The following is a 576,716-nucleotide window of genomic DNA, read 5'->3' as shown; positions in this document are numbered from 1 at the left end:
ATATAACTTTTTTCAGGATACTAGCATTTCAGTGTTTCTATTTATATACACTATACCAGCGTATAATTTGATGCTCTGGAAAGAGTTATTTGAAAGAGTGGAGTCCTAACCACTGGACCAACCAGGGAGTTGCCAAGGAAAGAGTTAATTTAGAAAAAGATATATTTCTCTTTTTTCTAGTTAGTTTCTTTTGTTTTTGTTATAAGGAATAGAAACTCACTCATGTATATTATTGGGATCTGAGGCAGTCCTAAGGACAGATTTCTCTCTACAACACATTTTCCTTCCTCTTCTCTCTCTCTCTCTCTGTGTCTCTTGTGCTCTCTCTGTCCCTCTGTGTCTCTGTCTCTGTGTGTTTGTCTCTGTCTCTCTCTCTGTCACACACACACACCCCCACACACATACCACATACATGTAGGCTCAGAAGATGTATGTTCTTTCTCTCATAGGACCTCTGAGACCTCTCATTTTTTTAGTTATGCACTGAAAGATCATAATAAAATTCTCTATATTTGCATACCACAATCTATGTGAACCACATATGTTATGAACTGAATGTTTGTGTCCCCATAAAATTGATATATTGAAATCCTAACCTGCAATGGGATGGTATTAGGAGGTGGGGCCTTTGGGAGGTAATTAAGTCATGAGAGTGGAGCCCTCATAAATGGGATTAGTGCTCTTATAAGAAGAAACACAAGAAAGATGATCTTTTTTTAAAAAAAATTATTTAGTTAGTTAGTTGCCCCTGGTCTTAGTTGCGGCAGATGGGCTTCTTCATTGCAGCATGCATGTGGGATCTATTTCCCTGACCAGGGATTGAATCTGGGCCCCCTGCATTGGGACCACAAAGTCTTGACCACTGCGCCACCAGGGAAGTCCCAAGAAAGATGATCTTTCTCTCTCTCTCAGCTATGTGAGGATACCAGGAGAAAAATAACCATCTGCAAACCAGGAAGAATGTCCTCACCAGACGTCAGATCTGCCAGGGCCTTGATCTTGGACTTCTAGCCACCAGAACTGTGAGAATAGAAGTTTGTTGTAAGTCTATAGCCTTATAACATCTCACGCTGGCTAAGACAACACACTTGGTCTCGGAGGTTTGTTTTATGAGGAGACCAAGGTCCAGAGAGGAGAGACACAACCCAGTGGAATGAGCCCTTGATGGGTTTGATAAGCCTGAATTCTGCCCTTCTGTGACTGTTGGCAGGTGGCTTCATCTGGGTCTCAAATTCCTCTTCTGCAAAGGGAGGAGATTGGGTGGAGATAAGATCTTCAAGATGCATTTTTCAGCATTTACAGTCTGATTTTATGATTTTGAGATGGAGTGACTTGGCTGAGGTCATACAGCTTGGTGGCTCATGGCAGAATGGGAGCCACATCTTCTATCACCTGTTTTGTTTCATTACAGCAAACAGCATTTCCACTTTAAAAAGTGTGTAAACATCAACTCATTTTTCTCATCTATTTGGATAGCTGTGAAAACACTGCAAAAAGGCAGCATTGTACAGTGAAAAAAGTATAAATTTTGAAACCAATGAGACCTAGGTTTTGATCTAGGTCCACTTTCAGCTCCGTGACCTTGGAGCAGTAACTTAACCCCTCTCAGCCTCAGTTTTGTCATCTGTAAGACAAGTGTATATGACACCTGCCTCACAGGGTTGCTGATCAGATTGAAACTGTGGCTATAAAGCATCACAGCCATAGTAGATACAAACATCCTGCCTTAGTACATTCAGGCTGCTATTACAGAATACCATAGACTGGGTGGCTTAAACAACAGAAATTTATTTCTCACTGTTTTGGAGGTGGAGAAGTCCAAGATCAAGGCACCAGCAGATCCAGTGTCTGGTGAGAACCCACTTCCTGATTTGCAGATTGCAGAAGAAAGACTAGCAAATTCTTGTCCTCTTCTTTTTTTTTTTTTTTTTTTTTTTTTTTTTTTTTGCGGTACGCGGGCCTCTCACTGTTGTGGCCTCTCCCATTGCGGAGCACAGGCTCCAGACGCGCAGTCTCAGCGGCCATGGCTCAGGGGCCCAGCCGCTCCGCGGAATGTGGGATCTTCCCGGACCAGGGCACGAACCCGTGTTCCCTGCATCGGCAGGCGGACTCTCAAGCACTGCGCCACCAGGGAAGCACTTGGCCTCTCCTTACAAGTCCCATTATGAGGGCTCCACTCTCATGACCTAATCACCAACTAAAGGCCCTACTTCCTAATATCATCACATTGGGGGTTAGGATCTCAACATATGAATTTGGAGAAGACACAAACATTCAGTTCATAGCATATGCTATCTCATATTCCACATCTGCCTCCCTCTTAATTATTTGGGGAGATAAAGAATTATAGCACAGAGTTCATGAACTAGGATGAGGGGGAGGCATGTGGTGGCTTCATTTTATGTATAAGTAATATTTATTAAAGAAATCATTGTAGGGGCTTCCCTGGTGGTCCAGTGGTTAAGATTCCATGCTCTCAATGCAGGGCGCCTGGGTTCCATCCCTGTTCAGGGAACTAGATCTCACATGCCGCAATGAAGATCCTCCATGCCGCAACTAAGACCTGACGGAGCCAAATATATAAATAAATAAATATTTAAAAATAAAATTAAAATTAAAAAAAGGAAGTCATTCATTGTAGTTCTATCCCTCTTGTTGAGAATCTTTTCAAAATATTAGTTTGTGTTCCTCCTTTGGAAAGCATGCACTGAATATAATTGAATCTTTCTTGATGATTGAAAATCTTGCCATGTCTCGGGCTTTTTACTCAGAACTTGAATTCAAATTATTCAACTGCCTGGATAAATATGTAGAAGGTGCAAAACTTAGTTTGAATATGTTGAACTCAGGAAATCTTCTAGAATTTTGTTGTTTGTTTTGAACTGAAATCTTTGTTAACAATTTCTTTGTGGTTCAGACTTCTAAATAACGTAAACATTCCATTTATAGATGAGGATCTTGGATATTGTGTTCTGGTTAAACAAATGATCAACAGATTTTTTTTTTCTTTTCCATTATGGTTTGTCACAGGATATTGAATATAGTTCCCTATGCTATACAGTAGGACCTCTTTTATCCATTCTTTCTTTTTTTCTTCTTTCTTTCTCTGTAAACACACATGTACATACATACATATGATCTACATTTTTCCGCACCGCCTGGCTTGTGGGATCTTGGTTCCCCCTACCAGGGATTGAACCCAGGCCCTTGGCAGTGAGAGTGTGGAGTCCTAACCACTGGACTGCCAGGGAATTCCCTTTTTATCCATTCTTATATAATAGTTTGCATCTGCTAATCCCAAACTCCCACTCCATCCCTCCCCCACCCTCTCTCCCCATCTCAGCAACCACAGGGCTGTTCTCTATGTCTGTGAGTCTGTTTCTGTTTCATAGATAAGTTCATTTGTGTCATATTTTAGATTCCACATGTAAGTGATATCATATAGTATTTGCCTTTCTCTTTCTGAATTACTTCACTTAGTATGAAAATCTCTAGGTCCATCCATGTTGCTGCAAATGACATTATTTCATTCTTTTTATGGCTGAGTAGTATTCCACTGTGCATATATACCACATCTTCTTTATGCATTCATCTGTTGATGGACATTTAGATTGTTTCCATGTCTTGGCTATTGTGAATAGTGCTGCTATAGACATAAGGGTGCACGTATCTTTTTGAATTATAGTTTTGTCCAGATATATGCCCAGGAGTGGGATTGCTGGATCATATGGCAGGCAACTCTATTTTTAGTTTCTTGAGGAACCTCCATACTGTTTTCCACAGTGGCTGCACCAATTTACATTCCCACCAACACAGATTTTTTTTTTTTTTGGAATGCCTACTTTGTTGAAGGACCTGAACCAGGAATCATTTTGAATGTGAGGAAGTATAAAGATTAGTTTGAGGCCTTAAGGAATATATACTGTCATTGGAGAGGAAAAACATAAACTCATGAAAAAGTAACTATAACAAGATCCTGATAAATGAGTGAAGTCTTTACAAAGAAGTCAGTACTTGAAATGGGACTTGAACTGTGGTTGGATTTGGACCAGCAATGGTCTGTGATAGTGTTGCAGGAAGGGGGACCCCTTCCAGGGCCCAAGAGTGGGCTCTTGTCTAACACTAGGAAATGAATTGTCCGAGGAGACACACATGCTGACAAAGCAAAAGACTTTATTGGGAAGGGGCTCCTGGGCGGAGAGCAGCAGGGTAAGCGAACCCAGGAGAACTGCTTTGCCACGTGGCTTGCAGTCTCAGGTTTTATGGTGATGGGGTTAGTTTCTGGGTTGTCTCTGGCCAATCACTCTGACTCAGGGTCCTTCCTGGTGGCGCGTGCGTCGCTCAGCCAAGATGGATTCTGGGAGGTTGGTAGGACATATGGACGGGCGTCTCATCTCTCCTTTTGACCTTTCACAAATTCTTCTGGTTGTTGGTAGCTTGTTAGTTCCTTACCGGGACCTCCTGTTGTAAGATAACTCATGCAGGTGGTTACTATGGTGTCTGGCCAGGGCGGGCAGTTTCGGTCAGTTGTTCCCCTAACAATAGGAGGAATGTTTGCTAGGGAAGGGTTTTTAAAGTAGAGAGAATAATTTGAATATATGCCCAAGGGGGATGGGAAAGCTTGGGTATACCCAAAGGACAACAGTTCATTTCAGAGAAAATTCAGTTTAATGCAAGATATTTAGTTGGGGTTTTCTTAGTTTCTGATACCATGTACTGAAGATACGGATCTCTTGAAAAGTGTTTCTTAGGCCCCTGTAGTTGTGGGAAGCTGTGATCTACTGTACATTCTTTTGTAAATTAGTTTATCTCTGTGGGCTGATAATATGTAGGTCCAAGAGAATTCACAAGGCTTCAAATTTGCCCATTGTTAGAGGCCTAGACCCATCTCTTAGACACCAGACAGCCCTACCAAGACCCGTTCTCCTTTGTAGAAAATAACCCTTAGAGCCACAGGATAGGTCCTGGATTTGGATCCCCATTGTCCTTCCTTAAACATCTCAAGCCAGGAGTGTGGAGGAGGGAGAGAAACAGGTTTCTCTAATTTCACTTGCCTCACCTGCCTCTTGTTTGCCAGCCCAGCCCTGTGCCCACCCCCATCCCACACTGGCTCCATAAAAACAAAGTCAGTTTCTTCAGAGAGGGAGATAGCATTTCACCTACCTGGTCAATGGACTTACACACAACTTCTTTTTGAAAGTGGAAATAATAGAAAAGTGGGAAAAATCTGTGTAGGGCCCTGACATGACTTAGTCAGCTTTGTGGAAGCCATCACTTCCAGAAGAGGTTTTAAAAAAAAAAAAAGCATGACATAGCCATGTGTATTCCACATTGAAGTATCTAGGCAGTGAGCCTCTCGTTAAAAATTGCTGGATGGATAACCTCATCAACGTTTCCAAGCCTTGACTGATTCTGAGAAGGAGAGAAAAGAAAGGTTGAGATTCTCAAACTCAGCTTTCCACGTGTAAAGCAAATCTAGACTATGCCAAAGAACATGACCTTTTTGCTTTTTAAGGAAGCATTTTATCCAGAACACCAAATGAGGAAGGCCCTTGGTCTAAGGCCTCCCTGTCTAAGGCCAAGGTTCCCTTCTAGTCTTTTTTTTTTTTGTCATTTTTCCCATATCTGGCCTCTTTGTTCCTGCCATCTACCTTCAATCATAATGCAAAACTGCTTCCCGTATAGTGAAAAATTCCTTTCCTAACAAGACACAGGGTAGAAATGGAAGGGAACTAAGAACCACTGAATTCGCCCTCCTGGCTTTTGAGATAAGGAAAATGAGGCCCAGAAAGATAAAGTGGGCTTGCTGAGCGTAGGGATGGTAAGAATGGAAGGAAGTGGTGGAAGTTTATAAGATTATTCATATAGTGTTTGATGGTTTACAGAGTGTTATCATACATGTGACCTCATAAAACCTGTGATGTAGGTGATATTGTTATGTCCATTGTACAGGTGAGGAAGCTGAGACCCAGGGAATTCTCCTATAAGGGGAAAGAGCACATGCCTTTTCATCAGGTCAACTGGCCATGACAAAGCCTAGTGACTCTGCAATACCAAACTCTGCTCTGAAGGGCAAGGCATACGAAGATGAATGACACTGCCCATGTGCTCATATCTATTAGGAGAAGGTTGTCAGTCTCCCCTAAGGCCGCCCACAGGGCACCCTAATACTGTCAAAAAATTATCTAAACCCTAGAGGGTCTGAGTCCCATACAGCCATTTGACTCCCTTCTAAACATGGCTACGTGGAAACTTTAGAAAGGTAGGGCCAGTTTTTCTGCAGAGGAATCTACATTTTAAATTGCACAAAATTGAGAGTCTCTGAAATGTGAAAAGTAATAAATTAAAGTTGGCTCAAGATTATAGAGGGATTTGGAGTTTAACTGGAAATAGAGATGAGGTGGGGATGAACTAAGGGCTTTCTGCCCTCTTCTTAACCAATCTTGTACTATTCTTTGTGAAGTCACCCCCTCTGTGGTCCTGCCTTATCACAGTGACACTGACAGGCATTTTTTTCCCCCTTTTATTCCTGGTAAAAGAATCGGATCAACAACTAGGTCATACCCTTCATGGATGGTGAAAAAAATCATCTGGAACCTCTGTTCATCTAAGATTAGGGTCAGCAAACTGCTGCCTATAGGCTAAATCCAGCCTGCTGCCTGTTTTTGTAAGCTCATGAGTTAAGAATAGTTAACACGTTTTTTAATGGTTGAAAAGAATCAAAAGAAGAAGAATATTTTATGCCATGTGACTACAATATTAAATTTAAATTTCAATGGCAATGAAGTTTTATGGCAGCCACTTTTATCATTTGCATTTTGTTTATGTCTGCTTTTGTGCTACAGCAATGGAGCTTGGTAGTTGCAACAGAGACTCTATAGCCCTCAGAGCTTAAAATATTTACTATTCAGCCCTTAACAGAAAATCTTTGCCAATCCTTGTCTTAGAGCACTAATCATACTGTATGAGAATTGGTTCTGTTCATATCCATCTCCCAAGCTAGACTTTTGAGCTTATGAAAGCCTCCACCTTGCTTAGAATGAGGCTTTACTCCTGGTTGGCCCTCTATAAATATTTGTAGGATGAAAGAGAAAACGAATGAATGCTGTGGGTTTAGGAAATCCAGTTCCCTTTTCTGGGCCTCAATTTCCCCTTTTGTGAAATGAGAGTTGCCTAAGGTGAACTTGGTCCCTTCTAGTTCCAACATTCTATATTTTACATTAAAGTTACTGTAGCCAAAAATCAATATATCACATTTAGCTCATTGAATCTTATTTTCCCCAACTTTGCGATTTCCTTTACTGACCTTCTGAATATTGGTTGGTTTCCCAGGTCTGTCAGTATCATGAAAGGGATGCCCTCATTAGCTAACTTCAGTGGAGCATCTGATGTCTGTGTGTGTAGTATGTGCATTGCATGTAATCTGAAAATTCGTTATAAATCAATAACTTCCTTTCTTCAAGTCTGCTTGTCTTGTATGAGTCTAGTGACCTAAACAGTTTTCTCACTGCATGGTCACCATTAAGAATCTGAAAAAAAAAAAAGAATCCAAATGTGTGGAGTCCAGAGACCACACTCTGGATTTATGGCCACCCCTTCACCTCCATCAAGATACATCTGTGTGATAGGCCCAGAAACTAGCCATCTGCTCCTAAAAATTTACACTACTTAGAAAAACTTACTACTTGAAAAGGCCTCCTCTAAACCTCACAAGCTCACAGGGCCATGCCCTCATGTGGTGTTTGGTGGACACCTTCACGCAAAGTTAAGGCCTGATGTGTTATTAATGTGATTTGATATAAATCTTTATCCTGCACTGTTTCCTCCTAGAAGGGTCAATGCCTCTCTCTAACCCCACCATTGTCAAGGGAACAGAATCTTAGAATTGAGGCACCTGTGACAGGAGGACACATGCTTGCCTGTCACTGGGGCCTGATGAAACTTTCCTGTATGGAAGTCAAGACCAACCCTCATACGTTAGGTGAAATTGGTCTTCTACACTCTTCTGTTCCCTTTTCTACCCCTTCCCCCAGGTTTCTAACACTGTCCACTGTTTATCCTGGGCCTCTACTATGAGGCAACCAGCGTGGGAAACACTCAAGCTTTCAGTTCAGTATCTCCTTTCCCTTTCTCTTCTAAACAACCAGTGGAGAGGTAGAGTGGAAAAGCCTAAAGCCCTTAGAATCAATTTAGTCTGAGACCCACTTCCTCTACTCATTGGTGGAGCTTCAGTTCCTATTATCTGCTAAATGGAGATAGTACTTATCATCTCCCTTAGCTAATGACCCAGAATCCCTTACAGGCAAAGACCATGCATTATTATTTATTTTTATTTATTTATTTATTTATTTATTTTTGGCTGTGTTGGGTCTTCATTGCTGTGCGTGGGCTTTCTCTAGTTGCAGCGAGCGGGGCCTACTCTTTGTTGTGGTGCACGGGCTTCTCATTGTGGTGGCTTCTCGTTGTGGAGCACGGACTCTAGGCACATGGGCTTCAGTAGTTGTGGCACATGGGCTCAGTAGTTGTGGTTCACGGGCTCTAGAGCATAGGCTCAGTAGTTGTGGCGCACGGGCTTAGTTGCTTGGCAGCATGTAAGATCTTCCTGGACCAGGGATGGAACCCATGTCTCCTGCATTGGCAGGCAGATTCTTAACCACTGAGTCACCAGAGAAGCCCAACCACGCATTATTTATTCTTCTTTTTATCTCACACTCCTCAAGTACATAGCATGTGGCAAATAATTGACATATGCCTCATACAAGCAAAATGGAACTGACTTTACATATAATCATGCATGATCATGAAATGTGGAGTGTTGGAGCTAACAGGAACTCAAAGACCTATTCGGTTCAGCATCACCAAATGAGAGGCAGATGTGCCCCACCTCCCACTTCTGTGCTAAATGGACAGAAACTGTCAATGTATTCTTTCCAGTTGAGTGTCTTTCCTGACCTGAGCTTCATAATCTTCAACATAGCTCTTTGGGAGGTCACTCTCATTGACCACTGGACTCAATTATCACTGGAGGGAAAAAACCTATATACTCTTCTGAGTTCAACTTCTACCTTAGAAATGAAGAAACCTAGACCTAGAGAGATGATATAATTGGCCAAGGTCACAGAACTAATTGCAGGGTGAGTTGGAGCTAGAATATAGGTCTCCAGATTCTTCATCCAGTACTCTGTCCACTACATATCAGTTAGGTTCTAATGAAAGTCTCAGCACCTTTAAACCAAGGAGTGAGCACTGGCGGATATTTCTAGCAAGGACACATGTTTTTGTTTTGCTTCCTCTGTTCCTGTTTTGTTTTGGTTTTTTGGAGATGGGAGGGCAGTTTAGGAGGCAAGTAAATTATTCAACACACTTTCACTGACATCCTCTTCCAGGCAAAGGTGCAGAGAGGCAAAGGTCTCCAGAGAGCTAGTTAGATAAAATGAGGACTCTGCCCAGGTCTTGTAGACCCATAAACAAACAGTGAAAAACAAACCAAAAAAAACAGGCTTATAAGTGAGCTAACAGAGATATACTTATCTCTGTTAAGGGTCAGGGGGCATGACCACTCAATTGATAGAGAGGTCTAAGAGGGCTTAACAGAGGAAGTAATTTCCAAGCTGATTCTTCCCAAAAAGAGTCAAAGTCAAAGAATGGAAAGGGTGTTCTATCAGAGAGAACTGTGTACACAAAGGCATGAGCTGGAAAGAGCCTGTGCACATAGGGAGACTCACAAAAAGTTTGGCATGGAAGGGACGTTGGATGAGGTGAATTGGAAAGGAGAAGGGAGGGAAATAGGGCGGTGTCAGAAGAGGGATCTGGAGAGATAAGCAAAAGCAGCCTGCTTTGAAAAAGTCTACAAAGGCTGATAAGACAGAGATAGATATGTATATATATATAGAGAGAGAGAGAGAGAGAGTGCCTGATAGAATGATCCAAGGTTTTTCAGCAGCACAGGGGAGCTCAGGGATAATTTCCCACTGGGGGTTAGAGACTATATCCCTGATTAGTCAGGCAGGGTTAGAATTGGTCCTTTTTTTTTTTTTTTTTTTTTTTTTGCGGTACGAGGGCCTCTCACTGTTGTGGCCTCTCCCGTTGCGGAGCACAGGCTCCAGACGCACAGGCTCAGTGGCCATGGCTCACGGGCCCAGCCGCTCCACGGCATGTGGGATCTTCCCGGACCCGGGCATGAACCTGTGTCCCCTGCATTAGCAGGCGGACTCTCAACCACTGCGCCACCAGGGAAGCCCCAGAATTGGTCCTTTTGAACTTTGGGGATTCAAATAGAAGTTAAAGATCTGCAATGTAATTACCTACCCAACTGTGTTCTTTTTGGATCATATCTTTAACTTAATGGTCCAGATCCTAAACCTCAGCACGCTGCCCAGTGGGGTGCCCATTCCCATTATGTAACATGTTGTCTGTTTTGTTCACCCCTCTATCACCAGTGCCTGGCACCTAGTAGGTGCCAAATAAATATTTGTGGAATCAGTCTTTTAAATGATGTATTTTTACCAGGGCAAACACGTACTCTAGATTTTTTTCAGAGTATCTTTAAAATATCCTGTCCCTTGGTTGCCATTAGTACAACTGTATCTGTCATGCACCTGGAGTTCTGACTTAGAAAATATGGTAACAGAACCCATAGACACAATATAAGAAAGCTTCATTCTCATTTTCAGAAATTCTCCCTATACCAGCTGGTGTGTTTTGGAGGGAGGTGGGAAGAGAATGTGGTTTTGTGGAGACACTTTGTCTGGCCTGGAGGCTGCAGCCACTCCCTTCTGCATGGTTGGCTGCCCATGTGGGCTCAGACCAGGGCAGCCCCTCTGTCTTGTTCTTTGTCCACTGAACACACAGACTTTGGGAATCTTGGATGAAAGTGGAAAGTATTAACATCTTGGAAAGGATGTAGTTGGGTGCTTGTGGCCTTGTTTGGGTCTTTCCATACAGGTTTCTGGCTATTCTATTGGGAGAGGAAAACTTCCTCATCTGCAGAGATGAAAGACTATGCTATGTCACAGACTTAGCATCGGCTCCACCCTCCTTGGAATGTAACATTTAATGTGCTTGATTATCATTGTCAAGCGGATCATCAGTGAAAATCATTATCAACCCTATATGTCCCCCCCCCTTTTTTTTGTTTTGTTTTAGGTTCAGATGTCAAATTTACTAGGTTCACATAGATTTTTTAAAATATTTTATTTATTTACTTATTTATTTATTTTTGGTGGCGTTGGGTCTTAGTTGTGGCATCCAGGATCTTTCATTGCAGCGTGGGCTTCTCTCTAGTTGTGGCACACAGGCTCCATACGCACAGGCTCAGTGGTTGCGGCGTGCAGGCTCTGTAGCTGTGGTGCGTGGGCTCTGTAGTCGTGGTACGCGGGCTTAGTTGTCCCGTGGCTTGTGGGATCTTAGTTCCCCGACCAGGGATGAACCCGGGGCCCCTGCATTGGAAGGCGGATTCTTAACCACTGGACCACCAGGGAAGTCCCTAGGTTTTGTTTTGTTTTGTTTTTTTGAGTTAATGAAGAGGCTTGCATTATATTCTGACTTTTCACAGCCTATCTCTTACTCTCCTTGAAAATTTTGAATCCCTTCTGTATTTAGAAAACAATAGAGAAGGCTGCCTTTCTTTACCATTCTCCCATTCACCCAAAATAAAAAACTTTTAGAGTTATTTCCTCCACTTGTCTCACCACTTCATTCCCAAGCCTTCCTAATTCTATTCCCAAATTATTCTCTCATGTATCCCCTCTTGTCTGAGTCATTCTAACAGCCTCTTAACTGATCTCCCAAACTCCAAGATCCCCTAGTCAGGCCAGCCTCTGCATTGCTTCCTGAATCACAGATTAAACTGTGACATCCTCCTCCTCTGAAGCCTATGCCACTTTCCTCCTCCAAAGCCATGGGCAGCTCCTCATCACACAGGGAATAAAATACAAAATCCTGGGTATATTCAAGACCATGTTGAGTCTTGACAATGCTTTATCAGTCAACCTTTGGAAATGAAAAATGAATAGAAGAAAAATTAGTTTATACAATAAATTGGATATATTACATAAAAACTGTTGTCCAAAAATCCACTGCAAATGTGTGCCTATATGTGTGTATATATACATGTAGATAGATAGATAAGCAGATGTGTATATATACACACAGTGTTAGCGTGGTTATTTGGTTTTCTAGGCAAGCTGACAAAAGTCTATTCACTGTGTAACTGGAGATAAACTACTGTGTGTGCTATTAAAACAAATTATCCAACAATTCCAATAAATAAAACAGGAAAGCCACTAAAATTTAAAATTATTTTAAAGAAATATAGCTTGACTACTGGTCATAAAGGTGACAAGATGGACAGACAAGTCCATTTGTCTTAATAGCTAACGTTTACTGCATGCTTCCAGCATGCCAGGTCATGTTCTAAGACCTTTGCAAGCATTAGGGTTACAAATATTTGTTCTCACAACCACCTTATAAAATAGATATTAGTTTCTCCATTTGACAAACAAGGAAACTGAGGCACAGGTAAGTTAAATAACTTGCCCAAGGTCACACAGGGAGTGGTAAAGGTAGGATTGAGGCAGCTTGGTTCCAAAGTTCCTGCTCTAAATGACAACTCCAGATTAAGAGCCGCTGGAGAGTTATCAGGAAGAGTCAGGGCCAGTTAGCTCACAGGGGAGGATACACAGCAAGTGTCTAAAGCCATCAGTAAGAGACTTGCTGGGGACAAGGCTGGGTAGTCAGGATTGGGGACTGGGTATATGATGTTTGGTTGAGGTCATTTTGATGCTAGGGATATTCTGACATTCACACTTAAGTCATTTCTATAAAGAGTAAAGCATTCAGTTTTCAACTTTTAAAAGAGCATCATGTACTCTGTGCAGAAGAAACTCAGTCTAATGTCAGGATGAAGTGAGGGTCAGATGGGGAATTCAAGGAAGAGGCTGAATCAGAGATGTGATGGGAGATGGTAAAGCTTAGAAAAGGGGTAAGGTTGTTAAACATGTTTGCTCATTTAAAAAAAGTGATTGGTTGATACTTAGGGTCACAGGATGTCCATGGTGTCAAAATGGGCTAAACAAAATATTCTGCTTCAAAGAGTGGCTTGCGGGAGGAAGAGGTTATGCAGTGTATGCTAACTGCAGCCTGCCTTGGGCAGAAGCAGAAGGAAGCCTCAGGCCAAGTGATGGGAGGAAAGCTGCTTTCTGTTCTGGTCGTCAGAAGCGGGCAAAGAATTAAAACACCACCTTTGCAATGGATGAGTTTACAGAATTACACAAAGTGTGACATGACTTGAAAGATAAGACACATTTGGAAACATCTTCATGTGTTATCTTTTTGCTTTGGAGTATTTCCTATTGAAAAATTGGGATTATTTGATGAAGTGGCATCACCTCGGGTATACCCATGGATCAAGACAGAGTATTGTGAGAAAATTGGTATATAGAACCAGGTTCAAATCCAGGCTCCATCACTTGCCAGCTCTGTGTCTTCAGGCAAATCTCAACCTCTCTGATCTCAGCTCCCTCCTTCATTGATTAAAAGGGAATAACAACCCTACCTAAATCTCAGGGTTGTTGTGGGCCTTAAATTGTGCCTCAGCCAGTCAGCATTCAGTAAATAGTCATCAAACGGCAGGAGTAGTTAGTGGGATTAGAGCTGAGTCTTTGTTTTACTTTTCCACATTTCTTAAGTTTGCATGAGATATATTGTGTTTGTAATTAGAAACAAAAACAATAAAGCATTCTTTTTAAAGAGACAGCCATAATTTCTATTTTCACATTTGTTTCTCCACCTTTGTCCCTTTCATCTCTCTTTCTACTGTGTAAAGCTTGGGTCCCTTCTCCACAGCCATATTCAGAGGACTCCATGGGATGCTGGTTATTCTCTGGACTCCTGCAGGGCTTTGCTGGGGTCAGCTCACTGCACCCAGGCCTGCAGGACTTAAACGAGGCTGAGATCAGTTGCAGCTCAGTGCCCGTGGGGAGCTCTCTTCTCTCCATTATGCATCTATCCTTGTCCTGCCATTCCCTCTGCCACTCAGCTAGCTGCTCTCTGCCAACCCCAGTCCTCAGAGAGCTCCATTTTCTTCCTTCTTCTAGCTTCATTTATTCAGCACTGAGGCCTGGAGCTGTTGACATAGGCTACAGGAGTCCAGCCTGTAGTTGGTCTTTGGAAACCAGGGAGAGTGTGGGCAAGTGCATTAAACAAAGAAAAACACTGGCAGGAAACCAGCTTCTAGTCTTGAAGCTTCCCCTGGTTCTTTATTTTTTCTTTATAATTTTAGGTTTGTGGGTCCCAGCTCTCCAACCTGCCTTCCAGAGCTGCCTTAGCAATAAGAGAAAAGATGGATGTAAAGATTTGAGGCTGGGCTTCCCTGGTGGCGCAGTGGTTGAGAGTCTGCCTGCCGATGCAGGGGACACGGGTTCGTGCCCTGGTCCGGGAAGATCCCACATGCCGCGGAGCAGCTGGGCCCGTGAGCCATGGCCGCTGAGCCTGCGCATCCAGAGCCTGTGCTCCGCAATGGGAGAGATTTGAGGCTGAGTTACACTAGCCCCTGAAGCATTGCAGCACCAGGAAACATAACTGGGGGCCCTGTCACATTTGCAGCTACCCGGTCTGCGCACCCCCTCACACAAACGCCTCATCTCAGTCAGGAAGGCAGGGAAAGAGCCAAAGGGTCAGGATCTCTCTGAGTGTGTGGCTTCTGAGAGCACAGGCGTGGTTCGTCATCTTCCTCTCAAACCCACTCCTGCTGGCAAGCTCCTCTCTCTGCAAACATTGCTGCGGTCCACCCAGATGCCTACGTCAGAAATCTAGGTGTCATCCTTGACCACTTCCCCTCCTTCACATCCCACATCAAATTGCTTACTTACTACTTACTCCTTTAAAATGGCCCTCAAATCCATCCACTTGTCTCCATTTCCACTGCTATAGCCAAGACAAGCATGGTCTCCTGCCTCTACAGTTGGTAATCTCAAATAGGACAGTTGTTTGAATGCCAGGTAACCCCAAGATGACAGCTAGCGAGGATAAGGAACATGCAAGTGTCACACAGGTAGTCAGTGACAGACAGATCCAGAGGAGAATCCAGGCTTCCTGGTCCCAAGTCCAGCACTGCCCTGGACATCACAAGGCTCTATTTGTTCATTCATTCACTTTGCTGGATTGAGACCCTAATAGGTACCAGACACAGTGCTAGACACAATCATTGTCTCCCTCTGGGGGTGACTCCCCATGTTGGATTATGGTTTTCTGCCTGTTAATTTATGTCTTGCTCCTGCCTATTCTCAATGGCAGACAGAGTAGGGCATCTCACAGGCCCCTGTTGGTCTTCACATTCCAGCATTCCACAAGTGGGTTTCTGCGTGTTCTACTCAAAATAGCTTCTGAGCTAGTGAAGCCAACAGAAAATACACACGCTGAGGCACTTCATCCAAGAAAAGGACTCTACAGGTGTCCAACATTTAAAGAGAAAATGTTTCCCTCTAGACCAAACTTATAATCTACGTAGAAAAGGGGAACAGGAAAGTTGATCTGGTTCCATTTTCATTCCCTAACTTCCTGGGAAATCAGTGCTCAGAGCATGATAGTTTCCCCAGTGTACTCAGGATTCCAACTGATTCACTTAATGTGTGTTAATAAAGGTGTACTATGTGCCAGCACAGTAATGGGTGCTGGGAGCACAGTGCTATATCACAGAGACAGATATCCCACCCTAGGGGACCTTATAAGCTAATGGAATCTGACCTAACCTATTACTTAGTTTCCTTTTAAGTATATTCATTTCTAGATACCATGTTTACAAATTTCAAATACAGGATTATAGAATCATAGATTCTAGGAGACATAAAGGAGATATTCCAATGCCTTTCCACCCTGAACCAAGGTTCAAATGTCTCTTACAGAATCCCTGTCAAGTGATCATGTGGTCACTCCTTGGACACAATCCAAGCAGGGGATTTCTTGCCTCTGAGGTGATCTATTCTATTTCTAAACAGCAGGGGAAGTTACAGTGCTCTTTCCTGTGTTGAGCTGAAGTCGGTTTCCCTAAAAACTCACACTGCATTCTGCCCTCTGAGCCTACACAGGTCAAGACAGTTTCTTCTGCTCTGAATTGGCTCTGGGCTACATGAGCCTGGTTATAATGTCCCCAAGCATTCTCTTCTCCAGACAATATATCACCACTTGATCCCACCTTTACCCATACACGTGGTTTCAAGCTCCTTCTCTAGTCAAATGGCCAACAGACCTACTCTCTCCCACTCTCTGGAAATATGAAAAGAATCTTCACATAAACAATATTACTCTCCTTGATTCTCCCATATTAAGCTCAGAGATCCTGTGACCGTAGAGCAAACTTCTCCCACCCCTGCAACACCCCATCACATGCATAGCTCTGTAGACAGCTTTGAAACAAGCAGGTCAACTTTATTATTCACCAACTAGAGTTAATAATATTGAACTTTCAGGGTTGTTGTCAGTATATGAATGTTGAATTAAATACTTCAACAAGTATTGATTGAGCAGCCATCACGTATTGGCTCTGAGTAGGACACAGTCCTGAAGAAGACAGAAAAGACCTCCACCCTTATGGGGCTTACAGCCTCAAGTCTGAGGATAAGCAGCTCTCCAAGGGTCACAGAGTTCTAACTGAATCTCAGGGGTCCCCATGACCTAAGCTGGAAGCTCAAAAATGGTACCCACTGTTTATGATTATCATCATGATGAACATAGATACAACCAAATTAATGCCAATTAAACCCTTAGGTGGTACAATTTCCTTATGAGAATACTGCTTTTAGAAACAGAAGAAAGACCATAGTGGTACTTCTTATGAATAATAACTATTATATCTCAGATTGTCTCATTTTCTCCTCCTAGAAACCCCGTTTCCCATATATCAAGGTGTTTTATAATAAATGAGCTGAGTTAGTTTCTGTTTTCATCAAATCTGCATCTCTTTCCTAACTTGGTCAAACCAAATGAGACACCCTAGTGCAGGACAGCAGCTTCATGGGGCAAGGTGCAGCTGCACTTAGAGGTATGCTGCCAGGCCCCCCTCCTCCATCTGGCTGTGTGCTAGGGCAATTATACTGTCCATGAAGTTGTCTTCAGCCATCATCTTATTCAACATGCTATGGACAACAGAATGTGCTTCTAACATCAAGGAGACTTCCGGCTTTTACAAAGCTGTGTCTTGGCTTCCTTATCATTCCACATCACATAAGTGTTTGGTCAAGGAACTGATAGAAATGGAAGAGTTATTTACTGTAAAACACATAGTCTCTTTGTTCAACTGAAACCACTGATCTTCCTGTTTCTCTGTTACCATCAGATAATCCACCATCTTAGGTGGGGTGTGTGTGAAACCACCATCTAATAGTTCACTAGGGGAGGGGAGTGACCACAGGATGTCATTACCTGTGTCAGAAGAGTGGCAAATATTTAGCAGAAAGGACTTCACATTTGCATATCTGGGAAGATTTTCCACGTCCACCGTGCTTCTGGGATGGGAGTTAAGATCTCTTTCATTTAAGCCCCTTCCACTGGCCCTATATGCTGACAAGATTTTCAGATAGTATCTATGTATTGGTGTATTAATCATAATGATATTTATAATGGCTAATATTTATTATCTATAATTAGCCTAGCATCGCACTTGGCACGTGATGTACTTTATCTCAGTTAACCCTTACAACGATCTTCTGTGGTAAGCATTATTCTCCTTTTTCACATGAGAAAACTGGTTCAGAGAGGGCAAATGGCTCACTCAGGGTAATTTAATACAAATGCCAGGATTCAGACCCACTCCAGTGTCCATGCCCTTTTTATTCCCTTAACCTACTACCCCGTACACACAAATCCCAATTCAGAATAGAGGGTCTCAGGACATCCTTCCTCCTCTGCTTGTTTATTCCCTTCCATTGTTTGTGTCCTTTTCCATCTCCTACAGAGGATTTAGTTCCTATGAGGAAGAGATAACTTATTCATCTTTGTATTCCTCCCCCAGAGAAGAAAACACCCTAAGTTCTCAATAAGTGCATTTTAAGTGAGAAACACACACACAAACCAGAATACAATGCTATCGCTAGAATTTCTGACTCCTACTTCAAAATTACAGTGTCTCTCGTTTTTAAATTAATTATTAATCAAATCACCTTACAGAGCCTATGTGGTAGAAGCTGTGGAACGACCGAACAGTAAACCCCCTTTTCACTGTGGCTCCAAATTGTACATCTTTTTACTGGCCAAAGCCAGAGAGAATGAGAGTCTCCCATCTTACTGTACCACTCAAAAGGAGTTGAGAAGAGGCATGCAGCTGTTCAAATATGGTTACAGGAACTTGATGCTCTGCACGAATAAAGACTCTTCCCCAGGGCTTCCCTGGTGGCTCAGTGGTTGAGAATCTGCCTGCCAATGCAGGGGACACGGGTTTGAGCCCTGGTCTGGGAAGATCCCACATGCCGCGGAGCAACTAGGCCCGTGAGCCACAACTACTGAGCCTGTGCGTCTGGAGCCTGTGCTCCGCAACAAGAGAGGCCGCGACAGTGAGAGGCCCGTGCACCACGATGAAGAGTGGCCCCCGCTCGCCGCAACTAGAGAAAGCCCTCGCACAGAAATGAAGACCCAACACAGCCAAAAATAAATAAATAAATAAAATTAAAAAAAAAAAAAAGAATCTTCCCCAGAAATACAAGAAAGTGGTAGGACTTATTGTGCAGAGTGCACGGGAGGAAAGCTCTCGCTTTCATACAAGCTTGGCTTCACTTAGACCGGTTGCAGATTGAGAGGGTTCTTGGCATTAGTATTTAAGACTCTGACACCTGAAAGTCGTCATTCCAATTGTAATGGAAGAAGCATGGAACAAATAGGTGTATAGGGATCAGCAAGCCAGGAAAGAAAGCAGACTGGGATGGTAATAATGACTCTCCACATTGATAGAGTGTTTCCTAAGTTCCAGGCACTTACTTACATTGTTTATTTTAGTCCTTACCACAGTCTGAGGGGTAGGTACATTATAAAGATGAAGAAGTGAAGCTTAGAGAAGTTAAGTAACTTGCCCAATCCCTCCTATAATAACCCAGTTCGTTTGTTATAAAACACCTTGATATATGGTTAATGTAGAGCTGAGAGAATTGAATCCAAATTTCTCTGACTCCAAAGTCTAAGCTCTTAACCATTAATGCTAATCATTAACTACACTTACCTAATCATTTCATCTGGGTGATCAAGGACTAGAGGTTAAATACTAGAAACACTGCATATTATTTATTGTCTTTATATGTACGTAAAAGCTAAATGTATAATTCTTGTTTTGTAAGATGGATGGTATCAGTCTAAATTAATCTTTTTGTTGTCAGTATAAGTCGAATCTAACAACCTCCTCTAGACAGTATACAAGCACAGATGGATTCAGCATCTCCAGCCTGACAATTTTATCCAAGAAACTGACGCCCAGAGTGGGCAGACCGGACAAGCAGCAACCATTACAGACTCAAGCCTGATGAAAAATGCTACCTGTTTCACTCATGTTTGCAGAGGGGATTATGATCTACCAGGGATGTCATGTATATTATTTCATTTAATCCTCTAAGAAAATTAGGAGGTACATAAGGTAAAAAATATTATCTCTATTCTACAGATGAGAAGAATCTCCCAGAATGATAAGCCTATAAAGAGGTAGAACTGGGACTCCAGTTCAGGTCCTGAGAATTCAAATCCCAAATAGATGAACTTCTAAACCTTTCAGGCTTTCAATAATGCAGATGGAACTGTGGTCAAATCTTGGCTCTACCATACATCTCTGAGCCTTCTCCTCTCTCAAATAAGGGATGAGGATGTCTCTACCTGACAGGATTTGAAACTAAATGAAATGATGTAGGTAAAGCCCCTTTGATAAAGTAGTGAACAGAGCAGATGCAGAGCCCGTCCCCATGGACCTTATAGGCCGGAGTTAGGAGTGAAAAACAAACATTCAATAATTACACACTTAGGGCTTCCCTGGTGGCGCAGTGGTTGAGAGTCCGCCTGCCGATGCAGGGGATACGGGTTCGTGCCCCGTTCTGGGAAGATCCCACATGCCGCGGAGAGGCTGGGCCCGTGAGCCATGGCCGCTGGGCCTGTGCGTCCGGAGCCTGTGCTCCGCAATGGGGGAGGCCACAACAGTGAGAGGCCTGCGTACAGCAAAAAAAAAAAATAATAATAATAATAATAATAATAATAATTACACACTTAATGATCAAGTTACAATAATCATAAGTGTTATAAAGGAAAAACACAGAGTGCTTTGCAGGTGGAGAATAGGGTAAGCTAGCCTCCTGAGTGGGCAAGGGAAGGCCTTCCTTGGCAATGACAGCTACACTGAGACCTGAGAGATGAGTGGCAATTAACCAGATGATGTGGGCAAGGTGGGAGGCGGGTGGGTGGATTGCACCAAAGGGTGCTCTGGGTGTAAGGAGCATCATTGATGAGGAAGCTTGGAGCCCTTGAGGAACAAAGAAATGACTTGTGTGGCTGAAGTGTAAAGAGCTCCAGGAAGAATGACGTGTGAATGCTGGTGAGGTAGGCGGCCCGAGGCCATGTGGAGCCTTGCAAGTCAAGTTAAGAAACTTGAACTGTATCCTAAGAGCATAGGGAAGTGATCAAAGGGCTTTAGGCAATGGGGCAACATTAGATTTGAGCTTTAAAAACATGCAGTTCCTCATTAGGGAAAGCTGGGGTCTTTTTAAAAGCTTTCCATTATTTTTTTGAACAAATAATTTTTTAGCACACCTTATATTGTAAAGAGAAATATAGGGGGCCTCCCTGGTGGCGCAGTGGTTGAGAGTCCGCCTGCCGATGCAGGGGATACGGGTTCGTGCCCCGGTCTGGGAGGATCCCATGTGCCGCAGAGCGGCTGGGCCCGTGAGCCATGGCCGCTGGGCCTGCGCGTCCGGAGCCTGTGCTCCGCAACGGGAGAGGCCACAACAGTGAGAGGCCCACATACCGCAAAAAAAAAAAAAAAAAAAAAAAAGAGAAATATAGGCTGTGTGTTTGAAACACAGAATGAGAAGACCTAGACTGGGGCAAGTACCAGGTCCTCCCTTTCTTACTTTCAGGATCAAGGACATGTCACCTCAAAGACTAATTTTGCTCTTGCCACCTAATTTAGCTGCTTCTCTCTCTGAGCAAGATTTGACTTCCAGCTCCCCAAAGGACATTGAAAACCAGTGTACACATTTCTGAGAAGGTCATTTATTCATGCTTTGTGTGTAGCAAACATTGATTAAGCATCAGTCATATAACCAGCATCATATTGTGTGCTGGGGGTACAGAGATGGGTAAGAGAGAGGCCCTCTACTTAAAGAATTTACAGTCTGGGGGCTTCCCTGGTGGCACAGCAGTTGAGAGTCTGCCTGCTAGTGCGGGGGACACGGGTTCGAGCCCTGGTCTGGGAGGATCCCACATGCTGCGGACCGACTGGGCCCATGAGCCACAACTACTGAGCCTGCGTGTCTAGAGCCTGTGCTCCGCAACGAGGGAGGCCGCGATAGTGAGGGGCCCGTGCACCGCGATGAGGAGTGGCCCTTGCTTGCCACAACTGGAAAAAGCTCTGGCACAGAAACGAAGACCCAGCACAGCAAAAATAAATAAATTAATAAACTCCTACCCCCAACATCTTCTACATAAATAAATAAATAAATAAATAAATAAATAAATAAAAGAACTTACAGTCTGGGGTAGAGTTAGGCCAGAAAAATAACTAAGTAATCACAATAAAGTAGGGTCTATTACAAGAGAAGAAGCAGGGAGACAGTAACTCACAGAACACAGAGTCAAAGAAAGTTTTAGAAGAGGTGATTGGAACATAGTATGTGCTCAATACATGTTAAGTAATACATGTTGAGTAAATAAAGTTTGAGCTGAGTCTTTTTTTCCCCAACTCTTGAGATGTAATTGACATATAACATTGTTTAAGCTTAAGGTATACTGCATGTTAATTTGATACACTTATGTATTGCAAATGATTCCCACCATAAAGTTATTGAGCTGAATCTTGAAGAATGAAGGGAAGTTTAACAGGCAGAATAAGAGGAGTAGGGAATGAGCAAGATCCCAAATACTAAAAGAGTGGTTTCCTGAGATTATTTTATCAGCAGTCATCTGGATGGGCTGAAAAGGAGAGATTATGAGTGAGGAGACCAGGTGAAAACCTAGGGCAGTAATCCCAGTGAAAGGTCAAGAAGATTTAATATTCACTCAGCAGTAATCCTGGCTGTGCTCAGTTTGCCTGACACCAAGTTGCACTAGGTGGTACAATGTATGGCTTGAAAGTGTTTCTGCGTTTCCCCATGAATGGATGTGTGCTCTCCCTCATTAAGGCAGAGACCATGTCATCTACCATAATCCTTACAGCATCGAGTTTTGTGCTCTGTACCCTGTGTGTACCCACCAAAAGTTGGGTTGACAGTTGGATTCACTGGGCTTGAGTGGGAGCATTCTTCCCTCCCATAAGAGAGAAGGCAGATTTTGGAAGGGGCGGAGTCAAGATGGCGTACTAGGAGGACGTGGAATTCGTGCCTCTGTGCAACTAGAGCACCTACCAGGCACCAGTGGGGGACCACACACACCTAAGGGGACACCTACCCCCAGCGACCGGGTAGGATGTGGGGCCTGGGGGAGTGAAAGGGGAGGAGAAGTGGAAGAGGGATGGGACAGGTACCCCTGAGGGGCAGCTGGGGGAGGAGAAGGGAATCCCTGACCCAAAGGGGGAAATTGGGGGACCACTGGGAGGACAGAGGATCAAAAGGGAGCGTGGCCAGATTTCCCCTGCCCCTTTGGGCCCCCGGTAGCCTGCTGAGATCTCGGGCCTGATCCTCTGCCCACCGAGGCCCCCTACAGCCGGGCAGGTCCTGAGGGAGTGGGAGGGAGGGAAGGGAGAGCAAAAGTAAAGACCAGACCTCTGGGACTGGCACCCCTGAGGGGTGGCTGGGAAAGGAAAGGAGTTCTACACCTAGCGGGACCCACCCACGGTTAGGGGTCCAGTGGGGAGGGGGGACACCCTGGGGGAGATGGGGGGCATGGGGGAATGGAAGGGAAGTGTTTTCCCTGTCCACTTAGGCACCACGGAGCCTGTTGGGCTCCCGGGCCTAATCCTCTGCCCTCGGAGCCTCCCTCCTGCCGCACAGAGCCCAAGCCCTGCCCCTACACCCCCACCCAGGGCCCTACCTCTACACTCGGAGGCCCCCTCTGAGACCCCCTCCAATGCGCTGGGCCTAAACCCCACCCACACACCCTCACCCAGGGCCTTACCTCCAAACTCCAGAACTCCACACTCCGGATGCGCTCCTTTCCACGTGCTGCCTCTCCCCTTCCACATAGGTCCTAAGCAGAGGTCCCGCCCCACTCTTGAACGTCACCCCACCTAGGCCCTGCCTCCAAGCTCTTTTTCTGCTGTGTGGGTCCTGAGCCTAGGACCTGCCCCACCCCAAACCCCACCCATGCCTAAGTTCCATCCCCACCTAAACTCTGCCCCATAGCCAAGGAGGGGAAGAAGTATTTTTCTTCTTCTTCATCTTTTATTTTTTAAGATTGGGGTTGTGTTTTACCTTGTTGATTCATTTATATTTTTAGTTTTCCTAATAAATCTTTTATTTTTCTAATTTTATTTTATTCTTTATACTTTGTTATTGTTCTCTCCTTTTGGCTTGTCCCCCCCACCCCCTTTTTTTTATTTCTTTTTTCTGTTGTGGTTTTATTTTACCTTGTTGTGGTTGTTTCAATTATGTTTTTATTTTTATGACATTTTTTATCTTTCTAATTTTATTTTGTTTTTTATTCTTTGATATTGTACTGCTCCTTTTTTTTTTTTCTGCCATGCCACGCAACTTGGGGGATCTTGGTTCCCAGGCCAGAGGTGGGACCCAAGCTCCTGTGGTGGGAGCTCTGAGCCCAAACTGCTGGACTAACAGAGAACCTCAGACCCCAGGGAATATTAATTGGAGTGAGGCCTCCCAGAGATCCTCATCTCAGCACTAAGACCCGGCTCTATCCAACTGCCTGCAAACTCCAGTGGTGGTCACCTCAGGCCAAACAACAAGTAAGACAGGAATACAGCCCCACCCATCAAAAAACAAAACAAAAAACGAATCAACAAAAAAATATATTACAGACAAAAGAGCAAGGTAAAAACCTACAAGACCAAATAAATGAAGATGAAATAGGCAACCTACCTGAAAAAGAATTCAGAGTAATGATAGTAAAGATGATCCAAAATCTTGGAAACAGAATGGAGAAAATACAAGAAACATTTAACAAGTATCTAGAAGAACTAAAGAGCAAACAAACGGTGATGAACAACACAATAACTGGAAATAAAAATATTCTAGAAGTAATCAATTAACAGAATAACTGAGGCAGAAGAACGGGTAAGTGAGCTGGAAGATAAAATGGTGGAAAAAACTGCCAGGGAACAGAATAAAGAAAAAAGAATGAAAAGAATTGAGGACAGTCTCAGAGACCTCTGGGACAACATAAAACACACCAACATTCGAATTATAGGGGTCCCAGAAGAAGAAGAGAAAAAGAAAGGGCCTGAGAAAATATTTGAAGAGATTATAGTTGTAAACTTCCCTAACATGGGAAAGGAAATAGTCAATCAAGTCCAGAAAGCGCAGAGAGTCCCATACAGGATAAACCCAAAGAGAAACACGCCAAGACACATATTAATCAAACTATCAAAAATTAAATACAGGGCTTCCCAGGTGGCACAGTGGTTAAGAAGCCACCTGCCAATGCAGGAGACACGGGTTCGAGCCCTGGCCTGGGAAGATCCCACATGCTGCGGAGCAACTAAGCCCGTGTGCCACAACTACTGAGCCTGTGCTCTAGAGCCTGTGCACCACAACTACTGAGCCTGCACTGTACAGCCTCAGAGCCACAACTACCGAGCCTGCTTGTCACAACTACTGAAGCCTGCATGCCTAGAGCCCATGCTCCGCAACAAGAGAAGCCACCACAGTGAGAAGCCCGTGCACCACAATGAAGAGTAGACCCTGCTTGCCACAACTAGAGAAAGTCCACGCACAGCAACAAAGACCCAAAGTAGCCAAAAATAAAAATAAATTAATTAATTTAAAAAATTAAATACAAAGAAAAAATATTAAAAGCAGCAAGGGAAAAGCAGCAAATAACATACAAAGGAATCACCATAAGGTTAACAGCTGACCTTTCAGCAGAAACTCTGCAAGCCAGAAGGGAGTGGCAAGACATATTTAAAGTGATGAAAGGGAAAAACCTGCAACCAAGATTACTCTACCCAGCAAGGATCTAATTCAGATTAGATGGAAAAATTAAAACCTTTACAGATAAGCAAAAGCTAAGAGAATTCAGCACCACCAAACCAGCTTTACAACAAATGCTAAAGGAATTTCTCTAGGCAGGAAACACAACAGAAGGAAAAGACCTAAAATAACAAACCCAAAACAATTAAGAAAATGGTAATAGGAACATAAATATCGATAATGACCTTAAAAGTAAATGGATTAAGTGGTCCCACCAAAAGACATAGACTGGATGAAGGGATACAAAAACAAGACCCGTATATATGCTGTCTACAAGGGACCCACTTCAGACCTAGGGACACATACAGACTGAAACTGAGGGATGGAAAAAGATATTCCATGTAAATGGAAATCAAAAGAAAGATGGAGGGCTTCCCTGGTGGCGCAGTGGTTGATAGTCCACCTGCCGATGCAGGGGACACGGGTTCGTGCCCCGGTCCGGGAGGATCTCACATGCCGCAGAGCAGCTGGGCCCGTGAGCCATGGCCGCTGAGCCTGCGCGTCCAGAGCCTGTGCTCCGCAACGGGAGAGGCCACAGCAGTGAGAGGCCCGCGTACCGCAAAAAAAAAAAAAAAGAAAGCTGGAGTACCAATTCTCATATCAGACAAAATAGACTTTAAAATAAAGACTATTACAAGAGACAAAGAAGAACACTACATAATGATCCAGGGAATCAATCCAAGAAGAAGATATAACAATGGTAAATATTTATGCACTCAATATAAGAGCACCTCAATGCATAAGGCAAATGCTAACAGCCATAAAAGGGGAAATCGACAGTAACACAATAATAGTAGGGGACTTTAACACCCCACTTTCACCAATGGACAGATCATCCAAAATGAAAATAAATAAGGAAACACAAGCTTTATTTTAAATTTTTTTTTCAGTTAATTTTTTATTTTAAAATTATAGATATGTAGATGAATATACCCATATTATTAATACCAGTTCTGCAGTGACTCTATAAACACTTTCCTTTAATGTGCATATAAATGTAGTCTACATATTTGTGGAACTACTGCATAAGGAAACACAGGCTCTAAATGACACATTAAACAACAGGGACTTAATTGATATTTATAGGACATTCATCCAAAAAAAACAGAATACACTTTCTTCTCAAGTGCTCATGGAACATTCTCCTGGATAAACCATATCTTGGGTCACAAATCAAGCCTTGGTAAATTTAAGACAATTGAAATCGTATCAGTATCTTTTCCAACCACAACGCTATGAGACTAGATATCAATTACAGGAAAAAAATACAAACACATGGAGGCTAAACAACACACTACTGAATAACCAAGAGATCACTGAAGAAATCAAAGAGGAAATCAAAAAATACCAAGAAACAAATGACAATGAAAACATGATGACCCAAATCCTATGGGATGCAGCAAAAGCAGTTCTAAGAGAGAAGTTTATAGCAATACAATCCTACCTCAAGAAACAAGAAACATCTCAAATAAACAACCTAACCTTACACCTAAAGCAATTAGAAAAAGAAGCAATTACAAAAATACCCCCAAAGTTAGCAGAAGGAAAGAAATCATAAAGATCAGATCAGAAATAAATGAAAAAGAAATGAAGGAAACTATAACAAAGATCAATAAAACTAAAAGCTGGTTCTTTGAGAAGATAAACAAAATTGATAAGTCATTAGCCAGACTCATCAAGAAAAAAAGGAAGAAGACTCAAATCAACAGAATTAGAAATGAAAAAGGAGAAGTAACAACGGACACTGCAGAAATACAAAGGATCATTAGAGATTACTACAAACAACTATATGCCAATAAAATGGACAACCTGGAAGAAATGGACAAATTCTTAGAAAAACACAACCTTCTGAGACTGAACCATGAAGAGATAGAAAACACAAACAGGCAAATCACAAGCACTGAAATCGAAACTGTGATTAAAAGTCTTCCAACAAACAAAACCCCAGGACCAGATGGCTTCACAGGCAAATTCTATCAAACACTTAGAGAAGAGCTAACAACCATCCTTCTCAAACTCTTCCAAAATATAGCAGAGGGAGGAACACACCAAACTCATTCCACGAGGCCACCATCACCCTGATACCAAAACCAGACAAAGATGTCACAAAAAAAGAAAACTACAGGCCAATATCACTGATGAACATACATGCAAAAATCCTCAACAAAATACTAGCAAACAGAATCCAACAATACATTAAAAGGATCATAAACCATAATCTGGTGGTGTTTATCCCCAGAATGCAAGGATTCTTCAGTACATGCAAATCAATCAATGTGATACATGATATTAACAAATTGAAGTATACAAACCATATGATAATCTCAGTAGATGCAGAAAAAGCTTTTGACAAAATTCAACACTGATTTATGATAAAAACTCTCCAGAAAGTAGGCATAGAGGGAACCTACCTCAACATAAAAAGGCGATATATGACAAACCTGCAGCCAACATCATTCTTAATGGTGAAAAACTGAAACCATTTCCTCTAAAATCAGGAACAACACAAGGTTGCACACTCTCACCATTATTCAACATAATTTTGGAAGTTTTAGCCACAGCAATCAGAGAAGAAAAAGAAATAAAAGGAATCTAAATTGGAAAAGAAGAAATAAAACTGTCACTGTTTGCAGATTACATGATACTATATACATAGAGAATCCTAAAGATGCCACCAGAAAACTACTAGAGCTAATCAATGAATTTGGTAAAGTGGCAGGATACACAGTTAATGCACAGAAATCTCTTGCATTCCTTCCTATACACTAATGATGAAAAATCTGAAAGAGAAATTAAGGAAACTCTCCCATTTACCATTGCAACAAAACAAATAAAATACCTAGGAGTAAACCAATCTAAGGAGACAAAAGACCTGTATGGAGAAAACTATAAGACACTGATGAAAGAAATTAAAGATGATACAAACAGATGGAGAGCTATACCATGTTCTTGGATTGGAAGAATCAACATTATGAAAATGACCATCCTACCTAAAACAGTCTACAGATTCAATGCAATCCCTATCAAACTACCAATGGCATTTTTCACAGAACTAGAACAAAAAATTTCTACAATTTGTATGGAAACACAAAAAACCCCAAATAGCCAAAGCAATCTTGAGAAAGAAAAACAGAGCTGGAGGAATCAGGTTCCCTGACTTCAGACTATATATACTACAAAGCTACAGTAATCAAGACAGTATGGTACTGGCACAAAAACAGAAATATAGATCAATGGAACAGGATAGAAAGCCCAAATATAAACCCAGGCACATATGGTCACCTTATCTTTCATAAAGGAAGCAAGAGTATACAATGGAGAAAAGTTAGCCCTTCAATAAGTGGTGCTGGGAAAACTGGACAGCTACATGTAAAAAGTGAAATTAGGACACTCCCTAACACCATACACAAAAATAAACTCAAAATGGATTAAAGACCTAAATGTAAGGCCAGACACTGTCAAACTCTTAGAGGAAAACACAGGCAGCACACTCTATGACATAAATCACAGCAAGATCCTTTTTGACCCGCCTCCTAGAGAAATGGAAATAAAAACAAAAATAAACAAATGACACCTAATGAAACTTAAAAGCTTTTACACGGCAAAGGAAACCATAAAGAAGACCAAAAGACAACCCTCAGAATGGGTTAAAATATTTGCAAATGAAGCAACTGACCAAGGATTAAGCTCCAAAATATACAAGCAGCTCATGCACCTCAATGTCAAAAAAACAAACAACCCAATCCAAAAATGGGCAGAAGATCTAAATAGACATTTCTCCAAAGAAGATACACAGATTGCCAACAAACACATGAAAGGATGCTCAACATCACTAATCATTAGAGAAATGCAAATCAAAATTACAATGAGGTATCACCTCACACCGGTCAGAATGGTCATCATCAAAAATCTACAAACAATAAATGCTGGTGAGGGTGTGGAGAAAAGGGAACACTTTTGCACTGTTGGTGGGAATGTAAATTGATACAGCCACTATGGAGAACAGTATGGAGGTTCCTGAAAAAACTACAAATATAATTACCACATGACCCAGCAATCCCACTAATGGGCATATACCCTGAGAAAACCATAATTCAAAGAGTCATGTACCACAATGTTCATTGCAGCACTATTTACAATAGCCAGGACATGGAAGCAACCTAAGTGTCCATCGACAGATGAATGGATAAAGAAGATGTGGCACGTATATCCAATGGAATATTACTCGCCATAAAAAGAAACGAAGTTAAGTTATTTGTAGTGAGGTGGATGGACCTAGAGTCTGTCATACAGAGTGAAGTAAGTCCAAAAGAGAAAAACAAATACCGTATGCTAACACATATATATGGAATGTAAAAAAAAAAATGGTTCTGATGAACCTAGGGGCTGGACACGAATAAAGATACAGACATAGAGAATGGACTTGAGGACATGGGGAAGGGTAAGGGTAAGCTGGGATGAAGTGAGAGAGTGGCATTGACATATATACACTACCAAATGTAAAACAGATAGCTAGTGGGAAGCAGCTGCATAGCACAGGGAGATCAGCTCGGTGCTTTGTGACCACCTAGAGGGGTGGGATAGGGAGTGTGGGAGGGAGGCACAAGAGGGAGTGGATATGGGGATATACGTATGCATATAGCTGATTCACTTTGTTATACAGCAGAAACTAACACAACATTGTAAAGGAATTATACTCCAATAAAGATGTTAAAAAAAAAAAGAGAGAGAAAGAGAAGGCAGCATCTTGAACTCAACCAAACCTGCCTGTTATCTTTCCCCTCAATCCTGATATGTCCTTTTACTTGTTCAGTTTTACCCATGCCCCCTAGCTAGAAACCTCAAGATAATACTAGAACAAAGCTGGGGCAGGGTGGGGGGGAGATCATTTTTCGGACTTTGAAGAACTAAACTTTTTCTCCTCCAGGATCCTCAAAAGAGTTTTTCCTCTCATTCACACATAGAAAGAAGTAGGTGATCTTAAGATTAAGTGATGCCATTTCTCTGAATCTACACTAGACATACACTCACACAGGTACATAAAGAAGCATCTATAAGCATGTCCTTTGTAAGAGAGAAAAAGTGGAAACAGCCTAAAAGTCAATTAATAACAACACAGGCTAAATAAACCATGGTATATTCATAACAAAGAATACAATGCAGCAGCCAAAATGAATGAAGTAGTTCTATAAGTATCAATACAGAAAGCACTCCAAGACTGATTGTTTAGTGAGAAAGGCAATTCGAAGAATGATCGATATTGTATCATAGCAGTGGTGTAAAAAAAATAATCAACAACAAATCAACAACCTAAAACAGTAAATTGTTTCCTATGGCTACATATATATGCATTAAATGCATAGAACATGGTCTGGGAGAATACACACAAAACTGGTAACAGTTGTTACCTATCGGAAGGTGGGAAAGGAACCAGGGCTGAGAATGATAGTCAAAAAATTTAGTGTTATCTGTATTTAAGTTTTTTCACAAGTGTAATAATGCATTCATATGTACATAATTTAATCAAAGATTTTAAGGTAAGAAAATCATTAAGGATGTGTAGTACTGGTTTTCTTTAAATTTTATTTTATTTATTTTTTATACAGCAGGTTCTTATTAGTCATCCATTTTATACACATCAGTGTATACATGTCAATCCCGATCTCCTAGTTCATCACACCACCACCACCACCACCCCGCCGCTTTCCCCCCTTAGTGTCCATATGTTTGTTCTCTACATCTCAATATCTGTCCTGCACACTGGTTCATCTGTACTATTTTTCTAGGTTCCACATGTATGCGTTAATATACAATATTTGTTTTTCTCTTTCTGACTTACTTCACTCCATATGACAGTCTCTAGATCCATCCACGTCTCAACAAATAACCCAATTTTGTTCCTTTTCATGGCTGAGTAATATTCCATTCTATATATGTACCACATCTTCTTTATCCATTCGTCTGTCGATGGGCATTTAGGTTGCTTCCATGACCTGGCTATTGTAAATAATGCTGCAATGAACATTGGGGTGCATGTGTCTTTTTGAATTATGGTTTTCTCCAGGTATATGCCCAGTAGTGGGATTGCTGGGTCATATGGTAATTCTATTTGTAGTTTTTTAAGGAACCTCCATACTGTTCTCCATAGTGGCTGTATCAATTTACATTCCCACCAACAGTGCAAGAAGGTTCCCTTTTCTCCACACCCTCTCCAGCATTTGTCGTTTGTAGATTTTCTGATGATGCCCATTCTAACTGGTGTGAGGTGATACTTCATTGTAGTTTTGATTTGCATTTCTCTAATAACTAGTGATGTTGAGCAGCTTTTCACATGCTACTTGGCCATCTGTATGTCTTCTTTGGAGAAATGTCTATTTAGTTCTTCTGCTCATTTTTAGATTGGGTTGTTTGTTTCTTTAATATTGAGCTGCAAGAGCTGTTTATACATTTTGGAGATTAATCCTTTGTCTGTTGATTCTTTTGCAAATATTTTCTCCCATTTTGAGGGTTGTATTTTCGTATTGTTTATGGTTTCCTTTGCTGGGCAAAAGCTTTTAAGTTTCAGCAGGTCCCATTTGTTTATTTTTGGTTTTATTTCCATTACTCTAAGAGGTGGATTAAAAAAGATCTTGCTGTGATTTATGTCAAAGAGTGTTCTTCTTATGTTTTCCTCTAAGAGTTTTATAGTGTCCAGTCTTACATTTAGGTCTCAAATCCATTTTGAGTTTATTTTTGTGTATGGTGTTAGGGAGTGTTCTAATTTCATTCTTTTACATGTAGCTGTCCAGTTTTCCCAGCACCACTTATTGAAGAGACTGTCTTTTCTGTCTTTTCTCCATTGTATATCCTTGCCTCCTTTGTTGTAGATTAGTTGACCATAGGTGCGTGGGTTTATCTCTGGGCTTTCTATCTTGTTCCACTGATCTATGTTTCTGTTTTTGTGTCAGTACCATATTGTCTTGATTTCTGTAGCTTTGTAGTATAGTCTCAAGTCAGGGAACCTGATTCCTCCAGCTCCGTTTTTTTCCCTCAAGTCTGCTTTGGCTATTTGGGGTCTTTTGTGTTTCCATACAAATTTTTCATTTCAATTATTGTATTGTTCATCTCTGTTTGTTTGTTCTTTAATTCTTCTAGGTCTTTGTTAAACATTTCTTGCATCTTCTCTATCTTTGACTCCATTCTTTTTCCAAGGTCCTGGATCATCTTCAGTATCATTATTCTGAATTCTTTTTCTGGAAGGTTGCCTATCTCTACTTCATTTAGTTGTTTTTCTGGTGTTTTATGTTGTTCCTTCATCTGGTACATAGCCCTCTGCCTTTTCATCTTGTCTATCTTTCTATTAATGTGGTTTTTGTTCCACAGGCTGCAGGATTGTAGTTCTTCTTGCTTCTGCTGTGTGCCTTCTGGTCTGCATTACTGTTTTTAATAGTGAAAATTTTGAACTACCTAAATATCTAGCAACTGAAGTATGATTAAATCGATCATGGTATGATCATATGGCAGAATTTAATAAAAATGATGCCATTCATTTTTATATGCACAGGTGTAAAGAAATTAACTTATAGTTCCATTTAAAAGGAAGTATATACTAATTATTGTGTTCTGCATTATCCCTTTTTTGTGAACAAGTACATTCACAAAAAGGTTTGAGATAATTTTATATAAAATGTTTGTAGGTGTTTCTACATCAGTGGGATTCTTGTTGTGTTTTCTTTTGCTTCTTTATTTCCTAATTTTTCTATACGAAATAAGTAATAAGAAACTCCTATTTTAAAAAATGTAAATAAAATGAGGAAATTGAACTAGGAATGATGAGAGAGAGAAAAAGTTAAGAGGAGGAAACACATTATGGTAGATGGGGATAATAAAGCAGAGAAAAGATGTTATTGGGATTTTTTTTTAAAGAGATTTTCTTATTTTCGAGAGAGTTAAGGGGAAATTATTTTTGTTCTCAGAGTCTTTCAGTATACTTTCCAAGCCATCAAATTCCTAAATATAACCAAAGATGATGATTTTACAAGTGAGCCAACATAAACATAGTAGATGTTTATACTTCTACATTAACAACATGGCATTAGAGCTGCAAAAGTTCTTTCAAATTGGCTCTTTTATTTTTCTAAAAATTTCCATTTTAACCCCCCTTTAAAATATAGCATTCCCCTACCCCCCCACCCCCTACCCCCCGCCATCCCTGCTATGGCTTTAAAGTTCAAGATGAGGCAGAAGATTAACATAGCAACATTTAGGAGTGAGGATGGGGCAGGTGGAGGAGCAAGAGGGAGGTAGGAGAAGGTTAAGCATTTGGGTAGGAAAAGGAGGGTAGGACATTTTTTTAGTGTTACCCTCAAGTAGGACTACCCAAACTCTAGTATGTATTCAGGTCATCTAGGGATCTTCTGAAAAGGCAGGACTGGGGCAGGACTCCCAGATGATGCTCATACTACTGGTCCATAGACAACTTTCAGCAGCAAAGCCTTAGAATCTGGAAATTTGCTATTCCACCTTGGTCCATCTGCATTTCAAACTGGAAACCTCTATTGTGATAACTTCTTCCTAACCTAATTTTTTTTGTTTTGGGGTTTTTTTGTTTGTTTGTTTCATCAAAATACCAAATAATGGAAAGTCTTCAAAAAATCATTTTATCATATACAAGGTACAGTTTAAGGCCCTATGCATGGAAGTGAGTAAAATGGGAAATAGAACATGGAGTAGTCAGGAACCCCTAATATACAAATGTTACTTGTTATAAAGGGTGTGGTATTATGGAAAAAGCCCTGGACTGGATGGCAGAAGACCTGGTTTCAATCCTAGTGATCATTAACTAGCTGTGTGCCTTTGTGCCTATTACTTCTCTCCAGTTCTCTGTTTCTTTTTCTGTCAAATGAAAGAATTGATCTACATGGCTTCTAAAATCTTTTCAGCTCTGACACTTGAGGAATCTATAAAGGAGATCTTATATCAACAGGAAGGGAAGAAAAGAAAGATGTGCCATCACACACAGAGCTGCCAAGGATCCTGTACATGTGATATTATAATGGAGGAATTTTCCCCTTGTCTGCCCAGATGCAAAAATGTTATTGGAGTGAGAGACTGGGAAACTTGCCTGGCATGAAATTCTAGTACCCCGACTTCCCGGTTTGGGCAATTTAGCGGCTTGGGAATCTGTCCTCGCCCCTGTAAAGTAAGGCAGACCATGTAAACAGGCTCTCCAAGAACCTCAGTGTGGCTCTGGCAGCTTTGATTCTGAGGTTCTCCTTCTTTGGGGCCACCCTCGGCTTTCACCTCATTCCCGTACACTGATCAGCAGGCAAATTCTGAAGCCTCTTGACCTTAAGGTCCCAGCCAAATGGCCCTACAGCCTTCCTGCTCGAGAAAGCCTCCAATTCCCAGCCTGAGGCCAAATCCAATTTTCCTAGCAACTCAAACCTTCCCCCCATAGCACCCCACTGGATCCCAAGTCTCCCAGACACTGCAGACTCTACTCAGGCCTATAGCAGCCAAGCCTAAGGCAACTGGGCAGGCCTACAGGGATGTCCTCAAAGGCAGGCCTATCCTCAAAGTGAGGATCAGCCCGGAGTCTGATAAGCACAGGGTAGGAAAGGGACCTGCTGTAGTGAGATTACCCAGACTCTGAGGCAATCTCCTGCAGCTCTGCCTCCCGCCTCAACAGAGCTGCCCTTCTTTCGTTTTAAATTACCAAACAGGCCTGTGGCTATTCTAACAAAGAGTCACAAGTCACCCATAAACACGTCTGAAACACAAGCTTCAGGCAGCTTCCTGTGGTTTGCCTAAGCTGGCAGTGGGAAGGCAGCCTGACTCCCTGCCATGTTCCTGAGACCCTGTCCTCGGCAGACACTCAGGGCATGGCCTCCGGAGGTGGCCACTTGGGATGCAGTGACCCTGAGGGCTGCCGAAGGGTTTATTTTTTCCCTCTAGTCCCAGCCTAGGCTGGGCTGGATGATGGGGCTGCCGGTACAAAGGGTGCTTTTTATAAAGTTCTTCCTTGGTATTTTTGGTGTCTGGAAAGGGCTTCCTCTCCTCCCACGGTTAATTAGCAGCATGAGAGCATTACCCTTTCCTCAACAGAAAGTCTGTTCCTGGCCCCGAGGCCAGGCAGAGGGGGCGGCAGGTGTGGCCAAATACTCCCTGAGGTTAACCTCAAACTTAAACTTAGACGTGGTTAGAAGCAGTGTGAGAGGCAGGGTTAGCTTCCATTTGGGGCAGAGTGGGCAATCGGGCACAGGTCCCTGACAAGCTAGGGAATTGTTTTCTAGCAACTCAGTCAGGTGAGGGGACAGGAGAAGGGGATGGGGAAACAATGGGTGTTGGACACGTTTGTGAATTGTTCCTACAACAAAGGCTTTTTAAAAACAACAGAGTGGAGCTTTATATATTTGAATGAGAGCCCACAGAAGGACCTATTGTCAGGAGGAAAAATTGCATGAGTAATTGTGCATGACTTCAGTCTTCCCAGTTGAAATGTTAGGCGTGTTAAGGATGACTGTGGACATTCCATTGTTTTCAGTGTGGGGAAGAGGGAGGAAGGAACTCCTGGGAGGGGGGGAGGTAAGAAGCTTAGAAGCTCTCCCCCACAACTTTTCCTTGCTGGATCCCATGTTTCTTCTACTTAATTGAGCTACCACCTCCTACAGGAAGCCTTCCTTGATACATAACTCCTATCTTTTCATTATTTACTAGACTTTGATACTATTGGTAGGCCACAGCACAGTGGGCCTGGACTCCAGGACCAGACTCCACCACTTCCTAAATGTATAACCTTGGGCAAGTTACTGATCTTCCCTGTGCCTCAGTTTCCTCATCTATAAATGGGAGTAATATTTACCTTCTAGGGTTGTTGAGATCATTAAATGTGTTAATACATATAAGACACATAGAACAGTGCCTGATGTATAGTACATACTCAGTAAATATTAGCAATTATTATTTTTTATTTGTAACCACAGTGGCAGCAAAGTTTGTAATATATCATAGGTCAGAGGTTTTCCAACCCTCATATGCATCATAATTGCTTGAGGAGCTTTAAAAATACATGGGCCTGGGCTCCATTTGTCTAGCAGTGAAACATGGTCATGGTATTTTAGAAAAGTTCCCTGGGTGGTTTTATCATGCAACCAATGTTATAGCTGTTTAATGAATATTTGTTGAATGAATGTATGAATGAACCAAATGGGATTAGAACAAATAAGCTCAGGTTACCCCTTCCTTAGGAGCATCAAGACATGATTCTGTCTCCTTCAGAAAGTTGTCTCTTCCTGAGACAGGCTTCAAGCAAACAACATGACAGTGAATATAGTGGAATATATGAAAGATTCACAGTTCTATTCATCTCAACATATTGCAATATTGAAGAAATAGGGAGAAAATGATTGGCACTACTATTAGAGGTCAATAGGTATTTCCTCTTGTTCTCCCTTCTGTTGAGGCAGATGTATTGCTCAGACAGACGCTGTAACAACTCTAGCCAGAAGCTGAACTTTGACCTTTCCTCCAGCTTTAATTTTGATTTGCAATCCAATCGTTAATTTAGTGGACATAATAAAACATTTAAAGACCTCAAATAAAGCATTTGCCCCACTCTAATATGTAATTATGTGCAGGATAATAACACAATTGTAATAAACTGCTTTACCTAGTTGGCTTACAAAGTTTAAACTGACTGCTGCTTGTAGAACATTATGTCAGGTATCTCACAATAGAAATAAGAAACTATAGCCAGGGCCTAACTTATATATTAGTGGGAGAAGTAAAGATAAACATTCCAGGGCTTCCCTGGTGGCACAGTGGTTGAGAGTCCACCTGCCGATGCAGGGGACACGGGTTCGTGCCCTGGTCCAGGAAGATCCCACATGCCGCGGAGCGGCTAGGCCCATGAGCCATGGCCGCTGAGCCTGTGCGTCCGGAGCCTGTGCTCCGCAACCAGAGAGGCCACAACAGTGAGAGGCCCGTGTACCGCAAAAAAAAAAAAAAAAAAAAAAAAAAAAGATAAACATTCTGAAAGCTAGAGAAAAATAAATAGAACAGAAACAAATGTAACATTTAAACAGTGTATAGCAGCAGAAAGAAGGCTTTGGAGTCAGACTTTAGGCCTATTTCTTATTAATTGTGTGAACTCAATAATTCAATTAACCTTCCAGAGTTTCAGCTTGCTCATTGACCAAATGTGGATTTTTTTTTTTTTTGCCGCGTCACATGACTTGTGAGATCTTAGTTCCCCAACCAGGGATTGAACCTGGACCCTCGGCAGTGCAAGTGTAGAGTCCTAACCACTGCACCGTCAAGGAATTCCCCCAAATGTGGATTTTTATGCCTACATCACAGGATTGTTGTGAGGCTTCAAAACGACAATATATGCAAGTGTCTAGTGCTTTTCTAGTGCTTTTCATTAAATGAAATTATTTCAATTAACAAAGAAGCTGTATTCCAACAGCATGCTTTATTGTCAGAAATTTCATTATCAAGGGGAGAGGTAATATGTAACGGGGGAAGCAAACAAGATGGAGAACTAAGCATAAACATACACCAGCTCTCTCACCCTAAATCCCTTAAAAGACAGAATAATGAGTAAGTCCTGACCAGTAGTAGCAAACAAGAGAGGAGGCAAAAAAAATGCGAAAAATCTGGATAGACAGCTTGGGGGGTCAGACTGATAGAGAACCCATAGCAGAGTATTTTTAATTAATTAATTAATTATTAATTATTTTTGGCTGCGTTGTGTCTTCGTTGTGGTGAGCAGGGGCTACTCTTCATTGTGGTGCGCAGGCTTCTCATTGCGGTGGCTCCTGTTGTTGCAGAGCATGGGCTCTAGGTGCACGGGCTTCAGAAGTTGCAGCACGCGGGCTCAGTAGTTGTGGCGCATGGGCTTAGTTGCTCTGTGGCATGTGGGATCTTCCCGGACGAGGGCTTGAACCCGTGTCCCCTGCATTGGCAGGGGGATTCTTAACCACTTCGCCACCAGGGAAGTCCCAGAGCAGAGTATTAACACACTCCAAAACACTCTCGAGAGACAATTTGAAGCAGAGGATCTCCAAGCTCCGAGGAAGCAGATAGAAAGAATGAGAGGGGATTGTGAAGCAATCATCAGGGTTATTAATCTTTAAATGGCTCTCTGAGCAACAGACCTCTCTCCTCCTTTCTCCACTTCAGGAAGCTGCAGGTGGGGGTGGGGTGGGGTTGGTTAACCCCAGATAAAACACAGAGCTTCACTCTAAGCAAGGACCTGTCCCAGGAGGGCACCTGCTGGGGTGTAAAGGCCTGTGAGAAAAGCACGGCTGAAAGTAACCTCAACCACTTTTCACAGACACAGAAAGAAGAAAAAGAAAAATTGCTCCTGTCCAGTTTGTCAGCTGTGGCTTCATTGAAGTAAACGCCTCCTTATTTTGTCATTTGGGGATGGATGAAGTGGGAAGGGGATGATCCCCAGGCCTGCCTGCCTGCCTGCTCCAAACTAACCGTCTAGTGATCAGAGGAGCCTGTAGAGTAAACAGCTCAAAACCGAAGGAGAGGGACTTCCCTGGTGGTTCAGGGGTTAAGAATCTGCCTGCCAATGCAGGGGACACAGGTTCGAGCCCATGTCTGGGAAGATCCCACATGCTGCAGAGCAATTAAGCCCGTGCACCACAAATACTGAGCCTGTGCTCTAGAGCCCTCAAGCCACAACTACTGAGCCCGTGTGCCACAACTACTGAGCCCGTGTGCCACAACTACTGAAACCCACATGCCTAGAGTCTGTGCTCTGCAACAAGAGAAGCCACCACAATGAGAAGCACATGCACCGCAATGAAGAGTAACCCCTGCTCACCACAACTAGGGAAAGACCACGTGCAGCAACAAAGACCCAACACAGCCATAAATAAATAAATAAATAAATAAATTTATTTTAAAAAAAGAAGAACCAAAGGAGAAACTTAAACAAGATACCTACTAATTAACCTCCCCTTTAAACATAGATATGAATGGAAAGCCACGTATCACCAGTTCTTGAGGAAATTCAACAGCTCTGAAGGACTAACAATAAAAACAAAAAGATGAACAAACTGAAAACTGACCCCAGAGAAAAGACAGATAAAAGAACAGAAAAAAAATTGTAAAAATTCTAAATTATTTCATCCTTAGAAAGATGCATGGAGATATTGCAGGAGGCTGCTGTGAAAAGGAAACAAACTGCTAGGATAAAGGAAAAACAGCAAGCAAACAAAATGGAAATTTTAAAAGATGATAGTAAAACTAGGTAAAACAATGGATAGAATAAATAATAGGATGTATATGGCAAAAACTGGGGATACTTTCCAGAAGCTAAGTGGGGGCATATCTCCCTGAATATACAAAAAAGGTCAAGAATGGAAATTTTGAGAGAAAAATCAAGAAACTGCCATGGACTGAATTGTGTCCCCTTCCTCCCAAATTCACATGTTGAACTCCTAACCTCAAGGTATATGGGGATAGGGCCTGTGAGGAGATAATAAAAGTTAAATGAGGGCAGAAAGGTAGAACCCTAATTTGATTGAGCTGGTGCCCTTATAAGAAGAGGAAGAGACACTAGAGCTATCTCTCCGTCATGTGAGGACACAGTGAGAAGGCTGCTGTCTGCAAGCCAGGAAGAGAGCCCTCACCAGAAACTGAATTGGTCAGCACCTTCATCTTAGCCTTCAAAACTGTAAGATAATAAATTTCTGTTGTTTAAGCCACCCAGTCTATGGTATTTTGTTATGGCAGCCCAAGTTAAGTAATATAGAGACACAAAGGATAGATTCACAAATGCCTCGATTCATTCAAAAGAAGTATCTAGAGAGAACTGAGATTCGGTGGGGAAGAGATCTACAAAAAAATAAGAAAAGAAAATTTCCCCAACCCAAAAAAAGGCTCAAGACTTCTTAGGGCCTGCCAAGTGTCAGGCAAGGTAAAATTTCAGAGCCAAGAGAACAAAGAAGAAAACAAAGAGAAAAAGAATTCAGAGAAGAAAAACAGGTTTCCTAAAAGGAACAAAAATGAGAATGGCTTCCAGACTTCCAAAAGGTAACTGAATGCTGGGCAAAAATGAAGCAATAACTTCAAAATTTGGAATTAAATACTTTTGAGCCTAGAATTATGTACCATGCTAGCCAAACTAGCATTCAAGGGAGAGAGCCAAATAAAGACATTTTCTATTTCCCCTTCAGATTGTCAAAAATGAGGAAACCTGATTAAATCCAGAAATAGCAAGGTTTCAGGGGAAATGGTACTCTCAGACTCTGTAGGAATGTCAATTAGTACAACCATTTTTTAGAGGGCCACTTGGAAGTGTGTATCAAAAATTTCCATTTCCAGCTATCTAATCTGGAGAAAAACTTGTACAAATGCGTGAGAAGGCTCACACAGTCAGTGAGATCCAGAGTGCAGATCCTGGAGTCGGAGTCCTGGGGTTCGAATCCCAGCTCAGCTCAGCCACTCTTAGTCGGTGAGATTAGTTGCCTCAGGAGTGAAATAGGGGTGATAATACATAGTATCTATTTCACAGAGTTTTGTTGTTGTTTTGATTCATTTTGTTTTTTAAGAATTGAACAAATTACAATGTGCAAAGTGCTTAAAACAGACCCCGGTACAGTAGTCACCCTTTATTGTTGGGGGATACATTCCAAAACACCCAATGGCTACCTGAAAACTTTGATAGTACTGAACCCTATATATACTATGCTTTTTCCTATACATTCATACCTATGATAAAGTTTAATTTATAAAATAGGCACAGTAAGAGTTTAACAACAATAAGTAATAATAAAATAGAGCAATTGTTACAACAGAGTTGACTCTTGAAAAACGTGGGGATTCGAGATGCTGATCCCCACTGTAGTTGAAAATTCGCATATAACTTTACAGTCGGCCCTCCGAATCTATGGTTCTGCATCCCAGTTTCAACCATCCACGGATCATGGAATACTGTAGTGTGTATTTATTGGGAAAAAAAATCCACATATAAGTGGATCTGCACAGTTCAAACCGATGTCATTCAAGGGTCCATTGTTCTAAGATAAAAGTTATGTGAATGTGGTCTCTCTCTTTCAAGATACTTTTTTTGTACAAATGTAATGCCCTTTTCATCTTAACTGAGCACTTTCTCGCACTGTGGCTATAACTTTTGCAGTTTGAGGTTCAACAGCAAAACTCACGCATTTCTTTTTCCTTCTTCACAATTTCACGGCTAGTAGATTCATTCTTACTGTATATCTTAGCAACCTCAGCGTGCAATTGTTTTCTTTCCTTAATAAGTCAAGAACTTTTACCTTTTCACCTTAAGGAAGCATTTTATGGCTTCTCTTCGGCATATCCAGATTGCCGGCATCACCGTCCTTGAGCTTTGAAGCCATTGTTAAGCAAAATGAGGGTGACTTGAACACAAGCACTGTGATACTGCAGCAATCTGATAACCTAGAGAGCTACTAAGTGACTAAGGGGCAGGATACATCAGACAAAAGGATGAGTCACATACCGGGTGGGACAGTTCAAGATTTCATCACGCCACTCAGAACAGCGCACGATTTAAAACAAATGAATTGCTTATTTCTGGAATTTTCCATTTAATATTACAAACCATGGTTGACCATGGATAACTGAAACTGCAGATAAGGGGGGACGACTCTACACACTAAGAATTAAATAAATGAATATTATTATCATAAAGTGGATATTAGATGTCATGAAAGGACATTAGATATTAAATTGCTTCCAATTTTGAGCTATTGGGGCATTTACAGAGACACAAAATTGGATGACCTAATATCTATTAATAGGACAATGGTACAGCCATAGTGTGGAATACTATGTAGCTGTGAATAAAAAGGTTATAGAATTATACTGATTATATGTGCTAGCACAGAAAGATCTCAAAGACATTGTTAAATGGAGGTAAGGGAGAGAAAGCAGATTACAGTATGCAATATGTACAGATTGTCCCATTAAAAAATACAAACATGTTATACTGGTTGTGTGTTCAGCGGCATACCGCAGGGGAGCAAAGCAGGAGGAGATGTCTGCCCTGGGTATAGGCAGTAAGTGGATGCGTCAACGGAGGATAACATGAAACAATAATTTTAAACAATAACTTGAAAACAATGATAACTAATAGTAAAATCTGCTTTTTATTATCACCATGAACGGTGAAAATAAACAATGTCAGTGATAAAATACTCTCTGTCGGTGAGTTTCCTTTTCCCCCAACCTGTAACCCTGTATGCTCCTGCATCTTCCTAAGTGCCTGGAAAAACTTAGAACAGGAACTTATTTATAGTACTTACTAAGTAGGAGGATAATTTACAGAAGGAAGTGGGGTTGAGTGAGGGTGTGTAAGATTTTTTTTACCTTTTACTTGTTAGCTTGGTTATTTCTTTAATTTTTTTGCAAAAAATATATTCCTTCATTTATGATTACTTGCTTGTATAGTTAACACAATTTTAATTTGAAAAAAGGAAATAACATGGTAGGCAAAAGGATTTATTCTAGGAAGTCAGAAAAATAGAGTGCAATGGTAGCATATAACCATTCTTCCAAATGTTTTAGTTCATGGAATATGGATTAGGTATAATGATTGCATTTTCAGAACTAAAAATCAGAACCCAGTACCTGCCAAAGAATTTTTGGTGCAACTTCTGAGTAGGAGAGGCAGCCTGGGACATCCAATCTGGATGCCAAAATAATAGAATTTTCAGGACAGTCTGATGGTTTATTCTCTCAAATAAACTGTTTGAACTGGGCCTGTTCATAAATCCCGAATCCCACTTCATTTTTGGATCCTGTTGGAACTGAGCTCCTGATACGATACCAACTTAAAACCTAGCATTCAGCTTGCCTTACCCTAACTCCCCACAAGTCCTGGGCCTCACAGACTTTTCTCCCCCCTGAGAACTGCCAAGAGCCCTGACAGAGCGCTCCTAATTTCTCGATTGCCTCAGCAGCATCCACAGGCATACTGTCTGCCCTCACCTAGCAGGATAACTGTTTTCCTGACTCTCTTTCAGCCCCCCTGGTTCCCCACTGGCCTTCTATACCCCCAGCTTGGTCTCCTTCTGCATCCCCACCCTCCCAGCTATCCCCCCAGCCCCCTGCCTCCCTCTGCATGCAGCAGAGCCAGCCTGGCCTGAGCTACTGATACCAATCCTGCTGAGCCTAGCTCAAACAGTCCCAGGCACAGGGTAAGCTGAGGCCGTGGAAATGAAATTTCTGGGTACAGAAAGGAGGAGGGTGATAGACCCAGAGAAACAGGAAAGAGTTTGCCAGGAAACCAGACTGACGTGGGCTGAGTGGAAAAGAGAAGTTGGAGCAGGACTCACAGAACATCTTGGGGCCAGTGAAGGAAGTGGGAGAGAGGTAAGAACTGCACATACACAGCAGTTTTAGTTTTAAGTGTGAAAAAGTATGTCAAGGTAAATGCACAGATTCATCACTGAGAAGGAGAAAATGGAAATGTTCCAGTGGGCCCTAGAAGACTCTGCTAGGGAACAGGGTAAGAACATGTGTCAGGAAGACCTGCTCCCCATCCAGGCTGTGCGACATCAAGAAAGTTCTTTAACCTCCTGAGATTCACCTGTCAGTTGGGGGTCCTTCTAAACATGAAATAAATACAGGTAAGTAAAGCTCTCGGGCCAGCATTCAGTAAATCTGAATTTCCTTCTCCTTCCATCAAAATGTGGATGGTCATGATGCAAACTCACCTGCAGCCTCTCACTACCCACTCCAGCCTCAGTGTTGAGCAGTGGACACAGCAAATAATCGCTAATTATGATAGTTACCATAGAGACAGGGCATCTTATTGCAGGTTCTGTTCTAAACACTTTGCAGCATTAACTCCATCCTCACAGCAACCCTATGAAGTAGATACTATTACTCCTAGTTTACATATGAGAAAGTTAGGGCTCAAGAAATTTAAGTAACTTGCCCAAGACGCGTAGCTGATGAGAAGGAGAACCAGGATAAAAATCCAGCTGTAACTGCAAGACCCACGCTCTTTAACGCTGCACTAGATTCCTTCCAATAGTAAGGCAGACAATAGAGAAAAGGTTAAACAAGGAAAGGTCCTATCAGAGGCATCCATGGAGATGAGTAGGAGGGCTCCTGTTATCCTGTGTCCTTGTTTGGGGACAGCTGCTATAGGAGGATTCCTAGGGAGCTCCCATTTGACCATGGGATCCAGGGGAAAAGCTACTGCCAAGATGAAGTAATAACCCCCTCCACATCTGCCACAGATGGGTGATGGCATCTGAGAGGAAGCCAATCACATATGTAACCAGTGCAAACAAAGCTGTAGACAGGGGCATTGCCTCATGTTATGAAAGTATCTTGCAATAAGGGATGGGGTAATAAGTCCAAAGAGAAGGGTGATGAGTTGGCAGGCAGTCTAAAGCCGAGTCAAAGTTTGCCTACATGACTATAGCTCTGTTCACTCTAATTCCAAATGTTGCATCCTGGGTCCAGGCAAAAAGCCTTGAGATGAGGAGAAGGGCCTGAAGGAGACGCCACCTGGGGAAGGTCAAAGCACAAAACAAGTAATGTCCATTCAGTAATGCCAGTGATATGAGGTTTTCATTAAGGTTATACTCATCCCCACCACTTCATTTATTCACTCATTCATGTATATATCCAGGAAATATTTATAGAGAGCCTACCATGCTCCAGGCCCTGTGCTAGATGTAAGAGGTCCCTAGGAGCTTAAGGGTAGTCAGGAAATGGTAGAAAGCAGGCTCTTTCAGCACAGTCAGGTAAAAGCTCTGCTATCAGTGAGGGCCTACCACAGGCTACCACCTAGTCCTCCCTGCAAGGAGGCGACTGTGCCCTTGGGGAGTCAGGAAATGCCTCCAACAATGTGCAAGCCAGATAGGGCGTTTGAGAAGAAGTCCAGCTCCCTCACTGTATAGAGAAGGAAGCCATGGACCTGAGTTATAAAATGGATAAACTGCAAATCAAGACTACATATGGTAAGTATCAGCTGAAGGCACTATCACAAATGTCCCAGGAGTTTAAGGGAGGTAAGTATCACTGTGAGTTAAGAAGACTTCCTCGAAGAGGTGGGACATAAGCTGGGCTTTCCTGGAAAAATAAGGGGTGTGGTGTGTGTGTGTGTGTGTGTGTGTGCGTGGTGTGTGAAGGCAAGAACCTGATTTTAGATATTGATCAATTATTCCTTTAGTCTGTCTAATTTTCTTTTATCTGGTTTTTTAATCACCCAAAGTCCTTCAGAACTGCAATTTTAATTTTTGTTCTTTTGTTTGAGAAGATCTGCCACAAGATGTGATATGAATATTTGCACAGGCTTTGGAGTCCAACAGACTTGGAGTCACATTCAGGCTCTGCCGTTTCCTAATTGTGTGACCTTAGTTTACTCATCTGTTAAGTGGGAATAGTAATACCTACCATAAGATTGTTATGAATATTAAATGAAAAAATATATGTAAAGCATGTAGCATAGGGCCAGATACTAAGGAAACATCTAGCATAGCGCCTTAAATGTTGTGATTATTACTTACCTGCATGGACCATATGACATTTACAGTGCATTCATTCAGTTTCCATTAATTCTTTTGTCAAACAGTTAGGCATAGTGCCAGGCACCATGCTAGATGTTGAACACAGCCACATACCAGGTAGACATTTTCCCTGCCTGCTCAGGGCACTCTAGAGGGATGTCAGACATGTAAACACATGCTTCAAGTACAATGTGAGGTGCACTGTTAATAGTGCATGGGAGGTAGTAGTTACTGGTGGTCAGTTCTGGGTAGGCTATGGCCTTGAAAGGCCACACCAGGGCCTGTGGGGCCTAACTTCATCAGGGTGCAGCAGCCCTGGAGACCAAGATGAAAGATGCCTCCAATAGCAATGTCATTACCACTTCTTGATAGCTCTAAGCTTGCTTTATATTTTCTACAATGTCATTTCCATTTATTAGCAGAATAACCTGAATAGAAAAGAAAGTTCTCTCTTAATAGTCCAGCATCCTGCAGAAACTACAAGAAGCAGTAGAAATGCACCTAAGCTTAAGCTTCAGAAAATTTTCTTGGTTCCTCCTCTCTTCCAGTATGCTGAGTGCCTGTGGTATCAAGCATCCCAGACGGCTCCCAACAACCCCCACCTGTGCACATCCCACCCTTGTGTATTCCCCTCCTGCATCGTACCATGGTTAGTCTTTGTGACCAACAGAAAATGGCAGAAGTGATAGCATGGCACTTCCAAGGTTAGGTTATAATATTGAGTGCTCTCTCTCACACAGGCTCTCTCTCTTGTATGACTTGCTCTGGGGAAAGTCATGTCTTGAGCAGATCCATGGAGAGGCCCACAGGGTAGGGAACTGAAACTTCCTGACAACAGCCCAATGAGTGAGCTTACAAGTGGGTTCTCCAGCTCCAAATGAGTTTTCAGAGACAACAGCCCTGGCCAGCAGCTTGACCCCAAGAAAGACCTTGAGCCAGACCAGCCAGCTTAACCATTCCCAGGTTCCGGACTCTCAATATATAGATGAGATAATAAATGCTTGCTTTAAGCTACTAAGTTTTAGGGTGACTTGCTTTGTAGCGAAAGATAACTAATACAGTGCCCCGCCCCCTCCAGTGCTTCAAGCATTCTGCTCCTCCCCTGTCATGGCACTTACCACACTGTGTTGTAATTACCTGTTTACATATCTGTCTCTTACTCAGACCGTGAGCTTAATGGAGATGATGTCTTATTATCTTTGTACCCTCACCACCTGGCACGTGCCTGGCCCGTAGCAGATGGTCAAAAAATTTTGTTGGATGAATAGCTTGCATTTGTATGGCACATTAGAATTGACAAAGTATTGATATCTTGTAATAACTTATAACGGAAAATAATCTGAGAAAAAAATATATATATATATAACTGAATCGCTTCCCTATGTACCTGAAACTCACACAATATTGTAAATCAACTGTACTTCAATTTAAAAAAAAATAACTGACAAAGCATTGGTGCATTCATTCTCTCATAGTCTTTTTTTTTTTTTTGCGGTACGCGGGCCTCTCACTGTTGTGGCCTCTCCCGTTGCGAAGCACAGGCTCCGGACGCGCAGGCTCCGGACGCGCAGGCTCAGCGGCCATGGCTCACGGGCCCAGCTGCTCTGCGGCATGTGGGATCTTCCCAGACCGGGGCACGAACCCGCGTCCCCTGCATTGGCAGGCGGACTCTCAACCACTGCGCCACCAGGGAAGCCCTCATAGTCTTATTTTTTGTGTGTGTTTCATCTTCAGTTTTGATTGACACTTGATGCTTGCAAATTTTGAAACAAATTTTGAGATCATGATGACTATTCTGAAGAGATTTCAACACCAGCACTAAGATTTGTATATTCAGTTGGTTTGCAATTGACTTGTTAGCCATTTACATAGTGTGTAGTACAGATTTGTCACAGGTCAGATCACAGTGTTGAGGAAAGAAATACCTTCCTATAATTAGAAAGGATCCCCTAATCTGCACTCAGCTTAAGACATCCAATGTACAAGAGCACGAAAGCCATCATAATACTGTGGCTCCAAGGAAAATAGTTTTGATACGGAAAATAACCTAAGCTTCTTTCTCCCATTTTAATTACTGAGATCTCTAACAATCTCATAGAGTCTTCATGACAACTCTAGAAGGTAAGTACTAATATCATCCCCATTCAACAGGTAAGGAAATTGCAGCTTGGTGATTTGCTTGATCATCTCACAGCCAGTAATTAATAAAATCAGGACTCAAACCCAAGTCATCCAATTCTTTGTCTATGTTTCCTCCTCTACACCAAACTGCTCTTCATTTAGCTTGAGGGGTGGGTGGGGTAGGAGAAAAATTAATCTAGAGAATGGAGTGTTGTTCGGTCATGGATGGAGCTTCATAGAAGGGACAGCGGACAAGAACATGGCTCACTTATGTGTAGCCCAGCTCTCTGTGGGCCTTCCCCACACCCCACATTCAATATTTCATCTAGTCCTCACAAAAATCCTAAGATAGGAAATCTGTTCTTTTCATTCGCACTTTACAGATGAGAAAACCAAGGCAAGAGCTCACATATGTTAAGTAATAAAAGCTGAGACTCAAGAAAATGTATTCAAACTCCTAGTTCAAGCTTCTTTTTGTAAAACTCAAATTGTTTCCTCTTCTCAGTCCAGATAGAATTCCTGATTCCAGCCAGGGACACCTGGGGCAAGATATCACAGAGTCTCAAACAATGTGCAGACATGACTAACACAAGGATCCTACCTGTGCGGCCATGTCCCACCTCACCCCCATGCTGAGCTCCAATCATGGATTCTCAGGCCCAAGGTCAAAGGTCTCACAAAATCCCTTTTACCAATGAAAGGAAATATGCTGTTGTGCTTAGAGAGAGTTTCAGTTTGCACATCTTTAAAATGGGGAAAAGAATTACAGCGATGATTAAATAAGATGATGTATGTAAAATGGCTGGCATGTAATAGCTATTCACAAGCATGTAAATACTCTTCTCCCCTCTGGCTGTCTCCTATATCCTTTGGGATATTTTAAGGACTAGGGAACACATCCTCTTGTGAGCCTCTCTTCGCCCCCTAAGCTGAAGGCTTAGCAGGGGTAGTGGAAAGTGGAGGGAGCAGGGGAAACTTCTGCGGATTCTGCACAGAGTCTCCAGCCTGGAGGGAGCTCTGCAGTGGATTTCTGCTTCATGTCAGCTGCGCAGTGGGGCTGGAAGCCCTCCATCTTTGAGGGCAGGTATCATGCTGAGGAGAAGAAGCCGCAGCTGTTCTGTGGGCCCCTAATGGAATGTGGCTCAGGGGGCTGACGCCTTGCTGGGTTGGGTAAACTTGGCCTGTTTGCTTCCATCCAAGAGACCTTTCACATTGAGGGCTTAGTGACCAGAAAAACATTGCAGAAGCCAATAACTTCCATTCTCCAGGGAACCAGGGAGCAGACAGTTTCTGGGCTGGACATCAGGGACTAACCCATGAACTGTGTGTAAGAGGGCCTCTGTGCTCAGGGCTCCATCTGATCCCAGGACAGGGAGGGCTGGTTCCATGAGCTAGCAGACACAGCTTCCTGCCGGGGAGAGAATCTGGGCTTTGTCTCCACATGAGCCAGCATTTAGATGTGACCGTCTAGGGTTTCATGGATGAGCTGTGGCAGTAGCCAGGCTCCAGATGCAAGTTGGAGTGAGCCTGACTCTTGTAGTTCTATTCAATGCAGTTCAGAGCAGTTAAATAACCAAGTGACAACTTACCGGGTACAGGCCTTTGAGGAAGCAGGTGATGTTGTGGAAAGGCCATGGGCTGTGAAATCTGAGAGCCTTCAGTTTCAATCCTAGCTCTACCACCTATTAACCGTGACTTGGGAAAGATACCTCACCTTTTGGGGCCTCAGTTTCTTTATATGTAAAGTAATAGTAATGCCTCCTTTGCAGGGTGGAGATAAGGATTAAATGAAGTTATCCTGTGTAAAAGGTAAAGCATAGTGTCTACTGCCTGATCAATGCACAGCAGACTATTCTTTTTTTTTTTAATTTAAAACTTTTTAAAAATTTTATTTATATATTTATTTTTGGCTGCATTGGGTCTTCGTTGCTGTGCACGGGATTTCTCTAGTTGTGGTGAGCGGGGGCTACTCTTCATTGCAGTGCACAGGCTTCTCATTGTGGTGGCTTCTCTTGTTGCGGAGCACGGGCTCTAGGCATGCCGGCTTCAGTAGTTGTGGCACAAGGCTCAGTAGTTGTGGCACATAGGCTCAGTAGTTGTGGCACATGGGCTTAGCTGTTTGGCAGCATGTGGGATCTTCCTGGACCAGGGATCAAATCCTTGTCCCCTGCATTGGCAGGAGGATTCTTAACCACTGTGTCACCAGGGAAGTCCTACAGTAGACTATTCTTTAATTATTAGGTTTCTTGGGGAGATGGAGGAGAGGTGAATTACAGCCACAGTTAGGGAGACAGTACATGTAAAATGCAATATAACTCATTTGATTTTTTTCAGACAGCATATATCGGAGAACCTTCTAAGTGCTAGCAACTAAGGGAGAGATATAAGAGTCATGGCCCCTGACCTAGAGGAACTCAGTTTTGCAACTGAGATGGATGAGTAAGCAAATCATTTCTATCAGGATTATAAGTGGTTGGAGATAAACAAGTGAAAATGCTATGGGAGAAGCTGTTTATGTTATCTGGAGCTAGAAGAGGCCTTGCTAAGGAAGCAACTCTTAGGCTCCACTGGTTGAGTCTTAAAAGATGAACAATCAGGAACTCACCAGGTGAAGTGAGAGTGGAAGGTCATTGCTGATATCAGAGACAATGTATGGAAAAAACACAGAGGCACAAAAGAGCTTGTTTAGAGCAATGGGAACCATGGAATAACTGGATATAAGGACGTGAGAAAAGACCATCCGCCTTGAGAGATATCGTGAAAACTTGCTCGCCTGCTAAAGAGTTGAGACTTTGCTCTGGAGGCAACAAAGGGTTTTTACAAGATGATTCATTTGTTTTCAGGAAAGATAACTGGGTGTAGGAGGGAGAGCAAAGGGGAAAGACTGGAGGCTAGAGACTGGAAGCACTGCAGATAAGAAGCCCATCTGGGTTACATAATCAGGAAGTTGGTGGGGAATCAGGAAGAGAGGCTGGACCTCCAGGCTCCTGGTTCAAGCTTTTTTGATGAGATTGCTCCTCCTTGCACATCTTTGAAAGCTGCCTAATAAGCAGACCTTGACTTAAGATTACAGTGCTCATATGAACAGGAAAATAAAGCACACAAAATTGCAATTAGGTTTGAATTGGACTGAGGCACCTGTTTTTTACATATGGTTTGCCACAGCATTAAAATATGTTCAGCATTTTTCTGAGCATCCATACCTTGAGGTCTATATTCCCAAGAAGAATACAAATCCTTGATGATTTGGGACAATCATTCATCCACTTTTTCAATCCATCCATCCATCCATCCAACCATCCATCCATCCATCCATCCATCCATCCAGAGAACCACAGAACCATCCACCATCCACAGATATGTATTGGCAGCTACTATGTTCTAATCTGGCTACTTCCTGGGGCTATGGAGATGGAAGGCAATCTCTGCCTTCAGAGAGCTCACAGCCTAGCAGAGGGGAGAGACAGAAAAGTAAACAGACAGGGACAATCCAGTGTGATGAGCACTAATCCAATGGGAGAGATGTGTTAATTGCTCTGGGAGCTTGAAGCAGGCACACTCAACAGTCTGAGCTACCAGGGAAGGAAGGGACACTGGTGACAAGCCTTGAAAGGCAAAGAAGAGGCCACAGATGTGCTCTAAGTAGACAGAAGAACACGTGCTGTTTGGGGCTATGGTGCAGTGATTAGAATTCGAGAATTCAACAGTCTTCCCAGTCCTGAAGCCAAACACATGCTTTGCCTGTTTTAACTACATAAACCATATTAATTCTGATTTAACTTATGGCTTCCCTCTGACACTTCACTGTACAAAACTAAGCCAGTGCCTACTTTCACCCAAATTACCAAATAGGCCAAGTCGGCTTGGCCCTTTCTGACCTCCTCTTTCAGCACATGTCTCAGGGGACCTCAGCCTCTGGCCTCAGTACCCTAAGTTGTTCCTCCAACACCAAGAGCTCACTTCAGCCCCTCCTGGTGAGTAGCGCAGGTTCCCAGTCTCTGTTTTCACTCACTTCCTTATCAAGTCTTAACTTGTGAGTCAAGTTCTGCCCAGCTTTTTTTCTTTTTTTAATTTTATTTATTTATTTATTTATTTTTGGCCGTGTTGGGTCTTTGTTTCTGTGCGAGGGCTTTCTCTAGTTGCAGCGAGCAGGGGCCACTCTTCATCGCGGTGCACGGGCCTCTCACTGTTGAGGCCTCTTTTGTTGTGGAGCACAGGCTCCAGACACGCAGGCTCAGTAGTTGTGGCTCACGGGCCCAGTTGCACCGTGGCATGTGGGATCTTCCCAGACCAGGGCTCAAACCCGTGTCCCCTGCATTGGCAGGCAGATTCTCAATGACTGCGCCACCAGGGAAGCCCCTGCCCAGCTTTAAGATAGCTTTACATTGGGAAACTAGAAGTCTACTGTTCATTCCTCTTTGTTGGTAACTACTAGCCAGCTTAAAACATTCATCCTGACAGAGGTATCTGTGCTCAACATTTTCTTCCCTCCCCTAACTTGTCCTAAGGTGCATGACTTCATCATTCTTCCACTCGTGGTTTTCTGTGACATTCCATTTTCTGGGGTCACCTCCTACTTCTCTGGCAGCCCCACAGGTAAATTTCTCTCATGACACATGTCAAACACACAGAGCTTTAACCATCTCCCTATTTTGGTCTTCCCACTAGTCTAAAAGCTTTGCGTCCTGCTCATTTTTCTCTCCCCAGTTCCTGCACATAGTAGCACTAATTAACATTTGATGAATGAACGATTTAGTGAAGGGATGGACAGAAGTCTCTAGAGCAAACTTCTGCCAATGGAATGCCACTCCGGAGGTAAGGATGCCAAGCATTAGAGGCGGGTTGGAGGACCTCCTTTTGAGACCTTCAGCACCCCTCTGCGCTACAGGCCAGTGCCTACTTTGCCTGTGTCTAGGTTAATTGTGAGAAAAGAAATGCTGCTCCTGAGAGCAGGGAAAAGGCAGCATCTTATACCTTAATTTCCTTGAGCCCTGCTTGGCCTAATTTCTCCAGGCCCATTTCTGTGGGCCTGTGCTACTTTGTAAGGCTCCTATTCATGAACTAGGAACTATTAATGACACCCCAGGAGCTGATATTACACTTGACCTGAATTATGTTTTAGCATTAATGCTGTGAAGTTTCACAGAAGAGAACTAAATTGAAGTTAATGCTCCCTAAAAAGAAAATGAGTAGTTCCTGGTTTATTATTAGAAAAATCCTGACCTTGGGTCTGAATTTTTTTTTTGTATTAAGATCCAAAAATATTTAAAAATTGGACTGACTAGCCATGTAAAGCATATGCTGAGAGTCCTCAGCTAAATCCAAATATGAGAAAAGTCAAACAGTGTATAGAAAACAAAGAAATGAATCACAGCATTGGGTAAACTGCTGGTTGGCACAAATCCATAAACACAAACCAAGAAGTGTCTCTGCAAAGATGTGAGAAATATCTGTGGAAAGTATCTCAGAAATAGATCTGACTTTGACCTGAAATCTTGACTATGACTGCGCTTTGTCCCATAGCCATGGGAAGCAAAGGTAATAGAATCTGGTACTGGGAGTAGCGGAAGGGGGCCAGGACCAGGTGTTGGGAGCCCTGGGTCAAATAGCTGTACACCACACGTAATGTTCGTTAAAAAGCAGCATAGCACAGGGAGATCAGCTCGGTTCTTTGCGATGACCTAGAAGGGTGGGATAGGGAGGATGGGAGGGAGGCTTAAGAGAGAGGGGATATGGGGATATATGTACACATGTGGTTGATTCACTTTGTTGTGCAACAGAAACTAAAACGCTATTGTGAAGCAATTATACTCCAATAAAGATCTATTAAAAAAAAAAAAAGTCCTGTCCTTGCCACATGTACTACCATGCAACTGACTATAGACTGTTTAGTCTAATGTCCAATTTGACATTTAATTACAATAAACTTTTTTAATTCATGGAATTTCTTATTTCATGGTTAAAATCATCTTGTAAATATTAGGGATAAAAAGGGAGGAAGGACTTGGCTTAAGTTTTCTAAAACCTGTCAGATAACTACTTCTGTTTGTTAAGTTCTAGGCACAAAAATGAGCTACCAAAAAAATGAACAGGCACAAATCGGTGTGTTCTCAATGAGTGTAGAGTCTAGGCGGAATCATGAGACGGGAATATTTTATTTGTAAAATAAGGTAGAAGCAGAGAAGTAATGATAGCTAGCATTTATTAAACACTCAATAAGGCAAGGCGCTATTCTAAATGCGTTACATCGACAGGCTCATTTAAACCTAACAACAACCTTATGAGGTAGGTACTACTATCAGCTCCATTTTACAGATGAGAAACCTGAAGCAAGGAGAGGTTTATAGCTTGCCCAAGTTCACAGCTAAGGGGCCAATAGGAATTCGAACTCAAGTGGTGTGACTGCAGATCCCGTGTGCCTAACCACTAGACTATTCTGCCTGCCGAGGATCACCTGAGAGATACATACCAGAAGTGTTCTGGGAGCTCAGCTGAGGGAGATATTCACTGCACCCAAGGAGAAAGATTACCCACACTTTGTGGGAGAGGTGAACTTCGCACTAAGCTTCAAAGGATGGGGAGAATTTGGACATATAAATGTTGGCAGTCAGAGTGGAGGAAGAAATCAAAGAAAAGGAGAGAAGTGTTTCCAGGTTGAGAGCAGCATTAGTAAAACATTAAGTGGTAAACACACAAGATCTAAGGAAATAGCCAAGATCAGTCTGGTTGTATTAGAATGTGCCAAAACAAAGTAGTGGGGAAAGGACCTGGGGGTGAGTTGGAGCTAGACCTGAAAAGTTTGCTCATAAAGATGATTTTTACTAACCTACTCCCAGTACTTTGCCAAACTGATTAACTTATCACCAAAAGCCACTCTCAGAGAGAAACTTTGACAATACAAATGAACAGACAAGAATGTTAAAAAAAAAAAAAAAAAAAAGGTTTCTGCCAAGGAACAGCAAGTGCAAGGGGACTCAACCTCCAGTTCCAGTTTTCTGTTTCTCAGCTATGACCATTCTTCCAGATGTTCCAAGTCAGCTGTACACTGTCAAACCATTTGATAAATAAAGGCATACATCACATATTGGATGGTAACCAGATTCTTGGCACTGATCCTTAGTAATCACGAAGAATTCTAGAGTTTTTTTAGAAATAGTTGGGGTTTGACTTACTGTTATAGCCATGCAAGTAATAGGTAATTAGAGTGTAAAATGAATTCGTGTATTTATTTTACAGTTGGTAAAGCCTTTAGAAACCATGCCCACTTATCCTGCAGTGGAACAAACAAAGCTGAAAAGGTTAAATGGACTTCCTTGAAGTCATCCAGCAAATCAATAGCAAAATCACTTTTGATCACAACATTTTTGGAAAGTAGAACAAAAGCTCTTATTGCACATTGATAACACCTGCACACAGATATGTATCCAATGTTTTCCTGTTCCACCATTCATCCATGAGTCTTTAAAATTTGGTTAAAACACAATATTCAAATAAGAGGCTTTAAAAATGTTGAACACAGATGTTTTATGCTTAGGAAAGTGATCTTTTTTTTTAATACACCAAGCTACAAAATAATTCCGTAGGGATATTAAAATTAACAATAGCTGACCCTGCTTGAGCACTTGCTCTGAGCACTTAAAATGCTTTATCTTCTATCATTAGGACAACAACCCTCACAAAAGAACTACTACTGTCCCCATTTTATGGTTGAGGAAACAAAGAGATTTAATAACGTGCTCAAGATTACACAGGTAGTGAGTACCAGACTGTACTCAAACCCAGGACCACCTGACCCCAAATTCTCTGTTATTAACTATTATAATACATGACCTCCATAGCTAGCAGTGGATGGAACTTACCTTTTTATCAGGAAATGTTAATTATCCAGATAAGGTAAACTAGAAGGCTTAATCTTTAAAAGTGTTTACCTTTAACTGAAAACCTCTAGGTAGAAAACAGGACTTTATGTGTGACTCAACCAACCGTCTTTGCTGCACCTTACTGGGGAAATAGACGCCCTGGTTTATTACACAGTCAGAATTTCAGTGGCCACTGTGATTTTTAGCAGCCTGTGGCCTACCCACTGCCATGGCCATCGAATAGCTGCCCTGCCATGAGAGAAGCCTGGGACCCTGAGCAGGAGACTAGGATCTTGAGAAGTTGTGCTTTGGCTACGTAGGGCCCAGCCTTTTGCCCCTTCCAGACCCAGCTTTCTTCCCACTGACCACAGGCCCCATTGGCTGCACTGAAGACATGGTCTTTGGCTCTCCTGCTTCCTCTCTGTCATCCTGACACTGCCCTTCTTTATTTTATTATTTTATTTTATTTTATTATTTGCCACGCTGCACAGAATGTGGAATTTCCCTGACCAGGGATAGAAGCCGTGCCCCTTGCAGTGGAAGCGCGGAGCCACCGAAGTCCACCACTGCCCTTCCTTAAACCTCCATCAGTCATCTCTTGCCAGGACTACTCTAAAAGCCCCCTATACCATCGTGCAGCAAACCTGACACCTTCCAATCCATCCTCCCCTCTGCAACCAGAATGATCTCTCTCAAATCATTGGAATGAGCATGTCAGTCCTCTACTTTGAAATCTTTGATGGCTTCATGTTGCCTACAAAATAGAATTCATACTCTCAAGCATGGCATTCAGTACCCATCACAATCTGGCCCTTCCTTACCTTCCTGGATTCAAAAAAATATTAGTAAATGCTTAGAAATATCTCCTGCTTAGAAATTCTGTTAGCAAACATTCCCTATACTTGTTATTCAACAATCAAATCTATTGAGTGTCCACAATGTGTTGAATTCTAATAATCACTATTTTTTCACAGTTATGGACATAAAATCTAGAGACATGGGTTTAAGAGCAGTTCTGGCCCTTTCTCTCTACATGGATTTGGGCAAGTCTTTTCCTTCCTCCAGGCCTCAGTTTCTCTATCTGCATAAAAGAAGGTAGAATGATCTCTATGGCTCAAACAGCCCATGTCTATACTGGTCCCTGATACTAGATTCCCCGTGAAAGAAGAACCAAGAATGTTAGCCCTTAGCTAGCCAAAGATGTGTGACCCTCAGCTGATTCCTGTGCTTAGCAGCTTGGAGACATCCTTTCTTTACCCTCTCACCACTGCAGCACTGTCTCTTGGGCTCTCCCCACTGGCCCTGCCCTGAATCCCAACACTGGCATTTACATCTTCAACATAATAGACCCTGAAGCTGAGACAATGGAGCTCTTAGAGCCTTCAGCTATGATCTCATCTTCTGAGCTAGATTTTTCTTGGCCTATGATTGCTCAGCCCCAACCAGGAAAAAAAAAAAAAAGCGCCCCTACTCCAGGAAGTGCTAGTGCTGACTCAGCACGCTGTAGATCTGGATTGGAGCAGAAATTTGTGTGGACCAGGCTTGTAGGCTCCAGTAGTAGAGAGAGAGAGAGAAAAATCCAGGCAATCCTGAGAACAAAGAGACTTCAAGGGTTGGTGTGAGGGAGAACTCCTTTATTGAGAACCTTCTCTGTACCAGGCACTTTCAATCTGGGCTACAACTTTGCAAAGCAGGTTTTATTATCCTACTTCCAAAGCTCAGAGAAATTAAGTAACTTTTCCAGAATCCCATGACTAGTAAGTAGCTGTGGAATTCAAACCTAGGCCTCCAAAGACCTGCATTCTTTCTTTCACACATCCTGAGGAGCATCTGGGAAGAACTTAGGAAGTCTTGAGAGTAAAGCTAGATGCTCAGGGAATACTCACTGGATGGTTATTCTAAGGAAATGGGCGAAATACTGGTAGGATAATATTGAATCTGAAATCGCCAGCGCTAACCATAAGAAAAGGTAGAATGACAATCACCATGCTAAATTGCTTTAGGTCATAAATGAACACGGTCCTTTGCCAGGTTGGTGTGGTGCGGGGGGGCACACAAAATGATGCTGTTAATCCCTTGAACATGAACGTGACTAATAAGCTGGGTGTGGCATCAGTCATCTCGTCCACACAGCTGTCTGGGCAGGCTAATCTGTGGTTGGAACCTCCAGCTCTGTCTGCCCAGTGGCGTGCTGCACTCTAATCTCTTGGCTTCACAGCTAGCTTGACATTTCTGCTGAGTCTGACTCACTCGCTTCCAGCCTCAATTGTTCTGTGCCAATGCAGACTTCTTTTACAGTTGGCCTATTTAGAAAGACAGGATGTTAGTGTTGGAAGGGAACAAACCCAAGAAGTCACCTAGCATAACCCCTTCATGTTACAAATGAGAGAACGGGCCCCAGAGGAGGTTTGGTGATGTCTGAACTCTGGTGGGTTGAAGTGTGAGGCATGATGGGACCCCAACCACACAGGTCTGTCGGGCAGCAGGAAGAAGCTGTGATCAAGCAACACTGAAGCTGGCAATATGAACTCTGCTGCAGGATTACTGGGGCCTGGGTGGGGCACAGGGAGTGGACCCAGCCCTTTGGAAGAATGGGCTGGGATAGGGAAGCAGAGTGTCAGGATCCCAGCCAAGCAAGTCTGGAGTTCAGGGCAGGGCTTCTGTCTCAGCAGGAAAATATGGGGTTGAGGAGGAGAATTAGGCTGAAGGTTAGTTGTGAGGACTGGACCAACATGCCCAGGAAGGTGAAGGGGTATGAAGAGTCATAACCGAGAGGCTATCGCGGTATGCAGAGGTCACCAGGAGCACGATAAAGCCCAGATTAGTGTCAGCACACCCCAACCTCATGGTGGGCTGTGGCTGATGCACTTCCTACCCTTTTCAGGAAGGCTTCAACTTGCAGCTGGAGGGAGTCAGCAACTCCAGATACAGCTGGGGAGCCGGGAAAGAGAGCACTGAAGTATTCCATCCATTCTGCCTCCCAAATGTCTCTGGAATGTCCCTTTCCTCCATTTCTGTTGACAACGTCCTGAGCCCTGGTCATCGCCCACCTGAATTATTACAACAGAGTTTTGGTTCAATCTCTTAGCCTTTGCCTCTACTAAAACATTCTTCTCATTGTCACCAGAGTAATGTTTCTATGATACATGAGGATGTCACTTGCTTTCTATAAATGTTGGGTTGCTTATCATTGCCTCATAGCCTTTCTCAACTGGGAGAGTCAAGCCCTACAGAAAATTGCTGGAGTGACTCTTTTCTCTGTTCTCTCTAGGATGGTACAAAGCTAGTATCATTCTAGGCATACAGGGGATAAATTGATTTGTACAATGGATACCTTAAGTCTAGAGGGCTTAAAAAGTCCAAATGTCTAAGCCTGGCTTTCCAGGTCCCACACAACCTCAGCCCAACTTCCCCTAGCCTCATCTCCCGCCCTCCCTGCCTCACATTCTGTGCTCTGGTGGCACCAAGGTCTTCCTATTTCTTTATCACACTATTTTTGTTCATGTCTTAATGTTCCTCCTTCTACCTGGCCTCCCTATTGACCTTGTAAAATCTTAATCATCCTTCAGATGTTACCTCCTCTTTGGTGCCTCTGTAGCCTTCAAAGGTCGATTAAATTATTCTTCCTCTATGTACCCATATTATTTGGTATGTGTGTCACTGTACAGAACGTCCTTCATAGTTGAAGGTTTACTTATCTGTGTGACCTACAAACTCTTGTTTCTGCACAACAGGCAACATTCCCACCCCACCCCCTGCCCAGACCTGAATAGATGTTTATCAAACTGAATGGTCCAAAGCTCCTAGGTAATCAAAAACAGTGGTAATTCTGGAACACAGGATGCTTGATCCTTAGTCCACCATTATTTGGGTTTCTACACATGACAACAACTAAATCAAACATTAAATATGCAGGTGTGCATGGTGATAGTGTGGGCTGAGAGGAATCTTCCTGAATAATTCCTGACAGAGCGAGGGAGTAAGAGCTGGTAGACTCCACTGGGAAGGGAGGGTGGAGCCAGAACGAAGTTAGGAAAGGTTTAGGAGTAGACCCCATCAGGAATATGCAGAGGACTGACTTTGTAATTTCTTCAGGAAACAAAAAAAGAAAAAGAAGGAGAAATAGTTGGTGGTGGGGTTAAATGAAGGACACCTACCTACATCAAGAACTGATGCCTGAAATGACTCATCAAAGCTGAAATCTGATAACAGAGAACTTACATTTGCATGGTGCTGAGCACCATCGCATATCTGATCTCACTGAATTCTCAGAATAACCCTGTGGTGCAGATGAGGGGTGAAATTGTGTGTGTGTGTACGCTGTTGTTACATTCCTCCCTTTACAGAGGAGATGATTAGGGCTCAGAAAGGAGAAGTGGGGCTTCCCTGGTGGCGCAGTAGTTGAGAATCTGCCTGCCAATGAAAGGGACACGGGTTCGAGCCCTGGTCTGGGAAGATCCCACATGCCACGGGGCAACTGGGCCCGTGAGCCACAACTACTGAGTCTGCACGTCTGGAGCTTGTGCTCTGCAACAAGAGAGGCCGCGACAGTGAGAGGCCCGCGCACCGCGATGAAGAGTGGCCCCCGCTCGCCGCAACTAGAGAAAGCCCTCGCACAGAAACGAAGACCCAGCACAGCCAAAAATAAATAAATAAAAATAAATAAATTTATAAAAATAAAAAAAAAAAAGAAAGGAGAAGTGATGTGTCCGCTGTCCCTAAGTAACACAGCTGGAACTAGAAGGCAGTCCTGCCTGTCTCTGGGTCCAGAGCCCCATTCACTTTATTTAAGAGCAGGGAGGCAGCTCCTCTGGTCTAAAAGCTGAAGGTCTTTATAAAATCAGATAGGATGGGGCTTCCCTGGTGGCGCAGTGGTTGGGAGTCCTCCTGCCGATGCAGGGGACACGGGTTCGTGCCCCGGTCCGGGAGGATCCCACATGCCGCAGAGCGGCTGGGCCCGTGAGCCATGGCTGCTGAGCCTGCGTGTCCGGAGCCTGTGCTCCGCAATGGGAGAGGCCACAACAGTGAGAGGCCCGCGTGCCGCAGGGAAAAAAAAAAAATAATGAAAAAAAAATCAGATAGGATGACATATAGAGGTTTTTCTGAGCCATGACTCAGAGGGACACTCCATAAACTCAAGACTTTTCTAGGCTGTTTTAAAAGGAATATAGAAACCCATTCGTCAGCTGACTTTCAGGGAGCTGGCTGATACAGAGCGATTCTCGGCTTGAAATGGGCAAAAGTCTGACGACTACAGAATCTGGGGCAGGAGACAAGAGAAGGGGGTGGTTTGTTTTTTGATCTGCCTGCGGCTCCAGTGGGTATACAGGACAGCAGATGAGGGCCCAACTGCTGCTCTTTTTGGTCGGCTTCGGATGGAGAGAGAGAGAGTCAGGAAGATGGAGTGGAAGAGTTGGAACCACATGAGGTTGCTCAGGTGGTACTTGCCCTCTCAGATTTATCCATGAACCTTGGAACCCGTGAGACCTTAGAACAGAAGTACCACTAACCGGGATCTGCAGGCAATCCCTTCTGTTGTTGTTTAGTGTCTTTGTTATACATTTCCTGTTGTCCAGCAAAAGGGTGAGACCTTCAGGGGCACAGAGTTGGTTTAAATAACTTTGTACCCCACTACCTAGTGTTCTGAATATATGAAACAAATCTCAGGAGACGGCTTTTTGATTACAAGAAAGATTTCCAGTTTGTTAAAAACATCTTTTATATGACTCCATGGGATACAATTCCTTGATTTCTCTTCCCTCCCCTTCAAAAGTTACCTAGATAGCGGGCCTCTCACTGTTGTGGCCTCTCCCGCTGTGGAGCACAGGCTCCGGAAGTGCAGGCTCAGCGGCCATGGCTCATGGGCCCAGTCGCTCCATGGCATGTGGGATCTTCCCGGACCGGGGCACAAACCCGTGTCCCCTGCATCGTCAGGCGGACTCTCAACCACTGCGCCACCAGGGAACCCCTAGATAGTTTTTTAAATCCTCATTTATTCATTCAGTGTTAATATTTATAGGGTCCACTTTTGTGTGCTAGGGACCTATGCTATGTCGGCCCTATGTTAGGTTCTAGGTACCAGAGGTAAACAAGAGGCGGCCCACCTTCACACAACTAGAGTTTAAGGTGATGTAGACTGGCGTGACTGAAAGAGACCCCAGAGACAGTCTAATTCAACTGCCTCATTTTAACAATGAGAAAATGAAGGCTCAGAGAAGGGTAGTATCTCGCTGACAACTAGTCCATGGCAAAGCCAGATAAAGAAAATAGTTCTACTTTTCAATTAAGACCCTGATCTGAAGTTATCCAGGAGGCCAAGAAAAGCATTATCTCTTTCTTGGCTTCTTGATTATTGGAGAGAGTGAGTGTTTTTCTACCCTGTCTTTTCTGGAACCAAGCATGGTCTGTTAGCAATAAACCACAGTTTCCTCATTCTCTGGAACTCTATCTTCTATGTCCTTTGCAAACCCCCTCTCTCCACAGAGGGTCTCAATCTTATTACTGGAGCCCCAGGACCAGGGAAAACATACTGCTTGAGTTTTACTTCTTTTTTTTTTTTTTCACAAGAAGCAGAGTATGTTAACTCTCTGTCAGAAAACACCATGAAGTTCTGTTTCACTGTTGTCTAAAAGATTCGTTCCATAAGAAATACTGATAATATTTGTATTAGTTAGGGTTCTCCAGAGAAACAGAACCAATAGGGGAGAGAAAAACAGAGACAGAGAAGGAGAAAGACAGAGAAAGAGAGGTTTATTTTAAGGAACTGGCTCATGTAACTATGGAGCCTGGCAAGTCCAAACTCTGCAGGGTAGGCCAGCAGGATGGAGACCCAGGGAAGAACAAATGTTGCAGTTCAAATCCAAAAGCCATCTGCTGGCAGAATTCCCTCTTGCTTGGGAGAAGTCAGTTTTATGTTCTAGTTCTAGTCAGGCCTTCAACTGATTGAATGAGGAAAACCCCCATTGTGGGGGCAATCTGCTTTACTTTAAATGTTAATCTAGTTATCATGAGGTATCATGTTCATACCCTCACAGAAACATCCAGAATAACATTTGAGCAAATATCTGGGCACCATGGCCCAGCCAAGTTGACACATAAAATTAACCATCACGATGCTATTGATATAAGCTGAAATTTTTACCACCTCAAGAGTCATATCAGAATTCTGAAGGAGTTGTGGATGTCAGTTGCTGGGGGAATCACTGGATGCACAGTCCTCATGAAACTACAGATCAGCATCGGGGAGAAGGAAGGAAGCCTGACGAAGGTAGGAAAATCATCAGTGGACAGCGATGTTATGATTATAAAAGAACAATCAGAAGAGGGTTTTATTTTGGCAAACCTAGAGACTCCCTAGCTCTAATCCTTTTTCTTCTGTTCTGTTTCATAGATGAAGAGGAGGAAAGTTCAGAAACCAAAGACCAGATAGGAAGACATCACCTTGCTCTTCCTTCAGATAGCCTTGTAGACCAGAGTTCCAACAACCAGACCTTTGGGGCTGAGATATTTCCCCTCCTGACTCTTCCCTGTATAGGGAACTGAGACACTTGGCTTTGTGCTTAGGGAGTTAAGCCTGTGGCTATAGAAGAAGCTCTGTTGAGGCTGTGACCCTTAGTGAAGCAGCAGCAGCCTTATAGCTCTGAACATGTCCCAAGAAGGGCTTTGTTTTTTTTGTTTTATTTTGCTTTGCTTTAAAGAAATAGAGTTATTTTTTTTAATACAGTTAGCAACTTTAAAAATTTTTTTAAATTTATTTTTGGCTGTGTTGGGTCTTCATTGTTGCGTGTGGGCTTTCTCTAGTTGCAGCAAGCGGGGGCTACTCTTGGTTGCGGTGCGCCGGCTTCTCATTGCAGTGGCTTCTCTTGTTCTGGCACACGGGCTCTAGGTGCGCAGGCTTCAATAGTTGTGGCTTGTGGGCTCTAGAGCTCAGGCTCAGTAGTTGTGGCGCACGGGTTTAGTTGCTCCATGGCATGTGGGATGTTCCTAAACCAGGGCTCGAACCCGTGTCCCCTGCATTGGTAGGCAGATTCTTAACCACTGCGCCACCAGCGAAGTCTCCAAGAAGAGCTTTGAACAAGGAGAATCCTATACATTCAACAAGTATTACTGTGCTGGCCACTGTTCCAGATGTTGGCTATCTAGCAGTGGACAAAATCCATCAAAATCCCTGCTTTCCTGGAGTTTACATTCTACCATGTGAGACAGACAATACACAATATAAATAAGTGCAGTACAACATATAATATGCTAATGACAAGTTGCTAAAGAGAAAAATAAATCAGGGAAGGGGACTAGGAAACACTGGGGAACGGACCTTGCCATTTCATATAAGATGACTAAGGAAAGCCTCACTGAGAAAATGACATTTGAGTAAAGACCAGAAGGAAGTGAGAAAGTGAGGAATGCAGACATCTAGGGAACGAGCATTCCAGACAGAAGACCATTGTGTGGGTTGAATTGTTATGTAAAACATTTTGAAGTTGTAATTCCTGGTACCTGTAAAATTTGCCCTTATTTGGAAATAGGGACTTTGCAGATGTAGTCAGGCTAAGATGAGACCATTAAGGTGGATCCCAATCCAATGCGTGTGACTGGGGTCCTTGTAAGAGGACCCAGAGACACAGATATAGAGGGAGAAGGCCATGTGGTGAGTGAATCAGAGATTGAAGGGATGCAGCTGCAAGCCAAGGAATGCCAAGGGTTGCTGACCACCATGGGAAGCTAGGAGGAAGCAAGGGAGTGTTCTCCCCTACAGGATTCAGAGAGAGCACAGCCCTGCCAACACCTTGATTTTGAACTTCTAGCCACCAGAACTGTGAGACAATAAATTTCTGTTGTTTTAAGCCACCCGGTTGGTGGTACTTTGTTACAGCAACCCTGGGAAATAAATACGGCCATAAAGAGAAAGGTGCCTGGCATGTTGAAGGAATATGGAAGCCATTGTAGCAAGAGTGGGAGTAATAGGAGATCAGAGAGGTTGCATAATAGATGGTGAGATCACATAGTGCCTTATGGGTCAGAGAAGTGATGTGATCTTACTCTTCCACAGGTTCACATACGGTTATAACTGTGCACTGTATTTATGGCTGAAAGGAAATGTATAGAAGAACCTGGATTATATTAGGTAGATGAGATAATCATAGGAGTCATGAAAAAGTTACCAAATTGTGTAAATACTAATGCCTATAATTAAATCTTTCATTTGCTCTTTAGGTCTATTTTAATCTGTTAGTGTTGATGCACAGTTAATTTTAAAAGAATGAAATTTTTATTTTCAAAACAGATTATTAGGTGGCAAAGCATGAACTCTCTTATCTCTTATCACTAGTTGACCACACTAGTGGCCAACTGGGTTGTTCAGTCCATAATCACATGACCCAAAACAAAAGTCCCATAGTGTCCGCCTCAGTTGCCCTCTCTGCCAACTTACAGGTTTAGTGCCTGCAGCAAACTCATCTGGTCTCTCTGGATTCCCAGGAGACATCTCTGACTGGCTTTCTCCTGGGTCAGATGTCCACGCCTGAGCCAGGACTGGGTCAGGGCTGAGGACTGGGACATTTTGGATGGAAAACTGCCCTCCTTCCAAGACTGCGGATGTTTATTTTCTAAGAAGAAGATGTGACAGTGGGAAGGATAGGAAGGACACCTCTAGCACAAAAATCCTCAGCTGTGATGTTATAGAAGAAATCTTCAGTTTGAAGCCAGTGATTAGTTATGAGTTCATCCTCTGCCATGTATTAATTGTATGACCTTGAATGGAGTCTGCTTCCTTAACTGAAAAATAGAGGTAATACCCCTACTTCAAATGTTTGTTTTCATTCACTTATTTTAAAAATAATTTTACATTTTTTGAGATGGGCACTAAGCTAGGCATGAGACATACAGAAATAAAAGTTATAGCCTCTGCTGAAGAGATGTCCACAATCTAGTGAAGGAGACAGGTAAGAAAGCAAGCTCCTTTTCTGATTAAAATAGCCAGAGTCGGACTTGGTGGTCCAGTGGGTAAGACTTCTCGCTTGCGATGCAGGGGGCCCAGGTTCAATCCCTGATCGGGGAACTAGATCCTGCTTGCATGCTGCAACTAAGACCTGGCGCAGCCTAAATAAATAAATAAATAAATAAATAAATCGTTTAAAAATAAATTAGCCAGGGCTTCCCTGGTGGCGCAGTGGTTGAGAGTCCGCCTGCCGATGCAGGGGACAGGGGTTCGTGCCCCGGTCCGGGAGGATCCCGCATGCCGCGGAGCGGCTGGGCCTGTGGCCCATGGCCGCTGGGCCTGCGCGTCCGGAGCCTGTGCTCCGCAACGGGAGAGGCCGCAGCGGTGAGAGGCCCACAAAAAAAAAAAAAAGAAAATTAGCCAGAGTTGGCTTCTGGTATTTGCAACTGAGAACCCTGAGTGATAACAGCCGGTGAGCCCACGGTAGGGAAGCCAAAGGCCAACAGTAACTCCCTGAGGCAAACCCAAGGCAGAGATACAGCAAACTCTCAGTCTGCTGTGCTTTTAGCTTTCCACATCCTTTATCACATCTCATCCTCACAACAGCTGTACCTGTAGGCAGGTGGAGTAGGTAGTAAAATAAGATTTTAAGATAAGAAAGGTGAAGCTCAGTGAGGCTAAATGGCTTCCCTGATGTCCCCAAACTAGTGACAGAACCCAGACTACCATCCAAATTTCTTGATTTCCAGACCGAGGCTCTTTCCCCCTGATAACACTGAATGAGTAACTTGTATTGAATTTTTAAACATTCATTCACAAATACTCAATAAAGATCTATTAGTCATTGATTAGGACAAGGGGCTCCCTCTATTCTAGGCTCAATATTACGTTCTCTGATACGTACTATAATTATCAGTAGGAGGGAATTCCCTGGCGGTCCAGTGGTTAGGACTTGGTGCTTTCACTGCCAGCGACCAGGTTTAATCCCTGGTCAGGGAACTAAGATCCCACAAGATGCACAGTAGAGCCAAAAAAAAAAACGTATCATTAGAATATATTTATTAATAATACTTTATGTTTGGGAAGCAGCATGATGTTGTTAAAACCTGAGCCAGACTACCTGGGACCCCCCGCATCTCCCCCACTTACTACTTGTGCATAGCACACAGAGCCTTCACATCTACACCCCGAAGCCTCCTTACGGAGAATACCTGTGACTCACTGCGTGAAGAGCATGCTTGGCCCTCGTGCAGGGGAAGCTAGGAAAGCTGGCTATCTTAATCCGAAAAGGAGTTTGAGAGATATCAGGAAGATCACAGAATTGGTAGGAAGACTACGCATTCAAGCTTCAAAAACAGACATGAACCAAAGGAGACCATCTCAGGAGACAGAAAGACCACATCACAGAAACATGTCAGTCAAGATGCTGCTGTCGCTCTCACTGAGCAGTGGACACCAGTGCTGCCACCAGCACAAATTCTAAACTGTCCCCGTTTACTGGGTCATTTACTTCAAATTCAAGTTCTCCGCCTGAGTATCAGCAGGGCCAAACTTAGGTGAGATGCTTGCACCCCAGCTGCCAGGGATCCGGGAGGGCAAATGTCTGGCCTCTTTTCCAACTTCCATAAGGAGAAGACACACTCTGCCTCCCATGAGACCCATGTTTCATGCAGTGGCAATTCCCCCAGACACAGGAAGGGGGCTCAGACACTGGGCAGCCAATAAAAAATACAATCCCTGACAAATGTCCTAAACTAGAAACCTCCAAAGTCCCATCCAACTCAGCATGTAGGGTAAGTGAGGACACTGGTTCAAAATTGGAAAACTAAGACTAGGAGGTCATGATTTACTGAGTAGCAGCAGTGACTTGAGACTTTTTATTTACCAGGAACTGCTCAAGGCGCTGGGTACAAAGATGACTAAGACACAGGTGCTGGCCTCAAGGTGCTCCTACCGGTTAGGGAAGAAAGATAAACAAAATACTAAAATAAAATGTGATAAGAAAAGGCTATAACTGATATACAACAAAGTAGAAAGGGAACATGGAGTAAAGGATTAATGCTGGGGGCCACGGGGGTGGTCAGGAAAGCTTGCACAGAGAAGGTGGGTCTAGAAGGTTGGAAGGGGAGAGGAGGAAAGAGCATTAGAGGCAAGGCAACATCTGGTATGAGTTAATCTTCCTGATTAGCCAGAATCTGGTCCTGGTATTTCCTGCTCAGTTCTTTCCCATTGCCACCAACCACAGCACATATGCTACTATGATTAAGGTCTAAAAGTAGTATTCGTAAGGTCTAAGTGTTATTAGGGTATTGTTAGATCCTGGTTCTTCTTCCCCGGCTCTCCCCCAAATCTCTAGTGCATAATGGTATTGACACAGGCTTACTGCTGCTTCTGTTGTTTTTAGCTGTTTTAGTATGCAACATACTCAGTCAGAGCCAGGTTTAAATAATGGGCCAGCCGCTGACTAATTATAAGACCTCTCCAAGCCTCGACTTCCTGGAAAGTAAAATGGGAATCAAAATTACTTGTCTTCCAAACAAACAAACAATCAAACTCATAGAAAAAAGAAATCAGATTCTTGGTTACCAGAGGAGAGAGGAGGAGGGAGGGGGAATTGGAGGAAGGTGGTCCAAAGGTACAAACTTTCAGTTATAAATAAGTACTGGGGATGTAATGGACAACATGATTAATATAACTAACACTGCTCTATGTTATATCTGAAAGTTATTAAGAGAGTGAATCCTAAGTGTTCTCATCACAAAGGAAAAACTTTTTCCTTTTCCTTAGTTTTGTATCTATATGAGATGAGGGATGTTCACTAAACTTGTGGTCATCATTTCATGATGTATGTAAGTCAAATCATTGTGTTGTACACCTTAAACTTATACAGGGCTGGATGTCAAGTGTATCTCAATAAAACTGGAAGAAAAAAATGACTTGCTCTTCAGGACTGTTATGGGGATCAACTGAGATAATGTTGGCAAAGTGCCACGACTCAGCTGTTAGTAGGTGCTGTGATTGCTGGGTTGAGGCAATTCTCTGCAGGTCTGGTGAAGATGACAATACCTCTCTGCTCTTTCCCTTTGACCAAAAAGGGTTTTGTAGAGTGGCTGAGGAGATCACAAGGAGGAAGCATCTTCCAGGAGAAAAGGGGCCCACGTTTTGTGCCAAAAATGTAAGAAAACTGAGGTGAGGAGGGAGTGGATATGAAGTTTACTGTGAGCTCTGAGCCCCTTTCAAAGCTTGACTTCATGGTGGGACTGTGAGCCTGGTTCCTGGAGTTGAAGAAGGTTTTCCAGTCCCACAAGAATGATTTCAAAAACAGCCCTACTGACACTGAGGATGTTTGCCTCTGCCCATTATGAGGAGGAAACGATTTACCCAGATGCAGGCCTGGTCAGGCTCCCTGCTCTGTCAAAAACAGGAGGCAGAGCTTGGAAGGGTGGAGGACAGCACATCCATTACCCAGCCATTTTCACATACTGTTCCCACACAGCATTTGAAAATGTGTGCACTGTAACAGGTTGAATAACACTGGAGGTGTGACACTGTGTCCCTTCAGAATAATAAGCATGATATTTGAGGGGAATTTGCTACAGGCTGAAGCAGCTTAATAAGTGGGGGCATATCCAGATGTGAAAATGCTGTGTGGCTTGGAACAGACACCCAATTCTATGGAGTATGAATTGAGATCTCCTTTCTGAAATTCCTGGTGGTCAATTTATTAGTCTCTTCTTACCAATAAACTATGCTATTCTATTCCATCCTTGGACTTCTAGGTAAATTCTGATCATTCATTCACTACACAACTATATATTGTGTACTTACCACATGCCAGGCATTGTGAGGAATTTACTGGATTTTGATTCTGATTCTGAAGAAAGGAGAGAAGACTGTTTTGTAAAAATTCAGAGGCCTTCTCCCTTCAAACATTATTTGTGCGGGAAGTGTGAAAGTCCTCCCCAACCGCATATGGAGAAAATAATTTCATGCAGAATGGCTTCATTCCGGTGTTCACTGGGCTCTTCATCTCATCTGGGGGCAGGCTCAGGAATGGGACTATTGCTATGGTAACTTGGCATTAACACACCTGAGCTCCATTGTGTCGCCCCCAAATTACCTTTACAGCCAGTGTACATTTTCAGAACATGGGAAGCTTATTTTAATTTCCACACAGCCAGTTTATAAAGTATTATCCAGGGCACATAGACAAAAGGAGGGTCCTTTGTTTCTGAGGCTGAGGCTATGCTGATGCTGTTTCCTAAGCTACAAGTATAGAATCAGGATCCAGACTATTGTTTCCTTTTATGGAAGATTTCACTTTCAAATCCCTTTTACATATGTTGTCTCACTTCTTATTGCCATGTTTGTTAACCTCATGCTTAAGCAAATCAAAAAAGCAAAATAAATGACCCTACTTAACATTTATGCCTCAGAATAACCATGTGAGGTAGGAATTAATATCCCTATTGCACAAATGGAAGAAGTAAGACTCAGAGAATTTCCATTGTGTGTCCAGGGTCACATGGTTAGAAATGGTAGGATGAGGAATAAAACTAGGCCTTTAGTTTCCAAATCTGGTGTCTTTCTGTTATATCTCTACCGACTTCCAGTCTCTTGCAGCCTTTGTTATTTTACAAAAATACAGATGTATACCAAAAAACACAACCAGTTTGTGCTTTGCTTTTTTTAAAAAAATGGCTTTATTGAAGTATCTTATATATATATATATTTCATAAAACTCACCCATTATAAACATACAGTTCAATGATTTTTAAAAAATTTTCTGCAAGAGCTGTATTGAGATATAATTCATATACCATACAATTCACCCACTTAGAATGTACAATTGAATGGTTTTTAGTATATTCCCAGAGTTGTGCAGCCATCACCACAATCAATTTGAGAACACTTTTATCACCTAGAAAAAAACCCTGTACCCTTTAGCTATCACCTCCCAGTCCTCCCATTCTCCACCACACCCCCTAAGCAACCACTAATCTACTTTCTCTCTCTACAGATTTGCCTATTCTGGAGCTTTCATGTAAATCATATCATATAATATATGGTCTTTTGTGACTAGCTACTTTCACTTAGTATATGTTGTCAAGGTTCATCCATGCTGAAGAATGTAACACTACTTCGTTCCTTTTTATGGCCAAGTAATATTCCATTGTGTAGATATATACTGCCTTTTGTTTACCCATTCATCGGGCTATGGACATTTGGGTTGTTTCCACCTCTTGACTATTATGAATAATATTGCTATGAATATTCATGTACATGTTTTTGTGTGCATGTGAGTTTCATTTTTCTAAGAATGAAATTGCTGGGTCAAATTTCATTCCTATCTAGGAATAATTTTAAATTTCCATCAACAATATGCAAGGGTTCCAGTTTCACCACACCCTCACCATCATTTGGTGTGCTTTGCTTTTTTCACTTAACATTATTTCTTAGATACATTTCTATATCCATGTGGTTGTCAGTTTTAACGGTTATATAGTGTTCCAAAGCAGTTAGTTTGACACTGTTTAAGCATTATGTTAAAGCCGAGGGTTTGTATTGTTTCCAGCTTTATTCCAAGTAGTGGGAGGAGGCTCTGTATCACTTACTACTTTTTTTCCTTTAGTTTATTTCCTTGCGGTATGCTCTGAAGTGGAACAAAGGGCACACACAGCTCTTTGTTACTGCTTCCCAGGTTGAATGTATGTAAAATGCCACCTGGAGATCTCAAGCCTGCCTACTTCCCCACAACCTCTGTCAACATAACTCTTTATTGCTTTATTCACGTGCGCTAATAATATAATATATAATAGAACTTTAAAGTTGTTTCTATTTGCATTTCTTTTGCTGTTGGTAAACTCATAATTTTTTTAACAGCCCTCAGTCAGTCTGAGTCCTTGATCCAAAGAGGCCAGGCAGTGCAGGAGAATCTACGGGTCAAAGCAAAAGGTCACAGATGGAGCTGGGTTTGGAAACATGGGTTCAGTTATGTTCAATAGGGTGTTGTAGCCTCAGCCATAAATGAAAAGAATGCTGCTAGAATGCTGTGCTGATTTAGGCAGCTTCTTTTTCAAACTCTCCCTTCATTTGTCACCTCTCTTAATTTTGCCCCTCCCTCTCTGACCTTCCCTACTCAGTCCCCTTTGACAGTTTCTTTGCCTTTACTTGCCTCTTAGAGATTGGTATTCCCCAGGATTTCATTCTTGGGATTCTTCTTTTTCCACTTAGTACTCTGGGCCATCTCATCAACTCCCATGGCAGTAATGACTATGTAAATGCTGACCACTCCCCAGCATTTATCTCTAGCCTAGACTTCTCTCCTATGGTATTCAGATACAGATATCTAACTTCCTACTGTACATCTCCATTTGAATGTCCCCTAGGCATCTCAGGTTCAGTATTTCCCCTTCCAACCCACTCCTTCTTTTCTCACATCTTTCTGATGGTGGCAATACCTACCCGATAACCCAAGTCAGAAACCTGAAAGACACTCCAAACTCCTTCCCCACCCTACATATGCCTAAATGTCTCTCAAGTGCACCTTCTTTTCTCCAAACCTATTACACTAATTTAATTCATGTTTTCATTAGTTCCTATTAGTTAGGGTTTTATTGGTCATAATTATGTCATTTTAGGAAGGAAAAAAAGATATACTGAATGGATACATGCATGGAATGAAAGGAGGAACTGAGCAATCACTGGAAAGGCAGCTTCAGGGCTGTTCCAGGGACCTTGGCAGCAAGCAGGTAGCCCATGGGCTATCTCTCGAGTAACTGCTATGAATGTGACTTGCTTCTGAAAATGCTTAGCCTCTGCCTCTCTCAGTTCAAAACACTAAATTTCTGGGAGTCTGAAGACCAGTGAAGATCAAGAGGGTGGAGGGACTGAGTCCCTCACCCCTCACATGAGGGAAACACAGCTGCTGGAGGATACATGAAGATGTATCGGAGGCAATTATCAGAGAAAAAGAGAGGGCATGAGATGGACAGTCTTTCCAGAAGTTGTCTACTACATTGTCACAATTTCAGGATTGTTCTTCCTGCTCTAGTCTTACCCTTCACCAACCCCCTTCTGCCAGAATGATCCTCCAAAATACAAGTCCGGGAGAAAAGAGGAGTCATGGGGAAAGTATGGACATGAAATCCTCATTCAGCACTTACTACAAGTGGGACTTTTTTTTTTTTAATTAATTTATTTAATTGATTTATTTTTGGCTGCCTTGGGTCTTCATTGCTGTATACAGGCTTTTCTCTAGTTGTGTTGAGCGGGGGCTACTCTTCGTTGTGGTGTGCAGGCTTCTCATGGCAGTGGCTTCTCTTGTTGTGGAGCACAGGCTCTAGGCGCGCGGGTTTCAGTAGTTGTGGCTCATGGGCTTAGTTGCTCCACGGCATGTGGGATCTTCCCGGCCCAGGGCTTGAACCCCTTTTCCCTGCATTGGCAGGTGGATTCTTAACCACTGCTCCAGCAGGGAAGCCCATGACTGGGACTTTGAGCAATAATAACTGTCATCTGTTTCAGTCCCTACTGTTTGCCAAAGCTGTGTAGGCACTTCACATATATTATTTCTTCTCCTTGTGACAACTCTACAAGGTGAATATTATAACTGCTGTGCAGGGGAGAGCGGCCAAGACAGCAGAGTAGAAAGGCCCTGAGCTCACCTCCTCTCGCGAGCATACCAAAATCACAACTATCTGCAGAACAACCATCAATGAAAAAGACTGGAACCTACTAGAAAAGATCTTCTACAAGTAAAGTTCATAAAGAAGGAAGCACAACGAGATGGGTAGGAGGGGCAAACTCGTGATATAGTTAAATCTTATACTCCCGAGGTGGGCGACTGACAAACTGGAAAATAAATATATTGCAGAGGCCTCCCACGGTTGTGAGAGTTCTGAGCCCCATGTCAGGCTCCCCAGCCCAAGTGTCTGACACCAGGAAGGTGAGCTCCCAGAGCATTTGGCTTTGAAGACCAGCGGGACTTAATTGCAGGAGCCCCACAGGACTGGGGGAAATAGAGACTTCACTCTCAAAGGGCGCACACAAAATCTCCCACACGCCAGGAACAAGGGCAAAAGCAGTCATCTGATAGGAACTTGGGTCAGACCTGCCTGCTGGTCTTGGAGAGTCTCCTGGAGACGCTAGGTGCAGGGGGGAGCAGCTGCAGCTCAGGGACATAGACACAGGTGGCAGACATATTGGGGGACATTCAGCAGTGTGAACACTGCTGCTGCTGGTGACTGCTATCTTGGCTGGTTAGCACCAAGATGTAGCACCAGCCAACAGCCTGCAAGCGCCAGCGTTGGGACGGCTCAGGCCAGACAACTAACTCAGGGACACAGTCCTACCCATCAGCAGACAGGCTGCCTTAAAGACTAAAGGGTCCACAGCCACCTCTGGAAATGGCCCTAGACACAGCCCAGCCCACCAGAGGGTCAAGACCCAGCTCCAACCACCAGTGGACAGGCACTGGCCCCTCCACCAGGAAGCCTGCACAAGCCTCTAGACCCACCAGGGGGCAGACACCAGAAGCAAGAAAACTATGCTCTCCCAAAGCAGGCCAGACCCTACCCTGGGACCAGCTGGGCCCCGGCCCTGCCCACTAGCAGGCCTACACAACCTTCAGGGTACCCTGGGCCCCATACCCAACTGTATCAGGAACCACCTCCCACCCCCAACCCAACCAATGAGCTGAAATGAGCTCTGGCATCCCTGGGCCCTGCAGCCAGACTCCAAGAACCAGCTCTGCCTGCCAGTACTCTGGCACTAACCCCAAGATCTGGCTTCACCCACCAGTGGGGGGACAACAGCCCCAGAGTCTTCAGGACACTGACTCCACCACCAGTGAACCAGCACTAGCCTGGAGCCCGTGAGGGTTCCAGAACCAGCTACCTCATGACCAGGTCCCACAAAACAATGGCCAGCACCATCTGTACAAGGCAGGGTCTGGCAGCCAACCAGACTAGGGGCTAACCAAGCCTACCAGACCACCCACATAGTCAGCCCACCACAACAGAAGGACCCACACAGCCCTCTTAGGGGGAACCCTTAGAGCATGTATCTTGGGTGATGAGAGGGGAGTACGTGGTTGGGATGCATAAGACACCTCCTACAGAGGGCCACTTCTCCAAGGTTGAGAAATGTAACCAGCTTACCACATACATAAAAATACAAATAGCAACTTAGACAAAATGAGGTGGCAGAGGAATACGTTCCAGATGAAGGAACAAGAAAAAAACCACAGAAGAAGAACTAAGTAAAGTGGAGATAGGCAACCTGTCTGAGAAAGAGTCCAGAGTAATGATCATAAAGGTGACCCAAAAAGGAAAATGCAGGATGGCCCCTTGATAAACAATTATTAGAAGTTTCAAGACAGCACCAACAGAGCATTAAACCAAGGGCAGGTCCCTTCTAAGTGGGGGGGCTTGTGTGACTGCACGGGTTGAACACCCATGAAGTTGGCCCTGGGGTTAGGATTAATGTGCATAAGATACCTTGTACAGAATAGATGCCCTTTAAATTGTAGCTATAATAATTGTATTAGCTTCCTATTGCTGCTCTAAAAAAATTACTACAGATTTAGTGGCTTAAACAATACAAATTTATTATCTCACAGTTCTGGAGTTCAGAAGTCCAAAGAGATTTTTATGGGGCTAAAATCAAAATGTCAGTAGGACCACATTCCTTCTGGAAGCTGTAAAGGAGAATCCAGTTTCCTGCCTTTTCCGGTTTTAGAGGCCACTTACATTCCTTAGTTCATGGCCCCTTCTTCCATCTGCAAAGTCACCTGCATAGTGTGTTCCAATCTCTCTCCCCTTCTGACCTCTGCTTCCTTTGGCACATTCCTTTCTCTGACTCTGACCCACTTGCCTTCCTCTTAGAAGGACCCTTGTGAACACATTGGACCCACCCAGATAATCCAGGAAATCTCCCCACCTCAAGATCCTTACTTCGTCACATCTGTAAAGTCCCTTTTTTTCTTTCTTTTTAAAGGGAGGTTTTTATTTTTTTATTGATAAATTTATTTATTTATTTTTGGCTCCGTTGGGTGTTCGTTGCTGCGCGGGCTTTCTCTAGTTGCGGTGAGCGGGGGCTACTCTTCGTTGCGGTGTGTGGGTTTCTCGTTGCAGTGACTTCTCTTGTTGCAGAGCGTGGGCTCTAGGCGCACTGGCTTCAGTTGTTGAGGCTCGTGGGTTCTAGAGCGCAGGCTCAGTAGTTGTGGCGCATGGACTTAGTTGTTCCGTGGCATGTGGGATCTTCCCGGACCAGGGCTCAAACCCATGTCTCCTGCACTGGCAGGTGGATTCTTAACCACTGCACCCACATCTGGGAAGCCCACATCTGTAAAGTCCCTTTTGACATGTAAGGTAGCATATTCACAGGTTCCAGGAATTAGGATGTTCACATCCCTTTTGGGGACCACTATTCAGCCTAAGACAATATGATTATTATTGTTATTATTATTTTGTCATTGTTGTGTTGCTCTCCTTTTTTAAAAAATAAGTATTGAAGTATAGTAGATTTACAATGTTATGTTAATTTCTGCTGTACCAGCAAAGTGATTCAGTGTGTGTGTGTGTGTGTGTGTGTGTATATATATATATATTCTTTTTCATTATGGTTTATCACAGGATATTGAATATAGTTCCCTGTGCTATAGAGTAGGACCTAGTTGTTTATCCATCCTATACATAATAGTTTGCATCTGCTAATCCCAACTTCCCAATCCTTCACTCTGCACCTCCCTGCCCTTGACAACCACAAGTCTGTTCTCTATGTCTATGAGTCTGTTTTTGTTTTGTAGACATGTTCATTTGTGTTGTATTTTAGATTCCACATATAAGTGATATCATATCATATTCGTCTTTCTCTTTCTGACTTACTTGGCTTAGTATGATAATCTCCAGGTCCATCCATGTTGCTCCAAATGGCATTATTTCATTCTTTTTAATGGCTGAGTAATGTTCCATTGTATGTATGTGTGTGTGTGTATATATATATATATATATATATATATATATATATATATATATATCTCACATCTTTTTTATCCATTCCTCTGTTGATGGACATTTAGGCTGTTTCCTTGTCTTGGCTATTGTAAATAGTGCTGCTGTGAACATAGGGATGTATGTATATTTTCAAATTATAGTTTTGTTCAGACATATGCCCAGGAGTGGGATTGTCGGATCATATGGTAATTCTATTTTTAGTTTTTTAAGGAACCTCCATACTGTTCTCCATAGTGGCTGCACCAACTTACATTCCCACCAACAGTGCAAGAGGGTTCCCTTCTCTCCACAACCTCTCCAGCATTTGTTATTTATAGACTTTTTATTGTTGTCCATTCTGGCCAGTGTGAGGTGGTACCTGATTGTAGTTTTGATTTGAATTTCTCTAATAATTTGTTGCTCTCCTTCTTAAATCCTTCAGCAATTTCAGGATAAAGTCCAAACATTTGCAGCACATGGCAGCTCACTGTGATCTGACGCATGCATATCTTTCTAGCTTCAACTCTTCTCTCCCACGTGCACGGAACACTCCAGGAACATTGAACCACTTCTAATTCTTCAACTGCAACCTGCTCTCACTTACTGACCAGCCCCTTTCTTACTGTTATTTATGCACAGAATATGCGTGCCCATTTCCCCTCTTCAACATCCTTCTTCCCTTTCAATTCTTTTTATTAGTATTTTTCAACACTTAGCCCAGATTTTCTCCTTGGGAAACGTTCAATCTACCACTTACCTTGAGTAAGTTACTTCACTTCTCTGTCTCAGTTTTTGTACCTAAACAATGAGAATAATAAAATAGTACTTACATTATTGTAAGGATCAAATGACATAATCCACAGAAAGCACTTAGCAGACTATCCAACAGATGGTAAGTACTCACAAATAAGTTATCTATAATTGTCATTATAAATATTTCTCCCACTGGGATTTAAGAGCTTCCTCCTCTGTCTTCTATTAGCAACCAGTACATAGAAGGCAGCAGTCTTTCCTATAATTGCCTGTTGATTTGTAAGTCTCTTCTGCTGTACTGACCATTCTTTGAGATCCAGGATCAATCATTTATTTCCGTATCCCTAGTATCTAGCACAGGGTTTGTACCTATAGGTTAGCATTTACTGAGGCAAAATAGGGAAATAACTCTTAGGAGGACACATGCTAATTCTATTCTCAGAATATTTCTGTAAAGCATTCGTTCCATTCTTATCTTCCTGAGGTACCAATCTGAAAATATTTCATTTGCCTAGCTTCAATTTAAATAAAAGTTCAGCCTTAACAAAACTGACCCTGTTACACCAAATTTCTTTTTGCCTTCCTTTGCTTTAGCCACTCCATCCTTTTTTCTTTCTACTTCCTCCTGGTCAAAGTCATCTCTTTCTGTGTCATGATCCCATCTTTTTATTTATTTTTTTTAATTAGTGACAGTCTTTTTCCTAAGTTTGCTTTATTGCAAGTTCCCCAGAAGGATGTGGAGTGTTACCCATAACAAGGGAAGCCCATCTTCCTTTCACCTTGTGTACTGCCCCTTCGCCTTTTGTACTTCAGCCCTTTGAGTCACCTGGGTATCTGGAACCTTAGCACAGAGTCAGTACACGCTCCCTGTCCCTGAAGTTTAGGGTCATGCTAGAGTTAGACATGGGGCTAGAGTATTCCAGTCACAGACTCAGGAATTATTGTAAAGAACAAAGTGCTCTGTGAGCTCAGATTTGAGGAGGGTGTTGGGACTATCTCATATATTCATGAAATCATGCTCACAGAACTCTGAATCCCATCCTTTCACCTGGAGGAAAGAAGCTGCATAGTTCAGTGGAAAGAGTGTGACTTCAGATTCGGGACTTGACTTTGAGCCCAGTTCTACCACTTACCTGGCTGGCTGCTCTTCTGGCAAATCACCAATATCTGCAAGCTTCTGGATCCTCAACTTGAGGGTAACACAAGACCTATCCCACCTACTGTGTCAGGTAGGTGTACATTTTAATTTTTTTTATTTTATTAATTAATTTATTTATTTTTGGCTGCTTTGGGTCTTTGTTGCTGTGCGCAGGCTTTCTCTAGTTGTGGCGAGCGGGGGCTACTGTTCGTTCTGGTGCACGGGCTTCTCACTGTGGTGGCTCCTCTTGTTGAGGAGCACGGGCTCTAGGCGTGCGGGCTTCAGTAGTTGCGGCACGTGGGCTCTAGGGACCGTGGACTTAGTTGCTCCGTGGCACGTGGGGTCTTCCCGGACCAGGGATTCTTAACCACTGCACCACCAGGGAAGTCCCTCTAGTCTTTAGTCTTTGTGAGCAACTGGGGGGCAGAGCCCGATGACTGGCTCACCCAACATCTACTCCTAATCTGCTTATCTTTTTGTCTGCCTTCCCTTTAAATGCTAGGAAAACTAAATTCTCTTTTTCCAACTTCCTTTGCAACTATTAGGGACTGTGCGGAAAACCAGTTCTGGCCAGTGAGATATAAGCAAAGTCTTTTGCTTTTCTCATAAAAGGGCCAGAGGGACTGGTGCAAACTATCTTGCCTTCATCCTGCCTTGAATACCAACGTGATGCTGGAGGTGGAGTGGCACCATATTGTAACCATAAGGGAAACCCCCAAAGGATCAATGAGCCTCTCTCTAGATTTTTGTTATGTGAGAGAAATGAACCCCCACTAATTCAATTGCTGTTGTTGGGTTGTCTCTTACTTGCAGCTGGAAACATCCCTAAATAACTGATGAAGTAATAATATTTATTGACCAGAAGAGGAAATTTCTTATTGAAATGATTTTAAATGCTTAGTTTAGTGTCAGAAACCTCTCCTTAAGAGGACTTTTATATATTATGTGCTCAATAATTAATATTAATCAAAGCAGATGTGCTCTGATTGAAGAGGGTAAGAGACTAGTGTGGACTCCCACTTTCTTTCCCCCAGATGACCCCTAAAACAACTGTTAGGAAGCTTGAAGCCTTTTCTGGACAATGATCCACTCTCTAACACTGTTGATGGGAGTATAAATTGAAACAGCCTTTTTAGACACAATATGGCAGTTTGAGGGCAATTTCTATCATATTATTAAATTATGTAATTTTTGACTCAGCAGCTCCATTTCTAAGAATCTATCCTATAGAAATACTGAGTTTTTGTACAAAGATATATACACCTATATAATGTATAATGACATATATGCACCATTATAGTTTCACTGCCCTAAAAATGTATATATGGGGCTTCCCTGGTGGCGCAGTGGTTGAGAGTCTGCCTGCCAATGCAGGGGACACGGGTTCGAGCCCCGGGCTGGGAAGATCCCACATGCCGCAGAGCAACTAGGCCCTTGAGCCACAATTACTGAGCCTGTGCGTCTGGAGCCTGTGCTCCGCAACAAGAGAGACCACGACAGTGAGAGGCCCACGCACCGCGATGAGGAGTGGCCCCCGCTCGCCGCAACTAGAGAAAGCCCTTGTACAGAAACGAAGACCCAACACAGCCAAAAATAAATAAAAATAAATAAATTTATTTTTAAAAAATGTATATATGATTCATGACAGAATTTCATTAAGGTAAAAAAAGAAAAAAAAAAGACAAGTTAAATGTCCATTAAGGAACTGATCAATTGCTTTATAGCACATTCATCCTCTGGTATATTCTGCAGCATTTGCTGATATTGAAAGATCTCCAAGATATACTAAAGGAATATATCTTTAACATATATGTATTTTTTAATGGATTAATTCTTTTTAAAATTTATTTATTTATTTATTTTTGGCTGTGTTGGGTCTTCATTATTGCACGTTGGCTTTGTCTAGCTGCGGCGAGCGGGGGCTACTCTTCGTTGCGGTGTGTGGGCTTCTCATTGCAGTGGCTTCTCTTTTTGCAGAGCACAGGCTGTAGGCATGCGGGCTTCAGTAGTTGTGGCATGCAGGCTCAGTAGTTGTGGCTTGTGGGCTCTAGAGCACAGGCTCAGTAGTTGTAGCGCACGGGATTAGTTGCTCCATGGCATGTGGGATCTTCCCTGACCAGGGATCGAACTGTCCCCTGCATTGGCAGGCAGATTCTCAACCACTGTGCCACCAGGGAAGTCCCTCTAACATAGTCCTTTTTCTCAAAGAACTTAAACATAATATGGTGAAGCTATAGAACTACACCATATTATAAAGTAGAATTTCTAAAGTGCTATAATAAAGACATTAAAACTGATTATGAGAGTCCAGAGAAAGGAATGATTGGCTCTATTCTAATTAGGGGGGACCTTAGAATATTTGACTGAAGTGAGAGCATATGTGTTGGGTCTTGAAACATAAATAAGACTGTGTCAGTCAGATATAGAGAGGAAAGAGGAACAGGAAGAGCACCTAGGCAGAGGGAAATAGCACAAGCAAAGACATGGGGTCATGAAAATGTATCTTTTATATGAGAAATGGTGGCTGCCAGTGTCCATGTAATGTAAGATAAGTAAAGAGATCCAGCAGGAAATAAAATTGGGAAAGAAAGTTTGGGTAAAAGCATACAATATCTTGTACATTTCATGCTAAGTTGTTTATGTTTATAGGATATAGGATATCAGCAAGGATTGGCTAGTAGATTGGGTCCACTGCCCTGCAGCTAGGATGGGGTAAAGAGGTATAGACCTCAGTCCAAGGGTCTGAGCCAGTATTCAGGAAGGATGGGCTCTAGCAAGGCAGCACTCAGGAGCCTGCCATTGGGGCTCCCAGGAGAGAAGCATGGCTGGGGTGTACCAACAGCCAGTTAAGAACATCTACTGCCTTTTGGCTCAGAGCAGCTCTGTGCTTCCTTCTCAGCCTCTCTCTGGATGGCCAGAATGACTGTAATTAAAAATCAGGCTTGGGGGTAGGAGGTGGGTGAAATGGGTGAAGAAAGTTAAAAGGTACAAACTTCCATTTATAAAATAAATGTCATGGGGATATAATATACAGCATGCAACTACAGTTAATAATACTGTATCACATATTTGAAAGTTGCTAAGTTAAAAGTTCTCATCAAAAGAAAAAGAAGTTATGTAACTATGTATGGTGACCGGATGTTAACTAGAATAATTGCGGTGATCATTTTGCAATACACACAAATATCAAATCATGATATTGTATACCTGAAATTAATTTATTGCTGTATGTCAATTATATCTTAATTTTTTTTAAATCAGGCTTTCTCATGCTTGGTGTCCTCTTTTAGGGTCACCTTCTCTAGGTAGACAGGAGAGATTTGTGGGGATCTCTGGTGAGAGTCTTTTTTCTTTCCTTCTCTTTATTCCCCCTATTCTAGGAGCTGAGTAAGGAACTTGTAACTCTGTGATTACCTGTAATTCAATCAAGGAGTTGGTACTTTAGAATCACCCTAAAATCTCCTGACTTTGGTCTTCTAAGCTCCTGACCTTAAATTACTATCGTACTTTTTCTCCAATGTTCTATTTGTGTTCCTGGCTGATTCCCAATTGTTCTAAAACTTATTGGTTTAATGGCTTAGCTCTGCAGTTCAACCTTATTCTGAACCTCGGTCTCAGAAACCTAAAAATAAGGGCTTGTCACCTAATATGGACTGAACTCAATATTCTTAAGCTACTAGTAATCTAATCAGGGATGCATGATTTATAAACATTAAATAAAGTGAAAGACTGGATAGAATTAAACTCTAAAATACATTAGTTAGTAAAGAAAATGCACTAAGGTGTAGTGGAAAGAAAACTAAAGCCAGGACACCTGGGTATCTAGTTCTAGCTGTCACTAACTGGTTGCAGGATTGGCCAAGTCTCTGAACCTCAACCATGAAATTGGATTCTATACTATTTAGAACTTAGAACTTTGTGACTAAGCGCTATGTGGGTGGAAAAAAAGAGAGAGAACTGTTTGGGTGGAATTTGTTGGGTAAGCCTCCCGAGGGAAAAAATGGAATTTAAGATGAGTCTTAAGGATGGGTGGGGTTTTTGAGTGGGAAGATACAAGTGAGCACATTTACCAAGCTAGAAGTAAAATCATTAATCAAGTAGGGAGGTAGGAATGAGTGGAGCAGTTTATAGCACAGCTAACATGCAGACCTGAACACAAGAGCTGGGAGGGATGGATGGGCACATTATGGAGGGTGCTGGACATGAGACTGAGGATTAGGAGAGGATTCTTGAGAAGGGAAGAGTGGTCAGGGACCAGTGCGCAGGATGGTTTGGTAAGAGAATATATTGGAGGGGAGATTAGATGGTGACAGTGGTTCAGGTGTTAGTTAAGTAAGTTTGGACTAGAATAGCTGAGGTGTGAGCTGAGTGTGTTTTGAAATCTGAGAGGCATTTTGAAGAAGAGATCAAATAAACAAGAAAAGAAGAGGAAGCACTCTTAGGTCACCACCAAGGGTGGAAGGGTACTTCTTAGGGGGAGGGTTGGCGTGCTGGGGAGTTTCATAGTTTCATTTTTAGACATGAACATGTCTGCATAGTTTTACTGGAAATCCTCTAAGATGAGCACATCTTTGTAGGCAGTTAGAAATGAGAATATGACTGTCAGGACCAGATACATAGAGTTTTAAAAATCATTCACACAGAGGCAGTAGTTGAAACCATAGAAGTGGATGCTGTGTATGAAGAAGAATATTACAAAGAGAGAGACATACAGATAAAGTATTAGAAGACAAAAAAGGAACCATACATCTTTTCTTTAACATCTTTATTGGAGTATAATTGCTTTACAATGGTGTGTTAGTTTCTGCTCTATAACAAAGTGAATCAGCTATATGTATACATATATCACCATATCCCCTCCCTCTTGTGTCTCCCTCCCACCCTCCCTATCCCACCCCTCTAGGTGGTCACAAAGCACCAAGCTGATCTCACTGTGCTATGCAACTGCTTCCCACTAGCTATCTACTTTACATTCGGTAGTGTATATATATCAATGCTACTCTCTCACTTCCCTTTCCCCTCCCCATGTCCTCAAGTCCATTCTCTATGTCTGCATCTTTATTCCTGTCCTGTCCCTAGGGAACCATACATCTTTTACAATTCCCAGATATTCTATTTTATCTTTCATTGTATTATTTACATCACTTATGGTACTCCTTTGACTTGTCTCACAAATCTCTTTTTCATTTTTTGGCATAAATGTTAGGAATCTTTTCATCTCTGGGTACTTGTGTTAGTAAAATAAGTTAACTTATACTTACACTCAAAGTCTCAGTTGCTGAAAAAGTCTTTCTGATTCACTGTACATGTTTGTCACTTCTTTTTTTAAAAAATTAATTAATTTATTTATCTTGGTTGCGTTGGGTCTTCGTTGCTGTGCAGGGGCTTTCTCTAGTTGCAGCAAGCAAGGGCTACTCTTCATTGCAGTGCACGGGCTTCTCATTGCGGTGGCTTCTCTTGTTGCAGAGCACAGGCTCTAGGCATACAGGCTTCAGTAATTGTGGCACTTGGGCTCACTAGTTGTGGCTCGCGAGCTCTAGAGTGCAGGCTCAGTAGTTGTGGCGTACAGGCTCAGCTGCTCCACAGCATGTGGGATCTTCCCGGACCAGGGATTGAACGCGTGTCCCCTGTATTGGCAGGCGGATTCCCAACCACTGTGCCACAAGGGAAGCCCCTGTTTGTCACTTCTATTCACATTTTATTGTCCAAAGAAAGTCATGTAGCCACATCAATCTTCCAAAGAGGTGGGAAGTGCAAAATTCCCATGTACATTAATGGAGAGAGAGAGTAAATGAACAGTTCTAACAATGACCATGATAACAAACTTTTTTTCTTAGACTTATATCTACAACGTCTCCTCTACCCTTTTATGTATACCATCACTAAAATGTTCCTGGTATCAACATTTTATAACCAGTGGTACTATAGCATAATTCCCATGTGAACAAGTTATTTCTGCTTCTGTTCTCTTTGTTTTCTCCTTATTTTGATGCTAAGCCATCCTTTGGTTCTATGGTTGGCTCTTTTTCCCTTCCTTTCCCTATTCTTGGAACAAAAGAGATTCAAGAAAATGTTACACCCAGGTTCCTCAAAAAGATACAAGCAAGACTTCCCTGGTGGTGCAGTGGTTAAGAATCCACCTGCCAATGCAGATGACACAGGTTCGATCCCTTGTCTGGGAAGATCCCACATGCCGTGGAGCAGCTAGGCCTATGTGCCACAACTACTGAGCCTGTGCTCTAGAGCCCATGTGCCACAACTACTGAGCCCATGTGCCACAACTACTGAAGCCTGCTTGCCTAGAGCCTGTGCTCTGCAACCAGAGAAGCCACCACAATGAGAGGCCTGTGCACCACAACAAAGAATAGCCCCCACTCACCACAACTAGAGAAAGCCCACGTGCAGCAACAAAGACCCAGTGCAGCCAAAAATAAATAAAATTTTTTTAAAAAGATACATGCACCCCTATGTTCATTGCAGCACTATTTACAATAGCCAGGGCATGGAAACAACCTAAATGTCCATCAACAGATGAATGGATAAAGAAGATGTGGTATATATATACAATGGAACATTACTCAGCCGTTAAAAAGAATGAAATAATGCCATTTGCAGCAACGTGGATGGATTTAGAGATTATCATACTAAGCGAAGTAAGTCAGAAAAGACAAATATCATATGATATCACATATGTGGATCTAAAATATGACACAGAAGAACATATCTACGAAACAAAAACAGACTCACAGATATAGAGACCAGACTTTCTGTTGCCAAGGGGGAGGAGAGGTGGGGGAGGGAAGAACTGGCGTTTGGGATTAGCAGATGTAAACTATTATGTATAGGATGGATAAACAACAAGGTCCTATTGTATAGCACAGGGAACTATATTCAGTATCCTGTGATAAACCATAATGGAAAAGAATATGAAAAAGAATATATATATGTATAACTGAGTCACTTTGCTGTACAGAAGAAATTAAACACAACACTGTAAATCAACCATCCTTCAATAAAATTTTTAAAAATATATATAAAAAAATAAAAGTCTTTTAAAAAAAAGAAAAAGAAAGAAAATGCTACACCCATAATCAAAACAATCTTTACCCCTTTCTCTCCTGCCTGTGGTTCTTCTTCCTTATTTCACAAGAATAACTCCTTCTCTCTGGGTCCTGCCACACTTCCTTCTTCTACTCACTCACTTCCTTATCACTCAGAGTTTAAGGTCATCAAAGAGCAAAATAACCAGCTGATGAGTAATAGATATTACTCAGTCCACTATTTAGTCTGTCTGACATTAATTAGTGGGTTGCCCTGATTTTCAGTCTGTGCACGTCCCATAAATTGCTGACTTGATTAATTCTGATCAGAATTAATCTTGTTTTCCATGAGAATCCCATAGAATGCTGTTTGAAACTGTAATATGATTATCAGTCTGCCTTGTCTCAGGGTTATTTTTGTACATGTATGCCCCCTCACTAAATTGTGACCTTCTTATAGATTAAGCTGTGATTTGCATGTAATAGATACTCAATAATTATTAGCTTGTTGATGAATCCTGTAATTGACTGAATTGATCATTTGTTTTGGTAACATTTGGATATATCTTGATTCAGCAATGGACACTTATTAGACTCTTGCTCATGTCTAGGAAAAAAGGAATAGGCATGATTTTTCAATTGATGACCTCTCTACCTCTCACCTCTCATATTGAAGTGTAGTATTATTGTTTGTTTACAATTCATATCTACATGTACCTCCTAGAAGGCTTTGAAAAATAGGTGTATTCGGCAGTAAATTCATTTATTCACTTATTCATTCGTTGATTTATTCAATAGTCACTTAACGAGTGCCTATTATGAGCTAATAAGACATAGTGACCTCTTTCAAAATCTGGGAGAAAGTGGGAGACAGATAAGTAAAACAATTGCTGCAGTGTGATAAATGCTATGGCTTAGAGCAGTGGTCCCCCACCTTTTTGGCACCAGGGACCCGTTTCATGGAAGACAATTTTTCCATGGAGGGGCAGGGGGATTGTTCAAGCAGTAATGCGAGCAATCGTTCAGGCAGTAACGGGAGCGATGGGGAGCGGCAGATGAAGCTTTGATCGCTTGCCAGCCGCTCACCTCCTGATGTGCGGCCTGGCTCCTAACAGGCTGTGGACCGGTACCGGTCTGCAGCCCAGGGGTTGGGGACCCCTGGCTTAGAGGAAAAGCATCTAAATCAGACTGGGACTTCTTCAGAGATGGGACCCTTGAAACTAGCTTTGAGGTTAAGAGAAAGAAATAGATAGAGAATTGGGGTAAAACATGAGCTATTTATGAGAAGTAAACATGCCATGTGCAAACACTGAGATGGGAAATTAAATTACTTGCTCCAGAAACTGCTCAAGAAATTCAATATGACTGAAACGTAACATACAGGTTGAAGGATGGCCAGAGACAAAGCTAGAAAGATGAGCAGGTGACAGATCTAAAAAGGGCTTGTGTGCTAAACTAAGGAATTTTAATTTCAAAGATATGGAACATGTCTGAACTCTCCCAGGCAAGTGGGATCTAGGATGTCATTCTGGGACTATAGTTCCAGAAGCTGGGTCTGGTTATGGGTGGGGTGGGGCTTCCCTATAACGCACAGGAAATAGAACTGAGAGGATTTGAAAGTGAAGGCCTGGGGGGAATCCCAGATTAATTCAAAGTTGAGAGGAAAAACCAGTAATAATTAATATGGGATATGAACCAGAGGTACTCAGACAGAGCAAAGAGGTCAAAAGAAAGGACCAGAGGCATAGCCTCGTGTGATTTCTTAAAGCCTCCTCTCTCCTTTCCAGGCTCCTTCAGCCTTGGACCTGAGGTCCTTCAAGGATTTTAAACAGAAGAGTAATAGGAACTGTTGCTCTCTTCTTAACTCTAGGCACGCAGCGTCTTGCGTGTCCTGTGAGCCTCGACCCACAGTAAGACCTCAGTAAGAATTTAGCAAAGGATATGGACTTGCTAATTGTTGAGTACAGGAATGCTCTTGTTTAGATATTCATATGTTACGTGAGTATAATGCCACGAGAAAACTGATTTCATACAAACCCACAAGAACTCGCTCTTCTCTTTGATTAATTTTAATAAATGTCAACTAAAATCATATTATTTAGAAGCCATTCAAATGTAAAATGAATTTTTTCAACAGTGTCTCAGACAAACAAATTTAAATCATATGCACTAAGAAATAAAACAATAGAAAAGAAACCCCCAAAAGAAGAACCAAATAAAACATAAGAACAATATAACACAAGTATGATATATACACACTACTATATATAAAATAGATAACTAATGAGGACCTACTGTACATCACAGGGAACTCTACTCAATGCTCTGTAATGAGCTATATGGGAAAAGAATCTAAATAAAGGTGGATGTATGTATTTGTATAACTGATTCACTTTGCTGTACACCTGAAACTAACACAACATTGTAAAACAACTATAGTCCAATAAAAATTTTTTAAAAAACACAAGTAGTTTAGGAGTAATGTGGTATGTCTCCATAACAATAGAAACAGTGGCTGAGATGTTTGTCAAACATAAGTTTAAACCTTACAAAGCTGCTCACGAATCTGTATATATGTATGTGTGAGTTACAAATTTTAACTGAAGATGAGTGGCTAAAATTAATAACAGAAATAACAGAAGCTGGAATCTCCTGGGGAGAAGCTTCACTATCCACCTGCCATTCTAAAGTCAGGGGGAATCAGGTAAGCTTTGGGCTGGTCCACAAGGACCAGCTTGAAATACACATAACAGTTGAATAGGGTGTGACCAGCCTGTACACATGTCACAATGGTGCCATCATGAGACAAGTCCATGTAATATAAAAAGCAAGGGAGGAAATACAAACTCCACGTGAAGACTAAACTGCTAAAAGTTGCAGAGCCTCTTGGATTACCCTTTTTCCACAGCACAGGCAGCAAGTATATCTTGTGATGTGATGTGTACCATAAATTGTGTCAACAGACACTTAAACCTGTACTATGATTTCAGTGATTTATATGAACTTTCTGTCTCAGGTTTCAGGATGATTCCCTCATTTTTAACTCACCAGAGAACAGAAAGCAGCACTCTTTCTCTGCAGTGGTATCCCTTGTGGTATAATAAAAAAGATAATAATAACAACAACAATTAAAAAGAAATATTTGGTCTTTGTCCCCAGTTCCTGGCACACAGCTCCTTGGAGAGATGAGTGTCTTTTATATGCTAGTGAAATGACTGGTGTTTGGGAGCCTGCAGAAATCTGCAGGATAGGGGTGGTGGCCAGAAAGACCAAGCCTTGATTAGAAGCTTGGAATTTTCAGCCTCAATCCCCAACCTCCAGGCAGGCGAGAGGGCTTAAGACTGAGTTCAATCACCAATGGCTGGTGATTTCATCAATCATGCCTACATAATGAAACCTTCCTAAAAACTCCTAAACAATGGGGTTTAGATAGCTCCCAAGTTGGTGAGCACGTCGAGGTGCTGAGAGGGACCTCAAACTCCATGGGGACAGAAGCTCCTGCCCTCAGGACCCTTTTGGACCTTGCACTATGTACCCCTTCATCCGGCTGTTCATTTGTATCCTTTATAATAAATCAGTAAACATAAGTAAAGTGATTTCCCGAGTTCTGTGAGCCATTCTAGCAAATTATTGAACCTGAGGAAAGGGTAGTGGGAAGCCCTAATTTATAGCCAGTTGGTCAGAGACAGGTGATCTGATACTTGTGACTGGTGTCTGAAGTGAGGGCAGTCTGTGGGTCTGACACTAACTCCAGATAAGTTAGTGTCAGAATAGAACAAATCATAGGACACCCAGCTGGCGTCCAGAGAGTTGGTTGGTGTGTGGAAAAAACCCATACATTTCATGTCAGAAGTGTTATGAGTAAAAACAGCTCACCCTGATTAAATATACCTTTCTAATCTTACTATTCTATCTACTTGTTGAAAAGTTAATATCTAGCAACATCTCACAGGTTCTCTGTGTGTGTGTGTAATCATGAGAAGTTTGGAGTAAACTTTGGTAGATACAGAAGTGAATCTGAGGGGTTTTTTTTCCCTCAAACAATCCAGGTCTTGATTTAATGTTGCTCTGTTCTTTCTCCTCCACAGTCTTTATGTTCTTGAAGTAAATTTCAAGTTAACTTGCTGCTTTTGGAAATCAGTACCACCCCCACCTCACTCAATTACCTCTTTACTTTGTTCTGCCAGATACTCCATTTCCTAACACATCCTCAAGACATTGGAGAGCCAAGGAATTGTTTTAAGCTTTGAAGACATGGTAAAATTTGCCATGATTCTAGGGAATCACTTAGACCAGAGGCTATGTAGAAGATGGATTTGAGGAAAGGGGCTATGTGGTGTGATGCACAAAAGCACAAGTTCTGGAGGCAGCCAAACTGGGGTCCAAATCTAGTTTCCAACAATTATTGGCTGTATAACCTTGAACAAGTTACTTATTCTCTCCTAGATGGCATTCCTTTATCAAGGGTGACAGTAATGGTTTTCAATTAAGTCATTTTTACCAAGTGCTTAGTGTAAAGGTTGGCGCCTAGTAAGCACTCACAAAAGGCAACCATTCAGTTTAATTGCCGTGTTGTTCCATGAACTTTTTTCAGTTGGGTGAGGCAAACTTATATCAAAGGAATGTAGATCAAGCTGAGTTGATCTTTGACACATGCCTTTCTTTCAGTGCCCTTGAGACCCTATTCACTCTAGACTTCCTCTTCTGGACTCATACCTCACTTGATGCCACGCACCCACACCACTCTTGTCCTGCCCTTCTAGAAAGAGTCCTTCATTAAAACTCATTCTGCCACATCAGATATTTTCCAGCTCTATCTACTAACTAATTCATTCAATATATTCAACAAACGTTTACTGAGTGCTTACAACATGCTACGAGCTGGGGAAACAAAATGAAAGCAGTACAGCCTTTATACTCCAGTAATTCATATTCCAGTTATGTTACGATGCAGTAAATGCTATGATCAGATAGTCTCACCTCCAGAATTAGAACCACGGGTGAATTTTTTAAAACTACAAATTCTTTTTTTTTTAAGATTTTTAGAAATTTCATTTAATGTCTGAAACATTTATATTAACATATTTCCATACAAATAACCCAAAGAAAGTTTAGCCTTAGTTGTTTTTTTTCTTTGTTTGTCTGTTTTTTTATACTGCAGGTTCTTATTAGTCATAAATTTTATACACATCAGTGTATACATGTCAATCCCAATTGCCCAAAACTATAAATTCTTATGTCTTACCTAATTTAGTAAATCTGAGTGGGACTCAGATATACAAAATTTCTATAACTTCCTCAAGGATTTTACTGAATAGCCAGAGTAAGAAGAACAAAAGGAGTGTTGCTGAGTGTGAAAAGATGACAACAATCTGGAAGTGTTGGGTGGACTTCATGTTGGAGGTTTAAATTGTATGCGTATGGATAAGTAGTTTTCCAGGGGAAAAAGAGAATTCCAGGAAAAGGAAAAGCATAAAGCCTAAACCTAAAGCCTTTGAATTTGAGCCCTATAATTTTTATTAATATTCTAGTAGAAGAGGGTTGTAAGACTCATTTATGAAAAAAAAATCATGCACATTAGCTACAAATTTCTGGGGGGAAATGTCCTTACTTTTGTTCATCAATGCTGTTAACACATAGCATAGTAACCCTTTTGTATTCATGGTTAGTTTCTTCTATAAATTATGAACCCTCTCGGCAGAGGAACACATGACTTAGTCTTTGTAACCCCACAAGTGGTGCAAGGTAGGGTTCTCAATCCATGCTTGTGAATGAATGAATGAATGATGATCTCTATGTCATGATCTCTTTATTTGGCCACGCTGCATGGCATGTTGGATCCTAGTTCCCCAACCAGGGATTGAACCCACACCCCCTGCATTTGAAGTGTGGAGTCTTAACCACCGGATGGCCAGGGAAGTCCCTGTCATGATCTTAATAATAGGAATTTCAAGTCAAGTGAGAGAGGAGATGTTTGGGTGTAAGCCAACCTCTCAATTCCACCTTGCAAAGCATGAAATTGATCACCTGTTCTTTGTCTATGGGTTGTGGCCCTGTTTTGAAATATCCAAAATGTATACATTTATTTGACAAGAATTCATTGAGTTTCTATTATATATTAGGCACTCTACATACTTAGTTTCAAAGAGATATGAATTAATTTCTTGTTTTTTTGAGAAAGTATAAGTTAATATTAGGGAAGGGAAGTTTGCATTTAATGAATACCAATCATATGTACTTTATCTACATACCTGATCTATACACTATTGTGTAATTTTTAGTCCTCCCATCAATCTTGAAAATAATCTTCCCCCTACCACCACCATTTTTACAGGTAAGGAGACTGATGCTTGAAGGTGCAAGGTCCAAGATCATGTGGTTAATGGGTAGAAGCACCAGTATTTGGACGTGTTAGAAGGAGTGGAAGTTCCAGGGGGGAGAGACTTTCCCTTATCTCTAAGTAATGACCCAGATGAAAGGACTCTCCTCAAGTCAGAAAAGGCATCAGATGTTCTAGCTCAGTCCTAGCACAGTAGTTGACAATCAATAGGGAGGAATTCCCTTTAGTCAAACACTGAGTAGAGCAACTCAAATATTCCCTAACTCAGGTTGAAGGGAAGGCCCCCCAGTCCTTGACCAAGCTCTTTGAGAAACTGAGGAAATACAACTAATAAAAATCTGACTATAGGGAGGCTATGAAAGCCCAAATGCAAGATTAGCCTGTTTGCAAGGACAGTAGTTATACCTCTGCCTGCCCAGTACTCCCCACTACTTCAGGGCAAGCAGCCTCAGCAAGCAGGACTGTGTGGCTGGGGACAGGAGGCCTGAACTCAGTTGGTCAGTGTTAAAGCCCATGCATGACCAGAGAGTGTCACTGGGAGCCACTGCTGGAGAAGAGAGCAGAGCCTTCGAGGCAGTGAAATTGAGAGATGGGCACCGTAGCTTCTGGGCATTTCATGAAGACCTGGGATGAGTGAGTCCACCCTAAGACTCTGCCTGGGAAGAAGAGACTTGGGAGCCAAGGGTCCCGATTTTGGACTGGGTACCATTTTGCCTCCTTAAAGTGACTTTGCTTTGATTTGTTCTCATCCATTACATACTAGGTTGTTCTTATTGTTGTTGTTTTTAATCAAATCTGATTTCTGCTGGTGTCTGTGTTCTATCCGCATTTACTCTTATTTAGTGAAGTTGAAAATAAATACTTTAACAGATATTTATTTGGCTAGGCAGTATAGCAAAATGGTTAAAGTTTGCGCTCTGGAGCTAGAAGGGTTCAAATCCCCACTCCACCATTTACTATCTATATGTCCTTGGGCAAATTCCTTAACCTTGATTTCACTAAGCTTCAAGGGAGGAAAAAAAAAAAAAGACAACAACCCAGAGGGAACTAAAGTACAGATTTTGGCCTTCTTATCAGTTTACAGTTTGGTTCTGCCTGTAGGCTGTAAGGTTACAAAATTTTTAAGTTGCTAAACATTCAATGAGAGTGTGCTTTAGATGGCATAACTAGAAGTGGAGCCCACAGCTGTGGTCCAAGGCAAGAGCCAGGGGCACAATAAGTTGTTATTAGGATTAAATGAGATGAATGTAAAGTGCTTAGGTCAATAATTCTCAGTAAATGCTATTGATTATTACTATTATGGCTTTAAGCTCAGAAAGCATTATCACATGTATTTTCTCATTAGAATTACTTAGTGTTGACATAGAATGCAAGTTAGGGATGCAAAAGTAGATAATAGTGAAACCGAGCAGGACCCTGTGGGGCTCCTGGACACAGAAGCTTTTCTGTGTCCCCCATTTCTTGTTTGTAGGGAATAGATTCCAGCCTCCATACCTTCCCTGAGTTCCAAAGGCCAGATTAAAGGAACCAGAGAAGCTCATCAGGAGGCCAGATTAAAGGAGTGCAGACCCTGCACACACCCTGATCATTATCAGCAACCCTGCCCTTGAACCACTGCTATAAAACTCCTCACCAAATCCCCCACCAAGTTGGGACACACAGTTTTTGAGGCATGAGCCTGCTATGCCCCACTTTGCCTGGCAAAGCAATAAAGCTATTCTTTCTAGTACTTCACCCACAACTCTGTCTCTGAGATTCAATTCAGCACCGGTGCACAGGGGCCGAGTTTTTGGCATCAATAGGGGAAGAGAGAGATTGGTAAAGGAGAGATCCCTTCCTCTTCCTATCTCTGGCATCTAATGTTAGATGAAGTTCATAAACTGTCCCAAAGCTCTGTGTCTCCTTTGTCCTCTTCCTCTTCCCTCCCAGTGGCTGTCAGCTCCCCTCTTCTTAACTTTATGGTTGGAATGTCCCAACGTGGGGCCCATCACCATCACTGCCCCCTTTCTGCTTCACTTAGTCATCAAATCTTTCTCCATCTTACTCAGAAAATACCTGAGCCCCTTTGAGGGCAGCAAGAGCACAGCCCACAGTGCTCACTCTTGAAGCAGGGCCTCTGTCTGGAGGAAATGCCCAGTGCAGGGGTGAGACCTGGGTGAAAACCTCAGTGCCACCTACAGAGTTTCGCCCTTACCCCTCACTTGAGGTGTCTCCTGTTTGTGGCTGGGGAACTCCAGCTCAGTCATCTCTGAAGACCTTTGAATTAAGAACTTGAGCTTCCACTATGGTTCCTTTTGGTGGGGAGAGGTGGCTGAGGTAAGTGTCTCCACCCACACCCAACCTTTCAGGCTCATCTACTTGAACCTTCCCAAATTCTCTATCCTCTCAGAGAAAAATATACCATCCCTATAAATCACCCAAATTAGTCAGATGACAGACTTAACCTTCAGAAGGGTGTACACATGCAACAGTTATATTTGGCATACTCTTTCCATAAAGTCCTCTAGTCACCAGTCACCTATTAAAGATTATCACCCCTATCAGCTTACTTCCCCTCCTACACTCCTGAGAATAGCACATGAAGAGACAGGCAGGTCTGGTTCAACCCCTTGCGAGGCCATTTAAAGCAAGGTTATCAAAAAGCTTAATTGGTAGAATATAATCAGTAACTAGCATTAAATCAGTAGATAGACTGTTAAAGCTGAAGATTCTGTGCCACCGAAGTCCCTATCTTTTGAATGCCCTCCACTTCACTCATGACTATTGGCAAGATTAGGAATCTTTCTGCTGGAGCTTCTATCTATGGCCTCTGCCAGTGGCCTCTGATCCACTTGTGCCTCTAGCTCATGTCTTGGACCACAGCTGTGGGCTCCACTTCTAAATTCTGCCATCTCAGGCACATTCGCAGTTGAGTATTCAGCAGCTTAAAAAATTTGTAACCCACAGTCTACATGCAGAACACTCAAGCTCTAAACTGACAAGAAGTCCGAAATCTGTACTTCAGTTTCCTCAGGGTCATTGTCTTTTTCTTCTCCCTGATCCAATATATTGACTCCACCTATCGTGGTTTTTTCCAGGAAATGGAACTGACTTGAGGGTTGGTGCCCTTGGAAGATTCTCCTCATCTCTTCTTCCTATCGATTCAGGGAAACTCCATCCTGCCCAGTGATGCTGCTCTAACAGGCTGGATAATGGCTGCCCAAAGATATCCCTGGAACCTGAAAATGTTGCCCTATTCGGAAAAAGTTTCTTTGCCGGTGCGATTAAGTTAAGGATCTTGAGATGAGGAGATTATCCTGGGTTATGAGAGTGAGTCCTAAATTCAATCACAAGTATCCTCATAAAGAGAAGCAGGGAGATATTTGACACGCAGAGAAGAAGGTAATGTGAAGCTAGAACAGAGAGATGTGAAGATTCTGGCCTTGAAAATTAGAGTGACACAGCACATGCTCAGGAATGTTTGAAGCCATCTGAAGCTGGAAGATGCACAGAACTGATTCTCCCATGCAGTCCACTCCCACAGGGAAAGTGGCTCTGCTGACACTGATTTCAGCACAGTGATACTGATTTCAGACTTCTGGCCACCAGAACAGTGAGAGAATAATCTACTCTCTAGGAGATTCTTTGAAGCCACCCAGCTAGTGGCAGTTTGTTATAGTAGCTACAGGAAACTAATACAGCAGCCATGTGCAAAAAATCTTTCTACTGCTTCTCACTCACTGCTGCATGTTCAGTTTAACTCAAGTAACTCTGATGACCACCCCTTCTTACTCTCTTTTCCAGGAAAGTAAACCATTTTTGCCAACAACATATGACATTTTCCAAGAATCTTTTAGAAAGTTTAGGCTTCTGGAATGTTACTTTCTCTTCTTTGTTTTGTTTTACTCTAAATAATTAATGGAAAAGAAAGTATTGTAAAAACTAGTGTGCTTGGTATTCTCTCAACCAAAACTCTCCATTAATTAACCAATATTTCTAAGGTTTTCAGTATGATGATGGCCTTCAAAATGATGTCCTTAAGACTTTGCAAAATCCTGAAAAGTTTTCCTAGACACCGAAAGAAAGGTTAAGTTGACCAGTTTCTCTATATTTTTAGAAAAAGCATAGCCATTTAACCTGTCTGGATCGTTGGACTCTCTTTGGTCTACATAGAAAGGGTCTTGAAGCCAGAAGACTGACAGATTGAAAAGAAATGGAAGAATCAATAAATTGTAGATATTAATGAGCTAATAGTAAAAGCCAAGGAATGAAGCTGGAGTGGAAAGAGGTGGTCAGAGGAGTTTAAGACTTGACATAATGTAAGGGTTGGAGCGATTGTGGGTGACATCAAGGTCCCGAAGGAGGACTCAAGTAGCTTAAGTAAGGTGATGGCAAAGAGCATTGGTGTCAGGAGTTCGTGGAACTGGGAACTCAGGATGTTGGGTTGATCTTCTATATGGGAGCCGTTTGCTTAGGATGCATGAATTTAGGGCAGAGAGGGGAGGGAGGAGAAAGAAGCACTGTGACCAGGATGAAAAAAGTCTCAGTAAATGAGGATGTTGAAGGATGCTAGATCGAGGGAGGGGGGTGGGGGATTCAGCAAGGGTTTTTAAATAATGTGAAATGAATTAGAGAAGTGAAACTAAGGAGAATTTAAAAAGAGACTGCTGAAATTGTGATAAAGAGGTTATTAGTGAACTTCAAAAAAGCAGTTACCCCGCAGTAAGAAAAACCAGTATTCTAGAGAATATCCTCTAAATCTTTCCCCCTTCCTTTGCATTTCTGAAGTGGTTCAGGCCTTTGCTGCCTTGTATGAAGATAGGTTTCCCTGACTCTAACTTCACTCCATTCCACTCCAGATTACCACCACCAGACAAGTCTTCCTTAAATGTATTATGAGTATGTCGCTCCTTTGGTCAAAACCCCACAGGCAGAGAGGCAAGTCAACTACCCAAAAGAAAGTGATCCAAGACCCTTCATATTTACCTAAGACTGAGGAGTTTCCAGTAATACAGGACTTTCAGTGCTAAAACTGGGAAATTTCCCAGCAAATCAGGATGAGTCAGTAACCCAGAGAACTAACTCCAAGAGAAAAAGAATTCTCTATTATTATCCAAAGATCCAGTGAGTTGATAAAGCCCATTAGTATACTTCCTCATACAAGGCCCACATTACCAGTAAATTTAAGATCAAAACATAAACACAATGAAATCACAGAACCACATCACAGACAACTGCCAGCATCTTAAAACTGCCTAGCTGCCATAATAGAATTTCCAAAGCAAAAGCTGAATCCAATTTACATTGTATATTACAATCTAGAACCATATTGCTGTTATCAGTCACAAGGTGTTTAGATCACTAAAAGTCCCATGTCCCAGGCAAATAGGGTTAATTAGTTACCCATGACGTTATTGGCTTTTTTAGAAAGCAAGAACAGAAGAGGAAAGGGAAATGTCTTTATTAATTTTTTTTCTCTGGATTTCCCATCAATCTGTGGTAGTTGTTCAGATTTCATCTTCTGTGAACCCAAAGACTATTTCTATAAAGAGATTAATTGTAATGGTGCTGGACCATTTAATGAAATAGAAAAAAAATAACCATAAACACTACAATCAAAATAAGGTAAATCAGGGCTTTCTTGGTGGTGCAGTGGTTGAGAGTCCACCTGCTGATGCAGGGGACACGGGTTCGTGCCCCGGTCCAGGAAGATCCCACATACCACAGAGGGGCTAGGCCCGTGAGCCATGGCCACTGAGCCTGCACGTCCAGAGCCTGTGCTCCGCAACGGGAGAGGCCACAACAGTGAGAGGCCCGCGCACTGCAAATAAATAAATAAATAAAATAAGGTAAATCTTACAAAACTAAACATACCCTTACCAGCACTCACACTCCCTGATATTTACTCAAATGAGTTGAAAACTGGTCTAGACAAAAACCTGCACAGAAATTTTTATAGCCATTTTATTTATAACTGCTGAAACTTGGAAGCAACCAAGATGCCCATTAATAGGTGAATGTATAAATAAACTGTGGTACATCCATACAATGAAATATTATTCAGCAATAAAAAGAAATGAGCTATCAGTCTGCAGAAAGACTTGGAGGAAACTTGAAAGCATATTGCTAAATGAAAGAAGTCAATCTCAAATGGCTGCAGGTGCATGATTCTGACTTTATGACATTCTGGAAAAGGCAAAACTACAGAGACAGTAAAAAATCAGTGGTTGCCAGGAATTAGGGGGAAGGGAGGGATGAACAGGTGGAGCACAGGGGATTTTTAGGTCAGTGAAACTATTGCATGATTCTGTAACTCTGGATACATGTCATTATGTATTTGTCAAAACTCAGAGAATGTACAGCACAAAGAGTGAACCCTAATGTAAATTATGGACTTTAGTTAATAATAATGTATCAACATTGACTTACCTTTTTTAATAAACTTATTTTATTTATTTATTTTTGGCTGTGTTGGGTCTTCCTTGCTGTGGGTGGGCTTTCTCTAGTTGTGGCAAGCAGGGGCTACTCTTCATTGTGGCATGCAGGCATTTTATTGCAGTGGCTTCTCTTGTTGCGGAGCATGGGCTCTAGGCACGTGGGCTTCAGTAGTTGTGGCACACGGGCTCAGTAGTTGTGGTGCACGGGCTCTAGAGCGCAGGCTCAGTAGTTGTGGTGCACGGGCTTAGTTGCTCCGCGGCATGCGGGATCTTTCTGGACCAGAGCCCAAACCCGTGTCCCCTGCATTGGCAGGTGGATTCTTAACAACTGCTCCACCAGGGAAGCCCAACATTGCCTTATTAATTGTAACAAATGTGCCACAATTATGCAAGATGTTAATAATAGGGGGGCCTGGGGCCAGGATGGAAGTGAGGCAGTATGTGGGAACTCTCTGTACATTCCGTTAAATTCTTCTGCAAACTTAAAGGGCTCAAAAAACAGTATATTAATTTAAAACAAACAGCAATAATTGACTCCACCCCTCAAATGTAGAGTCAATTGGCTTATAATCAAATTGAATGCATTTTTTCCAGAATATTTTTTCAGAATATTAAGGTGAGATCTGAGAATTTTACAATGGAATTATCCATAAAGTGGAAAAATCAAATTATGAAAGCATTATTGCAGTGTATTAAAAGTGAAACAATTGCAGACATAGAAAACAAACTTATGGCTACCAAAGGGGGGGCAGGGAGGGATAAATTAGGAGCTTGGGATTAACAACAACACACTACTATATATAAAATACAGTAGATAAACAACAAGTTCCTACTGTATAGCACAGGGAACTAGTCAATATCTTGTAATAATGTATAATAAAAAAGAATCTGAAAAAGAATATATATGTGTATAACTGAATCACTTTGTTGTACACCTGAAACTAACACAACATTATAAATCAACTATACAGTACTTCAATTTAAAAAAAAATTTTAAAAAACAAAGTGAAACAATGTCATCATATTTAATGTCTTTTAAATGTCTTTTAAAGGACAAAATTATAAAATAAATGGTAAGAAATTTGGAAAAATAAATTTCCAACAAAATGTCACCTGAAGGGTTGGAATCTTCATTGTAAAAGGATATTTTATATTCTAATGAAGAAATAAGCAAACATTCTAATAGAAAAATAAGCAACGATTATGAACAGGGGATTCACAAAAAAAGAAATGCAAATAGGCAATTAACATTCAAAGCATTCAAACTGAATAAGAATCAAAGAAATGAAAAAGAAATGCCAATATTCACTTATCTAGAGGGTGTGAGCACTGAGCACTCTCCTACGCTGGTCGTTCCGGTATAAATGACTACGACTTTTCAAATTTTCAGCATACATCAAAAACCTTAAAATATGTATACTTTTTGACTAGTAGTTCTACTTCCAGGAATTTATTATTAGGAAATAATTCAGAGGAACTAGCAATGTACTACAATTCATACTGCAGTCTTACCTATAATAGGAAAAACTAGTAGGAAATAATCTAAATCTAGGAGATCAGTTAAATAAATGTTAGGATACCATACAAGGTAATATTGTAGTTATCAAAAATGGTAATGAAATATTTTATAATTCATTGACATGAAAAGATCTCTACATCATACTGTCAAATTATAAAAAGTTTCAAAACAACTTGTATCAAATGAGCTCAGGTACACAAATTTGAGAGGCAGTGTTATGTAATGGGTCAAATCCAAGGCTTCAGCATCAGACAGACATGCACTCACAGCTCTGAGATCTGCTGCTTATTGGCTGTGGAAGATTGGGCACATAATGTGACCCACCTAAGCCCTAGTTTCTCATCTATAAATTCAGGATAATAACAGTATCTACCCCTTAGGTATGTTGTGAAAATTTAAAGAAACAACTTACACAAAGTTATCAGTAATGGCAAAGAAAATTGTCTGAAAACTTACTAAAATTTTAATAATAGTTGCCTTAAAAAATATTTATTTATTTATTTGGTTGCCCTAGGTGTTAGTTGCAGCAGGTGGGCTCCGTAGTTGTGGCATGCGAACTCTTAGTTACGGCATGCATGTGGGATCTAGTTCCCTGACCAGGGATTGCACTTGGGCCCCCTGCATTGGGAGCGTGGAGTCTTACTCACTGTGCCGCCAGGGAAGTCCCAATAATAGTTGCCTTTGGATGGTGGGTTTTGGTGTGATTTGTACCTTCTTTTATACTTTCCTGTATTTAATTAAAATATATATACATTACTCAAAAAACCCAACAAAACCATTTTTTTATTACATGTAAAGAAAAATGACTAAAATATATCTATTATTTAAAATATTACAGCGAGAATGCATTTACTTATTACTTATGGAACTTTAAAAAACAAACTGCCAGGATATAGACTAAAATATCAAAAGCAATTAATCTCTGGATGATAGAATTCTAGATGACTTATTTCCTTTGGTATAATTTTTCTCTATTTTCTAAGCTCACACAATGCACAGATAGTACTTGTATAATAAAAATATATATATAGAGAAAAAATAATTATGTAGATTATTTATCGATGTTGAAATAGTTTGACAAATAGATTACTAAGTGAAAAAAACCAAAAACTGCCAAACAAAATGTAAATGTTATGATGATTTTTGTTTTAAAATATGTACATACATAGTAAGAAACTAAAAGTGCATACACCAAAATGTTTATAGTGCTTATCTTCTTTTTTAAATTTTTATTGGAATATAGTTGATTTACTATGTTGTATTAGTTTCTGCTGTACAACAAAGCAAATCAGTTATACATATACATATATTCACTCTTTTTTTAGATTCCTTTCCCATATGGGTCATTACAGAGAATAGTGCTTATCTTTAAGTGTTTGAATTATGGCTAAGTTTTGTTCCACATTGTATTTTGTGTTTTCAAATATCCTGCATTAGTCATTTATAAATTCTATAATGAGATAGAAATATTACTAAATAAATAAGAAAAGTTAGAAGCACATAAATGATAGAATAAGAGATTATTTGGGTTAGAACCCATAGGCTTTCATGTTAAAATATAAGATCGTGTGCTAGAATAATAATGCTGCTCCTATAACTGGAACATAGAAGACAGTAAAAACCAAAACCAAAACCAAAAGATGTTCTCTGAATGTATGCAGAAAAAATAAGGTTAAAATTGTGATATTCTGATACTCCCAGGCTAGGGTAAGTCCAACGCCTGTGCAGGCTGCCTGCCCTCCCAGAGATTTGCACCTAATATCACCGTGAACTAGCAAAACTAAAAATTTTCAACACTGGCATCTCTCTCCCCTAGGTTATTCACAGGTCTCCTTCATTCCTGGAGATTAAACATCTTTCCAGGGTCCTAGATTCATGCCATTTCTCCTGGTATTTCCAGCTCCTCACTTCTAAATTAAGAGAGGGCAAACTTTGCACAAGAAGACAGACTATTTTAGAGAAGGTATGTGCCTCACATGTGGCTTTGCATTTCTTCAAATTCCAGGCTCCTGCTGATGAGACTGTTCTAGTTCCAGAAGTGAATGCGGACCAAGGCCAGATCCTGCTGCCACCATGAGGAATGGAGTTGCACCAATGTGCAGCTAGGTGCCTTTGTAGTCTCAGCCTTTTCTGCTGCCAGAAATAGTTCTCCATCTCTGCCTATTGGTAATCACCAGCTGAAGCTTCGAGCAAGATCCCTTCTCAACAAGAATCCCACCCATGAAATCCTACTTCTGAAATCTTGGTCCCCTGTATGACCACACCAGATGCTAATCACATACAGTTAGGTGAAAGCAGCCTGACCAGGATCCTGCATCATGCATGTGGCTGCACAAAGCTTCTCACCTGACACATACACAAAGGACCCTTGGGGTAAATGCCCACTCTTTATTACCAGCTCATGCTGGCCCCAAATCCTATCAGGTCTCTTGCTCAGCAGCTGCGTGGGACAGTGTGGACTCCCCCACGGATACTTTTGACTTTCTGACTTAAGAATGTCCCAGACACTAATCACAGGCATAGAAGAGGTGAAGAGATAAGAGCATTACAAGAGCAAAAGGCTAAGAGTCGCCAGAGATGACTGATGGGGAAAATATTCTCTCAGCCACTTTCATTTATAACAATTTCAATCCCGCGACAGAATCTCCCACAGAATCCCTGTTTCTGTAAATTCTCCATTTCTGTTCTAGTCACTTGAGTTCTCTTTACTTTGGAAGGAAGGATGGAAACCTTGAGCTCCCCCTGGAGGTAGGAGTGTGCTAGTAAGAGTCTCCTTGGACTGAGGCACCTGACTCACCCCACCCAGTTCCTCTTAGCAGCGACCTTAGTTAACTTGGTTGCTGACTTTTGCCCGTTTCCAGTCACCTTCTAGGTGACCTGTCTACAACTGACCGGGGCTTCCATGCTCTTTGCTTTAGCTACTCTAATCTTGATGATAGAAAGGGCCCCTTACCCAGCTGCACAAAGAGCACAGCTTGTTTCCCGGTCTTGTCTTCCATCTTCTCTTCTAATACAAACACTTTGTTAGGCGTATGATTCTACTTGACATCTCCCCAACGTGTTCCTTTCCTCTGTATCCTTATTACCCTTCGTATTACCTAGAATTCTTTTCCTTACCCTCAACCCTTATCTCCATTCTGAAAATCTTTTTCATCCCTTAAAAGCCCAAGTCCCAGGGCAGTTTCCCCATACCCACCTCTGAAATCCTGTAGAACTTGTTTATAATGCACTTATGTATGCTGCTTTGTATTTTACTTATCTATGTATAGCTTATCTTACTGTATCCAACCAAATGCCCAGCATGATGACTAGTGTACAGAAAATAATCCTTAGATAAATGTTGAATTTAGTTGTTGAAGGATGATTTTGAAACCGTGCACTTCAGACTGGGACCTGAACGCATGGGGCCGGGACTCAAATCCAGCCTAAACCCAGACTGGGACTTGAATCCACGTGGGTGGGACTCAAACCCAGCCAAAATCCACGGTCTTGCAACTGAGATCACACACCTGGTTTTAGGACTTAATGAAGCTCAGGTTCTTAATGTTTCATCACAGAAAGAATTCAGTTAGAGACAAAGTGATAGGTAAGGTAAGAAGTGGATTTATTTAGAGAGAAACACTCCACAGACAGAGTGTGGGCCATCTCAGAAGGTGAGAAAGGCACCAGGGTTATCATTTTTATAGGGGTGGGTAATTTCATAGGCTAATGACTGGGAGGAGTATTCCAGCTATTTCAGGAAGGGGGCAGGGATTTCTAGGAATTGGGCCACAGCCCACTTTTTGATCCTTACGGTCCACCTTAGAACTGTCATGGCGCCTGTGGGTGTGTCATTTAGCTTGCTGAGGTGTTACAGTGAGCATATACGGAGGCTCAATGTCTAATGGAAGTCGACTCATCTGCCATCTTGGACCTATTGAGTTCTAATCAATTTATGTCATGTCCTCGGGCTAGGTCATTCTTTCAAAGGTTGTGCCCTGCCCCCTTCCCTCCTGTTACAATTTCAAACATCCCATTTGCAAAGAACAGACATAATTGCACTTTTAAAAATGAAAGAGGGGGAAAGAGAGAAAGAAGAGAAAAGGGATGAGAAGATAAATGTCCTGAGAATCTCAGTCTCTTGTTGAAAGAGCATTGGATTGAACATCAGGGACCCTGGCTCTAGTCCCACGTTAATAAACTAAATGACCACTAAACTATCCTCTAAAGAACCAAGGCAGTGGGTTATACGAACTCTGTAGTTTATCACCATGCTGAAATTGTATGACCATCTCCCTATTTAGGCACACTGATAGCTAATTAAACAAGATATCATTCATTCAGATTCACCTACCACAGAGCCTAGCATAACATGTATGCTAATAAATGGTATAATAGTTACTCCTTTTTCACACATAATGGGAACATTCTGCAACATTCTCAATTTTAAGAAAGGGAAAAGTTTGCCTTTATCCACTGAAGATGGATGCATACAGGACTATGTGTCTGATAATATGGTAATAAAGAAGCATACAACTTGTTTAATCAAAAATATTGCTGAAATATTTGTCTTCCCTCTGGATATGTACTTTATGGAAGAACTCTCAGTGGTTGGGTCTCTCATTAGGCTAAAATTGTTTTTCTTACCATTTTTTTCCTCTAGGTCTTGCCACATGTCATTTTAGGTAGAAGCTTCCATTCCAGCAAATAAAGGGAAACTGAAAAAGAGCTATGCCAAAACAAATTCTTCGTCAACCATGTCATAGTCTGGGAAGATGTGGAAAATCATTTGACAAGACTCTAAATAGTAAGCAAGAAAAGAGAAGGGTAACACTTGGAAGCCAATAAAAAATGGGAAAGAATTTTAATAAGGTATGCCAGGAAAAGAAACAGATTCTAAGGGATTAAATAAACTAAGTTTCTGGAACCTAGGACGATTGCAGAAATTCAGATTAATACATGTAGCAAAAACTCTTTTATCAAGGATTTTATAGAAATGAGGAGATCTACCTATGGGACTTTTAGAGTTTGCTAAAGTTTAGTTCTTTTGATTTCTAAAAAGCTGATTAAATTTCAATATTTTATTATGATCTTTTCCTGACTTATTTAAGAGAATTCCAAACTACCCACTGTCCTGCAAATATGTAATGTTCTTTCAGTCCTCTGTGACATTGTGGATGCTATCTCCTCCTCCTGGAGTCCTCCTTTCTCCCTCATCCTTCAAACCATATTTCAAATCTCTGTGAAGACATCCAGACTCGAGTCAGCAAAGTACATTGCTCCCACTGTCGTCCTACAGTCTTGTCTCAGAGCTCTATTATTTTCATAATCACTGGGGCTCTGGCTGGGTGAAGGCAGGTGCACTCAGTTGGCATCATCATGGAAAGTGAGGAGGAAACTGATCAGGACAGCAGTACTCAATTACAAGAAGTTAGGGGCCTTACTTTATTGAGCATCTAATATTACATACTATGATCTGTTTATTTTTTTAACTTTATGAAATGTTTTCTCCTGATGCTATTCTGAGTATATTCTGAGTGGCTCTTCATAGAAGCCAAATTGTGGGGGAAAAAATCTTGAGGAGGAGGGTGCTGACCTAGGAGGGTGGAGATAAAGAATGCTCAGTCTCAGAAGACTATAAGAAGTGAGGTCTAAGTTTACCCACTCCCACATCTTCACTTAGTAATCCTCCTACAGTTCTTCAGATTTCAGCTTCCTTAGGAAAATGTCTCATGCTCTTTCTGATGAGAACAATCATAGCATCTGTACCTCTCATTTACAGCATTTACCATAATTATAAATCTATCTGTATATGAGATTCTTTGATGGGTATCAGTTCCTACCACTAGGCTCATGAGAGTAAGGCCTCATATCTGGTTTTGTTCACCACTGTGTTGCAGGAAAGAGAGTGGGGCACAAGAGGATGGTCAAGTCCCAGGTCTCAGGTGAGTCCCTGGGACAGCTGCTGAGTGTGGGTTCTTTGCTTCGTGCAGGAAAGAATTCAAGAGCGAGCCATAGTAAAGAGAAAGAAGGTTTATTCAGGGAGAAACACACTCCATAGACAAAGTGTGGGCCATCTCAGAAGGTGAGAGAGGCACTAGGGTATGGGGTTGTCAGTTTTTACAGGGCTGGGTAATTTCATAGGCTAATCAGTGGGAGGGGTATTCCAGCTATTTGGGGGAAAGGGTGGGGATTTCCAGGAACTGGGCCAGTGCCCACTTTTTGACCTTTATGGCCTGCCTTGGAACTGTCATGGCACCTGTGGGTGTGTCATTTAGCTTGCTGATGTGTTACAGAGAGCATATACTGAGGCTCAAGGTCTAGTGGAAATTGACTCATCCACCATCTTGGACCTACTTGGTTCTAATCAGTTTATGTCATGTGTCGGGCTATGTCATTCTTTTAGAGGTTGTACCCTGCCGCCTTCCTGTCTCAGTTGTACCCTAGGTCCTAGCACAGAGCCCAGCACATAATAGGATTTCAATATTTGTAGAGTAAATGAATATTTTTGCATGAAAAGCAATAGGGTAAAGGGAGTTGAAACATAGATTTAAAGGGGCTGCTTAAAGTAACTTAGCATACTGCTAATAATCAATGACAGAATCTTACAGGTATGAGGACTTGGTGAGAGGGTATGAGAGGCTTATTTCTTCCTGACTGTATATATGTTGATGTCTTTTCCAACTCTCTGACACCAACTGGGAGTCCAACAATTCAATTCAACTCTGATACTATCTACTTGGAGTTAGCATCAGATCCCACAAGTTAAAGGGCTCACTCCCACAAGATTCGCCCCACTTTCAGATGCCGATTCCACGTCCCAGGCCACTCATGCTTCTGACCCATTAGATATAAATCAAGGATTACCATGACCTCCTCCTCAGGTTCGATATTTTGCTAGAATGGTTCACAGAACTTGGGGAGCCATTTTACTTACATTTACTGGTTTATAATAAAGGATATGAATGAACAGCCAGATGAAGTGGTACATAGTGTGAGATACAGAAGGGTCCCAGTGAAACAGGAGGGAAGGGGGCAAGACACAACTTTTAAAAGAATGACATAGCCATAAGACATGATAAAAACTGGTTAGAGGGCTTCCCTGGTGGCGCAGTGGTTGAGAGTCCGCTTGCCGAAGCAGGGGACACAGGTTCGTGCCCCAGTCTGGGAAGATCCCACATGCTGCGGAGCAGTTGGGCCCGTGAGCCATGGCCGCTGAGCCTGTGCGTCTGAAGTCTGTGCTCCGCAACGGGAGAGGCCACAACAGTGAGAGGCCCGCGTACAGCAAAAAATAAAAAATAAATAAAAATAAAAACTGGTTAGAACCAACCAGGTCCAAGATGGTGGACAGTTCGACTTCCAGTAGACCTTGAACATATTCATATAATGAATACGTCCATTGTAATACATTAGCTAAATGACACACTCACCAGTGCCATGACAGTCCTGAGGCCAACCATAAAATGTCAAAAGGTGGGTGGTGGCCCAATTCCTAGAAATCCCCAACCCCTCCCCAAAATAGTTGGAATAATCCTCCCACTCATTAGCCTATGAAATTACCCAGTCCCTAAAAACTAACCATCCCATATTTTGGGGCCTCTCACCTTCTGAGATGGCCCACACTCGGACTGTGGAGTGTGTTTTTCTCTAAATAAATCCACTTTTTACCTATCACATTGTCTCTCACTGAATTTTTTTACCATGAGACACGGAGAACCTGAGCTTCATTAAGTCCTGAGACCAGGTGTGTGATCTCAATTAAAAGACCATGAATTCAGGCTTCCCTGGTGGCGCAGTGGTTGGGAGTCCGCCTGCCGATGCAGGGGACGCAGGTTCGTTCCCCGGTCCGTGAAAATTCCACATGCCGCGGAGCGGCTGAGCCTGTGAGCCATGGACGCTGAGCCTGCGCGTCCGGAGCCTGTGCTCCGCAACGGGAGAGGCCACAGCGGTGAGAGGCCTGTGTACCGCAAAAAAAAAAAAAAAAAAAAAAAAAAAAAAGACCATGGGTTCAAGCTCCAAATCTGAGTTGCACGGTTTCACCAGTGCAGGAGCTTCTGTCCCTGTGCAGTGGGTTTTGCCACCCTCCCAGCACCTTGATGTGTTCACCACCTCAGAAGCTCTCTGGACCCCATCATTTAGGGGTTCTTATGAAGGTTTCATTACATCGGCATGATGGATTACATCATTGCCCATTGGTGATTAAACTCTGTCTCCAGCCCCCTTTCCCCTTCCAGGAGGTGGGGCTGAAAATTCCATACTTCCAGTCAATGTTTGGTCTTATTGGACACCAGCCCCCATCCTGAAGCTATCTAGAGGCTTCCCAAGAGTGGCGTCATTAAAAGACACTCCTATCACCCTTATCACTCAGGAAATTCCAAGGGTCTTAGGAGCTATGCCAGGAACTGGGGATAAAAATATATATATATCCTTCTATGATACCACAGGGTGGGAATTAATTTAAGGGCATAAATGTAAGGGTATATACAGCTAATAAGTAGTTTGTAATTATAATGCTGGCAAAGTTGTTAACCAAGGTTTCAAAGGTAATAGTAAGTCATTAGGTTACACTTGTATTTCAACGCAATTAATTTCCCATTAACTTCTTCACTGGGGAAATTCATGACATCAGCATGTCTTCACTCAGTAATTACAGCACTCCCCTCCCCACTTCATCTAGCCCCAATACCATCTTACTCTGAGTCATTTATCTGATAATTAGATATCTTAGGCACTCTTGAGAATGTGTGGCTGAATTAAATATTCTGGCACTATTCTGGCACATGATAGCTTTTCTAGGAAGAGAGGGGTGGATGCCTTTTAATAACCTTAGGCCCCATACAAGATTCATGAATTTAGATCTAAACTTTCTTTACTTTTCCTATGCTCCAACATTTAACATATCAAAAGATAATTTCCAGTACAAACTATAACTAAGCTGATAATTTAAGGAAAAAAAAACAGACCTTGTCAATTTATACACTGCTGCTCAAAATTGTTGCTGACAGGGTAAGAGAAAGCAAATCATATACAACATACAGATTAAGACATTAAGTCATTCATTCCCTCAAGTTTATGTTGAATGCCTGACTCTAGGCATGTAGGAGACCTCTATGATAAAATGAAAATAGGAGGCCTAGAGAATGTGATGCCCACGTCCCACAAAAAAAAAAAAAAAATAATAATAATAATAATGAGCAAAAAGAATGAAAAGTGACTGTCAGAATGAAAGGCTTTAACAAGTGTGCACCTAGAAAAGGGAGATCAATGCCAAATGCCTAAATAAAGTTAATTCTGGGCAAAGACCGACGTGTGTTTAGGAACTTAAACACTGAACATGATAAAAATGCTGCTGTGAGAACTTCTGACACAGCCACAGTTAAGTTCCATAGTTTATGGATATTTTAGCTTCCAAGGAGTTTCCCACACTTGTAGCCATCACCAAGGAGGGGAATCACCTCTCCTGGCATATGTTCAACATAGTGGAAACTGGTCTATAGGAAAAGATAACTTACAGATTATTAGAAGGCAAGAGAAAAGAGCATGTCTGGTTTGTGATTTTAAAGACTAACTGGTTTTTTTAAAGCAAACATTGTAAATGTTTAAAAATCCAGATAGTTTAAAAAGATATACAGTAGCAAACAAGTCTTTCTTTTGCCCTAAACCCCCAGTTCTCCTCCTAGAGGTGACTACTATTAAGAGTTTCTTATATTTCCTTTCATATTAGTCAGCACATATTATACATTTATTTCTGCAACTTTTTTCCCATTTAATGTATTTTGGAGATTGTTTTATATTAATTCATATAGATACACCTTATTCATTTTAAAAGCTAAATATAAAAATATGCCATAACTTAAATAATCAACACTCCATGGATGAATTTATATTGTAGTCTTTTGCTATTATAAACAGTAAGTCTGTCGGTTTTGAAATCTTCAGAGAATCTTTTTGGTGGAACTGTATCCTAGGCCTGCAAGCTTACACGTCTCTTAGTCCGTTTGGTCTTGGGAACAAGTGGACCTAAGAAGAGCCATTTGGAAATGAATTTGTTCATAAGAAGAGAAAAATCTGTGTCTGGAAAGAGGGTAATGTGGCAGAATGATTAGCTAGGAAACTAAATTCAAAATTAGCAATATCCTAAAGGGCCTCATGTGATAACCTAAGAAATTTGACTTTATCCTGAAAGTTATTCAGAGCCACTGACTGGTTTTAAGCAGAATGGCTATGACATGGTTATATTTATGTTTTAGAAACTTACTGTAACAAGAATGAGGAGAATAGAGTGGAACCAGAAAAGAAGTAGGGAGGCCAGGAGAACTATATAAGTAACTCAGGAAATAATTTATGAGGATTTTAACTAAGTGATGGCAGTGGACTGAAGAGGAGGAGTATGATATTAGAGAACTATTAAGGGAGTAAAACTACAGTACTTTGGACTGACTGCACAAGGGTGTGATTGAATGGGCAGAATCTAAGATGAATACCAGGTTTCTGGATTGGCCCACTCAGTGGATGGTATTAGTCACCAAGGCAAGAGGAGCAAGTAAACGGAGAAGGATGTTCAGTGAGTTTTGAACATTTGACCTTGTCCTTCTGGGGCATGTAGGTGGTTATGTCAAATAAGTAGTAGAACATATAGGTCTGAAGCTCAACAAGAGAGCTACATGCCAATAGCCGTTATCAGCATATATTCCATAGCTGAAACTATGAGAATGGAATAGGTCAGGTAGGGGTTACATATTTGTTGATAGAACAAAAGGAAGAGATGATGGAATCTTAAGGAAAGGAGACATTTAGGTGGTAGGTGGAAGAAAAGGAGCCAAGGAAAGCAGTTTTTTTTAAAAAAGGGCCTTCAATGAACATTCAAAAATTAAATAAAAGTGACATAACATGGGACTTCCCTGGTGGCGCAGTGGTTGGGAGTCTGCCTGCCAATGCAGGGGACACAGGTTCGAGTCCTGGTCCGGGAGGATCCCACATGCTATGGAGCAACTAAGCCCCTGTGCCGCAACTACTGAGCCTGCGCTCTAGAGCCTGAGAGCCAGAACTACTGAGCCCACGTGCCAAAAAAAAACCAAACAAACAAAAAAACTGACATAACAAAGAACTCGAATATTAGCATAATAAAGGATTCAAATAATTTTATCTCGCTTGAAATTCACAACCCCAAGGTATTTAAAGTAGATGTTTCTATCAGAGTCCCATTTTAGAGGTGACTTAAGCTGATTTAGATGACTAGCCCACGATTTCACAGTTGGTTTTTTTTTTTCAATTAATAGGACTCATTACTTTTATTTTTTTATTTTTTTATTTTTTTTTTTGCGGTATGCGGGCCTCTCACTGTTGTGGCCTCTCCCGTTGCAGAGCACAGGCTCCGGACGCACAGGTTCAGCGGCCATGGCTCACGGGCCCAGCCGCTCCACAGCATGTGGGATCTTCCCGGACCAGGGCACGAACCCGTGTCCCCTGCATCGGCAGGCGGACTCTCAATCACTGTGCCACCAGGGAAGCCCTATTTTTTAATTTTTATTTATTTTTGGCTGTGTCGCTGTGTGTGGGTCTTCATTGCTGTGCACGCAGGCTTTCTCTAGTTGCGACGAGCATGAGCTACTCTTTCTTGCGGTGCACGGGCTTCTCATTGCAGTGGTTTCTCTTGTTGTGGAGCACGGGCTCTAGGCACGCAGGCTTCAGTAGTTGTGGCACATGGGCTCAGTAGTTGTGGCACACGGGCTTAGCTGCTCCGTGGCATGTGGGATCTTCCCGGACCAGGAATCGAACCTGTTTCCCCTGCATTGGCAGGCGGATTCTTAACCACTGTGCCACTAGGAAGTCCCAATTTCACAGTTTTTAAATAGTAGAGCTGGAACTATAACAGGTCTTCTATAGATCTTCATTCCACCATGCTGACTCTAAGTTGCTTATGATTCATAGATATACAGACTAGCAAAACCAGGAAAGCAGATGTGGGAAAGAGATGATGCTAGTACATTATAAACCTCCCTCAATAGCCCCGATTCCCAGGTTTTTTATACAGTAGGAATTTAAGGCTTGGAGAAGTTTACAAAGACACTGTGGGCCTTCCCTGGTGGCGCAGTGGTTAAGAATCCGCCTGCCAATGCAGGGGACACGGTTCGAGCCCTCGTCCAGGAAGATCCCACATGCCGTGGAGCAACTAAGTCTGTGTGCCACAACTACTGAGCCTGTGCTTTAGAGCCCGTGAGCCACAACTACTGAAGCCACTGCAATGAGAAGCCTGCGCACCGCAACGAAGAGTAGTTCCCTCTTGCCGCAACTAAAGAAAGCCTGCGTGCAGCAACGAAGACCCTACGCAGCCAAAAATAAATAAATTAAATAAATAAATTTATTAAAAAAATATATATTTTTTTAAAAAAGACGCTGTGGACTAAGGATGCCATATCAGTAAACAAAGGATATTGTGTCCATCAGGCCATCATGTTACAGCGCCCCCTCCCCACGCTGAAGGTGAGCCCTGACGGAACTTTGGATGGGAAACAGCCGAATACTGGCCCTAGACAGCTAAGGTGAATATCAAAGGAACGATTTCAATGAGCCCAGACTCTTGCACCTTCCCACACATAGAAAAGTTCTAAATTCTAACTTGAGATGTCTGGTTTTCTTTAATTAACAGTAAACTTTTGATGTTCCGATTACCTGGTTTTTGTTGCAAAACTCCTATATATCCTGGCTCTTCCCTTACCTCTTCAGAGCAGTCCCTCAGAGCTATCTGAGAGGCCAACTCGGAGGCTTGAAGTCCTCAGAATGTCCGCCGAATAAAACATAATCTTCAACTTTTAGATTGTACATATTTTTTTTAAGTTGACAACACTGATACTGCGCAGGGCCCTGTGGTGCTCCTGGACCCAAAGCCTTTCTCTGTCCTCCATTTCTTTGATTATAGGAAACAGCCTTCATTCAGCCTCCATGACTTTCCTTGAGTTCCAATGGCAGATTCAGGCAGTTGTTAATTAGGGAAGGGAGGGGATGCGAGACCAGGGAGAAACAGTCAAGAGCAGCCTTGGAGCAAGGTCCTGTTTCACCATCAGTAGAACACACAAAAATATCTTTGAGCTATTTTGCAGATGTTGAAACCCCCTCCAGGTGGGAGAAGTTAAGGATTAATGATGGTATGCTGCCCACAAAAATGTAGACCCCAGACCAGTTGGACTTGAAGGTTGATGATGCTGACTCCTACTTACCTCACCACCAACCCATGAGAAGAATGCAAGACTATTATTGCCTTGGTCCTTATCACATACGCCTGACCACAGCCCTGACTGTAAGACCTCTCCCTGTTCCCCAGGGAGGGGACCGCAGTTCTTGAGGCACTAGCCTACTGTGCTCCCCCTCTGCCTGGCAAAGCAATAAAGCCGTCCTTTTCTACTTCACCCAAAACTCTGTCTCCGAGATTTGATTCGGCACTGGTGTACAGAGAAGCTGAGCTTTTGGCATTAACACCTTACCTTAAAACTCCAATTCTTATCAAAAATGACCTAAAACTCCAATCCTTTAGCATTCACAAGCAAAAAGGCATTAACGGTTTGCATACAAATATATGTGCTCAGAACAAACTAAGTAGCGTCTTTTCTATGTTATAATCAGTACAGCACAAACTATGGGACTCCTTAAGGCCTTGTTCTACCCCACACAATGTTCTTCCACTCTTTTTTTTTTTTTTTTTTGCGGTACGTGGGCCTCTCACTGCTGTGGCCTCTCCCGTTGCGGAGCACAGGCTCCAGACACGCAGGCTCAGCGGCCATGGCTCACGGGCCCAGCCGCTCCACGGCATGTGGGATCTTCCCGGACCGGGGCAGGAACCTGCGTCCCCTGCATCGGCAGGCGGACTCTCAACCACTGCGCCACTAGGGAAGCCCACAATGTTCTTTATTTCATGCAAATGTACTGGCCATGGAAGATACCCTATGTTGTTTTCACTAGCATGACATGAATGAGTGTTAGAGATAAGTAAACCATCTCCTTATGTAACAGGGAAGAGCCAATTCTGACTCCATGTTGGATCAGTTTCTTTTACTCTAACCTTTGCTTTTCGTTGCTTTTGTTATTATAATCACTGTCTATAGCTGTAAGCATACATAATGGCCTGTCACAGGGAACCCTACCCCTCTCCCTGACTGTTAAACTAAAGTGTCTTTGTTCACCTCACAGAGAGATATTCTGACCCTGCCCAGCTGTGAATGGCTGCAGAAAAGAAGAAATCAACACATCCCCTCCTTTTTTTTTTTTTTTTTTTGCGGTATGTGGGCCTCGCGCCGTTGCGGCCTCTCCCGTTGCGGAGCACAGGATCCAGACGCGCAGGCCCAACGGCCACGGCCCACGGGCCCAGCCGCTCCGCGGCATGCGGGATCCTCCCGGACCGGGGCACGAACCCGTGTCCCCCGCACCGGCAGACGGGCTCCCAACCACTGCGCCACCAGGGAAGCCCCACATCCCCTCCTTGATGCAGGCCATGCGAGATGTTTTTTAAGATAAATGACCTTTTTACTTTACTTCCTCACCTCCTCCCCCTCTCTGTTCTATAAAAGAAACTGGCATCCAGACCCCTATAAGATGGTTTTGGGGGGACCCTAGTCTGCCATCTTCTCAGTCTGCAGGCTTTCTGAATAAAGTCACTATTTTTTGCCTCAACACCTCATCTACTGATTTATTGGCTGGTTGTGCAGAGAGCAGAGGGAGCTTGGACTCGGTAACACTTATAAAGATATTAACACAGAATTAGTATTATGGGCCTGCAAAAGCTTAGAAATACTTTCACTATAGTCCACCCTGTGATAGTGAAAATTGTTTCCCTGGAATTTGACCTGAAAGAACAGAACTTGGTCCTCAAGTTTCAGCACAGATCTTGTGGAAATGAAACGAGGGAAGGGGGCAGGGCACGACCTTTAAAAGAATGACATAGCCATTGAGGATATGACATAAACTGGTTAGAATCGGTTAGGTCCAAGATGTCAGAAGATTTGGCTTCCAGTAGAAGTCAAATTGAGCCTCATTATACACTCATTGTAATACATTAGAATGTTAAATGACACACACACGGGTGCCATAATAGTTCCCAGGCTGACAATAAAAGGCCAGAAAAGTGGGCGGTGGCCCAAATTCTGGAAATCCCCGCCCCTTCTCCAAAATACTTAGAATAATCCTCTCACTCCTTAGCCTATGAAATTACGTAGCCCATAAAAACTAACCACCCATATTTCTGGGCCTCTTGCCCTTCTGAGATGGCCCACACTCTGTCTGTGGTGTGTGCTTCTCCCAGGGCCGCTCTCGCCTTTTGAGTAGGACTGCATTCTGTCTATGGAATGTGTATCTCTCTAAATAAATCCACTTCTTATCTATCACTTTACCTCTAGCTGAATTCCTTCTGCACTGAGTCATAAAGAACCTGAGCTTCATTAAGTCCTGAGACCAGGCGTGCGATTTCAATTAAAAGACAGTGGGTGTAAGTCCCAGCCCATGGGTTCAAGTCCCAATCTGGAATTTGGCTGGGTTCGAGTCCCATCTGAGTTGTGCAGTTTCAGAAAAAGTACCTTTCTCCTGCTGATGTAAGCAGGGATTCTTAAAAATTCATATATATTATAAAACCCAGTTACACAAGCGTGTCACAATTGGATAGATTCCAAATGCAGGTTTGAATACAATTAGTTCAAAGTCTTTTTATTTATGTGGATTAATGAGACTGTGGAAGAGGTCTCTGCCCAGAAGGTCCAACCCATAAAAGTGGTTTCAGCTGGTCTAATTCTGTTCTCACCTGGTAAAGTCTTTCAATCCTTGTGATAACAACTCTAGGAGCTTGCCTCCCTTAAATCCTCTAAAGAAGTCAATATAAATTAGAGTAAGTAAGATAATATTGATATCACTCATTCAGAAAACGTTTATTGAGTGTGAAGGCATTGTGAATATCAAGATGAATCAGAAATGGATTCTGCCCACAAATAATTTAGCCTGGGGTGGGGTTGTGGCATAGCTGATTAGCTACATTAAGGCTGACACTTCTGTTAAGAACTTGAAGTACACGATTTTGTATTGTTGATCCATGTTATCCTTTGCGGTATAGACCAATAAACAGGTGTTGCTGGGCTGCATCCCACAGGCCTACAAGACCTGTACTTTTCGCAGTTTCAAGACTGAAGAAAGAGCCCAGAGTCAGCAGCAGAGACATCAATGGTTTAATGGATGGCGGGGATCTTACGTGTCTGAAGCAAAGTCCTGGAGTGACAGCCCACTGTATGTGGCAGACGGCAGGTAGGACACGGCGGCCGTCCTCGCTCCTGGGAGCAGGGGGAGGTTACCAGTTATATGGAGAATTGACATCAGGTTGGCTCATTAGTTATCAGGAAACCAGCAGAGGGGCATGCTCCCCACTGCCCCCTTAATAAGCTATCACGTGGCTAAAGTTAGAACAATCATTAGCTGGGGCCTGGGGCAAGCATGTAGGAAGGTCATTCAGGTGAGGGTGTAGGTGAAGCAGGCACTGGTCGAGCAGGGAATGTACAGAGAGCAAGAGAACAGTCATCTTGAGTGGCCTGATCATACAGTGGCATGTGGTATGAAAGTTGAAAAGCTTGCTTAGTATTTTCTCGTTGTTGTCACTGTTCTTCCTGCTCCCAGGGGAGGAATCTTTCCTTACAATTCTGGCAACCCTTTCAGGATCTGGCCCCTAAGGCATTAGAGATCTTTTAGTCACCAGATGGTAACCCAACTCCACCGAGAGTATTAACTGGTACAACTTTGCCAGAGTGAAACAGTAACTTTGAATGAGTGATTTAGCTTCCTTCCCCCTTCCCTCTCCTTAAGGAAACAATCAAATGTAGATATAAACATGTATGTATATATATATGAAAAAAATCAGAATCAATTTAAATGCCAAACAATTGGGGTGTGGTTAAATAAATTATGGATATCCTTATGATGTAACACTATGCAGCCATTAAAAGGATGCTTCAGGAAAACAAAGGAAAATATTCTATATGCTGGTGTAAAAATTGCTTACAAAACTGTAACATGGTATCAATTATATTTTCCAAATATATGTATATTCATGCTTGTGCACAGAGAAAGATTAGAAGACTCAGATATTAATAGTGGTTATCTCTGGGTGCTCAGATATAAGAGAGTTTTCTTCTTTGTGGTTTCCTTGTATTTTCTAAATTATCCAAAATGTACATGTGTTACTTTCAATATTTGAAACAAATATATTTTCAAAAAGAAGAACCAAAAAGTGGTTTAGCTCTTCCTATTATGTAGCTTGGTTTTTTTTTTTTTTTGCAGTACACGGGCCTCTCACTGTTGTGGCCTCTCCCGTTGCGGAGCACAGGCTCCGGACACGCAGGCTCAGCGGCCATGGCTCACGGGCCCAGCTGCTCCGCGGCATATGGGATCCTCCCAGACCGGGGCACGAACCCGCGTCCCCTGCATCGGCAGGCGGACTCTCAACCACTGCGCCACCAGGGAGGCCCTATGTAGCTTGTTTTGACAAAGAAGTTTCACCAAATTCCCCAAGGCCTGGACCGAAAGGCTATTTTAGTGATGCCAACTGTGCCATCTCAAAGCATTACTCACAGAACTTTTATCTAGAGGCAAAGAAAAGGGTCACTTCCTATCCTGTCTGGGACACAGACGCTGTGGGGAGCATCTTTCCTACATCTTGTTTTGTTCAGGGGTTTTTAATTATGGTACCTCTGGGGCCTCATGAGTAATGCCAAAGTCTTTGCCATCTCTTCCAGTATACTAGGTGGCCATGTGCAAATAGGATTACTGATGGCCTTCAGTAGTATCCCAGAATTTCTGAGAGAGGCCTGCAAAATAGGGCCTGTTTGGAGACAGGACATGATATCAGTCAGGAATTCAGACTCCATAGTCAAACGGACCTTAGTTAGCACACTAACTCTAAAATTGTGTTACCTTGGGGGTACATTATTTAATCTCTTTGTGTCTCAATTTCCTTATCTGTCAATTAGATAATAATAGTATCTACCTATAATGTAATATCTACCTAAATAATGTTTCTATGATGATTAAAAATGATAATGCATGTTAAGTACTTAATACAATATCTGGCACATAATAAGTAGTCAATAAATACAAGCTGTTATATTACTATGATAAATGCAATAAAGAGATAAATATGTGTCATGGGGGAGCTAGAAAAGGCACAATTACTCCTGGTTGAGAAGATTACAAAAAGTTTTGTAGAAGGAGGAAATTTAGATATTCTAAGATGAGGGGTAAAGTCATTTCAAGTGATGGCAATGTTAGAGCACAGACATGAGGAAGCTATAGAACGTAAGTGTTGAACAGTTTTCCTGGCATATGACATACATGAAAAAGTCTTTAGGAAACAAAAAAGCCAGGTAAAAATATTTAGTCTTAGCTTATGGATAACAAGGACAGACTTCATCTATTTGTCATAATTTTCATCCCCAAATAATTTTTGTAAAATTACACAGAAATCTCTTTTTGCAATTCCCCTGAGCACGTGTAGAAGTACCCCTGTTTACCCATCTCATGACCCTCTATATTGTATAGTTAAAACCAAGTTTTATCCATTGGTAAGCCAAAGAATCTCCTGGCCAGAGAACAAAGTAGTCTCCTGGGACAGGGAATAAACTAGAAATGGCAGAGTAAGGAAAGCATGATCCTTTCATTTTATGGCTTTAGAGACACTTAAAGTCATCAAGGGCTATGAAAAGAAACAAAGTTATGCTTGGTCCTGGTGAATAGGATCATCTCTCGGATAAACACTTAAATGACATAAAAAATATACACAGAAAAGAACAAAAGTTCAGGGCTTCCCTGGTGGCGCAGTGGTTAAGAATCCACCTGCCAATGCAGGGGACACGGGTTCAAGCCCTGGTCCGGGAAGATCTCACATGCTGCAGAGCAACTAAACCCGTGTGCAACAACTACTGAGCCCACACACCACAACTACCGAGACTGCACACCACAACTACTGAAGCCTGTGCACCTAGAGCCCGTGCTCTGCAACAAGAGAAGACACTGCAATAAGAAGCCTGCGCACCGCAAGGAAGAGTAGCCCCAGCTCACTGCAACTAGAGAAAGCCCACGCACAGCAATGAAGACCCAATGCAGCCAAAAATTAATTAATTAATTAATTAAATTTTTTAAAAAAGAGAACAGAAGTTCAGGACAGATAATACCTGATTTCAAGATTCACTATAAAGCTACAGTAATCAAGACGATGTTGTATTGGTGAAAGGACAGACATACAGATCAATGAAATAGAATAGAAAGCCCAGAAGTAGAACTACACATTTATGATCAGTTGATTTTTTGAAAATGGTGCCAAGTTTTTCAATGGGGAAAGGAAAGTCTTTCCAACAAATGGTGTTGGAACCACTGTATATACAAATGGAAAAAAATTAAACCTCAATCTTTATCTCACATCACACATGAATATTAGCTCAAAATGTCATATAGATCTAAATGCAAAAGCTAAAACTATAGGGCTTCCCTGGTGGCGCAGTGGTTGAGAGTACGCCTGCCGATTCAGGGGACATGGGTTTGTGCCCCGGTCCGGGAAGATCCCACATGCTGCAGAGCAGCTGGGCTCCTGAGCCATGGCCGCTGAGCCTGCGCGTCCGGAGCCTGTGCTCCGCAATGGGTGAGGCCACAACAGTGAGAGGCCCGCGTACCGCAAAAATAATAATAATAATAAAAACATAATAAGATACCATTACATACCCACCAAAATGGCTAAAATTAAAAAGACTGACAGGGGCTTCCCTGGTGGCACAGTGGTTGAGCGTCTGCCTGCCGATGCAGAGAACACGGGTTCATGCCCCGATGCGGGAGGATCCCACATGCCACGGAGCGGCTAAGCCCGTGAGCCATGGCCGTTGAGCCTGCGCGTCCGGAGCCTGTGCTCCACAACAGGAGAGGCCACAACAGTGAGAGGCCCACGTAACGCAAAAAAAAAAAAAAAAAAAAAAGACTGACAATACCAAGTGCTGAGAAGGATGTAGAGTAAATGGAACTCTCATACATTGCTGGTAGCAATAAAAATATGGTACAACCACTTTGAAAATGGTTTGATATTTTCTTATAAAGACAAACATACATTTGCCATACAATCAAGAATTCCACTCCTAGGCATTTATCCAAGGAAAATCAAAACAAAACTTGTTTTGTCCATAAAACTTGTTACGGACAACAAAAACTTGTCCGTAAGTATTCATAGAAGCCTTACTCATAATAGCCCCAAAGTATAAACAACCCAATTGTCTATCAACAGGTATATGGATAAAAAAATTATTATGTATCCATACAATGAAATACATACTCAGCAATAAAAAGGAACAAACTACATATGCATGCAACGACACTGCTGAATCTCAAGAAGTATGTATGTGTAAAAGACGACATACTGTGTGGTTTCATTTATATAAAATTCTAGCAAATGCAAACAAATCTATAGCAACAGGAAGCAAATCAGTGTTTGCATAGGATGGAGGTAGAGGAGGAAAATGAGTGCAGAGGGGTGCTAGGGAACTTTTGGGATAATGGAAAATTCTATATCTTGGTGGCAAGGGTTACACTGGTGTCAAAACTCATTGAACTGTATACTTTAAATGAATGCAGTTTATTATATATAAATTATACCTCAATAAAGTATAAGAGATACTATGCATGCCCGGTGCAATGTTAGGGCCTTGTGGAACACACAGATGATTAGATATCACAGTTCCCTAGGCTTCCCAGTAGAAAATGAAATGTGCATAGGGTTCAGTAAAGATAGAAGTTTGTTTTCTTTATACTGTCCCTCCTAATTCACCTATCCAACAAATGTTTTTTGAAGTCCAATAACATGCCAGGCATTTGGATCAAAGTTAGAGTTTACAAAGTCATGTAAACAATCTTCACAACGTCCCTGACCTCCCGGAGCCTTCAGTTTCATGGAGGAAATAGCAATGTGAATTACAATCTACAATGATGATTTCTGTGATTGGGAGAATATAGGATGTCAGTGAAGTGCATTTGTGTGGTTAGCGATGACTGCCTGGAACAGTTAACATCTAAGCTCATGTTGAAAGAGTGAGTTTTAGTTAACCAAAACAAAGCTGTCACCCCAGAAATGTCATCCCTTTCAGTATCAACAGTGACATCCAATTTTTTTGTGTATACTGTTTTGGATTAATGCTTCCCCAACTAACCAGTTTTTCAAAATTGGGGGTAATTTATCCATGCTTTTAGTTTAATACCAAAAATGTACATGTGTGTTAACAAAAACCCTAGTGGTTTCATGACTGAAGTCCTCACCCAACTTTGCATAACTATGTATATAGTTGATTTACAATACTTCGGGTGTATAACAAAGCGATTCAGTTATACATATATACATCTATTCTTTTTCAGATTTTTTTCTTTATAGATTATTATAAGGTATTGAATATAGCTCCCTGTGCTATACAGTAGGTCCTTGTTGTTTATCTATTTTATATATAGTAGTCTGTATCATTAATCCCAAATTCCAAATTTATCCCTCCCCCGCAGTTTATATGCTAAACCTCATTTTATATAGTTTAATTATAGATTTACACATTATTTACTGTGAAATAATCTAATACAATTAATTACACCATCAAATCAGAAAAAAAATGAAAGTAACAGTCTGCATAAATCTATTTCTTCCTCTATAAGAGAGTAGGGAGTGGTTCCTAATGAAGAAACCTACCCTAAGGTGTTTGGAAATCTGAGGGATGGTTTTGTCACAATGACTGGGAGAGCTATTTGCATTCAGAGGTTAAGGCCAGGGGTGCTAAATGCCCTGCAATGCTCAGGACAATCTCCCACATACCAAAATTACTCTGCCCTCTATGCTAATAGCATCTGCATTAAGAAATACCATTAGAAGGTCTCCAATGGCCTTTCCAGATCTAAAAGTTTTTTAGTGAATTCTAGTCATTCATTTCAACTGGTATTGCTTTATTATTCTAAATATCAAATAAAATAAGCAGACAACATCAGCCAACTAGGCATTTGTGATGATTAATTTTACATGTCAGCTTGGCTTGGCAATAGTACTCAGATATATGGTCAAACATTATTCTGGATTAAACATGTGAAGGTGTTTTGGATGAGATTAACATTTAAATCAGTGGACTTTGAGTAAAGCAGATTGTCCTCCATAATGCAGGTAAGCTTCATCCAATCAGATGAAGGCCTGAATAGAACAAAAAATGACCACCCACAAGAGAGAGAAAATTCTGCCAGCAGATGGCCTTTGAACTTGAGCTGTAGATTTTGAACTTTCCAGCCTTCATAATTAAGTGAACCAATTCCTTTAAACACCACCCGCCATACACACACACACACACACACACAAACACACACACACCCTACTGCTTTTGTTTCTCTGGAGGACACTCACGAATATAGCATCCTCGTTCTTTGGCATAAGATTTAGGAAATGTGGAATGGATAAATGAAGTTAAGGGAAATTATCACGTTTACCCTGGATATGGATGGCCATTGTCTCATTAAGTGCACACCTCAAATCTGAAATATTTCAAGTATTTGAGCTCTAGAATGCCCTTGAGCATTTTACTGAGAATGTTTTCCTCTACACTTTTAAACTCATGGGCACTTTGAGGAGTGTAATCCATATGTTTCTGATTCACTTACATTTAACTCATCAAAATCTCTTTTCACAGTTGTCAATCTAAGCTTTCTGAATGCTTTAGCTCTATCAAGTCTTTGTTCTAAGAACCAGAAGTCACCTTTTGCTCAAAGAAATGAAATAAAGTCAGAACCCAAGTTGGAGTAAAATTCAAAATGTACAATTTGTTTTAATTTTTTTAAATTTTTGGCTGCGTTGGGTCTTTGTTGCTGTGCAAGGGCTTTCTATAGTTGCAGTTGGCGGGGGCTACTCTTTGTTATGGTGCACGGGCTTCTCACTGCGGTGGCTTCTCTTGTTGCGGAGCATGGACTCTAGGTGCACGGGCTTCAGTAGCTGTGGCTCTCAGGCTCTAGAGCACAGGCTCAGTAGTTGTGGCGCATGCACTTAGTTGCTCCGCAGCATGTGGGATATTCCTGGACCAGGGCTCGAACCCGTGTCCCCTGCATTGGCAGGCGGATTCTTAACCACTGCACCACCAGGGAAGCCCAAAAGGTACAATTTTAAAATTAGTTCTTACTCCCTTTTTAAAAGCACATTTATTTTTACTTATCACAGCTTCACTAGGCAAAAATTGCCTTGTACTTAAAGCCTATTGAAGGTTCTCAGGCATATTTTTAAATATACACAGATCTTCAAAAGCAGCAAGTAATTTTTGTATCAAGCATATTTACATTAAGTATATTTCTTTTCTTGCCTTGGTTATATATACTGATGGTGGACTGTTCAGTGAATCCAAGTATACGCTGTTCTAGAGGTTGTTGTTTTTTGTTCTTTGTTCCCAAGTGCTCATGTTTTTTGCAAAGTCCATGTAATTTAATCTATGTAATTACCTTTTCAACACAAAAACTTCCGAGATGTTGCCTTATTCCAACAAAAATAGCACTATCTGATCCAACAGATTAACACTCCTGAGGCATCATACAATAACAATCCAATGTGGGCATGGGAAAAAGGAAAACCAAATATTGGCAAAGAAATTAGAAATGCAATTTTGCACCTCTAAGGTGCTAACTCACATTTTTAACTTAAACATCAGATCTCAGGACTGTTTGGGCACTGACTTTAACTTATAGATAGTAGTGAATTTCTTAAGGCTGATTAACAGTCTTTCAGATAATTTAAAGATTATAAATGTTAAAAAAAAAAACAACTCCTGTTTCTCTGGCTTTGATACCTAAACTTTTATTTCAGAATTGTGCATTTATCTCTAATATTCCAGACTCTAAGATAATGACAGTTAATTAACCTGGCAATAATTGTAGTTTATTTTTCAGAGAATTAAGCACACAATATGAACCATGTGCCAGACAAAACTTGGTCTTCAAACAGCAAGGTACTTAATGCTTAAAATCAAAATTAGATACAGAGGTGTTTTTTTTTCAGGGAATGAATGAGAATTGAGCTATTTAAAATAAATTCATTTAGCTGATTGCTTTTTAAATTAAAATAACCTTTTTTTCTCAATCCCAAAGTAATACATGCTTATTACCAAAAACACAGAGAAGTAGAAAGAAAGAAATAAAGGATATACTCAGGTCCACCCACCAAGAGATAAACATGTTGACATTTCAGTGGGAAGCCATATGGTGCAGAGATGAACTCAGGTTCCAGCCTTAGGCTGTGTGCATTCAAACCTAGCTCCACCACTTACCACCTCTGTGAGCTAGTAATTTAATTTCTCTGTCTCATCTTCCTCATCTGCAAAATAGAGGTTCAAGGATGTGGTGAAGATTATGAGATAAATCATGCAATGTCCCTGGCATATAGCAAACTTTCAATGAATATTAACTCTTTGTTCAACTTTCTAGATACTTTTTGTCTTAGCATTTTCATCCAGGGACATTGCTGCGTTTGATTTACATTTGAAAAGAGCACTGAGTGTCCCAGAAGATAGTTATAATCAAAATATATTTTTCTTCATACTTCTTTTTTATTTTATAAGGGGAAAATTGTAGATAAAATCTTGCTATTCCTAAAATCAAAACTGGTGATTTTAAAGCACAAGCAAGCTTTTCTTTCATAAAACAAAATAAACTTATCATTCAACAATTTTTCATGCAATAACAAATATTTCAAGCTCTTCCACACAGATCGCCTCATTTAATGCTCATACAAAACTCTTTTGAAAGCACAAGACAACAGAATTATCTCCATTTTTTGAGCTAACTCTTCCCTTAGATTAATGATAGGTCATTGTCATTTCCACTTGCCCTTGAAGACTATACTTAGATATGGGGAGAAGTAAAATTATATGTCTCTCTGCTCAACACTAAAATTTAAAAAGTCCACCTGCTTGTCCTCCCTTTTTTCTTATCTTATTTAGAGATACCACCACCCAGGAAGTCAGCCAAACTATAAACCTGTCACTCTATGGCCCTCTCTCTTCATCCCTCACAGTCCATGAATTACAGAGTCCAGTTGATTATATTTCTTAAATACCTCTGAAAACAACCCTTTACTTTGCACCTTCATTGGCACTGTCTGAGTTCAGGTCTGCAGTGTTGCAGTGGCCTTGGAGTTCCCCTCCCTGCCTCCAGTGTTACCTGCTGATATCTGCCAAAGGGAAAACTCTTCTTTGACCACCCATTACCCACAGACTAACGGCAGAAGGCTTTTCATAATCTGGCCCCTTCCCAACTAACAAGATACCTGTTTATAAACCATATACCCAAGTATTAACATTATGCTGTGAAATATACCTCTCCAAGACTAAAATACAAATATCCACTCTTTAGGGCACTCCCTTCCTGTTATCAAGGAAACCAGAAGGTTGAACTAGCGATCATAAGGTAGTACTTGGTAAGCAAAGTCACTGCATAATCACGAGGGAGATTTTATTCTGGCTATAATTGATCCCAATAAACTTTCCTTTATCCACAATAGAGTGTGCTTTTCTAGTGTTTGGAATACAGTATATACATCCACTGCGTTGTCTCTGTCTCTCAGACTCTATTAGGAAAGACAGATAAAAATGTATTTTCCTAGCTAATTCCCACCTCTTTATGAAGCCTTCTCATATTTCCACCCAGTTAAAATTATATATTACCCTGCCCATCCTATCCTAGTTCCGTATTCAGTGTTGGGTATTTCTACTATAGGACTCATTAGTATTTTTATCACTATAGTTATTTATGAAGGTTGCTTTCTCCTAGAAAGCTGCAAGTGTTAGTGATAAAAAGGACTAGCACTTGGGTCAACCAGATGTGGGTTTGAATTCTGATTCTCCCACTTACTTGTTGAGTGGCCTTTGTCTAATCCCTTAACCTCTCTGAGCTACTGTTCCCTCATGCATAAAGTGTAGATAATATGGTACTAGCTTCACAGAGTTATTGAGAGAATTAAAAGACAAGCTGCATGGAAAACAATTTTCACATTACTGGATGCATGGAAAACACTCAATAAAGTCAATCTTACTGATCATCTTTGCATTAGCATGGCAGTGAGGAATCCTGTGACTAGGATGGGATCGATTATACAGCCTTGCTTTTACTTTTAGTTGTTTATCGATTTGGGAAAGCAAGAGCACTTTCTCTTTTAAAATATTTTATCCATTATTGAGTGAAGAGGCTTTCTCAGACAGTTAGAAATATTCATTTAGTTTACCTCTGTCTTCTTACCAGACTGTAAGTTACTAGAGGAGAGGCAAGATGTTTTAGTTTTTTTTTTTTTTTTGAATCCCCAGAAACTAGAAAGTGCCTGGCACATAGCAGGTCCTTAAAAATATGTTTACTGAATGAATACATACATTTCTAGAAGCTGTTCATAAGACAGTTCTGAGTTTATCATCTAGACCAGTGGTTCTCAAAGGTGGTCCTTGAATCAGCTGCTCGGGCATCACCTTGAGTTTGTTAGAAGTGCACATGAAGGGACCCCACCTCAACATAGCGTATCAGAGGTTCTGGGGTGGAGCACAGCCAACTGTGATTTAACAAGCTATCCAGCTGCTTCTTATGCCTGTTACAGTTTGAGAACCACTGACCAGACAGTTAACACCATTCTATAAATCTCAAAAACATTATGCCAAACAAAAGACATCAGAGACAAAAGAATTATTCCTTTCACATGAAGTTCTAGAATAGGCAAAACCAATATAAGGTGAAAGAAACCAGAATAGTAGTTGCCCTGGAGGGTGGGGTAAGGGGTCGGGGTAGGGATTCAAACAGAAAAAGGCATGAGGAAAGCAGATGGCATGGGTTTATGCCTATGTCAAAACTCATCAAACTGTTTACTGAAGACCTGTGCATTTTGCTGTATTTAAATGCAATGCCAACTAAAAATTAAAGTAATACTCTTTGAATTCTTTCTGTATAAGTCTTATTAGCAGGAGATCTATTTTTACTTTGCAATCTTATGATCTGCAAGGTCCTGCATGATCTGACCCCCTACTTACTTTTTCTAGCCTTATCTGTCACCGCTGCTTCTGTCACTTTTTCAGTCTTTCATCAACATTGACCTTTCACTCTCCCAATGGCATGTATTCCTATCCTGCTCCAGGGCCTTTGCACATGTTGTTACTACTCCCTTGAATGTTTCTTGTTCTTCCTTTTTACCTGGTTAACTCCCATTCTTCTTTGGTTCTCATTCTTTTATCTGTTCCTCAGGGAAACCCTACCAAATCTCACTTTGTTGTATGTCCATGGAAACTTTTGTAGGGCTGCTGTGTACACTTGTGCAGGTTGTTCATCTTAACAATGGTTCCCAGCTGAGGTAATAGTGGCTAAAATCCAATTTGTACTCTACTTACAAAGACTTGCACATGGAACAGGGCTGTGTTGCCTGGAAAAGGGCTGCCTTTTTCTAATTCATCAAAGGCATAGTCTGCTTGCCAAGCTGTGCCTACTCTAGGTTGTTTCTGTCTATGGAAGTGCCTCTTAAAAAATAGCACAAGGTACTACACAGGCTAGCAGCAGCCCTGACCTTGTACTTCCTCTTCATAGTATTTCACAGTTGTAATTTTACATTTATTTGTGTGATTATTTGGTTAATATTTGTTTCCCCCACTAGACAGTAAGCTCTAGTTTTGCTTGTTATCAAGTATTTCCAGCACCTAGAACAGTGCTTGGCACAGAGTGAGTACTCAGTAAATATTTATGAAACGCATGAGACATTTTTTACTGTTGGAAGAATATTATGCTTTTTGAAGGTAGAGTCTGTATCTTATTTTCCCTTTTTCCCTCCTCCCTCACTCCACCCCTTACAATTACCTTACTGCTTTGCACATAAATGGCATTCAGTAAATTCCTCCTGATTGATTTTAAAATGTTCAAAGAAGCCATAGATGTTCTATTTACAGAAAAGTGGATCTGCAAGCGTATGATTACACACTGCCTGGGTGATGATGAACAGCTGCTATTTATGAAGCAGAAGAGACAAAAATTATTGAATAAATGAGAAATAGACTTCAATTGAAATGGTAAGGATTTAATTTAGCTTTTGAAACTCATTTCCTGATATGAAGTTTACAAGATACTAGAAGACAATACAAAGGGAGGCTGTGAATTTTCTTTTTCTTTAAAAATACATGATCTTTGAGAGTTTTCCAAGATAGATCAACTACTTGTTTAAGGACTAAGGGGTATTTCTTTTTTTTTTTAATAAATTTATTTTTATTTTTGGCTGCACTGGATCTTTGTTGCTGCGTGTGGGCTTTCTCTATTTGTGGCGAGCGGGGGCTACTCTTTGTTGTGGTGTGTGGCCTTCACATTGAGGTAGCTTCTCTTGCTGCAGAGCACGGGCTCTAGGCAGGCTTCAGTAGTTGTGGCTCACGGGCTCTAGAGCGCAGGCTTAATAGTTGCGGCACATGGGCTTAGTTGCTCTGCAGCATGTGGGATCTTCCCGGACCAGGGCTTGAACTTGTGTCCCCTGTATTGACAGGCAGATTCTTAACCATGAGGGAAGCCTTAAGGGATATTTCTGACTTAAGTTCTCAACAATCTAAGATAGATTTTTTTTTTAAATAAGGTTTTTCGTAGGGGATAATTTTACAGAATAGTTGCAAAATTTCTCTCATTAACATCTTACATCACCATGGTACATTTGCCCAAATTAAGAAATTGAAACACATAACTATTAACTAAACTCCAGACTTTATTTGGATTTTCCATTTCTCCAGTTATGTCCTCTTTCTGTCCCAAGTGAGACAGCTTTTTGATGTTCTTCAGTGGTGTATAAAAGATTGTGTACTCTAAATATCAAGCTCTGAATAGAAATACATAAATCTAGAGTGGCCTGTGTCCTTCATCTTGAGGCAAAAGTACTTTCCTATCAACCAGACTTGAATATGATCCCTAGCTCTGCCACTTTGAAAAGCTGTGTGTCTTTGGGCAAATTGTTTAATTACACTAAGCAATGGTTTCCACATTTGTAAAATGGAGGTGGTAAGACCTCTCCAACTGCGATGGTTTCTGAAATCTTTCACAGTAAGGGAATTCAGTGTTGAAAAACTTATGACTTTTTATAGGTAACTAATCTTTTGCATTTATTAAACTAATACCATAAAAATATCACTCTAAATAGCAGACCTGTGATGTTTTATATATGTTAAATTAGAAGAGGGCTGGGGGAGGGATAAATTGGGAGATTGGGATTGACATATAACACTACTATATATAAAATAGATAACTAATAAAGACCAACCGTATAGCACAGGGAACTCTACTCAATACTCTGTAATGACCTATATGGGAAAACTATCTAAAAAAGAGTGGATATATGTACATGTATAACTGATTCACTTTGCTGTATACATGAAACTAATGCAACATTGTAAATCAACTATACTCCAATAAAAATTTTTTAAAAAAAAGAGGGCTCAGAGGATCCTGACTAAATACTCCTTAACCAAACTTTAGTCAGGCTCCTCTGAGTCCTGTTCTCAACTAGACCTTATCCTTCGACCTGCCTAGTTCAGTTGCAGCAAGAATTCTTCTAAGTCAGTTTAGAAAGAATCCTCCACCTTTGATATCTGATAACCCTGGCAAGTCAGTTTAGGAAGAATCCCCCTATGCTTGAGGTCTCTTCTAATAAATTTCCATCCACCAACCCCCCGGAAGGGGTAGAAAGACTTTCCCTCTACTGTCCTAGGTTTGAAAGCTGTATCTATGAAATAAACCAAAAACAGGCAAGTTAACAGGAGAAAAGGTTTACAAATTTATTAATTTTTAATATTGTATGCACAGGAGCATTGCCAGGGGAAAAGAGTGAATATCAAAAAAAGCAGTGATATTTGAGAGTTTATATCATCTCAGCAGGGAAAGTGGAAAGAGGATGTACACCACTTAGGGGAGAGTAATGTTTTGGAAAGATGAATGGGCCCATAGAATAGAAGGGGGACAATGGTCATTTGTGACAAATTTTCTCTGGATGTGGTGTTGAGCTCTGACTTCTAGTCTCCTCTTCCATGATAAGAGTCAATCTTCCCTGGTTGATGAAACTGCTGGAGAGGGGATATATGAGAGTCGAGTTCCTTCTGGAGGATCTATCTTTAGGCAGATAAGTGGAGCTCAGAGAAGTCTGTGTCTCAGGTGCCTTCAGCTCAAAATAATTAGTATGCCAGACTACAATCCTGCACCCTGTGGAACAAAAACCACATTGACAGAAAGACAGACAAGATGAAAAGGCAGAGGGCTATGTACCAGATGAAGGAACAACATAAAACACCAGAAAAACAACCTAATGAAGTGGAGATAGGCAGCCTTCGAGGAAAAGAATTCTGAATAATGATAGTGAAGATGATCCAGTACCTCGGAAAAAGAATGGAGGCAAACATCGAGAAGATGCAAGAAATGTTCAACAAAGATCTAGAAGAATTAAAGAACAAACACCTAGAAGAATTAAAGAACAAACAGAGAAGAACAATACAATAACTGAAATGAAAAATACATTAGAAGGAATCAATAGCAGAATAACTGAGGCAGAAGAACAAATAAGTGACCTGGAAGACAGAATGGTGGAATTCACTGCCACAGAACAAAATAAAGAAAAAAGAATGAAAAAAAATGGACAGCCTAAGAGACTTCTGGGACAACATTAAATGCAAAAACATTCGCATTATAGGGGTCCCAAAGGGAGAAGAGAGAGAGGAAGGACCCAAGAAAATATTTGAAGAGATTATAGTTGAAAACTTCCCTAACATGGGAAAGGAAATAGCCACCCAAGTCCAAGAAGCACAGAGAGTCCCAGGCAGGATAAACTCAAGGAGAAATACGCCAAGACACATAGTAATCAAATTGACAAAAATTAAAGACAAAGAAAAATTATTGAAAGCAACAAGGGAAAAATGACAAATAACATACAAGGGAACTCCCATAAGGTTAACAGCTGATTTCTCAACAGAAATTGTACAAGCCAGAAGGGAGTGGCATGATATACTTAAAGTGATGAGAGGGAAGAACCTACAACCAAGATTACTCTACCAGCAAGGATCTCATTCAGATTAGACAGAGAAATTAAAAACTTTACAGACAAGAAAAAGCTAAGAGAATTCAGCACCACCAAACCAGCTCTACAACAAATGATAAAGGAACTTCTCTAAGTGTGAAACACAAGAAAAGAAAAGGACCTACAAAACAAACCCATAACAATTAAGAAAATGGTAATAGGAACATACATACTGATAGTTACCTTAAACATAAATGGATTAAATGCTCCAACCAAAAGACACAGGCTTGCTGAATGGATACAAAAATAAGAGCCATATATATGCTGTCTACAAGAGACCCACTTCAGACCTAGGGACACATACAGACTGAAGGTGAGGAGATAGAAAAAGATATTCCATGCAAATGGAAGTCAAAAGAAAGCTGGAGTAGCAATACTCATATCAGATAAAATACACTTTAAAATAAAGACTGTTACAAGAGACAAGGAAGGACACTACATAATGATCAAGGGGTCAATCCAAGAAGAAGATATAACAATTATAAATATATATGCCTCCAACATAGCAGCACCTCAATACATAAGGCAACTGCTAACAGCTATAAAAGTGGAAATATATAGTAACACAATAATAGTAGGGGACTTTAACACCTCGCTTATACCAATGGACAGATCATCCAACAGAAAATTAATAAGGAAACACAAGCTTTAAATGACACAATAGACCAGGTAGATTTAATTGATATTTACAGGACATTCCATCCAAAACAGCAGATTACGCTTTCTTCTCAAGTGTGCACGGAACATTCTCCAGGATAGATCACACCTTGGGTCACAAATCAAGCCTCAGTAAATTTAAGAAAATTGAAATCATATCAAGCATCTTTTCTGACCACAACGCTAAGAGATTAGAAATCAATTACCGGGAAAAAATGTAAAAAACACAAACACATGGAGGCTAAACAATACGTTACTAAATAACCAAGAGATCACAAAAGAAATCAAAGAGAAAATCAAAAAATACCTATAGACAAATTACAAAGAAAACACGATGATCCAAAACCTATGGGATGCAGCAAAAGCAGTTCTAAGAGGGAAGTTTATAGCAATACAATCCTACCTCAAGAAACAAGAAAAATCTCAAATAAACAATCTAACCTAACACCTAAAGGAACTAGAAAAAGGAGAACAAACAAAACCCAAAGTTAGTAGAAGGAAAGAAACCATAAAGATCAGAGCAGAAATAAAGGAAATAGAAACAAAGAAAACAATAGCAAAGATCAATAAAACTAAAAGCTGGTTCTTTGAGAAGATAAACAAAATTGATAACCCATTAGCCAGACTCATCAAGAAAAAGAGGGAGAGGACTCAACTCAATAAAATTAGAAATGAAAAAGGAGGAGTTACAACAGACACTACACAAATACAAAGCATCCTAAGAGACTACTACAAGCAACTCTATGCCAATAAAATGGACAACCTGGAAGAAATGGACAAATTCATAGAAAGGTATAACCTTCCAAGACTGAACCAGGAAGAAATAGAAAATATGAACAGACCAATCACAAGTAATGAAATTGAAACTGTGATTAAAAATCTTCCAACAAACAAAAGCCCAGGACCAGATGGCTTCACAGGCAAATTCTATCAAACATTTAGAGAGGAGCTAACACCCATCCTTCTCAAACTCTTCCAAAAAATTGCAGAGGAAGGAACACTCCCAAACTCATTCTATGAGGCCACCATCACCCTGATACCAAAAACAGACAAAGATACTACAAAAAAAGAAAATTACAGACCAATATCACTGATGAATATAGACGCAAAAATCCTCAACAAAATACTAGCAAACAGAATCCAACAGCACATTAAAAGGATCATACACCATGATCAAGTGGGATTTATCCCAGGGATGCAAGGATTCTTCAATATACACAAATCAATCAATGTGATACACCATATTAACGAACTGAATAAAAACCATATGATCATCTCAATAGATGCAGAAAAAGCTTTTGACACAATTCAACACCCATTTGTGATAAAAACTCTCCACAAAGTGGGCATAGAGGGAACCTACCTCAACATAATAAAGGCATGTATGATAAACCCACAGCAAACATCATTCTCAATGGTGAAAAACTGAAACCATTTCCTCTAAGATCAGGAACAAGACAAGGATGTCCATTCTCACCACTATTATTCAACATAGTTTTGGAAGTCCTAGCCATGGCAATCAGAGAAGAAAAAGAAATAAAAGGAATCCCAATTGGAAAAGAAGAAGTAAAACTGCACTGTTTGCAGATGACATGATACTATACATAGAGAATCCTAAAGTTGCCACCAGAAAACTACTAGAGCTAATCAATGAATTTGGTAAAGCTGCAGGATACAAAATTAATGCACAGAAATCTCTTACATTCGTATACACTAATGATGAAAAATCTGAAAGAGAAATTAAAGAAACATTCCCATTTACCACTGCAACAAAAAGAATAAAATACCTAGGAATAAACCTACCTAGGAAGACAAAAGACCTGTATGCAGAAAATTATAAGACATTGATGAAAGAAATTAAAGGTGATACAAACAGATGGAGAGACACACCATGTTCTTGGATTGGAAGAATCAATATTGTGAAAATGACTATACTACCCAAAGCAATCTACAGATTCAGTGCAATCCCTATCAAATTACCAATGGCATTTTTTTACAGAACTATAACAAAAAATCTTAAAATTTATATGGAGACACAAAAGACCCTGAATAGCCAAAGCAGTCTTGAGGGAAAATATGGAGCTGGAGTAATCAGACTCCCTGACTTCAGACTATACTACAAAGCTACAGTAATCAAGAAAATATGGTACTGGCACAAAAACAGAAATATAGATCAATGGAACAGGATAGAAAGCCCTGAGATAAACCCATGCACCTATGGTCAACTAATCTATGACAAAGGAGGCAAGGATATACAGTGGAGAAAAGACAGCCTCTTCAATAAGTGGTGTGGGGAAAAATGTACAGCCACATGTAAAAGAATGGAATTAGAACACTCCCTAATACCATACACAAAAATAAACTCAAAATGGATTAGAGACCTAAATGTAAGACTGAACACTATAAATCTCTTAGAGGAAAACATACGAAGAACACTCTTTGACATAAATCACAGCAAGATTTTTTTTGATCCATCTCCTAGAATAATGGAAATAAAAACAAAAATAAACAAATGGGACCTAATGAAACTTAAAGGCTTTTGCAACGCTTTTGCAAAAGCATAGAAAACTACAAACAATACAAAAAGACAACCCTCAAAATGGGAGAAAATATTTGCAAACAATCAACTGACAAAGGATTAATCTCCAAAATATATAAACAGCTCATGCAGCTCAATATTAAAAAAAAACAAACAACCCAATCAAAAAATGGGCAGAAGACCTGAATAGACATATCTCCAAAGAAGACATACAGATGGCCAAGAAGTACATGAAAAGCTGCTCAACATCACTAATTATTAGAGAAATGCAAATCAAAACTACAATGAGGTATCACCTCACACCAGTTAGAATGGGCATCATCAGAAAATCTACAAATAATAAATGCTGGAGAGGGTGTGGAGAAAAGGGAACCCTCTTGCACTGTTGGTGGGAATGTAAATTGATACAGCCACTATGGAGAACAGTATGGAGGTTCCTTTAAAAATTAAAACTAGAACTACCATATGACACAGCAATCCCACTACTGGGCATATACCCTGAGAAAACCATAATTCAAAAAGACACATGCACCCCAATGTTCATTGCAGCACTATTTACAATAGCCAGGACATGGAAGCAACCTAAATGCCTATCGACAGATGAATGGATAAAGAAGATGTGGTACATACATACAATGGAATATTACTCAGCCATAAAAAGGAACAAAATTGGGTCATTTGTAGAGACATGGATGGATCTAGAGACATACAGAGAGAAGTAAGGCAGAAAGAGAAAAACAGATATTGTATATTAACGCATATATGTGGAATGTAGAAAAATTGTTCAGATGAACTGGTTTGCAGGGCAGAAATAGGCACAGATGTAGAGAACAAACGTATGGACTCCAAGGGGGGAAAGTGGAGGGGTGGAGGTGTAATGAATTGGGAGATTGGGATTGACATATATACAGTAATATGTATAAAATGGATAACTAATAAGAACCTGCTGTATAAAAAAATAAATAAAATTAAAAATTAAAAAAAAACAATATTCCAAAGCAGCATACTGCAGGTGGCATGTCCTGAACTTTCACCCCCCCACCACTCTTCTCTTTGATTATAAATCCACACCTATCCTTGCTGTATTCAGAGTTGAGCCCCATCTCCCTCTCCTACTGTGATAGGCTTGACACCTATTACAATAGTCCTAAAGTTCCTTACTGTTTTAACAAGTGTCAGAATAATTTTTTAACATTAGCAATAATGAACATTAATTTCCATTTATTATCCCTGACTCATCAAATTTTTAAAATATCTCTCCTAGTTTTAATAAAACTAAAATATATATATATATATATATATATATATTTTTTTTTTTTTTTTTTTTTTTTTTTTTTTTTTTTGCGGTACGCGGGCCTGTCACTGTTGTGGCCTCTTCTGTTGCGAAGCACAGGCTCCGGACGCGCAGGCTCAGCGGCCATGGCTCACGGGTCTAGCCGCTCCGCGGCATGTGGGATCTTCCCGGACCGGGGCACGAACCCGTGTCCCCCGCATCGGCAGGCAGACTCTCAATCACTGCGCCACCAGGGAAGCCCAACTAAAATATTTTTTTAAATATTTTTGCTTTGTTATGAATAACATGCATGCTGAAAGGCACTTTCCTTCCATATGTCCTTTATCCAAACGTTCAGCACTTTTCTGATTTTATTAGTAGAAGGTGACTCCCACTGATCCCAGATACACAGAGTAATTTGGATTGGAAACGCTTTAGTTAATTATCTTTTATTTGTAGAACTACATTCACAAACATCCTTATCAACAGATAAGTGGGGTATGTTTGTCTTTGTCTGTGGAAATGTCATACCAAAGCACATCTTACTTTCTCAGTGGTGATTCCATACCAATCTCATCTCTCTCTCACCAACTGAGAGCGCTTAGCAGCGCCTGGCACATTAGGAGTTCAACAAACAAGGGCAATTACTATTATTAAGATATGAACTTTAATTTTTTCAGCTTCGTTATTTTTCCTGAGTCTTCACTGCAAAAACTTCTTATTCTGCCCTGCATTTGCTTTACCTTCCCTTACTCATTCTCAACTGACTTCTCTCCTTATCCCCAAGAGTGACTTGCAATCTGCAGTTAATGAAACAGAGATAATGATATTCTCTATATTAAGGCATCATGCAGAAGTAGTTCTAATACACTAGAATTTTATCGTGGGGCACTTCTCTATACTGTTTATCCAATGGGTGATGTAATGAGGTCTAAAAGACAAAAAATATATAATATCAAGTGATCAAGAAATATTAGGTCCCTTCCTATACCTTCATTTTTACAGATGAGGACAATGAGGTCCAGAAATATAAGTTGTCACAGCTAAGTTCCAAAAAAGGGGGAGGGAGGGGGAACTGGCTTTTATTTCTTGTCATAGTTCTCCTTTTCTGGGCTATTCATTTGGTTATGTGTCTTAATCACCCATCTAACAAATCCACGAGGCTCACCAATGTAATTAGCACCTGTCAACCGCCCAGATACGGTAACGCAGCAAACATTTTGGTGAAGCATAACAGTTTTGTTGCCTTCCCCTAGAATTTTATTGTATCTGGTGTGCCAAAAAATATTGTCCGTCATTTGTCTCACAGTCGCATACATGCTTGGAGATGACCATTGACTTTTAGGCCTTGTTGTTTTTCACGGCCTTGATAATCCTTTAACAGGTAAAAGAAGCACTCCGGAATGTAACTCATTGGAGTCTAGAATAATTTTAGTATATTCCTACCTAAACCCTACCCAATATTGGTACCAATTGGACGAGGATAAACATTCATCGCAATAAACATTCACTAGAATAAATATTCATCAAGAAACTAGGAGGCATTCAGGGATTATTATTTTGTGGCGTTTAGAAATCCATCCTGGACTACGGAAACCCGGTGGAAGACTACCTGGTTCACAAACAAGATTTCAAAGAGGAGGGGCTTGGAGGAGGCGGGTCCGGACAACCAAGCGCGAGAATACGCCCCAGCGCATGCGCACCCATTAGCGGGTAACTCCCATTTGCTAGGTAGGGGAGGAAAGTGAGAAGCAGTCTACAATTTTAAAATTTCTCTCCGCAACCGAAAATTAGATTGTGATCAGTTCCATGAATAATGTGAGAGCGTTATTCTCCGAGTTCAAGATAAAGGACACTTGGCATATACCGCTAAACCAAGAGGTGACTTCTCGTCTCGTACCCCGTCTCCTGGGACATTGATAGGCTAGTCCATTCCACAGACTTTCGAGTCCTTGCAGCGGGTCGGGGATCGAAGGATTGGGCCAATAGCGGCTGAAACGTCTTTGGAAGGAGGAAGGGGGTGAGGGGGCATCCCTCTGAGTTCCGCCTCTCCTTTTTCGAGGCGGTCGTGGGGAAGGGGGACGTACGAAATATTGCCCTCGAAAGCCAAGGATCACACCTCTCCGTGCAAACTGCCGGGAGGGCGGCGGGAAAAGGGCAAGACGGGTGTGGGGAAAGGGAAGGATCCAGGAAGCCGCGCGGGAGGGCGCGCGCGCGCGCCCCTTTTTCAGCAGTGTGGCGGGGTCGCACGCACGCCCGCCTCGGCGGCTGGGCGCGGTTTGCGACAGTGGGGGGAGTGGTGGAGGTGGCGGCGGCAGTGGCAACTTTGCGGCAAGCTCCGGACGGGCTTGCTTGACGGCGGTGTGGCGGAGGCCCCGCCCTAGGCGGCAGGAACCTGGAGGGAGGCGGAGGAATATGTCCGAGAGGGAAGTGTCTACAGCGCCGGCGGGAACAGACATGCCTGCGGCCAAGAAGCAGAAGCTGAGCAGCGACGAGAACAGCAACCCGGACCTCTCTGGAGACGAGAATGTGAGTGCAGCACTGAGCAGTCCGGACGGGACTTTGGAGTGAAAGTTTCAAATTCTTTTTAAACTGTAGGCGCGGGGGCGGGCAGGCGGCTGTGGGGGGAGGGAGAGGTGTCACCCTCTACTCAGGAAAACGCGGGCGTGGAGGAGAACATCGAACTTGTCTCTACGGGGATTTTGAGCTGCGGCCGAGAGCGAGCGGAAACTTGACGAAGGAGAGTGGTTTAAGAGAGAGCGTGGTGGTGGAGGTCAGAGGGTTCTGAGATCCTTTTGCGTGCATGCGGAGTGTCTGGGCCTTTAGGCAGATTTGGGGAGAGTGCGGATCTGAGATTCCAGTAGTTTAAAAGGCAAGTTAGAGGTTTTTCTAGACAGTTGGAAGGAGGGGCCAGCGTGTGTTAATAGACTTTTAAAAAGGAATTTAGGGGCCGTGTCACTCGTAGACCCTTACCGACTGTCCAGGATGGGAAGAGTAGCTCTTAGACGTAAGAGATTTCGGTGACTTTTTTAAAGGGGCTTTTGTGTCCGCTTCTGTCTTGTCCGTGGAGAAGGGGCGTGCCTGACAGTCGGCTTCTCTTCAGGAGGAGGAAAATTGAGAGGGTCGTCTGCTGACTTGGAGGGGGAAACGACCCTTGAGGAAGGAATGAGAAGGGACAGTTACTCTTTTGTAAGTTTTTACTAAGATAAAGGGGATGACCTGGAAGATTTTAGGCCGCTGTGGTCAGGGTAGATGTCTTTAGGTGTGGGCTCGTGGCTTCGCATGTGTAAGGTGTTTTGGAATCAGATTTTTTTTTTTTTACTCTTAAATGGATCTTGGTAATACTCTAGTTCGTCCCAACAGTTGATCCCAGTGTTTTTAGGTGAGACGCCAGTAATGACCGAACTGACATTAATTTTCAGTCTCATGTTTTAAGTTTATATCCAATAAGGTCAGCAAAATGTCTTCACAGTTCATTCAACGAATTACTACTCTGAAATGTGAACCCTCCGAGGTAACAACATCCGATTATCTTTTTTAAACCTTTAAAGTGTTATAGGAAGGTGGTGTAAGTTCTTCTTTTTCTCAGTTTAGCTAGTTTTAAGAATAAATGTTGTACCTTACACACCCAGTTCCTAAGTTCTACATCACTGCATCACCGACTGAAGCATATATATGGCATGGTGTCAAGACCAGAATTTTCACTGAACAGATGGGAAAGAATTCTTTTTGCAGATAGAAGAAAGATATTTGGGAGATTGTCAGTTTGTGGGATTTGGACTTGAAATTTCTGGAAGGCTTAGGTGTTGAATGTTACTTTAAATCTGTTTTTTTCCTGTTTGTGCTTCCCAATCTTATTATATATCGGGATCTAACATTTTTGACCCTCTTCATTCCAGCCCTTGGTGTCTGTTTTATTTCCACCTCTTCTTAAATTTCTCTAGGCAGATTAGGTTAGTGACTAGGAGCACAAACTGCATCTCTTAGGTTAAAATCCCCACTCTACTGCTTACCGGTTGCTTGATCTTGAGCAAGGTGCTTGACCTAGTTGCACTAGATTCTTATCTTTAAAATGGGGATAATAACGGTATTTACCTCATGGGATGTTTGTGAGGATTAAATGAGATAATATAGGTAAAGTGCTGAAAAGAGTGCCTGCCCCTTAATGAGTACCATACAAGTGTTAATTACTATTACTTCTTTTGTAATCACATTGTCTAGACTTATGTTTCTGGCCCTTCCACATATTAATAAGGCAGAAATGTAATGAAAATGTCAATAACCTATTAGACTGAGGAAAATTTCAGGGAACCAAATAAATTGAAAGGTTATTTTCTTTTTACAGACCCTTAAGAGGAATGTACTCCTTGATGCATACTAAAGCTATTCAGAACTAGATGATTGGACTAAGCCGTTGTTTTGGTTCCTCCATTTGGCTGGGACTTTTAACCTTTTTTGTGCCTTGGACACCTTAATAAATCCTGTGAAACCTTCTCAGAATAATAGTTTCAAATGTATAAAATACAATATATAAGATTACAAACAAAATCAGTGATAAAATTATTAAAAAGTTACAGAATTTTTTAAAACAAATTTAAGATTTGTTTTAATAAAGTGCTTTAATATCAAGTGCTTCTTTATTAGCACATTAAGTAACTAGGTCTAGCAGTGACTCTTAAAGTTATGATGGGCATAGACAATTTTTGAGATCTGCAACTACTATAATGTGATATAAAAATACCTGATTTCATTGGTGAGAAAGTCACAGCTACAGTAACATTAGCATGTATGCTGCCTGCATTATAATAGAAGGAAGTAATAGATTTCACTTAAAGATAGTGAAAATTAAAATGCAACTTTAAATTTATTTATGTATTTGTTTATTTTGCCGCTTAAGTTCACAGGTCCTCTGAATTTCATCCAGGGACCCAGATCTAGGACATAGGTTAAGGGAAGCGAGTAGAGAACTCTGTATAAAAATGAGTTCAGAAAAAGCTAACAAGGGCAGTGGTTTTACTCTTGAGGGAGCCAAATAATGACAGGAAGGCCAAAAGCAAGTGGAGGAAAGAATATGGTGTTTTTGAGTTGGAGTGAAGGTAGTCTGAGCGCTTGCTACGGTTAAAGTGAATCAAAGAATTGAAAGGACATTAAAATTTTTTTCAATTGAGGTATAATTGACTAATAACATTATATTATTTCAGATGCACAACATAATGATTCGATATTTGTATACATTGCAAAATGATCAGCACAGTAAATCTCGTTAACATCCGACCTATTTTAAGTTTGTTTTATATGTATCTGCCATTCTATTAACTTTTTCATATGACTGCAGAGTAGTTAGCTTATAGAAGAATACTAATTGTTGTCTGGTACTGAGATCAGAAGGCTGAATCTGGAGACGTGTCTTTTGCTTAAGCAGCCTGTGGCAAGATTAAGGGCCAAATTACTATCCCTGTTTCCTTGTTGAGCAAATGCAGATGGTAGTGCCATATCTGTTGCATAGTACCATTCTGTATTTTGATGAGGGGCCAAGGTGGAAGTCAGCTTGTACACATATTAGATACTTAGGAAAGGTTTGAATTTAAAGAAAAAATGAAAGCATTGTGACTGTATTTCATTTCCATTTGTTTGATTTCCATTTGATCTTGATTTGCCTATTTGAGGAGATGGGTAAATTAAGTGGTTAAAAGTTTATACACATACACACACACACATACACATACATGTAATGTGCCCCGATTATTAACAGTGTTTTGTGTGGCTTCTTGATTAGCAGTTGGATTCTTAGAATGGAAAGAAGAATTTTCCAGACTGGGAAGAAGCTAGTGAATAAATGTCTAACCGTTTTATTATTTCATTTCTCTAGTGTTGAAAGATAATTTTCAGAAAAAGAATAAATTTTCAGAAACATTTTATTTTACTCATATGAGGGAACTGGGCAAGTGTAAGTCAAACAGTACAAATGTATATGGATTAAAGGAATGTAGAGATGAAATTGCAAATGGAGACAAAAACTTTTCTTCAGCGTGAAAGGAAAGACATTTGAACCTCTACCTTTGGATTATGCACAGTGTGAGAAATGTAAGATTGTTCAAAGGCAGTGAAGGGGGTTAGAATAATCTGATAACATGGAAGAGCGTGCAGTGGTTACATAGTTTTCCAGTGAAACACAAAATTGTTTTCTACACTAGGTTTTATCTGTGTAAATACAGCTGAAAGGTAGGGAGAAATAGAGATTAACAGTGATTTCAGGACTTCCCCGGTGGTCCGGTGAGTAAGAATCTGCACTTCCAATGCGGGGGTCCGGGTTTAGTTTCTGGTCAAGGAACTAGATCCCACATGCATGCCGCAACTAAGACCCCGGGCAGCCTAAATAAATAAAAATTAAAACAACAACAACAACAAAAAACCCAGTGATTTCAACCTAGGAACTGAACTCTAAAGTTTTACATTTCTATATCTATAAAAGCTGATTGTATTTACATGAAATTACAGTCTAGATATTGAGCATTACTATGTGCCATCTATCCACTTCATTCTCTTTTTTCACCCTAGATAACCAGTATATTTTAGAATGATTTGTGTATTTTTTTTTTAAAGCGTTCCATTTTGGTAGGAACCATTCGTTTTGAAAAACCACCCCTAAGAACTACTGTATAATACCATATAGTTTTAAAGGAATTAATATGAATTTTTAATATACTTTTTGATACTCCAGTTAATTTTTAATGATCTGTAATATCATAAAACCAACTTTAAGAAGCAATAATTTAAAAATAACCTCTAAGACAATGGTTCCTAATATGTGTTCTCATAGGTGTTAATAGGCACTCCATGAAAAAAAAGCTTCCTCTGGAATGAATTTAGTAACTGCTGCCCTAAGGTGATATAGGTTTAAATAAATCTCTTTATTCCAAGGAACACTTTGGAATGTGTAATCAAAGGAGGTAGTGAAATCCTGTTCTCAGAGTAGAGAACCATTAATATAGCTTGCGGACTGGAGACAGGGTATAAATTAGGTGAATTTTCAAGGTTTCCTGCAGTCATTTCTACATTTGGAAGAATTTTACTTTACAGTGAGTTTCTGGAGATCTGTCATATGAGTATTCTAGAGCTATGAGTCAGATTTCACTTGTATATAGCACATAACATGTAGAACCTAAAAATATTCTAAATGGTTTAAGTGTTATAAATAAGCAGAGTTTGAATGATAATCAGGATTTTCCTCTAAAGTAGGAAGCACTAACACTGTAGCCTCAAACGGCTACCCACTCCCATGCTCCAAACTGAGCAGCAGTCAAATAAATTATGAAGACATGTAGGTCAGTCAGATTTAAGAGTCATAGCTTTTGGTTTTGAATACCAGCAGCACTAACCAGCAAGACACCATTTAGGCTCTCTAAGCAACACTTCCTTACCTAACAATACCTTGTATGAAGGGCAGTAAAGATGAAGTGAGGCAATGTAATAAAGTGGCTGGCACAGACCAGTGCCTTGTTATTTAAAGGCAGTATTATTCTTACCATTAGCATCATCATGGTTAGCTTTTTTGTTTATATTTTTGCTGAAATATCAAATATCCACAAATCCTAATGTGTTTGCGTTTTATTTTTATTTGGAGACAAGAATAAATTTCTTCATTTCTTGCAGGATTTCTTAATTAATTCTTTTAGGCCAGTCAGTAGCTACCCAGTATGAACTCATTTCCTAAGTATAGTATTGCTGTTTCATATAATTTTTTCTGATTTGCTGCTCATAGGATGATGCTGTCAGTATAGAAAGTGGTACAAACACTGAACGCCCTGATACACCTACAAATACGCCAAACGCGCCTGGAAGGAAAAGTTGGGGGAAGGGAAAATGGAAGTCAAAGAAATGCAAATATTCTTTCAAATGTGTAAATAGTCTCAAGGTATGTACAGAAAGACACAGTCTATGTGCTGAATGATGGGCTCCAGAGTTATTTCTCAGTGGTAAACATTTTATGCTCAGGATACTCTGTCAAGTTAAAAATATGATAAAATTATAATCATCCGAAGTTTTGTTTGTAGGGCAGACTGCATAGTTATTATAATCCATTCCACATTTGTTTAGCTTTTTTTGGTTTGTTTTACATTAAATGGGTAGTACCTAGTATTGCATCTGGTTTTTCTTTACTGTTTTTATTGATTTTGAGAAATGTTACTCTTCATATTTTGGTAAAACTTAAAAGCATAAGCCACTTCCTGGTACCTGTTACTGAAAAAAACTGAATGTGACTCATTAACTTTGAGTTAGCATAAATTGAAACAGATGTCTTTGTGCAGTCTTTAAAAATTTAACTCTTTTATTTGTAATTGTTTTCAAAGAAAAAGGTAGAAATTAAAAAATTTTTTTGAATATTCAATATTTGGAAAAAATAATAGGTTGGAGTTATTTAGATTACTGCCTTCCTCAATAGTCTTTTTATTTTTAAAAAGGATTACTGATATTTACTTTAAATGTTTTACATATATTCATTTCCTGTTTTTTAAATTTGGGGGTGTTTTTCCTGTGCTGAGCAAAAATATACATTATATTATCTTATACATATGTTAGATAGATTCTTTTTAAAATATCTAAATATACTTTAAAGTCTTCGGAAAGCGTAAGAAGCTATGGCTTTATAGAAATTATTTTCCTGTCTATGTAGCAAAATTCATTGCTCAGTGTTTAAAATTATATTGTCTTAAAAGGAGGGAAATTAATCTCAGTGGTTGTTGGGTTTTTTTTTCCTTCTAAAGCTAAGTGTCCATTGTAGTTTCATGTTAATATTTAGGTATATTAACCTATTTTTACGTAGTATATCTGGAAGGTGGTTTTAACTGCCATTTGGATATTTTGATTAAATATTTCCAAAGCCTAAAGCTATGGCTTTTTAAAGGATAAGAAATAAATGTTGTTATACTTTAAAAGTGAAAACAGTGCCTTAAAGTGAATATGAAAGTTACTATTAAACACCAGGAGATTGCCAGTATAATTAAGGCTGAAAAATAACTTCGTGAACAAAACTGAATACTTGTAGCACAGGGAACTCTGCTCAGTATTCTGTGGTGGCCTAAATGGGAAAAGAATTTGAAAAAGCTGTATATGTATGGCTGAATCACTTTGCTGTGCACCTGAAACTAATACAACATTGTTAATCAACTCTACTCCAATGTAAAATAAAAAATTTTAAAAACCTGAATACTTGTTTTTTTACATCTCCTTATAGCCTCCTGGTAACTGTGAAGTTACAGCCCACTGCCTCCCCTGGCCCCCACTGTTCAAGTATTCTTGTTCATTATAAAACTTCTTGGGTGGTTTTTCTTTTAGGACCCAAATTCAAGGTTATTTAAAGTTGTTTCTATAGAACTGTAGAAAGCAGTGATTTGAATGGAGTCTGATATGCTTCACTGTACGAGGGAAATTAAACCTAATAAAGTTTAATGAGTACTGGAGAAACTATATTAACTGTTAGGTTATTTGTTATTTCAGAAAAATAAATTGTGTCCTTATGTTCTAAGGGGTTAAATGCCTTTACCACAAGTATCCATTTTATTTTGATTCAGAAGCGTGCAGTTGGGTTTAAGAATATAGAAGGCAACTATCAAAGTATTTTCATTGATGAGTACTTGTTACCTAACCTTTGATCTAAATCTTTAATTGTTATAAAGCTTTATCATGCACCAGTATTCTAAAATGTGAAAACTGGACTAACAGATACCTTTTAAGTGTCAAAAGTCAGTTTATGTATGATATATAAAACTGCAGCTTGCATTTTGGAAAAAAGTTGTAATGGGAATGGTCAGTTTAGTACCATTTTTTGGTTTCTAAAATATATTAATTTTTCTTGTTTCTTGGTTATTTTATAGGAAGATCATAATCAGCCATTGTTTGGAGTTCAGTTTAACTGGCACAGTAAAGAAGGAGATCCATTAGTGTTTGCAACTGTAGGAAGCAACAGAGTGAGTGTTAAGGGGACTGTTTGGCATTTGGCTTATCAGAGTCTGGTGTTAATATAACATTGAAGTGTAATGATTTTGAAGTAAACTTTGTATAGCTGGTTTGACAATATTGTTCCTTTATGTAAAAGTGAAGCATTCTAGAAACTGACAAAATTAAAAGTAATATTCATGAATGAAAATATATCTTTATTTCATATATACTCCCAATTGTTCATGAAACAGGTTTATTTACATTTTGTACTCATAAATATTTTGTTTTGAGTGGCTGAAAAAATTGACCTTGCTTGTTAGAAGTGACTGTAATAGTTGTTTGTCAGTTTAGGGTAAAAAGTCTGTGATTTCTTAAAAATAATAAACATAATTAGTTGCTCTCTGTAAATGGAAGGCGTAAATCCAGTGGATTTATGTAATAGTTACTGAAAATATTTTAAGTATATGCAATAAACATTTGTTTTGAATTGTTTTTAGGAAGCCAGAGTATCTTGAACTAAGAGAATGCATGGAAAAAAACATGCTGGGCATGTTTTGATGTCAATGATTAAACTTTTTAGTTAAACCTGGGGCTGAAAAAGTGGATTGCAAAGACTTGTTTACTTCCATTCACTTCTAAATGAATGGGAAAAAGAAAGATTTCCCTAGTGCTTACCAGGGAGAATCAGGAGTTTTCTGTTAAGCTGAAATCACTTCGGAAAAGTTGTTCTCCTGATAAGTCTTTACTGTATTAGCTGACATTCTGCTTATTCATTAGTACTGTACTAAGAGTTATGAGAAGTAACAGAGAAATAGATTGGCGTATTTGGAAAAAGAAAGATGGAGGAAATTGACTAATTGATATGGATTGACAATAAACAAAGTCACTTTCTTTACCTTTAGCACAAGAGGGGAGGGGAAGGAGGTGAATCTGAGAGGTGTTCCATAAATTATTATTTTAATCGAGTGAAATTAAATTTTATGCTTCTTTAGTAATTGTGCTAAGCTTTTTAGAGAAATAAAAGACCATGATTTTTAATGCACGCCATTTCCTATATTTGTTTGCTGTTTTAGTGTTAGTATTCTGTTCTCAATCAAAACTAACTTGGGGAGTTGTCAGCTGAGTATTTTTCAAATGTCAGCATATTTCCAAGCTTTTTTCCTTTTTTATTCTGAAAGTTTGAGAATCATACAAACACACATGCATCTATTCTGGGCTAGAACTTTGCCATTCCTGTTTTCTAAAAAGTAAAATTTGGCTTTAAGTAATTTCCTGGAAGTCTTTAAGGAAGTTTTAATTACATTTAAGGCTCTGTTGCTTTTACTGGTCATTGAAGTTATGAAAATTTGAAACTCTATACTCAAGTTGATAACCTGGGATAACAGCTTTTTTTGGTGTTTAGCCAAATGTAGGTTGTGATATGTAGCTTGAAAACAACAATTCAGAGGGAAATTGATGTAGTTTGAAGAAGAGATTAAGGTTATTTTTCCGAAAATTGGGAACATAATCCATTAATTCATTTGAATCCACTTTTCAGACATCACTATAAGCCTGATTATACTTCACTAACTTCACCATCATATTAGTATAATTAGAATTAGTATAATTTGTGCTCCAGTATGCTCATTGTAATGTTCCAGGCTTTCTAACAAAAAGAATCCCTGTTCTCATTTAAAATGACATTGAATTATACGTTACTGAATTATAAAAAGGTCTGCTGTTTGGACTTCTTTTTTAAAAAAAGAAACAAAAACAAAACAAAATAATCTCTTAAGACAACCTAGTTAGCATCCATATAAGGAATTTTTTTTAGAATATTTATGTAGCAATTATCTTGTTAATAGGTGATGATAGATGATTTAAAGGATCTTTATAGAGTTCTTATAGACTTATATTAAGATTAATAACAGGTTGTTGCTAACATGACTAAGCTGTAAGAAGAATGGAAAGAAATTTATAAAAAAAATAGTATTATAGAGTAAGCCCTCTGTATCTGTGGGTTCCACATCCACAGATTCAACCAAGTGTGGATCAAAAATATTCAGAAAAGAAAATTCCAGAAAGTTCCAAAAAGCAGAACTTGAATTTGCTTTGTGCTGGCAACTATTTATATAGCATTTACATTGTATTAGATGTCATAGTGGTCTAGAGATGACTTAAAGTATATGGGAGGATGTGTGAGGTTATATGCATACACTATGCCATTTTATATAAGGAACTTGAGCATCCTCAGATTTTGGTATCTGTGGGGAGTTCTGGAAGCAATCCCTGGCAGATACCAAGGGACAACTGTACATAATTGAATAAAGTGTATATATTATTAATTTTAGAATGTGTGACGAAAAGGCCACTGTACATCAGAAAGTTAATATTTGATGAGCAATGTCCATGAGAAAATTATTAGGCAAATTTTAGGTTTTCTTTTTTTTTTAATTTAATTAATTTATTTATTTTTGGCTGTGTTGGGTCTTTGTTGCTGCACGTGAGCTTTCTCTAGTTGTGGCGAGCAGGGGCTATTCTTTGTTGCAGTGCACGGGCTTCTTATTGCAGTGGCTTCTCTTGTTGCAGAGCACCAGCTCTAGGCACACGGGCTTCAGTACTTGTGGCTCGCGGGCTCTAGAGTGCAGGCTCAGTAGTTGTAGCGCACGGGCTTTGTTGCTCCGTGGTATGTGGGATCTTCCTGGACCAGGGCTCGAACCTGTGTCCCCTGCATTGGCAGGTGGATTCTTAACCACTGTGCCACCAGGGAAGTCCTAGATTTTCTTATATGTAATTAATAATGCTCTAAAACTATCCAAAGACTTTAAAGCTTTAAAAGAGGATAAACCACGGGAATTCCCTGATGGTCCGGTGGTTGGGACTCCCTGCCATAGGCCTGGGTTCATTCCCTGGTCAGGGAACTTGGATCCTGCAAGCCTTGTGGTGCAGCCAAAAAAAAAAAAAAGATAAACTACAGTTTTAGGGAGTAGTTATACTTTACTGTGAGGTATTCAACTTTATTTACTTGGAAAAGTTGGTGCAATTAGATGGATGAGATAAAAGTTGAAAACATTGGAAACAGAAACCATTATTATTACTGTAGTATTTAATATATTCTGAAAATTATGTAATGCATTAGGCTTTATAATAGCTTCCTTAAGTTTAAAGGAGCCATTTTAAAGCAGTAGTTTCTGTAGCATCTTTGAGATACATTTGTGACTAAAATATGTTCAAAAGCTGAAGAGTGTGTTTCTACATTTGAGATAAAATTTACTGTATTTTTGTTTTCATTAGGTTACCTTATATGAATGTCACTCACAAGGAGAAATCCGGTTGTTGCAATCTTATGTGGATGCTGATGTATCCTTTCCTGGGTTTTCCATATTGTTGGCTAAAGAAATTGACTTTCAATAAGTACCCCAAAACTTTTGTAAATTAGTTAGTTCTCTAAAGTTATATTGTCCTTTCTTAACTTTAACCAATGCTATCCTTCACTGTCACCCAGAAGATTCCTAGTATCTAGTTTTCCTGATTCCTAGAAAGCCATTGTAGGGTGGATATGAAAGAGGACAGTGTGGGTATCTGGAGATGAGCATTGGAAATCCTGTAATAGAAAATGATAGCAGAAACTTCCTGTTTCTTTGACCTTGCTTGGAATTTTATCATTTCAAGGCAGTTATATTGGTGAACTTGGATTAGTCAGAAGCTGTGCCTGGCAGTCATACCAAGTATTTGGTCATCAAAGCCTACAGGGAAAAAATAAACATGTGCAGTTTGCTTAGGAAATACTGTAAAACATGGGTTTATAAAGAAAACGCTTTAAAAAGCCAAAGGGTACAACAGTCAAAGCTTGGTGATAAGATTTCTTCCAGATCCATTTGAAAAAGCTAGCAAATAAGAAAATGCAGGAACATTTAGTTTTCCCTTAGGTGATAAGAAAAGAAGTGACCTGTAGCCATACTGGGAAGGTCTCACACAGGAAAAGGTGGAAAACTGAATATTGATCTTTATCTAGAGGCACATAGAGTTACTGAGATAGAGCCAGGATCAGCAAATTACAGCCTATAGAGCTGGCCACCTGTTTTTTGTTTTGTTTTGTTTTGTTTTTTTTGTGGTACGCTGGCCTCTCACTGTTGTGGCCTCTCCCATTGTGGAGCACAGGCTCTGGATGCACAGGCTCAGCGGCCACGGCTCACGGGCCCAGCTGCTCCACGGCATGTGGGATCTTCCCGGACCAGGGCACGAACCCCTGTCCCCTGCATTGGCAGGCGGACTCTCAACCACTGCGCCACCAGGGAAGCCCCTGGCCACCCGTTTTTGTAAATAAATTTTTATTTGGGACACAGCCATGCCCATTCATTTACACATTGGCTATGGCTGCTTTCAAAAGACAGAGGTAAATAGTTATGCAAACAGCAAAATAGTAATCAAAACTGAGTGGAAGGGGCTTCCCTGGTGGCGCAGTGGTTGAAAGCCCGCCTGCCGATGCAAGGGACACGGGTTCGTGCCCTGGTCTGGGAAGATCCCACATGCCGCGGAGCACCTGGGCCCGTGAACCATGAGTGCTGAGCCTGCGCGTCCGGATCCTGTGCTCCGCAACGTGAGAGGCCACAACAGTGAGAGGCCTGCATACCACCAAAAAAAAAAAAAAACTGAGTGGAAGGACTGGATTTGTTTGATCATTTGGTATAGATTTTAGACCTAAAATCTCCATTGGTTAAACCTGGTAGTGTAAAGAAAAATGGGAACTTCTTTGTCAAAAACTTCAGCAGTTCTTTGGAGGTTTTTGTGTATAGTATTGTGATCATTGATGTGTTTACCTTTCAAAAGCAAATTATATTTCTTAACTGGCATTTCTTAGGCTGATGAGAACTTTTACACTTGTGCATGGACATATGATAGCAATACAAGCCATCCTCTGCTGGCTGTAGCTGGATCTAGAGGCATAATTAGGATAATTAATCCCATAACAATGCAGTGCATAAAGGTGGGTTTTCTTGTTAAATTATAGATCTTTTTTTCTTTGAATGCACACCTGCAAAAGCTTGTCACGTTGAATTTAAAACAGTCAGTGTCTGTGCAATTTCTAATTTGGTTTGTACTTTGCCTATTGCTTCATTTAGACAAGTCTTTTGAGACCTTTGTCACATTTGGGTAATGCAAATTAAGGAATAAGTGGGAAAATTTTTTCATTTGAACTATTTTCTTTTAAAATAATTTCTGTCCTTTTGTCTTGCTTTAGTCTGAGAGGCTTTAAATGAACAATAAGAAAAGAGTTGGCTCATTTTCCAAAATCCCCTAAATAGGGCATATAGAGTCAAGAGCACCTTGTAAAGAACTGAAAACTGAAGCCATGGAAGTTGATACTAAAAGAAATTTCACAAATCACGTTAACCTTGGGGGTACATTAGAATCACCTGAAAATCTTTTAAATCCTTGCTGTGGCTCAGAATATCTGCAAATGGGACTTGAACATCTTTTATTTTTCCTGCAAGTTGGGTGCTTTTAATATGCAGCCAAGGTTGAGAACCACTATTTCAAGTGAAACTATTTTTCCACTCTTCTAAGATTAATGAAAAAGAATTTATTGATTTTTATATGAAAGTTGAAGAAATGTTTTAAATTTATTATAGCACTATGTTGGCCATGGAAATGCTATCAATGAGCTGAAATTCCATCCAAGAGATCCAAATCTTCTCCTGTCAGTAAGTAAAGGTAAGAGAAGCAAATGTTTCTTTAGTTCTATTATTTGGGAGTGAGTTTTTTATTTTAGGGACAAACTGTTCTAAGGCAAAAAGCCAAATTTAAAAAGAAGTAAGTTTTAGAAAAATCTTAGCCTACATTAGCATCTCCAAACCAAGAATTGGAGGATGGGACCTTGAAATACACTGTTAACATATGATGTAAATAAAATAATTGGTACTGAGGATTAAGTGTGTATTACCCTTATTTACCATATTGCATTATGATAGTTTTAGAACTTTATCTGCAATTGAATTATCATATTAAGCTTCATTAATTTTAAGTGACCAAAGTTATGACATTTTTAATAGTTTGAAGGTAGTTTTGCAAATCATCTTACCATTCTTTCCAATCATGTAGTAAGAAATAATGCATCTGAAGATCGTTATTGCTTTTTTTTGACTCTCTCTATATAAAACGTTTGTTTTATAAAGGATTCCCTGTAGAATTCCTTAAAATGCTAAGTTATCCAGCGTAAGCTCTTTGTAATTTTTCCCTTATTTATAAAGAGAAAGCATTGCTTTGCTCTGTATGGCTGTGTCGGCATTATAAGTTTATTCTGGGTTCAGACAGTCTTCTTAATCATTCTTAATCATTTCTGAGCTCTCTAAAATGATTTGGGTTGTTCTTATCTCTACATTCTGTTTTCGATTGCCCTTTCTCGTTTCATTTCTACATTATTATTCTAGTCAAGTTTATTCTTTTAACAGTTTGTCACACTGATAACCTAACCCCCACAATCTGCTCGTATTAAAAGATGTCCTCAAATTAAAACTCTTACATGCAACATGTTTCAGTGTGATTTTTCTTTAACTATCAAGGCTTGTTTGGAAATAGACACCTAAGAAGAGAGCTAGTAACTTTTTCTCTTCTCTTAATAACATTAGCTTGGCTCAGGTATTCCTTTACAAGTAACATAGGCCATAACGCGTTACTTGTTCTTTTTTTTTTTTTTTTTTTTTTTTTTTTTTTTGGCGGTATGCGGGCCTCTCACTCTTGTGGCCTCCCCCGTTGCGGAGCACAGGCTCCGGACGCGCAGGCTCCGGACGCGCAGGCTCAGCGGCCATGGCTCACGGGCCCAGCCGCTCCGCGGCATATGGGATCCTCCCAGACCGGGGCACGAACCCGTATCCCCTGCATCGGCAGGCGGACTCTCAACCACTTGCGCCACCAGGGAGGCCCCGCGTTACTTGTTCTTAATGTTACAACTTTTAACCCTGTCCTTCCCCCACTGTGTCAATAAGAGCATTTTTCAAACAGTTTCTCAAAATGAATAGGAATTTTTCTGTAAGTAATGATCAAGGAAGGAAAAGACAACCTATAGAAAAGGAAAAAATATTTGCAAATTATGTATCTAATAAGGGACTTGTATCAAGAGGTCATACAGCTCAGTAATAAAAAGACAAGCAAATTAAAAACAGCCAAAGGTTTTGAATAGACATCTTTCCAAAGAACTTGCACAAGTGTCCAATAAGCACATAGAAAGGCACTCAGCATTATTAATCATTAGGGAAATGCAAATCAAAAACACAGTGATACAGGCGAATTCTATCAAACATTTAGAGAAGAGCTAACACCTATCCTTCTCAAACTCTTGCAAAATATAGCAGAGGGAGGAACACTCCCAAACTCATTCTACAAGGCCACCATCATGCAGATACCAAAACCAAAGATGTCACAACAAAAGAAAACTACAGGCCAATATCTCTGATGAACAAAGATGCAAAAATCCTCAACAAAATACAAGCAAACAGACTCCAACAGCACATTAAAAGGATCATACATCATGATCAAGTGGGGTTTATCCCAGGAATGCAAGAATTCTTCAATATACACAAATCAATCAATGTGATACACCATATTAACAAATTGAAGGAGAGAAACCATATGATAATCTCAACAGATGCAGAAAAAGCTTTTGGGTTTGACAAAATTCAACATCCATTTATGATAAAAACTCCAGAAAGTAGACAGAGAGGGAACCTACCTCAACATAATAAAAGCTATATATGACAAACCCACATCCAACATCATTCTCAATGGTGAAAAATTGAAACCATTTCCTCTAAGATCAGGAACAAGATAAGGTTGCTCACTCTCACCACTATTATTCAACATAGTTTTTGGAAGTTTTAGCCACAGCAATCAGAGAAGAAAAAGAAATAAAAGGAATACAAATCAGAAAAGAAGAAGTAAAACTGTCACTGTTTGCAGATGACATGATACTATACATAGAGAATCCTAAAGATGCTACCAGAAAACTACTAGAGCTAATCAATGAATTTGGTAGAATAGCAGGATACAGAATTAATGCACAGAAATCTCTTGCATTCCTCTACACTAATGATGAAAAATATGAAAGACAAATTAAGGAAACACTCCCATTTACCATTGCAACAAAAAGAATAAAATACCTAGGAATAAACCTACCTAAGGAGACAAAAGAACCGTATGCATAAAACTGTAAGACACTGATGAAAGAAATTAAAGATGATACAAACAGGTGGCGAGATATCCTATGTTCTTGGATTGGAAGAATCAACATTGTGAAAATGACTATACTACCCAAAGCAATATACAGATTCAGTGCAATCTCTATCAAACTACCAATGGCATTTTTCACAGAACTAGAACAAAAAATTTCTCAACTTGTATGGAAACAAAAAAGACCCCGAATAGCCAAAGCAATCTTGAGAAAGCAAAATGGAGCTGGAGGAATCAGGCTCCCTGACTTCAGATTATACTACAAAGCTACAGTAATCAAGACAGTATTGTACTGGCACAAAAACAGAAATATAGATCAATGGAACAGGATAGAAAGTGCAGAGATAAACCCACGCACATATGGTTACTTTATCTTTGATAAAGGAGGCAAGAATATACAATGGGGAAAAGACAGCCTCTTCAATAAGTGGTGCTGGGAAAACTGGGCAGCTACTGGGCTGTAAAAGAATGAAATTAGAACACTGCATAACACCATACACAAAAGTAAACCCAAAATGGATTAAAGACCTAAATGTAAGGCCAGACACTATAAAACTCTTAGAGGAAAACATAGGCAGAACACTATGACGTAAATCACAGCAAGATCCTTTTTGACCCACCTCCTAACGAAATGGAAATAAAAACAAAAATAAACAAATGGGACCTAATGAAACAGAAGCTTTTGCACAGCAAAGGAAGCCATAAACAAGACGAAAAGACAACCCTTAGAATGGGAGAAAATATTTGCAAACGAAGTAACTGACAAAGGATTAATCTCCAAAATATCCAAGCAGCTCATGCAGCTCAATGTCAAAAAAAAAAAAAACCCAATCCAAAAGTGGGCAGAAGACCTAAATAGACATTTCTCCAGAGAAGATATACAGATTGCCAACAAACACATGAAAGGATGCTCAACATTGCTAATCATTAGAGAAATGCAAATCAAAACTACAATGAGGTATCACCTGAAACTGGTCAGTATGGCCATCATCAAAAAATCTACAAACAATAAATGCTGGAGAGGGTGTGGAGAAAAGGGAACTCTCTTGCACTGTTGGTGGGGATGTAAATTGGTACAGTCACTGGAGAACAGTATGGAGATTCCCTAGAAAACTAAAAATAGAACTACCATATGACCCAGCAATTCCACTACTGCACATATACCCTGAGAAAACCATAATTCAGAGTCATGTACCACAGTGTTCATTGCAACACTATTTACAACAGCCAGGACATGGAAGCAAACTAAGTGTCCATTGACAGATGAATGGATAAAGAAGATGTGCCACATATATACAATGGAATATTACTCAGCCATAAAAAGAAACGAAATTGAGTTATTTATAGTGAGGTGGATGGACCTAGAGTCTGTCATACAAAGTGAGGTAAGTCAGAAAGAGAAAAACATACCATAGCTAACACATATATATGGAATCTAAAAAAAAAAAATGGTTCTGATGAACCTAGAGCAGGACAGGAATAAAGAAACAGACGTAGAGAATGGACTTGAGGACACGGGGAGGGGGAAGGATAAGCTGGGATGAAGTGGGAGAGTAGCATTGACATATGTACACTACCAAATGTGAAATAGATAGATAGCGGGAAGCAGCTGCAAAGCACAGGGAGATCAGCTCGGTGCTTTGCGACCACCTAGAGGCATGGGATAAGGAGGGTGGGAGGGAGACGCAAGAGGGAGGGGATATGGGGATATATGTATGCATATAGCTGATTCACTTTGTTTTATAGCAGAAACTAATAACACTGAAAAGCAATTATACTCCAATAAAGATGTTAATAAAAAAATGATACCACTTCACACCTACTAGGATGGCTGTAATCAAAAAGACAGGGCTTCCCTGGTGGCGCAGTGGTTGAGAGTCTGCCTGCCGATGCAGGGGACACGGGTTCGTGCCCCGGTCCGGGAAGATCCCACATGCCGTGGAGCCGCTGGGCCTGTGAGCCATGGCCACTGAGCCTGCGCATCCGGAGCCTGTGCTCCACAACGGGAGAGGCCACAACAGTGAGAGGCCCACGTACCGCAAAAAAAAACAGACAATAAAATATGTTGACTAGGATATGGAGAAATTGGAACCCCCCTCATCCATTGCTGGTGGGAATGTAAAATGTAAGGACATTGAAAAACAGTGTGGCAGTCCTAAAAAGTTGAACATAGAATTACCACTCCTAGGTGTGTATGTCTTCAAGAGAAATGAAAATATGTCTGCACAAAAACTTGGACACAAATTGGAATCAAGAAATCATTTTTGTAGCAATGTTAATTTCCACTACTAACACAATATATTACTGCCTCTTAATTTTACCTATGTAATATGTCAATATTCATGTACAGTATGGACATTGCTATATTTCAAGCTTTGCATAGTGTTATATTTATGACTATTGCTGTCTGTTTATTTTGTTGCTGATGTTTAGTGGAAAATTAGATTGCTGAAATTACAGTTACAGCCTGTTTGTAAGGTCTATAATACTCTAAAATTATGTCACTATGAATGTTTCAGTCCTATTTTGGGATTTACTATAGAAATCTTATAAATCTACTTTGTCCTCTTCAATTTGTAAATGGATATGGTAGAGGGAAAAGCTAGAACCTTGTTCTGTGGCATATGCAGTAATCAAATTTAGGACCAGAGAAATATTTCTTTCTTATCTTGAAAGTATGAGCTCGTACCTAGTTAAATCTACAGGTGATATAAATATTTTAAGTTCCTATATGGTATGGATTCCTTCTTAATCTTTACTGTGAGTAAGTTTAGTCCAAACTTTGGTAGCTTTTTCTTCTTTAAAGAGCTTTTGAAAGTCCACAGTAAATGAATGATAAAAGTTCATATTAATTTTTTTATGTCTGTACTAGATCATGCTTTACGATTATGGAATATCCAAACGGACACTCTGGTGGCAATATTTGGAGGTGTAGAAGGGCACAGAGATGAAGTTCTAAGTGCTGTAAGTTGAAAGCTACAGGGCAGTGACCTTCAGGTGTACAAAGCTGTGAACAATACCCATAGAACTCTTTCCTTATAAGAAAGCATGTGGTTTGTTTCATCTAGTCTGGCAGACAGTTATTTCATTTACTTGTGACAGAGAAGGTTTTAACTTACAGATGAAGAAGTAAAGCAAATAGGCTCTTTGTGTTTTATCTGTACTCAGTGCCTGGATTCTCATGAACGAATACTATGAACTTGTTCTTTTCCTTTTTTAATCTAAAATCACCAAGTTAACTTTTGTTGTTTCTCAGTTATTAAAGGAAAAGTTTAACCTACTTGGCAATTAAGAAACATTTTCATCTTTTATTTGAAGTTGAAATATAAGTTATTCATTTCTAGGAAGTGTTGTTCACACTGAGTTTTAGATAACTCTTCCCTTTGATGGCATGGTGTTATCTTTATACTTACGTATTATAATCTATTGATCTATTGTAATGATGTAAATGTTTTTAGTCAAGTTTCAGATTTTTATGTTATTTCAGATTTACTTGTGTTCCGTGTAGAGCTTACTTATTTAGTAGTCTTATAGCTCATTTCTTTTCTTCTTTTTTTTTAAACTATTTAAAGGGGCACCATATTTTGAAGCATGTGACATTTTCATTGGAAGTACTAACTATTCCTATAGTTAGGGTTTGTTAGGGTTTTTTATGAGAATTATACCTACCTTAAAGGATTTTCTAGAACTTGCAACTTGGATTTTCTAGAAGTTGCAATAGCAATCTCCACCTGGCTCTATGTGTGAAAAGACTACTGTCCTTCCTTAAAAACTAGTGAGAGCTCCTGGCTCTAAGGGTTGTCTTGTTGCTGTTGACAGTGAGGTTATTAGGAAAAGAGCAGCTACCAGACTTTGGATTCAATAAACACCAAACCTAAAGCTCTCAGGCTATGTAAAACAGTGTTCATGATTAATTCAAAGGTTGGATTAACAGAATATCTAGTTTAGTGAGGAAAATACTCTCCTTAAATAGAACTCTCTACTGTTATTTCTTAAAATGAGAGCAGGAGTCTGTATCTCTTCTCTGTAACAATAGGAGTTCACTGCTAGAAGGATTGATGTGTGAGATTTTCCTTAACACATGTATGTACCATGTGCTAAATTAAATATCATCTCTGTGCCTCAGTGTCTCATCTATGAAATGAGGTAGAATTAGGTTATAATGGATGATCTGTTAGGAGCTTAGTAAAAATTAGTAAACAGCAAATGAAAAAGTTTAAATATGTTATTTCCTTTTTTAGACATTTTTTCCTTTATTCACTTAAAAAGTGAACTCTAAAACCAAGGTACCTGAAGTGTTGTGACTTAGGTGTACAAATAAAGTAAAATTTCAATTGTTTAAGGACTCATAATTTCACATACAGATGTCAGTTTCATTGCTTGATCAGGGTTAGACAAAGAAAAGTAACATAACCATTTAGGTTTTTGTGTCATATAATTGTTTTACCCCATCATTCGATTCACCTTCAAAATCAAGCATAGGAAATACTTGAATAAAGATAATTGAATAGATAAAATTAAATTCAGTTTACTTTTTTGCCTTCCATATTGTATAAGCTCATATATTGTGGTGGTGACACATCAGTGAAAATAAATCTCAAAAGCAGTGAAAACTTTGTGACTTACGGCCTACATATATGAAACCCAAAATGTTAGTATGGTGGTTTGAAATACAATTTTCACGATACTGGACATCAGATGAAAATTAGATAGCATAATTTGGGGAAATAATTTATATATTTAATTTAAGCTTTTCTGTTTTACATACAGGATTATGATCTTTTGGGTGAAAAAATAATGTCCTGTGGTATGGATCACTCTCTTAAACTTTGGAGGATCAATTCAAAGAGAATGATGAATGCAATTAAGGAATCTTATGATTATAACCCAAATAAAACTAACAGGTAACAGTTGTAGTACTTAAAACAATTTGCTATCTCATGCTGTTGAATAGCGTTTTACTTTTTCCAAAATTATTGTATAGGTCTCCAACACTGATTTTAGAATCCCCTTTTAATAACTTTAAGGTATAACTTATATGCCATAAAATTCACTGATTTTAAATGGAAGGCTTTTATTTTTGTCTATATGTTTGTGGCTCATTTTTCAAAATCCCTTTCAGTTGTATTTTTATCTTAATTTAGTAGCACATTTCACTTACTTTTATTTAGGTATGCATGTGCTAATGTTATTAGCACTGCTTGTCAGTACTGTAAGTTCTAATTCAAGACAGTAAATAATAATTTTATTTTTATTTTTCACTCATAATGAAAGAGCTTTATTTTCAGTCCTTAAATATCATATGCCTTGAAACTATTATATTGATTATGTTTCTAAGAAAATAAATTATTTGAAAATTCACACATCTGTGGAAGATGATTATATAAACAGAAGTAAATCATAATTTTAAATGGGGTTCTTAGCTTTAATTCATGATAACACAGTGCTTTCCTTTAAGTGATACTCACTTCATTAAATGGAGAAAATTCAAAAGCAGGAGCTTTGAACCAAGGGGAGGGACTAGCTGTGGGAACTTGGCATTTTTCTTAGTATATTTTTGAAAAACCTCAACTCTTAATTCATTTACTATCTTTTTCAGAATCTTATCAAGCTATTATTAACACTTTCGCTGTAACTATCATATGTTTGTAAATGTTAACTTTGTTTGCACTTTTCATTTTAGCAGAGTTAATTTTCTGGTTATCAAGCCAGATATTAATAGATTGGTAGTTGAATTTGTAATTATCAGTAAATATTTTAATACACAGACATGCATCAGATCTCAAGCCTCTAAGAATTAGTATGACTTTTGATTTTTATTTTAAAACACCAGGGCTTAGTATAATATTCAGTTTATGTTTTTATATTTTCTAGAGCTCTGAAATAAATAGAAGTTATATTTTACAGCTTACAGAAAATAACAGTGAATTATGCTGGTCTTTTTGAGAGAGGTTTAACCATAGATTATAATACATATTTGGCTAAAAAGTAATTAATAAAATTATAGCAGTTAAGAATTTATATCAGATCATTAATAGCATTTTAATGTTTTAATAAAGAAAAAATCCAGGAGTTCCCTGGTGGCCTGATGGTTAGGATTCCAGGCTTTCACTGTCGTGGCCTGGGTTCAATCCCTGGTTGAGGAACTGAGATCCTGCAAACCGCAAAAAAAAAAAAAGAAGAAAAGAAAAGATCCCAGAATTTGAATTGGAAAGAGTATTTGAAATGATTCAGCCCAACATCCTTTTTACATATGAGGGAAAAGCAAAGAGAGGACATGTGAGTTGCCCAAGACACAACTAATTCATGGTATATGATACTTCTGCAGTTACTTCAGTTTAAAAACTGAATCAGGGGCTTCCTTGCTGCCGCAGCGGTTGAGAATCTGCCTGCCAGTGCAGGGGACACGGGTTTGAGAACTGGTCCAGGAGGATCCCACATGCCGTGGAGCAAGTAAGCCCATGAGCTACAACAGCTGAGTCTGCTCTCTAGAGCCCACGAGCCACAACTAGTGATTCCCACACACCTAGAGCCCGTGCTCCGCAACAAAAGGAGCCACCACAATGAGAAGCCTGTGCACTGCAATGAAGAGTAGCCTCTGTTCATCGCAACCAGAGAAAAGCCTGCGTACAGCAGCGAAGACCCAATGCAGCCAAAAATAAAATAAAAATAAATAAATAAATAAATAAAAATCACTTACTAGGTTAGAAATATTAGGTATACATTTAATTAACTTCAGAATTGGTAGCAACTTCTCTAGTTTATAGTCTTCTCACAAACATCTTTAAGGAAAAGTTGCGCCATATTTTACTTTTCTAAATACAGGAGAAGTTCTAACTAATAAATGTCAAATTCCTGTCAGATATCATCTTCAGAAATTGTTGTTCTAGGAAGGATTCTCACCTAACTTTACCTTTAGCAGACTTTGAAATGATGTGTCATTGTTCCTAAAAGATAATTATCTATTGAAATAATCTAGATGTGTTTACTTTCATAGACCATTAATGCTTAATTTTAAAGGACTGAGTAGGTAGCTTACTATTTTCTATGAGAAATTTTCATCTCTGTAATCAGGTGTCTTTGGTTATTGGTTAGATAGCCAGAATTGAAGTGATTAATTTTGGCCTATATGTAGTAAGGCAGGAAGGTGCAATTTTTATAAATGAAATTTCATAGGATGAATACAAAATTCAGTTGAGAGCTAATAATGGAGTAAAATGTAGAAACAAAAATGGAATGAGATTTTAGCTCCGAGTAAACAGATAAGAAGGTATTTAGTTTTGTAGAAACACAGAAGAATTAGTATTCATATATTTTATTTTTCAAAGTTTTATAAATCCAAAAAGGAAAATTAGTGAGCTTTTGCTACACGTTTTTCTCTTAACTTTTGATATTTCCATTTCAGGCCATTTATTTCTCAGAAAATTCATTTTCCTGACTTTTCTACCAGAGACATACATAGAAATTATGTCGATTGTGTGCGATGGTTAGGTGATTTGATACTTTCCAAGGTATGGTAACTGCTGTTAAGCTGTATTTCCATTGTTTGTGTGAGTTGGAACTTTGCAGGGAGCACAGTTTTTTATGCAGTTGGTAAATTGGATAACAGATGGGAAATTGCTTTTTTTATTTTTAAGTCATATAACTTTGAAAGATTTGGAAATTTGTTTTAGGCATAAAACATCCTGATGAATTATAATTTGTGTTCCAATAAGATGAAAAATGTTAACTTGCAAGTTGATACTGTTCTCTGATATCCAGTGTTACTGTAAAATAACCAACATCTAAAGCCAGTAGTGTGGTTGGTTTTTGTTGTTGTTGTTTTTAATGTTTGTGTTCATTTCAGTAAACTTACATGTACAAAAACAGACGGGTGGAGTTGGTTCATGGGATGTAGTTTGCCAACCCCTGCTCTAGTATGTTGATACATATGTTTATATATATATTTTTTTACTGATAATTTAGAGAAGTTGGTGGTGATGTCATCTGAACATTTAGGATTGTCAAATTTGGAGAAACTGCTATCTAGTTTCTTTTCTTGATACAGGTTTCAGGGCATTTCACATTTTCTTGGGCAGAGCCTGATTTATTTTTTCCTTGGCCATGAGGGTATAGTTTTACCTTTCTATTTTTTAACTTTTGATCTTGAAATTAGATTCACAGGAAGTTTCAAAGACAGTTCAGAGAGTTTCCATATTGCCCTTCACCCAATTTCCCCCATTGGTTATTACATCTTACATAGCTATAATACAATATCAAATCCAGGAAATTGACATTGTACAATGTGCGTGTGTAGTTCTATGTCATTTTATCACATGTGATTTTGTCATTTCAAGAATGTTACAGTATGGGACCTTTTAAGATTTTTTTTTTCACTCAGTATAATGCCATCCAAGTTGCTGTGTGTATCAATAGGTCTCCCTTTTTACTGCTGAGTAGTATCCCATGGAATGGATGTACCACAGTTTATTTAACTTTATGCATCTATTGTAGGACATTTTGATCCTTTCTAGTTTGGGCCTATTACAAATAAAGCTGCTATTGAACAATCGTGTATAGGTTTTTGTGTGGACTTACTTAAGTTTTCACTTCTCTGGGATAAATGCCTAGAAGAGCAATTGCTAGGTCATGGTTAAGTTCGTTTAGTTTTTTAAGAACCTGCCAAACTATTTTCCAGAGTGGCCGTGCCATTTTACATTCCCACCAGCAATGTATGAAAGATCCAGTGTCTTCGAATCTTCGCCGGCATTTGGTATTGTCACTATTTTTTATTTTAGCTGTTCTGATAGGTGTGTAGTGATACATCATCGTGGTCTTAATTTGCATTTCCCTGATGGTTAGTGGTGTTGAACATCTTTTTCATGTGCTTATTTACCATCCATATATCCTTTCAATGATGTCTCTTCATATCTTCTCATTTTCTGATTGGATTGGTTTTTGTTTTGTTTTGTTTTTTACTGTGTTGAGTTTTGAGAGTTCTTCATATATTCTAAATATAAATCCTATGTCAGGTAAATAGTTTGCAAATATTTTCTTCCAGTCTGTAGCTTGTCTTTTCATCCTCTTAACAGGGTCTTTTACAGAGCAAATGTTTTTAATTTTGATAAAGTTCAATTAATTTATTGATTTTTTAAAAAAATTATTATTTTATGGATCATGCTTATGATATTGTGTTTATTAAATGCTCTTTACTGAGCCCTAGGTCCTAAAGATTTTCTCCTGTGTTTCCTTCAAAAAGTATTGTAATGGTTTATGTTAAATTTAATGGTCCATTTTAAGTTAATTTTTGTATGAGGTTTAGGTAGAAGGTTCATTTTTTGCCTATAGTTATCCAGTTGTTCCAGCTCCGTTTGCTGAAAGCCTGTCTTTCCTCCTTTGAATTGCTTTTGTACTTTCTTCAAAATTGTTTGGCCATACTTGTATGAGGCTGATTCTGATTTTTCTATTCTTTTCCCTCTACCAGTACTACATACACAGGCTCGGTTACTCTAGCTCTATAATTAGTCTTGGAGTTGGTAGAGTGATTTCATCCACTTTATTCTTTTTCAATATTATTTTAGCTATTCTAGTTGCTTCATCTTTCCATATAAATTTTAGAATAATCTTGTCTACATTTACTAAAAATCCCGCTGGGGTTTTTTTGGGGGGGGTGGGGAAATTTTCATTGGAATTGTGTTAAACCTGTATATCAGTTTGGTGGGGAATTAATATCTTTACTCTGCTTAGTCTTCTGGTCCTTGACTATGGTATGTCTCTCCATTTAGAGTGACTGTAATAAATGGTATTTCTGATTTCCATTTCTTTGTGTTCATTGCTAGTAGATAGAAATAAATTGATTTTTGTATATTAATCTTGAATCCTTCAATCTGAACTATTTATAGTTCAGGAAGGTTTTTGTTTGTTTTTGGTTAATTACATGGGATTTTCTACATAGATCATAATTTCATCTGCAAATAAGGACAGTTTTTATATCTTCCTTTCTGAACTATATTTTTCTTAATTTCCTTTTTTTGTCTTATTTTACTGGTAAGCTTCTAGTCCTGTGTTGAATAGCTGTGTTAAGAGCAGACATCCTAGGCTTGTTTCTGTTGTTAAAGGGGAAAAGAATTCAGTCTTTCACAAGTATGTATATCAACTATACGATTTTTGTAGATGTTCTTTATCAAGTTGAGAGCTGTCCTTCTGCCTGATTTTTTCAGAGTTTTATCATGAATGGGTGTTAAATTTTGTCAAATGCTTTTTCTGCATCAACTGATATGATCACTGGTTTTTCTTTTTTAGCCTGTTAATGCAGTGGATTGCACTGATTGTTTCTGAATACTGTATCACTGGAATAAGCTTACTTGGTCTTGCTGTATAATTCTTTTTATATGTTACTGAATTCTATTTGCTAATATTTTGTTAAACATTTTATATGTATTAATGAGATATGATATTGGTCTGAAGTTTTCTTATTTATATTGCCTTTGTCTGGTTTTAGTATCAATAATACTGGCCTCTAGGCCTAGAAATTTTTGAGGAGGAGTTTAAAAATTAAACACTCAGTCTCCTTAAAAGTGAAAAGGTTATTCGAATGAACTGTTTCATATTGGGTGAATTGTGGTAGTTTGTGCCATTTGAGGAGTTGATCCATTCCATCTAATATAAAATTTATGTGTGGAGAGTTGTTTGTAGTATTCCCTTATTATCCTTTTGATATCTGCAAGGTCTCTAGTGATAGCCCCTGTTTCATTCCTGAAATTAGTAATTTATATCTTCTCTTCTGTCAGTCTTTTTAAGGGTTTGTCAATTTTTTTTCTGTTATCTCCTGTCTTCCTTCTTTCCTTTAGTTTGCTGTGAGTTGTTTTTGTTCTTCTATTTTTACGACGGGAGCTTAGATTATTTAGTTGAGACTTTTCTAATGTAAGCATTTAGTGCTATAAATTTCCCTGTCAGCACTGCTTTAGCTACATTTCACAAAAATTTTGATATGAAGTGTGTTGTATAGTTTCTAAGTGCTAGGAAATTTTCTTGTTACCATTCTCTTATTGATTCTAGTTTGATTCCATTTTGGTCAGAATATACTCTTTATGATTTTGATTCTTTTAAATTTTTTGAGATTTGTTTTATGACCCTGTTTTGGGTATGTTCCATGGGAGCTTGAAAAGAATGTATATTCTGCTGTTGGGTGGAGTGTTCTATAAATGTCAGTTAGATCCTGTCAGTTGACAGTGTGGTTGAATTCTTCTATGTCTTTGTTGATTTTCTGTCCACTGTTCTGTCTAATAATTAATAAATTATTGAGAAATAAGTGTTGAAGCCTTCAACTATAATTTTGGCCTTTTCCCTTCCTCCTTTCAGTTCTGTTACATTTTGCAGCTCTGTTGGTTGGTGTATACACATTTGGTATTGCTTTGTCTTGGTAGCTTGACCCTCTTATCATTATGTAAGGTCCATCTCTGTCTCTGGTAAATTTTTTGCTTTGATGGGTCCTTTGTCTTACAGTAGTATAGCCATTCCTGCTTTCCTTTAATTAATGGTATATCTTTTTCAAATCTTTTTTTTTTTTTAGTTTATTTATTTTTGACTGCATCGGATTTTGGTTGCTGTGCGCGGGGTTTTTCTAGTTGCAGCGAGTGGGGGCTACTCTTCATTGCAGTGCGCGGGCTTCTCATTGTGGTGGCTTCTCTTGTTGCGGAGCATGGGCTCTAGAGTGCATGGGCTTCAGTAGTTGTGGCACACGGGCTCAGTAGTTTTGGCTCACAGACTCTAGAGCGCAGGCTCAGTAGTTGTGGCGCATGGGCTTAGTTGCTCTGCAGCATGCGGGATCTTCCTGGACCAGGGTTCGAACCTGTGTTCTCTGCATTGGCAGGTGGATTCTTAACCGCTGCGCCACCAGGCAAGTCCCATCTTTTTCAAACCTTTTACCTTTAATCTCCCTGTATTGTTATACCTGAAGGGAGTTTCTTAAAGATAGCATATAGTTGGGTCATATTTTTTTAATTCACTTTGCCAAACTGTCTTTTAGCTAGTATACTGAGACCATTTATATTTGAGCCTTAACTTACCAATTATTACATTAAGTTTACTATTTAATTTTTTTTCATTCTTTTCATTTCTCTGGGGGTTTTTTGCCTATGTGCACATATTTTAGAATTCCAATTTGATTTATCTATACTACTTTTGAGTATATTTCTTTGTGTAGCTTTTTTGGTATTTGCTCTGGGTGTTACTGTATATATATATATATATATATATATATATATATATGATCAGTCAGTATATCAAAATTTTACCACTTCAAGTGAAGTATAGGAAGCTTACCTCTCTCTCTCTTCCACTTATAATTGTCTCAAATATTCGCTTTATAATTGAGAACTTCATCAAAGAGTATTACAATTTTTGTTTCAACTGCCAAACAGAATTTTAAAACTCAAGAAGAAGGAGAATGTTGTGTTTACTCATTATGCTTTTTCTGTTGTTCATTCCTCCTTTCTGATATTCCAAGATTCCTTCTTATATCATTTCCTTTCTGTTCATCAAACTTCCTGTAGCCATTCTTTTAGAATGGTGACAAATTCTTTTAGTTTTTCTTAGTCTGAGAATGTTCTCATTTCCCCTTCATTCCTGAAGCATATATTCACTGAATGTAGGATTTTGTGTTGATGGTTCTTTTCTTTAAACATTTGAAAAATGTTGTTCCCCCTCTTTCTGGTCTCTGTCATTTGTAATGAGACATCTGCCATCATTGAATTGTTTTTTTCCATAGGTAAGGTGTTCTTTCTGTCTTACCTGCTTTCAGGATTTTTTTTTCTTCGTCTTTAGTTTTCAGAAGTTTGAATGTGATATGCCTGATATTGATTTCTTTGAGTTTATCTTTTTTGGGGTTCACTCACCCATCTCGAATCTGTAGTAGGTTTGTCTTTGGGGGACATAATTTGTCCCAAAATTGGGAACTTTTCAGCCATTATTCAAATTCTTATTTAGCCCCACTTTCTTCCCCCTCTCCTTTAGGAACTCTAATGATGTGAATATTATATTTTTTGTTTGGTCCCTGAGACTCTGTTATTTAATAAGTCTGTTTTCTTTTGCTCAAATTGGGTAATTTCTATGTTCTAACTTTAAATTTACTGACCCTTTCATCTCTCTTTTTTTGCTGGTGAGCCCTTCAGTTGTTTTTTATTTTAGCTATAGTTTTTTTAGTTCTAAAATTTACATGTGATTCTTATCTTTTATTTCTTTGCTGAGACTTTTTTATTGTTTTAAATGTGTTTGTAATTTCTCATTGAAGCATTTTTATGATAGCTGCTTTAAAATCCTTGTCAGATAGTTCTAACATCTATGTCATCTCACTGTTGGTATCTCTTGGTAATCTTTTCTCATTAAAGTTGAGATTTTTACATTTCTTGGTATGACAAGTGAATTTTGATTAAGATATCGATATTTTGGTTACTGTTACAAAACTGGATCTTACTGATATTTAAGCAGGCTTTCTTTGATAAATTTTCAGCTAGGGAAGGGGAGTGCTGCTTCATTATTGGCAGGTGGCAAGGGAAGTTCAGGTTCCCCACTTGGTTGACTTGGTGATGATGTCTCTTTAGTACTGGGGTGGGAGTTCAGGCTTCTCACTGGGCCTCAGGTGACACCACCCTAGCAAGAGGGGTTGGGAGGCCTCAGTACTGCTCCCCGAGTGGTCTCCACTGACACTGAGAGTGGTGGGTAGTTGTGAACATTCTGACTCTCTGCTAGGCTTCCTCTAATACCACCCCAGGCAGAGGAGGAGGAGGAGAGTCACCTCATTACCATGAGGGGTACGGAGGAGTCAGGGTGTTACATACTTGAAGTGTTTAGTTATCACCTGAGAAGGGACTCCACTGGGACTTTGCTGGTCCACATGTGTGGATGGGTCCACTGTTTTTCCTGTGGTATTAAGTGTTTACCTGAAAATTTTCTCTCATGCTAGGTTGCCGCTTTCCTGGTCCTTTGCAGAGAGTAGGCTTTTGTTGGGGCTTTTTTTTTGTTTTGTCTTCACTTGTTAGCTTTGTTGAGTTGATACCTTCTCTAGCATCCAGTCTGGGGTACATAAAGAAGCAAAAGAAAACCAAGCAACTCAATGTCCTTCATGTCCCAGGGCCCCTAATCAGTCTGCCTCCTCCCTAGCCTTCAGACTTTTAAGCTGTACTTAATGAGATAAATAGGAAAAAGTGCCTCTACTTCATCTGTTTTGGAAGCAGAATTAAAAAAGGAGTAGCTCCAAAATTTCTGCTCTTAGAACTTAATCAGATGATAGGAAAGGATTTCTGCATTTTAGGTGGGAAGCTGAACTGAATATTGGTGGTCTCAAATCTGGCTCCACATCAGAACTATTGGGAGGACATTGTAAAAATAGATTCCTAGGCTTCATCCCCAGATATTCTAAATCTGGCATAAGGACCTGGGAATTTGTAATGTTTAAAAACTCTCTAGGGCTTCCCTGGTGGCGTAGTGGTTGAGAGTCTGCCTGCCGATGCAGGGGACACGGGTTCGTGCCCCGGTCCGGGAAGATCTCACATGCTGCGCAGCGGCTGGGCCCGTGACCTATGGCCGCTGAGCCTGCGTGTCCGGAGCCTGTGCTCCACAACGGGAGAGGCCACAACAGTGAGATGCCTGCGTACTGCAAAAAAACAAAAACAAACAAACAAAAAAAACCTCTCTAGATGATTTTCTAGTACAGCCATCCATTAGTGCGATTATTTAGTTCTCCATGAGGGAACTCTATTGATTAAGGATCCTTTACCAGTACAGTCAGTAAGAAGCACTTAAAGAAGTATTTTACAATTCTGCTGCTTTGGCCTCCCCTCTCAGAGTTTGTGATTCAGTAGGGTTGGGGTCAGTATGAGTTTTTAAAGAAAGCTGTACAGTCTATATCAATCCAATTGTGTACTTAGTTAAGAGCCATCAGCCTAGGTGATCTCTAAGATACTTTACAATAAAGAACTTGTATAGGGCTTCCCTGGTGGCGCAGTGGTTGCGAGTCCACCTGCCGATGCAGGGGACACGGGTTCGTGCCCCGGTCTGGGAAGATCCCACATGCCGCGGAGCGGCTGGGCCCGTGAGCCATGGCCGCTGAGCCTGCGCGTCCGGAGCCTGTGCTCCGCAACGGGAGAGACCACAACAATGAGAGGCCACCGTACCGCAAAAAAAAAAAAAAAGAACTTGTATAACAGATCCATATCCCTGGGATTTTATATAATCCAAAAAGGGCAGAGAAGAAAAAAAGCATATTGTCCACTCCCTAATCTCCCTGTGACACCACAGAGCTACCACATGTGGTTGTTAGGCTGTGTCCTGTAAAGTTCCAGGAGGCATTCTTCACCTACACCAGAATTTCTCAATCCTGGCCCTGTGGAGGTTGGGTAAGACAATTCTTTTTTGTGGGAGGAGCTGTTCTGTGCATTGCAAAGTGTTCAGCATCTCTGGCTTCTGTTAACTAGAAGCCAGAGACATTGCCAAATATCCCTTAGCCAGCAAATCACTGACCTACACAGGAATATAAATAGTGTCCTCTGTTTGCATTTTTTCCTCCCATTCTGTTCTTTACCACTTGCTGCTTAAATAGAATGTATGTAAAGGTTCAGTGTTGCAGGATAGGGAAGGTGTAACTCAGCCTATTTTAATTCCATCCCCTTATCAGTGTCTTAATATTGAACCACTGCTTTTATTGCCTTCTGTATAATCTGATCTCTAAGGCCCCTTCTCTGAATTCATTAGCTTTCCTATGACATCTCTTGAGCACCTATCATGTAGTGCAGACAGAAGGATTAATAGTTAACCAGATATAAAGGGAACCATGGGGGTTTAGAAGTGGAATGGGGAAAGATGAAACTAGCAAAGTAAGCAGGGGCCATATTGAAGAGCTGTGTATTCTAATACAGTGTAATTTTACCTTTGCTATAAAATACTTCAAGTCTCTGGATGCTGAAGTATCTAAAGCTGAATTTGTTTTGGTTTGAAAGAGAATTTGTGACTTCAAAAATGAATATTCTAGACAGTGTAATGCTTTTGTATTGTTAAAATCTGTTGATAATCAGACTTCTTGTCCTTAAGTGTGGATACTGACTCTGTAAATATAAATGAATGTATATCGCTGGACTCAGTAGATGGATAACCAGGTTCTAAGAGCTGTGAGTTCTGAAATGATAGTAGAGAAGAAGCTTTGTTTTTAATGTTTAAAATTCAGTTCTTTGATTAACATTTCTTTTTTTCTCATTTCTGTCTTTTTTAAAGTCTTGTGAAAATGCCATTGTATGCTGGAAACCTGGCAAAATGGAAGATGATATAGATAAAATTAAACCCAGTGAGTCTAATGTGACTATTCTTGGGCGATTTGATTACAGCCAGTGTGACATTTGGTACATGAGGTTTTCTATGGATTTCTGGCAAAAGGTAGCAACATATTTTTACATTTTGAAATTATTTGACTTAAAACCATGGCAATTTTAGTTTTCTCTGTAGTGTATCTGTATTCTATTACCTCTAAGTTTAATCTACCTTGATTTTTTTTGTATTAATTGCTTTGGGCTTTGATGTTATTTATTCTACCCTTGTGGCTCTGCACACCATCTGCAGTGCTTATTATAAATGAAATTGACAGGTGTCAATGGTGGCAGTTAGGTGTTTACTTTCTGTAATATCTGTTACTAAGATTTAATGTTTTGGATTAGAGTGTTAATCTTTTTATATAGAAAACCAACATGGAAGATAGAGACAAAATATTAGTTACCTAAAATTTTTTTAAAATTTGGTGTTAGAATTTTGTGATAACAAATTACTTGGGTATTTATTTCTATATGAAAGCTTTGGAAATTTCCTATGGCTTTTACTACAGTTCTTTAAGGCAGAATAAAGAGTACATGCTAACTATGTAAATAAATTGTAAAGTTCTTCGTAAATTTGCAAAATAACCTCCTTATTTTACTCAAGACATCTTTGTGAAGCATTAGTTGCTCTTATCCTCATTTACACAATATAAGAAATATAAGATGGGGCTTCCCTGGTGGCGCAGTGGTTGAGAGTCCGCCTGCCGATGCAGGGGACACGGGTTCGTGCCCTGGTCTGGGAAGATCCCACATGCCGCAGAGCGGCTGGGCCCGTGAGCCATGGCCACTGAGCCTGCGCATCCAGAGCCTGTGCTCTGCAATGGGAGAGGCCCACGCACCACAAAAAGAAAAAAAAAAAAGAAAAAAAAAAAGAAATATAAGATGCAAAGAAATAACCAAGAGTGTTGCCATAGGCTAGAGCTGAGGTTTTTCTGAAATAAGAAAGATGTCTTAAGATTGTTTGAAATCTTTATAGCTTATTTTAATAATTTGATTTTTAAAAAAAATATGTTTATACAGATGCTTGCATTGGGCAATCAGGTTGGCAAACTTTATGTTTGGGATTTAGAAGTAGAAGATCCTCATAAAGCCAAGTAAGTATTTAGAAATTCCTCTTCATAATTTCTCACTTTTTCTCCAAAGTGTTATGTCAGCATAGAGGAAGTAATTGATACTTGCAATGCCATCCTTAAATCATTTGTAACACTTACATTCTCAGAGTACTGTAAAGTATTTCTTTTTTATTCTAATAATGATTGTTTTTCCCAAGTACTTTGGTAATAAGTTATTTCTCTTTTTTTAATATAAGTTATATGGTGCCTCTTGGATTTAAAATATACCCAAATTTTATGACATTTGAGATTGGGCTCTTTGTGAAGTGTATTCTGGTTTCAAGTGCTTTCTATATGACTTGGAACATCTATTCATTTTCTGATTCATTGTTTTAAGTTAGATACTGACAGCATTATATATGCATGGTATTTAACCTGTTGTCATGTTTTCTCCCTAGATGCACAACACTGACTCATCATAAATGTGGTGCTGCTATTCGACAAACCAGTTTTAGCAGGGATAGCAGCATTCTTATAGCTGTTTGTGATGATGCCAGTATTTGGCGCTGGGACCGACTTCGATAAAATACTTTTTCTCAATCAAAATTAGAGTGTGTTTTCTGTGTACAGTAGAACTAACGTATCTTGCTAGTAAGGGCACATAGAGCATTTAGAGTTGTCTTTCAGCATTCAATCAAGCTGAGCTGAATGTAGTGATGTTTACATTGTTTACATTCTTTGTACTGTCTCCTGCTCAGACTCTACTGCTTTTAATAAAAATTTATTTTTGTAAAGCTGTGTTGTATTTTAGTTTATTTTGTTTTGTTCATTGTGATGAAAAGAAATGTTGAAAGTAATAAAATTACACCTTATCTTTTTGCAGTGATTATTATTGTTTTATTTGTGTAACTGGAGAAAGCTATATAATATAGTGATTAAGTATAAGCTCTAGAACAAACTGAATTTTAATCTTGGCTCTGCCACTAACTGACCTTGGGTAAGTAAAAGGATCAAGTGATCTAATACATGTGAAGCAATTAGAACAGTACCTGACTACACTAAACCCTTATCTTTATTTAACCCTATCTTTATCTTTAACCCTTATCTTATCTATGGTTTTATATTTCTTAATGATTTCTTCTATAATTTTGTAATAAGTAAATTCTATAAGAGTTGTGACATGTAATGTTTTAATAACCTATCTTTATAGTTAAATATTATTGCCATTCGATTTACAACTTAGTCATTAGTCATCTTAGTGGAAATACTATCAGTAGAGCAAGGGAGGAGAGGACATAGAAGCTTAAATGCAGTGGGTTGAAAAATGAAAGAAATGGGGAGTACGTTTGTATAGTGGGTTATTGTCCCCTTTTCTAGAAGGGTATTGGTTAAGAGAAATAAGTAAGTTGAGGATATCATAGGGATGAAAGTAGTTGGTGGGTTTTCCTGGTGGCACAGTGGTTAAGAATCCGCCTGCTGGTGCAGGGGACACGGGTTTGAGCCCCGACTGGGAAGATCCCACGTGCCGTGGATCAATTAAGCCCGTGCGCCACAACTACTGAGCCTGCACTCTAGAGCCTCTGAGCCACAGCTACCAAGCCTGCGTGTCATAACTACTGAAGCCCGTGCGCCTGGAGCCCGTGCTCCGCAAGAAGAGAAGCCACCACAATGAGAAGCCCACGCACAACAACGAAGAGTAGCCCCCGCTCACCACAACTAGAGGAAGCCCACGTGCAGCAACAAAGACCCAATGCAGCCATCAATCAATCAATCAATAAAAATTTATTTTAAAAAAAGTAGTTGGTGATTTTTGTCCCAAACATAGGGTGCTTTGTGCACAGTGGCAAGAACAGAATTAAAGGGACTTCCCTGGTGGCACAGTGGTTAACCTGTTGTGATTTGTAGAAAACGACTATCATTTTGGAATTGAACTGGTGGATTTCTAAAGAGATTCTTGGTGTTTTGTGGTTATTTTCTGATGCAGAGCAAGACTTCAGATGAATAAAAGCAGACTCATTTCACCTTCCTTGCTTCAGTTACCCCAGGCTGATGTGAAATGTAAAACGTTGGGTGATTTCTGTTATGTTTTGTGTAATGAGTGTGTAGTTGTGTTTAATTCTAAAACCATTTAATCATGGGTTGTCAGAAAATCATTGTGAGTAATGTATAGCACTCTATTGGCCATTATTTGATTTTTTGATGCAAAATTACTTTTTAAACCACTAAAATTTTGTATAAAAAATGTTTGATTTATCATTCTGAAAGACTGATTGCAAATCAAGGTTTTAATAATCCCAGTCCTGAGTAGCTACCTATGTTGCTGTATTTGTTTCCCTCAAATCCCTGAAAATAGCTGGCTGCAACAGGGTTTGTAACTCTTGGAAGTCAAAGAGTTAGGGGCCTTCTAAAATAATTTATTACCTTTGCCTTAAAAAGTGAGCTCCTAGTAGACAGGAGAGAATCACTTATTTATAAACTTAATTGGCCAGGTGTGCAAAGCACTGCATTAATTAGGTCCCTGTATAAACCTGTGCCATGCAATGGTTCCCAGATGCTGGTCGGTGGAAAGAGTGAGTGCACCAGAATCATTAGCATATGACTGATCTCTGGGCCCCAACCAGAGATTTGAATTCAGTTATTTTTTTAAAAACTCACCCAGATGATTCTGCTGCACAGATTATGTTTATCTTAACCCAGCCCCATACAACTTTCCACAGTCATTTGAAACTTCCTCTCTGTGGCTAACTAGTACCTCTCAAACTCACGTTCAACGCTACTAGTGGGAGTGGTGGAAAATTGTTAATAGTTCTTCTGTCTTTTGGGTCACCTCTGTGTCTGGGATTTAGCATTGTTTCTGTCCCAGTTCTCAGATTGGGGCCTGATTCAGCTTCCTGCCAGGCCTCCCCTCTTTCTACGGCCTTTTTCTGTAGTCTTCTGGGCCACAACCAAGATCAGGACATCCAAGAGAGACAGCTGTGAACAGACTGGGGCTTGACGGGGACTGTTCAAGACCCCACATAGACTGGAGTCTCTTCTTCCTGGCCAGGGCCCCTCACTTAGCCAATGCCCTTTCTCTTTCCTTCTGGTGGCCTTGCCAGGCTTTGGCAGAGGCTTTCCAGGTAGCTGAGCTGTTTTCTGTATTCACATTGTAGGGGCTCAGTTAAATGTCCTCTGGAAAGAGTTTCTACCTTTCCCAGTTACTGCCTTTCTTCCACTTCCCTTCATAATATCTCTGGTAGAAACTCTTATTTTAGCATCCCACTGAAATGCGTGCACTGTTGTGTTTTCCTATGTTATGAAATCAGTGCCAGAGTAAGAGCTATTGAAACAGAAGTGTTTCCTTATGTTTTTAATCTGAATCTCAACACACTGGCTCACAGTAGGCACTCAATGGGATGTTGAATGAATGAAAAATGAGCTAAGAAATATTTGCTTAAATGAATTTCTGATGGGTTTCGGGCATATGGACTACAAACACACACACACATACACACACTGTATGAATAGAGATGAACACCACTAAGCCTTATGTAAAGCTGTCCTGGGAAAAGAGAAGAATTGTGCCTTATTGGCCTTGATATTCTTAACCTCTAGCACATACAGTTCCTGGCTTCTTATAATATTTTCTTTAGTAGTGTTTTCCAAATTCTAACATGCATCAGAATCATCTGGAAGGTTTGTTAAATCACGCATTGCTGTGCCCCATCCCAGAGTATCTGATTCAGTAGGTTTGGGGTGGGGCACAGAGAATCTGCATTTTTAACAAGTTCATGGGTCTGTTGATGCCACTGGCCCAAGGACCATACTGTGAAAACCACTGAATTTTCAATAGTAGTAGCTATACTGTAAGTTGAGTACTGACCATTTTATTCCCTACCAAGGAACTATGCTAAGTTCCTTATACGAGTTATTTTATTTACCATTCGACAACCTCATGAAGTATAAATTATTGTCCCAATTTTACAGAGGAGGAATCTGAGGACTAAAGCTGTTAAATACCTTGCCCAGTGTTGTAAGTGGCAGGGCTGAGATTTGAACTAATTTCTAACTGCAGGGTCCCTGTTTATAGCCATGGTGATAGACGAAATAGTTTGTGTCTTAAGTAAATACCTGACAATGTGCAGGCCAGTAACTTCTCAGATGGGTGACCAGTCATATCTACCCCCAGACAGCCACTAAACATCAGCTCTGAGAGCAAGGGGCCTGATCCTTATTTCTTGTTTTATCTCTAGAGCCTAGAAACAAGCTCTCACATAGTAAGTGAATAATAAATGGATAATTGTTAAAAAAAATTAGTGCATATTTAAAGTATCTAGTTTTGGCAAAAAACCCTTTTGTGAATGAAGGAGGAACATGTTCACATGTACAGACTGAGTGTTCAGATTCTTGAGTTGGGCTGGTGGGTATTCTTTCCAGCTTAAGAGCTCTGAACTAGCAGAGCTCCAGTATACAGGTCAGTGTTCCTCAAAGTGTGGTTCCTGGACCAGCAGCATCAGCATCTCTTGGGAACTTGCCTAAGGGCTGTCAGACTTAGAATAAAGTACAGGATACCAAATTAAATTTGAATTTCAGATAATAATGCAATACTTGGGACATACTAATAAAAAATTATTCACCATTTAACTGAAATTCACATTTAAGATATACGGGGCATCGTGTATTTTATTTGGCAACCCTAACTTCCTTAGAAATTAAAATTCTCAGCCCTACTCCAGACCTACTGAAAAACTCAGGTGAGGCCCAGCCATAAGTGTTTTAACGTACCCTACAGGTGATTCTGACAAACCTTAAAGTTTGAAAACCACTGCCTTAGGCAGTGCCTGTTTACCTAAAGCAGGGCTCAGCCAAATCTGGCCAGCTGTCTGTTCCTGTGGGTTTTTTTTTTTTTTTTTGGCTGCGTTGGGTCTTAGTTGTGGCACGTGGGATCTTCATTACAGGATCTTTCGTTGCAGCACACGGGCTCTTTGTTGCAGTGCGCGGGCTTCTCTCTAGTTGTGGCACATGGGCTCCAGAGCACGTGGGCTCAGTAGTTGCAGTGCATGGGCTCAGTAGTTGTGGTGCGTGGGCTCTCTAGCTGCGGCACACAGGCTCAGTAGTTGTGACACACAGGCTCTCTAGTTGTGGCGCATGGGCTCTAGAGTGCGTGGGCTCAGTAGTGGGCTTAGTTGCCCAGCAGCATGTGGGATCTTAGTTTCCTGACCAGGGATTGAACCCATGTCCCCTGTATTGGAAGGTGGATTCTTAACCACTGGACTACCAGGGAAGTCCCCGTCTGTTCTTGTTAATAAAGTTTTTAGGACAGAGCCACAGCCATTCCTTTTACTTATTTTACTTATTCTTTTATGTATGTACTTATTAAGTTTCCTGCCCTCTTGGAATTTTTATTCTAGTTGTGGGTGGTTAATTATATCTTCAGCTATAATTAACAATGAAGCCAGCTAAAACTGGCTTAAACAATAAAGGAATATATTATCTTGCATAACCAGAAGTACAGAGGTAGGGCAGTCTCCCAGGCTGGTTGGTTCCACAATTCTTGGTGTTATAAAGGCATGTCAGCACAGAGACCTTATGGCTTAGGAAGCCCAAAACAGGTATTATCTGGCCTTTTACAGAAAACATTTGCTTGACCCTGACCTAAAGTGAACTTTCTCTGTTTATAGAACATGTTCTCAGCTTTCTCTGACAGGTGCTGGAAGCTGGGACAGGACAGACACGGAGGTTCTGAATATGGAAAAGTCCCTTCTCCTGGGCTTCCCGGTAGGCATTGCTGTGGTCTTTAGCTCCTTGTGGGGAAGGTGGAGGGCAAGGCGGTAGAGGAGAGGCTGATGAGCGGATAAAGGAGAGTGCCTAGCGCCCAGAACACCTAGTTGTGTGCACCCCCTGCTGGAAAGTTGGCAGAATTCAGTATCAGAGAACATTTATTCAACAAACGTGTAGAGAGGATCTACTGTATGCCAGGTACTGGGGAGCAAACATAGAGTCCCGTTCTTGAAGGGCTCACAATCAAGAAGAGTCAGGCTCCCTAATTAGATGTTTATACTCTCTAGTCAAGTGTCAACCGCAGATGTATTTAATGATCATTGATATACTTTCATTCATTCAGTAAATAACTATGAAATGCTTACTATGGGGTAGATGCTCGGCTTGGCACTGGAGATACAGTGGCAAACAAAACAGACATGGTCCCTGCCCTCTCAGAGCTTATATTCTAGTAAGAGTTGTGTTCATTATAACATCAGCCATAAGTAACAACCAAGTCAATTAAAATTGGCTTAAGCAATAGAAAAAAATATATTATTTTGCATCACCGTAAGTACAGAGGTAGGACATTGGTTCCAGGGCTGGTTGGTTTAACAGCATAAGACATTAATAAAGACTCAAGTTATTTTCATCTCTTTGCTCTTCCTGAGTGTGCTTTTTTTCTTAGGTTGTTCTCATGTTGTTTCAAGATGATTGCTACAACTCTAGGTGTCACTTTTAGATATATCAATGTAGAGGGAGAAAGTGACCGTATTTTCGTGTGACTTTCTTTTTTTTTTTTTTTTTTTTTGCATTACGCCGGCCTCTCACTGTTGTGGCCTCTCCCGCTGTGGAGCACAGGCTCCAGACGCACAGGCTCAGCGGCCATGGCTCACGGGCCCAGCCGCTCTGCGGCATGTGGGATCCTCCCGGACCGGGGCACAAACCCGTGTCCCCTGCATCGGCAGGCGGACTCTCAACCACTGCGCCACCAGGGAAGCCCCGTGTGACTTTCTTAAGACCAAGAAACCTTTCTCAGAAGCCCCCAGCAGACTTCCTCCCAAGTGCCACTAACCAGAATTGGGTTATGGGACTGATCCTAAACCAATCACTGCCAAGGGAATGGAAATTTGTTGATTAGATTAAGCAGGGTCTTCTTCTGGGGCTCCTGAGTCTCATGGAGGAGGGGTGCCTTCCTGAACAAAATTGGGGTTAACAAGGAAGAAGGGGGGAAATGGATATTAAATAGATAACTACTGGTATTAGTTACAGGGAAGGAAAATTAATAAATAAAAAGTAATCACAGACAGTGAAAGAAGAACACCGAAGTTAGCTTTTGCTGCATAACAAAACATCTCAAATCTATTTATCTCATGATTCTATTTGGGCTGAGCTCAGCTGAGTGGTTCTTCTGGTCTTGACTGGGTTCATTCATGTGTCTGGTCAGCTTGCAGTCAGGTAGCTCCACTCCTGGGGTTTGACTGGTTGTTGGCTGAGGCAATGGGGTCAGGTGTCTCTCATTATCCAGCAAGCTATCCTTGGCTTGTTCCTGTGGTAGACTGGCAAAGTTCCAAGGACTAGAGCAGCCACTTGCAAATATTTTTGAGGCCTGGGCATGGAAATGGCACAACATCACTTCTGTTGCATTCTTTTGGTCATATCAAGTAAGAAGGCCACAAGGGTAAAGAAACAGAGTCCGTCTGGAAAGTCACACTGCAAGGTCATGGACACAGGGAGAGGAAGAATTTGTGCTATTTCTGCAATCTACCACAGATGATAAGATGAGTAACAGGAGAAAGACATTCAGATCTTCCTTCAGGACAGAACTATCATTTGGAAAGTTTCAAATCACGAATATGTCTTTTTCTGAGCTGAAATTCTTGTACCGTATGATTGTTATTGATGATTTTCTGAGAGCATTCGTTAGAAGAGGATTTTAGCTATCCACACTTCCTCTTCCTTTTTTCCCATCTTCCTCTTTTTAAATTTATTTTATTGAAGTATAGTGATTTACAATGTTGTGTTAATTTCTGCTGTACAGCAAAGTGATTAAGTTATACATACATGCATACATATATATGTATATTCTTTTTCATATTCATTTCCATTGTTCTTCCATCTTCTTAATGTAGTTAAATAATTTCTAGTTAACCCACATTTGGAGTTTTTATTAAGATAGTGTTGGGAGGCCAAATAATGCCCTCCCCAAATAGTCAGGGCCTGTGAATGTTACTTCATATGGCAAAAGAGATTTTGCCAATATGATTAAGCTAAGGATCTTGAGATATGGAGATTATTTTTAATTGTTTTGTTGGACTTTAAATGCAATCACAAATATCCTTATAAGAGGGAAGGAGAGTAATATCTGACAGAGAAGAAGGCAATGTGAGGACTGAAGCAAGATGCTACACTGCTGACTTTGAAGATGGAATAAGCCAAGAACTCAGCTCTAGAATCTGGAAGAGGCAAGAAAACAGATTCTCCCCTAGAGCATCTGGAAGAAGTGCAGCCCTCATGGCAACTTGTTTGCAGACAGGTGAAACTGATTTCAGACTTCTGAATGTGTGCTGTTTTAAGCCACCAAATTTGTGGCATTTTGTTACAGCAGCCATACGGAACAAATATATTCATGTAAATATTGTTCTGTGCTAAGTCATTTTATTGGCACTGGCCTAAATAATGGCCTCTTTTTCAGCTTTAGTTTGAATATCTGACTTAGGCTAAGTCTTCATCCATCCACCACCTCCATGAAACACCTCTCTGTATAACTTTGCATGTTGTCAGACATGTCAATCTATTCATTTTTTTGAGGATTCCTGAAATGGGTGCACTTTGCATTATTTCCTGGGACTTCTTTTTGCCATTACCTTTGAAATTCTATCACTCTCCTTAGTGGAATCTCTTGTGTTCTGAATCTTGTCTCATGTCTTCCTCTTTATTGGTTTATTCCCTTGTTTGGGAGGAGCACATCCAGTAACTTACTGAGAAAGGACATATGGAAGGTAATTTTTTTTTTTAGACTTTGCAGGTCCAAAAATATCTTTAGTTTGCCCTTTACTTGATTATAATTTTGGCTGGATATTGAATTTGATATAGGAAATAATTTACACTCAGAATTTTGAAGGCACCTTTCCTTTGTCTTTCAGTGTTCAGTGTTGCTACACAGAGGTCAATTCACTTTGGCCTGCAATCATTGTACATAATTTTTTCTTTTAGCTTCATGGAATCTCTATTTAGTTCCATATTATGAAATTGCATGAGGATGAGCCTTGGTATGGGTTTTTTATTCATATTGCTGGGTAGTCCATGAGCCTCTTCTTTCTGGAGACTCATGTTCTACAGTTCTAGGATTTTTTCTTTTAAAGAAAATAGTATTTATTTGATAATTTATTGTCCAGTGTTTTGTTTTGTTTTGTTTTGTTTTGTTTTTTGCGGTATGTGGGCCTCTCATTGTTGTGGCCTCTCCCGTTGCAAAGCACAGGCTCTGGACGTGCAGGCTCAGCAGCCATGGCTCACGGGCCCAGCCGCTCCGCGGCATGTGGGATCTTCCCAGACTGGGGCACGAACCCGTGTCCCCTGCATCGGCAGGCGGACTCTCAACCACTGCGCCACCAGGGAAGCCCTGTCCAGTGTTTTCTTTATTCTCTCAGGAATTCCCACTAGGTCAAATATTGAACCTCTTGTATTGATCTTCTAATTTTATCATTTTTCTCTTTGTTTCCCTTTCTTTCTTTCCTTCACTTCTCTGGGAGAGTTCCTTGGCCTTATCTTACAACACTTCTAAACTCTAAAAACTGTCTTTTCAGCCCTCATATTTTCAAGTTCCATGGGTTCTTCCTTGTTCTCTGATTTTCCTTTTATAGCATTCAATTTTTGTTTCAATGATACACTCTATTTCTCTCTCTGGATAATACCTACAGCGTTTTATTTTTTTTGCTCCTTGTATTGTTTTGTTTCTACTGAATTCATTCCCCTGCCCCTGCTGCCCCAATTATTTACTTACCTTGGTCTTTCTCTTTCATGATAGCGATTTTCCTCAAATGTGTGTTGATCCTTAGTGGCATGTTCCATTTACAAGCAACAAATGTGGGGAATTCCATGATGGTCCAGTGGTTAGGACTCTGCACCCCCATTGCAGGGGGCACGGGTTCAATCCCTGGGTGGGGAACTAAGATCCCATAAGCTGCACAGCACGGCCAAAAAAAAAGCAAAAAACTGTGAGGAGGCTGTTATTTGTGAATAGCATGTTTCACTATTATTAGGCAGCCTGTCAGTTTTGTGACTGGAGATTTCAAGATATCTGTAGCTCTGGGGTGTTCACTTTTTCCTGAGAAGGATGCTTTAGTCTCCTACCTGGCAAATATGAGCCTTGATGTCAATGTTGTGGAGGAGGGAGAAGACTTTCATGTAATCACCCTGTCCCCACTCCAGCACTACCCACCTGCTCATAGGTACTTTTGCATGAGGTTTTTTTTTTTTTTTTGATACTATTGTAAATGGTACTGATTTTAATTAATTAATTAATTTCTTTTAAAGTGAAAGAAGGTTTATTCAGGGAGATACATACTCCACAGACAGAGTGTGGGCCATCTCAGAAGGTGAGAGGCCAAATGGCACTGATTTAAAAAATAGTTTTCTTGAAATATAATTCACATACCATACAATTCATTCAAGACGTATAATTCAATGGTTTTTAGTATATTCACAGATATGTGCAAACATCACTAGTGTCAATTTCAGATCATTTTCATCACCTCAAAAAGTCTAGGGGAGGGGGAATAGGGCAATTTTTCAATAGGCATAGAGTTTCAATTTTACAAGATGAGAAAATCCTGGAGATCTGCTGCACAACAAGGTTATATAGTTAATACTACTGTACTGTACACTTAAAAAGTAATTAAGATGGTTAAAAAAAACAACAACCCATGCTCTTTAGCTATCTATCACCCCCATCTCCACATCCTCACCTACCCCAGCCCTAAGCAATCACTAATCTACTTTCCGTCTCTATAGATTTCTCTATTCTAAATATTTTGTATGGGTGGAATCATATATAATAGCATATGAATAATTTTCCATTGTACGATATACCACATTTTGTTTATCCATTCATCCATTGATGGACATTTGTCTCCACCTTTTGGTTTTATGAATAATGTTGCTATAATCATTCATATACAAGTTTTTGTGTGAACATCTGTTTTCATTTCTCTTCAGTATATACCTAGGAGTAGAATCACAGGGTCATATGGTGGCTCTATGTTTATTTATTTATTTATAATCTTTATTGGAGTATAATTGCTTCACAATGCTGTGTTAGTTTCTGTTGTACAACAAAGTGAATCAGCCATATGCATACGTATATCCCCATATCCTCTCCCTCTTGCATCTCCCTCCCACCCTCCCTATCCCACTCGTCTAGGTCTTCGCAAAGCACCGAGCTGATCTCCATGTGCTATGCTACTGCTTCCCACTAGCTATCTGTTTTACATCTGGTATATATCTATGTTTAATCATTTGAGGAACTGTCAGTCTGTTTTCCAAAGCAGCTGCACCATTTTACATTCCCACAAGCAGTGTATGAGGGTTCCAGTATTCTTGCTTCTGACTTTATGATTCTAGCCATTGGAGTGAGTGTGAAGTGTACTCATTGTGGTTTTGATTTGCATTTCCCTGAGGCCTAGTGATGTCCAGCATCTTTTCATAAGCTTATTGGCCATTTATATATCTTCCTTGGAGAATTGTCTATTCAGATGTTTACAGTGGGTTGAATAGTGTACCCCCCGCAAATTCATGTCAGTCTGGTACCAGTGAATGTGATCTTTTTAGAAATAGGGTCTTTGCAGATGTAATCAATTTAAGTTGAGGCATACTGGATTAGGGTGAATCCTAAATATAATGACTGAGGTCTGTAAAAGAAGAGACACATATACACAGAGGGAGGAACACAATATGAAATAGAGGCGGAGTTTGAAATGATGAGTCTTAAATCAAGGAATGCCAAGGACTAATGGCAACCCCTAGAAGTTAGAAGAGAGGCATGGAATAGATTCTTCCTCAGTTTCCACAGGGCACATGGCCCTCCCAACACCTATCTTGACTTTTAGCCTCCAGAATTGTAAGAGAATAAATTTCTGTTGTTTTAAGTTACCCAGTTTTTGGTAGTTTGTTATGACAGCTTTAGGAAATTAATACAAGATCCTTTGTCCATTTAAAAATTGGGTTGTGTTTTTTGTTTGTTTGTTTGTTTGTTTTGTGGTACACGGGCCTCTCACTGTTGTGGCCTCTCCCATTGTGGAGTACAGGCTCCGGACGCGCAGGCTCAGCGGCCATGGCTCACGGGCCTAGCCGCTCCGTGGCATGTGGGATCTTCCCAGACCAGGGCATAAACCCGTGTCCCCTGCATCAGCAGGCAGACTCTCAACCACTGCGCCACCAGGGAAGCCCTGGGTTGTGTTTTTAAGCTGTAAAAGTTCTTTATCTATCCTGGATACAAGTCCCTTATCAGATCTATGATTTGCAAATATTTTCTCCCATTCTGTGGTTGTCTTTTCGCTTTTTTAATGGTTTCCTTGGAAGCACTAGAGTTTTTAATTTTTATGAAGTTCAGATGATCTATTTTTTTCTCTTTTTTGCTTATGTTTTTGGTGTCATATCTAAAACTCCTTTGCCAAATCCAAAGTCATGAAGATTTACCCCTATGTTTTCTTCAAAGAGTTTTATAGTTTTAGTTTTTACATTTAGACCTTTGATCAATTTTGAGTTAATTTTTATAAATGGCATGAGGCTTTTCTTTTGCATGTGGCTATCCAGTTGTCTCGGAATCTTTGTTGAAAAGACTTTTCTTTCCCCCATTGAATGTTCTTGGCACCCTTGTTGAAAAATCAGTGGACCGTAGACCATATAATTTATTTCTGGACTCTCAATTCTATTCCATTGATTTACATATTTATTTCTGTCTCAGTACTACACTGTCTTCATTATCATTGCTTTGCAATAACTTTTGAAATTGAGAAGTGTTAATCATCCTAGTTTGTTCTTTTCTTTTTTTTTTTTTCCCCCAAGATTGTTTTGGCTATTCTGGGTCTCCCTTCTTATACATTTTAGAATCAAGTTGTCAATTTCTACAAAAAAGTCAGCTGAGATTCTGATAGTGCACTGAATTGATAGACCAATTTAGGGAATACTGCCATCTTAACAATGTTAAGTCTGCAGACCCATGAACATGGGATGTTTTTCCATTTACTCAGATCTTTAATTTCTTATTTTTTATGCTTTCCTTCTTAAATTTATTCCTAAGTATTTTATTTTTTTGGTGCTATTATTAATGGAATTGTCTTCATATTTTTATTTTTGGATTGTTCATTCTAAGTGTTTAGAAATACAACTGAATTTTGTATGTTGATCTGGTATCTTACAACCTTGCTGAACTTGTTTATTACTTCTAATAGTTTTTAGTGGATTCCTTAGGATTTTCTATATGCAAGCTCATGTCACAAATAGAGATAGTTTTATTTCTTAATTTCCAGTCTGGATGCCTTTTCTTTTTCTTGCCTCATTGCTTTGGCTGGAATCTCCAGTACAATGTTGAATAGAGGTGCCTGGAGAAGACATCTTTGTTTTGTTACTGATCTTAGGAGGAAAGCATACAACTTTCACCATTAAGTATGATGTTAGCTGTGGGATTTTTATAGATGCTCTTTATCAGGTTGAGGAAGTTCCCTTCTATTCTTGGTTAATTGAATTTTTTTTAATCATGAAAGGGTTTTGTATTATTACATGAGTTTTTAAAAAGTGACCCTCATCCCTTATGGATGACTTAATAAGAGATATCCCTCTCTGCATGGATGATATAGAAAAAGGCACCTCCATCCTCCAAGTGGATGTTTTAGAAAAGCCACCCCGACTTTGGGTGGCACACTACTACGTTATTGTGTTTGAGTTGGTGAGCCAAGTGCTCCTCTCTCACCCGGGCACTCTTATTCAGGACCTAATCTGTACAAGGTGACCTTGCCCCAAAACCTTTTTTTTTTTTTTCAGTATCTGGTTTCCTAGTGCCTGGGGCCTCTCTGATTCACTTTTTTTCCAGAGATTTCATACCAATGGCTGAGGAGTAGATGAGAGTCAGACACAAAATCTTACATCAGTTTTAAGCAATCTACATGTTTCAGTCTACTGCCTTACCCCTGCCTTCTGTGGCCCCTGGTATCTCCAATTCCTGAACTTCTCTGGTACTTATTATCTTTCTCTATAGGTACTTGAGTTTGACCTTCCTCTGCTCTGCTAAGTCACTTGTCTTTCTTCTGTCCACTTTCCACTGATATCATTGTGATTTTGAGTTATAGATATTGCTTAGGTCAAAGAAGATAGAGTTTGTGCTCTTATTTCTTTCTTCTTTTTTTAATTGTATTTTTTAAATTTAATCTTATACAGCAGGTTCTTATTAGTTATCAATTTTATACACATCAGTGTATACATGTCAACCCCAATTGCCCAATTCATCACACCACCCCCCCCCCACAACAGCTTTCCCCCTTGGTGTCCATATGTTTGTTCTCTACATCTGTGTTTCAATTTCTGCCCTGCAAACCAGTTCAGCTGTACCATTTTTCTAGGTTCCACATACATGTGTTAATATACGATAATTGTTTTTCTCTTTCTGACTTACTTCACTCTGTATGACAGTCTCTAGATCCATCCACGTCTCAACAAATGACCCAATTTCGTTCCTTTTATGGCTGAGTAGTATTCCATTGTATATATGTACCATATCTTCTTTATCCATTTATCTGTCAATGGGCATTTAGGTTGCTTCCATGACCTGGCTATTGTAAATAGTGCTGCAATGAACATTGGGGTGCATGTGTCTTTTTGAATTATGGTTTTCTCTGGGTATATGCCCAGTAGTGGGATTGCTGGGTCATATGGTAATTCTATTTTTAGTTTTTTAAGGAACCTCCATACTGTTCTCCATAGCGACTGTATCCATTTAAATTCCCACCAACAGTGCAAGAGGGTTCCCTTTTCTTCGCACCCTCTCCAGCATTTGTTGTTTGTAGATTTTCTGATGATGCCCATTCTAACTGGTGTGAGGTGATACCTCATTGTAGTTTTGATTTGCATTTCTCTAATAATTAGTGATGTTGAGCAGTTTTTCATGTACTTCTTGGCCATCTGTATGTCTTCTTTGGAGAAATGTCTATTTAGGTCTTCTGCCCATTTTTGGATTGGGTTGTTCGTTTTATTAATATTGAGCTACATGAGCTGTTTTTATATTTTGGAGATTAATCCTTTGTCTGTTGATTTGCTTGCAAATATCCTCTCCCATTCTGAGGGCTGTCTTTTCGTCTTGTTTATGGTTTCCTTTGCTGTGCAAAAGCTTTTAAGTTTCATTAGGTCCCATTTGTTTATTTTGTTTTTATTTCCATTACTCTAGGAGGTGGATCGAAAAAGATCTTGCTATGATTTATGTCAAAGAATGTTCTTCCTATGTTTTCCTCTAAAAGTTTTATAGTGTCTGGTCTTACATTTAGGTCTCTAATCCATTTTGAGTTTATTTTTGTGTATGATGTTAGGGAGTGTTCTAATTTCATTCTTTTACATGTAGCTGTCCATTTTTCCCAGCACCACTTACTGAAGAGACTGTCTTTTCTCCATTGTATATCCTTGCCTACTTTGTCATAGATTAGTTGATCATAGGTGCGTGGGTTTATCTCTGGGCTTTCTATCTTGTTCCATTGATCTATGTTTCTGTTTTTGTGCCAATACCTTATTGTCTTGATTACTGTGGCTTTGTGGTATAGTCTGAAGTCAGGGAGTCTGATTCCTACTGCTCCGTTTTTTTCCCTCAAGACTGCTTTTGCTATTCGGGGTCTTTTGTGTCTCCATACAAATTGTAAGATTTTTTGTTCTAATTCTGTACAAAATGCCATTGGTAATTTGACAGGATTGCATTGAATCTGTAGATTGCTTTGGGTAGTATAGTCATTTTCACAATATTGATTCTTTCAATCCGAGAACATGGCATATCTCTCCATCTGTTGGTATCATCTTTTTTTTTTTTTTTTTTTTTTTTTTTTTTTTTTGTGATACATGGGCCTCTCACTGTTGTGGCCTCTCCCGTTGTGGAGCACAGGCTCCGGACACGCAGGCTCAGCAGCCATGGCTCATGGGCTGAGCTGCTCCGCGGCATGTGGGATCTTCCTGGACTGGGGCACGAACCCATGTCCCCTGCATCGGCAGGTGGACTCTCAACCACTGAGCCACCAGGGAAGCCCTGTTGGTATCATCTTTAACTTCTTTCATCAGTGTCTTATAGTTTTCTGTATACAGGTCTTTTGTCTCCTTAGGTAGATTTATTCCTAGGTATTTTATTCTTTTTGTTGCAATGGTAAATGGGAGTGTTTCCTTAATTTCTCTTTCAGATTTTTCATCATTAGTGTATAGGAATGCAAGAGATTTCTGTGCATTAATTTTGTATCCTGCAACTTTACCAAATTCATTGATTAGCTCTAGTAGTTTTCTGGTGGCATCTTTAGGATTCTCTACGTATAGCATCATGTCATCTGCAAACAGTGACAGTTTTTCTTCTTCTTTTCCAATTTGTATTCCTTTTATTTCTTTTTCTTCTCTGATTGCCGTGACTAGGACTTCCAAAACTATGTTGAATAATAGTGGTGAGAGTGGACATCCTTGTCTTGTTCCTGATCTTAGAGAAAATGGTTTCAGTTTTTCACCATTGAGAATGATGTTCGCTGTGGGTTTGTTGTACATGGCCTTTATTATGTTGAGGTAGGTTCCCTCTATACCCACTTTCTGGAGAGTTTTTATCATAAATGGTGTTGAATTTTGTCAAAAGCTTTTTCTGCATCTATTGAGGTGATCATATGGTTTTTCTCCTTCAATTTGTTAATATGGTGTATTACATTGATTGATTTGCATATATTGAAGAATCCTTGCATCCCTGGGATAAATCCCACTTGATCATAATGTATGATCCTTTTAATGTGTTGTTGGATTCTGTTTGCTAGTATTTTGTTGAGGATTTTTGCATGTGTATTCATGAGTGATATTGGTCTGTAATTTTTTTTTGTAGTATCTGTCTGGTTTTGGTATCTTTTTAATTGTATTTGTCTCATCTTTTTTAAAAAGTATTTATTTATTTATTTATTATTATTGTTTTGGCTGTGTTGGGTCTTCGTTGCTGTACGTGGGCTTTTCGCTAGTTGCCGACAGTGGGGGCTACTCTTTGTCATGGTGCGTGGGCTCCTCATTGCAGTGGTTTCTCTTGTTGCCGAGCATGGGCTCTGGGCATGCAGGCTTCAGTAGTTGTGGTGCATGGGCTCTAGAGCGCAGGCTCAGTTGTTGTGGCTCACAGGCTTAGTTGCTGTGAGGCATGTGGGATCTTCCTGGACCAGGGATAGAACCTGTGTCCCCTGCACTGGCAGGTGGATTCTTAACCACTGCACCACCAGGGAAGTCCCTGTGCTTTTATTTCTTGTTCTCCTTGTTTTGGAGAGGAAACTTTCCTTAGATGAAGAGAAATAATATTTTTGCTTTTGAAATCAGAATTCAATGCCCTCATTCTAGAAGTGTGAAAACCTAATGCCTAAAAGGATAAAATAAATTACTTCATCCCTAGGCTAGTTAATGGAAGAGCTAAAACCAGAATTCAGCTCGTGATTCCCTGGCCAAAACTGAACTATGATTTGTTCTTTCTCCACAGAAGCAAATGTAGTCTGAGAGCTGGTAGGTACCAGTGAGGTCCGAGGTAAATTTTCCCAAGTTTTCCATGAATCTCCTTAACAATATAAGTGGATTTCAGCTTTGGTTAAAATATCAATGTGAATGGGAGAATTCATTATTCTATATCTACCTATTCTTATTTCAGAGAGCTCTGATTATTGGAGACATATTTTCCTCTGAAACGCTTTTCTTCATTTCCATACATTGTATCTATTTCTGCTCTCTTTAGTTACAAAGAACTTTTGTATTTAATAATAATATAGTTTGGTGAATAGAAGGCTGGCTTTCATAGTCTGGAGAAAGGATACTAAACTCACTGCCTCTAATTCTTTGTCCAACCTAAAGAAAATATTTGAGCCAGTTGGGAGGATGTAAGAAATTTCCAAGTGAATATTACAGGCAGATAAAACAAGTTGCATAAGCACAGAAAGGTTGAAAAATACACGTTGCTCAGAGAATACAAATACATAGTTACAGTATGTAAAGGAAAAAACCCTGTCTTCTTCCCATGTTTCTCCTTTACTCTCACACTACTACCATACTCACAATACTTCTAAAACCAGATATGTGTGGGTTTTCCCTACACTGAGCAATTGTGTGACACCAGCTTGGTGTCCTACAATTTAACTCAATCCTGACACTGTCAACCTGGAGACAGCACCTGGAGATAGCATCAGATCCCACAGGTTAAGGGCTCAATCCCACAAGACTGCCCCTACTTCAGATGCCAATTGCAAGTAGTTAAGTGCCCAGGTTACCTACAACTTCTGTCCAACACGGCTATAATTGGAGGTTCCCATGACCTCCCCCCCTTGGATTTGATTATTGGCTAGAACAACTCACAGAACTCAGGGAAACATGTTTACCAATTTATTAAAGGATATGATAAAGGATACAGATGAACAACCAGATGAACAGATACATAGGCAAGGTCTGGGAGTGCAGGAGCTTCTCTCCTGGTGGAGTTGGGATGCATCATCCTTCTGGCAGGTGGATGTATTCATCAACCTGGAAGCTCTCCAGACCTCATACTCTTGGGATTTTATGGATGCTTCCTCATGTAGTCATGATCAATTAACTCCATCTCCAGCCCCTCTCCCCTCTCTATAGAATGTGGGGAGGGGCTGAAAATTCCAAGCTTCTAATCAGGCTTCATCTTTCTGGTGACCAGCTCCCATCTAGGAGCCACCCAGAAGCCCACCAGAGTCCCCTCATTAGAACAAAAGATGCTCTTAGTGCTCTTATCACTTGGGAATTTACAGGGGTTTCAGGAGCCTGTGTCAGGTACATGAGGCAGAGACCAATATATTTATTTACTATTTCCTAGTAAGGTGGGTATGAAGACATGAAAGTTAGTCAGGAAAAGTAATAATGCTAAATGCTAACAGTTTATTAAGCTATATTCTGGCTACTACTTAGTACTTTACATGTAATAACCTTCATTACAACCTTATTATTATCCTGTTTTACAGAGGGGGAAAGGGAGACATGGTAGTGTTAGGGTAACTGGCCTAATATTATACAGCTAATAAATGACGGAGATGGGCTCTGAATCCAGGCAGTTTGTCTGCCCCTCATGTCTGTCTCATAATGAGTGGCCTTTTTATTTTGAAGATTCTGGGACTTCTTAGGTAGAAAGTTGGAGACATTGGTAGGAAGATCCTCTTCTATCTATTCATCTTTGGCTTTCTCAAAGGAGTATCTGAGACAAGATAGGTGGTCCAAGTTTATGGAGCCAGAGTGGAGACCAGAGGACTGTTCCAACATTCTGATCTTCCACACATAACCTGCGGTTAGGAGGACAGACTTGCTGGTGGCTGGTGGACTAAGCTCAGATATTTCAAGCTGGGCAGAGACCTTCAGGGAGGAGATATCTTACCTTCCTATCCAAGAGGAAAGGGAACTGAAGCTGTGAAAGGGAGAATGAGTACTGTTGGCAGTCAGTACTTGATGCCAGTTCTTCTTTTCTGCAAATGCGTAGAGGAAAAAAAAGACATTTTACAATTAAACAGCCATTAGTTAAGTATTGCCAGGTTCTAAGTGGTTGTTTATAAATTCATCTGACCCTCACAGCAACCCTAGGGGACAGGCACAATTATTATTCTTATTTTACAAATGGCGTCATTAAAGCACAAAGATATTATAACTTGCTTATTAGTGTTGTTTGTTTTCGGCAAATAAATGGAGGAGTGAGGCTGGAAAGAACTACAATAAAGTTGTCATTAAGTACAAAACAGCTGATTAAAAATCAGTACTTTTCAGCTACTGTGTAGCAGAAAGAACCCTAAATTTGAATCAGGATTTGGATTCAAGCCCCATCCCTGAGTGCTGTGTAAAGATTTGGGGCTGGTCACTCTGGGCAATTTTCTCGATTACAAAATGCAGACAATAATACCTACCTCCTAGGGTTTTTGTAAGGATCTAGCGAAATGACTGTAAAAGAGCACTGTAATCTCTAAAATGTTAGACAAACGTTAGAAACTTTCCCTCCCGGTTCTGGATTCGCAAATTTGGGATACGGACTACCAATCCCAAAAGGCAAATCCTCCGCGCTCCCTTCCCGGAAACCGGCGCAGGCCCTTCTGGGACTTGTAGTTTTATACGGGATCTGGCCCACCTTTCCCGTTTAGTAAGGGCGGTGCGGTGTGAGCCCCGGAAGTACTCGTCGCCTGAGAGGCGTTCTGGTTAGGAAGGAGAGGTCACAGGTCGCGGGGGCAGCAGGCGTTCTTGCCGCTGGCCTAGTCGCTATGTAGCGGAGGGGTAGGCACCCCCCGCATCGTTCCGGAAGGTTCTTGGGTTCGACTAGGGCAGTAGCCCCAGGTCTTCTAGTACCCGGCTTCGGGTCCTTGCCGGCTGAGCGGAGCCGCCGCCGTCATGTTTGGCTGCTTGGTGGCGGGGAGGCTGGTGAGGATGGGGCCGGGTGGTCTCAGGGAGGGGGCAGGACGCCGAGGGCGAGGCCCCGGGAAGGGGAGGGTGCGTCGGTGCGCGGGATGCGGGGAAACCCCCTCACGTCTAGTTGACTGCTGAGAGTGTGGGGGTGGGCAGTGGGACGCTGGGATGTTCGCTCTCCTTCCCCCCAGCGCTTTTCAGAGTAGCAGTCACACCATTAGCTGCCATTTATCGAGTGTGCATTATCTTAGGCAATGCACGCCTTTTGTCTATTCTTAGTCATCTCAGCCATCTATGTAGCGTTTATTTGGCACTGCAAACTTAACCGTAACTCGTGAGATGGTGGTTCTCATTCTCATTTTGCAGTTGAGGAACTTAAGCGCAGTTGGCAGTATAAATACTCGCCTGAGCACATAAAGTGAGTTCGAGGTAAATGTGGTGTTTGAATCTAGTCTGTAGCGTCCTGTTTGTCGAAGATGAAGGTACTCGGGCAAAGTATAACTGCTGGGTCCTTTTGGAAGGGCCTTAATAAAAATATGCTTAACGTAATTGGAAATGGGCTGATAGAAACGCCTGAAACTTAAAGCGTGAGCGATATCTGTGATGACCCCAGAAGGAGATGAGCAGCGAATTTCCTTATTGGTAAAAAGAGATTACCTTCCTTGATGAATTGTTAGGTAGAGTTAAGTACCTGGGATTGTTCCGGAAGAATCTGGAGGGTGAATCTTGCTTGCCTCCGTAGAAGCCACTCAGAAATCCATTTCAGACCTGATTCCTTTCACCTAGAATTCTTTCTCTTTATTTTTTCTCCCTGCTTTATTAAATGTTGCAGCCCCTTTGTTGAATTTTTTCATCAATTTTTGATAATGTAGTGTGTACACAGTTCTAAGGAACCACAGAGATAAATTGGAGATGGCTATCCTCAGAAGATTTATTGTCTGTCCCTTGAATGACTGGGAGGCCCCTTTTGGTTATGGTGGTAATTGATAATACTGGTGGGATAACTTTGTATTGCTTCTGCTCCGGATAGGAAGAATGAAAGGACCAGCCTGTGATTGAGTGTGGGACGAATTTCGTTAACGAATAACATTTAAAATGTGTGTGTTTTTCTAAAGAATAGAAAGACCCTGTGGAATCCATGTTGTCAGCTAATTTGGAAGGAATTTAGTTATAGCGGTGCCTGTGTCTATTTACCTAACACCTAACCTACGTAATGGGTATCCAGTAGGGGTTCCTTCATGACAAGATTTTCTTTGACGGTGTTTGACTTTTTAGTTCTGGAGTATTTGAACATGTTAATCAAAATGAAGGGCAAATAGACCTAGAGATGCCTCAACGTTTAACTACATTATTTTTTTACCAGAAAAATTCACCTAATCTAAAGTTATGGACTCAGTAAAAGATGTACCCTTTTTCCTAAGGTTGAGGATTAGAATGTCATAATACAGATTAACAGAATGTCTGGTGCCTTTGACAGAGTTGACATTTAAGAAATATTTATTTTACCTAATGATTATTTCAAGACTTGTAGATACCATGATTCTATGTGCCTTTTAAGATTATGCATGCCAAAAGCTGGTAAAATTGAATTTAATACTAATATAGGCATTTTGGTTTATATTTATGTTCTTTCTTCCTTTGTTTTATTCTTTGTATTTAAACCGGAGGGTTTAATAATTTGGAGGTTACAAATATATTTCAGTGAGTAGGCAAAATGACAAATAATGAATCTGCAAATAATGAGGATTGACTGTAATAACTTCTGAATTGCTTACCCATTTTAATTGCCCGAGATTCTTTACCTTCAAACTAGAAGATAAAGCTTTGGTGGCATGGTGTTTTAAACAACCTTTCATTTTTATAACATTCTGAAGCTGTAGTGATTTATTTATGTAAGTAAAATCCTTTCAGGGCACTTCTGAAATAATTTAGTAATGTTTTTGAAAGATTACATTCATTAAGTCATTTTAAGGCTAAATGTGTATTTTTAGATTTTTCTATTAAAATAAGCACTCTTTTTGGTGTATTTGGTAATTCCATAATTAGAGTATCAGATTGACCCAATGTTATACTTGATATAATGACTATTATTGACTATATTTGGTAACAGAGCTTACAGCAATACTAAAAGGGCTATAGAAACTTATCAAACTATTGAACTAAGGCGAGTTTCTTATATTCTAGGTGCAAACAGCTGCACAGCAAGTGGCAGAGGATAAGTTTGTTTTTGACTTGCCTGATTATGAAAATATCAACCATGTTGTGGTTTTTATGCTGGGAACAGTCCCATTTCCTGAGGGAATGGGAGGATCTGTCTACTTTTCCTATCCTGATTCAAATGGAATGCCAGTATGGCAACTCCTAGGATTTGTCACAAATGGGAAACCAAGTGCCATCTTCAAAATTTCAGGTCTTAAATCTGGTAAGAATAATATATTAAAATAGTTTCATAATTAAACGTTTTTCTTAAATAGCATAACATAGAATGTGGCTTTTTTTACTTTTCATTATATTTTTCTGATTGCTGAAGTAATATGTAACATTATTAAAAAAAAAAAAAAAATCAGGGACTTCCCTGGCAGTCCAGTAGTTAAGACTCCATGCTTCCACTGCAGAGGGCACAGGTTCCATCCCTGGTCAGGGAACTAAGATCCTGCATGCTGTGAGCATGGCACGGCCGGGAAAAAAAAAATCAGATGGTACTGACACATTTGAAAAATGGTAAGTGAAGAGACCTTACACTCATACTCCCCATCCATCCTCTGCCTCTGGAGAGAACCACTCACTGTGGTTTTCTTTGTATGCTATATACCTTTGTAAAGGGATTTTTTCTGAATAGTGGGTGTTTTAATAAAATGAGAGGAATCTTCTCATAATTTGTAATATGCACATCAGTGTTTAAATAAACAGATAAACCAAGTAGACTTGTATAGGAAATACAATGAGAGTCCTTTTTTTCTACGAAGATTTTTTGAGCTCTTAGATTTGATTACCCCTTCAGTGTTCTTCTGTTGGTTGTATTGACATTGCAGGTGTTAGATATTACAGGGACAGTCCTTGCTTTGATGCTTGAGGTATTTTGTTTAGAAATTGAGAATGATACTAGGTAGCATTTACTCCCATTGAATATCTGGTTCCTTTGAAAGTCTAGATAAAAACAGACATGAAAAGTCTTAGATTATAAATATTTGTTCTCCTGGAAATAGTCTGTAAAGTCCAAGGCAAAGTTATATTTAGGTAACATGTTTATATATTTAACAAACATTTTGCTATCTACTATAATGATTAAGTTCTTGCCTGAGATCACTCATATTACAAAGGAAGATAGTTCTATGGACCAATATTTAGAAGGGTGAAAAGTAATTGCGGATGTTTGTACAAAGTGCTGAGAGAGAATAGGTAAGGGACAATTAACTCTTAAGTAGGTTGGGGAAAATTTCTGGGAGGAGATGATATTGGACCTTTTGAGAAGATAAGTAGGAGTTTGTCAGGCCTGTGAGAGGCCTATTGGGCATTCTTTTCTAAGTAGAGGTAATATGGATATAATGATGAAAGTTTGAAATCGTGGTATGCTCAGAACGGCACAAGGTATGGTGTATAGGATAGGCAGGCACGGATCATGAAAAGCTGAAAAGCTTATGTATCACACTGACTCATTTGAATTTAATAGGCTAGCAATTATTAACATGCTTAGATCACAGACGTATTTGATAGTGTCATAAAAAGTATGTGTAATATAATATAACATAGTGTAAATACTAAAAAATTTGCATGTACTCTGAAGCCCATCCATGTGTCCCTCCCAATAAAGAACTGTCCCTGTAGGTATAGAGGAGCCAGTGAACAATTTCAAGTAAGGGAATGATATGATCAAATTTAATTTTTATCCTGAGGACTGTGAAGAATGAACTGGAGCAGTTCTGGCCAGATGATGAACTGTTAGCTGCTGTTATTTATGTAGTTGGAATTCTACAAGAAGAAATGGGAAAGAGTAATATTTAAAGCTAAAAATTGTTGAGATTGATGATAAATACTAATCTCTAGATTTAAGAACTAGGACAGATTCTTACAGTCCTTCTCAGTGGGGGTTCCCTGAGATAATTATCCCTAATCCCTAAGGCAGTGGTTCTTAAAGCGTGAGTCCCTGACCAGCAGCATCAGCATTACCTGGAAACTTGTTAGAAATGCAAATTTGTGGTAGGACCCCAGACCTACTGAATCAGAAAACTTGGATGGAGTCCAAGTATTTAAATAGGTTCCCTAGGTGTTTTTGTTGCCTTCTGAAGTTTGAGAATCATTGTCCTAGGGCATCCACCGTATGTAATGAATTAATACTTCTTGTACATATAGCATGGTATTAGTTCTGAATAGTCTTCGGGAGAATTAAGAAAATAGTCATTATCAAATCACTTTTTCTCTCTTCTGTAGCTGCACCTAAAAATAAATAGAAAAAATAAGTAGAAAAAAATGTGGACAACTCAATACACTTTAGTGAAGTTAAATAGAAAGTAATAAAGACACCAGAGAGAAGACAAGTCATTAATAACTGAACAGCAATGAGTCAGTTTAGCAGATTTATCAACAGCATGAATAGAGGTCAAAAGTCAATAGATGAGTATCTTCAAAGTGCCAAGGAAAAATAAAATAACCCTCAAAGCTATCATTGTAAAGTGAAGGAGAAATAAATGTGTTTTCATGTGGAGATGTAGCATTTACTACTAATAGACCATTACTGAAAGAACTACTGAAGGTAGTTGTACTTTAATAGGAAGGAACTGAATCCCTGAATGTAGAAGGGTATGCAAGACTCAAAGTTAGCAAAGAAATTGGTAAACACACAGACAAATCAGGACAACCTGATTACGTAAAACAATTCAATAAATAAATGCACAAGAATTAAATACTGTACTGGAAAACAGTGCATATGACAGGAGGGGTAGTGATCTGAGTAAGCTTTCTGAGGTCCTGGGGTTTAGAAAGAGTAATAAAATTGATTCTACTTTCAAGTAATCCTGTTAAAATTTTAAGGAAAACTTAAAAAGAAAGAGGGAAAAATACATGGTATGTGAAAAACAAAATGAGATGGTAGAAATAATTTCACATATATCAGTTATCAAAATAAATCTAAACAGACTAAACTTACCAGAGAAAGCATGGAGACTCCAGGATGGGATTTTTTTTTTTTAAAGGCAGCAAACTAATAATTATAGTGATGTTTATCAGTAACATGTCTAACACAAGGACCCCCCCAAAAAGCTATCATAGGTGTGTTTTAGAAAAATGGGACTAAGGCAAAAGCATTATCAAGGATTAAGAGGTTCATTCACTAGGAATGAAATAATTCACTAGGAAGATTTAAATATTTCTAGGAAAAAGTAAATGTCATGAATTTGTGTGTATATAAAACATAACTTCAAATATTAAAAAAAATTGACTTTACAATGATAAGTGGACAACCTTACAATCAATATTTTAATATACCTCTTGATAATTAATACATCAAGTAAATAAAATACTAGTAAAGAAGGAAAATTTGAATAAAGAATTAACAAGCTTGAGCTAATGGACACTATAGAACCCTGAAACTAATAATTAGATCATACACACTTTTTAAGTACACAGAACATTTATGAAATTTGACCACATGCCAAGTCATGAAGCAAGCTGTAGCAAATGGCAGACTATCAGTATGCAACCCACAATGCAGTGTAATTACAAATCAAAAGATAAAACGTTGCCATGTTTAGAAATTCAAAAATATTTTAACTAATGGGTCATAGAAGAAATGACTGTGGAAATTAAACTTCCACAGAAACCAAAGCAAAATAAAACATCACATATCAAACCTTTTGAATGCAGGTAAGGTAGTACTAAAGAGATTAACTCTTAGGCTTAAATGTGTGTATATGAAAAGAGATTGAAATGAGTGGGCTGAGTATTGAACATAGCAACGCAAAGAGAGTAGATGAAAAAATGGTAATGCTAAGAATAGAAATTAGTGACAGAAAGCAAAGAAATAATAGAGGGCCTTAATGAAATAAAAATCTGATTCTTTGAAAAGACTGATAAAATGATGAGCTACTGAAAAGATATATTTAGGAAAAAGAGAAGACACAATGTTATTGAAAATGTGAAAATGGAGATATAACTATAACTGTAGTAGAGACTAAGTAAAATTTATAAGAAATTTTATGCCAATACATTTGAGAACAACAAAGGAACTGATGAAATTGGCTATTTTCTAGAAAAATATACTAAAGAAAACTGACTCAAATAAATTTAAATCATGAATAGATACAATATCAATAAAGAAATTAAAATGAGTAATTAAAAATATACCTCTCCTGATGTGAATGGACCTAGGGTCTGTCATATAGAGTGAGGTAAGCTGGAAAGAGAAAAACAAATATATATTAATGCATATATGTGGAATCTAGAAAAACAGTACAGATGAAACTATTTGTAGGGCAGGAATAGAGAAGTAGACGTAGAGAACGGACATGTGGACACAGTGGGGGAAGGGGAGAGTGGGACGAATTGGGAGATTAGGTTTGACATAAATATACTACCATGTGTAAAATAGCTAGTGGGAACCTGCTATATAGCACAGGGAGCTCAGCGTGGTGCTCTGTGACGACCTAGATGGGTGGGGTTGGGGGGGTTGGGAGGGAGGTCCAAGAGGGAAGGGATATACATATACATATAGCTGATTCACTTCATTGTACAGCAGAAACAAACACAACATTGTAAAGCAGTTTTACTCCAATTAAAAAAAAAAAAAACCTCTCCCTTTCACATACAACTATTAGACCCAGATGGTTTACAAAGTTCCACTATACCTTTATGAAACAGATTGTTCATATCTCATATAAAGTGTCAGAGAATAGGAAAATAGGCAAAGTTACCCTAAATTTAGATTTTGAAGCTAATATATCCTCCTTATCAAAAAGGACAAGGACAATATGAAAGAGGAAATTTGGCCTAAGCCAGTTTTATTTATTTTGGATTTTTATATCTTTGTACATGTACAAGTTACAAAGTGAATTTAATAAGATATCTTTATTTTTAAAAACTTCATTATAGAAAATTCAGGATGTACAAAAGCAGACCAAATGGAATATTGAACCCTTCTCTAGTCATCACGCAGCTTCAAAAATGACCAACTCATAACTGAATCACTTTGTTGTACACCTGAACACTTAAAAACAAATAATTTCTTTATATCGGATTGAACATTTAATCAGTGTTCAGATTTCCAATGGTCTCAGAAGTCTTATGTTTATATATTTTAAAGTTTTAAAATATTTTCAGTCAGCATCTGAATAGTAAAGTCCCTACATTGCAATTAATTGGTTGATAGGTCTCTCAAGTATCTTTTATAAAAATCAAAGATTTAATGTATTCTGTCTCTATTTCCAGTAAATTATCTGGATTTAGAGGTTTGATCAGATTTCATTCAAATGCATTTAAAAAAATTTTTGGCAAGTTTATTATAGGCAATGGTGTGTTCTTTGATCAGGAAGTGTATTTTATATATATGTAAACACACACATACACACATATATAGTTATCTCTTTGGGAAATTAGCAGCCACTTATATGCAATGCTTAGATTCACTAATTCAAAATGATAATATTCTAATTGTCATTTATTAGCTGTAAAGAGACACTTGCTATGGGTAGCGTCATTATAAGGCAGGATAAATGCTTGATTATTAATATATCATTGTTCAAAAAATGAGTTGATACCCTAACGTACTCTGGAAGTAATAAGCTTTTTTTTAAAGAATTATATCATTGATGTGTGTGTGTGTATTTATTTATATTTGATGTGTTCTAACCATTTGTGTATCATCAGGATCCATTGGACCTAATTTTAATTTTTCAGTTTCTCTTTTAGGCAGATACTGATATTTCATGACTTTTATTCTTTCTAAAGAAATCCCCCAAAGAACAGAGAAAATTAAGTTTTTTTGTGACTAACAATTTTAATAGCTTTATTGAGTTATAATTTACATACAGTAATCTGCATATATTTAAAGTATACAATTTGGTAATTTTTGGTATATGTATACATCTGTAAAACCATTACCGCAATCAAGATAATGAACATATCCATCATCCCTAAAAGTTTCCTACTGCTCCTTTGTAATCCCCTCTCCTATCTCCTCCTCCACCCCAGGAAACTACTGATCTGCTTTCTGTCACTATAAAATAGTTGGCATTTTCTAGGGTTTTCTTTCACTCAGCATGTTTACTTTTACAGTCATCCATGTTGTAGTATGGCTCACTACAATAGTAATTCATTCCTATTTATTGCTGGGTAGTTGTGTGGTATACCACCATTTGTGTATCCATTCACCTGTTGATGGACATTTGGACTGTTTCAGTTTTTGACTCATAAAAATAAAGCCGCTATGAACATTTGTGTATAAGTCTGTATGGACATATGGTTTCATTTCTCTTAGATAAATATTTGAGAGTGGAATGGCTGGATCATAATGGTACTTCTGTGTTAAACTTTTTAAGAAACTGCTAAACTGTTTTGCAACATGGTGGCTCCATTTTACATTTCAGTCTGCAGCATTTCAGTCTGCAGTATATGAAAGTTCCACTTCCTCCCTGTCCTTGTCAACGCATGGTCAGTTTTTCGTGTTCTAATAGATGTATAGTGGTATCCCATTAGGTTTTAAATTTGCATTTCCCTAATGACTAACGATACTGAGCATTTTATTTTTTGAAATGCTTATTTGTTCTCTCTGTATCTTCCTTGGTGAAGTGTTTATTCAAATCTTCTGCCGTTTTTTAAAATTGCGTTTTCTTATTGAGTTTATTTTATTTTATTTTATATTTTTGGCTGCGCTGGATCTTTGTTGCTGCTCGCGGGCTTTGTCTAGTTGCTGCAAGCCGGGGCTACTCTTTGTTGTGGTGCACAAGCTTCTCATTGCGGTGGCTTCTCATTGTGGAGCATGGGCTCTAGGCCTGCGGGCTCAGTAGTTGTGGCATGTGGGCCCTAGAGCATGCGGGCTTCAGTAGTTGCAGTGTGTGGGCCCAGTAGTTATGGCACACAGGCCCTAGAGCACGTGGGCTTCAGTAGTTGCAGCACATGGGCTCCAGGGCACACGGGCTTTAGTAGTTGTGGCTCGCGGGTTCTAGAGCACAGGCTCGGTAGTTGTGGCGCATGGGCTCAGTTGCTCCACGGCATGTGGGATCTTCCTGGACCAGGGATCGAACCTGTGTTTCCTGCATTGGCAGGCAGATTCTTAACCACTGTGCCACCAGGAAAGTCCGCTCCTACTGAGTTTTGAGAGTTCTCTATGTATTCTTGATACAAGTTATTTATAAGATATGTGATTTGACATGTTTTTCTAGTTTTTGGATTGTCTTTTCTCTTTATGGTGTGTTTTATAGAGCATATGTTTTTGTGTGGTTTTTTTTGTTTTGTTTTTTTGCAGACATCTTGCTTATTGATTTGTTCCCTTGCATCTTTTTAAAAATTATTTTATTGAAATATAGTTGATTTACTTAGAGCATGTTTTTAATTTCAGTGAAGTTCAGTTTTTCAGTTTGTTCTTCTCTGGATTGTGCTTTTAGTGTTGCATCTAAGAAATCTTTGCCTAACCCAAGGTTACAAAAGTGTTCTCCTAGATGTTTTTAGTTTTAGATTTTACATTTGTATCTGGGATCCAATTTGAATGAATTTTCGTATTTAGTGCAAGGTATGGATTGAAGCTTGATTTTTTTTTTTTGCAAGTGGATATCAAACTGTTCCAACACCATTTGTTGAAAAGAGAAAGTAATGACATATTTTTCTGCCTTCATCATCAAATATATTCACTTGATACTCACTTGGGAGCTCTCAAAGTACTCCATTTTAAAGTAAAACATAAAGTACATAAATATTTATATAGATGTTTATATAAATATATATTAATTTAAAAAGGAAAGAGAAATGGAAATAGATACTGTTATACAGTTTTTTAATCAATTACTAGTTGGAAAGCATGCTAGAAAATTAAATGGATACTGATAGATATTAATAGTAATAAACGATACAGGAGGAGGAGCAACTAACTTGGGACAAGAGAGAGAGATTTTTGGTTTGGGTGTGAGGAACCTTTGGAACATGATAGCAATGCCTTAAACATAAAGTGGTGGGTTTTGTTTGTATAGCAATAGGCTAGTAGCCAGCCAACTATTAACCTTTGCATAGTTGGAAAGTGCAGGACATAGTTGGAAATTGTCAACATTTTGAGTTGGGAAAGGGGTGCAACATCTCTTTTTCATTTATGATCATCTATATTCCGTGAAGGAGACCCCTTAGAAATAGTGAAAAGTGCTTTCTTCTGTCATTTTTGGACTGCCTTTGGCTGTCTTTTCCCTTTTCTCTTGTGACACCCAAAAGGTTGGGAGTAGTGGGCATAACATTCTGAGATCATAAAAACCCAGACATTTCCTTATTGTGTTATCTCATCCAATCTGGAGAAAATTCAGCAATCAAAAATGAGTTAATACAGTTGCTCTAACCAAAACTTTAACATATTTTCTGTGGAGTTAGCTGAAACAGTCCAAAATCCAGTCCCAGAGTAATAATCCATTATGGGAAAATGGATTTATTTCCATTATGATAAAAGTAATTCTTTTATTCTCCTGCCTTTTAAAAAATAAATGATTTCTCATCATTTCCATTGTAACATGGCTTTTGATAGCTTTATCTACGAAAACAAAATGAAATTTCAAGGCAGTATTTTTAATGAGTAAAGCACAATGCTTTATTAAAGGAAAAACAGCTTAAAATATTTAGAGACTTATTGATTATCAACATTAAACAAATGATAAAATGCTGTTAAAATGTTTTGGGTGGTTCTTAGTGTGTTTGGAAAATGTGCTTTTCGGATGTTTAAAGTATTAGAATTCTTAATTTATACAGAAAAGATTAGACTTTTTATTCATATTAGGGAATTCTGTATTATTGAAATATAAGAATAGGTGGACTTGTAATGGATTTATATTTTTGAACCTTTGAGATGCCCTTTATAAATTTTATTACATTGAGCAAACCTAGCTAACTACCACATCAGGTTGGAAGAGAGACTTGCTGAAGTAACTTTAGGCAGTTGTGATTGAACTGAGAATTTATTAAGTAAGAAATCTAGAAGAATTTTATGGGAGTAGGGAGGGTAGAAGGTTAGTTGAAGTGAAGCAGATTTCATGTTAAACTTTGGCAGTGTTTGGTTCTCTGCTGGTTGATGAACAGATTTCTTAATTTTGCACAGAAAGGTTTTGGTAAGAGAAGGTCAGGACTGCTCTGTTGAGAGAATTGCAGTTGGTAGGACATCTTAAAACAAGTTACTGTGAGTTTTATCTTGTTTGAGAGAAGATTCTTTGTAGCTCTTGGGTTCTGAAAAAGAGTTATACGATGAATATACTTTTCGGCTGATGATGGAACAATCCGGGGTGATGGTTGAGAATTAGGATAGGACTAAACTTGAAAATATAGAAGGGAGGGTTTGATGTTAAGAAATGAAGAAACTTCCCTTCTTCCTTCCTCCCTCCATGGGATCTAGAAATCCTAAAAAAAAAAGTAGATAAATAAAAGGCACAAGCTTAGATACAGTTTGGTGGTTAGAGACTTAGGGAAGTTTAAGTGAGTCTCTTGCTAGTTTTATCTTTAGATGCTGTGCTTGGTGTTTAGTGCGGAAGAGACATTTAATCAAAAACTTAGTAAAAATCATGAAATACTGGGAGTATTATATAAAGAGATTCTTTGCTTTACAGAAATTGTATGCAAACTCAAATTAGCACATAAAAGGGAATATTAACAAAATTAAAATTTGTATGGAACTTATATTTTAAAAAGTGGGTATCTATATGTCTTTTGCTATATCGTGATTTTTAAGTTGTCTGTTTACATTGTGAATGCTTGGGAAATATACTAGAAATTACTGTAGACATTTCCATTAAACAAGTTACAGAAGAAAAGAGTACTTGCTGATATAAAGACTTTGTTGTATATCAACTTCATTCTTAGCACATACATATCAAATTGATGACTGCTTCAATTTAGGGTCCCCATATCTGTGTGTGAATATTAAGATCACTCCAAGACAGTATTCAAAGGAAGCAGGTTACTGAGCTGAGGTAATTGAAAGTGGCTCTATAGAGGATTAGACTGGAGCATGAACCTGAAGTATGAATAGGTTTGGATGGGATGGAAGTGGGAGGATGGGAATTGCATTTGGAAATCATCAGTCATGAAAGTAGTAGTATACACTGCACCTTCAAGTGACTGTGAGAAGGAGACTTTTAAAGGTAGCTTGATAGACTTCTATTTGGGACGGGTGGGGCGAGGGGTAAGGTTTAAAGGTAAAGTGGAGCTGTTGTGTGCTGGTTATGCTATGGGGGGTTTACATTTTTTTCTGGTAGACAAGTGTTTGAGTAAAAGAATATTTTAAAAATGATGTTTTAGTAAAATCATTGTCTAGGATGGGTTGGAGAATCTTGTCGAGATTAGAGCCAGAGCAGCCAATTAGAAAGATTTTATAATGTTTGAAGGATGAAGGAAAGGGTAACATTGAATATCTGCTCATACAATGCATTGTACTAGGCTTTCATGTGTATTATCTATTTAATCTTTATTATTAGCTTCTGGTTTTCAAGACACTGGATGTCAGAGAAATTAAATATTTTGCTCGCATTTGGTGTTGTCATACAATTGATTTTTGTATATTGACTTTGTATCCTGGAGGATGAAGGAAAGGGTAACACATTGAATATCTTGCTAAACTCCCTTATTAATAGTTCTAGTTGCATCCTAGAATTTTCTATATAGATGATTATAACATCTATGAAAAAGACTTTCATAGATTGGAAAGACTTTCTTTCCAATTTTTTGCCAAATTTTATGCCTTTTATTTCTTCTTATTGCCTTATTGCATTGCCCAGACCTTTGAGCATCATGTTGAATAGAAGTAGTAAGGGTGCAGTGAGGCAAGGAAAAGAAAAGAAACATAACAGTTGTTCTCTCTTCCTCTGTTTTATGAGTGTCTAAGATTGAAAATGAATTGCCCCTTTCATCAATATGAAATACGCTTTATTATGGTAATGCTTCTGTCTTAAAGTCTACTTTGTCTAAAATTTATATAGCTTCTCCAGCGTTCTTTCTCTCCAGTGTTCACATGCTATGTTTTTCCCGTATTTTTCCTTTGAGATAAATCTATGTATCTCTTGTAAACAGTGTATAGTTAGGTGCTGCCTTTTTTTTTTTGACCTCTGTCTCTGCCTTTTAAATGAGGTGGTTAGACCATTAATATTTAATGTTACTGATATGGTTAGGTTTAAGTTTTTATCTTGGGTTTTTTTTTCTGCCTTCTTTTGGATCGACTATTTTTTAAATCCATATTTCTTCTATTGGGTTTTTACTTTTACCTTTGCATTTTTTTTAGTGGTTCCTCTATGGATTATTATATGAATCATTAACTTTTTACACTGTACCATGAATTAATATGAACAAAATAAACATCTGTATTTGACAACTATGAACCTGGATTTGGTCATTTTTATAGCATGTCATCTCCACTTTTCCTTGCTATGTCAGCCCACTTAGTGAAATTCTGAATATGACAAGGAAAACTTTAGGGCAAAAATCACATTTTGGTAATTTATTTTGAATTAAAAATATTTATCTCCATTCTCATCATCTTCATACTGAAGTTAAACATTGCATCTCTTAGTAGCGTGTGAGAGAATCAGATATGTATAATAGGAAGCCAAAAGATCTGTTATAAATACTCTACATTTTTTCCCCAAAGTTCAGAATTTTCACATCCTTCAGAGTTGAATAGCAGAGGCAAAAGGATTATTTGCTCACCTTTGCTTTGACTTAATCTCATCCAGAGAAACATTTCATGGTTTGTACTGGGAATTTTCTCAGTGGACTGCATGTTTAATTTTCTTAATGAAGTCTTTTGGGAGATAGGCTGCTTTTTTGATGTATGTCCATTTTTGATGTATGTCCATCTCATTAACACAAAAGATATCTGTAATTAGAATTAGAAACTCATTTTCCACATAATTTTAGTATTTCTTTCTAGTTCTATGATATTAAGTATTATCAGGTCTCACAGTACTTTTTGAATTTTTTTCACTGTAATTTTGGAAAGTTTTTCTTAAAATGTCTTACCTGAGTTCTGAAGTTGATATCTGAAGATATCTGAAGCTGATAGTTCTGAAGTTGATATCTAGCCTTAGTAGCATTATTAAATTGTAAGATGCACAAAAAAAACTCAGCATTCATATAGTAGGTCAGCTGAGTGCTGGTGTTCACTTATAACAACTTAAACATGTGTTAAAACCTGTTATATATGAATAATGAGATTCCAGGTAATGTTAACATGAGCACAGTATCTTTTAAATTAAGGTTTAAATTTTTAATTCTGAACTTGGAACGTGGAAGCAGTTTCTTTTACCAAAAACATGTAACTGGAAGAATTTATATTATTCATATTTATACATGTTTATGTGCATATGTCTGTCAAAGGTAATTATTTGTAGAGTTCATATCCTATTTGAAGAGTTTGTTTAAGCCACATCCACATATTCTTTCATACACATACTTAAGTTCAACTTAAAACCTTCCTTTTCTCTATAGGTTAACTATTTTAAAGTGTTTCAAGATACAATGAGGAACTGGCTCAATGCCTCAGTCAGGGAGAATTCCAGTATGTCACTACAGTAGAGAATTATGTGGAGAATGGGAAACGGAAGAGGCCAAGATTGGAAGAGCAGGTGGGGGAGTAGGACATTAGGTCAGATATAATAAAAACACTTATGTGGAACTTAAATACTTTTTATTGTGTCTTTAGCACTTTAATATGTGATTGTACTTAATAGAAGAATAAGAAATAGTTGATTAAATTACCTGTGGTATAAAGAGGGATTATATATTTATATGAATAAAATAGAGTAATGAATGCGGTAGAGCTTTGTAGAATACTCTTGTTACAAGAAAAGGATGATCTTTTGTGTTTTATCATACCCCCTTACTCCTGAACTATGCACCTTATGGTGGGGTTTTACCTTTTTTATGTTTTTTGTTTTTTGTTTTTTTGGCCAGGGCCCTACTGTGAGGTAGTGTTAGTTTGGAATGATACCCCCTTACTCCTAAATACATCGGCATACATTTCCTAGAACAAGGATATTCTTTTATAATCACAGTATAATGATCAAATTCAACAAATTTAACATTAATACAATACCTTGTCTGATATACATTCTGCATTAAAGTTTTGCCAGTTTTCCCAATAATGCCTTTTATAGCAGTTTCCTGCTCCCTCCATCTAGGGTTCAGTCAGTACTGTACATTGCATTTAATTGTCACACTTCTTTAGTCTTTAATCAGACACATTGCTCAGCCTTTCTTTGTCTTTCATGGCAGTGACATTAAAAATATCTATGAAAAGAAGGCTTAGCACCAAAAAGGAATTTTTAAGAAATGTTAAAATTAGAGTTTGTTATAAATCATCACTTAACTTTCTTCTTTATAGTTCTGCTCTTTTCTTTTTGGGTTTGCTGCCATATTTTAATGTCATTGCTTTGGCTTCTACACATGACATATACAGTCTCTCATTTCATCTAGCTCAGTTGCCAAGAAGAAACTTTTAAACTTATTCTAGTTTTCATTTTAAGATTGGGTTGAGCTTGTCAAGGGGATTAGAAAGGACAAAACAACACCTCAAGATACTATTATTAGTCTGTTTGCATGCGGTGGAACTAGAGCCAGAATGGGAACCTTTTGCTTCCTGACGTTTCTTGATTTCCTTTCTTGAATGGCTTATTGTGAAGTAAGTAATGAGCAGTTAAGAGTTCATACTACAGAATTTGGCGTAAACAGGTAGGATAATGGACGGGAATGAGCATCAACCTTGGAGTTTGCTAGACTCGTTTGAATCCCAGTGATACTCATGACTAGCTAGGTAGTCTTGACCAAGTTCTTTAAGCCTTAGAGGGGAATCCAGGTAAAACGGGGATAATAATACCTACAGTGCATGTGTTTTGCGGAGCATTAGAGATAATGCAAAATGCATGATAGTGCCTGGCACGTAGTTGGTGCTCAAGGAATGGTTATTACGTTTTTATAAAATCATAGAAAGACAGCTCTAGGAGGGATCTTAAAAATCACCCAGATAATGAAACCTATTCAGAAAGGTTAAGTAATTGTTACTGACTTATTAGAGTGTAAGCTCCTTGAGAGTAGGGACTGTTTGTATCTTTTACCTTGTGTTCTTTAGAGTGTATAGAGCACAGTGATGGACTTTAGATACTTGGTAAATATTGGTAGTTTAAATACATTTCAGACATCCAAATTCTAGACATATTACAATGTCAGGTAAGTTATTTTTGTCTGGTTTAAAATACTTATTATTGATAGACCTTTGGAAGTCACATAGCTCTTAGAATATGCATGAGTAAAAAACGTAATTTCAGGCTTGCAGGCTATCAATAGAAATAAAGCAGAGGTTTAAAGGATATATATATACACACATACATATGATTTCTAAGTATTTATATTCAATACTAAGAGGATTTTCAGCAGGCATAATTAAGTTGTTTTTCTGTAGCTTTTTAGCATATGTCATGTTCAAATGCCACTTCATAGTGAATTGCTTATTTTTGGCATAACAGTTTTTTTTAGTCTTCATCCCTGCTGCTGTGCACACCAAAAGTATCTTAACCAGTGGACTCACTTTTAGTTTTTTGGTTTCCTTTTGGGGGCACTTATAACTCTTAGAAAGATTGATATTTCATGAGTTTTATTCTTCTGTAGAGGTCTTCCAGAGAAAACATTTACTTATATATTTTTTAAACTCATTCTATCTTGCAGTTACCATATGGGTCCAGTGGACCATTTTATAAATTTAATGTGCATTTGAGGATATTAGTGATCTTATTTTGTCTATATCTTGAAACATTTTGCTGTTTCATCCGAGGAATTATTTCATCATTTCTCATTAATTCTCAACTATGGAAGAAAAGAAAGGCTGAAACAATAAGAAAAAGGAAAAATGATGGAATTACTTGAAGCAGAGGTTGGCAAACATTTTTGTAAAGCTTATGATAGTAAATATTCTAGGCTTTGTGTACTACATATGGTCTCTGTGACATATTCTTCTTTAAACAACCTTAAAAATGTAAAAACTATTTTATGACCTATCCTAGGTCATACAAAAATAGGTTATATGGGCTTCCCTGGTGGCGCAGTGGTTGGGAGTCCGCCTGCCGATGCAGGGGACACGGGTTCGTGCCCCAGTCCGGGAAGATCCCACATGCCGCAGAGCGGCTGGGCCTGTGGGCCATGGCCGCTGAGCCTGCGCGTCCGGAGCCTGTGCTCCGCAACGGGAGAGACCACAACAGTGAGAGGCCTGCGTACCGGAAAAAAAAAAAAAAAAAGGTTATGGGCCAGATTTAAAGCATGTGCAGCTTAGTTTGCTATTGCCTTATCCTACGGTTTTCATATTGCATTGTCCAAAGGATTATGTCATGTTTCAGGAAGTATAAAAGGAGACTGGAGACACCATTTTCATTGTCTGCTTTTTGCTTTTATTGGACAGAATTAGGAATTAATAATTTTTCAGATTTTGTTCATGATGGCAAAGAGAAGAAAATTGACAGGGGAACAAGTTTCACAATTTTGTGTGAATCAGAAAATGAATACAGGGACTTCCCTGGTGGCGCAGTGGTTAAGAATCTGCCTGCCAATTCAGGGGACATGGGTTGGAGCCCTGGTCTGGGAAGATCCCACATGCTGCAGAGCAACTAAGCCCGTGACCCACAACTACTGAGCCTGTGTTCTAGAGCCTGCGAGCCACAACTACTGAGCCCGTGTGCCACAAGTACTGAAGCCTGCATGCCTAGAGCCAATGCTCTGCAAGAAGAGAAGCCACTGCAGTGAGAAACCTGCACACCACAACAAAGAGTAGTACCCACTCACCCTAACTAGAGAAAGCCCGTGCGCAGCAATGAAGACCCAACGCAGCCAAAAATAAATAAATTTATTAAAAAAAAAAAAGAAAATGAATACAATGAGGCAAATAGCAGCATTCTAGATTCATGATGGTGGTGAAGTTGATCATATAAGCAAAATCTCAAGATTGAATCTTCAGATGATGGTCTCTTAGGTGAATTTTCTCAAATAAAAAAATGGATGATTGAACAGTATATTTCTAAGGACCAAAAGAAAATATGGTATTCTTATCCATTTAGTCATTCAGCAAGGAGGAATTAATCATGTAGTATTTCATGACAAAATCTTGGACATGTGGTAAAAGGATGTGTGCTGGTAATCTTTCATCTCTTATGTTTGGTCTCCAAATTTGACTGGATACAGTTTGTAAGTGGACATTGCTGAAAGTGGGTGTGTATACAAAGGTGATGAGAAGATAATATAGAAATGAATGAAACTAATTGGATTGATTATTCTAAATAATGTTTATAAGTCTAAAAATGACTGTTTTGCAAATTACAGATCACACAAGATGGCCATTCTTTCTTCAATAAATTATGAGCCATTAAAAGTTTCAAAATTTCAAGGTTTCAAGTATTGCACTTTTTGACAATGCAATTGCCAGAAGAAAGACCAGAAGTGATGATAAGCTCGAATCTATTAGAGATGTGTTTAAAATCAGGAGTCAGAGTTATAAAATGGATATGTTCCACATTTATTAGTGACACTTGAGGAACAGTTGTATTCAGAGAACGTGGCCCATTTTGGCTATTTATAACTTAAAAACCAGGCAAATGTGGGAAGTCTGGAATGGATGTTTGAGTTTGCTGTACTTTAGTACTTATTAAAATTTTAATAAAGTTTTTTAACACCTCTTCATTCTTTTGAACATTTTTTGTGAAATGAAGTGTATATAGTTTTAAAAAGAGTCACACCCAGATAGTAAATGATGATGACTGCTTTTCTTTGTATACTGACAGTGAAGCACTAGTTTCCTATAGGATTTTCTCCTCTGAGTTGTGCCTTGTGTTAGGCTAGTGAAGAGGGATACTTTGAGAAACAACCTTAAAACATCTGCTGCTTCTTTTACTATTGGAATGTTACTGAGAACTTTTTGTAATGTATGTTTTTTTTTAAAGACCAGGTCAGATGTTTTACTTTCCCTGCTGTTTTTGTTTTTTTAATTTTTTGGTTATAAGACACTCAGTGTAACTGATCATGTTTTTCTTTTTACTTTGGCTGTCAAGAATTCATATCCAAAATTAAACACTCACTGTAAGTTTGTGCATTATGTTCCAGTGTTTCTTTCTAATATTTTATGGTTTGCAAACAAGAACCTTTGTACTCGGAGGGTATCAATTACTGTGTTAAGCCCGTTTTGAGAGAATAAGATTGACTAAAGGAATGGTTTAACTGCACAGTGGATTTCTTTGAAAATACAGATTAAAGATTACTGAAGACTGAGGGTTTTTTTTGTTTTTCCCATCTTAAGTTGTCTTAGTCCCAGAGAGCTTTAAAATGAAAGAATCAGAATATTTCCTTAGCCCCAATTTTTACAACAGATCTTAGAGAGTTTTCCTTAGGGCTTCACTTATTTGCCAAGAGCCTGTGTGTGATAAAGGATGGAGGTTAGAGATGACAGGGCTTTCTGCTTGGGCCGATCACTCTCTGGGTAGTTATAACTAAGGCAGTAGTAGGTTGTATTGAACTACTTTCCTTGATTGAGATCGTTGGAGCCTGTTATACAGGCAAATAGCAGTACATTTTCTGGACTTAGCATGATTCTAGGCTTAAAACAATTAAAATGATGGAGTAAGGAACTCCAAAAGTTCATCCCTCCATAAAAGCAGCAACAACAAAAACTGGCAAAAGCTCTCAGAATCAACATTTTCAGGACTCTGGAAACTAACCAAAGGCTTGTCACAACCAGAGGGACATTTAATCAAGAAAAAACACTGAATCTCTGTAAGAACAGTGAGCTTTGTGGCAGTTAATCTACCCTGATCCCAACCCTTGTTCCTCAGCTCAGTGGTAGCCTTTGAAAATAACAGACCCTGTTCTTGGTACTGGTACTGATACCAGAGGGAGCAGAATGGACCTTATTCACAATTAATTGTAATTAACTTGTTTTGTTCTGTGGTTCCCTGGAAGACTGATTTAAAAGGCTCACCTTTATCTCTCTTAACTTGGAACTCTTCCACTGCTAAAATGACTTTCTGCATATGTTTGTCAAAAATGTTTACAGGTAAATGTGTTAATCACTGCTGCCTGAGGCAGTGACAACAGTTGGGGCAAATAACAGACTAACCAAAAAGCTTGGAAGGAAAGGCTGGGAATAAGATACTTTGGGGAACAAGGGTTTTAAAATTCTCCTGGGGATTCCTGGGAATCTAAAAGACCACATGGGTGTCCAGGGCTGTGCACATGCTTGGGAAAGACCTAAGAAGGTCCTAAGCTCTTCCTGCTGGCTGACCTTGAAGGCATGAGTATTTTTTAAAATAAATAAATAAATAAATAAATTTATTTATTTATTTATTTATTTATTTATGGCTGCATTGGGTCTTTGTTGCTGCACAGGGGCTTTCTCTAGTTGTGGCGAGCAGGGGCTACTCCTTGTAGTGGTGCGCGGGCTTCTCATTGCAGTGGCTTCTCTTGTTGCAGAGCACAGGCTCTAGGCACACAGCCTTCAGTAGTTGTGGCATGCGGGCTTCAGTAGTTGTGGCACACGGGCTTAGTTGCTCCGCGGCATGCGGGATCTTCCCGGACCAGGGCTCGAACCCGTGTCCCCTGCACTGGCAGGCGGATTCTTAACCACTGCACCACAAGGGAAGCCCGAAGGCATGAGCATTGAAGGCATGTCTCAACACACAAAGCCCACCTGCAAACACTGGGAGAATTTTTTGGTTCCAGGCTTCTAAGGAAATCTCTTTCCATTCACTAGCTAACCACTAACCTAACAGAAACTTCAGTGGTCACAAATGACAAAAAATACAGACTTTATAGTATTAGTTCAGAAAAATAATTAAGGAAACAGCCACAACAAACAGTAGCAGTAAACCCTAAGGAGAGGTGAAACATCTGATTGCTGTAGTTGCCACATTATTCAATATCCCGTTTTCAACAAAATGCTATGAAGCATGCAAGGAACAAGGCCCTTTCACAGAAGAAATGAATAGAAACTGTTCCTAGGAAGTATAGACATTGGACTTAAAAGTCAAAGACTTTAAGGAAGCTGTCTCAAATATTCTTGAAGAGCTAAAGGAAATCAGGAGAATGATGTATCATCAAATAGAAGATACCAATAGAAAAAATTTTTTAAGGAAATAAGTTATGGAGTGGAAAAGTACAGTAACTGCAATGAAAATTTGACTAGAGGGTTTCAGAAGCAGATTTGAGTAGGTGCAAAAAAGAATCAGTGAATGTGAAGATAGGTAAAATATCTAATTTGAAGAGCAGAAAGAAAAAAGAATGAACAGAGCCTTAGAGACCTGTGAGACACCATCAGGCATGCCAACATATGCATAATGGGAGTCCCAGAAGAAGAGGAGAGAAGGGGTAGAAAGAATATTTGAAGAAATAATTGCCCTAAAACTCTAAATTTGATGAAAAACATTAATCTACACACTTAAGTAGCTCAACAAACTCAAGTAGGATAAACTTCACTCCAAGACATGATAAACTGCCAATGACAGAGCATCTTGAAAGTGGCAGGAGAAGCAGCTCATCACATACAAGGGTCCTTACTAGATTATGGCTGATTTCTTATCAGAAACATTTAGACCAGAGGCGGTGGGATGACATACTTAAAGTACTGAAAGAAAAAAGGTCAATCAAGAATTATCTAGCCATCAGAAATGGAGAAATGAAGACGTTCCCAGATAAACAGAAATTGGAATAGTGGCTAGAGGACTTACCCTATAGGAAATGCTAAAGGGAGTCCTTCAGGCTGAAATGAGAGGACCTGGGATAGTAATTCGAATTCATGTTAAGTAAAAAAGAACACAGGTAAAGGTAACTATACAGGTAATTATAAAAGCCTTAATACATACTTTGTAACTTTGCTTTTTTTCCTATCTGATATAAAAGACAATGGCATAAAACAAAAACTTTTAAAAGTCTGCTTATGGGCATACTAGGTATAAAGATGTGACAATAACAATATAAGGGAGAGAAGCAGTTACATAGGAGCAAAGTTTTTGTATACTATTGAAATTAAATTAGTATTAATCCAAACTAGAGTTGTTCTATGTTAAGATATTAGTTGTAATCCCCAGTGCAACCATTTAAAGACTATAATAAAAAAATATATATAGTAAAGGAAATGATAAGGGAATTAAAATGGTACACTGGCAAGTATCTATTTAACATGAAATTCAGCCCTTCAGTTAAAAGGTAGAGATTTTCAGAATGGATTAAAAAAACATGATACAGCTATTGATTCAAAGATATAAATTGGTTGAAAGTAAAGGATGAAAAAAATTATGCAAACCGAAACCAAAGGGTCACTCTATCAAAAAGATGCAATTACAAACTTTTGTGTACCTATTAGAGCCTCGTGAAGCAGAAATAGACAGAGTTGAAAGGAGAAATAATCAGTTCAACAATAATAGTTGGAAACATCAATACCTTACTTTCAATATGGATAGAACAACTAGACAGAGGATCATCAAGGAAACAGAAGACTTGAAAAACACTATAAACCAACTAGACCTAGTAGACTTATATAGAACATTCTATGCAACAAAGCAGAATATACATTTTTCTCAAGTGCCTATGGAACATTTCCTTGAATATGTATGTTAGGCCACAAAACAAGTCTTAGTATATATTAAAAGATTGAAATCATGCAAAGTATGTTCTCTGACCACATTGATAGAAATTAGAAGTAACAGAAGTAAACATGGAAAATTCACAAATATGTGGAAATTAAGTAAAACAAATAATTTCAAAATACCAAAAATAAACCAGTTATGTTTAGTGAAGTGTGTGTATTTTTAAAGCACAGAAAAATATAGTTATGTTTGTATTCATATGCTTGAAATTTTAATGAGTTTTGATACTTGCAGTAAGTGTTCTAGTTATTAGGAATGTGTGTTGTCCTAGAGTTTTGTTCTGTAGTATTTGTTTAGACATAGTCATATAAAAAGAGCAGATAAACCAAAAATCTATTCATTGTATGATTTTTTTTCTTAGACTAACTTTTCTGATTATGTCTTATGTGGATTAATAAAACTGGTCTATTTTTTCATGTATAAGTTAGCTGACACTTAGAGGCTCAGATATATCAAATATACATTTGATATATTTTATATATTTATGATGTATTATATATTACTTGTAAATAAATATGCTGTAAAGGCTAAAATTACTATTTCCTGAATAAGCTGCAAATTTCTTTATTGCCTATTTGATAACAGATCATCAGGTGTTGAGTGGGGTGATTTATGACATTTAGTGAAATATGCCATGTCGTTATCAGTATTAATGGCAATGAAATCTCTTTCTTTAGTGGAATAATCAGAAAATATTAAAACTAGTTCTAAAAATCTTTAAAAATATCCTTCCCTCAGAGTTAGCATTGAGAATCTTTTATCTAATTAATGCTCATTTATTTATTTTTCTCTTATTCTCTTAATTTCCATTTCTAGCTGCAATAGTTTTGTAAGTTTTAGAAAAGTAACAGCTATTTTTCTGGTGAGGAAAATTTCAGTTTTCTTAATTATTTGTTAATATGGTAAAAGCTAGGCATCCTTTTACATTTATCTGAGAAGAGACAAACTTGCATGTAACAGAACTTTTTAGTGCATATAGATCAGAGGTTCTTCACATGTTTATAAAGGAATTTGTGTGTATACAAGTTAAATTTAAAACATGTGGCACATGTTAATTTTTTTCAGGAGAAGGAAGCCAGCACCCTTTCGGAGCCATGAATATTGTCCGAACTCCATCTGTTGCTCAGATTGGAATTTCAGTGGAATTATTGGACAGTCTGGCTCAGCAGACTCCTGTAGGTAATGCTGCTGTGTCTTCAGTTGACTCATTTACTCAGGTAATGGAATGTACATTTCATTATTTTCTAAAATAATTTAAAAATCACATTCTGTACTCTAGAAATTAGCCTGGTGGTAGAATTCATGTAAAAATGAAGGTAAACACATATGACATAAGTTATTGGCTTCCATGAATATTTCAGTTTGTCTCCCCTTCTGTAGTTATTTTAAAGTTTATAAATGCTTTGATGAGACTTAAGTTTTTAAAGTGATAAAATAGCTCAAAGTGATTTTTTAAAATGGGTTTAAATATTAACTTTTCCTCTTTTCCTCCCACAATTAGTATGCTAGGCTGTGAGTATACAGTTGTAAACCTGATAAGCAAGATCCTTGTCCTCGTGGAGCTTAAAGTGACACAATTCCATAAGGGTTGACTTTTAACCTGTCTGGCAGAGGCCTGAAGGGGAGAATGATCTAGGCAGAGTTATAGCTATTACAAAGGCCCTGTTACATTTGAAGAATAAAGTGAAACTTTGTGTCTGGAGTAGAGTGAACAAGGGTGAGAGATGGGAGATGAGGTTGGAGATTATGGGGGAGGTGGCTGCAGGATAAATCATATGCGACCTCATTGGCTTTTGTAAAAACTTTGGCTTATATTCTGCTTGGAAGAGAAAACATAAGAGAGTTTTGAGCAGGAGAGTAAGATGATCTAACTTACATTTTTAAAGGATCACTTCTGCATCTTTGGAGAGAAACTGTAGTGAGACAAAGAGGGAAGGAGGAAGATCAGTTAGGAGGCTCTTGTGAAAATCTAGGGGAGAGATTTTTAATGACTTGAACCAGGAAGTATGGGGAAGTAGAAATGGAGGTGATGAAAAGTAGTTGATTTCTGGAGATAATTTGAAGATGGGGCCAATAGTGTTTCATGGTGTGGATCACATGTGAGGTCTGAGATAGAGACATCAACTGTGACTCCAAGGGTGTTGGATCCAGGAACAAGAACACAGGAATATCGTAAAAAGAACAAGTATGGGCTGAGAGTGGAATCAGGAGTTGAATTTTGATTGTACTATGTTTGGGATGCCTGTTAGATACCCAGCTGGAGAAGACAAGTTTAGAGTTCAAGAGAAGTAAAAATTTGGGAGTCATCAGTGTAGAGGTGGTATTTAAAGTTGGGAAGGGGGTGTGATCACTGAGAAGCAACTGTAAATAGAAAAATTGGCCAGTGACAGAGCTTGGGGCCATTTCAAAGTTGAGAGGCTTAAGAGATAAGGAGAAATAAAAGGAAAGGAGCAGCCTGAAGTAGGAGGAGACCCCAAAAGTGCTGTTTTGGAAGCCAAGCCAAGACTGGATTTTAAGAAGGAAGAAGTGATCAATAGTATTCACTGCTGATCGGTCAAGTAAGATGAAGGCTAAGAATTAACCATTGGATTCGGCAAGGTTGAAGTCATTAAAGATTTTGACAAGAGTTCATAGAGGTGGAAAGGGAGTTTGCAGCAAGGTTGAGTGAATTGGAGAGGAGGAAATGGAAACAGTGAATATAGATGACTCTTGATGAGTATTGTCATAAAGGACAGCAGATGAATTGTCTGGTTGCTTGAGGGGGCTATGGGGACAAGGAATTTTCTTCTTCTTTCTGTTTTTAATCGGAGATATTATATCATGTTTGACAGGAATGAAGCATTAGTGAGAGAAAAATTGATGATGCCGGAGAGTGGGGAGGCTTGTGAAAGTGGTGTCCTTGAGTAGGAAATAAGACCGTATTGGGAGGTTTTCGATAGGATAATGGACAGTGTTTATAGTAATGGATATATGGACACAGACAGACACAGGAGGTTGGTAAATGTGCTGATGAGAAGTTGTGCAAGTTCTCTCTCAATTCCTTCTCTTTGCTCAGTGAAATAGGAAGCAAGGTCATCAGCTAAGATTGAGGAGAAAAGAAGTATTGGAAATCTAAACCAAAAGGATTATTAAACAAGTCCTCTAGGAGAGGAGGAGGGTGAATGGACTAGGGAAACCTTCTGGGCTTGCTGGGCAGCACATTTTTGAGGATTGTGGCCATGAATTTAAGTGCCAACTTGTCATATGATCTCTTGAGAATGGGCCAAATTAAAGAATGGCAGAGTCTGAGTCTTAAAAATTTTGTCAGTAATTTAAAAAATAAACTATGCTGAAAAAAGCAAGTTGTAAAACAATACTTATAGTGTCCCATATAGATTGTATTTGAAAAATGTCTGGAAAATACATGACAAAGTGATGTTATCCCTGGGGAGGGGCAAGAAGACTTTTTATTCTATAATTATAAGTTATTTGAGCTTTTTAATGAAGCATATGTATTTTTTTTTTAATTTTATTGATTGATTGATTGCTGTGTTGGCTCTTCGTTTCTGTGCGAGGGCTTTCTCTAGTTGCGGCAAGTGGGGGCCACTCCTCATCGTGGTGCGCGGGCCTCTCACTATCGCGGCCTCTCTTGTTGCGGAGCACAGGCTCCAGACGCGCAGGCTCAGTAATTGTGGCTCACGGGGCTAGTTGCTCCGCGGCATGTGGGATCTTCCCAGACCAGGGCTCGAACTTGTGTCCCCTGCATTGGCAGGCAGATTTTCAACCACTGCGCCACCAGGGAAGCCCAAGCATATGTATTTTTTATTAAATGTTTTATTATGAAATATTTTAATATGTAGAAAAGTGCATTCCACAAATATTTGTTGTATACCTATTGTGTGCGAGGCATTTTTTAAGAACAAACAGATAAAAATACGTAGACAAAGTAAAATAATACCCATCCTTACAGAGCTCTCTTTATAGTGGGGTATATTTGAAAACTTCCACGTGTCTTCCACCTAGATTTAACTGTTACATTTTGCTATATTTGCTACTAATTAAATAAAGTGTTACAGATACAGCCCACTGCTCTCTGCTTCTCTTCTTCCCTTTCCTCTCCAGGTAGCTACTCTTCTAACTTTATATATCTTTCCTATCTGTATTTCAGTACTTAAAAAACAATTTTTATATTTGTTCACAAAACGTGTATAGTACTATTTGTATGTGTGTTTAAACATGTTTCTAATTTATGCTATTAGTTATTCTTACTTCACTTTAGTTTTTATCAGTAGTACATGGTTTAGAAAGTCAAGTAGTTTTACGTGTAAAACAGCTGTCCTCTATTATACCTTTTATATTCTGCTTTATTCTGCCTCTCAGCAGCAGTCACTTTCAACCTCCCCCTCATATTTTTCCCTCTTTCTTCTTGTATTTATTTCCATGTGTCAGAAGAAACTTGATTAATCTTTCTTTATTAATTTATTTGTTATAGCTATTTTCCATTGACTTACCAATACATAACATGATTTAGCTCTCTTAATCCTCTGTTCTCCAAAATACACAGATATCTTTTCTCCCCACCTTTCCAATACAGATTTTCATTAAGTTAGTATTCAAAGTTTTTGGTATTATGACCTGGTAAATGTTTTTCAAAACTGAGCCATGTGTAGTGCTATGATTATATTTCTTGTTCTGTATAACTTTTCATTTATCCTGGTTAATAAATTTCTCATTTTTTTCCTTTGCATGGATTTCTGTATTTCCATTTCTAATAATTTATGCCCAAACTCTGCCAATTGTAAATTCCCATTCAATATATTTAAATATAGCAATTTAAAATTTGTCTTGGGCTTCCCTGGTGGCGCAGTGGTTGAGAGTCCGCCTGCCGATGCAGGGAACACGGGTTCGTGCCCCGGTCTGGGAAGATCCCACATGCTGCGGAGCAGCTGGGCCCGTGAGCCATGACTGCTGAGCCTGCGTGTGTGGAGTCTGTGCTCTGCAACGGGAGAGGCCACAACAGTGAGAGGCCCGCATACCACAAAAAAAATTAAAAAAATAAAAAATAAAATTTGTCTTGGAAACATTCCTCTTGGAACTCTCTTTTTTGTTCCACTGTGGACTGATTATTCTCTGGGTCTGTTGCATAGCTGTTGTTAAGGTATTGTTTTCTTTCACCATTACTCCAGAAATTCCTTTTGTTTCTCTTCTGTGTTGAATCCCTTTTTTTCTGGTTCTTCTGTTTTTCCTTCTTGTTATTTACCCTTTCGTATGTTTTTAAAATGGATATAAATGTTTGTATCATACTGCACAAACTTCTACAACTTACTGTTGTTCACTCAGCATTATTTTTAAATTTATTTATTTATTTTTGGCTGTGTTGGGTCTTCATTTCTGTGCGAGGGCTTTCTCTAGTTGCAGCGAGCGGGGGCCACTCTTCATCGCGGTGCGCGGGCCTCTCACTGTCGCGGCCTCTCTTGTTATGGAGCATAGGCTCCAGACGTGCAGGCTCAGTAGTTGTGGCTCACGGGCCTAGTTGCTCCGCGGCATGTGGGATCTTCCCAGACCAAGGCTCGAACCCGTGTCCCCTGCACTGGCAGGCAGATTCTCAACCACTGCACCACCAGGGAAGCCCCACTCAGCATTATTTTTAAAGATTTATCTGTGTTGATACATGGAATCGATTTAGTTTGTCATATGTCATATGTACGAATGAGCTGCAGTTTGTTTTTCCATTTCCATATTGGTAGATGTTTTTATACATTCTTAGTATTATTTATCAGACCTTAAATTTTTGCCAAACTTGATAGGTGAAATTAGAATATTACTATTGTTTTGTTTTTTGGACTGTTGGTGAAGTTGAGCATCTTTTCAGATTTTTGGCCTGCATTTGTATTTTCTTTTATAGGAACTGACTGTTTATATAATTTTACCCAATTTTCTATTGTGTTATTTTTGGCACTTTTTAATTTTAGCTTTTTGGGAAAAGGCCTTTATGTGTTCTGGATAATAATCCTTTGTTGTATGTGTTGTAAATTTTTTCTCCTACCTTGTCTTTTAGTATTGTTTATGGTGTCTTTTGCATACAGACATAATATATTTTTCTGTAGACAAGTTTTATCAGTTGTTTCCTTTATGATTTGTGGGCTTTTTGTATTTGAGAAATTCTTCCCTATGCTGATATGTAAAGATGTTATGTTCTCTTATAGTTCTTAAGGCTTTTAACGTTGTACTTTTTGAATTGTGTTTGTGTGTGGTATGGGAAGGGATCTAAACTCATTTCCCCCCCCCACTACGAAAAGCTAGTTGTTCTAGTCCCATTAAATGAATAGTTAGTCCACATTTTTTTAAATTCTGAATAATAGCATCTTTGTTATGTATCATGTGTCACATATGCTTAGGTTTGTTTCTGGGCTCTCTCTTTTATTCCAGTTAGTTTATTTGCCCGTCCCTTTGCCAGGAAAAATCTTAGTATCTGGAAGGCCAAGTCCCTCCTCCTAGTCATCAAAATAGGCTTAGGTATTTTTCATAATAATTTTAGTATCAGCTTGTCAAGTGCCATGAAAAATCTTGTTGGAATTTAGTTGAAAATAACATTGGATTTATAGGTTTAATATGCCTTTATCACATTAAGTATTCCCATCCATGAATATATTATATCTTTCCTCTAGACATGGTATAAGTCCTTTCACTTGTTATCTTTCTTATCTCTCAAGACAGTCTTAAAATATTTTCCACAAAAGTCTTACTATTAGCTTGTCTTAGCATTTCCCCTAGGTATCTTACAGACTTTGTTTCTGTCATGAATTGGGTCTTCTTAAAGTTACATTTAAAATTTTTTCTTGCTTGTATGGAGGGTTGCTGTTGGAATTTTTTTTCTCCTGATACTGATCTTTTAGTTAGTGATCTTATTGGTTCAACTCTGATATTGGTTCAAGTACCTTAACAGTAGAGTCTCTTGGACTAAACTACCTCGATATTATTAAACAAACAAAAACCCCAATAAGATGTTTCTTCCATGTAGAAAAGAGACAGCAAGAACCTTCATGGCTAGTTTTGTGTTTCGGAGAAAGTGATGTTGGGAAGATTATTTTTGAGTGAATAAAAGGTAGTATTATCGTTAGTAGTTCATTAATTTTGGGGTTTAGTGCATAAACCCATTTGATTCTCAAGAAATGTCAATCAGTTTACTTCTTGCTTCTATGAAGGAGTCTTGGAGGATGTTAGTGGATTTGCCCATTTGAGGGTCAGTGAGAACAAACAGACCAGGAAATAGAAATGGAATAGTGTTACCTTTCTCTTCTTTGTAATTGATGGCAAGTAACAAGTTGTTCGTTTTTTATACTTAAGTTTTTATCTTTCTGGTAAGAAAAAGACTTCTTGGATATGGTTACTATTTTATATGAGAAAATAGGTTGATTTGATGAGGGTCGTATTTGAGGAGAGGGTCATCTCCAAAGGTGGAGATAAAAGAAGATATTTTGAATGAAAAAACATTTTTTCTTTTTTTTCCAAAAATGAATATGTTATAAACTTAAAAATATTTGATAATCATAGAAATTCTTTGAGATATAAAGAAAGTACTAAAGGCAAATTGTTATGATTTTGTGGCATAATGTCATTTTATGACTTGCCTTAATGTTCAGCATTAGACTGTCTCAGAACTCACAGTCCTTAAACCAAGTTAATATGACAACATTTTTAATTAAAAATATTAAGGTCTAAATGGAGTATTTAGTATAATCCATTAATCTATTTATTATTAACTTTTAGTTCACACAAAAGATGTTAGACAACTTCTACAATTTTGCTTCATCGTTTGCTGTCTCTCAGGCCCAGATGACACCAAGTCCATCTGAAATGTTCATTCCGGCAAATGTGGTTCTGAAATGGTATGGGGCATTTTGTAGCTCTCATATTAAGGCTTCTAGTAACCTACAAAAAATGGGTATTTTTTGCTTGTGAATGTATTTCTTCTTTGACATTTAAACATAGTCTTTTATTGTGGACATCAGAATACATTAATATTTGCATGCAATTAAAAAGTATGTACTTTAGAGTTCACATTAGGAATAATTTTTACCCCAAATAATATTTTGTTATATAGTAGCCATTTTGGCTTTATAAAGACAGGAAAATAAAATTGCTTATGTTTTAGGGACCACAGTTAAGGGCTGTACATTTTTTTATATTTTGAACTGTAAGTACTGTATATGAGGCTTGAAATATTAATGAACTTTTTTTTTCATAAGTAGAAAGTCTTGAATAAAATAAACATGTATAAAACATCAGAGTGGTTTATACTGCACCCTGTACATGAATCTATTTCTTCAGCTTTTCTGTGTTTCTGTTTTGTAGATATTTCTTTTCACTTTGAATATCCCAGTGTTGGGGAGATACATAAGGAGAGTTTGTTGAGAAGTGGTAGCATGGTATATAGCATGGACTGTACTAGAATGTATTAGGTTTGAGCTTTGTAATAATGTAGCTGTGTGACCTTGAGCAAATTATTCTCATCTATGAAATGAGGGAGAAGGAGTTAGATTTCATTTTTTCTTAGGTCCCTTCTAGCTCTCAGATTTGCAAAAGATAAAAAAATTAATAAAATTTATTATGATTTGTGCTTTCTGATACAGCCAGTTAAATCACTATGCTTGCTGTCTTTTATAAATTAATAATTAAACTCCCAGATTAACTTTTAACTTTCTAAGTTTTTAATCTTAGCATTTTAGAAATAACATGTAAAGTTATTTGCTTTTTGATGAGTCATTTGTCAGATTATGAAAGATTCTAATTAAATTTCTTATAAATATGTTTTTCTTTTGTAGGTATGAAAACTTTCAAAGACGACTAGCACAGAACCCTCTCTTTTGGAAAACATAATTTGAATAAAATAATTTTTAATGGATTTTGAAATTTGTCATGTTTTGAAGATAATCATTCTATTTGAAAGCATGAAGTCAAAAGGATCATGAAGCCTAAGTTTAAAAACTGCTTAGTGACTATGAAGCTTATTTAAAATCTTTATAAAAAATTAAAAACATTGAAAAATGAAAATATGTTCATCATTAATGACTTTTTTCCCTTAAGCTGAAAATATTCAGAGGCAAAACATTTTGTTTTGGCTATGATTCATTTTTTACTTAAAAATAAAGCATAGTCACAATATTGTGCCAAATGCATTGCATTTATAATCTTTCATTTATATTCACAGTGGTTTGCTAGAATAGTTAACTTAAAATCAACTATATCAAAATTTGGGGACTTTTGGAAAAACATATCAAATATACATTTTTACATATGGAGAAATTATTTTCAGTTAGTATTTCTTTAGATTAAAAGATTTTTCAGAGGAATTCCCTGGCAGGCCAGTGGTAGGACTAGGCGCTTTCACTGCCGTAGCCTGGGCTCTATCCCTGGTTGGGGAACTAAGATCCCACAGGCTGCATGGTGCGGTCAAAAAAAAAAAAAAAAAAAAGTTTTTTCAATTAACAGATTGGTTGTCACTTTTTATATCTGCAAATTCATACGTTTTTGATTAACAAAATTGCCATAATACTGATCAGGTTTTGTTTAATATAGGTAATGTTACACATTTGTGTATAGACTATAGGATTCATTACTTCTTTGTATGAAGGTAAAGCCTTTGTGTCTCATTCAAAGGGAACCCTTTGACTTTTACTGGTGATGCCCATTGACCAGAAACCACCAGGATCTCACCTGTCCAATGATCTTTATAGAGATACAACAGGAAGTATTAACTAAAAACAAAGTGTCCCTTGGCTTGCCAAGAGGCTATAAAGAGAGTGTGATTGTCCGTGACAGTCCTGGGTAGTGTTTTTTGAATTATTAATTAATTAATTATGGCTGCATTAGGTCTTTGTTGCCGCACACGGACTTTCTCTAGTTGTGGTGCACGGGCTTCTCATTGTAGTGCCTTCTCTTGTTGCAGAGCACGGGCTCTAGGCATGCAGGCTTCAGTAGTTGTGGCTCGTGGGCTCTAGAGCGCAGGCTCAGTAGTCGTGGCGCACGGGCTTAGTTGCTCTGCGGCATGTGAGATCTTCCCAGACCAGGGCTCGAACCCATGTCCCCTGCATTGGCAGGTGGATTTTTAACCACTGTGCCACCAGGGAAGCCCCCTGGGTAGTGTATTTAAACTGGTTTGTTGGGCTTTCACAGCAGAGGATGAGGCAAAATTTGGACCACTTTTCTAATTGTATTATTTTTGCTGCTGGAGTAGTAGTCTTGCACAGTATGCATAAAGAGGTTCAGTTATCACTTCTGAGAGTTCTCCCGAGCAGCCAATACCTGCTTCATTTTGGAAGTTTCTTGTTACCCTTCTAAAGGATATATGCTACACTGGAGAGAAAAGGGCTTTAAATATCAGAAAGCCTCTTAATTATTCCATACACCCAAGATAGGTTTGGGTGTAGGAGGTGGGCAAAAGCCTGGTATTGATGTTGTAATTCCTGGTGAGTTACAGATAATATCAGAAATATAGATTTTTATCTATATTTTATCACAACAGGAGTAAACCAATAATTGTTTCCTTGTGGTGGGCACACTCTCACTGGAGCTTAGTTCCTTCCTTAGTTCCTGTCTGGAAAATCTTGGAGAAAATGACCAGTGCAGTGAGAATAACTCCAGCATTTGTTCCTCCCTTGGTGATGTTGGTTCTGCTGACAGTGCTATAATGATTATAGCAGAAGTATTTTGTTACCTGGAGTAAAGTTCCAGTTTTTACAATAATGAAGACTGGGGCTAATGGTATGAGGAAAGCTCAAATATCAGAAGGAGCCTTTGGGAGGAAATTGGTCTCAGGAGTTTAAAGGAACAACTATTAAATCTTCGGCAGTGGAATTTAGCAGTTTCAGAGTCAAATTTCACCGTAAAAGATTTGATAGCTATTCTTTTAAACTCCTGAGGAGACCAATTTCCTCCTAAAGGTCTGTCCCTTCTGCCATGTGAGGATATATGGAGACCTCTGTGACCTGGAAGAGGGCCCTCAGCTGACCATGCTGACACCTTGATCTTGGACTTCCAGCCTCCAGAACTGTAAGAAACAACTTTTGGTTGATTATGTGAGTCTGTGGTATTTCGTTATAGCAGCTTGAAGGGACAAAGACACATTGAAGCATTTTATTAACAAATTTTACTTGCGCATAGTTTAACCTAGGAAGGCTGAACTCTGGATTTGTCAATTTCTTTTTCTTTTAAGTTTGATTTTTAAAAAGGGCCTTTAGAATAGTTTTGAATTTATTAAAATTTGGAGAATGCCAAACGAACTTAATTTTTCCTATTATCATTTTTTCCATAAAGTGAAGGAAACTCAAGAGAGTTTAGGCAAAAAAGACATCTTAACAGTTTTATTATGCCTCAATATGGGAAAGGCAAAATCACAGTGGTCAGAGGAGACAAGATTTGAACATGAGTCAAAAATATCCAAAGGCAAGAAATAGTCTCAGCCGATATCTATATTTAGTATACTGGGAAAAATAGTAACACCATTTACCATCTGTGCCCAATGGGTCCACTTTTAAAAATGCTTCTAAGTCACTTTTTGAATAATTTACTGAACAAAATAAAAGGATTGTAAGGGACTTTATTAGAATTTTAAATAATGAGAAAATAGCAACATGTGTTTCATATTTTCATAGTTTCATGATATTTGTACCTGATAAGGGCATTGTCTTCTGAATTTAACTAACTACACTTGAGTTGTCATGTATGAACCGGGAACATATCCATCTTGTAAATGCTGATTATAGATTTCAAATACATGTCTAATAGGTTCTACCTTATCGTTACGTTTTGGTTCTTGTATTGTCAAAATGCAATACATGAAGAATAGATTGAAAACTGACAGCCAATAATTTTGTTGAAGAGAGGATAGCTGTCTTCTTAGGTCAATAGTTGTAAGCCATTTTCATTTTTAGATTTTAGATTTATGGATTTATGGGAATGATCAAATAATTTTTTATTTCCACATCATCTATTTCCATAACTTTTCTATATATACCTGCTTTCAGCATTTGCCTGCTTAAAAATCTTATTAAGATATAATTCACATAACATCAAATTCACTCAAAGTGTACAATTCAGTGTTTTTTAGTATAGTCACAGGATGGTGCAACCATCATGATCTAATTTTAGAACATTTTTATCCCCTCAAAAGAAACTCCATACCCATTAGTATTTAATCCCCAGCCTCCAGAACCCCCATCTGCTCTAAGCAACTATGAATCTACTCTGTCTCCATGGATTTGTCTTTTCTGAGTATTTTGTATAAATGGAATCATATAGTATAGTGGTATAGTGGTCTACTATAAGACCACTATAGTATAGTGGTCTTTAGTGACTCACTTCCTTTACTTAGCATAATTTTTCAGGATTCATCCATGTTATAGCATGTGTCAGAACTTCATTCCTTCTTATTGCTGATAATATTACATTGTATGATTATACCACATTTTATCCATATATCGATTGGTGGGCATTTGGGTTATTTCTAGTTTTTGGCTATTATGAGTCATGCCCATATGAATATTCATGTATCAGTTCTTATGTGGGTATATGCTTTCATCTCTCTTGGGTATATACCTAAAAGTGGAATTACTGGGTTACATGGTAACTATGTTTAACTTTTTGAAGAATTGCTAAACTATTTTTCAAAGCTTTTACTTTCCCGTGAGTGGTGTATGAGAGTTTCAATAGCTCCACGTCCTTGTCAACACTAGTTTTTTTCTTTTGATTGTAGCCATTCCAGTGAGTGTGAAGTGGTAATCTGCTGGTTTTGATTTGCAGTTGTCTAATAACTAATGATATTGAGTATCTTTTTGTGTGCTTATTGGCCATCTGTTTATGTTCTTTGGGAAAATGTCTATTCAAATCCTTTGCCCATTGTTTGGTTATTTGTCTTTTTATTGTTGAGTTCTAACAGTTCATTATATATTCTGGATACAAGTCCCTTATCAGATATATGATTTTGCAAATATTTTTCCCATTCTGTGAATTGTCTTCATTTTCTTGATGAGAGTAATAGTTGCATAAAAGTTTTTAATTTTGGTGTAGTCTAATTTATCTTTTTTCTTTTGTCACTGATGCTTTTGGTGTCATATCTAAGAAAAGATTTTTTTCTATCAATCTGTAAAGGTTTATTCCTATGTTTTCTTTTAAGAGTTGTATAGTTTTAGCTCTTACACTTAGGTCTTTGATTTATTTTGAGTTAATTTTTGTGAATGCTGTGAGGTAGGGCTCCACTTCATTCTTTTGCATGTGGATATCCAGCTGTCCCAATGCCATTTGTTGAAACATAGTCTACTTTTGTTAATTTTGATGCATAAGCATAAAAGATGAAAGAGTATGTGACTGAGATTATTAGGAACTTTAATATTTTCAAAAGTGGGGAACATTTTTCAAAAATGATTTGAGTATATCAAAATACTCTAATAACTCTTTAATAATGAGAGAAGACAACTCTCAGCTGAGCACAGAGATAGCTTTGCTGTTTTACCAGAAAAAAAAAATCTAAATTATAGTTTTACTCTTTCTGTTTATCTTCTATGTAACAACATCTAGTAATGGTTTCATGAGCCTGTCATTGTGAATACATTCATCATACGTAACCAACTTTGTCAACAGTTTTAACATATTTATTAATCATTTCCAACCTATTATTTGTAGGTCATTATGAACCCAGACAAAGTTCACCCCTCAAGCCTTCTACATTTTCTGTATACTCTTAAATTTGTCTTTATAAAAAGTACTCTTGTATTCTAGCACAACCAGACACTTTCTGTTTTAAGACAAAAAAAATTTTTTTTAATCTATGTAGAAAAAGTGTTTATTACTCTGCATGGACATCCCCTTACCTACACAACTTCTTTTATATTCTTTCAAAATGTAAATGCATACCAACATAATATAAGGGCATCTGAATATCCTTTTGAACCTGGTAGCTAAGAGCTACTCCAGTTATTAAATAAGAGCACATGTATAGTAAAATTATATTGTCTATTTATCCAAGATTATGTTTCAATTAAATTGATGTTCATTAATATTCTTAAAGATAACTAAGGCTCTGGAAATTACAAATTAAGCTGACACAGGAAGTCCTTATGGCAGTCTTATGGAAGCATAAGAATTCCACAAATTTAAAACCTCTCAAAAGACTTATAACCATTCCATTTTGTTAAGCACAATTTTAGTTTTTTTGTAGTAATAAATGATTTGTGGAAACAGTGTTAACCCATAAAACGTATACAAGAAATTTAGAGACTTTAAATTGTGGGAAAAAAACAAACAAACCTAGTCTTGTATAAACTAGAATATTTTTACATTGTGATAAGGGAGTAAAGTGATATTATTAACTCTAATTTGTGTAGAATCATCTGTATTTCAGGAGTATTTAATGAACTTTTTCTTGAATACAATTTATTAACCTGTGTACATAAATCAAATTTAAAAGACTTTACATTTAAAAGCTCTGAATGCCTTGCTTTTCTTCTTGTACCTATTTTCTTAACTAATAGCAGTTAAAATTTTTTCAAGCTACAGTTGAAGCAGAAGTGTTTTCCTTAGAAGAGCCAAAGTGTAAAGCATTAGGAGGTTTTCCCCCCTTCTGGAGTTTCTTGAATTATTTCTTGAAATTTATATGAACATTTCATGTAGGCCAATTAGAACAGGAGCTCCTGTAGAGTTTAAGAGCCCTTATCTTCTGATTCATTCCTCTTTTGATTTTAATATACCACTCAAATGAGCAAAAGTTTCCCTAAGTGACCACTTGTAATTCTAAATTGCCTTTGGTGAAGTTGTCATGGAGAAAGGTATATGCAAAATAGAGAAAATAGAAGTCAGAGTTCTGTTTGGAGATACCCCAAATCTTTTGAGATGAACCGTAGGACAAACAGTCTGTTTAGGTTAAAAGGGAAATTATTGCTTGTGTGAGTCTCTGGTCATTAATCAGCAGTCTCCTGGCAGAGAGAATATACAGAGAATATCTTGCCCGAAGCCAATTTTTCACACACGGACAAGACTGAAGAACATTGCTGTATTGTCTTAAAAAGTTCAAACTTTTAAAAGTTTGCCCAAATGATGCCGGGTTATTAAGACCTTGTGAACTTATCAGTCCTTGGAAGGCAAGCCTGGAGGACAGGTTTAATGGGTCTATAACTGTCTTCTGTGAACTTCTTTAGACATGTATGTAGCAGTACTGTAGACAATAGGCAGGATGACTAATGGTAAATCAAAGATTTGGCAGACCTTCACCAAGGAAAATGAGTACATATTTAATCAGATAGGCAAAGAGTCCCAGGGGAATTTATTCCCAGGACAAAACCCAAAAACACATCTCTGAAGAACTCATTGAAATTGAATAATGGATTCAATTTCAGCACAAACAAGGGTGACTCTAAGGGGGAAACCAAAGGGATTTCAGATGTTCACATTACCATCCAGTTGAGGGTCCAGGCTAGAGTAGCAAGGAGCTCAGTGGGATCTAAACTTGTTAAGCTCTGCAATACAAAGACCACCAGGAACAAACCCTTATTAAAACAAAGTTATGCTGCAGCAAGGGAGACCGTAAACTAAGGGAACGAGTTAGTCTTGGAGCATCTTGGCAGGGACGTGTTGTTGGAAGTCAGTGATCTCTAGAACACATGAGCCTGAGTACAGTTAATGTTATATCAGTTTGTTTGGGGTCTTATCTTAGAATATATGGGTCTGCATGTATTTAAGATGGTTTGTCTTGCATGTTAAGGTTTGATACAGTTTACCTCTGCAAGTCACATGCAAGTTGGAGTTTCTGTTTCAATTCTTATTACTTTAAGAACATATCTATAGTTTAAAAAGAAAATCTTTATAAACTAATACATTTATTGCCTAAGAGTGGTGGTCTTTAGTTTCTATATTTTGTTTTTTTGTTGACTATTAGTTTAATCTTAGTTTTTTAGTTGGCTCTTAATAATACATCAGGTCATGGAATTAGGAGCAGCTGTTTGTGACATTTGAGGATATCTCCTTTCACTTTATTTATTGTTAAAAAAATTTTTTTTTTTTTTTTTAGCTGCATTGGGTCTTTGTTGCTGTGCACGGGCTTTCTCTAGTTGCGGTGAGCCGGGGCTACTCTTCATTGCAGGGCACGGGCTTCTCATTGCGGTGGCTTCTCTTGTGGAGCTCAGGCTCTAGGCATGGGCTGCAGTAGTTGTGGCCTACGGGCCCTAGAGCATGCAGGCTTCAGTAGTTGCGCACTGGCTCAGTAGTTGTGGCTCACAGGCTTAGTTTCTCCATGGCCTGTGGGATCTTCCCAGACCAGGGATTGAACCCATGTCCCCTGCATTGGCAGGTGGATTCTTAACCACTGGACCCCCCGGGAAGTCCCTATTAAAATTTTTCATAAGCCATATATAATTTACTGGAGATTGCATAGAGCTGACAGAGGGTTTGTTTGTTTTTTTAATTGAGGTTCATTTGGTTTTTATTAAGCACACTTTTCCCTTAACAGGTTCTATTTTTCTTAACTGAGTTTTTGTTTGTTTGTTTGTTTTTTGGCCTCACCACATGGCACATGGGTTTAGTTCCATGACCAGGGATTGAACCCATGGCCCCTGCAGTGGAAGGGTGGGTTCTTAACCACTGGATCTCCAGGGAAGTCCCCTTAACTGAGTTTCTGTTACTGAAGCTAGCTCATACCAATTTCAATATTAGTTTTTCCTTTGATCATTACAATAGTGGTCACATGTTAAATCTAGACTGAAAGCATGTGAAATTGTTTGGGCTCATGCACTTTATTCATCTTGATTTCTGGCCCACATTAATGGAAATTGAGAGAAGGACTACTATTCAACAGTGACTGTGTTTAAAATAGGCTTATAAAAGTAAGCTGGCAGAATTGTAGTGTCTGCTTCTTGCCAATTTTTATTTGATTTAAAAGATTTTTAAAATACTTATATATTGAAACCAGTCTAATCTCTTTAATTAGTTTTTGGGAAAACCTCAAAAAGTTATCCTCCACCATTGTACAGTGTATTGCCTCCTTTCTTGCTCAGCATTAGAAGGAATCAGTGTAAAAATAAAAAATACACTAAAAACATTGTTTCTTGAAAGTATATTGTGATATCATTTTGCATTATATTGTAGCCTGTAGAGTTAGATGTTCTCAGGCATTTTTTACTTCCATTGATTATTTAGCATATATTCCAGACTGATATTCAGTCCCCTTGTCCCATTCCTTTTCTATCACCTTGACCAGAAAAACCTGAGTTCTGAATAAGTTCAACCACGTGTACTTTTTTTTTTTTTTTTTTTGGTAAAAGGCCACTGAGTATTGCATTAAAAAAATCCTGTAACCACAGTCTCTAACTTCACCTTGGTTGTCAGTGCTGCTCAGCAATCTTATGTTTTTTGATAAACTCTTGCATCTCATTCACCACAACTGTTGTTTTTACCCTCTGGGAGCCTTTAAGATTTTCCCTTTGTCTTTTATTTTCAGCAGTTTGAAAATGATTTGCCTTAAGTGGTTTTTGTTTTTTAATCTTGCTTGGTGTTTTCTGAGCTGCTTGGATCTGTGATTTGATGTCTATCATTAATTTTGGAAAATTCTTGGTGGTTATTTTCTTCCAGTTTTTTTCTGTTTCATTCTTTCTGTCTTATCTTTCTTTAATTCTAATTACATGTATGCTTGACCAGTGATATTGTGCCACAGCTGTTTTATTTATTTTTTTCTTCTTCACATTTTTCCCTCTTTGTGTTTCAGTTTGATTATTTTCAACAGACCTATATTCAAGTTCACTAAATTTTTCTTTGGTTGCGTCAAGTCTACTGATAAGTTGGTGAAAGCATTCTTCATCTCTCCTACTGAGTTTTAAAATTTCTAGTATTTTCATTTGATTTTTTTTCTTATAGTTTCCATCTCTCTGCTGAAATTACCTATCTGAGCTTACATGTTGTCCATCTTTTCCATTAGTGCCTTTAACATATTAATCATAGTTATTTAAAATCCTCTATCATGGGCTTCCCTGGTGGCTCAGTGGTTAAGAATCCGCCTGCCAATGCAGGAGACGTGGGTTCGAGCCCTGGTCTGGGAAGATCCCACGTGCCGTGGAGCAACTAAGCCCGTGTGCCACAACTACTGAGCCTGCACTCTAGAGCCCGTGAGCCACAACCGCTGAGCCTGTGTGTCACAACTACTGAAGCCTGCACGCCTAGAGTCTCTGCTCCGCAACAAGAGAAGCCACCGCAATGAGAAGCCCACACACCGCAATGAAGAGTAGCCCCCACTCGCCGCAACTAGAGAAAAGCCTGCGCGCAGCAACGAAGACCCAACACAGTCAAAAAAAAAAAAGTCCTCTATCAGTTCCAACATATATATGTCATATCTGAGTCTAGTTCTGATGATTCCTTTGTCTCTTAGGAATATGTTGCTTTTTTTCTTGCCTTTTCCCATTCTTTGTCATTTTATTATTGAAAGCCAGACATCTTTAGGTCTAGAGTCTGAGGTAAATAGTTTTTGTGACTGGCAGTAGGCATACCTTCTCTTCTACTAGGCCTTTATTCCAGGGTTAGTAGTTGGCCTGGGTTTGAGGCTTTGAGATTACTGTCACTGCACCACAGGCTTAAAATTTCCCTAGCTATACCTTATATTTTAGGTGGGGATAGTTTGCAGAGGTTTTCTTTTTAATGTTTCTCCACCCTCACCTTTAGATTTTCCTTTTGTGTTGCACCTTAGAGAGAGTCTCTCTTGCAAGTTGCTTATTGCTTGATGCTAGTTAACTGGCAGTAGGGATTGGGGGTTGAGGGGTGGAGATGTTCTCTGTTTTAATGAAGCCTCAATCTTAAGCAGTCATCACGTTCCTGGGTCTTGGGGATGTGGTCTTAGTGCTATTACCTCTGCCAACATAGTTCTGAGCCCAACACATATTTCTACCTCTGCCCTTGGGAACAGATTTTTATTCTCTCAGCCACAGTGAGTTTCCACCAGTGCCCTAACAGTGACAGCTTTTGTCTGCCACAGATTAAGCCTTTTTTTCCCTAGGCAGGTAGGAGTGAAGAGTCCCAGCAAAGTATTTTCTACCTCCAGCAAAGACTCTTGTTTCTGTCCCCAAGTTTTGCACAATGAGGACTTTTCCAGTACTCTCAAAATCTTTTATGTGAGCACTCAGTGGGATTCATGAGGAAAAAGCCTGCACCAGGGTGGAGACTCTCCTTTTTTCAGTAGCGGAGACTTCACCCTTTTTGCCAGTCACCCTAGCTGAACTCTTTGTACACCTATGCCTTGTCTATGTAAGCCACTGTCACACCTGTTTTCTTGGTTGGTTGCCCTACAACCTCAACACTTGGATGGATTCAAGAAAGTTGTGAACTTGCTCTTTGTGCATTGTAAGTTTGACAGCATCTGTTTATCCAGCTTTCTTCATCCCTAAAAAGAGACCAAAAGTCCCACAACAGTTTAAAAAATCCCCTTGTTCTCTTTTTATAAAATTCCTTCACACTACATCCCTCTCATCAGCTGGCAGTTGGTCACTTTCTGAGAAAGTAGACACTATCAGATGGGAATGCTTTCCACTTCCTGCAGCCCAACATCTATACCTATCCTCTTCTCCATTCTTCTGTCTCTCACTGTGGATGAGGTATTAGTTCCATGTATCCAAGGCTCATCTCTGTTCTAAAGGCCATACTGAGTTAATTTCTCAGGGATCTCCCTTTATCAGTATTCCCTTTCTCTTGTATATCTTATCTCTCTCTTGGCACCTTTCCAACCACATTTAAACAGATTCAAGTCTCTCCTCTCAAACAAAAAGCCCTCTATGACACATCTGTACCCTTTCTTGGTCCACTCTTCTTCATAGACAGATTTTTCAGTGTAGTTGCTATCTCTACTTCTTCACAGCTCAGTGACTCCTTAACCTCTTGCAATCTGACTTTAGTCTGCACACTTAAATTAATCCACAAAGTCATTATTGGCCTCTTTGGACACTTCTATCTTAATTTTACTTAGCATTACATGTTTAATCATGTCCTTCTTAAAATGGTTGAGCTTTGGTTTGGCTGTCTACTTATGGCATCCCTTGGAAACCCATGGAATTCTATCCTAGTCCCTCTGTGTTTCACACTGTATACTTCTAAAGCAGTGCTTTCCAATATAAATATAATGTGAGCCATGCATATAACTTAAAACTTTCTAGCAGCCACATTAAAAAATAAGTGAAGTTAATTTTAATAATATATTTTTAATCCAATATATGCAAAAAATTACCATTTCAACATGTAATCAATTAAAAAATTAATGAAATATTTCACTCTTTTTGTACTAACTTTTCAAAATCTGGTGTGTATTTTATATTTACAGCTCATCTCAGTTTCGATTCCAAATTTTCAAAGGCTAAAGTGAAATGTAGTATTACCAAAACAATGAAGTTGTATTTATGGGAAAACATTTTACTCTGCTTTAACTTTTAAATTTAAATTCATTAAAACCAAAATTTAAAAATTCAGTTCCTCAGTCACACTAATCCCATTTCATGTGCTCAATGTGCTAGAGGCTACCATATTGGAAAGTACAGTTCTATAGTGATTTAATCTATTCCAACACATTTTGATGATTCCAGATCTCTTTTCTGAACTCCTGAAGAGCCTCATGTCCTATAAGAACTTCAAAATCAATATATACAAAACATAACTCATCTCTTCTGCCTCTTCCCATGTCCCTTATCTCAGGAAATGACATTAAGGAATTCCCTGGTGGTCCAGTGGTTAGGACTCCGTGATTTCACCGTGGAGGGCCTGGGTTCAATCCCTGGTCAGGGAACTAAGATCCCATAAGCCGGGTGGTGCAGCCAAAAAAAAAAAAAAAAAAAAACGGAAATGGCATTAATTTCTATCAAGCTAGTTGCCCACAGCTTAAATAGCACTATTGATTTCTCCTTCCTTCCCACCTTATCCATTCAATGATTATGCTAAGTACAATCACATCTCCCTCCAAATAGTTCTTAAATTCGTTCACCAGTCTACTTCTGCATCTACTAGGCAGTTTAGGCCAGTGTTTCTCAAACTCTACTGTACCAACTAATCATTTGGGGAGCTTGTAAATGTAGATTCTGGTTCAGTAGGTCTGGGGTGGGTCTGTACTTCCAGCAAGGTTCCAGGTGGTACTGCCATTGCTCCTGCTTCTCCATTAACCATATTTTGAATGGGAAATGTTTAGGCTGTCCTTGAAAGACTCTCTTCAAGAATCTCTTTGCTACTTTTTTTTTTTTTTTTGCGGTACACGGGCCTCTCACTGTTGTTGCCTCTCCTGTTGCGGAGCACAGGCTCCGGACGCGCAGGCTCAGCGGCCATGGCTCACGGGCCCAGCCGCTCCGCGGCATGTGGGATCTTCCCGGACCGGGGCATGAACCCGTGTCCCCTGCATCGGCAGGCGGACTCTCAACCACTGCGCCACCAGGGAAGCCCCTCTTTGCTACTTTTAATCCTTCCTTCCTCTAATCTATTTGCGGCACTGCTGCCATAGTGATCTTTATAATGTATAAATCTCATCATCTCAGTCCCTAGCTTCATATCCTTCGATAATTTCTCATTGATTTCAGAAAGAAGTAGGAAGTAGGGAATTATTACTGATCCTCCTTAACCTATTCAGCTTTATCCCTTAATACTCATCCCCTCTCGCCCCCCCACTTCAACTTGCACATGTTCCACCATGTGTATATAGCTAGAGGCCTTTGTACATGTTTTTCTGCTCTGCTTGGTATGTTCTTCTTCCATTCCCTTTGCTTTGGTAATCCTTCCTTAAGTCTTAACTTAGATTTCACTTCCCCTGAGAAGCTTTCTCTGACTCCCCAAAACTAGATAGTCTTTTTTTTTCCCCTTCCTATAGGATTTTGTGACACCTAATCACACTGCATTATTACTACCTATTTACTTGTCATTTTTATCTTCTTCAGGTCAGGAACTATCCTGTCTTTTTAATTGTTGACAAATAGTCGATGCTCAATAGATTTTTTTGAAAGGCTGAACAAGATACGAGGGCAGTATGCTTTGTGGAGAAGTAAGTGCTCCCCTCATTAAAATGGCCTTATATCCCTAGTGGCTTCCAACTTGAGGATTTCAGAAGGATCTGCAAAGGAAGAAATTGAGGAGTGAGAGGTATTTTGGATTTTGTTTTTCAGTATGGAATGATATTTCTCAAGATATTTCTCAAGAATGATATTTCTCAAGTTAATTTATCCCATTTCTTGAATATGCTATGTGAATATCATGTAATATGAACATTAATTTCTTGAATATGGCATAATATATTATTTAAAATGCATTTCATAAAGTACTAATCTGCTAGATACTGTGAAAAAAAGTTTCTGTGGTCAAATAGTTTAAGAAACAGCATAACCTCCCCCTTCTTAAAATTCATAGCACTACATACTTGCATAATAAAGGCTTTTCAAAATCCTCAGTAAAGAAACCTGTTGAAGTTTGTTTAACTTAGTGTTCTTCTAGCTTATTGGACTATAGAATTCCATTTCAATTTCTCTTTGGCAAGTGCAGTGATGTAAGGGAAATTTAATGGTTACTGTCAGACACTTAATAAGTCTAAATATGGTGAAATCATTTAAACATGTTCTGGCTTAAACATTTACTGAAACAGTTGCATGGCCTGCTGTTCCCTTTTTTTTTTTTCCATTTAGAACCTGTTGTGGACCAAATATGTATCAGAGATCTGAGCCATCAACAAATTCAACTTTTCTGTATTTAATTGATCAAAAACTAATACTTTCTAACAGTTATCTTAGATCTCAATAGCACTAGCAAATAGCTTTTTCCCCCAAAAAAACAAAGGTTTGTTTTTCTTTTTGCAAAGGTGCTTAGAGAACAATAAAGCTGCATTATATAATTTTATTATATAAAGATCAAGGTACGGCTTCCCTGGTGGCGCAGTGGTTGAGAGTCCGCCTGCCAATGCAGGGGACGCGGGTTCGTGCCCCGGTCTGGGAAGATCCCACATGCCGCGGAGCGGCTGGGCCCGTGAACCATGGCCACTGAGCCTGCGCGTCCGGAGCCTGTGCTCCGCAATGGGAGAGGCCACAACATTGAGAGGCCCGCGTACGGCAAAAAAAAAAAAAAAAAAAGATCAAGGTAATGGCCTCTAGAGCCAGATAGCTGGGGTTCAAAACCTGGCTTTACCATTAACTTACTGGTGTGAACTTATCAAGTTACTTAGCCTCTCTATCTTAGTTTCCTTAATCTGTAAAACAGAGTGAGAGTAGTATCTGCCTTAGAGGCTTATTATAAGGTACAAATGAGTTGATTTACACAAAACTCATAGACTAGTACCTGGTATATCCTATGTGTTCACTAAGTATTACAAATCACATTATTAAAATCTATCAGGTGGGATATCAGCCAGGGTCACACGTTGATGAAGTGACCTACCATTACATACCAGCTTCAAAGAACAATCAAATTGTTATATACCTTTGGGACTTCTTATGAATGATGAAATGACCAATAACTATTTGAACAAAAGAGAAAATCTTGATGACTTTGGGTGTGGCAATGATTTTTTATGTATACCAAAGGCATGATCCATGAAAGAAAGACTTGATAAACTGTCAGCAGCCATGGAGCAGGGTTCTATTTCTCTGTTCCAAATAGGTTTTTTGTGTACACACTAGATGTTTATAGAATGTTAAGCTGTTCTTTACTAACTAGTCAAATGAGTCTTCCAAAATTATATGGAGTCCATAGGCAGGGAGCAGGCATCCAGCTTTCAGTCTAGTTAACTCTCCCCTGCCCTGCATGAGACCAGAGAAGGACCTCATTGCGTAAGTCATCAGGTGATAAAATAACTCAGGAGAGATTCACCATATTTCTTCCTCTTTTGGGCAAGCCACTCTTCAGCCCACAGAATAAAGATGTTTTAGCCCCTAGTTTCTTTTGTGTCTCATAAATTCTCTTGCATGATATACTCAATGAATGTATACATGTGTTCTTTCTGCTTTTCCCTCCATTTATCTTTTCAGGGAGAGAGGTTCTGTTAAGTGGTGGATTACAGGGTGTGTCCATTGAGTGCTACCCAGCTGCAACTCGTTTTCTCCTAAAATAACTTGCATTAGTGTGCTATTATGAGGATTAATTTTTATTCCAGGACACTGATCTAATCTGCAATAGAAGTGTCTAATCTTCCTATTGATATTTGCCCCTTTCATTTTCTGGTTTTCATTTCAAAGGACCCTCACATTGCCTGCACATGGCTCTGTTTAAGCCCCCTGACTAATTAAAGCTAGGATTTAAGTGTTTCTCTTCAATCCTCAAATTTATTCCCTGATAAAGGGATGAGAGGATGGGTGGTACCATTTTACACCACCACCCTAGTTATATTTAGTTGTTTTACAAACTTGTAAGCAGACAAGACTACAGATATTAACTTGAGCTAACTTAAAGAGAAAGGAGTTATTGGAAGACTATTAAGAAGCTCACAGAGTAATGGGAGCTGGGAGAATCACACTTGGAAATGGGCAGGAATCATACTGTGGAGGGCTGGGCACTAGGAACCCTGGCCATCTTTGTAAAGTAAGATAGTGAGGAGAGCATGCCATCCCTGTAGTGCATATCTTCCAGACTTTTCTATTGTCTCTATGTCATTGGCTCAACAGTCTGAGTCTAAGGAAGAGCATCTGATAACTGAGCTTGGGTCACATGCCTGGGCCCTGGTCCTGCTGAGTGAAGGAGGGCAAGGATCTGTTTCTGTCAGCTCCGGTAACGGAATGTGCTCCCCAGGAATTACTGCCCCATCAAGATTGCCCACAGTCTGGATGTATGAATTCCAAAAGGAAATCTGGGTGTTCTTGAGGCAGCCAAAACAAAACAAATGCCAACCGAAACTGTGTTTCAATGAACCAGTTGTAATGTAGTAGAAAGGGATTGAGAACTAAGGATGGGAGGAAATAGGGAGGAGGTGAAAGAGCAGGAAACATTCACTCAAGAAAAATTAATTTTTGACAATAGGTACCTCTACATACAAGTAATCATGGCTTTTTGTCTAACATGATATTTAAAGCTCTCTGAAAGCTCAGAGTATGTAAAACACATCTTGGTGACTTAGAAGTATGGTCACCTTCTTTCACCACCAGATGGTGCTTTACATATAAATAGTGTAACATGGGTCCTGGGAAGTTTCCAAGCACCTGCTGTTTACAAAGTGCTTTCGTGTAACAGTCATTCAAGAAATATTGAGCTCCTATTGAAGATGAGAAATTTAAGTCCAGATGAGGGACACCAAACCTACCTGAACAGATTGGGATGGCAAGGTTTCCCAATAACAGCTGAGGCTTGGGCACAAGGACATGATAGAAGTTTGGAGGGAAATTCTAACTTAAGAGAGAACCACCAAAGAGGTAGGGAGGCTTGAGAAAGCATAAAGCTGTGAAATATGTACACATAAGTTTAGATTCAACTATGGCTATTTGTTTAGTTTGTTATCTGGCTCATCTCAATTCTGTGTCCTATGACCTGAACTTGGAAAAATTAGCTGTCTGTTTAAAATAAGTATTCTGATTCTATCCCCCCGGAATTTCCACTGCTTTCCTTAGCCAGTTATTTTTCTCCAGCTTCCCCATTTTCTCATCCTCTCTTTTTCTGTGCTAGAGCTGGATTGGAGCAGACTCATTGCAAAACAGGTGTTACATTAAGATACACCAGACCCCAAATGTTTATGGAACATCTACACTGTATATATAGAAGACTAAGAAAAAGCCCATGCTGTGTTAGTGATGCATTCATTCCGTTTGTAATTTATCCCATGATTTAAGCAATTATTATTTATTGTGTTATCATACATCAGATACTGTGTTAACATTTTACCTGTTATCTCATTAAATCTAATACAGTTTAGAATGATTATGATCCCCATTTTACTGATGATGAAACTAAGACTCACAGAAATAAAGTAGCTTGCCCAAGTTTTCCAGAATAGAAAATTAAGGGCCCCAGGCTTAGTTTTCCACTAAATATTCCCATGGCTGACTTCTTTATATAATTCAGGTCTCTGTTCAAATGTAGCACATAATAAGAAGCTCAACAAATTTTTGTTTAAAGACTGACACTCATTCCCAAACTTTTTTTTTCTTTTAATTTATTTTATTTAGTTTTTGGCTGCTTTGGGTCTTTGTTGCTGTGTGCGGGCTTTCTCCAGTTGCATCGAGCAGAGATTACTCTTTGTTGTGATGCACGGGCTTCTTATTGTAGTGGCTTCACTTGTTGCAGAGCACAGTCTCTAGGTGCGTGGGCTTCAGTAGTTGCAGTACATGGGCTCAGTAGTTGTAGCACGCAGGCCCTAGATCATGTGGGCTTCAGTAGTTGCAGTGTGTGGGCTCAGTAGTTGTGTCTCATGGGCTCAGTAGTTGTGGCTCGCGGGCTCTAGATTGCAGGCTCAGTAGTTGTGGCACATGGGCTTAGTTGCTCTGTGGCATGTGGGATCTTCCAGACCAGGGATCGAACCTGTGTCCCCTGCATTGGCAGACGGATTCTTTTTTTAAATTTTAGTATTTTTTATGTTTTAACATCTTTACTGGAGTATAATTGCTTTACAATGGTGTGTTAGTTTCTGCTGTATCACAAAGTGAATCAGCTATATGTATACATACATCCCCACATCCCCTCCCTCTTGCATCTCCCTCCCACCCTCCCTATTCCACCCCTCTAGGTGGTCACAAAGCACCAAGCTGATCTCCCTGTGCTATGCGGCTGCTTTCCAAACTATCTATTTTACATTTGGTAGTGTATATATATGTCCGTGCCACTCTCTCGCTTCGTCCCAGCTCACCCTGACCCTCCCTGTGTCCTCAAGTCCATTCTCTGCATCTTTATTCCTGTCCTGCACCTAGGTTCTTCCAAACCTTTTTTTTTTTGATTCCATATATATGTGTTAGCATATGGTATTTGTTTTTCTCTTTCTGACTTACTTCACTCTGTATGACAGACTCTAGGTCCACCCACTCACTACAAATAACTGTTTCATTTCTTTTTATGGCTAAGTAATATTCCATTTTATATATGTGCCACATCTTTATCCATTCATCTGGCAGGCAGATTCTTAACCACTGCACCACTAGGTCAATCCCAAACTCTTAACCACTATGCTATATTGTGTCCCTAGATGGGATTAAGATTATTTAACTTTTAAATTCCCTGATACCAAAGAACATGCTGTGCAAAAGCTGTGCGTGCAAGGTGCCAAATAATATGTGCATTGCTGGTCCATAGTTTTTTTAAAATTAGATTTTAATTTGCCTATAGTAAAATAAATATTAAGCATGTATATGTTTTTACAGGTGTATATACCTGTGTAATCACCACCCAGATCAAGATACAGAACATTTTCAGCCCCCAAGGAAACTCTCTGTGCTACCTTCTGGTTGATATCCCATCTCCCAGAGGTAGGTTTTCTGAATTCAATCACATAAATTAGTTTGCTGGTTCTTCAGCTTCATATAAATGTAATCTATAGTTGGTATTCTTGCAATCTTCTTGTTTTGCTCACCATAATATTTTGAAGATTTACCTATGTTGTTCATGTCAGTGGTTTCTTCTTTATTTATTGTTATCATATTCCTTTGTATGAAGATACCACAATTTGTTTATCCATCCATTAACCCATTAACGGATGTTTAGGTTGCTGCTAGTTTTTGGCTATTAGGAGTAAAGCTGCTATAAACGTTCTTATACAAGTTTTTACAGACATTTGCACTCAATATGTTATTTGGGAAAGGATATACTTAAGAGTGAAACTGCTGCATCATAAGGTAGATGTATGTTTAGCTTCCTTTTTTAAGAAGTGCATTTTCAAGTGTTTTGCCAAATTTAAAAGCTTTCTTATTGATCTGTAGAGTTCTTTATATAAATATTATGGATATAATCCTTTATCAGATATATCAGATATATGTATTACAAATATATTCTCTCAGTTTGTGATTTGCCTATTCAACTTTCTGCTGATGTGTTCTGATGATAGAAGTTCTCAATTTTAATGAAGTCAGATTTATCAATTTTGTCTTTAAAGGTTTGTACTTTTTCTGTCATGTTTAAGAAATCTTTACCTACCCCAAAATTGTCAAGTTACTCTCCTGCATTTTCTTCTAGAGCTTTATTTTTTTAGCTTTCATGTGTAAATCTATGATCTACCTTGAATTAATTTTGGGGTTTGATGTGAGGTAGGGTTTATTGCTTTTCCTATATGAATATGAAATTGTTGAAACGCCTTTTAATGAAGAAGACTATCATTTCCCTGCTGAATTGCAGTGATACTTTTGTCATAAACCAAGTGACTCTATAGGTATAGGTGTATTTCTGAACTCTGTTTTGTTATATTGGTCTATTTCTCTATCCTTGCACTAATACCCCACTGTCTTAATTACTGCAGCTTTATAATAAGTTTTGAAACTCTGATAGTATAAGTTCTCCAATTTTATTCATCTTTAAGATTATCTTGGCTATTTTAGGTTCTTTGTATTTCCATATAAATTTAAGATTCAGCTTGTCAATATGCACCAACTATTCATGCTGGGCTTTTGATTGCATTTACATTGAATCCACACATCAAATTGGGGGAAACTGAAATCAATATTCAGCCTTTTGATTCATAAACATGATGTAGCTCTCCATTTATTTAGGTCATCTTTAATTTCTTTCTATAGTACAAAGTTGCAATATTTTGTAGTTTTCAATATTAGCTTTAGGGAACTTTTCTTAAACTTGTTTCTAGATATTTGATGTTTTTCATTCTACTATAAGTGGTATTTTTAAAATTTTCATTTTCTGGTAGTTTCTTGATAGTATATAGAAATATATATATTTTTATATGTTAACCTTATTCCTAGAGAGCTTGTTGCTAAATTCACTATTGATTTTAACAGTTGATATATTTTCAGTTTTTCTTTTTTTACAATCATGTAATATGTAAATGAAAATTCTACTTTTTGTTTCCAATAGTGTACCTTTTACTTCTTTCTAGTCTTATAGCACTGTCTAGGGCCTCTAGCACAATGGTGAATAAAAGCTGTGGTAGTGGACATCCTCATCTTGTTGGGGAGAAAGCTTTGACTATTGCACCACTGAAAATGATTTAGCTGTAGTGTTTTATTACTAGATAACCTTTAAAAAATAAAAGATTTTTCCTTTCATTTCTACTTTTTGAGGATTTCTCCCCCTGAAATCATGAATGCATGTTTAGTTTTATCAAATGTGCTTTCTTTATCTATTGAAATGATTGTGCTTTCCCCCTATTTTTAAAATTGTTACTGTTGTGAATTACACTGATGGAATTTTAAAATGTTAAACTGTCCTTTTATTCCTGGAATAAACCCCTCTTGGTTATGATGCATTATGTACTTTTTTTATATCCCTGGAATCCTATTTATTAATATTTTATTAAGATTTTTACATCTACATTCAAAGGAGACACTGGCCTGTAATTTTTCTTTTTTGTAATGTCCTTTTTAGGTTTGATATTAATGTTTTACTGGTCTTAAAAAAGTGAGATCAAAAGTATTCCCTCTTTTTCTCTTCTTTGGAAGAGTTTTTGTAAACTTGGTATTATTTTGCCCTTAAATATTTGGAAGAATTCACCATTAAAGCCATATGGGTCTGCAATTTTTTGTGTGTGGAAAAGTTTTTTTTTTAATCTGGAAGTAATTTGTTTTGGGTCAACGCATCAGATTTTAATCATGGGTAATTTCCTTTTTCAAGATAAATGTTATTATACCTTAAGTGATGAATTAAAAGTTTATATAAAAATAATAAGCTCTAGATATCTCTTTTTTTTTTTTTTTTTTTTTTTTTTTTTTGCGGTACGCGGGCCTCTCACTGTTGTGGCCTCTCCCGTTGCCGAGCACAGGCTCCGGACGCACAGGCTCAGTGGCCATGGCTCACGGGCCCAGCCGCTCCGTGGCATGTGGGATCATCCCGGACCAGGGCACGAACCCATGTCCCCTGCATCGGCAGGCGGACTCTCAACCACTGCGCCACCAGGGAAGCCCTAAAGAGTACATTTTGATGAGTTTTGACAGTTGTATACTACTGTGAAAGTATTACCATACTCAAGATACTGAATATCTTCATTACCCCCAAAAGATCTCTCATGCCCATTTGCAATTCATCTCTGCTTCTGATCCTGGCCCCAGCCAGTTACTGAATTGCTTGATTCCTCTAAATTAGTTTGCATTTTCTAGAATTTTATACAAATGGAGTCACACAGTATGTACTCTTTGTATCTGGTTTCTATCAATCAATATAATGATTTTGAGGTTCATCAATGTTGTTGCCTATACCAGTAGTTCATTCCTTTCTATTACTGAATAGTGTTACATTGTATGGATATACTACCTGTTGTTTATTTATTTACCATTTAATGGACATATGGGTCATTTCACAGTTTGGGCTATTGTGAATAAAGCTGCTGTGAATATTTATGTATAACAGTTTGTGTGAACATATGTTTTTATTTTTTCCTGTTGAATGCTTAGAACCAGAGTGGATAAGTCATATGGTAGATGTATATTTAACTTTGTAAGAAAGGGCCAGTTTTTCAAAGTACATTGAACCACATGACATTCTTACCTGCAGATTATAAATTCTAATTACTCCATATCTTCATCAACACTTGTGTTATCAGCCTTTTTAATTGTACCCATTCTAATGTTGCAGTGATATCTCATTGTGGTTTTAATATGTGTTTCCCTAATAACCAGTTATGTTTTTTTTTCTTTTTTTTTCTTTTTTGCTTTATAACAAATTTAATCATTTGAGAATCTTTTCATGTGCTTATTGGCCATTTGTATATCTACTTTTGTAAAATATATGTTCAAACATTTTGCCTATTTAAAAAATTGAGCTGTCTTCTTATTGTTGAGTTTTAGGAATATTTAAAAATATATATATTCTGTATACCAGTTGTCAGATATTTGCATTGTGAATATTTTTTTCCTGTTATGTCTTTCCTTTTCATTTCATAATGGTGTCTTTTGAAGAGCAAAAGTTTTTAATTTTAATAAGTGCTATTTATGAAATTTTAAACTTTTATTATTAATGCTTTTTGTGTTCTAAGAAATATTTGCTAAACCCCAAGATTGCAAGATTTTCTCTTACATTTTATTCTAGAAGTTTTATAGTTTTTACTTTTAGATTTTGGTCTATGATCCATTTTCAGTTAATCTTTGTGTATTGTGTGAAGTGAGTTGGCTGACCAATTTATCACACAATGCCAAAATCAACTACATTTCAGTTCTTTTCAGAGTATGTTCATTTATCAGTAGTCTCCATTTAAAAAACAGTCATGAAGTATTCTTTTGTCTATAGAAATTACATTTTGTTTTGGTATGCAGAAGTGTACAATATAGTAAAAGCGGGTGAGTAACTGTGAGTTTAGTATTTTTGGAAGCCAAAATTTTTTTCTTATTTAACTTTTCCCATTGTTTCTTTAAGCATACTGGAATTTCCTCTATTAGCATTTATCATCATTATTCCTATTTTATGAATGAAAAACTGAAGCTCTGAAGTATTAACATTTTTTTCAGTCATACAGTTATTTATGCTAACATCAGGTGTAAACTCAGGTCTTCAATTTCAAAATTTTTTATTTTAGCTTATGTGAAATGGAAAAAAAGGTGCAAAATGTTTATAAGAATGACAGGTCAGATGAGTATAGCATAAATATTAACTTAGTATTTATAAATAGATAATATTATATACATGGGTATCATTATCATATTTATTATTCATTGAGGTCACATCTATTAAACATGGGAAAGTCCTATTGTATGACTTTTTTTTTTTTTTTTTTTGCTGTACGCGGGCCTCTCACTGCTGTGGCCTCTCCCGTTGCGGAGCACAGGCTCCGGACACACAGGCTCCGCGGCCATGGCTCGCGGGCCCAGCCGCTCCGCGGCATGTGGGATCTTCCGGGATCGGGGCACGAACCCGTGTCCCCTGCATCGGCAGGCGGACTCTCAACCACTGCGCCACCAGGGAAGCCCCTATTATATGACTTTTATCCTGCAGATAGGCCAGGTAGAATGGTTACAGTGTGCTATCTATTACTTGAAATATTTTCTTTTTAAATAGTCTGACTTGATGAATTTTCCTATGGGATATCATTCTATAGCTTAGTCTTAAAGTATTCTCATTTGTCATATTATCTAATTTATCTTTGGTGAGTTGTGTTACATCTTTGCCATTTTGTCTGTCAAAAGTTTATAAATAGCAGTCACTCCCAATGACATTAATCATTCTGGGGCCAGTCTTCCCAAGACTAGCACTTATCCTTTTAGTTGTTTGGTGGCTTCCCCTCATCTCTCTCAGAAATATCTCTGATTGCATTTGACCCTTAAACAATGGGGAGAGGGTGAGGTTTGGAGTGCCAACGCTCCCTGCAGTGGAAAATCCCCCTATAACTTTACAGTTGGCTCTCAGCCCCCACCCCACCCCCACCCCCATATCTGCTGTTCTGCATCTGTGGATTCAACTATCCCAGGATCTGTAGTACTATAAGATATGTTTAGTGAAAAAAATCTGCATGCAAGTGGACCCGGGCAGTTCAAACTCATGCTGTTTGAGGATCAACTGTTTAGTTGCCTTCTGACATATGGATTCTTTATGCCATGTAATGAAATACCAACTCCATTTTAATACAGTACTGAAGAATATAATAGTCTGTGTGAGTGATCAGGTCATCCTCTTATTCCAGAGACTTCAGGAACCAACTACACCTTCCAAGTAAATCCCAAACCTCTTTACTAAGCATTCAGACCGATCATCTCAGAAGTAACCTCCCTCCCCTTGTACTCCTATTACATTGTCTTTATACCTCTAACATGAGAGTTAAACATAGCTTTACAATAGAGTTGCAGTGCATAAGCGCTTAATTTATGTGAATTCAAGTCTATGTAAAGCTGAAAGAGAATAATTCTATTTAAATATTTCAGTTTTAACCACCAGTCCTTTATCAGTTAGGGTTAAATCAAAGAAACAGAACCTCTATAAATGATAGAAAATATGGGATTTATCATGGGCATTAGCTCTTACAATTATGTAAGAGCTGGTTAAGCAGACTGTGTCTGGTGTTGGGCCTAAAGTCAGCAGGGCAGCAGTCAGGAAGGAAAGTGGTCATAAAATGGGATAGAGTAAGGAAAGATTGGAACTGGTGAGGACAAGCTGGAACCGCAAGGACAAAGTGGAACCTGCATGTGTCTCTCATTGCATCCAACTTCAGTGATATGAATTACCTGTAGGATAACGTGGTACCTTTGGCCACACTGTTGAACATGCGCCTAGTTGAGGATTCAGAAAAGCTGAAGGAGAGACCTGGTGGGAGCTGGAGAGCTGCAGGACAGGCTGCTTGCCCATGCCAACATGGTGAGCCGCCATGATTAGTGCCTGGCCCTAAAGTGATTTTCAGAGCAAAGAAAGTCTTCTGCTTTACTTCTGCCTTCCAAATCTCACATAAATTTCTCTTTTAACTAAGCCTAACCTAGAGTCATACAGGGAAGGGGATTTTGAGAAATGCAGTTCCATCTTAGCTAACTTGACATACTACAAAGTCACCATAAACCCTTGAGTTAGCAAGGGGTTGAAGATATACATCTGGTAATTTTCTTTCTTTCTTTTTTTTTTTTTTAATGTATAAGGACATTCATTCTATTTTTTTAAATATAAACTTATTTATTAATTTTTATTTTTGGCTGTGTTGGGTCTTCATTGCTGAATGCGGGCTTTCTCTAGTTGTGGTGAGTGGGGGCTACTCTTCATTGTGGTGCGCAGGCTTCTCATTGCAGTGGCTTCTTTTGTTGCAGAGCATGGTCTCTAGGCATGCGGGCTTCAGTAGCTGTGGCATGTGGAGTCAGTAGTTGTGGCTTGCGGGCTCTAGAGTGCAGACTCAGTAGTTACGGTGCACGGGCTTCATTGCTCCACGGCATGTGGGATCTTCCCAGACCAGGGCTAGAACCTGTGTCCCCTGCATTGGCAGGCAGATTCTTAACCACTGTGCCACCAGTGAAGTCCCACATCTGGTAACTTCCAATCTGTCTCAGTTCCCAAGTACCTCTCATAGTATAAGCATCTCACCATGCTGAGTTCAATTCTACTACTTGGTTGAATTTTTCAAAGAAGACTGCTTTCCTAATCACCAGCCAACTGCTTCATTACATGCTCACCTGAAGAAAGTGATCTGATCCAATGCTGGAGAGAAAGACTGGCTGTATTGGGTTTATGAACCAAGAGGTGGTATATGGGTCTCCAACATGGTACTTTCCTAAAAAGGTATTTCTAGAGTAATTTTGCCCATATTCAATTTTCAGTTTATGCTTTGTCTTTGGAACCAAATCCTGGTTTTAGAACCATCTTCAATAAATATTTATTAAATGTGAATGAATTGTATATAAATTGTGAATGAATTGCAGTAGGGATTTTCTACTGCTGTATTTCTCTTAGAAAATAGCAAAATGCTTGATACAAATTAGATATTCAATAGATGTGGATTAAATTATTTATTGCAGATTTTTATTCTGGTGCTGTGTAATATCAAAACAAGAGTATGGTGTTTTTTTTTTTTCAGTGAAAATAGTGTATTTACATTTTAAAAAATTGGGGTAAGACTTGCACTCAGTAAAATGCACATGTTTTAAGTGTACAATTCTGTAAGTTTTGGCAAAAATATACACCTGGAACCGACACCGCAGTCAAGATATGGAACATTTCCATCACTCCAGAAAGTTTCCTGTGTCACATTGCAGTGAATCCTTACTATTCATAACCAACTACTGCTCTGATTTCTATTACTGTAGAGTAGTTTGATCTGTCTTGAACTTCAAAAAAATGAAATGATATAGAATGTACTTTTCTGTATCTGGCATCTTTTGTTCAACATGTTTTTGAGATTCATCCATGTTACTGTATGTGTCAGTGGATTAGTATTCCATTGTATTACATTGCATAAACGGTTTATCCATTCTTCTGTTGATGAACATATGGGGTTGTACTTAGCTTTTGGCTATTATGAATAAAGATGCTATGTACATTTGTGGACAAGTTTTGTGTGGACATAAATTTCTTTTCTCTTGGGTAAATGTCTAAAAGTGGAGTTGCTGGGTCATGGGGTAAATGTATGTTTAAATTCCTAAGAAACTGCTAATTTTCAGAGGTGGTTGTACCATTTTAACCTCCACAAGCAATGTATGTTGTTTTACATCCTTGCCAGCATTTGGTGGTGTCAATTTTTTAAATTGTATTGTAAATGTTTTCTTTTTCAATAGGTTTCTAAGTTGCCCTGAATATGAGCCACTGAATATTGTGTATGCTTTGGGACCTGGGTAAAAGCAACTGCTAATTCAATGTGGGTTTTGCAAGGCAAGTTGGATCTTGCAGAAAAGTATATGTACATTGAAGTACTTTGGAAAACTTTGGCTCAGTTTGTTTGTTTCAGTGTTTACATGAATCTCTGCACTCTGCCTGTACCTCTCTCTGTCTCTCTTTCTTTGGTAAATTATCTCTAAAATATTATTAAAGTAATCCATGTTCTTGGTAAACAGTAAATAAAGGAGAAAAGTGGAAGGTTCTCTGAACTCTTGTACTTCTACACACAATTTCACGGTATCCAAAAACAACCATTGTTAATATTTTTTGTGTATCTTTTCTCAAATATTCTATGTGTTTACTAACATATATATCAATATGCATGTATAATTACATATATATGTGTTTTTGGAACAAATAGGATCATATTATAAATACTATTCTGCAACAGGCTTTTACTTAATAATCTTGAAACTTAAAATATCAGCACATAAATGTAATCTTTCTTTTAAGCAAACTCTTAAAAGTGTATTTCAAAGTACAGATTTATAATTTTACTAGTTCCCTATGCTGGTTATCTTAGGTTAATTCTAAGATTTAGCATTACAAACAATGTTGCATACACATTTTTTTTAATGTATCATGCAGGTATATCCAAAGAGTGAATTATTAGCAGTGGAATTGCACAGTTTGCTCAGGCTTTATTTTCAGCTGAAGTGTATGTAGTTTCAGGATATGAACAGCTCATTGGAAGTTGCTAGTAAACACAGGGTCGTGTGTGTTTCCACAGCCTCTTTTGTCAAGAGACCTTTGACAAAAGGAAAAGATGATCTTGAAAGAAAGGTCTTTGTCTTTATCTTTTGTAGATCCTCCTTTGGCCATCTACAATTCACTAATAATTAGCAGTCATTCATAACCATCTTCCGAAACTGAAGACAGCTTTTCTAGAGACTAAAATTGTCATCACCATAATTCACTCAAAATCTAATCTATTATTCTAGGAAACTAATATATTTTTACAATTCCATTATTATCTTAAGATAGAACAATAATGCTGATATTGCCACTAAAAATAGCTGGCTGGGCAACTGTTCAGACAAATGTCACAAAAGAGTTTGCCCTTTGCTTGCTGCTGATCCATTTAGCAATCTTCTCTGCTTATTTCCCCAAAAGATTTGAGACATCTATGCTGCGAGGACAAGTGCTTCAAGACACAACACCATCAGTAAACTAAAGGACAATAGGCAGACGGTAAAAGGGAGGGTGAGGGGAACTTATTTTTCCAAGAAATTAGCTTAAGAAAGGCCCAGAACTTAGTTCTGAGCTTCTTAGTAAACTAGGTAGAGAGAGAAAGAGGCTGAGTTATAGAGCTTGCCATTTTCTAGCACAGATGTTCTCAGTTGTATTAGATAGAACAATTCTTCTTTTTATTAATTAAAAAAATTTTTTAAATGTATTTATTTAATTTATTTATTTTTGGCTGCATTGGGTTTTCGTTGCTATGTGCAGGCTTTCTCTAGTTGGGGCTACTCTTCGCTGTGTTGCGCTGGCTTCTCATTGTTGTGGCTTCTCTTGTTGTGGACCACGGGCTCTAGGCGCGTGGGCTCAGTACTTGTGGCTCGTGGGCTCTAGAGCGCAGGCTCAGTAGTTCTGGTGCACGGGCTTAGTTGCTCCAAGGCATGTGGGATCTTCCCGGACCAGGGCTCGAACCCGTGTCCCTTGCATTGGCAGGCAGATTCTTAACCACTGTGCCACCAGAGAAGCCCTCTTTTTTTATAACAAATATTTTACAATGCCTTCTTATTATCCTGAAATGAGGTTTATGGATAATACACCATATAATACAGCATACCATTTTAAATGAATATAAAGTCATAACTCTAGTATATCAGAGAAATTAAAGGTAAGTACTGTATAGTAAAATAATACATATTTTAACACGTATATGTCCAGGCATGACTATGCTGGAAGGCAAATAAAGTTACCACATGCTTTATCTATAGGAAGAATCACTTTGAATGCAACAGCTACAAATGCAGCTTAGTTCAGGTGTGTTGGCTACTCAGCTACCACCAGCCTAATTGATGGTGATGATATAACTTTCCTAACTGGTGAAGATTTCTTCTTAAATCCTGAAAAAGAGCACAGTCTCCCCCCAATTTACTTGGGTTTTAAATTCTTAGGAAATTAAGTGATATTGAAATTGAACAAAAATTTCTTTGTATTTACATGTAAAGTGAATTTTTTTCTAGGCTCATAAGCAGCCTTTTTTTTTTTTTCCTTCTTACATGGAAGTCTGATGAGATATGAAAAATGGTGCATAATGTGGAACAGTTTTCACTGTGCAGGACTGCCCTGTGCATTGCAGGCTGCAGAGCATCTCTGGTCTCTGCCCACACTACGTGCCAGAACTTCTTCCCTCCCACCATTGGGACAACCACTTTAGAAATCCGCTTGGCATTATTTGTTAAAATCTGCATTTCTCATGACCCAGTCATCTACTCCTAGTTATATACATATCAGAAATGAGTACATATGTGCATCAAAAATTGTGTTCAAGAATGTTTGCAGCAACATTATTCCTAATGGCTCCAAATGGAAACAACTCACATCCCCTCACCAGAGGAATGGATAAATAGTGCCATAGTCACACAAAGGAGTAACATGCAACATTGAAAATGAACAAATTGCTACTGCAGAAATCACGGAGAAATCTCACAACGTTTAGTGACAGAGCCACACACAGAATACATACTGTATGATTCCAAAAGTTCAAAAACAGGTAAAACTAATTTATAGTATTTGTTGGAATAATGCCTGGTGGGGGAATGAAGTGCGTTTCTGTGGTACTGAAGGAGTTCTATTTCTTGATCTGGATGGGGTTTACATGGGTGTATTTGCTTTGTGATAATTCATTATCAGCAGAGGAGAGAGTATGAAAACAATTCTACAGGATGAGATTGGTTAAGTGTAAAAGGAAGGGGGAAAAATGACTATAATGAAAAAAAAAAAAAAAAAGTCAACTACCTCCCCAAACCTCCTGCCCTCCATTTCCTATGACGGGAGCCTAGAAAAAAATCAAACCCGAGAAACAAATTCCGGCTCACACTCAAACCCTCAAACAGACCCAGAGACTCAAAAGTCCATCACTCGGGGCAAAAGGTTATTCCCAGATTTTGTCCAAGGTGATTACAAAAGCGACCAAGTATCTTCGCTGCTCAGGGTAAGAGGGTAAGGAAAAAACAAAGTTAAAAAAACATTAAGTTACTTACCAATCTCTTCCCGGCATCACCCAGGCCACCTGGGACCCGACCCGATCCACCTAAGGGGGCGGGGCCGAGGCCCTACTCTGACTCCCTGGCAACGGAGCAAGCCTTTGTTGTGTCCTAGCAACAGGCTCCTCCCTCCCCTTGGCTGGAATTCCCTCCCTCTGTCCCCTACCTTGCTCACCGCTCCGGAATACACTCTCACTGGGCCACTTGGTGGTCCTGAGGGCTTGGATTTGCACTTTCTGATTCAAGCGCCAGACAGATCTCTGAGTTTCTGTACTGGGAGCCTTTCCGGGAGAGCCAGAATGGGTTAGGACGGCGAGAAAAAAACGTTTAAGAAAGAAAAAAAAAATTAAGATTTGGTAATTTTTATTTTTAAGACACATCCAAATTTCCCAGGAGAGTGGGAAAATCACGTTTGTGCAAACTCCATATAAAGAAGGATGAAAAGACACCCTTTGAAGACCCAGCCTACTGAGGACTGGAGATGTTGGACACCATCGTCCCTTCCCCGCAGGACCTAGGCCGGCACAAGCGGCACACGCCGCCCTCGCTGAGCAAGGAGGGTAAGCGACATGGGGCAGGGGGCCCTGGGAATGAAACTTTACCTGCTTGGGGGTCGAGGCGGAGACCTTCTTCCCTATCCCTTGTCTCTGGCGGGCCTTGAGTGGCCGTGTTGCCTTGGCAGACTCACGCTGGACGTCCAAATACACTTTCTTTATTGACTTCTTTAATGAGAGAAAGGGGCCAGCTGAGGGGTTTTATACATTTATTTATTTCACTTTCGGCTGCCTTGGGTCTTCGTTGCTGACAGCGGGCTTTCTTTAGTTGTGGTGAGTGGGGCTACTCTTCCTTGCCGTGCGTGGGCTTCTCATTGCGGTGGCTTCTCTTCTTGCGGAGCACAGGCTCTAGAGCGCAGGCTCAGTAGTTGTGGCGCACGGGCTTAGTTGCTCCGTGGCATGTGGGATCTTCCTGGACCAGGGCTCTAACCGTGCCCCTTGCATTGGCAGGCGGATTCTTAACCACTGCGCCACCAGGGAAGCCCTATGGTTAAACTCTTATTATTTTGTCTTGCTTGACTGTTTTCCTTCGTTTTTGCATTTTCTCACTTCTCTGATTAAATTTGCTCTTTGGAACTCAGGGAAGGCCTAGGAGGATAAAGCTTTCCTACAAGCAATAGGCAGGGGACACAGAGGGTGGGGGGGGGTTGTCCCTGCAGAGGCCCCACAGCATCCTGCTAGGTTTCAGAATTTAGTAGGTGAAATGGATCAGTTGAATAGGGAGTGGAGGGGAGGTGAGAGTGTTCTTGGCAGAGAGAATAGCAAGATCAAAAGCTCTGGAGGGAGGGAGCCTGGTGTGATTGAGGAGCTGAAAGAAGGTCAACATGCTCTGTAGCGCTATAGCTGCACTAAGGAATGTGTTCATAAAGAGTCTGGAGGGAAATGGAGGGGTCAGGTTAGGTGTGACCTCATAAGTCACATTAAGGATGTTGGCTTTTATGTTCAGCCTGAGGGAAAGCTGCTACGTGTTTTGAGTGGAGCTAAAGGAGGAGCTGAATAACATGGTCAAATTTGCATTTTGAGAAGACTGGTCTGGTGGCAATGTGGAGAATGAATTGGAGGGTCAAGAATGCCTATAACAGTAACCTAAGTGGGAATGAGTCATCTGAATTCACTCTTGGTTTGAGTTGGTAACAGTAAAAATGGAGAGAAGTGGACAGACTGAAAGGCTATTTGGAGAAAAACTCTACAAATTATAGCAATGGACTGGATATAGAGGTGACAGAGAAGGGGAGTTTCAAGGATGCCTTCTGAGTCCCCAGCTTATATAACTGAGTAAATGATGGGACCATTTGTTGAGATTGAAACCCTGGGAAAAGGACAACATTTAAGGGAAGGAAAATCCAAGTTAAAGTGCCTTCGTGAGATATCCAAGAAGGCAGTTGGGTACACAGGTCTGCAACCTCAAAAGACCAGAGGGTGTCTGGGCTTCTAAGTAAACATTTGGGGTCATCTGCATATTGGTGGTCATTAAAGCCCTGGGCACAGATGTGACTGCTTAGGCAGAAAGTATAGAGTGAAAAGGGAAGGCAGCTTGGGGTTGTGTCTTGAGAAACTCCAACATTTAATGGCTGGGTTGAGGAAGGTAAGCTTGCAAAGGAGACTGAGAAGAAATACGTAGAGAGGCAAAAAGAAAACCCAGGAGAGGGTAGTGTCACAAAAGCTTAAAGGAGGAGGGAGTGGTCAGAGAGGTGAACAATTAAACAAGTCCATTGAATTTATTGACAAGGAGACCACTGGTGATTTCAGCAAGAGCTTTATTGATTGAATGACAGAAGCAGAAGTCAAATGACTATTTACTTAACTTTCACAAATGACCCACTGTAAAGGAGATGAAGATAAACTCCCAGTATCAGCAAAACACACAAATTAATTTTTCATCATTGTGTGTGTTGAGGCCTGCTGCTTTCATATGTTTCACCAAAGTTTAATATTATGTAGTTATAGTACTTAGAGGGTACCATCATCATTTTACAGATGTGAACTGGTTGAAACTATTGAAGATTACACAGCCAGCAATCCATGAAGGCAGGAAGGCTGTAGGTCTTCAGACACACAGCACACTGGTGTTTCCACTGTACTGTGCTCTGGGAATATGTTTCCTTGTCCAAATCACTCTGTAATAATTTGCTGTGCTTGTATATCAGTATTTTAATTTTAGAAGATGTTTTATAAAGTCAGGGGGCTTGTCTTTTGATATTAATATCTATTTCAAGTATACATTATTCTATAATTTACATAATGGGCACTTGGCCCTTTTTTTAATAATGATTATATATAGAGTATTCCTGCTTGGAATACACTTGGCACTGTGTTTAAAAATATGGTTTTGAATGCACAAAATGTTTAGAATTTGAAGTCAGATGAAGGTTGAATTGAATATAGAAGGTATGTTCAGGGATCATTTCTTGTGATTCTTGGTATTTCAATATTTGATTAAAATAAATAATAACCTTAGATTTCCTAAAAATATAAAAGTAGCATATTCTTTAATTTGCTTTTTAGACTGGATTAAAATTATTTTTCTTTTGAGATTTAGTGATACCTTTTCTGACACTTTGGGATATAGAAAACATCAAAGTTAGAAATCACAGTCTGTAAGATTTCCAAATCTATTCCATTTGAATTGCAGGAGTCTAAAACTTTCTAAAGGAAATCTTGTACATGTTTTCCTTTTCCTTCAGTGAAAAATATCAAATTTCAGTTTAGAATAATAACCCTGCTCTTATATGACTTTGCCTATTAGATTTTATAGAGTAAAAGGACACAGGGGACTTGAATGTATCATTCAAATGAGGAAAGACAATCTTCAAATTTCTAATTAAGCTCAGTCAAGTCTTTCCACTAGGGTTTGGTTGCAAGCTATCTAGTTTCTCCTGGCCCTAATTAAATCATTTCCTTTGGTTAGATTGTTTTCCTGAAATTTGAGCTTCATATCATGAGTCTAGGTGAAAGGCTTCACAGTTTTGCTTTGAAAAGTCTCCATGTAAGTCTGGATATTGAGATTCTGTATCATTAGTGAATTAATAATATTTTTAGTCATGATGAAAATTTGAACTCAGAAAACAGTTGGGACTGTTTGAAAGCCCTTCTTAGTTCTTAGCAGCCAGCAGTAGAATCCTTTTGTCTGCGGGGGGAGGAGCAGTGGGAAATGCAGTAGGATGGGATAGAATAGAAGAAATACCTGCTTATCGTAAACTGTATATCCGTGGTTTGGAGTGCAGGGCAGAATCTTGGCATTTGGCTCACTGTAGCATGGTGACTGAGTACGTTTCCATCACCCGACTTGTTCCTAGATGCTCATAAGAGTCACTGCTACTTCTTGTTGCCTAACCTGCTCTTTCCCTGGTATATTAAAAATATTTATAACCCTGATATACTGGATTAAAAGATTGCAATTTTCTGCTGTAGGTAGTGGTTTAAACCATTAGGAAAATCAGTTATACCAATAAATCAAGCAGTTTCTAAAATGGGGAAAGAATCCGTTTTTGTCCCCAACTGCATCTATGATCTGAGGTGGCAACCTGGTAAATGCCACTGTTCTTGATCCTTTATTTTGAGAATTAAAACATAACACTCTTTTCATTTGTCAAGAGTTCATTAGTGAAACGTATCTGTAATAAACTCCTGACTAGGTTTGGAATGGAAATGTCAACACAGACATAGTTTTCTATATTTATGAATATTAGTTATAACTAGAGTATACCTTCATATCATACATTAACACTTGAGTTATTGGCAACTACTTATTTTTCTACCACAGTTTTTTGGGAACACAGCTCAGAACAAGAAAATAAGCCTAGAAGGCCTCCCTTTGACCATTCAAAAGCAGAAAGTGCAAAGTACTAGTGGCAGAGAGAAGCAACAGCTGGAGGCCACCAGTGACAAATGAGAGTGAAAAGCAGAGTCAAGAATTTAGCCAAAATAGAAGTACAGAAACAGTTAGTGTACAGACAGCAGCCTTTCACGCCTTAGTGGCCCCTGGCCATCTTCCTGTGTTATAGAATGGTGCAAGAATGAATGTTCATGTTAATCAGATACTAGAGTAGACCCTTAGAGGTTTGTTGAATGGGTCATTAATAAAAGGCTATATTATACTTGGTTAACTCTATTTATAGAATAAAGGGAAAGGAGTGACAGATTTCCCTTTATTCTAGGAAGATTTTCTTCAGAAATTTCTTCTTCTTCCCCTCCCCCTCCTCCCTTCCTCCCTTTCCCCCATCCTCTTCCTCCTCCTCCTTCACATTTTGGGAACTTAAAGGGGTAGCTTTACTTACCAGGAAAATTAACTTTGGAGAATTACCTTATTTTCTGTTAATTCTAAATTAATTAGAAATTACTGTTATTGTATTCTGCATTTACATTTAATTTTTTTATTTTTAATTTTTTTTTTTTCTTCTGCGGTACGCGGGCCTCTCACTGTTGTGGCCTCTCCCGTTGCGGAGCACAGGCTCCGGACGCGCAGGCTCAGTGGCCATGGCTCACGGGCCCAGCCGCTCCGTGGCATGTGGGATCTTCCCAGACCGGGGCACGAACCCGTGTCCCCTGCATCGGCAGGCGGACTCTTAACCACTGCGCCACCAGGGAAGCCCTGTACATTTTAATTTATTAACACTAAGATACTATCACAGGGGTGCTCTCATAAATTATTTTTTGTTTCCTTTGAATTTCAGAAGTCTCTACTATTTGGGGAAATGTGTCAGAATTCGTGGAACAGCAGCTATCCCTACACAAGGTAGGATTTATACTTTAGTTTTAATGTAGGAGGTCAAAGAATCTTTCCGCCTTTGTCTCATGTAGTTTTGCTGGGAGCAGGATAGCAGACTTTAGAGCCACTCAGTTTAACTTGCGGTTTTGGGATTTTATGATGCTCACACTTAGGACTTGTGGGTAGTAGATTTAACAAACACGGATTTCACCCTTAGGTAATGACTTTGAAAGTTCTGCTCCCCTGGTGATAGGAAATGTATTGCTGGTCAGCCCGGGTGCATGTAGACAAAGTAGGTGAATTCTGTTCATCTGTGATCTGATAGTTCCTGGCGTGGCTATAGAAGGATATGACGCTTTTTGTTTTGCCTCTTTGCAGGGGATGGATTTTAATTGAAATATAAGAAGGCAGTCAGGAACTGAACTCAACTTGCCAAAAGTGAGAAACTTTGCCCAGGGCTGGGCTATTTCCTCCCATCAGGTCTTAAGTTTGGATGCCAAAGAACTGATCGGAGATTTGGGGAGTTTGGAGGGAACTGGGATGTTGTGAAAGTTTTATACCCTGCTCAGAGGTCCCAATATGACAGCTCTTGAGCTGAATTCATCCTTGAAACCTGTTTTATTTGGTCTGATAATTTGAATTAGTCATGGGCACTTAAAATTGGAAGAGTTTATACAAAGTTTTGTATTTATTTTCTCAAAAAAATCAGCAGATTAACAATACCAGTTTTCCTTCCTTACATGTGACACTTGGCTGGAGCTGACAAGGGGCTTTCCCCTTAGATGGGACATGCACTCCTTAGCCATCACATTCTCTGGCTTGATACCTTCACTCTGTTGCATTCTTTCTTTGCTCCTGTAGGCATTTAAGTTTGTAACCCTTGATGTATGATATTTCCAGGAAGTCAGAGACCCAGTGTGAGAGCCAGGAGTGTTTGCTTCTACCCTCAGCCAAGATCACCACACTGCAGCATGTGTCTTGGATGTTTTGTGTTGTCTGATTTTAAGTGAGGGACAAAAAACCTAAAAGAATGAGAAAGCAGAGATTCCCATGACCCCTTAAATCCCCCTCTGATGGCAAGGGATTAAAATTTAAAATGTCACACAATTTAGGACAATTGTAATCTTAGATATAGATTAAAAGCAGCTATGGCATCCATACAAGTTTTCTTAGTCCTCATAGCCTTTGAATGATATGGAGATGAAGGATCAGAAAAGCATTGTGGACTGATATATTTTATACTTATTTGAAAACTTAGAGTCATAAAATACTAAAGCTGTAAGGAATCATAAAGATCATTGAATTTTAAGGCCCAGCCTTAAAATTTTCTTCATGTTTTTTTGGATAACAGTACTAAGGATTATTTTTCTTTACATTTACAGTGAATTCTCTTTGTTGTTTTTTTTTCCCCTTCTTTGTCCGCTCAGGGAGTTCAGATTCCAGGACTTGGAACTTTCACTTTCACGAGACAAAAACTGGAGGTGGGAAACAACAAATTTATTCTAATTCAGAGGCCCATATTTATCATGGCAGAGAAGTTAGTAAAGACCCATGGACTCATACAAAACAAAGTACATACTCCCGGTAAATATATTTCATTTTTAAGACTTTCCCAGAAGGTGACCAGCCTGGGGATAAAAATGAAAGGGCAAAGCTTGCCCAGTTGCTGCTTTATTGGTTTCTGATTTGAGGAGCTCTCTTTTCACGTGATACATTTGGTAGAGGGAGCGGCCAAGGTAGGAAATTATATACAGTCTTCCTGCGGGCCATTTTAAACCTCAGTAGCTTAAAACCTGATATCAAGGCAGATTTATATAAAAGCCACATCACCAAGTCATACAGATTTTTATTCATATTTCAGATGCTAAGAAATTAAAAGTGGTTATAAAGAAGAGAAAGTTAGTTAGGGTCACAGGTTGGAAGAATCGCAGTTAATATCAGCTAGGAAAAGATTACTGTGTTTCTATTGTATATAATCTAAATTATTAAAATTTAAAAGTTATTAGAAGCTTAATAATTCCGTAAAGACTTAATACTGTATACACCTTTCACACCCTAAAATCTTCCTTCTTTCTTCCCTTCCTTGTTCCCTCCCTCCCTTCCTCCCTCTTTTCCTTCCTTCCTTCCACAAATATTTACTGAGGGCCAACTATGTGCCAGGCCTTGTTCCAGGTGCTAGGGACATAGTGGGAGACGTGATGCCTGCCACAGGACGCTTGAATTCCAGCTTTAATGTGTGTCTTTGTGACACCTGCCCTGGTTACTTAGAGGCCTTTGGGGGCTTCCTTCTTAATTTCTGGTTGTGTTCCTTTTGATCTTCCTTATCATGCCCTCGTGCATCAGACTCATATATGGATGAAGAGAGATCGTCTACCCCCAATACCAACAGGTGAAAAGGCTGAAACTTTCCTTTATGTTAACAACCCTGAAGGTTAATTTTCAGAGTAACTTTCCACCAAAAAATGATATATTGGAAAAACAAACAAACACCAATAAACTCTACTTAGAATTCATTATGCATATATTCTGTATGGTGAGTTTGATGGATTTTCCAGCCTATTTTTTAACCTAGAATTTTATGACAGGAGAAATATAATATCCGAATTCATCAAAAACCTACCAAATGAAGTGAAAATAAAGCCATTTTTTTTTGCAAAGACATTTGTGCCTTAGAACAGGGCTTATTTTGCATCTTGGATTTTGTAGTGTGGTCCAAAAAAGTACTTTAGATTTATAATTAATTTTTTAGGAGGTGGAGGAAATTTCAGAATTAAACATGTATGATTGAACTCATTCATAAGAACAAAGACAGTTTAGCTTTTTTTCTGGCCGTGCTGCACGGCTTGTGGGATCTTAGTTCCCTGACCAGGGATCGAACCCGGGCCCTTGGCAGTGAAAGTACGTAGTCCTAACCACTGGACCGCCAGGGAATTCCCGACAGTTTAGCTTTGGGGTGACAATTCTTTTTTTTTTGCGGTACGTGGGCCTCTCACTGTTGTGGCCTCTCCCATTGCGGAGCACAGACTCCGGACGCGTAGGCTCAGCGGCCATGGCTCACGGGCCCAGCCCCTCCGCGGCATGTGGGATCTTCCCGGACTGGGGCACGAACCCATGTCCCCTGCATCGGCAGGCGGACTCTCAACCACTAGGCCACCAGGGAAGCCCGGGGTGACAATTCTTCATCATTAATTAGGTAACTAATCAAACATTGTACAGTGATTCTTAAAGATTATTAAGACATGGTCCTTGCTTTGAAGAGCTCAGAATGTAGCATGGTAGATAAATATATAAGAAAATGATGCAACATGATTAAGTCCTGTAAAAGCAACATTGATCAGGACTGGATCATTGAGCAGAACTGGATCAATGCCATGGGAGCCCAGAGGGGAGGATGCCTAACTCTGCTTGGGGAGATTTAGGAGGATGACATGCCAGGAGGTCTTAAAGGATGATAAGATTTTGCTGGCAGTGGAAGGCATTTCAGGAACAGTATAAACAATTCAAGCATCAGGGAAAGAGTGAAGCCTGTTAAGGGAATAACAGGTGCTTCTGTGTGGCCAGGGCATTTGACTGTGGAGGCAAGTAAAGGGAAGTAAGAGGTTTGTAAGTGTGAAATTGTGAGGAGCCTTATATGGTTTGATAAGGACTATGGAATTCATCCTCTAGGCACTTAGGAGCCACTGACATTTTTTGAGCAGGGGATTATCTGTATTGGTCCAGTTTTTAGTTCAGGAAGGTAGCTCTTTTAAGTAAAGTAGTTTGGTAAAATATGTGAAAGCCTGAATGAAGGCAGTGGCAATCAGGAGGAAGATGAGGGAATCTACTCATGAGATATTTCAGATGTAGAACTGGTGGGATTTGGTTACCAGTGGAGAACGGTGGGTACAAGAGGAAGGAAGGTATTTAGGATGACTCAGATTTCTCAGAGAATAGATGGATACTCATGCCATTAACTGCCATAGAGAATGAAGGGGAAAGGCAGGCTGTGGTGGCAGATAAAATAATGAGTCTGCGGGCTTCCCTGGTGGCGCAGTGGTTGAGAGTCCGCCTGCCGATGCAGGGGACATGGGTTCGTGCCCCGGTCCGGGAAGATCCCACATGCCGCGGAGCGGCTGGGCCCGTGAGCCATGGCCGCCGAGCCTGCGCGTCCGGAGCCTGTGCTCCGCAACGGGAGAGGCCACAACAGTGAGAGGCCCGCATACCGCAAAAAAAAAAAAAAAAAAAAAAAAAAAGAGTCTGCTTTTGGACATGTTGAATTTGAGATTCCTGTCAGGATGTTTAGGTATAGATAATTTCAGAGGTCAGGAGAGGGTTGGAGACTAGAGGTCAGGATTAAGATAAATTTACCCAGGAGACAATATAAAGTAAGAAGAGGAGACCAACAAAGACAAAATCCTAAGATGGTGTTAAAACAAACACCATCTTATAAGAAGCAGAAGGGGAAGGAAGCCAGCAAAAGAGACCAAGGAGGAAGAAATTGGAAAGCCAAGAGTGGTGCCATGGATACAAGAGAAAAGCGAGGGTATAGCCCACAGAAGTTACAGAGAAGTCATGACAATGAGATTTGCAACGTCTCTGCTGGCTTGTCCATCATGACAGCATCCTTATATAAATGGGCTGGAAGACAGATTGCAGATAGGCGTTGGGCAAATGGGAGGGGAGAATCTAGGGGGAGATGGTATAGAATCACCATTAAATTGTGCAGGAGGCTGTGGGCTGATATAGGGAAGCTTGTGTATTGTAGAGCTGGTAATTCTCATCATCGAGCAGTAGTAGACATTGGAAAGGCTCTAAATTAATGTTTTGCCGAGTGAATGTTTAGAATGCCCCTATCTTCTCTCTGTCCTGGTCCTCTATCAGTGGACCTTGTCTACTATCTCTCTTTCAATTTATCATCTTGATCATCTTTCCTATTTTCCCTCTTTTCTGACTTGTGGACCGTGCATAGCTCCTATATCTGTTCTAGTTGAATAGACCCTGTGCTTACTTTCATGCTAGATATAACCATATTCCCCTGCACTGCCATTTATGGACTCATTAGAGAGGAAAAGCTGTCTGCAAGTCACTCAGACTGATACCCTCTGATAAGACCCACTTTTGTTTGAAAGGTGACTTCTAGTGGAGATAACTATCTTTTCAAAACACTTAATGTTTGTAGATATTTATAATCATTTTAAAATGTTATGATAACTGGAGGAGAGAGGCAAATATTGCTGCAGCGTGTCCTGAAAGGGGACTGAAAACTTCAGAAAACCCCCTGATGAAGAGGAACAGTTAGTTATAAATATGTCTCCAAGAGAAAATAAAAATGTTGTCTGGAGTATTGCTTAGGAAGATATTTGTTCTTATTTTGAGCAAAAAACATTCTACTTTTAGAGAAAATTATATTGATTAATATCTATTAATAGGGTACAACTAAAGGCTTCACATGGATAGTTCTATTTTTGAGTATTAAGTGAGAATCAGATAATTATTTGTGAGTGTGTATATGTCCTTGTTGTAATTTCCACTTCTTTCCCCTCACCCCAACTGTCTTTTTCTCCTCTAGGTGATATCCCAGTTGTTCCACTTAATTTTGTCATGATATCCCTAAAGAGTCCATTTAACAGAGATATGGTGGAAAGATGTGTGAAGGAGACGTTGCTTTTTTTATCACGATCCATTTCTACCAAACAAAACGTGGAGTTTACATTCAAAGGAATTGGGGTCCTCATGATCAGAGGTGGCAAAGTGAAGATGAGATTTCATAAGAACTTCCTTTTTACAATGGATGGAAGTGGGGCTTTGGCGAGAGCCCTAGCAAATGTAAATTAATATTTTCCTTCTCCTAACCCCTTTCCTGATTGTAGCTCTGGATCATCTGTAAATGGGTCATCTTTAAGAAAAACTAAGGTCGACATATATTAAATCGCAGTTACCCCAAGTCAAAGAAGTACTTGTTTATAGATGATTAACTCTCTGACAAAAAAGTTAGAGGGGCTAAGGAACTTTAAGTTTTAAGTCAATGCCACCTGAAAAATATAGTGATAGAAACTCTTATAATTCTGAACATTTGATAATACCTTATGGTTTAAAAAATTCTTCCTCATATATTATTTCATTTGAGACTCAAAACATTATAAAACCAGAATTATTATCCTGATTTTACCAATGAGAAAAATGGGGACTCAGAGAGGTTATGTGGCAACCTGAAGTCAGGGTGCCCTGCCGTAGAACTGAAATTCAAGCCCAGACTTCCTAATTACTCTTTTTGTGCTGATTACACTATTTTATTTCAATGAAAAATCGCATTCAAGTCATGTAAATGTATCTTTAGCTTTTTTTTTTTAAGGTGAAAATTACTTGCTTTTATTTATTGTTAAAACAACTTTATGAAATGATTTGCAATGCAAAATGTGGAAAACTGCTTTGAATAACTGGGAAAATAGCTACAGCATGGGAAAACGTATGTAAACAAACTTCACTGCCACCAAACTAGAATCTACTAATTTATCTCAGATGGCATCACAGAGTAGCAATGGCAGCTTCTGGTAAACGGAGAAACAGCAGCAAAGTCCTGCAGTGAAGCTGTGATTAATTACCAAACTGAACTGTTCACTCCACTAATCCTACAACTTCCCTACGTTTATCTGTCTATACATTCCTACTTACTACAGGACAAACACCCACCAAAGTGGTTCCAAAAAACAAATGAGATAGAAATTCACAATTATAAAACAAATCCAATAGAAGGCAGTGGAGGAAATTGGGAACTACTGCAAAGTTTTACTATCTAGTCCAGGTGATGAAAACAAAGTTTTTCTTTCAAGGCTGACCACTGTCAGGAATGAAATTAAGTATCAAAACTCTCCTCACTTCGCTAGGAGTGATTCTAGCTCTTCTTGCAAAGAGCTGAGCTGCTCCTTTTCTCGGTCTTCCTTTTGTTTCAGTTCATCCAGCACAGCCTGAAATCTGTTCTTGAGAGCCAGATTTTCCACTTTCATGATGAGATCCTCCTGTCGCTTTGCCCTGTCCTGGGTCTCTTGGAGCTTGCCTTTCATGCTATCAATCTGTTTCTGAATTCCCATAACCAGCTGATTAGTTCCCTCGTTTTCTTGGTGGTGTTCATCTGACTCATTTAGCTTGTCCTGTAGCTGCCTTTCCAGATCTTCCTCAGTGTCAATGATGTTTATATCTTCTTCATCTTGATGCTGTGTCTCATCTTCATCTTCACTGCTGCTGCTGAGATCGTTGAATATCTCCCGAAGCTCATCATGTTCTAATGAGTCATGGCCCTGCCTGTGGCCAGACATTCCTGGGGAAGAGATATCAAGGCCTTGATTTTCTGCTTCTTTTGTTTCATCTTCGGCAATTATTTCCCAACGGGTACTGACAGCTTCAGCATCTGTGCTCAGCAACCGCTTTACTTCTTTTTCCACATCTGGAGACTCAATATATTTCTTCTTTGCTGTCTTACGGAACCTTCTCTTTCTGACATTTTTTAGAGGCGGAGTAATTCCATGGTTCCATATAAACTTTTTCTCTTTGTCCTTATCCTTTTTCTTGCTTGCTTTGGGATCAGCAGTGGCAACTGGTTCCTCAACAGGAGGATAGAGATCACCATCAACTGTACAGACAAGCATCTGAGAGATATCAGCTGTCTTGTAAAAGGTTTTTTTATCGATGGTTTTCAAACTTTCCATAACACATGGCAGATCTACCAATTTTGATGCCAATGGGACCTGGTCCACTCTGACAATTCCATGACGCCCATCAGGGTGTGACTCAATTGTCAGTCTGTCCTTCAGGTTGACATGACCAGACTGTACCGCCCGCCTCACAGTAGAGGCATACTCCGGAGGTAGGCGTAAGATAAACTGGCTCTCTAGTTCATGAGGAGCATCATCTTTGCTCTTACTCATCTTTATTTCTTCGTGACTCACTTTTTCTCTAATAACCACTTCTTGCACTAAACAATTTCAGCTATTTCAACAGAAAGACCAGTTCTTTATAAATTGAAGTCTTTAATTACAAAGAGTTCTAGGTAGAACAGCAACTAAGCGTCTATTCCGAATTAAGCCCCAAGTCTTTCTAAATATGCTGTGACAATACCAGTCGTTAATGACGCATTGCCTTACTCAGGTCCATTTAAATCTGTTAGCTGCAATGCCAAGTTCCAACCTCTAGATGCCGCTGCAGGACAACGCAGGGAAAGCAAATGGCGGCTCCTACGGAATGATTTTCGGCACAGAAAGTTAAGGCTCAGCAGATACTCCCAATCCACAAACTCTCCCGGAACAAAGATACGCAAAAAGTGGGGGCGTAGTGAGCTCTCTTCGCCTCGGGTACTTACAATCCAGTAACGGTTGTAAGTCCAGTTTCTCCGGACAGGCGCGAGCGGGAAACGAAGCCACTCAGAGAAAGGCCTTTGGCTGGGAGCCGAGAGTCTCCTTCCGAATTCCTTTGCTCTTCCCGGCACTTGGCAAAGCGATCCGCTGATTATCGGTGAAATGGCTGAGGACGGGCAACGCGAAATCTCGCCAGGAACCGCAGCTCCGAACGCCAGATTCTGCAACTCCGCAGCTCAGGCGGCCTCCGTCCGTTACAGCAGACCTGAAATTCCCAGCCGGGGAGTAAGCAGGGAGCCTGCGATCCGGCGCTTTGAAGTTTTCCCCGGAGCAGAGTCGAGGCAGCGAGGAGGAGCGACGGGAGGTGGGGTGGGTGGGGAGAGGTGTGCGGGGTTGGAGGAAAGTGGGGTGGCGACGTTGGCGATGGGGGAAGGGGCCGGGCCGGGGAAGCGCGGCGAACAGCAAAGTTTGCCGTCCCCCGCTGCCCGCAACCCGCTCGCGGCGCCGCGCTCGCTCACCTCCCTCGCCGTCTGCTGCCAGCCGGCTGCCCTCGGGGTCGGCCCCGCCGAGGGGTGGGCTCTGGGCCGGGTGGGGGCGGGGGCGGGCTCAAAGCCACCGGACAGGTGGCGACAGCCCCGCGCGATCCTCCGGGCTCCGGCGGCTGGGCCGGGCTCGGCCGGGCTCAGCAGCTCTCGCGTCGCCGCTGCTGCCGCCCGCGCTCGGGCAGGAGCCCCAGCACCATGTTGACGATTAGCCGCGAGCGCCCGCTCGGGCTGGGTGTGTGAATGTGTGTGTGTGAGTGTGTTGGCCAAGTCTTCCCTGCGCGGCGACAGCGCGGCTTGGGCTCCCCGCCCGGCAGCTCGCGGGCTCCCCCTCCGCCGCCGCTGCCGCTTCGCTCCCGCTCTCGGTCACGGTCTGGGCTCCGGCGCGTCTTCCCCGCTGCCGCCGAGCTCGGTCCGCGTTCAGCAAGGAGCATAGCTCCGCCTCACCTCGCCGCTGGGAGCCCAGGTTCCGTCTGCCGCCGCACGCCGCGATCCCAACGCGTCCCCTATCTTTAGCTTTTAGTTTACATTGTTGTAGAAGAAATTTCATAATTGACCCATCACCGTTAACCGTTATGTAGCTGGTGTGACCTTCATGCTAAGTTGGACATAGCAGACTTTAAGAAGGCAGTTAAACAGTCAATCAACAGGACTAACTGAATCTTAATGTACTAAGTTTGTATGAGCGAATTGGATTATCATGAATGTTATATAATCCCTGTGTCCCACAGAGCAAAAGCCAGACTTTTAAATGAAAAAGCTATGAAAGGAAAGGTTATAAATATGGTTTAATTCTACCCTCTAATTTCTCCTTTCGTGGTGCTCTGGGATGGGTATTTAGGAGACGGAGTTGTGCACAATGAAGCTCTTGGTGTTTTCTCCACACCCTGGCTTCATACAGGATTGCTAAGAGGGATGCCAAACCTGTGTGTGAAAAGTGGAAACACACACACAAGTATCACCCTCTCTTTTTCATAAAAACATAGGCAAGATTTGCAAAACCAGAAGCAAGGCCAAAGTGCTGCTTCATCTCTCACCCTCAGGGATTCTACAGAAATTTGTAAGCTTCAATATGTGTTTAAAAGAAAGGATAATGTTTTAATTGGACTGCTGCACTCTAAGACGTACCTTTTAAGGAGCATTTTCCAAAAGAACTAGTCTTGGGAGATATTCTATGAAAAAACGGTCTGGAGGCCAAAGCACATGGGCATGTTAAAGGATCTAAGAGGTCTGGCTGGAAAGAAGCTGCTTTAACTGCCCGAATGTATTTAATCATGGAACTTTAGGTTGAGTCAATATTCATTAACGTCTATAAAACACATTTTGGGAAACTGCTATAAAGTTGTGAGAGTGACTGTTTTTCTCCCAAATGTTCCATAACGTAAACCTGAGTGCTGTCCTGCAGAAGAGCTCTCTTGGGAAGCTGTGTGCTAACTTCACTGATGCTGCTTTTCCTCGAAATATTTTTAAAACTTCTACTTTTGGAATCCCCTTCAAAGCCTTTTATAAACCATATCATTAATCCAAAAAGAATAATTTTATATATCATTCTATACTAGTATAATTTAATAATGTGATTATTATCCGTTATTATATATTTTATAACTTATATATTATAATTATATAATTATAATTTAAATCATATATAATATTATATATTAAAATATTATTATATATAATAATTATAATAGCCACTATTTGTGGAATGCTTATATGTGCTAGCCACTTATATACAGTACCTCATAAAAATCCTGTGAATCTGATCCTATTATGATCCCCATGTACCTAGGGCCTAAGGCTATGGGGCTGTTAGCAGTGTGAGGACTTAAACATGAAGATGCCTGACTCCAAAGCCCTTCTCTTAACTACCAGTTTTAGAGTTATTTGGGTCAAGAGTGGAATTAGCCAACTTGCTCATTTCCCTAAGAGTTTTAGTAAGTCGGCTGTCCTCTTAAAGATGTCTGAAAGGAGCTGTCAACTCTGAGGGCAGTTTCCAAGGAGGAAATGTTTTGAGAAAAGGCAGCATCAATGGAATTGGTATGCGACCATGCAGGGTGACTACTTTGACAAATGAGATCACTCCTCATTGCATTTTAAGCTCTAGGCTTTGAGCACTAAACAAAAATAACAGTAGAGAGTATCATGGTAGTCTGAGGCTTCTGAGCACCCTGTGGCTCTGATTTTTCTGTGTCCTAGACCACAGCCCAAGTATAACCTGTCTCTGTCCCTGTCTTCAGGGGCCTGACACTGTGGACTCAGTGTTGTCTAGCAGAGAATCCTTGGGGAAGCGGCCCAACAGCATGCTTTCATTTCCAAGGTCAGTGCTTTCCTCCACAGGTTCCTCCAGGCACAGCAATCCTTGGGGACCTATTGATGGAACTGGACAATGTGTCACACTTGAGTTTTCTAGCTCATGCTCTCTCTCTCTCCCTCTTTATCTCTCTCTGTTGCTCTCTCAGTGCTCCAACAAATAAGAGTTTATTGCATACACTTTCTGTAGTTAAGTTAAAAAACAACGGCACTTAGGATACTCTTTTTTTAAACTACTCTTGGTTCCCTGGAAATTTTCATACTACCTCCCACCAACCTTAGTCCTTGCAGTATTAGTAAAATTCTTCTCACCTGCTAGGCTTTGCTCTACCTTTCACCCCTTCTCTGACCTAGCTTCTTCCTTGTCCTGCAGTCTAGACTACCTCCTCTCTGAGCTCTGTTTTTTACCACTGAAGCAGCTAGAAAGACAAGGTACAGCTTCACTCCAAGAGCATAGGCATTACCAGCGGCTGCTGCTGACAATGATTACAATAATGATAATGATAACAATAATGGTAATAATAACAGTAATAGTTATCATCTATGGAGCACTTACTAGATGCTAGGCATTGTTAAGAACTTTCTCAGTAGTCTTGTATTTAATCTTTACTACAAACATTTGAGATACATATTATAATTTTATTCATTTTATAGAGGAGCAAAATTAATTGTAATTCTTTTTTTAATTTTTAATTAAAAAATTTTATTGGAGTATAGTTGATTTACAGTGTTGTGTTAGTTTTAGGTGTACAGCATGTAATTTTAATTCTTTTTTTTTTTTTTTTTTAACAAGTGAAGTGACAGGATGCAGTATTAAAAGCACTGGAAAAGGAGTCAGGAGACTTGGGTTTTATTTCCCATTTGTTCATTACTTACCCATTATTAGCTCTTAATCATGTTTTTAATCTTAATTGCTGTGCCATTAACTACTACGCATTTTGGGTAAAGGAAGTTTAGGAAATAGTAACCAGCTTCCCAAAGTATTATTTTCTCTCTCTCTCTCTCTTTTTCTTTCTCATGTTTTTGAGTCTGTGACATCCTCTTGTTTGTTGGTTTGGAACAAGTCCCTCCTGGAAAAACTGTATGCCACAGACCTCAGCAAAATCAGTGTAAGGGGGAGAATAAGGCTTAAAGATTAATGAGTCCAATCCCCTCATCTTACAGATGAAATGGTTACAAAACTGAGGGGCCAATCCAGAAATAAAACCATGGCTCCTGACTGTTTCAGTGTTGTTTCCATTGTAGCATGTTGCCTTACTCATTAAATATAAATCAGTGGTTTCCAAATAGTTTTATTTTGATTATATTTTGGAAGGCAAATTTGGCTGTCCTCTTGGACATAGTTTGGCTTAAGCAATCCAGGAGGGAAATAATTGCAGTTAGTTAAGGAACAGAGATGGAAGTTCCTGTCAAATAGAGAGCCTAGAAATGGACATGAGGACTCAAATATTCAAAACAACTGTAGGTGTTTCATTTATTTGAAGTTTGGCCCTTGAATTTATTGCAAGTACAACCTCTGCCCCACCCTTCCTTCCCAACTCTAACCCAGCACTCCGTTCCTGAGACCAAAGAAAATCTACAACTACACACACCAACTAAACAAACCCCTTCCTCCCTTGCCTTTGCAAGTCCCTCACTTTTGCCTGGGGAGAGGATGGAGAAGTGGGGAGGAGAAAGAGGGAGGAGAGGAGTGGTTATTTCTGGGCGTACCCTGCCTACCAGGCTATGAATCCTTGCCTTCAAGCTATCCAATGACTACCTTTCACTGGTTCAGGCCTATGGCATCTGGTTACAGAACTGGAAAAGACAAATTCAAGCTGATATAAAAAACAAAACTTAAATCCAGGCCTTCAAAGCAATTTATCTATATAAGAAGGGGGAGGGTCATGGTTGGCTCCCAAAGATAATGAGTCCATGATTTGTACTTATTAAATAAAAGCACTTGCCTCCTTGAGAGAAGTAGGCTTATTTCATTCAGAATCAGTGAGCAAGCTTGGCTGCTTCTCAGAACTGACAGTTTACACAGTCACCTATGGACAAATAGCTTGGTTCATTCCTAGGATTGAGCCCAAGGAGATGGAGAAAAAACTGCCTATGGTGACCACTGTAGAAGGTGGACAGAATGGACAAAGGAAGAAGTTAAAAGACCAGTCAGACAAAGAAGGTGTCCGAGGTAGGTTGGTGATTTCTGGGTATAATCTGTCACTCTTTACTACTTATGAGCCAAGCCGAACTGCTTAGCAACTCCTATGGCCAAAGTGAATAAAGTTAGTTTCATGAATAATCACTGTATTCTTCTCTCTAACAAACATCTTCTATTCCTGGAATCTTGTATCTCACCTTAACCACTTTATGACTCTCAGACTCTTAAACTGTGATCTCTTTGCTGGCTCTGCACGGCTCAAAACTCAGCTGCCTATGAGGTCCAGGCAGCTAACATAAATGCATGAACTGGGCTGGATGTCACATGATAGGGAGACATGTTAGCATAAATAATAATTTTTATGAAAAATGAAGAGAGGTAGTTTTATATCTTTGATATCTGGCTTTATAGAAGATAGTGGATTCTTATATCTGCGTCTTCATATAATCTGGTGTGATATGTTGTTTTGGTTGAAGCATGTGAAGAAAATCTTAGGATTTCAAAGACTTTTTGAAAGGGTCCTAGGGGTCCCCAGGGGTTGCCAAACTACCCTTTGATAAAGTAGTCTAGCAGATTATTGATTTGTGGAATTGTGGGCCAAGTGGTAGCAAATTTTCTGATTCTTCAAGAGAAGCAGATATCCTGACATATGAAATCTATTGACTGTTAAATTTTGGCAACCAATTTACATTGAAACAAAAATATTAACTGGGCCAAACAAAATATATATCAATGGGTAAACATTGGCTTGTGAATGTTGGTTTTGTGACATGTGGCCTACAGGATTACATACAAACTTTTTTTTTTTTTTTTTTTTTTCTGGTACGTGGGCCTCTCACTGTCGTGGCCTCTCCCGTTGCGGAGCACAGGCTCCGGACGCGCAGGGTCAGCGGCCATGGCTCATGGGCCCGGCCGCTCTGCGGCATGTGGGATCGTCCCAGACCGGGGCACGAACCCATGTCCCCTGCATCGGCAGGCAAACTCTCAACCACTGCGCCACCAGGAAAGCCTTACATACAGACTTTTAGCCTAATACTCACATGCTTTCATTCTTTAGTTTCATTTGTCACTGTTCCTTACAGACTCTTTCTTTGAGCAAAATTGTCTGTTTATGCTCTTCTAACATGCCTTGCCCTTCCTCAACTTCATGCTTCTGTTCACTGTTTTTCTCCTGCCTGGAATTCCCTTACTTTTTTTACAGTCTATCCCAATCCTACTCTCCCTTTTCACATCTCACTTCCTCCATGAAAACTCCTCTCATCAGTGGATTCTGAAGTGGCTTCTCTCTTCTCTGAACATTAGAGATTGCACCATTTATTTGAGATTTAGACATTCTGCATCATTGTCCTGAGTTGCTATTTATATAATGTGTGTAAATCACTTAGTACTGTTGGCAGGTGGTAAGACCTCCACAAATGACAGCTCTCATGTTTTCTGTTTATATCTTATTTTTCCTCTTCAACTGTATTTATTGAAAGATCTTTAAGGGCACAGACTTGCCTCTTTGTATTTTCTAAAGTGCCCAGCCAGAGCTTTGCATGTAATAAGTATACAGCAAAATATATATATATATTTTAACCACACTAGGGCAAGGGACAATATTCTATTTATTTATTTATTTATTTATTTATTTATTTTTTGCGTTACGTGGGCCTCTCACTGTTGTGGCCTCTCCCGTTGCGGCCTCTCCCGTTGCGGAGCACAGGCTCTGGACGCGCAGGCTCAGCGGCCATGGCTCACGGGCCCAGCCGCTCCGCGGCATGTGGGATCTTCCCGGACTGGGACACGAACCTGTGTCCCCTGCATCGGCAGGTGGACTCTCAACCACTGCGCCACCAGGGAAGCCCGGGACAATATTTTAAAGATAAGCAAGTGTATCTTATGTGAACAATTTCCCTAGTAAAATTATGAGTTTTAAAAAATCTGTGTTAAGTACAAATCGCCTATGTAGAGTTGAAAGGAAACTCACTTTCATTCATTCTACAGAGATCTTATCACCCAAGGTAATTCAATATAGACAAGCTATCTCCCCCGCCAAAGCAAGAAATGTCAGTTTCCCGCACAAATTGGAGCAGAATGGGAGTGGTGGGAAGAATATGAACGTTGAAAGGTAATGCATTGGGTATTTTCTTTTTCTTTCTTCCTCCCTCCCTCCTTCTATCCCTCTCTCCCTCTCTCTCTCTCCTTCTTCTTCCTTCCTTCCTTTCTTTCTTTCTTCCCTTCTCTCTCTCTTTCTCTTTCCTGCACTGGGTCTTCATTGTGGCACGTGGGTTCTTCTTTCTTGCAGTGTGTGGGCTTCTCTAGTGCTAACTGTGGCACGTGGGCTCCGGAGTGCTCGGGCTCAGTATTTGTGGCGCATGGCCTTAGTTGCCCCATGGCATGTGGGATTTTAGTTCCCCGACCAGGGATCGAACCCATATCCCCTGCATTGGAATGTGGATTCTTAACCACTGGACCACCAGGGAAGTCCCTGGGTATTTTTTGTGTTGCACTTTACTAAGTGTATTTTCAAGTCCTATCTTGATACAGGGAATTTTAAATAAGTGTTCATTGATTCATTCCTTCATCCACTATTCTTGATGCTACATTCTAGGTGCTGGGGATAATCAAGACGACCAGGGCTCACAATCTGTGGGAAAGCCAGAGTGATAAATTATGATTCAGTAGGATAAATGCTATGACAGAGGTGGAAACAAAATAGCACAGAGGAGGAAACATCTAACTTTCCTTGTGGTTTTGGGAAAACCTGTGTTGTTTTCTGAGTGTGTGGATATTAAGATGTGACACAGGTTCATATTTAGATCAAACTGGAAAGCATTTTTGCCAAACGTGGCTGGCACTCAATAAATGTTCTTTGAGCAAATGAATGTATTACAATTTATGATGGTCCTGTTTTCTTCTTATATCAGAAGAGTTCTATTTTCTCTCCCTTTGTGTAGGATACTTTTTAAGACCTCTGATCAGAACTTAAGGTTCTGATAAGTATCTATTGAGCATCTACTATATATCTTTCACTGTGCTGTCAACTTTCAAGTTATTAATGTCACAATATATCAGCTATCATATGTGTAATTTAGGTGCTTTGTGGATTCCTAAAGTCATGTTCAAAACCCTGGGCATGCTTCTTTTGAGTAATCCCGTTATGAAAGATAATTGAGAATTAAATGTCTAGTACTTTGGAATTTAGCTCAGTCCAACAAACATTGAGCACCACTGTGTGCCAGGCACTATTTGGACACTGAAGCTATAAAGCTATGTGACATAAAAGACATATAAACCAACTTTCATAAACTTAGACTTGTAGAGAGATTGAGGCTAAAGAAATAATGCACGTGATGAAGATAACAAAAGAAAGTACAGAGGCTGCAAAGAGGAGGGAGTAATTATTAGGGATTCCTAGTAAAGGCTTCCTATAGAAGTTGACCAAACAATGTTTTTTTTTGGTTTTTGTTTTTTTCTGATTACTAAAGTAATACATCTTTATCACAGAAATTTTGGAAGAAATGAGAAAAGCAAGAGATACAAAACAATCACCCATAACCCCACTAAATACAGGAAACCTTCTGTAACGTTATGGGTGTACATCCTTCATTTCAATGCATTTATAATATGTACATATATTTATACTTGAAACATATAGATACATTTTAAACAAAACTGAGATCATATCATATGAACTTTTGCTACACAACAAAAAGTGGTGAAAATTTCCCTATGGCTTTAAATATTCTAAAACATGAACAAATGGTTGCTCATCATCTCATTGATTAAACCTTTTGTTTAGCACATCTCCTGTGGGATACTTAGATGGTTTTTAGTTTTTTATATTATGAATAATGTTGTAACAAATATAATCACAGATAATTCTCTGCACACACCTGCGTATTCTGTAGGGTAAAAACTTTGAAGTGAAATTTCAGAGATAAGGGATGAGCCTATTTTTCACGCTTTTGATACACATTACCAGTTATCCTCAGGAAGACTGTACCAAATTATCTCCCCAGTAGCAGTAATGTGAGGGACTGCTGTGTTCTCTACAGCTTTGCTTATACTGGACACTGTACCCTCCACGCACCCAGGGTAAAAGCTGAAGTCATTACTGTGGCGTCAAGGTCCTGCCTGATCTCTGACCTCTCTCCTACTTTTCGCCCACTAACTCGTTTTCCTCAAGCCATACTGAACACAGGCATGCTCCCACTTCAAGGCCTTAGTGCTCATTTGCTCTGCTAGGTCCTTTTCCATCAGATATCTGATTATTATTATTGCTTTACTGCCTTCAGGTATCTGCTCAAATTTCACCTTTTTGGTGACAACTTCCCTAGACATTCTATTCATGATTTAATACCCCATTCCTCCAGCATTGCATGGCATTTATCATCACTGAACAGACTATAGAATTCACTCATTTACCTTGTTTATTGGCTGTCTACCCCCATCAGCATGTCACTTCCATGAGGACAGAGCTTTTTTTATGTGTATTTTGTTCTTTACTACCTCTCCCATGCTTAGAGCAGTACATATAGTAAACACTCAATAAATTTTTGGAGAATGAATAAATTTTACCCCAATTTCACTGAATTGGTAACTGAGACTTTGTAAGATTACCCAGCTTGTCTAATGCCAGTCAGCTTCTAATAAAGAAAGCTGGGCTTTGAACCCACTCAGGTTTATCTGGTATAAAGCCTGGGTTCTTACCCTCTATACATGTAGATGCTCTAAAGAAAACCACTGAGATATTTTTCATTTTCTTATATTTATACTTGTTTCTAAAATTATCATTAATAATTGATGATAATTGATGTCAGACTACATTAACATTAATTAATGTTACATTGTTTTTTATAGGTTACGATCTCTGGGTGGTCTGAAAAATGACAATGAAATGAAGCCTAAAATTTCTCCAGCCACTTCTTGCCAGGATCATAATAGGGCAGGACAGGTACAGTGTCTTCAAAGAAACAAAAATCAGTCAGAATCTTCCTCTGACTTCTGTTTCTCAGAGAGAATTCTGGGAATTGCTCTTTAATATATAGGTATGGCTCAGGTACTCAGGACCCATAACTGGACTGTGATAAATCTATCTACTAGTCAAAATCTACCAGTTCACAGAAATAGGGTTGGGAAATCTCCACTTTCCAGTTGCTATAAACACATCTGTTCAGGCAAGAGTTTATTAAATCCTCTGGAATATTTGTGGGGTCTTCTCTGAAAATCTCACTTGGCTAATATCTTTAATACTTCCTTTTATGAAGTGTACTTCTTGATACACCTAGCCTTTGGAGAGCTTGGGAAGGGAATGCATAGGCAAAAAGGTAAAAGGTAAAAATCAATTTGCCCTAAAACTTGGTGTTACAGGAAATGTGTTATGTATGCTTGCAACGAGCACAGCGGAATTTCCCGTTGTACTACGGTGAGGAGAGGAAGAGGAGAGAGGTGGAAGATGAGCGACTCCTACAGCAGTATCAGATGATGAAAGATCAAGAGGCTGTCTTCAAAGAGCAGGTAGATCAACACCTCGGTTAAGGAGTGTTTAACATGGGACAGGAGAACGTGATTATAAAACACCATTTAAAAAGTTCCATCGTGTGTCTGTACTGTAACATAGTGAACCATTTACTTACTTATTGCTGAACTAAAGCTTAGGTTGTGTCCAAGTTTTCACTAATAGTAAACAGTCCTGGGATGAATATCCATGCAGCTGATGTTTGTACATGTCACTGATTCCACCCCCCCACCCCATGAAGACTGAGTTTTATTATTTATTTATTGGCCAGACCGTGCAGCTTGTGGGATCTTCGTTCCCCAACTAGGGATTGAACCCAGGCCCCTAGCAGTGAGAAGGCCAAGTCCTAACCGCTGGACCACCAGGGAATTCCCAAGACTGAGTTTTAAAGGTGGAATTCCTGGATTATATAGCTTTATTTTTTATTTCTCATAAAATATAATCCCAGTCAGGGCTTTTCCCTTCAAATTCATGGCCTATCTCAAGTAAAGACAGAATGGCACCTTTGCATTTGCTTTATCCCGATTTCTGATCTCCAATAACTGGCCTTACTGTCCTCTCCTGCATTTGTGATATCAGAGGTAACCACTCATGAAATATTCCATTCCTTCTTACGATACCTGTAGAGGTGGTGCCTGGAGCCCAAGAATGGGAAACAAAAGCCCACTTAAAAAAAAAAAATCTATGAACACATCAGAAAGTATTTACCATTGCCTCCAAAAGGCAGGTTTCTACCTTGGTTGGGTTACTTTAATACAGTAGAATTAAATTTTTAAAAGCTCTATTTCAATATGTGATTTTTTTTTTCTCACAGATGCAAAGTCTGGCTAGTAGAGAACAGAATAAAAAAAATGCTGCCTATAACCTTGGAGTTGCTGAAGCCATAAGAATCCACAAGAATGAGAAACCTGAATTTCATGTAAGAGTCTTTTTGAAATTTCTAGGGCTGATACCTGCCCTCCTTGTGAGCATTTGGATCCACTCTCCGTATTGCGCCGATTTTTTAAAGTGGTAGAGGTAAAAAGAGGCTTGTGCAAGGCTGAAGCTTCCTTCCAGGGCAGGAGTGGTCCAGGATCTGCCTCCACACCATTCACATTCATAATACAGTTCCTACTAGTCATGACAGCACTTGTTAATGATAGTAATTTTCAACCAGGACCTGGGAGAGGTGGGGATAGGGATAGTATATTAAATTCCTGCCCCAGGATCAGATGATCTAAGGAGAAAACCAGCATCCCCTGGGAGCTTGCTGGAAATTCAGAATCTAGGGTGCCACCTCAGACCTCCAGAATGAGAATCTACGTTTGAACAAGATACTTAGATGATTTGTAGTTTCCTTAAAGTTTGAGAACCCCAGCTTCAGAGGGACGTGAGCCACCTGTTTTGCCATTTAATGTTTCCAATCATGATGTGCCTACCTTTATTTCTGCCTGAATCTTCCTTCTTTCACCTCACTATCTAGGCAGTGTGACACTCTGGACATACACCTAATAAAATAGATTTTCTTTATTCATCATCAAGCATTCATTGAATTCCTTTGTGCTGGCCACTCTGCTAGTGGCTAGGAATACAAAGATGAATAACACAAGGTCCCTCTCTAAAGTCTCAGGATAGTGGGGGAAAGAGATTTAAAGAGACAAGACTGTGATATACTAAATGCTATGATAAATCTTTGAACAGAGCAAAGAGGAAAGTCACTTAACCCAGACCAGAGATCTGAGAAGATTTCCTGGCATACAGGAGTTAGGTAAAGAAGTGAATGGAGGCAAAACCTTCCAGGCAGGGGCAATAGGGAAGGAAGAAGAGGGAGCACCATGCTTTTGAGCTTTAGGTACTCTCTCTCTCTCCTCTTAATTAGATATAAGGTCCACATTATATATTTATCACTGCCTACTTTGTATCTCCTCTTTGTTATAACCGTAGATACCTTAAAGTGAAAAAGACCAAAACAGAAGTTTTGATTCCCCTTCTCAAACTGTTCTTCTCCAAGCCTTCCCGTTTTAGCAAGTGGTATCACCAGCCAGACAGTTGCATGAACCCCATACCTAAAAATGCTAGACTAGTCCTCCTTAGCACCCACATCCAACCATCTGTGAGCCCACTTGCCTTCACCTCCAAAAGGTATACAATATCTCTCTATGTCTCTTCATCTTCAATGTCACCACCCTAATCCAAGCCACATTAGAAGGCCCAACTTTTTTTAAAAAAATATTATTTATTTATTTATTTATTTAGTTGCGTTGGGTCTTAGTTGCGACAGGTGGGTTCCTTAGTTGTGGCACGTGAACTCTTAGTTGCGGCATGCATGTGGGATCTAGTTCCCCAACCAGGGGTCGAACCCAGGGCCCCTGCAATGGGAACGTGGAGTCTTAACCACTTTGCCACCAGGGAAGTCCCAGAAGGCCCACTTTTGCACTACTTCCCTAGTCAGGCTTGCTGCTTGCCCTCCTACAATCTGTTCTCCACACAGCAGTCAAGGTGATCTTTTAAAACTGTTCACCAGAACAGATCATTCTCTGGTTTAAAGCCTCTAATGGCCTTCCACTGAATTAAAATAAAATCCAGACGCCTTACCTTGACTTATCAAGTCCTCCTGGTTTGGCCTGTCTCCCTCTTTGAGCTCACCTGCTCTACTCTCCCCTTGCTCACTATGCCTCAGCCACATAGACCTTCTTTCTGCTTGTTTCCATCTAGTGTCTTTGCACTTGCTGATCCTTCTGTATAGGACACCGGTCCCCTGATATTTGCAGTGGAGGTGATTCAGTCACCTCCCTAATAAAAGTCTTCCCTAATAACCAGTTTAGCCCCATTCCCACCTGGACACTTGCTATGAGAAGGGCTTCATAGTACCTATCACCACCTTAAATTATCTGTGTGTGGTTTGCTTGTTGGCTGTCTGTCTCTTGCATCAGCACGCAGGCTCAAGGAGCTTGAGGCTCTCTGTGGATCTCTGTTCTTGATCACTGGGTTCCCAGTGTCTAGCGTGGCTAGGCCCAGAGTAGGAGCTCAATTTTCCCTCTTCCACTTCCTCACAGTCCCTGCTCATGCTTCTGCACTCACTCAGAATTCCTCCTCCTTTCAGTATGCAAGTTGTAAGTACTAGCGGAGGGCCTACTCCGTGAAGTCCTTTTTCATCTCCCTCTCAGTTATGGGGCTTTGGTCAGTTCTGCTCAGATTCATCCCTGAGCATACTCATATGATTCTGTGGGTCACTAGCTGGTCAATGTGTTGAGGTCTGGGCACACATTATAAATTAATCAAGGCTTTCTGATTGATTTTAGTCTTCTGAATGATTACCCTTATTCTTTGTTGCTTTTTAGTATTCTAGAATAAATGAGTTGCTTCTCTTTCATTCTAGAAATCCTTCTTTTTTGATAAACGGCCACTCAGTCCTGAGATTAATGCTTTTAAGCAAGAGAAACATTACCAAAGTCTCCTGAAACAAATAGGTCACAGACGGGAAAAGGACATAAAGCAAAGACAAAACAGCGAGTTGATGGACCGCCTGGAACAAATGCAGCTGACAGAGGAGTGAGTCTAGCCAGACATGCTCTGAAAAATGGATTTGGAATGTTCACATGATGCTTCTTTCCATGTGGGATTGGATCAGCGTTGGTAGTTTCATTAGCACAACTGTAACCAACTGAGCAAACTAACCCAGCTAGCAGCCAGTACCATAGCCTAATACTTCGTTAGAAACATGGAAAAGCCAGCATTATTATAACTATCATTAGAGTAATGATTGCTGTCTATAATCATTTTAATTACAGAGTATCATTTTGTATTGTTTTGTGATCATTAATCTTGGTAGATGGAGGAAGGGACTTGTCTTGAGCAGGCTTCATTCCCAGCTATTCCCAGGTAACCTCAAGGCAAAGCTGAGTTGTATTATAAGTATGAAGGGTGTCCTATGGAACCTGAGGGCAGGAATGTATGGGGGACCCAGGAAGACTGGAACCAGGCACTAAAACCCATGTAAAAAAAGCTTTCCGTCTGCTCACACCCCAGCTCCTTAGCTGACATTGTCTGTATTCCAGCTCACAGTTGGATGAATTTCAGTCTCAATTCAAAATTTTCAGGAAAGAGAATCTGATTGGTCCTGCTTGGGTTATCTGAGGCCTGGGATAGGGTCAGGGCCACAGAGTTCAAACATGCCTAAGTGGGCCATACTTCTACTACTGAGGTCAGGAGAGCAATTAAGGAGGCTACTGTGGTGTGAGAGGAACTCCTAAAACAAATAAGAATCTAGCTTCTGTGACCAAAAAACTATTTCCATAAAATGCATATGTTCCATTATATTCACTTTACAGATCATGTGGAGTTTGCATATAATAGATTCATTTTATAATAGGAAAGACCACTCTTCTTAAAAAGGAATCTTATGATGAGTCATTGTATTGCATGCATAGACACTTCCTGCTTTCCTATCTAGATTTTTTTAAGCATGGGGGGAGGAGGGGTGCCTGTCTTAATGGTAGTGCATTTGGACTATATGGTTGGTCACTTGCTTATACCTGCCCATCCATCCCTGTCCAACACATTGTCCACTAGCCTATGGATTTGAATTACTCTTTTCTTTCTTAAAATGAAAGTTCCTAGAAGGAAATATCACTTTTCATCAGGCTCTTATTCCTATTAATATTTATTAAACATGTTTTGTTGATGTTAATCTGTATTACTAAAGACTCTATAACAAACTGTGGTCCCACCTTCTCTTATTCATAACTGCCAGACTTGCTGCGCAAAGGGCCAAATATATAAAAGATAAGATGGAAGAAACACAGCGTTACAAGAGAGCTTTGGATGCACAGGTAAGGGGCCAATTATTCCTTTAAACTTTTGCAGGGTTTCAATAGCATTCTAAAAATATGTATAAATCCTGTACTGTTACGAATACTCTTATGTGTTATCCATTTGGTTGTTCTGAGGCCCTTGTTCTTTCCTCTGGGGTGCTGGTTTTTTTTTTTTTTTTTTTTTTTTTTTTTTTTTTTTTTTTTTTTTTTTTTTTTTTTTTTTTCTTTTTGCGGTATGCGGGCCTCTCACTGTTGTGGCCTCTCCCGTTGCGGAGCACAGGCTCCGGACGCGCAGGCCCAGCGGCCATGGCTCACGGGCCCAGCCGCTCCGCGGCATATGGGATCCTCCCAGACCGGGGCACGAACCCGTATCCCCTGCATCGGCAGGCGGACTCTCAACCACTGCGCCACCAGGGAGGCCCTGGGGTGCTGGTTTTTACTATGCTACGGCCTTGTGCATTAAGTCTATTCCCTGGTATAATTATCATCTGCATTATGTGTGTCCCTGCTTCAGATAAAGAACAAACACCCCCAGCTGCCCATGTTTGAGCCAGACTCTTCTGGGGCTATCTTTGCTAAGGAGGAGGGTGAGCTGATGGTGGAAAATCGAAAGAGAGAACAGAATTACAGGAAGGACCAGATGGAGGCAGCTGCTAACCACAAGAGGACAGCCATGTTGCACCAGCTGGAGGACCAAAAGTGGGATTTGATGATGCTTCAGAGGACACACAAAGAGTAAGACACCCTGGATCTTTCCTCCTCCTCCTCCTCTCCTCCAGAGAAGCAATCGTGATAGTGAACACATTGAGGGCTTACTATGTGAAAAATATTATTCTAAGCTTATTATGTGCTTTATCTAGTTTCATCCCCACAATTCACCCTATGAAGAAAAGTTATTAAATTAGGGCTTCCCTGGTGGTGCAGTGGTTGAGAGTCCACCTGCCGATGCAGGGGACGCGGGTTCGTGCCCCGGTCCGGGAAGATCCCACATGCCGCGGAGCGGCTGGGCCCGTAAGCCATGGCCGCTGAGCCTGCGCATCCGGAGCCTGTGCTCCACAGCGGAAGAGGCCGCAACAGTGAGAGGCCCGCGTACCACAAAAAAAAAGAAAAACAAAAAAACGCCCAAAAAACAATATGGTACTGGCATAAAAACAGACACATAGATCAATGAAACAGAATAGAGAGACCAGAAATAAACCCATGCATATATGATCAATTAACTTATGACAAACAAGTCAAGAATATACAATGAGGGGCTTGCCTGGTGGCGCTGTGGTTAAGAATCTACCTGCCAATGCAGGGGACACACGTTCGTGCCCCGGTCTGGCAGGATCCCACATGCCGTGGAGCGGCTGGGCCCGTAAGCCATGGCTGCTGAGCCTGTGCGTCCGGAGCCTGTGCTCCGCAACGGGAGAGGCCACACAGTGAGAGGCCCCCCACAAAAAAGTTATTAAATTAAAAACAAACTCATTTTTAAAAGAATATTATGTATTCATGTGTATATAAACATATTTATACACATATATAATGTAAGATAAACAATAATTAATTCCAAATGCCTTATCTTTTTTCATATTCTTTTCCATTATGGTTTATTATAAGATGTTGAATATAGCTCTCTTGTTGTTTATCTATTTTCTTTATAGCAGTTTGTATCTGCTAATCCCCAACTCCTAATTTATCCCTCCCCCACCCCCTTTCCCCTTTGCTAACCATAAGTTACAAACAAACTCTCTCGATCCTACTTCTCCCTCCACTTACCTTTCCATAGTTTTCTTTCCCTTTACAGGACAATATCTGAAAAGAGTTGTCCACCCCAGCACTGTCACCTGGAAATACGATGTGAGCCACAAATGTGCTGTCCCGCTCAAGTGGACACAAACATGAAACTGAGGCCCTTTCTCAACCTCCACTAAACCCCTTCTTCAGAGAACCGCACATGTAGTAAGCTGTGCTGATGTTTGCTTGTGCAGGGGTGCTGAAGGTGTCAGGGTAGGCAGAGGAGGACTTTATGCCATAGCAATGCACAATACCGTTAAGCTCAAACATCAGACACCCACTGTTTTAAAGTACCCATTGGTTACCCCACAAATGGAGAATTTTTTAAGATCCTGACCAGCCCTCAGCCTTGTAACATCTCCTTGGCTCCTCTTGTCTTCCCATTTCCCATGTTTCCTACTCTCCCGCTTCCACCCTCTGATTGCCACAGAGAACTACAGTTTCTTCTTTGTAGATGTTCAGCAATTTTCAGATACTTGATCAAAGTTCTCAGGAGTTCCAAGAGGGCTTCTCTTCAAAGGAATCTCCTATTTTTTAATTTATTTTATTTTTTTGCGGTACGCGGGTCTCTCACTGTTGTGGCCTCTCCCGTTGCGGAGCACAGGTTCCGGACGCGCAGGCTCAACGGCCATGGCTCACGGGCCCAGCCGCTCCGTGGCATGTGGGATCTTCCCGGACCGGGGCACGAACCCGTGTCCCCTGCATCGGCAGGTGGACCCTCAACCACTGCGCCACCAGGGAAGCCCAGGAATCTCCTCTTTTAAAAAGGCAGTTGTACTTACGAAAAGAAAAAAAAGTTATTATATTAAAATTTTATAAATGGTCAGTGGGATGGTGCAAAGATCTGTTATGTTCTATAGCAAGTAGGTTCAGACAGGAATATATGAGTAGAATAATTGGGTGAAGGTGGGAGGGTATTGTGATAAGGGTGGGGTTGGATTGGGGTAGAGAGGTGAGAGTAGTTAAAAGCATGGCTTTTGGAGTCAAATCAGATGGCGGACTGAGTCTTGCATCAGCCCAGGGCAATGTATACTTGTATGTCTGTACTCTTTGCTAAAATACTGAAATATTTCCATACTTCTTGATTAACAGCTGTTGCCCCAAGCCCCACAAGTGCACCCCTGCTGCCCAGGCTGCTCCTGCCTCTCCCTGGGATCCCCCATCCCACCTCTGCATGATCTTTCACCGAATGGATGAATACCTGGGGTCTCCAAGACCACTTCCGGTCTCCATTCTGATTGATTGATATGCGGTTCTGCCATTTTACTAGTTGTGTGGGATTGGGTAGGTTACAGCCCCCTGAGGGCATTGGTTTCCTTATCAGTTATTAGGGAGAATACTAATATCTACCTCCAAGGTGGTTAAGGGTCAAATGAAGAAGTTCTTTTAAGGAGCTTGTTTCATAGCAAGCAGCTGCCCCTTGCCCCGCAGTGGCTCTGCCTTTCCGTGCATGCTGCCATAGCCAGATCTGGGACCCTTTGCGTGTGCTGCGGAGATTATTGCAGTTTCCTCTTCTGCTCCTTAGCTTCGCTGGCTGTTCTCCTGAACATGGAGTTAGGAGGGTTTAAACTCTGTCGCTTCCAGACTGTGTGACCTGGACCATATCACACATGGGGTCTTTGAGCTCTCTTTTCCTCATATGAAAAATAAGGATATCACACCCGCCCTGCCTATCCTCACTATGATGATTAAATGAGATTATGTATGTGAGAGCATTTCTGGAAACTTCAGAGCTCTGATCAAATACAAACTATGGTCGTTATCTGGTTATCTCTTTTGTTGGAGCTCTGGTCGTAAACCCCCGTTTTAATATGGATTAGATCCTTGTCTTTTGTTTCTATATCCTTTACTGATTATTCCATATTCTCTTCTCTTTTCTTTTCCAACTTCCCCATCCTCGGTCCATCTCAAGATGTGATCTTAGGTCTTCCTGTGGCAACTAGAAGGTCACTTTCTTTCAGAGGGAATGACTTAGTCTGTGTGATCCAAACAGGCCTGTGGAAGTATTTTTACTTGTTTTACTTTTTTTGCTTTAAACTTTTCTGCTTTTGTTTAAAAAAAATAACAATTCATGCTCATTAAGTGAGTTAGTGGAGAGATTAAAAAAAAAAGGCTAATAATCTCCCCTACCAAGTAGTCAGTGTTAAGTTTAGCCTTCTACATTTTTTCCTGTTCTTTATAAATATATTCAAACAATATACACACATATATTTTTCCTTCCATTTTTGTAAATGAAAATGAGGCCTGTAAGATCTTACATATTACTCTGCAACCCAACCTTTCTTTAACCTAATAATGTGTCATTAATTTGTATTTAGGTCAGTACCTATATATGAAATTCATTTTTCTTTAATAACAGCATACTATCTATAATATGGATTATATAGTTTAACTTTTGCACCATTGATGAACAATCACTTTCTTTCCAGGTATTTTGCTATTACAACAATTCTGCATTAAGCATTTTTCTTATTTTTCCTTATACTGGTTGTTTTGTTTCTACTGGATAAATTCCTAAAAGTGGGGTTGCTGGATCAAGTGTATGACACATTTTAAATACTACCAGATACTGACACTTTGCTTTCTAAAAAGGTACAGCAATTTGCTTCCACCAGCAGTCTTGGGAGAATCCTAGTTACTTCCCCTCTAATCTTACTTCATGTTCTTACTTTCTAGGCATTTAAAGTTAAACTGACTTTTAAACCTATCCTTTAAAGAATTGTATAACAATGGCCAAAAAGCATATGAAAGGATGCTCAACATCAGTAATCACTGGGGAAATACAAATCAAAACCACTAGGAGGTAGCTGCTCATTAACAAATGGTTTCCATGCTCTGTGAGAGTGTGGGGGTGACCCTTATTCAACTGTCAGCTGTCATCGATTGCACTGTTGGAACTAGAGGTCATTTAACATTTAACTCTATGTGTGCCTCTCCAAGATAAGAGGTATTCCATGTTTTATTGAACATTTACTTATGTGAACCTGTGACACAGGGATTCCCTACTCCAGTGAATAAAGGTGGCAAGGTAGGAATGTGAGATTTAAAATACGGCTGTGCTTTATATTACACAATTTAATAATTTAATTCCAATAATATAGAATGCTGGAATGCCAACTCTATGGAAGTCCGAATGGAGTAAGCAGTCAGCAAATTGTTCATGTTTTCCCCTGCAAAACACCTATGTAGATGTAAGAAAATGTCTTTCACTATTTAGGATATATATATATCAGTGTGACATACATGGATAAGATGGCTATCTTTTTCTTCTGTGTTTTTTTCCGAAAAGAAAACATTTATACATTTGCAGAATAGTGTAATAAGATTTCGTAAATGCAAAGATAAAATGTGTTATCATTTATCTTGGATTATACTATCTGTGGTTTAATTGCCTTGTGAAATGTCCAAAACAAGAACAATTATATATTTTTCTTACACCACATACACCATGAAACATTTAACAAGTACTTCTTTTAGACCATTCAAAAGATTAGGAAGGAAGAAAATTGTCTATTCAGTATTAGATAAAACCATTAAGATGTGAATATATATGATGTAAAGAGGAAAGATAAAGGAAACTAGAACTGGCAAGGAAAGAGAGAGAGAGAGAGAAAGAAAGGGAGAGAGAGAGAGAGGGAGACTACCTCACAGGTGTTAGGATGGCTATTATAAAAAAAAAAAAAAAAACAGAAAATAGTAAGCATTGGAAAGGATGCGGAGAAATAGGAGCCCTGTATGCTGTTGGTGGGAATGTAAATTGGTATAACCACTATGGAAAACAGTGGTGGTTCCTCAAAACATTAAAAGTGGAATTACCATGTGATTCAATAATTCCACTTCTGGGTATATATCCAAAAGATTTGAAAGCATGATCTTTCAGAGGTATTTGCACACTTATGTTCATAGCAGCGTAATTCATGATAGTTAAGAAATAGCAGCAACTCAAATGTCCAACCACAGATGAAAGGATAACCAAAATGCAGTATACACACACAATGGAATATTACTCAGCCTTAAAAAGAAAGTTCTGACACATGCTACAATGTGGATGAACCTTGAGGACATTATGTTAAGTGAAATAAGCCTGCCACAAAAAGAAGACAAACACTGTATGACTCTGTTTATAGAAGGTAATTAGAGTAGTCTAATTCATGGAAACAAAGTAGAATGGTAGTTGACAGGGGTTGGGGGAGGGAGAAATAGGGAGTTGTTGTTTAATGGGTTTAGAGTTTCAGTTTTGCAAGGTGAAAAGAGTTCTAGATATTGATTGCACAACAGTGGGAATATAGTTAACACTATATATCTGCATGTTTAGAAATGGTTAAGATAGTCAATATTATGTTATGCATTTTTTTTCTTTTAATTTAATTTATTTATTTTTGGCTGCATTGGGTCTTTTGCTGCGCATGGGCTTTCTCTAGTTGCTGTGAGCGGGAGCTGCTCTTTATGGCGGCGTGTGGGCTTCTCATTGCGGTGGCTTCTCTTGTTGCGGAGCACGGGCTCTAGGTGCCTGGGCTTCAGTAGTTGTGGCATGCGGGCTCAGTAGTTTTGGCTCACAGGCTCTAGAAAGTAGGCTCAGTAGTTGTGGCGCACGGGCTTAGTTGCTCCACGGCATGTGGGATCTTCCTGGACCAGGGCTCGACCCCGTGTCCCCTGCATTGGCGGACAATTCTTAACCACTGCACCACCAGGGAAGCCCCTATGCATTTTTTTTAACTACAATTAAACAAAACCGTGAAAAGATAAAAAAGGTTATGAAAAAATATATATAATAGGTACCGTTCCGTCATTGAACTCCCATTGTGTGACAGGCGTTGGCGCTTTCTGTATATTATCCTACTTAATCCTTATAATGACCGCACAATAGCTATTGAATCAACACTTGTTAGAGGATAATGGGGCCATGCTATTTTAGAATAAGTGAACCAGCACAGAGCACATTACAGTATTTTATCGGCGGGTCCTGACACCTAGTGGCGGTTGGTAACACAAGACCCTTCAGCGTAGGCAGGCTAAATCAAGGGTCACATTTAGTGAAGTCCCTTCCAGAATTTAATGAGAACTGACTGTAACAGAGTTTCAGTTTGGCAAGAAACAGACACATTTATATTGAACCAGGTCTAAGGTGATTCACACAGCAGTGACTACATGTTTAGAGACCAGTAATAGAAACACTTAACATTGGGAATGCTAGAACACTGTGCTTGAAGAGAGATATTATACTGCAGTCATTTCTTTGATGATGTGACCTTCACCAAACACTTTTTTTTTTTACCCTTCTTCACAATGTTAGATATTTTCTCGATTTCATTTTCTTTTGCTTAGTCATTTCTGTTTCTTTCCCTCTTTCTAACCATTCATTCATACACCTGTCTACTTTGTCTTGTAAAACATCTGGCAGAACTGGTGGGCGGACTACTGACAGCTGAGAGGCTCAACTAAAAGGAAGGAAACAAAGTATAGGAAATCCATTTGAGATGAATCTTCAGATCAGTTAAATTAGCCTCAAAGGAAATTGATGGCTTTAAAGGCTGAATGTGTTAATTGGAAAAAGGTTTTAATCCTGCTAATTTAAACCAGGATTGAAGATGAAAGGTCCTAGACCCACAAATTATTTGTTAGGAGTTTCGCTATGTTTTTACAGTGTTCATGCCCCTTAGTCTATTTCAAAGAGTGGCGAACAAAACCAGAAGGTTTTCTGTTTAACTTAGCATGAAAGGAATGGGGCTCCTAAGGTTGGTGCACGCCCTTCCCAGTATTATGAATGGAATCTCAGACTCTTCTGTTCTCTCTAGGCACTTGGCAGAAAGAAAGGCTGAGCAAGAGCGAGTGAGCAGAATCTACCAAAACTTACAGGATGACTGGGAAAGGAGTGCTGCCATGAAGAAGCAGCGGGACCTGGAGGAGAAGGCTTTCGAGCGGTAGTAGCTGATTGCACCTGAAGTTTCATTCGCAGAGAAAATCCCCTCTGCATCTTGTTAATTTCCTCTAATCCTGGGATGGCAGATAGGTTTTAAGTGTCAGCTTCAGTTTATTAGGAGTGGCTGCCTAGAGACCTTTGTGAGAAAAGAGTTCTGGGTTCAGTGGGAAATACTGCTATGGTATGTTAGAAATGTCTGTTGTGGACATGGGATGGAGAATGCTGTGTTGCATGTTATATATTTGCCATCTCTGCCCTAATCTTTGCCTCTGTGTAGTAGCTTTATTTTCGCTTTGTGGAGGCTAGAGAGGCCTGTGTTGGGGGAGGAGGGTGGGAATTCTCTTTGGAGATAATTAGTTGGAAATAGGAAGAAAGTGTTTCTGTCTGAACACATCTAAGGCTTATGGGATGCTCTCGTAAGAGCAGAGTCAAGGGGTTGTAGGTAAGATTGGCAATTGGAAAAGTGAGATGCCCAACCAAGAACGTCTTCCTGAAATGTATTATATCCATGTTCACTTTCCCCAGCTATCTATTTACAATCTAGAGTTGGGGAATCCAGATGTTTTGGAGAATTAACACTAACTTTGGAGAGGCAGCTAATCTTTTTGCCTTACTTTTCTTATTTCTAAGATGGGGAAAGTAAACATTTGCCTGGCTTGGCTAACACAGGAGTTTGGGGGATCAAATAGAGTTGGAAAATTATTACACTTTAAAAAATTAAAATACTTTACAAATGGAAGGTATGATTTCATAGAAGGTTGAAAACTTGAAGAAACAAAGTCTAGGCAATCAAATGTTATTAAAACCTGAATATACCAAAATAATATTTAATATGCCAATTATCAATGAATTTTTATCATAGAAAAAATTGTTATAGTGGATCTTGATCTGAAACTCTCCTTTTCCTTTTAGATTTTAAGGCATTTCTCGCCTGTCTTTCTAATGGGTAGAACCCATATTTTGTGACAATGAAAGTATGACAGATGATGTGGAAAATAAGTTCCAAAGGAGAAGTGAGGTTGTTTGGCCTAGGGAAGAGGAAGGGAAAGGGGATTTGGGTATTTCAAGCCATTTTCTCAATGTTGTGGGAAAGAAGGTAGAAGGCAATGAGATTAGTGTCAGGGAGGGAGATTTTAGTTGGATTTTGGAAGAAGGCTTGGCTAACATGGTGATAGAGGGTAGAGGAGACATGACATAACCTTGAGTGGCAGGATAGCCCAGCTGTTCCACGGACACGGCAGGCCAGACCTCTCACCTGAAGACCTAGGCCAAGTTGTAGGCAGAGACTCAAGTGGACAGCACGTAGGAAGGAGGAATTGGTTGGCATTAAAAAGAAAACATAGCAGAAGCAAAAACAAGGTTCACATGTATGCAGTTAGCTCATGATACTCGGTCCCATCGCCAAGGCAAGCCAGGTAGGTCTTTCCCTGCCTACTGCCAAGGTTGTCCTTTTTCTTTCTTTCTTTTGATTTTTTGAATTTTATTTTATTTTTATTTTCTTTATACAGCAGGTTCTTATTAGTTATCTATTTTATACATATTAGTGTATATATGTCAATCCCAATCTCCCAAGATCGTCCTTTTCCCTTTGAAGGCTGTCATTGATGCTTCTTTTTACAGAATCCCACTGTGTAGAAATTTTGGTAACACAGGGGAACACATCAGGGATTGTGCACATCCTGCACAATCAAGAAAAACTGTTGAAGTGGAAAACCAGTCACTGTCATCCCTTCATCTCTGCTTCTAGCTGCTTTCATCCTCTTTTTCTACGTCTTCACTTCCTCTCCTGCCCTTAACTCTCCAGAGGCCTCTGGCCCCCTGGGACTTTCCATTGAAGTCTACGCTTCATTGTCTGCTGGGGTGTTAACTTAACCAGCAGCTTAATGGCTTGATCTCGCTCTCAAATGCTGTCTCCCGGGGAAGCCTGACAGGTAAAGGCGCATCCATGGGACAAAGCTGCAAATACTGAGGCTTTGGAGTCACCATCCCATTCACGCTGGCTGAGTGACCTTGGGCAAGTCCTGTGTTCTCTGAGGGTTTATGTGGGTGTTGAGGGGAGGGCTAGGGTCAGACTGTTGTGAAGGCACCACGCAGAGCCTTTTATTCACTAGGGAAGGAGGAGAAGCAGGAGATGCCCGGCCTGGGGCGAGCAGCAGGTAGCAGCGTAGAGGGGAGAGACTGCAGGTGGGAAATCACAGGTGGGCCGTAAGCTCCTGGAGGGCAGGGACCAGGTGTGACTTTTCTTTTGTATCCCTTCCATTGCACCGGCTTCCAGGCGAGGCGCCCAGTAAGGACTCGGGGACGCCGGCGAATGACCCCTTTTTGTGCCTCTCCACAGGGCCTCCAACAAGCTCTTCCTCCTGGACCAGTGTGAGAAGTATCAGCGGTGCAAGCAGTGCCAGAGGCGACCCTCCAACGTGGGCAAGAGCAACCTGTTTCCCCTGAACAAGCACATGCATGGCTCCCTGCTGTTTGTATAAAACCCAACATCTGGGCCTGCTTTTTTAAACGTGCAGGGGTGATGGTGAAACTACATATTTGTACTTTAGAGAAGAAAAAATTACTGTGCCATTTTGGTGCTTTCAGGGGTAGAGGGAATTCCTATAGACAGGTTCTCCCCACCTGTCCTCCTCCCGTCCTGCCCCAGACAACTCTGCCTCAGTCAGGCCTGGGAGGCGCACCCAGCTTCATTCTGGCTGAGGGGGTGTTGCTGACCCAGCCCTGCCACTCCCTCTGTGACTTTGTCTAAGAAACTTCATCTTTTCCTCACCTATAATGAAGTGTCGTAATAAATACTTTCTATGTGTTTGGGCATAAGGATTCATAGTGGTGAATTTTTTTTTTTTTTTTTTTTTTGCAGTACGCGGGCCTCTCACTGTTGTGGCCTCTCCCATTGCGGAGCACAGGCTCTGGACGCGCAGGCTCAGCAGCCATGGCTCACGGGCCCAGCCGCTCCGCGGCATGTGGGATCTTCCCAGACCGGGGCATGAACCCGTGTCCCCTGCATCTGCAGGCAGACTCTCAACCACTGCGCCACCAGGGAAGCCCCATAGTGGTGAATTTTACCACCCCTCCCCCAGCCCTCGGGGATGTGTGACCCTCCCAAAGGTAGGTTAGGCCATTTGCCTTCAGTGGCCAGTGCAATGCTTCTTGAATTTTCTAGCTGATAACACACCCGGGGCTTGTTGGGACCTCAGTGGGTATTTTTCCCTTGGTGATCTTCCGGCCAACCATTCCACCATCCGGGCATTTCTGCACCACGATCGATTGTAGGTTTGTTGTGTCCTGTGAGGGGAGCCTGGCTGCCTTGCCAGGGTCCATCTTCTTCTCTCATTGCTTCCCTTGCATCCATTCTTAAGCTGTATGTGCGGTGGAAGAGAAATAGCTTCCTGTTGAGGGACAGGTTTTCAGTTCAGGTATATGTGTTCTCAACCACAACTTGCTCCATTTGCCTTCACCCTTTGTCTTTCCTCTCCCTGCCCTGTCCTACCATGGAACATTTCTCCATGTGTTTAAATCTTTAGTTTCTATCATCAATGATTTGCAGTTTTCATTGTACAAGACTTGCACCTCTTGAATTGCTTGAGTATTTTTTCTTTTTGATGCTATTGTGAATGGAATGTTTTCTTAATTTTATTTCTAGATTGTTTGCTGCTAGTCTATAGAAATACAATTGATTTTTGTATATTGACCTTGCTTTCTATGACCTTTCTAAACTCATTTGTTAGGAGAGAGAGAAAGAGAGATAGGGAGGGAGGGTGAGAGTGAGAGCAATGCAAGTGCTATTCTATTCTTTGGCATTTTCTGCTTACAGGATTATGTCATCTGTGAATAAAGGCAGTTTTACTTTTTTTGCCCCCCCAGTCTGGATGCCTTTACTTTTCTTTCTTTATTGAACTGGCTAGACCCTCCATGTTGACCAGGAGTGGTGAAAACAACTTCCAGATCTTAGGGAGAAAGTATTCATTCTTTCACCATTAAGTATGTTAGCTGTTGGTTCTTCATCAGGTTAAGGACATTCTCTTCTATTCTTAGTTTGTTGAAAGTTTTATTTCAAATGGGTGTTGGGTATTTTAAAATGCTTTTCCCACATCCATTGACATGTTTCTGTGGTTTGTGTCCTTCATTCTAGTAATATCATGTACTATGTTGGTCAATTTTTAAATGTTGAAACAACCTTGCATTCCTGGGATAAATTCCACTTGTTCATTGTGTTTAATTCTTTTATATTGATGGATTTGGCTCGCTAATATTTTGTTTTGAATTTTGCATCTATATTCATGAAGGATATTGGTCTATAGTTTTCTTGTGTTGTTTTTTTAATCTGGTTTTGATATCAGGGTAATACCAGTATCATGGAATGATTTTTGGAAGTGTTCCCTCCTCTATTTTCTGAAAGAGTTTGTGAAGGATTGGTATTATTTATACTTTAACTATTTGATAAAATTCACCCATGAAGAATTCTGGGCCTGGGCTTTTCTTGGTGGGAAGATTTTTAATTACTAATTCAATTTCTTTATTTGTTATAGGTCTATTGAATTCTACTCTAATCTTTGCTTACTTTGAATTTTGTTTGCTTTTCCTTTTCTAGTTTCTTTTTTTTGAATTTTATTATTTTTTTATACAGCAGGCTCTTATTAGTTATCTATTTTATACATATTAGTGTATATATGTCAATCCCAAGCTCCCAATTCATCCCACCACCCTCCACCCCCTGCTTTCCCCCCTTGGTGTCCATACGTTCGTTCTCTACATCTGTGTCTCTATTTCTGCCTTGCAAACCAGTTTATCTGTACCATTTTTCTAGATTCCACATATATGCATCAATATACAATATTTGTTTTGCTCTTTCTGACTTACTTCACTCTGTATGACAGTCTCTGCATCCATCCACATCTCTACAAATGACCCAGTTTCGTTCCTTTTTTATGGCTGAGTAATATTCCATTGTATATATGTACCACATGTTCTTTATCCATTCATCAGTCAATGGGCATTTAGGTTGCTTCCATGACCTGGCTGTTGTAAATAGTGCTGCAGTGAACATTGGAGTGCATGTGTCTTTTTGAATTATGGTTTTTCTCTGGGTGTATGCCCAGTAGTGGGATTGCTGGGTCATATGGTAATTCTATTTTTAGTTTTCTTTACTAGTTTCTTAAAGAGAAAGTTTATGTTATTGCTTTGAGAACTTTTATTCTTTTCTCCCCCCAGATATTGGCATTTAAAGCTATAAAATTTCCCTCTAAGCACTACTTTAGCTACAACTCATTAATTTTGATTTTCCTTTATTCAGCTCAACATATGTAATTTATCTTGTGATTTCTTCTTTGAACCGTGACTTACTTAGAAATATATTGTTTAATTTCCAAAGAATTGGAAATTTCCCATTTTCTTTTTTACTGTTGTTGATTTCTAATTTAATTATTAACTCCGTCCAAGAAGACTTCCTGGAGCCAAGTGCATCCGAACTCCAATGATGAATGATGTCTCCAGGCAGAAAGCTGGGGTGAACTGAAATTTAATTGGGAAAGAGCAGAGAAGCAGAGGGAAGGGCTTTCCAGGTAGAGACCAAGCACGTGTAAGGGCCTGTGTAAGTGCCAGCAAGATGTTCATTGAGCTTCAAACAAAGGAAATGTAATTTTTATCTTCTTTCTTTTTGTCTTTGTCAGTATAGCTAAAGCTTGTTAATTCAGTTGATCTCATCAACCTGTTATGGTTTCATTAATTTTCTCTACTATTTTTCTTTTCTGTTACATTGAGTATACAGGAGGTATCGTTGGGGTACAGAGGAAGTTGTGGGACAGGACGTAGAAAAGATCATGTAAAAGGCACCCTGGTGTTCAGATTCCAGCTTCACTCTTCAAGCCCTCTTCTGAAGAGTTTCTCATTATCCGTGAGTCCACGGATTTACAGAACAGGGATGCTTCCTCAGGATATTCTTGGCTGAGCACCAGCACCAAGGAAGCAGATGTTGGAAGAATAAGACCTAGGCAAGGGGTGACTGATGTCTCTGCTAATTACTCTTCTAGGATCCCATTCATCCACCTAGCCTGTCACGGAGGTGGTCGTATAGGACCTATTCACTGTGGGCAGTGCGGAACCTGAGGCGGAGCTGGCAGCAGGGGTGGGCAGTGGTAGGTCTCTGGGCATGCATTGTTGCTTCCTGTGTTATACAATGAAATTAGAGGCTGGATGCTGCCATGCCAACAGATGTTAGCAATTTAACAGGGTCTTTGGTTGTGAGGGCTGCAGGCTCGTCTCCCCGCTCCCCAGCCCCATGGTGTGGGCTCGCTGGACATGAGGGAGGTGAAGGCTACGACTGAACTTGGTCTAAGAAACACTCAGGACAGACTGACATCATTCGGTAAGAAAACTGCTCCAGTTTGCTAAATTACTTCAGAGTGAAGGGTGTAAGAGAGAGAATGTTCTAGAGCCAGGAACATGAAATCAAGTCTTCCCTAGAACTCCCCAGGGTGCTCTTCCCCTCACAGCCTCTCTTTCTCTTTCCTCTGGGTTTGCTGACACTCTCCACCCACACTTCTCTGGTTTTCCTTTTAGTAATGACCACAAAGGAATGCCTAACACTCAACAGCCCACAGGGCAGCGACCCTTTCTGGCTTGTGAGTTGCCTCCAGCCACTCAGCCCCCATGCCCATCTGAGTCTTAAAGGGTGTGTATTCCTCCAACAGGGACTGAACTCCTTGATGGGTGGGCCATGCTTTCTGGCCAGTGGCTGCCCTTACATTCCTCATTTCTCCATTAACCTTACCCATCCTTCACTCTTGGACTCACTGCAAACACTGCCCCCCAAGAAGCCTTCTTTTATGTCCTTATAGGAAGTATCCTCTCCCTTCTCTGAGTACCCTTGGCCTTTTTCTGCAGTTCTTCCATGGACTTACTACTTTCTCCCTTGTGGCAAAATGAATTGCGTGCATATCTCATCTCCTCTACTAGACCCCGGACCCTGTAAAGGCAGAGTTCCAGGCAGGACCCTAGATTTCCACAAAGTCTAGCCAATAGTTGGCAATTCACAGATGAAGAAATTCTTGGGAAGGAAGCCTGAGGAGGGTTACAGAAAAGTGAACTCAAGGCCTTCAGGGACAAGGCTCTCATTCACCATATGCCTGGGCATCTCCCCTCACACCAGAAAGTTCAAAGGAAAAACACAATGACAAGGATGGCCATTTTGGAACCCGTTTATATTGTCAGTGTTACTCTCGGCTTCGTTCAGCCCCACACCAGCCTCTGAGATTGCGTCAGACATTCTGAACATTCATGGCTTCCTTGGGCCAAGTGTAGCTGTCCAGCGTAAAGGAGTCATAGTCTGGAGTATAGACCAGGGATCTTACAAAAGCCTCCTTGTCCTTGGGCTCTGGGTAGTAGGAGGCCAGGTTGTGTTTGTAGGCGAAGTCGAGGACCTAGGGAAAAACACGTTTGACTGAGGAACTGGATCTAAGGAGGAACCTGTCTAAAGGCCCTTGCTTGGGAGCTTGTGGAAGGGGAATATACCCTGAAGCAGCAGATGTGTTCCTCTCATGAGTTGAGGCCCAGGAAGCCACTGGAGAGGAAGGATCTTGAGCTTTCTGCCTAGTAAGGAAGCCGTGACACCATGGGATAGACCCTGGGCCACAGGGTCAAGAGGCCTCAAAGTCTGCCTCTGCTTCCAACTGCCTGTGGGTCCTCAGCAGTGACATCATCCTTGCTGAGCCTCAGTTTCCTTATCTGTAAAGTGGGGGTCATGAGAGCTTTCTCTGGCATGGTGTGAGGATAAAATTAGGTAGCTGGTATAAGTGTTCAGTATCTGATATTTTTTTCTGTCTTAAACCTGGCTTGAATTGGACATTGTTCTCTGGGTATTAGATTCGGCTTCAGAAGAGGATGAATCTAAATATCCCCAAAAGGAAGGAACTGGACAGGGTGGACGTGGACTATAAGCTGCACTATTGGTCTTGAGGGCTGATTCTGGATCCTGCACTGGACAGCTCATGGGGAGTGCATGCTGTTGTGCAATGTGTTTTCTGAAATTATTCTTCAAACTTATAGAAAATGTAAAATGTATATTAATAGAAATAACAGTATAATAAACCCTCATGAATTCATCATCCAGATTAACAATTATCAGTGTCAGGCCAGTCTTTACTGCCCCATGTTCTGGTTGTTTGAAAACCCATCATCTCTGCATCGTCTATTGGGTGACATTTTTATGTAGAATATCCCCTGAACTTGATTCACCCGTGGCCCAGCCATTCTGAGCGAAAGGGGAGGCATGAGCATCTCCTCTGGCCAGAAAGGTGCCGAGAGTAGAGCTTTTCCACTGTTCTCTTTTAATGTCCTCCAAAACTCTGGGAGAGAGGAATTACTGGCTTCTTTGTAGAAGAAGGAAACTGCTGAGGCCCAGGGAAGTGAAGTGATTGGGCTCAGGAGACTCTGCCGCTGATTGGTAGAGCTAAGACCCTGCAGCCTGAGCTCTTTCCATGATGCTATACGAGTTGACCTTTCTGTGTAAATGGGCACTTATGATTCATTTTTAAATTCCACCCGCATTCTGGTCCACAAAACTAGGGCCTTTGGTGACCTTTCTGCCTGGTGTTTGAGGGGAAATCCAGGAGCTTTCCCAGAACTGCCCTGAGTGGGGTTGAGGTGGGGCTGGAGCTACAGGCAAGAGTGTGTCACCCAGCCTCTGGGGTGCATGCAGTGCAGCCCAGGGAGCTCAGCCTGTCTCCGTAGCTGCCACCCCCTTCGTCCTCCTAAAGTCACACAGAGAGGAAGCTGATGAGCCGCACTCCTCATAAGAAGCGGGTAAGACGTCCCTTACTTTGATGGCGATTCTCAGAGACACATCTCGGATGGTGCTGAGTGGGGGGTACAGTCTCCCCTGTGACAGATGCTGCTCAGAGACCTCTTGGGCGATTTGCTGGGGAGAGAGAACAGAGAGGAACAAGCTGAGTTTCCACCTTCCCAGAACAAACCCAACCCAGTACACCAGAAACTCACCTCGCCCCTCATACGTGGCCTATAAGTGCAGTTTCTACTCCTGTCTCTGCCACCTTGTGGCCCCAGGGGCGCTTAATGCTTGGGCTTAAGCAAGGACACATCCTTTCTGTCCCGTGAGACTGGCCGAGGCTTAAAACAACATGAAGCTGTCTGAATTCTCAAGGAAAATCACTAAGGCCAAGATGAATAAACCTGCGACTTGCAAAGCAGACTCTGGGGTCTCCCCCGCCCCGGCTGACCTAGCCTGTTGTACAGGGATCCCTGAGTCCCTCGCTTCCCGGGTTCCAGCCTCTCCCACGCATCCGGGCTGTCCCCCTAGGCCATCTTGTGTCTGTATTCAGGCCTCCTTGGGCTCTCCTCTCCTTTCTGGCCCTGGCCCCAGTGAGGAAAGAAAGGCTGCTTCTCCAGTGACACCACGAATGGGCCTAATGCGGTACCTGAATAAATGCCCTAAAAGCACTTTCAGCCCGGGAACAGCCTCTCCTACAGCTTCCCTTCCTGCTTCAGAGCTCGTCTCTAAGGGCCAGCTCTCCGCAGCCAGCCTTGTCCTCCAGCCTCAGGCACTGGTGCTCAGCCAGCCTTGCAGAACCGCCTCTTTAACGGGGCTTGGAATGCACTCCCACCCAATCTTCTCGTGTCAAATTGAAATCTGGGAAAAGCCACAGGGCTCTCTCAGAACTCTGTGTCCCGGGACGGACAGGGAAAGGAGCTGGTCTTGCCTCAGAGTTTGGCAGACATTAGGAACCTGGGCTCCCCCCTCTGCTACCTCGTTCTTAAATTACTCTCTGTCCTTTCTGTTCATTCAGTCAAACATCCACTGAGCTCTACGATATGCCGGGCTCTGTGCTAGGTGCTGAAGAGCCATGGTGGAGAAGCCACAGTCTTTTGCTTCCTGGAGACTGGTATCAGTGGACAATGAACAAACAATAGTAACGATTATAGTGATTTCGAGGAGAGGGGACATATGGGCACAGAGGAAGGCAGGGCCCAGTCTGCCATGTACAGGAAAGCCTTCCCAGAAGAAAAGACAGAAGCTAAGACCTGAAGGACAAAGTGTGAGTTACTTGAAGAGAGGAGAAGGAATAGCACATGCAAATTCTTAGAGGGAAGAGAGAGAACGACTGTAAAAGAAGCATGAGGGAAGGGATGTGGGAACAGATGTATATGTATGACTGATTCACTTTGTTATAAAGCAGAAACTAATAAAATAAATAAATAATAAATAAATAAATAAAAAAGAAGGCGGGGTAGGTTGACGGCAGGGGGAGGCTAAAAGGCTGGAGAGGAAGGAGGGCCCTGGATGAAGTGCCTTATATGGAAACCATGTGAAGGAGTTTGGCCTTTCCTGGAGCACCAATGAGCCATAAAAGGTCTGAAATTAGGAGAGAGATGGCCTGTTCTGGGCTTTAAGGGATTCTCTTTGTGGAGGTATAGAAGGTGAATTGACTAGAGGGAAGCAGAATTTCCACGGCTAGATCTGCAGCTAGAAAGGCTCTCCTGCAGAGTGACAAGTTATATTACGGTATGTGTGGCCACTTCTGAGATGCTGGGCACTGCTAATGCTCTGCCGTGTCTCTGAGTGAAAATGCCTGGGGCCATCCTGGCGCACCCCTCACAAGCCGGGTGACCTTGGGCAAGTAACTTAAACTCTCTGTGCCTCAGTTTCCTTGTCCGTAACATAGGGGTGATCGCTATAATTTACAGGGTTGTCAAGGTGAAATGAGATACTGCATGTACATCTCCTAAAACGTGTATTACTTTTTCCATAGGAAAATCAGTTTCAACTTAAATTATCTTAATTTAAAAACACCCTTTTCAGGGACTTCCCTGGTGGTCCAGTGGTAAAGAATCCGCCTCCAATGTAGGGGATGCAGGTTCAATTCCTGGTCAGGGACCTAAGATCCCACATGCCCCGGGGCAACTAAGCCCGCGTGCCACAACTATTGAGCTCGCGTGCCTCGACTAGAGCCCTTGTGCCACAACTAGAGAGAGAAAACCTGCACGCCACAACTAGAGAGAAGCCCGTGCACCACGATGCAGAGCCCGCGCGCCGCAGCTAAGACCCGACGCAGCCAAAAGTAAATAAAAAAACAAAAAACAGCCAAAGCAAACCAAACCAAACACCTGTTCAGAAATATAACCTGCCAGGCCTTTGAAGACCAGACTATCAGCTCCCGGAGGGGAGGGGCCTTATGCTACTCAGAGCAAGTGACTGAGAAGTAGATTGAGGAGAGGCTCCTGTCTGTTGAATTCATGGACACGGTTCATGAAAAGATGGAGCTGAAATGTCCCATAGCAGAGGCTGTGGGTTGTGCAGATGTTTCTGGGGGTTGCATAGGAAGGCTTTAGCAACCTTGTTTCTGCACAACAGGGGAATTTGCTTTCGGGTCAACTCCAAGCAGGAAGTGACTCTTCCCATCCAATGGGGGTTTCAGACAGCTCCGTCCATGGCCACAGGACACCACCACCACCAATCAAACGCAAAATACTCAAGCAAGAGGGACAGAGAACTACAGCATGAAGCCAGAGCTGGTGTGCACAAGGCTTGGGAGAGGCTGATGAAAATTCAGCAGACATAGGAGGAAGGAACTTGGTGCATGAGGCAGTTAGTTTCTTGTGGGACTCACAGAAGCAGGGCTGGGTAGGGCTGCGTGGAAGCCCTTCTTGTGGCTTGCTGGTTTGGGGCTCTCACCAGTGCCGTGGTGAGGGGGAAATGCAGACCCATGTCAGAAATCACAGTAGAGCCTTTGGAGCCCACTGGGGATAAATATGTTTAATATTTGTTGATAGTTTTGATTAGCTTAACTTCTCAACAGAAACATTTCTACGCCTTGGTTCCTCAGTGAAGATAAATGTGAAGTGCCTGGCACTTGGTAAGCGCTTGTTAAATGGCAGCCACTGTAACTGTTATGATTAACAACCATTATTACGAAGGTGGGCTGTCAGCCTTAACACATCCTTTCCTTGTTTTCAATTCACCATGCCCAGTAAAGAACGCGTGTGGGAGCTTTTCTGATAAGAGGCCTGGAGCAGGTGCACACCCACAGCCCCCATCTGTGCTCAAGACATGGGTACTCAGAGCAGGCAAACCTGACGTGCAGCCCATCCCCTTCCTTACAGAAATCTGCCCTAGTGGGGCTTATTTTGCTACCAGTTACCCAGTAACATGGCCAAGACCCATGGCTGGAAAAATCTGTTGCCTGTCACAGTGGGTGAGCCCACGGTTTCAGGTGGTTTTGACGGCGTCTCCGTTCTTGACATGCATACGGGCTCTGCTGGGAGGCAGGGCGCGGTACGAGGTATGCGCCCTCCCTGCCAGCACCCCTCCCACTGGCTACTCCTTGCCCCACCGCCCCTGCCTTAAAAAGCCTGTGTGTGTTTTCAGAGAAGCTCAAGCCTCCAGGCGACTTTGAGTGAAGCTTGACATTCAAGCACTCTGGGGAACCACTGAAGGACTGGGGCAGGTAGGTAGACGAAACAAGAGAAGGAACCTTTGGGGACCCGGTGTAGGAGCTCGTGGAGCTCACAGGCCCTCTGGGGTGCATTCAGGGCAGTGGGGACTGCAATACCTCTGCTGTCAGGAGGAAGAGCCTGTCCGGGATGTGCCGGACCCCGCCTGCGATGACTCCCAGAGCCACTCCAGGGAACACGTAGGCGTTGTTTCCCTGCCCGGGAATGAAGGTTCTGCCATCTTCCAGAGTCACGCCTTTAAAGGGACTTCCACTGGCAAAGATCCCTCGGCCCTGGGGGCAGGAAGAAAACCAGAGACGGAGCTTGGAGCTAGGTTTCAGGGGTCATGGTGGCCTAGTTTTATCTCCCAAAAGGTGACCCCATCCTCATCATCGGCTAAATGCTCAGCATTGTGCTGAGGACATTGCAGGTGCTGAAAGCACACCTGTTCATCTGACCAGAAAGCTGAGCTCCCACTGAGTTACCTGGCAGCCACAAAACCACAGAATGGGGAAGGTGTAGCTTTGAACCTGTCACCTCCCCGGAGGGGCAAGCCAGGTATGCAAATGGCCTAGAGTCCACAAGCGCCTTGAGTTCTGGTCAGAGCTCTATGTTAGGGGAACCCTGAGCAGTAAAGCCTACTGGTAAGAGCCTGGGCTTTGGAGCCGGACCTGGGTTTGAGGGCCAGCTCCACTCCCTTTTAGCTCTGTGACCTTGGGCAAGTTACTTCATCTTTCTGAAACTCAGTTTGCTTATCAGCGATGTGGGGATTTTTTTTCACCCTCGTAGGGTTGCTCGTGGTTACTGTTACTATGTCCTCTCAGCCCGGGGAAGGAAGGACTCCCCGCTGACCTCGGTGACCTGGTAGCACTTCTCAGCCGTGCACTCGGCCTTGCTGGTGGGGTTGCTCAGGGCAAAGATGATGGGGCGCTCGTGGAAGGAGGCCATGTCCCTCAGAATCTGCTCCGTGAAGGCTCCTGCGATGGCGGCAACGCCTACGGGGAAAAGGGGGAGGTAGTGGGGTGCCTACTCTTTATATACACCCCATTCCTCTCCTGGTGGTGGTGGTGGAACTAGGTACAACACAGAAGACTCAGGAGTCTTGAGGATGGCATCTGCCATAGGGATGAGGGAGGACAGGAGAAAAGGGTCTCCCTGCTTGAGTTGGCTGAGACCCCCTGTTAATTCCACTGGTCCACTTCAGGCCCCAGCCCAGTTAAGATGCACCTGTGAAGCATGCCTGGCCACTGTCCTTTAGAGTGGACTGCTCCCGCAGGACAGAGAGTGATGCCAGGGTCCCCTCCTTGGGGGAGGAGTGCTCATGTCATCCTGGTTAGAGAGACCAGCCTGTGCTTTTCCACTTTACTGTATAATTCTGCATCACGCGGCCCAGCTTGGTGCCTTAGTTCTACGGTTCTTATACAGTAATACCTCAATAAAAGTTTGTAGCATTGAATTGGAAATGAGGGGAAAGAGCTGTGTTTCCAAGGGTTGCTTATGCCTCCTCGCTGAGCCTCAGTCTTCACCTGCAAGTCAAGAGGATTAGCTGGGCTGGGCAGTGGGTCGCTCCTCCTCCTACCTATGATGGCCGTGGGCTTCACCAGCCTCACCACCTCCTCCAGGGAGTTCACTTCAGGGTGGTCCTGGGCAAACATCTCTTTCTCATGGTTCAGGTGGCTCCTCCCCTGCAGGGAAAGGAAGAACATGATACAGCTGTGGTGGTGAGAACCGCTGGGCAGTGCCTGGATGCATCTGTGTACTCTAAGAGCATTCCCTGCAGAGCCCTGTGCTTTGGTCTGAGCTGTCAGAACCTTGGGCCCTGTCCTTTTGATCAAAATCTACGATGCAACCTAAGAATTTTAAATGTGTGTGTGTGTATGTGTGTATTTCTTTCTTTAATCCAAATCACATATGGAGAACCCGTAAGGCCTTTCTTTGAGCTGCTGGGGTCATGGCTTCCTGGGCCAGGACAGAAAGGCTCTGAGGAAATGCCTGAGTCTGGACCAAGACTCTTGGCCCCAAGACATATGGCACAGAGGCCCAGCTGAGAGATGGGGGCCTGAGTCACCCAGGGTCAGGGCGCTAATTTGAATGTTTTTGACAAGAGCCATTAACCTCCCGATAAATAATAATAAGCTGAGATCCAGGACAGGCTTGTAATGGCTGGCTGCTCCCAATGGGGTCCAGATTCCTTCCATTTCTTCAAATAGGAGTCAGTGGGTGACAGGCTGGTCAACGTTTCTGATGACTCCTTTGGGTCAGCTGGCCTCATGAGAACCAGAGTGAAAACACCAGCTCTGAGAGATCTTTGAGGAGGGGTGAGCTCAATGGGGTGAGCAAAGGTGATGTTGAAATGTGGGAAAGAGGCAAGTGGGGCAGCCTCCACCTGTGCCTGGACCATGTTCTGGAATGATCCCAGTTCTTTCTGGTGGGAACCTGCCCTTATAGGGAACAATAGGAAGGTCTGTTGCTTCTGAGGGGGGTCTCCACTATTCTTGGTTGAGAGCCTCGCGTTCCTATCTCTGTTTTTTTTTAGGCTCTCACTGTCACAGTCTATGTTAGTGAAATCTCAGGATTAAAACATGGAGCTCTGAGGGAAGTCCTGAGGGAGGAGGTCATCCAACTGTGCCCCTCACCACACTGCAGTCAGAAGCTGGACTGTCTCTCTCATTCATTCCTTCCTTCATACCTCAAACATCAATTATGTACTTATCACATGCAGGACCTTGACATCAAGACTATACAGCCTCACGGGGAGGGAGGCAAGGAAAGGGGCAACAGCCCTATCATGGGATAAGTGTAATATATGAAGGGCGGAAGGCTACATGAGCATAAACACAGGGAACTAATTGAGACCCAGATACTCAGAGAAGCTGCTTGAAGGAGGTACAGAAGACAGGGAGGAAACAGATGGAGTTGAGGGCTGTGAGTGGGTGTGTGGAAAAAGAGAAGGGCATTCCAGGCAGAGGAACAAAATATGCAAAGATGTAGACGAGAGAGAGCATGTTACTTTTGGACAACTATGATTCAACATGGCTAGAGGTGAGTACAAGGCAGGACGTGGGGGGACATGAGACTGGAAAGAGCACACGTATACACATTTGCATGCACATTCAAAGCTTTTGGACAAGAGCAATTAAGGCTACTTTGGGATGAATCTTTTGCTTTGGGGATTAGGACACTGCCCTCCTTCTGCTCTCTCTTCTGTCTGAGCAGTTTACCCCTTGAGATCTCTTCCAGTCCAGTTCCAATAGCTGTAGCTATCAGGTAACCTCCAGGTCTCCAGACTGACAGTACCTTGACAATGAGCCCCTTGGAGTCCACCATCCAGATCTTCCTTGTGGCCTCTGCCTTGGGTACGCCTTCTTTCTCTAGGGCCATGACAAGGAGGTGGGCGATGCCCATGGCTGCCTGCGAGGTGGGTGTTTAGACAAAAGGCAAAAGCTGCTCAGGATTTTATCAGATGCTTCACCAAGATCCTCGCTTCTTCCCTCACTACTCCCAGGAGGCCCAGTTAAGTCTCTGCCTTGAGACACCCAAATGTTGGGGCCCAGGCAGCTGCAATGATCACAACTCATCTGTGCTGTTTCCTCTCCTCAGAAGCCCAGAACACCGCTCCTCGCGGCTACTCCACCCATTCTTTTTTTTTTTTTTTTTTTTTTTTTGCGGTACGTGGGCCTCCCACTGTTGTGGCCTCTCCTGTTGCGGAGCACAGGCTCCAGACGCGCAGGCTCAGCGGCCATGGCTCGTGGGCCCAGCCGCTCCGCGGCATGTGGGATCTTCCCAGACCGGGGCACGAACCCGTGTCCCCTGCATTGGCAGGCGGACTCTCAACTACTGCGCCACCAGGGAAGCCCCTCCACCCATTCTTATTCACCTACTGGAACAACAGCAGAGAGCCCCCGATGGCACTTACTTCACCAGCACCTTGGAAAACAAACACGTGATTGGAGAGCTTGTTCTTGGTGATTCGCAGAGCAGCCAGGATCCCTGCCACGGCGACGGAGGCTGTGCCTGCAACAGAGTGGACGGAGATCACCCTCTGGCCACCGGGTCCCACCCCCAAGACCCTTGGCAGAGTTCCCCACACCTAGAACCTGTGATGGAACAAGCGACTTTCCCTCGCCCTTACAGAGGTCAGCCCTGTAGGCACGCAGGTTGTCAAGCAACTCTCTTTTGCATGATACTCTCCATGCACTCTTTTGCAGATAACTGTTAGTTTGAGAAATAGCTCCTGGATTGTTACCCTGGGAGAGAGGATCAGAGGGTCAGGTGCTGCTACCACCATCATTCATAAATGAAACGACAAGGACAAATACAAGGGAAGACAAATACAAGAGTAGCTAGTCCTGCCCAGAGATGGGTGGTGTGACTATATTCCAGAGATAAATATGTCAAAAAAATGCACAGTGTGACAGTTGTGAGTTAAGTTTTATTGGGGGCACAATGAGAACTATAGCCCAGGAGACAGCCCCTCAGATAGCTCCGAAGAGGGGTGTGGGTGTCAGTGTATGTGATTTTGGTGAAGGGCGTACGTGCAATCAAGCACACATTTTGGCAGAAGGTTGCTGCTGGTTACAAGAAGCTTGTTGAGCCTCGTCACGAGGAGTGGATGTCTCCGTTAATGATTTTAGTGTTTTCCTAGATATGAGAAGATGCAAGAAACTGGGCTCATAAAATCTTCTGAAAATATCTAAGTATCTGAAGGCCTGTTCTGCCAGTTTTTCCCAGAGCACAGAGTGCCTCATGCCTGATTTCTGCCTTGAACTCCTTTCAGGGTGTGTTGAAGGTCGGTGACTGCAGTGGCTAGTGACTTCATTCTTGTAGAACCAGATGATGAGCGACATTCTTTAGCTGGCAAATAACTGTAGACACTTTGCCTCTCCCCATTTCAGGGAGAAGGTGAGAATGTCTTCAGTTGTTGGAAAGATAGTTGCATCTTATTAGGCATTTTGTTAGAGTTTGTTGTTGTTGTCTGGAAGTACCAATGTGCAGGACGGTATGTATGGATGCTGAACAGCCAGAAGGGTGGACTGTGCCGATTACTGGGTAATCGTTTCTCCTTTGTCTGCAAACCACTTTTCAGCTTTACCAATTGGCTCTATGGTGGGCTCTGCCAATAGGGGGTGCCAGAGGGCGACTGAAAGACTAGATGGGCAGGGAAAGAACAGCTTTTCCAGCATCACTCCTACTTTGTAAGATTGCTGGGTAAAATGTAGGACATTCAGTTAAATTTGAATTTTAGATAAACACAAAATAATTTTCTAGTGTGTGTTCCATGCAATATTAGCATAAATATTCTAAAAACTGTTATTTGTCTGAAATTCAAATTTAGCTGATCATCTGCATTTTGTTTTTGCTAAATCTGGCAACTCCATAGCCTTGGTTTTTTAATCTTACAGCAGCTGTTTGTTCCACAAGCAGCAGTTGAATCCAGTTTGCTGTTTGTCCGTCACTTACAGAACTAGCCTCGTAGCTCGTGCCCCTCAGAGGCACGAACGCTAGCCAGCTGTCACCTCGTCTTCCCTGTGTTCCCCCAGCCTCAGGGGTGGTAGCAGATCCTTAGTGTTTCTTTCTGGCTTTTCAGTTCTTTAATGCAGAATTCACAATTCTTTATGTCGAGTTTTCTCTGTTAAGACGACTGGTGTGGACCCTGACAGAGTCACAATAAAGTAATCGCAACTGGCAATGCTAAGCCTCTATGATGGTTAAAGAAAAGGAAATTAAAGTGTGACTGTTTATGGTCATTAAAATTGTGCAAATCAAAGAAACTGATGTTATCTATGGCTGGCGAGGGAGCAATGAAAAGGGCAAAGTTCAGCACACATTCCATTTTAAAGAGCTACAACCCTTTTTGGAAAACTATTTCCCAATATAGACCAAAGGCATAAAATGTTTTTGCCCTTTGACCTCATGCTTCTATTTCTGGGAATCTATGTATGAAAAAATCCAAAAGGTATGTGGTAGGATATTTATGACAGTGTTATTTATAATGTAGAATGACTGGAAATAACAAACACCTAACAAAAGAGCAATGGTTAAGTAAATTAGCTAGTGTAGGCACTAGTAGGATGTTGAAGCTATTAAAAATATTCATTATGAAGATGGTGTAGCAACACAGAAAATGCTATGAAGTTAGTAACTAACATCACATATTGTTCTAAGTGCTTTATATGTCTTAATGTAAAGACATTTATTTAATCCTATCATCATCCCCATTTTACAGATTGGGAAAAGACATTTATTTAATCCTATCATCATCCCCATTTTACAGATTGGGAAAATGAGGTACGGAGCAGTTTGCTGAGTCGTCCAAGATCACACAAAAGAGTGAGGCTTTGAACTCAGGGAATCGGGCTCTAGGGCATGTGCTCTTAACCCCTAAATCATGCTTCACTGAGTTAATTGGAAGGAAGAGAACATTCAACAGTCTACATACTATGATTCTAATTGTAACAAAATATACACACAAAATCCAAAAGGAGCTACAAAATACTAATGGTTGCAGGGTGGGAGCAGGAGTGAACTTTCCGTTTTCTGTTTCCAGTTTTCCATTGGACAGAGAGCACCTTTTCCCCTCATCTGATTCTATTATATTTCACCACAGCCTTCTGCCTCCTGAAAGGAGCTGTACAAAGCATACGACACAAGGTGGCGCCAAAGATATTTCATCAGAGAACCTCCCAAAGACACTGCATTCTTGATGGGTCTGTTCCTTCTTGGAGGTCAAGTATCTTTTGTGGTTAGAACCCACAGGCTGAATAACAGCTTACCTGCAGAAATTCAGTGCTGGATGGAGAGCGTGACATCCAACAACTGTACAGATGAGGAAACTGAGGCCAGAGAGAGGCAGTGGCTTCCGCCTGTCAGTCACCAAGTTAGAAGTAAAGCAGGTAAACCTGGGTTGCTGCTTCCACCCCTTCCTGGTCTATGCAGCTCACACAGCCTTTCCTGACTCTGGAGTTGAAGGCAGCAGGAGTGGCCTTATGGGGTTTCCCTGGGGGAGACCTGAGGAGCAGGTGGTAGTGGAAGTGGAGGGAAGTGAACTTAGGTGGTGGATGTAATTGTTCAGTTGTGACTCTGGACGGGGTGGAAAACACAAAGCATTGGGAAATCTGGTAGAAAAGAGTTGAAAATTTCAAAAGGATACAATAACTGCCACTTATTGATTGCTCTCCCCGTGACCTTGGCTCTGTGCTATGTATGCGCTTGCCTGCATTTATTTGCTCATTTAATCTTTACAGCAACTCTAGGAAATAGGTACTACTGAGCTCCCATTTTTTCCCCTTTCAGAAGTGGAAAGTGAAGTTCAAAGAAAGTAGAAACAACCAGGAGAGAAGTGAATCCTCTCACCACCAACTCTGTAAAACCTCTGCCTCCTGTCCATATACTTTGCCGTTTCTCCTGTTACGTGGATGAATGGTCCCTGCTCTTAGCTAAAGCCACCTCTGGCTGTGTGCTGGATCCCACCATGTTTACCTACTCAAGGAAGTTGTTTTGTAATTCTCTCCCTTTTTTTCCCCTGCATCCTCAACTGCTCCCTCTCTAGTGAATCACTGCCATCAGCATACAAATATGTCATCGAGTTCCCATCCTTAAAAAGCCTCCTCTTGACCCTATGTCATTCCCACCCCCCCTTTTTTTTTTTTTTCTCTGTACGCGGGCCTCTCACTGTTGTGGCCTCTCCCGTTGCGGAGCACAGGCTCCGGACGCGCAGGCTCAGTGGCCATGGCTCACGGGCCCAGCCACTCCGCGGCATGTGGGATCTTCCTGGACCGGGGCACGAACCCGTGTCCCCTGCATCGGCAGGCGGACTCTCAACCACTGCACCACCAGAGAAGCCCCCCTCCCTATTTCTTACTTCCCTTTATAGCCAAATTCTTCTAAAGAGCTGAATATACTCATTACCTCTGTTTCCTTTCTTCTTGGTCTCCCTGAAACCCAGTCCCATCAGGCGACTGCCCCACCTCTTGTCAACCTCACCAGCACCTCCATCTTGCCAAGTTTGGTTGTCAGTCCTCAGCCCTCCTCTTCCTTGACCTTTCATCAGCATTTGATACTGGTGTTCATTCCTTCCTTTGGGAAACTCTGCATGTGGCTTCTGGAACCCCATGCTCACTGGCTACCTTGCTGGCTACTTCTCATTCTTCTTTCGGGGATCTTTCTCTGAGGCCATCCTCTGAAGTGGCAAGTTGCCCTATTCACAGTCCAGAACTCAAGAGGGAAAACAGCAGTTCTTAAATCCCATATTATAAAGTTTGGCAAAGAAAGTTATCTCCATCATTAACTTTCATTTTGAGGAGGAGGGTCTTGGGTAATGTATTAGGGATTTGTGTGTGTGTGTGTGTGTGTGTGTGTGTGTGTGGTACGCGGGCCTCTCGCTGTTGTGGCCTCTCCTGTTGCGGAGCACAGGCTCCGGACGCGCAGGTTCTGTGGCCATGGCTCACGGGCCCAGCCGCTCCGTGGCATGTGGGATCCTCCCAGACTGGGGCACGAACCCGCGTCCCCTGCATCGGCAGGCAGACTCTCAACCACTGCGCCACCAGGGAAGACTTGTTAGCATAGTGCCCATCCAGCCAGGATCAACGCTGGCCTTAGAAAGGCGTCCTGATCTTTCTGGCAGTACTGGCTGAGGATCCCTCATGGCTGCGAATACTACCATGTCCATTTTACAGAGCAGGAAAAGAAGACTGGGAGGATTTAAGCCACTTGGCCAAAGCCCCAAAGCATAAAAGTGGGGATTCAGACCTAGACTTGTCTCAGTCCAACATCTGACTGTTAAGCACTCTGGCTCACAGATGAAAACTTGAAAGTATGAGGGGTGACCATGGCCTGACATACCACACAGGCAACCTGACTGGCCGTCTGCTCTCAGGAATGTGGCGGGACTTGAGGGCAGTGCAGGTCCAGGGAGGCCTGGTGGGGTGGGAAGATGCTCTGGAGCTGACAGGCCAGCTGGGCTTTGCTGTCCCCAGCCACACTGTGGGCAGCTAGCCATGGAGGCCGGGGGCCTGTGCTCACCAGGACAGCAGTATCCTGGACCTGGCTTCTTGGGAAGGACACAGCTGGCCAGTCCTCCAGCGTGACCATTCCTGGCGCTGTTCCCCTTCCAGGTCTCTCTCTCTTCCGCTAAGAGCTGGGATGCTTCTGTGATCCCAGTTGAAACAACAAAAGTCACCTGAGCCTCTGCCTTTTCCAAAACTCCTGAAGAGGCTTCCAGCGATGAGTCAGCGCACGGGCAGCCCTGCTCACCCAGAACCAGCCTGGGGAGGCTGAGGCTTTCCACCCATCTGAGCTGGGAGTAGGGCCAGGGCCGGGGCAGGGGGCGTGCGGAGGAGACCATGGCAGCCCTGGGGAGCTCTTTACCCTGCCAGTGCTGGGGCTTCAGAGGCCCAACCCTGTGGTCGGCCACGTGGGGTTGGTGATTCCCAGGAGTGTGAAACAGCAGGACTGGCTGGGAAAGAGTTCAAATCTTGTGCCCCAGCTTCTGCTCAGCACCAGGCACGGCCCTGCCCTCATGGAGCTTAGTCTGGTGGGGACCCTGAGGCCTTTAGTTGTATCTTTCCTTATTCCACTGAGGACGTGAGGCTGCGCTGGTGTTCATTTCATGTGGGCAGCCTGGTCCCGTCCCCCGCCATTCTGGGGTGTTCCAGAAGATTCTGACCATGAGTCCTGCTGGGGGGGATCGGGCCTGTGCCCAGCAACCACGTGCGGTTTGGTTTTGGTGTCTGTTTGCCACTGTGATTCCTCCCACCCTCCCCCTTCTCCCAGCTCTCTCCAATTCTGTGCACGCAGGCGTTCCTTTCTATTTTTGAGCATGGCTATGTAGTTTCATGTTTCTTTTCCCTTTGCTCTTTACCTTGTATTTGGAGGTCAGGGGGTCAATTCTAGCATGAGCTTAATCTTCCACGTTGCCCCATTAATCCCGTAATTCCTCACCAGTCTGCTAATTGCCCACCCAGCACAGAGAGTACACATCATAGGCTTCTGGTTCTGGACCCATCACTAACCAGCTGGTGACTGTGGGCCAGCCCCTCCCCGTCCCCAGGCCTCATCGCGGGGTCTGTGAACTGTGGGAGTTAGAGGAGAGGACGGGAGGGGTGAGGAGAGCGGTGACACCCACACTTCCGTGGGGTCCGGAATTTAATCCTCACCAAGGAGACTCACGGCATTGCCTCACCTACGAGGGAGCACAGGCAGCCCGACGTCATGGACAGACAGTGAATTCCGAGTTAGAAATGACTAGGTTCTAGCCCCAGCTTTATGCCTGTTAGGCTGTGCGACGTGGAGCAAAACTTAAGCCTTGAACTTCAGTTGCCTCATCAGTGACACGAACAGCAACGTCCGTCCTCCCCACAGGCGGAGGGGGTGAGGCAAGGAAGCTGTGAAATAGTGTGGATGGAAAACACTTTTCTAGCCTAAAGCTCTGTGTTCATGCCAACTGGATTCCTTGGCACAGTTTGGGTTCCCTGGGAAGCAGATTCAGAGAGATGTGAAGTGTTCAGGATGTTATCAAGAAGTGCCCTTGGGACCAGCACACCTGTGCTAGGGAGGGAGTGGAAGCAGGATGGGGTCGAGGATGGGGAAGCAGGAGAAGCTGAGCTGCGACGCGGTCCCCAGGGCCTCAGCCAACCCCGTGGGGAGCTCTGGAGTTAAATGTCCCCTCAGAGTTGTCCTGCACTGGGCCAAAATGGTTGAGCTTCTATATTCCCTGATCACCTGGTGATGCCGTCCTGGCAGGGCAGGACCGTGGTCTGCTTGATGCTCCAGCCAGCCCTGCCGCCAGCTGGGGCAACAAGTCCTTTCTTGAAGGAAGATCTGGGCGGTGCTGTTAATCACATGGCCACGCCTAATGGTCAGGTTGTCCCGATCAAAGACTCGATATTATAGGGCTCCTGCCATTCTAGTACGATTTGCCAGCTCTCCTCATGCATTTTAGTTTAATGACTTTAGTCTCTCATTTCTGAGAAAAGAATGGGAAATTCCTCCTCTGTTTGCCGTGGGACCCAGAAAACCATTCCATCTGGCTTTGCCTGGGAGTGAAATAGGCTCTACTGGAACTGGGTATCAACAGGAACTAAAAAGTAACGAACTGATTTAAATTTAAGAACTTTTGTGTGTGTATACATGAGGGTGTATACATGTGAAGATGTATATATGTCTGCGTGTGAGCACATGTGGGGTGCATTTCTGGGTGAGTATATGTATGACGACCTGGACAAGAGAGAGGCTTCGGGGGCAGGTGTCCAGTGTAGACACACCCACATGAACAGGTGGGTGCTTATGAGAATCTCAATTTGTGCAAGTGGACCTCGTTCATTCATTCTTCCAACATTAATGAAGCATCTACAGTGTGCCAGGCACTTGTGCTGGGGCTGGGAAGTGAGAAGAGAAAAGATGTGGTTCCTGCCTCTGGGAGCCTATTGTCTCCTGGGGAGACAGACAACTCAGTGCAGGCATGTGGGGTAGCGCGTGGTAAGAAAGTTGACAGAGCGGGGCACAGGAGGCTGTGGAGGCACCCGGTGTGCATCCAAATCAGGCTGTCCCTGCCCTGGGACAGGAGACCCTGGAGCTGAGCCTTGAAGGGTGAGTAGGAGTTACCGAGCCAAAGATGATGGGGAAGATTGTCCCAAGCTGAGAAGCAGAGCTTTCACGTGCAGAGGGAACTGACCCAGAGGGAGGTCACAGGAGTACAAATAAGACGGGGTTGGAAATATCTGGTAGGATTAAGCTGTGAAGTGCTTAGAACCGTGCCTGATGAATAACAAGTATTCAGCTCTAAACCTTAGCTATTTTTAACCTGGGCTTGAATCCTCCTAGGTCTATCTTACTCACTTGATGAAAACTGTGACCTCTTTGGGCCGCATCTGCAAAATGTTGGCCCATCTTTAACTCCCAGGGACCCATACCTGTCCCCTACCAACCTGTTCTTTTTTACATGACATGGTTCCTTGATTTGAAAAGATCTTGCTTGCCAAACTTCATTTGTTAAATAATAACCTACATGTCATCAAGGTTTCCCTTGGGCTTTATAAAATACTAGGAATAACTGGCAATGCTCCTTCCTGAGGACTCCTGGATCAGGTGAGATAATCGCTGAGAAGCCACCCTTCCTACTCCAGTGTCACATGCTGGCATCTCCGCAGCAAGAAGCAAGTGCCTTTAGATATTTCTGGTCCACAGAACAGGGAGCCAAGCTGACCCTGAACTAGAATATGCTTCCCATTGACTTTTGGAATGTTCTGGGGCCTCGGTTATCATTGTGAGAAGCACTCATTCCAGCCAAGTTAAGAGAAGGCCTTATCCTGATTCCCTGACAGTGACATGCCTCGTGTTTGGAAAATCCAAGAGCGAGCTATTGTGGCTGGTGAAGGCCACTTTTATGGTGATTGATGCTTTGGTCTGATGAGTCCTATGCGCTGGTACTTTCCATATATTAGCTCTTTAAATTTTCACAATAATCTTCCAAGGTAGTTACTATCATTCCCAATGAATAGATGATGAAAGTGTGGCTTAGAGAGGTGATCTGCCCACGTTCAACCAGCTAGTAAATCACAGCATTGTTTAAAATTTCTTGCATGTGTCTAATCACCAAATTCTTACTTTTCTCTGAAGCAGTAATCATCTCCATCTTATAGGTGAAGAAACTGAGACTTAGCAAAGTTATGGGACATGTCCAAGGTCACAGAGCTGAGAATTAGCAAAGTGAATCTGGATTTACTGCTCTTTCTTCAACAGCTGCTGGCAGCAAACCGGCTATGAGGTGGTCCCTCCCCACCTGGGCACCCAGGTGAGCCTTTGTGAGAAGGCATTAGTCCTCAGGGGCTCTGTCAGGAGGGGTGGAAACTTACCTTGGATGTCATCGTTGAACATGCAGTACTTGTTGCGGTATTTGTTGAGAAGGCGGAAGGCATTGGCATTGGCAAAGTCTTCAAACTGGATGAGGCAATTTATTCCAAACCTGTGGAGAGGGAGAGGAAAGAGCATGTGATTGCCTCCCCAAGCTGATGCCTGGCAGGTCCCAGCCTGCACTGGGGAGCAGGGAGGTGCAGGCCAGGGGTGGGTGTGGGTGTGGCATGGCTCATTCACTGGGGTTTATGCCACCTGGCTGGCTCCTGGACTCCTGGCTCTGCCTGCTCCATTATGATTTAGTTATTTATTTTTAATTGAAGTAGAGTTGATTTACAATGTTGTGTCTATTTCTGCTGTACAGCAGAGTGATTCAGTGACACATACATACATTCTTTTTTTTGAAGATTTATTACTCATTTGACAATACTTCCTATGTAATTAAAAAAATATATATACATATATATATTTTTTGGCTGCGTTGGGTCTTCGTTGCTGCACGGGGGCTTTCTCTAGTGGCGGCGAGCAGGGGCTACTCTTCGTTTTGGTGCACGGGCTTCTCATTGCGCTGGCTTCTCTTGTTGCAGAGCACGGGCTCTAGGCATGCCGGCTTCAGTAGTTGTGGCACGCAGGCTCAGTAGTTGTGGTTCACGGGCTCTAGAGCACAGGCTCAGTTGCTCTGTGGCGTGTGGGATCTTCCAGGACCAGGGCTCGAACCCGTGTCCCCTGCATTGGCAGGTGGATTCTTAACCTCTGCACCACCAGGGAAGTCCCATACATTCTTTTTTATATTCTTTTCCATTAAGGTTTATCCTAGGAGATTGGATATAGCTCCCTGTGCTATACAGTAAGACCCTGCTGTTTACCCATTCTAACTGTAATAGTTTGCATCTACTAACCCCAAACTCCCAGTCCATCCCTCTCCCAACCCTCTCCCCCTTGGCAAGTCTGTTCTCTATGTCTGTGAGTCTGTTTCTGTTTCATACATAGGTTCATTTGTGCCATATTTTAGATTCCACATAAAAGTGGAATAGTATGGTATTTGTCTTTCTCTTCCTGACTTATCTCACTTAGTATGATAATCTCTAGTTGCATCCACATTGCTGCAAATTGCCTGCCCCATTATGAATCTCTAGTTGCATCCACATTGCTGCAAATTGCCTGCCCCATTATGGACGAGGATGGGGCAGAGAGTAGGAGTACGGAGCCTGGTGGTCAGCCAAGCCCATATCATTGTCTCTAATGTGGGCTGGTGACTCCCATGGGCTCTGGATGGCAGACCCCAGGGGTGCTGGAAGGACTGAGATGGGGCCCTGCCTCTCTGTGGCCTGTGGCCATCTGAAATCCCAGCAGAAAGCTCACTCCAAACCCAAGTGCGTGCAGAGAGCCCGGCTCCTCTGCCACTCAGGCTTGGGGAGCCTCTGCAGCCTCCAAACATCTCCCTTGGTGGATCCTGAAGTCTCGAGTCCCTCCACCAGAGACTCTTCTGGGTTCAGGCATTATTCCCTGATAAGATACAGGGAAGGTTGGGAAAGGCCACTGCATGAAGCCACTGTCATCCACTAACACCTTGGTGAGGGTGTTCTCCGTGTACAGGTAGAGCAGGATCAGGTGGTAAGCTGGTTCAAAATGCAGAGCACCAGGCCCATCTCCCAAAGACTCACTCAGTGAGTTTAGGGCTGGGGCTCAGGAATCTGTATTTTTTCCTCCATCTTTACTGAGGTATAATTAACAAATAAAAATTGTATGTTTTTTTTTCCAGTTATTCCTCTTTTTTTTATTGTGGTAAAATATACATAAATCATATTTATTTTAACCATTTGTAAATATGCAGTTCAGTGGCATTAAATACAGCCACAGTGTTGTGTAACCATCACCACTGTCTATAACCAAAACTTTTGCATCATCCTCAACAAAAACTCTGTAACCGTCAAACAGTAACAACCCCATTTTCCCTCCCACCAGCCCTTAGTAACCTCTATTCTTTTTCTGTCTCTATGAATTTGTCTATTCTAGGTACCTCGTGTAAGTGGAAGGTACAATATTTGTCCTTCTATGTCTGGCTTATAAAAATTGTATGTATTTAAGGAGCACAACAGGATGCTTTGATACACGTATACATTTGAAATGATTACCACAAATATCAAGCTAATTAACACATATGTCACCTCACATTGTTATCATTTTTTTTTGAGTGGTGAGGACATTTAAGATCTACTGTCTTAGCAAACTTCAAGTACATGATACAGTAGTAATTATGAACTTTGGTCACCATGCTGTACAATGCATTTTCAGTGAGCACCTCAGATCGTTCTGATCCTGTCTGGAGAACTCAGAAACACTGCCTTGGTGGGTAAAGACAAGACCCATTAAGCAGCTTGAGTTGTCTTATTTAATATCTACACTAGAATTGCCTTCTAGATTTCAAAGTCAGGAAAAAGTTTGTGTTTCCTAAAAAATGACTGGATTGGTAACCTGTGTTTCCTGTTAACACTGGGCGTCAGGAAGCCAAGAGCTGTCTTCTGCCCTTTAACGGTAGGTTCCCTCAGCCGAGGCTCTCTGCACACACCCTCCCCTGACTCGATTCTGGCTCTTTGATCCTGCTTTTTTCGGTTGTACTGTGTCTCTTTTTTTTTGCGGTACGCGGGCCTCTCACTGTTGTGGCCTCTCCCGTTGCGGAGCACAAGCTCCGGAAGCACAGGCTCAGCGGCCATGGCTCACGGGCCCAGCCGCTCCGCGGCATGTGGGATCTTCCCGGACCAGGGCACAAACCCATATCCCCTGCGTCGGCAGGTGGACTCTCAACCACTGCGTCACCAGGGAAGCCCTGTACTGTGTCTCTTATTGGAGTCTTTCTGGAAGCAAGTGTGATGTGAATTATTAAAAATTACTTAATCCATGGGCAGAAAAAGGATTTCATCTCATGGACCAATTTGTGACCCACAGTATCTGCGGTCACGTTCATTGAGAAAAAAATGCCCTGATTGATCGGCACAGAGCGTCTGGGCATGTGGTAGGGAGAAGTGCCTGCCATTCCCAACTGTGTGAACTGGAGGCCTGGGACCAGCTTGGGACCAGCTGTGGAAAGAAAGATGTACGACCTTGTTGGAAAAAGTCGCTGGGGCCCACATGTGTTGGGCTTCCTGTGCTGTCGGGGCATCTGTCTGATGAGATTGGTGGCTGTGAGGGGTTGAGTAGCACTGAAGTGGCCCAGAACACATTTTTTCCAACCTCTGAATTTTGTGCATGGCATATCCTTTTTTTCTTTTCAGAAAATTTACCCATTTTTTGGATGCATTGCAACTGCTCTGCATTTGACTATATTATGTGGAAAATACTGAAAGTACAAACTACTTTGTGAAACCAAAGACAAACATTGAATCCAAAGATAAACTATGTTTTACACAATGGACACTTTTCCCGTTGTTAGTATTAAATTTTAAATATCTATTCCTTTTGTTAAAATGATTACTTTACATACTCCCTGAGTACATCTGCATTACAAACATAGCTCAGTAATTCTCAGAAACTGTTTATAGAGGTTTGTTGTAAAAGGAAGCGCACCACCAGAAAAGGGAGGAAGCCAAAAAAGTACAGTAGAAATGCCAGTGGGCAGGCAAATATTTGCTCCTACCATGATCCTTCCAGTTGGAGCTGTTGGTGGGGGGATTTGGAGACAGGTTCATGTCACAGGGGCCAAAATGGAGAGGCAGCAACTTGCCTCAGTCCAGTGTTGAGCTCTGGGCTTGGGTCAGGAGGCTCGTGGGCCTGACCTGGCTCTGCCACTGCAACCGAGTGTCACTTCACTTCTCTATTCTGCCTCAGTTTTCCATCTGTCAATGGGTATAATATTTGCCTGGCCAACTTGGCGGCTGTGGTGAGGATTAAAAGCTGGGGGTGATTTTTAAATTGTAAAGTGCTAAACATGTGTCATCCTGGCCACAATTCTTATTCCCAGTCACAGAGCAAGTGCTGGTGGGGGTAGCGGTAGGGAGCTTGCAGTGTCTCCTGACCCACCATCCAGCTCTCTTCTCCTTGTACAATGAATAGAAATGGTTAAAAAAAAAAAAAAAACCTTCAGTGCACAATTATAATGCTATGTTCACCAAACCAACATTTACTGTGAATTTTTGTTCAGGGTGTGAATTTCAAGTATTTGGATGGGGAGGCAGGAACAGAATGTCTTTGGTTGTTGGTGACCTTTTGATACACAGAATCCTCACAAGACTCCCAGTGTTGCTCCCGCACTGGCCTGGAGCTAAAATGCTGGAAAGGTCAGACGACAAAACAATGTGATGCACATTGTTTCTCCTTTCTCTCACTCTCTATCTCTTACACACACACACACACACACACACACACACACACACACACACACACACACACACTTGACCTTTAAGTAACACCACTCTTAGGTTAAAAAATAAGGCAGGGATTATAAATAAATACCTTTGTTCAGTGCACTATTATTCTTCCATGGCAAATTCAGTTTCACTTAAGAGAACCTTCCCAGGGAGGAATTTGATGAGATACAGAGTAAAATCTCATTCATTCAAGTCATTTTAATCCTAACTTGGAATTGGATAAAAGGCTATGTGAATCTCCCATCCAATAACCTAGACTCAGAGTTTCTTGACCTTCTTGTATTTAATGACCTGCAGGACCCCTACCCACCTTGGATGCCCTCCCCATGGCTGCTCCCTGGACCTTTCGTCACCAGGAGCCGCTCCTAATAAAATTCCACACTGTGCATTTCAGTCTCTGACCACAGCCTCTCCTTCCACCTCCCTTACTTCCACTATATCTCTTCTTCACCTCCAGTGAGACCTTTGGGCCCTTTACCATTTTTTCCTGGTCCCTTGGCTCCTGACTTATGGCTTTTCACGAAACCACACCACTAACTATCCAGTCTGAACCAAGGGTGGTTACTTCAATTGCTCTATTTGCATCATCCATCCATTCCCTCTGCCCATCCATCTGCCTGTCCATCCATCCATCCAAAAGCATCTACTGAGCACCTATGATAAACCAATACTGTCTGTAGTTGTTGTTCAGTAAATGTTTTAGGAAGAGCTGGGTACATGAAAGAGTTGGTGGAAATTTAGTGTGAGTTTTCCTGCCAACTTGTTAAACTAATTAAAAGCCAATTAAGAACAAAAAAAATTTCAGAATGAAAATTTTAAAAGCTTAGGTTACAAAAAACCTTTTCTCAATTCATCCATGTATATCCAAATACAGGATGTTGGACTTTCATCATAACACCAATTTAAATGTTAATTTTAACTGCCTTACATATTCATGAAAATACTTCTACTAATGATAACAGTAACAAAAACAGCTAATGGTTATCCATGGTGCTGGGCATCAGGCTGAGTTCTTTGCATGAATTATCTCAACTAATCTTCCCATGACCTTATGAAGTAGGTAGGTGCCATTTCAGAGAAGGAATCCTGAGCTACAGGACGTTCAGTTATTTGCCCCCAGGGTTATTTATTCTCCTGCAGTTGGAAAGTGGTGGAGCTGGAATCTGAATCCAGCTCTATCTGACACCAGAACTTAGTTTAGTTTTTAACAGCAATATGATTTTGTAAAACATAAAGTGAAGTAGATGTTAAAGTTAGGTTTCTTTCTCCAACGAGAAAAACAGTGCCATGTGGTGAAGAAAACGCTGAACTGGGGGACAGGAAAATCATATTCTCCTTCTGTCTCTGATATAAGCTCTGAGCCTTGGGTGAGTCCCCTTTCTCTCTGGGTCTTAGTTCCTGATCTGAGAGCCTTGCGGGGGAAGCAGGAGCTCCTTAACGTAGGGTTGGAATAGATACACTAGGAGCTTCACTGAGATGTAAGTCCAAAGTAGGGAGGTCTGACCATTCCTGGTAAGAGCAACATAGGACAGGAACATCAGTATTTTCGAGTCCTCTTTGAGCTGACCCAGAGCAGACCGGCTGAGCGAGCAGGGCGGAGGCGGCCCCTGTCCAGGTCGTACAGCTGGAGCAGCAGCCCCTCCAGAGGGGCCCCGCTCAGGCCCCCTACTCAGGGCTCTGGGCAGTTTCCTGATTTCAGTGCCGCCAGTTCATCGCTGACCTTCCATCCTGCCAGAAGCTGCCCCTCACCGGGGCGGGTCCTGTTTGCTTGTCCCCTTCTGCACTTTTGAACTCTTCATCCTGAACTCCTGGCAGGGGCTGAGGAATATCTGCTGCTTCTCAGGGGAGAATTCCTGCAATGGAGAAAGAGGCGCCTTCCCAGGCCGTACACGGAGCTGCCCAGACTCCTCCACCCTGGGGACTCCGCTGGGAAATGGCCTTGGCGCTGCCATAGAAGGCATTCTAAGGCAGGGCTCACTTAAAGACACAAGGCCGATGGGTGGATGTTAAAAGGTTTTTTTCCTCCAGCCCTCAGGCAAGAGGAAGCCTGAAAATGGCGACTTGTGCCTGGGAGCCCTAGGGAGCTGTGTGTGACAATGTGAGACTAAGCCAGGACCCAGGTACCTGTCACCTGGGATGCAGCCTACCCAGGGTAAAGAGATTCTGAGATGGTTGCTCTGCCCTTCCCCCCAGCAAGCTGACCAAAGGCTGCGTGAGAGATGTGGTGAGACCAGAACATTCCATGGGCTGCAGACCTGGTTTCTTTGTTCTGAAGGTCAGGACCTGCCATTTTTTCAAACACTTGGGTCTGACCTCTTTCAGGCCTGAACAAACACAGGGCACCTGGGAAGAGCAGGTGAATTTGCTCAGCCTGCCTCCAAACAGAATGACTAAAACCTACCACTCACATTTCCATGGCAGCCCACTCCATGCCCCCAACAAAACACACACACACACAAGACTCCCCAGCAGAGTGCATTGTGAGGACATCAGTTACATCCAGTGGAAAGCTATTTCTTTTGTTTATTTTGTCCTTCCAGAAATTAGAGCTGACAGAATCCCGAAAGCTCTAGGTCTCTGTTTTTATTTTACACATTCCATTAAACTCTAGTCCCTTGAGATGCTCTCAGAAAGAGGTTCCATGGCTCAAACCATTTGGGAAACTCTGAATGTTCATATAACATACGCAATGTATATGAAAGATTCTGAAAAGTCCTGCATTAAGAAGCCTGTTTAACTCAGCATTTTCTAAACTTATTTGACTAGAGACCTCATCCTTCTGTGTCCCACCCTCTGTTTACATGATAGAGCACAGTTTGACAGACACAGCTCTCTGCAGAAAGAACTTTGCAGGGGCTGGGTGGACTCAGGGCAAGGCCATCTCTCCCTGGGATTCCTGCAATTGTTACTTCTGGCCAGGATCCTATAATAACAGATCTCACCACCTCCAGCTTTATTTCCCTTCCCCCAATCCATCCACTGTATCTTTCTAAACACAAATCTGTGCGATGTCTTTTCTTAAAATCCTTACAGCACTCCTACTGCCTTTGGGGTTGTGTTCAGACTCCTTAGATGGCGTTCACTTTGGCCCCAACCTTAATGCTCACCCCCTTCTCATGTCTTCCGTCGCCCTGGGCATCTCTTGCTGCTTCCCAACCACTGTGGGCCCTTGCACTGCTCCATGTCTTTGCTCAGGTGCCCAGAGGGCCTCATTTTACCCTGGCCAACTCCTACTTAAACGGTAAGGCCCTGCTGAAATGTCATGTCTTCTAGGAAGGCTTCCCTGACCCATCGATTTCCTTACCCAGGGTAACAGTAGTTCTTCTCTTTCCTGGGCTGCCTTGCTACTCTGGGCGTATCTCTGTTAGGATACATCACATTGCATCACAATTATTTATTGACATTTCTGTTTTAATTATTAAAGAAATGTATCGGGCAGGGTATCCCCTTTGTGCCAGGAACTCTCCTAGGTATGATATAAATGTTCAATTCAGCAAACATTTCTAAGTGTCCACTGTGAACAAGGGACTGTCTTCCCTGCTAGATTAAAAAGGCAAGTTCAAGAATTTCAAGTCTGATGGGGACACAGGAAAATAAAAAAAGCAGTTGCAACATACTGTGACAAGGGTAATAATGAAGGTATGTCCTAGGCATGTGGGAGGCCTCCACGGGGGCAATCAGCTCTTCTGGGAGAGGCACTGAAGCCTCCACCGAGCAGGAGACCGGGGCTCGGCCTGAGGGAGAGCAGAGGTTCAGGGGCAGACTGTGCAGGCGGGGGTGGGGTGGCAGGGGAGGGAGAAGGGTGCCTCAGGCAGAGGGAACAGCACATGCGTCTGGAATGAGAATGGGGGGGGCCTTCCTGGAGCTGCAGGAAAATAACCAGAGCTGGGAGAGGCGTGAAGAAGGGGAGATGTGGGGAGAGCTGAGGCTAGGCGGATTCCAGGGGCCCCCCCTTTACATGCCTGTGTAAAAGAGCCTACACAGTCGGGGGATGATGGGGACCCACCGAGGGGCTTCGGGCAGGAAAGTGGCCTGTGTTTTAGGACGTCCATTCTGCAGCAGGGTGGGTGATGGGATGGACTAGCTGGGAGGACATCCTGGAGGCACGGAGCCCCGGTGAGAGACCGTGAAGTGCTGGGGCGAGGCAACAGGGACCTCGAGTGAGAGGAGGGCGGGGTGACAGACGTGAAGGCAGAGGGTGGGCAGCGGAGGGAGCTTTGGGGCTGCGCAGGTCTGGAGCCATCACCTACTAAACGTGTGACCCCAGGCGAGTTATTTAATCCAAATTTCAGTCTTTGCCGATAAGAGAGCGGGATGGCAATACCTCTCTTGCAGTCCTGCTCTGAGAATTAAATGAGATAATGTAAATAAAAAGCCTGGCACGTCGTAGGCACTGAGTCCATGGAGGCGATTGTTCTTAAGGGCAGGATTTAATCAAGGGCAGGATGTGGAAGCTGAAAGAGGAGGAGCCCGGGATGCGGGTGGAGGCATCTGTTGGTCGCCAAGGCTGGGGACAGGGAGGGACAGATACACTCACTCCGCAAGACAGGCTTGGCCCGTGCTGAGTCTGAGGTGCTGGCATGTCCAAGTGGACGTGTTCACGAAAAGCAGACGCTACATGAGGCTCAGCAGAGAGGAACAGGGAGTTCAGGGTGTTGTGAGGGTCTCAGGCAGAGCGCGCGCACCGAGCAGGGAGCAAGGCCGAGGACAGACCTCGCGCACACCTGTGTCCGGGGAGCAGCAAGGGGCGGAGCAAGAGAGTCTAGAGAAGGAGAGTCAGCAGGGGGACCGGCGAGGTGGACGGTGGCAGCTGCCACGGGAGTCGCATGACAGGCTGCGGGCAGTGTCAGATGCTGCGGAGAGGTCAATGGAAACAGGGATCTGGAAGTGTTGGCGGGGGGCGGGGAAGTGACGGTCAGAAGATCATTTGTGAACTTTGCCAGAGCACTTTCGGTGGAGTCGTGGGGAGGGAACCGTTCTGAGGGGGGTTAAAGAAGAGGCTTGGCTATGAAACAAGGGTAGGGAGACAGGTGGTGGTGGATGTGGGACTGAAGGATGGATGCGTTTTGGATGGGAGGTGTGTGTATGAGATAGAGAAGCCAGTGAGGAGGGGAGATGTGAGGAGTGATGATGGGGGATCGAGGTCCTAGGGAGATGGGAGCAGACAGGAGCCAAAGTCCAGCTGGAACGTGAAGGAGACATGGTTCCTCCTTCTGGGACGTCACAGCCTAGTGGAGGGACAGATGTGCAGCCTTCACACCACACATATGTAGAGGGAGTGACTCACTCTGCAGGGGGCGGGAGGGGTGCTTGGGAAGGGACTCACAAGGATGACAGGGAAACTCTTCTGTAGGTGAGCAAACTGGACACCATGGATTGGGGAAAGCGGGAATGTTGTGTCTGAAAAAGAAATCTCAGTGGAACGAGGCATAATGATTATCTTCAGAGACACGAAGGACCGTTCTGCTGACAGGGAATTAGGGTAGACTGATCTTATGTGGCCTTAAGAGAAAAGCAGAGCCAACAGGTGGAAGTCAGAAGGACAGGGATTTCTGTGCCACATAAAGCAGAGATCTCGAACGCTAGATGGAAGAGGCTGTCACTGGAAGTGATGCCAGGGCCCCCAGAACTTCACTTGGCATTGAAGTTGTGGAAAGGATTCCAGCCACGGTGGACGTGGTGTATGGACCTCTGAGGCCCTTCCCTTCCCAGGTCCCACACTGGGAGATTCCCCTGGTGTGCCGGGGCGGGCAGCCAGACTGGCGGGCTCCTGTGGCTGCCATTCCGGCCTAAAGGGGGAAAACTCCCATCGTGTAAAAAGACAGTCAAAGGAAGCAGGAACTTCTAAGCAAAAGTACCAGAATAATGTGGCCACTCCTCAGTCACTGCTCTGACGGCAATCCCAGGCCAGACAGAAAACACTCCGGGAACAGTTTGTATTTCCTCCTCAATTTCCCCGTTTGTCTGACTTCCTGGGCAAACACTCAAATGGCGCCAGAAATCCCAGTGCTGGGAAGAGGATGGTGGCTGATCTGCTGACCTCTCGACGTCTCAAAGGTCAGAGGCCAGTACTGAGTTTTTCCTCTAGGTCACAGCAGCTCACACCCCAACCTTCTGCTCTTAAAGCCTCGGCACTTTTCCTAGCCTCCAACCCACTGGCTGACTTGGGGCACTGGCATTTACACCAGCTCTGATTTGCCCACAGATTGCACGTTTTAGTTGTCATGAGGTGACTGATGTTCTCTGATTAGTTGGGCTTATTCTGATCTCTCTATTCAGGTGTACTACTGTAGTATTTGTACCATACAGTCTGTCATACAATTGTACCTTGGACTTCCTAAACATCTAAACTGTCCCTCTCTCGTGCAACTGGCTAAATTCCACCTTGAATGTTGACATTCAGGTGAAAGTCAATAAGGCTGGAAACCGCAGTCTGTGTTTGTGGCCTTTCAGGACCAAAGTGAGTCAAAGTCAGGGAGGGGAAGAATGGAAAGACTAAGCCAGGTTAGGGGACAGACTAGGTCAAAGCAGGCACTAGGCAGGGTCCTTGAGGACAGGGCAGGTGTCTCACTCACCATGTGGGGCACGACAGCTGAAGAAGGAGTTTTAACTGACCCCCTCTCCTGCCCCCTGCTCTGGACAAATCCGCTTCAGACACCCAAGTTAGAAGACCAAACAAACCTGCTGCCGTATGCCCAAGGCCCTGTGCTTGCCCAGCTCAACCAGCATTGGTGAACAAATGGAAGCATGAATGAATGCCTGCCAGAGCACAGTCCTTCTACAGGGGTGACCAGTCACACACAGCCCACGTGACTCCCAGTCCCCTGGAAGCCCCACTGTCCTCTTCTAGAGGCCACTGCTGCAAAGTATCTTTGTATCACAATAGCTCAGTCCCTTTCCTCTACCCCGAGGAATCAACACAAATGAGGCCGCAAGCAGGGACGGGTTTCCAGCTAGGCTGGGACAGCAGGCAGCAGAGGCTGTAGGAAAGCACCTCTGATTTTGAAGTCAGATGGATTTGGGGTGAGCCCAGACTCTTCCATTTCTAACTGGGTGATCTTGGACAAGTTACTTAACCTTCCTGAACCTCAGTTTATTTATCCCTAAGGGTTGCTGTGATAATTAAAAGTAAAGCACCCAGCACAGAGTAGGTTCTTTGTAAAAGTGAACTGCTAGCTCTTTCCTGGGAAGAAGGCCATGACTTTGAACTCCAACTAAATGCCCCAGGGCTGTGACCATTGTATTCCCCCATCAGCCTTGACTGACACTGCAGGCAGGGCCATTAACTAAGTAGACATTAAATCTACACAAACTCAGCAGTAATTATTTAAGCATATTTTAATTTTTCCCAGTCAGTTATAAGCTTCTTGAGAGCAAAGTCTATTTCTGACTTATTGCTATGTTCAATAAATATCTGTCCATTGAATGAATTGAAGTATGGGTGAATACAAGAATAAATAGATAAAAGAATAATTGAATGCTGCCTTGAACTATTTTCTGATTATTTCATGTGTCCATATTACAAGCTCAAGGGAAAACTGAACTCTAGGACAGGTGAACTCTAGGTCAGAACTCAACTGAACTCTAGGTCTTTTTGTATTGGCCACACTCTGGGGCCCAGAGAAAGCATATGATAAATACAGGCTAAATGGAAACTTGGAAGAGATTTCATGAATTATGTGAATGGGAGCAAACAACTAGATAAGTTCCCCTTAATTTCCCACTGCTTTTTATCATTATCTGACTCTGGGGAAATAACTTTCTTTCTGGGTCTCAGTTTCCCCACCTATAAAGTGATGGAGTTGGATCAATGAGCAGGTTGTTTCTTGTTCAGGTATTCTAAGATTGTGTGGTTACAGTCCTAAGGAGGGCCAGGTGGGAAAATAAAGTAAGACACAGGTTGAACTGCAAAAGGCATTCCTAAAATTCAGTGTATATGAAAATACTGAGCAGTGACTGTCTCTGCTGAGAGGGACTCAGCGTGTGAATGCTCCTGTGAAACATCACAATCAAGATTTAGAGCTAATGGTTACACTCTTTACAATCTTTCAAAATTAATATAAAATCTTGAAACTTGCCTTGTAGTCTGGATGCCATAAGCTTAGGGCTTTTCCTTTGTTTGTATTGTTTAAAACCACCAGGAGAAGCTTGGAGCCAATGAGCCTCAGCTTTTCCCCTGGGGCTCGGTGACACTGGCTGGGTTTGCAGTTTGTGGAGAGGCCTGCAGGGGGCGCCCAGCTCTGGTGAATGATGGGGCGCCTGGACCACTGTTAGGTAGTTAAGAAGGAAGAACCAAGTGCCAACTGACTCAGGGGCTGGGGAATTTTCCCACCACAAAAAAAGGAAATGATAACTATGTGATGTGATAGAAGGCTTAGCTAACGCGGTGGTGGTAATCATATTGCACTATATTAATGTGTACCATATGCTAACGCATGTATATGGAATCTAAAAAAAAATGGTACTGATGAACCTATTTGCAGGGCAGGAATAAAGAGGTAGACATAGAGAAGGGACTTGATGACATGGGGTGGGAGGGCGAAGCTGGGGCGAAGTGGGAGTAGCATCAACATATATACACTACCAAATGTAAAATAGCTGGCTGGTGGGAAGCAGCAGCATAGCACAGGGGGATCGGCTCGGTGCTTTGCGATGACCTAGAGGGGTGGGATAGGGAGGGTGGGAGGGAGGCTCAAGAAAGAGGGCATATGGGGACATGTGTATGAATATGGCTGATTCGCTTTGTTGTGCAACAGAAACTAACACGGTATTGTGAAGCAATTATACACCAATAAAGATCTATTAAAAAAATTAATGTGTCAAATCGACATGTTGTACACCTTAAACTTACACAATGATACATGTCAATTACACTTCAATAAAAATTAAAAAATAAAAAAGAGGATGCATCCCTCGCTGAGAAAGGCTAGAGAGTTTTGAAAATGGGAGTTGATGTCTGGTCCCTCCATAGCCGCCCTAATGATGAGGACTGGTGGGTCACTAACCCTGCCCTAGAACAAGCTAGAGAGAGGAGACATGAGTATGTGAAGTAGAATAGTCTCCATAAGAACTTCCTCCCATTTGTTCTCCTTGCCTGCTGCATCAGAAAGGTGTCTGGAGTATGTTGGACTGTCTTTTCTTTCATGTAGAAGAAAAGAAATAGAGAGTATTCAAGTTAGAAGGTGGGTTCTGGAGTTAGACCACCTGAGTTCAAAGCCTGGCTCCACCATTGCTAATGGTGTGACCTGGGACAAGATCCCTAAGCTCTCTGTGCCTCAGTTTCATCTGTAAAGTGTGCATACATTCAATAAATGTTTATTGAGAATCCATGCTGTCATTAGGCATTGTTCTGAGCACTTGAGATACAGCAGTGAACAGAAGAGACAAAGATCTCTCCCTGGAACTTATATTTTAGTGGGATGGGACAATAACTGTATCTCCTTAATAGGATTATTGTGAGTATTACATGAGTTGATGGATGTGAATTACTTTATTGTCTGTAGGAGCCTAGGTTAGACCAGTACTCAATTCACCAGAGGGTGAAGCCTGGGATGCTTGCTTGCTTCTTTGTATCTTTAGTGCGTTTAAAAAAAAATGCAAGGAACTGTCTCTGGGAAAGAACCCGCTGCCTAACTCATTATTTTAAAAAATCCATTGTTTTTTTCTAATTACAAAAGAAATGCCTGCACACAAACAATATAGGAATGACTGGCTTGGAAAGCAAAAACCCCAGCAATCTCATGCCTTAACTCTAATCACTGTTAACAGCGTGGTATGTATACATCCAGACATTTTTTCTTTACATAACTTATCTTGACAGAATCATTTGCTTTTAGGATTCCATTTTATTAGGCTCAAGCACATTAAAAAACAATGTGCTTGAGCCTAATAAAATGAATGCAGTAGAATAAGAAGAGACTGCCTAATATGTGTGTATGAACGAGTGAGACAGAGAAAGAGAGGCAAAGAGAAAATGAGAGTAAATGTACCATGGGGTTGCCTGGAATCGCTACATCCTCTCTGGCATGGAATGATGAGGCTTGGATTTGGGGGCTGCGGTCTTATCCATCCTTTCTTCCCCTTGAGAGAAATGCTCTTTTTCACAAGCAGCTCAGAGAAATCTTTCCTGATTAAAACACCTGGTGTCTCAGTTCTTTCTGGATCATCAGCAGTAGGACTGGAGGGTCTCTGAAATGCCTGCAGGCAGTGATTTTTAAGGATTTGGGTTTTCTGACGGTGTCTGGAGCTAACATTAGTATACTCTGCTGAATGTCCATGACTCTGTTTTTCATTTTCAGAAGTTTTATCTGTTTCTTTTTCAAATCTGCCTGCTACTTTTTTTTTAAGTGTTAGGTACTTTCCTTATTACTTCATTCTTATAAAAAATAGCTCTTTAATACCTCTAAGTATAACTGCTTTATAGTCTCTCTCAGAATATTCCTTTTCCTTGGGGTTCTAATTCTTCTATTAGTTTCTGATTTTCCCACATTGTGGACTGTTTCTGTGTGGGTTACTGTGAATCATGAATTTATTTTCACTGGGGAATTGCTTTTCCCTTCAAGGAATTCCACACGGCATGGGTTGTGGGAGTGACCCTATAGAGGAGTTTTAGTTTTCCCTCTGCCAGGTTCTCCAGCCATGTCACTGGTAGGGGACACTTTTATATTCATTTCTTCACTTGGGAAATTAGCTTCTTAGCTCTCAGAACGGCGGGTCTGTAAGGCCCAAATAACGCTCATCTGAAACAACTACAGAAAATATGAGTTCTCACCCCCACATGTATACATGGATAGACACAATGCCTCTCCACTTGGGGGAGGGAGGTGGTGGGCAGAATTTAACTGAATAGGTGTAGAGGGCAAGGACCAAACATTTACTAATTGTACAAACCCAGGATCTGAACATGGAGATGGATCACACCCAGTGCTTCCAGAACTGTTCTTTTTATTTCTTCAGATTAGCACCAGGGAAGAAGAATTGCATAAGAGAAGGAAGCTATTATTGGAATGGCAGGGATGGATGAGTGGGGGACTATGGAAGGAAAAGATGAATATATTAATGACTAATTTAACTGATCGCATGAATGGAGGCAGTACTAAAGCACTGCTTAAAGGACAGTGGCTTTGGAAACTGCCTAAGTTATTATTATTTTTAATAATAGCAAACATTCATGTTTACTATTACCCAGGTATAATGGTAAGCATTGTATATGGATTGTCTCATTTATTCAGCAGAAGCGTTCTACAAGTTAAATATTAAAAACGCATCTTGGAAATGAGGACACCGAGGCACAGAAAATTAAATAGCTTGTTAATAAGTGGCAGGTGAGAGGTTCAAACTCAGGCAGTGTAGCTCTAGAGTTTGTGCTTTTAACAACTGTTGTTAGTGGGTGGGGTCTTAACAGGGTTCTTGTTCTTAGGGAGGTTACTTACACCTTATAAGCTTCAGTTTCCTCATCCCTTAAAATGAAGCTAATAATAGTACCCACCCCCGGGCTTCCCTGGTGGCGCAGTGGTTGAGAATCTGCCTGCCGATGCAGGGGACGCGGGTTGGAGCCCTGGTCTGGGAAGATCCCACATGCCACGGAGCAACTAGGCCCGTGAGCCACAGCTACTGAGCCTGCGCATCTGGAGCCTGTGCTCCGCAACAAGAGAGGCCGCGACAGTGAGAGGCCCGCGCACCGCGATGAAGAGTGGCCGCCACTCGCCGCAACTAGAGAAAGCCCTCGCACAGAAACGAAGACCCAACACAGCCAAGGATAAATAAATAAATTAATTAAAAGAATAAATAAACAGGAGATGCTAAGTAAATTGTTAAAAAAAAAAAAATAGTACCCACCCCAGAGGGCTGCTGTGAGAACTCAGTGAATTAATACTGTATGAAGCGCTTATATTAGAGTCTGTGCATAGCAGGCAATTAAGTAAAAAAGAGTTCTTGTTATTATTATTATTATTAATCCATTGAGAAAAATCAGGGCGAAAAAACCCTTTTATTCCTCCCTCTCCTCTGCTATAATATGCAACTTTCAGGTCTGGGCATGATTTTGTTCCTACTCGGATACCAGGTGATACAATCTGCCTCTTGGGGAAAAATGAAATGGAAATAGCCAGCTGGCATCACTGAATCCATCTTCCCAGTTAGTGAACTTCCTCCATCACATTTTGGCCTCTCAATTATTCAGTCTGCTTGGTCACGATGGAAACAAATAGATCCTAGAGAGTTGGGTGCTGGTTTGTGTTTTTCTACAGCCTTCCAGCCCTTTCTGTGACCCAAGATAGAGTCTTCACAGGCATGAGAGACTGTCATTTTGCAGCATCTGGCTCCTATTCTGATGGGAACATGTCGGAGCTGGACTGTCAACAATTAGCCACGTCAGGCTGAGACTGGGAAACTGATCTGTTTTTTCAGAGGCCAGACAAGCTAGAATGGGTCCCAACATTCCTTCCTCTGAGCTTCCTCAGATACCATCAAATTCATAACCTTCAGTCCATTCTAACTGATAGCTAGCCCGGTGAAGGCTTTCAATCCCTCAGCCAACCAACCCAACCAACCAACCAACCGTCCAACTCCCACCCTTACTATTTACAGTGGGTCCACCATGAGTAAAATCATGCTCCCTGCCCCCCAGGAACTACCAGTCTGGTAGAGATGTTACAGAGTTACAGGACCTGAGGAAGGAATGTTCTTCAAAGTCCATCTAGTCTGGGCCAGGCTGATACTTGAACCTCTCTACAATAGTCCAGACACATCTTTGCCCAGTCTCTGCTCTGATGATGAAAAGTTAAAGGACCAAAAAAGCTTTAAAGAAAAGCTCTAGACTATTATAGAAAAGACCATGATGCAGTGCATGATTAATTAGCAAATGAATTATACAGCCAGTAAGTTATGCTACGACTACAAACAGCAAAAGAGTTTCAGGCCAGGCTTGTCAGGGCAGACCTCTGTGGGGAGGGCAGAATTTGAGTTGGGGCATTGCTATGGTTGCTGTTCTAATCTTCTCCCACGTCCTGTCAATTTCAATACTTTGTTGTTCAAGAACCTACCATGGCTCCCTATTGTTCTCTGAATCAAGTCCCAAGTAAGGTTTTGTGTGGATTGATAGTTTTCAAACATTTTTAGTAGAAGAATTTTTTAATTAATGAAATCTTGAGCAGAACCCTGACACAGAAAGCGATGAAAAACAATGATGTTTTTCTTCAAGTGGTTTCAATCTTGTATGGTTGGTGGAAAATGTTCATTTCTAGCACTCCTGATGCACCTCTGTAAATGCCTGGGGTTTGGGGAAACTTGGTTTAAAACCACTGGATTAGATAACTGAAGCCCTTTCCACTTTTGAGCTCTAATAATTGCAACCTTCTGCCTGGGTTTTGAGGCCTATCACATAGCCTGCTCTACTGCTACTTAACCTTTTTTGGAACCAATAAACATTCACCTCTAGTGGGGCCAGTCTTCCAGAGTCTTCTGAGTACTCCTTGCCTTGTCCTTGCCTTTGCTGTGTCCTTGCTTTTCTCATGATGTATCATCCATATGGAATGTGCTCTTTCTCCTGTTGCTTAATCACATTTGGCCCTGAATCTGTTTACTTTCCATCTCTTCCCAGTGATCCCTGATTGCTTCTTTCTCTGAATTTCCACTGAACTGAAAGTCAACACCAAACAGTTGAGTACTTAACACTTCTCTAATTAGTTCCTGTTCAAAATGTTGTCTTTTTGGAAGGTCTGTAAGATTCATGAGGACACAGTGCATGTCTTTTATTTCTTTTGAATCTCATTACAGGGCTTAGTAGAGTGCTGGGCATGTAGTCCTTACTCAAAAGCCCTGGAAAAGCATGACTAGATACATTGTTTGTTTGTGCTGCTCTTAGCTTTCTTGGAGCTTCTAGAATGAGTTTTCTCACCTCAGTGGTGAAAGAAAGCTCAGTTCCCAGGAGCACTCCATGCAGTACCTGCTGCTCCTATCTCTTTGCCAGAAAAACATATTCCCTCATGGAACGAGTTTGAAAAGTCAAATTCCAAAAAAAAAAAAAAAAATAGACATAATTGTTGGGAGGGTGATGTGACTTTCTGTATTTCCACGGGAAGCATTTTGTAAGAAATCCCCCGAATGAGGCAGTCATGACTGCCTTTACCTTACCAACGCATTTGCCATCTCCCTCTTCCACGCTCATCAGCCCTCACAGAGTCAAGGCTTGAGGCCGGGGGATCAGGCTTGAGCTTGCACCTAGCTGGTGGGGAAAGGCGGGCCTGATTCCTCCCCATGACGAGTCTTCTGGGAAGGGGTGCCCAGATGTGTGTGTGTGTGCTTTCCCCATATGTGGAAATGCAATCATGTCAGGCCTGAAAGCAGCTCAAGTTCCTCCAGGGCAAAGGGGATACCAGCAGAGGCAGCAGGCACAGCCCGGCTTGGGGGGTTTTCAGAGCAGAAGGAAACTGTTAGAGCTGCAGGTGTGTTGTCAAGATAGACTGCCTGGGAGGGTGAGCCCAGAGAAGGTGCTGGGCCTTTCTTCATGCAGGTCCCTGGTGGGAAGATGTGTGGAAAGCCTCTCAATACTGACTATCAATTGTATATGATGTGTATTGGTCCTTAACCCTTGCCTCAGGCTCCAGTCTGACTCTGAAAGTAGGGGGAGCTGGGGCTGCTTAAAACATGCCTCTACAGGGAATGTAGTCCATCTGAGCTTTTTAGATCTCAACCTTTGTGTGGCTCTAAGAGAAGCATCAAGAAAGCTTCAAAAACAGAGATGCCCAGGCCTTAGCCCGGGCCTACTATGGCATAGGAGGCTGGAGTCTATATTCTTGATAACTCCCCGGATGAGTCCAATACCAAGCCATGTTTGGGAACCACAGGTCAGTATTCATATGCTTATGTTTATTTGATCCACTGCTTTGTTCCAGAGTGGACTGGGATGGGCGTGAGGGTGGAGTGTACCCATGGGAGCATATTCCTGCATGTTTCTGTAACTCAGAAGAAGGAGATGCAGTTTCATGTGGACCCAACAGACAGGCTTGGTGTAGCTCTTGAAATATCCTGAACACCTAGCTATGAGAAATCTTCAGCCTTCGGGTTCCTTTGGCCTCTGAGTTTCTGCTGACTGTAGGAGTTGCAGAAGGACCGGTGAGTGTGAGGGCTCATGAAGTTGCAGATGCTTAGGCCATAGGCTCTTCATAGATCCAGGATGGCTAAAGCATGGCACATATGCTGCCACAATTCACTCCCCTGCAGGGCAGACATTGCTAATCAATCATCATTTCCTGTTGCACCTAGAGAGGCCTTAGGATCCTAGCAATCAGAGCTGGTACGAGAACGAAACCTTTTACCCTCCTTGTCATTTCTACCAACAATATCCTAGTCTAATCTAAAATTTTGTTGAGCACTTTAAGTTGCAGTTATTCACAGGGCATGGTTCCAAAAACAGTGGGAAGCCATTCTCTCTTCTTTCTCTACTCTCTTTCCCTAGGTGGACCCCACCATGCCCTTGACCTTACCTACCATCTATGAACTGGTAACTCCCAACTTTATGTTTTCTCCCTAGAATTCTTCTTAAAGAGACTCCGAGGCCAAGAAAGCTTAGAGGTCGGGTCTGAACTCCAGTAGGTAGATAAAAAATGTCTCTGAATGAACAGCTCCTTGAGAGCTGTACTGTTAATTTCTCTGTGGATTGCCACCTACGTTTGACACAGCGTCATATATACCAGCAGATACTCAATAACTGACTATCAGTTGTATTTGATGCATCTCCCTGTTTCCATGTGTAATGGTGCTATTGTTTTCTCCGCCCTTCTTGCATTTTCAGAGCACATCCTCCTCCTGTAATGCTGGCTGCCCCATTCCTTACCCCTCCCAGGCTGGATGGTGTGTGGTAGTCTGTTACCTTGGTGGCTCCCCAATGAACCATGCCACCTGGTGTTTCGACCCTTGTGTTATCTTCTCTCTTGGAATCTGGTATGCACCTCTGATTTGCCTTAACCACCAGAATGTGATGAAATTGTACTATGCCAGTTCCACTATGGCATAAACCTCAGGTATCTGGTGTAGGATGGTGCGTGTGTGTGCGTGCGTGTGTGCGTGTGTGTGTGTGTGTGAGAGAGAGAGAGAGAGAGAGAGAGAGAGAGAGAGAGAAAGATGGAGAGACTCAAAAAGAAATTTTCCTGGAGCTAAAATGCAGATGCTTTTTTTAAAAGTCAGGTTTTAAAAAAAACCTATTATCTCCCTTCTTGTTTATCACTCTTATCTCAGGAGCTTAGCAATCTCTAGATTTAGGGTTTGGTGAACTAGAGAAAGGGGGTGGCTTCCTCTCATGGCCTGCCTAAAGTTTGCTGACGTCAAACTCCTGTCCAGCCCAGGCCAAGCATCAGACAGAGCTGGGGCTCCAGGTGCAAACTTAAAATGAACCATTCCCTAGGGCTTCCCTGGTGGCACAGCGGTCGAGAGTCCGCCTGCCGATGTAGGGGACATGGGATCGTGCTCTGGTCCGGGAAGATCCCACATGCCGTGGAGCGGCTGGGCCCGTGAGCCATGGCCGCTGAGCCTGCGCGTCCGGAGCCTGTGCTCCGCAACAGGAGAGGCCACAGCAGTGAGAGGCCCGCGTACCGCAAAAAAAAAAAAAAAAAAAAAATGAACCATTCCCATCCATTCTGCTGTAAGTAATAGAAATGAAAAATATAAGTGGAAACCATCAGGGAAAACTTGTCCCTCAGGTGCAACGCTCCAGGTCCCACTGCATGGCAGGGAAAGAGCAGGAAGCACAGAATGACTGGTCTTTGCCACGGGAACATCAGGCTGTGTCTTAGCTTTGAGCTGGACACACACACTTACTGCTGTGGTTCACAGGTGCACGTGGAGATTCCTTTTGCCTCGGTGGGTTCTCCCCAGTGGCCAAACTCCAGGGTAGTAACTGAGCTAGAGTGACTCTTTTTTTCAGGCCCCAAAAATCTTAAGATAACACCCGATTAGCAGGCAGGGGCAAGACGGCAGAGCTTTTATTTGCAGGACATTTGGAAAGAGACAGGATGTTGAAGGCAGGAGTCAACGTTTCCCAAGGTTCTTTCTTAAAGCATATCGTGTTTGGCCTCAGGGTTGCTGACTCACCCAGCGCTGCCCAGGCTGGGCATTCCATCATGGGGCTCCTATATTCCCAAGAGAGCCTGGGAGACTGGCTCACTCCCTAACTACAGTATCCACAGAAACATCTGCTTTAGCTTATTAGAAAGTTAAAACAACCAAGTGTCAATCCCTGTCTTTTCCACCTAAGGACACATTCCTCTTGGCTGACGCACACTTCTGACCAAGGGTTCACCCCTGGACTCTATGAGCATGTCTGTGAGACTGTGAACTGATTTTAATGATGATTTGAAGAGCCTCTTACATCCTAGTTTATTTAACCTTCTCACACGAATAGCAAGACTTCTCTGTGGGGAATCACGGAATGACTACTGACTCACTAGATACGCAACGAGCCCTGGAAACAGGAAGGAAAAACCGGCTCTCAAAGCCAAATTCATTCCCCTCTCTTGTCATCCACAGGTAATTGTAGAAAGCAGTCTGGCCTTGGAGTCAGCAGACTCAGGGTCAATTTGCAGTCCTGTCGGAAGCTGCGGGACCTGGGACAGGTTCCTTGGCTTCTCAGAGCCTCAGATTCCTCTTCTACAAAATGAGAATAATAAAACCTATCCTGCCAGCCACGCAGGGATCTTAAGAGGTCTGAAGAGAGCACTGGGGCAGGGAGGCATCTTAAAGGACAACTGATGCATACGTTTTCTCCTGTGACAGTGCCCCCCAGAAGCCACTCAACCTGAACTTGAACTTGTTCTCACAGAGTCCCCTGCACTGTGGGATAGCTCGGATTTACTTTGAGCGGAAAGCCTCCTCCTTTAGCATTCTATCAATGGGTTCTTCTCCGGCTGGGTATACAGAAACAAGTCCAGTCCCTCCTCTGGAAGAACAGCTTTCAGACTTCTGGAGGGAGGACCGCATCCCCGGTACCCACAGAGCAGCCCCTATGTCTTCTCCTCACTAGGCTGAGCCTTTGGCTCCCGTCACTGCCGTGGCTATTGTTCTCCAAAGGCACTTTAGGTAATTTACCAGTCTCAAAGTATCTTGTCTGGAACTGAATGTCATATTCAGGATGATCTAAAAGGGGGAGAATTAAGCAGGACAGTCATCTCTCGTGTTCTAGATGGTACACCTCTGTGTACGTAGCCGACCCTCGAATTGGCTGTTTTGGTGGTCATGTCTCAATAGCAGCCCTTCCTTCGCAGTCTCAGCTTCCAACCCCTGGCTTTCTGATTACCTCTTTTCTTTCCAGCTTATTCCCTCTGGTACCCAACTCAATAATTCTCAGGCCTCATCAGGACCTACTGTCCATTGCTCATACCACTGTTCCTCACCCCTCCTCTCCTGCAGGGCCTTAGCTGTCCCTTCTTACCCGGCCTAGGCCTCGTGATGCATCATTATAATCATCCCTTTGAATACACTCTCAGTTCCTTTCTCTCTCTTTTTCTCTCTTGCCTGGCAAAATCCCAGCCCTGATTAAATCCCACTCTCTGTCTCTTCCTGTCCTGCATCCAGACAGTGGAAACTGGCTAGAGAAAATCACAGAAAAGGTTTAATTGACCTAAGTTAAATTCATGATCAGTAACCTCCAGGAGGCCAGCAACCAGCCTCTAGTTCCCTAGTTTGGACGTGCCAGTTCTTACCTCCTGCACCTGAAACCTCCACAACCTCTGTCCCCATCCTCGCCCTCAGCAGATGACCTTGTCCTCCAAGGGGGTTCTCACGCACACCCCCTCAACATCTACCCACCTGCTGGCATCTGTGCCCAGGGCGCGGCCTTCCCTCTGTGTGGATGGGCTCTGTGCTCCCACCTAAGACGAAGCTCCCAGGTGTGCACTGGACTCTTGGCCACTTGCTTATCAGCATGCCTACCTCCACACCCCACACTCCATTACCGATTTCATCCTTCCTCTAGGATCATCCCCATCCCATATAACTTCAGTATTGCTTTCCCTCATCCTGACAAATGAAAACAAAAAACACGACAACAATCGGATGCTTTCTTCTTATCCCCAGATAAGGAATCCAGGTAAGGAGACTTTAAAGTTTAGTAACCTGCCCAAGGTCAATGACCTGGAAGTGTGGGCTTGGTTTGCCCACCCCCAAAGCCCACCCAGATGAGGCTTCCTGGGCTGCAGAGGCCACAGCAGCTCTCTCTCCGGCCCACCGCTCTGGTTCAAGGGGCTGAACTCAGACAAGGAAGTACTTTGCCAAGGACGTCCAGACCAGCTCTGCCTACCTGGGCACTCTTGGGACAGCAAGAAAGGCTGGAGGTTTTCAAGTGAGAAGGGGACCTGTTGGTTCTGCAGGGGGCCTGCCGAGCTGCTGAGACAGTCTTGACTGACTTGCCTGTCAGACTCAGCGTGGGAGAGCGGGGGGCTGTTTTGAGAACAGCCAGCATGTCACCCCAGCCTCAGCGGGGGACGCGGGGGGCAATGATGGCAAACAGATGGGGCAGGCCAGGGGGGCAGGAGCTGCCAGTGTGGCGCACCCCCGTGCAGAGACGACACCTCATAAATCTCGCAGGCCCAGCCCGTGTGGCCTGCGGTGGTGGCCCATTGATACTGCCTGGTCCTTGGAGCTGGAAAATGACAACTAAGGTGGCCAGCTGCCTTCCAAGCCCTTCCGTCAGAAGGGCACACTTCTCTCCCCCACTGCTAACAGCATCCCTATTCCTGCCAGGAACCCAGAAGAGCTCGGCCCAGGGGGTTTTCCTCCCGGGACAGCAGATACTTAACTAGCCGTCATCCCCTCCCCTCCCTTCTCTGCTCCCAGAGACTCTCCCAGAGAATGAGCCCATCTGGCTTTGAGATTTGCGAGTACACGGCGTCAAGTTGGAATTTTCGGACCATCCGGAAAAGCATGCATCTCTGCCAAAACCCGTGTTGACTTAGTCATGCTATCTCTTAACAGTCCTCTTTCACAAGGGACAGGCTGACCCACTTACTTGTCCGTCACGGCCTGCATGAACTCGTCCAGAAGGTCGTCGTACTCCTGCCCACGCACGCGCCGGTGCTTCAGGCCAATGTACAGAGGGTCCCTGAGCAGCTCCTGCAACAGACAGCATCCGTCCCGTCACGTGTCCTGGGTTAGCGGGAAGGAGGGGGGGAGGAGGGGAAGGAGGAGGCTGCTCCCCACTCCCCAGGTGCTGTCTCTGGAAGGTTCTGGAAGCCAAGCCACTGATGGAGGGTAGACCCCCAGGGGTCCACACTTTAGGAATGAATCAAGGATGCTTTGAACAAGCAAAACTCTCTGATACAGTCTTCCAACCTCTGGCTGCAGCTCTGGGTTCGTTTCAGGGTTTCTCAACAGTGATACTATGGACATTTTGGCCTGGACAGTTCTTTGATGTGAAGGCTGACCCGCATATTGTATTGACAGAATACTTAGCAGTGTCTCTGGTTCTTCCCACTTGAAGTCAGTAGCACCCCCAGTTGTGACAGTCAAAAAGATCTGTAGACTCTGCCAAATGTCTCCCTGGGGGATAAAATGGCCCATGCTGAGAATCGCCCCAGGCAACATCTGGATTAAGGTATTGGGTCTTGTCCAAAGTCACTGACCTGGACTCAAATTAGAAAACGTTCCCTCCCTCCCTCCCTTCCTTCCGTGAAAGCTTACTGAATACCTACCATGTGCCTGGCACTGTGTTGGTCCCTGGGGATACAAGGATAGCCTGATACAACCAGAACTTTCCATTCAAGAGAGAGGCCCACCTTAACGCCAGCCTGTGTTAGGTGCCCCCTCCACTCCACCTCCTGCAGCTCTTCTGTCACAGCTTTCACACGCTGTTTGGTCATCCTCTCTGTCTGCCCTGGTCTGATGACCACTCCCACCTCTTCTGTACCCCTCACACACACCCCTATGCAGAAATCAGCGGGCTCATTCGTGCACGACACATTTACTGACCCTCTCCGCCTGCTGCCATCAGGCCTGTCGGGGAATTTGTAGGTAAGGGACGGTCACTGCCTCTAAGATGCTCACGGCCTAATGCAGGTGGCTGATGAGTAAGCAAACTCTATTACAGAGTAGAGACATTTCTTCGGCACAAAGCATAGCACCTGGCAGCACAGAGAAGGAGTGGAGTAATTCCCTCCGGGGAACGGGTGGGGATGGTGACACGGAAGAAATGGTCAGGCTTTAAAAGATGGGCAGATGTTGCCAGGTGGGCTGGGCTCTCCAGGCTTAGAAATCAGCAGAAAGAAAGGTTGGGGGCTGGAGGTAGAAAGGAGGAAGAGGTACCTGGTGACCTGGTGTGTTTAAGAAATAGGAAGTAATTTTATGTTTTCGGGTATTTGGAAATGATCTATTTTTGTGTCCCCGCCGCCACAAATATGAGCTCCTTGGGGTCAAGGTTTTGTGTTATCGTCATCTCCATCTGGACTGCTCCTGCAGGATTCAGAGGCAAGGATGTCATGGGTCCTGCCCTCAAGGGGCTCAGAGTCAAGTCTCACCTCCACCACTGACAAGCTGTGTGACCTCAGGCAAATTACGTGACCTCTCAGAGCCTTCTTCTCATCTGTCAAATGGAGATAAAATACCACCTGCACAGGGTGATCGTGATGAGGAAATGAAATACTACACATGAAAGAGGTTGTGAATCATAACATATGCTGTAAAGTAATGGCAGCAGCTTTGACTTTCACAGTGTTTGCTAATGTGTCAGATACTGCTGAGGGAGGGGAAGCCACAGCGAGGTTAAACAGCCGCCTCTTTCTTGGGCTAGTAAGTGGAAGAATCCAGATTCAAACTCACAGCTGCCAGCTCCAGAGCCCATGGTCTTAACCACCGAGCCAGGCTGCTTAGGTGGCTTATTCTTGCTTAGGACACCATTCTAGCTCCATATTGTCTTGTAGGAGGTGACAGGGCAAAGGTACAGTGGACAGAAAAGACCAGGAAATACCTGCCTTCTCAACCCCTCACCCCCAGTTATGGGTCCACAGCATCTGAGGTGGGTTTAGCGCTTTCTCCAAGGAACCACACGGCTACATCAGAAAGACAGTAAGGTCTAAACTTCTTTTCTCAATCTCTTTGCCTCCTGGGTTATGCATCCTTGATATTGTTTAGGACCCTGCCCTGGCAGTTGTGTGTGTGTGTGTGTGTGAGCGTGTGTGTGTGACCAAAGGATGAGAGTGGGACATATATGGTGCCGACCCTTCCACAGGCCACTTTCAAAGTGATCATCTAGAAGTCACTTAGAGGCAGCAAACATCCAGCCAAGGGGGATCAAGGAAGTAAATGATGATGTAACAACTAGATGGACAACTAGGCAGTCATTGAAATTGGTGGCTTTTAAGGCTATGCAGCCACCTGGACAAATGTGCATGAGATTATTCAAAATGAAAAAAGCAGGATACAAAATTGCACAGATATCACAATTTCAACTGTCTGAAACATACGAACAGCCTGCAAAGGGCATACACACCAATGATAAAAATAGTCTAACTCTTGGCATTTGCAGAAAATATTCACTTTTTAGTTCTTATAGAGGTGAAAGGGTCCACGGTAAATTATAATCTGTAATGTTTCCAAGTTACAGATTGGTTCAGTAGTGCATTAGGCTGCCAAGAGTGGATTTCTCAGTACTGCATACACGGTTTCTGGGGCAGGTCCAATTCTCCAGTGGTACTGAAGAATTTTAGGATTTTCCAAAAATTTCTCAGTATATCTGCACTTAAGATGAAAGGTCAACACTAATGAGGTACTACTGAGATATAAAGGTGACCGTAAGAGGCTTTTAAAAAAGTCCTGATATTTTATAATATTTATTTTATTTATAATAAAATGTTTTATATCTGAAATACTTCAAAACTAAGCACTCCAAAAAATTGGGAAGAAAGTTTCTATATGGAGATGACACGAAAATATAGCTTCTTATACTTGTACAGAACTTTCAGGTAATTCACTCCTTCTGAATCAAAAGTAGTTTGATCCTTCTGTCTTACATACTTTCATGCCCATTTTACAGGTGAGGAAGGTAGAGTTCAAGGGTTTAAATAAATTGCCCAAACTCACAGAGCCAGAAAATATCTAAGCTGAAACTGAGTCTTGCTTTGACTGGGTCTCATGACAGCGCCCTTTCTACCCCATCATTTGACATTGTGGGGACCAGGGAATGTGGGTTTGGCTCTTGACCCCCTCCCTGGTCCTCCTGGAAGAGTCCAATCGTGGCTGGAAGGTCCAGCTGGTCCTGTAGACCAGGCTGGGGAGCAGTGACAGCCTGAATGGGGTCTGGGGAAAGACCGTGTCCACATCTCCAGCCAGCTGGCTTTCCTTTGTCAGGAGGGAAAATGACTTCTCAAAAACAGCAGAGGGTGGAGCTTCCACACTGTCTTGGTACCACATGGAACAAGAAATCCACATTCTGCCCTGTGTCCCACCGAGTGATTGGTTATAAGAATGACTGCCACCAAGGCGTGGGACTATGAACTGGCCTGGACCCTCCCCTGGCATTCTCCTCTATCCTGGACTTCCTCACATAAATGTTAAAAAGAAAAGTTTTCAGAAGGCAGTATTGCCAGATAAAATACAGGACACCCAGTTAAATGTGAATTTCAGATAGGATATATATATATATATATATATATATATATATTTAGTATAAATATGTCCCAAGTTTTGCATGGAACATACTTACGTTAAAAAATGATTAGCTATTTATCCGAAATTTAAATTTAACTTGCATCCTGTATTATTCTTTGCTAAATCTGGTAACCCCATCAAGAGAGGCAGAAGGAATCTTGAGGCTGGGAGGCAGTGTGCCACAGAGGAAAGGGCACTGCCAGACCCAGTGGCCCTGGTCAGATGCTCTCCCGGAGCACCCTCAGGACAGTGTGGTTTTAGAATCAGAAGGGGCTCTGGGCTTTGGAATCGGACACACCTGGGTTTGAATTCAGGTTCTGCCACTTAACTAGCTCTGTGACTGGGTACGTGTCCCTGCTTCATTTCACTTCTCTGTCCGATAGGGATAGTAATGATCTCTATTTGCATAACGCAAGCTCTTTGAGGAAAGGGTCCTTATTCATGTGCATCTCCCTAGAGAGGTTTACAGTGCTGGCGCATCGCAGGCCATCAAAAAGTGTTTACTGATGTGAGTTGCATTTATTCTAGGACTGGGCTAAGGAGATGCTGAATTAAGAACCAGGAAAGTCTTAGAAATCACTCGGTTCGGCTTCCTCCAAATGAGTTTTCGAGACCCAGAAAGGTTAAGTGAACTGCCTAAGGTCCCAAAACGAATTTGGTGGAAGCCACAGGGTGGAAATGACAGCTTCTAGAGCAGGGGTCTTCCCAGGTGGGATCAGCTTCCTCACCTCTGAGCCTGCTGCTTCCCCTCTGCTAGGTAGTTGCCAAGTTCCCGTTGGCACTAAGTAAGCCTTCAGGTTACGGCTCTGTCCAAAGCAGATGAACCAGAGCTTCCTTCTCTGCTGTGGGAGTTGAACAGACCCTCCATGGCTGTGTGCCTGGCTCTTTCTAAGGTGAAAAATCTTGCAGACTAAACGTCATGGAAAGCAAAATGGCTGGCTCGTCTTCACTGGCCGTATCATTGAGCACTGGGTTTAAGCTGGAAGAGAGACGAACCTCTTGGTCTGGAAAAATATTTATCTTGCAGAGCAACGGGCACATGAAGATGTTACTCAGAGAGCATCTGGGGGTCTGGGGAGGTCATGGGATTGGGTTCACGGTGTGGACACGGTGCACTTTCCCCCTCTGGGTGACAGTTATGCCCACCATGTATTTGTCTGGAAGCTCAGTTAAGCCCAAGGGTAAGCTACCAAGATCCTAGGAAGGGTCCCTTCACTGGTCACATGTGCACAGAGAGCCTGTGCCCGATGGTAACACGGGTGAATGCTGACTATTTATGAGCTGCAATAAAGACAATCTGGCCAGGTGTAAGGAACCCTTCCATACCCAGCTCTGTGGGCGATCCCACGCTGCCTCAGCAACCAGTAACACCCAAGGTACGGTCTACCAGGCTCTGCTGATAATCTGTCCCCTCCATCCCCCTCTTTAGTCATGTCCACAGAGACTTTCACAGCATCTCCTTGAGAGGAAAATCCACTGAGGCTCAAGACTTCCGCAGGAGAAGCCAAGCCCTGGGTTGTCCCACAGAACCTTTAGCACAGAATGGGACAAACACTGGGTTTGGACTCAAACCTGGCGGAAGCCATTTCTGCCCTGGGGCCCCTTTTCCCATGTGAATCAAGGGGGTTGAGTGAGAAGTATTTGTATGTAATATCTAGTAAGTATGATATCTAATGTGAACAGTCTGTGACTCTGCTGTGTGTATATGAAACAAGATGTACAAACCAATCCACACACAGACACAAGGGAGGGAGGGCCGGAGCAGGTGCCCTGTCTAACTGGGCGGGGCTCCCTCCCCTGGCCCTTTGGAACTTCATCACGGGATGTCCCTCCTTCCTGGGATCACGTCTCACATATTTATTTTTCCAAACCTCTTTGGTGTCGGCAGGTAAAAGTGACTCAGAGTTTCAGGGCTGTAGATAGCAGATGTTTTCCTTCAACAGGAAACCTGGAGGGGTGTTTTCTTTGACTCTGATTAAAGCTCCTTTTGCCTCAGGAGTTTTTTATAGAGACATACACACAGATGGCCTAGTTGTTCTGAAACTAAAGCCTTCACAGCAGCACCCTCCCTGCACTGCCATGTAAGACGGAAGCTGCAAGGCAGAGCCTCCCTCTCCTGTTGCTGTGGCTTGCTCTGGGTGAGAGATGTGCCCCCAGACTTCTAGGGGAAAAATCTTGCAAACTGATTATTTTTTAAAAAGAACTCTAGTGTGGAGGATCACATAGTCAATGCATTTGAAAAGAGAGAAATCATTGTCTTCCGTCTTCCCAACGTTGGCCTCTTTGTAACTTTCTTGAAGAAGGTCTGGCGGGAGTTCACCTTTCTTTGTGGAGGAGGGCTGTGAAAATGGCATCGGTGTGCCCTAGTTTGATCCTAAGTGTCCATGGAACACAGACTGTGTGAAACACCTACTTTCTCAGTCTTCATTACCCAGTCTGTGACACAAATACTTGACATCTTGGAGCAGTGTGCCACAGTAGACAAGGCCACTCTGGTGCCAGAGAGACCTGGGTTCAAATCCCAGCTCCAACACTTAGAGCCGTGTGACCTGAAGTAAGTAGTTAACGTGTGTCAACCTCGAGCTGTGTGACCTGAAGTAAGTAGTTAATGTGTGTCAATCTCAGTTCCCTCATCTGTAAAAAGGGGAGAACAATATCTCATACAGCTGGTGTGAGAACGAAATGAGATTGAGGGACTTCCCCGGTGGTCCAGTGGTAAAGAATCCATCTTCCAATGCAGGGGAGGCAGGTACGATCCCTGGTCGGGGAACTAAGATCCCACATGCCACGGGGCAACTAAGCCCACGTGCCACAACTAGAGAAAGAAAACACACATGCCACAACTGGAGAGAAGCCTGAGCACCGCAACGAAGAGCCCATGCACCTCAACAATAAAGATCCCGCATGCCTTAACGAAGATCCTGCGTGCCCCAACTAAGATCTGACGCAGCCAAAACAATAAATTAAATAAATAAATAAAATAAATAAATATTTTTTTTAAAAAAGAGAGAATGAAATGAGATTGAAATGTACAAGGGCCCAGAACTATGCCTGGCCACTGCAGGTGCTGGCATAGGTCTTACTGGGCGTGCGGAACACTGCTTTCTCTCGCGCCTGTGGTGTTGCATGGCGGGTCAGGCTGTGCCCTGTCCCCTCAGCTGGGGAATCCTCTGGTCCTTCCAAAACTCTCTCCCTTCCACACCCAGGAGGGAGAACTGAGGCAGAGGCGGAAAGCCTCAGGGGGGAGAGGCAGACACTCTGAGGAGACGTAACACATGAGCCATTAAAATGATCAATTAGGTGACAGTGTTGAAACACTGACAACTGAAAGATTCCACCCACGCCTGGCTCTCATTTATCTCCCTCAGCCTAGCAGAATGCCTGCCACCTACTAAACACTTCATAAACTTAAAAAAAAATAAGTAAAGAGAAAGTGCCCACAAAATACTCTTCACTGAAGAAATCAGAACAAAGTTAGGGGCACAGTAGGATTAATTAGGTAATACTGTAACTACATCTATGTATACGCACAGAGAAACATCGGACGGGAGCACAAACGTAGCATAGTGGGAGAAATGCCATTTCCTTCTCCTTTTAAAATTTTGAATAATGTTTTAAAGTTACTTTAGTAATAAGAATTCTAAAAGTCAAGACATAATCTTTACTCATAAAGCAACAAAAACCCGGGCAGGCAGTGTGGTATGGTGTGGGGAGAGGAGTACTCATGTGGATTAGGACCCACTCCTGCCACTTCAGCAGATCTTCTTGGGCCAATTAATCTCTCTGGGCCTCAGTTTCCTCAGCTGTAAAAAGAGGGTAATAACTGAGCTCCACTCACAGGGTTATTGTCAGGCTGAAACAGGGTGGTCTGTGAAAAGGGCCCGGCCCTGATTACTCATAGTTTCTCACCATCTTTTCTGGTGGGTTTGCTACAAGTTGGCACTAACTCTAAACTTTAGCACATCATTGCTGAGTGCTGGACCTTCAGTGATAAAGGATCTAAGGTATCTGCTAGAGGCAACCAACACCCTTCCAAGGGATGCAATGACCTAAGAATCAGTCTGAAGCCGTTCCACTTCTTGCCTAGAGCCAGCTTTCTGGAGAGAGAGAGAGAGAGAGAGAGAGAGAGAGAGAGAGAGAGGGACGGTCTCAAACAAATCCAGTTGGAACATGGCAGGAGGTGATGGATGGGAATAATAACTAACACAAAGTTTGCTATACTCATCCACGTTTGTGCAGTTCCACACATGTCCTTTGTGGCTGAGGGACAATTTCAGCAAAACCCAGGCGTGTGGCTGAGGAGGGGAACCACAGTGCAGAGCAGACCTTGAAGATGGGTCTTAATGAGCAGCTATAAGGCTGTGCCACCATGCAGCCTCCCTTCTCCTAGGCTGGTGGGGAGGCATATGGAGAAGAGATTTAGCGCTGGGAGAATACCTAGTAACTTTCTGGTCCAGGCCCTAATTGTACCAGAGGGGATGGTATCTAGACAGGTACAGGGACTCACCCGGCTGTCAGGGGTACCGGGACCAGGGTCCCTGCTTCCCGGGCCAACACTTCTTGTGCTCTTCTTGTCCTCCCTCATCCCCCTCCCACCCCTGTGAGTCCTCAGCTCTGAAGCCAGGTCTGTCTGCTGCTCCTTCATTTTACCGTATCTGTGGATGAAGCCTGAATAAGCATCACTTCTCATTAGAGGCTACAGTGCTTGTTCTTATTTAGAAATGAGGATGTTGTGTGGCATCCAGGGAGGAAGGAGGCCATGCAGAGTCACAACAAGTTTTCTAGAGAAGGATCAACTCAGAATGCAAATAAGTGTAAGCTTCTTGACAATATGAATCGAGAATCTAAAAAATGACCATTCCCTTTGCTTCATTTCCTTTTCTAGGAATTTATCCTTGGGAAATCATCAGAGATGGAAAGACTGATCTGCAAAAACGGGTATCAGAGCACAATTATATTTGCAAGAAGACTAGAAACAACGTAAATGTCCAAGAGTGGAGGGTTTCTTACGTGAATTGTGATACGCCAGGCAGCTATGAAAATGACATTGTGGAATAATGCCTAGTGACCTGGGAGAAAACTCATGACATACATTACACTTAAAAAAGCAGGATAGGGCCTCCCTGGTGGCGCAAGTGGTTGAGAGTCCGCCTGCCGATGCAGGGGATACGGGTTCGTGCCCCGGTCTGGGAGGATCCCATATGCCGCGGAGCGGCTGGGCCCGTGAGCCATGGCCGCTGAGCCTGCGCGTCCAGAGCCTGCGCGTCCGGAGCCTGTGCTCCGCAACGGGGGAGGCCACAACAGTGAGAGGCCCGCATACCACAAAAAAAAAAAAAAAAAAAAAAAAAAGCAGGATATAAGGGCTTCCCTGGTGGCGCAGTGGTTGAGAGTCCGCCTGCCGATGCAGGGGACACGGGTTCGTGCCCCGGTCCGGGAAGATCCCACATGCTGCGGAGCGGCTGGGCCCGTGAGCCATGGCCGCTGAGCCTACGCGTCCGGAGCCTGTGCTCCACAACGGGAGAGGCCACAACAGTGAGAGGCCCGCGTACCGCAAAAAAAAAAAAAAAAAAAAAAAAAAGCAGGATATAAAACTGTATATGCAATATAAACTCAATTTTGTTTTTATAAACGTTTCAGAGGGATAAGGCTGGAAAGAAATATCCCAAATTGTAAACAATGATTATTCCTGGCTGTGTGACTAATATTTTATCTTTGAAACTTCTCTGGAGTTTTCTCAATGAACATGAGAAAACGTTTTTCTCAGATGGACATGCACTGATTTTAAACCCAGGGATAAATATCACCAAGAAGAAATTCTTTTATGTTCATGATACAGAGACACAGAGCTGAGAACTGCAGACATGCACAAACACCGTGACCCAGCGTGGTGGTACCCAGAGCAGACAAACTCTTGGCTGGGGTTTGAGCTACTTAAATCCTAAACCTCCTGGAAGCCTGCAGGTGGCTCTCAGCCACAGCTCGGGTCAGTTTCTCTCCCTGGGTTTGCAGGATGCTCATCTGCCTGATCCAGACATTTCAGCCCTTGGTCCTGGTGCTTTGAGTTTTAATCCTTTTACAGGGGTAGCTGGCCTCTAAAATGCTGAAAAAACAGCCCAGCAGCCACTCTCGCCTCAGCGGCTTCCTTCACTCATGGATCAGAGAGAGGCCATGAGGGCAATGGAAGCTGCCTAGGGACACGGGATAAGGAAGCACAGAAAGCCCACGCAGGGGGGTACCTTGGCAGGAGGTAGGGGAGCAAGAAGACCCAGCAGTGGCTGGGGGGAGAGGATGGGACTGGGAGAGTGCGATGGGCAACCAGGGAGGAGAGAGGTCCTGGCATCACAGCCATGTAGGGGAGGTGTCCTGGCAGCGGGGACCCCAGAATGAAATGGCCTGATGCTTTGTAAACAGAACCACCACACAGAGGTGCTCCCCACGCCATCCCAGCTGCCACCCTCTGGCTCCCGGCCCAGGCAGCGCGTTACCTCATTGTTGGTGCCCACGTCCAGCAGGACAGGAAGGCACTGCTGCGGGTTGACGCCTCCGCACGCCGTGTACAGGGCCAGCTTGCCCACGGGGATGCCCATGCCGTAGCAGCCCAGGTCTCCCAGGCCCAGAATGCGCTCCCCATCAGTCACCACCACAGCCTGAAAGACAAAGCAGGACGCCATCAATCAGGGACAGCACCTCCTGTGACAAAGTGCTCATTTGTACAGCATGTCAGGCCTGCCGACTGGACGCCCACCGCCTCTGCTGCGGGATGAAACAGCTTGTCTGGGATAAGGCCAAAGGATTCTTTCAACTGCAGGCGGTGAGCCCTTCCCCCATCCCCTCCCCTTTCTGGCAGGGCTGGAGAGAAACCCCGCCGAGGTGAGAGGATGGAAAGACACCGGCCTGCATTCCGAGGTTCTGCTCCTGCAGGAACAGCCGGAGGGAACCCACACCGAGTCATTCTCCCTCAAAGAAATTAAGCAGACTCTCTCAGCTTGAGATCTGGGGCTGGGGACAGGGTGGGAAGGCAGAATGAAAGGAGATAATAAAACAAGTGTTTATGCTGCTACTACAGCCCCAGGGTTTAGAGACCCATATATGTGCTCTCCGCCCTGTTCCGGAGGAGCAGGAACAGGGTAATAAATCCAATCTATGTGTAATAAATCCAATCTGCAAAAAACAGAGCTCCTTGTGACATCTGCTAGGGTCACTATTCCACGTGAAACCAGGAGGGTTCTCAAGCTGTCCTGGGATTATCTTTGTGTTTTGGCAAAAACTCACCGAAGGCATAGTAGGTACTAGACATAGTACTAGTTCCAGGCTTACCTACTGTGAATTAACAGATGCTGATGGAGCTGATAGTGACGACAGAAATAATCATATGATAATGACAGCTATTCATTCCCTCATTCATTCATTTAATACATCTTTATGAAACACCTACTTTGCAAAAGACAGTGTGCCAAATCCTGGGGGAAGGAGGATCAGTTTGCTCATCTATAAAAACAAGAATGCGTGGACCCAGCCCTCTAAAGGACTAGTGGGCAAAAGAGAGATGGAACACGTATAGTTATACTGACTCTGGGGGGAAAGTGTGAGGGCAGCGGAACAGCTCAAGGGCAGCAGAGATTGAGAGAAGGGAGAGGTACCTCCTGTAGGACAACCTTTCTTAGATGAGGGGACACACGTGCCACATCTTGGACAGGTGGAGATTATCCATTAGGGGTACAGCTGGGGAGAAAGGTACTTGATGCAAAAGGAAAAAGGTTCAGGGTAGAAGTGGGGGGAATGTAGGCTGTGTGTGTGGGTTCAGGCCCCACGAAAGGAGAGAATGGAAAGTCAGATTGCAAGGGGCCCTGAATGTCAGTCTAAGAAGAACCCACCAGGGTGATGGTGAAGTTGTTTATAGGTCACCTCAACTGGCTCTCCAGCACTGGTTCCCTCCATCTCTAAATGAGTGGAGTTTATGGGGTCACCCAGCCCTCCACTGGAACCAGCTTTGGGTCAGGACTTAGGATCAGCTCTGAGCTGTGGCTGTCCTGGTTGGCCCCAAGCGTGGTGCCATGGGCACCGCAGAGGTCAGTTTACTCCACGCAGGTACAGTGGTGGGCACCGGCGATAAAGAGACGGAGACCCACTCCTACTGGGGAGGGTTTATGATCCAGCACCCACAGGCTCCATGGAATCTTCTCTCTCCCAGGGTGAGAGCACACGGGGCTGTGCTGCCTTTTGGGAGAAACAGGTGTAGAGGCTCGTAAAACCACACCTCCACTGCTGGAAAGGGGGCTCTGGAGAGTGCAGCGGACCCAGGAAGGTCGTGCTGTCCCCCTTAGATTGGTCTCCTGCCTCTAGGGCGAGTGTCCCCGTCCTGCATCTCACTTGCTCTTTCCCCGCCCTGGCAGGGAGGCCCGTCTGGGATAGTTATCTGTGTTTCACAGGTGAGCAAACTGAAGCTCCTGGACCTTCACGCTCTGTACATATTTGTTAAGTATCAGCCCACCGCCAGGCACTGCGCTGGATGTTTCCACATCAGTTATCTTAGAAATATTAGATGACTTACCAAGGGCACCTTGCTTGTGTATGTGGCAAGTCGAGATTCTAATCAAGCTTCGGGTACCTGGTTCAGGGCTCTCTCTACAGCCCCGCTGGGCTGGGAAAAGCACCTGTGCTCTTGGCAAGGTCCTGTCCCGCCTTGGTACCACCCTCTCCGCAGCCTCTGACCCCCTGCTGGCAGCTCTCCCCAGTGAATCCTGTCCCTTCATGCTACCCCTCAGTGCCCAAACTCTGGGCATTTCTCTACCATCCCTCCTAATCAAAGCCTCCTTATTCTGGTTCCCATTCTCTTAGATTTCTCTCTGCTGAGGGGCAGTGAGTGACATGGAGTTCAACAGGGGAAATCAGCTACGACTCCAGGGTGGTCTCCTTATAACTCTGGGGCCTTTCAAGATGGTAGCGGGGGGACTTCCCTGGCAGTTTGATGGTTAAGACTCCACGCTCCCAACGCAGGGGGCATGGGTTCGACCCCTGGCTGGGGAACTAAGATGCCCCATGCCGTGCAGTGTGGCCCCAAAAAAAAAAAAAAAAAAAAAAAGATGGTAGCGGGGCTCTGCAGGGCCACCCTCCCAGCCTGGGGATGTCCAAAGGTGCCTGACTACATGCCTGACCCCTCCGAGGGAATGTCTCACCTCCATCTGTCATCCACTCTCCATCCTGTAGTGCTAATGGCTGGATTATTGCAACAGCTTCACAACCAGGCTCAAAGGCCTTTAGTTACTTCTAACTGTCCATAAAATAGAGTCCAAAAGGCTTATCTCTTTAATGACAGGAACCCAACATACCTTCTGGAACTCTACACACAATTGCCCCCTCTAGCAGAACTGGCCTCACTCCCATCAGACACACTCTGAATTCATCAATAATCTCTAGCCTCTCAGCCTCTATATTCCTGTCCCCTTCTGCTCTTTCTCCAGCAGTGCAAATCCTGCCTGTTACAACCCAGTGTGACTGCTCCTGCCACTTGCTGTATCTACCATGCTCCTGGCCTGCTCAACCTTCCTGTCTGCCTGCCTGCCTTCTGCAAACATTTCTTAAGTACCTACTGCTTGCCAAGCCCTGCATAGGTGCGATTTAAAAATCTGATGGTGATAGCATTTGGGTTCTTATTTAACATTTTTTAAAATGTCCATTTAATCTCACCAAATAGCCTAAAGGTTAATGGCAGGGGTTTTGGCATCTGATAACCAGTATTTGGATCTAGGTTCCTTGATAACCCACCAATATGTAATCTTGGGTCATCAGATAACTTTTCTGAGTTTTAATTTTCCATAAAATGGGAACAATAATAATGTCCAACTCGTCAGCTTGTTGTAAAGATGAAATGAAATAATAAGTGTCTCGTTTTAACCAGGTGCCTTGTGCCTTGTCAGTGATTGGCAAATGGTCACTGCTTGTATGATTACATTGATGGTTATTATTTGGGGCAAAGATTACATAGTAGAATTTTTCATTGTTTCATCTCTCTTTAGTTCAGCCTCACCATAGAAAGGCCGTGCAACAATTATATCTGTTAAATGAGTGAATGAAAAGGAAACCAAGGGGAGACCTTGGCAGCTTTTAAGAAAGTCTGGCCATGAGAAACTCAACAGCATTCTAACCTTGACATTGTCATTCATTCCAATGGCAAATACTGTCATCTCTAAGCAAACACTTACAGCTCACCAGCTGCCAGAGATCGCCACTTGGATGTCCAATAGTCCTCTCCAGTCCTCCAAGTCCTTTACCAAATGAATCTGCTTTTCCCTTTTTCTCCTTTTCAACTTTCCACTTCTGCTGTCCTCCCTCGCTCTGTTACCTCCTATCTCCCAGGCTCAAAACTGTCCAATCTACTTTGACTTCTTCTGTCATCAGTCAACCACAGTCAATTGGTCACCAAGTTCTGCTGATTTGACCTGCTTCAATTTTTCTCACCTGTTTCATGATCTTCATCTCTATTGCTAACCTTAGACCAGCCCATCTGCATCTCACTTGACCACTTTAGTGGTCCCCTGCTTGGTCTTTCTATTCTTGGAGTCTCCCTACTCCATTTCATTTTTCCAAAGCACACCCAGATTTGTCACGTTCTTGCTTCCAAACCTCCAATGGCTCCTGATGCCTATAAAATAAAGCTCAAACATCCCCGACTGACATTTGAGGCCTTCCGTGGTCTACGCCCAACCTGCTCTTTGAATTTCCCCTTTATCCACTCCACGCTGCATCCAAACTGAAATGCTGTGAATCTTTATAAAGTGTGTGTTTTCTTGACTACACGCCATTTTACACCTCAGTCCCTATACCTCCTTGATCCAAACCCTACCATCCTTGCATGTTTCAAGGAACAATTCAAAAGGCACTTCCGTCCATGAAGCTTCCCTTCTGGAAGTTATCACTCCCAACTCTGCATTCCTAGAGCATTTTCCTCTCCCACAGCACCTATCCCTTTCTTCCTTGTATTATAGTTGTATATATTTCCTTGTCTTTCATAGCAACTCTTTAAGGGCAAGTAAAGGGTCTCGTCCTCTTTGATTCTTTAGCACTTAGCCTGGGGCCTGCAATGTGATATGAACTCAGGAACCGATGGACAATGTCGTAGATCCAACACAGAGAGCAAAGGCTCTTCTCCATGGGACTGAATTCAGAACTGGAGCAGATGGGCAAGTTCAGAGAGAAGACGCTACCTCCTGTTTTTCATGACGTCAGTGGAGCTAGAGCCATGGGTCACTGGAGAAGCCGGGGTCAAGAGGCTGAGGGCAAACTTGAGCAGCATCCTGGGGTTTTAGAGCCCAGCAGTAGCTACCAGTGGACTGGATCACAGTTGCCTTGTTAGGATGGCTTTGACAACTCATAACCCCTCTGTAGTACTTCAGATGGCGAGGAGGAGATTCAGACGACTGAGGGATGGTGCGGCCCATTCTTCTCTGTCTGCCTAGCTTCTGACTTACTGCCACCTCCCTCAGCCTAGGTGGACCCAATGGGGCTGACCCAGGACTGATCGGAGGATCACGCTTCCTTGATTGCTCTGGCTCTGGTTTCCTTGGATTGAGGCCCTCTCCTTCCTCCTGCTGTTCCTTCCTTCCCGCTTATCCATCCCTTGCCTCCTCCTTTTGTCTCTCTCTCCACAACATAAATAATGCACAGTCCGTGGTCTCACATCTTGGTTCCATCCCTCATGAGCAAAGCTGAGCTAACCTCTCAGCTTCCTTGTCTATAAAATGGGGATGATAACAACCCCTGCCTCTTGGAGGGTCACTGGGAGAAGTCAGTGAGTTAGTCTGTGTTGAACACTCAGCAGAATGCTGGTGAGGTGGACAGGGTGCTGTGCCGCCCAGATTCCCCTTTTAGGAACGAAGGGGTTATTCCCCCAGTGGTACCCTCAGCTATGAGCCTATCTTGGGACTTTCCTCAACTGAAGAGAGCCACCTTGACCGAAGTCACACCCCGTTCCCAGGGCAGCAGCCCACAACCAATGAATGATGGACGCAGGGGTACCAAGGCCCAGATCCCTTGGCCCAACTCAGGATGGCTCTGAAGGACCATCCCTGCTCAGGAGCCTCCTAGTGCACTCAGCTGGTTCTTCCGATGGCTCCCACTTAGCCCACCCTCTCTCCCTTTTCCCTGTCCTGCTTCCTTTCCTTCTAGAGGTGTTGATCCCAAGAGCACTGCCTAATATGCAAACCTCCATCTCAGAGAATGTTTCCCAGGAAATCCAACTGCTAACACCGAGTGGGGTTTAACCCATGGTGGGTGTGTGCATGACAGGCAGGCAATTAGCACTAACATCTGGTCCAAGTTTAAAGGCCTAAGTGGCTGGTGCCCAGAGGCAGGGGATGCTCCTTTGGCTCCAGTACTCGGCCACCTCCCAGCACCTCCTCCCCAAAGCTGCTGGGACTGGGATGAAGAAGAGATTTAGGACCTTGGGAAAGCTTGGGAGGGCTTTTCTGAGCTGATCATTCCTCCTGGCTCTGGGAAATGGTCTCTGTGGGAAAGAGTCAGAAAAGCAGTTCTCACTCCCCTTTGTGATTTATGCTGGAAAGCTCTGGGTGGGTCAGGCTGGCCCATCCTCCCGGAGCAAGAGGGGCCCACAAAACTTCATGGTCCCCAAGACCTGAGCTTTGGCCTCACTTCCCTCACAGCCTACTCCTATTACATCTCAGTTTGCAGTTCCGCTTTCTGGCTGGGAAGCCACAGAAACTCAGCTTTTATCTTCTGAGTTGTTTCAGAAGCTTCTCTGAACTACCCCTCCCCCCCAGCCAACAACATCAGCGTCCAGAGATACCTGTGCCTTGAAAAACTCTGCCTGCCTGCCCTATTCAGAAGCTGGGGAAGCGATGGCTCAGCAGCAGGGCTCTGGGTGGCATCATCAGTTACTTGTGGATGACTGTGGGTACCACTTAACACCAGCTTGCTCATCTGAGAAGAGTCACGCCCCTACCCTACCGCTTCTCCAAGACCCACCTGGGGGGTTTCAGAAGCACTCTTTTTTTTTTTTTTTTTTACATCTTTATTGGAGTATAATTGCTTTACAATGGTGTGTTAGTTTCTGCTTTATAACAAAGTGAATCAGTTATACATATACATATGTTCCCATCTCTCTTCCCTCTTGCGTCTCCCTCCCTCCCACCCTCCCTATCCCACCCCTCTAGGTGGTCACAAAGCACCGAGCTGATCTCCCTGTGCTATGCGGCTGCTTCCCACTAGCTAGCTATTTTACGTTTGGTAGTGTATCTTTACTCCACTCTGATCACAGTGTGAAAATCAAATGAAATACTGAAAGGGAGACTCCATTAGCACCAAAGTACCATGAAAGGGATAATGAGCAGAGATTCCCTACTTAGGGAAGGAGTTCTTCATCTCCTCTTTTAAAGGTAACTGGAGAAAACACACCAATAAACAAGAAAAACTGTGGCTTAGAACATTCTGAACCTTTGAAAGGGCAGTCCTGGAGTGAGAGAGAAGGACCGTCCAGAAAAAGGCCGGTGATGGGGCAGGGTAGGGACTAGGGGCAACCTGATCAGTCCTCTTTGACTTGTACACATGCCAAACTATGCGCCCAATATTCAGAGCTCCTGGTTTTTCTAGAGAAGTCAGAAATCCAGGGTTTAAAAAAAAGTTTTTTTTTCAAATGAAGTCTCTGAATTTTAAAATGTTGTCCACGAATTCAAAAATTTCAAAAGTCACTTTAAATCAAACATCTCTAGGGACCAAATCGGCTGGCTGCCCTTTTGTGGTCTGTGGTTCCCTGGTAAGGGGACCCCCTCCTCGGCCACCCTTAGGCATCTGCAGTCTCTTCCCTGCACTGCTGTGTGTGCTACAGCCGCCTTGTCCACCTCCAGCAATGACAGTGGCCATTCAAGTGACCTTCAGTGTTGTACAGACTTTATCATAGTTAATCCTCACAATCTCCTGTTGTGAGATCAGAGAGGTTATCCGCACACACAGCAGGTAAATGGAAGATTCAAGACTAGAACTCAGGCCTGCCTGGTTGCAAAGCCAGAGCTGACTCTTCTACGTAGTTTCTGAGACTGACCTCTGGCCTCCTCCAAAGTGAAACCCGAGTATAGGGTGGAGGGGGAGAGGTGGCCTCAGGCATTCACCTGTCTACTCCGGGATACTGCAGGGTGAGTGGCCAGCAAGTCACCCTGTTTGCTCCTCATCCTCGGGCTCCTGTCTTCGGCAGCACAGACAGTCTACTGTAATTGTTTCCAGGTCAGTCTCTCTAACTAGCCTGCAAGCTCCTTGAGGTGGGGCCTGTGCACCTTCTTTATCCCTGAACCCCCAGGGAACTCTTACAGAACAGATGTTACTAAATGGCTGTTGAATGCAACTGAATTAGATGCACTGGCCCAGATATCTACTCATGTAACTTATGCTTTTCCTAGAGGCTCTGGATGCTTCTCCTTGTTTGAGGCCTGCCGAGTTCCACCTCTCCCAGGCTGACCCCAAAGCCCTCATTTCTCTTTCTCTAAAATCACAACAGGTGCATCTCCATCTCTCTGGAGACACTTAGAACTTAGAAGGTTCTCAGAATATGTTGGTTGAAGTCCATGGATACTTAGCAGCCGAGGTTCTATTTTGAATTCATATCTTGATTTCAGTCAGAGTGAAGCAATGTGGGGTCTGGGTCTGTGTTCTCATTCTACACTAATCAAAGCAGAGCCCCGGGTGCAGTTTTGTAAAGTTACGCCCTGACAAGAGGAGTGATGGGGACCTGAAATCCAGCCCATGAGCCCCTCACCAAGGCCCTGTGCCAGCCTAGAGGAAGCAGTGCTTTTCTCTTACTGGTGAAAATGGGGTGTCTTTTCATCTTATTTTTTAACTCCTCATAGCTTGCACAGAGGCACCATAGATGTTAGTGCAGACCCCATCTCCCTGCTCCTGGCACAGGGCCTGGCACCTGGAAGATGTTCATCGTCTCCATCTACTGAGTTCATTCAACTCAGCAAGCATCTACTGAGTGCCTACTGTGGACAAGTTTCACCACGGCTGAACCGTCCAGGAAGGAGGAAAGATTAGTCTGTAGGACCTCAGAGCATGTCCCCGCAGGGAAGGCTGGAGTTAACTTCCCATCGAGTGAGCTGGTTTCCCTTAATGTGCTCAAGATTTTATTATAGATTCATCCTAGACATACCTTGGAAACTTGCTTCTTCTGGGACTGGGACCAAAACGTGCAGGGCCAAGGCCTGCATGTAACCAGAGTCTAAGCAGATAGGCAGGAAAGAAGAGCACAGGGCACATCACACCCAGACAGAGATGTAAGAATTGAGTTCTTCACCGAGGCCAGGACTGGAGTCCAAGGGCCTCAGCTGTGGCTCAGGCCTGGCTGCTGAGAGCCAAGGTCTTGCCCTACTGGCTCTGGTTCTGAATGTCGCCACACCCCCGAGAGGGCCAGAAGTGGGTGGGACACAAGGAGAGGTAGGTAGAGAGAAGCTGTACTCAGTGCCTGGTGGATAGAGGTGGCCCAGGGAACTGGCAGGGATGGAGGGAGGGAGGGCCTGAGAGCAAACAACTCTCAGCCTTCCAGCATTGCCCCGAGAGGTACATATATTGGGCTTGGTCAGGTCCAACCCCTCCCCTGCTCGAGTGCCAGAAATGCCCTCACCAAGCAGCCAGCAGATGTTCTGTAATTTTGCTTCACCCGTTTGTTTGCAGAAGTGATAATGATCTTAGAATCCAGAGTCCCTGAAACTCTTCCACAGAAGTCCCCATGACAGGAGGAGATCTGGGGACACAGCCAGAGGCTAACATGTTTCTACAAAGCTTCACCAATTTTGCATTCTATATTATATCCTGTTTGTTACATATAAAAAAGTTTCCTTAAATGTTTCAAGTAAAATTGATGCTCCAGGAAACAGTGCCAGGTTCATTTTGTCACTCTGCATATGCGTCCCTTCCCCCCCGCCCAACACATACACTGCAGTGTACAGCTAGGTGTGAAGACATCTCTCATCATAAACCTTTTCTCTTGGTGCAGAATGTCCCTGCCCTCCATCTTAGTCCTTCCAACGCCTGACCATCCAAACTCTACCCCTCAACTCAAGGCCTTGCTCCAATGTCACCCCTTCCAGGAAGTCTTCCCAGATCCCCTTCAGGCTAAAAGTAATCTTGGCCTCCTTGAACACCCCCAGCTCTTCAGGTGCCTTGTTTATCTCTGATCAGCTTCCACCTGTTAATCTTTTGTGTCTCTGTCTTATTTTCCTCATGAAAAGTCAGCCACTTGAGAAGAGGGTCTATGTTGGATTTTTCCCTGAATCCACCATGGAAACTGGCAGTGTATATTCAGCAGGTACTCAATACATGCACTACTACTACTACTACTACTAATAGACATTTTCACACGGATGCCTGGTTAATGCAAGCCTTTACTCCGTGGTGCATTTGTGCTTGGCTGTAACTGGTCTATGGTCTGGGCCTGGGGAAGGGATGCAGTGTCTTGCCTTCAGTGTTGTAATGGCCCATTTCATAGCTGAGAATGACTCTAGTCCAGGCTGAAAGGATTCATCCAACAATAGAGCAGTATCAAAGAAAACAGGGCCATACCTTAATATTATCTTCTGGCCAAGAGTTCAGCATTGTTGCAAGATGGCCCTTGTCATGAATGGTGATAAACAGCCCACTGGGAAAAGAAAAACACATACACACAGAGAAACCAGTCAGACTAGAAACAGAGCAAAGACTACAAGTACTGTGTATCATTGCATCAGTTAATTTTTCACCATAGACCTGGGCAAAAGGGGTCCCTGCCCAAAGCCCCAGCAATGTAGAGAGCCCTGCTCTGGTTTTCCTCCAACTCGTCCCCTCCAGAGGGCAAAGAGGTCCATGGGGCCGAGGGATGTACCCACCTGGAGCCTGTGTTCACAGAGCCTGTACCTTCCTTCCTCTCTCTAGATCAGGCACACAGGACCCCAGAATTCTCTGATTGAGTGGTCTCAAGGCTGCTTTTAGGGACTCTGTGAGTCTTTTCTCTGGGTCCCTCCTTCCAAGTACAGACTACACTGCAGTGGGTGGATCCCTAAGCCTGGGGCTATGACTGGTACTTGGGAGTGTGGGTTGTGATGTCCAGACACTCATACACATGGCCTCTTGCAGTGGGGGATGGAGCTGGGGATAGGAAGAGGGGTGGGCTGCCAGCCTTGAGCCAGTTTTAGAGTCTGAGAATTCTAATTCAAACTTGGCCTTCCAGACAATCATGAAGGCATATTTGTAAGGGTAGGAAGATGAGACATATTTTACTCAACAGTTTATTAGCAGTTAACAGTTATTAACAGTTACTGAATTTTGTGACCCATTATTTAAGTCATGCCCTTGTCAATACTGTAAACACCCATGGCCCTGCTCTTTGGTCTCACCAGTCTTATAAAACTCTCACCCCTTGAGGAAACCCACTTTCTGCTCCCTGGGCATCTCCACCCAGGCAGCCGAAGGCAGATGGAAACAATCCTACTACAGGGCAGACTGATCAGTGCCACCATCCACTCACTCATCCTTGTCAACCTGCATAGACTCTCAGTACTGACCAACCTCTGTGCCTACAGAGTTTCTCTGGTCAAAATTCACTCTTTCCACTCTTTGCAAAGACTGTTTCAAAATCCTCTGTCCTCAAACCTCCAACTGCCTCATCTTCGCCCCCCGCCACTGCCCTAGTGACCTTGTCTCTGATGTCACAGGAAGCATCTCTGTCAGTTTCCTACCAGTGAATCTACAAACTTCTGCATCCACAGCCAACCTCTTCATTCCTCTTGTTCCAGTGAAAATGACAGAGCCTGACACTGTTGATTATCCCTCCTCCCTCTCTCTGTCTCTCTCAATCTCTCACTCTACTAGATTTTCCATTAACTCTAAAATATGCCCAAGTCCATCATCTTAAAAACTTCTGGCTCCTGGTAGTGACAGAGTCACTTGGACAGAATAACATTTCTGCAGATAACAATGATGAGATGGTTAATTGTTAAACAATTTATGTTACTGTTATGTTACAAAATTATTTTAAATTAAGGCAATGGAAGTTGGCCAAAAGCAGGCAGACACTGGACGGGAATCTACCTTCGAAAGCAGGAATTATATCCTTTGAGATCTGCAAATTTGCAGCTTTGGCCTGAGAGGGGTCTAATCTGCAAGCAACTTGGGGCAGCAGAAAGCCAGAGTCTTACTAGCATGAGGTGTCAGAGAAGTGAGTTGGAGCTGGAAGAGCAGTCAGGAAGTGAAGGGGAAAGTTCTGCAAGGGAAGGAGATGCAGAGAGGATGAACTTCCAAGTCTGTGTGTAAAACCTGCCCAAATCACTGGCTGACCACTCAAGTATGCATACCCAAGGGCCTGGCAAAAAAAAAAAAAAAAAAAAAAACAGAAAAAAAGAGTTGCAGCTGAATGCTGAAAGAACCCAGCAGAGATTTCCATGTCTGCAGACCAGTAGGGACAGAGTTTGGAATTTGAGTCTGGCTAAGTTAAGTCCTTCCTAGAACAAAACTTACTCTCCTGAGGAACAGAATAATCCAGAGTTCACAGAATGTAGGGTACAGAGAGGTCCATTATAACAGTCTGCTTACTTTATACATGTTAGACATTTTCCATAATAAAAAGTTTAAACAAAACAAGAAAAATACCACCAAAGCCCAAACTACTCTTGACTTTCACGCTCCTTGTTGAGACTGTTCTTTCTCTCTCCTTCCTTCCATAGCCAAACTTCTTGAAAGTATTGTCTACACTAGCCGCCTCCATTTTTTCATCTTCCCCTGAAACATGTCTTTTGTTAATATTGTGCTGCCAGCACTGCTCTTGCCAAGGCCACCGATGACGTCCACATCCCTAAATGGCAGCAGCTTTCTAGTCCCCGTGTCCTTTGGCTTCTCAGCAGCATCTGACACTTTGTAAACCACTCCCCACCCAACCTCTGGCTTCTGCGACTCCCCTCTCTGTGAGTTTTCTTCTGCCTCTCAGGCCGTTTCTTCTTAGTCCCTTATGCTGGGTCATCCTCCTATCAGGTGTTACAGTTCCTCAAAAACTTGCACTATCCCATTCTCCTCCTCACTCTTATTCTTTCTCTATATAATCTCATCGGTGCCCAAGGCTTTTGGCCAGTGACTCTCAAATATCTGTAGACCAGAGATTCTCACCTTGGGCACTGTTGATATTTTGGGTTGGATAACCCTTTGCTGCAAGGGGTGGGGATGTCCTGTGTGCTGCAGAATGTTTGGCAGCATCCTGGTCTCTACCCACTCGATGCCAGTTGCACCCCACACCCTGTTGTGACAACCAAAAATGTCTCCAGACATTGGTAAATGTCTCCTGGGGAGCAAATGTGACCCTGGCTTTAGAGCCATTGTTCTAGATCCTTATCTTTAACTGCTTGCTTGACATCTCCATTTGTATGTCTCAAAGGTACCTCAAACTTAACCTGTCCAAAACCAAATTTATGATCTAAACTTGCATCACTATGACTCAAAGACAAGACAAAATGAAAATCCAAGACAAACCTGATTCTTTTCTCTTGCTCCCTTTCTCAGTGACTATTACCCCCATACATCTAGTTTAACAACCCCAGACCCCTGGAAGCAGCCTTGACACTGTCCTCTCCCCTTTTATACAACCCCTTGCCAAGTCCTTCCTTTCTACTCTGTAATTAGCTCCTGGTTCATACACTTTATTTCATCCATGACACCACCTACCTGGCCCAGGCTCCCAATAGCTCTTCCTTAAAGCACCAAAATAACTTTGTAACATCCTCTCTTGTCTCTATCTAACCTATTTTCTACACAGTAGAAAGAGTGATGTTCTTGAAATCAAAGCCTTACCGTGTGATTTTTTTGGCCGTGGCTTGTGGGATCTTAGTTCCCTGACCAGGGATTGAACCCGCGCTACAGCAGTGAAAGCGCTGAGTCGCAACCACTGGACCACCAGGGAACTCCAAAACCTTACTGTGTTATCCCTTGTGATAAATATCCTTCATGTCTTTCCATGGTTCTTGGAATGAAGACCCAAGTCCTTAGCATGGTCTACCGGCAAAGCCCAGTGTGGCCTGGCATTTGTCAACCTCTTCATCCTTATTTCATTCTCCAGTCATCGGCTGCACTGGCCTTCTTTCCATTCCTCCACGTGCCACGATTTTCTTACTCTAGGGCAAGTTCACATACTGTTCCCTCTGCCTGGTACCCCCTGCTTCTCTTCACTCTATGTTTAGTTAATTTCTACTTATTCTTCTGATGACTTCCAAGTCAAAGCTGGGGCTCCTCATTATATATTCTCAAAGTACCCCATACCTACATCCACAAACCTATTACAGTTATTTGTGTGGCTATTTGGTTAATATCTTTCCCCCGTTAGTCTGTAAGCTTCATCAGGGTAAGATGAACATTTATTCTGTTGTTGTTGACCACCGTATGCCCAGACTTAGTCCATAATGGATGCTCATACATAGTTTCTGAATAAGTGGAGGAGTAAGTGAACTATGAGGATGGTTGAAGGTTGAGGGTTGAAGATGAAAGGTGCTGAATAAAGTTGGAGTGAAGGAAACTTTAATGTGTGTTATGTTGTATCATGCTCAAGGGATCAGTGTGCTGGGCTGGGTGGTGCTGGGCTGTGCCTGTGGCTTAGAGTGGGGAAATGCAAGTAGGAAGGCAGTGGACAGGCCAGTGGGGAGGAAAACCCCAGAGCCTAAGACTTGGGAGTTGCAGGGCTCTTTCCAGCATGTTGACTGGGGGCGATGTGTGTCTTTGAATTAACTTATTCATTAGGTTTGAGAAAAAGTTCCAGGAGTTTGTTGTGCCATTCTGAAATGATCATGGGGCACTCAGTTGTATCAATCAAGACAAAACCAAGTATCGGATTGGCTTTTTGGAACTTGTCGCTAAGGATCATCTCCAGGCAGTTTGAGTTTGGAAAAATCACACTGTGTTGATAATAATGAACTCCAAGGACTGAAGTTCAGGATGCTTCAAGCCATCCTGAAGTTTAAATAGTGGTACCTGTCTTGGTGTCGGTAGAAGGGTAAGTGGGCCAAGGTGAGCCTATACATCTGGACGCTTTCAAAGAACCACCCCCTGTACCTCCAAACCAGCTGCTGCTCTAAGGTGTGGCCTGCGGAGGTCTTGTTAGGGCTGTTACTCTTCACCAGCTTCTGTTTTTCCACAGCTGCTGCTCTCATATTCATAAGCAGCTTCTCCTCAGGTCATCCAGAGCTAGTCACATGGAACAACAATGCTAACAAAGAGGCCAATTCTTTCCCGCTGGAAAAACCAGGTCTCAGCCCAAGGCTCAATGATGACTCATCGAGTGACCTTGGGGAAGTCATTTACCCACATTAATTAATCCCAATGACGCATTCCTGGCCTTTAGCAGCTCTTGACCCTGATCTGTTTTGGAAAAGTAACTCAGCCGAACAACTCCTGTTCTCAACTTTGCCTTTACCAGATAGAGGCTTAGTAATTACATTCAGCAAAAAGCTCACATGTTAAGGGGTAAAACACAGGCACCATTTTAGACCTTAGCAAAGCTCTGATGCAGTTAATTCTAAACACAGGAAAAGTGTGATTGTGGAAATAATCTGGTACATTAAAATAGGCTCTCTTTGTTGAAGATAAGAAGAGGGCAGAGGGACACTTCAAATGAATACTTTTACAGTTAAATTTGAGCTATTAAAATTTCAAAAGACTCCTTTCTTTTTGCATATATAATTTTGTTCTCAGAAGAGATCATACTGCAAAAATAAAACCTTTTGAAATGTATTAACAGATTTTAATCACTTCTCAAAGTGCACTTCCGTCTATCACGTAACTTGCAGCTACAAATCATCCCAAAAGGATCACCCTGGATGAGGATTCTGAGATATCTAGTCCAAAGACCTCACTTTATAAACGAGGACATTGAAGTCCAGAGAGGTGAAGTGACTTGTTTGAGGTCACACAGCTCATAAGCAGCAGAACCTGCTTGAACCAAGGTCCTGAGTCCAGGGCTCTCTCTACTGACCCAGATTGCCTGTTCTCTCCATGGATCTAGTTCCCAACAGACAGCTAGGGATATGGACTGAAATGTACCAGAGATGCACACTGGGGCCACTAATGAAATATTTTTCTCTGATGCATGTTGGTGAGGAAGTAAAATGTGCAGAGTGAGGGATTATGATGATAAACAAATGGACTGCAGGTTCCAGTAGGACCCTAGGGGGTTGCTTGCCAAATTTCCTGGTGGAACTGTATCTAGACCAGCTCAAGAAGAAGATACTTCCGGGGAAGAAAACTTCTTAGATGTCCTCAGCAATCTACTTTCAGGTTTAACCACTTCCACTCGAAGAGTGGGGCACTATTTTCTCCAGCAACACATGGTGATGGGGTTGGTTCTGCTGCTATGGTTGGTTCTTATCTCACTTTCTCATTTCTCAAGTGAGAAATGCAGACACTCACTCCTCGGCATTCCTTCTTAGCGGCTTCAGGAAGCATATCTAGGTGCCATGGGAGGCGCAGCTACCCACACCTGCTTAGTCTCACCAGAGACCTCAGGCCCACAGGAGTCCCTGAGGCTGGCGTGGGGATTTTCAGGGACTACTTCCAATAAAACAGATCACTGAAAGTGATAAAGCTGCAAGTGACTCAAGTGAAGTTTTAGAGAAGTGGCAGAGGGAAGGTAGCATAGACGGGGGGTTAAATGTACGTGCTTTGCAGCCACAGCACTGGGTTCAAATCCTGCCTTAGCTCCTTGCTGGCTGTGTGGCTGTGGATAGGTTACCCCTTCTTCAAGCTTCAGTTCCTCATCTGTAAAATGGAGAACTTGACACCAGTTGCTTCATGCCTTCGCTCTAAGGATCAACTAAGACAATGCATATTTAAAGAGTTCACTGTGGTGCCTGCTGGCATGTAGTTAGTTCCCAAAAAATGGCAGCTCATAGCGTTGCTGAGTTAGTGTAGTTCATGGTTAGGAGTGCAGGCCCGGCAGTCAGACCGCCTGGGTCCAAATGCTAGCAAAATGTCCAGGGAGGAACCTGGCTTATAGTAAGTGCTCAGTAAACACTAGTAGCTAATTATTAATTTGTATTTTATATCAAGACTTATACCAAGTTAATATGCATGTTTGCCAGGAACTAGGATTTACAGTTACGTGTGTTTTTGGTGAAACGGGAAGGCAGTCAAAGTTTGGTAGAAAATCTTGCAGTATGAGGGTCACTGAGTGAGGGCAAAATAGAGTTCTTTGGTGATGCACAGTTGGAACTAGCAGTTTTCCACGTTCCCTGCAAGAGCTAGTATTCAATAGGGTGAGATCAAGGGCAGCCTGAAAGGGAATACAAGTCGCAAAAGGGCAATATTCACTCGCTCACTCACTTACCCATCCATCCATCCATCCATCGGGCTTTTGAATATCTCAGGAACCCTGTCTGTCCCTTTATGCACATTATCTTAATTCTCATGCAACACTCTCAGACAGGCATCATCCCCATTCTATAGATGAGATTAAGATGGAAGAGGTGTGAAGGTAGAGGTGAGATTTAAACACACATCTCTTTTTTTTTTTTTTTTCTTTTTGCGGTATGTGGGCCTCTCACTGTTGTGGCCTCTCCCGTTGCGGAGCACAGGCTCCGGATGCGCAGGCCCAGCGGCCATGGCTCACGGGCCCAGCCGCTCCGCGGCATATGGGATCCTCCCAGACTGGGGCACGAACCCGTATCCCCTGCATCGGCAGGCGGACTCTTAACCACTGCGCCACCAGGGAGGCCCATAAACACACATCTCTTGGAGCATGGAAATGTGGCTCCTTTAGGTGTGGGATTTGGGACAAGTCTCTTCAATTCTCGGTGTCTTAGTCTTCTCTTCAGTAAAATGGGCACAATGGCTTCTCCATTACGGAGTGGCTGTGAGGATGAAGCAAGGCAAGTTCACACACACTCTGCACACTGTAAAGCCCTGTAGACATGTGACTCTTCATATCTATCTGACCTTGACCAATATGGTAAGTCTGAGAGGGGCTGTTAAGTGTGCCAATCTCTCTGGTTTCCTGACGGCCCTTTCTGGGTGAATGGGGTAGTAATTTGGGTGCCGAGGAGCTCTCTGTATTCCACAGTTGGATCTGTTTTAATCTTTTCTCCATGAGAAGGAGTTAGACCCTTCCCCCCACCCCCAAAATGAAGGCTGCTCTGTGAGACATTGGCTCTGACAGCTGGTGTCATGTTCTACCACCCCGTCCTGAGGCACAAAAGAAGGCAGGAAGGTGGGAAGCTCCAGGAAGTGCTGGGTCTGGCTTTGCACTGACGTGGAAGCATTTCCAGCTTCCGACTGAATTACAGGCTGCCCCGGGGATCCCGAGGCACTGAGCATCCTGCGGTGAGCTAACATAACCTGAGCACTCATCCAGGCTAATGGATCCTCTGAGTAATTAGAACGGAACGTCCTTGGCGCTCCTGCTGCTGTGAAGATGGGCCTCTGGGTGAGAGGCTGTCGTGGGAATCTCTCATTGTTAATAGCCGTTAACTGGAACAGGAAAAAACAAAAAACAAAAAACCAGAAATAACTGTAGCGACTGATACCTTCCCCCAAGTTTTTCCAGTTTACTTCAGGGAAGCAATTTTGGAACTTGAGGGAAGAAAAAATATATATAGTAAATATGACAAGCTGCCAACCTATGGAATCAGGGCTTAAATGAATGCATTCCCTGCTTTACAGAACATTCGTGAAAAGTTGTGAGTTAATAAAATATACCTAAAATAATACCGTATGTGTACTCGGGAGGTTGCTGTTTAAAGGGAAGCTTCAGAAAATTGTTCAGGAGCATAAATTACTGTCCCCTGATTTATGGCTTTCACAAATTTGGACTTTCCTATTTTGGTTTCTAGAAACAGAACCCAGGTTCCTTCTCAGCTGATGCTTGGACATCAGGGCCTGAGAAGGAGGGACCAGAGAAGGGGGCAGCCCCCTCTCACATGGAGTTTTGGGGTAAATGTGTGACCAGGGAAGGGAATGGATTCATGCTTAACAAAAAGTAAACACCTACTTATTCTTTCACATACGTAACTCATTTGGCCTAAAAGACATATTTGTTACAGGCTGTTCATCCTGCAACAGGGCTGACCTGACACATTGGGCTGGAAGCATTTAAAGGCCAGTATATGATTCACCATCTTCTCTTTTTCCTTTGTTGCCACCATCTGTACTGTTCCAGACGAGGCTACCTCAGGACCTGGCTCTGATGTGAGGAAGACGCTGAGCACAGCCCCCAGCTGACCCACGGGACATGATGCAGAAGCACAGAATAAGCTTTAAGGGATGTTTGTTCCATAGCATCATGTAGCCATGGTAAACTCTGTTCCACAAAACCTTTCAGAGATGCCCATTTTGTTAAACGAGATATTGGCATTCTGGTTAAAGCAGAGGTGAGAGCCTTCCTTCTTGGAAGGTCTTCTCACTACTCTTCATCTCAGTAGTCACTGTTCCTACAACGGACCTCAGGCAATGACAGCAGAGGAAAAGAATTCCTGATTGGAGACGGTGCTATAGCACTGCAGGTTAGTGACTGTTACTTAGAAAAGTGTATCTTTAATGCATAGGTCCTCCTACTAGACTATATGTCCTATGAGGGCAGGACGACATCTGTCTTGTTCACTGCTGTAACCTTGGGGCCCAGCATAGCACCAAGCACACAACAGGTGCTCTAGAAGCAACATACATGTTGGGTATGCTGAGTGGTGCAGAAGTGGGTGCTGAAATGAGACACAGCTGAGCCTTTATGTTTTCAGTTATAAACTGGGCATATAATAACACCTACCTCAACGTGCTTCTGTGAGGAGTCAATGAAATAATAGATCAGGTACCTGGCATAGTGCTTGGCGTGTGGTAAATGCTCCATAAGTGGTAGCTGATATTGGTTACTTATGCTAGAGAGCAATAACATATCCAAATATTTTCTGGGTGACAGAAAATTCCAAGCCAAGAAAATGAAACAACTGTGAATTGAATTGTGTCCCCCTCAAAAGATACACCGAAATCTTAACCCCTGCTACCTGTGACCTTCTTTGGAAATGGGCCTTTGCAGATGTCATTAAGGTGAGGTCATCAGGGAGGCCTTTCATCCAAAATGACTGGTGTCTTTATGAGAAGAGGTGAAGACAGAGGGAGACACAGGGAGAAGATGGCCACAAGGTGATGGAGGCAGAGACTGGAGTGAGGCATGTATACGGCAAGGAATGTCAAGGACCACTGCCAAACAACAGGAGCTACAAGAGGCGAGGAAGCGTTCTCCCCTACCGATCTCGGAGAGACCTCAACTCTGTCGACACCTGGATTTCAGACTTGCAGCCTCCAGAACTGTAAGACGATAAACTTCTGCTGTTCTAAGCCACCCTGTTTGCGGTATTTTGTTACAGCAACACTAGGAAGCTAGTACACCAACATCCAATTTGTGTGCAGTGGCCATGAGCAGTGGTGATCACGATTCCTTCCCTGAACCTGTCTTAAAACTCAGTCTGTTGGAATTTCAGAAGGGCAAGCCCTGGTGAAGTGTCCTCCCTCCCACAGAGGCCTGTAAATTACATACTATCTCCAGTTTCCATCAGGAGCCAGAAAACCCCCTTGAATTTTAGAATTCAGTTACACGAGAGAGAAAGAAAAACAAAGATAACGTTCACTTAGGAGAATGTTATTTCTTGAGAAAAAGACTCTTAACCCTTATCTCCGCCTGCTGAGGAGGGACCCTTAGAAGTTTCCAGAATAGAAGTGAGAAAAAACCCCCAACAAAACCCACTCAACAACACAAGATTCATTCAAGCTTCTTGGCACCAAGTCGAACAAAAAAAGAGGACTTAATTAAAACAGGGTCAGCGACATCAGGCAAACCACCGAGGCCGGGCTCAGGAGGAGGGACGTGAACTTTCAACTTTGGAACAAAGGCTTGCTGTTGCCACGGAACCACCATTCTGCACATTTTTGGCAGCCAGGGAACCTGTCCTCTGAAAACAGGCAAGAGGCTATTTTTAAAACCCAGCAACAGCCTCCTGGACTCAACAGCACAGCAGGAGAAAGTAGGTCTGAGAAGTCCCAGTGCCTGGCTGCCCAGCACCTGGTAAGGCAGAGCCTGAGGATACAGCGAGGTAGCCATCGTGCCTGGGAGAAATTAGGAATCACGTTCTCCCCTGGTTCTGTGAAATGTCCCTGGGGGCATGTGAATAAAGCGGGGCGGGCACCTGTTAGTGGTAGGTCACTCACCATCCTTCTTTGGTTTTAGTTTCTATCTTGAGGGATATTTTGATTATTTTTAACCCACTAAACCATAGCTAATTTCCTGGACCTCGGACGGCCCCTCCTGTTTCCCATTCTGTCTCCTCTTAGGTGGGCACGTGGCCCCCCCCACCCCGAGGAGGCCCCCTTTCCTTCCGACCCTCCCAGATGACACTGAGGTGGAGCGTGCCTGTCTTTGGAGTGAGATGTAAAGGTGAGGACGGTGGTTCCGCCCACGTGACTCCCGCAGCGGGGCCTCGGAGTGGGCGGGACTTCCTTGAGAGTACTGACTGCCTTGTCCCCTGCTCAGGCTTCTTGCATCCTGCTTTAGGCATCCAGCACTGTGCCGGGCACATGGGAAACAAGGAAGCGTAGGGCTTTACCTCTGATCCAGTGGAGTTTTATGTTCTAGGCAGACTAGAAAAAAAAAAAAAACGGTGTAATGGAGACATGATTGGAGGATGGGGAGAACCATGGAACAAGGAGTTAACAAGGATAGCTAAATCACAGTGAAAGAGCAGCAGAGCTGGGCCTGGAGCCTCCACGCTAGGGCACTTTGGCCCTTCCCTCTCACCCTCCCTCCTCTTGCTGCTGTTGGACAGTTTTCCCCAAGAAGACCTGAAGCATCTTAAGAGCAGCTCCACCTCCAATGAGTTCCATGGGTCCCTAGTACAGCCCTATAAACATTGTGTCCACTTCAGAAGGGAATCTTTGAATAGATTCCTTTCTCTCCTTCCCTGTGTGGGAATGGAGTGGTTGGGAAAAGGGCACTAGAAAATTTCTGCTACTATAGCCAGCTATGTGAGTTTGAAAAAGCTATCAGACCTCTCTGAGCTTGTTTCCCCATCTGAAAAATGTAGAAGGTAGATCGGATAACCTCTAAAAATCTATGATCCTATGACATAACCTAGCAAGACCTGCAGACTAGACCTAGAACAGTTGCAAGAGCATGAATTTACAGTTAGACAGACCTGGGCTCAAATCCCAAATCTTACCCTTATTTGCTGTGCAACCTTAACAAATTACTAACCTCACTGAGTGTCAGTTGCTCATTACTAAAATGGGGCACTAATTAATAGTTGATTTAATAATTAAATCCATCTCACTAAGCTGGTGCGAGCGTTAAGTAAAACAACACGATGTTGGTCACAAGTAGCCTTTTGAAAAATCTTAAGTTGGAACATACGATGTATTTCTCAAAGGAATGAATGGCGGTTTCCCTCCAAGAGACACAGAAATTCATGCTGTGGTTCCCAGGTAGGGCGACTACATATTCTGGTTTGCCTGTGTCTTGAGACAACTATTATTTGTTTTTCTTTTTCACTCTCAAAAACTTACTGATCTGCAGGTCCAGCCTATTAAATTTAATACTGCAAACGCTTATTGGGAGCCTAGTATGGAAAGTCAGGGTCATTTTTTTGGTGGAGTCATTTTGAACCCTTCCCCTGTGCAGTCATTAATTTTAATCCTACTCGCCACATAAAGTATCTGTGAAGTGACTTGTAGCACCCACAGTCTTTTGCTCTCTATGACTTTATGGAACAGTCTACAACGTACCCTGTGCCAAATTCTGTAGAGCTGGTGTTGAACCCAGACAGAGGATGGAGACTTGAAGTTTCTAGACCTGTAAATTTCAGGCTTGTCTTGGCTCCTTGAGGGCCTGCCTGATCTTTGGCCTCAAGTAAGTCATGTCATTTTTACCTCAGTTGCGACAAGTAAAATGTAGGAAAGAGAGAAAGAGAAGACAGCGTTTGTTTAGCTCCTGCTATGGTCTGAATGTGCCCCTCCAAAATTCTTATGTTGAAATCCTAATGTCCAATGTGATGGTATTAGGAGGTGGGGTCTCTGGGAAGGGCATTTGGGTGGAGCCCTCATGAATGGGATTACTGCCCTTATAAAAGAGGCCCTGGAGAGTTCCCTAACCCCTTCTGCCATGTGAGGGTATGAGGACAAGTCTGCCACCAAAACTGAGCCCTCATCCCACCATGCCACTGCCCTGATCTCGGACTTCCAGCTTCCAGAACTGGAGAAATAAATTTCTGTTGTTTATAAGCCACCCAGTCTGTGGTATTTTGTTATAGCAGCCAGAATGGACTAAGACAGCTCCCTCTGGGAGCATGTTACAAATGCTACACCATTTACTCATCACCACGAGTCTAGGAAGCTAGGAAATTCTCATTTACACCCGGGAGAACTGAGGCTCCATGAGGTCGCAGCGCTGAGACAGGAAGTAGTGTAAGTAGTAAGTACAGGCAAGCAGGTAAGAAGCCACCGAACCTTCATGTCTCTCTTGTTGAAGTTTCGGGAGATACTTGTAAAACACTAAAGTCCTTCAGAAGACAGGCTCCTACTAACATAGAGAAAACCTGGAAGAGGTTTCTAAAGGTTTCAACTATTTTTTTTCTTCCTGGAATTTGCAACTATCACTTGTTGCTCTAGTGTTTTTGATTATGAGATGCCTTTTGGCAGGAGAAAATTGTTCGAGTCGAATTCCAAGGGTTGGGGGAATTTTTCCCTCTGTTCTCCTCGAATAAGAAGGAGCCTGAGAAGGTGTACAAACAGCTGTAGAAGAAAGTGTGGTTTTCATTTCTAAGAAAGCGTCCATACATGGAAAGCTGATGAAGAGTGCCCTGGTTACCATCACATCATTAGCTGACTGAACAATTTATAATTGGGAGGGAAAAAAAAAGGCTGCATAGATGAAAATTTCCACTGAAACTGACACCCCTGTCCAAATAGCAAATCACTTAAGAATCTGAAAATTCTAATTTTGCAACTCACAGATGCTTCCAATTAGAACAAGGAAGGTTAGTGTGGTTTCAGCTGCTACTTGAAAATATTAAAACAGGCCAAGAAAACTCAGGCAGAGATGGTACAAAGGAGTTTCTTTTTCTACTGAAATATTTACTCTTCCAACAATAATAATCACAGAGGTTTCAGGCCCCGTTTTCTCTGAGAAGCCACACTTAACAGTCTTCACTTTCTTTTATGGCTGTGAACATGGCACAGACCCACACATGCCTCCACTTTATAAAACAAACACACACCTTCCTGCCGTCCAGAAGGTCTCTAGTTAATCTGGGTCTCTGGGCAATAAGTTTTTGGAAAGTGGCTCTGTTCTAACATGAACTTCTGATTTATCCAAGCAAATAATCGTTAAACCTGAGAGACTGAAAATTCTCTACCTCTGACTCAGAGGCCCTGCCAATGAGTCATTTGTTTACAGGTATGTGCAAGATCGGGAGAGAGAAACATCCTGTTTTTCTGAAGCAGGTTTGAGAAGTAGTCCCACATACTTTTTCCAACTGAGTCATAAATCTCTGTAGCCTCAGCTTGAGAAACAGGCTAGGAGCACAGGACCCTGTCGAGACCCACTGAAACAATAGGCCCCTAAGCCAAGGGCAAGCTGAAGTTGTAAAAGCTCGGATCAATTTTATGCTAGCATTTATAAGACAATTCTATTGGTAGACATCTGAGCCCTATCTTGAAGCAACTTGTAAGTGGAAGATTCTGCCCACTTTAATTTATCATATAAACATTTCTGGAGCTATCACCGTATATTAGTCATGAAAGCTGGAATTTAATAAAAGAGAACAGAATGCAGTTTTCAGAGAGGACAAAAGTTCACTGGGAAAACATATGTGCAAACCTCAGGGACCCTGATCACTGGAAGCGAATGCAAGAGACAGCTAAGTGCCTGGAACCAAATGTATGAAAGGGCTACTCATCAGGTATAATTAAGCTGGGGTGAGGTGGGTGCGGGGCATTTGATGTAATTTGTCATTTTGACTGAGTTTAGCCTCCAAACTATAAATCTTTTTAAAGGAAGAAGTCTCAGAAAACTCAAGATCCGGAAGGTGAAGGCCAAGAAAGTATTTACTCTGAAATGACTGGGAAACGACGTGTGTTCCAATTGGACCCACTGAATTCAAAACACTAGAGTTATTGTGAAGCTCAAGAGCAGAAGCTCAGACTTAGGCTCAAATCTCATGTATTCTGGTTAGTAGCTGAGTGACCTTGGCAAATGATTACATCTGAGCCTCAGTTTCTTCATCTGTTAAATAAGGATAATAAAACATTTCTAATCAAGTTGCCTGAAAACGATGAAAAGAGATAATATATGGAAAGCAGTTAGTACAATGCCTGGTACATTTAGTAAGTGCTCAATAAATAGAAGCTATTTTTACTATTACTCCATGTAGACTCTCCTAGAGAATCATTGGTATCCGAGGCTTACCATTAGTAGCAGAATGTGATGAGGAAGGCTGAAAAAAGTTGACTTGATCCGATTAGGTAGGTATGAACTATATGCTTGCAATATTACTTCTATTTCTCTATTAGAATACCTTGGGTCTATATAGCTAAACCCCAAACTATTAGATGCCAGAAATATAAAATGGGAAGCTCAATCATGACCTGTTCATGAGACTGTGCCACTATGAAAAATTTTTACTGTTATGCTGAGAAACACAGCAGGTCCAGTCTTTCTTTTCTATTGGCTGTGTAAGCTAAGCACTCATTCATGAATTATTTCAACAATTACTTATTAGACCCCTCTTTGTGACCTGTTCTAGGCATTTGGAATATTCACGTCAGTTAACAAAACAGACAAAGGTCTCTGCCCTTATGGAACATATATTCATTCATTCATTCATTCTAGTATATGGGAACTGCCATACTAGGAGTTAAAGAAAGGGAAGGGCAAAGTTACAAAGATGAATGAGACACACTGTCTGTTAAGCTCCGTCAGGTAGAGGAGAGAGTGATGGAGCAGGTCTGTAAATAACTACTGGATAACAATGTAGTAAGTTCACTAGTAGAGTATTAGCAGAGGCCACTGTGGACAGACATAGAAGAAGGATCAAAATATTCTGCAAGCAAGAGTGTGGGTACAGAGACTAAGGAGGTGGCAAGAGATGAAGACATTTGGGATGATTTTAAAGGGTACGTGGGAATTTGTCATTGGGTAAGATGGGGAAAGGCCATCAGGCAAAGTGAACATCTGCTGGTTTCTGTCAGTGAGGGAAGCATTTGGTAGAATGTAAGTTTAAAAGAAAGTATAATGTATAAACTAAAGTAGCTTATTTCAGAAACTCAACTGTTATCAATCATGGAATAATTAAACTCTGGTTTTTGTTTTGTTTTAAAACTAGGACTAAGTAGAAAACAGCTTTTATTTTCCCCTAAGTTTTCCCATCAGGTGAGAACAGCTGTCAGCTCCAGCTTGAGTTTGATTTCTGATGCTCTGCTTACCCAGAGGAGAGTTTATGAAATTATGGTCCACGTGCTACCAATATAGTCCATAAATTTCCTGTAGGATAATGAGTTTGGGTAGTTTATTTTATTTTATTTTTTGTGGTACGCGGGCCTCTCACTGTTGTGGCCTCTCCTGTTGCGGAGCACAGGCTCCGGACGCGCAGGCTCAGCGGCCATGGCTCACGGGCCCAGCTGCTCCGCGGCATGTGGGATCTTCCCAGACCGGGGCACGACCCGTGTCCCCTGCATCGGCAGGCGGATTCTCAACCACTGCGCCACGAGGGAAGCCCCAAGTTTGTAGTAGTAGTTTTAAAATGGAGATTCTTGTGCCCCACTCCTGACACAATGAAACAGAATCTTGGGAAAGGGAGCTAGAGTCTGTAATTTTTTAAAGTGGACTCTTACAAAAGTTTAAAACCACTGGCCTGGGTAGAGGTTTACTCTCAAACACCACCCCCCCATTTCTGGTTTGATCATCAAAATCATTTAATTACCTATCTACCCTAATTCTAGCCAGCACTTTACCTGATTTTGCTCTATTACTTGAATTCAAATTTCCTGCACCGTCTTTGTCTAGAGAGAGAGAGAGAAAAGTTTCTCTGCCCCTTACTACTCGTTACCCTACTCCCACCCCCATATGAGCCAAGGAGGTTCACTCCAGCTTCATCTATTCTTCCAATCAGTGAAAAAGTTACCATGACAACCTCACATCCACGTCCCTCCACTTGGTTGCACACAAGAAGCACAGCTGGCTCACGCAGGGTCCATCCTGCACCTGCAGGCAAGGGCAATCTACTGCACCTATTTGTGGTGAGGATTGGACATCGTTATTAATCTTTTGGAACCAAAGATTCTGGAAATGCAGGTCATGATCTCATTCCATTCTCGCTGTTGATTTCTTCCCAATTGATAGGCCTGGATTTGGAGATAAAGTTATTTTGCAAGTAATAGATAGTCTGTTCTTTAATTATACCAGTAACATAGAGACTTTTTGCAATTACTTTTACCTCTCCAGCCTCGCTTTTAAATTCAGTTAAATTCCAGAAACAGTTATCGAATGGCTACTATGTCCCAAGTCCTGGGCAAGTCTTCCTGCTGAAGATTCTTAAAGGAACCAAATGTAATTTACATTAACATTTTAAAAAATTAGGACATAATGAATTTTAAACCAAATTACAGAGGTAAAGCTCTTTGTTTTTAAGGAGCCATTAATAATAGAAGCTCACTCCCCAAAGATCTATTAGAAGTCATCAGGAAAATAAGACTCTAAGTTTCTTCTATCCATTGATCCTATGCTTCTATCCATTGGTCCTTCCATCCATCCTTCCTTCCATCTAACAAGGAGTGTACCCAGGCTCTGTGCTGGGTGCTGGGTGCTGGGTATTCAACGATGAGCTAAACAAATATGGTTCCTGCCAGTCAGAAGCTTATAGTCAGTCCAGTCGTGGAAGGAGTCCTGAATGACAAATAGAAAGCTGCCAACTCCAGGTGCAGTTCTCTCTCTTACTATTTGTAGAGAGCCTGGGGGAGTCAACCTCTGGATCCCCCATTTCGTCACGTGAAAGGGGCTGCCCTGTGTTTCACAGAGCAGTTGGCAGGATTGTATTTAAATTCACCTTCAAACTTCAAAGTGTTATATAAATGTAAATAATAATTACGAATTAAGTTTGATTCAAATGGCGGGGGAACACCTACCTATCTCTCTGCACGGCAGTAAGGGAATAAAGAGTCAGGAGACCTGAGTTCTAGTCCTACTGTTTCCACTGATTTGTACCCCCGGTGGGGAGGGTGTCATGTCCCCTCTTGGCCTCGGTTTGGGCTCCGTGATCCTGTCACTGTAGGATGCAAAGAGAGGCAAACTGACAGAAATGCTGAGTTCAAGGGTCTCTTAAGAGGGAATCTATTCCATCTCTTTACAGACAAGGCCTCACCTAAGACTTGCTGGAGAGATGTGACTCTTCTCAAAGTCCTCTTAGGAGGCAAACGTCTCAGCCTGTCTTGGAACATGGAGCGGGGAGTTGTCTGGGAGCTGTGGGGAGGGAGCTGTCGGGGGCACACAGGTAGCATCTGTGTTGGCTGTGCAGGGGGTGCGCTTAAATGTGGAGCCATTGAATAACCTGATACCAACTCAAGGACGTATCATGGGAGCAGGATCCATGAAGTGCTTGTTGTGTCCTTGCTATGTGCCTGAAGGGCTCTGCCTGTGCGGGTGTGAAGATCCTGCCAAGGTGCAAACCCTGGCTCTCTTCCCGTGGCTCTCTAACCGGGCACCCTGACACGGCCCCCGTCTCCCCGCAGGGGACTCCAGCCGAGACTGATGCACGCGGGCTCCTGCAGATCCCTGTGGCTAATTTCATTCAGTCTAAGGAATGTGTTTGCTTAGCTGTCATTCTTTTTCTTTTATAAATTTACTTATTTATTTTTGGCTGCGTTGGGTCTTCGTTGCTGAGCGCGGGCTTTCTCTAGTTGCGGCGAGCCGGGGCTACTCTTCATTGTGGTGTGTGGGCTTCTCACTGCAGTGGCTTCTCTTGTTGCGGAGAGTGGGCTCTAGGCCCATGGGCTTCAGTAGCTGTGGCACGTGGGCTCAGTAGTTGTGGCTCACAGGCTCAGTAGTTGTGGCTCACGGGCTCAGTAGTTGTGGCGCATGGGCTTAGCTGCTCCGCTGCATGTGGGATCTTCCTGGACCAGGGCTTGAACCCGTGTCCCCTGCATTGGCAGGTAGATTCTTAACCACTGCGCCACCAGGGAAGCCCTGTAGCTGTCAGTTTGAGGAGGACATATGTGTGGGACACATGACTAAGAAATGCTGAGCAATGCAGGACTAGAGGGAGTTCCAGTGTGGAAGGAGGGAAAGGCCCTGGAACAGAACAGACTCGGGTTTGAATCCTGCCACTTACTAGCCCTTTGGCTCCAGGCAAGTGTCCCATCACCTCTGAACCTCTCCTCTGTGACATGGGGACAGTAACATATTCTGATTTCTCAGGGCTGTTGTGAGACTCCAAGAATAAAGGTCACACGACTATCGTGGTCCTGACCCCTCAACAGAAGGCAGTGGCAGCTGTTGTTCTGATCCAGCTCACTGTTCCAGTTCTGGAGCCCAAGCTCAACTTTCCATGCCTGTCACTGCACTGCGATGCAGTTCACATCTGACGTTTCTTCTTCTCTCTTTCACCTTCACATCCAACTAGTCTTCACGTCCTGCAGGCTTCTCTTTCTCAATGTCCTGCATTTTCACCCTTCATTTCTGCATCTCAGGCTCTGTCAGGCTCTTGTCTCATTGTCCTTCAGCTGACACAGCAGTGCTCTGTGGACGCTCCTCTTTAGTCCTCCGAGAACTATCCTCCTTGGAAAATGCTTTCGGTGTAGCCCCCCTCTCAGAAGTGTACTGTGATCCCTGATGAGCGAATCCAAAGTCCTCACTTGGCCTCACATTGGCCTTACCTTCCCCACCCACTTGATGGAGTGATCTCCTCACACATGCTGCGCACACGGTGGTGGTGAGTCCTCTGTCCTGGAGAAGCTCCATCCCCAGGGAGAAGAGGCTCAGAAGGACATGATGGGCAGTAGCCAAGGGTGTGTGCTTTGGAGCCTGGGTTCGAATCGCAGCTTGACTGTGTACTAGATATGGAACTGTTTTCAGGTTATTTAAATCTCAGGGCCTCAGTTTCCTCTTCATGAAAATGGGCCTAACATCACAAAACTGAAAGAGATGTTGTGGGCCTGAGTCAAGCACCTAGGAGAGCGCCTCGTGCATTGCAAGCTCTGAATAAATAAATATGAGCCACTGTTATATGACAGAAGTGATTCAAACATCCCATCAGGAAGGAGCACTGCTGGCAGCTGTAGGTAATAGAAAAGTCTGACTCAACTGGCTGGAAAGAGGAAATTTATTTCACATAACAAGAAATCCAGGGGAAGGCAACGTGGGATTTGTTTATTTACTGGCTCAAAACGTCACCAAGGATGCAGGCTCCCTCCATGACCATCCTTGGTGTTACAGCTGTGTCCCTGCACTGTTTTCCTCACGACTGTAGGATGATCGTCACAGTTCCCAGGCAGACATGAGAACATCCGGGAAACAAGGAGCTCTCCTGTGATGAGAAAACCTTTCCTGGAATCCTTGGGCAGAGCCCTCACAGCTCTTCAACCAGAATTGTCACTGGTAAGGGAACTTCTCTGTGACTGGCTGGGATTAATTAGGACCCACTGCTTGGTGTTGGGAAGGGCCAAGGCTTGTCAAAGCACATGGCCCTCTGGGGGAAGAAAGAACTGGAAAGAAACCTGGGGTTTTTGTTAAGAAGCAAGAAGTGTCTCCTACATTCCCAGTCCTGAGAGTCTGTGATTCTTGCTTGTTCTAGCCACACCTCTTGCTTATGCAATTCCTCCTGCTTGGAACTCACGCAATAAATCTTTGTATGTCAGCGACTGTGCTGGGCCACCTTCCCACCATGAATCAAAATCCTGTTCTCAAGCTTTAGATCAAGAGCCAACAACTCAGCGGAGCGATTTCTTACCATAATGAATTACCTCCATACTTTCAAAATAAACTAGACAATCCAGACCACACTTTAGTAACTGGCTTGTATCACCTTAGGGCTGCACCTCACCTCACGTGGGCTGTAAACTCCTCAAGGTTAGGGACCATGAGTAAACTGTCTTATTCCATTTGGATCTCCCAGGTGCTTATGGTGGCCAAACATAAAGATGGCACTTAATCAATGCTTGTTGAATGGAACCAAATCAAAGGATGGTCTTTAAGTCCTCTCTCTGGTAGGTGCCCAAAGGTACCATGCTTGGCACCCTGGGAGACACAGGGCAGAACAAAGCACAGTTAATCACCCCCCTGAAGCTTGTGGTACAGGAGAGGAACTCATATGAGAAATTGTGTGAAGTTGGAGAGGTCCATCTTCTACCATTCACTTTACTTTTTGTCCTTTTAGCTTTTTCACTTGCGCCCCTCCAGTAACCTTCTGGACACTGCTGATGCCACACCAGGGCACCCTGCCTGAGCCTTGTTCCCATCTCCAGCACCCCAGACACACTCTTCCTGATCTGTTCCTTCTCGTCCCATTCACACAAAACCTCTCCTTCCTAAGTCCCAGTCCCTATGATCTAGGGGAATGTTGGTTTGATATTAGTCTCTAAGAAACTAGTTTATAGATCAAGTTTTCAAATTCTCAATGTTACCCATCCAGGGCACGTGAGGAATTTGGGGGATTCCTGTGGGTGCAGGGGCATATAATACTGGATTTTGGGGGTTGGCCAGCTGGTGGTGGGTTCTTTTCCGGCAAGACAGCCTTCACTTTTCTTCAAGAAATTCTACAGCAATGATCTTTTACTCTTCCTCTAGTCTAGAACCTTTCAAAATATTTGCACTATTTGCAGCATCTCTTAAGAAACTGCTCTTTGGGGACTAAACATAGCTTGAGCAGGCACAAGCTTTTATTTTTATTGAAGTATAGTTGATTTACAATATTACATTAGTTTCAGGTGTACAGCATAGTGATACAATATTTTTATAGATTATATTCCATTTAAAGTTATTAAAAATAATGGCTACATTTACCTGTGCTGTACAAGATATCCCTGCTGCTTATCTATTTTATACATAGTAGTTCATATCTCTTAATCCTACACCCCTATCTCATCCCTTCCCCCTTCCTTCTCCCTACTGGTAACCACTAGTTTGTTCTCTGTATCTGTGAGTCTGTTTCTGTGAGCAAACACAAGCTTTAGTGCATTTTACAGGTTAATGAGAGATCAAGGTTATTTACGGAAAGGTCTACTCAACTCCTGACTGTATGTACGGATTTCCTTCTCAGTAAGGAAATTCTCCCACACCTATTCTTTTGATCACCATGGTTGGGATTGCCAGAGACAAAGGAGGAAAAGTACAGAGTCAGATAAAAAAGAAACAAAAATCAGTTTGTTTAAATTGCCAGGGAAATCTGCCTTCGGCTAAAGGAAGTCAAACTCAGAACATCCTGTTCTAGTTAATAAAGCTCATCTGCTTCCAGCTTGAACAGAAAAATAAAATCTTTGCATCTGTGTGAGGCCACTCAACCTTTTCTACCTTCACTCTGAGCCCCCTACACCCAGACTCATGAGTGCCGGTTGCGGGTGAGGGTTCTGTATCCTCCGCACACAGCAAGCTGCTCCTGAATGAAGGCAGGACACATGCAATGAAGTACAAACTCAGTTTTTCGTCTGTAAATCTTTAAACTTCCTCTAAAAAAGAAGCCACTTCCCTCAGTGATTGAAACCCATGTAATTCAGACACAAAAATAAACGACCCTCAGTGGTTTCCAGGAGTGGAGTAGGGGAGGGAGAGATGAACAGGCAGAGCACAGGGTTTTTAGGGCAGTGAATATACTCTGTATGATACTATATTATACATTTGTCCAAACCCATAGAATGTACAGCACCAAGAATGAAGCCTCATGTAAACTATGGACTCTGGGTGATAATGATGTGTCACTGTAGGTTCATCAGTTGCGACAGATGTAGCACTCTGGTGAGGGATGTTGTTTATGGGGAGGCTGTGCATGTGTGGGAGCAGGGGGTCTATGAGAAGTCTCTGTACCTTCCCTTCAATTTTGCTGTGAACCTAAAACTGCTCCTAAAAAAACAAAGTTGGGCTTCCTTGGTGGCGCAGTGGTTGAGAGTCCACCTGCCGATGCAGGGGACACGGGTTAGTGCCCCGGTCCGGGAAGATCCCACATGCCGCGGAGCGGCTGGGCCCGTGAGCCATGGCCGCTGAGCCTGAGCATCCGGAGCCCGTGCTCTGCAACAGGAGAGGCCACAACAGTGAGAGGCCCGCGTACCACAAAAAAAAAAAAAAAAACAAAAAAAACCCAAAAAACCCACAAAGTCTTTACTAAAAAAAAAAATTTAAAAAAAAGGTCCTTCTCTCCTCCATCTCTCTGTCTCAAAGTGTTTCTGCAATGTGGGATCCAGATACAATTTAACTTACACCACATGACATTCATGTCAAATGACAGCTGAACAACCTCACGCTCTGGAAGGACTCCCGTGCCACCTTCCTCAGATCCATTCCAGCATCAATTCCCAATCACTGGCGCCAAACGATCCATGACAGACCCTGGACTGCCCAGCTGGTCTGTCTGGGAAGATGCCCACATGTGAGTCAGAACTCTCAGCAAAATGACACTTCTGCAGATAAGCCTGCAAGCTTTTTCTTGTCAGAAAATGAAAGCCATGTGTTTTCATCTCCTTTTGCATTTATCTGCCTTAAATGCCAGGAATTTTAGAGGCAAATTTACAGCCACAGTGCGTGAGTGACTTTTCACCAGCCTTTAATTCAGTGGTTTTCAAAGTGTGGTCCCTGCACCAGCAGCACTAGTAGCGCCTGGAACTTGGTGGCTGTCAAGTCTCTGAGTCTGTTTTCACAAGCCCTCCAGGTTATTTTAGTGCACCCTAAAGTTTGAGACACCCTACTTTAATCTGTTAGCTCCATCCACCCAATTAACAAGGGGATTGGGGCACTAATCAGAACCATCTAATTTCACAGCTCTTCTTCTGACTGGCTCTTCCAGGGACCTAAAGCAGAGGCTCACTTAAGTTCCCTCTGGAGAAACAGAGTTCACTGTAAATTTGTGAACAGGAACTGGAGTGGAAAGTGATCATGAACTGAGGCAGTTCTGGGGACCGTCACTCGCTCTGCCTGTTTTTCCCTCTTTCTTTCCCATCTGCCCTGTTCTCTCTCCACAGATCCGATCCTTTACTCCCTATTCTTTTTTTTTCTGCCCCATCATAGCTGGCATTTGCCTTTGGCCTACCATGACCCAACTCTAAAATCTAAACCATAGCAACCCTTTTGCCCTAATTTCCCTTCCTAACTGGAAAATTCTCTCCATATAATTTTTCCCTTTTGTCAGTTCAAATTCCTGGAAAGGACTCCAATTGGCCCATTTCCTCTTTTGAGCCAGGGTACCCTGAATCACGCCCTCTTCCAAATGATCAGTCACCTTTGGTCTGATGCTTTTTCCCGTCTAATGAACTATTGACATAGGATGAATTGCAGCTTGGGAGACAGGTGACTTCTGTGCAGTGACAGAGGCTTCAGGAGGAAATTGGGGGGCGGGGGAAACACATATGAGACTACCCGCCCCTCCACTAACCGCGTGAATGAGACATGAGGGAACTTGGCAGTGAGGTTCAACAGTTGGGTTGCTGACGGTTGAGCTGGAGATAAAGTTTCTGTTACATTATCATGACCCTAACCGTCAGTACACTGCCAGCCTGGGGTGGCCTGGAAGATATGGGCTGCAGGTTACCGACTCCTGACAAGTCAGAGAAGATCCAAGCTGGAGGTTACCCTACTCAGCAACGGCCCAGGAGAATCCCTGGGGTGCTCCTGAAAACTAAAGCTGCCGGGGCCCCACCTCTGGGATTCAGATTTAAAGCACCGCAGATGCTTTTTCTCACAGCTGCCACTGAGAACTCCTGCTCTAACTTGACCTTTTTTTTTTTTTTTTTTGCAGTACGCGGGCCTCTCACTGTTGTGGCCTCTCCCGTTGCGGAGCACAGGCTCTGGATGCACAGACTCAGCGGCCATGGCTCACAGGCCCAGCCGCTCCGTGGCATGTGGGATCCTCCCGGACCGGGGCACGAACCCCTGTCCCCTGCCTCGGCAGGTGGACTCTCAACCACTGCGCCACCAGGGAAGCCCTAACTTGACCTTTTAATTTTACAGGTGGAGAAACTTCAGCTCAGCTCCATAAGGCGACCATGGCTCACTTGAAGATCCTACTTGTAACTTGGTTATAGAGCTTGAGTTACTAGATCCTACATGGTTAGAGTCGGAAGAGATCACAGAAGCCATACCACCCAACGCCACCACCTTTGCTTGAGCCTAAGGAGCTACGTGGCTTGCCTAAGGAGTCATGGCCAGAAAGAGAGTAGCAAGGGCTAGAACCCAGGTGTCCTGACTCCTAACTCCGTGCTCTGCTCAGAACACCAAGGCTGGGGGACTAAAAGGGCCAGACGTGGAAGTGAAGACAGGAAGTGAAGCAGACCCAGCTGCAGCCCTGTGCTCGCTCTGCTCCAGGGAGCCTTTCCAGCATCACAGCTGGAAGAGTCTGGCAGAGGAACCTGGGCATAACTGGACGTGGAGCGGGCACTGGCAAAGGAATCAGCACTGGGGGCCCTAAGGACGGGGAGGAGACAGCTGGTCTGATGAGGCTAATCCTTGCTTTCTGCCTGCCTCCCAATTATGCTGGGACTGTGTGTGTGTGTGTGTGTGTTCCTGATGAACTGACAGATGGGCTGCAGTCCAGATTGCAGTGTGATCAAAGACGGTGTCCTGGGTGTCAGCGGTCTTCTGACTTTTGCTGAGATAAAGTTGTCTTTGTTTTCCAGAGTAGCTTTGGTCAAGGTGTTGGCAACATCAGTCTTGTATGTGGCTAGAAGATGGCTTTAGTAGGCATTTAAGAAGCAGAGAGGGGGGTGTGTGTGTGTGTGGAGATGGTAGAGGTGGTTGAAGATAAAAGGGTCCCAGTGTAAAAAATGAGGCAAGGGCTCGCCAGACATTGACAGTGGCAGGCAGGAAACCCCAAGGGGGTGAGTGTGAGCTTTAATCACATCCTTTTATGGGGATTGGGGAGGGAGAGGAAGAGATGAAAAAGTAAACCCCCTTCAAGCTTTTGAGGACCTTTACAATTGATAAAGCACATTCACACACATTTAGCTCATCGGACCTGCACAACATCCCCACGAGGTGCACAGTGCCTGTGATCCAGGCTCAAGGGCCGGGAGCAGCCAGGCTTCAAGGCCACATGGTTGTTACTGGGGGAGCTGACCCCCTCTTTCTAGACTCCAGCTCCGGTGCTCTGACCACCATGGTATACTGCCCTCTGGGTGTGTGTGTGTGTACCTCACGTGTCCCTCAAGGATGCAAGTGTTGGGCTTCCCTGGTGGCGCAGTGGTTGAGAATCTGCCTGCTAATGAAGGGGACACAGGTTCGAGCCCTGGTCTGGGAAGATCCCACATGCCGCGGAGCAACTAGGCCCGTGAGCCACAACTACTGAGCCTGCGCGTCTGGAGCCTGTGCTCCACAACAAGAGAGGCCGCGATAGTGAGAGGCCCGTGCACCGCGATGAACAGTGGCCCCCACTTGCCACAACTAGAGAAAGCCCTCGCACAGAAACGAAGACCCAACACAGCCATAAACAAACAAACAAACAAACAAACAAATAAATAAAAAGCCAAGCATTTGAAGCCCTTTAAAAAAAAAAGAAAAGAATGCAAGTGTTTGTCTGTGAGGCATCATGTTTACCAGGGCCACAAGAAGCTGGACTATGAACACAGGATAAATACAGGGAATTGGCTCTGGGTCCACTGTGATGTCTTAGACAACTTAGTTTTCATCTGGGTAAAGTAACAAGCACCTTGCAGGGTTGTGGTAGGGCTCAGAGATCAAGTACACAAAGAACCTAACTTGGGCTCTCGAGGAGCCTGGTAAAATTCAATCAACAGTAGCTGTTAATATCCTGTGTACCTGGTACTGGCCTGTGTACAGAAGCCCATCTACCTGCAGATAAGAGAGACAAGAGCCTGGCGTAGGGCCAGGGGCTGCTGGCTTTGTCCAAATGCAAAGTTGTCCTCAGGTATCTGCCACAGAACCTCGACTGGGGAAACCAAGTCCCACTTCCTACCCTCACCTTTCTAACTCATCATGGCCCCGTAATTCTGCACAAGTACTTGCTGGTGGATGTGCCAGTTAAGCACAAGTACAGATCACGCAGCTCTGAATCAAACAACAGAGTGGTTGGCATTTCGAGGCCTGCAGTTGAGACTCTTGGGTGGGGTGACTGTGTCAGATGACAGATCCTAGCAGAGATGGGTCGGGAGGATCACAGCTGCCGAGCACTGACAAGCGCCCTTTACGTGTGGCAGTTCAAAAAGAAATCATCTTTTTGAACTGGGATTCAAGGTCAAGTCTGCCTGGCTTCAAAGGCCGTGCTCCTTCCACTACCTGCAATCCATCCCTCATCACCCACACAGCTGGGACCCCACATGGGGGCCGGGAAGTGTTAGGCGTACAGGTATGTGTGTGCAGAGCGCTTGGAGCTCGAGAGGACGCGGAGGGTGAGGACCGGGCTGGTCCACGGGAGGTGGCCTCCTGAAGGGAGGACATTCGCTCACACTGGACAGCAAACCACACCATACTGGCTTCCTCTCCACACCTGCTCCGTGGTTGAACTGTATTCCTCTCGCCTGGCCTCTCCTCTGGCTTCCACCTCTTCTGAGTCATACACTAATGACCTTGGGTGCATTCCTTTAAGTTAGGCTAGCCAGGACCCATGGCCCATGAAGGCACATGCAGGGGGTGTGTCAGGGGAGACGCAGGAAGGGGCAGAGGAGGGCTCCACAGAGCCCAGAACCTTCTGCTGTGTCTCATCTGCCCAGGGGTATTCAGGTGTCCTTGAGACACTCTGGCATCTCCCTCAGGGTTGTGAGGCGATGCAGAGCCCCAGGGGTGTTGAAGGGTCAATTTTAGCCTCAGCTAGATCTAATTAGTTTAGGTTGGGGGCCAAGCCCTTTCACAGAGGACTCCATTGTTCCCAAGAACCTGGCAGGAATGTTTATCATTTCAGAAACTGAGAAGTACCTGGCTCTCTCCCTCTTGGCCCTGGGGCTGCCCTCCCTTCGGATCTTAATCCACAAATCCATTCCCAGCCAGGCCTCAGATGAAGCTCAGGGCTGGGGTGGAGCCCAAACTCTCCTTTCCCTAAGGAGCAATGCAGGTATGCAGTCAATACCAGGAAAGCAGCCAAGTGGACACCTGGAGCAATAGCTCAGAATGTCACGTGTCAGATAACTTAATTGGGTAATCATCTGAAGAACTGAAGTCTGTACCAAGAGCATGAGGGATGAATCCAAGAGGACGGTTCAGTCTGCCAGTGCCTGCCTCAGCCCCACCCAGTGGTCCTGATAGTGGGGTTCATTCCCTCCCAGGAGGGGCTCTGGAAACAGTATATAGCAACCCTCACCTCAGACCCCTGGGCAATCAAATTCCAGGAGCTGCAAGGGCACCCCATCCTGAATACCCACCAAATGTGCACAGCCCCAAACTCTAGCAAGCAGCATGGTGTGGAGGTTATCTGTCCACACTCTGGTTCAGACTGCGTGGGTTTAGGTCCTGGCTTTGCTGGTTATGAGCTGTGTGACTCTGGGCAAGTTTTCTTTGTGCCTCAGTTTTCCCATCTACAAATACGATGATCATAGTACCTATCTCTTAGGGGGTCTGTGATAATTAAACGGGTAATCTATATAAAGATTTTAGGATAGCACCTGGCCTTTAGCGAGCAGTTATTATGATGATGCTTTTCTCCTGGTTCTAGTACAACTGCAGGTCTCCTGCCGGGACCATCACACATCTGTTTTCCATGCTACGTGTCCAGCTTCTGCAGCACACTCTCTACACCCACTCAGGGTCGACCTGGCTCCCTGGGATCAGGTGGTTGGCAGGGCCCTGTTTCCACCCACATGGACCTCCACTCTGCTGTCAAGACCCTCTCCGTTGCTGACCCACTGGAGAACCACCAGTGAGTCCAGGATGGGAGTGTGAAACAGCTCCCCATTAATCCAGCCCCCTTGGGCAGTGGGGAGGAGACCAAGTATTGGGCAGAACCACTGGTCAGTTCTCCTACCCAGCCCCTCTAGTCTGCTGTTCCACCCCCCATAAGGTCCCAGAGGCCTTGCATTCTAGCAAGGGGGAGGTGGGTGTGCTTGGGTCACTGTAGACAAAGACTTTTTCTTTGAATTTTATTTATTTCTTTATACAGCAGGTTCTTATTAGTTATCTATTTTATGTATTTTAGTGTATATATGTCAATCCCAATCTCACAATTCATCCCCCTTCCCCCCACCGCCACTGTCCCCCCTTGGTGTCCATATGTTTGTTCTCTACACCTGTGTCTCTATTTCTACCCTGCAAACCAGTTCATCTGTACCATATTTCCAGGTTCCACATACATGCGTTAATATACGATATTTATTTTTCTTTTTCTGACTTCACTCTGCATGACAGTCTCTAGCTCCATCCATGTCTCTACAAATGGCCCAATTCGTTCCCTTTTATGGCTGAGTAATATTCCATTGTATATATGTACCACATCTTCTTTATCCATTTGTCTGTCAATGGGCATTTAGGTTGCTTCCATGACCTGGCTATTGTAAATAGTGCTGCAATGAACATTGGGGTGCATGTGTCTTTTTGAATTATGGTTTTCTCTGGGTATATATGCAGTAGTGGGATTGCTGGGTCATATGGTAATTCTATTTTTAGTTTTTTAAGGAACCTCCATACTGTTCTCCATAGTGGCTGTATCAATTTACATTCCCACCAACAGTGCAAGAGGGTTCCCTTTTCTTCGCACCCTCTCCAGCATTTGTTGTTTGTAGATTTTCTGATGACGCCCATTCTAACTGGTGTGAGGTGATACCTCATTGTGGTTTTGATTTGCATTTCTCTAATAATTAGTGGTGTTGAGCAGCTTTTCATGTGCTTCTTGGCCATCTTTATGTCTTTTTTGGAGAAATGTCTATTTAGGCCTTCGACCCATTTTTTGATTGGGTTGTTTTTTTAATATTGAGCTGTATGAGCTGTTTATATATTTTGGAGATTAATCCTTTGTCCGTTGGTTTGTTGGCAAATATTTTCTCCCATTCTGAGGGTTCTCTTTTTGTCTCGTTTGTAGTTTCCTTTGCTGTGCAAAAGCTTTTAAGTTTCATTAGGTCCCACTTGATGATTTTTGTTTTTATTTCCATTACTCTAGGAGGTGGATCTAAAAAGATCTTGCTGTGATTTATGTCAAAAAGTGTTCTTCTTATGTTTTCCTCTAAGAGTTTTATAGTGTCTGGTCTTACATTTAGGTCTCTAATCCATTTTGAGTTTATCTTTTCTGTATGGTGTTAGGGAGTGTTCTAATTTCATTCTTTTACATGTAGCTGTCCAGTTTTCCCAGCACCACTTACCAAAGAGACTGTCTTTTCTCCATTGTATATCCTTGACTCCTTTGTCATAGATTAGTTGACCATAGGTGTGTGGGTTTATCTCTGGGTTTTCCATCCTATTCCATTGATCTATATTTCTGTTTTTGTGCCAGTACCATATTGTCTTGATTACTGTAGCTTTGTAGTATAGTCTGAAGTCAGGGAGTCTGATTCCTCCAGCTCCATTTTTTCCCTCAAGACTCCTTTGGCTATTCGGGGTCTTTTGTGTCTCCATACAAATTTTAAGGTTTTTTTGTTCTAGTTCTGTAAAAAATGCCACTGGTAATTTGATAGGGATTGCATTGAATCTGTAGATTGCTTTGGGTAGTATAGTCATTTTCACAATATTGATTCTTCCAATCCAAGAACATGGTGTATCTCTCCATCTCTTTGTGTCATCTTTGATTCATTTCATCAGTGTCTTACAGTTTTCTGAGTACAGGCGTTTTACCTCCTTAGGTAGGTTTATTCCTAGGTATTTTACTCTTGTTGTTGCAGTGGTGAATGGGACTGTTTCCTTAATTTCTCTTTCTGATCTTTCATTGTTAGTGTATAGGAATGCAAGAGATTTCTGTGCATTAATTTTGTATCCTGCAACTTTATCAGATTCAGTGATTAGCTCTAGTTGTTCTCTGGTGGCATCTTGAGGATTCTCTATGTACAGTCATCATGGCATCTGCAAACAGTGACAGTTTTACTTCTTCTTTTCAAAATTGTATTTCTTTTTCTTCTCTGATTGCCGTGGCAAGGACTTCCAAAACTATGTTGAATAATAGTGGTGAGAGTGGACATCCTTGTCTTGTTCCTGGTCTTAGAGGAAATGTTTTCAGTTTTTCACCATTGAGAATGATGTTTGCTGTGGGTTTGTTGTATATGGCCTTTATTATGTTGAGGTAGGTTCCCTCTATGCCCACTTTCTGGAGAGGTTTTTATCATAAATGGGTGTCGAATTTTGTCAAAAGCTTTTTCTGCATCTATTGAGATGATCATATGGTTTTTCTTCTCCAATTTGTTAATATGGTGTATCACATTGATTGATGTGTGTATATTGAAGAATCCTTGCATCCCTGGGATAAATCCCACTTGATCATGGTGTATGATCCTTTTTTTTTTTTTTTTTTTTTTTTTTTGGTGGTATGCGGGCCTCTCACTGTTGTGGCCTCTCCCATTGCGGAGCACAGGCTCCGGACGCGCAGGCTCAGCGGCCATGGCTCACGGGCCCAGCTACTCTGCGGCATGTGGGATCCTCCCAGACCAGGGCACGAACCCGCGTCCCCTGCCTCGGCAGGCGGACTCTCAACCACTGCACCACCAGGGAAGCCCCATGGTGTATGATCCTTTTAATGTGCTGTTGGATTCTGTTTGTTAGTATTTTGTTGAGGATTTTTGCATCTATATTCATCAGTGATACTGGTCTTTAATTTTCTTTTTTTGTAGTATCTTTGTCTGTTTTTGGTATCAGGGTGATGATGGCCTCATAGAATGAGTTTGGGAGTGTTCCTTCCTCTAAAATTTTTTGGAGGAGTTTGAGAAGCATGGGTGTTAGCTCTTCTCTAAATGTTTGATAGAATTCACCTGTGAAGCCATCTGGTCCTGGACTTTTGTTTGTTGGAAGATTTTTAATCGCAGTTTCAATTTCAGTGCTTGTGATTGGTCTGTTCATATTTTCTATTTCTTCCTGGTTCAGTCTTGGAAGGTTATACCTTTCTAATTTGTCCTTTTCTTCCAGGTTGTCCATTTTATTGGCATAGAGTTGCTTATAGTAGTCTCTTATGATGCTCTGTATTTCTGTGGTGTCCGTTGTAACTTCTCTTTTTTCATTTCTAATTTTATTGATTGAGTCCTCTCCCTCTTTTTCTTGATGAGTCTGGCTAAAGATTTATCAATTTTGTTTATCTTCTCAAAGAACCAGATTTTAGTTTTACTGATCTTTGATATTGTTTTCTTTGTTTCTATTTCATTTATTTCTGCTCTGATCTTTACGATTTCTTTCCTTCTACTAACTTTGGGTTTGTTTGTTCTTCTTTCTCTAGTTCCTTTAGGTGTAAGGTTAGATTGTTTATTTGAGATTTTTTCTTGTTTCTTGAGTTAGGCTTGTATTGCTACAAACTTCCCTCTTAGAACTGCTTTTGCTGCATCCCATAGGTTTTGGATTGTCATGTTTTCATTGTAATTTATCTCAAGGTATTTTTTGATTTCCTCTTTGATTTCTTCAGTGGCCTCTTGGTTATTTAGTAACGTATTGTTTAGCCTCCATGGGTTTGTGTTTTTTACGGTTTTTTTTCCCTGTAATTAGTTTCTAATCTCATAGCATTGTGGTCAGAAAAGATGCTTGATATGATTTCAATTTTCTTAAATTTACCAAGGCTTGATTTGTGACTCAAGAAGTGATCAGTCCTGGAGAATGTTCTGTGTGCACTTGACAAGAAAGTGTAGTCTGCTGTTTTTGGATGGAATGTCCTATAAATATCAACTAAATCTATCTGGTCTATTGTGTCATTTAAAGCTTGTGTTACCTTATTAATATTCTGTCTGGATGATCTGTCCATTGGTGTAAGTGAGGTGTTAAAGTCCCCCACTATTTTTGTGTTACTGTCGATTTCCTCTTTTATAGCTGTTAGCATTTGCCTTATGTATTGAGGTGGTCCTATGTTGGGTGCATATATATTTATAATTGTTATGTCTTCTTCTTGGATTGATCCCTTGATCATTACATAGTGTCCTTCCTTGTCTCTTGTAACATTCTTTATTTTAAAGTGTATTTTATCTGATATGAGTATTGCTACTCCAGCTTTCTTTTGATTTCCATTTGCATGGAATATCTTTTTCCATCACCTCACTTTCAGTCTGTATGTGTCCCTAGGTCTGCAGTGGGTCTCTTGTAGACAGCATATATATGGATCTTGTTTTTGTATCCATTCAGGCAGCCTGTGTCTTTTGGTTGGAGCAGTTAATCCAATCAGGTTTAAGGTAATTATCAATATGTATGTTCCTATTATCATTTTCTTAATTGTTTTGGGTTTGTTTTTGTAAGTCCTTTTCTTCTGTCGTGTTTCCCACTTAGAGAAGCTCCTTTAGCATTTGTTGTAGAGCTGGGTTTGGTGGTGCTGAATTCTCTTTAGCTTTTGCTTGTCTGTAAAGCTTTTGATTTCTCATTGAATCTGAATGAGAATCTTGCTGGGTAGAGTAATCTTGGTTGTAGGTTCTTCCCTTTCATCACTTTAAATATATTGTGCCACCCCCTTCTGGCTTGTAAAGTTTCTGCTGAGAAATCAGCTGTTAACCTTATGGGAGTTCCCTTGTATGTTATTTGTCATTTTTTCCTTGTTGATTTCAATAATTTTCTTTGTCTTTAACTTTTGTCAATTTGATTACTATGTGTCTTGGCGTGTTTCTCCTTGGGTTTATCCTGCCTGGGACTCTCTGTGCTTCCTGGACTTGGGTGGCTATTTCCTCTCCCATGTTAGGGAAGTTTTTGACTATAATGTCTTCACATATTTTCTCGGGTCCTTTCTCTCTCTCTTGTCCTTCTGGGACCCCTATAATGCGAATGTTGTTTCGTTTAAGGTTGTTTCAGAGGTCTCTTAGGCTGTCTTCATTTCTTTTCATTCTTTTTGCTTTACTCTCTTCCACAGCAGTGAATTCCACCATTCTGTCTTCCAGGTCACTTATCCATTCTTCTGCCTCAGTTATTCTGCTATTGATTCCTTCTAGTGTATTTTACATTTCAGTTATTGTACTGTTTATCTCTTTGTTTGTTCTTTAATTCTTCTAGGTCTTTGTTAAACATTTCTTGTATCTTCTTGATCTTTGCCTCTATTCTTTTTCTGAGGCCCTGGATCATCTTCACTATCATTATTCTGAATTCCTTTTCTGGAAGGTTGCCTATCTCCACCTCTCTTAGTTGTTTTTCTGGGGTTTTATCTTGTTCCTTCATCTGGTACAAAGTCCTCTGCCTTTTCATTTTGTCTGTCTTTCTGTGAATGTGGTCTTCCTCCACAGGCTGCAGAATTGTAGTTCTTGCCTCTGCTGTCTGCCCTCTAGTGGATGAGGCTATCTAAGAGCAACAAAGACTTTTTGTCTCAATTCTTTGCACTCATCTTTCATGGCCCAGATCAAATGTCATTTTCTTGGTGTGGCTTTCCCCTGATTCCCACTGTCAGAATTTTCACTTTATAAATTGCTTGCCAAATGTGATCTCAGACCAGCTCCTTTCCTTTGGCCACCCCAGTTTCCTCATTTGTGAAATGAATGACACTGTTTACAAACTAACCTTCCAGGACTTTGGGAAGATCCATTATAAGCCAATGGATGTAAAGGCTTAGGTCCCCTCCCATTGCCCTCCTTGCCAGGCAGAGGAGGTGGGGAGATACCCAAGGTAGCTGACTGCCAGGCTGTCTACAAAGCCGATAAAACCAAGCCCTTTCCTGGAATGGCCGTTCCCTCCTTCTCCACCCATGGAATTCCTATTCAGCCTTCCAGGTGAAGCATTCCTGCTGCCCTCAGGGAAAAGAAATATTCCTCTCCCTTGTGCTCCTGTAATCCTTTGTCCCTATTAAATCTCTTATTTCCTTTTAACTTTTATTGTATTCAACTTACATTATTATTGCTTGAGGTCAAGAACTGTATTTTGTTCTTTGGGGGTAACTTCACAGTGTGTAACATGATGCTCAGCACCTAGTAACAGCTCCAGAATTGCTCATTAACTCAAATTCAGTCTTGCATGTTTCCTGGATTCTGGAGTGGACCCTGGAGGCAAACTCTACCATCACCAGCCTGATACTAGTTTATCTGAAGCCAACAGCTTAATTAACAATCTAGTCCATAGCGCTTGTGGAGAAGGGCTCCCACACAGCCTGGGAGTGGGAGAGGGGAGTGGGATGGCCGTGTATTTCCATGCAATCTCAGCTGCAAGCCAGTGACAGCAGTGAGCCATGCCTTTAGGATTAAAGGACCTCTTCAGGAAACAATGAGTCTGGAAGAGCCAAATCGCATCTGTAGTTACACATGTTTGTTCATTATATGTTCAATGACTCAATTTTCTTTGCAAAAATTTTAAAATGCAGATATATAGTAGAACTCTATATTTATCAGTCCTTCCTTCCTCCCAGTAGTTACTGAAGGAAACAGACCCTAACATTTATGCCAGGTACCTGACTACACTATCACACTGTACCCTCACAATGATTATTTGAAGTAGGTAGCGCTATTACCTCCATTTGATAAATGTGTATATTAAGGCTGAGAGAGGTTAAGAAACTTGCCCAAGGTCAAGGAGACTAAACCATGGGGCTGACTGCGAACACCTAGCTCTTTCTTCTCACTCAGTACACAATGCTACCTTCCCATCTGAGGGTCGATTACTCGAGAAATGGATCTGATGCATTTCCTGCCCCCTCCAGAAATTTGTGTTCGAGTAGAGGAGGCTGATACACAAATAATTAAAAACATAAAGCACCAACAATAAAACTATGGAATAGAAATATGTGTAATGGATTGTGTGGGAGGCTGAGGGCAGAGTGATCAATTCAGGCCGGCGTGGATCAGGGAGGGCTCCACAGAGACTCTTGGAAGGGGTGTGTGTGCAGGATAACTTGAATCTTGACGGGTGGAGAATGAGGAAAGGAGAGAATGCAGGAGTCTGAGGCAGAGGGGACTACATGTGCAAAGGCATGCAGAGAATGCCAGCCATACTTGGACAAGAAGACTAGATCAGGGGAGCCAGAACATGGGATTTTTGAGGACGATCTGGGCTGTGCCAGGCTTAGTTTTGTCAAAGTGTTCGACTTGTTTCTTTAAGCCCCAGGTGGCTGCTGACAGCCTCAGAGGAGGGAAATGACATGAGCTGAGCTGCACTGTGCAAGAGGAAGGACCTGCAAGGACCATCTCTGAGTAGGAGCTGGGAGGTAAATAGGGTCCTGCATCCTTCAGATATGTACCATCAGCTTCCAAGGTCTCTGCCAGTGTTGGTTTTAGGGATGAGAATAAGGGAACAGGAGTCTCTTTCCTGTTGAAAGACGCAGGTCAAAGACCAGAACTGCTATGGGGCCTTGGTGCACTGCCTCGCTCCCCACACACCACCCCTACCCCATGCCCCAGAATGGCAGAAGCGTGGCTGCTCTGAGTGATGAGGACGAGTCTGCTACAACAGCCGGACACCCTCCCCCAGACGAGGTGTGACACGCTGCCCTCTGCCAAGGGTAACACTGGGGACTCCCTGGGCTCAGCCTGCAATGCTCATCCCAAATGCTGCCTTCAGAACCGGAAGACTGGTTTTCCAAATTAACAAAAGATGTTCTGGATCCATGATTACATGTTCCCCACATAGCGCATGATTTATAAACACAGATTTATAAATTCTATGTAAACATAAATTACACATCTGTCACAGTATGTTGTAAATTTACGTATTTTAACACAGACCGAAACAACGTTCCACGACATATAATAAACCCAGGAGCTCTTTAATCATCAGTGATAGAACTATGTGTTGACAATTACCTTGCACTGAAGACTTGAAAGTCCTCCCATTTTTTCCTTTTTAATTTTAAAAAAATGTATATGCTGAACTCACTGTGAAAAAACCAGGTGATCTCTTTAGAAAACTGCTCCCAAACTCTTTGGCTCTGAAAGAAAATGCAGTGCCAAATTTTTGCCTAATAAAATGATGATTTGAGTGGAATCTGAGTCAAACCCAAATGAAGGAATACTGGTTCTTTGAATCAGCAAAAGAATTCAGTCTCTGGCATCCAACACTCCATTATTCATGGGCCTGAATTGGCAGGAGAGCTGTTGGCACATTGGAGATGACCAGGAAAGCAGGGTTTGGAGGGAGAGAGGGAGGGAGGAAGTTGGAGGAAGATAAGGAGAGAAAAACAAATCTTCCTCTCAGGCCAACTCTGAACAACATGTCGGGCATTTATTATTCCAAGGTGAAGAAGTTCCACTATCCCCTTGCTAGATATTCTCTCAGCTCATTTCTCTGCACATGGGGTCATTTCACTGAGCAACTGCTTAAAAACAAATGTCTCGCTGGGCTGCTGCCCCAATCAGAAAGCACCTCCGGAGTCCCGACAAGCAGGGCCAGCAGGAAGATTGATTCCCCTCCATGAGACAGCCCCTCCCTGAGCTCTTGTCCCAGGACCACTCACCGGGGCCTGCGGAAGGTCAGGCCGTACTGCTGACAGGCCAGCCCCACGGTGGGCGTGTACACGATGGGCATGAATTTCTCCACGTCTGACGTCAGCACTCGGTAGAAGAGCTTCTCGTTCCGGTCTTGGAGTGTCATGAGGATGATGTACCTGGGGAGGTGAGGCAAGAACCAAGCTGATCACATGAGCACCATCTGTGGCAGCACGGAAGGCCCCTGATGCAAAGACCCAGGGCTCCCACTCAGCTACTTTCAATGGCACCTTTATGGGCAAGTCACCATCTCCTCTAAGCATGTGTCTCACCATCTATGAAATGTGGAGAATAGTACCTGCCTTATGGTGCTATTACTACACGTGGTGTAGATGCTATTCTAAATATTCTTCATTAACTCATTTAACATGGGGAACATGCCTCCCAATGACTTGGAAGTTGGGTACTATAATTCTGACTATTTTAGAGACAAGGAGATCAAGACACAGAGAAATGAAATAATTCACCCAAGGGATCTGAACCTAAGCAATCTGACTGCAGAATCTGCACTCTCAACCATGATGCAAGGTGGTTAGTTATACTATTATTATGTGGACATTAATGAATGACAACAGAATAACAGCATTCTGGGGATGGGGGAGGGTCAAGGAAAATACTGGACGGACCAGTGATATATGAACTGGCCTTTTCTACCACACAGGGCTGGTTCCTGTCACAAGCAGTGTTCACCAGTGGTTGAGTACCAAGTGATCTCAGGAAGCATGTTCCCCAAAAAATCTCTCTCTTACTTAGTTCCTGAAGCCTGAAATCACTAAGCCAGGAAAAGAGCCTTTCATTCACACTCCTAAAAATGCAAAAAAAGTCTGGGAGAAAAAAGCAAGGGATTGAAATTCCCAATGAGGTGTAAGTGACTGCTGATATTGCAACCTTTCGGGACAACAGTTTGGGAGAGATAACGAAGGCACATGAGGTCCTGGCATGGAGTGGGGTGACAGAGATGCTCTGACAGGGGAATGATCCCTGGGTGTTGTGTCAGGGTCCTGGGTGTGAATCGCAGCTCTGCTCTTCACTAGCTGTGTCACTGTGAGGAAGTCTCGTGACTTCTTGGGGCGTCAGTCTCTTCTTCTTCACCAAAGACACTGGTTCAGAACTAAAAAAACGTGTTTTAGGAGGCACTTTTCGGAAGGGAGGATTTATGCTTAGAATAGCCAGGATCTCAGCTCAGCACTACTGTAAGGATTCCCTTACTCAGTAGCTATTTGTACACATCACTTCTCAATTCTGCATTCAGTGATGTCAAGTTGGTAAGTTGAAACTGACCATGGTGGGAGTATTTACACCATGGAAACTGGCAAGTGCTCTAAATCCCCACCCAACGGCCCCAAAGCCAGTTCTTAAACATTTACCAGCACTCCACTGTCCTTACCCATAAGAAGCTGGGGAGCGTCCTTAGCATTTCCCCCTAAGCACCTGCTGAAATGAGGGACTCCAGGAATGAGTGGGTCAGAGTAGTCAACAGGGCGAGTGTCAGTAGCAAACTCCCTAGCGCTCCCAGCATCAGGCATCTGCCCCCTGAGCCTGGCACATCTTTCCAGGCATATGAGTGAGGCCCATCTAGCTGGAAAGAACTGGAAAGGGAAGGATTTTGGATTTCGATTTTTAGGGCTTAATATCTTTAAGAAGGAGGATTTCACCTTGGACTTTAATTCTTCTTTGCAAATTTAACAAACGAGAGAAGTTCAGATTGTTCAAAGTTAGGGCACGTCTAATATTGTTAGCTGGAATCAACGTGTACTTTCTGGTTTGCTCTTCAGGGTGACGAGGCTAGACACAATCTGAGTGGAATAAACAAGAGGGCGAGAACGTTTGGCTTGGGCTGCAGTATGGCCTTGGAGTTAATGTGAGTAATGACCATAGAGGTTAGTGCTGCAGGGGAGTGGGGGAGGGGGCAGAGGCTTCCTTACCTACTACCGCTCAGAAGTGAAGGATGGTATTGGGGGGACATGGGAAGATCCTGACAAGCTGCTGCACTCAGCCCCTAGGGGGATAGCCACAACCTCAAGGACCCAAAGTCTTGGCCATTAAGCTCTATGGATATGTAAGAGGAACACTTATCTTCTCCCTACATTTCTGCTGGAGCCCATGGCAAGATGGGCTTTATTTAACAAGCTCTCACATACTGCCGACTATGGGCCAGGCACTGTTCTAAGCACTTCACAAATACTAATGTATTTAATCCTCATCGTAACCCTATGAGTTAGACACCACTGATATACTCAATGTACAGATGGGAAATGACCCAGAGAGGCTAAAGAACTTTCGCTGTTAAGTGGTAAAATGAGGATTTGAACTCAGTCCAGTACTAGTCTAGTCTTGTAGCCACTAAGCTTCAATGCCTCTTAGCTACGCTGTAGCAGAGAGGTTGAAAGCACGGACTCTGGAGCTAATTATCTGTGTTCAAATCCTGGCTGTGCCAATTCATAGCCATGACCTGTGAGGTCACTACCTTCTTTAGTAAGACTGATAAAGCTGACCCTGTGATCCCCCATTGGCTCTTCATGTCTATATCCCCACTGGGGAGGGACCAGAGGGGCAGTAGGGTTGTTAACTACTCCCCCAAATCTCCAACCTACGACATCGCAGGTCCTTCCCAAGGTGCCCCTGTCCATTTCCCCTCTTCTCCACCACATTCCCTCTATTCCAGGAACCTGGGCCATGTACCACTTCCTTAACATACCTGTCCCTACATTTTTGCCCCACTTCTTCCTGCTGAGTAAAATGCCTTCCATGAACCCCACTGCTGAATGCTGAAGTCCTATTGGTGCTTCCTGGGCTGACTCTGATTCCACCACTTCCCGGGGGCCCAACCAGATTCCATTGGTTGGAATTCAGGCTCCCTTCCCAGTCTTCCCAGGACACATTGACTGTGCCTTGATCATAACAAGCCCTGGTCCTCAAGGAGACCATCACCCTATGGAAGGCAGGGCTGGATCTGGGATCTCTCAGGGCTCTCAGCCTTTCCTGGCTAGAGAGTATCCAGAAAACCCTCTGTGGACCACAGGAAACAGACAGCTAAGCCTGGGGCTCTGGGGAGAGAGAAGAGACTTTAGGTACTAACTTGTCCAGGTCACTCTGCTGCCGCTCGTAGTATCTCATAATCCGGAGGAGCTGGACGTCCTGACTCAGGAAGCAGGGGGGTATTAGGCCATGGATCCCAAGCTGCAGCCTTTCCTCAAGGGTAAAGGCCATGCCCTGGGGAGAACAAGAAAGAAACACACACACATAAATGGATAAGCAGGAAACCAAGGAACAGAAGAGTTCCATCCACAGACAGGCCAAAGTCACTGTGACTCAACAGCAAGGACCCTGGACTCAAATCCCACCTCTGCCGTTTAAGTAGCTGGGCAATCTGTGCCAGTTATCTTGACTCTTCTGGGTTCCAGCTTCCTCTTAGAAAAACATGGAAAATATCTATATCATCAGGGGTTCTTTTGGTTTATTTTTGTTTATTTTTTTAATGTATTTTATTTTTAGAGCAGTTTTAGATTTACAGAAGAATTGAGAAGATAGTACAGAGTTCCCACATATCTCCTCACCCAGTTTCCCCTATTATTAATATCGTCCATCAGTATGGTACATTCGTTAGAGTTAATGAATCAACAGTGATACATTATTATTAAATAAAGTCCACAGTTTATTCAGATTTCCTTAGTTTTCACCTAATGCCCTTTCTTTGTTATTCCAGGATCCCATCCAGGATCCCACATTACATGGAGTCATCATGTCTCCTTAGGCTCCTCTTGGCTCTGACTTTCCTTGGTTTTGATGACCAGGGAGCATTTTGAAGAGGACTGGTCAGGTATTTTGTACACTATGCCTCTACTGGAATTTGTCTGATGTTTCTCTCATGACTGCAGTGGGGTAGTGGGTTTTGAGGAGGAAGACCACAGAGGTGAAGTGCCATTTTCACCACATCAGATCAAGGCACATACTAGCAACATGATTCACCACTGTCGATGTTGACCATGATCACTTGGCTGAAGTAGTGCTTGTCAGCTCTCTCCACTGTAAAGTTACTTGGAATTCTGCATGGGATATTTGTCTCATTTGTCTGTTCAACCATTAATTTATATTAGAATGAACTCATGGGTATTTGATTTATACTCTGGGTTATAATCCAATACTGTCTTATGTATTTTTTTTGCTCAAATTGTTCTAGCTTTGGCCATTGGAAACTCTTTCAGTTGGCTCTGTGTCCCTTTAACTCCTATAATTTTGCTTTTTCCTTTCCTTCCCTTCCCTCCCCTCCCCTCCCCTTCCCTTCCCTTTCCTTTCCTTTCCTTTCTCTTTTTCATTAGTACTTCTTATTTTCTGGCACTACAAGATGCTCCAGGCTCATCTTGCACGGTGCCTGCCCAAGTCCTAGAACCAGCCATTTTTTTCAAAGAGGCTGGATTCCTTTTTGGAGCATGGTATTAGAAACCACAATCTGGGTTCTACTTATTCCTTGTGCTCCTTGCTACTGGAGTTTCTTTGTTTTCAGTCCCTCTCAGCTGACAGAGTAAGGAAATGAATCTATACTAAGCTAAATATCAGTTCATACTAATGTCTCTAACTCTAACCCATTACCACATGGATCTTTCTAGCCTCATCGCCTTGCTGGTCTGTGAACTCTGATTCCAACAGTGAGAGACTTAGCTCCCATCATCTGCCATCTATATGCTTAATTACTCAGTACTGTAATATATATGTAGTGGTATGTTATTATTATTATTATTATTTATTTATTTATTTATTTTGTGGTACGCGGGCCTCTCACTGTTGTGGCCTCTCCCGTTGCGGAGCACAGGCTCCGGACACGCAGGCTCAGCGGCCATGGCTCACGGGCCCAGCCGCTCCGCGGCATATGGGATCCTCCCGGACCGGGGCACGAACCCGTATCCTCTGGATCGGCAGGCAGACTCTCAACCACTGCGCCACCAGGGAGGCTCCGGTATGTTATTATTGTTTTAATTTGCAACTCCCTATTGACATATAGTAGTATCAACACTGTTAACCTGTACTACAGTGGGAAACAACTTTATGAGCTAGAGTATAGTGCTTATGTGTCATTGTTTTTGCCTTTACTCTTATAAACTCCGCTCATTTCCAAAGTCACTTAAATCAGCACTTTTCCTTGAACCCCCTTCACTGAGGTATCACATATTTGTAATACAGTTAGATCTCTTATCACAATCTGCATTCCTTCCTGGGATCCTCCAACCTATTAAATATTTTTTAAAAAATCTGAATACATTAAGGTCCATTGTTTGTACTGTAAAGTTCCATGAGTTTTGACAAAGGCATATCATGTATCCATCACGATAGTACTGTACTATAGTACAATACTATACAGTTTCAGTGCTCTAAAATCCCATGTGTTTTACCTATTCATCCCTCCTTCCACTCCCTGAATTTTGGCAAGTACTGATTTTTTCTTTTACTGTCTCTACAGTTTTGCCTTTTCCAGAACATCATACAATTGGAATCATACATTATGTAGCCTTTTCAGACTGGCTTTCTTTCACTTGGCAATAAGCACATAAGGTTCATCCATGTATTTTTGCGGCTTGATCACTCATTTTTTTAAATCATTGAATGGCGTTCCATTGTTTGGTTGTACCACAGCTTGTTTCTCCAGTTACCTAAAGGACACCTTGGTTGCTTTCAGTTTTTGGTGAATATACATAAAGTTACTATAAACATTCATGTGCAGGTTTTCATGTGAACATAAATTTTCAAAACCGTTGAGTAAATACACAGAAGTGCAACTGCTGGATCATATGGTAAGATTACATTTAGCTTTTTAAGAAACTACCAAACTGTTTTCCAAAGTGGCTGTAACACTTTGCATTCCCACCAGCAGTGAATGAGTTTCTCTTGCTCCACATTCTCTCTAGTAATTGGTATTATCAGTTTAAAAAATTTCAGTCATTGTAACAGATATGTAGTGGCATGTTATTATTGTTTTAATTTGTAACTCCCTATTGACATATTATGTTGAGCATTTTTTATATGCTTATTTTTCACCTGTATATCTTCTTGGTAAGGTACTGTTCAGATCTTTCACCTATTTTTTAATTGTTTTTTTCTTATTGTTGAGTTTTAATAGTCCTTTGATCTACAGTTTTAATGCAATCCCTATCAAAATTTGAATGCCCTCTTTTGCAGAAATAGGAAAGCCAATCCTCAAATTCATACGGAATAGCAAGGGGCTTTGAACAACCTAAACCATTTTTTTAAAAAGAAGATTTCAAAACTTAACATTAAACTGTGGCAATCAAAATAGTGTGGTGCTTTAAAAAAAGGAAAAAAAAAAGTGTGGTACTGGCATAAGTGCTTATAGATCAACTGAATAGAATCAGAAATAAGAGTGCAGAAATAAACCCATACATCTGTGGCAAGTTGATTCTTGACAAGGATGCCAATTCCATTCAGTGGGGAAAGGATAGTTTCTTCAAGAGATGCAGCTGGGCCAACTGGATTTCCACATGCAAAGAATGAAGCTGGACTCCTAATTAACTCAAAACAGATCAATAGCCTAAATATAAGAGCTAAAATCATAAAACTCTTAGAAGAAAACATAGGGGTAAGTCTTCATGACCCTGGGTATGACTATGGATTCTTAGATATGACACCAACAGCACCAGCAGCAAAGAAAAATTAGATAAATCGACTTCATCTAAAAACTTCTGTGCATAAAGGGACACTGTCAAGAAAGCGAAAAGACAATGTACAGGGGCTTTCCTGGGGGCTCAGTGGTTAAGAATCCTCCTGTCAATGCAGGGGACACGGGTTCGAGCCCCGGTTCGGGAAAATCCCACATGCCACAGAGCGAGTCACAACTACTGAAGCCTGTGCACCTAGAGCCCGTGCTCCACAACAAGAGAAGCCACCACAATGAGATGGCTTCGTTCTCTGCAACGAAGAGTAGCCCCCGCTCGCCGCAACTAGAGAAAGCCCACACGCAGCAACGAAGACCCAATGCAGGCAAAAATAAAATTAATTAATTAAATTTATATATAAAAAAAGCCAACATACAAAATGAGAGAAAATATTTGGTAATCGTAGGTCTGATAACAGTTTAATATCCAGTCTCTAAGTAACTGCTACAACACAACAAAAACAACCCAAGTAAAAAATGGGCAAATAACCTGAACAGACATTTCTCCAAAGAAGATATACAAATGGCCAATAGCATATAAAAAAATATTCAGCATCATTAGTCATTAGGGAAAGTCAAATCAAAACTACAGTGAGATACCATTCCACACCCACTAGGATGGCTGTAACTATAAACCAAAAAACCAAAAAAACCCAAAAAACAACAACAAAAACCCCCCCCCAAACCCAAAAAAACCCCCAGTAAATAACAAGTGCTGGTGAAGATGTGGAGAAACTGAAACCTTTGTACATTGCTGGTAGGAATGTAAAGTGTGGCAGCCCCTATGGAAAAATGGTTTAGCATTTCCTCAAAAAGCTAAACACAGAATTACCATATGACCCCAGCAATTCTACTCCTAGTATATGCCCAAAGGAACTGAAAGCAAGGACTTGAACAGTTACTTGTACCCCAACGTTCATTGCTATTATTCACTATAGCCAAAAGGTGGAATCAACCCAGGTGACCACCATGTGAACGGATAAACAAAATGTATATACGTACAATAAAATTTATTCAAACATAAAAGAGAATGAATTCTGATACATGCTACTTCATGGATGAACGCTGAAAACATTATGATACAGAAGGACAGATACAAAAGGCAAAATATTGTATGATTCCACTTACATGAAATATCTAGAATAGGCAAATTCATGGAGGCAGAAAGTAGATTAGGATTACTAAAGGCTGGGCGGTGGGGAACGGGTGGGTGAGTTATTACTTAATGGTTACAGAGTTTCTATTTAGGGCAATGAAAACGTTTCAGAAATGGACAGTAGTGATGGTTGCACAACATTATGAATGTACTTAATGACACTTAATTGTACAAATGGTTTAACCAAATTTTGCTGTAAATATATACATATACTTTACCACAACTTAAAAATCTAATAATGGATTATCTCCAAAACCACTGAATTGTATACTTTAAATGAGTGAATTGTGTGGTATGTGAATTATAACTCTATAAAGCTGTTTTAAAAGAATTCTTTGCATATTTTGGATACAAGTCCTGTATCAGACATGTGTTTTGTAAATATTTCTTCCAGTACGTGGCTTGTCTTTTCATTCTCTTGACTGGTGTCTTTCACTGAACAGCATTTTCTGGTTTGGGCACTGGCAGGGAGAGATGGGGGACAAGTAGGACGTCATGGAATCTGCTCCCTGGCCCAGTTAAGCCCTCTGGAGACAGTGTCTGTTGCCAGAAGTTGCAGGACCTGTTCTCATAAGGGATACTGAGGGACATGGGGACCCCAGCTGCCCTGCCTTCATCCTGAAATGACAACGTGCAACACACCGTGAAAAAGAGACACCTTTTCCGCAGAGAACTCTGGGTGGCTCTGCTGAATGAGGGCTGCCCTAGCCCTGCCTAGAAGCTCCTGGTCGAGGCTTCCTCAGCTTCCCCAACCTTCTCACTGTGGCAATGGCCAGAGTGGCTCCATGGGTGGCACACATCAACAAGGAAGGGACCAGACTCCCCATGGAGGGATTGTGTAGGGGGCTGAGAACAGTTTTTATTTTTTTATTTTTTATTTTTAAAGAAGATGTTGGGGGTAGGAATTTACTAATTTATTTATTTATTTTTGCTGTGTTGGGTCTTCGTTTCTGTGTGAGGGCTTTCTCTAGTTGTGGCAAGCGGGGGCCCCTCTTCATTGCAGTGCACGGGCCTCTCACTATGGCGGCCTCTCTTGTTGCGGAGCACAGGCTCCAGATGCGCAGGCTCAGTAGTTGTGGCTCACGGGCCTAGTTGCTCTGCGGCATGTGGGATCCTCCCAGACCAGGGCTCGAACCCGTGTCCCCTGCATTAGCAGGCAGATTCTCAACCACTGCGCCACCAGGGAAGCCCAAGAACAGTTTTTAATTAACTAATTCATTCATTAATACTGTTATTATGACCCTCATTGTAGTCAAGGCTGATGATACCTGGGGCAGCCCTGTTTAAGCTCCCCATTCATAATAAGCCCCAAGTAACGCAAGGTTCCTCCTAGACGTGAAGGCTGTGTGGGAGATAAGTGAGAACTAAATGACGCTGATGGCTGTCTAGCTTCCCCAGACTCCTATGGGGAGGGGAAGCTTGAAAAGGTAGGGAGCATCAGCTCCACTCATTCCTCCACCAGCTGAAAAATACCTCATCTACAATTATTACAAGTGCTTTTACAGGGAGTTTAATAATGACAGGGCGATTCAAGCCCATATATTGATCATCCCCACCTAGCTGTTGCTATCATCAGCTCTAAGAAAAGGACTAATAAATACCCAATCTCACCCCATCCCTAACAATCACCTTGTAAGGAAGTTTTGCAGCCTCTACTGTACAGATAAGATGGCTGAGCATGAGAGGTTATATGATGCTCCTGAAGTTGCATAGTTATTACCCCATATTTTATTGCCTGCTAAACCAGGATGCATCTTATAATCAGTAAGTCCGTTCGGTGTGATAATCTTTTTCCTGATGATTTCTTTGACTAGAGGTAAGTGACAGTCAACATTTGATCACAGGCTCTATTTTTGCCACTTACATAGTGTACACCCTGTGAGGACCTTGGTGAGATGGACCTCAGAAAATGTGAGTTGGGATGGTGAGGGGTGAAAGAGGAGTGGAAAAAAAGAGAAATAGAGTGAAAAAAGCAAATATTGGCTATTCCCTATTTCCTCTTCATTTTTGTTTTGTAACCTCGGAATATCCAAAACTATGAATTCTGGCTCCTATTATGCTTTTATAAAGTAATAACGATTACTCAGCTTATGAAAATCCTGAGGAATTGTTCCTCCTCTCAGAAGAACTGCTGGAACTGCTAGAAAGACCTATCAGGTTACGCTCGACTCTGTTTGAAAGTATGACTCATGGAGCCTCTGCAAAGTATCTCCGCACATAAAATTCCCAACGTTTTCTTCACCAAAGCCCAAAGTCACCAGTTCATAAATCCCCTGTGCTGGCTACCAGCTTTGCAAGCATGGTATGACACCTAGGTCCTTGATCCTTTTGCAGGAAAGAGCTTGCCCTGGAGACTGGGCACTCTCACTAAACACCATCAAGCAGGTGAGTCTTCACTGGCTTACTAAAGACTGGGTTTGTCTCTCCTTGGCTGTAGGATCCCAGGCAGGCCCGGTCGTGTAATTATGACATCACCTTTGTTAATGACCATTGTGGCTTTTAATAAGAGTCAGCTTCTTTCTACAAGGCTAAGTGTTTCTCTTGTCTGACTGCCACCAACTTCTTTTGTATTTCAGGAAAAAGTATGACTGTTTAGCAACTGGTAATCTCAGGGATTAAAAAAAATACTTCTAGAAGCTTTTCATCCTGAAGCTAATGTTAAGGCAACTTCAGATTTACAAGTTTGCAAAGCAGAAATGCAGGCACTTTAGCTTTACCATGGCTTCCAAAATAGGATAGGCACAAGACGATTCACTAGGGTGTAAGGGAAAAGTATTAGAACTTACATTTCTCTACGAAAGAAATAAACTTCACTAATTGGCACTCAGGCTCTTGGTCTCTATGTCAAAAAGTCACAATTCCCATAAGGTATACCAGAAGTCCTAAGGTAAGAGTAGGGTTTGTACAACTTGGAGGAGTTGATAGTGGGGGTCCTTATTCATTCTTACTACATTGAGAATCTACAGTTTCTGTATGCCTAGTTAAATAGAGTTTGGGGTCATATTATCTAGTTTTAACAAAGTCCTCAAAATAGGACAAATGGCTTTTAAAAAATGGCTGACTTTCTTAGCAGAGAGCAACCTTGTGGTGTTCAGCCAGGACACACCAGTAAGGACCTACTATTTATGACTCTTTTGAAATATTTGAATCGCTACAGAGCCACTGCTCTGACTACTCCCCCCAGTCAGGTGCCCCTCCCAACCTGCTCTGGCTTCTCCCAGGGAACCTTTGGAACCTCCCCAAGATCCAGCAACCAATGGGTTAATGTTTGGCAAAGCAGGTGGCTTCAAGATCCTGCTGTTTTGATTGGTCAGTGCCTACGCTGTACCAGTGTTAATCTTTTAACCATCAACCTATTTTATCATCTTCCCTGAATGAGCACCTCTGGCTCAGCCAGTAAATTCCACCCGTGGGCTCAACCCAGGACAAACTTACTGGCATCAGAGAGAAGATATTTGAATAGATCCCACCATCAAAGGCAGTGAGCCCATCAGCCTCCTGCTGTCCAGAGACCCAGGCTTCCCAGTGCTCCTCAAAAACTGACCTTTCCCAACCTGAGGTCTCCCAAGCCCCTCTTGGTGATCTGCCTATTGCCTCTGGATCCAGAGCCTTGCTGGACGCTTGACAATCTCTTCTCATTCATTCTTCAAACATTTATGAGTTCCTACTTTGTGCTAGGTGTACCCTGTTAGGCACTAGGGAGTCCTGAAAGGAATTAGAGCCGGTGACTATGCTCCTGAGTCTACTGGCAAAGACAGTAGATTAACTGTCTACTGGATTAATCTACCGGATTAATCTGGTGATCCTGGGCCTCCGCCTCGGGCAGGCCACTTTTCCAACCTATGAAATGGAATGCTGCCTGTTTCGTGTCTGTGGGATTAAATGAAATGACGTGAGTGAAATGCTCAGCACGGGTACTGGCACACAGGAGGTGCTCAGTGAACGCCAACTGTTCTCCTTATTACCATTACTATTTGTTCATGGGGCGGGGTGACACGAGAGAGCTCATTAGCAATGCATGAGATAAGCCCTGAAGGGTGGTCAGGGGCTCATCCTGCAGAAGGCAGATGGAGGAACAGAGGCTGAAGTGCCGTCACCACATCCAGCGTAACCGCTTGTCCGATGGCCCAGGCAAGGCTCCATGAACTCGCCCCGTCCTCCACCCCACCCAACAGGCACACTCGCTCTGGCTGCCATGCTCTGACTCACGTCAGGACCCCTGTCCACCTTGCTCTGACCGCTTCCCCCCTCCATCCATCTTCCAATCCCCAGTAGAGGCTGTCCCTCCAGGAGGCCTTCCCTGTTGCCCCATCTCATGCAGCTCTCCATCTTCTCTCAGTCAGTGTCATACAATTTAGCACATGAAGGGCATTTCCTGTTTGATTTCTTGACCGTTAAGGACCAGATAATAAACCTGAGGTAATGGGAAGCAGACACTCTGAAGCAGCTAACAACAGGCTGTAGCACAAAAATATCATCACCAATAACAAGAGCAACCGTTAGCTTTCACTGAACATCCACTGGGTTGGGTCAGGCACTGAGACAGGCACTTGATACTGGCCATCTCATTTAACCCTCATGGCAACCCTGAGTTAACAATCCGAGGATTATTATCCCCATTTTATGGACTAGGAAACTGAGGCCAGAGGGGTAACTTGCCCAAGGCCACACAGTAGGTCGATGGAAAAACCAGGAGTAGAACCCAGATCCATACGCTTCCAAAGTTCACACTCATTCCTCTGTGCTAATTAGCTGCTCCTGAGACTGGACAGATTAAACAGGTTGTTGACTGAGTTGGCTTTGATTTGACTGGAGATAGAATAATTCTGCTTCTGCAAATGGAGCCAGTTACCTTAACGGTTCCGCCACTGCTAAGTGCTCCTCTGTATTAGCACCAGGCTGGTCAGCCTATCTGCAAACAGGAGTGTTCGTACATCTGCGATTATGTACTTGGCTCATGACATACACGTAGCCACGTTTCCTCAGAGCAGCGTCGTTACTGGAAGGAAGGATTAGCAGGCACACGTGCACCAGTAAGGGTTTCTGTTCCAGCAGCATTACGTCATGCTCTGAGCTGACTGCTTATGCTACAGCTGGCCAGCTTCTTCCATCAGTCAATGGCAGAGAGGAGCCGCTGCCGGGACAGAGCTGGGGGCAGTCAGCTCCGAAACTGTACAGTGGAAGCTGACCAGCTGTTAGGGGACCGGAAGGCATCTCCTCCTCCTTCTGCCCTAGTAATTCAGCACTCAATGTTTGGGACTTTTATGAGTTAGGGGGACGTGGACTCCAGTTGGAGATAGGAAGTGGGATTACTGAGGCTGCTGTTCTCTGACTGAACCCCAGGTTTATGAGGGCCCCTGAGCACACGTCTGGGATGGATATAGGGGGGGTCTTAGAAACACAGGCATCGGGAAGTCTTAGCAGACACAGCCCGGAGAATGGCCTTCCTCCCAGACATACTTCTGTGATCAGGTGCAAAATTACAGATCCAGAAACACAGTGTAAATTCCAGAAAGGAGAGTGGACGATACGCTACTCCTTACTGCCCAGAACCAACCCGAAACAAGTTTTGGGCTCAGAGACTGAGCTTTGGTGCTGCAAATGTATGGAGGCTGCCTGTAACCGTTCCACCTATGACGTGCACAGTTCTTGTTCTGGTGGGATTACACTTCCATTTTCCTTCCATGGGATAACGAGCAGGATGCAGAGGTGCTGCCCTCACACAGCCCGTATGGGGGAAGGGAACCATAAGAAAGAAGCTCTACATTCAGTCCCTCTACTTTCTGGCTGTGTGATTCTGGAGAAAGTGGCTGCACCTCTCTGAGTTTGCTGCATTCACTGGGTGGTTGTGTCAGTCGAATAAGAACACTGAGATGCTGGCATCTCTTTGTAAATTCAAAGATGTGGCAAAAAGATTTTAAAAAGGCTGCGACTAAGCAACTTAGCAATTGCACTTTATGGTATTTATTTCCTTTCTTGTCTGTTTTCCCTGCAAGACAATAAGGTTTTTGCGGGCAGTGACGATGTCTAATGAATTGTGTGCCCCTCTGCCGAGCACGTCTTGCATATTTTTACTGCTTTATTGTTTCTAAAATGGTCTCCTGTGGTTTATGTCCAAACAGGGCAGGTGTTATTATCCCCATTTATAGAAGAGGCAATTGAGGCCCAGGTGGGTCAATGTCATGCTGAGGGCGTGTGGCTAGTACAAGCCAGTCAAAAGCATGCGACAATAATGGCTCTTTCGATTGTTTTGCCGTTGGAGACTAGTTTACACGAAGTTGTTGGATACGGACCAACGTGGAAGAGAAATGGAGGAGTCTACTTCTGAAATCCTTGGTGACTCTAGGATTTTGTCCTAACTGAACAAGGGAACAGAGGTGGCTACTTGGAAGGCTTATGAATCATTCTGTTGGCAAAATTCCCTGCGGCGGTTTGAATGCTTCATGACCCTCTCTTCCCAAGAGGCTATGATTTAAAACTTAAATAATATTATTCTTGGCACCCTGATGGCCCTCTAACTCAGCTGAACCTCCACAGGGTAATGGCACAGGAAGGCGATGGGCAGGGGAGCCGCTGAGGACAGGGGAGTACCGCTTCCTTCCTCCAACAGCTACACGGCTCCCTGACGGGCCCAGCCTGGGAGGACTGGGTCAAAAAGTGAACTATGACCAGGAGGAATAAAGCAAACAGACACTGAACAGGCATTGTGCGTGCATGCCTGGTGCGTGCCGTCAAGTGGGTAGGGGTGCCAGCGCTGGACGTGAGGCCGACTAAGGACAAGTTCATCTTACAGGGCAACTATCCAGCAGGTTGTTGTTAACCTGTTCCAGCCCTGATGTTAACCAAATCGTCCTCCTCCTGGGCCTTGACCTCAACTCCGCCCCCCCATCAGGTGAACCAGGGAGGAGGTCATTCTGCCCAGGAGACAGATGACCGATGTGCATACAGGGGATCAGGGTAACCAGTCTCCTTCTCTGTGGTGACAGCAGGAGGCAGGGCTGAAAGTTAAAAGCTGAAGTACTGGGAATGCTTTCGGAACTGTATTTCCACTTTTTAAATTAGATTTATATTAAAAGAAAGGGAAAGGAGAAATGTAGAACCTCAAACCACATGAGTTTTTCTTACTAGTGCTTAGTTTACATCATCAACATTAAATGGTTTCATTATTTCCTCCTGAGATAGAGTCTAATCCTTGCACTTAATGAATTTGAGAATCTCTTAAAAAATTTCTCAGCTCAGAAACATGATCAGCTCTGGGACCTCTGTGCTTAGGGTCCACAGGTACTTAGTTAATCAAATCGTTCTTTTCTATTGGTGATTTCCTAAAAGGTCACTAGAATTCCTACAATTGTGGCTCGGCTATTCTAGAGTGACATTATGTCCTCTGAAGGAAGTGATGTTGACATTCACAGAGAACTGCAGGGTGATCTCTCCTCCAAATGTCTCAAAATAAACAGCTCTATGCCCAAGACTATATATAGTGTCATTAGCTACTAAGCTCTTGTAAAACCTCTATCCTGTGATAAGTACAGTCAATATTTAAAGTCTCCTTTAAAGGACAAACGAACAGCTTATTCTAAATTTATTCTGATTGACTAAATACACCACTGAATGACTGATTGGGTCATTGTTGAATAGTCTGGAAATTTAATTTGCTTTTATAGATGAATATTCAGTTTGTGGGTTGGTTTATATTTTATAACTTCTATTAAATTAATCAAGATTTTAGTACCATTTTTTGGTGCCTACTAAAGGACAGGCTGTGTAGATACTGAATGAACCAAGGCACTCTTTGAATTTTATCCTTCTACAATATCCATATGAAGTAAAATATCTGCCCAAGGTTGTATAGTTAATAAGCTGTGGAGCTGGAATACAGACTCAGGTCTGTGTGCCACTGAAGTCCATATTTGTAATCACTATTTTGCACACATCATTTTGCATCCTTTGTTGTGATTTGAACATTTTGCAATAACGTTTGTCAGCCACATTAAAGACAGTTTGATCAGTCTACTAAAGTGAGACTTTCTTGGCTCGCCTTATGCCACTAGACCCCAGCCTATTACATTTAACACCTTCTCTAGAGGGAAAGGGGAAAAGCATTCAGCAACATTTAGTGTTCGTTCCCCAAAGGTGGGAGAATGACAAGGGCTGGGAATAGAAGGGAAATATTCACCCCAGGAGAAATAAATATGGCTAAGTTTATCAAACCAGCTCTGACTGTGAAATCAATTTAATAGGGAGCAACCAATATTTAAAAAATGATGTAGACTTGAGCAGAAAATACCAGGTTGTATCACACTTAGCATGGACAAGTGTCGTTTTGCTAAACTTTTGCTTAATTTCAAGTGTATGTGTGTGCACGTATGTGTGCGTGTATATTGTGTATCTGTGTACTGGCTTGTGATGTAAAGTGTATATATTTTTTTTGCCTCTCCCGTTGCGGAGCACAGGTTCTGGATGCGCAGGCTCAGCGGCCATGGCTCACGGGCCCAGCCGCTCGGCATATGGGATCTTCCCGGACCAGGGCACGAACCCGTGTCCCCTGCATTGGCAGGCGTACTCTCAACCACTGTGCCACTAGGGAAGCCTGTAAAGTGTATTTTTAACTGAAGGTTGTGGTTTAAACGGTTTTGAGAAACACCGTAGCACAGGATAATGATTATGAGTGATGGAGTCTGACTGCAAAAGACTGAATGCCAGCTCTGACCCTTACTAGATGCACCTGGGTACATTACCGAACTTTTCAGGTTTCAGGTTCCTCCTCTGTAAAACCGAGCTGATAACGGTATGCACTTCATAATGTGTGTCACATGTAGCAGTGCATCTGATGCTTAGTAAGGACTCACTAAGTAAATGTCAGCTATCGTTATTTCAAACAAAGCAGGTTGGGTGATAATTTGTTGGCAAAAGCAATGCTTTGTATTATGTCTCCAGAATCATTTCAATTCCAGACACAGACATCCATCTGCTTCCTGGGCATCCCGACCTACATGTCTCATAGGCCTGTCAAACACCACATGTTGCAAATCAAACTCATCTTCCAGGCCAAACCTCCCTCCCACACTCTCTACTCACCAATGGTATCACCCGGTAGCTCATTAGAACTTTGAATCATCCTGGATTCCTCACAACTCAGCCCAAATTTGCAGTCATTACCAAATCTAGGTGATGTTCTATCTTCTGAATAGTTTGAGACAGAGTTTGAGATTCCTCTTTTATCCACCTTCCTCATTCTCATCCTCCTTTATTTAAGATCGACATCATCCCCGGTCTGCTCATAAACGAATGGTTCTGCAAGTCCTGGCCTCCAGTCTCAACCCCTCCCATTCCTCGCTCTCATCGTCCCACCCCTGGAATACACCTTTCAGAACTTGCCAGACTGACATTTTCCAAAAACCAAATTTCATAATTTCACTCTCTAACTTAAAACATCTTTATCTGACCTAGAGCTTATCATATTCAATACTAAGTGACATAAGTAAAACAAAGACAAATATATGATATGATTTATATGTGGAATCTAAAAAAATGATGTGAACTTATTTAAAAAACAGAAATAGACTCACAGACATAGAAAACAAACTTATGGTTACCAAAAGGGAAAGGGGGATGGGATAAATTAGGAATCTGGGATTAACAGGTAACACAATACTATATATAAAATAGATAAACAACAAGAACCTACTGCATAGCATAGGGAACTATATTCAATATATCATAATAACCTATAAGGGAGGGACTTCCCTGGTGATGCAGTGGTTAAGAATCCGCCTGCCAATGAGGATTCGAGCCCTGGTCCGGGAAGATCCCACATGCTGTGGAGCAACTAAGCCCATGTGCCACAACTACTGAGCCTGTGCTCTAGAACCCGTGAGCCACAACTACTGACCCCGCGTGCCACAACTACTGAAGCCCGCGCGCCTAGAGCCAGTGCTCTACAATAAGGGAAGCCACCGCAATGAGAAGCCCACACCCTGCAACAAACAGTAGCTCCCACTCACCACAACTAGAGAAAGCCCGCTTGCAGCAACAAAGACCCAACACAGCCAAAAATAAATAAATAAATAAATAAAATTTATATATAAAAGAAAATAACCTATAAGGGAAAAGAATCTGAGAAAGAATATATGTGTCTGTTATGTGTGTGTGTGTGTAACTGAATCACTTTGCTGCACACCTGAAATACTGTAAATAACTATAATTCAATAAAAAATCTTTATCAAAGCCTGCAGCGCTTTTCATAAGCTGTGCATCATTCTTGGCTTCATCTCCTGCCAACCTCCATGAGAAGCCCTCAACATAGCAAACTCCTTTACCATTCCCAGAGGAAGTGGGCATTTTCATGCCTGTGTGTGTGTACGCGTGCTGGTGCCTCTGCTGAGCATGCTCTTCTATGCCTGTCCACTAATCACTCTAGTGCATAGAAGGATGAAAGGTTATTGATCTAAACTTAAAATTCTCAAAATTCAGTGTACCTGGGGAGCACCTGGGTTGCTGGTTTAAAATTCAAGTCCTTGGCCTGTACCTGTGAATGCTGATTCCTGCAGAGTCGGGGCTTTTCACCTGCACCCCCGGTGATAATGAGGAACTGCCCCAGAAGAGGAGACAAAAGTTTTGCCCAAATTCTCATCCACTGCACACAAATTCAGGAGTATAGGTGAGTATATTGTCCTGGGGAAATATCTCAATAGAAACGCAATCAGGAGAATTTCTGAAGGAGGTGGGGGTGAGGTGGGTGGAAGCTGACTTATTAGCAAAGATTTCTCTTTCGGGATGAGCAGGAATGACAAGAAGGAAAATGCTGCTCTTTAATATAATTATCTGTTAATGCTATTGCCTGAAAATACGAAGATTGCATACGGCCAAAGCACAACGATGGCACTAATCCTCACACACTGTTGTCTAGCAAGGTCTCTCTTTGTCCCTAGTGGAAAACCCCGACGAGAGTCCTGGCACTGGGTAAGTTTATAACAGAGAGAAAATCGGCTGCCACCCCTATGCAGAAGACAGGAGCCGAGTTCTTTCCACTGGGTCTGAATCAAAGGGATTTCTCTGTTATTTTGCCAGGAAAAAAAAAAAAAAAGAGAGAAAGAAAGAAAGGGAGAGAAAGAGAACAGAAGCTTCAAGTTAAGTATCTGGGCATTCTGGTTAGTTAAACATTGGTGAGAAATCAAGATCATTAAACATTGGTGAGAAATCAAAACCAGTGACTGGCTTTTATAGGGAACAAATCTCTGAAGCATTTTTATGGATGAAAGTTAATGCAAAGCAGACAACCTGAGGCTTGCAGATAAGGACCTTAGGAAGCTTTTCTCACTGCTGCCTCTGCTGAGCTGTCCGCCACCTGGTCCACCCTTCTTACTCAACCGAACCATCATCCACTCATTCACGCATTCAACTAGCAGGTACTGTGTGACGTACATAATTCTAGGCACAGGTGAGAGATGGCAAAGCCCAGCTCACTTTCCAGTAAGGAAAATTAACACAGATGACACAAGACAAAGTGATTCATCATTCATTCAAAGTAACAAAACAAGGGGGTGCCATTCATTTGACAAAAATTTGTTAAGTAGCTACTTTGTGCAAGGTAATGTGCTAGGCGTGGGGATGCAGCTGTGTGAAAGAGAAGTTCCCATCCCCGTAGGGAAGACAAGTAGTCAATAAATAATTACCACGTAATTATTTCATGATAAGAAATACTACAGAGCAGATGCAGAGGATGCTATGAAAGCATGGAAGGAACTGGGAGCCCTGATGTAGTTTCCTTTGGGGGAAGGGTGACTAGGAGAGCCTTCCCTAAGGAAGCAACCTTTGAGATGTGATATGAAAGACAAACAAAGAGTTAATTAGGCCAAGTGCCAGGACAGAGATGAGCAGAGAAACATCCTAAATGGAGAAGAAACAGCATGTTCAAGGCTCAGAAAGGGGAGGCAGGACCAAGATGGTACAGTGTGTGGGCAACTTTGCTAAGGACTTAGGTTTTCAGCCTCAAGAACAGAAAGGTTTTAAACAGAAGAGACATAATTTGCTCTGTGTGTGTGTGTGTGTGTCTGGGGAAGATCACTATGGCTACAGCGAAGAGAATTGGGGCGATATCACTGCCATGGTAACCGGGTGGATGACTGTGGTGGCTGGGAGATGGGACGCTAAGCAATGAGGATTTTGCGGTGGAGGAGGGGCTGGAAGGAAAGGAACGCATCTCATATTGAACTTGGTACACAGTGAGTTTGACAACCTTTGAAACATCCACCTGGAAATGTCAGGCAGTCAGCTGGGTGTCTGGAAATCTGGATAGGGCTAGATAATGAATTTGAAAACCGTTAGCAAATCAGTGGTATCTGAAACCACAGTGGGGATATATTCCTCTACGGAGAGAGTTCAGAGTGAGAAAGAATCCTAGGTCTAAGCTTTAAGAAACTCCAGCATTTGAAGGCTGGATAAAAGAGTATAAGCCAGGGGAGCAGACTGAGAAGAAGGAGCCGAAAGGTAGAAGGGGAACCAGAAGATGGCCCAAGAGAACAGTGCTTCAGGAAGGCAGGAGTGGTCAACTCTGCTGAATTTCTCTGAGAGGTCAAGTAATACGAGGACTGAAAACTGTCTGCTGGATTTAGCCAAGTGGAGGTTCCCTGTAAGCCAGTGAAGGTCGGCTGCAGTTGGACTTCGGTGGTTTGAAGAGAGAGCAGGACGGTAGGAGAGGGAATCAGCAAATGCACCTTCTTACAAGAAGGTCAGCTACTAATGAAGAGTGGTTTACGGTGGAGAGACGTGAGCCTGTTTAGATGCTGAGGGGGTGGATTCCTCAAGAAGGGAGAGAATGGGAGCCACAGCCTGGCCGGCGGGGACTGGCCATAGAGGAGGCCACCTCAGCAGCTGTAGCAGAAGGGAAGGAGGGATGCACAAGTGAAGGTGCTGTGTGCTTACAGGCTCAATGGGGAAATTATCTGCCGGGAGTGAGGGTTGGAGATTTCAGAGTAGGGAAGTTTTGAAAGAAAAGTTGTGAGAGGGTGAGAGCAAGGTGGTCAGAGAAACAGGAGACTTCTGAGCACTGAAAGGGCTCAGCTGAGGTTGGTGACAATAAATATACAGTTGTACACTATTTCCTGCTGCGTGTTTTCCTCTAGCATGGCATGGAGAAAGCAAAACTGAATTGTTTGCTTTCTCCACATCATGCTATGTTATCGAGGGTTGTGATTTTTCTCAAGAGTTCAATGAAAAGACATAGAGGCACAACGCTGAGGGTACTGTCAGGAAGAGCCCGAATGATGGACCATGGACCTGAAGCAGGAATGGACTAGGTCCGTGGGCAGGAGCGATGACTGGCATAGGCAGAGGGCTGAGTGGCCTGGAGACTGTGGTGAGTTCAGAGGGCATGGCTGACCAGGCAGCATCTCTGGTCAGAGAATGTTGTTAGAATCACTGATACCTATGATTCTATGATTTCAGTGATTCACAGAGAGGAATTTCACATGATGCCAAGGTCCAGGGTGTGACTGTGGGAATGGCTGAGGGGAAATGCAGAGGGAAGGTATTCCAGTTGGGAGAGGCCTGGGTTTTGGAGGAACCAGCCCTTTGATGCTGAAGTCATCCAAGATGATGGCAGGATTGGGGTGGAAGAAGTCTATAAGCTGGTGCCAAGGTCCTCGATGAATGGAAGGTGGTAAACGACAGTGATGAAAAGAAGAAAAGGTCAGTCTCTCTAAATAGCGCAAACTCTTAGAAAAGGCACAGAGAAGCGGTTTTTGTTGCTGTGGAAGTTATTTGTTTAAATAAGAGGATGGGAAAGGGCAGTTCTACAAGTTTTTATTCTTGAGGAATAAAAGGCTATCTATCTACCTTTGTCCTGACTTGGAAGGTTGAGGACTGTGAAAGCAGCATGAGAAGGGTTTGGGAGAAACAGTCAACTCAGGTTGGGGGTAGGTTTAAGTTAATAGATGGAGGTGGAGATAACGTCCTGGAAGGGACTGAAGATGTAAGAGAAGGTCATTATTCCTGAAATCCAAGTGGAAGGGTATGGGGTGGAGAATGGAAAGCTGGGTCAGGGGCAAGGATGTACAGACATGATAGTTTGACAGAGAAAGAGACGCAAATAAAGGAGCAGCTGGGAATGTGAGGAGAAGGGGGCTAATCGCTTGGGGTTACAAAGGAGGTAGACAGGAGGGCTTTGCAAAGGAGGTCATGTCTAGTTGAGATCACGTAGAAGTTCTGCCGATGGGCAAGGGGAGGGGAGGTACTCCAGGTAAGAGAATCAGCATGCGCAAAGACGCAGAGGCCTGGGAGGTGTGCTGCACAGGGCCAGTGCAGCTTGCTTCAGTGGGGCTGCTGGGCAGAGCAGTGGTGGAGATCAGGCCAGAGACCTGGGCAGGCACAGGGCAGGCAGGCCCAGGTCATGGAGGGCTTTGGGGTCCAGCTGAGGGCCCTGTGACTTAGGGAGCTCCTGCAGGCTTTTAAGTGGGGACAAGGCATGATCCCTGGTTACGTCTGTTCCAGACAAGTGCGTCTCTTTGCTCTCCTCATTGCCCCCTCCATGCTTTGGATCAAACTATTCATGGAGAGTCCAGCCTCAACCCTCGGGGTACATCCTACTCATCCCTGAGAACTAACTCAAGTCTTAGCCCTGGAATAAAGCCTTTCATGACTACTCCAGTCCATACCTTCCTCCTTTTCCACAAATGTTTTCATTGTTACAGTCAGAATCATACCCCAAAAGAAAGGCAGTGGAAAAGGCCACCATTCACCATTCATGTCAGCAAGTGTCCTCCTCACCCATTTAGAGAAAGACCTGGTAAGACATAAAATTATAATTATGAGAGAGTAACCTGTCTCTCTCTTCTAGAAAGAAGGCAGAACGAGAGTCGTTCCTAGAGCACTGGAAAAAAGGATTCCTTCCCTTTTCTGTTTTCCTATGCAAAAAAAAAAAAAAAAAGGTGAGTACTTTCAGGTTCAAGTATAGACAAGGGCTCAGTTTGAAAGCCCTGGGTTAATACTCTCAGAGTTAGTGACTGTGTGACCTTAAGCAAGTTACTCAACTTCTTAGACTCTCAATTTATTAATCTGTAAAAGGGGTTAATAATACCAATTCCACAAGATGATCAGAAGATCATACAAGATCATTCGTATATTCGTTCAACCTAGGTACTGTGTGCCTTACTGGGTTCCAGGCACTGTGCTAGGAGCTGGACTGTAGCAGTGCACAAGAGGGGCACAGTCCTTGCCCTCCTGGAGCTTGCAGATCACAGGGAGAGAGAGAAACATTGCATACATAATATCTCAATAATTGCTAGTATAATAATCTAGGGAGCCTGGCATGCTGCTCGGTGCCTGGCTCAGAATGCACCCTTCATACGCATTATGTAATTCCCTCCCTTTCTTAACTTCTCTCAAAATAATATAACAAGTGCTGTTTGCTAGTGTATACTAATTATTTCCGAAATTTTCAGGTGCTCCCACTATAAGTAGTTACTAGCTCAGTCCCCCATAAACACAGCTGGGTTGCCGAGGAAACCCAAGGTGACTAAGTTCGTGTCCTCTCCAGGCTCCTAAATCAAAGGAGACCAGTAGAAAATGACCGCATGAAGTCACATATCTCATCCTCAAAACCTGTGGCTCAGCAGAACAGGAAGTGCAAACACATCAAGCTCCAGGGTGAGCATCGTCCTGGGACTCGGGCTGTGTGCAGGCAAAAATGGTAGCTCTGAGTGTGAGGGCCTGGCCGTCTCCACAGCCCGTGCAGGCACTAAAATACGAAGGGGAGGGCAGGGCCCTTTCCTCTACTAATGGGCTCAATTCATTTCTGGTGAAAGAAAGGCTGGGCTTCCCTAAGGTTTACTTGTGAGTGACAATGTTATTTAAAGATCTCTGGGCACAATGGCTTTCCTAACTCCCCAGTGGCCTGGGACAAAAGAACCAGGGCCCAAGCACTGGCCCTGCTCATTGTGAAGCAGCAGCTGTGGGTCCTGAGGCTGGAGAGAGATTTCCTCCTCCTGCCCTCCCTCCCCTCCCAGCGCCTGCCCTGTGCTCTCTGCACTGCTGGTGCTGAGCTGGGCGGCCCCGGGCAGTGCACAGGCTCTTAACAGAAAAGCTTCCTCTTTTATTCCGTTAGCGGCAGCTGGGGTAGGGAATAAATCTCACTGGCTTGGTAATTCAGGCAACCTTATTTTGGGCACTGACTGGAGATCAATTGCTCTCTCCTTTCTTGGTAACCTCGCTGTCCCCTGCACCGTCCTGGAGCTCTAAAAATACGTGTCAATTTGCTGCAAGTGTTTGTTTACAAGTCTGTCTCCCCATTTAGATGCCGAGGTTTCCTTATGGCAGGTACTGTGTCCTACTTATTTTTACCTTAGTGCTTGGCTTGTAGTAGGAGCTGAATAAATGTTTGGAGAAAGAGAAAGGGGAGAGAGAGAGAGAGAGCACGCAAATGGATGAAAGAATAAATATTAGTCTCCGAGGTTGGACAACTAGATTAGGAGATGCCAGTCTGGACTTTGAAGACCCTAGTGGGTCCTCAGAGGTTCCACAGAGGTGTTGAGTGGGGAGTGTCGTGAGAATAGGTGTCTGTCTTGCTTCTCCCATGCAGCTTAACTCAGCTTTTATGATATTCATTGAGCTTCCTTATTTGAGATTTTGTGTGAATAAAAGGTTCTGTGGCTAAGAAAATTGTTTGAAAAGAATACTGGGCTAAATTTTTCTCCCTTACATCTCTTCCTGCTTTGCTCTTTTCCGTGACAAGGCAAGTACTTGCATCTCTTCTGCTTCTGACCACTGGTAGAACATTCTCCTGCATCTTGTTCTTGGAAGGCAGGAGGAACGACACGGATGAGGGCATTCACTTGCCAAGTACTCACATTGTGTTCTACCTGGGCCAGAGCTCCAACAGCTAAGCTGCTGCCGCCTGGTCCCCACACGTCCTGGTTCTCCTTACACATGACATCGCAGTGATGGGGCTCTTGAGGTGAGTGGTGTTTGCAGCCTCTATCTCCAGCTCCATTTTCTCATGCCTAATTTTAACATAACTTACACTGCACTTCATAGCACTCCTGCTGACTGTCCCAAATGGGGAGGGAACCCAGCCCTCAGAGGACAGAAGTGCTGCTGCAGACGGGATGGTCATGGACACTGTCTTGGAAGAGCTCATCACTCCAGTTTGAAAAGGACATCATCAGAGAACCTGACAAGCCCGGCCCATCATAAGGTCATAGAGAGACACCCCCCACACACACCCTACAACTTCGTCTATTTACACTCTAGCAAGGGTCTACAGAGCACCTACTATGTGCGGGGCTGTGGGGATATAGGGATGGATAGGAGAAAGTCCTTTTGTTAAGGAGCTCCCATCCTAATAATGGAGATAAAGTAAAGAAAATGAATCAGTTCAAGATGTCAAGCACAGACACAGAAATGTATCAAGTGCTAAGGGAGTACAGAGCGGGGAGAGAACAATGCTCCTTGAGGGCTGTGGGAGCGGTGGGGAAGGCGTCACTGAAAAGCAACATTTGAATTAGACCTTGACTTTGGACAGTTCTTCAAGCCTGGAGGCAGGAGACGGAAGCAGGGCAGGCACGGAGCACCTGAGGGAAGAGGAGCAGATGTGGGGTGCTGGACCACATTGGGGGTGGGACTGAGGGGCAGTCAGGCTGGAGGGATAGAGTTGACCAGATTGAAATGGGGTTTGCAAGCTTTGCTAATTGTATTACTCTGCGGGCGGTGAGAAGCCACTGAGGGCTTTCAGGCACGGTCTCATGTGCCCTGTTAAGGAATGCTAATGATCCTGTAGGCGATGGGGAAGGCAAGCCCGCCCGTTCGACCCAACCTTCACAGTGAAGAGCCCTCTGGCAGGTGAGTGGACGGATGGGGAGGGGCAGAGGCTGGAGGCTCGAGGCAGTGATAGGCTGTGGCCGTGGTCCATGTGAAGAAGAAAGATGCTCTATACCAAGCAGAGCGGAGGAAACGAAGTGGAAGAGAAGGGATGGCTTCAAGGTACATTTCAGAAGGAGAGGACGCAAGACGGGAGCCTCCCAGTGTACGGAGCCATGTGGGGAAAGGTAGAAGACCTTCCCCAGGCCTGGGAGACTGGGGCCAGCGCCCATGTCTGTTGCTCAGCATCACGTGGGCATCCATGAGGCCAGGGTCCTCACAGTCTTTACGATGCCACTCTGTTCCTGGGGTGTGATGAGCCACTCCAGCATCAGAGTTGTTGACATCAGCCCTTGTGGTTCGGAATGTGCTAAGTGATTGCTCAGTTCTGGTTGTTCTATTCCGATTTTCTGCAGGCTCCCTGTTATGTTGTGTCCTCCAAAATTCATATGTTGAAGTCCTAACCCCTGTACTTCAGAATATGGCTGTATTTGGAGGTAGGGTTTTTAAAGAGGTAATTAAGTTAAAATGGGGTAGTTTGGGTGCACCTTAAGCCACTCTGACTGGTGTCCTTAAAGAAGAGGCAATTAGGACACAGACTCAGAAGAGAGAGTCCACATGCAGACACAGGGAGAAGACGGCCCCATGCAAGCCAAAGAGAGAGACCTCAGAAGAAATCAAATCTGCCGACACCTCGACCTTGGACTTCTACTCTTCAGAACTGTGAGAAAATAAATTTCTGTTGTTTAAGGCATCCAGTCTGTGCTACTTTGTTATGGCAGCTCCAGCAAACTAATACACCTCCTGTGAACAAAATCTCACCCCGAGTCCAAGCCTGCCTGAACCCACCTGGGCAGGACCTATGACCACGTTCCCTCTTTTTATTTCCCCAGCCAGTCCAGCTTCTTCACTGGCCCATCCCTTTATTACAGTCACCATGACAATGGGTGGGCAGGTGAGTCCAGGGAATTCGGTCACTCGAGCAAGAATGGCACTGGGTTATTACCCGCAGGGGACTGCTGCTTTTCTCTAAAGAGCCAGTCCACTGGATCACAAAGCTCACAATAACCCAGCTCTCAGCATACTCTCAGACCTGGCTCCTCAGGCGTTAGGAGGGAGAATATTTCACTTATACCAGGATGACTATTGAGCTTTGTCGAACAAATACCACTTGGAAGAACAACGTAAACGGACTCCATCTTCAAGAGGTAAAAGGCTATGGTAAAGGTCAAGGAGCACTTCCCCAACTGTGGTGACTTCCTCACTACATCCAAGGAGAGAGAAGTGGGAGGCCTGTGGCCTTCAGCAGGCAAACACAGGGAGTTTTACTGTGACTGATGGGGCGACATGGTTTTGCTAGACAATTGCTGGATGTGGCTAGCTCAGCCCCGACATCTGATGTAAGCCATGTATCTAAGGGTTGCTCCTGAAACCGGTAACAAAGGAGCATTTTATGCAGTTCCTCTCCAGATTTGGAGATGATGTCGGGTTCTCTCTGTTTCTGGCTAGCAACAAAACAGAGAAGGTTAGAGCAGTGCTGTCTGGAATGTCCAAGGAAGTCTCCCCAATTCAGTACGACCTGGAGAATACACTTTCTAGTCACTCCTCTGGAAGGAAATCCAGGAAGGGGAAGACTACAGAACTTATGACCCAAAGAGACCTGCATTTGAATCCTGGTTCCATGGGTGGCTAAGTCTGTGACCTTGGGCAGCCTGTTTGCCCTTCCATTGGCCTCAGCTTTCTCATCTATAAACCTGGCATAATACAGACCCCTCTGCACACGGTTATTACGAGGATTCAGCGCGACTGTGTGTGAAAAGAGAACAAAGAAGCTGCATGGAGATGATGATGGTGGGCTAGGCTCACATCCAGGAAAATGACTCACTTGTGTACACAAGAGTACAGGTCACTGTTACCCTGACAAGTTAACGTGGCAGGTCAGCAATTCCTCAACCTTTCTTTCTTTTTTTTTTTTTTTTTGTGGTACACGGGCCTCTCACTGTTGTGGCCTCTCCCGTTGTGGAGCACAGGCTCTGGACGCGCAGGCTCAGCGGCCATGGCTCACGGGCCCAGCCGCTCTGCGGCATGTGGGATCTTCCCGGACCGGGACACGAATCCGTGTCCCCTGCATCGGCAGGTGGACTCTCAACCACTGTGTCGCCAGGGAAGCCCCCTCAACCTTTCTTTTTTTTTTTTTTTCTTTTTTTTTTTTTATATTTACAAGTTTTATTATTTTTTATTCCAAAAATACATATAAATGAAAACCTGCTCTTCAAATGCAGGGAGGCCTTTGCCTGTAATGCAGTATTACATTTACATCACAAAACATTCTCATAGGAAAATCAATATGCAGCTCTTTCACACACAATTTTTTAAATATATACATACATACACACGCACACACACACACACACAAATAGATGTAAGCAGTTATGACTTTCCTACTTACACATATTCCTCTGGTGGAAAATTAGGAAACTGGGCAATTCCCAATTGCCCAGGTAAATACAACCTCTCCGAACATTTTTTTAAAAAGATGGAAACATGTAAACCGCACAACACATACACGTTGTTAGAATAAAGCAAGGACCCTGCCACATAAATGACAGTGTGTTTCTCAAAGAAGGAAGAATGGAGATAACCTCTAAATAAAAATGCAAAGTTGAAGATCAAAATTGTTCTGTACATGCTCCATGGAGAAATCAGAGTTCTCTCACAGGAAACAGATCCACGACCCATTTCAGCCTCTCGTGACATGTAATCAGCACCCACTGGCAGTGGCCATGACCTTCCTGTACAGTCATAAGCTTAAGCAGGCTCCACAAAGCATCCGTTTAAGTCCAACAGTCAATAATGAGGTCATGTGGTAAATCTCCCCCACCCCCCTGCCCACCCCCAAACAACGAAGTGCAAAATCAATTTCTATGACTCAAGAGCTCAACCAGGTCAAAGCTTTGGTATATACTCTGGAGGCTGTTTTGGTGATAACCAAAGCTTAGTAAGATTCTCTGTTTAGGGGTTTGCCCCCAAGACAAAAACAAACCCAGTCCCCAAAGCTTAACAACAATATAAATAAAGTAACTGTACAAAGAAAGCAAGCCATAATTCCCCTTCAACCAGGGCTTTATAGTTTCCTGCACAGTAGTTCTGAAAGCACCAACTCAAGCCACGATGCTTCTACTAAAACACAATGTGTTGGTGAGACTGTTCAGAAAACAAATGCCCACAGCATGTGCACGTGGCTGATGTGCCGCAGAAAAAAGTTCAACCAAACATAAGTCAGTTTTCTTACACTGAAACATAAGCTGGTCAGCAACAGAAGAAAGACTTAAGGCAATAAGAGGCGTCACAGAGAGCACGGGGGCGCCCTCTGAGTCAGTCCCAAAGCTTTCGCAGAAAGAAACGGTCTCTCGAGAGTCTGGCTTGTGTTTCAGTTTGCTAGCTGTCAGATACTTCCTCCTCCTCCTCGTCATCCTCGTCTTCTTTCCTGTCTACTTCAGAGGTGTCCGAGGACTCGTGGAGCAGAACGTACTCTCTGCTGCTGAACCCAAATTTAAGGACATCCTTTTCCTTCAGTTCGTAGTATCTCTGTGGCTCAATTCGCTTGTTGTTCAGGAACGTTCCATTGCCTGAGCCAAGGTCAATGATGTAGGGCTTCACCCTGCGGCCAACTGTCCCATCAGCGCGGGTATATTCCACAAGCCGGTACTGAAAGACGGCGTGCTGCTTTGAGCAGGAGGGGTGACCGATGGGAATGTCTGCGATGCGGCGGTGTCGGCCCAGGAGGTAAGCGCTCTGTCGGTGGATGTACATCACTGGAAGCACCTCATCATTTTTAAAGGGGTAGAGACGCCACCGTTTTTGGGGGATACGTGCTTCCAGGGGCTCGCTGTATTTAATGACTACACCCCGAAAGGTGTTGGTGTCCTCAAGAAGTGCCCCAGAAAGTTCAAAGCTTGGCTTTTCTTTAACAGGCACTTCTTTGTCTTTGTTGTTGCCGCCAGGGCCAGGCTGAGGAAGTGAGTCCTGAGATGCGTTACTGCCGGCTTCGTTCTTCTGGCGGTGCTCCCGGCGCTGGGCGTTGTGAAACTCCCGCTCACCTTCCTGCGCCTGTAGGTTCTGGGCATCTCGATCCCGTCCCTGAGGCTGCCCGCTGCCGGGCCTCTCGTCCGAGCTTCTCCTCTGGTGGAAGTGGCCACGGTGTCTGTCTCGGTCACTGTTCCTAGCTCGCCTGTGTTCCTGTCCTGAGGGTTCTCGGTGCGGCCGATCCTCCCGGCCTCTCCGGGGATGATCCTCACGTTCCTGCTTTACTTTGACTGCTGAGTGGTGAGGACTTCGGCTTCTCTTACTCCGGGGAGTCTTGCTTCTTCTCCCTGAGGACTTGTTTTTCTTTCTGGCTGGAGATCGGCTACCTCCTCGGGCTCGGTTCCCGTGGTGACTCGGGCGGCCCGACTCGCCGGCTGGTGGGGACGGACTACCGCCGGAGGAGTCCGGGCGGCGGTGCACGGGAGGCGCGGATTCCGGGCTGAGGCGCTCCTGCTTCACCACCACCACCATGTCCCCGTCCCGGTGCCTTCGTCGGCTCCCCCGATCCCGCTCGCTCTTCACCTCCTTCATACTAAGAAACCTGCGGAGCCCAGGAAAAAGATGTCCGAAGCACTCCTGTCCCCGAAGGACTCAACCTTTCTTTACTCACGCGGTAGAAGTCAGCCGGCACCTGAATTGCCAGGCACCGTAATATACAAAACAGATGGTGTCTCCCCCACTGTAGGAACTGACGATGCCTTTCCCAGCCTGCTGGGAATTTTAACACCGGTCACAAAAGGATATTACAACGCTCTGGACACCCTTCTCAAAAGATGCTACTTTGCTACAATGGTCGTAAGAACAACAGCTATCATTTCATACATTAATTTTATGCTTAGCATTTTGTAAAACAACACTTTTACATATATCACATGAACCACATAAAGTCTTTGGAACATCAGCACACAACCAGCAGGTTGAAGAGCTGGGTCACAAGCCTGGTCTCCATCTAACTCTAACCTCAATAGGGATTTTGTAACATATCTTTTTTTTTTTAAGTTTAAAAGTAATATATGCTTATTGTACACTGAGAAGTTAAGAAAAATTAAATAAAAGTCACACCTAGGGCTTCCTTGGTGGCGCAGTGGTTGAGAGTCCGCCTGCCGATGCAGGGGACACGGGATCGTGCCCTGGTCCGGGAAGATCCCACATGCCGCGGAGCGGCTGGGCTCATGAGCCATGGCCGCTGAGCCTGCACGTCCGGAGCCTGTGCTCCGCAACGGGAGAGGCCACAACAGTGAGAGGCCTGCGTACCGCTAAAAAAAAAAAAAAAAAAAAAGAGTCTTATGTTCTAGAGAAATCTAAACATTTTTAAGTCTCCTTAGGCATATTGCCAAATCACCTTCTGAAAGGCTGGAGCAACTTACAATCCCACTAGCAGTACATCAGTATCTGTCTTACTGCATGATCACCAGCACTGAGTATTCTGGTTCAAAAATTTTTGACAATTTCATAACAGTTCATGGCTATGTTGCATTCCTTAAGGACATTTCCCCTTCACTCTCTCCCCCATTTATTCACCACCTCACAAAACACAAGTAAACTGAAGAGACATTTAAATTCCCATCCAAATGGTAAGTTTCAAAGTTGTTTTTTTTCCCTCCAGTGAGAAAACAATCCCAGCCCCAAGTCAGGGATGACAACAGTGGAATCACCTCCTCTACTCTGCAAGGAAGCCAGAAATAATGATGACAAATCCATGTTCTGTTAGGGCTTGATGTGTCTGGGCGAAAAGTCAGCAGTGAGTTTCTCCAGCCAAAGGCCAGACTTCTTTGGGGGATCAGCCAGAACAAGCCAGGTAGGATCCCTACAGGTAGGGGTTAGGGTCAGGATCAAATGGGAGTCTGTCACCAAAGCACGTGGTAAGCTACAAAGCACTGAGCAGTAGAAAGGAGTTTTATTCTTTTTCATGGAGGCCTTTGGAGGATGTTGAAGACTTTGGCAGGGTCTTATAAAATGTATGGAAATATATAAAAATAAGTCAATAAAATATCAAGAAAGAAAGTGAAAATATTATATACATAATATTTTCAGAGTGTTTATCATGTGTTAGAAATTTTCAGAATTCTCTTTTTACAATACATCCATACATAGTGCTTACTCTGTATCAGACACTGTTTTAAGAACTTTTGACTCCTGTGGTCATCATAATCAGCTTATGATGTAGATACTATCATCTCCATTTGACAGATGAAGAAACTGAGGCATAGAGAGATTAAGTACTTATAAAGCAAGGATCAGATCCCAGTTGTTCTGCCTTTAAAGCTTGTGCTCTTAAACAGTATCTTATAAGAAGGAAACTGATGATCAAATCAAGTAAGTAATCAGCATGGTTCAACAGTTCAGGTCAAGAGGGATTTACTGAATGCCTTCTATGAACCACGCACTGTGCTGGCCCAAGGTCACAAAGCTCACGAGCGTTGAGGGCTGGGAGCTTGCATCTGGCTCAAGGTCTGTCTGACTCCAGGCCCTCATTGTTTCTACTACACCTTGCTTAAGGGAAAATGTTTTCTTGTTTGGGTTGATGTCTAAGAGGTGAGGCTGGCACAGGGCACAGTGCTCTTGGAACAAAATGCCACAGCTACAGGAACAGAAGCTCAGCTGTGCTGTGCTTTGGGAGGGCAGTCATGTTCGAAGGCAGATCTGGGTGAGCCCCTCTCTATACCTTTGAGGCCCCAGATATTCTAATATGGTCCAGATGGTTTAGAATTTATCTTTTTGGTTCAGATCCCTCCATGCAATGAAAACGACAGTCTTTAGAATTCCAAGAAGTGTTCATAAAATCCTGGGCCTTGGCATTAGAAATGGTTGGACCTTCAGTTATTGAAAACGCTCTTATATGTTTCCCCTGACAACTCACTCTGTGCCCCAGACTGCTTTGATAGCTCCCTTAACGGTTGCCTTCACATTTTAAAACCTATGAAATTACATATTTGAAGGGATTATTCATTTTTTTCCTATGAAAAGCATACACACCCTATAATACTTTAATAATGATAACCAGATGGATTGAGGGCTCTCTGACAAGGGGTTTCTTTAGCTAATTTGAGAACATACTGAATTTCAGTCTCTTCTGACTAGTGCAAAAATGAGCAGAATGTAAAGTGCCCTATAAATTTCCTACTTGTGCAATTTTAACACTTTCATCGTAGTCAAATGAAATATATTTGAAGCCAAGTCTCCCCTTTCTCCATTTTGAAAGTACAGGTTTCGGACTTTACTCAGTAAAGCCCAGGAAAACGTTTAACCAGAAGGACTGGCTACTCCTACTAGTTCCCACTCAAAATTCATCCCATAATACCTCCAAGTCATGCTTATGCTCTGACCTCCTTCTTTCTTACTCTCAGAAGAGCCTGAGAGACTTTAAGAAAGTTTCTTACCTACATGTAGAATCGTAAGATGCCAGGGATGGAAGGGACCTCAACGTTCATCTGGTCTACCTCTTTCACATTACAGCTGAGGAAACTGAAGTTTCAGAAAGGTTCCATGATGTGGCCAAGATCATGTGTGTAGGAAGTGGCAGAGTTTAGACTTAAACTTCATTCTGAGTGCAATGTTCATTTATTATATCATTTTGCCTCTCTCTTCTGCTTTCATTTTCTGTACTTTCTCTCCTTTTTCTTTATGTCTTCTATTTCCCCCATCAGAACTAGGTCTTGGATGATGATGGGATGGGTCAAACCATCCTTAATGGGTGTGAAGTGGTATCTCATTGCGATTTTGGTATTCATTTCCTTAATGATTAATGATGTTGAGCATCTTTTCCTGCATTACTAGCCATCTGTATACCTTCTTTGGAGAAAGGTCTATTCAAGTACTTTGCTCATTTTTTTAGTTAGCTTTTTGGTTTATGTTTTTTGTTGTTTTGTTTTATTTTTGTCTTTTTGTTGTTGACTTGTAAGAGTTCTTTATATATTCTGGACACTAAATCATTATCAGGTATATGACTTGTAAACATTTTCTCCCATTCTGTAGCTTATCTTCTTATCTTAAAGCTCAGTGTCTGTTGCTTATTCAGAGACTTCTTATGATACTAAAAAGTTTGTTTTCATATTTCTAAGTACAGCTGTCTTATACCCTTGAAACTATAAATATTTGTTATGGGAAACTACATTTGTTAAAATTGGTTATAGAAATTCATTATTAAACTTTGTGGTTTGTAGTAGAAAAAAATAACAAGTATTTAAGCATCTACTGTGTCTCTTGTCCTCAATGTATTTTGATTTAATTTGGAGTGGAAGACTTTTACTACTGACACGGTTACACCATACATAATCCAGTGCAATGTACAAAGAAAGTACTGGAATTAGCACCCAGTTTCATGCCCAGTCAAGTTCAGACAAGCTGCTTTACCTCTGCCCCTCTGTTTTCCTTATCTGTAGGATGGGGGTGATAATATCCTCTTTGCCTCCCTCTGAGGGCCGTTGTGAGAATCAAATGAGAAGAATGAGAACCTGAACCAAGGAATCAGACTCCAGTGGAACAGCCTTGCCTACCCCCAACACATACACACAAAAGTACTTCATAAACTGTTATCCATGCATGGGTGTTGTCCTGGGCAGGCCAGGCCAGGTGGTGTCCTCACAGTACTGTTGGAGTGAGTTTTCTAAAACACAATTCTGACTGAGTTGCTTGTTCTGTCTTCTAAAACCCTACGGTCTCCCCCTCTTCTAAGAAAGACTTGGTGATCTGACCCTTTGGCCTCTTCTCTGGCTCTGAGACACAGGCCCCTAAGTCTGGCAGTGCCAACCTGGCTTCCAGTCTGTACCACCCTCTGCCACCGTTGGAGCATCTGCACATACTGTTCCACAAACACACAGTTTGAAGGCTGGATATGCCTCTGGGTCATGGAATCTGAGACCTGTAACCAGGTGTCGGTCCTGGGAAGTGTCTTAGAAGTGTGACGGAGAAGACATGACTCTACCCTTTGAAGACTTTTGTTGGGAGCTCAATTCTGCCACCAATAGCTGTTTGACTCTGGGCCAGCCTCTGGGGGCCTCAGCTTCCATATCCATTAATTTAGGTGAGCTCAGAGTCCCTTTCAGTCTATGACCTGGCATTTCCTCTACGACCACTAATTTTTTTAGCTTTATTGAGGTATAATTGACAAATAAAACTATAATATATTTAAAGTGTACAGTCTGATGATTTGATATACATACACATCATGAAAGGATTCTCTGCATTGAATTAATTAATATATCCATCACCTCACATATTTACCCTTTTGTATGTGTGAGAACACTTAGTACTATTCTCTTAGTAAATTTCAATTATACAATACAGTATTATCAACTACAGTCACCATGTTATACATTAGATCAGATCCTTATAACTGAAAGTTTATACCCTTTACCAACCTCTCCATATTTGCTCCATCCCCAGCCCCTGGCAACCACCATTCTACTCTTTGTCTCTATGTATTCAACTTTTTTAAAGATTCCACGTGTAAGCGATCCCATGCAGTACTTGTATGAACAAGTATTTTCTGTTGCATTATACTGAAGTCGGTGAGCCTTAATAATAGTCATTATTCACTGACATTTACTATTTAGGCTCTATTTAACTACATTATTTAATATCTTTGTAACAACTTTTTAAAAATAGATATATAAAAATCATGCCTGGGCTTCCCTGGTGGCGCAGTGGTTGAGAGTCCGCCTGCTGATGCAGGCGACATGGGTTCGTGCCCTGGTCCGGGAAGATCCCACATGCCGCGGAGCGGCTGGGCCCATGAGCCATGGCCGCTGAGCCTGCGCATCCGGAGCCTGTGCTCCGCAACGGGAGAGGCCACAACAGTGAGAGGCCCGTGTACCGCAAAAACAAAAAACAACAACAACAACAAAATCATGCCTGTTTTACAGATGGAATGGACAAGTAACTTGCCTGAATCATACAGCCAGAAAGGGAGGAGCTAGCTAGGGTTCAAACCCAGACAGTATGACTCCAAAGCCCGTAGTCTTTTCAGGTCAAGTCCCTTCCTCCAGGACTCTTTCAATGATTTTCTCTTCTCCGAGTTTGCCTCCCTGCCCCACCTCATGGGCCTCCCACAACTGCCCAGTAACATTTGACTATTTCTCCACTCTACCAATTTTCTAAGGGCTTCCAAAGCCCACAGGCATCCCTCCCAGAGAAGGATCTGGGAGTCCACTCCATGCATCAGAGATCTGCCCCTCAAAGCTATCTGAGCTCATTTGAGAAGAACAATAATGGCAATATCATGTGACCCTTACATAACAAAGATCAATTTATCCCTTGCTATCTATTATCTTATGAGACTGCCACAGCAATTCCATAAGTTAAGTGAGGACTGATTTGACAGATGAGGAGACTGAGGGTCACAGAGTTCATCTGCCCATGGTAATATACCTAGCTCCAAGTACACCATTTCCCTCCTGGGCTAAGCTGGAGTTTGGGGAAATATCTCAGGGACATGCCTTCCTAAGGTTCTCTTTGTGGACAGAAAAGGGGAGAGGGTGTCTCTGCCCACTTATAGCTACACACCCAAGTGCCATTCAGATGGAACCCTGGCTTTGATCCTAAAGAATCAGTCAGTGGCAGTCTTTGGTAAAGCTATTTTCAGGGCCCTTTCAGTGCTCTCACATTCCACCTCACAGGCTTCCCTTGTGTTCCATGAGCTTGACAGTCCCCCAAAATATCCCTGACAACCCCAGTGACTGATGTTCACCAGAAGCTGCTCAGGCCTCACATTCTCACATGGGGATGATGGAAAAATCCACCATTACCCAATGGGAACTGACAGTCCTTGATGTTGATGACTATTCCCTCAAGGAAAAATGGAGCGATTTTGGTAGAGTGGTGTAGTGACTTTTGTTGGCTGACTGGTTTTGAGTTGGAGATCATTTGTCTGGCTTTAGACTATCTGGTGTTTACCCTTCCTGCTTTAATCATCCCTATTTCTTTTTCTAATCCAAGTGTCACCAGGAGGAAGAAGTGTAAACATGCGAGGTTGCTGTTTTCAGCAAATTCACTCAGTAATCAATGCCAAACCAGGGTTTGCCTGAAAACCAGTCTGGCACTGACAACAAGAGAAGGAGATAGGGTTACATTTCTTGTAAACCAGCAGCTTGATTTTCATTTTTGCACATTGTGGATTTTGTTGTTGTTATTCTGGACCAAGGGACAGGCTTATTTTTCATAGCTGGGTTTACAGTTTAGTATAGCATTGCTTCTTGAAACTTGCTGAATAAATTCTATTCAATGTACATTCCCAGCTCTTAAGAATTTTAGCAATCCACCCCCCTCTCAGAGTGATCTTTCTAAGTTAGAAATATGACAGTGCTACTCCTTTTTGGGCATATTCTGGTCAGAAATTACTTTTCAGATTTATTGATCAGGCTGATATTTACCTGGTATACCAGCAGCACTGTGAAATGGCTGGCCTCTGTTTTGACTCTTTTAGATCCATGCCATACAGGTCATTAAATATTTTGAATATTACTTCTATTTATTAACCTCTACTTCTACCTTTACAGCACTAAATCAAGCCATTATAGAAAACGCATCACGCATACACTATCAAATGTAAAATAGCTAGTGGGAAGCAGCTGCATAGCACAGGGAGATCAGCTCAGTGCTTTGTGACCACCTAGAGGGTGGGATAGGGAGAGTGGGAGGGAGACACAAGAAGGAGGGGATATGGGGATATATGTATGTGTATAGCTGATTCACTTTGTTATAAAGCAGAAACTAACACACCATTGTAAAGCAATTATACTCCAATAAAGATGTTAAAAAAAAAGAAAAAGAAAACATATCATGCTTTAAATAAACCAAGATCTCTTATTTTCACATAGCTTTGCCTTGACTCCTCCAACCTTCCCTTATTCTTCTTATCCTTCAATGTTCTCAGGTTGTGAAACCTTCCCCAACCCCTTCCCCTCTCCCTTTTCCCACCATGCACATTGTTAGTCATTCCTTCCTCTCTGATTCCATAGCACTGTCTAACACCAAAGAGTTATATAAGACATAGTTTTCTCACTACAGGGAAAAATATTCCCCCAAAGTGAAGTCAATATCATCAGAAAAAAACAAAGTAGGAAAGTCCGTTGTTCCCATAGAGATTTACAGAATCTTAGATTTGGAAGGGATCTAAGAGGGTCTTTCCTAAACCCTTCTGAAGTATCCTTGATAGATGTTTTTTTAGCTTCCAATCAAGTGCTTCCAGAAATGGAGAAGTCAGTGTGTTTTGGCAAGTTTTTCTTTACACTGAGCAAAAGTTGATCTCGCAGTAAACCCTGCTCATATGCCCTTCTGCTTTCTGGAGATGCAGAGCAAGTCTACTTCTCACTGTACTTGATGGCCCTTCAGATATTTGAGGAGGGCTCTCATCTGCCTTCTGTCCTTCAGAAAGAGACTGGGGTCCCCAAATCATTTTTCCCTGCATGTTAGAATGAGGATCGTGCCCTGACTGTCCCTGTACCTGTCAACTGTACCTGTCAGGTTATTTCCCAAATGCTTGGCACCAGCTTGTTTTCCGGGGCTGATGTAAATATTGCACACATTGTATTCAGAATTGATTAAGCATAAGCAATACACCCCTTAAATATAAGGTTACAAATGAAGAAAATATTTAAAATAACAGAAGGTATTTCTTAGAGAGAGAAAAAGTTCCAAACATTCTGCAATGGAGCTAGCAGATTGAAGTTCAGCTGCAGCTCATTATTTGTGAAAAGTTATGCCTGTTTCTTGCAGAGGAACAAGGAGGCAGCCAAAAGATAAGGCTATGTGTCTCTCAGAGTCCACGCACGCTGGCTTCACTTTGGAAAAAATTCCTAGGCAGGGCCGCTGCGGGGAGCTGGAGACCACTCTGAAATGAAAGTTAATTCTAGTAAAATTAAATATGCATGGGATGGAAACAATCTGGGCAGTGTCTGAATCTATTTTGGGAAGTGATCCTGGAACTTTTCTCTGAGAAGCCACTCACAAGAGTGATGTTTTCAGGCATGGTTTAAACGCAGTTTTGCCCAGAGGCAAAGCAATGGACTCAAATACCCTCTAAGCTCCCTCTAGAGGTTCACGTGTGCAGCTGCCAGCAGAGCTCCTGGGTTTGGAAGCCTGTCCCAGTGCCCAGAGCAGCATCAAGAGAGACACAAGGGGCTTCCCTGGTGGCGCAGTGGTTGAGAGTCTGCCTGTCGATGCAGGGGACACGGGTTCGTGCCCCGGTCCGGGAGGATCCCACATGCCGCGGAGCAGCTGGGCCCGTGAGCCATGGCCCGTGAGCCATGGCCGCTGAGCCTGCACGTCCGGAGCCTGCACGTCCGGAGCCTGCACGTCCGGAGCCTGCACGTCCGGAGCCTGCATGTCCGGAGCTTGTGCTCCGCAACGGGAGAGGCCGCAACAGTGAGAGGCCCGCGTACCGCAAAAAAAAAAAAAGAGAGACACAAGGAGTTACTGATCCTTTCTCTTAATTAGAGCCAAATCTACTGATTGAAACAAATTAGAAAACAAAACAAAATTCCATTCTCCAAAAAAAGTAAGGCTGAGATCAAATACATTGTGAATATACATTCATACAGAAGAGGTAGTAACTGGTAATATTCTAAAAGTTCAAATTAGGTAATAGGCTGATGGTTCACAGAACAATGAAAAACGTAAAAGTTTTTAATGATTTCCTAGATGCGCTGATGTCTAAAATGGCATGTATCTTTTGGTTCACAGGTGACGTAATCAAGATGATCATCATTACAGCCACCAACTTATGTGTCACTGCACTGTGCTAAATACTTTCCCTGAATTTTCTCATGTAATTTTCACAAGCCCCCCTTTGGACAGATACTATTATTGGCACCATTTACAGATCAGGAAGCAGGGACTTATGGGAATTAAATCTTTTGTACAAGTTCATGCAGTTCATATGTGGTGATGCTGGGATTGGAACTCTGGTCTGTGCTCTTAGACACAATAAAATAATGCTTTCTCATTGGAGGAAACTGAACTCATCAAGATTAATGACTAGCCTCAGGCACCCAACAAGCAGTGGTGCCATTAATGAGGGGCTTGATTGAGAGACTGTACATACAATGTCTGGTCCATTGTGAAAATTCAGGAAAACCTTCCCTTCTGAAATGATCACCAATTTGATTTCATGTGTCCGGTGTCTCCCAGAGCACAGAGACCCCTGGGAGATAGTCCATGACAGTTAATCTTTGCATCCTGTCACCTAGACCTGTATGCTGCCTATAATGGGTGCTGAGTACACATTTGTTAAATGAATCAATGAATGATGGAATGCCATTGCCTGTCTTCTAAGAGCTTACGATCTGCTAGAAATAAAACTTGTGCATACACACACACACACACACACACACCAGTATAATTATAATACTAGCCAGAGGTGAGTTAAGACATATAAAAGATATAAACCAGCAATTCCACACTCTTCATTTATAAGAAGCCAGAAAAAAACTTGCCCATGTACAAGGAGACATATAAGAACGTTGATTGCAAGATTATTTCTGATAGTAAAAATGAGGAACTAAATTTTCATCAACAGAGGCATGGAGAAGTAACTTTCACTTTACAGATATAATGAAATATTATATATAGTAATTAAAATGAATAGGCTAAAGCTAAATGTATTATATAGATAACTCATGAAATACAATAAGTGAAAAAATAATGGTAATAATAGCTAACATTTATTTAACATTTTGCATGTATTAACTCAATTTAGTCCTCACAAAAACTCTTTAACGTTAGATACTATCACCAAACCCATCTTAGAAATGAGGAAGTTGAAGGATACCTACATTTGATATAACACTAAGATGTTTAAACATATGCAAAAGACTCTAAGAATATATCCATATGTAATAAAGGTATTAAAACATGCATAGGAATCCCAAGATTATGATAGTGATTACATTAGGGGTAGCAAAAGGGAGGGGACCACGATCAGGGCGGGGAATAGAGCAAGCATCAAATGTATTTATGTTTTTATTTCTCAAGCTGGATGATTGTTACACAGATACTCTTTATATTTATACTTTTTTTAAATGTCTGAACTATTTCATAATAAAGAAAGAGATCAACAAAAAGAAACTAAATACCTTGAGGGCTCAAAGGAAAGAAACATGATTCCTGATACTGCCTGGAGAAGGGGGCATTTAAATGAGACCTAAACATTATGGGTACCACTAGCAAATGCGGAAATCAGAACGCGCGCAGAGTGCAGGACTCTGAGCACAAAGGTGGGAGGTGCAGGAGAATTCAGATTGTTAGAAAGACATTCCACTTTCCATCCCGAGGCCCCCAGGAGGCCCAGCCTGAGGGACTCAGACTCCAGACTTGGCGGTTCCAAAATTTACTTGGCCTTTTTCTGTGGCTGTAGAACTGGGGAACTGGGAGGCCCCAGCCTCTCTGCCAGGGGTGACCTGGCTGACTGGAAATGCTTGAATCTGCTGGCATCCTGTGGCTCTCTCTTGGATGGCGTGGGAGGGGGCATGCTTGCCTGCTTCTCAAAGGCAGATTGGCTGGATGCGGAAGTCTGTTCACAAGCATGAATAATGACCGACAGAGTGTCTGCTTTGGAGTTTGGGGAGGAATGATGGGAACTTGTTGCAACTCAAAATCCAGACAGTGACTGGCTGACAATAAGGGAAAAGTGTTTTGCTGAACAAAACTGAACCAACTGTTGGCCAGAAAGACCAGGGCCCTTTGGAATACCCCAGACAGTCCAGTTTTCAGGTAGTTGTGGCACTGGGTCTGGACAGCCCCAAACTCCAAGCGGACTTGCTAGACACTGTCCTGAACCTAGGCCTCGGCCTCTTGCTCACCCTACCACCTGTGCCTATGGGGACTGGCCACACTGCTGACTGGTTCTCACCTGCTCTTTAACTGCTTGTGGTCTGGATCAGAAGATCTGGGACGGCATAACTCAGAGCCTTAGACCATTTTGCCAGAGCCTCTGGGGGCAATAGCTGGTTTCCCAAGTACACACTCAAAAACAAGTAGCTGCTCAAGGGCTTCCCTGGTGGCCCAGTGGTTAAGAATCCGCCTGCCAATGCAGGGGACACCGGTTTGAGCCCTGGTCCGGGAAGTTCCCACATGCCGCAGAGCAACTAAGCCTGTGCGCCACAGCTACTGAGTCTGCGCTCTAGAGCCTGCGAGCCACAACTACTGAGCCCATGTGCCACAACTACAGGAGACCGCGCGCCTAGAGCCTGTGCTCCACATCAAGAGAAGCCACCGCAATGAGAAGCCTGCGCACCGCAGCAAAGAGTAGCCCCCGCTCGCCGCAACTAGAGTGAGCCCGCACACAGCAACAAAGATCCAACACAGCCATAAATAAATAAATAAATAAATAAATTTATTTTAAAAAAAAAGAAGTAGCTGCTCAAAAGACACTTGTTGTTTGACTGACAGAAATGAGTATCTGGTTGATGTTGCATTCAAAGGAAGGAAGCACCTTGTCCTGCAATGGGAAGACCTAGAAGTTAAGTCTGAAGATGGGCCTTGGATGTTGGTACTTCCTCTGCTTCTGTATGTCTGATCTTGGACAAGTACTCAGCTTCTCTAAGCTGCACTTTTCTCATCTGTAAAACAGGGGCCACAGCAACAATTCCCTAAAGAGGAACAAAGACAATACACCACTGGCCACCATTTATTGATGTTCACCATGTGCCCGGCTCTGTGCTTAGCGCTTTGAAACAGAATCTCACATTAGCTTCCCAGCATCTCTAAGAAGAAAGCTTATGTAATCTGCACCAGTGTTAAATTCATAAATTGTGGATCTGGGATTCAAACCCAGGTCTGCCTGGCTCCAAAGACTATTACAGCACTAGAAGCTGCAAAATGCTTTGCAAATGTGTTTCCACTGCTCATGTAGAAGTTATAAACTCATCTCAACTGGGTTAAAACATTCTCTCTTGAAATGACTTGATTTGGGATTAATTTAAATCCAAAACACATAGGCTGGATTACATTCTTGCTGTGAGTCCAAGACCCGCTTTGTTCCATATGAGCAGACTGGGGAACTTTTTCCTTTCTGTCTCGCCCCTCAGTGGGCCAGGTCAGACACTAAGGGCTCCTCAAAGCAAGAACAACCATCCCTGGGGGACCCAAATCTCCCAATCTCCAGGGTGGGCCTTTCACCTTGGACCTCAGCTCTCTGTCTTCACAGCTTCTTGGCAATGGTCACCAACCAGGTGCCTAAGGATGTTTTTTGGTAGTGTCCCAAAGCTAAGTCCTCAAACCCAAATATTCACTTCACTTGCCAAACCCTTCCCTGAATCAAGTGTTCTGGAGATTAAGCTTTTCGATAGCTTCTCTGTATCCACTAACCTATGAACAGGTCAAGCCACTTCCCTTATACTGGTATTATTCTTAATACTGTATTAAATATTGAGAGCTTGGCATTCCTAGTTCCACAGCACTTACCACTTCAAATAAATTAATGAACTACTTCTCTATAAAATGTCCAAAATGTTAAATCATGTCACTTGTGGCCACAGGAGAACTTTTATTAAAGTTTTTGGCTGTAAGAACTCATCCACCCTGGCAGAACCAAATTCTTTTTTTTTATATGATCCAGCATGAAAAACCAAGAGCTATGGCCTTCAGCGGGAGGTCCTTTTGGGACATGCTTTTACGACTTTTAGAAGTCAAAGCAGGAGTTTATACACTATTCTTCCACATGAATAGATGTTAGTGAGCTTTTAGCCACATTTAGACCGTACATGTTTTTCAGAGTCACAATTTGAGAAGCTATATAGCCTCTGGATAACTGGAATCATGGCATTTTAGAGCTGGAGGTTACCTGAGAAATCATCTAGTAGAGGATTCTCAAATTCATGGTGAAAAAAAATTAACTGTTCAATCACAAGCCATCATATTAAATACCATTCATTGAGTACCTACTATGAGCCATGCACTGTTCCAAGCACTTTACAGGTATTAACTTATTTTGTCCTCTCCCAAGTCTCATAAAGTAGATACTGTTATTATTCTCATTTTATAGATGAGGAAACAGAGGCACGATAGTTAAATAACCTGTCCAAGGTTCAAATCCAGGCAGCGGGACTACCCTTAACCACCTCTTTACAATGGGACTACCCTTAACCACCTCTTTACACTATCTCTTGGTTCAAGATCACAGAGCTAGCAAGGGTCCACCTCTGTCTCAGTCTATGGTCAAGTTGCTACAGGTATGCCTTTTGCCTTTGGAGGGATGTTGAGGAATTGGGAGTGTGTACATGGGGGTGTTGGGTGTTGGTAGTGTCAGGTAGGTAGTGGTGGAATACCTCCTTTCTATTCTCAACTCCCCATCCTCAGAGACTGTTAGCATTCCGACCTGCAGGGGTGCTATAGCTTGGGGGGTAGAGATAGAATGAAGCCTAATTCGTATGCCTTGCTCTCAAGGATTCTTCTGTGTAATCACCTCTCTGAGGTCACAAAATATTCTTTTAGTAGTATAAGAGTATATTCCTTTGAAAAAACATATTTTTTAAACAGAAAAAATGTAAACATCCTAATTGCATGGAATGTATAGAGAAGTAGAAGAAAGTAAAACTTATAATCCCACCACCCAAAGACAATCACTGTTGACATTTTAGTATATTTTTTAAATTAAATGTAATTTTTTTACGTAGCAGGTTCTTATTAGTTTTCTATTTTATACATATTGGTGTATATATGTCAATCCCAATCTCCAATTCATCTCACCACCACCACACCCCACCCCTGCTTTCCCCCTTTGGTGTCCATACGTTTGTTCTCTACATCTGTGTCTCTATTTTTTTTTGAATTTTATTTTATATATATTTTTTATACAGCAGGTTCTTATTAGTCATCCATTTTATACACATCAGTGTCCATACGTTTGTTCTCTACACCTGTGTCTCAATTTCTGCCCTGCAAACCAGTTCATCTGTACCATTTTTCTAGGTTCCACACATATGCATTAATATATGATATTTATTTTTCTCTTTCTGACTTACTTCACTCTGTATGACAGTCTCTAGGTCCATCCATGTCTCTACAAATGACCCAATTTCATTCCTTTTTATGGCTGAGTAATATTCCATTGTATATATGTACCACATCTTCTTTATCCATTTGTCTGTCAATGGGCATTTAGGTTGCTTCCCTGACCTGGCTATTGTAAATAGTGCTGCAATGAACATTAGGGTGCGTGTGTCTTTTTGAATTATGGTTTTCTCTGGGTATATCCCCAGTAGTGGGATTGCTGGGTCATATGGTAATTCTATTTTTAGTTTCTTAAGGAACCTCCATACTCTTCTCCATAGTGGCTGTATCAATTTACATTCCCACCAACAGTGCAAGAGGGTTCCCTTTTCTCCACACCCCCTCCAGCATTTGCTGTTTGTAGATTTTCTGATGATGCCCATTCTAACCCGTGTGAATTAGTATATTTTCTTCTAGGCATTTTTGGACAATTCATATATTGTTAGCTGTGACTATTACAAATATGCTGTGCTGTATCTTGCTTTTCCCACTAAATACTGTCTATACTATTACCACCTTTTATAAACATCATTTTAAAAGGTTGTGTAGGGCCTCCCTGGTGGCGCAAGTGGTTGAGAGTCCGCCTGCCGATGCAGGGGATACGGGTTCGTGCCCCGGTCTGGGAGGATCCCATATGCCGCGGAGCGGCTGGGCCCGTGAGCCATGGCCGCTGAGCCTGCGCGTCCGGAGCCTGCGCGTCCGGAGCCTGTGCTCTGCAACGGGGGAGGCCACAACAGTGAGAGGCCCGCATACCGCAAAAAATAAATAAATAAATAAAAGGTTGTGTAATATACCATTATGGGGATATGCCACAATTTATGTGAACATTCCTCTGTTGTTAGGCATGTAGGCTCTTTTTAAATGTTTTATCATAAATAGCACTAAAGGAAATTTTTCTGAATAGAGCTTTTACCATATTTAGGGTTACCTCTCTTGGAAAGATTTCCAACATGAAAATATTGGGACTTCTCTTCATCTGAAACATCACTTCATTAGGAATTTCTCAGTGTTAACATTAATTATCAAGCTGTCAACTGTCAATATGGAAATAAGCAAGTCATCATGAGACTTTTAATTATATCATATTCTTAAATGAACACCCCCTTTTTTCTCCCAATAGCACACTACAGCTACAATTCATTCTTTGGTAGAATGGCAAATAGAAATACTCTGCCCACCTATAATATATGCACGTATGAAAATGACACAGTAAGTGGTTAAGAAAAAGGGTTCTACATCTGTGATATTCTTTCAGAAAAAACTCATACCCCGGTCTAATCATGAGAAAACATCAGAGAAACCCAGTTGGGGGGCATTCTACAGAATACCTGACCAGGACTTCTCAAGACCATGTCAAGGTCATGTCAAGGTCATGAAAAATAGGGAACGACTAAGAAACTGTCACAGACCAGACATAATACGGGGATATGGTAACCAAATGCAATGTGGTACCTTGGATTGGATCCTGAACAGAAAATGAGCCTTAGTGGAAAACCTGGTGAAATCCAAATAAAATCTGGAGTCTTTAGTTAATAGTAACGTACTAACATCAGTTTCTTAGCTTTGACAAATGTACCATGGAAATGTAAGATGTCAACATGAGGAAAGACTGGGTGAAAGGTATACATGAACTCTCTGTAATAGCTTTGTACTTTTCTGTAAATCTAAAATATTTCAAAATAAAAGTTTATTTTTTTAAAAAAGATGAAGAGCAAGGGTTCTGGAGTCAGTCTGATTTGTTTTTGAGTCCTGGATCTGGCATTTGTTACAGCTGAGTGACCTTAGACAAATGACTTCTTTGAGCGAGGTTCATCTATTTTGTATGAAGAAAATTATTTACCACAGTGGGTTATAGGTCTTAACTAAAATAATGCAGATAAGGCACTTAGCTATTCCTGACACAAGGTGAGTGCTTGACAAATGTAAGCCATATGATTATTTTATTTAGTTTGAGGCCTTCTTTGTACAATTCTTTGTTTCCTCTAAGAAGGAATTTTTATGCACAGTTATGTTAAAAGTGGAAAATTAAATAGCCTCATTAAAATTGCAAACTCAACACAAAGGAGACAAACTGTTACATGAATCTGGAAATGGTAACTGGTGTGGGCTTTTGGGTCATTGTTTTTGTTTTCTGTGTAGTTATTGGGTCGCTTCCTAAGGGTAGGTGAAGTGAGAAGATGCAAGGTTATGAAAAGAGACTACATTCTAGCACTGATTGTCCAAAATAACCAACTTACAAATGCCCATTGTAAGACACAGGAATTCTTTCACTTGAACTGCTTAAGAAAACAGTGTTGTAGAGAATTGAAAATTGTCCATGCTTGGCCTCTACCCAAAGGCAAATTATTTTAGTACGAAAGTCTAAGGAAAATAATTTAACCACAAGCTATGTGAGTAGGAAAGGAAAAATAACCAAAGGATAAAGAAAAATGCACTCTAGCTCTATCATATATAAAACTTCTTTTTTGGGTGCTAAACTGCAGAACAGATGTGAAACTTGATCTACAAGTTAGGGTCCAAATGACAAAAGGAAAATAAATAATCCAAGGTATAAAAAATATTCTGAGATGATATTAGACTTCAGGAGAAGACTAAGGATGGGCATGGCTAAAAGCCAAGATTCAACACAACTGGACCTAATGTCCAGGACCTGAATTCAAATCCACTGACAAGATGTGGAATCATCAATTTCCTAACAAAAATCACCTACCTTCAGTTTCCTTACTCCCAAAAGTGTGAGAAGAATATCTATATCACAAGATTCTTTAAGAGACAATATAAGAATTAAATGAGCTAACATGTGAAAAATGCCTTGCATAGAGCTCACATATAGGAGACAATGAATAAATATCAGCTAAATCATGCATGCATAGCACTAACATGCATAGTACTAACCTGGTCACACCTTTATGACCTTGTTTCTAATGTCAAGGAATCTGCAATCTGGTTGGTGAAAAAACTGTTCATACGAAAAAGTGTAGAACAATACTGAAACTGCATTAACAGAGTGTTAATCTGATTGTTAAAAATATGGTACTGGACTTCCCTGGTGGCGCAGCAGTTAAGAATCCGCCTGCCAATGAAGAGGACATGGGTTCAATCCCTGGTCCGGAAGATCCCACATGCCACAGAGCAACTAAGCCTATGCACCACAACTACTGAGCCTGCAGTCTAGAGCCCATGAGCCACAACTACTGAGCCCGCATGCCACAGCTACTGAAGCTCACGTGCATAGAGCCTGTGCTGCACAACAAGAGAAGCCACCACAATGAGAAGCCCGCACATGGCAACGAAGAGCAGCCCCTGCTCACAGCAACTAGAGAAAGCCCACGCGCAGCAACAAAGACCCAACGCAGCCAAAAATAAATAAATAAAAATAAATAAATGTATATATTAAAAAAATAGTATGCACCGTAAAAAAATATATATATGGTACTAACATCAGCTTCCTTTTCGCTGCTGAATTCAACCTTACTTGTCAACATGATACCTTTTGGAAGTGGAGAGAAGGAAGAGTTTGAATTAAATATCATACATTAATTAGGGCAGCATATTTATCCCTTTGGTGGAAGCCTAGTTAGCTGACTAACCCTCTTCTAACTTTGAGATGCACAGTAATTCATAGCAACAAATCATTTCTCCAGGGAATGAGCTCTTCCATGTAAGTAGATTTTCCAGTGTAATTAATTCTACCTTAAGTGCTAAAAAATTCAATATTTTTGGACAAAAATTAAAAATAAAATTATTTACGTTTTCTGCTTCACACTCAAGACTACAAACACATATCTTCTCTTAAATCTCTAGCACTAAGCACAGTGCCTGGCATTTTCTAGAGGTTCAAGAAACGTATTGCTAAACTGCAGTGTATGACATGTATTCCTACCTTCTTAAGTATGTTTAATGAACATGATCCAACCTTATCTTAATGGCTACCATCATTATTCTAAACACAATAACTGTACATCATCTCATGTGAGTCAAGTCCTCTGAGGCTATCTGCCTTCATAAAATGGTTGCAGACATGTGATCTTTAATTTTTCCAGCTTGTTTTAAAGTCTTCCATCTCCCGTCTCATCAAGGTGTACTCTAGCTGTTATCATATTGTCACCTTTCAGGGTCTTCTCTTTTCCAATCTGTTGTGAGCTTGGAAGTGATAGTCTATTTGTTAGGAATGACATCTAAAAATAAGAGTCGACAAGCTCTCTGCAAGCGACTCCAGGGCTGCCTTCAGAATAAACCACACAAGTTGTGTTCCATGGCCCCTTCTGGTTGCTTGGAGGCTCAGCTTTCATTTAATCATCAAAAAATATGTATCAAGTGCCTTTTTATGTGCCAGTCACTGTTCTAGGGGCAGCATTAAATTAAAAAACTGGCACAAAGGTCTTTACTCTGAAGGATATTCCGTTTGGGAGACAGATAAAAAGTAATAAACACTGTAAGTTCGCAAAGAGATATCTTAGCAATAAATGCTAAGAAAAAAATTCAAATGGGATATGTAAGATGTGGAGAGAGACATGGCAGGGAGAGCAGGTCACAGTATTAAAAAGGTTGGTCAAGGTTGGCCTCTGAGAAGGTGAGACTTGAAAGAGGTGAGAGAGTTTGCTGAGCAGCTACTGGGAGGAACCAGGGTCCAGGCAGGGGGTAAAGCAGAGAAAAGCCCATAAAGCCAGAGAATAGCAAGGAGGTCAGTGTGACCAGAGTGGCATGGACAAGAAGAAGACCAGGAAGAGAAGAGACTGGCCTGTGGAGGGACAGAAAGTAGGGTCTTGTAGGCCACTGGATTTTCCTGGTGAGGCAGATGAGGCAGAGGCCATCGCTCCGTTTTACAATGAACCAACACAAGATCAGGGTATTTAAGCATCAATTTAAGGCAGCGGTGATCACTGTTAGCCGTTATCACACTGCTTCCCTTTGGGGGTCTTCTCTTTTCTAATATGTTAGAATACAGGTCTTCTCTTTCCTAATATGTCAGGCTTTATGCAAGGGACTTCAGAGCTAGTGTCTGAAGTCAAAGCTTTGGATTAGAAATACACTCCTCTTCCCATCATGCCATACAGCTGCAGGAAGAATGTCGGTCACATGTAAGTGAACAATCATTTAAGGAAATTGACACGATTCATTTGTACATTAATGCTGCTGATTACAAAGGAAGGGGTCACTTATAGGCACCTCCACCAGGTACTGCCCTTTGAGGAGTTAGATTCAGCTACTTGTGTACCTTAATATAATACATCTTTCTTCTGGTTAAGTATTTTATAATTCAGACATTTTGCTAATTCAGCCAATCTCTGCTTTCCAGGGCCTTCGTCCAATTTCTTGAGGTTTTACATAATGGGCTCCATCTGACCGAAGGCCACTTGTCTGAGTACATTTTCCCATCAGAGTGTGAGGTTTCTCAGGCCTTGTGATTGGTTAAATAATGCAACACAGTCCAAGCTCCTGACTAGGCCTCCTCGGAAGTAAGGTCTGGGTTAGGATCCAGGGCACAGTGGATGCCACGGGAACTCTTCCAGACCTCACAGAGAAGTGTCCAGAACCAACATGTTTCTGTTTTGAGTCCAGCTCAGGATATCAAAACCCACCTATTTGTGCCAACTCCCAACTTCTCCATAATCGCTTTGGGAAGACTGTCTGCCTACTTGAAATATTCATTTCCCATCCTGACACAATGTTCTCTGAGGTTAATAAAAGGAGCGAAAACACCATTTTCAATCATTTCAACCCAGTGCCAATGGAAAGAAAAACAATGGTTTTATTGGCACAGAATTCATGGGACTTAAGAACAATAAAGGTCAACTGCATCATATTTTCAAACTTTATTTCTCCTCAGTCTTGGCTAATTTGTAAGATTCTCAGATTTCTTAAACAAAAATGCAGAACTTTGAATTATTTACAATTGGCCTGAGAATTTCTCTTGGGTAATCAATAGGCCAGGTGTGGTTTTATCACTTTTGATAGTTTTTACTTGTTTTTTTCCCTAAATTACTTTAAAATTCAGGGCTTTCTTTCCTTATTTATTCATTTTTTAAAAAATAAAATAGCAAATTCCCAAACTTTAAACTTGTATTTGCGAATAGGGATGTATTCAAATTCAAGTTGACCTAAAACATGTTTAAGGTCAAGTTAGTCCAACCTCTTAGCGTAATTTAATAATGAAGATTTAGAGGGTTTCAGGACAAGCAACATTCAAATCATAATTACAATCTAGAATTGGAATAACTGGGAGAGGGAAGATCTGCAAGAAACTTTAAAAAAATCAAAATATTTGTTGAATGAATTTTTATACAAATGAAAATGAATACTCAAGCAAAAAAAAAAAGAAATTACTTTTTTCCTTTAAGAAAGCTATGGATTTTAAGAATTTACAAGGGTTTTGCAGATCATCTAGTCTAGAGATAACAAGTAAGTTTTAACTGGATGCCAACTTCAAGCAATGGTTAGTGGGTGCCTGGGGTGCTGAGATAAATATTGGCAAGTCCCATCTGAGTTCAGCCAGGAGTGTCATGATTGATTAACAATGTCTGCCACGGCCAGGGGAGGATGTGGAAGGTTGCAGGACATATAAAAGGACATGTGTGGAAGGACATATTCCAGATATCTTTCATTGACCCAGTCTAACCTACAATCTTGACAAAAGAGAAATCTGAGACTGCAGAGAAATTAAGTGTCTGCCAATGGTCACAACTGCTAGTTTGTGACAGAGCCAGAATTAAAGCTTAGCAGTTTGGGTTCTCATGTGAGATCCTCCTATCAATGGAAGTCATTAAAAATGTATTACACATTTTCCTGCCTTAGTCAATAATAGATTCAAGGAAGACAATGCCATATCCAGTGATGCCTACAGGGTGGTAGGGGTACACAAGGCTGTGTGCCGCTCACTTGGTGCTCTCCTGAGCTGAGAATGCCTAACAGTGTTTGTTAAAACAAGTGGCTTTCTGGTAGACCTGGTAGATTTCTGATTCAGTCCAGAGTGGGGTCTAGGCAACTGCATTTTTATCAAGAGCTCAGAAGGTCTATACACCACAATCCGAAAAGCAATGAGATGGTGTTTTCCTTCTGCCAATTCTGTTCTACCGTTTTCCATTTCACAGTCCTTCCTACCACCTCTTTGGTCTAGTCTATTTCTCCTTCCATCCATATTATTTGATGTTTTCTTGTCTCCTCACTTTTTGGTGCAGCTACTCTTGCTCCTGGCTCCAGCTGCCATCATCAGCCTCTTTTTTACTTGGTAAATTGATCCATCCCAGGATGTCTTCCCAGCTTTGTCTGTGGAGCCTTTCAGCGACTCCCAACCCTACTCCCTGGAAGCACAGACTCTGAAGTAGACTCCTGGGATTCAAATCCTGACTCTACCTCTTATTGACAGTGTGACTTTGGGTAAATGACTTCACCTCTCTGTGCCTCAGTTACCAGATCTATAAAATGGAACTAATAATAGTATCTACTTCATGGTATTGTAGTGAGGATTAATTTAAATGAATTAACAAAAAGTAATGCTTAGAACAGGGTCTGGTATATTAAAGTGCTATGTAAGTCTTTGCTATTATTATTATTATTATTATTATTAATGTCATACTGTTTGAGGCTATCAGACAGTCAAGAGTCAAATAACCAAGACATTGTTATAGAAATAACAACTTAATCTGCAGCTCAATCAATAGATCATTTCACAGGTACCTCTGAGGGCTCTTCAAGTTCAACAGCAGGCAGTTATCAAGCATTCTGTGTATCCAGATGTATCATGGACATATGTTTCCCTCTGGGGGTTATACATACCTTTTTCTTAATACAGTAGATATCTTTCAAATGCTTGCCCAGCTCAAAATTACCCCCTGACCAACACATGCCTGTTCACTCCCCAGCAGCCCTGATGCACAGTGTGATACTTTCCTCCAGTCACTTACTGGCCACCTGACTCAAGCTGGACCGATCCATTCTTTCTCTCATAACTTAGTATTGAGACTAAGAGATGGCTTTATGTCTTTGAGGCTGGAAGTTTAATATAAACGTGGGAGCTGTGGAGCAGTCATGTTTCCCACAATGAGAAACTGTGAAGTAGAAGAAGTTGGCTTATTAGCAATAAGAGAACAGAGAAGCTAGAGGATTCTGAGGACCTCCCAGCCTCTGGTTCCAGTATTCCCTCGGGCCTGCTTGAATTCCACCGACTGGCTCTGTCTGACACTCCCATAACCTTCGATTCTCTATTTTTCTTCACCTAGACCAAGTTTGTTTCTCTGCTTGTCTTAACTAGCAGAGATCTAGCATCACTTTCACTAGCAGTGGCTGCAAAATCTTTAGATTCTCAGATGAATCCCTCCAACCCAATAAACATAGACTCAAGTATTGAGTAAAAATAATATGCTTACCATACAAATAGCTTTGAGACCACTCCTCTATTTCCCCCCTCCCAGTGCCCCATCTAATCAGATTACTGCCCTGGATCACATTTAATATGGAGCTGATACTGTTCATGGGAATATGAGAAACAACCAGTACAGGAAACTAAGATCGCCCACGTAGAAAACTAAGCTGATTATGTTGAGTGATTACATTTTATTGATTGGTTAAAAGGTGAATTGGATAAATGAATGTTTGTGAAATCTACTGCCCTTCTGCCTTTCTCTGTTATTTCCCTCCAATTCCTCTGAACTTCCATGCTGGCACCAGAGAAAGGGCACATGGGCTGCTCTGAGGGCACACCACGGAGCGCTTCACATACTATTGTAGGGATGTTGGGTTACTCCGAGTGGACGGTATTGCAAAGGTACAGAGAAAAGAGAAAATGCAGCCTGTGGAGCCTGGTAAGTATGTGAGCTAGGTGGGGTAGAAAGAGTTAGAAGATGACACGTCCCCACCCCCCACTAAAAGAGGAAGTTCCCTGGTGGTCCAGTGGTTAGGATTCTCTGCGCTTTCACTGTCAAGGATGTGGGTTCAATTCCTGGTCAGGAGATTAAAAAAAAAAAGGGGGGCTTCCCTGGTGGCACAGTGGTTGAGAGTCCGCCTGCCGATGCAGGGGACACGGGTTCGTGCCCCGGTCCGGGAAGATCCCACATGCCGCGGAGCAGCTGGGCCCGAGAGCCATGGCCGCTGAGCCTGCGCGTCCGGAGCCTCTGCTCCGCAACGGGAGAGGCCACAACAGTGAGAGGCCCGCATGCCGCAAAAAAAAAAAAAAAAAAAAAAAAAAAAAAAAGATGACATGCTAAGGGGCAAGAATGTTGTCCTGAAGTCATGAACACCATTCAATTTTGTTCAAATTTCCTGAAAGAACCACTGTTTTTTGAGTATTTTAAATAAAAATATTTTCTTTATATGCTCGTTGTAAAAAAAAAAAAATCCAAATACTTGAACAGTATATGGAATAAAAAGTACAAGAATCCCCTACCCGCACTGCTAAATGTCTCACCAGACATAACTATAGTTAGTTAATGTGGTATGTATCTGAAAAAGCTTTACTAGAAGACCCAGCTCTCTGGGTTTGGGGACTGTATTTACAGAGCACAGTGATTTCTCTCATGCAGCATGACCAGGGAATGGTGAATTACACACACATAATTCACACATTCTGGATAACCCAAAGACCGCAAGGAACACTATCATTTGTTCAAAACACAGAGAACAGTCATGAATTTATAGTGCCTCTAGGCCATCATCGTGTATCAACCCGCTGGCAAGCACTCATCCACCAGCTCATGACTGGGAAGAATATGGTCTGCAGAGTCAAACAGACCTGGGTTTGAATCCCAGCTCTGACAGTTACCAGTTGGCTTAACTTTTCTGTGACTCCAGTTCCACATCCATTTATTCATCCATTCAAGAAATATTTATTGAGAGCCTCCTGCGTGCCGGTTCTTGTGACAGGCACAGCAGATGCAATGGTCATCAGGAAGAGACCCAACGCCTGCCCTCATGAAGCCAGTCTAATTTGGAAGACACACATTGAATCAAGATTCACAAACAAAGCTGAAACCGCAGAGAAGTACCGTGTAGTTTAGAACCCAGACCCTGGAACAAAACTGTCGAAATTCAAAGTCTGGTTCTTCTACCTACTGGCTAAGTGTAACCTTGAGTAAGTTAGTGCACTTCTTTATGCCTCAGTTTCATTATCTGTAAAGGGGGAATAATATGAGTATCTATCTATACAAGGTTGTTGTGAGGATTAAATCTTGAAACTGTGGTTAAATCTTAGAACTGTGCTGGCACATAGTAAGTGCTAAGTGCTTGCTGTTATCATCATTAGCTGTGTTAAGTGCTACAGAGAAAAGACACATAGCACAATAACGATATGATGAAGGTCACTGAGCACGTCATGGAGTTCAGGGAAGTCTTCCTGTGCCAGTTATTAAATTATTAAAAAGAATGTATATACGTATATGTATAACTGAATCAATTTGCTGTACACTTGAAACTAACACAACATTATAAATCAACTAGACTCCAATAAAATTTTTGAAAAAATTATCATCCTCCAAACCTCCTCCTCTACAGCGTGTGCTGTGATTTGGAGGACTGGCATCTGCAAACCGCATTTTTGCTTTGCAACTTGCCTTTATGTTGGGCTCTACCAAGAGGGTCCAATGGAGGGGACTGAAAGCCTGGAGGGGAAAGACAGAACCTGCCCCTTCCTGTCTACTCCTGAGTGATTTCTGTGGGCTTTCTGTACCCGTGGGTGGCACCCGTGCAAGGCCAAGGCTTCTTCACCTGGGCAGCAGTGGTTCCTTCCTGTGTGCAGTTTTGCTACCACTCGTGGAACCGGCTTCATCACAAGGCACCTCAGAGACAGCAGCTCCAGCTGCTGGTGCCCCCTCCTCAGAGGTCTGGGTTGCAGGCCCTTGTGTCCCTTCTTTAACCTTCTAAGTTTTAAACATTCCAACTTGTGTTCCCGCAGTCCCAGAGGTGGTAGCTGCGTCCCACAGTTGCTACCTCTGTGCTGCCAAAGAGCAGGGGCTGTCAGACTTCTTCTGTAAAGGCCAGATAGTAAATATTTCAAACTTTGTGGGCCACATGCTTTTTTTTTTTTCTTTTAACAACCTTTTACAAATGTAAAAACCATTCTTAGCTCACTGGTCACACAAAAATAGACCCTGAGCTGGATTTGGTCCATGCGCTGTAGTTTCCAACCCGTCTTCTGTTATCTAGTTCACCCTTTCCGTTAACTAGTTAATAACTCGGCACTTATTTTATAATATATTATATTATATCCCCTTGGTTCAAATAACTAGTATGGTTTCAGTCTCCTGCCTGGACTCACTCAAGAGCTGCCATGGTCAGAGCAGACAGACCACAGGTAGCGTGCGACCAGCCTATGCAAGGCCTTATGGGCCATGTCAAGGTTCCAGTTTTCTATTCCAAAAAGCTCTGGAAAGCCACTGAATGGCTTTAAGCAGATGGGTTACAGTCTCATATTTGTATTTTGAAAATATCTTCTTGGGTAACATAGAGTGTGGCAAGTATCAAATGATCTACCCTTTACAAAACAACTTGTACAAATCAAACAGATGCTCAGCACATTTCAATTTGTAACTTCTATCCCCTTTCTGTATCATGGTTACAAGGCCTGTTGCTGGTTTTCTGACCAAACTGTGAGCAAATCTGCTTGCCCTTTGTGATCTTCAACTTTAAAAGGACAACTTTTTCAAACTGTGAAAGTTTCTCTGGGGACCTTCCTGGTCCCCCAGTGGGTAAGACTCTGGGCTCCCAATGCAGGGGCCCGGGTTTGATCCCTGGTCGGGGAACTAGATCCCACATGCAGGCAGCAACTGAGAGCCCGGAGCCGCAACTAAAGACCTGGTGCAGCCTAAATAAATACATACATACATAAATATTTGAAAAACAAACAAAAAGAAAGTTTCTCTGCCCATATGCATACAAATATTAAGTGTATTATTTCTTTATTCTTGTCTTGCCCAAGACCACAAATACGAATTTTCAATCAGACACAGTGAAATTACCAAGGTTCTGAGAATCATGTACACAGCCATTCGGCAAGCATATTCTTGGCAGCTTTTCTGCTGACTTGTGAAATCTGCCCTCCTCTCCTCACTCTGAAGGATTTAGTTACCACCCTCAAAATCACAACCCTCAGGACCCAGTGAATCTCCTTCACGCTTTTTGGCCAAGGCCAGTCTCACTGGCAGCAAATCCTGTTTACCTGCACCAAAGGGAAAGCACAGGAGGCCAACCTTGTGGCAAGAGGTCGACGCACTTGCCAGGCAAGGGCAGCTTCAGTTACATGCTGCATAAGCACATCCCCAATTTCAGACATGAAAGCAGAACGGCTTCTGCAGTGAATCAATGTGAAAATATTACCGTTTCCAGGGATGACCATGCCTCCAACTAAAGTCCCCCCCCACACCATCCTCTGTGTCCAGTCACCACGTGCTGTGCTCTGCAGCCTGGGAGACTGTCAAGAAGAATAACTATAGGTCCTGCCCTCCAGAGCATAGCATTTAATGGGGAAGATGGTAGACCTCTTTTGGGTACTGGCATCTGAAGCTCTAAGGGAGCTTACAATCCATTTGGAGAGTTCAGATTTAAGTACATAAAGTAATTACCAGCCAGTACACAAGAGTCAACCCTTTGGCTCCCACAATGATTACCATGGGCGCTCAGCTTGACGGTTTGGCTCCCAGCCTTGGCTGAGCACTACTGCCCTTCCCCATGTCCATCTCTCTTCCTGGTACTGCTGGGGTCACTAGAATGCCTTCTGGGTCCTGCCCCTGGTGCAGCAGACATTCAAGCAACTCCAGCCTCACTTTCTAAGATACCATTTCTGTCTTTCCTAAGCAGTGGTTCTCAATTTTGGTTGCACATTACAATCACCTGGGGAGGTTTAAACAATTGTGATGCCTAGGCCATATCCTCAGAGAAATATTTTCAGAATCTCTGGAGATGGAACCTGTCATTAGTATTTTTTTAAAATTCTCCAAATAATTATAAAATGCAGGCAAGGTTGAGAACCAGTGTCCTACAGTGGGTCTGCCCCTGCCCTTGTAGACTATTTGAAAAAAGTGCTTATTCCTTGATCCAGAGACCAGTCCTGCCTGGAAGTTTTAATAATGTTTCTGTTCTGGTTGACTGCCTAGGATCCCAACTCCTTTTCAGGTAATGTGTTAGGTAACCAAGACAGGAGCTGGAAAAGCAGACTTTGTATTTATGTAGAACAGTGTTCCAACCCCTCCACTGTGTGGACTTGGACTAAATTATGGGTTCCTGAGCCTCAGTTTCACAGTCTCACTTATAGAAAGCTCTCTATGATGACAGAGGAGAAACTTCACCTGAGAGAAACTTCTAGATCTAGTATTTCTCATTGGCAAGTATGGGATGAAAAATATCAAACAAAGCAGGTGACTGGTCGTCATCTGATTAGCCCAAGCATGGAGCCAGTCCACTTTCCTACCTTGATGTTCTGCGTGAACACACCCAAGTAAAAAGTCTCTGTAGAGAGAAACCAGTAAGCCTCATGCATACCCCTTGCTCCTGCAAGAGCTAACTGGTGATATGGAGAATTCAATGGGCCTGAATGATGATCTGTCTTTTGGGGAAAGAAAACCCAAGCCTGGAAAGTGGAGCCCTACTATCTTTCTCACAGGGGTCATGAGAAGGTATAGAATCATGAGTTCATGTCCCTGAACTTGTATTCCTTTGTCATAACATTTAGAGAAGCTGGACTATTCCCAGAGGCATGGCTTTGTCTAATGCAGGGCTTGTACTCATTTATTTGTTTTCTTAAAGAAGGCTTTCACTCTAGAAAATAGTTTTTTAAAACTGTGGGAGATTCTCTAAAGCTGAAAAAGAAAGAAGGTTGACCAAATGTCAAGCTTTGGATAAGACTCCTCCCCTCCTCCCACCCCCACCCCCCGCCCTATAGATAAAGGACACGTGATTTCCTGACTTCCTGTTGCCTAGCGGAACTGGTATTCTTAGACTGGTTGCAACTTCCTTCATCAACTGGAGCCTTAGGCACTGTATGAAGATAAACCATTTAAAGCTTTTCTTGGGAGACCCTCAAGATGGCAGAGGAGTAAGACGTGGAGATCACCTTCCTCCCCACAAATACATCAGAAATACATCTACATTAGGAACAGCTCCTACAGAACACCTACTGAATGCTGGTAGAAGACCTCCAACTTCCCAAAAGCCGTGTGGCTGACAGGGCCTTTGTGCTCCAGCCGGGTGTCAGGCCTGTGCCTCTGAGGTGGGAGAGCTGAGTTCAGAACATCGGGCCACCAGAGGTCTCCTGGCTCCACATAATATCAAACGGCGAAAGCCCTCCCAGAGATCTCCATCTCAACGCTAAGACACAGCTCCACTCAACGACCAGCAAGCTACAGTGCTGGACACCCTATGCCAAACAGCAGGCGAGACAGGAACACACCACCACCCATTAGCAGAGAGGCTGCCTAAAATCATAATAAGGTCACAGACACCCCAAAACGCACTACCGGACACGGTCCCGCCCACCAGAAAGACAAGATCCAGCCTCATCCACCAGAACACAGGTACCAGTCCGTGCCACCAGGAAGCCTACACAACCCACTGAACCAACCTTAGCTACTGGGAGCAGACACCAAAAACAACAGGAACTACGAACCTGCAGCCTGCGAAAAGGAGACCCCAAACACAGTACATTAAGCAAAATGAGAAGACAGAGAAACACACAGCAGATGAAGGAGCAAGGTAAAAACCCACCATACCAAACAAATGAAGAGGAAATAAGCAGTCTACCTGAAAAAGAATTCAGAGTATGATAGTAAAGATGATCCAACATCTTGGAAATACAATGGAGAAAATACAAGAAACGTTTAACAAGGACCTAGAAGAACTAAAGAGCAAACAAACAGTGATGAACAACACCATAAATGAAATTAAAAATTCCCTAGAAGGAATCAATAGCAGAATAACTGAGGAAGAAGAACTGATAAGTGACCTGGAAGATAAAAGAGTGGAAATAACTACCACAGAACAGAATAAAGAAAAAAGAACGAAAAGACTTGAGGACAGTCTCAGAGACCTCTGGGACAACATTAAACGCACCAACTTTCGAATTATAGGGGTCCCAGAAGAAGAAGAAAAAAAGAAAAGGACTGAGAAAATATTTGAAGAGATTATAGTTGAAAACTTCCCTAATATGGGAAAAGAAATAGTTAATCAAGTCCAGGATCCAAGGAAAAACACACCAAGACACATATTAATCAAGCTATCAAAAATTAAATACAATGAAAAAATGTTAAAAGCAGCAAGGAAAAAACAACAAATAACATACAAGGGAATCCCCATAAGGTTAACAGCTGATCTTTCAGCAGAAACTCTGCAAGCCAGAAGGGAGTGGCAGGACACATTTAAAGTGATGAAAGGGAAAAACCTATAACCAAGATTACTCTACCCAGCAAGGATCTCATTCAGATTCGACAGAGAAATGAAAACCTTTACAGACAAGCAAAAATTAAGAGAATTCAGCACCACCAAACCAGCTTTACAACAAATGCCAAAGGAACTTCTCTAGGCAGGAAACACAAGAGAATGAAAAGAACTATAATAACAAACTCTAAATAATTAAGAAAATGGTAATAGGAACATACATATCGATAATTACCTTAAATGTAAATGGATTAAATGCTCCAACCAAAAGACATAGACTAGCTGAATGGATACAAAAACAAGACCCATATATATGCTGTCTACAAGTGACCCACTGCAGATCTAGGGACACATACAGACTGAAAGTGAGGGGATGGAAAAAGATATTCCATGCAAATGGAAATCAAAAGAAAGCTGGAGGGGCTTCCCTGGTGGCGCAGTGGTTGAGAGTCCGCCTGCCAATGCAGGGGACACGGGTTCGTGCCCCGGTCTCGAGGATCCCATGTGCCGCGGAGCAGCTGGGCCCGTGAGCCATGGCCGAGGAGCCTGTGCGTCCGGAGCCTGTGCTCTGCAGCGGGAGAGGCCGCAACAGTGAGAGGCCCTCGTACCACAAGGAAAAAAAAAAAAAAAGAAAGCTGGAGTAGTAATTCTCATATCAGACAATATAGACTTTAAAATAAAGACTATTACAAGAGACAAAGAACGACACTACATAATGATCAAGGGATCAATCCAAGAAGAAGATATAGCAATTGTAAATATTTCTGCACCCAACATAGGAGCACCTCAGTACCTAAGACAAATGCTAACAGCCATAAAAGGGGAAATTGACAGTAACACAATCATAGCAGGGGACTTTAACACCCCACTTTCACCAATGGACAGAACATCCAAAATGAAAATAAATAAGGAAACACAAGCTTTAAATGTTACATTAAACAAGATGGACTTAATTGATATTTATAGAACATTCTATCAAAAAACAACAGAATACATTTTATTCTCAAGTGCTCATGGAACATTCTTCAGGATAGATCATATCTTCGGTCACAAATCAAGCCTTGGTAAATTTAAGAAAACTGAAATCGTATCAAGTATCTTTTCAGACCACAACACTATGGGACTAGATATCAATTACAGGAAAAAATATGTAAAAAATACAAACACATGGAGGCTAAACAATACACTACTCAGTAACCAAGAGATAACTGAAGAAATCAAAGAGGAAATCAAAAATACCTAGAAACAAATGACAATGAAAACACAACGACCCAAAACCTATGGGCTGCAGCAAAAGCAGTTCTAAGAGGGAAGTTTACAGCAATACAATCCTACCTCAAGAAACAAGAAACATCTCAAATAAACAATTGATAAACCATTAGCCAGACTCATCAAGAAAGAAAGGGAGAAGACTCAAATCAATAGAATTAGAAATGAAAAAGGAGAAGTAACAACTGAAACTGCAGAAATACAAAGGATCATGAGAGATTACTACAAGCAACTATATGCCAATAAAATGGACAACCTGGAAGAAATGGACAAATTCTTACAAAAGCACAACTTTCTGAGACTGAACCAGGAAGAAATAGAAAATATGAACAGACCAATCACAAGCATTGAAATTGAGACTGTGATTAAACATCTTCCAACAAACAGAAGCCCAGGGCCAGCTGGCTTCACAGGCAAATTCTATCAAACATTTAGACAAGAGCTAACACCTATCCTTCTCAAACTCTTCCAAAATATAGCAGAGGGAGGAACACTCCCAAACTCATTCTATGAGGCCACCATCACCCTGATACCAAAACCAGACAAAGATGTCACAAAGAAAGGAAACAACAGACCAATGTCACTGACGAACATACATGCAAAATCCTCAACAAAATACAAGCAAACAGAATCCAACAGTACATTAAAAGGATCATACACCATGATCAAGTGGGGTTTATCTCAGGAAGGCAAGGATTCTTCAATATATGCAAATCAATCAATGTGATACACGATATTAACAAATTGAAGGATAAAAACCATGATCATCTCAATAGATGCAGAAAAAACTTTTGACAAAATTCAACACCCATTTATGATAAAAAGCCCTCCAGAGAGTAGGCATAGAGGGAACTTACCTCAACTTAATAAGGGCTATATATGACAAACCCACAGCCAACATTGTTCTCAGTGGTGAAAAACTGAAACCATTTCCTCTAAGATCAGGAGCAAGACAAGGCTGTCCACTCTCACCACTATTATTCAACATAGTTTTGGAAGTTTTAGCCACAGCAATCAGAGAAGAAAAAGAAATAAAAGGAATCCAAATAGGAAAAGAAGAAGTAAAGCGGTCACTGTTTGCAGATGACATGATACTATACATAGAGAATCCTAAAGACTATACCAGAAAACTACTAGAGCTAATCAATGAATTTGGCAAAGTTGCAGGATACAAAATTAATGCACAGAAATCTCTTGCATTCCTATACACTAATGATGAAAAATCTGAAAGAGAAATTAAGGAAACACTCCCATTTACCATTGCAACAAAAAGAATAAACTACCTTGGAATAAACCTACCTAAGGAGACAAAAGACGTGTATGCAGAAAACTATAAGACACTGATGAAAGAAATTAAAGATGATAGAAACAGATGGAGAGATATACCATGTTCTTGGATTGGAAGAATCAACACTGTGAAAATGACTCTACTACCCAAAGCAATCTACAGATTCAATGCAATCCCTATCAAACTACCAATGGCATTTTTCACAGAACTAGAACAAAAAATTTCACAATTTGTACGGAAACACAAAAGACCTTGAATAGCCAAAGCAATCTTGAGATCGCTGGAGCTGGAGGAATCAGGCTCTCTGACTTCAGACTATACTACAAAGCTACAGTAATCAAGACAGTATGGTACTGGCACAAACACAGAAATATAGATCAATGGAACAGGATAGAAATCCCAGAAATCATCCCACGCACATACAGTCACCTTATTTTTGATAAAGGAGGCAAGAATATACAATGGAGAATAGACAGCCTCTTCAATAAGTGGTGCTAGGAAAATTGGACAGCTACATATAAAAGAATGAAGTTAGAACACTCCCTAACACCATACACAAAAATAAACTCAAAATGGATTAAAGACCTAAATGTAAGGCCAGACACTATAAAAGTCTTGGAGGAAAACATAGGCAGAACACTCTATAACATAAATCACAGCAAGATCTTTTTTGACCCACCTCCTAGAGAAGTGGAAATAAAAGCAAAAATAAACAAATGGGACCTAATGAAACTTAAAAGCTCTTGCAGAGAAAAGGAAAACATAAACAAGACGAAAAGACAACCCTCAGAATGGGAGAAAATATTTGCAAATGAAGCAACTGACAAAGGATTAACCTCCAAAATGTACACGCAGCTCATGCAACTCAATGAAAAAACAAACAACCCAACCCAAAAATGGGCAGAGGACATAAACAGACTTTTCTCCATAGAAGATATACAGATGGCCAACAACACATGAAAGAATGTTCAACATCACTAATCATTAGAGAAATTCAAATCAAAACTACAATGAAGTATCACCTCACACCAGTCAGAATGGTCATCATTAAAAAGTCTACAAACAATGAATGCTGGAGTGAGTGTGGAGAAAAGGGAACCCTCTTGGTGGGAATGTAAATTGATACAGCTACTATGGAGATCAGTATGGAGGTTCCTTAAAAAACTACAAATAGAACTACCATATGACCCAGCAATCCCACTACTGGGCATATACCCTGAGAAAACCATAATTCAGAAAGAGTCATGTACCACAATGTTCATTGCAGCCTTATTTACAATAGCCAGGACATGGAAGCAACCTAAGTGTCCATCGACAGATGAATGGATAGAGACGATGTGGCACATATATACAATGGAATATTACTCAGCCATAAAAAGAAACGAAATTGAGTTATTTGTAGTGAGATGGATGGACCTAGAGTCTGTCATACAGAGTGAAGTAAATCAGAAAGAGAAAAACAAATACCGTATGCTAACACATATATATGGAATCTAAAAAATAAATGGCTCTGAAGAACCTAGGGGCAGGACAGGAATAAAGACGCAGACATAGAGAATGGACTTGAGGACACGGGGAGGGGGCAAGGTAAGCTGGGACGAAGTGAGAGAGTGGCATGGAGTTATACATACCACCAAGTATAAAATAGATAGCTAGTGCGACGCAGCTGCATAGTACAGGGTGATCAGCTCGGTGCTTTGTGACCACCTAGGGGGGTGGGATAGGGAGGGTGGGAGGGAGACACAAGAGGGAGGAGATATGGGGATGTATGTATACGTATAGTTGATTCACTTTGTTATAAAGCAGAGACTGACACACCATTGTAAAGCAATTATACTCCAACAAAGATGTTAAAATAAATAAATAAAGCTTTTGTTTTCCTCTCTGTTAGAAAAAAATATTGGCTACAATCTACACTGTCCTCCAATCCTAAAGTCAATTCTTACTGTCCTGAGTATCTGCCGTGCCCTGGGTTGTCGGACCTGTCAGACACAGGGCAGGGGTGTCTGAGGTTCTGAGCAAAGCAATCATTCTTACCTAAGAAGGCAGCTTACAGAAATTACCCTGCTGGTCAGGGAGATCAGCTCGGTGCTTTGTGATCGCCTGGAGGGGTGGGATGGGGAGGGTGGGAGGGAGGGAGATGCATGAGGGAAGGGATGTGGAAACAGATGTACATGTATGACTGATTCACTTTGTTATAAAGCAGAAACTAATAAATAAATAAATAAATAAATAAATAAATAAATAAATTACCCTGCTGGTTGGGCTTCTCACCCACCCACCCACCACTGTCAGGAGGCTCCCTAGCCAGCTTTGATGCGTGAGGGATTGTGATTGAACCTGGATGTGAATAACAATCTAAATTGGAACTGCTGAGGTTTAATTCTGCTAAACCTGCAGCACGGCAATGAGACAGTATGAAGCATGCAGAAGAGGAAACTGCGTCTGAACAACATCCACACAGGTGCTTGCCTCAGAGCTGCAGAACCCGGGGAACTTCACGGGGTCCACAAACAATGACTTGTAATAAAGATCTAAATCCCCTGATGAACCTTTCATTGCTTTGATCTGTTTTCTGTACAGGGTTTCCCCAAAGAGTTCTTTGACGAAGAGAGTTCAAGGCCATGCAAATAGCATATGAACAAAAGGTTTGAGCCGCATGGATTCACCTCTGTTATTAATAAAGGAAAAAGAACACAGCAGCAGAAGTATGGATGTCTGTCACAAGGCCCTTGGTTGAAGTGTTTTACAAATGCAGCCAGACTTTGCATTTGTAAATGCCTCCCACCCCAGGGGCCTGAGCTGGACACCTGAGTGGGTTTGTCCCTACTGACTCCCCTGTGTCCCCCATAATGCCATGGATTGTGCTCTCCTTGGGTTTCTGGGAAACAGGCCACTGGGACTGTGTTTCTGGCCTTTTCTTTGTTACAGAGTTTACACAGTGACTTGGTGCTTTACACACAAGATTCTAAGCACCAAGTCAAAAGCAACACTACAATTTTAGGTAAAAAACCAAACCTCCTGCAGTATTTACCTCAGACAAGTCCAAATGTGAAGAAAACTCAACAGGATGCAACAGATTTCATCAAATAAGACCTTTGGCCTGAATTAAACACACTTGTTGGCATCTTCTCGGAATACCAACCTCCAGCATTTCTCCTCAGAAACTGTTGTTATTTCGTGAATAATCTTGTTAATACATATGAGTAATCTGTTGGAGACCTGTCAGGATTTTCAAAGGATTGTTCAGGCCCAGGTTGCTGTCTGTCCAGCGCTGCACAAGTTTGCAGGCAAAGGGTTTGGGAGGAAGTGACAGTTGATCAGGAGCCCCCGAGGGGCAATGATCTGGGGCCACCCAGAACTTGGAAGGGGGCGGGGCGACGGACTGCAGGCAGTTAGAAGGTGCTGGTGGGCGCCCCCATTCCAAAAGAGAATGGACAAGACGCAGGAGAGGACGGACCGACCGAGTCACGGATGAGCCCAGGTCACTGTGGCCCTGGGAAACAGGATGCCCAAGAACTGATGGTTTGGGGGAAAGATACTACGTACTGAATTACAGGTGCTGGGCAGCCCAAAACGCTTAACAGGCAGTTCGCAAATGGTGGTCCTGGGGCTTGGTTTGGGGGGGCGGGTAAAGCAACTTGTCAAAGGTCTCACAGTCTGTAAAAGACAGACCTGGGATTTGAACACTGGGATTTCCAATTCCGAAGCCCAGTGTTTTCAGTCCCTGTGCTCTCCTTCCTGCCTCCGGAGAGAACAGACCCTGTTCTCTGCACGTCAATGTCTTGGTGGGATGTAGCTCATTAAGGACAGACGAATTAGAGACGGAGTCAGAACTTTCCAAAACGAGGGGCAGCCCACATACAAAACTGGCTTTAATTTGCAGGGAATGAAAACATGTGAAAGAACTAGAGCAAGACTCAGGATAGGAAAACTGGGGGCAATGAGGGGGCTATGGTCCCAAATCCAAGCGCACATCAGAATCTTCTCCGTAAACTTTAAAAAGGTCCCCAGCCCCATCCCAAACCTACTAAACCAGGCTGTATCATCTACAGAGCTCCTTAGGTGATTCTGAGGCATCTGGAACCACTGGCACAATAAAGACAATCTGAGAGAAGATCTTACAGATAAAAGGCAATAACAAATCATAGGCTCTGCACGTTAGATGCCTACTCTATGCCAGATGCTGTTCTGAGGGCTGGCTCTCATGAATTCATTTAATTTAGTGCAGAAGATTTCAGAAGGAGAAACGGAGGCTCCAAGGGGCTAAGCACCTTGTTCATGGACTCCCCAGGGGCCTGCCTGAGGCCGAAGTCATGGTGTGAACGGGGGCACCTGCAACAGGGACATGTTTGAGAGACGCTGGGACCATGAGTGGGCAGCCTGGGCAGAGCCTCTTTCCCAGGAGGGCTGCTGCACCAACCTCACAGCTCGCTGAGTAAACAGAGGAGCTGGGAAGTGAAAGCAGACAGCTGGCTGGAGCCTGGCAGAGCGGCCTCTGCTCAGCTGTGCTCCTGGGACTCACCCGCCTGCACCTGATTCTGCCCACTCCTCCCACCAAGGCCAAGCAGATTCATCCTTCCACTTGAACAAGGTTTCCTGAAAAGAACACAGACTTGGGAATCAGTCCTTAGCATTCCAGCCCTGACTGTACTGCTAACTCTCCTGCGACATCAGTGTCCATATCAGTGTCCACATCTGCATATCAGAGGCGCTCCCGGTCCCCAAGGTTCTTTCTGGCATCAATTCCCTGTGACAAACAGCTGTCCCACTGCGAAAGGGGTACAGAGGAGATCAGGGGGGAACAGCTGCTCTCCGGGGCCTCGGGCCGGCACAGGAAGTATGAGTGATGGTGGAGGCAGGTGGTTTCCTTCAGGGCACCCAGGTGCTCGGCAGTCACAGGAAGCCCCCTTAGGCATCGCTCCTCCATGGAAGCCCCGGGCCCCAGAGCAGGGCTGGACTGACAGGAAACCCACAAGGAGGTGTGGGTTTTCCAAGTCCCCATCCTTGAACCCTCTCATTCGTGAGTCAGTCACCACAGCTGAACAGCAACACTTAGTCACTCTCCTCCCAAGCACCACACGAGCCCAGTGCCCAGGGACGTGGAGTCGGGATGTCGAGGGTTCCCACAGAAGAACGCTGTGGGTCTCAGCTACGCATTCCAGCGATGACCACTGAGTAACCACTGAGCGTTGTGTGGTCTGGCTGAGGGTTTGGTTTCTTATTCTTTGGCCAGAGAAACTCGCCTCTGCAAAGTAGGAGGTGGCTTCACGGTGCCAGTCAGCTTGTTGACGCACAGGACAGATGTGACCCAGGACAACTTGACATTTAGTCACTTACTGTGCGCCAGGCACTGTTCCGAGAGCTTCACGGTACTGATGAATTTTGTTCTCATAACAACCACAGGAGGGGTGCTCAACCCTATTTTATCGATTAGGAAACTGAGCACAACATGCTTAGACAATCTGCCCAAAGTCACATAGTCAGGGGAGGCAAAGCCAGAATTTAAACCCACATAATGCTAGTTCTAAAGCCCCTATTGTTAAATGGCACATTCCACTTTCTACATTAAAATAACTAGAAAATAAGGGCATGAAGGAGAAATGTAATAAGAGAAATAAAAGGGGACCAGACAGGACACTGAGACTCCATCGCTCTGGGAGAGGTGGACGTGAGGGAGAGGAAGCTATCTGCACAGGTATCTGGGACACAGATCCAGGTTGATCTGAAACCAAGTGCATGCTCTTCCCTAGGGCAACAGAGAACAGTGCTAGAGGGGCCCAGAGGAGGAAGACAGCATGTCCGTCAGATGCATCACGAAAGGTTTCTCAAGAAGAAGCATCTGCCACAGGCCTCAGGGTTTCCTAGGCACAAATGAAGATGGAGGCTGGTGCAGAGAGGTCCTTTCAGGAGGCGGGACAGCTTGAGCAAAGGAAAAGAGGCAGGAATGCCATGGCACTTTCAGGAAGAGTGGGGAGTTGTGTTTTCCTGGGTCATAGCATGTGTGAAGGGAAGTAGTGGGGGGAGCCAGGCTGGAGAGGTCTGATCACAGGAGACCTTAAACGACAGGCTGAGGAGGTTGAGTTGTCAGGCAATGGGTGGCTGAATCTTTCCAAATAGGACAGCGCACGACAGAGCAAAGCCTTCGGAAGCTGTCTTGGTGCAGGGTGTGTGGCCGACAGAAGCAAGCAGTCAGGATGGCACCGTGACAGACGGCAGCACACAATGAGACCTGAACAGGGACAGTGGCACCAGGAATCCAAAGTGAGAGACACACTGGAAAGGAAGAATCAACAGGACTTCAGGACAGGAAACATTTGTATGTGTGGCAGCGGGCGGAGGGTTAGAGGGTAGAGATGGAAGAAATCAACAGCGCAGAGGCGCCTACACTGAGTTTCTGGCAGAACAGGAAGGAGGTGAATTTTCACTTGACACAGTCTAGAACCCTGGAGATGGAGCAGATCCCAGCAATGCGGCAGACAAGATGGGCTGCACGGAGGATGGGTGGCTCCCCGTAGAGAGGAATGAGGCCACTGCCCAAAGGGAAGCCAAGGGACAGTGCAGACAGGAGTGGGGCATTGTCTACTCTACCAGGACCCGTGCATCTTCCTCCTTGTAAGACTGTGGCTAGTGTTTATAGAAGAGTGATTAAGAGCATAGACCCTGGAGCTAGAGAGCTCTGATTTGAATCCCAGCTCCACCATCCATTAGCTGTGTGATCTTGAGCAAACTACTTAATTCTGTGCCTCAGTTTCAAATTCTGTAAAATGGGGTTAATAATAGTACCTACCTCCAAAAGTTATTACGAGATATAAGAGTCAGTATACGTAAAAGGCTTTGATCAGTACTTGGCACACAGCAAGTGCTATGACTCTTGATGTTATAATTAATGTAAGTGTTATCATAAATAGCACTTTCAAGCCATATTCACATTGGCTATCTCACTGGCTTATCACAGTGATGCTGTGAGGTTACATCTCCCCATCCAGATGGGGAACTGGGACTCAAAGCAGTTACATGACTGGCCACCCACAGTGACAGAGCTGAGATGGGAGCAGCTAACTGTGCCATCATGTTGCCTTTGGAGTCCAGAAGAGAAGAACCAAAAGGGACCAGAATTTCCCTCTTTCACCTATTCTCCTTTGACTGATATGTTCCACTAATTCAGTCTCCAAATCCCATCCAAAATACACCCACCCCTCTCCTTCCACGCCAACATACAACCATCCTGGGCATGAAGAAGGGAAGGAAAAGAAAAGCAGGAGGAGTTAGGGAGGAGACACGTGGAGGATCAGAGAGAGGAGGGTCAGGGGAGTCTCTACCTGTCAGTCAGAGGTGGAGGCCCTGATGTAAATCCCCCAAATGAACCAAGGAATATGGGGGCCAGAGCCTAGGGCACATGCCTCTACATGCGAGTCACCTGCACCAGTGCCGGGGCTGGCTTCTCACGACTCTTAACCCCCAGCAGCCTGGGCAGCCACGAGCCTGATGACAACCGTCGTGTCAGTTAATTGGCAGCATGACCTCTGGGAGTGCAGACTTACCAGTTTTCTCAACTCACAGTCAGATCCTGGGCTTACCTGTCTCTCGGCAGAGCCGTGGCTTTGGATCTGAAATAAATAGTCATGCCTCCAAAAGACAATTATCCAGACGATAAAGGGTGACTAGGAGCATTTTAGTCCCATATCCGAGGCATCGTCTACTGTGAGTGAAAGCTCAAGAAAGAGAGGAGATCACGTTTATGGGCTGGAAAGTGGTTCTGGGTTCTGTGTGGTTTTTTATTTGGTTTTTTTTTTGTTGTTGTTATTGTTGTTGTTCTTGAAAAAAATGGGCATAGATAGCAGCTGATTTGTCCATCGTCATGTTTCTGGGAAACCTTTCGGCAAGTTTTTTTAAACACTATCTGTTGCTCGCTCCCTTAGGACACACTGAAACTGTGATGGATGATAAGGAACAATAAAAGTTAATTTGGACAGATTCTCCGTGGCAATTGTTGAGAGGTGAGATTCTATCTTTGCTCCACTCTGGATGTCCCCAGGCACTGTTAGAAAATTAGGAACTGCCCATGGACTTGAGGCGTGAGGGTTTTGCAGGTGACCTTAATATGTCCCCCAAACTCAGAGGTCTCAGCAGCTGGTCCTACAATCATCTTCCGCTTCCTCATTAACATCATGATGACGACTACTGCAGGTTGCGGGCTGTCAAAGGATTGAATGTTTGTGTCCCCCCCGAATTCATATACTGAAGCTCTAACCTCCAGTATGACGGTATTTGGGGGTGGAACCTTTGGGAGGTAATTAGGTTAAGATGAGATCATGAGGGCAGAGTTTTCTCTCTCCACAGAAGCACGCTCCCAGGAAAGGCCATGGGAACACACAGCGAGAAGGCGGCAGTCTGCAAGCCAGGAAGAGGGCTCTCGGCAGAACCTGACCACGCTGGCACCCTGATCTTGGACTCCCAGCCTCCAGAACTGTGAAAAATAAATGTCTGTTGTTTAAGCCGCTCAGGCTACGGTATTTTGTTTTGGCAGCCCAAGCTCACTGAGACAAGGGTTTATTGATTACGTGTGTCATTTCCCAGAACAACTCAGGGATGTTGCTACCTCATTTTACAGGTAAAGGAAACTGACTTAGAGGTGGAGGGACCAGCACAACCTGGTTAACTAGTGGAGCCACTCTTGGAACTCTGGTCTTTCAACTGGATTATTTCCCTCCCTGGTTCTTCGGGGGCTGTTTTGTTCAACCTAGTCCCCATGTCCTGGGAAGGCTCAGGGCTAAAGTTCCCACAGTGTCAGGCAGAGGTGGCAGAGACCACTTACCAGCCTACCAGGGTCACAGGGAGAAAACCTGGGTTCTTGCAGAAGCCTGAAGCTTCTGAGGGTTGAAGGAACAGAAGGCAGTTCTGCCTGGGGGTTAAGAGTGCTGGAGGGCAGGGTGAGGGAGGTTTGGCCCGAGACTTTGTGGGTTTAATTCCCTGTAAGACCTTAGGGATGACTGTTACATCCTGTGTGCCTCAGTTTTACTTACCTATAAAATGGGGCTAATTATGGTATTTACCATGAGAGATTTACCTAAAGGATTTTTATGAAGCATAAACTGAGATAATGACTATGAAGCACTTTAGGAGGCTGCCTGGAAATAGAGTAAACACTCATAAAGAGAGACATCAAGGTCATGGCCTGGACTGAAGAGCAGTGGCTGAGCATTGCCCAACCACTGCAGCCAGCCCTGGTTCAGGGGGAGCATCATCCAGATGAAAGGCCAGAGCAACAACTTTCCCCACATCAGGAGACCCGGGACGACCTGCAGAGCACTGTACAGCCTCCTTTCTTCCTCACTCACCCAACAGTCCTGGGAGGTTGCAGATGGGGAAACTGAGACTCAAAGAGGATAAAGCTATCAAGCGCAAGACACACAGGTTTGGGAACCAGAGCTGCACGCGTACTCTGGCTTTTTTGTGTGCTGTGAATGGGATCTTGGGCAAGTTACTTAACTTCTCCAATCCCCGTTTCATCATCCTAAACAAAGTGAATAGATAAATGAGTACCTCCAAGGGTGTTGTGGGGAATTAAACGAGAAAGGTATGTGAAGGTGTCCCTAAAAATGTTAATTTCAGTTTTTAAATTAAGTGCTTTGCTTGTAGTTACACAGAGGCTGGTAAGCAGCAGAGCAGGGTCTAAAATCTAGGCTTCCTGATGCCATGAGGCCATTGCAGTGTATCTGTGCAGGAAATGAGAAGCTCAAGATCCTCTATGTCAAGAATTTGCTGTTTGCTTACCACTGTTCTTGCATCTACATAAGGACTAATAGAAGTATAAAATGGAGTCCAAAATGAGCGCTAATGGTATCTGTATCCAGTATCCTTAAGGTGTTTCAAGACTAATAATGGCTGGGTCTTATCCACAACTAATATCTAGGCATGCACATTCAGTGCATGAACCCATGAACTCATTCAATCAGTAAATATTAGGGAGCACCTGTTATGTGTGTGAAGCCCTAAGCCAGGCTCTTGAGACTACAAAAACTGACAGAATGACACTCACAGAAAGACAGACAAGATGAAAAGGCAGAGGGCTATGTACCAGATGAAGGAACAACATAAAACCCCAGAAAAACAACTAAATGAAATGGAGATAGGCAATCTTCCAGAAAAAGAATTCATAATAATAATAGTGAAGATGATCCAGGACCTCAGAACAAGAATGGAGGCAAACATCGAGAAGATGCAAGAAATGTTCAACAAAGATCTAGAAGAATTAAAGAACAAACAAACAGAGATGAACAATACAATAACTGAAATGAAAACTACACTAGAAGGAATCAATAGCAGAATAACTGAGGCAGAAGAACAGATAAGTGACCCAGAAGACAGAATGGTGGAATTCACTGCTGCAGAAGAGAATAAAGAAAAAAGAATGAAAATAAATGAAGACAGTGTAAGAGACCTCTGGGACAACATTAAGTGCAACAACATTTGCATTATAGGGGTCCCAGAAGGAAAAGAGAGAGAGAAAGGACCCGAGAAAATATTTGAAGAGATTATAGTCGAAAACTTCCCTAACATGGGAAAGGAAATAGCCACCCAAGTCCAGGAAGTGCAGAGAGGCCAATACAGGATAAACCCAAGGAGAAACACACGGAGACACATAGTAATCAAACTGATGAAACTTAAAGACAAAGAAAAATTATTGAAAGCAGCAAGAGAAAAATGACAAATAACATACAAGGGAACTACCATAAGGTTAACAGCTGATTTCTCAGCAGAAACTCTACTAGCCATAAGGGAGTGGCATGATATACTTAAAGTGATGAAAGAGAAGAACCTACAACCAAGATTACTCTACCCAGCAAGAATCTCATTCAGATTTAACGGAGAAATTAAAACCTTTACAGACAAGCAAAAGCTAAGAGAATTCACCACCACCAAACCAGCTCTACAACAAATACTAAAGGAACTTCACCAAGTAGGAAACACAAGAGAAGAAAAGAACCTACAAAACCAAACCCCAAACAATTAAGGAAATGGTAATAGGAACATACATATCAATTATTTTATTACCTTAAACATGAAAGGATTAATGCTCCAACCAAAAGACACAGGCTCACTGAATGGATACAAAAACAAGACCCATATATATGCTGTCTACAAGAGACCCACTCCAGACCTAGGGACACATACAGACTGAAAGTGAGGGGATGGAAAAAGATATTCCATGCAAATGGAAATCAAAAGAAAGCTGGAGTAGCAATACTCATATCAGATAAAATAGACTTTAAAATAAAGAATGTTATAAGAGACAAGGAAGGACACTACGTAATGATCAAGGGATCAATCCGAGAAGAAGACATAACAATTATAAATATATATGCACCCAACATAGGAGCACCTCAATACATAAAGCAACTGCTAACAGCTCTAAAAGAGGAAATCGACAGTAACACATTAATAGTGGGGGACTTTAATACCTCACTGACACCAATGGACAGATCATCCAGACAGAAAATTAATAAGGAAACACAAGCTTTAAATGACACAACAGAGCACAGAGATTTAATTGATATTTATAGGACATTCCATCCAAAAACAGCAGATTACACTTTCTTCTGAAGTGTGCACGGAACATTCTCCAGGATAGATCACACCTTGGGTCACAAATCAAGCCTCAGTAAATTTAAGAAAATTGAACTCATATCAAGCATCTTTTCTGACCACAATGCTATGAGATTGGAAATCAATTACAGGTAAAAAAACGTAAAAAACACAAACACATGGAGGCTAAACAATACATTACTAAATAATCAAGAGATCACTGAAGAAATCAAAGAGGAAATTAAAAAATACCTGGAGAGAATTGACAATGAAAACACAACAATCCAAAACCTATGGGATGCAGCAAAAGCAGTTCTAAGAGGGAAGTTTAGAGCTATACAAGCCTAACTCAGGAAACAAGAAAAATCTCAAATAAACAATCTAATGTTACACCTAAAGGAACTAGAGAAAGAAGAACAAACAAAACCCAAAGTTAGCAGAAGAAAAGAAATCATAAAGATCAGAGCAGAAATAAATGAAATAGAAACAAAGAAAACTACAGCAAATATCAATAAAACTAAAAGCTGGTTCTTTGAGAAGATAAACAAAATTGATAAACCATTCGCCAGACTCATCAAGAAAAAGAGGGAGAGGACTCAAATCAATAAAATTAGAAATGAAAAAGAAGAAGTTACAACAGACACCGCAGAAATACAAAGCATCCTAAGAGACTACTACAAGCAACTCTATGCCAATGAAATGGACAACCTGGAAGAAATGGACAAATTCTTAGAAAGGTATAACCTTCCAAGACTGAACCAGGAAGAAATAGAAAATATGAACAGACAAATCACAAGCACTGAAATTGAAACTGTGATTAAAAATCTTCCAACAAACAAAAGTCCAGGACCAGATGGCTTCACAGGTGAATTCGATCAAACATTAAGAGAAGAGCTAACACCCATGCTTCTCAAACTCTTCCAAAAAATTTTAGAGGAAGGAACACTCCCAAACTCATTCTATGAGGCCACAATCACCCTGATACTAAAACCAGACAAAGATACGACAAAAAAAGAAAATTACAGACCAATATCACTGATGAATATAGATGCAAAAATCCTCAACAAAATACTAGCAAACAGAATCCAACAACACATTAAAAGGATAATACACCATGATCAAGTGGGATTTACCCCAGGGATGCAAGGATTCTTCAATATATGCAAATCAATCAATGTGATACACCATATTAACAAATTGGAGAAGAAAAACCATATGATCATCTCAATAGATGCAGGAAAAGCTTTTGACAAAATTCAACACCCATTTATGATAAAAACTCTCCAGAAAGTGGGCATAGAGGGAACCTACTTCAACATAATAAAGGCCATATATGACAAACCCACAGCAAACATCATTCTCAATGGTGAAAAACTGAAAGCATTTCCTCTAAGATCAGGAAAAAGACAAGGATATCCACTCTCACCACTATTATTCTACATAGTCTTGGAAGCCCTAGTCACGGCAATCAGGGAAGAAAAAGAAATAAAATGAATACAAATTGGAAAAGAAGTAAAACTGTCACTGTTTGCAGATGATATGATACTATACATAGAGAATCCGAAAGATGCCACCAGAAAACTACTAGAGCTAATCAATGAATTTGGCAAAGTTGCAGGATACAAAATTAATGCACAGAAATCTCTTGCATTCCTATACGCTAATGATGAAAAATGTGAAAGAGAAATTAAAGAAACACTCCCATTTACCACTGCAACAAAAAGAATAAAATACCAAGGAATAAACCTACCTAAGGAGACAAAAGACCTGTATGCAGAAAACAATACAACACTGATAAAAGAAATTAAAGGTAATAGAAACAGATGGAGAGATATACCATGTTCTTGGATTGGAAGAAACAATACTGTAAAAATTACTCTATTACCCAAAACAATCTACAGATTCAATTCAATCCCTATCAAATTACCAGTGGCACCTTTTACAGAACTAGAACAAAAAATCTTAAAATTTGTATGGAGACACAAAAGACCCCGGATAGCCAAAGCAGTCTTGGGGAAAAAAATGGAGCTGGAGGAATCAGACTCCCTGACTTCAGACTATACTGTAAAGCTACAGTAATCAAGACAATATGGTACTGGCACAAAAACAGAAATATAGATCAATGGAACAGGATGGAAAGCCCAGAGATAAACCCACACACCTATGGTCAACTAATCTATGAGAAAGGAGGCAAGGATATACAATGGAGAAAAGACAGTCTCTTCAGTAAGTGGTGCTGGAAAAACTGGACAGCCACATGTAAAAGAATGAAATTAGACCACTCCCTAACACCATACACAAAAATAAACTCAAAATGGATTAGAGACTTAAATGTAAGACTGGACACTATAAAACTCTTAGAGGAAAACATAGGAAGAACACTCTTTGATGTAAATCACAGCAAGATCTTTTTTAATCCACCTCCTAGAGTAATAGAAATAAAAACAAAAATAAACAAGTGGGACCTAATGAAGCTTAAAAGCTTTTGCACAGCAAAGGAAACCATAAACAAGACGAAAAGACAACCCTCAGAATGGGAGAAAATATTTGCAAATGAATCATCAGACAAACGATTAATCTCCAAAATATATAAACAGCTCATGCAGCTCAATATTAAAAAAACAAACAACCCAATCCAAAGATGGGCAGAAGACCTAAACAGACATTTGTCCAAAGAAGACATACAGATGGCCAAGAAAAGCACATGAAAAGCTGCTCAACATCACTAATTATTAGAGAAAATGCAAATCAAAACTACAATGAGGTATCACCTCACACCAGTTAGAATGGGCATCATGAGAAAATCTACAAACAGCAAATGCTGGAGAGGGTGCGGAGAAAAGGGAACCCTCTTGCACTGTTGGTGGGAATGTAAATTGATACAGCCATTATGGAGATCAGTATGGAGGTTCCTTAAAGAACTAAAAATAGAATTATCATATGACTCAGCAATCCCACTACTGGGCATATACCCAGAGAAAACCATAATTCAAAAAGACACACGCACCCCAATGTTCATTGCAGCACTATTTACAATAGCCAGGTCATGGAAGCAACCTAAATGCCCACCGGCAGAGGAATGGATAAAGAAGATGTGGTACATATATACAATGGAATATTACTCAGCCATGGAAAGGAACGACATTGGGTCATTTGTAGTGATGTGGATGGATTTAGAGACTATTATAGAGTGAAGTCAGAAAGAGAAAAACAAATATTGTGTATTAAAGCACATATGTGGAACCTAGAAAATGGTACAGATGAACCGGTTTGCAGGGCAGAAGTTGAGACACAGATGTAGAGAACAGATGTATGGACACCAAGGGGGGAAAGCGGCGGGGGGTGGGGATGGTGGTGTGATGAACTGGGAGATCGGGATTGGCATGTGTACACTGATGTGTATAAAATGGATGACTAAAAATAAATAAAAAATTAAAAAAACAAACTGTTCTAAGATGAGAAAAAAACCCAGAAAAACAAAAAACTGACAGAATAGTTACTGTCTGTGGGGGATCCTATTAGTGTGGGTAAGGTAAAAATAAAAGCCAAAAAAAACTCATCAGGAGTATGATAAGAGCCATGGCAGTGGAATAATCATGGGGAGACAATGGAAAAAGCCTATATTCGGTCTGGAGCTGTCAGGAAGGCTTTTCAGAGGAAGTGACAGTGGCGCTGTCAGGATTAAGAGGAGCAAGGGACCAGCAGGCACAAAGACCCGGGCGGAGAGACAGCCTGGTGTGCCCTGGAGATCTGTAACGCGTTTGGGGTAGGCAGGCACAGAGCACATGGTGGAGGAGAGATGAGGCTGCTAGGTTGAGAGGCTCCTTGACAGGGGCCATGGGCGTTGCACGAAGGAGTGTGCCGTTTGTAGTATAGGTGAGAGGAAGCCACAGAAAGCGCTTTAAGAAGCGGAGTGTCCATGTTTTAAAAATTTCATCTGGTGGAGGCTGAAACAGAAGTTGGACTGGGGGGTAGGAGAAAATGGAAAGAAGGCAATAAATAAATGTCCAGGGCTTCCCTGGTGGCACAGTGGTTAAGAATCCACCTGCCAATGCAGGGGACATGGGTTCGAGCCCTGCTCCGGGAAGATCCCACATGCCGCAGAGAAACTAAGCCCGTGTGTCACAACTACTGAGCCTGCGCTCTAGAGCTTGTGAGCCACAACTACTGAGCCCACATGCCACAACTACTGAAGCCCCCATGCCTAGAGCCTGTGCTCCTTGACAAGAGAAGCCACCGCAATGAGAAGCCTGTGCACCGCAACGAAGAGTAGCCCCCGCTCACCACAACTAGAGAAAGTCCATGCTCAGCAACGAAGACCCAACACAGCCAAAAATAAATAAATAAAGTAAATAAATTTATTTTTTAGAAAAATGTCCGGAAGACGGGCTTCCCTGGTGGCGCAGTGGTTGAGAGTCCGCCTGCCGATGCAGGGGACACGGGCTCGTGCCCCAGTCTGGGAAGATCCCACATGCGACGGAGCGGCTGGGCCCGTGTGCGTCTGGAGCCTGTGCTCCGCAACGGGAGAGGCCACAACAGTGAGAGGCCCGCATACCACAAAAAAAAAAAAAAAAAAAAAATGTCCAGATGAGAAAGACAAGATCGTGAACTTGGCACACACGCATGCACGCACGCGCGCACGCACGCGCGCACACACACACACACACACACACAGCTGGTTCTGCCTGGACTGAATCACACCTGGCATGAATCACACCTGGTTTCCAGCTCCCAAAGAAGTCCCCCAGGTCTGGCTCTGCCAGGTTACCTTAGATATGCCCCATCCTCTTACTTCTGAGCTGTGGGAAACCCAAATAGCTTTTCATTTCCAGACTAACCTCAAACCCAGAGTTTGAGGTTATTAAACACCGGCTGTGAGGTTGTGGTCCTGGAAACTTCCTCCCAAATGATGTGAAGTACAGGGAGTACTACGTGCCTGGACCCACACACAGCACAGCCAGGGCCATGCGGACGGAGGGCATCAGGCTGCGCTGGGTTCTGCAATCAGAACTTTAAATTAACACGGCAATTACAGCCCCCAGGGGAAAGGGAAACTGGCATTGACTACTGACTTTATATACAAATGCAAAAAAAATCACAACCCACAGCATGCATAAAAGGAAATAAGTAGTATTTAATGTGCCTTTGTTAAAATAAAAGCTCTTACTGGGAAAAAGACAGAAGCTCTTGTGGAGGGTAGGGTGAAGGTAGAGGACATATTGTCTTTCAAATTGGAACTCTTATGAATATGATGTCAATGTTAGTAAAAGGGTAAGAAGCTCACTAGCATTTACTGGGTGCCTACTATGTGTCAGATACTGGGTTAAGCAAGCACTTTAGATATATTTCGTCTCTTTTAATCCTCAAAATGACCTCAGGAGGTTGGAATTGTTATCCTCCTTCCATAGACTTTGGGAGGGAAAGATCACCTAGCCTTCCCGAGATCACACAGCTAGTAAGCGGCAGCGGCAAGATACAAACTCACGTCCCTCAAATTCCATTCCAAGGCCTGAGCTCCTCCCACTGTACCCCCTGTTTATCTCTGTATGGAAGTGTGAACAGCTGTACTTCCACAGCTGGCTGGGAAGTCCCTGAGGAAGTCACTCCCCTAGTGTCCTGTTCACATCTCTAGGGAATGTTAGACGGGAAGGAGCCTTGGAAGCAATCAACTCAGATCCCCCAAGATGGGGATCAGAGATGAATGGGAATCACTTCCCCACATCCCACAGCTTGAGAGGAGGGCCATCAGTCTATAAGTAAGGTCTCCTCTCTTCCTGGCCAGTGTTCTCTTTGCTATATCAGGCTGAGGTCTCCTGTCTCAGGAGTCAATGATTTCCTGCAAAAGTTTGCTCTTGTTGTTTTTTCAGTAATGAGATTTCTATTCTCGCCTGTGTCTAAAAAGGAGGTAGGGAAGTAAGTAATAACGCTTTTTCCTCTAGCAGATTTACTCAATGTAAAAGCATGATCTGTGTCTCCCTAATGTACATAATCTGCTTCCACAAGATCCTACAAGAGAATGAGTAAGAAGTGATTAAATCACAGCGAAATGGTTTCATTTACAATTAGCGCTCAGTGTCTTGAAACACAAACCTCCCACCCAAATATTTATCCCAAGATAAACATCTCCCCCACATGTTGCCGTGACCAGCTCCTGATGCCACAAAAGCATACATCTAAACACCCGTACCCAGAATATAAAAGTTTTCTATTGGGTCTGGATTCAAATCTAATTTTCTCCCAAAGGAAAAAAGAATTCATAAACTCAGTTATGCTGATCTCAGTGATGTCCAGAAATCTCTCTTTTCTACGAGTTCATAGAAAAATGTTAAAGGGAATAAAAGTGAAGCTCCACATTAGAGCAGAAAGCTTTAAGGTGAGAGAAGCCTGAATATTCTTTCAAATTAAGTGATAAACAGGTTTGTTCTAAGAGTCACATGATTCAAAGTCTCTAAGATGGGCAGATAACTGGGACACAGTCCACCAATTATGCTTGGCATTGGTAGGTAACTGAAGACTGGGTGCGGTTAGCTGGGAGGGGGAGAGAACTGAATGAGCAGAGCTGATAGGAATCAGAACCCACCTCTGGGCATGTGATCTGACCATCTACTATCAGACAGAGAGAGTGGACGTGAGGCCAGAACCGACCTTTGGCCTCAGGTCAAACCTTAGCCACATACAGGTTTCTGCCCCAGCTCCCTCTATTCCCCCACCAGTAAGAACCATGGTTAAATGAGAACCATTTGAGAGGTCCTCGACACAGGAAGAAGAGACAACAAAATCAAGACTGCATGACAATCTTTGGTGCTTAGGCCAGACTCCTGCAAGGAAGTCTCCTGGTACATTGGATCCTGCCACTTGCAGCCTTGGTGGAGTTCCACAGAGCATATTAGCTTCTGGCACTAAAGGCCACCCCAGTTTGGAAAGTAAGAGAGTATGGGGTTTCCTAAGCTAGAAGGCTTCTGAGTCTGATTTCCTTAAACCCCAGGGGCCCTGACGTCCTTCAAGCTGCAGATGTATAGAGTGACTGCCATGTATGTGGAGGTCTCACCTCTCATACTCACTGGCTGTAATCCCAGTGTTTGGGTCAACAGCTTTAGCATGTAACGACCATATGCTCAAATGACACTACTGGGATCACAGCCTTCTCGCACTGACTGGGCAGGTGGCAGCCATCCAGCCCAGATTGGTTTTCTTAAGGTACTGCCTTACCTCTGCAGAGGTGTCAAAACCCACCAAAACAGCAGTGTTCCATAGGCACCCAGAAGTCATGCATTCTGATCTTGAACTATCTCACCCCACCTACTGCAGACCTTGATCCTCACTCTTCTCTCTTTTCACCTCTTTTTTCTGATCTGTCATGTTACACCTTCAGTCATGCTCTCCAACATGGTACACAATCCAATTCTTCTTGGTCTCCACCACTGGCCCACCTCCCCGTCAGGTTCTCCTCTCTCCTTCTCAGCTTGGGGTTTCCGCCACTGATATTTCAGGATGCATCTCTCCCTCTCAATTCAGTCGCAGGATCTCACCTCCAGGATTAGAGCCCCCAGACTTGAACACTTACTGCTGATGGAAAGAAATGGGGGAGAAAGTGTTTCTGACTCCCCAGAGGCTTAACGTCATCATGTTCGACAACTGGGAATCCAATTAAGTGAACACAATATACTCTGTTTCACTGGGGTAAATGAAAGGCACATGTTAGTACATCTTAGAAGAATGAATGCATAGTATATATTTAAATTTAGTATAATTTTCAGTAACCCTTATGCGACTCTAATGGACTGGATACCATGTCCTGACACCACGTAGAAAAGAAGAAAGCAGGAGAAAAGTGTTCTCACTCACTTAGTAAGGAAGATAAGAAAGCAATAGCAAAATTAACAAGACAGTTTAAGGCAGACCAAAACCAAAATAAAACACAAAAACCAAATAAAAATTCCTCAGAAAAGGTTATTTGACCAAAGATGCTAATGAAGCCCTTGCTCTCTGAGAGAGCTAGTGGGAACTACACTTCAGAGGCAAAGCCAATGGAATAAATGCTTTCCCCGTGGAAAACAGAGACCTAAGAGTCCCTCAGATCTACAAACCACCAGCTAAATGGATGCAAATGTGTTTACAACCTTCCTTCTTTGAAGCTACAGTATTATGAAATGTTTACAGCATTAAGCCCCCCTTATAAAAATTCACTTTTGAAGAGGAAGTGAATTAAAGATGACCACTGCAGTTATATTACACAGGGTAAGTTACACAAGATCAAAGACTTGGGACACCCCCTGTGTAAAACCAAAGATTTTTTACAATTTTGAAAGAACTGTAAGACGACTAGCCTCCCAAGAATTTTCATTCTGGGAACCTTGTCTTCATCATTGAACTGTCTACGTTGTCCATGGCTTCATGGTTAGAGTCATATCACGTGACTGATCATCTTGCCCAGATGACACCAAAAATGCACAAAAAACAAGAGTTGGCTTACTACGGTATTCTTATTGCTGATTCTAATAAAACTTTACCTCCTCTTAAAAATCTGTCAATAGTTATTTCCCTAGACAAGTGGCTGATACTGGGTCAAATTAGCCAAGAGAATCATTCCTGTAAGCTTCTGACTTTCTATTTTCCTTCTCCAGGAATCATGGTGCATAAAGACAAACGAGGACTCAGCAAAGACAAAGGCAAGCAAAAACCCAATCCAACAGAGAAAGTGACAGCACTTGTCTATGGAGGCCAAATCTGTGAAAGGTTCATATTGCATGAACTTCAAATTCTTGTTTCTATTCCACCTAAGTCTTCTCAGAAAAAAAAATAGAGGAAGGAAGGGAAAAAATACCTAAAGGAAAGAAATTCTCATCTAGAAAATATACTTTCCAAACCATGAACATTCTTTCCATTTTCAATGTAAGGAATTACTGTTTTTCCAGGGAACTGAGAGAAAGCACAGAAGAAAGAGGAAGTCCCATAAACTCCTACAGGTGTTAAAATAGCGTCTCACCCACCTCTTTGTGATGGGGGGCGGTGATGTTAATTACTGCCTGGGAGGCTGAGCAATGTCCCCATAATGATAAAAATGCCAGCTAACGTGAGCACATACTCAGCGAGTCAGTGCATTCTCTCCACTTTCGGAGATAAAATTATAATCAGAGTGTTGCTTTGTCAGAGTAGAGCCAGAACAAGGATGGTTAGTTAGATAAAGGTCAATGACACCAATATTCACAATAAAACACTTCAGATAAGCAGAGCCCAAGTCAGTAATTCATCACATTTTCACCAGTCCCAAAGTACTCCTTTGGGAAACTCCTTTGGAATTTCATGTTTTGAAAAATCTCGCGTTTATAATAAACTTATTTTCCAATGTTTGAGATACACATAACGGGCAGACAACTTGTGCTACTGGCATGAGATCAGAAGTATTAATAGTTTCGTTTAATTCTAGGCGAAGACAAAGGAATGTGACACGGTAATTAAGCTGTATAAATTTATGGTAGAAACATGTAAGGTTTCCATTAGGGTTTTTTTAGAATATTGCCAATAAACCTTGGATTCCTTTTGCTGCTACCATGGAGCTCAAGGAATTCTGGAAGGGACACAGTCTTCGACTTCCTCAGCACCTCTCACATATGTGTCCACAGCACCACTGGCCACCTCAGGTCCTCCTCATCTCCCTCATGGGAGCTGAATTCCTTGTTCTCTAGTCTCCCCGACTCTGCTCTTGTCTCCTTCCTTGGGCCAGAGTGATCTGTCTGTAGCTTGAATCCCACTGTGTCCCTTTCCAGTCACCTTCAGGACTAACGTCCAAGTCTTCCCCCAGGCAAAGAGCAGCCCCAGACCCCTAGGCAGGTCTGGCCCCTGCCTGCTCTCCAGCGCCATCCCTCCACACACCCTGCCCTCTTTCAGAATCACCGCAGGTCCTCACATACCATGCCGCTCTGCTATATTTCCTTGGAACATCTTGCCCCACTTCGTCCACCCAGGGAATCCCTATATATCTTTTAGGTCTTAGCACCAAGAAAAAAAAACAAGTAGTTACCTCAGAAAAGAGGTCGGAGCAAATTTTTTTTACTTTATGCAACACATTAGCTGTGTAATTTAATATAAGGACCAAAGGTCACCCACTTAAAGAAATGTCACCTTCTTTCTCCCCACCAAGACAAAAATTACTTGGACGTTATTAATAACACACTTTTAATACAATATAAAACCTATTATACTGCATTACACTTGTGAGCTTGCAAATCTGTCTCTTCCTCTGAACTCTAGGTTCCTTGAGAGCAAGGACCATGACTGATTCATCTCTTCATTTTTTGAACCCAGCACAGTGCCTGGAACACAGTAGGTGCTCAATAGATGTTTCTGAATAAACCACTGGATGGTCTCAGGAAACCTGGACCGAGTCTTGTTGCTGCCCCTTACTATCCAGGAGACCATGGGCAACTCATGTAGGCTCTCTGGGTCCCGGTGTCTCCCCTACAAAACAAAGGTAGTAACGTCTGCCTTGTGAGCATCAAATGAGATGACCAGTCAGGAAGCCCCAAAGGTAAAACACAAACATTCCATTTCCTTGTTATTATGAAGGGTGCCGAGGAAGGACAGTAAGTAACTGAAATAAACAGTGGTGATAACTATGGCCGGGGGCAGGGCGGTGACACGGCAGGGAAAATACATGCCGAGTCCGGGTGAATCTGAAGGTGAAGGATGCAGGGGACACGTCCTGTTCATTCTACACTCAAACCTGACTCCCAGTCCAACTACCCCCCTCCTCTCCCTGCTCCCTCCCTCAGCCCAGCTGCTGCCCTCTCACGCTCCCACTGCTGCAGGGGCTCTAACTGGGCTTCCCGCTTCCACTCCTGCCCCCTCCAGTCTGTTCTCCACGTGGCAGCCAGAGAGATCTTTCATGAATGTAAAGCCGATCACATCCCTTCCTTGCTTAGAACCATTTAATAGTGTCCCGCTTTCCAGAGGACTGAACCCAGCCCATATCCCACAGATGCCAAGGTTCTGCACAGAACTGAGATCCCCAAGCCATCTCCACCCTGATTTTAGGCAATTCCCCTCGCTCACCACACTCCTACTGGACTGCCTGCTGTCAGTTCCCAGAACCTGCCATGCCAAGGTGTTTGTGGCCTCCAGCTGTTGTCTCTGCCCAAAGCACTCTTACCCTGGCTTCTCCGCCCGCTGGCTCCTCTTTCCCTAGGTCTTTTCTCAAATATCACCTCTTAAGAGGTCTTCTCTCACCACTGAAGTAGACCCTCTATTATTCCCTCATGCCATACACTGTTGGTTTCTTCTCTACCACTAATAACCCATCTGTACACTTTTGTATACTTACTGTCTTTCTCACTAGGTTACATATTTGATAAGAAGAAGGATTGTAGCTGTCATATCTACTATGTTATTCCCAACACCTAACAATGCCTGGTAGATGGTAGGTGCTCAATAAACATCTGATGGTTGGATGGATGGACAGATGGATGAACACATGAACGGATGGACAGACAGATGGATGGATGGATGGATGGATGGATGGTTGGATGGGGAGGCAGAGAAGGAAGTAAAGAAAGAGATGAGATCCAGGTCAGGAAGCAGGATTCTGTGCGATATAAAGGTCTGTTAGGTTGGCAGCCCTAGACATCCTAGCGATACCATGAAGACCTTCAGGATGTCTTGGATAGAGATCTGTAAAGGAGAGGAAGCCATGGAAACAGGAGGTGAGGGAGTCATAGGCAAAGTTTACCTTCTTCATACTTTTTTTCTCTGCTTGGGAATAATAAATATAAAGCACCTATAAGAGGACCTGACATGCAAGGCATTAGGTAAGTGCTTATTATAATAATAATTTATTAATAATAATTAATTATAATAATTTATTATTTCTAATATTATTATTCCAGCAATTATGAGTCCCAGAGGAGGCAGCTGACTCTGTGTACATTTGACTAGTAGAAGGTCACAGAACATTGAACAGCTCAGTCGACAAAAAAGCAGCTGAGGATGCTCAAGACCCTGCAGCCCCACAGCCAAGGCTGGTTACTGGAGGCTGGACTGTCCCCCTGCTTGGCCTGCCCTCCCTCCTGGCACCACCTGGCCAGCTGCCCCACTGGCACCCATGCCATCCTCTCCCACAGGCATGGCTAGGCAGCTCCCGAGGCTCCTCAGACATGAGGGGAAGCTGCTGCCAGCTCTTGAAGTGTGAGAACAGGGGACATCTTTCAGCTCTGACAGGCGGATTTCAAAGCCTGTTTCTAAAAATGGCTGTTAATAGGCTTTTCTTCACACCATCTCTCTCTGCACCTGCTTTATCAGGAGGCAACTGCATTGCTATTCACTGTCCTGTGACCAAAGTGATTTCACCAGTCAAAACAAATAATTATGGGCTAGAAGAGCCCAAAAATAAAAGATAAGGGAGGGTCTGACAGGAGGGCTGAGCTTTCTGTCAAATGGTTGGTGGACTGTCTTCAAGATCATGTTACTGCAGAGAAAAATAGAAATCCCAAGATGAAGGTGGGCATCATGAACATGTCCATTCATCAGAAATGGACACACAGGAGTGATAGCACAAGCTGGGTCAGCAGATGTTTAGGTTTGCAATATACATTGTTTAACATGAACACGTGGGCTTCCCTGGTGGTGCAGTGGTTAAGAATCCGCCTGCCAATGCAGGGGACACAGGTTCGAGCCCTGGTCAAGGAAGATCCTATGTGCCACGGAGCAACTAAGCCCGTGTGCCACAACTACTGAGACTGTGCTATGGAGCCCGTGAGCCACAACTATTGAAGCCCGCACTCCCAGAGCCCATGCTCTGCAACAAGAGAAGCCACTGCAATGAGAAGTCCACGCACTGCAATAAAGACTAGCCCCTGCTCGCCAAAACTAGAGAAAGCCCGCTTGCAGCAATGAAGACCCAACGCAGCCAAAACTTAAATAAATAAATAAACAAACAAACATGAACACGTCTCCTTTCTACAAGAGACTCAAAAGCACTCTGCTTAAGTCAATGGAGGCTGACTCAGGCACTCCTCATCTGTAAAATGGTGGTAACACGTTAGGATCTTTTTTTTTAATTGAAATACAGTTGATTTACAGTGCTATGCCAATCTCTGCTGTACAACAAAGTGACTCAGTTACACACATGCAGACATTCTCTTTTCAATATTCTTTTCCATTATGGTTTATCACAGGATATTGAATATATAGTTCCCTGTGCTATACAGTTGTTTGTTTATCCATCCTATACATAATAGTTTATATCTGCTAATCCCAAACTCCCAGTCCATCCCTCCCCCACACCCCCTTCCCCCTTGGCAACCACAAGTCTGTTCTCTCTGTCTGTGAGTCTGTTTCTGTTCTGTAGATAGGCTCATTTGTGCCATATTTTAGATTCCACATAAAAGTGATATCATATGGTATTTGTCTTTCTGTTTCTGACTTACTTCACTTAGTATGATAATCTCGAGTTGCATCCACATTGCTGCAAATGGCATTATTTCGTTCTTTTTTTATGGCTGAGTAGTATTCCACTATATATATGTACCACATCTTCTTTATCCATTCATCTGTCAATGAACATTTAGGTTGTTTCCATGTTTTGGTTATTGTGAATAGTGCTGCTATGAACATAGGGGTGCACGTATCTTTTTGTTTTGTTTTTTTCTTGCAGCACGCAGGCCTCTCACTATTGTGGCCTCTCCCGCTGCGGAGCACAGGCTCCGGACACGCAGGCTCAGCAGCCATGGCTCACGGGCCCAGCCGCTCCGTGGCATGCGGGATCCTCCCGGATTGGGGCACGAACCCACATCCCCCGCACTGGCAGGCGGACTCTCAACCACTGCGCCACCAGGGAAGCCCAAGCACATATCTTTTTGAATTATAGTTTTGTCTGGGTATATGCCCAGGAGTGGGATTGGTGGATCATAAAGGAATTCTATTTTTAGTTTTCTGAGGAACCTCCACACAGTTTTCCATAGTGGCTGGTCCAGTTTACATTCCCACCAACAGTGTAGGAGGGTTCCCTTTTCTCCACACCCTCTCCAGCATTTGTTATTTGTAGACTTTTTAATGATGGCCATTCTGACTGGTATGAGGTGGTACCTCAATGTATTTTTGTGTGTGTGTGTGTGTGTGGTATGTGGGCCTCTCACTGTTGTGGCCTCTCCCGTTGCGGAGCACAGGCTCTGGACGTGCGGGCTCAACAGCCACGGCTCACGGGCCTAGCCACTCCACGGCATGTGGGATCTTCCCGGACCAGGGCACGAACCTGTGCCCTCGGCATCGGCAGGCGGACTCTCAACCACTGCACCACCAGGGAAGACCCTCATTGTAGTTTTGATTTGCATTTCTCTAATAATTAGTGATGTTGAGCATCTTTTCATGTGCTTTTTAGCCATCTGTATGTCTTCTTTGGAGATATGTCTATTAACGTCTTCTGCCCATTTTTCTTTTTTTTTTCCCTGCCCATTTTTCCAATTGGGATGTTTGTTTTTTTGTTATTGAGTTGTAAGAGCTGTTTATATATTTTGGAGATCAAGCCCTTGTCTGTAGCATCACTTGCAAATATTTTCTCCCATTCCATAGTTTGTCTTTCCATTTTTTTATGGTTTCCTTTGATGTGCAAAGGCTTACCTAAGTTTGATTAGATCTCATTTGTTTATTTTTGGTTTTACTTCTATTGCCTTGGGATACTGACCTAAGAAAACATTGGTACAATTTATGTCAGAGAATGTTTTGCCTATGCTCTCTTCTAGGAGTTTTATGGCATCATGTCTCATGTTTAAGTCTTTAAGACATTTTGAGTTTATTTTTGTGCATGGTGTGAGGGTGTGTTGTAACTATTAATTTACATGCAGCTGTCCAACTTTCCCAGCACCACTTGCTAATGATACTGTCTTTTTCCTATTTTATATTCTTGCCTCCTTTGTAGAAGATGAATTGTCTGTAGGTGTATGGGTTCATTTCTGGGCTCCCTATTCTGTTCCATTGAACCAGATTGGAAGGGAAGAGGTAAAATTGTCACTATATGCAGATGACATGACACTATATATAGAAAATGCTAAGGACTCTACACAAAAACTACTAGATCTAGTAAATTAATTCAGCAAAGCAGCAGAATACAAGATTAACATTCAAAAGTTGATTGCATTTCTTTACACTAACAATGAAATATCAGAAAGGGAATGTAAAAAAAATACCTTTTAAAATAGCACCAAAAAAACCAAAATACCTAGGAATAAACCTGACCAAGGAGGTAAAAGACTTACATGCTGAGAACTGTAAAACATTAATAAAGGAAATTAAAGAAGATTGAAAGAAATGGTAAGACACCCCATGCTCTTGAATTATAAGAATATTGTTAAAATGGCAATACTACACAAAGCAATCTACAGATTTAATGTGATCCCTATCAAAATACCCATGACATTTTTCACAGAACTAGAACAAATAATCCAAAAATTTGTATGGAACCATAAAAGACCCAAAATTGTGAAAGAAATCCTGAGGGGGGGAAAAAAAAAAGCAGGAGGCATAACTCTCCCAGACTTCAGACAATACTACAAAGCTACAGTAATCAAAATAGTGTGGTATTGGTACAAAAACAGACATACAGATCAATGGATCTTATCTGCTCAAAGACAAAGGGCTGGACAAGATGACCTCTTCATAGTCTTTTGGGGAATGCTCATCCTGGGTTCTTATAGAGGAGAGATGCTCATTTAAAATATGCATATGCAATTATTTATTCATTACCCAAGGCAGAGTGTATGGAGGCTGGAGGACTATCTAAACTCCCTGCTAGGTGAGGTGGGCCCAGCCATGCCCTCTTTAGCTGGATTTGAAGCAACTTTTTTTTTTTTTTTTTTTTTTTTTTTTGCGGTACGTGGGCCTCTCACTGCTCCAGCCTCTCCCGTTGCAGAGCACAGGCTCCGGACGCACAGGCTCAGCGGCCATGGCTCACGGGCCCAGCCGCTCCGCGGCACATGGGATCTTCCCAGAACGGGGCATGAACCCGTGTCCCCTGCATCGGCAGGCGGACTCCCAACCACTGTGCCACCACGGAAGCCCTGAAGCAACTTTTTAACTTTAATGCTAAACTACCCTAGCAGACATTCTCTTGTCTTGCTGTCTTGCTATCATGATCTCACGAGACTGGGAGTGTTGTAGTGATGGTTGGTAGATACATAGATAGATAGACAGATAGATGGATGAGAAACAAAAAGACAAGTTAATGGATAAAAAGATCCAGCTACATTTGGATCAATGTTCCTTTTAAAAACTTTGGTTAGAATGTGCCAAAATGTTGGGGCAAAATCCTGAGATTCCTTTGGGGTATGACAGCAGCCACTCCCTTCAACACCAGCTTTAAATTCTGGAAGTACCAGGTTTTCAAATGGCACTCTGTTTCCTGCTGCTGAAGACATTTTAATTTCATTTTCTTTCAGACAAACGTCTAGATCATCCAGCTTAAGATCCATCAAGTACCCAGAAATTATTTGTAAAGTCTCTATTCAACCTGCCTCTTCCTGGATTCACTCCTCTCTTATCAAGTCTCTGCCAAAATCCGATGTATCCACAAGCATGGAAAATGAGTTTGGATCCCTCAGTCTTCCCCTCTCCTTCTGGACTGGATGCTCCAGAAGGGCAAGGACCAGGTCTAAACCCTATTAGGTCTGTGCCCTCTTCTGAGGCCCACATAGGGCTTCACACTATGTTAAGAATGGAGCAAAATTTTTAGAGTTGTGGATTCGTTGAGAATTAATTGAGCACTTACAAGGCGCTTACATACATTATTTCATTTAATCATTATAGCACCCTGTGAAGTGAGTATATTTTGTTATCATCCCCATTCACAGATGTGGAAACTGAGGCTTAGAGAAATGAAGTGCCCTTCCCAAAATCCAACATATAGTGGATGGCTGAGCTGGAACTGGAACCTTGAGCTTTTCTGACTCCAAATCCCTAGATCATAGCCAGCGTGCTCTGTTGCCTACTATCTGGTCACAGGCTGTGCCCTGGTGGTGGGGGGAGGGGGCGGGGGGGGGCACACACAGTTGATTCTAGCTGACAGCTTTCCTTCACCACCAGAATCCTTTAACCTGTTGCTAGTTACAGAGGTCTAAATCTAGGGTCTTAAGCAGCCTCAAGGATGAGAATAAGTCATCTGATCATAAAGGTGCTCTTCTTTAGATGAAGTGCACCTGGTACAGCATCAGGGCAGAAAACTCTCTTAAAGAAACAGGTTCCTAGGCTTCCCTGGTGGCACAGTGGTTAAGGGTCCACCTGCCGATGCAGGGGACACGGGTTCGTGCCCCGTTCTGGGAAGATCCCACATGCCGCGGAGCGGCTGGGCCCGTGAGCCATGACCGCTGGGCCTGCGCGTCCGGAGCCTGTGCTCCGCAACGGGAGAGGCCACAACAGTGAGAGGCCCGCATACCGCAAAAAAAAAGAAAGAAATGGGTTCCTGAAATTTTTATGACCAAAATAAAAGATTTCTCTTGGCTTTCAAAATCCTCCAAGCCCCATGGAGAGATCTAAGCATAATTATATTGTCACCATCTTTTTAGAAGAGATGGCAGATGGGGTTGTGTACTGTCAGCGTTCACCAGAGCGGTTTCTGATGTGTCCAGGAGGCAATGTGAAAGTAATTCACATCACTAACTTTTATTGAGAGTATACTATGAAGAAGGCATCGTGCGAGCCATGCAGTGCCTAAGAGGGGGTCCTGGCTCTGAAGATGACATCCAGATGGAGACAGACACATGCCTTGTAAGGATATACTGAAACCAAATGTAGAAAAGGGCCATGACTACACAAGCTACATGCCAGAGGAGCGCAGAGGGTGAACGAGCCACTTGCATGGGGCGTTATCAAGGAAGGCAGCATGGCAGAGGTGGCCCTGGAGAGCTGAGCCCTGAAGATTTTGATAAGTGAACCCAATGTGAATGGTACCCCCAGGAGTTGGGAAACACAAAACGAAGGAAAAGAACAAAATAAAAGGGCAAGTCACAGTCCTAGAGATCTATCATTAACTCTGCTTGTAGAATTAGAGGTTTTGTAAAATGATTTAGCTCTCTGAAAATGGGGCCCCTTACAAGGTATGGGCCTACTGCTCAACGCCTGCACATTCAACCACAAAAGGTGGCTGTTCTCAGAGAGAAAGCCATTCTCTCTCATGGTTTGACCTAGACGACTTCTCCTCCATCACCTTCATCTGCTGACTGCTCTTCCACAGAGTCAGTGATGACAGAACTGCCAGAGGGAAGAGTGTTTTCGCACCCCTCTCCCAAGCTCCCACAGCACCAGTACATGTTCTCCTCATCACACCACCCTTCTGAATGGAAACCGTCTGCTTACTAACTGGTCCCCACCTCCACCCCCCTCACACATAAGCTCCTGAAGGCAAAAGAAGTGTTGTATTCACCACTGAGGTTCCACTGCCTAAAATATATAATAGACACTCAGCCAATGTCTAATGAACAAATTTAATAAATCAACAAATGAGTCTTGGGAGAATTACACAAATTTAGAGGGCAAAGAGAAGGTATCCAGTGATCTTCAAAGTCCCCTCCGAGTCCCAGATTCTGATTCTAACAGAGCCAGCGGGTATGGTCATAGCCCATCAGAGGGCCACAGCAGGGACTGTCCCCCGTATAACTGGCAAGGCCCCAGAGCATCAGACTTTATATACCAGTGTAAGTGAGAGGGCACTTGCACACTGGAAGTGGCAGTACAGCAGAAGGGGTGAGGATGTGGGCCCTAAAACAAGATGGTCCAGGTTCAAGACCCAGCTCTGCCACTACGAACTGCTAGACCTCCAGCAAGTTAGCTAACCTAGCTAACCCCCTTGAACCTCAGAGTTCTCATCTGTAGTACAACAGTGTATGTCAAAGCATTGTGATATTGTATTAAATGAGTTAATGTGTAGAAACTGCTTAGAGCAATCCATGGCACATTGTATGTCCAAAAAGATGCTATAGCTCTTATTGCTATGACTTGGATTCCTTCCATAAGGCATTCTGCTACTGAAGGAAATTCAGTATGATATGAATCTAGGTTGGAATCCTCAACACCTCCTTCAGAAACCGGACAAAGTGGGGATGGGAACCGTCTACTGTGAATGGAGACCCAGCTCCACTGAAGTCATGAGGGAACATGACAACCTTTGTCTCATGGGGAAAGTCACTGAACAGATCAACAACTCAGAAGAGAGGCCACCTTGTGCAGACGCTGCCTCCCTCCTGCTCTTTTCTGAAAGAACAAGGCAAAACAAAACAAAGGAACAAACAGGGTCTGCCTTCTCCAGAGTTCCACACCACAGGGGAGTGTGTTGCGGGACCATTATGCTATGGGCTTCATGGAGATTACTACCAAACGACGATACAGAATCCAGACAAAATGCTTTAAAAAGAATAATATTCTCAAGTTGCTAATCATTCAACTCTATCCCCTATGGTCCCTCTAGCTTTTCATATCACCTTTAAAAGCAAAGCAGCTTTAATTTTCTCTTATTCAAGTTCCTCAAAAGCTGATGATCTTTCTACCCAAAAACCCTCTCCTCAAATGACTGAGTACTTTTTACTCTTTACTTTGTCCTTTGGGTAGGAACTGTTTTCACCAGGCTGCCAGGCAACCATCTGGGTACAGAATGAATGCATGCTTTTAACTGCTGACCCTGGCACCCCCAATCATGGGCTAGCCCTCAGATTTTCATCACACAGTCATAGAGCATCTTTTGTGCTCTGTGTCAGAGAGGCAGTGGGACACCACCCCAAGGATTTCCCAATGTATAATACTTTCTACACATCAAAGTGAAGATCTGGAAGCTGACTATAACCTCGTCTTTGCGAACAAAAGTGCCTCACACCGTTGACCCCTATGCAATGGCCACACGAATCAAAAGGCCTTCTCCCCTGCCCTTCACTATAAGACTGGCATTGGAAAGAAGAGAGTAGACGATAAAAGAAACCTTTGGTAGAAAGGACACAAATGCAAAGTAAAATAAAGCCGCAACCCCCAGAGCCTACAAAGGTCCAGGAGGACCAAGAGAAACTGGAAACAGAGGCTGGAGATGAGCCTGAAAAAGCGTCCACAGAAACTCCATATAGAGAGCCCAGATTTAGATTGACTTTGACACCATTTGGCCCGTCTGAACCAGACAACGTGAATTTCTGTGTGGGATTTGCCCTCCAGTGCTACTGGTTGCAGACTCTAGATACTGCTGTTTACCATTGTTTTTAGGACAGGCGGAAGGTTCCCATGTTGACATTTTATTACATGAATCTAAACACATTGCCTCTAGAAGATAAGAAAATATAGGCAAGCAAATCTTGAAATAAGACTATTTTAGAGGGATTTCCACAGGATCAGAGTGCCACCCTTGTGTTACAGATGGGTCAACTTCCAAAAGTTGATCTGTTATTTACTTGGCTCTAGAAACTCAATATCCAACAGAAACCGTAGCCTAAAACTGAAAAGACAATGGACCATTAAAGAAAATTATATAAAGAGGAAATAAATCTCCCATAATTCCACTGCCCTAACATGATAATTTTCACACATTTAGTTCCAAGTCTTTTTATAGAGCTACATCTTTCTACAGTAATGCTCATGGATATAGATTCCACTTAGTATTTTGCATTTTGAATTAAGCATTCATAAACATAAGCCAACATTTCTGAAATCTTCATAATGATCACACAAATGCTAATCTAACACATAATATACTTTTCTTTGGAGAACAATTTAACTGTTTATAACAACATGTTTATGAGAAAACACTTTCTGAGCATCAGTTTTGGGTTCTAGGAGTAGCAGATCTTCCTCCTGTGCTCCTGCATCCCATCCCACACTTCCTTGATTTCCTGACCCCGAGATATGAGGCAGCTCCTGTTATGATGTCTGAGTCCAGTTGGTCTGCTATAACAAAATACCATAGACTGGGTGGCTTACACAACAGAAATTTACTTCTCACGATTCTGGAGGCTGAAAGTCCAAGACCAAGGTATGGCCCATTCAGTTCCTGGTGAGAACCATCTTCCTGGCTTGCAGATGGCCATTTTTCTTACTCTACTTTCACATGGCAGAGAGGGAGAGGGTTAGTGTCCTTCTCTTTTTATAAGGACACTAATCCCATCATGAGGGCTCTACCTCCCAAAGACCCACCCCTCCAAAATACCATCACATTAGGGAGATAGAGCTTCAACATGTGAACAGGGGTGGGGGTCACTGAATCTATAACATGGTTTCCCATATCTTCAGCAGGGGTGCTGCAGCACGGGGGAATCAGAGAAGTTCAGAGCAGGGATGGTGGCTACCAAGGCTCAAAGTAGAGGGTGGGAGTTCTAGGAAGTTGGAGATGCTTACAGAAGCCGAGGTTTCCTATCTCTGGCCCACAGCCTGGACACCCCCCACCCTTTGTTTTTTTCTGTGAGCCTCAAGAATGTCTCCATCCATCTCTGCTTTCAAGGTACCACCTGTGTCTCCAGAATAGGGTCTCCTTTTCCCCAGGCTTGGCTGGTAAAACTGGAAATAACAAAGGGTGAACATCTGTGTTGTGCTTCTCCAGTCTTCACAGTAAGTGGGCCTCTGGGCACACAAAGGTCTGATGTGAGATTTATCCACATTCCAGATACAAGTGATCTTGGGCATATAAACCCCATAGAGGGGGATACCAGGGAAGGAAAAGCACCAGAGGAAAAGAAGGGGGGCTTTGGTGAAGGAGGAGGGGGAAGGGAAGGGATGAGAGGAAGAAGCCTCAGTAGACGTCTCTCTGAATGATTCACTCATCCAATGACTGTTTACTGGGTACCAAACTATGGACCAGGCACTGTTCTAAGTACCTTGGATACATCAATGAACAAATAAAACAAAAATCCCTGCCTAAATGGAGCTTACATTATAGTGGGGAAATGCAAATAATAACCAAGAGGTATGGTAAGTAGGAAAATTAAACAGTATGTTAGGAAGTATCAAATACTATGGAGGAAAAGTAGACCATGTTAAGTAGATCAAGAAGGTTGAAAGGGCTGTTTACAACTTCCCATGGGTGGTCTGATAGGTCTCACTGAGAAAGTGAGAAGCCTTGAAGAAGGTGAGAGAGTTAACCACATGGTTATGTAGGGGCTGTGTGCTCTACAAGAGGGAATGGCCAGTGCAAAGACTCCAGGTAGGAGCATGCTTGGAGTGTTTGAGGCCAGCATGTTTGGGCAGCACGTGAGGCTGAGGAGTAGCAAAAGATGAGGTCAGAGAGGGTCAAATCATGCAGGGCATGGTAAGAACTTTGACTCTGCAGGGTTTCGAGCAGAAGAGTGACGTGATCAAATTTCATTTTAAAAGGCTCACACTGGCTGTTGTGTGGAGAACAAACAAGAGGAACACAAGGAGACCAGCTAGGGGGACACTGCAGTCACTCAGCAGAGATATAGTGGTGCCTTAGGATCAGGGTGGGACCCGTGGTGAGAGCAGAGGGTGGATTCCAGTTCTAGTCTGAAGACAGAGCAACAGGACTATCCGGTGAACTGGACATGGGGTCTGAAAGAAAGAGAGTGGTTAAGGATGTGTGCAAGCCTCTCAAGGTGTGGTCAACAGACACAGAGAAGCAGATTGAAAGAAACAGGACTGCAAGTTGGAGAGCCACTGGAAGGCTCCTGCCTAATCTAGACACAAGATGATGAAGGAGTGAACAAGGCTGGTGGTAGAGGGGATGTAGAGAAACTGATGGATTTTAAAGGTTGGGATAAAATTGACAGTAAATCAAATTAAAATTTCAGATAAGCATTTTGTAGCAGTTTCCCCAACAGCCATTCTTTCTTACCTTAGTGGTACAGAATTTTTAAGTGGATATATGTGTGTGCCCAGCTAAAGATTACAATTCTGAGATTCTCTTGCAGCTAGGTATGGTGTATGACCAAGCTCTGGACAATTGGATGTGAATGGAAGTGATATTTGTAACATTCAAATTGTGTATTTTCCCTTCTGACTGGCTTCTGTATGAACTTATAGCAGAGCCTAGAAGCAACCATCTTGGACCACGAGATGTAAGATGCACACTGAGGGTGGCAGAGCAACACAGTCAAGCCACATACCAAACTGCGACTGCCTACCCAGACTTACTTCTGTGAAAAACACACTTCTATCTTGTTTAAGCCTCTGAGTCTGGGGTTTACTTTGTTAAAGTTGCCTAACCTTTAGCCTAACTAATGCAAGTTCTTTTAGCTGTTCCAAGCACAAAGCCCTAACACCAAGTGTTATCAATCCCATGAAGCCAGGACAGTATTTGACACGGAAGGATTTAATTCCAATCTGCCTCTGCTTGTTTGTTCTTAAAATATCTGAACAGTATTTGAGCTTCGATGCCCTGAGTCACTGCGCAAGAGGCTTAGGTCTAGAGCAAACTGCTGCTTATTGAAATAATGTTCACTTAATAATGCATTGTTTCTTTATCAATCAAGGAGGCCCAACCCAACATCACATCTGAAGCAGAGGTCTCAGGAAGACACATTATGTTATCGGCCTTTGGGACACAAAACAGCATCTGCAACAGACTTCTAATTCGGTGTACAACCCAGCCATCACCTCCTGATTGATCAGTGAGCCAAGTGTGTGATGACAGACTCCCCCCAACCCAAAGGAGGCAAGATCAAGTTCTAAACTGGCACCGAACAAAAACATACTTTAGTCAAAGGCAAATCCCAGCTGTGTGGGAGTCTAATAAATTACCACTGCATATAGAAGGATTGAGCTAAAACCTGCATGGCCTCAGATGTGCAGCCAGCACTGTAGCGCAGGTCCCCAGGCCTTTACATGTTCACTAATCTAGATGCATCTAGTCCACATGGGAAGGCGGTCACCACGCCTTGCAGTTTAAGAAGGTCCTGCTGCATGAAATGCGCTGGTCCATAATCACAGCGACTGGACCAAGCACCCTTCATTCATTCTTTCCCTGACCATCAAGCTCAAGAGATCAAAAAACTGCAAAGAAGTAGGTGAAGAGTCAGTGGAAGTTTCTGGCAAAAAATCATTGTTGGCATGTGGATCAGAGGAGGTTGACCCACTCTGGGAAATACAATGCCCCCCTGCAGTGAAATGCCCTGAAGTCCCGGATGATTAAGGTCAAGTAGGTGTATTTCCTCCCAATAGGCTACTTGTAGACATTTCTCTAGGCAACAAGAGCATGAGGCTAACTGTAAAGCAGTGACATTAAGATTCATAAAATTGAGAGGAAAGGGGTTAGGACTCGATTGAGATCATTCAAAGAGCAAATATTTATTGAGCATCTCAAGTCAGGCATAGAGGATATTGTGTGACAAGACAGTCTCTGTCCTCAGGGTGCTCAGGACCTAGTGTGGAAGACACATCAACCAGCCATGACAACAGGGTGCTCAGTGCCGAAAGGAAAGAAACATGGAGTGAGAAGACAAATGGGAGGGGACTGAAGTCTAGTTTGTGGAGTGGGAATAGAACATCCCTTCCCAAAAGAGGCCAGAGATAAGCTGGGGCCAGCAACGTTTTGATGGCTCACTTGCTCCTACATGAATAGGATAGGGATGATTCGTCCCATGAAGATACCCTATAAAATGGGGTTGATAATTGCCTGTTTAATGTAAGTAAAATATGTCTGATGTCTTGTAATATGTAATCAAAGATTTACTCTGTTGCCACAATCTACATGGATAACAGAAGAGGTCATTATGTAAATTTTAGAAGAAAGGCACAATATTAGTTTTTTTGTTTTTTTTAAAAAAGGGAAGTTGAAATTGATGTATTGCTGAATTTGCATCAATCAGAAAATCTAGACTCCTGTAGGGAACTTGGAATCATCCAGTTCCAGTTCTGTCATCGTTCTGAATGTGCCTGAATCAGTCAAAGCAGATGTGAATGAGAATTGTCATTGTGATTCAGTGGACTGAAAATCTGGAGGTGGGCTTCCTCTGCCTACTTCTGCAACAAATGACAATCTCTGTGGCATCACTTGACTTTCTCAGCCTGTCTCTCTACCTCTGAAAATGAGATGCTGGATGAGAATAACGGTTTTCAAAAACTTTTTTTTAAAATGACTATCCACAGCAAAAACTGGCATTTCACATGGTGACTTGGTATAATACTTATCTTTATTAAGTTTAATACATTTACTATTTTTTCATTCTATTCTAACCCATTTCTTTAACATAAAAATGCTGGTTAGACCCAAGCTAATGTCACGTCCAACAATTCCAGACTAGGTCATATCTAACGGAGCCCCCAACCCTGATTCTGGAACTTGTCAACACGATCATCTAATACTTAGTGCCGTACAGTTTTCAAAATGATTTCACCCCTGTGATCCTCATAGCAGTGGTGTGACATGGGCAGAGAGGCTAATGAGATTCAGCACAGATCGCACGGCGAGATTATGGCAGAGCAGGGACCAGACCCTGACTGCACAACAGCAGTGATGCTTGGCCTGTTCAGTAGCTCTTCTCTCAGAGAATTCCATCTCCTGACGACCCTCTGCCCTCAAGTTTCAACTTAAATGCCTCTCCTGATCTGTCAACAGCAGGAGGCAAACCCAGAGAACATGTTCGAAGAATGTAATGTTAGCTTTCATGTTCATGCCCTTGTTACACCTTTCAGGAACTACCCAGTGCCTGCCACAAATGCATGAAACTCAGTCCCTGCCCTGGAGGAGCTCGGAGTCTAGCAGAAAAAAATGCACCCACAGACCCACGCACTAAGTACTGGTCCCTTTCAAAGCTGCCCTTCTCTTGTTTTCTCAGTGATAACCTCAGTTGTTCTGTTTAACTCAGCAAGTCTCCCCATCTGGCTGATGGAAAGTGCCAAGTGCCAAGCCTTCCCTGGAGACTCTCTGAGTGCTGGAGGTCAGCAGGACAGCAAGAGGGTGGCACCTCAGTGGGAAGTGAGGGGCGGCTCCTAGGCAGTGCTGCTCCCTCCATTGTCTCCCCTCCCTCCCCAAGGGCGAATGCGGGAGGCCAACAGCCTCTCTCAGCATCACTCCAGATACCCTCCTCACCCCAGACCAGCATCAGCTGACTTCAGGGATATACAAAAAAATCTTTAACATCATGAAAAGTTCAGGCCCCTAGATTTATGGATAATGTCCCATTTATATTATTTAGGAGGAAAAAAATTACATCAAGAACAAGGGCAAGGGGCAAGAGTGCTTTCAGGGAACCATAAACTTAGGGCTAAAAAAAAAAAGAGTCATTCAAGTCCTTCTTTTATTTTTTTTAACTATTCATAAAGCATTAAGTGCTAACTGTAATATGCCAGTATTTCTAAAGCAATGATTGTTCAAACAATCACAGTCAGTAGTGGGAATTTATTATTTTGCTTTCCAGCATCTATCCCTCCTCCCTCTGATGACAATACACAGATTTACTGGGGGGCAGGGTGGGGAGCCATATCCCCTTTATTCTAAGCCAGTTGGTATGGGTGCCCCTAACCTAAACTCTCTCTTTAAATCCCGGGGTGAGCCCTGACTTACTTAAGTTATGGTGACCGGTTTGGGGATGGAAGGGAATCCAATCAGAGTCCATGAGACAGAAAGACTCTTTTTCTGAGGCTCCAGAGAAAGTGTCCTTTCTCTTCCACAGGAGCTACCAGAAGAAAATGTCTTTCTGTCCCTGGATGGTGTGGTATGAAAAAAGGAGATGGGGGACTGTGGCAGAATCCGGGTGAAAGACTCTACTGGATGGAGTCTGAGGATGCAGCTGACCTTGCAAAAGCAGAGCAGAGACCCAGAGAGAAACTGCATCCTTAGGGATGCCATCTGGACTGCTGGGTCAAACCCTTCCTTCCTCGAGATATTTAGCTAAAGAAATCTCTTATTTGCTACGCCAGTTTGAGCTGAGTTTTCTAACACTTGCTACCAAAGTAAATTTAAATTCATAAAACACCTTACCTAGCCCAAAGTAGTAATATACAAAGGATTTAGGGTTTCTCTGGGGGGAAGTAGGGATTGTAGTGTGATAGATGGAGGATGAGAGAAAATTTTCTTTCTTAGCTTCTATTAATCCTGCAGGAAATAATCACTATACTTAGTATCTATATAATTGTTCCTATTTCTCAAAAACACCTTTTTCACAAGTACTTCCTCACTTCAATTTCACAATCCTGACTCAAAGAAATTATTCAAACTTTTAGTTTGTAGTAATTACTTATTTACCAAGCACTTTATATAGTTTAAAATTTGATTTCAAGTTCAGTAATTCATTTGATTGTCACAATAACAGAATGTGGTAGGAATGGTGGGTCTGTCATAATATCCACTTTAAGCAGGAGAAAGTTGAACCTCAGAGAAATTAAATGAGATGCCCAAGTTAACTCAAGGAGGTGTTGGGAGACAGGCCTCAAATCCAGGTCTCTTGGTTTTAACACCAATGATACTAAACTCTACTCCCAGAAGCAAGTGTGTGTGCTCCTAAACACTGGGTTAGCAGTGGGCTGAACCTGACCCAAGCACCAGAGATTCAGACCCAAATTCCAGTGGCAGAGGCAGAACTAACTAGCTGGTGAACTTGGGCAAGTTCCCTTTGTCTTGTTTTCTCATTTGTAAAAGGAGAGGTTTGAATTAGGATCTGTGATGCCCTTTCAAGGTCTAAATGTTCCATAATTCTAGGCTTTCTTGCCCTCGCTCAAATTAAAAATCTTTCCTTCAGAATAATTATAACCTCAGCTGACATTTGTTCTCACTGGATGTCAGGTACTGTGCTAAGAACGCTACCTCCATTTTCTCTTTAAATCTCACAACACTCCCCGAGACAACTGCTTCGCTCTTACAGACAGGTAAACTTGGACCACAGAGGTTAAATGAACTGCCCAAGATCAACAGAATCAGCAAGCATCAAGGAGAGATCTGACGTCAAGTCAGACTGGCCATGAGGACCTTAACCCAGTCTATATTTTGTTCTTACAAAAGAAATTAGGCTTCCTGCATTACTAATTACCTCTTTCCACGCAGAAGAGGTGTGGTAAAAAAGCCAAACCGAGTTACATACACCAAGCCTCCCCAAGGCAAAAATGTAAAGCCGCTGGAAGGGCCTCTGGAAGGATCCTCTCCGGGGCCCAGGGGGCGGGGCGCCCATCCAGCGGGCCGCAGAATAGTGGCTTGGGTCGTCCTACCCTTCCGGACCTTTACCTTGTTGAGATGCGGGTTCCTGGTGACATCGTATCCGCGCTTCTTCAGGGGCACCGGGCGCGCCGGGCCGGCCTTGGAGTGGCAGCCTCGGGCGGGCGCGGGGGGCACCCAGTGCCGGACAGCGCTGCAGGCCCGGCCGGGTAGGAGAGCCAGCCGCGCGCCCGTGCCCAGCGCGGCGCCCATGGCCCTTGCGCAGACCTGGCACGGGGAGACACCAAGGTCAGGGGCGCCTTCCGGCCAGCCAGGACCCACGCGCGCCGCGGGGCACCGAGCCAGTGCCAGGGACGCGTGCTCCGGGAGAGGGCAGGGGTCCCGCAGGGTTTAAGGCGCCAGCCCCCCGTCCCTCCCGCGCGGCCACCTGCGCGGCTCTCTCTGCTCGCTTGCGGTGCACAGGCCTCGCCAAACCCCCGGCAAAGCGAAAGCAAGCTCAGGAAGCCGATCCGGTGGGGGCCAGAGCCCGCGCCCCCCACGCCCCCATCCATGAAGAGGAAAAGAGGCGACTGCGCGCGGAGGGGTCCCCGAACCTCCAACCCCGCTCGGTGGCTCGCCTAGGTCCCCTGCTTCCCCAGCCCACCTGTGCTGCGCCCGGAGCTGATGTCTACGCGGCGGGGCTGCGGAGCAGGCGGGGCGAGACGCTGCGGGGCCGTTATACCTCTCCTACCAATGGTTGGACCGCGCCGGCGGCCGCGAGAGCGCGAGTCTGGTGCGTTCTGGAAAGAGCGGTCCAGAAACCTTTGTTCGCAGTGCGGGGCCTCCCCTGAAGGCGCGCGAGGAGCGCCTCACAGCCGTGCGCACGTGCCTCCCCGGTGACAAAATGAAGCGTAGGATACTCCCTGAGCCTGTCCGTCTTAAGCCGTACGCACAGAGGGGGCTTAGCATTTAGGGATCAACGTATCCTCTTACAGTCCCACCATTTGGAGAAGGCCCTGCCTTCTGGATAATGAGTAGAAACCCTCAGGCACCCAGCGCTGTGTTGTGTTGCGTTGTGCTGTCGAGTACAACAGCCATTAGCCACACGTGGCTCCATACCTTTAAACAAATTACTTTGAATGGAATAGTATTTAAACTCTAGTTCCTCAGTCACACTAGCCACATATCACGTGCTCAAGAGCCACTTGCACATAGTAGCTTTGGGACTGGATAGCGCAAGTATGGAACATTTCCATCTTTGAGAAAGTTCTATCAGACACTGCTGATATAGGGTCCCCAGTTACTAAGCAGGCTCCTGGGGACCCCACGGAGCCTGACATGTATTGTCGGGACCAGGCAAGAACCTTGGAGTCCATCTAGCCCTGAATTTAATTCTACCCTTTTTCCACACAGTAGCCAGGAAATTCCTTTTAACACGGACATTTCATTGTGTGTGGAATAAAATCCAGACTCTTTTTGGTGCCCACAGGTTATCCTGTAGTCTGGCTGCTGCCAATTTCTTCAGGCTCATCCCACTCCAGTCTCCCTCTCACTGAGCTCTGGCCACACTTGCTCCTTCCTGTGTTTCCACCCCATCCAAATCCCTCTCACCTCAGGGCCTTTGCACTTGCTATTGCCTCTGTTTGGAATGCTCATGCTCTCAAGTCTCCACTAAGTTGTCAACTCGAAGGCCCCTCCTCCACTCCATCCAATGTCAGCCTCCACTAGGGACTAAGTAGTGAAGGATTTTTTTCCATTCTTAAAACTTAACACAGCCAGGAGTTAGCTCATTTTTCTAATTGTTTATAGTCTGTCTTCCCCTAGAATGTAAGCTTCATGAGGAAAGGCTCTTTGCCTATAAAGCTGTATCCTCACTTCTAGCTCGGTGCCTGGTACATAGTTGCACAATAAATAGTAGTTGGGTGAAGGAACGGAAGTGACAGCCACTTTCATAAGGATTGTGAACCCTCCGACTGCTGGACAAATGACATGGTCCTCTAATCATTCCCCTTCAAACCTCCCGTGCAAGCAGCCTTCAGAATGTGCACTCTGGCTTTGTTCTAAGTACAAAGCAGGTATTGTGGCACTCGGGAATGCCCCTGCCTGGATTCAGGATTCTCTCCTCTCCCTCAGAAACAATCATCTCCTCCTTCACTCTCTCCCCTTTCCAGTCCAATCTCCAATATGCAGCTCAATTATCTATATAAAACATTACTTTCCATAACAGAATTGAAATTACCTGGTGGGGGGATGGGATGGGGACCAAGATACAGATTTCCAGGCCCCTGCCACAAAGATTCCAGTTCAGTAGGGTTTAAATGCCTGAAGTCGGGTTTACTCTTGGGCCGTACACTTATATAAACACATACATGATCCTTTTTTTTTCTTAAACCAGTTTGAGTCAGATTTTTGGTTGCTTACAACCAAGAGTATTACTGATACTTTTCCTCTCAACACTGTTTTTATATCTGCCAAACTTCCCACCAGTCGACAAACATCTTGCGGGTAGACTCTGTGTGTGTGTGTGTGTGTGTGTATGTGCCTGTGTGTATGTAGGTGTGTGCTTCCATCTTTGGTACCTGACACATAACAAATCGTCCAGAACTTTTGAATAGTCTGCCTATCCTTGACACAATGACCGTTGTCTCACCTGGAGCATATTTAATAGGTAACCTCAGTCATTTGAAACTTAACTAGAAACCAGGATGTAATCAAAGGTTCCCAGATAAGCCAATATAATTTTTATACAATCTATTCACTAGAGCGCATACAACTTACGTCTAAGATTCTCTCACCTGTGGCCTATTTTCTCTTAACCCAGATGTAAATCTAACAATATTGTTTTTCTTTCGCATGTGTTTGATCTTTGGCCAAGTTAAGGAAAGGTGCTAAAGGCAGGTTCACCAGGTGGGACAGCAGAAGGCAGTGACAAGAGGAGAGGGCTGCTCTGTTCTATAGACCCAGGTTCTTTCTCCAGGGTGTTGGTCTTCTCTCCACGGAAGCACGAATACCACCACAACAGCATCCCAGCCAGTGGAAAGGGAGAAGAGGAAGTGGAGGGCACTCCTTTAGGGAAATGATGCGGAAGTGGCACATGTTACACCTACTCACGTTCTGCTGGTGAAACCTGTCACACAGTCACAGCAGCTACAAGGAAGCCTGGAAATATTTTCTCTAGCAGGAAAGGCATATATACCCTCTGCTAAAGCTCAGTAGGGGAGTCTACTACTAAAAGGAGGAAGGGGAGAATGATTCCTGGGGACTAGTAACTACCAGTCTGGATATAATACTCATTTTATATGAAAGTGCTTGGCGTGGAGTGGATGCTCAGAAACTGTTAACTATTATTATTGGCACGTGTAGTTTCCATCTCCGGTTTCCTAGCACATTCCTGACTTTTAGACCTCAACATAGGATTACAGAGGCCAGGTTTAGAGCCACGGAACTATTTCAGAACTTCTTCAGCTCCATACTACTCTGACTTCCTTAGCAAGCCAGCCCTGTGGTCTGGTCCAGCACTAGATAGAACTGATGAGTCTCCATAATTTGTCTTGGTCTCACTGCCTTCACATCCCATGTACTGACTTCTGCTATGGTTGTAATGCTGCTTCCTGGAGTGGCAGGAAAGGAATCCTATTCCCATCCTCCCCGGCCAGAGTTCCCATATTCCCCTTGCATTTAGTACCTTTGCTCTTTCATTCTGATTGCAGAGATTTGCACATGTATCTACTACTAGATTGAGTTCCTTGAGGACCGGAACCACCATCTACAATTCTTTGCATCTCCACTACCTGGGACAGTACCTGGCACCAAGAATGCCCTTAGTTTGTTGCACTAAATAAAACTGGTATGAATCAAATTTGTGCACACCCTTCTAAGAAGTGGACTTGTTGAAACCAAATTTGGTACATTGGTAAAAGGGCAGGAAAGCAGCTTCAAATTAGGGTTTTAGTTCAGCTGACTGCCTTGAAACAAGACCACTTGTCTCTTGTAAGGAGATTTTAATGAGCCTCCCTATGCGTTTTTAAAAATGGAGGTGCATTAAAATAATTATTTTCCAGCTAATCCCATTGCTTCACAAATGTATAATATTCTACGCAACATGTTATGAATGTGGTGAACTCTTTAATTCACATTGCTGCTAGGAATATTTGGAGACACTTCAACTCTGTTGTCTACACAGAAAGAGGACGGTGAGGAACATTTATTTCCCCCTTGTCCTCATACTCGCCACTCCGCATACATGCCCTGCATTCTGGGTCTTTGCTCAAGCAGTTTCTTCTGCTCCCAACACCTGCCAGTTGAAGCCCTGCCCTTCAGCTTCACTCAAACACCACATCCTCCGGCAAGTCTTCTCAGATTCCTCAACCTGCAGCAGCTCGCCTCTCTCCCACGTGCTCCCCAAACTTTATCTGTACCTCTCCTCTTGCACTTTTATAGTCCGTCTCACTGGAAAGTGATTTATTTATGTGCCCTTTTTCTCTGAGCCTCAAAGGAGGCTTACAGAAGTAAAAGCAACAGCTTTTCATTCAGATAGTCCTGACTTCACCAGTGACCAGCTTGTGTGACCTTGGGCATTTTATGTGACCTCTTTAAACCATATCATTTTCCTGGATTAAAAACTGGTATTCTGGGCTTCCCTGGTGGTGCAGTGGTTGAGAATCTGCCTGCTAATGCAGGAGACACGGGTTCGAGCCCTGGTCTGGGAGGATCCCACATGCCGCGGAGCAGCTAGGCCCGTGAGCCACAACTACTGAGCCTGCGCGTCTGGAGCCTGTGCTCTGCAACGGGAGAGGCCGCGATAGTGAGAGGCCCGTGCACCGCGATGAAGAGTGGCCCCCGCTTGCCACAACTAGAGAAAGCCCTCGCACAGAAGCGAAGACCCAACACAGCAAAAATAAATAAATTAATTAATAAACTCCTATCCCCAACATCTTAAAAAAAAAGATATGTCACAGAAACACTGTTTAAAAAAAAAACTGGTATTCTAATATTATTTTCCACATTGGTTTTTGGTGGAGCAATGCACTCATCTGTTTTTTTTACAGCTCATTGTAATGCACTTACCACATGCCAGGCAGGGTTCTAGGAGTTTATAAACATTAACTCACTTAATAGTTAATAGTTAATAGTTAATAATATGAGTAATACTCTTTTTGTGTTTCTATGAAATACTGAGCTGGTGAGTAAGCTATCTCCCTCGGCTCCGGATCTGCCTTTCTACACGCTGGTTTATGGCTGGAGTTGGTACTCTGCAAACCAGTTCTTTGGGAGCAGCGGGTTTTCTATTAATTCCTGTCAATAGGGGGCAGTAGGGGGAGACTGAGGCTGGAGAGGGGAGATGTCCTCCTTTCTGTTTGCTTGCCATTATTTCCTTTCAGTATCCCCTCCAGCCACAGCCTTTCACCCACCATCAACCATTGGTCCCAGCCTCTTCCACGCTCTAGAACCAGCCTCACCAGGCTACTGAAAACTCAGCAGTGGGTCACTTCCTCCATGTGTCCAGCTTCTGATGGTCCCAGCCTCTTCCCTTTTCTCCAGCCTTAGTCTCTGTGGTTGCCCCCTCCCTCTCATTCAGCCCTCTAACACCTGTGAAACCAGTTCTTTCTATTAAATTCTTTCTGTTGAGCTACACCTACTACCGTTTTCTTGACTGGTACAATTATTATCTCCATTTTACAGATAAGGACATAAGACCTGGAGAGGTCAAATAACTCACTGAAGTGGGCCAGGATTTAAACCCAGATTCCAGAGGCCATGGTGATGACCGGGACACGAAGGGCTTACATTTGGGAAATGCTTAGCCTGGCCTGGTGTGGGCAAACACTAAATGGACAGTGATCATCTGACCTCCAATCATCATCCTCGTCGTTACTCTCACCGTTGCATCCTACATGACAACTAGCACAGGGTGGGAATGATAAATGCCCATGGAACTGAATTTGATACACCTGAATAGGGAAGGACAACGTGGCATAGAGGGACCACAGAGCCTCTGCATCTGATCCCTCTGACTCCCTCCTTTGGAGCTGTTTCCAGGGTAACTGATTCTCCTTCTCTTATCTCTCTCTCCACCTCCCTGCCACCCTCCCCTTGTCCCTTAAGTGGGAATAAACAGTCCTCTGACCTTCTGAAAAAGTCACAAGGAGAAATGAAAGAGTAATTTTGTTGGGTAGCAGAAGAAAACATGTTTCTTATTTTTCTATTGCATTGCATTCTATTTCTCTATTCCTCTGTTGCAGTGCCATAATTTTGTGATAGCTAATTTTAACAAGAGAAGAATATCTTTGAACTAACCACATTTCTAATAGAGGTGGCTGCCAGATCCAGTTACGGCTGCATACTGTTATCACAAAACAATTTGAAATCATTATTTATAAACTCATTCAGCCTTCTGTTCAAGCAATTGTTGTACCAAACATAATTGCTTCCAGATAGAAGGATATAACATACTGCATTTTTTTCTCATCCGACTCCTTGCCTGATTCTCATCTAGTTTTGCACTAATCCTGAACAGGCTCGCTTCCCTTCCTGGCCTGACCTACAGGCCAGTCTTTATTTTCATGGGTGGTTTCGGCACAAACAATTTATAATCCATTTCATACATGCCCCCGCTTCCGTCCCGCAGCAAGAATGCCAAGAGGAAAATGTTCTTGATCAGGGTGACCAGGGAGAGAACGAATAACCAGCAATTCTTGTGTATTCTCTAGGCCTTTGGGTTTCCCAGAGGTTGTTTTTAAAAATCTATTTTCTGCCCCTCTTGAAACACTCTATTCAATCACTCAGTCCTCTGACAGCCACCAGGCCATCCTTCCCTTCTGCTCCCAGCCCCTCGACCTCACACAAAAGTTAGACAAAGATGCAAGAGGGAGGAGATATGGGAATATATGTATATGTATAGCTGATTCACTTTGTTATAAAGCAGACACTAACACACCATTGTAAAGCAATTATACTCCAATAAAGATATTTTTTTTAAAAGTTAGACAAAAAGGCATCTGTTTGAAAAAGGCAAGATGTGGAAACAGAAATTCATGGCAGCAGCTGCTAGGCTAAGCAGCTGATAAAGGGGAACAAATTTGTGCCCTGGGTGTTTGTTCGGAGGTCAGGGCGGTGGCTCAGCGGGGTGAGGGGCGGGCTCTTTGTCCGCGGTGTGATTCGCCCATCTGGCCCATTCAGCATCCCCTGCACCCGCTGACCCCCGATTCACCAGCTCAGCTCCTTCCCATCTTCGGCTCTGAGCTTGTTAAACTGTAATGAGCATAGTCTCCTGCTTCCTCCTTGACTTTGCAACAGTCCGGACATACTTCCATAATGGGGAGGGAAATGGTTTTCCCTGTTGACAGTCTTATTTCTCAGCGGGACAAAAATCGTCAGCTTTCTGGAGGAATCTTAAGGATCTCACTAGAGTTTGGGTTATTTTTGCTTTCAGTGTTTTTCAAGTATGTTTTCTTTATGTATATAATTAGTGAGATTGACAAGCCTAGTCAATTCCTAGTGAACAGTGACAAGGTTCTCTTCAGCTCCTTATCGCTTCAGTTGGCTTTTGTTTTCCCTTCTCACAAGATTTAACCACTCTACCCCTCCCCTCAGCTCTTACTCAGCCTTAAATCCCCCTGCCGAATTGACTGAGCCTTTCCCCGAAGAGATGTGATTTGTTTCCTTTGTGGATTCACAGGTTAGAGCTTCAACTTGTATGGTTTATTATTGCTCTGGATGTTATCTGTGTCATCGGGCAGCCCACAGAGCAAGCATTCACTGGGCTGTGAAACCAAATGTGGATTCTGACCAAAAGGTCAGTGTTTCTCCCTCCAGGTCATACCAATTATTCCCCGCAGGCCACTCATTATCAGGAAAATGCGTGCTTCTCAGAGCAGGCGGATTTAGTTCTCCTCAGCTTGAATTTGGGGCTTGGTTTCAAATCTAAAAGACTGGCTTACAAAGGGTACAAGTGGAGACTGATCCAGCAGCATCCAAGTGATATGGACGGGAGAGACAGCTTTTTGCTTTTCAGGTATCAGAATTAGCTCCACTTCGTTTTATGTTTTTGCAGGCTTGACCCTGTTGTTTCAAAGCAGGTTTTGAGATTTGAGCTCCATCAACATGTTATTTAACACTTTAATTTGCACAGCAAAATAAGGGATAGAAACCATGGTCACCATTTCAGGCTGTTGTCTCAGATTTTTGCCAATATAAATTTCAACTTCTTTGTATAGTAGCTGAAAGCTTTCTCTTTGGAGGCAGATACGTCTGGGTTTGGATACTCGCTAGCTGTGTGATCTTGGGAGATTTACTAGATCTTTCTGAACCTCAATTTTCTTATCTATAAAATGAGGCTGATAGTAACAGTATTTAACTCATAAAATGGTTGTGAGGATTAAATACCTGGTACCCAGTAAATCTGCAATAAATAGTAATTATTGCTATTTCAATGCTTCCTCCGTATTCCCACAGAACAATTCTGGGTATATCATAATTGCTAAATAAACATTGGTTAAATTGCACTTGACTCAATTTTCAAAGATCCAGCTTTCAAAGAATCAATGTGAAATATTGGTATATCTCCAAGGTGGGTAATACCCAGAGTAGAGGCTGAATGTTCAGTGAGCTTTAGCTGTATTTTAATTATCATAGAAAATACATACACGTGCACACACACACACACACACACACACACAGTATAAACCTTTTAGATACCATTTAAATGGATGTTGAATGTCCCCTGGGCTCCCCCATCTCACGTTGCAGGTAAGGTCACCTGCACCACTAGCCTTTAGTTTGCTAGATCTATGTCCCTCCACCTATCAAATGCCAAGGCCTCAGCTCACTCCAACTTTGTGCATATCTAGGATTCTGCCCAGCGGAGAGGCAGGTTTTATCATCTGAATTACCCCCGTGGCTCTGCTGCTTCCCTTCTGCTCACTGGGCTGTGGCCATCTGTTCCAGTCCCCAGCACTGCTGCAACTCTGCTCAGATCTCTGACGAGTGACACTGACCACTGCAACTTCTGAAGCTGCTTTCTTGGCTGGTACTGCGTGAAACTCTGCTATTTCTACCTGTCTCTGCATTTCTGTGGTTCCCCACTTTTTCTCTTCTGCTGGAGAGTCTTCTAGAGTCTAGCTCTCTTGGTGGTGGCAGGGGAAGGTTGAGATGAAGGTCTAGGACTCCTCTCAACACGATTCTTTCAGATTTACCACCCCCTTGGAAGAGTGCAGATCCCTGGACCTCGACAGATTTGGTCATTACATCTCTCCCCTTCTCAGAGTGCACAGATGGTCCTGGGGGGAGATGGGACAAAGTGGATTCCAGGACAACCTCATATGCACTCTGAACCTCTGCTTCCTCCTGGCCAGCCTATCCTGGAAACTGTTTAAGTTTTTCTGGAGGAAAGGCATTTTCCCTATCTATATTCAAGCTTCGGTAGGTCCACCTGGTTTAATACACACATATATCAATCAGTTGTAATCAGGCTCAAGTTTTTCTTCATGAGACTCCAAGGCCACATGCAAATCAGCAATGTGCCCAGACAGTGATTTAAATGTCTCAAGCATCCTGTCACATTTAAGACATTTGTCTGCCTGGAGCATACAGAGGACTGACCTCCAATAGGAGCTGTGTAAATTCAACAGAACTGCCTCCAAATCCAAGCTCTCACCCAGTCGAGATGCCCTGCCACATGTCCTTAAAAATATTTGATTTAACAAGATGTGTGACAGAAATGAAGGGAGGAATTGGAATTTCTTTACAAGTCAGGAGAATTGTCAAAGTGGAGCTGGGAGCTTTCTAAAACTCCAGCTAATTACAGAGTACATGAAATTACATAATTCTCACATTGGAAGGGACCTTAGAGATCATCTAGGTTTTATAATAAATCAGTGATGGTGCCAAGAATAGAAACTTTGCTCTCTGCGAAGAGCTTTCTGGATGCGAGAAGACACGTGCAGAGGGATTTCTAATGAAACGGAGAAAACCCCCTCCCTTGAGGAAGAAGACCATTCCTTATGATGAAAAAGAATGATCACATTCAGCAGCCTCATGTTTCAGAAAGAAAATTTCTACTTTATAAGAAGAAAGTGAGAGACTGGATTGATACATAATCCACATGCTGAGCACTGGAGCTATCACAGAGAGAAAATTCATGGCAATTAACAGACTCTAAGTCAGGGATGTCTGATCTAATCACAAGTTCCAACTAGCTCTAACCAAGCCAAAAAAATGAAAATCCTGGATAGAATAATAATTGATTGATAATAGATGAGAATTAGTAGCAACAGGATATTGAATGGGATTTTTCTTATTATGTCAGGATTTCAGCCAAAGCCCCAACCTAAGGGCGATAGGTGGTACCCCTCATTCTGTAAAGAAACCAAGGAACCATTAGACATGGACTCCAGCAGTGCTCTAAGGATCCAAATGGATCCTCCAGCCATCACCCCCGTTGGCAGAAGATGAGAGCCCAGGGTTCCTTTCTTGTTGTTGGTAGACAAAGAAAGAAGCCTCCCAAGGGACCACACCTGGAGATGAGTGCTGCTCTAAGAGGGTGGGCTAGCATCTCAGTCTCTGGCTAGAGGCTTACTGAGCAGCCCGTCTCGGTGGCTCATGAGAGAGCCTGAGCTGTGGCCCCGGGAGGTGGGAAATTCTGTAGCCAGAGGCTGACCAAAGCAGTCAGTGATGGTGGGAAAGGAGAGAGACCAGTTGCATGGTGCGGTGATCTCCACTCTTCACACTGACCAGGATGAGTGGAGATTCTTGAAGGCCAAAGAGATACAACAAAAAGTAGCTGGGCCTGAGTCATTTGAGGGTATAACACCCCTGAGGGTGACCTGTGCAAGGGAGGGGACTGTAGCTGTAAGAGGCTGTAAGGTTTACCACCCTGGTCAGGAACTGGGCAGAAAGTCGTGGGAGGTCAGCCAGGGAGCTCTTTACCTAAGTCAGGTTCCCATAAGGGCATCCAAGAAGACTTGCTCTTGTGTCTAATGACACAGCTAGCTTTGGGACACTTGCCACACAGAGGGCTTCAGCAACCATGAGAGAACTACAAAGAATACACTCTTAATATAAAGGCTTTCGCTCCTTGTATTAGTTTCATAGGGCTGCCATAATACATTACTATAAACCTGGTGGCTTAAAACAATAGGAGTGTATTCTCTCACAATTCCGGAGGCCAGAAGTCTGAAATCAAGGTGTCAGCAGGGCTGGGGTCCCTCAAAAGTTCTAAGGGGACAATCCATTCCTTGACCCTTCCAGCTTCAGATGGCTCCAGGTGTTCCTTGGCTTGTGGCTGCATCACTCTTATCTGACTTTATGGTCACATTGCCTCTTCCTCTTCTCTCTCTGTGTTTCTGATAAGGACATGTCATTGGATTTAGAACCCACTTGGATAACCCAGGATAATCTCAACTTAAGATCCTTAACTTAATTATATCTGCAAAGATCCCTTTTCCAAATAAGTTCATAATCACAGGATCTGAGGATCAGGACATGGACATATCATCTTTGAGGTAACAATTCAACTCACTACATTCCTTGTCCCCCTTTCCTCCTCCAACCAGGTAGAGACCAGAAATTTCAAGGTGAGGGGGAAGAGGAGGCAAGAATAGACTATATATGCCTTTTTCTTCCCCAGAGATTTCCCACTGCATGTGAAACAGGCCCAAGCTGAGAGAAGAATCTTTGAAGTGAACATGAGGTTGAAATTTTAAATTGTACCTTACTAAACTTTCATTACTTCAAGGTAACTTTGAAGTTTTGAGATCTGAGACTTTCTCAAGGGTCATGAAAAGGAGACCTGACCAAATAGAACCAAAGGCCCTAATGGGAAGGGCTAAAATGGGCATTTCCTGTTGTACTTCATCGAAATCACCATATTCAATAAAGTGGTTACACTAATATTAGTTAATAGTTTATGCTTTTCTAACTCAAATGTCCATTGACAGAGGAATGGATAAAAAAGATGTGGTACATATATGCAATGGAATATTACTCAGCTATACAAAGGAACAAAACAGTGCCATTTGCAGAGGCATGGATGGACCTAAAGATTGTCATACAGAGTGAAGTTAAGTCAGAAAAACAAATATCATAAAATATCACTTATATGTGGAATCTAGAAAAATGGTAAAGATGAACTTTTTAGCAAAGCAGAAATAGAGTCACAGATGTAGAGAACAAATTTATGGTTACGAAGCGGGGAAGGGGAGGTGGGATGAATTGGGAGACTGGATTGACAATATATACACTGCTATGTATAAAATAGATGACTAATGAGAACCTACTGTATAGCACAGGGAACTCTCTACTCAGTGCTCTGTGGTGACCTAGATGGGAGGGAAACCTGGAAGGGAGTGGATATATACATGTGGCTGGTTCACTTTGCTGCACGACAGGGGCTAGCACAGCACTGTTAAGCAACTATACTCCAATAAAAATTAATTTAAAATAGTTTATGCTTTTCTATTATAAGGTCTCTGAGGGTTTTTTTTTAATAAGAAAAGTAAAATTTAGAGGTGGAGTGTGCTAATATATGTTCTCAGTAACCATCATATTAAGAAGGCACTATTTGTTTGGGACAAATATCCATGGAAACCCAAACTATAACATTGTACTAAACATCAATCACTGAAGCAGGAAGAATGAGAACAAGCAGTTCTCTTATTAGCAGGTTTCTTACCCACCTACCTGACCACCAACTCCAGATACGGACTGATCAGGAAAGTACCTACCCCATCCATCAAAATTCTAATAATGCAGCCTCATATCACTTCGAATTTGTAAGAGCTTTGCCACAATGCTGGTTAGGCTGAGTTGTTATTAATGGAAACCTCAAGGTCAAATGAACAACTAAAAAGGCACTTGTCTATTTGAACAATTGGTTTTTTTGAGATTACAGAAAATTTCTAACCTAAATACCTCTCTGTTCTTTCATGGCTTTTAACTGTAATTTTATTTATTTCAGCTGTTTTCAGCTTGTTGCAATCTTTGTGATGTTGACTTTGTTACTCATGTGTTAGGTTTCACTCATCGTTTTGCATCATGCACACATTGGCAAACTGGCGTTCTGGGATTGCATTAACAGGAATATTGGGACAGGGTAGAGCTCTGTGGTAAGCCAGTGGAGACCACTGTTCTAGTATTCAGTCAGCTAGAAGGTCAACACTCAGAAGCTTTCATTTAGTTATTTTTGCAGTCCTGGACTTCTTAGAGAAAGAGAAACACCAACAAAATAAGAAAATATCAAGGTCAGTAAGGAAAAAATTACATGGTAAGCCTGGACTCAATCACATTCTGCCCAATAGCCTCCTACTTCTACCTCAATAGTTACTGGTCTGCGAAGTTAGAATTCATGTTCAGTTTAATGACTTCAAAAATGCTAAGGCAAAAACAAAAAAGGTGGTTGAATTCATTTCAGTAAAATGTGAAAACCCAAAAGGATCCATTTAATCCTGAGTTAACTGGAAATATCAGTTGTCCAGTTACCACTATTCTCTGAGTTTTGGTATAATCAACCTATTCTCCTTGTCTCTACCTTAAGTGATAGTTGAGGTTGAGGATGGGAAAGTGGTTGGAGGGCAGACAGAATTTAGTAAGAGAAAGAGCTGACAAGAGAAGAGGGTAATACAGAGTTCAGAGATGAAGCAACTCTGGAGCACAGGCATCTAGCATGTAGCTCATTGACCAAATACCATCACTCTGATAGAGAATTTTAGCCAAAACAAAGAATGCTCCCTAATTAGATGACACACTTTAACTAGAAAGCCAGAGTTCTGTAACTACCCTGTCTGGGTCTCTATTGTATAGAGATGTCACCCTAGCGGGTTTTAATTTATTAATCATTAGGAAGAAAGTGGATGCTATTATCTAACTTGGGTTTCATTAATTAATACTAGATCATGATACCAGGGCAATAAAATGGATTATTCAGTATAGGAAATAATGACTTGGAATAAGCTTTCCTACGCATATGACTCACTGCAATTTCATTCAATAACCCATGCCAAGCGTGGATCATCTTGACTCATTTTTGTCAGTAGTGAAACATCACACAGACATATGAAAATTCCCGGCTGCCTCTGCCCTGGACGTCCTGACAGTGCCTGGGATCCTGTCCCACAGAGCCTTTTCCAGACAGTCTTGGTTCCTTTGGGAGCCTGAAGCAGATTTGCTCATGATCCTGTCAGACTCTTAGGGCCAGTATGTGGCGAGTCCCAACAAGCCAAAACCACCCAAATGCCAAAATCAGTAAAACAGGAAAGATGAGCATAAAATGACTCAACTTTCTTGGTTGCCACAACAGAATGCAGTGCATGTTTTCTATGCTTAAAAATCATAGGAAACGGTGTCCTCTTTACAAGATTAAAACAGTTATTTGGTTTTTAGAATATTATAAAAGCTTAGGAAGAAACTAAAGCTTAGGACTAAAACCACATCTTAACACTGGATATATTTAACCCCAGTTTATCAATCACAGTGGGAGTACAGCTTGTTTATTTCTTGGAGCAAGTATACACATCAGTGCTTTGGTGACGGAGTGTTTAAAAGCTAACAAATGTGTGTGATGTAGAAAAAGAAATGATATATAAACAAGCTGTGTATTATTTTTGTTTCTTTTTATTGGTTTTGTTGTAGGTATAGCTCACATTATTAACAGCCCAAAGTACTGATAGTAGCTGTCATACAAATAGGCATAAGATGCAGAATAGGAAATAGATACACTCTTTTACTTGCTTTGGCATTAATAATTAGCAATTTAGATTCGTCAGAAAAGTGTATACTGGAAAATGTTGTGGAGTTCCTCCTCTGAGGCAGGAATATCAGGGATGCATTGATGCTGGCCTCTCTTACTGGCTGACTGAGGATTACGGCTCTGGATTGCTCTAGAAGTGCTCTCTCTCTCACCTTGCGCTTTGAAGGGCCTTTTTGCTTTTATTCAAGCAGTTCCCTCCTCCTGGAACACTTTTTACTCATCAGTGTCTAAATCACAGATATTTTGAAAGGCCTGGTTCATAAGTCTCCAAAGCCTTGCTTAGTACATCTTTCCTCTCTGAACTCCCACCACTCAAGGTCACAGTCCGCACTTCAAGCGGGTGATTTCCCAAATCTTGGTCCCCAAAGACCTCCTTTCTCCCTTCTATGAATGCCACCTTTTGAAAAGGTGCATCTCCCAAGTAAACAATATTGATTAAGAAAAAATCCATCTATTCAATCAGTGCTTTTTGCTTGGGCAGTTATTGTGTAACTATCAATAATGTCATTTTAATTTAGTATTACGAATTGCATAATCACAGGAGTCACTGTCATGGTCGTGGCACTAATTATAATAATGAGGGAAAAGTTAACTCAGCAGTTAGTGGCCTAAATCCAGCTGTTGCACTATACTTGTGTCCAAGGTCATGCCTGGACGTGTTCCGTTGGACTACGGAAATCACCAAATATGTGGCTGTAAAGACATGTCACCCACCGATTGATTGCATCCTAGGAATTCCAATGATGTCATCAACAAGAGATCAAAGTTACTGGTGAGCATGAGCTAAGCAGCATTAATGCAGGGGTCGTAATATTGCAGCCTGAAGAAACTTGACCTTTTATTTTAGCTGGTGTGGCAAGCTTGCTCTTTCTGCAAAGCTTTATTTAATTCTGAAAATAGCTCTTAAAACTTCAGCTTACTGTCTAAAAGCCCTAAGGTTCCAGGGAGGCTAAAGTGAGAATGAGGAACTCTTATTCTAAGCCTCTCTGATTCTTTTACCAAATTTCAGTTGTATTCAACACTGCTGTAACTTCAAAGGTTCTGGTTCCAGAAAAACATTGATCATAGCTGACTAGCCAAGACGTCAAATAGGAACTATTAAAAGGAAAAGCTTAGAGTCAATTATAGTGTCCTGTGTATCCAAACACACACTTGGCTGAGCTTGGAAGGAACACTTCTTAACTTTAGTCTCATAGAAATAACCTTTAAAGAAGAAATTATAAGGGTATAACGTGTTGCAGCCCTACTGTGTGCTAAGCAAGTCATATTCATTATCTCTAGTCTACCAACAGCTTTGCATAGGTTTTATTGTCTCAATATAATTTATATTGAGATTTATATTTTTATAAATTTATATATTTTTATATAAAAATTTATATTTTTGTGCAATCAATTTTTCTTCTTTAAACCCGGTGCCCTTCTTCTGTTCAAACTCACCTCTGACACTGGTTATCCACAGGGTAAAGTCATTACAACAGAAGTGAAAAGAGAATCAAACGAATATGGTTCTTGTCTATACAGTCTAAACAATAGACTTAGAAGAACGCTTTCAAGGTGAATTTTGACCACAACAGAAAACATACAAATTCTTGGGCTAAGGGTCTAAAAGAAAGAAAAATAACAAATTCCTAATTTCATCTTTTTAAAAAGAGCTGTGCTGTTTCTAGTTCACCCCTGTGTCTAGAGTATAGTCCTTTGGAGCCCCAACTGAAGATCTGGAGTATCTGTTTGTGTCCCTCTTCCTTAGAGGGCCTTGAGCTTTAATTTTTGTCTTTCAAATAGTCAGCCACTAGGGCAAGCTCATCTAGGCTTCTCAGCCTCCTATCAACTGCTTTCTGCTTGGGGACCACTCAGGACTTCGCAAATGCCTCAAGGACTCACTTCTCTGCACTTTCCTTCCTGAGAGGTTCTTGGCCTCTCAAGTGCTGCATGCTTTGGTGTCTTAGTCAGTTCGGGCTGCTATAACAAATATACCATAGACTGGGTGGCTTAAACAACAAACATTTGTTTCTCACAGTTCTGGAGGCTGGAAGTCCAAGATCAGGGTGCCATAAGGGTGAAGGCCCTCTTCCTGGCTTACAGATGGCCATCTTCTCATTGAAACCTCTCATGGCAGAGAGAGAGAGCAAACTCTCTCATGTCTCTTCTTATAAGGGCACTGATCCCATCACGAAACCTCCACCTTCATGTCCTAATTAGTGCCCCAAAGTGCCAGCTCCAAATACCATCACAAGGGGATTAGGGTATCAACATACGAATTTTGGGGGGATACAAATGTTCAGTCTATAGCACATGATAAACTTAAATGCTAATTTTTGAATGCTGTCTCCCTAAGACTGTAAAGGCTCTGCTCAGCTGCTGCTTTCTGCTTGCTTTCTGCTCATATCTTTTCACATCTCACTGCTTTGGAATGAGTAAATGCCTCAAAGGGGAAGCAATGTAGCATAGGACTGTGGCACATGCACAGAGTCTGTATGCCCCTCCATGTTCCTCTGAGAGCAGCAGAATGTTTTCCCTTGCAATCAGTGTGGAGGTGGCACTAGCTGCTGGCAGACCCAAGGGACCTTATAGTCTAGAGGGAAGGACACAGTAGCAGATAATGACCAAGGACCATTGTCCTGTGCCTGCCCCAATCACATACTTTAAGGCATGGATCTCCTTAAACCCACAGGGAAAAAAAAAGAAGAGGAGAGGGGTAGAAATCCTACATTGAGTGTGATTCAGTTTTCATCATCTCATCAGGTAGAATAGAGACTTAAGATAGAACTAAAGCTCAGTCACAGAAAAATAAAGACAATTATATATTTTTTGCATATCTGAGTTTGTAGTCCATGCAGGTCATTCCTGTTAATGGGATCACACCACAAATATTGCTCTGTGACTTGCTTAACTATATATCATATAAAATTCCCCAGACAACATATATAGACCTATATTTTTCCTTTCATTGTTGCATAGTAGTCCCTAGTAAGGTTGGATATAATTTATTACTCCATTCTATACCATTAATGAGTGACTAGGAGATTTTTCATTATTTATATTATAAACTGCATTATCACATTCTCATGCTTTTATCATTGAATGACAAAAACCCTAGAAGTGGAAATGCCAGTTTAAAATATATCGACATTAAAAATTTTAATAGATGCTGCCCAATTAGTCTCCTCAGTTATAGCAATTTATATTCTCATCACTGGTATACAAACATGTCCTTTTTTGCATGCTCACAAAACACTGATGCTATCAGTTTCACTATTTTTGTTAATCAAATGGGAAACAATAATACTTCATTATTGTGTTAATTTTTACTTTCCTGATCAATAGTGAGGGTGAGAATCTTTTATATTTTTATTGTCTAGTTATAATTCCTTTTCTGTAAACTATTTGTTTCATTGATTCATAGTTTTCTGATCCTTTTCTGAATAATTTATAGTCATTCTTTTTATTGTATGCCTATTAATCCCTTTTCTGCCACATGATACTTTTTTAAAATTAATTAATTAATTAATGTATTTATTTATTTTTGGCTGCATTGGGTCTTCGTTGCTGCACGTGGGCTTTCTCTAGTTGCGGTGAGCGGGAGCTACTCTTTATTGCAGTGTGCCGGCTTCTCATTGTGGTGGCTTCTCTTGTTGTGGAGCACAGGCTCTAGGTGTGCGGGCTTCAGTAGTTGTGGCATGCAGGCTCAGTAGTTGTGGCTCATGGGCTTAGTTGCTCTGTGGCATGTGGGATCTTCCCAGACAAGGGCTCAAACCCATGTCCCCTGCATTGGCAGGCGTATTCTTAACCACTGTGCCACCAGTGAAGTCCCCTACATGATACTTTTAATAGTTAATACTTATTGAGTGCTTATTTTGCCAGATACAGGATTAAGTGCTTTAGGATATTATCTTAATCTTTATAGAAACCTCCTGTTATTACTACACTCACTAGAATGGCTAAAATAAAAACCACTGACAATACGAAGTGTTGGTGAAGAAGAGGAACAAAGGAGTTCATACATTGCTGGTGGGAATACAAAATGTACAACCACTTTGGGAAACAGTTGGACAGTTTCTTATAAAGTTAAACATATGTTTATTATATGACCAAGCGATCCCACTCTGCATTTATCCATGATAAATAAAAACATATGTCCACAAATATATTTACTTGCATGTTCATAGACTATTCATAGTAATCAAATAGTTCCATATTAAAAGAACCCAAACATGTTTTTTTTTTTGTTTTTTTTTTTTTGAGGTACACAGGCCTCTCACTGTTGTGGCCTCTCCTGCCGCGGAGCAAAGGCTCCGGACACACAGGCTCAGCGGCCATGGCTCACGGACCCAGCCGCTCCGCGGCATGCGGGATCCTCCCAGACTGGGGCACGAACCCACGTCCCCTGCCTCGGCAGGCAGACTCTCAACCACTGCGCCACCAGGGAAGCCCCCCCAAACATGGTTTTAATTGCAGTTTTATCAAATTCTTCCATTTATAAAAGTTTTTATCTTATGCAGTTCACTCTTATTTTGTTTGGCACATAAGAATTTGTAGCAGAGATATATTCCTTTTACCATTCAAAATATCCTTTTCTGTCATATTGAATATTTTACTCTGAATTCCACTTTATTTAGTATTAATTTTGTCTCCTTGTTGTTGTTTAGTTTTTTTATGTCTTGTACATTTTTCAGTGTTTCTCTGACAGGGCTAATAGGAAGTTGGTATTCACAGATGCTCAATTATCAATTGCTTATAACAAATATCTGTTCTGATTGGTTAGTTCCCATGCCATATTAGTTAACTATTTTAAAAATCACTTTGAGGGCATTTTTGTTTTCTTTGGTTTCTTATAAACAGCTGGATGGACAGATTTTAACTTTTCTCCCAATTTGTGACCCTTTGTCATTTGATGGGATAATTTCATTTATTAAATTTATTATTATAATTTATATGCTTAGTTTTATTTTTCCATTATATTTTACACATGCTATTTACTACATTTTGCTGCCACTTCTTTCTTTATTTTCTTCTTTCTGCTAGTTTAAGTTTTAAAACTTTCCTCTTTTCTCTGTTATTTAATATGGGAGTTTCACTATGTTTTTTTCTGATAATGGCTACCTTTCTATTTTTAGTCATATTAAACCTACATTACTTTATTGATAAAAATATATATTATTGTCCCAACCAAAAGTAGAGTGTTTATATGCTTTAGCTTCCCTACTCTTATTCCCCCTACTCTAACTAAAATGAAACCTGGAATATTCTTTTTATTTCCCCATTTCATTAGCTCTCCATCCAAAAATAGCTTAAAATTTCTTGAAATAAATTACAATTTATTTCAAGGCTACAAATAAGTTTTTCCTTATGGATGTCTCTCTGTATCAAGGATCGGTTCCCAATTATGTTTTACTTAGAATTAAAACTATAAAAGTACTTAGAATTAACTGCTATAAAATTTTAATAGATGAATTATTTCTTTTTGCTTATTCTTTCTTCATTTTTGGTGTTATTTGACATTCAGCTGCCTTGAATATTTCTAGAGTAATTTCCTTAGTAATTGTACATGAGTTGTACATAATTGTACAATGGTGGACCACTGTGGTTTTTGTTTACCCAGCATCCCTTTTCCCTTCTTACAGTTTCAGAGCCCTGCTTCCCTGTGACAAATCCATTTCACTTATTTGGGTAAGGCCCTACCCAACTCTACCTAAATCTTCAACTTCCCAGGAAACGGCATATGACCCAAATCCTGGGATCTTTCTTCAAGATGCATCAGAGAGCATCACTTTCTCTTTGAGGATTTCTAAACTTATAGAATGGGAGTCAAGGTGTTGGTGGCCTCCTGCTGCTATGTCTAGAGAGATGGTAAAACCAAGAGGTGGTGAAACAGAGCCCAGATGATATCGCTGATGCATGACTGAAGTCTGCCAATGGACATGGAAATAGTTTAGTTGAGCTTCTGTTAGTTCCAACCAAGATTTAGATTAATACAGGTGATATACCTTTTTAATCACTGCATGGCTAAGAAATTTTGTACTCTTGTACTAAACAATCACATCTGTAGGATCCCTAGATTATAATCATTTTGCCTAAATTGTCTGTGAACTTTGTTCTACTAGCTACTAGATGTTGCAAATGAGAAATCCAACACCAATCTAACGTTCGTTTGCAATTCACCTTCAGAAGTTGTAGTCCAAAGTCTTACTGACTTGTAGCCCCCAACAAAAAATACCAAGATTTTGTTGCTGGCATGCAGAATATTACTGAAATACCAACCTAATGAATGTAGAATGAAATTTAAATTTTTATGATAAGTTTTTAGTTTCAATATTTTAATAGTTTAAGAACTGATACAAATAACTGATTTGCCACAGTGTGTAATGAGTGTCTGGACAGGTGAGGAGAGGAATTACTACCTGAAGAGATTATGGAAAGGCTTGTGGAGAGGTTGAGGTTTGAGTTGAGATGGATGAAACTTCAATAAACAGAGAATTTGTAGGTAGGATATTCCAGTGAGAAGTTAGGCATGAACAGAACAATCAGGTCCGAACACTGAAGAGTGTTTAGAAAATGGAAAGGAGGCTATTGGAATTGAGTGAAAAGTGATTCAAAATTTTATAAGAAAATATTCTGGGATCAGATTGTACAGGTCCAGGAATGACCAGCTGAGGAGTTTCAAGGTTATTCTTTCTGTAGAGGGCAGCCTGGGAAGGTTTGTGGCAGTGGAATGGAAAGAAGATAACAGATGGGAGCCATTTCTTTGACCCTGGAGAATACAGTGAAGCCTGTGTGTGACAGTGGCAGTGAAATCGAAACGTAGGCCCTCCACAGTGTTAGCCAAATTCGGTTCAGCATAGGATTTGGAAGAGTTTCAGTGCTAACTCTGTTTTGATTTCATGGAAGATCAGAGTAATAAAGATGGTGGTAAAGACAGCCCCTGGGCATGAACTTGCAACTAAGTGACAGGTTGGAAGCATGGGAATGAATTGTTTTTATAAAACCTCCATCTGCTTAATCATTGCACAGTAAATCATGTAGGTTAGCAATAATAGTTTCCTCTTGTAAACAGGCTTATTTGCACTTCCATAAATTCTTGTTTAAAAGCTTAGATGTGGGGAGACCTTCAAGATGGCGGAAGAGTAAGACGCGGAGATCACCTTCCTCCCCACAAATACATCAGAAATACATCTACATGTGGAACAACTCCTACAGAACACCTACTGAACGCTGGCAGAAGACCTCAGACCTCCCAAAAGGCAAGAAACTCCCCACGTACCTGGGTAGGGCAAAAGAAAAAAGAATAAACAGAGACAAAAGAATAAGGACGGGACCTGCACCAGTGGGAGGGAGCCGTGAAGGAGGAAAGATTTCCACACAATAGGAAGCCCCTTCGCGGGCGGAGACTGCGGGTGGCGGAGGGGGAAAGCTTCGGAGTAGTGGAGGAGAGCACAGCAACAGGGGTGCGGAGGGCAAAGCGGAGAGATTCCCGCACAGAGGATCAGTGCTGACCAGCACTCACCAGCCCGAGAGGCTTGTCTGCTCACCCGCTGGGGTGGGCAGAGCTGGGAGCTGAGGCTCGGGCTTCGGTCGGATCCCAGGGAGAGGACTGGCGGCGTGAACACAGCCTGCAAGGGGTTAGTGCACCACAGCTAGCCGGGAGGCAGTCCGGGGAAAAGTCTGGACTGCCTAAAGGCAAGAGACCATCGTTTCAGGCGCGCGAGGAGAGGAGATTGAGAGCACCGCCTAAACGAGCTCCAGAGACGGGCGCAAGCCGCGGCTATCAGCGCGGATACCAGAGACAGGCATGAGACGCTAAGGCTGCTGCTGCTGCTGCCACCAGGAAGCCTGTGTGCGAGCGCAGGTCACTATTCACACCCCGCTTCCGGGGAGCCTGTGCAGCCCGCCACAGTCAGGGCCCCAAGATCCAGGGACAACTTACCCGGGAGAACGCACGGCGTGCCTCAGGCTGGTGCAACGTCACGCCGGCCTCTGCCACCGCAGGCTCGCGCCGCACACCGTGCCACTCCCTCTCCCCGGCCTGAAAGAGCCAGAGCCGCCAAATCAGCTGCTCCTTTAACCTCGTCCTGTCTGAGCGAACAACAGATGCCCTCAGGCAACCTACACGCAGCGGTGGGGCCAAATCCAAAGCTGAGCCCTGGGAGCTGTGCGAACAAAGAAGAGAAAGGGAAATCTCTCCCAGCAGCCTCAGGAGCAGCGGATTAAATCTCCACAATCAACTTGATGTACCCTGCATCTGTGGAATACCTGAATAGACAACGAATCATCCCAAATTGAGGAGGTGGACTTTGGGAGCAATGATATATATATATATATCTTTTCCCTTTTTCTCTTTTTTGTGAGTGTGTATGTGTATGCTTCTGTGTGTGATTTTATCTGTATAGCTTTGCTTTTACCATTTGTCCTAGGGTTCTGTCTGTCCGTTGTTTTGTTTTGTTTTTTAGTATAGTTTTTAGTGCTTGTTATCATTGGTGGATTAGTTTTTTCATTTGGTTGCTGTCTTCTTTCTTTTTTTACTTTTTACTTTTTTTTATTTTTAATAATTATTTTCTATTTTAATAACTTTATTTTATTGTTTTATTTTTTCTTTCTTTTTTCTTTTTTTCTCCCTTTTCTTCTGAGCTGTGTGGCTGACAGGGTCTTGGTGCTCTGGCTGGGTGTCAGGCCTGTGCCTCTGAGGTGGGAGAGCTGAGTTCAGGACACTGGACCATCAGAGACCTCCTGGCTCCACGTAATAATCAAATGGAAAAAGCTCTCCCAGAAATCTCCACCTCAATGCTAAGACCCAGCTCCACTCAATGACCAGCAAGCTACAGTGCTGGACACCCTATGCCAAACAACTAGCAAGACAGGAACACAACCCCACCCATTAGCAGAGAGGCTGCCTAAAATCATAATAAGGTCACAGACACCCCAAACACACCACCAAATGCGGTCCTGCCCACCAGAAAGACAAGATCCAGCCTCATCCCTCAGCACACAGGCAGTAGTCCCCTCCACCAGGAAGCCTACACAACCTTAGCCACTGGGGGTAGACACCAAAAACAATGGGAACTACGAACCTGCAGCCTGTGAAAAGGAGACCCCAAACACAGTAAGTTAAGCAAAATGAGAAGACAGAGAAACACACAGCAGATGAAGCAGAAAGGTAAAGACCTACCAGACCAAACAAATGAAGAGGAAGTAGGTAGTCTATCTGAAAAAGAATTCAGAGAAATGATACTAAACATGATTCAAAATCTTGGAAATAGAATGGAGAAAATAAAAGAAACATTTAACAAGGACCTAGAAGAACTAAAGAGCAAACAAACAATGATGAACAACACCATAAATGAAATTAAAAATTCTCTAGAAGGAATCAATAGGAGAATAACTGAGGCAGAAAAATGGATAAGTGACCTAGAAGATAAATTAGTGGAAATAACTACCATGGAGCAGAATAAAAAAAAAGAATGAAAAGAATTGAGGACAGTCTCAGAGACCTCTGGGACGACATTAAACGCACCAACTTTTAAATTATAGGGGTCCCAAGAGAAGAAAAAAGAAAGGAACTGAGAAAATATTCGAAGGAATTATAGTTGAAAACTTCCCTAATATGGGAAAGGAAATAGTTAATCAAGTCCAGGAAGCGCAGAGAGTCCCATACAGGATAAATCCAAGGAAAAACACACCAAGACACATATTAAACAAACTATCAAAAATTAAATACAATGAAAAAATGTTAAAATCAGCAAGGGAAAAACAACAAATAACGTACAAGGGAATCCCCATAAGGTTAACAGCTGATCTTTCAGCAGAAACTCTGCAAGCCAGAAGGGAGTGGCAGGACACATTTAAAGTGATGAAAGGGAAAAACCTACAACCAAGATTACTCTACCCAGCAAGGATCTCATTCAGATGTGACGGAGAAATGAAAACCTTTACAGACAAGCAAAAATTAAGAGAATTCAGCACCACCAAACCAGTTTTACAACAAATGCTAAAGGAACTTCTCTAGGCAGGAAACAAAAGAGAAGGAAAAGACCTACAATAACAAACCCAAAACACTTAGGAAAGTGGTAATAGGAACATACATATCGATAATTACCTTAAATGTAAATGGATTAAATGCTCCAACCAAAAGACATAGACTAGCTGAATGGACACAAAAACAAGACCCATATATATGCTGTCTACAAGAGACCCACTGCAGACCTAGGGACACATACAGACTGAAAGTGAGGGGACGGAAAAAGATATTCCATGCAAATGGAAATCAAAAGAAAGCTGGAGTAGCAATTCTCATATCAGAAAATATATAGACTTTAAAAGAAAGACTATTACAAGAGACAAAGAAGGACACTACATAATGATCAAGGGATCAATCCAAGAAGAAGATATAACAATTGTAAATATTTCTGCACCCAACATAGGAGCACCTCAGTACATAAGGCAAATGCTAACAGCCATAAAAGGGGAAATGGACAGTAACACAATCATAGCAGGGGACTTTAGCACCCCACTTTCACCAATGGACAGAACATCCAAAATGAAAATAAATAAGGAAACACAAGCTTTAAATGTTACATTAAACAAGATGGACTTAATTGATATTTATAGAACATTCTATCCAAAAACAACAGAATACATTTTATTCTCAAGTGCTCATGGAACATTCTTCAGGATAGATCATATCTTTGGTCACAAATCAAGCCTTGGTAAATTTAAGAAAACTGAAATCGTATCAAGTATCTTTTCAGACCACAACACTATGAGACTAGATATCAATTACAGGAAAAAATATGTAAAAAATACAAACACGGGGCTTCCCTGGTGGCGCAGTGGTTGAGAGTCCACCTGCCGATGCAGGGGACACGGGTTCGTGCCTCGGTCCGGGAAAATCCCACATGCCGCGGAGCGGCTGGGCCTGTGAGCCATGGCCGCTGAGCCTGCACGTCCGGAGCCTGTGCTCCACAACGGGAGAGGCCACAACAGTGAGAGGCCCTCGTACAGCAAAAAAAAAAAAAAAAAAAAAAAAAATACAAACACATGGAGGCTAAACAATACACTACTCAGTAACCAAGAGATAACTGAAGAAATCAAAGAGGAAATCAAAAATACCTAGAAACAAATGACAGTGAAAACACAACGACCCAAAACCTATGGGCTGCAGCAAAAGCAGTTCTAAGGGGGAAGTTTACAGCAATACAATCCTACCTCAAGAAACATCTCAAATAAACAACCTAACCTTACACCTAAAGCAATTAGAGAAAGAAGAACAAAAAAACCCCAAAGTTAGCAGAGGGAAAGAAATCATAAAGATCAGATCAGAAATAAATGAAAAAGAAATGAAGGACACAATAGCAAAGATCAATAAAATTAAAAGCTGGTTCTTTGAGAAGATAAAAAAAAATTGATAAATCATTAGCCAGACTCATCAAGAAAAAAAGGGAGAAGACTCAAATCAATAGAATGAGAAATGAAAAAGAAGAAGTAACAACTGACACTGCAGAAATACAAAGGATCATGAGAGATTACTGCAAGCAACTATATGCCAATAAAATGGACAACCTGGAAGAAATTGACAATTTAAAAGCACACCTTCTGAGACTGAACCGGGAAGAAATAGAAAATATAAATAGACCAGTCACAAGCACTGAAATTGAGACTGTGATTAAAACTCTTCCAACAAACAAAAGCCCAGGGCCAGACAACTTCACAGGCAAATTCTATCAGACATTTAGAGAAGAGCTAACACCTATCCTTCTCAAGCTCTTCCAAAATATAGCAGAGGGAGGAACACTCCCAAACTCATTGTATGAGGCCACCATCACCCTGATACCAAAACCAGACAAAGATGTCACAAAGAATGAAAACTACAAGTCAATATCACTGATGAACATAGATTCAAAACTCCTCAACAAAATGCTAGCAAACAGAATCCAACTGTACCTTAAAAGGATCATACACCATGATCAAGTGGGGTTTATTCCAGGAATGCAAGGATTCTTCAATATACGTAAATCACTCAGTGTGATACACCATATTAACAAATTGAAGGATAAAAACCATGATCATCTGAATAGATGCAGAAAAAGCTTTCGACAAAATTCAACACCCATTTATGATAAAAACCATCCAAAAAGTAGGCATAGAGGGAACTTACCTCAACATAATAAAGGCTATATATGACAAACCCACAGCCAACATCGTTCTCAATGGTGAAAAACTGAAACCATTTCCACTAAGTTCAGGAAAAAGACAAGGTTGCCCACTCTCACCGTTATTATTCAACATAGTTTTGGAAGTTTTAGCCACAGCAATTAGAGAAGAAAAAGAAATAAAAGGAATCCAAATAGGAAAAGAAGTAGTAAAGCAGTCACTGTTTGCAGATGACATGATACTATACAGACAGAATACTAAAGACTCTACCAGAAAACTACTAGAACTAATCAATGAATTTGGTAAAGTTGCAGGATACAAAATTAATGCACAGAAGTCTCTTGCATTCCTATACACTAATGATGAAAAATCTGAAAGAGAAATTAAGGAAACACTCCCATTTACCAATGCAACAAAAAGAATAAAATACCTTGGAATAAACCTACCTAAGAAGACGAAAGACGTGTATGCAGAAAACTATAAGACAGTGATGAAAGAAATTAAAGATGATAGAAACAGATGGAGAGATATACCATGTTCATGGATTGGAAGAATCAACATTGTGAAAATGACTCTACTACCCAAAGCAATCTACAGAGTCAATGCAATCCCTATCAAACTACCACTGGCATTTTTCACAGAACTAGAACAAAAAATTTCACAATTTGTATGGAAACACAAAAGACCCTGAAGAGCCAAAGCAATCTTTTTTTTTTTTTTTTGCGGTATGTGGGCCTCTCACTGTTGTGGCCTCCCCCGTCGCGGAGCACAGGCTCCGGATGCGCAGGCTCCGGACGCGCAGGCTCAGCGGCCATGGCTCACGGGCCCAGCCGCTCCGCGGCATATGGGATCCTCCCAGACCGGGGCACGAACCTGCATCCCCTGCATCGGCAGGCGGACTCTCAACCACTTGCGCCACCAGGGAGGCCCCCAAAGCAATCTTGAGAAAGAAAAACGGAGCTGGAGGAATCAGGCTCCCTGACTTCAGACTATACTACCAAGCTACAGGAATCAAGACAGTATGGTACTGGCACAAAAACAGAAATATAGATCAATGGAACAGGATAGAAAGCCCAGAGATAAACCCACACACATATGGTCACCTTATCTTTGATAAAGGAGGCAAGAATATACAATGGAGAAAAGACAGCCTCTTCAATAAGTGGTGCTAGGAAAATTGGACAGCTACATGTAAAAGAATGAAATTAGAACACTCCCTAACACCATACAGAAAAGATAAACTCAAAATGGATTAGAGACCTAAATGTAAGGCCAGACACTATAAAACTCTTAGAGGAAAACATAGGCAGAACACTCTATGACATAAATCACAGCAAGATCCTTTTTGACCCACCTCCTAGAGAAATGGAAATCAAAACAAAAATCAACAAATGAGACCTAATGAAACTTAAAAGCTTTTGCACAGCAAAGGAAACCATAAAAAAGATGAAAAGACAACCCTCAAAATGGGAGAAAATATTTGCAAATGAAGCAACTGACAAAGGATTAACCTCCAAATTTTATAAGCAGCCCATGCAGCTCAATATCAAAAAAACAAACCACCCCATCCAAAAATGGGCAGAAGACCTAAATAGACATTTCTCCAAAGAAGATATACAGATTGCCAGCAAACACATGAAAGAATGCTTAGCATCACTAATCAGTAGAGAAATGCAAATCAAAACTACAATGCGGGATCACCTCACATCGGTCAGAATGGCCATCATCAAAAAATCTACAGGGACTTCCCTGGTGGCGCAGTGGTTAAGAATCTGCCTGCCAACGCAGGGGACACGGTTTTGAGCCCTGGTCCAGGAGGATCCCACATGCCGCGGAGCAACTAAGCTCGTGCGCCACAACTACTGAGCCTGTGTGCCACAACTACTGCAGCCTGCGCACCCTAGAGCCCGTGCTCCACAACAAGAGAAGCCACCTCAATGAGAAGCCTGTGCACCACAACGAAGAGTAGCCCCCACTCCCCACAACTAGAGAAAGTCCACGTGCAGCAACAAAGACCCAACACAGCCAAAAATAAATAAATTTTAAAAAATAGATGAGTCTTAAAAAAAATCTACAAACAATAAATGCTGGAGAGGGTGTGGAGAAAAGGGAACCCTCTTGCACTGTTGCTGGGAATATAAATTGATACAGCCACTATGGAGAACAGTATGGCGGTTCCTTAAAAAACTAAAAATAGAACTACCATACGACCTAGCAATCCCACTACTGGGCATATACCCTGGGGAACCATAATTCAAAAAGAGTCAGGTACCACAATGTTCATTGCAGCTCTGTTTACAATAGCCAGGACATGGAAGCAACCTATGTGTCCATCAACAGATGAATGGATGTAGCACATATGTACAATGGAATGTTACTCAGCCATAAAAAGAAACGAAATTGAGTTATTTGTAGTGAGGTGGATGGACCTAGAGTCTGTCATACAGAGTGAAGTAAGTCAGAAAGAGAAAAACAAATACTGTATGCTAACACATATATATATGGAATCTAAAAAAACCCAAAGATGGTTCTGAAAAACGTAGGGGCAGGACAGGAATAAAGATGCAGACGTAGAGAATTGACTTGAGGACACGGGAAGGGGGAAGGGTAAACTGGGATGAAGTGAGAGAGTGGCATTGACATATATACACTACCAGATGTAAAACAGATAGCTAGTGGAAGCAGCTACATAGCACAGGGAGATCAGCTTGGCTCTTTGTGACCACCTAGAGGGTGGGATAGGGAGGGTGGGAGGGAGACGCAAGAGGAAGGAGATATGGGGATATATGTATATGTATAGCTGACTTACTTTGTTATAAAGCAGAAACTAACACACCATTGTAAAGCAATTATACTCTAATAAAGGTGTTAAGAAAAAAATAAATAAATCTTAGATGTGGAATTTCACAAGTCCACAGATCTATATTAGGGTTCAAGATCCTAATATTTTCATTGTTTATGCATAACGATCTTTGGTTTTCAGGATTGCAGAATAAAAAATATAGTCCCATAAAATTGAAACTCAATAACCGTCATATCAGAACTTCTATCTAATTTATCCAGATGTATGCCTTGATGCTTGTAGCCTCTGATAAATGGAGAGACATATTGTTACTTTATATACATCCATCCATTCATTATTTATTGAACAGTTTCTTTGTGAAAGGTACTGTGCTAGAATTTATATACAGACCTCAGAATACAGTCCTCAATCCTCAGACTAACGCTTTGGGTTAGGTGGTGTTATCTCCGTCTTACAGATGAGGAATCAGGCTGAGAGGTGAGACATTTGTTAGCATAGTTCTCTCTGTCACACAATCTCTCTCTCTCACTCCCTGTGGAACTGAGCCCACATCTACAGGAGCTGGCTTCTGGAAGCTTTTTTGGACAGAATCTTGCCTATCTTGTCATTTTTGATTGGAACCAGCAATGAACATGTGACGCAAAGCTGAGCTAATCAGGTTCTTTCTCCTAGAAATTTGAAATTGCAATTCAGAGACCGTGAGTCCCTGCTTGTGGCTGGAACACATAGACTTGACAGCCTTGGGGAGGCAGATTCCAATAATATGTTTAGAGAAGCATAGGAAGCACAGAAAATTAGGATGAAGCTGCTGCAAAGAGAGAAGCAGAGATGAGAAACAGAGTCATGGTAGCCTTCCATTTCCTAATTTACATCTCTTCTTGAGCTCCAGCTGTATTTCTACCCATGATTTCCATAAGATACCCTTATACCTTTATAATAAATTCCCTTTTTTTTTTTTTTTTTTTGCTATACGCGGGCCTCTCACCTTTGTGGCCTCTCCCATCGCAGAGCACAGGCTCCGGACGCGCAGGCTCAATAGCCATGGCTCACGGGCCCAGCCGCTCCACGGCATGTGGGATCCTCACGGACCGGGGCACGAACCCGTGTCCCCTGCATCGGCAGGCGGACTCTCAACCACTGCGCCACCAGGGAAGCCCTAAATTCCCCTTTTTAGCATAAACTAGCTCAAGTTTATATTTGTTACTTTCAATTAGAGTCTTAATTAATACAGCTGGCATATGACAAAATTTGAACCCAGGTATAATTCCAGGCCATGTTTATAGCCACTACATTATATTTTCTCTCTAGGCAAAGAATTGTTTAACTCATGGACAGTGTATTAATTCTGGGCGAAGATATGATGGTTATGCTGATGACTGCTTACCATTAATTTATTTCAATGGTAAAGGAAGGATTTTGCCAATTTATACACCCACTCATATACAGATTTAAAGAAGCAAGACAACTGACAAAGTTTTGGTGGTGAGTTCATTGGCTGATCAGGACCTCTTTGATGCATCAACAACTTTACTCTCATCATCATCATTATCATTATATTCAGCAAGCTACAGTAGATAGGACCATATACCTTGGAAGGTCTCCAAATATTTTGCAAATCACTGGTTTTAGATCACTGACATGCAGTGACTTCAGGGAGTATGGCAAACCTGTTTCCTCTTCTTCCTGGGCACAGGGTTTTACTACATTTCCCAGGCACCGAAGTTAGTGTGGCCATAAGATCAAGTTCTAGGCAATGGAATGTGAACAGAAATGATCTGAACTACTTGAGGCCTGGCCCATAAAAACACCTAACTGCCATCCTCTATGCTCTTTCTCTCAAGTCAATGATCTTGGAGCCCATGTTTTTTGTTTGTTTTTTGGGGTTTTTTTTTTTTTGCGGTACACAGGTCTCTCACCATTGTGGCCTCTCCTGCTGCGGAGTACAGGCTCCAGACGCGCAGGCCCAGCAGCCATGGCTTATGGGCCCAGCCGCCCCGCGGCATGTGGGATCCTCCCGGACCGGGGCACGAACCCGTGTCCCCTGCATTGGCAGGTGGACTCTCAACCACTGTGCCACCAGGAAAGCCCGGAGCCCATGTTTTGAAGATGGAGGAGCTCCAAGCTAGAGGAATCTTGGGATCTTTAATTATTACTTGGAACAGAACCAACCACTAAGATGGAAAACCCCTTTGAACTTTTATATTTTGCTAAGCTACTAATATTTTGGAGTTTATGTGTTATAGTGGCTAGTACTAGCTTAACAGGGATTATCTCTTTGGTTTATGACTAATTAGCACATATCTCAAGGCAGGAGAACTTCACTAATAGATCTTCTAAAAAGGAAAAGTTCTCTAGTACTAATAAGCCCTGTTTAGAATTTTTCCTTTTAAGTCCTGACTACATGCCAGGTTTGCCATGGAAATAGGATGACTCTGGTTGATTACATCCTGGGCATCTGAGTGATGAAAGAGGCCAGTGTTCCAGGCTTTAATTGATTAATCACATTTCCAGCAAGAAAAAATTATCCCTTGGCTTTTAGCAGTCACTATGGCCATAGAAGAAAAGCACCCCCATGCCAAGACCCCTATTAGTTGTTTTTGCAAGCATGAGCTTTCTTCAAAGACCTTGATTCACAGATCAAGCCCTAAATAGTTAAGCAGAGATAGCTCAATGTGATCAGTTCCTAACAAACTGTCTGATGGGGAGAGTGGAGCAATTCTGTGGCTAATGTAATTAACTAAGGGGCCAACACTCCACATAGTTTAGGCCACACAATGGATTACTTTTGTTGCTATTATTGTTGTTATTAATTTATTTTTTACACACTGAGGGCCAATGAGCTCAGAATAGGCTGTCAGTCTAGCAAGAAACACCCCTTTCCTCTCTCTGTCCACCATCTCTTTAATCTGGAGTCAGAGTACGTATACCTGACTGGTTACCTGCACAGCACCAGTTCATTGGAGAATATACAGTTCTCTGCTTTCCTGATATCCCTTCTCTCTATCCTGATATCTTTGGTCTGAGTAGGCAACCCCAAACAAAACTGGGGAGAGACAGTGGGTTTCATACATTGGAATACAGCATCTCAGGTAACATTGGATGGCCAAGACTGAAGTAGACCTAGAATGAGAGTTGAGTCAAGCGGCTAAGGGAGGGAGCAGAGATCTGGGGTGAAAAACTGGGAGCAGAGTTCAGGGGCCATTGTTCCAATGTAGTTGGTTAGACCTGACTCTTCTAGTCCAGGAAGGTCTGTAAGCAGACTTCAGGGCCCCAGGGGCTCAGTCACAGGGAGGTGTGGTTGTCAGTCACTGGAGCACAGCCTTCTTGCTTCCCCAGCACCCTGTGCACACCCTGTTCTAGCATTTCTCTTAAGGTGCTGTTATTAGTACTGTTTCCCTCTGGAGATTTTCAGCTCCATAAGGCCATGAACCACAGCTTTCACGAAAGTCAATTTTTAAATATGTGGAAAGGGGGAGGGATAAATTAGGAGTCTGGGATTAACAGATACACACTAATATATATAAAACGGATAGGACTTCCCTGGTGGCGCAGTGGTTAAGAATCCGCCTGCCAATGCAGGGAACGCAGTTCGATCCCTGGTCCGGGAAGGTCCCACATGCCGCAGAGCAACTAAGCCTGTGCACCACAACTACTGAGCCCGCGAGCCACAACTACAGAAGCCGGAGCACCTCGAGCCTGTGCTCTGCAACAAGAGAAGCCACCGCAATGAGAAGCCCACGCACCGCAAGGAAGGGTAGCCCTCGCTTGCCACAACTAGAGAAAGCCCACGCGCAGCAACGAAGACCCAATGCAGCCAAAAATAAATAAATAAGTTTATTTTCAAAAACAAAATAAACAAAAAGGACCTACCGAGTAGCACAGGGAACAATATTCAATATCTTGTAATAACCTATTATTGCAATGAATCTGAAAAAGATTATCATACCTAGATAGATAGATACCTGAATCACTTTCCTATACACCTGAAACTAACACATTATAAATCAAATATACTTCAATTTTTTAAAAAACATGTTAATTGCTAGTGCAAAACAACTCTGGAGGAAATATGATAGTATTTTCAACAAATTGTTTGGTAACTGGACATCCCTAGGCAAAAAGAAAAAAAAAAAAGAAACTTGACCTAAACTTTACATCATATATAACCATTAATTTAAAAATGGATCATAGATTTAAATGTAAAATACAACCTACAAACTCAACCTACAAAATTTTTAGGAAAACATCTTCAGGACCTAGGGCTAGGTGAGGAGTTATTAGACATGTCCTCAAAAGCATAATTCATAGAAGAAAATACTACTAAGTTTCACTTCATCAAAATTAAAAACCTCATTCTGTGGAAGACCTTCTTAATAGAGGGTGACAAGACAGCTAGAGACCAGAAGAAAATATTTGCAAAATGTCTCTCCGACAGAGATCTTATATTTACAATATATAAAAAAACCTTTTAAAACTCAACAGTAAAATGACTCAAACAATCCAGTTATACAGTGGAAAAAGACATAAACAGTATTTCACTACAGAGGAATACAGATGGCAAAAACAAAGCACATGAAAAGATTTTCAACATTATTAGCCCTTGGAGAAATGTCAGTTAAACTACAATAAGATATCACTACAAACCTATGAAAACAGCTAAAACAAAAAGCATGAATATACCAAAGGCCAGCAAGGATGCAGAGAGCTTGGATTTCATACACTGATGGTGGGAATGTACAAAGGTACATCTACTCTTGAAAGCAGTTTGGCAGTTGCTTACAAAACTAAACATGCACTTGCCATACAACCTAGTAATTGCGCTCTTGGTCATTTTACCCCAGAGAAGTGAAAACTCATGTTCACACAAAAACCTGTACACACATGTTCATAGCAGCTTTATTCATAACAGCAAAAAAACTAAAAACAAGCCAAACATCTTTCAAGGGGTGAATGGCTGAACACATTCTGGGGCATCCATACCATGCGACACTGTTCAGCAATAAAAAAGAACAAACTCTTGATACGTGCAACAACTTTGATGGGCTTCAAGAGAGATACAGGAGCTGTGGGACCCTACACGGAGCGATCAGGTAATTTGGCCTCCCTGAGGAAGTGATGCTTAAGAGGAGATATACTTTCCTTTGCACCCCAGTGCCTAACAAGGTGCTTAGCTTCTCTGAGGAATGAATGAATGACGTACAAGGCAAAGGGACCAAGGTAACTTCAAGACAAACAACAGGAGTGCTCGTTACAAAGACAGAGAACCACTACCGCGGCATTTTACATTTCCCTAAACCAGGGAGATTGATCACAGTGCTGGGAGCTGTTGAAAACAAGAGAACTGGGATTCACACCTGTAAAAGTTAGGGAGGCCCGAATGCACAGTAGGGCTAGGAGCCAGGCAAAGAATGCAGGATTACCATCTTTCACACTATTTTCCACGTTACACATTTAGCACTTTTTAATACACTGCTATTATCTCTAAAAGCCTGTTTGAAACAATCAAATAGTTGCTAATAACGACATCTATTAGAATTTGACATATTGTCAAATTCTTGTTCATAAGTGGTTTGACTGTTATATACACATTTACCAATATACACGCACACATATATGGAGTGCTCCATTCTAGTTAACAAGAGAAGATATACTTTCTCTCATTAGGTAGATGGGAACCCTCCTGTGGGAAGGGTTTTTTATTAAAATGTTCCTTTAGGGGCTTCCCTGGTGGTGCAGTAGTTGAGAGTCCGCCTGCCGATGCAGGGGACACGGGTTCGTGCCCCGGTCCGGGAAGATCCCACATGCCGCGGAGCGGCTGGGCCCGTGAGCCATGGCCGCTGAGCCTGCACATCCAGAGCCTGTGCTCCGCAACGGGAGAGGCCACAGCAGTGAGAGACCCGTGTACCGCAAAAAAAAAAAAAAAAAAAAAAAATGTTCCTTTATACAGGGCCTTTGTCACAGTGTTTTCTTTGTGAAAACAGTCACACATTTAAGCTGGACTTGGGAGATAGTTTTGCTCCCTGCTCTGCTCGCTATTCATTTTACAAATAACGAGCCCAAGGCCCAGAGCCAGAACTGTCTTTATTTCTCAGTCTCTTACACAGTGGCATGTGCACATTGTTTCCAAATCATGGATTATGAAGTTGTTCATATCAGAGAATATTAGACCTGGAAGGCATCCTCAAAGCCAAAGTCACACAAGTCACTGATGACAGAGTCTCCCAACTCTCCCCACTCCCAGTCTGGTGCTTCTTCCGTGGTCCCAGTTTCTCTCCCTGGGTGCTCCCTATCACGGTTGATTGACTGTAGATTTCCTTGAAATGGGGGACAATTCTTTCCGGCAAGATAAACTTCCTGTCCCAAATGGGAAGCTCATAATGCAGCCACCCAAAGCCACTTGTTGAGTTCTCAAGTTCAAGTTGTTTTTACTACTGACAGAAATTTTCAGAGAGATGTGCAGGTTTGATGGACCTGTGCTTTTGAAACCCAAAGCAGGTTTCAGCAGCGATCATTCCTGGGATTTCTGGCTTCCGGGACTCTGGTCTGGCACATGTGAAATCCATGTGTGCACATCCACAGCCTCATGTCAGGTGCCCATAGGGTTCCCTTGCTGTGGGAACAACAAAGAAAGGCTTACACTTACAGCTACCAATGTGCCTCACTCCACGTATCTCATCAGGATGTTTCCCCTGAAGATTTGTTTTCCAGGTTTTAATGGTGAAAGAAAGAGAGGCTACGTACTTACAGGATTTAGAATAAGCCAGACTTTCACTCATGAACAGGTGCTTTTATGCAAATCAATTTTCCATTTGCCTGGGTTTAAAGCTCTTCCTTCCTGGACAGAGCTCTCAACCAGGGCCCTTAGAGTGAAAGACTGGTTCAATTAAAATGAAAAGCTAAATATTAAATGGGTGAAGGGGTGTGTGTGTGTGTGTGTGTATTACATACAGTGAATGAACTTGCTGAGGCTAAAAAGCAACTATGTATTAACTAATATGTATGAACAGTTCTTTTTAACAAATTAATCAGGTGTGAGCGGTTTAATTGGACATGTTAATTAAGAAGGCTACAATCCCAAATTGAAGTTATGTTTAAATCTCAAATGAGTGTGGTGTTTTTCTTTATAATGGTATCAGAGACAAAAAAAATTATTTAAGTTGCAAATATGAATTTTTTTCTTTGCTTTATTCCTCATCTCCCCAGAAAGGGCTCTTGCTTGCTAGATCAGCTTTTTGGGGGGAGGGGGAAGGGAGAACAGTTGGAGTTATGACAAAACAGGCAAAAGAAAGAAACCAGAGAGGTTAAATTGACCTCCATAACACAGAATTAAGATAGAGAGAGGAATGGATCTATCAGAGCTTAAATGCACTGAATTGGGGGAAATTTTGGAACTTGGAGTAGGGGAGGAGAAATACTTTGGAGCAGTTTCCACGCATGAGTGATGATAAAATGACATGAGATGGGAAACCAAGAATATCAAATAATTTTTGCTTTTGATTATTTTCCATTCGGTGCTGAGAGACTTCATATACAAACTTACGTTTCTCTTTGATTATTATGGATGTAGGACCAAATTTCTTTGAATGTGAAACCATGGAAAGAGTCACTAGGTTGTTGAAACTTATATGGGTTATATACTGAATGTTAAATTAGAGGCATTTTTTTCAACATTAGCTATTGCGTATACACCCATAAGCTTTCATGCACACACACATCATTTAACATCATTGATTATCTAATAACTGCTTTCTGATATTCCAGGGGAACTGCCAGGTGAGAGTGATTGTGTTAGAGCAAGACCATTCTCTCTATTGGGAGAAAAAAATCAAAATACCACCTCTACACTATATCTCAGCAACAAAAGGCAGAATTATCATATAATATTAAAGGCATAGATAGATAGAATATCAATGACAAACGGCTGAACCTGGAGAATCTCAGAGAGAAAAAAACATGTGACTCACAAACATGGACCATATAATTTTTTTCATACTCTTTTATAGCTCTAATTTACATAGAATTATCATCAGCCCTCTATATCCCAGGTTCTGCATCAGATACAACTGTCCTTGAATCGAATTATCCACAGTAGGATGAACCGTGTATGCGTGGGCCCGTGGATGTGAAGGGCTGACTGTATGACATCATTTTATACAAGGGACTTGAGCATCCACAGATTTTGGTATCTGTGGGGTCCTGGAACCAATCATCTGTGGATACCGAGGACAACTGTACTATAATACATCCAGCTATAAAGAGTCTCTCTATTGTTCCATGTATTTAGTTAGTTATGTCTCTAGAAATTTCTGTAGCCTAGCAGTGATTTTAATTTTGGTAAGGTCAAGAACATCTTTGAGACTCAGTTGAAAACTATGGGCCCATCCTAGAAAAATGCACATACATAACAAATACATACTACTTGCAACCTTAAGGGTTCTCCTGGAGACTGGCTTAAAAACTTCTAGATCTTTCTAAAACATCAAAAGCCTGCAACAGAGATGCCTTTGTCCTGTAACGAGACAAGCTGGCAAAGCAACGGGATTCTTCTCTCCTAACTCTTCTGTCATACACGAGAGAGGAGATAGTTCTTGAGCAGAAATGCTGCTCACCCAGTTCCAAATGTTACTAAACTAAGGACCAGTTTTTCAGTGGTGTAACATATGGAGTCAAAGAGAGACTCATTAACACTCCTAAATAATTGAAAAAGAAAAACATGCCATCCTTCCCTACCCCACACATAAAGAGGAAGCAGGCCAAAAATCATGAAGTAACATTTGTGCATCTTTAAAGTTACAATTAATTATTTCACTGAAGCTTTCAAACGCATATTTCTTTGTTCCATAGCCTTAGGGAGCACTTAAGCAAATTCTAGGGTTATGGATCAAACTACAAATGAGCAGCAGGGTTAGGTCTTGCCAACTGAACTTAAGCACTGAAGTTTTTTTAATGAAAAAATTTTGTCTTCATAAAGTTGAAATGTATAGCTCTCCATTTAGAATCATGGCGTCATAAGTGTAACTTGATGTGTATCTACTGGCTCTGCCACCAGAAAATGTTTGTTATAGGGATACTGTACATAAAGCTTTTAGCAAGGATTTGGCATTGAGCAAGGGCTTAACAAAGAGTCATGTTAGCAGGCTCTCCTAAGGCAGCAGGGCCCTTTATTGCTGCTGCTCTACAGATGCTACTACCACTGCAAAGGATTTTTGGTGGCTTGGCTGCCCCAATTCAGCCTCTGACCCATGGCTGAAGCAAAGAAATCCCTAAACTCTAATGCTTGATTTATTCATACCCCTTGGTATCTGGTCATAGCAGGAAGCACACAGAATGGTGGCAGGGCCTTATACCTCCTTGCCTCTAGTTGAGAGAACAAGTTTATATACCTAGGAACAAAACTGTTTCTCTACTCACAACACACTTCTGACACCAAAGGTGTGGGGGTTTTGCCATGCAGCAACTAGTCCTTCAACTCTCGGGACATCAACTGGGTGCCCAATGATTTGATTTAATTCAGACCCTAACTACCAGGACTTAATGCAGACTCCACAGGTTACGGGCTGAGTCTCACAGGACTGCCCACACTTCAGATGCTCATCGCAAGTCTGGATTTCTGGCAATGCTGACCAACTGGCTATACGTTGGGAGTATCCACAGCCCTCTCCTCAGGTTTGATAATTTGCTAGAACGACCTCATAGAAGCCAACTTGGGGAAACAGTTTACTTATTATTACCAGTTTATTATAAAGGATACAACTTAGACACAGCCAAATCTAAGAGATGCATAGGGCAAGGTATATGGAAAGAAGTGCAGAGCTTTCATACCCTCTCTGGGCATACCACCCTCCCAGCACCCCTATGTGTTCACTAACCCAGAAACTCTCCAAACCTCTTCATTTAGGGTTTTTATGGAGGTTCCATTACACAGGCATGATGGATTAAATCACTGGCCCTTGGTGATTAAATGAATCCCCAGCGTCTCTCTTATGCCCAGAGGTGGGGGTAATGAGGCTTCGGGCTGAAAGTTCTAACCCTCTAATCCATGCTTGGTTTCCCTGGCAATCAGCTCCCACTCTCCAGAGTCATCTCCTTAGCATAAAGTCAGGCAGGCTTGAGGCGGGCTTACAATAAATAACAAAATATGCTCTTCTCACCCCTGTCACTCAGAAAATTCCAAGGGTTTTGGGAGCTTTATGCCAGGAACCAGGGAAGAAAATCAAATATATCATTCTTATTACATCACAATATCAAAATACTCCTCTTAAGATCACCTGCTATGTCTTTACATGATTAATTTCACATTCAATTCCTTCAAAGCAGGAGATAGACCCTGCCGGGAGTCTGTTTGGTCACTATGTCTTCATCTTCACCTGTTGATGCTCCCTTCTGTTTTCCTTTGTGGGGAGGGGCTCAGTGGAAGGGAGCTGGGATGCATGTAGGCATCTGGGAGCCCTTATGCTTGGACATACCACCTCTGAAGGCACATGACTTAGGCACTTGTTCCCAACCCTAAGTGTTAACCCTCATATCTACTCTGGTCTAGCAGGTACATAAGTCATCATCATTATCATCATTTTCCTCAAGGCTTAGAATGTATCTTTCTCTTTCAAATCCTTTAACACGCTCTCCCCAACCTACCTTTCCAGCCCTATATTCCACTGTTACTTTCCCACACTTTACAGTTCAGGTAAATGAATATCCATCTTCTCAAATTTTAATCCCAGTTTCAATTTCTTTCCTGAACTCCACACTTGTATATCCAACTGCCTACTTTAATAATGCCACCTGGATGGAAAATACATAATCCCAAGCTCATCATGTTGAAAATTAAACTCCTGATTTTTTTTTTTTTTAGTTTTCTAGAAGGTTCAGCCTGTATTCTGGAAGAGTGAAGCATCCGGCATGTTTTATTCATCTCTCCTGTTCAGTCTTAGAATTGCAGTGTGAGTCTTGTTCAGTATAAGAGGTTTCTCCAGTTGAAGCAATGTGGACTGGCGTCCACTCTGATCACTGACCTGGAATGTGCTTCCTTCACGGCCTGGCCAAATCTGCCTGTTCATTATGTCCCAATCTTGATGTCACATCATCCATTCATTCCTTAGATGTTTATGTCACTGCCTCCTCTCTCCAAGGACTGTGAGAGCTGGAACTGTTTCTGTGACCTAGACAAGCATGATCTTGGACCTCATAAACTATATACACTAGAGTGGGGAGACTTTTACAATAAAAGTAATAAATAAAATCATTCCAGACCATGAAAAGCAATAAGAAGGATCAGCACAATGGATATGACTGTTTCTGGAGATAGAGCTACCACTCTCTCCTCTGAGTAAGGTCCATCTTCAATTTAGGTGCAACACTCAGCCAAATTTAATAAACTTTCTAGGGACTTCCCTGGTGGCACAGTGGTTAAGAATCCACCTGCCAATGCAGGGGACACGGGTTCAAGCCCTGGTCCGGGAAGATCCCACATGCTGCGGAGCAACTAAGCCCGTGCGCCACAACTACTGAGCCTGCGCTCTAGAGCCTGCACACCACAGCTACTGAGCCCACGTGTCACAACTACTGGAGCCCATGAGCCTAGAGCCTGTGCTCTGCAACAAGAGAAGCCACTGCAATGAGAAGCCCGCGCACCGCAACGAAGAGTAGCCCCCACTCGCCGCAACTAGAGGCAGCCCACGCGTAGCAACGAAGACCCAACGCAGCCAAAAATAAATAAACTTTCTATATCCCACTCCAACTGTACCACTGAATATCTCTTATTTTTATTTAGATGAGGAGTCTTGGCAGTGAAAGAGGACTTATGTAAAGGGCATTCACCATTGTAATTTGCCACAGATTAGGGAAACCAGAGGCTTCTCATAGATTTACTCCCTGTGCTTTTGCTGCTAAAATCCCTGCTAACTTCGTGTAGAAGTTCAAATGGAAACTCTGTTTCCATTTGAATTAATCTATTTAACAGTTCTTGAATTCTGGTGCAAACTCTTGCCCATCTTTGTCTCTAACATATTGTCTAATTATTTGTTGAGTTTGTTGTATCCATTTATCAAATGTTAAATTGTTGACCCAGGCTGCATCCTTTCCCTTCCTCCTTGAAAAACTTCCGTTTTGCTAAGTGTTTTTCTTCACTGTGTCTTTTTTCACTACAAGTGCTTTTGGCTTGTCCTAGTGCTCCTAAGCTAGCACCAATTTTATCTAGTCCTTATTGAGGGTATTTTGGCCTGTGTTGGGTTTTCTACCACATATGCCGCTATAAGTGTATTAGTTGCCTGTGTGCAATTTGGAAATGTATTTTCCATCCGGAAATGTTGATTTCCCCAAAATAAAGTCATGTGAGTGTAAGTCACTCTTAAATATATCTTATTCTGAGTGTGCCAGAAAGCTTCCCCTAGCTACCCTTGGCAAAAGTCAGAGATTTCAATGAAATCTCACCATGTTACTTCTAGCATTAGCATTACTCTTGATTTCCCACTAAGATTTGCCATGGCTGAATTCTTCCAACCCATTCTGCTTTTGTCCTTTCTAAACATGGGGTGGTCAGATAAGACTTCTCCGACCCTCACCCCACCATACACTCTCATGGCATCCTGTATTTCTCCTTCACAGCACTTCACTCGCTTGAAATTGTTATTGTATGTATAATAAATTAAGGTGTCACCACTGCTAGACTCTAATTCCAGTGAGGATAGGGACTATGTTCTTCTCATTCATCACTGTATCCCCAGAGTCAAACAAATTGCCTGAGGCAAAGTAAATGCCCAACAAATACAAGGTAACTGATTGACTTAACTTTCGTGTCACGAGATAGTGAAAAGAGCTGGTGGCTCTGGCCATCTCAAGAGCACAGTCTCATTCTGTAGATCATGTCTGTAAACTCTGCAGTGATCTTTCATCAATGAAACTTGCTAAACTCCAATGACTTGGAGGAACAGGCACACCTAGACTTTCAACAAGGAGGGTTTATATGCCTACCTACTGCCATCTTGTCACTCTCAGGTTTTTGGCTACTTGACTCAAATTCTGTTTTCAAAAGCATGCTGTCCTTATCTTCTCCTCGTGTGTTTACAAGACTGCCCATCCTCTGCTGTAATTAGTTCCAAGGCTTTGGGGATTTTTTTGGAATTCCTCCAACCCAGCAGAAAACAAAGAGCAAATTTATACTCCTCTGCTTTGGTCAAAACTGTAAAGTAGAAAAACTTCATTGTTGAGGCTGCCTTCCTGTGAGCCATCTCACTCATCTGGGGTGTCTCCCCACTTGGGTCATCCATCTTCTCCATGTCACCCTCAGGTGATCAGCTCCCTCATTCTGAACCCCAGCTCTCTCCCCCCTCAGCATCCCCTAGTTTAACGCCTCCTCTAGAGCTCTCTATCCCAGAGGGCACCCACCCTGCTGCGCTGTCCTGGCTGCTCAGTACTAAGGGGTTGCCCATCTCAAATGATGAGTTTGCATTTCAGTGAAGCCTCAGAGGGACACAACTGAACCTGAGTAACTAACTCCACTGATAAGCGTGCCTGGGTTCCAGAATGAAGAAGGAGAGATATGGGGACGGTCAGAGCCCTAGAGCAGTCAGGATAGAAGAGGAGAAACATTGGCACAAGTGTTAGAGCCTGACAGACTGGCAGAGCTGGTACCCTCATGTATGAAATCCGGAGCAGATAACTTTTTAACACTGTCCTCTGTATGAAAAAATTATTTGCAGTAAATAGCTTTAGATTAGCCCATTTTTATTCCTTATTCTTTAATAAACATTTTGTCTACATAGTTTCCTAACAGTTGACAATCATTCAAGCACACTTTTGGTATGGTTGATGTTTCCCATCCCTTTGAGAGGACATATTCCCTCGCTGAAACATTAGATTCAGAATAAACAATGTTAGTACAGTGACTGAAAGGCAAAGACATGGAACTTGAGTCACTTCAATTCTGTCACCCTGTGTAATCATTTGGAATGTTTATCTGTCTAACATTTAAAACAGGGAAACAAAGGGGCCAGAGTGATCATTTGAAGACTATGTTCTGATGAATGGGATCCAGGGGAGGATCGGTTTCTAGTTTACAGTGTGTGCTGGAGGACCATGTGGCTTTCATAAGTATTATTAAAACTCAACAGTAACCAAGCAGCAATTGTTTAGAAATTCTTAGGGCAACAAAAAATATTGGAGGGAGGAGTATTTTATCACTGACAATGTTTGGAATTCTCTACATTTGACAATAATGGAAAGCAGACCAATGGCTTATTCAGTTTTATGATAGTTTTAAAATTCTCTGTGGGGCTTGCACACACCCCTTGCTGGCATCCAGGGCAGGTCATTCCCACTGTCACCCTGGGTGTTCAGTACCAGTGGGTTCAGATCCACATTTTGCCATTTACTGTACAATCTTGAGCAAATTTATACATTTTCTAAAAGTTAATTTCTATCATTATCTATCACTATCAAGTGCTTACAATGTGCTGAAACCATGTTACGGGCTTTGCATGCCTCATTTAATCCTCACAGCACCCCATTGGCTGGGTATTGTCATTATTTATAGTTTGCAGATCAGGAAACCGGGACTCAGAAGATAAACAACTTAGATGTTCACTCGATGAGTAAGCTGCAAACTTGAGACTTGAATTTAGGACTGTGTGACTTTAAATCATGGGCATTGGATCTTCCCTCTCTAAACATCACTCCCCTCATCTGCGGATGGGGATACTCATATTACTCTATTACCAGGCCCCTGCCTTTCTCTCTCTGGCTTCATTTCCAGATCCTCCCCAGCTCCCACTGTGGGATCTGGCAAGACCACACTATGAATCATGCCCTCAACCCCACATCTCCACTCGGCCCTCTCCTATGCACTTTAAGAATCAGCTCAGACATCATCCCCAGGAAGCATTTCTTGACTCCTTCCCTTGCCTGCACCCAAGCAGCCCCCTGCATTGGGCTCTCATAGTGCCCTGCACATAAACTCTGATGCAGCACCTCCTCTCCTGATCTAAATTGTCTATTTGTGTGTTGGTCTCCCCAGCCATCCCTATGCTTCTGAAGGGACTTTGTCTTCATTTTTATGCCACTAGCACCCAGCACTGTGCCTGGAATACAGAGGAAGCTCAAGAAAGATTTCAGAATGATTTAGAAACACTGGATCTCAGTTTTCCTCACCTGGCAGGATACAAGGAACCTCATCATCGGCTTGGCTCCCTCTACAATATGTTGCTACCCCTTTCCTGGAGACTCATTACTTCTCAAGACAGACAGGCAGGCAGACAGACAGGTAGAACTGTGGGAAAGTGCTCTGTATATTCATCTTCACCTTGTCTCATTGTATCCTACAGAATTTGCCTTTTTGTAATACTGGCCATTCACCTGAAAGGCTTTTTCCAGACTTGCCTACCAATGCATTTGACCTATTCATGGGCGATGTTTTCCTATTTTAGCAAACAGAAAACCGTGAGGATTGAGGGTCCTACCTCAATGATCAACTGGCTACCCTCAAAATTTTAGTGCAATTAATTAACAATCATTGAAGGAGCTATCTGTGCATTAACACATTTATTAGCTTAGGTGGGTGTGAAGGTCACGGAGGTAATGTGTATTGGTGAATGAGGGGAGAGGATTTCCTCCCCCCATCTCAGAGCTTTTATTGGAGGCAGACTTTACCCAAGGAAGTCCCCTGGGCAGAGTCCCCAGGTTTCCATTTGTCCAGGTTTCAGTAGTCTGAGTTTTCACTAGTCTAGAGCAAGTTACTCTGAGCGTTGCCTGTGGACCTCAGCAGTTAGGAGTGCTTTGATTTGATATTCGTCTGTTTTTTTTTTAACCCACCCAGGATCAATGTCAACATTTTAGATGTTTTCATCTTGGATGCCAAATTGTAATATGACCAAACAAAGGCCTCTCCAAGCGGTTTTCGCTGCTCAAATTGTAGGCTAGGCCAAAATCAGTGCAGCAAGTGCTTGAAGGAGGCAAAGCTGGGCTTCCCGGGTTCCAACCTGCCCCTCTCCAGGGAACCAGAGGTTCAGGCGGATGAATATCTGGGTGTGATTGGCAGACTTTCCTTAGACCCATCCCCTTTTCCTTGTCTCAGCACCATGTTTGCTTTGCTGTGTTTGCTGTTAGAGATCTGTGTGTTGAGCCAACATTCCAGCCTGTGGATGCTTGTATTTGCCCTGCTCTGTTTCACACTGAAGGACTATTTACATTCTAGTCTTCAACACTTCTAGAAAACTGGAAAAGGTTATGAGTCCTGGGCCTCTAGGCTAGAGAAGCTGTTTTTTTCTGTGGTCAAGGAAATGCAGCAAGTTCTAGGGTTGAGAGCTAATGAGAGCATCTCAGAGCTTCTGGATTCACGATGTTGTCGTATTCTGGAAGACAGCAAGGAATTCTGATAAATTGCCAATGTTTTGTTTTGTTTTTTCAAAATAACCATAATGAATGGGCCATAAGCAATCCAAAAGCAAAGAGCGCATCAGTGTTCTTGTAACTTCTGCGACCACACAAGCTAGAATCTTGGATCGGCTGCTTTCTTGCTGTGATTCCTGGGAAAGTTCCTGAAACTCAGTTTTTCAAACTCTAAGTGTGGCTAATAATACCTACTTTTTGGGTTGTTGTGACTAGCAAATAAACCAATAAAAGTAAAGCATGTAGCAGAGCCCCTAGCACTTAGTAAATCCTTGATAAAGTAGTAATTATTGTTATTGGCTGGGTTTTTTTTCTAATTTAAAATTCCTCTTTAGCACCAAAGTTATTTTCCTTTTTCTTTCTTATATTCTTCTGCTAGAGCAATGCTCAGTTTGCTACTGAGAATACAAAAGCTTCTTTACTGTCATATATACTGATCTTATCATTTTGACTATGCAGGAGCACTATTAGATAAAAATCTTCCTGTAGCATATTGCTGGCAATCATCTTTATATTGCCATGAATGCAATAAATACAAACTCATACACAATATGAGGGTTAATAGTTTTTACATTCTGCTTTCTTCTTTTTTGTTTCAAAGGATTTGTGTCCTACCCAGAGGCCTGCAATGCCTTTTATTTATTTATTTTTTTTAATTTTTTAATTTTTTTGCGGTACGCGGGCGTCTCACTGTTGTGGCCTCTCCCGTTGCGGAGCACAGGCTCCAGACGTGCAGGCTCAGCGGCCATGGCTCACGGGCCCAGCCGCTCTGCGGCATTGGGATCCTCCCGGACCAGGGCACAAACCTGTGTCCCCTGCTTCGGCAGGCAGACTCTCAACCACTGTGCCACCAGGGAAGCCCCTGCAATGCATTTTAGATGCAGCAATATTGACTCTGAAATTTATCATTCAGAGATGACTACGTAAACTTATTTCACCTAAGCCTCACTTTATTCATCTGTGGAGATAATACAACTTTCTATCCATAAGGGTGTGGTGAAGATCTTATAAGATGAAGCTTACCTAAGGTCTAACATACAGTAAGTACTTAGTGAGTGTAGCTATACTAATGAAATTTTTGCTTTGATCTGTTGATTCAATCATTTTTCCTTTTTCTCAGACTAAGACTAGTTTATTACCTTATAACTGTGCATGCATTTGACTAGTGATGTATGAAAGAAGTTCCTGAACCTTTCTAGGCCTTATGTACATATTTGTTTATTTATTTGTTATTAATAAGCTTAGGAATTGCCATATGAATCAGAGAAGCAGAGGGAGAAAGTCTGCAAAGTGGGAGGAATGAAGCTGAGGAATAGGAAGAGTGACAGGGAGGGAGAAGGCTCAGTGGCTTGTGATTCCAGTTCCTTCCAAAAGGCTAGGTTACCTGTCTCATGTCTGACCTTGGAATCTGAGCTGGCTGCCTAAGCTAGCTCAAGTTACTTTTTGTTACTTGCAACTAGACAGACCTAATAGAGTTAAGCATCATTAAATGGTTAGTAACTAACCATTCATGGCAACCTTGATATCAAAAAGATCTTACATTAAAAAAATCAGAAAATCAGTATCGCTCATGAACATAGGTGAAAACATTTCTAACAAAATACTCCCAAATAAGACACAGCAATGTATAAAAATGGTAATACATTGTGACCAAATGGGGTTTATCTCAGAAGTGCAAGGATAGTTCAACATTCAACAATCAATCAATATAATTAATGTATTAAGAAAATAAAGGAGGGACTTCCCTGGTGGAGCAGTGGTTAATAATCTGTGTGCCAGTGCAGGGGATATGGGTTCAAGCTCTGGTCTGGGAAGATCCGACGTGCCGCGGAGCAACTAAGCCTGTATGCCACAACTACTGAGGCTGAGCTCTAGAGCCGCAAGCCACAACTACTGAGCCCGTGTGCCACAGCTACTGAGCCCGCGTGCTGCAACTACTTAAGCTCACGCCCCTAGAGCCCATGCTCCACAATAAGAGAAGCCACTGCAATGGGAGCACGTGCACCACAACAAAGAGTAGCCCCCGCTCGCCGCAAATAGAGAAAGCCCATGCACAGCAGTGAAGACCCAATGTAGCCAAAAATAAATAAATAAATTTATATTTAAAAAAAAGAAAATAAAGGAGAAAAACTATGTGGGCAAGGAAATGAATGCCAAAAGACAGCTGACAAAATTCAGCACCCATTTATTTTTAAAATACTTAGCAAAATAGAAAGAGGAACTACCTGAATATAATAAAAGGGATCTATGAGAAAACCTACATTTAACGTAATTATTAATGATAAAATGCTGAGTGCTTTCTCCCTGCAATGAAAGACAAAGTAAAGCTGTCTGCTCTTATCACCTCTATTCTGCATTGTTCAGAAGGTACTAGCCAGTGTCATAAGGCAAGAAAAAAATAAAAGTCATAAAGATTGGAAAGAACAAAGTAAAACTATCTTTATTCAAAATAGAGTCACAGACATAGAAAACAAACTTATGGTTACCAAAGGGGATAATAACGGGGGGCAGTAGGGGGAGAAGATAAATTAGGAGTTTGGGATTAATATTACATACTACTATATATAAAATAGATAAACAACAAGGACCTAATGTATAGCACAGGGAAATATATTCAATATCTTGTAATAATTTAGAAAAGAATATGAAAAAGAATAGATACATATATGTATAACTGACTCACTTTGCTATACATCTGAAACTAATACAACACTGTAAATTAATTATACTTCAATTACAAAATAGTTGTAAAAAAACTGTCAATACAAGGTTGCCCACTCTCACCGTTATTATTCAACATAGTTTTGGAAGTTTTAGCCACAGCAATCAAAGAAACAAAAGAAATAAAGGGAATCCAAATTGGAAAAGAAGAAGTAAAATTGTCACTGTTTGCAGATGAAATGATACTATACATAGATAACCCTAAACTACTAGAGCTAATCAATGAAATCGGTAAAGTTGCAGGATACAAAATTAATGTACAGAAGTCTCTTGCATTCCTATACACTAATGATGAAAAATCTGAAAGAGAAATTAAGGAAACACTCCCATTTACCACTGCAACAAAAACAATAAAATACCTAGGAAGAAACCTACCTAAGGAGACAAAAGATGTGTATGCAGAAAACTATAAGACACTGATGAAAGAAATTAAAGATGATAGAAACAGATGGAGAGATATACCATGTTCTTGGATTGGAAGAATCAACATTGGGAAAATGACTCTACTACCCAAAGCAATCTACAGATTCAATGCAATCCCTATCAAACTACCACTGGCATTTTTCACAGAACTAGAACAAAAAATTTCACAATTTGTATGGAAACACAAAAGACCCTGAAGAGCCAAAGCAATCTTGAGAAAGAAAAACGGAGCTGGAGGAATCAGGCTCCCTGACTTCAGACTATACTACAAAGCTACAGGAATCAAGACAATATGGTACTTGCACAAAAACAGAAATATAGATCAATGGAACAGGATAGAAAGGCCAGAGATAAACCCACGCATATATGGTCACCTTACCTTTGATAAAGGAGGCCAGAATATACAATGGAGAAAAGACAGCCTCTTCAGGAAGTGGTGCTGGGAAAACTGGACAGCTATATGTAAAAGAATGAAATTAGAACACTCCCTAACACCATACATAAAAATAAACTCAAAATGGATTAAAGATCTAAATATAAGGCCAGACACTATAAAACTCTTGAAGGAAAACACAGGCAGAATGCTCTATGACATAAATCACAGCAGGATACTTTTTGACCCACTTCCTAGAGAAATGGAAACCAAAACAAAAATCAACAAATGAAACCTAATGAAACTTAAAAGCTTTTTCACAGCAAAGGAAACCATAAACAAGATGAAAACCCTCAGAATGGGAGAAAATATTTGCAAACGAAGTAACTGACAATGGATTAATCTCAAAAATTTACAAGCAGCCCATGCAGCTCAATATCAAAAAAACAAACAACCCTATCCAAAAATGGGCAAAAGACCTAAATAGACATTTCTCCAAAGAAGATATACAGATTGCCAACAAACATATGAAAGGATGCTCAACATCACTCATCATTAGGGAAATGCAAGTCAAAACTACAATGAGGGATCACCTCACACCAGTCAGAATGGCCATCATCAAAAAGTCTACAAATAATAAATGCTGGAGAGGGTGTGGAGAAAAGGGAACCCTCTTGCACTGTTGGTGGGAATGTAAATTGATACAGCCACTATGGAGAACAGTATAGAGGTTCCTGAAAAAATTAATAATAGAACTACCATATGACCCAGCAATTCCATACTGGGCATATACCCTGAGAAAACCATAATTCAGAAAGAGTCATGTACCACAATGTTCATTGCAGCCTTATTTACAATAGCCAGGACATGGAAGCAACCTAAGTGTCCATCGACAGATGAATGGATAGAGACGATGTGGCACATATATACAATGGAATATTAATCAGCCATAAAAAGAAACGAAATTGAGTTATTTGTAGTGAGATGGATGGACCTAGAGTCTGTCATACAGAGTGAAGTAAGTCAGAAAGAGAAAAACAAATACTGTATGCTAACACATATATATGAAATCTAAAAAAAAAAAATGGCTCTGAAGAACCTAGGGGCAGGACAGTCATAAAGACGCAGACGTAGAGACTGGACTTGAGGACACAGGGCGGGGAAAAGGTAAGCTGGGACAAAGTGAGAGAGTGGCATGGACATATATACACTACCAAATGTAAAATAGCTAGCTAGTGGGAAGCAGCCGCATAGCACACGGAGATCAGCTCTGTGCTTTGTGACCACCTAGAGGGGTGGGATAGGGAGGGTGGGAGGGAGACGCACGAGGGAGGGGATATGGGGATATACGTACATGTATAGCTGATTCACTTTGTTATACAACAGAAACTAACACACCATTGTAAAACAATTATATTCCAATCAAGATGTTTAAAAACAAACAAAAAAAAAACACCCAAAAAACTGTCTTTATTCATTGACAACATGTTTACCTAGAAAGTCCTAAGGAATCATCCCCTCCTATTGTTCCTGGCAATGCTGGATACAGGGATAACCTGTGAGCACGTCAGGCATAACGTGCTCTCAGAATTCACAGTCTTGTAGTAGATGAAGAATTATGATAGAGTATAGTAGGTTCTGTGGAGGAGGAAATACAATAGTGAAAGATCAAAAACCATGCAAAGGCATGAAGAAGAACCAGCTTTTAATACAGGTGAACAACAATTAAGATGCATGAAAGTCCTGAATATACTTTCATATCTTAAAAGAAACAATGCTGTGAATGCATGTGTATAGCGTTTAGGTTACTTTCCTTTCCTATTACTGAGCAGTGAAGAGAATTGCAAAGATGTGGGATCAAATAAAAATGGCTGCTTTACTACTGTGACCCCTTCTATTATGATTTTCCATGTAACACGATTCTCACCTCCACCCCTACCCCACCTCCATGATAAGTGATGTCAAAACTGATGAAAATAAGCCACTGGACTCTGCATCCTAGAGGTTAATAGTTTGCACAGTAAGTTTTAGGAACTTTTTTCTGCCCAAGGCCAGATCCTGTTTTCATCTCCACTCCCAGCCACCGAAATTGCTTTTCCCATCACACTCTTCTTCTCCAGGACTACCAGAGGGTGAAGCATGGTGCAGAGCACTGGCTGGGCCAGAGGACACACCCCAACCAGCTCTCGAGGCTGACAGTGGGTGTGAGAGACGCCAATCACCAAATGAAAGGTGAAGACCCAGCTGGCCACCGTCACAGTACAGAGTGCCTAAAGCAAGAAACAGCATCTCAGACAGGCAAGTGGCAAGGACGGGTACTCCACCAACAGAGGAGCAGCCAAGCTAACCTGGACAATTCTAGAAGAGAAATCTGCACACATCAGAACTCAGACTAATGAGCTGGTGAGCCCTGAGCAAACTCAGGAGGGAAAGAATACCTGCCATGTAGCAGCCATCAGATTGCAGCCTCTCCCTAAGGTGAGCTCTGAGGAAACTCAGCATGGGAAAACACAAGATACTGGCCCCAGAGAGCTGAGATGCACATCAAAGGAATGATTTCAGTGAGCGCAGACTCTTGCATCTTTCCCATGCATAGAAAAGCACTAAATTCTTTAGCTTGACATATCTGGTTTTCTTTAATTAACAGTAATCTTTTGATGTTCCCGACTACCTGCCCTTTGTTACAGAACTCCTATATATCCTAGCTCCCCACCTCACCTCCTCAGAGTGGTTCTCTCAGGGTTACTTGAGATGCTGCCTCCCAGGCTTGAAGTCTTAAAAATTCCCTGCTGAATAAAACATAACTCTCAGAAAAAAACCAAAAAAAACTCAGACTAACTGGTATTGTACTGGGTTTCATTAGTTCCTGAGTGATGAAGTGGTGGAAGTGTCTTTTAAAACCCAACATATACCATCTTAAGTTGTATATTTAAGGATTTCTAAGAGAGCTGTTTAGTAAAATGCATCTAGTTCTAAAAAAAAGAAAGAAAAGAAAACACAAAGACTAAGGAAACTGCAAAAACCTACTAGAACTAATAAGTAAATTTAGCAAAAGGCCACAGAGTCGATATACAAAAATTAATTGTATTTCTATATATTAGCAACAAACAGTTGGAAGATAAAATTCAAACATATGTTTTGCAATGTACATTTACAATAGTATAGAAAATACAAAATACTTTGAAACAAATGGAAATTTATGGGAATTTAATGGAAACTGCAATAGTGATACACTGAAAACACAAAATATTGCAGAAAATCTGCATTTTACTGACCTGCTCACTTAGAAATCTTTAAATGCACAATGTAAGATGGTAATCAAAAGAAAACCCAAGGGCTTCCCTGGTGGCGCAGTGGTTGAGAGTCCGCCTGCCGATGCAGGGGACACGGGCTCGTACCCCGGTCCAGGAAGATCCCACATGCCGCGGAGCGGCTAGGCCCGTGGGCCATGGCCGTTGGGCCTCCGTGTCTGGAGCCTGTGCTCCGCAACGGGAGAGGCCGCAGCAGTGAGAGGCCCGCGTATGGCAAAAAAAAAAAAAAAAAAAAAAGCCTGGGCATCGATGGATGAGTGAATAAAGATGTGGTCTATATATACCACAGGGGATATTATTCAGCCATGAAAAGAAGGAAATTCCGTCATTTACAACAACATGGGTGAAACTGGAGGACATGATACTAAGTGAAATAAGCAGACAGAGAAAGACAAATATTGTGTGATCTCACTTATATATGGAATCTTTAAAAAAAAAAGATCAAATAGAGAAACAGAGTATAGAACCATTGCTGCCAGGGGTGGGGTAAGGGGGTAGGGGAAAATGGGGAGATGTTGGTCAAAGAGTACAAAGTTACAGCTATGTCGGATGAATAAGTCTAGAAATCTAAGGAACAGCATGATAACTATAGTTAATAACACTCTGTTGGATACTGGAAATATGCTTAGAGTAGATATTAGGTCCTTTCCCCACACACAGAAAAACAGTAACTATGTGAGGCGTGTATGTGTATGTATATAAGTATACATACATACACACACACATATATACATATGTTAATTAGCTTGATTGTAGTAATTACCTCATCGTATATATGTATATCAAGTCATCATGTTGTATATCTATCTTAAATATACACAATTTTTATTTTAAATAAAATACTTGGTCTTTTTTTTCCTTCAGACTTCCATGTCAAGGTTGAAGTTGCTTGATAACAGATGTTGTGGTTAACTCCCCATGTTTCCCATAACCTCCACATCTTTTCTCATAGACAAAATTAACTAGAATTTGGCTGACACGTATGAGGCTTGGGAATCCAGGATTCCTCAATGTATAAAAAACTCTTAGATCGGTGCTCAGCAAATGGTTAGTTCTTAATATACATCTGCTACTATTACTATATGACTTATTTATAAATAAGCTCTTGCCTGCAATGAGAGATTGTTCATACAACGAGGAAAGAAAGCTATTTTGGTTATTTATTCAGCATAATTTATTCTTGAATATATTGCATACTGAAGGTAGAGATGAAAATTACAGTGTTTGCCTTCAAGGTGTTTTCCTTTAGTTGGGCAACAGACGCATAAGGTGGCAAGAATAGATTCGTGTATTACATGCAATGATGGATACATTTCTTCCATGTTTTCAGAAAAGATGGGAGGGAGAAAGAGACCAAGAGAGCGATGGGTGGGAAACTGAAGAGAAAATTGGAGGAAGACTCTACACTGCTCCTCACTCACTGTGAGGATAAAGGAGCCCAGAAAGGGAAATCCCAGGGTTGAGAACACACATTTTTAGGCAGTGCATTCTTTTCCTTGGGATAGCTCTATGGCAGAAATAAATTGGATGCGTGCATTAAATCTATTTCTCTTGTACTCTGGGCAGTAATGTATGGAGAGTTGGGTTTTTTCAACTTAACTGACTTTAAGGACCTTTGCCCAGAGAGGATTCATCAATCAAGGTAGCCATGTGCCATCCACTGTGGGAGTCCACCCACCCCTGGGCCTGAAACGTGAATATGGCATCAGTTGACAAAGGATGCCTGCCAGTCCACTGGCTGTGGAGGATGTTTTCTAAACAACACCTGGGAGTTTGGTCAAGATCATGGGGTGGATAACTTAGTGGGTCTCAGCATTTTACTACACACCTTGGGAAATGGCACAGGGCAGGGCAGCATTCTCAGTTGAGGTATTATGACGTAGAAGTGGATTGTGGTCTATGGAAATCATCACAAGTAATCTATTAGAAATAATAAATAGGTAAATAATGTTTGCTAGTTATTTTCTTTTTTTTTTCTTTTTTTTTTTTTTTTTTGCGGTACGCGGGTCTCTCACTGTTGTGGCCTCTCCCGTTGCAGAGCACAGGCTCCGGACGCGCAGGCTCAGCGGCCATGGCTCACAGGCCCAGCCGCTCCGCGGCATGTGGGATCTTCCCGGACCGGGGCACGAACCCGTGTCCCCTGCATCGGCAGGCGGACTCTCAACCACTGCGCCACCAGGGAAGCCTGCTAGTTATTTTCTTTAAAAATACATTGTAGTGGATAAAAGTGTCTCCTTATAATATCACTGTCACACATTGTTTACTAATATGCTTTCTTCAGTCAAAAGAGACGGGTTGTCAGGACTTCCCTGACAGTCCAGTGGTTAAGACTCTGTGCTTCTAACGCAGGGACCTTTGGTTTGATCCTTGGTTGGGGAAATAAGACCCCGCATGCTGCGAGGCGTGGCCAAAAAGAAAAAAAAGAAAAAGAGAGGGGTCGTGTCATAGATAGTAGGCAAGAAATGTGTAACTCATGGGAGCGTGTCACACACTGAGTATCATTCATCATCGTTTGAATAAATAGTGGGTAAGTCATTTGACCTGTGTGATCTTCCAATTTTTGGTTTGTTTGTAAAAAAGAGACATCTCATAGAATAACCTGAAAAGTAACAGTATGTGACTAAATTTAGCACAATGTCTGGTAAGCCATGTAGGGAACTGCTCAGACCCCAGACTTAGTATAAAGATTTTTTTTTTTTTTTTTTTTTTTTTTTTTTTTTTTTGCGGTATGCGGGCCTCTCACTGTTGTGGCCTCCCCCGTTGCGGAGCACAGGCTCCGGACGCGCAGGCTCCGGACGCGCAGGCTCAGCGGCCATGGCTCACGGGCCCAGCCGCTCCGCGGCATATGGGATCCTCCCAGACCAGGGCACGAACCCGTATCCCCTGCATCGGCAGGCGGACTCTCAACCACTTGCGCCACCAGGGAGGCCCAAAGATTATTTTAAAGTGAAAACATTTGAGCTAAAATGATGCAGAAAGAAATCTTATCTGAATGCCTCATATCTAACTAAAGCAGAGCCTCCCAAAAATACAGCTGCAATTAACCCCCTGTAAACAAACCGTGTCTTTTCTCCTGTTAATTTGCCTATGGTCAGTTAATTTGCAGGCCCCAATCACTGGACCCAAGTTGGAAGAGGAAAAGTTTGTCCTCTCCGACAGACATTTAGTTTTCTTCCTTCCGGAATGATCACTGAAAGTGGTGAATAAGATGATGAAAATTCACAGCAAAACCTTTAAAGGGAAGAAATAATTGCGAATACTTAAGACTTAGTATAACCCAAATGTCTTCAAGTCCCACCAAACTGAGAGAATGAATAAATTCTCACTAGTACCCAAGTTTTGCAAGCTCACAGCCCCACCTGCAGGATCTCATCTCTTTCTCAAAGATCCCTCTTATTTTGGTGGAGTCCCTAGATCTCACCAGAACTTAAGAACAAGTCCAAAATTGTCCTACTGCGTTAACCTCCTTGCTGATGTCCATTGCTCCAAGACACCTGAATGTCTCCACCACTGCCAATGCCTTCCCTGACTATCCTGCTTCCCTCCTCGAATCCCCAAACCCTGGCATGCTGATGCTTTACTGTGCCAGAATCATGCATGTTGGGTTGTGCAGAAATGTAAAGAAAGATAGGTCCTCACATCAGTGCCTTGCCACACCCTGCCCATCCTATGGATGACAGGAAAGCCAGTAGGACATGCAAGTAGCTTCTGCTGAGGCCAGATGGAACAACAGACCCTGGGCTAACCCCTCTCCTGTGCTGCCATTATCCTGCCACCAGTCCATCCATCCGTCCTCAGGTCCACTCCAAATCACATCCTGATATTCAGCCACTCAAATGGAGAACTTCCTACTCTCCCATTTTTCTGTGTTCCTTGAGCCCTTGTGAATCCTCTGCAACTCAAAATGTCCTTAATATTGAACATAAGCATCAGGCATCTTACTAAATGCTTTATATATATTATCTCTTGTAATTTTTTAACACTTTGAGGTAAGGACTAGCCTTAATCTCATTGGACAGATGAGGAAACTGACACATAGCTATTAAGCAGTTTGCTCAAAGTCACACTGGTGATTAGTGACAGAGCTAGGATTTGAGCCTGGATTTCATGTCAATCTCTCTAAATCTAGAACGCTTAATCTCTATATAACCCTGCATCTCTAAGGGAAGAAAAGCTGCTCTATTATAGGATAACTACTTCCTTTTTTTTTTTTACTCTTTACTCTCCCCCAAACAATGAGCACATTTAATTTTATCCAGTCCCATTCATTTCAATAGATATTTATTAAGCACTTCTTGGGATCAGATTCTCTGCTGGCCACTCCTTACAAGGAAGGACCTGTTTCTTAGGCTTCTGTGTAGCCCCAGTTCCCATCAGTGCTTGGATCTGTAGTGTCTTTGACTGAGGCATGACAAAATGACTAAGCACACACAATGCCAAACAAAATCCCTAGACAAAGAAGGAAATCAAAGAGAAGTGCAGGTAATAAATAAATTAGCAAATCACAATTTCTCCCAGACATTCCTTCCCTCCCAGTCACCATAGGTCTCCTCCTTGTTAATAATGATTAATCCTGCTTCAGTGGGAGGGAGAAACATGATTCTTATATGTGAATATTTTTCCCTCTAAATTCAACACGGTGTTGGATTCCAAATTGGCTGTTTAAACTCCTGCAAGCACCAACACCACAGTCAATCCTCAAGGTGATTCACTGCCTTTAATCCAGAACTTGAATTGGTTAATGCATGAATACGTGTGGGAACATGCCTGACACCCTAGAGCAAAGCAGCTTACTCTGCCCAGAAAGAAGACCTTGCGGACTGCCCTTGTGGCTCTAAAGGCTCCTACAGGTTCATAGACCTCACGGGCCCCCAAAGGAATGATGAGATGCTTATTCTTTTAAGGACTAACAACCATCCCAAAGAAGAGACTAGCATCCTCAGTTCCCTGAAATACTCAACAAACACTCTTCTTGATCAACTGTATGGGTTTACATATATACAGTAATATCACGTCCTTTTTTGTTCTCTTCTTTATCTTCTGATGTGGATGCTTATAAGCAAAGAGATAGATAAATTAGGGCTTGAAGAAGCTAGGGTTAACTTGTCTTTTTTTTACACTGCATCATTTTCCTGTTCAGTTGTGATATATCATTTGTTTAAAGGAGAAAATCAAACAAAAGTTTAATAACATGCATACATGGGAGAAACCCAGGAAAACTGAGTAACCCACCCAAATGGCTGAAACCCTCACCTGAAATATCATCTTCAGCTAAAGACAAAAGAGGATGTTAGGGAGGAAGGCAATTTACATGGAAATGGAAAAGTAAATGTTTGGTAAACAAACGTTTGCTGGGCCTTGCAAATCAATACAATACCCATAGAGCAAAGTTTGTTAAAATTCCTCTATGGGTATCATATTGTTTTGACTAATACGTTTTAAATGGAGTAAACAAAATCCTTAGATTTCGCAGAGAGCTGAGGCTGCCACAGGACATTTGCACAGGCTATTATTTCTGTGTGGAATGCTCTTTACTTGTTCTTCATTTAGCTCCTGTTAACTTCAGATCTCAGTGAAGTAGTACTTCCCAGAGAAGCCTCACCTGACCTATCTTACTAGTCAGATCGCCTCATTATTTACTCATAATGATGCAAGTCCACCTTCTACCACTTATCACAATTCTAATTTTACGTGTATTTGTGTAACCTCTTGATTAACATCTGTCCCTCCCACAAGCAAAGGGACTACATCTAATTTTGCTCACCACTTCTCATCAGTGTTCTGCACAATGCCTGACACAGAACAGAGGCTCAACAAATATTTTTTGGAATATATGAATAAATGAATGAAACTCTATTTCTAAAGCACTCCATTTCACCTACTCCATTTCACCACAGCAATAAATATGTAAAACAGAAAGAGCACAGAATCTAGAATCAGGCACGCCGTTTTATGTCTGTAATACACTTATTAGTAGTACTGTGACCTGGGCCATACTAACAATTCTGAGCTTCTGGGTCCCGGAGTATCATCTACCTATAGGACTTTGGTGAATGTAAAATAGCACAATAGATGAGAAAAGGTACTGGGTAGACTCTAGTACTGTATACAAATGTTAAACTACTGTTCTGAATGCTACAGATACAGAAGTTCACAGAATACTTGCTACCCTCAAGGAAGATGTGTTTTCCTTGAGCTTCCAAAACACATGCATACAAACACACACACACATACACTGATTACAGAGACTGTCGAACACACACACACACACACACACACACTGATTACAGAGACTGTCAAACACACACATACACACACAATGGTTACAATGATTACAGAATAGTATAAGACAGTCTGGCATAAATGTGAGTGCTACAATTCTCTGGGAATATTTGAATGCTTCCAGAAGCAATGTGGCAGAGAGGAAAGTACGGTGAGTTTGAATTCTAACCCTCATTTCCCATTTAGAGGATTGACATTATAATTCCAACTCTGCTACTGACCAGCTGTATAGCCTTAAATAAGTTATTTAACTCCTTTAACTTTCAGTTTCTACGTTGAAAATGGGGGTAATCTTAACGCCTCTATAAGGCTGCTGCAAGAATTTGTGCAGGCTGTAAATTCCTATATTAAAAAAAGAAGAAAGACCTCAAGTCAATAGCCTAAACTCTACCTTAAGAAACTAGAAAAAAAGAACAATTATACCTAAAACAAGGGAATAATAACTATCAGAGTGGAAACAAATTAAATAGAGAGTAGAAAACTAATAGAAAATCAACAAAACCAAAAAATGTTTGTTTGGAATGATTAATAAAATTGACAAGGCTTTTTCGCTCGATTGACCAAGGAGGGAGAGGAGGAGAGAGAGAGAGAGAGAATCCAAATTAAGAAAGTAGGAATAAAAGAGGGACTATCACTACCAACCTTACAGAAAGAGAAAGGATTATAAGGCAATATTATGAGCAACACACTTTGTATGCCAACAAATTAGATAACCTTTGATAAAATGAACAAACTCCCAGAAAGCCACAAACTACTGACTCAAAAACAAAAAAAATCTTAATAGACCTATATCAAATAAAGAGGTTGATATAGTAATCAAAGAAAAGTCCAAACAGAATAGATTCATTGGTGCCAAAACTTCTTTAAAGAAGAATTAATACAAATCTTCACAAACTCTTACAAAAAAATAGGAGACACTTGACTTATTCTATGATATCAAAACCAAAGACATCACAAGAAAAGAAAATTACCAACCAATATCCCTTATGAATATAGATGCAAGAATCCTTAACAAAATATTAGCAAACTGAATCCAGAGATATATGAAGGACATCATACACCATGACCAACTGGTATTTATCCCAAAAATCCAAGTTTGGTTCAACATACAAAAATTGAACAATGTCATACATCATATTAATAGAATAAAGACCAAAACCCACGTGTGCATTTCATTGATGCAGAAAGAGCACTTGCGAAAATCCAACATCCTTTCATGAAAAAATATTCAACAAACTGAAAATAGAAGGGAACTTCCTCAGCCTGATGACGGACATCTTATGAAAATCCCACAGCTACCATCAGACTTAATAATGAAAGACTCAAATCTTTCTCTCTAAGAACAAGAACAAGACAAGGATGTCCAATCTTGCCACTTTCATTCAATGTTGCACTGGAAGTTCTAGCCATGAAAATTAAGCAAGGAAAACAAATAAAGTGCATCCAGATTAGAAACGAAGGAGTAAAACTATCTTCATTCATAATAAAATGAACTTGATTATAGAAAATCCTGAGGAGAGTACAAAAAAGAAAAAAAAACCCATTAGAGACAATAAACAAGTACAGCAAGGTTGCAGGTTACAAGATCAACATACAAAAATCTATTGTATTTCTAAATACCAGCAATGAATGATCTGAAAATTAAATTAAGAGAAGAATTCCATTTATAATAGCATCAAAAAGAATAAAATATTGATACTTAGGAATAAATTTGATTTTAAAAGTGGAAGAAATATGCACTAAAAACTACAAAACTGTTGAAAGAATTTTAAAAAGGTATAAATAAATGTAAAGACATCCCATGTTCATGTATTGGAAGACTTTATATTGTTAAAATGTCAGTACTCTCCAAACTGATTTACAGAGTCAACACAATCCTAAAAAAAAAAAAATTCTAGTTGTCTTTTTTACAGAAATTGACAAACTAATCCTAATATTCAAATGGAAATGCCAGGATCCAGAAAAGGCAAAGCAAGCTTGAAGAATAAAGTTGAAGGACTCACACTCCTGATTTCAGAACTTACTGCAAAGCTATAGCAATCAAGATGGCACAGACTGTCATAAGGAAGATATATAGATCAATTAAATAGAATTGAGAGTCCAGAAATAAACCTGATTAACTGATTTTGACAAAGGTGCCAAAATACTCAATAAGGAAAGAATAGTCTTTTCAACAAATGGTGCTGGAACAACCAGGTATCCACATGCAAAATAAACTTGGACTCCTACCTCACACCATATACAAAAATAAACTCAAATGGCTCAAAGTTGAAAATGTAAGAGTCCAAATTATGAAAGTCTTAGAAGAAACATAGGTGTACATCTTTGTAACCTTGAATTAGGCAATTGTTTCTTACCTATGGCACCAAAAGCACAAACAACAAAGAAAAAAATAGAAAGAATGGAACTTATCAATTAAAAACTTTGTGCTTCACAGGACACTATCAAGAAAGTTTCCCACAGAATGGGAGAAATATTTGCAAATCATATATCTGATCATATATATATCATATATCATATATCTGATAAGGGAAGAGTAATATATATATAGAACTATTACCAGAATATATAAAGAACTATTATACTCAACAAGAAAATGACAAATAATCCAAATAGTAATGGGCCAAGGATTTACATGCATAGTTCTCCAAAGAAGATATATACACACTTCCAATACATTCCATCGTTCAGAACTTACCGACACAGTCACACTTATTGCTAGAGGCCAGGGAAACAGCGCCCCTGATTGCAAAGCTACAACTCTATACAATGAAAGGAAGAACACAGATTTTTGGTGGAGACTTAGCCAGACAGGCCTCAGTAGCAATATTTAATCATATTATTCCATCATTTGAGGCAGAAAGTATGTAATGCCTTAAGAATCCTTTCAATCTCAAGGTCACTCCAGTTTGGTGAAGCTGACCTTGGCCTCTCAGTGTTCAGGTTGTTATTCTATCCTTGAAGCCTGAAACTCTTCTCATCCAAGGCACTTAATATGGTGACACTGGGTTTCCTTTGATCCCATATGGGATATGTAAACTCAGAACAAGAAAAATATGTGCTTTGTGTCATTTGTACATAAGTCATTTCCCCTCTTGGAATCTCTGAGGCTAATGAATGAGACTTTTCATCCTCTATAAATACTCTTCATGCTTCATGAGCTGTAATGAATAGGAATGACATTCTCTGAATCCATTTGATGTAGGTGCATGCAGATTGAATGTCTTGTCATTGATTATACTTTTTGCTTTGTGGTAACCCATGTGATAATAGCATTTCCTTGTTATTGTAGAAAGAAAAACTTGGGGGGAAAAAGCAATGCAAAGACTCCCAGCTCAGTTCGGTTACATTTGGATTAGTTAGCTATGTGCTGATGCCAGTAACAAAAGATTGACCCAAATCCCAAAGCAGGCAAGCACTCAGAAAGTTATTTTATTTTGAGAGTGAGGTGATCTCAACCTTATTTGATCCCAACCCCCAAAAGTAATAAATCTGATTTTCTAAAGTCAACAAAGAGATAATACAGTTGCAAAGCCCTTTGCAGCTTTGCAAATAGCTCTTATCTTTTATTGCAGTGTGGCGGGACACTTAATATGTATTTGGTGAGTACCTACTATGTGCAAGGCACTGCCTCAGGTGTTGGGTTTTTTATTTCCCTGTTACTTATGAGGAAACTGAGGTTCAGACATGTAAAGTGGTTTGCCCAAGGTCACAGCCAGTGGGATTAGAACCTACTTTTCTTAACTCTGGTTCTCCTAAATTAACAGGAGGCTATAGTAGCAACTGTTGATTATTTACATGTGCAGGCAAAGTGGTAGAAACTTTATATACTGTATCTCATCTAATCTTCTCATCAGCTGTGAATAGGTATTGTTTCCCTCATTTCACAGATGAAGAAACTAAGGCTCAGAGAAGTAAGGAGCCTTGCCCGAAGTCACAACACCTGTAGGTGGCAAAGCTGGCATCTACATGTAGGTCTGTTTATGGAGAGCTCTCCTTTGCCTGTACTACTCTTCCTCTCTGTTGACTGGCTGTGGCCAGGAGACCCTGCTGTGGCCACACTTGATTGGATAAGGATTGACACCTGATACCCAGGCACCTCTCCTGACCAAGCCCAGTGCTTTGTGTGCCTCACCACCCGCGGCACACTTCAAGACATAGCCCTGCTGGGGTATCAGTTGCTGCCACGGTCCTTGCCTATTCAAGCTGGGTCACTGACCTCTGCCTGGTTCTATTAGGTTCTAAAATCACTTGATGACTGCCCCTGCTCCCTGCCCTGATAACCAGGGGGGGCCACTACTTCATCCTTCCGTTGTTCTTCTTGCCAGCTTGTATTTCTGGAAATGAGTCTTTGGTTCAATTCTCCCTGGCCAGCACCAGCAGCATAATTTTCAAGGCCCAGTGCAAAGTTGAAATATAGATAGGGTCTCGTGTTCAAAAATTCTTAAGAATTTCAGGGATTTCCCTGGCTGTCCAGTGGTTAAGACTCCACACTTCCACTGCAGGGGGCACGGGTTCAATCCCTAGTTGGGGAATTAAGGTCCCGCGTGCCATGCTGTGCGGCCAAGAAAAAAAAATCTTAAGAATTTCAATACATCAACAGCAGAGCACTGAGGCAAGCATGGGACCCTTTTGAGTGTGGGACCCTGTGCAACCTCACAGCTCACATGCTCATGAAGTCAGCCCAGGTCCTGCAGGTTTTACTGAAATTTTTGGAATGACCTGGTTTTCACCACAGATTCTCCCTTTGTTTTTGGGGATTTTTTTTTTAATTTTTTTATTTTGGTTGCGCCGAGTCTTAGTTGCGGCAGTGGGGCTCCTTAATTGCGGCTCTCAGGCTCCTTTAGTTGTGGCGCGTGTGCTCCTTAGTTACGGCTTGCGGGCTCCTTAGTTGTGGCATGCGAACTGTTAGTTGCGGCATGCAAGCGGGCTCTACTTCCCTGACCACGGATCAAACCCACGTCCCCTGCATTGGAAGGCGGATTCTTAACCACTGAGCCACCAGGGAAGTCCCTCTCCCTCTGTTTTTGCAACACATCTCCCTGCTCTAACCTAGAACAAGTCTGCCTTCACCATGGCTGTTAGGACTTGGTCTCCATCTGTTGGCCCCTTCCCCCATTTGTCTCTAACTTCCCAAGACTCCAGTAACCTACCTCCCCCGCCAGACCAGCCTTTACACTGATATCCTCCAGAACACAGGTCACCCATTCAGCTTTCCAGGCAATGACTCTGCAATGTGTACAGACAGGGGACTGATGGGGAGAGAGAGAAGGCTGTGTATGTTTGGCAAAGTATTTGTTTATAACAATTTCTGGCATCCGGAGTCATTTTTGCTTTTTATTAAAATATACCTCTGCATTCTGGAGGTGACTCTCAACTTGGCCTGAGCTTCTTGAGGGAAATTTTGGGAGTGTGCCAAACGACAACACAGAGCTTCATATTTATGTTGTAAAGGCCAGCAGTGTCGTCATAGACAACTTCATTCCTTTGTTGGAGCAATTTTCTAAAAACCAGATCACAGCTGTTATTCAGTACAGGCAACCGCACCTTCCACCCCTTTAACGTTATTGACAACAGCAAGGCAGAGCATGTAAGTCATATCCAAATGGAAAACATTGGCTCCAGTGCATCCTGTTGTGAAATCCTCAAGCATTGGGTTATAGCACTGACAATAAAGGAGAAATTAACAAACATCAAGAGGGGAAAGAACAAAAATTCCAAATGGAGAAAGACAAAAGAGGGAGAAGTTCCAAAGGCCACAGGCCAGAATGTCCTGTGCATACCCAAGACTCTGGCACTTTTAAATCAATACTAGTTGACAATAGCAACAATTTATTGGGCATTTGCCATGTGCCTGGCATGGCTTGATTGCATATCATATTTATCTGGTCTTCCTAACAACCTTGGGAAGTAGGTATTATTTCCCTCATTTTATGGATAAGGAAACTAAGGTTCAGAGAAGTATGAAGCCTTGCTCAAAGCCTTGCTCAAAGTCACATGTCCTGGAAATGACACAGCTGGAATGTATAGATAGAAACTCTCCAGGTCAAGAACCTTCCATAGTCTATACTCTCTCACTCCCTGCTGATTGACTGCAGCCTAGAGACCTCGCACTTGTGGCCACAGCTGATCACATAAGGCTTGGACATCTGACACAAGGGCAGCTAATTCAGGGGGTGGCCAGCAGCCTATGGCTTGTGCAGCCAGGCTTTAAAGTGTGATCTGGGCCCATCTGGCTCCTTTCTTATGATTTTAGAATCTAGAAAAATCACAGCCACTGAGCTACGGAAGCTGTGCTGAAGATTGGTGAGATGCACTTAATACAGGGGCAACAATTCTGGGTCACATGCGAACTACAGTGAGCAGAACTACAGGCAGAGAGAGGGGAAGACAGAACAGACACACAGAAAGAAGCAGAGATGTCAAGAGAAAGTGAGTGTAAAAGCAGAGAGATACAGAAAGAGACATGGAGAGACAGAAAGAGAGGAAGAGATCAGGGCAGGGACACAGAGCCAAAGGGAATGGAGGCTGGGTTCCTGACAGAGCCCTGACTTTAGGCCCCAGGAGTCTTAGCTGCACTGTTGGGCTCCTGAGAGGTCTTTGGAGCCTCATAATAATCCTTTCTACCTGAGCTCAGGAGAGTGGACCTCTGCTGCATCCCCCCAAATTCTGACTTCAACAGCCTGATGTCAAAGCTGTTCTGACTCCACCTGACTACATGCCTCCCACCCGCTCATTCTCATTAAGGGCGACACCCGCCGTGTGTCCCAAGGACAGCCGAGAAGCCAAAGATTCCCGAGGCTGAGTTTCATGTCTCATGTTGCTTTGGTTAACCTTCCGCTCCCACCATCCCTGAGTAAACACTGGGTCTCTGCCTCCGGCCCACTCCTGACCAGTCCCAGCTTCCCCTCCAGGGCTGCTCACCAGGCCTCCTGCCACCATGGTTACGGCCAGCATCTTCTCAGGTCACTGGCCTGGAGCTCGAGGGACACCAAGGCAGGTGGTCAGCCCTGAACATTGCCTCCTCTTTCCTATACGTCCTCTCCTCCCCCAGCGCCCAGATGTGGGCTTTGTAGAGTCCAGGACTTTATCTGGATACAGAGTAAATAAAAGCAGAGACAGTTTAGTCTAGAGATTAAGATGTGAGCAGACCCTGCCTTCTTGTCTGGATTCTCTTCCTAACTGGCTGTGTCACCTTGGGCAAGTTGTTGGCATCTCCGAGTCTTGGATTACTTGGGTGTCTATATAATGACATGGAGGGTGGATGACAGGAGCTGAGGCCCCTTCCAGCTCTGACTTTCAAAAATCCCAATTTAAATGCCATTCCCTTTGATTGGCATTTAGAGAAGGGGACCCTGGATCCTTTCTGGAATTTGTGCTTAATCATCATACCTGTTCTGGCTACAAGTATCAAAAAAGCACCAATAGTAGCACTGACCAGATTATAGAAAAGGAACCACATTGGCAGAGAAGGTATGGAAACAAACTAACTGAAGATTCAAGCAAAAGAAAGATCTCACACCTAAGAGACGCCTTGTCACACCCGACAGCCCCAGGAACGTGTGGGCAACTGTGTGAACGGCAGAGGTGCAAGGGTGTGTGCACTGCTGAATTAGCAAATTTCTAAGACATCTATCACAGCAGGCCCACTTGCAGGCTTTATTTAGGTAAAACTCCCATTGAGCTTCGGCTCTCAGGGCCCAGTCTGACTCAGAGCTTCAGAATCTTGGCCTGTGGTGCGATGAGTCATGGTGATGAAATTTCAACAGAAAAGGACATTCTTAAAATTAGCTTTGAGACAGCAACTGGCTGTGCTTTTGCTCTGTAAGTGCCTTTCCCAGGTTATTTTAGTTGGTGTCCTCTTTAAGGGGACCCGGAATGGTCGGGTGAAGTCTGCCTCTGGTTCTCCAGCCCTCGGTTCCTCAGATTCCCATCACTCCAGACCCTCTCTGTGCTCCTTCCTTTCAAGGAAGCAAGCGCAGGACCGGGACACTGACCCTCAGGCCTGGTCTGACCTTCACACTTCCGCCTGTGATCTTGTGGTGCTTCCAAGCTGGGCTGGAGTTCTCAGAAGAGACTAAGGCGAGGGCTGGGCTGTGCCGGCTTGACCACCCCAGTGCTAGAACTTCCACCACCAAACAAAGATGGAGTGTGAGGGTCTCCTCTCACCCAAACTCACAGTTCCTCTGACTCTTCACAGGCCAACTTTGTGCCTTTTGACCAAGCCTCCTCCCGGGGCAGGAAATCAAAGCTGACACTGACTTTGCAGTCAGAATATTTCCATGAGCAATGAGCTGTGGACGAACAATTTCTCCTCTGTTCCCTGTACAACAGAGGGTTCTGTTGAAATCAGGCAGGCGTGGCTCAACTCCCATTCTTTATTTTCCCTGATGGAGATCTTGCTCTCTTCAATGTCTCCATCCCTCCTTAGGGACATTCTGTCTTATGGGGATAACTGGGATTTCCCTCAAAAATCCAAATGGGCACAGAGCTACCCGGGTCTTCAGGGAACATGACTGGAGCTACAAGTAGAAACAACGGGCACAGCGCAGCTGGTGAGATTTGAGGAGGTCCAAAAGATCTAAATAAATATATCTCCCTTTGGCCAAGTTCCTTCTATCAACATGCTTACATTCATTTAATCATTCACATAGTAAGAGTTGACTGCAAACCAACCAGAGCACATCACGATGCTGCTTTACAGGGACTATTGCTATGAATAAGATACAGTTGCTGCCCACAAAGAATGCACCTTTATATGATGGATACGGGTAAATAATCAGTTATAGTACAAGGTGGTATGCTATCACAGAGGCTTATACAAAATATTATGAGATACAGAGAGAAGGAGTGGAAGGTAGGGATGTGGGCAGGCTCCAAGAGAAAGGTGAAGGTATTTATTATTAATTAAAAAAATAAACAGAAAACAGGTAACACCTTTTCTGGTTTGTGTAACTAGTATGTTGAACAAGCATGACTCATGGCACATTAGAAATGAAGCTTTATCACTGACTCCCCCTGTCCTGGTTTTTCCCCACCCCTCTCTCCCTCTCTGCTGTTTCAGGTCAAAGCCATGAGCAAGAGGAAAGGTAAAGAGATAGGACAGCTTTGATTTGAGCCTGGCCTTTGGCCAAAGAAAGCATCCCTGGTTGGGCCAGAGCAGGACTCTTCTCCTGGGGTCATGCCATGGGTTCTTCCAAGATCACCTTCTGAGACCTCTGTCCTATAGTTCCCTTGACCCTGACAGATGCGATTCCGTTCCTGAAGGCACTTGAGGCGCTGGGGAGTAGCACATCTTGCCTTCCTGCCAAAACCCCTTCACTCCTCCCGAAGGCACTTTCAGACAAGATCTAAATGACCCAACCACACAATTGTTCTCTGTTTGGTATGGCCCACATCTTGTGCACAGGAAACAACTACATCTCTTACCCTGAAAAACTCTGGGGGTTCAGTCCAAAGCCCCACAGCACTCTCTTCTGGTTCCTGAACCTACATAGCAAGTCACCCCTCTCTCATCCTCTACCTCTTGGGGGAAGGAGCCAGGTGCCAGTCACGGCTGGCTTTCTTGGGCATGACTAGGGCACTGGTTCTCTGTGTCTCCCTTCTGTAAGGAATAGTTTTTGGTGTTCTCCTGCAGCACCTGCACCCCTCCCCTGAAGGGAGAGAGCAGGAACAGCTCCCCTCAAAGGAATCTCTTCTCTAATCGTCTCCCTGTTCCACCCTCTCTGACCCTTTTCCCTGTCCTTGAGCTGGATGAAGAGTGAAGATACCTGAGCCCTTCCCCTGGAAAATCGGCATCCTGTGGTGTGTTATCATACTCATTTTTGAATCTTCATGTTCATCATAGTGGGGTCTCAGGTGAACCAGTGGCAAGAATCCCCTTCCAACATCTTGTTAATGTCCCATCACTGTAGCAGCCTGTTCTGGGTATGGCATCTCCAGGAATGCTCAACCAAGCAATGGCCTGCTTGGATGCAGAGGCAGGGACCTCTTGAAGACCCAGTTATTTCCAAGATGCTCCTCATCACCTAACTTTCTGAGCTGCTTGCACACAACCCAGGTGAATTCTTTCTATCCTAGAGTTTACCTGGAGGAACTATGGGGTTGGGTTACAGCCTGGATTAAAAACTGAAGTTTTTTGAACAGCGTAGTTGAGAAAGAACAGGTATGAAGTGAACCCATGTTTCTTCACACGGAGGAGTTCTTCCTCTACAGGGTGTTGTCTCACGCTGACAGACCATTGTCACGCTGACCTCCACCCACCGAGTGGAGGATCCACACTAGGAGTCCACACAGCAGCATCAGAAATGGAAGCTGACCTCACTGGTGAGGCCACTTCAGTGACCTTGGTCTTGGCCAATCCATGAGCACCTCTGACAGGTTAAAAGGTGCTCCTATGAGCAAAAGGAAAGAAGCAGAGCCCAGGATCCCTGGCTCACCAGCACATCACTAACCTTATGTCACCTCCATGTAAATCCATCACCAGGATCCCAACAGCCAAACTCTGAGCCCTGAGTAGGACGTGAAAGCTGAGTCACAGATTGGTGACTCACCAATGAGAAAGCACACAATGAATCAGGCAGACAAGCCCTGGGGACAATCTTTTTAAATCTGAATTCTCTGGACTGCTTCTAGAGAAACATCCTTGAAGGAGAGAAGGCCCCAGAGTAAACAGGTGGGAAGGCAGGTCAAGACACCAAACTCTGCTCTGAGGACAATGAAGTGCCTTGGCTTTTTGCATGGCTCCCTGAGAGCTTGGGGTTTTGTGCAATAGATTCTAACGCTGTTCTGTAAGCTCCGACCCCACTTACTGATAACAAATTCATCAATCACCTCAGGTCTGCTGCCAGCTGTCAGTGACTCATCACTGTTCATTTCATCATCTATGACCCTGGACACAGAAGGACTGTCAGGGACAGGGCAGTGACATAGAACAGCAGCTGTGGACACAGCCTTGCTTACTACACAAACCTGGGTTTGAAACCTGGCATCACATTTAAAGGGATCTTGAGCAAGCCACTTGCTTCCTTTTTTTCCATCATTAAAGCAGAAATAATAGTGCACTTAAGAGCTGCATGGAGGGATGAGTGCGATGCCGTTTCTAAATGGCCCAGAATGTAGTAAGTGTGCTATAATTGGATAAATATTATGTTATTTACTAAGGATTTGTGTTTTCATTGATGATTTCTCTTCCTCAGAAATTTTCTATTTGCTTGCAGAGTTAGATAATTATTTATCATTTATTTGGGGGCAGAAAAAAAGAAAAAATGTGCCAATATACTCCCTTCCCCTGCAAAAAAATCAAACAGCAAGAGGGATCTAAACAAGTTGGAACACACAAACCCTTGAGACAAGGGCCACATTCGGTCCATTTTGTATCTGCAGGGCCTGGCTAAAGGTGCTTGGGCAGTGGCTCTAAATAAATACAAGACTGGTGTGTATGTCCACACTGAACGTTTTTGGAGTTTATGTCATGGGTATCTGGATACATACATTCATTCATCAGGAACCTATGTGCACAGCTCTGCATCCCATATCATGTGAGACACAACTTGGTCATCCACGCACAGAATAACAAAACAAGCATGTGCTCAGGTGTGGGGAATCCAAGGCCACGGAGTGACTAGTAGGGTGAGGGTGGTCCTGAAAAACATTCCTGAGGCAGAATTGGGAGCTAGGACTTGAACGAATGGGTGGAATCCTCCAAAAAGCAGGGTCAGGAGGGGCACCGTGAAGGGGAGAAGTACTAACTCACTAGGGGGGTGGCAGCTTCCCGCCTTGGGTAGCAGCTGCATTGCTGGGCAAACAACCATCAACGCTGATTCTTGGATACAGTAAGCATCCCTGGGGCTTCTCAGAGATGTTTCCGAGGGGTTTCTGTCAAAGACTGTTCTTCCTACCTTCAAACAGGTTGAGGCTCAGTGCCCTAGAGACTTGGATATTACACGTAAATGTGATTGCCTTGGTAACGCCTGGGAGGGTCAGATCATAGACATAAGATTGGGAACAAGGTTCATTTAATAGGTAATCTCTGGCTGTTGCTTTGTTATTTGCGCTTCTCTTGGTTTAGTGGTTACTCCCTGCAAGCGGTAACTGGTCTGCAAAACAAAAGCCTGGTTCTCATGCCAGCCACTGAGGAACTCACAGCCGCCATCTCTTTTTATGTCCCTTAATCTCAGGGTGATGGGAGGTGTATCCAAGTGAACCTTCCCTCTCTAGCGCCCCTGCCCTCTCAGATGGCTTCTGGTTTCCCAGGTAACGGCTGCTGTTTAGCTTCAGAGTTGCAGGAGAGACCCTGGGGATTGACTGCAGTGGATTCCACTGGGCTCAGAGGCATTCTCCCTCTTGTTTTGCCAACTGGGATCCACGCAGGCATTTGGTGAAGGCAGCTGCAGAATATGTGGTGTGGCAGCCCACAGTATTCTTAAACTTCTGCCACAAAGGTGTCAGGGAGGCAGCACAGAACTGCTGAAATAATGCAGAGTTTGGAACCTGAAAGATGACCAGCTGTGCAGCTTTGCACAAATCACTTAACCTCTCTGAGCCTCGGTGTCACCATCTGTCAACTGGACTTCATAACTCTGCCTCACAGGGTGGTTGTGAGGATTAGCAATAGTGTATGCGAGGTGCCTGGCACGGTCATGGCTCAGGCAATTAGTGGTATTAGGGTACCAGAGAAGGAGGCTAATTTCACAGCCTGCATCACAGGACCGTGTTTGTATCCCCTCATTCCCAGTGTGCCAGGCATCGTCCTGGCATGAAACTCACCTCCTGTCCTCCCTCCAGTGAGCTCAGTCCAGTGACTGTCTGGTCTCCTTTCCGGTGGCACAGACTGTGTCAAACTCTTTCTGCCTCTGGATGGGGCCCATTCCGGATACCTCTGACTCGTGTTGTCTTGGGAATGAAAGTAAAGTGGCCCTGGAACATAAAACAACAGATTGGTGCGGGGCCGGGAAGCCAGCAGCAGGCATGTGAAAATAAGATCTTAGTTGAATAGCTGTGGCAAATATTCTTGAAACATTCTCCCTCTGTTCTTAGGGTGAGAGGCACTCTCACCCCTGATTGCGGGGCTGGAAAAATCTGTTCCTCATTAGGGGCATCAGTTCTTCCAAGCAACCCCATGGTGACAGCCTGGGTGCTGAGAAGCCAGGCTAGCTCTTCCCAGCACTGAAAACCAGGCTCCAGGGCACTGGGGAGGCCTCCAAGTGCCAACAGAAGTGGCAGATCTGTCTGCCCTTCTCTTCCAGTCAAAGGCATGTTTCTCACTATACCCTCCGTAAGCAGAAAGGGAATGATCCTCCTATCACCACCACGTTTACTGAACACCTATTCACCAGACATTGAGTGAAGACACCCCATCATCTATAACCAACCTTTTCTGTGTTTTAAGCTTTGCTCTCCGCCCCCTTTCACCTCGTATCTTGCTTAATCATTCGTTGAGAAAATAGACCCCGTGGGGCAAGCGCATGTCACTCACTGCAGCAGTCAGTGTCCAACCAGAAAACAGAACCTCCCTAAGTATTTAAAACAGAGAGAATCTAATACCAGGAAATGGCTATGGAGAAGATGGAAGATGGGAGAAACCATAGGGGTGATGCGGCGGTCCAGGGGTTAACCTCAGCAGGAAGCGGCTGGCACTTTCAACTGAAAGGAGGAAGGGAGGAGCTCACGTCCCCCAAGTCGAGGTACTGGGCTAGGTACTGCTACTGCTGAACCCCGACCACGGTGGACATGCCTGCAGGAAGCTGCTGCAAAGGCGAAACAACTACTCTGGAGGTTTTACCCCAAGAGGGAGGCAGGAGAAATACTCCCTCTTCTCCCTTCCTCCCACCTTATAATCTCCCATCAGCACCACCTCCCATTGACCTCGCCCAGAGAGGCGCCAGCTGGTACGGGAGCTGGGAAATGCAGGCGCAGCCCACACCATGCAGAGCCAAGCAGGGGAAGGACATGGAAGGAACATCATCAAGGACCGGCACACACCAGGGACAGGAACATTCGCATTAGTTTATTTAGTCCCCACATAAACAGTCGCACTCTCAGGCAGGAACCACTGTTAACCTATTTTTCTGATGAGGAAATTGAGCCTCATAAGAGTCCAACAAAATTGCCCATGGGCTATTAGAGCTGAGATATTTTGGCATCCGAACTAATCTAAGGTCTGTCTGAGATTTAAACTCTCAAACCTTGTTTTCTCTCCTGACAGGAGAGCTGGGTAAGCTTTGATGAAAAGTGAGCCAGATCTATCTTTAGACTCAATCAAAGGCTTTTAATTTAATTTTTGAAAACCACGATTAATGGGAAGTACATTTGTTCCCAAAAGCAAACAACTAAATGAAACAAGCCTTGTGGCTGGCTGGAGCTTGACAGCCAGTCAGCCTTGGAGAACAAGCATGGGGTCTCCAGGGACCGCAATGTGGCTCAGTAATGTGGACAGAGAACCGCCAGGGTCGGCTCTGTGCCCGGTCAAGGCTGCCTGAGGTCTCACCAAGTCATATGTACCTTTCTGCCAGTGTCGCTGCCTGGCACCACTGCTGTGGGGTTCCCACAGCTGTGTCGGTGACCCATGAAGAGCCTGCAAGGAAGGCTATTCCAGGCCACTGTCCCTTCCTCCTGGGGCTCTGACCTAAGTCAGGTCATTTGATGGCCCTCCTCACTATCCCCTCAGCATTCTGAGCTGGCCTCCATCATGGGACTTGATGCACTGCTTTGTAATGGTCTATTTTCTCATTGATCTGCTCCAGTGGATTGTGAGCTCCACCAGGTAAGGCCCTGTATGCACCCCGGGCTTAGCACAGCACTCAATACACAATAGATATGCAATAGAAATTTGAGGAATGAATGAGTGAAAGGACATACAGGAACCCAGAATATTCTTAACAACATGATTCAGCAGAAAGAATGTGAAGTCTGGTGTCCATTCGACCAAGAATTACACCCCAGGTGTGCTATCCACACTAGGTAGTCATGTAGGGTCTGAACTTCAGTTTTCTCCTCCATAAAATGAGATCAACATAATCTTCCTTTAAGGGTTGTTGTGGCTATTCAAAGCTTACACTTGCTCAATGATTATCACTTCCTTTCTCCCTTGGCGTTTTGAAAGGAAACTATTCTGTTCTCCCCTAAAATGTTTTTTGGGTGATGAAAGAATTAAATATTGGGATACTTAGGCCATGATTTTGAAGCGGGGTGATGGTATGAACTAAGATTCTGTACAGAAAATAGAAATCAGTTTGAGTAATTCAAAAAGAAAGTGATTTAATGCAAGGAATTAGGAAAATAAAATTGCCAAAAAGGCTGGAAGAGCGGATGTCAAGAACCCAGCACTGGACTACTGAGTTCAAGGGCATCCATCCACCATAGCCGCCACGCTCATGTCAGGAGGCTGCTGCCATCACATGAGCTGCCACGACGGCCAAATCATCTCCAGGATTTGTAACCTCATGTGTTAGTTTTCTATTGCTGCATGACAATTTTACCACAGACCTAGGGGCTGAAAACAACACACATTTATTATATCATAGTTACTGTAGGTCAGGAACCCAGGCACAGCTTACATGGATCCTCTGACTCAGTGTCTCATGAAGCTGCCATCATGATGTCAACTGGGGCTGCAGTCTCATCTGAGTCCTGCCTGGGGAAGGAACTGCTTCCAAGCTCACGTGATTGTTGACGGCATTCAGTTTTCTGCAGGGCCTCAGTTTCTTACCAATTAGTATTAGGCAAAGGGCATCCTCAACCCCTTACCACATGGCCACTAGCTTCTTCAAAGCCAGTAAGAGAGAGAGCATCTCCTAGTAAGATGGATGCTACTATCTCGTACAACATAATCATGTACATGGAATCCCATCACCTTGCCACATCCTATTGGTTGGAAGCAAGTTACAGGTCCCACCACCCACACTTCAGGGGAGAGGATTACACAAGTGTGTGAATGCCAGGAGGAGGGATCACGGGGCCACCTGACAGTCTGTCCACCACACCTTGTTTGCCAGCAGCCTTAGCAGCAGGAGGGTGGCTTCCCCTCACTTCTTTCTGTCTTCCATGTTATTCACAAATGCATCTGATCGCAAAGCACAATTTACATTTATAACCCTAGCTGCAAAGTATTCTAGAAAATGTCATGTATAGTTTTCCAACTTCTCTAACTAGATGGAAGGTAGAATTGCCATTGAGAGAGTCAATCCAAAATAGCATCACCAGTGGCACGCGATATTGAGTATCTGCTCTAGTGGACAATCTTACTGATATGTTGACGAGACATGTATTGAATATTGCTGCGTTAAGAGTTAGTGTTGCAAAATGGTAAAGAGTGTGGGCTTGTAGTCAGGTTGCTTGGATTTGAATTCTGGTTTTGTCTTAAAAATCCTCATCTGTGGGACTTCCCTGGTGGCACAGTGCTTAAGAATCTGCCTGCCAATGCAGGGGACACAGGTTCAATCCCTGGTCTGGGAAGACCCCACATGCTGTGGAGCAACTAAGCCCACGAGCCACATGTACTGAGCCCATGTGCCACAACTACTGAAGCCTGTCTGCCTAGAGCCCATGCTCCGCAACAAGAAAAGCCACTGCAATGCGAAGCCCGTGCGCCGCAACAAAGATTAGGCCCCGCTCCCTGCAACTAGAGAAAGCCCGCACGCAGCAAGGAAGGTTCAACACAGACAAAAATAAATAAATAAAAAATAAATAAATTTATTTAAAAAAATCCTCATCTGTAAAATGGGCATGATAATCATACTTATATAATCATATAGTCCGTGAATGCTTGGCATAGAGTCAGCATTCAATCAAAGTTAGGTATCATCATTCTTGTGGGTCAAGCAATTTCCTAAGTGTTTTCCACACATTATCTCATTTGATTTTCACAAGAGCCTTACGAAGTTGCTATTGTTATTCCCATTTTACAGATGAGAAAACAGTCTCAGGGAGGTTATACAATTTCCCAAAGACGAGCAAAGCCAGTTATTAGCAGAATTCACAGCTCTTAGTCATTGGGTTAAACTGCTTCCTCTTTACACTTTGAAGATAGATTTGATTTTTATAAATGGCCATAATCAAAATAACAGGAATAATAATCCCTTAAAAGTACGTAGGACTTTACATCTTACAAAGTGTTTTCTCACTTGAGCCTTCTGACAGAATGTTGTAATGTGTGTTTGTTGTTTGGTTTGAAAATACTCAATTCTGCAACAGAGAAAAAGAAAAAAAATTAGATAAGTGAAATTCATAAAATATGTTAGAAAATATGGCATGTATATATTTAACATAGATAGAAAGGGATGGAAAGATCAAGAGATACCTAATGTTTATGAGGCACTAAATATTCATGAGGCACTTATATACTAATAAGTGTATATAAATATGCATGAGTCCTATGAGGAACTAATATGCTGGGTGTACTACATATACATGAGCAATCAATATTCATGAGACCATAATTCAGCCACACACTGATTGACACCCATTCTGGCTCATGTGTCCTCTGCAAGCTCATGGCTGAAACTCATGGCTGCTTAGCAGGTGAGCTGCAAGCTACAGCTATTAGCCTGGTGTACTTGTCCTGTCTCTCCAATAGTTTAAGTGTGTGTTCTTGGCCAGGGCACTTTCCATTTGCGAGCCCCTTAGCTCAAATCTCAACTCTGGTCCTGTAACCAAACCACCAGCGGGGAAGGCTGATGTGGCATAGAAAGAGACAGGGCAAATGAACACTGCCTACCCCAGGATTCGGTGTGTCCTTCCACCCTGATCACACCCTACCTCAGAGTGCTCATCTCTTTCCTCTTGCTTCCCCTATGTGTTTTACACTGATTTTATAATCCACGTGATTCAACATCCTAATTTGGTTAGTGAGCCTTTCTGTTCCATGACCTCTGGTAGGGTGTACCAGTTTGCCTGGTAGAGTGACCTTAGAGGCTACCACTGCATCATGGTAATTTCCCATGTGATAAACGATGGGAGATAGGTAAGGATCATGCTTCCCACTTTATGGATAAGGAAATCAAGAAATATAGAGGATATGTGACTTATCCAAGTACACACAGCTAGTAAGTAGATTAACTGGAATTAATAACACAGGTTCCAACTCCAAATCTAGTTCTTTTTATTCTAAACAAGTCCACATACCAAAAAAAAAAAATCAGAAGGTACTATAAAAAAATGAAATAGATTTTCCTTGTGGGCCTCTAAAGAAAGTTTGCAAAGAAAAATTCCAAGGCTGTTCTGAGCAGTGGTTCCTGGGCAGAACAAGACATCGCTCTCTGGTGAAGCCCTTATTTTGATGACGCCACACTCACACTCATGCCCGTACTGGGAGCATCCTTAAAAGGGGCCTCTTGTTTAGATTTACAGCCACCCTTCCTCTATTCCTCATTTATTCTGTAAACACAGCCTCCTTATATGCAAGACCCCCAGCCAACAGGCGCATGGAGGCTCTGAAGCTATGAGGAATTATGTCCAGAAAAAAAGGAGGCTCGAGCCAGAAAGGGTTCAGTAGTCTTCATGTCCTTCCCAAAGCTGGGTCCCTTGCCAGACAGTATCACCCTCAGAGGTTTGACCTGTGTGTTTGCTCTGGCTCTTTTAACTGTTGACTTTTGAATCAACTCTAGGTTGGCTCGGGTACGAAACTTGCTTTCCTCAAATTAATAGTTACTTGAATAAGCACTTTTGTTCTTCCTTCCATTCCCTTCCTCACTACCTTTGAAGCCATGTGTAAATAAAGGTTGCTGGCCAAAAGGATTTGGGGGCTGTGACTAAGGCTCTTGGGTAAGGACCATCTATGTCAATTCCCAAGCTTTTGTGGGAAACGTCAGTCTTTTCAGGGGAGAAAATGGGTAAGCCACCGTGGAACCTTGCAAATAATTTTCAGCAATCATTAGGCACCCCAAATGGGTAATTTTTCTGCAAATT

At 42.1% G+C, this 576,716-nt stretch overlaps 6 protein-coding genes across 10 annotated transcripts; 3 read left to right on the top strand and 3 right to left on the bottom strand.

Moving 5' to 3' along the window:
• The first annotated feature begins 137,650 nt into the window (after positions 1–137,650).
• On the top strand, positions 137,651–171,832 carry EED (embryonic ectoderm development). 3 transcript variants are annotated; one of them, XM_060103679.1, is made up of 13 exons: positions 137,651–138,034; positions 143,268–143,420; positions 145,381–145,473; positions 148,718–148,783; positions 150,285–150,410; positions 151,057–151,138; positions 156,522–156,613; positions 158,420–158,553; positions 161,055–161,160; positions 162,327–162,401; positions 169,895–170,053; positions 171,007–171,080; positions 171,497–171,832. In XM_060103679.1, the coding sequence occupies exons 1-13, from the start codon at positions 137,921–137,923 to the stop codon at positions 171,621–171,623; spliced, it is 1,401 nt and encodes a 466-aa protein (XP_059959662.1). In that variant the 5' UTR covers positions 137,651–137,920; the 3' UTR covers positions 171,624–171,832. The 3 variants fall into 3 exon arrangements, with proteins under 3 accessions (XP_059959662.1, XP_059959661.1, XP_059959659.1); XM_060103678.1 differs by lacking the exon at positions 162,327–162,401 and having other exon boundaries at positions 137,740–138,034; XM_060103676.1 differs by lacking the exons at positions 148,718–148,783; positions 150,285–150,410 and having other exon boundaries at positions 137,838–138,034.
• Positions 171,833–191,196: 19,364 nt separating this feature from the next.
• Positions 191,197–223,127, top strand: HIKESHI (heat shock protein nuclear import factor hikeshi). Its single transcript, XM_060104452.1, has 5 exons — positions 191,197–191,426; positions 193,596–193,833; positions 215,309–215,460; positions 221,993–222,111; positions 223,048–223,127. The coding sequence occupies exons 1-5, from the start codon at positions 191,397–191,399 to the stop codon at positions 223,100–223,102; spliced, it is 594 nt and encodes a 197-aa protein (XP_059960435.1). The 5' UTR covers positions 191,197–191,396; the 3' UTR covers positions 223,103–223,127.
• A 41,269-nt stretch (positions 223,128–264,396) lies between these two features.
• LOC132493372 (transcription initiation factor TFIID subunit 7-like) lies at positions 264,397–267,327 on the bottom strand. Its single transcript, XM_060103829.1, has 2 exons — positions 266,930–267,327; positions 264,397–266,676 (listed from the first exon to the last, which is right to left on the bottom strand). The coding sequence occupies exon 2, from the start codon at positions 265,983–265,985 to the stop codon at positions 264,936–264,938; it is 1,050 nt and encodes a 349-aa protein (XP_059959812.1). The 5' UTR covers positions 265,986–266,676; positions 266,930–267,327; the 3' UTR covers positions 264,397–264,935.
• CCDC81 (coiled-coil domain containing 81) lies at positions 266,249–292,208 on the top strand. 3 transcript variants are annotated; one of them, XM_060103826.1, is made up of 12 exons: positions 266,249–266,780; positions 269,191–269,270; positions 271,324–271,436; positions 273,393–273,516; positions 276,252–276,345; positions 276,762–276,908; positions 277,724–277,828; positions 280,268–280,440; positions 281,642–281,720; positions 282,217–282,437; positions 289,277–289,402; positions 291,740–292,208. In XM_060103826.1, the coding sequence occupies exons 1-12, from the start codon at positions 266,574–266,576 to the stop codon at positions 291,879–291,881; spliced, it is 1,611 nt and encodes a 536-aa protein (XP_059959809.1). In that variant the 5' UTR covers positions 266,249–266,573; the 3' UTR covers positions 291,882–292,208. The 3 variants fall into 3 exon arrangements, with proteins under 3 accessions (XP_059959809.1, XP_059959810.1, XP_059959811.1); XM_060103827.1 differs by having other exon boundaries at positions 266,691–266,775; XM_060103828.1 differs by lacking the exon at positions 269,191–269,270 and having other exon boundaries at positions 266,716–266,775.
• Positions 292,209–296,646: 4,438 nt separating this feature from the next.
• On the bottom strand, positions 296,647–498,906 carry ME3 (malic enzyme 3). The gene is made up of 14 exons (XM_060103883.1): positions 498,724–498,906; positions 399,436–399,569; positions 396,326–396,475; positions 359,253–359,328; positions 349,175–349,336; positions 339,058–339,161; positions 314,697–314,806; positions 305,762–305,859; positions 305,143–305,256; positions 303,425–303,530; positions 302,698–302,840; positions 301,965–302,138; positions 298,217–298,315; positions 296,647–296,819 (listed from the first exon to the last, which is right to left on the bottom strand). The coding sequence occupies exons 1-14, from the start codon at positions 498,904–498,906 to the stop codon at positions 296,658–296,660; spliced, it is 1,815 nt and encodes a 604-aa protein (XP_059959866.1). The 3' UTR covers positions 296,647–296,657.
• Positions 425,365–426,691, bottom strand: LOC132493905 (smad nuclear-interacting protein 1-like). The gene has a single exon (XM_060104830.1). It carries the CDS (start codon positions 426,644–426,646, stop codon positions 425,468–425,470), a length of 1,179 nt encoding a protein of 392 aa, XP_059960813.1. The 5' UTR covers positions 426,647–426,691; the 3' UTR covers positions 425,365–425,467.
• Positions 498,907–576,716: the final 77,810 nt, after the last annotated feature.

This window comes from Mesoplodon densirostris, chromosome 7, assembly GCF_025265405.1.
Source record: "Mesoplodon densirostris isolate mMesDen1 chromosome 7, mMesDen1 primary haplotype, whole genome shotgun sequence".
Taxonomy (NCBI): Eukaryota; Metazoa; Chordata; class Mammalia; order Artiodactyla; family Ziphiidae; genus Mesoplodon; species Mesoplodon densirostris.
Note: the sequence above shows the minus strand (reverse complement) of the source record. Positions and strands in the feature narration are given on the sequence as shown.

Coding starts and splice junctions, on each gene's coding strand:
- ME3 (XM_060103883.1), bottom strand. CDS start 498,906: ATGGGCGCCGCGCTGGGCACGGGCGCGCGGCTGGCTCTCCTACCCGGC. Junction 396,476..399,435: donor CAGCAGAGTGACCTGGACAA/GTTAGTACCTAA, acceptor TCACCTCCCCAG/GTACATCATCCTCATGACAC. Junction 302,841..303,424: donor GAAGCCCACGGCCATCATAG/GTAGGAGGAGGA, acceptor TTTTCCCCGTAG/GCGTTGCCGCCATCGCAGGA.
- EED (XM_060103679.1), top strand. CDS start 137,921: ATGTCCGAGAGGGAAGTGTCTACAGCGCCGGCGGGAACAGACATGCCT. Junction 143,421..145,380: donor AATGTGTAAATAGTCTCAAG/GTATGTACAGAA, acceptor GTTATTTTATAG/GAAGATCATAATCAGCCATT. Junction 170,054..171,006: donor CTATGGATTTCTGGCAAAAG/GTAGCAACATAT, acceptor ATGTTTATACAG/ATGCTTGCATTGGGCAATCA.
- HIKESHI (XM_060104452.1), top strand. CDS start 191,397: ATGTTTGGCTGCTTGGTGGCGGGGAGGCTG. Junction 191,427..193,595: donor GCTTGGTGGCGGGGAGGCTG/GTGAGGATGGGG, acceptor CTTATATTCTAG/GTGCAAACAGCTGCACAGCA. Junction 193,834..215,308: donor AATTTCAGGTCTTAAATCTG/GTAAGAATAATA, acceptor AATTTTTTTCAG/GAGAAGGAAGCCAGCACCCT.
- LOC132493372 (XM_060103829.1), bottom strand. CDS start 265,985: ATGAGTAAGAGCAAAGATGATGCTCCTCATGAACTAGAGAGCCAGTTT.
- CCDC81 (XM_060103826.1), top strand. CDS start 266,574: ATGGCTGAGGACGGGCAACGCGAAATCTCGCCAGGAACCGCAGCTCCG. Junction 266,781..269,190: donor GAGGAGCGACGGGAGGTGGG/GTGGGTGGGGAG, acceptor CCCTGTCTTCAG/GGGCCTGACACTGTGGACTC. Junction 273,517..276,251: donor AAGAATATGAACGTTGAAAG/GTAATGCATTGG, acceptor TGTTTTTTATAG/GTTACGATCTCTGGGTGGTC.
- LOC132493905 (XM_060104830.1), bottom strand. CDS start 426,646: ATGAAGGAGGTGAAGAGCGAGCGGGATCGGGGGAGCCGACGAAGGCAC.